Here is a 535223-nt window from a genome sequence, read left to right as displayed (position 1 = left end):
AATGATCATAATCTCCTGTTTGTTGTTCTTGTTGTTTAATTGCTTAGTCTTGTCTGACTCTTTGTGACCCCGTGGACTGCAGCCTGCCAGGCTCCTTGGTCCATGGGGAGTGGATTGTCATGCCCTCCTCCAGAGGGTCTTCCTGACCCAGGGATCAAACTCACGTCTCTTATGTTGCCTGCATTGGCAAGCAGGTTCTTTACCACTAGCACCACCTGGAAAGCCAAGTGGATTCTCTACTGCTGAGCCACCAGAGAAGCCTGATCGTCATGCCCTAGAAAACTTAAAAAATGATAAAAGTCTGGTCTCTACCCCCAAGTCCCCTATGGGAATCTCAACAAGTGTGGCCTGAGATTTTTGTTTCCCCAAAAGCTCATTAGGTAATTATGATGATGAACCCATAGGAAGAGAGGGCCAAGGCTAATTTAAGGCTGTTGAAGAAGATTCTCCATCTGAGTGACTTGAACTTCCTTAGAAGCAGCACAGGACGTCATGGGCCTGGAGGATGAAATTCCAGGCAGATTTTTGAAAAGGTTCTCTGAGTCATCGTAAATTAAACTGCTGTGTAGTCCCAAAAATAGCTGCACAGGAAAGACATGTGGGTGTGTAAGACAGATTCATTTTTACAACCTGACTTTCCTGCACGGGTTCATCTTTGATTTATTGTGTGCTGTCAAATGATGATCAGCTTAATGAATCAACTGATTTATCCCTGTTTTGATAACTGTGTCACACCCTGGGGGAAACCAAGGTACCTGCACCCTTGAATTCAGAGTCATTAATGGAACATGGTAACCTCCACCACATATCGTCTGGATTCGATAACATCTTCTAATGGAAATACTGACATTCTGCCAGCAACTGGGAACATGATTTATTGAAATATCTTGACCAAAAATCACTCATCAGTTTCAGATATGAAAAAAATTTTTTCTTCATGCTTAGTGAGCGCAATGGTTTGAAACATACTGACAGGAATAACTGAAAACATAGATATACGCTTTCTAAATATTTGCATAATGGAGGGTGGAGTTCGATAAAAATCACTCATGCACTTGCACAAAGACACACACACACAACCTATGCTCCCCAAGTTCCCCATTTAGAAGAAAGGACATGCTAATCAAACTCACCTCTATCTAACACTTATTAAACTACTTGCTGGGAATAATATGAAATTGAGGCTGTTGCAAAATACTTGAATGCCATTTGGAATTTGGTCTGTAAGCACAGAGGGCTTAGAATTTTATCTTACTGTGGGCTGAGCCAGGGATTAGATAGCAATTAAACACCTTCAGATTGCTTCCTGAGCAGGAGGCGTCATCCTAAATGCTTTTGTTAACTCATTCACAGTCCATAGAAATCTCCAGGCCGGAATACTGGAGTGGGTAGCCTTTCTGTTCTCCAGGGCATCTTCCCAACCCAGGGATCGAACCCAGGTCTCCCACATTGCAGGTGGACTCTACCAGCTGATCCACAAGGGAAGCCCCATTTAAACTTCACAGCAAACCTATTAGATTGGTAATAATAATAGAACCATTTTTGTTACCATCCTTTAACAGATGAGGAAACTGGGGTACCTGGAAATGACAGTGCACCCAACTCACACAGTTCATAAGCCATGGTCAGTTCAGTCACTCAGTCGTGTCCGACTCTTTGCGACCCCATGGACTGCAGCAGGCCAGGCTTCCCTGTCCATCACCAACTCCCGGAGTTCACTCAAACTCATGTCCATTGAGTTGGTGATGCCATCCAACCATCTCATCCTCTGTCGTCCCCTTCTCCTCCTGCCTTCAATCTTTCCCAGCATCAGGGTCTTTTCAAATGAGTCAGCTCTTCGCATCAGGTGGCCAAAGTATAGGAGTTTCAGCTTCAACATCAGTCCTTCCAATGAACACCCAAGACTGAGCTCCTTTAGGATGGACTGGTTGGATCTCTTTGCAGCCCAAGGACTCTCAAGAGTCTTCTTCAACACCACAGTTCAAAAGCATTAATTCTTCGGCGCTCAGCTTTCTTTATAGTCCAACTCTCACATCCATACATGACTACTGGAAAAACTATAGCCTTGACTAGACGGACCTTTGTTGGCAAAGTAATGTCTCTGCTTTTTAATATGCTGTCTAGGTTGGTCATAAATTTCCTTCCAAGGAGTAAGCGTCTTTTTATTTCATGGCTTCAGTCACCATCTGCAGTGATTTTGGAGCCCCCCAAAATAAAGTCAGCCACTGTTTCCACTGTTTCTCCATCTATTTGCCTTGAAGTGATGGGACCGGATGCCATGATCTTAGTTTTCTGAATGTTGAGCTTTAAGCCAACTTTTTCACTCCCCTCTTTCACTTTCATCAAGAAGCTCTTTAGTTCTTCTTCACTTTCTGCCATAAGGGTGGTGTCATCTGCATATCTGAGGTTATTGATATTTCTCCCGGCAATCTTGATTCCAGCTTGGGCTTCACCCAGCCCAGCGTTTCTCAAGATGTACTCTGCATACAAGTTAAATAAGCAGGGTGACAATATACAGCCTAGACATACTCCTTTCCCTATTTGGAACCAGTCTGTTGTTCCATGTCCAGTTCTAACTGTTGCTTCCTGACCTGCATACAGATTTCTTAAGAGGCAGGTCAGGTGGTCTGGTATTCCCATCTCTTTCAGAATTTTCCACAGTTTATTGTGATCCACACAGTCATGCTGTGAAAATGCTGCACTCAATATGCCAGCAAATTTGGAAAACTCAGCAGTGGCCACAGGACTGGAAAAGGTCAGTTTTCATTCCAGTCGCTAAGAAAGGCAATGCCAAAGAATGCTCAAACTACCACACAATTGCACTCATCTCACACACTAGCCAAGTAATGCTCAAAATTCTCAAAGCCAGGCTTCAACAATACATGAACCGTGAACTTCCAGATGTTCAAGCTGGTTTTAAAAAAGGCAGAGGAACCAGAGATCAAATTGCCAACATCCGCTGGATCATCGAGAAAGCAAGACAGTTCCAGAAAAACATCTATTTCTGCTTCATGGAAGACAGTATGGAGATTTCTTAAAAAACTAGAAATAAAACCACCATATGACCCAGCAATCCCACTCCTAGGAATGCACCCTGAGCAAACCAAAATTGAAAAAGACACATGTATCCCATTGTTCATTGCAGCACTATTTACAATAGCTAGGACATGGAAGCAACCTAGATGTCCATCGACAGATGAATGAATAAAGAAGTTGTGGTACATATACACGATGGAATATTACTGAGCAGTAAAAAGGAATATATTTGAGTCAGTTCTGATGAGGTGGATGAATCTACAACCTATTATACAGAGTGAAGTGAGTCAGAAAGAGAAAGATAAATATCATATTCTAATGCACACTTAAGGAATCTAGAAAAATAATACAGAAGAATTTATTTACAGGGAAGCAATGGAGAAACAGACATAGAGAACAGACTTATGGACATGGGGAGAGGGGAGGAGAGGGTGAGATGTATGAAAAGAGTAACGTGGAAACTTACATTACCATATGTAAAATAGATAGCCAACAGGAATTTGCTGTATAGCTCAGGAAACTCAAACATGGGTTCTGTATCAACCTAGAGGGGTGGGGTGGGGAGGGAGATGGGAGGGTGGTTCAAAAGGGAGGGGATAGATGTACACCTATGGCTGATTCATGTTGAGGTTTGACAGAAAGCAACATAATTCTGTAAAGCAATTATCCGTCAATTAAAAAAAAAAGAATAAGACAGGGACGTGGAAACAATAAGCTATTATCAAAGCATAAAATCTTTGTATGTTTGTTTATAAGGTTAGGAAAGACATCGCAGGTGCTCAGTTAATGCACAAACAAAATTAAAGCTCACTCTTATTTTGTGCTTTCTCCACGTAGAGCACTATTCTAAGCATTTTGCATATATTAATTTATTTTTTATTCCTGCGACCCTGTATGAAGTAGAGCTTTAATTCTCATCATCCCAATTATATGTGTGAGGAAACACGCATAGAAGACACTTGCCCAGTTCTGTGCTCTGAAGCTCCTCACTCCTGGTGAGTTGGAAGATCAGACAGAGACAAGACTTTTAGAAGGTCTTATTTTAAAAAATAAACCCCAAGTAAATGGAATTAATTGTATTAATGATTTCATCTATTACCCAGGAAATGAATATGACCATGAAAGGCATTCGGGAGAAAGCCTTATAGATTTATAAAAGAACAGTATTTAAAAAACCTCTCTTCCTCACCACTGTGTTCTCAGCATCCAGTTCCACGTGCAAAACGGGCATTCCAGAAATATCTGTTGAACAATAAATGAGTAACTCCGAGCCATAAATTATTATGACCTGCTTGGTAATATTTACTGGTGCTGACATAATTTTTAGCCATGATAAAATGATACTGTGACAGAGAAGTGTGCTATTTTTTAAAAGTACATTCCATAACCTCTCGTTCAGTGTTTCACAGGAAGGTTACTTCTTTTAAAAATCTAAAAAGGGGTATTTCTTACTGTCCTGTCTTTGTCTGTTCAGACTGCTGTAACAAAGACCCCACAGACTGAGTGGCTTATAAACCACAGGAATCGATTCCTCACAGTTCTGCAGGCCAGAAGTCCAAGGTCATGGTGCTGGCGGGTTGCGTGTCTGGCATGAACCCACTTCCTTATCGACGGCACCGTCTGGCTGTGTCTTAGCGTGGTGGGAGAGATGAGCGGCCTTGCTCAGGCCTCTTTTGTAACCACTAGTCCCACTCACGAGGGCTCTGCCCTCACGACCTAATCACACCCAAAATCCTCACCTCCGAACACCATCCCCTATGTTAGGACTTAACATATGAATTTAGGGGACGCGTGCAGGACCTTGGCCATCTCCAGTTAGTTTCTGGGTTTTTCCTCTCCTTAAGTGTTCGCTGGGTTGTGTGTGTCTGTGTATGTGGCGGTGTTTTTTGCTTTTGTGTTTTGCATTTTTCCAAAATGATCTGTGTTGCTGAAACAGCAGAGGGAGTTAAAATTAATGAATTGAGATTGCTGCTATCACCCAATGTTTCCAAGGCACAAAATATTTGAAAACTGAAAGTGTCAGTTTTCTATTCCACTAGAAACAAGGTTTGAACAGGGAGCAGGAGAGGGGGCTTCGTTGCTCGGTCGTGTCCAATTCTTTGCGACCCCATGGACTGTAGCTCATTAGGCTCCTCTATCCATGGGATTCTCCAGGCAAGAATACTGGAGTGAGTCACCATTCCCTTCTCTAGGGGATCTTCCCAACCCAGGGATGGAATCCAGGTCTCCTGCATTGCAGGGAGATTCTTTATTATCTGAACCACCAGGGGGAAGCATGAGAGGAGGAGTAGTTAAAATAAGATGCTAGTGTTGAAGTATTGCTTCCTGTGTTGAGAACACTAACTTGTCCAATAAAACCTTCCAGAGGGGACCTGAAGAGACAGTACACTGACTTGTAGACCCCCAATTCCACATAGCAAACCTCATGAAGTAGGAGAGAAGGTAGACCCAGAGGACCCTGGAGTATGCTAGGTCACCTCCAAAGGATATAATGGTTGGTCAAGTGGGAAAAAGAGCTCTGGACCACAGAACTTCTCTAACTATAACATGTGGTCCATCTGCATGTAATGTAATGACTGATACATGCTTGCTCCGTCACTAAATTGTGTCCGACTCTTTGCAACCCTATGGACCATGGCCCGCCAGGCTCCCTCCATCCATGGGATTCTCCAGGCAAGAATACTGGAGTGGGTTGCCTTGCCCTCCACCAGGGGATCTTCCCCACCCAGGGACTGAACTGGTATCTCCTGCCTCTTCTGCATTGCAGGCAGATTCTTTACCCGCTGAGTCACCTAGGAAACCCAGTGACTAATATGTGTGAGTTTAAATCTACCTTTATATTTGTTTCACCAATTCATATATTTTGGGGATGGTTAGCTATATGTGCCAATTTGACAGGGCTGCAGGGTACCCATATATTTGGTCAAACATTTTTCTGGGAAGGTTTCTGGGAGCGTATTATGGGTGAGATTAACGTCTTAGTCCACAGAGCAAAGTAGATCATCCTTCAGAAGGTGGGTGGGCCTCACCCAATCAGTTGAAGGGCTGGATATATCACAAAGACCCCTCCTCCCCCAGTGAGAGAGGATTATCCAGGAAACTGTCTTTGAATTTCATCTGCCCTGTCACTGTCCTGGGTCTCCAGGCTACTCCAGGCTCCACACTGCAGAGTTAGACCTGCCAATCTTCATCATCTTGTGAGCCAATTCCTTATAATAAATCTCTCATCTCTTTCTCTGTATATCCACATCCTATTGATTCTATTTCTCTGGGGAAAAAAATCTGAAAAAGGAGATAGATAGATGGATACCTGTATCTATAGCTATATCTATACCTGTATCTATCTATCGATCTATATCTGAATCACTTTGCTATATACTGAAATTAACACAACACTGAAAATCAACTATCCTTCAATGTAAATTTGGGAATCATATCCTGATTGCGATGTTGGCTGCATAAGCTGTTAGGCCCTGCTTATGAGTCTATTTATTGGTCCACAGCCCCGTGTTACTCCAGGAGGAATATGGCTGAGGTTACATCGTAAGTCTCTGGTAGAGTAAGGGGCATGCCTCAATTTTTTGATTTTCCGTTTATTGATCCAGACACTAAACAAATCAAAGACAGCATATGAGCCTCTTTTTCTTGCTCTGAGAGAGTTCTCAGTACTTTTTATCAGTATGATCCCTGCTAATCCAGAAAGGGCCAGCACATTGCTCTTATTAATATGCTAAAAATATTTGCTTCCAACATCTGTCATTTTGCATAACTATGAATACAAACCATAGGCACCATCTGGGATGTCAGAGCAAAGGGGAATGTGACTGTTTGAAATTCCCTTCCAATTTAATTTCACAGTTTTAAAAACTCTTGTTTTCCTTCCATGATAATCATAGGGGAAAATAATAAACAATTATCCTCTGAGTGATAAAATTACTACAAATTAAGAAACTGTGATGAATGTAATTTGCAAATAATTATGTGACAGGAGCATGAAAAGTTCAGAACTAATGAAACAAAATTAATTAAAGCTACTGAGAGATCATTTTGGTATTTATTTGTTTTGGTCCCTTGAGGACAGACTGTCCCAAGAGGCTTTACAACACTGAGAACTACGATTCAAAAAGAAATCTAAGGGAACTCTCGTGGCGATCCAGTGGTTGAGACTCCAAGCTTCCAAGGCAGACGGCTCGGGTTCACTCTCTGGTTGGGTAACTATGACATTGCACGCCGTGTGGCAAAATAATAATACTCAACAATAATACTAGTAGTAATGGTAATTAAATAAATAAGCAAATAAATAAAAATTTAAAAAAAAAAAGAAATCTGAAGAGTTTGCTCAGAAATGTATTTGGCAAAAGTGTTGGGTTGCATTACCCATGGCATGTGGTATAGGTCTCATCTCATCAGAACCTTCAGGAAAACGTAGCTACCGTAATGCAAAGTGTTAAATTTATTAATGTGACTATGAGGTGGGGTCGGATGTGTTGATGTCCAAACCAGTGCTTCCATATTGGGAGTTGACATCGGAAAAATAAACTAAGTCAGACCTCTGAAAATTATTTCCTCTATAAAAGCAATGAGAAAACAGGTTAAAAAAAAAAAAAGGCCAGAATTTAGTCTTTTCAAAAGTGGTTCTGGGGATTTCCGTGGTGATTTAGTGTCTAAGACTCTGCCTTCCAATGCAGGGGGTACTTGTTCTATACCTGGTTGGGGAATTAAGATTCCACATGCCAAGGGGTATGGCTTAAAAAAAAAATTGTGCTAGGATAACCAAACATCTACGTGCTAAAAAAAAAAAAAAAAAAAAAGAATCTAGACACAGACATCATACATCATACTATTCACAAAAATTGAAAATACACCATAGACTGAAATGTAAAATGAAAAAAACTATAAACTTCTAGATGAAAACATAAGAGAAACTATAAATGGACCTTAATACACAACATCAAAGGTACAGTCCATGAAAGAAATGATAAGCTAATTTTCATTAAAATAAAATTTAAAACTTCTGCTGTATGTAAGATAATATCGAGAGAATGAGAAGACAAGCCACATTCTGGGAGAAAATATTTGCAAAAGACACATTTGATAAATGACTGTTTCTGAAATATAGAAAATACTCATAAAACTCAATACTAAAAATAAGAAAATACTGCTTAAAATGGGCCCAAGACCTGAACAGACATCTCACCAAAGAAGATACACAGACGACAAATAAGCATATTAAAAGATGTGTCGCATCCTGGGTCATCAGGGAAATGCAAATTAAAACAATAACAAAATGGTTGGTTTTTTTTTCTTTTTTCCTCCAGCCACCTTCAAGATTTTATCTTTTTCCTGATTTTTAGCAATTTGACCACGAAGTGCCTGCATGATTTTTTTTTCTCCAGCTTAGAGTTCTCTGAGTTTCTTGAATCTGTGATTTGTTGTAGCGCATTAATTTTGGAAAAATCTCGACAATCATCTGTTTCACTGTTTTGTTGTTGTTATTGTTGCTATTCTCTTTTTCTTCTGGGACTCTAACTTCAACTATTTGGCTAACAATTGTTTGATATTGTCCAACAGCTTTTGTTGCTCTGTTAGGTCGCTCAGTCGTATCTGACTCTTTGCAACCCCATGGACTATAGCCCGCCAGGCTCCTCTGTCCACGGAATTCACCACACAAGAATACTGGATCAGGTTGCCATTCCCTTCTCCAGGGGATCCTCCCAACCCAGGGATCGAACTTGGGTCTCCTGCATTGCAGGCAGATTCTTTACTATCTGAGCCACAGTGGAAGCTACCACGTTTCTCTAGGCTTAAAAAAAAAAAAACAAACTTAGTTTTCTCTTCATGTTTCAGTTTGGATAATTCCTATGAACCTATCAGCTCTTCCCAATCTGCTATAAGCCCATTATGGGAATTCTTCATCTCTAACATCACAGCATTTGATTTCTCAAATTTCCATTTTACTCTTTTTTATAGTTTCTATCTCTCTGGAAAAACCCCCCTTTTGTTCATGCATACTGTTCACATTTTCCTCTAATTTCTTTAGCATGAAAGTGAAAGTCACTCAGTCGTGTCCAACTCTTTGCAACCCCATGGACTACACAGTCCGTGGAATTCTCCAGGCCAGAATACTGGAGTGGGTAGACTTTCCCTTCTCCAGGGGATCTTCCCAACCCAGGGATTGAACCCAGGTCTCCCCCACTGCAGGCTGATTCTTTACCAACTGAGCTATAAGGGAAATGTTAATCATAATTATTTTAAAGACCTGTTTGTTCCAACCACAGGAACAATAATTTTTTATAATTTTTAATTTTGAAAAAGAAGAAACCATTTGAGCATTTGTGGTCTGTAACAACATGATAAGTTTCTGATACATTATCTTGAAATTTAAAGTTTAGCACATCTAGAGATTATTCTCACAGAATAATTTTTCTAAAAAAGATTTTACTCAATACAAAATATATTTTGCATTAAGTCTGAATTCTTTTAAATTTTAAATTATACCCTGGCATTTTAAGGTTTTCTGTAACTTATGGAGGTTTTTTTAAATTGACTTCATGATTCTTACATAACTTAAAATGTTTATTTATGCATTCTATAATTGTACCTTCAATTACAATGAAAATTTAATTTTAAGAATTTCTCCCTTATTAATCATTGGTTTATTTGAAGCCTCTTATGAAAGTAGTGTTCTTTTCCATTGAATGCAATGACCTTTAAATTTAATTTCCAGGCCTGTGGATGTTTGCTTTGCTTTGCAATGTTCCAGCAGTTTTATAAACTGGAGATCCAAAACTCTGAGAATCCTAATAACTCCCTGACATGCTTTGCTGCAGTTCCCATGTGTACGCTTTCCTTTTGTAAGAACCTACTGACAAATTTTAACGCTTGAGCACCCGCAGTTCCTGTCCCGGTGCTCAGGCCAGAGAGTATTTGTGCAGACACTAAAGGATGGGCTCTGGGGACAGAGGGTCAAGACTCCCCACCCCGGATGCTGGCGCTGCCTCTATACCACGCCACTCTTTATCCCCGTGGCTGCAGCTGTTGTCTCTGCCACTGCTACTGCAACTCGGCGCCGCTGATCAGGGCCAGGTCCCAGACCCCACGGATCCCAGGCTACCCAGAAGATACACGTGTGTGTGCTTGGCCATGGGGCCAACTGCTCAGTGCCAGGCTCCTGGTTTATCTCTGCTGCCAATATGCCTATTTCCATCGTCCCCTAGGACTTGCTTACAAAATGCTAGTGCGAAGATGAAATTATCAAAACTTTCAAGATGGCAACCGCAAAGCATCAACCACACACAGTAATTGAGAGACCACACGAGACATGATTCCATTCATGTGAAACCAAGTCACAGACGCGGGAAGGCAGCCCTGGCTTCCATTTGCCCTTTTCTCACTGTGGGGCCACCTTTCAACAGCAGTGCGGAGGGGCTGCTGGCAGGCATCGTCTACCCCGTGTAATGCCCCCCAACTCACCCTGTTGCACTGATTGGCAGTAAGCAAATACTTCAATGCCTCTCCTCCAACCATTATTCTCAAGCTTCATTAATAAATCACTGAATGATTTATTAACTCATAGGAATCCCTAAATTTTCTAATACATTTTAAGATTCAAATTGTTTTTATAAACAAGCGACTTAAAAAAAATATTTGCACATAATGTGCGCATGGGAGGGATAACTCTGACTTCCTATAAGCTTCTTGAGAATAAGAATTTTGTTTGCTTTGCTTATTATGTATCCCTAGTTCCATACTGTTTTGTACTGAGTGTTCTCTACTGATCAACTCCTAGTGAAATTCATGAGTGTCTCTAAATGATGTGATAGATTGTGTAGAAGTCACTTCGCTGGAAATCATTGCAGTAAACAGGATTTAGAAATTATTTTGCAAGCCAGAGATTGCCATATTGCTCTTTGGGGGCAAGCGTGTTCAGTCACTCAGTTGTGCCCAACTTGTCACAACTCCATGGGCTATAACCCTCCAGGTTCCTCTGTTCATGGAATTTTCCAGGCAAGAATACTGGAGTGGATTGCCATTTCCTTCTCCGGGGAATCTTCCCGACCCAAGAATCTAACCTGCATCTCTTGCATCCTGCATTGGCAGATGGATTCTTTTTTTTTTTTTTTTTTTTGGTACCCTAGGTGGGACATGAAGCAGATGGAGTCTTTACCATGAGTCACTTGCGAAGCCCTATATTGGTCCTTGCACAAGCCAAATTGGAATCATGTAGCTCTTCTCCGATTTAGTTAATGGTTTATAGAATGCCTGCCAGATTTCAGGCGCTTTCACATATATAATTTCAGCTCACCATTCCGGCAGTCAGTACACCATCTGTGTGTACAGTGGAGAAAACAGACATGACAGCTCCGTGTCACCATGTCATTAGCAGAACAAGCAAGAACACATAGCACTTGAGTTTCTAGGGTGTCTGTTGCCTGTGTCTGAGAGCTGCTAGGCTGCCCCCCATGCTTGCCTCTATAGCTTAGGTTACAATGTTTTTTTAATAAGTTCTTAAAAATTAGTTCAAGCAGCCTCTAACTGCTTTGAGGGTGCCATCTTGCCCATGCCATTCACCCCGGGCTTATTAAAGGTGGTATTCAGCCTCTCCTATTGCCGCTACGGCCAGGGTCATACGTATACTAATCTCCAGGCAATGAAGTAGCATCATTTGTAAAAATAATTTTTGTTGTTCAGTCGCCCAGTTGTGTCTGACTCTGCGACCCCACGGACTGCAGCACACCAGGCCTCCCTGTTCCTCACCATCTCCCCAAAATGGTTATTGGTAGGTCAGCTACACATCTTCAAAAAAACTGTTTGAGGTTATGTTTGCAAATGAGCCCCAAAGTGTCCTTTATAGATGGAGAGTCATCACTTCTGTAAAGTCCCGTTTGGACCCAGCATCTCCCTTCAGCCTAGGAGGCCACGCCAATCTTTCCTCACCAGAGTCAGAGCAGGGCAGACATTTGAAAGCTTTGAATCTAGAGAATGGGTTTGGTTTTGGAGAGTCTAGAAGCACCTGACTATTTAGAACATCTTTGATGAAGCATTATCAGGTAAAAACTGCTTACTTTGCATCTCTCACAAAATGAGAATTACCAAATTTTGGTAATTCTCCCCAAATTTCAGACTTTTTCATTACTGTTATATGTGTGATGGTGATCAGTCCTCTTTCATGTTACTCTGTAATTGTTTTGGGGTCCCATGAACCTCACCCGTATCAGACAGCAAACAACTGGCAAACACTGTGTGTGTTCTGACTGCTCCACTAACCCGGTGTTCCCCCATCTCTCTTCCTCTCCTTTGGCCTCCCTATTCCCTGAGACACAACAATATTGAAATTAGACCGGTCGATAACCCTACAGTGGCCTCTAAGTGTTCAAGTGAAAGGAAGAGCCAATCAATGGGGCAAACATCACTGCTGTCTTATTTTAGGAGATTGTCACAGGCACCCCAGCCTTCAGCACCCACCATCCTGAGCATTCTGCAGCCATTAACCTCGAGGCAAGACCCTCCACCAGTAAAAAATTAGTTTGCTGAAGGCTCAGGTGATGATGATCATTTATAGGCAATAACGTATTTTTTTAAATACATACATTGTTCTTTGAGACTTCATGCTATTGCACACTTGAAAGAGTACAGTGTAGTGTAAACATACCTTTTTTGCACTGGAAAACCAAAAAAAATTTATGGGCCTTGCTTTAATGACATCTTGTCTTTATTGTGGTGATCTGGAATCAAACTTGTCTTATCTCTGAGGTCTGCCTGTATAATTTAACTCTGACTATTAGAAGCGTCTCACTTCAGAACTGGGTCCTTTAGACCAAGGGCTTTGGGTTAAGGCCATGTTCATACTACAGGACATGAAGAATAAAAAGGGCACATTTATAAATAGGCTGGTTGTCAAGCTCCTCCCTCTCTGGAACTTTACTACTGTTCTTCTCTGACATTTTGTCACATTCTGATGTTAAGATTTCATGAAAGCTGTTGGAACGTGGGAGGAAGGGGGACCTGTGTAGTGTGACGTGTGCCTGGCAACTGAAGCTTATAAATCAAGCTGAAACCTGGTGAATGTACAAGATTTATGGCTCATGGGAAAATACGCTAACTCAACTGCAAATTGATACTGCACCAAACTGGCCTCCGTCTCCTTACATGACACTGCTCAAATTGTCAGGCCGTCTTTGGGAGAATTTATTGCAGCACGTTCGATGGAAACAGAGTCTCTGGCCACTTGACTGAGCCCTTTCAGACCAGCTCGAAATGATCCCTGACCAGCTTGCAGGAGAAATGGGCAGATCCTCCAACACACACCTTCAGCCAAAACAGGGGAAGGGATTTGAAAAACTGAATTCACAGTCATCAAAAAGCAATGGAAATTTTTGTCCTGAAATTTAATTTCATAGAACCCTTTAGAATAAATACAAAGACACCACAGGCCTTTACTTATGAAAGCATAACCTGGCTTTAAAATCTTTTGAACATGATCTTAAAGGATCACAAATTAGGAATGTTGAACAAATTAGGAATTGCGATGTCTTTCTCTACCACTCTTTCTTCCCCCCTTTTGTTTCTCTAATGGAAATTACAACATTTGAAACTGCTTCTTCAAGAAGATGGCGTTTCAGCCAGATTTCAGGAATCCCCATTTCCTGAGCAAGTTTTATCTCCGAATCATAGGGCTTCCCTGGTGGCCCAGACGATAGAGAATCTGTCTGCAATGCTGGAGACCAGGGTTCCATCCCTGGGTCAGGAAGATCCCCTGGAGAAGGGAATGGTTACCCACTCCAGTATTCTTGCCTGGAGAATCCCATGGACAGAAAAGCCTGGAGGGCTATATTAGTCCATGGGGTCGCAAAGAGTTGGACATAATTGAGCGACCCAAAAACAACAAGCACAATCGTAGGTCAAGACGGCAGGCACTCTCTCTGTGATGAGCTATTCACGACTGGCTATGAATCTACATCCTCTGGGTTTCTGCTCATTTTTGGCTCACTTTTGGGGGTACTTCCGTTCCATCTGTAGAGTAAAACCTTTGTATCTCTTGGTGATGCCAGGCCTCCCTTCATGATAATCAAGAGTCATATAAGCAGCAGTTCTGTCTAAATCAGAAAGAGCCTCTATGGAACTTTCTGCCTCTCCCTCTGAATCTTCTGCTGCTTTGAATAATGATCTCAGATCTATTTTTGTTCATGCAATCCTGCATCTTGAATTCACGACATAAAAGTCTTAGGATTTGATATCCTGCATTTCAAATTCTCACTTCTGTAGTTCAAAATAGTTTATGCTTTTATGCTATCAATCACCAGGTTGAGTTATTTAGTAGGGTAGTCTACTTTCTTTATATACTCTCTCTGAAATTGAAGAGAACTCTTTTTCACAGATTCATGTTCCTTCCAGCCTAACTGGATTGTATTTGAAGGGGTGTTGTCAGGTCTGATGAACACTGGACTTTTCAGGATTCCAACAACCCTCTTCTTCCCTCTGTCTCCCTGTCTTCTATGTCCACAGCCCTTTCTCTTCTTCGGTCTCTTTTCAATATTTATTTGGCTGCAACAGTTCTTAGTTGCAGCATGTGGAATCCTAATTCCCTGACCGGGGATTGAACCCTGGGCCCCCTGCCTTGGTACCTCGGGGTCTTAGCCACTGGACCACCAGGGAAGTCACCTGCCTCTTTAAAAAAACAAAAACAAAAACAAAGCTGGTCATAAAATTAAAAATATAACTCATGGGACTTCCCTGGTGGCCCAGGGGTTAAGACTCCGCACTTCCAACGCATGGGGTTTGTGTTTGATCCCTGGTGGGAGAACTAAGATCCCATGGGTGGGGCAACCATAAATAATGTTGCTGATACACTCTGACAAGGACACGCATCCAGAGGCAGGCAAAGGTATGAGTGAACAGAGAGGCTGTGGAGGGAGTCCGCACTCTAGCGGAGAGTATTCCTGCAGATACCTCTAAGCCGCCTCATGCAGCTCTGTGCTGAAAACATTGGCCTTGCTTATCCTTGTTATCTGAGTACAAATCGGTCTTTTGTTGACGGAGGCCAAAACCATTAAATGAAACGTTGGTGAGAAACTTCATAAAGGAGGCATCAGCCTGACAATCTGGCCCATAATGGTTGGTCTTGGCCTTTGTAAAAGTGGAACAATGAGCCATTATGGACCCATAATGTGATGCCAAAACAAGTACACAGCACCTCGTGTAAAGGGCTCCTGACCGTAAAGTTGACCCTAACTTCACGTATGGGAAATACACGAGTTTGCAGAACAAATCAAATTATGCCACCAGGAAACAGCCAGCGTAGATTGTAGGAGAGTCTTTTGTCAAATGAGCCATTTCTTTTACATACTGTAGGTAGCATGTAGAAAAGAGAAGGCCATACAATAAAAGAGAACTATCAATGTAAGGTGTGATACTTGGTTGGATCCTGACTCAGAAAATAATATGAAAAAAAAGGCATTTTTAAGATAAAGTGGGGCATTTCATTTTTTTTTTTTTTTCCTTTGCGACCCTATGGACTCTATCCTGCCAGGCTTCACTCTCCATGGGGTTTTCCAGGCAAGAATACTGGAGTGGGTTGCCGTTTCCTTCTCCAAAAGTGGGGCATTTCAAATGTGTTCTGAATTTAGACTACATTAAGGAATTTTTAAAAATATTTATTTACTTAGACTGCACTGCTGCTTAATTTTGGCTTGAGCTATCTTCAGTGTAGTATGTGGACTTCTTAGTTTCAGCATGTGGGGTCTAGTTCCCTGACCTAGCTCCCTACATTGGGAGCCCAGAATCTTATCCACTGGATGACCAGGGAAATCACTCTTTTTTTTTTTTTAAACTGAGGTATAACTGCCATATATCACTTTATTAGTTTCAGATATACAATGTAGTGGTTTGACATTTGCATATATTGTGATGCAATAATCACCACAATAACTCTATTAATAGTTAACATCCACCACCGTATATAATACAGAATTTTCTTCCCTAAGGAATGATTATTGATCTTTTAGAGTGATTATGTCAAAGCAGTTTTTTTTCAAAGTCCTTTTTAATTGTCACTTAGACATGCACATTGAAGTATTTATAAAAAGACAAATTGTTTGAGATTTGCTTCAAAATGCTCAAAAAAAGAAAAACAGAAGTATATGGGGAGATAGATGATGTAAGATTGGGAATATTGTGACAACTGTTGAAATTGCATCATGACGGGTATATGGGGACTCTATATTATTCTCTTTTCTGTTATGTATGTTTAAAAGATTCCATAATAAAAGGTTAAATAATAAAATAAAATAAGTTTTCCTCCTAGGAAACAGAGGTAGATTCAAATTTTACACTATGTGGTTTATTAGGGGGGAAAATTGAATGGGGATGGGTAAACATACATTTCCCTATTCATTATTTTTTTGTGTTGCTTTGAGGAGATAATTTGGTGTTAACTCACTGACTTGAATATTATAAGAACTCATAACTCTACAAGTCACTGAAAGAGTCAAATAAAACAAAATTCTCTCCAACTAAATGAAAGACAAAGTATAGAAAAACTCCCAGTGATCAAGCCATGAAAAAGAGGCGTCATGACTGAAAGCCTCAGAAATCCAACTGTCTAGGCTAATGGAGGCTGGGGAAATATAATTTTAACCCTGGAATTGTGCAGTTAAGAGGTTTTTAGTTTTTTTCACCTTGATCCCCTATTCCTGTTACCTTTCTGACAGTGACACTTTCTGCGATAGGCTAAAGTCATACTTCTGGTCGCGTAGAATGAATGCCTTGGAATCCAACATGCACAAGTCCTGGAATTTCACTTTGTCCCCTTGGTAGGAAGTTACATAACTTACAGCACATTCAGTAACTTCTTATGCAGCTGGCATCTCTTGCCAGGAAGGCTGTAACCAGAAGCTCGTCATCGGCTCTAATCTTTACTAATGCCCAGTTGCTTGCTTGGACAATGTTTGACGGAGGTGATTAAGCCACATGAAAGAACTCACACAAGTGCAGATGAGATCAAGTGTTCTGACTGAGGGAATGGGGCGAGGAATTGATGCCAAGAGACCCAAAGCCAGCTTCTAGATCAGTGCTGTCTACTAGAAATATGGGAGCCACAAAACTAACTCTAAATTTTCTAGGAGCCACATTTGAAAAAGTAAAAAGAAAGAGCTAAGATCAATTTTAACAATATATTTTATTTAATCCAGTGCATCCAAGGTATTACCATTTGTACCTGTAATCAATATAAAAACCATTATGAGATATTTTACCCTCCTTTTTTATACCGAGTCTTCCCAATCTGGTGTGTACTTTATGTTTTAAGCACATCTCAGTTTGGACCATTCCCATCACACGCACTCAATGGCCACATGAGACTACAGGCTACCCTATTGGATAGCACATTTTCAAATGATTGATGGTGGAATTGTATAGATAAAACCCAGAAAACCTTCAGCCACCCATGAGTACAAATTAAATATTTTATTAGTAAGGGAAAATATTTAATATAAAATATATATTCACTTCTGTCTATGGACAGTAGGATGACATGGGAGACTCTAGTAAGTATTAGACATGACAAGCTAAGATTTCTCCTGTTAGGACAGAGGACTGGGTATTGGGTATAAATGACCTCAGGAATGACCAGACTTGTTCATACATGCTTATAAACGTGGGTCCTGGTGAATATAAAATTTGTAAGTCTTAGGAAGGAAAAGAATTGGTAATAGCTGGAGAATTCTTAAGAGAGAACCAGACAGAAAGCTAACCCCCAAGCTTTACGGCTTAATAACACTTACAGAGCCCAAACTCCGGCTAAGAAACAAGCTCCTCCTGGAGAGTTACAATACCCAGATATACACCCACAGGGTCAGTTCATCCTTGTTCTTTTTTTAACTTTATTTTCTTGGCCACGTTGCATGGCACTGTGTAGGAAGAGCAGTCTCAAGCACTGGACCACCAGGGAAGTCCCCATCCTTGCACTTCTAGTTACATTAAGTCTGTAACTGAGTGTGTTTTAGAGTCTATACTCCCATGCCTGCAATCCTATTCACTGAGCTTCAGAAAAGACACCTACCTGTCTTGTGGGGACAGTGGGTACCCTGTCAGCTCATTGCCAGACATTCTGAAAAGACCAGGCGATTCCAAGTTGGGGTCAAGCAAGTGTCTGCACCAATTAAATCAAACCTAATCAAGTTGCCAACAGTGCCCTTCTAAAGGCTTTTCTTTTTTCTTTTTTTGGCTGAAGAAAATTAGCATGTATCAAAATATAAGGCTTAGGTCAAATTCATGAGGACCAGAATTGTCATCTTTGGACTCAACGAGCTGTGACAAGTTGGAAGCTAGTTTAGTTTGAAAACCATTTTTATCAAGATTCAACAGAACTGAAACAATCTTATCTAGTATGAAGTATGAAGAAGCATCTGCTTCATATTTGTGAACAGTGGCTTGCTGGGCACTATTCTCATGAGTGGATTGAGTGTCATTATTTTATTTATATCAGTCCTATGATATTGCTAAGACAAAAAGACATAAGCTCCCATTTTTTGTTTTCCCATGGGAAAGGCCAAATACAAGGACTTGCTGTATCTTAGGAATATTGCACCCAATATCGCCAAATACAAGAATTTGCTGTATCTTTAAAATATTGACTAGATGTCCCACTGCATGAGGGAAAAAGAAGGTAGTATATGCCAAGGAACCCACGTCAAACTTCTTACAGGGGCTTCTAAGCCCTTTGCCATCTGCCACCCTCTCCTTCATCAGGAAAAACCATGGCTTCATAAAGTGTTGCTAAAGTTCTAAGAACATGATGATTCAAGGCCTGGGCTGTACCATTCCCCAGAGATGATTAATAGAACTTGTAACAAAGAAAGGAGTACAATGTATTTGAGGTTCTGCAAAACTTTTTTTTTAATTCTACAGAGCTTAGATTTATTTATTTTTTAAAGTAGAATTGATTTATAATGTTGTATTAATTTCTGCTGTACAGCGATGTGATTTGGTTATATATATATATATATGCATACGTATTTTAAAATATTCTTTTCCATTATGTTTAATCTCTGCAAAACTTTTTCACCTAGTAAGCATGTCTTACTTAGTGCCTTTACTATGAAAATAGAGTGGGCCGTCCTCCCAGTGTCCCAAATGAGAGGAAAAGTTCTAATTGGATTTCATCACTGTTATTAAAGCCAGCTGTTTATTTTTAAGGGTCAGGAGCTCACTCTGAAAGACAGGGACAGTTCATTGCCTCTAAGCCTGGCCATGCATGACTTGTCTCTGACTATTCTTCTCCTGAGACAGAAGGAGCCTTCAGTATTTAGACTATTAAGACAGAATGAAACTAGGGCTGAGAAATTGGTATATGCGGCAGCAATATTGCATAGAAAACAAAAGGGATCTATAAGTGAAATTGTGTTGTAACCTTAGTTCTAGGTGTAAATGATAAAAGCTATACAGTTAACCAAATAAGAGAAGTCTTTGTGATTTCAAGATGAGAAAAAATTTCTTAAATCCCCAAGAGTATAAACCGTAAGTCAAAAAAAATCAATAGAATTGGTGACATCAAAATTAAAGTCCTTGGTTCAACAAAGAACATCAAAAATAAAACAGGTCACAGATTAGAAGAAAATGTTTGTAGTATTCATATCTTAACTATTTTAGAAAGTCCTGAAAATCAACAAGGGAAAATCAACAATGGGAAATCTTTCACCCCATCCCGGGATGGAGTAAAACACCTGATATAAAACACCATCTCAAACCAGAAAGATTTTTGCTTTTCTTTATACCCAAACCTTTTACTTAGAAACCTATTCCAACCTTCAGCGAGCTCACCGGTGAGTTCATAATTGCAATGGGTTCTGGGGGACATTGCATAGAGAACAACCCTGCGGCGTAGGGGGCTCTGAATCCTGACGAGCTGGTGGGTGAAGGAGGAGAGTCCTTGGAATTTTCTGGAAGTAGCAGTTTTCCCTGAAGACTGTGGGGAGAAACAATTTCAATAGAGAGGGGACAGTCTGAGCAAAGTGCTGGAAGGGGGCGAAAAAAGGCTGTAGAGAGAAGGCAAGGGGGTATATTTCTAAATTATGGAAGGGTAAAGATCAGAGCCACACTGGCTCTCAAATGCATGTCAAGGAATTTGGACTTTACCCTGAGTGTGGTGCTGCTGAAGGATTTTAAGCAGGGAGAGATTTACCTGAATTTCAGAATGTTAACTCTGGCGAACATGAGCACCAAAGATCTTCAAAGAGCAGCATAAGCATTGTGTGAGGTGTGTAACACGGTCTGCTGAAGAGTAGGAAGAAAATATTAGCTCTCCATTTTCTAAAAAAGGAAAACGTTAAGCTTCACTAAAGTTTAATATATAACAGTTAGCATAGGATCGTATCCATAATTTTAAAATAAATATGATTAATCCTTGAGCAACTTGGGATCAGAGGTGTAACCACTCCCCTCCATGCCTGCTAAGTCTCTTCCATCACATCCAACTCTGCGACCCTATGGATTATAGCCCACCAGACTCCCCTGTCCATGGGATTCTCCAGGCAAGAATACTGGAGTGGGTTGCCATGCCCTTCTCCAGGGCATCTTCCCAACCCAGGGATCGAACATGCACCTCTTATGTCTCCTGCATTGGCAGGCAGGCTCTTTACCACTAGCGCCACCTGGGAAGCCTCTGCCCACCTTCCACTCAGTCGAAAATCCCTGGATAACTTTCCAGTCACTAGTCTGCCTCCAGGGACTCCACCAGGGATCAGGTAGCATGTATTTGTTGAAAAAATTCCACATTTAAGTGAACACTTGCAGTTCAAACCTACTTGTTCAAGGGTCAACTTGAACATATTGGGGATACATGCTCAAAACATTTTTTGATAGGGAGGTCCATTTAGAGACCACAGATACAGAAGATGACTTGGAAGGACTCATAGGAGATAGTTCCTCCTTACCTCTTGGTAGATTTGATCCTTCAGGAAGAAGGGCTGCAGCCAGAGCCTGTTCACCCTGAACCAGGACCCAGGATGGAGGAATTGAGAGGGTTTCAAGGCTGCCACCCCAACTCTGAACTTTCCTGGAAATGGAGGAACCCCGCTTATCTAAGACAGAAAGGAGAGACAAAGGCACTACTGGTGGGACCCACGGAAGGAAGCCAGCAGAGCCATTTGGCCAAGGGAGGCTCAAATTTTGGCAGCTGTTGGATGACAACTTTGTGAGAGGAATAGGATCTTGGCTTCTTCACAAACATAGAGTTTGACCTTGAACTACATTTTTTTTCCTAAGAAGCACGGTGCTAACCTTTTCAGAGGCTGTTGTCATGGTTACTCAGGGTTGGCCATTCCGTGCAATGTTGGAGAGTGTTTGGTCGCCAGGCTGTACTTTGGAGACAGAGAGGGTTTTTTCGTGTTAAAAATACTCCTTACATTTGATAGCTTGTCTCCAAGAGAGCACTTTGAGATTGGAAAAGATTAATTTAATTGTTTTCACTGCTGTATGTTGTACTAGCATTGCCTGACGAAGCCCTTTTGAAAATATTTTTTTTTCTCCTTTGAATTTGCTTTCTACTAAGTTTTCATTTAGTATTTACGTTTCTCAGTGTTAAATTGAGAATATGTAAAATAAGCTATTGCACTCAAATTCTGTTTATTGGTGCTTTCCTTTAAAAAAAAATCTGCTCTGTGTACAATTTTCAGCCTATTTTCATCTTTTACAATTCATACCACTTACCACTTAATAATGAATTGTTGTCCCTTATATTCTCATTTTTTCAAATGTCAGCCTTATTCAGAATTTAAATAGAATGTAACCAATGAATAATGCGAGGATTTAGCTATTATAGGCTTATAATTTTTCATTCTGCTCATAATTTAAGTACTCATATATAAATGTTCATAATATAAAGTCATTAGGCAATGACTTGACGGTTATCCCATGGTTCATTCTTAGATCCTATGGAAACCGATAACCATTAGCATACTAGTTAAAGGGATGATTAAAGGGTATTTTTGAGAGAAGGAGACCTCAAAAAATGTGTATGCTACCTGGTTTCACCAAGGTTCCTTAGATGTTGTTTAGACTAGTGTTTGAGCCTGGAGGGAAAATCCACTATTTAGGAGTTTAGTGGAAGTGTGTTGTAATTACATTTGGAAGATAATGACAAGTGACAGATTGAGGATGACTTGTAGGTTCTTGCTTGTGTAACCTGCTGGGTGATTCCAATCACGAAGGTAGAAAACACAGGAAATGGATCTGCTTTGAGCAGGAAGACAACAAACTCGGTCTTCGACATGTTGAACTTAAGAAATGTTCGTGATATTCCAGTGGAGAAGTAAATCTAGAGTTGAGAAGAGAGGCTTGGAGAAGTCAATTTGGGGGTCATTGGCATATAGAGAGTGATTAAAGATATTGGCAAAGCTGAGATTTACCCAGAAGAGTAGGGAAAGAGAATAGCGCTAAGGATAAGGACTCAAGGAGTCCTGATAATTAATGCTAAAGGATGACAGTGTTAAAAGAAATAGCTCTTGTGTCAACGGTACTCCTAAATGGGGTAAAACGAGTATGAAATAAAATCAAGGGCCCTGCAGATGCTGACATAAGCTTCATGGACGTGATGGCAGCCGATCTATACACATCCATCAAGAAATCTGGCTATAAAGGTGAGAAGAGAAATGCGGTGTGAGCTTCTGCTATACAACAAAGTGTCTCAGCTGTATGTATACACATGTCCCCTCCTGGGAATGCCCTGGTGGCTCAGTCAGTAAAGAATCTGCCTGCAGTGCAGGAGACCCGGGTTTGATCCCTGGGTCGGGAAGATCCCCTGGAGAAGGAAATGGCAACCCACTCCAGTATTCTTGCCTGGAAAATCCCATGGACAGAGGAGCCTGGCAGGCTACAGTCCATCAGGTAGCAAGAGTTGGACACGACCTAGCAACTTTTTGTACATGGTGGTGTATATACATCAATGCTACTCTCCCAGTTCATCCCACCCTCCCCTTCCCCCTCGAGTCCATGTGTCCATTCTCTACATATGTATCTCTATTCCTGCGCTGCAAATAAGTTTATCTGTACCATTTTTCTAGATTCCATATATGCACTAATAAATGGTATTTGTTTTTCTCTTTCTGGGTTAACTTCGCTTAGTATGGACATCTCTAGGTCCATTCATGGAGCTGCAAATGATGTTCCATTCACTTTGCTGTGCACCAGAAACTAAAACAACGCTATAAATCAGCTATACTTCGATTAAAAAATTCAGATTAAAAAAATTTTTTTAAATAAAATGCCCCACCTAACAACTTCTCTCGTTTGCCCTCATCTGGCTTCTCCTTCCCTCTTTTCCTCTGTGATTTTCTAATTCATAATTCCAGTCTCTATTTAGGTATTGTTTACTCCAGAAAGCCTTCCTGAATCTAATCATTTCTTCTAGACTCAAAATTTTTCTTTTTTTAGAAAGCATTGCTACCAAGAAACCCCTGTCATGTGTTACTATACCTATTGGCTTAAAAGTTCTTTGTCAGGATAACACCAATTTTGCTCAAAGCTATATTCCTAAGCAGATGTTCAAGCTGGTTTTAGAAAAGGCAGAGGAACCAGAGATCAAATTGCCAACATCTGCTGGATCATTGAAAAAGCAAGAGAGTTCCAGAAAAACTTATATTTTTGCTTTACTGACGATGCCAAAGCCTTTGACAGTGTGGATCACAATCAACTGTGGAAAATTCTGAAAGAGATGGGAATACATGACCATCTGACCTGCCTTTTGAGAAACCTGTATGCAGGAAGCAACAGTTAGAACTGGACATGGAACAACAGACTGGTTCCAAATAGGAAAAGGAGTATGTCTAGGCTGTACATTGTCACCCTGCTTATTTTACCTATATGCAAAGTACATCATGAGAAACGCTGGGCTGGAAGAAGCACAAGCTGGAATCAAGATTGCCAGGAAAAATATCAATAACCTCAGATATGCAGATGATACCACCCTTATGGCAGAAAGTGAAGAACTAAAGAGCTTCTTGATGAAAGTGAAAGAGGAGAGTGAAAAAGTTGGCTTAAAGCTCAACATTCAGAAAACTAAGATCATGGCATCCAGTCCTATCACTTCAAGGCAAATAGATGGAGAAACAGTAGAAATAGTGGCAGGCTTTGTTTTTTGGGGCTCCAAAATCACTGCAGACGGTGATTGCAGCCATGAAATTAAAAGACGCTTACTCCTTGGAAGGAAAGTTATGACCAACCTAGATAGCATATTAAAAAGCAGAGACATTACTTCGCCAACAATGGTTCGTCTAGTCAAGGCTATGGTTTTGCCAGTGGTCATGTATGCATGTGAGAGTTGGATTATAAAGAAAGCTGAGTGCCAAAGAATTGATACTTTTGAACAATGGTGTTGGAGAAGACTCTTGAGAGTCCCTTGGACTGCAAGGAGATCCAACCAGTCCATCCTAAAGGAGATCAGTCCTGGGTGTTCCTTGGAAGGACTGATGCTGAAGCTGAAACTCCAACACTTTGGCCACGTCATGCGAAGAGTTGACTCATTTGAAAAGACCCTGATGCTGGGAGGGAGAAGGGGATGACAGAGAATGAGATGGTTGGATGGCATCACTGACTCGATGGACATGAGTTTGGGTAAACTCTGGGAGTTGGTAATGGACAGGGAGGCCTGGTGTGCTGCGATTCATGGGGTCGCAAAGAGTCGGACATGACTGAGTGACTGAACTGAACTAATATTCCTAAGCACAGTAGTTGGGGTTTAAGAAGCTTCCAAAAATATTCAATCGAATAAAGAAATGATCAAATGAATTTTCAAGGCAGCCCACAGCTTTTTGGAATTTAGAAACTAAACTGAGTCAGTGTGCCAGGTTTGATCAGATTTGGGGGAAAAGCCTGACAAGGCATTGAATGATATTAATCAAAATTTGAATGTATTCATTTCAGTAAGACATATTACTGACAGTTAGGTCTAGAGTTCATGTAGCTCTTATTTCCTCTGTGGATTTGAGAAACCAAATCATAGAATAGTTTTTGATTAACATAGATTCAGAGAAAAGGAAGTTATGATTCAAATGTTTATGACATAAGGCTTTAATTGCCTGATTCATTCATCTTTTTAACTGATGGGGACACCTGCCAAGTAAAGACTCTGCATCTGGTTCATGAATGATACCACCACTGTGAACCTTTCTGATCTGACTGCTGTTTTGAGCCATCTCTGCTAAGAAACAGTGTTTCTGACTCCTGTTCAGAAAAGCAAACACCTTGTCTTGTATTGTTGGGGTCTTCAACCAGCCTGAGAGTCATCAAAGAGATTTGCATATTTCTCTTTCGGATCCCTTGGAAGTTTTGTTATTTCCCTCATTTCCAAGTCCTTGGTTGTCACCTGCCCCAAATGATATTTTCCACTTGAGTATTCTGAGCCTGTACCAGCGATTGCTGATTGGAGCTACAGGCTGCATTAGGTAATTTACTGGGTCACTGACTCGTTTGAAATTGAGGGCTTCTTGGCAATGATATCTGAAAAGAGAAAAATGTTGAGTCTAGGAGACAAGATAAGCATTAGAATAGCTTTTGAGGGTTAAGACAGGCTGGTGGCAAAATGCCAACTCTTTGCAGCTAGAAGACAGTCATTTCAAAATAAAAAGCCCGAGGGACTTCCTTGGTGGTCCAAAGGTTATGACGCCACCTTCCAATGCAGGGGGCACAGGGTTCGATCCCTGGTTCAGGGAACTAGCGTCCACCTCCCCCCGGGTGTGGCCAAAATTAAAAAAAAAAAAAAAGAGGAGTTCCTATAAATAAATAAAATGAAAATAAAAATTCTGGGGCGGGAGTGGGAATAAATTAAGATTTGGGGATTAACACACACATACTACTCTATATAACAGAGATAACCAACAAGGACCTACTGTATAGCACAGAGATCTATAATGAATATTTTGTAAAAATCTATAAGGGAAAATAATCTGAAAAAATATATATATATATACCTGAAATAGTGAGCTCCAGGAAGATTCCAGGTAACAACTATTTTGTTTTCTTTAATCTCTTACCAGATATTCATTAACTGTTGTCCCATAAACTTATACAAGTCAGCACGCATAAGAGGGTATGCTATATGATACTGTGCTTTATAATTATATTAAAAATAAACTATATAATGTATTTATACTTTGAATGATACATGCTTTTTTAAGATACGAGGAACAATGGTGGTGCTTACAAAAAAAATCTTAGATGTTATTCTCTTATCTTGCTCAAGGTGTATATTCATACGCAAAATCATGTTATCTTCCCAAAGACAAAAAGGTCACATTCAGGAAAATAATCATTCAATCATCTGGAGACCAAACTCTAGGTATAATTATCTCCTTTCTTCACTACATGATTCTTATTAAACTATCCACAGTTTTTTTCATCCTTTATGTAGCTTTGATTGCAAACTCAGAATCTTCTTGAGTAGGCTGGCTTTTAAATACTCATGCACTTTAAAACAAAACTAACCCTACATTTACTATATACCAACTAAACAGAAGTTTCTTCACAGACTAGAGTTGAAATTTTTTGGTGTTCAAAAAGTTTTTGTGGTGGAGAGTCCCAGGGCTTACTGATCATTGTAACAGTGATTTACTTCTGTACTTTTTAAGTGCCTACTGTTTCCACTAGGTCTGAATAGGCTCAGAGTTGGAGAGAAACATTAGAGTAGTCGAATATAATTTCCTTTTCCTTGAAGGATTATACTTTGTAGTGTTTGAGGAGATGTAACCTGGGAAAAAGCTCTTTCGAAGCAAAATAAATATTATTTATATAGTTTTGAAGTTTGGTTGACTTTGGAAGGTTCTGTGGACTTAAAATTTGACCTTAAAGGAAGTGTAGGATTTAGATGAAGGAAGGTGAGGAAAGAATTCTTGTTGGAACAGAGGAAATGCATAAACCAAGTTTACATAAAATAAATCAGGAATGAGATATGGATGTGTCCATGACCAGAAGTGGCAGGATGGAGAGAGATCTCAAGTGGAGAGTTAGAAAGAGGAGGTGGACTCTCCTAATAAGATGCTGGTTGGGGCACTTCCCTGGTTGTCCAGTGGTTAAGACTCTTCGCTTCCAATGCAAGGGACGCGAGTTTGATCCCTGACTGGGGAACTAAGATCCCACATGCCGCTGGGCATGACCCAAAACACAACGACTTTGGTTGGAGGGCTGACTGTGGGGCTGGGGAATTGGGGGTTAATCCCTCAATATGATGTAGACTGAAGAGCCGTTATAAACTCACGATGAGAGCAGAGAGATAATGGAAAGGGTGCTTCAGAAAGAATCCAGTTGGTGAGATGAGAGGTTTCGTAATTACAAGATAAGAACTGAATGTTCATCATGTTTCATCAGCATCAAGAGCTCTCTGAGCTACCGAAAATCTCTAGCTTCACAGAAAACAAAGGCTTACATAGGACAGCAGAAAGGAGAAGAAACAGGATTAAGTGATAATGTTGAATTCAACAGTGCATACTCCACAAGACTCAGGTTTCTAGCATAGTACTAGTGACATAGTAGAAATGAACTGTTAGTTATCATCAATACAATATTATCTTGTATTATGTTTTCACAGAGATAGAAAGTGAGGGAATCACGTTTGTTGGGTACCAACTCGATTAGAATCTAGATGAGAATCGCATTTCTTTCGATTGTCACAATTAACCCTGAGATGTAATATTAATATTCCTATTTTTTAATAGTTGAAGACATAAGCTCAGAATGGCTAAGACACATACAGCCAGCCAATGGTCAGAGCCTAGGTTAGGACTGAGGTCTGCCTGGCTCTGACAACCCTGCTTTTTCTCCTCTGTCTCTGAATTAGGAATCAGAAGATCTTCAAGGAGCTAGAAAAGCAGATGGATAATGAAAGCCGATGAATGCTATAAACATACCTGCAGAAAAGTTGTCAGTGAGAGGGAGAATATTCAACAATGAAGCACAGAAGGGGCGTCTGAGAGACAGAATTAAGAGTGGATTTAGCTGTTTATAGCAGAAAGATCGATGAGTCTGATACACACAATCCAGTGGTTTCCTTGAAACATACCTGGGGCTGTGACTTTACAAGGCTGAGAAGCTACTTTCCTTATCTTTTAACTCTTACCCAGCGATTTCATCATTGGTTTGCCAGATAATGAGCACATACGCTTTGTACCACAGAGAAATTGCCTGTTTTTCGAGAATTAGTTGATACTTGTTTTACCAACATTCTCTTAAAACACCAAGCCTGCCAGCAACAGCATGCATTAGGACAGACTTGGGATTGCTGTGTTGGGAGTTCCAAAATGTTTAAGTCCTGACCTCTGCCATCCAGAGGCATGTGGTGTGGTGGAGAAATAAAATCCCAACATGTGGAACAATTAAGAAACAAGATAGGAACATAATTAAGTGCTAATTGTTTGGGAACGACCGCATAGTTTAAGAAGGGGGATAGTGAACTCAGCCATATAATCAGTGCATAATTTATGACATGCTGTGCACACCACGGTTGAACTTAGCTCAGCAGCAAAATAACTTTTGATACTGCAAACAAGGCTTTGCCCCCTATCATGGGAGAGGAGTCAGACCTGTGGAAAAGCAGACCTGTTCATCTGCTCCTAATGTGAAAGGAACCTTCTTATGATGGTATGTAAAAAGAAATAGAAAACATACTATAGATTGGGAGTATGACTGACATGTTCACACTGCTATATGTAAAATAACCAACAAGAATCTGCTCTATAGCACAGGGAACTCTCTGCTTAATGTTTTGTAAGGGGCCAGAGTTCAGCTCTCACGGCTATCTGAGCCATGTGGTAATACAAAAGGCAGCTTCAGTTCAGATCTTCAGTATTACTAGCCCTTTGTCCACATTTTTCCAGAAATGGATACAAGATTATTAAAAGTAGTTTCTTCTAACATTTCTCCGATTAAAATGGGAGGGTAACAGTCCCTGTGTACCTAAGAAATCTAGGCCAGTTCTACTTATCAAGAAACTGAACAAGTTAAATTCTTTTCAAGGTTGAGATAACAGGCTACAGACAATTCTTATTTAGACAGTATTGTTATTTGCTGCATCAGATTCATTTAGGAAGGCTTAAAACATGCAGACTTCCTCCATGCGAGTATTACTGCCTAACAGAAAGAATGTGTAAGTTCCTACCCCTGATGAATATCTCCTAAATAACGGTGTAAATGGTATCAATACTAAGGATATATAGCAAGGGCAGGGGCTTGAGTGTAACTCCTTATACAGTACGATTTATCCAGAATATTTGATGGATGGTTTAGGGCAATATTCTCAAAAAGTATGAAATGCCCCCTACTTCCTCGGGATATGAGTAGGTGTTATAGGGGAAGCAAGTAATGACTTTGAGTAGGTATTACAGTGGCAAGATTTCTCAGAACCTCTAATATGTACCTTTCGGAATTTCCAGGCAGTCAAGTAGTTGACTCCATGCTTCCGGAGCAAGGGGCATGGGTTCAATCCCTGGTGGGGGAAACTAAGATCCTATATGTTGCATGGTGCAGCCAAAACACACACACACACACACACATACACACACATATTAATACATACCTTCTGAATCTCTAAGTGAACAGAAATAGAAAACATACTATAGATTGGGAGTTTGACACGTTCACACTGCTATATGTAAAATAGATAACCAACAAGAACCTGCTCTATAGCACAGAGAACTCTCTGCTTAATGTTTTGTAATAAGCTTAATGTTTTGTGTTAGTCGCTCAGCCATGCCCAACTCTTTGCAACCTCATGGACGGTAGCCTGCCAGGCTCCTCTGTCCATGAGATTCTCCAGGCAAGAATACTGGAGTGGGTTGCCATTCCCTTCTCCAGAATCTCTAAGAAGTGGGGTGTAACATACAGGTTACCGCAGCTTTCTCGGGCAGATTAGCACTCCAGGATCCATGGAACACTTTGAGAAACTCTGGTTTGGAGCATAATCCCACCCCCAAGACAGAAGATGTTGCCTAGTTACCACAGGAATGCTCTTCTAGTTCTATGTGATATGCTTTTGCAAAATATTTTTTCAGGCTACTTAGATTATCTTTGAATTGTCTTATTAATGTCAAGAATCGAGACAAGGTAGGTCGGAAATAGGAAAATATGTTAAGGAAACAAATGACATTCAGCTTATGCCTGGGGATCATTTACAAATGATTGTGTCCAGTAATACTCTCTTTTATAGCTTACCATTTGCATCCTATACCCTCAGAAGGACAGACCTCAGTGGAGCATTACAAGGAAAACTAAGATTCAAGGATCTGGTAAAAACAAGTCAAAAACCCGCAGCAAATCATCTACCTTAATCCTGCATGTAAAGAAGTAAAATTCCTCTTTAGCTTCTGTTTCACAACACACTGAATTAACCAGCTGCTTGCTAAGGTACCGCAAACTCTCTCACACATAAAGAAGCTCTGCACGAAAGTGCCTTTCCACAATCCTAAAGGTACTCTCGCTAGCTCAAAAGCAGCCATGCCTAGTTTCAGATCTTCAAATGGTGTGAAAGTGACATTTTTAAGAAAGGTTTAAAATCTCAGTTCCAGATAATTAAGGATTTAATCTACTACTGGAAAGAGAAATCTAGTTAAGATGAATTTTAATAAAGAATTAAGTAGAAAGAAAAGTATTTAGAGCCTTTCTTTTTAGATCCATCATTTTTTCCTTCTCTTAACCAGCCATTGGAAGCTTCTTTGTTTTTCATGGTGCAATTAGAAAAATTCCCCTAAATTACACCTTAAATTTAGTCAGAATTACCCTGAAGGAACACGAAACCGATTTGGGTGTAGAAAATACTCAGGGCAACACGTAGGCACCATGGATTCAGAGCCAAAAGTAATATAAATTTTTTGTAGTCAAAACTGAATAACTTTTCCATCCGTATTTTGCCAGAGTTTACAATCAGTTAATCTGTGAGAATTTCAATTTGATAGGAAATATAAATTTATGAAATCCAAAAGGCAAACATGCTTTAAAAACTCATGAATAGACTTTCTGCCATTCGGAGGATGTTATGTTTCAGGAAGGCACAAAAGTACAAAGCTGTCTGTTTTCAAGGCTTGGGATTATCTGCTACCAAGTTACATCCTTGGTAACTAAAACGGCAAGTTCTCCTCTAGGTACCAAAACCACTGCTTCCCACTGAGGCTGTCAGCCTCTATCACTCATCTAAAATCTGAGCCCCTGGGGAAAGCTAGCCAGTTGGCCCAACACCACTGTTTATATGTGGGGAGTTTCTAAGATTAGTGTCCTGTAAAAATAAGTTAAGGGCCCTGGTCAAATAATTCGATCTTGCTGTTCAAAGCCAAGTATATAGCAAAATGCTGCTATCTGAAGACAGTCAAGAACAGGGAAGAAAAAAATCCACATGTTAAAAAGAAAACAGAAAAAAAAAACAACAAACAGAAAACAGAAAAAAACCTAAGACCATACTTTGATCCTCAGGTCCAAAAAGAGGGGTGATTGGGGCTTCTGCTTTCACAGGTAATACTATAGAGCTGGAATTTAATAACACGGCTTTGTTTTCATTATATTTTATAGTATTTCACTCATAGAAAACGATACTAACCTTCCATTTACCGAAGTGAAATGCTCCCTTTTAAAAATAAGTTGACATCACAAAGTGAGTCTTTTATTTTTTTTTAAGAAAAATATAGAGTAAATAAGACTTTTAAACACAAAATTAGAATGGTTTATGGGAATGGCAAAAACCCGTCAGGCTCATTCTAGTGTCTGATGTTTAGAAAACGCTGCTTAAAAGGTCTTGATTCTTGAGAGTCCCTTGGACTGCAAGGAGATCCAACCAGTCCATCCAAAAGGAAATCAGTCCTGAATATTCACTGGAAGGACTGATGCTGAAGCTGAAACTCCAATCCTTTGGCCACCTGATGCGAAGAGCTGACTTATTTGAAAAGACCCTGATGCTGGGGAGGAGAAGGGGACGACAGAGGATGAGATGGTTGGATGGCATCACCAACTCGATGGACATGAGTTTGAATAAACTCCAGGAATTGGTGATGGACAGGGAGGCCTGGTGTGCTGCAGTCCGTGGGGTCGCAAAGAGTCGGACACGACTGAGCAACTGAACTGAACCACATACATGGATTAAAATCTGTTATTTTAGGACCTCCCTGGCGGGCCAGAGGTTAGGACTCTGCGAGTCCATTGCAGGGGGCGCTTGTTCCATCGCTGGTTGGGGAACTAAGATCCTGCTTGTGGCATGGCCAAAACAACAACAAGAAATCCTGCTTTATTATAAACTAGTTAGTGAACTAACCAGTTAGAGAATTTTGTGACCAGAACTCTCTCCTATGAGTAATGCTAAGAGGCATGAATAACAATAACCACATTTTCAAGATAACTCATTTTACAGCTGAGCAAACAGGTGACCTGATGGGGATCGGAGAGGAGCCCACAGCAGCAGTCCGGTCCAGACCCCTGGCTGCAGGCTGTGAGCTCCTCAAGTGGCTCTGATCAGTAAAGAATTCACCTGCCCGGCAGGAGGCCAGGGTTCGATCCCTGGGTGGGGATGATCCCCTGGAGAAGGAAACAGCAACCCACTTCAGTTTTCTTGCCTGGGAAGTCCCCTGGACAGAGGAGCCTGGCGGGCTGCGGTCCACAGGGTCACAAAGAGTCAGACACAACTGAACGACGAAACAGCATCAGCAAAGGAGGTTTGGTTTCTCTAACTGATGTCGAGTTTAGGCAACCTGGCAATTTCGACATAACTTGTAGTTTACTTAAAATAGATTTTGAGTGACATCAAACCCTAAGGACTTGAGTTAAGGGCTGAAGGGCTGTGGAGTTTATTAATACCAATTGCTCCTTGAGGACGGGCTCCTCTTATTTCAGGTGGGAGAGAGGAAGACAGACTCCTCAGACGGAGCCCCCGTGGGTATATAAAAAGGATGGGGGAGCTGCCCTTTTCCCGGGTGCCTGCTGTGCAGAGGGCTTCCCTCATAGCTAAGCAGGTAAAGAATCTGCCTTCAATGCAGGAGACCTGGGTTCGATCCCTGGGGCGGGAAGAGCCTCTGGTGAAGGAAATGGCAACCCACCCCACTATTCTCGCCAGGAGAATCCCGCGGACAGAGGAGCCTGGCAGACTACAGTCCATGGGGTTGCAAGAGTCGGACACGACTTAGCGACTAAACCACCCACTGTGCAGAGATTTTGAAATTTTCAGTTCTCCTATCCACGTCTTTTTTCACACCTGCATCCAGGCAACAGAATGAGTTCCTCTGAAGCTTACGACCGGAGACTCCAGCTGCCCTTGCGCTCTGAACAGCACTCCGGGCCCAATCACCTGCCCCGTCTCCCAAGTGAGAGCCGATGCACACCTCCCAGCAATGCCTGCAGACTTCCAACACCTTTCCCATCTCAGCTCTTCAGGGGCAACACGGAAGCTGTGAGAACAATCCCATTTTCCCAGGACTGAATCTAGCAAGCTCTCTGCCCTGACGCCCATTCACTCCAGAACTTAAGCACCGCTAGCTTTACAGACTTATCATTCCAGTCACTGCTTTAGCCTCAGTACTGAATATAGGGCCTTGTAAATACAGTACAGGTTCTACAGGTATGCAATCGGTAAAGAATCTGCCTGTGATGCAGGAGACCCGGGTCCGATGCCTAGGTGGGGAAGATCCCTTGGAGAAGGGAATGGCTACCCACTCCAGTATTCTTGTCTGGAGAATCCTGAGGACAGAGGAGCCAGGCAGGCTACAGTCCATGGGGTCGCAGAGACTCAGATGTGACTTGGTGACTAAACCACCACCACCACAACGGAGGCTTGGTATCTATTCAAAATAGATACTTGCATTAATGAGCAGAAATACCGCCCTCCCTTCTGACACCTGAGCTGGCACTTCCCCTGGGCCTGAGGCTAAGCCCTCCCAGTCTTAGTTCTCGCTCCTTCCTGCCTGCCCTCTCGGACTCCACGCCTGCAGTAACCCGCTGCTCTCCAGAGGCCTCATCTGTCCCCTTCTAACGCAGTATTCCAATCAGCAGGTAATCACGCGGCTGTCTCCTCAGTTAGAACCCCCCCCCTGAGCTGCCCGGCCCCTCACCCCACTACTATTCTATTCCTTTGATGTGAGAACTGGAGCTGCCTGGAGTTGCTGGCTCTGCCGCAGTCTTCTGCTCTGGACTTCCCTGGTGAAGTCCAGTGGTTAGGACTCCGTGCTTCCAGTGCCGGGGGTGTGAGTTCAATCTCTGGGCTAGGAAGTTCCGCCTGCCCTGGAGCTTGCCCGCCCCCCCGCCCCAATAATGGAGCTGGCCCAACTTATCCCAGCCAAGCCTTCACCCCAAACCCTGCAGCCTGTGAAACTTAACAATCTCTCCCATCTAACCGTGAGTTCTCAGTCCTCACCTAACTTGACAAACACTTGAAAGATCACTCCCTTCCTGAAACACTTTCTTCACTTTTGTTTCTGGTGTCATATGTTTCCGATTTCTCTCAGAGTCTTCTTTGGCTGGCCCCTTTCAAATGCTGGGGTACCGCCAGGCAGGCCCACGCCTCCCTCTTCTGGAGGTACATGGTCGCTACTCAAAATGTGGGTTCCTGAACTAGTGGTGTCACCTAGGTACCTAGAAATGTAGGATCTCGGGCCCCACGCCAGGCCTGTCAGAATCTGCATTTTCAGAAAATTAGATGACTCACATGCTTGTTAAAATTTGAGCTGATGATGTATTTACATGAGTGATTTCAGTCACGTGACTTTAAAACCCCTTCCTAGGCAAACTCCCTAATGTTTAATCTCCTGTCTCTTCCCCTAACATCAGCCCCCCAACTCCATGATGGAATCCCACAATTCTAACAGGCACCTCGAACATAAGTGCAGAACAGAAATCTAGATCTCTCAAGCCCAAAACTCGAGTCATACTTGTCATCCCCTTGCTTTCCAGCTTCTGGGCCAAAGTCCTCTGAACACCTGTACCTTTAAACTCAGAGTCCTACCACCCACCACCACCTCCACTGTTCCCACCCTAGTCTAAGCCAGTAATTTTTGGAAGAAAGACTTCTCAGTCTCCTGTTATCTCCCTATCTTCACCAAGGCTCCCTGTGATAAATCTGCACAAATTCTCTACCATGGCTGCCAGGAAGACCCTCCCCCATCGCAGCAAGTGCTCCAGTCAGACTGACATGCCCGTTCCACTTCTCCCTCCTCTCAAATTCTTTGCCTGCCTCACTTCCCTATTTCTGGTCTCAGTCCAACGATCACTTCCTTAGAGACCGTCTTTAACTACGTAACTAGAAGACTCACCTCCCTTTCTACTCACCTTCCATCTTCTCACTGTCCTTTCCTTTTGGGATCGAACACCAGTGTGTGGACGCTCAGTCACTAAGTCCTGTCCAGTTCTTTGCGACCCCGCAGACTGCAGCCTGCCAGGTTCGTCTGTCCATGGGATCTCCCAGGCAAGAATACTGGAGCGGGTTGCCATTTTCTTCTCCAGGGGATCCTCGGACCCAGGGATCAAACTCACGCCTCCTCAATCAGCAGGTGGTTTCCTCTGAGCCAGGGAAGCCCACTTTAACCCCAGTACCTGGAACTATCTATAATCTCTCTCATATATATATCTATGATATCACTCTGCCCCTAGAATGTCTGCTCCATGAACAGGAACTGTTTCTTCTAACAATCACTACTGAGAAAACAAGAAGCACTCAAGTACTGATTCTTCAAGTATTGTTGGAGTAATTTTATGGGTCCAGGGACAAAACTCCCAGGTACGTATCCACACTTACCTGTGCTTCAGGCGCACAAACCTAGATGCAGAGAATCCACTAGTGGTTTTCAATCGGCTCCAAGTTTCATAGCATGGCAGAGGCTCTACTTTTCTGTACATTAGGGTCTTAAAAATTCTATTAAAACTACATTTAATAACAAATGAATTAAATCACAACTGCTGAGGGTGGGACCTAAGTATCAGTATTTTGTGAAGCTCCTGAGGTTAACTCCAATGTGAGACAAGTTGGGGAACCATTGGTACATAGCATGAGTTGGTAAGCACGGTATATGAAATCTGATACTTAAAAGTAATGCCAGTCATAATGTTATACCAACTTAAAGCTTCTATTTCCTGTGTGGCACAGAAAATAAAAAAGAAATTCATAAAAATAAGGGTTTCAAACATTTGGTCTGAAAGAGAACACATCTTTCAGGACTTTCCGTTGCTTTTCCTGTCAAGCTTAATCCAAATTTGGGGGCTTCTATTTGTAGGTTCTTCTTTTCCCCCACATGCTGAGGCAAACTGATGCACAGAAGTGCTGACCTCATAGAGTCACACCTGCGGGTTTTGGGGGGCTTTGCATATACTGCTATGTTCAACGGTGTCGGGTAGGCAGCTCTACCCTAGTCACAAGGACATAATCACTAAGACCAAATGCTGTATCTCACGAGAGAAAGGGATTTCTCCACAATTCAATATTGCTTGCTCAACATAATCAACTGTAGTCATCAATCAAAATATCCTTAGGACAGAAGCTAATCAAATACTGTGTGTTTACCCGCCTCTAAGCTCACCTTTGAACTGTCCTCAAACCTCAGAATGAAGGACAAAACTAGTGAAAAGCAAGTCCTTCGATTATTTAAATCCCTGAGTTAGTTGCTCAATCGTGTCTGACTCTTTGTGACCCCATAGACTGTGGCCCACCAGGCTCCTCTGTGAATGGGATTTCCCAGGCAAGAATACAGTAGTGGGTTGCCATTTCCTCCTCCAGGGGATCTTCCCAACCCAGCGACCAAACCTGAGTCTCCTATATTGCAGGCGGATTCTTTACCTTCTGAGCCACCAGGGAAGCCCATTACTACAATAGAAAATACTCTATAGGTTTCAAACGAACCATAGAGATACTTAAGTCAACTGCATACTACAGGTGAGCAGCCTGACACCCAGATGAGCTGAAATGTTATGCCTAAAAGTCACACAGGAGAACTAGAAGAGAAAAAACTTTTTTTTTTCTTTTTTCCAAACAAGCAAACAGGATTTTTCACATGTTAATCAAAAAGAATCCAGATCATCAGATTAGGAAGAAATGAGGAATAAAAAGTATGTTACATATAGATTTAAGGACTAGTCAATCCACTGCCCCCACCCCTGAAAAACCAAAAATTCTCCAAATATATGGATATGTATCCATCAAGATGCTTACCCTTAAAATATTAGAATCTTGGAAAATTCAATTTACAAATACATTATTAATTGCATTGTTATAATGAAATTAGTTCATTAAACATGAAGACACCAAACAGCACCAATACCAGAAAGTTAGGAAAGTAAATACACTATTACTTAAAATAATATATAATTTCTGATTGGGACAGAAACGAACTACAGCCACTAGCAAAACCACTTAAACTACTATTTGACATAAAGGCAATATTTAAAGACTAGTATATACCTTTTTCCCACTGATAGGCCTGTGACCAGGCATCCCAGCCATGGGTCAACATGAAAAATATTGTTAACAAAGATGCTTTTTTAAAATTGCTCAAGCGCCTTGAACCATGATACTGCATAACCCAAATTTTGCCAATATAAGCCCATGGCAGCATTTTTGGTATTCTAATTGCTCCTACCTGCCTCAATTAAAACAAAACAACTCCCTTATGAAGGACTAGACTGAATGCAGCTGTGAAGCAGCAGCAGGTATTTATAAATGGGCTACTGACAGTGTATCAAAGCGCTACTATGGAAAATACAGCAGCAAATACTCTGATAAGAGCACAGTATTCCACATGGAATCCCAAATTCTTACCTCTAGTTCCTTAAATTCTTGGAAGACTAGAGATCAACAAGTGTATGTGTAAATGCGGCTAGGGAGAAAGAAGTTCTGAATGGTATAGTGTTCATATTTTAAATTATCCAAGATAATCTGAAGGCTTACAGACAACTCTCAACTGTATCTAAACTTTTTTAAGCACACAGAACTAAAATGCTAGCAAAACTTTGGTGTTTCCCCCCAAATTAGCATTGCAGTTTCAGTGAAGATGAAATAGGCATGGTGTGTGAAGTTTTTATCATGTTCAAGCCACCCTTTTCTAGTCCCTGCTCCTTTCATCAGGCGATCTGAAGACTACCTGGTTTAAAAATATTTGGTAATTCAGTGCAGAAAATTAAGGTCACAGACAAAGTACAACAACTTTTAATACACCATTAATACTAATGATTAAAAATTATTGCATAGTCTTATGCATTTACCCTAAAACATTTTCTGAAATTAAATTCTGAAAGAATTATATAAAAGACAACCCTTTAAAATGTGGATGGCCTTTAACTACCTCGATCTTCTTTCCTTTTTTGTCTTTTCAGTACTTTTGTCCATCGTTTTCTCATTATCTCCCCTGCACTTTGGGCAATACCATTTCCCCTTTGGTTTGTAGGTAAGTGAAACACACGAGAAGTGAAACCATTCGATTGGACACTGTTCATTGTCACATCCGATCATTTCCCCGTAAGACACTTGGTTACATAAACAGTATGTAGGTTCGTTGGGATCTATTGCAAACTCGACGGGGGAAGCTTCTCTTTCCTGCTTGGCCTTGGAGCGTTTCTTTTTCTTGGCGGACTTGGATTTCTTTTCTTTGGGGGGCTGATCGTCACAGTCCTCAATCCCGTTCGTCATGTGACACAGGTCTCGGCTTTCACTGGTCCGCTGCCGGCGGGGCCTTCTCGAAGATCGTTCAGGTTGGCTGGAATCCATCTTCGCTTTATCCGCAGCTCGCTCACTTTCGGCAGGATCTTGAAAACACTGGGAGTGTAGCTCCATTTGCCTTGCCCGGTTTTCCACCAATTCGAGCATCTGTGTGACAATTTGAATTTTTTCATCTCCCAGTTCTTGACTATTGATTAATGCCCTCTGGAGATGCTGCTGGAGGCGTTTTTTCTGGTTTGAATCATCTTCTTTCTTGTATTTTTCATAGACATCATCAATTTCCTTTAATGTTTCTAAAAAAAGGAAAGAATAAAAATCAGAAAAAAAAAAGAAAATGCATGGTGGCACATATGACATTTTTCAAGTTAGTTATTTTTTCCCAGAACTGGTACAGTAAGAAAGAACTAAAAAAAAAAAAAAGAACTCGACCATAAAACCACTTTCCTGTATAGTATGAATTACATTAAAAACATTTTATTTTCCAAGACCACACATTATCCAACATGAAAGTACATTTAGAAGTAAGCTAATAAAAGAATGAGACCTCTCTAATACTCATTAATCTACGTTAGAAAGCACAAAAGATCTGTGGCTAATTAAAAATCAAAAGTCTTTCACCGGGACTAGGTTAGATTACTGTCCAACTATGTTTACAGGATTTACGGTTCAATACATGACTTGCTACATGGCCCCAGAGACACTCTCTACCTTGACTTTCATATCATCCCCTGGACATTAAGCAAAGCAAACACAAGTAACTCTTAGCTTTCCATGATATTAGCTTGAATGGCTCTTTTATATCATCACATGGCAGACTCTGAAAATCAAACTATTTCCAGAACAGGTTTAGGTTCAGGTTCTGGCATCAACTGACTAAGCTACTAACAAAATTATAGTTAAGTCAGCATTGGGTCACTGTGCTTTTGTAGATAAGTCAGCATTTGGTCCTCAGTTTTTTATCTGCTGATTTAGGTACTGTAGAGAATGTGGGACACACCTAAATCAACTAAAAATGGCTGAGTCATTAGAAGACATACAAAAATCTGAAAATATAGTTCCAGATGTCACCAAAATTTACATAAATGTCTTATTCAAATCTGTCCTCTTTCTTGTCCTTATGAGACACAATGCTATCTGAAAGAGTTCTTAGAAAAGATGCAGAAACAAAAATTAACTTGGAATTTATCACACCACATACCGTATCACTGTTTAATCTTCTAATATCATTACTCTAACGACAAGAACAAAAACGTTAGATAAGTAACATACATTGGGGGTGTCTGCAAGTAAGGTAACACAGAGCATGTATTCAACACAACTTATGAAATAGAACCTCCTTGGAAACTGTAGGTACTCACACAAAGGACAACTATTTACCCGACAATGTGCCCCCACACGTCTGAGGGTACTCACACCTACAGAGCATATTTTAAAACAATGTTCACATCTTGCCCATTTTCCCAGCTAAATATATACATGGATTTCTTTAGAACTCAACTTTCTTCCAGGAAAAATAAGCTATATATTTTCCCCTCAGACACACAAAAATTGAAGTTTAAAAAATAAAGGCAAGCCTTATCCAATAATCAGGAATTAGAAGCTAATTATAGCAACACAGATACTATATATGAGGTAAATATTCACGTTTTCAAGACACCTTAATTACACAGTGACAGAAGAAAGGCCACTAACACTTACTGAGTCCCTTCCATGCAACTTTCTCATGAATCACAATCCCGTGAGGAAGCCACCACGTCTGCATGTGAAGACATTGAAGCTCAACAGGTAACCACCCTAGTCTTTAAACTGTGCCAGACCTGTCAATTTGGCTCTGCCCTTTAAGCACATTCTACACACCTACATGGAAGGCACTGTGTATTAAACACGAAATTTTAGCTAAGGTGTAAACAAACTTTGATTATGAAGGAAATTATGAACAAGAATACTGGAACAAAAATTAAGGTTCTCTAATAACAACACCCCATAATAAACTGGGCTTCCCTGACAGCTCAGATGGTAAAGATTCTGCCTGCAATGCAGGAGACCCGGGTTCGATCCCTGGGTCAGGAAGATCCCCTGGAGAAGGAAATGGCAACCCATTCCAGTATTCTTGCCTGGAGAATCCCACTGACAGAGGAAACTGACAGGCTACAGTCCTTGACATCTCAAAGGGTCAGACATGACTGAGCGACTAACACATACATAATAACACTTCATTCAATTATGCAATTGTTTTCTTCATTCCTCTGTCTTTAAAAATTCTTAAGTCTACTTTTAGGGTTCTTCAGTAATTTCTGAAAATGTATGAAATAGGTAGGAAAGAAATTTGACTGTCTAAATAGTTTATATCACTATTACTGTAAATATTAAATCAAAAAGCAGAAAATACTTAAGAACTAGCAAAGAAATTAAAGACATGAAAAACCAAAACCACACAAGTATACAAAGCTAATAGAAAACTGAGAATTGAGCTTAGTAAGCATGCGCATAGAGTAAAAACTAGATCACTGTTTTTGTATTACTTTTGAAACTGAACTATAGTCTTAAGGGAGCTACTTTTTATAATCTCTCAGTCTTTCAAGGCCCAATAATGTTTCTCACGTTGTCAAATCCACTTCTGTCAATTCTAGATGGTCAAAACTGCATATTTCCTGTTAACAAATTATTCCTCGCCAATTCAAATTAAAAGAAAGCATCTTAACTTCTGTGATCTCAAACAGGTCTTTAAAGAAATGTAAAAACGTGCAAGTTTTACAAACTTAAGAGTTATCATTTGAAAAACTAAAAAGATTCAACATACAACTCTTAAGCACACATGTAATATTTTTAGGTTACAATTCAGGTATGTGCTCCATGTCTAAAAAAACACCTTTGGAGAGCATTAAAAAAAAAAAAAAAAAGATTTAAATACTTTAAAAACGACCATGTGCACCTGAAGAAGCCAGGCTATGGAGTCAAACATTCCCCACTTAATTGGACAAGTTACTTAAACTCCTTGTAAATTTAAATTTGTCTGCAAAATGAGTTTTTACTTCATTGAGCTGTGAAGATTAAATAGGATAATGTTCTGAACTCAGTGCAGCAACTGACAACCAGTAAGTAATCTGTATTAGTCACTCCCCCCACCCCAACAGAGACCAGTCCTGTCAATATGGATTCAAAAGGCAGAAATAAACTATAGGTTAAAAAACAAGACACAGAGACAACTAAATATTCTATCAGGCTGCAGGTCCCAAAATACCGCCCCAGAAATGCGTTAAGACACTAAATTGTAGGATTAGCGACGGGTCGAAAAACTGAGAATGGGTCCAAGAAGTTATCTTTTTAAAGTTCAGAGGACTGATTCCACATCAGGTCCAAGGTCTGTTTCTCGATTCGGGATTATTAACCGCAAACGGCTCCCCATTTAAGTTAACTCCTCCCCTTGCAGTTGCAGGCGAAAGGGTCACCAATGATAAATAACAAATAACACACTCTGTAAGAAAGGTCGATTCCCTGTCCTAGCTGTCTGGGTCTGACCACAAAGGGCGGCTTTTGCCACAGCATTTAAACTCGGCGGAGGAGGGACCCGGGGGTTGAGGGACGCCAGGCGGTTGCCCAGTCAACCAACTCACACCCTTCGGGGACCCGGAAGTGACGCAAGGTCCGGAACCTACGCGGTGCCGGGATCGGCGACGGTCCCCGAGGCTGACTGTGTCTCTGTTGTGATTTGAGTGGTTGGGGGGGAAAAGTCGAAAATCCATAGACAAACGTGTCCCAAATCCCAACGCTGACTCCGCCGAGGGCGAGCTAACGTCCTGCACGGCCGCCTCCCGACCAGCCGGCGTCGCCCGCCCGAGCCTTCCCGCGACCAGCCATTTTCCGGACGGGCGGGAGCGCGCGTGCCCGCACTCCGCCTACACCCTACGTCACCCCTGAAAGCCCCGCCCCCAGGAGGGGGTGGGGGTCCTCCTCGCCCCACACACAGACACACACACATACACACATACACACACCCCTCGGCTCCCCCGCGGGGAGCCCCCTAGCCTTTCAACCATTCGGCTGTAGCAGCCGGGAAAGGCTGCGGCCCGGAACTTTCCCTGGGGCGAGAGACGGGGGAAGACTCGATTCCCGAGCCTGGAGCTCCGGAGCGCCGGGGGAGGGACCTCCCCGGAGGCCGCCTTCGCAGTCCGCCCTCGCCCCCTCCCCCCCAGCACGTTCCAGTGCATCTGCGCTCAGGGGGTGGGGGCCCGAGACGGACTGGGCTGAAGGAAGCCCGGCCCTGTGGGCCCGCGGGAGTCCGGCCGCTCACTCCCCACGGCACCCCCCCCCACCCACCCGGCTGCACGCTCCCCGGGCCGGGGCGCCGAGGGGTCTGCGGCACCCGGCGGGCGAACACCCGGAACAAATGAGCTTGCTGCTTAAAAATGGCTGATTTCGTCTCCACAGAGGCTGCAGCCGCTGGGTCTGCAGCGGGGGCTGACGAGCGGCCACCGCTCCCTTCCACTGTCGAGACCACCCCCCCCCGCCGCCACCAAGAAGTCCGCAGCGGGGGGAGGGCCGCGAACCCCACCTACGGGGGCCCGCTGCCCCGGGTCCCACACGCCAGGCCCCCCCACACACTGTGCACTCGGGGAGCTGGAAAAGTGGCACTTTCCCCGGGGCAGGCTCCCAGCGACCGTGCCCGGCGGCCCCGAGTCGGGGGGAGGACCCGCGGCCCCTACCTTGATATTTGTTGTCCAGCTCCCGCAGCACGGACACGTTCCTCTGCATGTCGTGGGGCAGCGACTCCACACACTCGAGGTAGTCCTGCACGTAGCAGGTGAGAAGCCGGCTCCGCTCGCCGGTCAGGAGCGCGGCCGACGAGTAGAGTTGCTGCTGCTGCTGCTGCCCTAACATCCTGCCGCTGCTGCCGCCGCCGCCGCCACCGCCGCCGCCGCCTCCGCATCCAGCAGCCACACATGCAACAGCCACGGCCGCCGCGGCTCCTCGGCTCGGCAGCCCGGCGCCGCGGGGACACCGGCCGCCACTCCGGAGGGCACTGCCGAGTCCCCCGATCTCCGCTCCCTCCCCCCCCCAAAGAAGCCCTCACTCCCCGCCCCCGCCGTAACAAGCCCAGGGGCGGGGCGAGATCGCGGCTCCCTCCTTCCCCCCCTCCCTCCCCAGGACTAGAGCAGCAGGGACCCCCCCACCCCCGACCTCCCCTAGCGGAGCTGGCGCCGGGGTCCCGGGCGTTGACACTTCCGGTCCCCCCGGGAGGCCCCAGATGCTACCAATGCCGCCCCGTAACTCGGATCCCCATGACAAGCCTCTCGCTGTCCGCTTTTCTCCCAATCACCCTCCCGCGCCTGCCGGAGAGTCTCTCTCGCTGGGCTGCCCCCGCCCCTCCGGCTGCGGCCGCCTCTGCGCCTGCGCAGGGCTCCCTCCTGAGAGGCCCAGGGGCCCGCCCCTACCGCCCTACCGCAGGGTTCGCATTCTCCCGCCTTCCCTTCGCCACCCGGGCGATTGGTCTGTCAACTCTCGGCCCGGGCGGGGGGAGGGTACGGAGGGCGGCCAAACGGCAGGCTGCGCCCCGCCTCCTCTTAAAGGGGCAGCACGGCCCGGCCCGCCTCTCCGCTCAGTGTCTGAATGGGACTGAAGCGCGAGGGCGGGCGACCGCCTTCCTTCCGTCCTTCCCTCAGGGAGGGGGAAGCTGGGTCCCGCTCCCTCGGCCCGGTGTTACCGACTTTCCGCCCCGCCCCCCGCCCCCTTCAGCTGGGGCCTAGCGCGGCCCCTGGCGAGCCTCAGAAAGCGGCAGCGGGCAGCCGCTTCCCGCCGCGACCCTGAGGGAGGCCTGCCGGGACTACGCGGCGGGCGCGGCTCTCGGGCATGCGCGGCGGCGGCGGCGGCGGCGGCGGCGTGCCCGCAGGGCCGGCGCCGCGCTCGGGCCCTGTCCTCCTCCCGCCGCGGCCTTCAGGCTCCCAGCGCATCGGGGGCTGATCGCGGAGGTAGGCGGCGGCGCCCCCGCGGCCCCCTGCGTCTCTTTCTGCGTTAGGCCGCCAGCCTTTGGGTTTTTCCCTCCGGGCTTTGTCCAGCTTCCGCCCTTGCGGGGGGTCTCCCGCCGCCCCAGGACCTGCGGGTTTGGTCCGCCCTCCAGCTTTTGGAGACTCGCGTTTATTTTAGGCAAACTCTACCCTGTACCTGTTTGTCCAACAGACAACCTTTTTCTAAAAAAATAAAGTGTTTTACCCACGGGGAATCAGAATGTTTAAACTTGAAACGTCGGCGGCGACGGCTTCCTGGCGGCGAGAGGGGCACGGTCAACTTAACATCTTCGACCTAAGAACTGAAAACCACTGGGGACCCGGCTTGTAGGGGTGATGGAGACGCGAGGATAAACTTAATGAGGAGTCAGGCACTTATTCTGGTCTTACTTGATCGGCTCTCACGGTTTAAATTCCTGTCTGGTGTTAAATGAAATGCCCAGCAGAGGAGTTGATTTGAGTTCCATATGGACTCGGTGTATATAACAGCGTGTATTTTTTCAAAGAAATGGGTGTAAAGAGAACAAATACATGGGAAACTTTAACAATTGCCTGTGTAAACAAGCACTATTGTGAGTAGTACCTCTGCGTTAAAAAGAAAACCTGAATGGGCGATAAATTTGGATTTCTCCTTATACCCAGTTGGTTCACAGTGGTGGGCCACCTGTCTGGTGACCTATTTAGAGCCCTTTTGAAACAGCTGTTAATAGTATGTAACCACTGACATGCAAAGAGCAATCTAGACCTTGATCTAGAGGATATTTTAAATTTCAAACCGAAAAAGAAGCACTCTTCGAAATTTGAGTCTTGGGAACAAGATAACATGGCTCGGGACTCAGGTGTGTGTTTGTGCTGTGAGGCTTCAAGGTTTGATCACTTGAATATTAAGTCAGCCTAGGCAGTACAGTGTATTGTGTTGATATTTCTGAGGACTGCCTAGGTATTTTCTTGTCATTCTGGAAGTCTTTCAGATTAAGTGGCCAGGACTTAAAAAAGTCACCGCTAAGAATTGAATTTTAGTCACCTTTTACTTAAACTCTGCTATTTTTGTGTACTAATATATTTAAATCAGCTAGTTTTTAATGAAGGCCCCAAATAATACAAGATGCCCTATAATTTATTGATTCAGATGTGACACAAAATGCGCCTATGGGTTTTATTCAGTCTAAGAAGTGATTTGCCGGCAGGTATGACACAGTTAGAAACTAGAAGTGAGAGAAAGCAATGATTTCATAATACCTAAAGCACTCCCTCCAGGAACTATGAACAGGATGAGAGGAAGGAAGGATGAATATGGAAATGAAAACATTAGTTTCACCTTTCACAATTCTGTTGAACAGGCTGAAAGGAAGCAAAAAATCTAAATAATGACTTTTCAGCCTGTGTTGCTCTAAACCTATAAAGAACACTCTGATATGGTAATATATGTGTGTATGTGAATTGTTAGAGATGTGCTTTCTTGCTGTGCTGATTTATAAAAGATAATCAACATTTATTCCTACCATAGTTGTGAAAGCAGAGTGTGGGGGGAGATTAAAAAAAAAAATCACTGTACTCCCCAAACTCAGCCCTTGACCTTGGTTATTTCTCATGTCCTTTTCTTCTCACTAGTCACTTAACTGGAAATTTGGGGTCTTTTCCTTCACCCTGCTAAATGCAATATTTAAAAGTCCCCGATTCTCCAAAATATAGAAGTTAATTGGTGATGTTTAATTATGTAAGTAAAGAAAAAAGGCATCTTATTTGCTCTTTAGTATGAAAGTGAAAAAGTACAAAGGTCACCTTAAAAAAGAGGTTACTGACACCTTCAAATTAGTAGAACTGTCTGAGGTTAACATTAATTTATAAATCTGTTATTGTAAGAGGTTCCTGGTAGGAAATTTTTAAGAGGTCCCTGGAAAAAAATGAAAGTTGTTCAGTAGTGTCCGACTGTTTGCCACCCCGTGAACTATACAGTCCATGGGGAATTCTCTAGGCCAGAATATTGGAATGGGTAGCCTTTCCCTTCTCCAGGGGATCTTCCCAGCCCAGGGACTGAACCCAGGTCTCCTGCATTGCAGGTGGATTCTTTACCAGCTGAGCCACAAGGGAAGCCCAAGCAGTCCCTGGAGGCCCTTATTTAGGTTGTAAAGTGTTGGCAGGGTATGCGGGAGAACACTTCAAACTATGAGGGTTCCCAGGTGGTACAGTGGTAAAGAACTCACCTGCCAATGCAGGGGACATAAGAGACACAGCTTCAAATCCCGGGGTCAAGAAGATCCCCTGGAGAAGGAAATGGCAACCCACTCCAGTATTCTTGCCTGGAAAATCCCGTTACAGGGAACCTGGTGGGCTACAATCCATGGAGTCTCAAAAAGGTCAGACACCACTGAGCAACTAAACACACACAACTATTCTTTAAAAAAAAAAAAAAACTCCCTGCAATCTGATGGAAAACTGTAACTAGCAAGCAGTGCTGAAGGTTTCCTAAAGACACCTCTTGAGAAAACTCAGCTACTGCTTGAGTCAGGCCAATTAAATTTGAAATCCTTTTCTTTTTTTCTACTTTTTAATATTTTTAAAAACTTTATTCTGGAAAATTTCAAGCACACACAAAAGTAGAGGTAATAGTACAATAAATCCAAATATACCATTCATCCAGCTCGAACATTTATCAATATATGGCCCATAATATTTCACTCCCTTATCCTTTATGCATTATTATGATTTTTCTCCATAAATACTTTAAATATGAACAGATAATCTACAACATCTTTATCGCATCCAAAAATTATCTATCATTTAATATCCAGACAATTGAAATTTCCCTATTGCCTAACTGATGCCTTTTCACACTTGATTTGTTTGACGAGTGTATTTGGTGCTGTTGTTCCACACTGCATTTGGTTAGTGAGGCCTTTTCTAAACCACTAAGAGGCAGTTAATTCCCTGTTTAATTCAGTGAAGCAGATAGCAATGTTTTTCTAAGAAAGATGTTTGGATTGTTGGAAAGCATTATGTAAAATATAGTGAAATGGAAGGAAATCACTTTTAAAATCCTCATATTGAAAGGTTACTAATTGATAGCCCCCTGTAGAAATGTAATTATATCTATTGCAAATAAATCTAAAGATCTAGGCATTTGTTTTAGAGTATAATTTGTCCTAGAAGTCCGAATGAAGCATTTTAAATTATACTGAGAAAAACCAAAACTTTAAATCAGTTCATTAGTACAATAGGCAACAACAATACTAAGAATTTACGTCTCCAGTGAGCTCAATTTTAAAGCATTTTTGATTGCTTTATTATGTAAGTAGTATACCTTAATTGTGGGGGCTTCCCAGGTGGCTCAGTGGTAAAGAATCCACCTGCCAATGCAGGACATACAGGAGATGGAGTTTCAATCCTTGAGCCAGGAAGATCCCCTGGAGGAGGCAATGGCAACGCTGCTCCAGTGTGCTTACCCTGGAGAATCCCATGGACAGAGGAACCTGGCAGGCTACAGTCCATGGGGTCGCAAAGAGTCCGACACGACAGAGCACAAGAGCACACCTTAATTGTAGGAAAACAGCAAAAAAGAAGACATATAAAATCACTAAAAACTGGAAATAAGTCTTCTTGGTATCTGAGTAGACCCCCAAGATGATTCCATTTTAGTTTTTTGCTTTAAGGAAACACTTTGTCTAGGACTAAAGGACGAAGTTAAGAAAATAACCAGATTCTCAGGATGGAATGTTGCTAATGTTAGTATTGTTAGCCTGTACGTTTAGTTTATGAGGTAAACAGCACAGATTGGTGTACACAATCCTACTATGGGTTATAGTGCCTGCAGCAATTAGAATGACCACTAACAGCAAGAGACGATCCTAAAACCTTTTAACGGAGTTACTGTGAATGACTTGGTCTATCGTTATAGAAAATTCAGTATGATAAAATGTCATTCCCATAACTAAGAAGAAAAGCAAGCATGTATTATCCACTTTGGTTATCCCAGAGAGAAAAACAAAACATATGGTATACTTTGCATATTGCTGACCAGAAAAACATTCAGTATTCCCTGGATGGTTACCATAGTTACACAAGCCGTTTATAACACCAAGAGGGGGAACTAGGTCACAGTATTGAAGGAGTCTGAATTATGCAATTATGTTTCCTAAAAGCAGGGGAAAGGGTTTAAAATTTAAGGAAGAGAGATTTACACTTATGTTCAAAATTGGAACTCTGGCCTAATTTTGCTGGGGAAACTTACTAAATCTGTCCAAAATTAAATGGTTGATATTGCAGGTGTAAATCATTTAACCTGTACAAATAATGAAATAGCTTGATCCATAAGTGTGATAAAAGACATGCCAACACATTCTGTCCTCGTCCATACTCCGTTATCTCAGTGAGTGGTACCCTACCTTAAAATGTTTTTGCAGATAAGCAATAAACCCAACAATTGCCTAGAATCGTAGAGTAGCCAAAACCTGTAAACTGAAGTTTTGACCTCTTACTTTTGCAAGTTTGAGATTAAAGATTGGGGCAGTGCTTGACATATGGGTATGTTTAATTTGTTGCAGAGGTTTTCCTATTAATTTCATCAAATGGACAAAGAAGTGTGGTTAAAGAGGTAATGTATTGAAAGCCATGGTAGCATAGGCTTCACCCTCTTTAAATTATGTGGTTTTTTTTCTTTTTTACTAAGTACCTCAAAAAAGATGATTTTATTCAAGAACTGTGCCTGTTGTCTCAGAGCCCTGCACAGTGCTGAGTAAATATAGGTTGAATGAAGGAAAAACCAAAAAATTGCTCTCAAGGTTACACAATTTCAGATGGTCATTTTTAATCTCCTAATCACTATAGACTTGTATAAGTAAAAGTCACTCAGTCGTGTCTGACTCTGTGACCCCGTGAACTGCAGCCTGCCAGGCTCCTCCGTCCATTGAATTTTCCAGGCAAGAATACTGGAGTGGGTTGCCATTTCCTTCTCCACAGACTTGTATAGTTAACACTAATCTTAGATCAGTGGTGTCCCCCAAAGAAAGAGAGGACAGGCAACAGGTACCCTCACCCAGTAGCTGGGTGAGCCACTACTGATGTTAATTCATCATAACCATTGTGTTGTTGCAGTAAGGGGCACCCCTTCCAGGTCTGAGAGTGGGCTCTGTCTAACACTGGGAGGTGAATTGTCTAAGGAGACACATGCTGACAAAGCAAGAGGTTTTATTGGGAAGGGGCGCCAGAGTGGAGAGCAAAGGGGTAAGGGAACCCAGGAGGACAGCTCTGCTATGTGCGTGGCCCGCAGTCTTGGATCTTATGGTGACGGGATTAGCTTCCCGGTTGTCTCTGGCCAATCATTCTGACTCTGGGTCCTCCCTGGGTGTGTGCGCATTGCTCAGCCAAGATGGATTCCAGTGAGGAGGATTCTGGGAGGTTGGTAGGACAGGGACTGGCTTCTCTTCCCTCCTTTAGATCTTTTCTGAATTCTTCGGATTGGTGGTAGCTTGTTAGTTCTGCGTTCCTTTCTAGGACCTCCTGTTTAAGGTAACTCATGCAAATGGTTACTATCTGGCCTGGCCAGGGCAGGCAGTTTCAGTCAGTGGTTCCCCTAGCAATGTCTGTAGGGAAGGATGGTGAAGAGGTTGAGAATCCCTGTTAAAGATCAACTCTAGACCAACTTCTTTTTATAGGTGATAATATGGGGACCATGGGCTACCCTTGTGGCTCAGCTGGTAAAGAATCCACCTGCAATGAGGGAGACCTGGGTTTGATCCCTGGGTTGGGAAGATCCCCTGGAGAAGGGAAAGGCTACCCACTCCAGTATTCTGGCCTGGAGAATTCCATGGGCTAGTCCATGGGGTCGCAAAGAGTTCACTTCAATATGGGGACCCAGATAAGCTAAGTAACTTGCCCAAGGTCACACTGCATAGATGAAATAAATACACACCTAAAAATTTAAGAGTAAAGCAAATGTTAGTTAATCTTAGCTCATAATCATTGGAAAGGAGAACAGTACCCATAGAGGGGGAAAAAATTTTAAGAACTTGGGATATTATAAAATTACTTTTTCTAAGAAGTCTTGCAGTGAATTTGACAAAATCACCTCTAAATGAAAATTAGAATTTCCTGAATGGTAATTATCCAAATAATCACAAAATCAAAACTATGAGAAATCCTCCTATAATCCTTTAGACTGTTACTTATTTTCAAGGGCAAATGCCTTATGCCTTCAGCTCTGGTTAAAATAAGAATGGTCTTTTAAAAATGAAACTCGTGCTACTGGCTGGGCTTCCCAGGTGGCTCAGATGGTAAAGAATCTGCCTGAAATGCAGGAGACCCAGGTTTGATCCCTGGGTCAGGAAGATCCCTTGGAGAAGGAAATGGCAGTCCACTCCAGTACTCTTGCCTGGAAAATTCCATGGACGGAGGAGCCTGGTAGGCTCCAGTCCCTGGGGTCACAAAGAGTTGGACACAACTGAGCAACTTCACTTTCAGGCTACTGGCCTGGAGCTTTCTGCTAAATCTTTTCTTCCTTGTAATGATTCTAATCGATTACTTAATGAGGCTTTATTGGAGCTATTGTTTCATTAATTGCTCTTGGCATGGTTAATTTAATCCAGCACTTCAATGAATATTGATTTAGCTTCTGAGGGTAACAAATTTTAAAAAAATTGCTTATCTAATTTATTTCCATAAATTGGGGTTCTCTTGATTCTTTAATCTATGGAGACCAGTGTATCTTGATTTACTCAGTATATATGTTTCTGAAAAATTATAACCTTATTTTGCTAGAGTATTTTTAAATGGGCTAGTTCTATAAAGTAAAAGAGCCACATTTTGGAAATATTTAACAAATAATTTATCTCATTTTCTTTTGTCTTCTAGACTGCTCTCAATTGTTCCATTCTGCTGGAGAAAACACAAGATTGTGTTCTTCATTACCTACCTGTGGCCGAGGTGTGGCATCTTTCGTGTGTTCTAACTTTGCTGTATGTTCCATATCCTTCAGCATAATACCCTTTGGTCATGGAAATGACATTATCAGGGAGACAACCTTGAGGAAATGCCTGAAGTGACAGTAGAAATATTTTTTCCTGTTATCTGCTGAAAGTAAGTACTAGAATTAGAGAGATTAAAAGATCAAAGGTGTAAAAGATATGGGGAAAATTTGTGTGGCAAGTATTAGAGGCTGAAAACCTTTCTGTTATAGGAAAAATAGAAAAATCAGAGAAAGGAATGATTATTTGAGCCATTGATGGTGGGGGGTATAACACAAGAATTAAGATTTAGGGATCATGACATTTAAATTATATCTATAAGAGGTATTCATAACACTTTAATGTATAACAAAAAATACAGTTGTAATTCAGGGTTGGACTAATAGCCTATCTAATGTAATCTTTGAAAAGTGGCATGTTGATTCAAAAATAAGTTCAAAAGAGCCTACTGACTTCCTTACATGATGTTAGCTTTATTATTTTTTTAAATTTATCTTACTGAAGTATAGCTTATTTACAATGCTATATTAATTTCTCTTCTACAGAAAAGTGATTCAGTTGTACATATACACTCTTTTTCATAGTCTTTTCCATTATGGTTTATTAAAGGATACTGAATATAGTTCTCTGATGTTAGCTTTAGAATTATTACTATTTACTATTCACATAAAATATCTCTGGAAGAATAGTCCAGTGTTATCTATGATAATAGTTGCCTTGGCTTTAGAGCCGGGGATCTGGAGTTGGAGAGAGAACTGTTTTTGCAAATATTATTTTGCACATTTGATTTTTTTAAATATATTTATTGCTTTAACAAAATATAAACTTTATTTTTAATATAAAAGAAGCAAAAAGATTTCCATGCACCCTACAATAACAAAATGCATATGTATACTACTCACTGGGAAAGGAGCCCATAGTGTTTAGCTTCAGTTCACTTTTAATGAGAATTTTTCTGCTACTATTGCTGGTAATGTCTGTCCTTGGCATAACAGCATTCTAATTGTGCATATATTGTTATACAAAGTTAAAATTAAGAAATACCACAATTGGTAAGTTTGAAGATTTGAAGACATCACCCTTTAGAAACTGATCTAGACAGTTTTCACTCACAAGTACATTTTTTTGTGTGAAGTTTTTTTAACAGTTTAAGAGTTCTCTTAGCTTTTTCCTCATTCAGTATAGCCCTCAACTTCTTGAGAGCTTTCTTGATTTTTGTGCAGTCTTACTTGAATACCTTAGGTTATCATTGTTACAAGTTAAATGTTTGAAAGTTCATATTCAGGCTGATGTTCTGATTCATGCTGTGTATAAGTTGTGCCTACAGCCACAGAAGGGACCTATGAACCGTGTCTACCGCAGAAGGAGTCCTTCGCTGCTGTCCCTTACTGAGCTGTAGTCTTCTCTACATGATTGAAATTTAAGCAGAAGTAGCTAATGAAAAGGACTCTGAATATAGCAGCTGAAAAAGGAAAAAGATTGGGATAAGAGTCCAGATGTCATAAAGCAGAGAAAGGATGAGATACAGGAAGCAGTTATGATTTCTGTTCCATGGCTCAAAGGGTTCCAAGAAATAAATTCCATTCCACTGGGCATATTTTTCAATTTGGGGTAGGAATCAATTAATTTTTTAATAAAATTGATATTATATGTGTTACATATATAACACACAGGGAAACAACTGAACATACTGACCTGAGTGGTTATAATACCTCATGTAAGGGATCTTTTGCAGAAACTATTTTTTGGTGTGTGATGTGTTGCTTTCTAGAAAGAATGGGGCTGACAGCTCTTCTGTAATGAATAATGACCTGGGAAGAGAGAGACGGAGAAGCCAGGAAGGAGCAATTAACAGGGAAGTGAAGTTATATGAAACAAAGGAGCTAGATATAGAAAATTTCCAGGAGGTAATATCAATTGGATTTAATAGGATTCCCTGGTGGCTCAGATGGTAAAGAAACTGCCTGCAATACATGAGACCCCAGGTTGGATCCCTAGGTTGGGAAGATACCCTGGAGAAGGGCATGGCTACCCACTCCAGTATTCTTGTCTGGGAAATCCCATGGATGGAGGAGCCTGTAGGGCTACAGACCATGGGGTTGCAAAGAGTTAGACACGACTGAGTGTGTATGCTTCTTCCAAACAGCATTAACTGTTGCTTCCTAGAGGTAGCTTACTTGTTTGTAAAGAATAGCCCACTGTAGAAATTGGAGTCTGGGAACGTGTTGGGAAGGGTAGATAGAGAGACTAGAGGAAATGATGTAGATGTGCAGTGGTCTTAAAAACATTTTCCCACATGCCAGGACTTAGCTAGCTTCATATTAACTTCTATCAGTAAGCCGGGAGTTGGTAATAACAGATAGCAAGGACATACACACCCTTGGGAGAAAGTTTCTGCAGCGGGTCTGGTTGCTTATTTCTTGAATGTCTCCAAGGAAACCATGACTGACCTGGCAGGCCCTGGGAATTTGGCCTGTGGAATGTTTTTTTATTATGAGTGACGATTTTGTGGTGAACACCCGGAGAAATGGAACACGCCATGCTGGCTTGTCAGGTTCCTTTGCACAACTCAGACACCTGGTTTCACAGTTGGGGACCTGAGTCTCAGTTGCTGTAGCTGATTGTACCGCATAATGTGTGTACTTTAACAGCTCCCCATAAAAATCTTGGACCCTGAGACTCAAATGGGCTTCCACAGGTAGAGATACTTAACATATGCCTGTAGTTTGCTGCTAGACAGAGAGAGAGAGAGAGAGAGAGGATTCCTGGCAGCTTCAGACCAAGGACATTGGAAGCCTGTAGTAACCTCTCTGGACTTCCCAGTACATCTTTGCTCTCTGTCCTTTGCCATAAGAAGTCTTAGCTATGTTCGTAACCTGCCATTGACTCTTGTGAGTGGTTCTGGTCTCACCAAAGACAACAGCCACGTCCAGAGTTCTGAAGAATTTTAAAACCCAATTTGTCCATTCAAGGCTTGATAAGATTCACTGAAAAAAGAATAATCAGCATACACAAGTATGTGCTGTGTATGGATTTAAATGGAATCAAATATTTGATCCATGTCCAGGAGACATTTATAGTCTTGTAGGGATACAGAAGCACGAATATATAGTGTTAGGGAAATGCTTATAAGAATAAGTATAAATAAAATCGAATTAGGAATAAATGTAGAAGCAAGGCAGAATAAGAGAAAATTGGTAGAAGTCAATCATGGTTTCTGGAAGATGGTGTATATCCAAGAAGAAATATGGGACTATGTTGTCAAATAATGGCTTTTTTCCCTTCATATCTATTGTAGCAGTATGTAAAAAAATGTGAAATAAAACACATTTTTTCTTGGATTTATCTGATCAGTGCTGAGTCCAACTGACTTGGAATTATTTGTGTGGAATCAAAATTTGCACTAAATCAAAATGTACATATCTTATGGGATGATATTTTTTGAGCCCTACAGTTATTAATTACAGCTATGAGTTAATATGCTTTACTATTATCATTCCAAAGACTCTACCCAATTCCTTTTATAATCAATAAATTGTATAATCAATAAATTCTTCAGCTATCTAGTTAAACTGCTTATAGCCAAAGATTAAGAATAAACTTCAAAAGTTCTGCTTCTGGTATTAACCAGAGAGCTCCCATCAAATCACTCTTCTGCAAATAACAACTATAAATTCTGGATAAGATATTTTTAAAATACCAAGAGGCACTGCAGAGCAAGCAAAAGAAGGCAAACTCTGGAGGGAAGTCAATACTTAGAAGAATGAAATGGCGCTTCAGAAGTTTCCTATTTTTATGTCTTTTAGCCTTCAGCACCCAGTTCTATAGGATGATGTAAACTTGGAAACTTGCAGATGTATTGGCTTGGAGAGCCAGAGAGTGGATTCCAGCACAACCACAGTGTGATACAGGGCCTAGAGTTAGTATCATGTGCTGCTTTGACATTGGGTAGGATCAGGAAGGCTATGAATGGCCTAACACCAAGTTCCCCTCCCCACTCTGCTCCCATGGTCCTCAAAGGTCCTCTAGCCAAACAACCCTTCTTGTTTTGAGGACAGGTACATTTCCTGCCTATGCCCAAGTGGCAGGCTTCAGCTCCCTGCAAGCCCTGAGTGGTGTCTGGTATCCTCCCCCAGGCTCTGAGTACGTGTGACTGACTCTAAATTGCCATCAGTCTCATGACTTGGTGTTGTGTGTCAGGCCATTGCCATAACCCTAGGTTGGGAATCCTTGCCTCACCAAAGAGATGAAGAGGAGGCAATTAAAACAACAAAAAATGGAAAGTGGAGGAGAAATCCCAGAAAGAAGAAAGCCACAGAGAGGGAGCCTTAAAGTCTGTGTAGAAACTGCCCACGTCTCTAGCTAACTCCTAAACTACCCATGTGCAAGGTGCACTGCAAGCAGCCCAGATAAACCCAAGAACACTGCACTGGCTTCAGAGTTTGAGTTCAGCCAAGTCCACTGTATACAAAGACAAAAAGACATTGCTGCTCTTTAGAGAACGTAACAGAAGTGAGATCTGTAAAGTACATCATTCTCTATGTCCAGGATAGTATCTAAAACTACTAGACATACAGAGAAGTAGGCAAAGGTAACCCCTAAACCTAGTTCAATGGTGAATTAGCCCCACAATGAATCAGCTGTTGGAATTCAACACAAGGATTTTAAAGTAGCCGTCACAACTATGCTCAGGACTTAAAAGAAAGCATATTTGTAATGAATGAAAATATGGAAAATCTCAGAAGAGTATAGAAATTTTTAAAGAACTGAAAGGTAATTGTAGTACTGAAAAGTATAATGTCTGAAATAAAATTTACACTGGATAGCCTTAAGAACAGAAGGAAGTGTTTGTGAATTTGATGACAGATCAATAGAAATTATTCACTCTGAAGATCTGAGGGGAAAATTGCTATCAAATGAAAAAATGAGCAGTACCTCAGGGACCTGTTATATCAGATAATACCAAAAGATCTAACATGTAGGGTTCTAGAAGGAAAAGAGAGAATGAGGCATGCAATTTTTAGTGTTCTATTTTATGTGAAGTGCTACAATATAACTCTAAAAACACTGGATAGTTAGGACTTCCTCAGCAGTCCAGTGGTTAAGAGATTGCCATGCAATGGAGGGGATGCAGGTTTGATCCCTGGTCTGGGAACTAAGATCCTACATGAGTTGTGTCAACTAAGACCCAACACAGCTAAATAAATAAGTAGATATTTTTTAGAAAACTCTGAAAAGTTAAGGATGTGTATTGTAAACCGTAGGACAACCACTCACACACACATACACACACACACACACACACACACACACACACAATCCTAAAAGTTTTGCTAAAATTAATCAGTTAAAATGGAATTCTAAAAACTGTTCAAGAAGTAATGAGTTTATTCTAAAGAGAAAATAGGAGCTTCCCATAGCCTACTCTCATTCTATCTTTACATTATCCAGAATGTTTTAATATATATATGTTCTACCTCCTACTGTGCTTGAAAGTAATTGACCCAGAAATAGTTTTCTGTATTATAGCACATTTCCTTTTTAGTCATGTGTTAATTCTGTTCTTATAAATCCATTTAAAAAATATTAAAGGAGTTGCTACTTTACATCAAAAGGGTAATTTTAATGAATCCTTAGGTTTTTGTTTATAACATTTCATATTTCACAAAATATTTTCATGCTTATTCTTCACACTGACACTGAAGCAGACAGCATTTCACAGATGAAGGAACTGGCTTGACTAGATTAAGTATCTAGGCTAGATTCTAGCCCCAAGTTTAATAGCTCCTGAATGGTGGAGTCAGGTATTCTGGCTTCTAATAAAAGTTTTTCCATTATCCTGATATAAATTAAAAGAATCGTTTAATAATAAAAATTCTCATTTTGTTTGTTGTATAAATTTAGATTTTTAGAGAAGAGTCTTTTTCTTAAAGTGACACTTGTTTGCTTAACTATTGCAATGTATTTAGCATTTTTACAACTTATGAGAAATGTTTAGTATTCTCCATTATTGGATAATAGTAATTGCTTCCAGCCTTGCCACCACAAACAACACAACAGTGAGTACTTGTGAAGTTACCCTGTGAACCATTTAAAATTTTCTCTAGGGTATATCTAGGAATGAAATTACTAGGTAATAGCATGTGGACTTTATCACTTTCTTGTAATACTTCCAAATTGATCTTGGAAAGGGCCTCACCAGTTAACACTCAATTAACAACATTTGGGGTGTTTCTTCTGTACATCCTCACCATCACTTGGTTCTATCCAACTTCCTAATCTTGGTCAGTTTACTGGGTAAAAAAAACACATAATTATTTCACTTTGGACTTGATTACTGGTGAGGTTGAGAATCTCTCTATGAGAATTCTTTGACCGTTTTCCTGTAGGGTTTCCTGTTTTTTCTTACTGGTTTCCATAATTTCTCTGTAGCTATTTTTCCCCTTATTGATTTTAAATACTGTAAATATCTTTTCCCAGTCTGTTAGCTATGTATTAACATTGCCAGTATGTTTTCTTTGAACAAAACTACTTAATTTTGGTGTATTCATGTATCCATTTGTGAATTGAGAGGCTTGTTTTAAGAAATTTTAAAGAAAACTTTCCTCTTTTTAATATTTTCTAATCTTTTACACCTTTAATCCAACTGGGATTTATTTTTGTATATGGTGTATGGTAGAGACAAAGTTTTATTTTTTTCTTCCGTGAAGTGAACCATTTTTCCATGATACATTAAATAATCCTTTTTCCCTATGACTTGACTCAACCCTCATGCACATTCCTGTTCTGTTCCCTTGTTTGTTTTGTCTGTCCCTTACCTGAAATACAGTTTTTAAGTTTTGTTGGCTCATTACCACATCTTAATATTTGGTAGGTGAATCCCTCCTCTTTCTCAAATTAGGGAGTTTGTGGAGGTTTATTTATTCATATATATTCTGACATTCATTTGTCAAACTCCCGTAAAAAATCTTGCTAGAATTTTATTGGAATTGCACTACATTCATAGATAATTGTGGGAGGGCTAAACAGTTTTACAACGATAAGTCGTCCCAACCAAGAACATGATATAAATGTCTATTTAAGCAGGATTTCTTATCTTTCATTTCTGATTTTTTAAATTTATTCAAATATCTTTAAAAAATACATGCACATGATAAATCCAAACAGTAAAAAGGAATATATGGTGTAAGTATATACAGTCTCATGCCTGTCTCCCCACCCCTCTTCCCAGAGAAAGCCAATTTCTTACCAGTCTTCCCAGAGATTTTCTATGCGTATATATGATAGAATATTTAAGTGGGACTCTTCCATCAAAATTTTAGCTGAGGAAAGAATTCTTTATGTGTTTTATTCTAAACAGACCACCATGCAAAAATTTCAGAGTGGATACATGAGTCTTGACCCCTTATCCACATTAAAGATTAAAAACAAGTTAGGAGAGAAGCTATGTGAAGATTACTTTAAACTTAGCTGTGCTGTGGAGTCGTTCAGAAAGTCAAGAGAGAGAGCTTTCAGTGAGAACTGTCAAGAAGGTCTAATATGTTTGCTTATAAATCAAGGAGACATAGTCCATTAACTGACTCACCTAGAAAATCTTAAAAACGAAGAGATGAGTAGCTCCTGTGGAGGTAGGAATGAAGGAAGCTTTGCTGTCACTTTGGGATCAGCTTACCATCCTTGGCATTTGGCCTGAAGTTGCTCACATATTTCCTAAAAATCAGATGAGGGCCACAGAGCCTATAACTGTTGAAAATTCTGACCTTGAGGAACCATGGAACTCCAAAAAGAAAAAAGTCCCTGTGGAATGGACCACGGAAAATGCTATTTGCAGTGAAATGTCAGCGAGAGGAAAATACATTGTCTGAGCCATGGTACAGTCATCTGTTCCTAGTCGCCTTCTCAGAAGGACAAAAGCACCTATGATATAAAAACATAGTTTTAAACTCTTGCTGGAACTGGGGAATGGGAAGCTGTATGATTTAGTTACCATATTTAAATCTCCTGTGATCAGACACATGCCCATGGTCCTGTTCCAGATCAAATGTTCTCCAGTAGTCGTGTTGAGGTCTTTTTATGGTAATGTGGGATATTGGGAACTATAGTCCCCAGAGTCTCACCAGGGTTCTCGCTTCCAGGCTTTACAGTACAAAGTTCTGAGGCTTCTGCTGAGACTCTCAATTTACTGTTCAAAGTGTGCAGGCTCTGTCCTGTGGGCCTTCTCCCTATGAAGTGGGAAGAGATGCCTCCACCCTGGAGGAAACACTAGTCTCAGGCTCTTTAAGTTCCATCTTGCCACCTACAATTCTGAAACATGAAATGGCTGGATCTCCTTTTAATCAATATCCAAGATTGCCTGCACTACAGATATTTTTCTGCATATAGTTTTTGAATAATTTTTTTTGTTGTGGTGTTGGTGGTTTTGTTTGTTTGTTTTTAAAGAGGGAAGGTTATAGAAATGACACTGGGGGCTTCCTTGGTGATCTAATGGTTAAGACTTCATCTTCTACTGCAGGGGGTGAGGGTTTGATGCCTAGTTGAGGAGCTGAGATCCCACATCCCTTGAGGCCAAAAAAACAGAACATGAAACAGAAGCAATATTGTAACAAATTCACTAAAAATGGTTCATATTAAAGAAAAATCTAAAATAATACTAATTAAGGGTAGAAATTTTCAAAATAGGCAACACTAAAAAGAAATACATTGAATTTCCATGTTCACAATCTACCACCCAGAGTACTTTTAACACTGTTTTTGTATGTCCTTCCAGTCTTTTTTCACCTGTTCCTTTGTTTTTTTTACATAATTGAGCTGATAATATTTGTTTATACTCATTTGTACGTAATGACTAAATAATTTTTTTTTTTTTTTTTGGTTCTGTTGGGTCTTAGTTGTGGCACTCAGAAACTTTACTTGTGGCATTTGGGATCTAGTTCCCTGACCAGGGATAGAACCCAGGCCCCCTGCATGGGGAGTGCAAAGTCTTAGCCACTGGCCCACCTGGGAAGTCCTAGTAATATTCTGCCATATAAAAATATTATAATTTTTGGCCATTCAGGTTGTTTTTGGGTTTTCTATCTCATAAGATTGAGATGACCATCTGTATGCTCAATTGCTTTTATGTATTTTGGATTATGTCCTTAATAGAGGCCCCTTAAAGCAGAATTATCGGGTAAAAGCTCTTGCTACATATTGATATTCAGCCAGACAGTCTCTTTTCTTTCCTTTCTTCCTTCCTCCTGTGAATCAATCAGCAATACCCACAGCAGCTGCTTCCCTTCTGTGCTTTATGTTGTACTCTTTGAGGTCTTGGACTTTTCTCAAATACCTCTTTCAGTTGCAAAGTTCTTTGCACAAAACAGCCAGCTAACCCAGTGAGTGGGCCCCCTATATGTTTCTATATTAGCCCCAAGTTGAGAAAGAGAGAAAAGCTTAAGGTTCAGTTTTTATCTATCCTGCTTCCCAAACTCTTAGCTCTTCCCAACCATCTTTAACAACAGAGATACAAATTAAAATATTTTACATATTTCATCTTACGTAACCCTCACAACAACGACATTGAGTCAGTCTTATCTGTTTTATAGATACAGAAATTGAGGCACAGAATTTAAATACTTTGCCCAAGGTCATATATTAAACAGTATATTCAAGACTTCAATCCAGGCTTATCTAACTTCAAAGTTCTTTCTACTATACCACTGTTCCTTCTTCATTAAAAGAAAACTCATTGAACAAATGCCTTGTGTTCTCAAATTATTATGTAGAGGATGAAAACTCTCATCTTAGATTTTTGTGCCTGGGGCCTGTGAGTAAGACTGACAAAAGACACACTCACAGGAGAAAAGGCTTACAAATTTTGTTTGATGATGATGTTCAGTCAATAAGTCGTTTCTGACTCTTTGCGATCCCATGAACTGCATCATGCCAGGCTTCCCTATCCTTTACTATCTCCCGGAGTTTGCTCAATCTCATGTCCATTTAGTTGGTGATGCCATCCAACCATCTCATCCTCTGTCGCCCCCTTCTCCTTTTCCCCTCAATCTTTCCCAGCATCAGGGTCTTTTCCAATGAGTGGGCTCTTCACATCAAGTGGCCAAAGTATTGAAACTTCAGCTTCAGCATCAGTCTTTCCAAAGAATATTCAGGGTTGATTTCCTTTAGGATTAACTGGTTTGCTATCCTTGCAGTCCCAGGAATTCTCAAGCCTTCTCCAAAACTACAGGTTGAAAGCATCAATTCTTCGGCGCTCAGCCTTCTTTATTGTTTGTTTGATGTTAATATTTTAATATTTTCACATGCATGGAGACCTTCATATAAAGTGAATATCCAAAGAATCAATTAAATGCAGGGGGCTTATATACCATCGTAACAATGGGTGGTAAGTCCTAGAGAAGTGACAAGACAAAGTGAAAGGGGTTTGGACTTCTGTGGGTGGGAAATGGTGGGAAAGTAAATATAGGAGGATAGTAATGGAAGATGGGTTACTGAGTAAAGTTTTATTTATGTGGACTCATCTTGGCACCATCTGCATCACCCATGACAAATGTTTTTCCCTTCCTGGTCCAGGAGAGGGTGACACCCTCACAAAAGGAAACTTGTGCTCTGCTTTTAGACAGAAAGGGGAGAGCAGAGAGTTTTTCTTGCATCTGCTGCTTCTCAGTTGCCCTCAACTCAAAACAATCCTTATGCCAAAGTGGCATATTTGGGGGTGGTATATTCTGATCCTCTTCAATTTTCCACTACCCCTTGGTGTAATTAGATAAATAAAGTCCAGATTTCTCTTTATTTTCCTCTATTATATTTTCCTCATGTTCAGGCAACTTGTTCTTTCAGTTTCCCTTTAATCTTGGCTTCATAACTGTGAAACTGAAATTTTATCTAGGTAACACAAAATGATTTTTTAAGAAGATTGCTGTTAATTAATAAAGCATTGCCTGCCGATCTAGGTGCTGTTTTTAAATTAAAATGGAATGAAATTGCATTTGTATTCTGCTTTAACAATAAATGGGCTTTCTTGGTGGCTCAGATGTTAAAGAATATGCCTGCAATGCAGGAGACCAAGGTTCAATCCCTGGGTTGGAAGGATCCCCTGGAGAAGGGAATGGCAACCCACTCCAGTATCCTTGCCTGGAGAATCCCATGGACAGAGGAGCCTAGAGGGCTACAGTCCATAGAGTTGCAATGAGTCAGACACAACTGAGAGGCTAACACTTCTTTGACAATAAAAGTAGTCTGCTGCAAAAGGACTTATGAATATTTCCAAAACAGGTGATATATTCTTACCTTTTTTCTTGTCCCCAGTAGAATTCAGTACACATGCTGATTACTTTCTTGGCTTTGCTAGTGGGATTTTAGATATAAAATTAAGCACATACTAATTGTTCATTAGTTAGCTAGTTGTGATTTTAAAACTCAATTAAGCCTCATTTAGATTTCTAATTAAAAAATTCCTAGTGTTCATCGATGAATGAATGGATGAACAAAGTGTGCAGTATGTACACATAAAGGAAAGGAAAGGAAAAGAAAGTCTTGAAAAGGTAGGTAAGTCTGATATGTGCTACAATAGGGACAAACCTTGAAGGTATTATGCTAAATGAAATAAGCAAGTTACAAAAGGACACATAGATTTCCACATATAGTACCTAGAGTAGTCAAATTCATGAAGACAGAAAGTAGAATACAGTAGTTGCCAGGGGTAGAAGGCATGGAGATGAAAGTTCTGGAGATGGATGGTAGTGATGTCTACTCAACAATATGAAGGTACTTAATGCTACCGAATTGTACACTTAAAAATGATTTATTATGTGTTATGTGTATTTCATTACAATTTTTAAAATTACCAAGCACCCACTTAAGTGCCAGTCACTGATAAACAAGACAATAAAGTGCCTGGTCTCATGAAGCCTGCATACTAGTCGAGGAAAAAATGACTAAGCAAAAAATAAGATAACTATGAAGGTAATAAAGAAGGACCTGTGATTCCTTGGGGTAAGGGATACTCTATTAAGAGTTAGTGATATTTATGCCCTGGTGGCTCAGACGGTAAGGAGTCTACTTGCAATGCAGAAGACCCAGGTTTGATCTCTGAGTCAGGAAGATCCCCTGGAGAAGGAAATGGAAACCCACTCCAGTAAAAAAAAATAAAAAATAGAAAGAAAAGAGTTAGGTATATTTGAGATAAGACCCAAATGATGAGAATGATATGTTTGAGGAAGAGAATGAGGCCAGGATGATCGATGAAGCAGACAGAAGCCTTTCATGTACCATCTGGAATATTTTGAGTTTGTTCAAACAAGGATAATGACAGGTAAGATGAAGGGTCAGCACACTTCTTCTGTAAAGGATCAGATAATGACTAATTCAGGCATTTTAGCCCAGAGGAAAACAAACTCCTACAAAGACATTGGAAGAGAAAGTCTTGCTGTCTATAATTTTAAGAAAGGAGTGTAACCAATAGTAACCATTCTTTTGCTTCACTTGGAAGTGATCAGAGCATTTCCTAAACTATCATCCATCTAAAGGGAGGGCTGATCACAGGAAGAGGGGCTGGAAGTGAGAAATAAAGAGAAAAACACGAAGGCTGACATATTTGGAAGAGATCACATTGTTGCAGCTTGAAGTACTGGCAGAATTGGAAGTAGGCAGCTTTGCTTCTGAGCCCTGTTAGCACCATTCCATCCTCCAGTCAATGTAAACTCCTTAGGTGTTTGGCAGATAAGATGCCCAGGACATGTTTGATGAATAACATGTTTACCTGTGTTTCCTGCGTTTTTTGTTTATTCCCTGAAAAATCAATGCCCTAATGCTGCGTCTTGGAGGCAGAGGGTTGTGTGCAATACGAAGACTTTTCTCAAGGACGGAGGGAAAAGATTTAGAGAGCTAGGCTGCTATCACTCTCCTGAGATGAACTTTGTCCTAAAGAGAGAACTGGCTCTCTCCTCCCACTTTTCATTAGTGTGACATCCACTGGTTATTACGTCACCAGTCTTTTTTTGTTGCTGATATTTTGCCAATTTTATTGATTGAACAATTTATTCTTTTTATAGGTCATGTCGGATTTTAGAGCGTGTACTGTGTTTGTGATGGCCATCTATCTCTTAACTATCAGAATGGAACAAAATATTGGAGGTTATTTTAATGAGAACAGTCTTCTCCAGGAAGTCTGTGATGACCAAAATACTAGGGAATGGCAACCCACTCCAGTATTCTTGCCTGGAGAATCCCATGGATGGAGGAGACTGGCGGGCTACAGTCCATGGGGTTGCAAAGAGTTGGACACGACTGAGCGACTAACACTGACTTAACCTTCCACACAATGTCTTGCTCAGTGGTAAGGCCCAACTTTTCATCATAACCCAGTGATGATGGCAAAGTGAGATTGTGAACGCCGCTCAGCAGCCACTCCCCGGTGGGTTTCATCCGCAGACATCTGGTGGCAAAAGTGTCCACAGCATGGACAGCAAGGAGCCGCTTCAGCTGGGAGCAGTAGCAGCTTGACATCCAGGAGGAAGGAAAACAAGAGGTAAGTACTTTGTGGGTAAGGTTCCAGCACCAGCCTGTCCTGATCACTTGTCTGGGGAAGTGTCTAAGCTAAAGCCCTTGCCCGCTTTTCTTTCCGGGGCATAATCATTTGAGATGTTGTTGGAGGAAAAGACTTTGAGAATGCCAAGAGGATGTTCTCCAGCACCTGGGTAGCTGGGTGGCTGTGATGACCCTCCTCATACAGTGTGGGCCCTGGGAAGAACTTACTGGGCATCACAATAGCTCATTTTTCTTGACGTCAACCTATAGGACATCTGTACCAGCACACCTTCCCCTTTCTGTGGTTAAAACATCCCTCTGGAGAATGCCCCCTGAGGCCCTGAGAACTTTATTGTGCTATCCCCACCCCCTCCTCCCCTTGCACCTCTCTCCCCGCAGCCTCACGGTCTCAGTTCAGATGTCAGTCAACATGCCCAGCTCAAGACCACCTCTTTAGCTGGTCTGAGAGCTGTTGCCAACTCTGGAAACTCAGAAATAATTCCCCTTTGTTCTGGTCCTGCAGCTCTAAACTCTGAAGTGAGGGTTTTGGAATCTTCTAACCTGATGAGGATATTCAAGGACCTGTCTGATAAGTGTACTTTGTACCATAAACTCAAGTAAATAAAAAGCAAGTCAATCAACAAAATACAAATATTTTCTACCACTAAATCGCTAAGGCAATTCAAAAGAATATGCTTCTGTAACAAAAGGCCATTCCAAACGAGGTGCCCTAAAAATGTTTTGAAAGTGGTAAAATAATGGAATAAAGATAGTCTTTCCAAATAAAATTTTTCTTTGAAGTACCCCAAATCAGGATTTGTAAATTTGGTTTTTTCTTTAAATAGAACTGATTTGAGAAGTTTACACATTATCTGCAGCAGTGTGTGTGCTGTCATGTTCGTCATGAACCTTTTACACCCTTAGATACTTGTACTGACGTTCTAGATGTTTTAAGTTAAAGTGATTTTTCAAATGCCTAGGATTATTTAACTATTATATACTTAAGAATGTATAGATGATTGCTTGAATAGTTATGCATGCCTTTTGACTATTTGTCCAGCTATACTTGAGAGCTACAATGTTAAGGTGTATTTTGCTCAACAGTGAGAAGCTGACTTTCAACATTTTCGAGGTCAAGCAGGCAACAGGTAAATGAAGTCAGCCATAGAGCACTTACTTTCCATCTATTTCCACACCCTCCAGCCTCTTTAGGGCAAACTTGCAATTCTGTCCTATCTATTATGCTCCAAACGAAGTCTTGAAAAACTGTCAACAACTTGTTTGCCATAGAAGCTTCCATTTTACTTCTATTACTTGACCCTTATGGTCTCTTATTTAAGAGTTCATGGAGTAAAAAGAGGTTCCCTTATTAGACTTTTGGGATTAAATGGTTGAGGAAGTACTTGTGATCCGATATCACTAAATAAGTAAATCATCTTAATTTGTCGACCTGCTCTGCAGAACTCATTTTTAAGTTGTACAACCTTCCACACAACGTCTTGCTCAGTGGTAAGGCACAATTCTTTATCATAACCCAAGTAGCCTTACTTCACCTGGTATGCTCTTTTAGGCTACTGTCTTGAAATAATTTCTCCCATAGAAGAATGTGTTGGCCAAAGTAATACCTGACCAAGTATAAATAGTGCCCCCAGCATTATCAAGTCACTTTAGCATATGCTGCCCCCAGGAACAGTTTGTTGGAATTTTCATGCCGTGCTTCATAAAACCACCAATGTTTCCTTCAAATTATTTTTTTAGAGTAAGAGTTTTCTAAGTTTACTTGAACAGAAATCTCAGAGATTCCAAAAAGGGCCACCTTGTTTCACACCCCAGGGAGATCCGTGGCCTACTGCACGACGCCCTCAGTATTCCACGTGAATGCTGCCCCCCCCCCCCCCCGGTGTTGTGCAGCTCAGCAGCTTTGGATTTAAGGTTGTTGTTTCCCGCCCCCCCCCATATGTCATATTTATTTTGAACATCTTGAAAAACAAAAACACACAGAATATCCCAAGGATCATAAAGCGTATTCCCAAATCATACCAAAGTATTAATACTATGAATTTGATTTACTTTATTATCTATATTTCTAACTGTCTTCCCAGACTTTGAAAAGTCACCCCAAAACGAAGCATCTCTGGCAGGGTAAGATGATGGAGGTTTCCTGCTCAAGCCCTCTTTGTTTCAATCTCTTGGACCCTCCTAAGGAAGCATGCATTCTCTGATTACAGGCAGGGGATAGATGAGGCAGGCTCATTACATGGAAACTGTCTTTACTTCCACTGCTGCGATACTGACACAGGTGAAGTCCATGTCCCTCAGGATCCACTTTTCTCAAATTCCCGCTCCCCCTCTTTTGATGATGTTGTTCAGTCACTCAGTTATGTCCAATTCTGCAACCCCATGGACTGCAGCATGCCAGGCTTCCCTCTCCTTCGCCATCTCCTGGAGCTTTCTCAAACTCATGTCCATTAGTTGGTGATGCCATCCAACCATCTCGTCTGTCCTCTGTTGTCCCCTTCTCCTCCTGCCTTCAATCTTTCCCAGCATCAGGGTCTTTTCAAATGAGTCAGCTGTTTGCATCAGGTGGCCAAAGTATTGGAGCTTCAGCTTTAGTCCTTCTAATAAATATTTAGGATTGATTTCCTTTAGGATGGTTAGATCTCCTTACAGTTCAAGGGACTCTCAAGGGTCTTCTCCAACACCACAGTTCAAAAGCATCATTTCTTTGGTGCTCAGCCTTCTCTATGGTCCAACTCTTACATCCATACATGACTACTGGAAAAACCATAGCTTTGACTAGACAGACCTTTGTTGGCAAAGTAACGTCTTTGCTTTTGAATACACTGTCTAGTTTGGTCATAGCTTTTCTTCCAAGAAGCAAGTGTCTTTTAATTTCATGGCTGCAGTCACCATCTGCAGTGATTTTGGAGCCCAAGAAAGTAAAGTCTGTCACTGTTTTGTTTCCCCATTTATTTGCCATGAAGTGATGGGACCAGATGCCATGATATTCATTTTTTGAGTGTTGAGTTTTAAGCCGGCTTTTTCACTCTCCTCTTTTACTTTCATCAAGAGGCTCTTTGCTTTCTGCCATAAGGGTGGTATCATCTGCATATCTAAGGTTATTGATATTTCTCCTGGCAATCTTTATTCCAGTTTGTGCTTCATCCAACCCAGCATTTCATGTGATGTACTCTGCATATAAGTTAAATAAGCAGGGTGACAATATACAATCTTGATGTACTCCTTCCCCAGTTTTGAACCAGTCCATTGTTCCATGTCTGGTTCTAACTGTTGCTTCTTGACCTGAACACAGGTTTCGCAAGAGGCAGGTCAGGTGGCCTGGTATTCCCATCTCTTTAAGAATTTTCCAGTTTGTTGTGATCCACATAGTCAAAGGCATAGTCAATGAAGCAGATATTTTTCTGGAATTCTCTTGCTTTTCCTATGATTCAACAGATGTTGGCAATTTGATCTCTGGTTCCTCTGTTGTTTATAAATTCAGCTTGAACATCTGGAAGTTCTCGGTTCATGTACAGTTGAAGCCTAGCATGGAGAATTCTGAGCATTATTTTGCTATTGTGTGAAATGATTGCACTTGTACAGTATTTTGAACATTGTTTGGCATTGCCTTTCTTTGGCATTGGAATGAAAATTGACCTTTTCCAGTCCTATGGCCACTGCTGAGTTTTCCAAATTTGCTGGCATATCGAGTGCAGCACTTTAACAGCATCATCTTTAGCTCAGCTGGAATTCCATCTTTTGACCCTGCTCAAAGTCTGCCAGGGCTGGAATGGTGCATTTTCACTTCCTTGAAATCCCTGTATGGACTTTCCTGAAGTCCCCTTATCCTTCTCTCCTTTCCTATATGAGCCATGATGGTGAAATGACCGCCAGAGAATCCAAATTTCAGGGGAAAGGAATGAGTTTTCAAAATAGTATTCTGATTTTACCTATTTTACCTGTATCATATCTCTGTTAATTGCATTCAATATTTTGAAATGAAAAGTGACAACAAAGGTACACATACTTTATCCCATGTTGGTTTCCAAACTGCAGGCCACTGAGCATGTGTGTTCATCAAGTAATCCACCATAGTACACACAGGTAAGACTGACTAGAGATGCTTCTGTGAGCCGCTGTTAGTTTTTTGTTGTTGTTGTTGTTAGTTTTTATTTCATGAGAATCGTATTTTTTTTATCAACTTGTGTAGAAAAACATATAACAACAAACAAATGGTAAAGCATAATGAGATAGGTTTCATTACATATGAAATTTGTTTCAACCATTGGTTACATCATTGATTATACCACTGTCTCTGTAGACTGTCCTTTTAAAATTCTACAAATAGAATGTCTAGAAACTATTTCCCAACAATTATTTCAGATACATATAAGCAACTTCCTTTTAGGTTTACTTCTTTAGAAGCTTCCTAATTTAAATTGTTAAATAAAATTTCTCAAACTTCCTTCAAAGTGTGATTACACTTACTATTTTCTAGGATACAAACAAGTATCATGGGACAGTATGTCTCACTGGTTGACATTCAGTGCCCCAAATTAGAACCAACTCGAAAGTTATGACCAACCTAGACAGCATACTAAAAAGCAGAGGCATTACTTTGTCAACAAAGGTCCATCTAGTCAAGGCTATGGTTTTTCCAGTAGTCATGTATGGATGTGAGAGTTGGACTATAAACAAAGCTGAGCGCTGAAGAATTGATGCTTTTGAACTGTGGTGTTGAAGACTCTTGAGAGTCCCTTGGACTGCAAGGAGATCCAACCAGTCCATCCTAAAGGAGATCAGTCCTGGGTGTTCACTGGAAGGATTGATGTTGAAGCTGAAACTCCAATACTTTGGCCACCTGATGCAAAGAGCTGACTTATTTGAAAAGACCCTGATGCTGGGAAACATTGAGGGCAGGAGGAGACGGGGACAACAGAGGATGAGATGGTTGGATGGCATCACCAACTCAATGGACATTGAGTTGGACATCACCGACTCCCGGAGTCTACAAAACAGACTCCGGGAGTTGGTGATGGACAGGGAGGCCTGGCGTGTTGCAGTTCGTGAGGTCGCAGAGTCGGACACGACTGAGTGACTGAACCGAACATTGTTTAGTCTTCTAGAACACTGGATTTGAGTCCCTACTTCAACATTTACTCATCCTGTGATTTGAGGAGAACAAGTCAAAATGGTCATCAGTTTTCTCATTTGTGAAATAGGATCAACAGCAATCCACCTGTGGGTAAGGAGACTTACTTAAGTTGCACATAAAGCATCAGCGTGTTGTAGGCACCCGATGAACAGTAGCTGTCCTCATGGCGAGTTCTTGCTGTGCTCATAGTTTTGTTTTTTGACCCAGATGATCTCATTATGTGGGCCTTTACTAATCATTGGGCTTTATATATGAACTTCTGCAATTATATTTCACAAAAAGAAAAAAATGATAGCTATTTTGGGGGTTATCTAAATGTTAATTTATGAGATGATCCCTTTAGCCTGAGTCTCTACTAATTGCAAATTCTAATCACATTATTACTTTAAAACAGATTAGTTCCACAAAGTAAACTGGAGTCTTTCTGCTCCATCCATTGTAATACCTGTTGCAGAAGGAAGCTGCCATCTATACAAGGTCTCATCCATTGCTAAACCCCCTTCTGTTCAGTCCAAGGAGATGCCAAGGAATTGAGGACAGAAGGTAGAGGAATTCAGCCATGGGATATGGCTGCCCTCTTTCTAAGTAGGTCGGCTCCTGTCAATTTTACACACAGGATTTCATCTTGTAAGAAATATGACTAAAAGTTTGAAAACCACTGATTGCATATTCAGAGTCTGGATTTTATCATTTCAATGTCCAAGCCCTGCTAAACTGACAAACATGAAAACAGTCATAAGGAAAACACTAGGTGATCATTTTCTTGCACATTTGTATTTACACTTTTTTTATGTACATTATATATATATATATATATATATATAAAACAAAATAGAGGGCACCATTTTTTAAGACAAAAGTCGACAAATTCCTCTTAAACAACCCAAGATGGAAGCCTGACCTGGTTCCCAGCCGCTGCTTGCTTTGGTTACCTTCTCATTGCCATTACTCAGGAAATCAAAGAGAAAGGAGAAATCTATACCAAGGAAAGGTGTACTTGGCAAGGAAAACGGATGACCCTTTTACATCTAATTTAAAATGGAGCATGCTTTTGATAATGTATCAAAAGCCTTGGAATTAGGTTATCCTCATGACAGTTCTTTCAGCCAATGGCAGCAGTGGAAGGCCCCCAAAATTTGGGTTAAAAACTCGTAACAATACCATTTTTTAAAGTCAACTTGATCATTAAAAAAAAAAAAAAATTATTGGACTTTAGCACCATCAAGGGAAATTAGTTTTGGGACATCCTCTTATCTCAGATTTAGAAGAAAAACCAGAATTTCCCATCTCAGTATCTCATTTTATTCAGTAAACTTGATTGCAAATTATTTTATTATTAGCAAACTTCAACTGCACCACCACGGGACAATTCCCTAGTTAAGAATATTCAAGACATGCAAGTACTAAGGAGAAGCAGTACAAACATTAGGGCTCCTAAAGTGACTCAGTTCAAGGAAATGAGCCTTTGGAATGATGTGGTCACTTAAAACTAGTAGGAAACCAGTCTGAGGAATTTTCAGAAATGTTAGTCTTTAGAGAAGTGAGAAAGATCGTTAAGCAATAAAACACAGTGAGAGCTTGGACTCTGGAATCAGACAGGGTCTTGAATTTGATCTTTGATCAAATTATTTTTTCAGTTTCTTCATCTGAAAATGGGCCAAATGATAAAAGCTACTCATTAGATTCTGAGAAAATGAGCACACACATACAATTCCTCAGTTATGGTGCGCTTTGCCTGTATTACCTTGATTCCCTCAGTTCTGAGGCAGCTCATCTATTTTACAGATGAAGTTAAAAGGTTGAATTCCCAGTTACATGCCTACTTAAAGAGGCAGAGCCAAGATTCTATCTCAAGAATAAGATTCCAAAGCTTCTTTTCTTCTGCTCCATGCTATTAAGAAAAACTGTAAAATATGCATTTCTTTTAAACCAGGGATTCTTTAAATTTAAGTGATAGCAAGTATTTATAAATTAATGTTTTTACACTAAGCAGCTTCCTCCAGTTCTACCATACAAAAAGTTTACTGTAATTTAAAACATTTTCAATAACTTTTATATTAACTTGAAATTTAGCCAATTTAGGCAATTATTAAACCATCTAATTTAGGTACATTACAGAAATTTATTCTTGTAATCACCGACCCACAAATTACAAGCTGAGGAAACAGGTAATTAAAACTGCTTTCACAACACTCATGTTTCTGCTCCTCACAATATATAAAGGCAACCCATTCACAGAATATGGATTTTAAACTTTAGTATCCAATTTAACATGCTCAAAAATGAATCATTTTAAAGTTATCTAGTGAAATAAAAATGATTATTTCAAATATATGTAGTCTTCTATTATTTCTAAAATATAAAATAGAAATAACTTCTGCATACTTATATTTTACTATTTATGTCCAATTTTCCTACTCCAACACAACTGTCAGGTAAAAGGTCATGTCCTGATTTTTCTCAGTACATTATCACATCAATGGTCAAAGTGCAGCAGTTTTAGAAAGCCAGAAGGCGGCCAGAGAGTAATCCCACCTGAATCACCTAGGACACAGAAGTAGGACTTCATTACCAACAAATGTAATTCAATTGAACACGCTCATTAAAGAGCTGAGCTTAGCTTTTCTACTGCCTGCCCAGTGTTTTTCTGAGATTTGTAAACAAAAATAAAAACACCTGGTTCTGCTTCTAGATTTGCAAACTGTTAACCTTACTACCCATAGAAAACTGTATCAAGCTGTGAAAAATTACCCAGTTGTAACTTACAACAACTAGTAACAGGAAGCCTATTTGCAAGAATTGGTTCTGACTTTGGGAATGAAAAAAAAAAACAAAAAAACCACAACTTCTTGAAAAGGTAAAATAGCTTAAAGCATTTAATATCTAAACAAATCAATCCGTTAATTATAGTAGTCACAAAATATGCTTAATATAGAAACCCACATTTATGTCTTTAAGAAAAAGGGTAAATTGTAGTTTACCTCAAAACATAAATTAACCCACTTAAAGAATCTGCAGAGGTCAAAATCATGGTGAATTTCAAACAACTTCAGAATAAAATAAACAAGTATTTTACACTGCTTTATATCTAAAAAATGCTTACAACTTCTCATAAAAATAGTCTGAGGCAACTATTTTCTCTTTTATTCTTTAACAGACATGTTCAGTATCATAGGCAACATTCTTTAAACCTTAAGCTTCACGGACTTTCAGACATTCAAATACTATGGTCCCCTTTTCTTTGATGTGAAAGTTTATTCAGCTAGAAAAAAAAAAGCATGGTAGACAACTGATACATTTTTCACCAAATTCAAAGTAGTACAAAAATTTCAAGACTACAGAACTACACATCGTACCTAATGTGTCAAAAATAGAAGACAGTATTTTCTTCAGCAAATAAAACAGCATACTGGTATGCCGTTAATGCATAAACCTTTTAATGTATACTGTCATTCACAAATTATTTACAACTTCCACTGTGTGAAGAGAATTAGAATGTAAATTTTCTGCAAAACTGGAAAAAAGCAATACAAAATTTGTGAAAGCTTGTGTTTCATATACAAAAGTAAGCCAGTTTTTCTCTTCAAATACCAGATAATGTACACAGTGATATTTTGGACATATTACAGTAATTCTTGAGGATGTTTTAATGCTGGAGGCAAGTTTACAGGCCTTGATTCTTCATCGAGGAGTACTAAGTCTTCTATTTCACTGCCTCTGTATTTCCTTTTACATATTTTTACCACTACCTTTTTCTTGAGAAATAACTTCAAGGCTTCTCTTGATGCAACTGCTTTAGCATTTTCTTTGCTTTTTCCACAGCCAGTGCCCAAATACACAGACTTACATCTCAATTCACAAACAATACTTTCTTGAGAACTCTTGTTTTGAGGCAGATCTGCCAGTTCTTTTAGTGGGACAAAAAACACATCCAGTGTGGCTTTCAGAGCTTCGATAGCTGCGTTTAAGAGCTCGCCATGATTCACGTTGGGACTAAAGCCACCGACAGCCACCAACTTCCATGCCACTGTTTTATACAGTCTATTGAAAAAAGGTTGTTTCTGTTTCACATCTTCGTTGGTTAACTTGCAACAAGAGAACTTGACAGAACTTTCACTAGACTGTGAAGTACTTTTGGAAGGCAGCTGTGCTGTGCTGGTCTGAGAACTACTCTTAGAAGCCAGCTGGGACACACTTGCTATGGCAGTGTTTTTGGAGACCAGAGAGCTGCTGGTCTGGGAGCTGTTCTTGGAAGCTAACAGTGACGCAGCTACCTGCGAAGCACTTTTGGAAGTCAGCATTGTGTTCACTGAGGTGCTGCTCTTGGGGGTTAGTGAAGATGTGCCTGATGATGAACTGTTTTTAGAAACCGATGATGAAACACTTGCCTCTGAACTGGCTTTAGAAGTTAACCCGCTGGAAGCTGTCTCTGAACTAGGTTTAGAAGACAACAATGGCAACTCTACTTCTGAGCTTCCTGAGGAGCCCAACAACGGCACCTCAATCTCTGAGACGCTTTGAGAGGCTGAGGCGGACGAGCCTTCCAAAGCACTCTTTTTCGGCGATCCACTTTGTTGTCTGGAATCAGTGGACTGGGTTACATGACTATTCACACTGGATTTCAACAATGAAGAAACATATGATGCTGAACTATGTTTATCTGGAACTTCCGGTTCAGAAGCTTTTCCAGACCCTACCGTTGTCACCTGAGAGGCAGTGCTGCCGCTGCTCTGGCTGCCAACTGCGCGCTCTCCATCACTTGTGGCGCTGCTATTCTGACTCAGGGTGCTGGAGCTCCGAGCTGAGTTCCCACCACTCTCTGATTTGGAAGAGGAACCCGAACAGGCTGAGCTGCTCTCCTGCTGAGCTGTTGTTTTAGCAGCAATTTTCAGACGATCTTGCTCAACTGCAGAATTGTTTTTTCCTTCTGTGGATCGTTTTTTGGCTGGCTCTTCTACCCCTTCTGAAAAAAAGGAAAGCAGATATGTAAGTCTACTTCACACACACACATCAGCTCAAAATGTACAAGACAGATACACATATTAAAACAAAGGCACAAGGTAAGGTGAAGTTACTTCAGGATTTGTAGATTCTTTATAAAGTGTGAAATAACTTCATTAATTCTTAAAACAGCGTTGAATAACATAATTTCTAACATTAAAAAATTAACAGCATAGGCAACATTTGACACTTCGAAATCTCATGGCAGTCAAAGGAAACTATCAAATTCAAAGCCTAAAGCACATAAACACATAACTTAACATTCCAACTTGATTAATAACATTATAAAAGTAACTTATTAAAAATTAGTAATAATGGTAATTCCTAATTACATCAAACTTAAGTTCTAAACTCCTATGTATGTTCACATCTATGATCTGCTAACCATTGCTACTCGATATCCCTCTTTTCTTCACCTTGGCAACCAGTTCGTCTCTTGTGGTATGGATTGGAGCATCTGTCACTTTGATGCCTTCAGCCATACTAAGTATTTTATCCATAACTTTTTGAGGGTACCTGTAACAAGAAGGGAGAGACGCTTCAGAAAGTGTTTTTGCTCCGCTGCCACCTCTAGGGTACAAAAACTGCAGGCCACAGGAACTGCATTTCCTGGTAGTAATCAAGAAACTGAACCAACCGCCAGGAACTTTCGGTTTCCTGCAACTTCACACAAAAACGCCCAGGGTCTGGGAGGCGGGGCCCTTTCTTACAAACCTAATTTAGATTTAGTGTCACTCTCCCCCCAAAAGCGGTGTCAGCTCATCGCCAACGACACCAATGGCAGCTCCGCACGCTACGGGGGCACCTCCAGACCGTGAATCGTGTCGGCTTCGGCCAAGAGACGCCCTTCTCGCCCTTAGAGGGCAGCAGGTCCCGCGGATTCCCGCGCTTCACCACTCCCCCTCCCGGCCGAGGGCTCCGGGCCTCGGGAGAGCTGCTCGGGGACGCGGGCTCACTCACCGGCACCCGAGGAAGACGTGGTTGGCCCAGGCCATGGAAAAGGAGATGAGCTGCTGCAGCTGCCGCTTGCGGGTCCCGCTCTCGGCGTCGGCGGCCTCCTCCCGGGGAGCGGGGGCAGCGCCGCCGGCGGGAGCCAGGTCCCCGGCGTTGCGGAGCAGGAACTCTCGGCGGTGGCGCCAGTGTTTCTCGGTCTCGCCGTCGCAGCGCAGCGCCTCCACCCAGGCAGCCACCCGCGGGTTCTGGCTCAGGTATTCCGACACCTCCTGCGCCATGTTGGGCCTGCGGGTCGCGGAGGCCGGGAGCGGACTCTGAGCCGGGAGGCAGGCGGGGGGTACGGGGCGAGCGGCCCTGTCACTGCGGCCTGCACCGGCAGCCCTCCAGAGTACGCCCCTCCAGAGGCCCAAACACCAAACAACAGCGCCGGGAGCAGCTGAACCGCCCACTTCCGCCCGCCGCCGGCTCCTTCCCTTTTATAACCTCGTCGCCGCCGAGCGCCCGCGCGTCCTTCCGGCGCGAGCCGGCTCTCCCAGGACGCTTTGCGGCGCGCGAGCTGCCGCGACGCTGCGGCCCTGACGGCAGCGGGGGGATGGGAGGCGGAGCGAGGGCAGGTGGGCGCCCCCCTCCCGCCCCAAGAGAGCGGTTCGCGTGTGGGTTCGCCTGGGGTACCTTCGACCTCGGCGCCCGCCTCCCCGTTCCGGTTCGGCTTTGTGACGCCGCGCGCTCCGGCTTCCTCGCTCCCGCGCCTGGCCCGCCGCTCCTGGGGGCGGCCGAGAGCTGCTGGGAATGCGGAGCGGCCGGGCGGGGCCGGCCGAGTCCTCGCGTCTGGCGCGCGTCCCCGCGGACTCGAGTTGCTGTCCCAACGCGAGGTCTGGCGTCTCGGCCCCAGGACGCTGGTTTCGAGCAGGGCCAAAATAAAGCTCGCTTTCATCTTTTGCTTATAAGAAAACAGCAACCAGCGCCGTTTCGAGTATAGATAAGCGAGGCATTTTGAAGCCGTTCGGGTCTCGGGGCATTTAGGAATGTGCAGGTGCATATTCGCTTAAATTGTGCTAATAAAGGTCAATGATAACTTTTATCCAGTTCGATGTTGCCCTGTGGAGCCCAGTCTTTGAAACCACCCCTGACCCCGCAGATTTGGGTTTGGTTTCCGCAGTTCAACCCAGGCAGTACTGCTTGCTCCTGGGTGGATTTTTGGTCAATATCAAACGCTGCACTAGGAACTTCTGTCTCCGTATTTCCTTAAATTTACAAACAGTAATGCCTAGCTGGACGGAAAGGAGAAGTGCATTTGTCCACGGCCCCAACTTTACCCTCTTAGAGCCTTTTTTTTTTCCTTTACATTTTTTTTCCATTTTAGAATGGCCACACTTAACATTACTCCCGACTTGCTTATGTTTCCAATATTCGGTGTTGAGATGGTTGGATGGCATCACCGACTCGATGGGCATGAGTTTGAGTAAACTCCGGAAGGCAGTGATGGACAGGGAGGCCTGGCGTGCTGCAGTTCGTGGGGTCGCAAAGAGTCCCACTCGACTGAGCGACTGAACGGAACTAAACTGAGGCAGAGCCGGCAATTTCTCCCCCTCAGCCCACCCTACCGTCATTGGTTTTCACAAATTCCCTTCTCTCCTTTTCTCTCTGAATCCTTCCTTCCTCTCCTCCAGTATTTTGTCTCCTTATAGTGAGAAGGTATTTTTTTTTTTTTTTAGTATGATATATGCTATTATTCTTAACTTCGTGGTCCGTGGTCTATGCCCTGAATCTTCATATGCAAAGTAAACCTTAAAAAAAAAAAAAAAGACATATTTTTTAGGTCAAGCATCTGGCTCCTGCAAATAACAAATACACCAGCTTTCAGCCCCAAAATGCTTTTATTATAATTTCAACAATCAATTTTGAAATCCAGGCTCTATTTGAGTGCCCTTCAAAACAACATGACTGGAATGCTACAGGGCAAATAATAATAATAATAATAATTCTTAGTTTAAAATGTCCAGATATCCAGTATCCTTGCCTGGAATATCCCATCGACAGGAGAAGCCTGTGGGCTGCAGTTCATGGGGTCACAAAGAGGAGGACATGACTTAGAGAGTGAGCGCTCTACAGTAATGCTAATATGAAATTATGTTATTTGAGGAAAACCACAAATAATTCAATTTACTAAGTTATTAAATACCCCAAACTAGCAATCATGTTTTCTCTATATTACAAATAAAAGTAATTTACTTTTGAATAGCTGGGAACATTGAAAGGTCATTTTTATTTCTTAGACTAAGTTTATATATACATACACACACACACACACACATAATTTGAAGTCATTAAATGTAAGTCATTAGCCTCTTTGGCGAAGTGGAATCTGCGTATTTTTTTAAAAGGAAGAGAAAAATAGCATATATTAATGCATAGATATGGATTCTAGAAAAATGATACTGATGAACCTATTTGCAGGACAGGAATAAAGATGCAGACAAGAGAATGGACTTGTGAACTCACGGGGGAAGGAGAGGTTGTATGGCACGGGGGCTCAGTGGAGCTCTGTGATGAAACTGTGTGGGAGGGAGGCTCGGAGGGATGCTCAAGAGGGAGGGGCACATGGATACATATAGCTGAATCACGTGGTTATACAGGAGAAACTAACACAACATTGTAATGCAATTACATTCCAATAAATTTTAAATAAAAATAATAATGTCCAGATATCATCTAGGTGTGGAATCATACTTGCTATCTCCCCCATGCCAGACAATTCATCAAAGGAAAAACCAAGAGGCTCTTTAGTTCTTCACTTTCTGCCATAAGGGTGGTGTCATCTGCATATCTGAGGTTATTGATTTTTCTCCCAGCAATCTTGATTCCAGCTTGTGCTTCCTCTAGCCCAGCATTTCTCATGATATAAGTTAAATTTCTTATATATATATATATAAGATATATATATATAAATATATATATAAATTTCATTTCTCTGCATATAAGTTAAATAAGCAGGGTGACAATATACAGCCTTGACGTATTCCTTTTCCTATTTGGAACCAGTCTGTTGTTCAATGTCCAGTTCTAACTGTTGCTTCCCGACCTGTGTACAGATTTCTCAGGAGGCAGGTCAGGTGGTCTGGTATTCCCATCTCTTTCAGAATTTTCCACAGTTTATTGTGATCCACACAAAGGCTTTGGCATAGTCAATGAAGCAGAAATAGATGATCTTCTGGAACTCTCTTGCTTTTTCGATGATCCAGCGGATGTTGGCAATTTGATCTCTGGTTCCTCTGCCTTTTCTAAAACCAGCTTGAACATCTGGAAGTTCACGGTTCACATATTGTTAAAGCCTGGCTTGGAGGCTCTACCTGGACCTTTGGAAAAAGACAGTCCACTAGTGCCCTTGAATGAGGTTGGGCTGGCCTTTAGGAGAGAAGTGAGCACAGAGAAGATCAAGAAATCACCTGACTTGAGATTAAAGGGATCAGACAAACTTATTAAGATTAGGAGGCCACCACGTCAGACAAGATTAAGGGCTTCCCTGGGGGCTCAGACGGTAAAGAATCTGCCTGCAATGCAGGAGACCCGGGTTCCATCCCTGGGTTGGGAAATCCCCTGGAGAAGGGCATGACAACCCACTCCAGTATTCTTGCCTGGAGAATCCCATGTACAGAGGAGCCTGAGCAACTAACACACCCACACACAAACGGTGCTCAGGCCCTAATCTTGTCAGAGACCTCCACCCCCCCCCCCCCCCCCCCCCCCCCACCTTTTGAACTCCTGTTCAACCCCCTCAGCAAGTTCTCCAGGATTGAGACACAGTTTTTCGAGGCAGAAGTCTAATCTGTCTCCCTTTGCCTGGTAAAGCAATAAAGCTATCTACCCTTTTTTACTTCTCCCAAAACTCTGTTTCCAGGATTTGATTCAGCATTGGTGTACCGGGAGGCCGAGCTTTTGATAACATAATCACAGTGGTGATGTGTGTGTGTCCTGAAAGTCAATGACGAGAATGTTTTAAGAAGAGCATAGTCCCCTGTGTCAGAAGCTGTTCTGTGAACTAATAAAGAGAAACTTCATTTAAAATGGAGTGGAGGAAAATGGCTCCAGAACTAGTGGCGGGCTGAGCACGCTGGCCCCTCTCGAAGAAGCCGGCGCTGCGATCCCGGGCTGATCGAGCCCCTCCCGAACATGGAGGGCATTGGGGCGCTTCTTCGCCCACCTCCTGCCACCCACCCGCTACCTCAGCAGAAACTGGGAGGTGGACGTGGCGGCCCAGCTGGGCGAATAACTCGAGGAGCTGGACCAGATCTGCCTTTCTTTTGACAGAGGCCAAACCACAATGAACTTCACTGAGGCAGCACAGTTGATGCGGGGCTCTGCTTGTTATCTACAGTCAGAAGGCGGACTACCTTTACTCCCCGGCCCACCAGGATCTCGACTTCATCTCTAACAAGAAGCGGGCCAAACAGCCCTTCTCTGAGCCGGAAGATGGGACCGTTGGGGAGACCAGCTCTAGGGCCCCCCAGGAGGCGGCGCGTAAGTTCCCGTCGGTGGACGACCTCTCTGACTCCTGTGTTAACGCGGCTCTCAGGGGTGACCAGGTCCCGAGTGAGACCCCCATCCGCCTCCTGCCCGATGCCCCGGTAGCCCCCGACGAGATGAATAGTAACCCCCTGCACAGCCGGCAGGGCGAGGATTTTAGGATGAATCCCTCCCCAACAATAACGTTCTTGTTGGAGCCGGTGGGAGTGTCCCTCATGGAGGCACTGACGCCAAGGAACCAGCAGGAGCCTGGTAGGGTTGAGGAGCAGCTCATGGAAGACTCTGCGTGTGGGAGTCCCGGCCCGGTGCTCAGCATCTCCCAGGAGCCAGGCGCCTCTCCAGAGGGCCCGGTGCCCAGAAGCGGGGGTGCGGAAGAGGCTGAAGAGAATGCAGAGCGGACCGCGGAGCCTGCTGAGGCCTCAGCCCCTGAGGTCCCCATCGAGCCCCAGGAGCCCAGAGCCGACTGCTGCCCACTCCGGGAGCGGAAGGAGGCCTTGGAGCCTGCATCCTGCCTGAAGGAGACCCCAGGCCCCTGGCAGGGCCTGGAGCCTTTCGACTCCCTGTATTCCGAGCCCTTCAGGAAAGGGAGGCCCTACTCCGTGCCCCCCGCGTGGAGGAGGCGCCAGGACAGAAGCGTAAGTGGAAGGATGCCGTCAAGCTGCAGAACTTCCACCAGTGGTACCCGGCCGCCTATGCTGACCACGCCGACAGCAGGAGGCCCTGGCGAAAGGGCCCTTCCTTCGCAGCCATGGAGGTTCTGTGCTGGAAGCATGTGAGGGAGCAGCTGGAGACACTCCAGAAGCTGCAGAGGAAGGAAGGCGGCTGAGCAGCGCCACCTCCAACGGCTCCACCTCCGTAGCCTGTGGAGGAAGGCTGCCGGAAGGACTCCGCCGAAGACCCGGGAGCAGCAGAGGACTTCCACAGAGCCTGGGGAAGACGCAGACACGGAAGCGGCAGCCATGCCAGTGTCCCTGCGCTGTGAAGAGCTGGTCCAAAAGAACGTGGAGCTCTTCGTCACCACCTCGAAGCAGGAGCTCATCCAGGAGACACAGCTGAAACAGCACGTCCGGGACTGGGAGGACACCATCCAGAGCCTGCTCCAGGAGTAGGAGCACGTGCCCTTTGACATCCACCCTGTGGGGACCAGGTGGTCTCGAGGTTCAGCTCACTCAACCACCGGCAGCCTTTTGCAAAGCTGCTGGCAGGCCAGCCTGCTTTTGAAGTGTGTCGCTCCATGCTGGCCTCCTTGCAGCTCGCTAATGACCACACCGTGGCGATCACCCAGCAGCCGGGGCTAGAGGTGGCCCATGGACACCATGTCCCTGAGACTGCTCACATATCAGCCCACGAACACTTCCAGACCTAAGGTGCAGCCCTGAGTGGGGAGCACTGAGACCAGGGTTGGGCCCTGGAGCCCATCCCCCACAGATGCTGGGCGTGCATCGGCTCAGTCCACTTTGCTTCCTGGCTGGCCCAGCCTAATAAAGTGTTGCCATCCCACCAGTCCCTTAAAAAAATAAATAAATAAATAAGATGAAGTGGGGAGGCCAGAAGGGAGTGTGCTCAAGCCGATACACTCAAGGTCAATTGCTGACCCAGTAAGAAAACAAGTGTCTTTGCATCTTCAACAGGAAGCAGGCTATTACTTTACAACCCAGCTGGGGGATGAATTTCTCCTCCCCAGGCAACAACCTAGTCAATGAGAGACTGAAAATCAGCCAAGGAACTCAAGCCAGGAGGCTCGGTAATAACCTAGAGGGGTGGAATGGGAAGGAGGTGGGAGGAATGTTCAAGTGGGAGGGGACATGGGTAAACCTGTGGCTAATTCATGTTGATGTTTGGTAGAAACCAACACAATACTGTAACACAATTATCCGTCAATTAAAAATAAAATTTTTAAAAAGCCACTACACTTCAAACTCCCAGTTTTCTCCAATGGACTCTTTGTTTATACTAGCCCCACCCAATTCCTTCTCCTCTATAAAACAGCCCTCCTCTCCTTCGGTTTTTGGACTTGCTTATTTTTTCTGTGGATTTGCATGTTCTAAATTGCGATTCTTTGCTGTGCCTGAGTAAATCCATTTCTACTAGGAAAATAACTGACTGTTTTATTGTTTTAGGTCAACCCTGTGGAGAAATCAAGTAAGAGGAATACTGGTATTAATGATCCTATGGCTTCCCAGGAGGCTCAGTGGTAAAGAATCTGCCTGCCAATGCAGGAGACATGGATTCGATCCCTACTCCAGTATTCTTGCCGGGAAAATCCCATGGACAGAGAAACCTGGTGGGCTAAAGACCATGGGGTCACAAATAGTCTGACATGACAGAGCACACAGAACGCACACATTAGAGACTAGAACCACTGGCTTAGCAAAATTAGTTTTGGTGGAGTGATGGAGGCAGACTCTGTCTTGGAGTAACCTCAGGAGTAGGAAGCGGAGACATTGGCTGTGAAAGAGAGAAGAGAGAGGAAGCTAGAGAGGGTCATGGATCCAGGCAGTTTTTAAATTTAAGATGAGAGTAGCTTCAGTATGTGTACCAGCTGACTGGGAGGAGCTAAAGGAGAGAGGATTTGAGGATACTGTCGAAAAGTGGGTTAAAAGAAAATTTCTGAAGAAGTCAGAGGGTCTGGGATCCAACATGGAGGAGGAGAGATTAACCTCAGGTAGATGGAGAAACCTTGCCTCCATTTTAAAAGAAAAAAAAAGTTTGTAAAGATTGGAGACGGGAGGTGAGATGGAGTCTGTGTGATGGAGTAGAGAATGCTTGAAATGGACATTTTGGAGAACAGGGAGCAAGCTGCCTAGATAAACAGGTAAGTTCTGGTCAATTTTTTTAAAATTGTAAATTATACATACATACATACAAAAAGGAAATGTCTAAAGAGAATTGAAAGTGAAAACATTCCTCCCTTCTCAGCCTGGTCGCCCTCTAGAGAGATTATCATTAATATCTGTCTCTTTCTTGGTTTCTTTGGGTGGCTATTTTCATAACTGCACATAATATGCTTACATTGTGTGGGGGTGTGTGTGTGTATGTGCGCGCTCAGTCATGTCTGATGACTCTTTGTGACTCCATGGACTGTAGCCTGATAGGCTCCTCTGTCCATGGAATTCTCCAGGCAAGAATACTGGGATCTTCCCAACCCAGGGAAGGAAACCGCATCTCCTGCATTGGCAGGTGGATTCTGTATCTCTAGTGCCACCTGGGAAGCCCAAACTTACATTATTTCTTGATTTTTCAACTTTATGCATTTCATTTCACTTCTGAATGTGAAAGATGATAAATTTGTATCACTTACACAGTCTCTTCCCTCGCCCAGTGTTTTTTATATATTTAGTGTTCTTCTGTTGGCCACCTGTCACACATTAAATATTATATTTAATCTTTAATTTCGTAATCTCTCAGCTTTATATGGTTAGCTCTTGATTCCCATGTAAGGTAAGGACATTCTGGGGCAGAGGCCACATAGCAGATATTTGGACATTCAGAAAAATCTAGCTTGAAGAGAAAATCTAAGCCCTAGTGGTGCACCGGCAGCAGGTAGAGAATTCTAAAGTGTTCCTGTAGGATCTGTGCCATTTTGTTTTTGCATTAAGCCTCGACATTAATACATGTCAGTAAATGTGTTTGCTGCTGTGAGAATTAAATAGGATTGTGAAGTTACATCTTTCATGAGGGTTAGTTTCTAAAAATCAGCATATAAGAGGAAAGTCAGATAAGACATGATAGCACTCTGCTTTCTTTTCCTGTGGCATACCAATAACCTCAATTTTAGAAGGGCCTCTTGGGTATCTATTGATGTGAAGAAGTGGGGTAACTGTGGGCTTCCTCTATGGGTTCACAAATTCTAGTTTGATTAATTTTAGTTGCACGTGACAAAAATAATTATGAGTTAAAACAGCTTCTGCTTAAACAAAAAAGGGGAATTTATTGGCTTTATTACCGACATTTCAAGAAGTAGACTTTTGGGATTCAGGTACTCAATGTAATCAGGAAGCCTGTTTCTTTTCATCTCTAGACTTTGCTTTCTCTGTGTTAGCCTCAATCTCAGATAAGCTCCTTTTGCATAATGGCAAGATGGTTTCCAGCGGCCCATAGCGTGTACATCTGCCAGAGCTCAGCAAAACCTTTGGAAAGAGCCTTTCCTGGTAGTTTCTGTGATCATCCAGAGGTCCTTTTGGGAATTCATTCATTCTGTTGAGTCATATTTTTATTCCTCAAACAGTCTAGCCAGGAATGTGAAGTATTCAGGTTGTGCAGGTCTGAGTCATGTGTCCACCCTGAGAACAATAAAACATCTGAGTAGGATCAATATCATGCAAGGGAAATAACAAAATCAATAAATAAAGAATTCACACTCAAAAAAGTGGGAGTAACAGCTGTATGCACTGTACGATCATCAAATACCAGAAAATATTTTAAAGAAAGGATGATAATAGTTTCAGATGGCACAAGACAATCCTACTGGGGAAGCCCTTTTATAAGAGTACTTCCTTTCCTCCACATTTTAGCCAAAGCGATAAAACCTTTTCATAGCAGTTAGTATAGTTCCTTACGTAATACCGAGCCTCCCAGGTAGTGCTAGTGGTAAAGAACCCACCTGCCAATGCAGGAGACAAAGAGATGCAGGCTTGATCCCTGGGTCAGTAAGATCCCCTGGAGGAGGAAATGGCAATCCACTCCAGTATTCTTGCCTGGAGAATCCTATGGACAAAAGAGTATATAGATCCTTCCGGAAAACAATTCCATCTTTTTAGTCCTCATGTTCTTCCTAATGCTGATAAGAGGAGGTCATTATTACCTGTACTCTCCCATACGTTTGTGACCGTCTTTCCTTGTGCCTTATCCTTAGGTTTAAAGCTAGGAGTGAGATACAGATAGAGATCAGACAAGAGTTGGTACTTGAAGAAGCACAGGTCAAGCTCTCATAAAATAATAAACTTGATCCTGGCTCTTTGGAATCATGGAAAGTTAGCACCAGAAGGGAATGATGAGATCATGTTTATTTCATACGTGAGGAAGCTGAAGGTGAGAGTGGTTGAATAATTCCCCAAGGTCAAGCAGTGGGTTAATGGGAAAGCAGGAATGAGAACCTAGGGAAAACTGTCGGCCTGGTGACTTTTGGTCTAGGACGCTGTCCCCGTCATGTATTGCTCCCTGCTGCTAAGTGCTCAGTCATGTTCGACTTTCTGCGACCCCACAGACTGTAGCTCCTCTGTATGTGGAAGTTCCCAGGCAAGTATACAGGAGTGGGTTGCCATTGCTCCTTGGTGAAGTCTAATTCATTCTGATTAACTGTCAAGGTGTAGTGGCTGAAAAGAATTAGGAACTAAATCAACACTTGCTAAGTCCAGGCACTAAAATAGGACAGCAGTATTCCACTTAATTCTTGGGCAATTTGACAACTAGGAAGAGGAACCATTGAAATGTGTGCTTCATTATCCCCTGGGCTCCAATACATGAATGCGTGGTTGCCTTGAAACCATGGGCAGGGGAGGAAGTAGAAAGGTACGTTCCTGGAGGGATCCAGGATGCCAAATGAGAGGCTGGTACTTCGCCTAACTTAGTGGTTAAGAACAACCATTTGGCGATAGGACATTCCTGGGGTTGAATTCTGGCCCCATTATATATCGCCATGGCCGCCTTGGGCAAATTGTTTAACTTCAGCAAGTCTTTGTTTTCTTTTTTTAAAGCATTTTTATTAATTTTTTTTATGGCTGTGCTGGGTCTTCGTTGCTGTGAGGGCTTTCTCTAATTGCGGCAAGCAAGGGCTACTCTTTAGCTGTAGTTCTCGGACTTCTCACTGCCGTGGCTTCTCCAGGGGAGCGCAGGCTCTAGGGCAGGGGCTTCGGTAGTTGTGTACATGGGTTCAGTAGTTGTGGTTCCCAGGCTCTAGAGCACGGGCTCAGTAGTTGTGGAGCATGGGCTTAGTTGCTCCGAGGAATAAGGGATCTTTCCAGAGCAGGGATCGAATCGGTGTCTCCTGCATTGACAGCTGGATTCTTTACTACTGAGCCACCAGGGAAGCCCCAAGTCTTTGTTTTCTTAATTTTAAAACAAGGATAAGGGTGGGATATTTCAAAAGAACAGCATGTATACTATCTATGGTGAAACAGATCACCAGCCCAGGTGGGATGCATGAGACAAGTGCTCCGGCCTGGTGCACTGGGAAGACCCAGAGGAATCGGGTGGAGAGGGAGGTGGGAGGGGGGATCGGGATTGGGAATACATGTAAATCCATGGCTGATTCATATCAATGTATGACAAAACCCACTGGAAAAAAAAAAAAATAAAACAAGGATAATGGTACATATGAATTATAAGGAATAAATGAGATCACGTTGATAATACTTCTTTTGCCTTCTACATTCTGCTGCAACTTGCAAAAGGCAGGGACCACAACTACCCACCTCCCACCCCCCATCACAAACTGGCCAAATGGTAACAGAAGTCAGAGCCACTTCTGGAACTCCTGAGGAAAATGGGCAAAGGAAGCATCTTTAGCTATATCTGGTGCAGGAAGGGGGCCCCCTTCCAGAGCCTGACAGTGGGCTCTTGTCTAACACTCGAAAATGAATTGTCCAAGGAGACACATGTACTGACAAATCAAGAGGCTTTGTTGGGAAGGGGAACCCGAGTGGAAGGCAGGAGGGTAAGGGAACCCAGGAGGACTGTTCTACCATGTGGGTCCAGTTTCAGGTTTTATGGTGGTAGGATTAGCTTCCCGGTTGTCTCTGGCCAATCATTCTGACTCAGGGTCCTCCCTGGGTGTGTGCATATTGCTCAGCCAAGATGGATTCCAGTGAGGAGGATTCTGGGAGGTTGGTAGGACAGGGACTGGCGTCTCCTCTCTCCTCTTGACCCTTCCCGAATTCTTCAGTTTGGTGGTAGCTTGTTAGTTCTGCACTCCTCACCAGGACCTCCTGTTGTAAAATAACTCATACAACTGGTTACTATCTTGCCTGGTCAGGGCAGACAGTTTCAGTCAGTAAGGCTCCCCTTGACCTATCTACCAAGACCCCTCAGATGTTAATGTTAGAGACTACTTTTAAATTTTTAATCAGCAATTTATTTAACCCTGCTGAATAAGTATAGTAGTAGTGTGGAAAAATCCGCAAGCTTATAAGGAATATCTGGGTCAATGGATTCAATCCTTCATTCTTTCATTCTAGCAAGTACCTATTAACTCCCTACCAAGGATCATACCAATGAGACCAATGTTATAATATATAATTGGGGTAGGGATAAAGCTGAGGGGCAGAAAAGTGTTCAGCAAGTGTTCTAAACAGAAAGGATGTGCTGGAAGCCTTTGATGGGCTACCAAAGGCAACACTTAAAAATCCCATCTTCTTCCCATCTCCCCTTCTATACAAATGTTGGTTGAATAAAGATGAGTTTTTAAAAACCTCAATTAATTTTAAGGAAGGAAACAAAGTAAGTGTTTTTCTTCTCACCAGGGAAGGCAATTTTGATGTTAAACACCTCATTGATAGTGGTAATACCATGCAGTTAATTTTGAAGATGGGAACAAAAGAAGTGTTTTCATTCTCACTAGGCAAGGCAGTTTTAAACACCTCATTGAGGGTAGTGCTGCTAGGCTCATTCGAGACTTGATTATAGCTCCTCTTGACCAGACAATACCGAACGCAGGGTGAAACCTACCAGCACTTCGATGAGTTTTCACACCACCCCCCACCCCAGCAAAGCCACATTTTCTCTATTTCTTGAAAGGAGTATTGGAGAGCTGCACAATCCAATTATTTTTACAACGCTAAGTCCCATGGAAATGAATTCAGGAGCTTACTCCATTGATTTCAGTAGGGCTTGGTGTGGTGATATTGATTCCACAGGGCTTTGATACAGAGTGAAGAGAGTGGCCCAATTTTTATTCACATTTATTTATTTTTCCAAGCTCAAACTTAAGAGGATCAGAATGCGCTTTTTATCACTGCCTTATGACATTATGACACTAGAACTAGCAAGCAGGGAGGGAAAAGAACATAGTTCTATTACCTCCATAGCCATGAATTTACTCATTTTTTGTGCAGAAAATCTGAGTGCACTTTTCAGTAAACATGTGACAGGAGTCAGACATTAGGCTTCAGCTTGGAGTCACATGAGGAGATTGAAGGGTTGGACTGTCTGGCAGCTCAGACATTGCCTGGGTGGCTCCGGACCTACTGTCCTCCTTTCTTTTTTTTATCTTTTTTTTGAAAGACAAGGGTCATAGTTCTCTAGTTATGGGTTCCAAGAGAGGAGATGTAATATATCCGTTTGAACAAATTTGAAGAATTACTTTAATTCTCTTCTGACATCATGGAATTCTATTTCTTGCGGGTTCTATAGCTGATGCCGGTTTTCCTCGTTTGGGGGAACAGGGAGAGATCAGGAGACAGGATCAGAGAGGCCCTTGAGCAGTGCCTAGCACTTGATTTCCAGGCTGGCATTCTTTCTACCAGCTCTGGATTTGGAGAAGGGGTTAGCCTCTCATCTCCTGAGGTCCTTGAGTCAGACACCAATAAACTGTCACCTCCACGGAACCCATCGATTTACAGTGAACATCGTGTGGGGACTTCACAGTGGCTCAAAAGGCAAGGAGAAGTTGGAGACCCACTCACAACACAAGGCAAAAAAATCTGTTTGGAGCGACAGCTGCCACCTAAGGTGTGATTCCCTTTCTGGCTCCAGCTTGAGCAGCCTGGCTCAGAAAAAGCCCTCCCTCGGGAGATTCCAGAATGGGGCCCGCATGGGCTCAGTGGGGAGAGTGCAGAGGGGCCTGGGAGCTCTGTTGCAATCCTTCCTTGGGTGGGGGTGGGGTGGGGGGCTCTTTCATTTAGCAACTGACTTTCCATTCCCGACAAGCGTTCTTTCTTAAGTCTTTCCTGTAAGCAAGACATAGGTTTTGAATATTCTAAGGGTTTTTTTGTTTTTGTTTTTACAAAAGAAGCATGGTCAAGCAATAAGATAATGCTGGCTAAGTGTTTTGTACTGAAATGTCCCCCAAAACAAAAGCCTGATAGAAATATAAGGCATGCCATTCTATTTATTTTGTTCCAGAGTAATAATATGATACTGCATTCGCTTTGACCGTATCAGGCCATTTTTCTCTGGGGACAGCGAGCTCTCTTCCAGTACATCTGAGAAGAAGCTTCAGTAACCCCAAGGCTGACTGTAAAATATAACCGCAAGTGTGAAGTCTGTCGCGTTACGGTCTACAGAACCCCACTCCCGGATCTTTCAGTTTCCCTCCCCGGCAGCCCGAGACTTTCACCTCTTCTCGGTTCTTGCTGGGCTCTCAGGAATCCAGGGAAGTTGCCGATTGCTCCCGGCTTCAGTTCTTTCTGCACTTCAGTCTGTCTGCTAAGCCACTGCCGGTGCCGCCCCCTCTGAAGCCTGGTGGGTTCTGCGCGCGGCCAGTGCCAGCGCCCCAGCGTTGAGGGAGCCCGAAGCAGGAACGCGGAGGAGCCGCGCCGCCCAGCGGAGAACCCTCCAAAGCATAGGTTGGGGCTCACTCCCGCCTTTCCAGGTCTTTCTCACTATTCTGGGTTAGCTGGTGGGAAGCAGCGGGAGGGGGAACTACGTATCCCTGCTGCTGCTGCTGCTAAGTCGCTTCGGTCGTGTCCGACTCTGTGCGACCCCATAGACGGCAGCCCACCAGGCTCCCCCGTCCCAGGATTCTCCAGTGGGTTGCCATTCCCTTCTCCAATGCATGAAAGTGAAAAGTGAAAGTGAAGTCGCTCAGTCGTGTCCGACTCTTCTCTACCCCGTGGACTGCAGCTTACCAGGCTCCTTCATCCATGGGATTTTCCAGGCAAGAGTACTGGAGTGGGGCGCCATTGCCTTCTCCGATATCGAAAGCTAGTTTCTATTAACTCTGCTACTCTCTTTCTCACAAAAACTAGCTCTGTCTCTTCCTCGGTTTTATTATTGCTGTATTTGCATCTAACAAAACCATTCACCCTACCAGATCTTTACACTTTATACTGTTACTTATTTTCACTCCCCAAGAAAGTTCAGCAGGATCAGAATCAGCCCTGATCTTTACCCACAGAGATGACAGGACAGGTTGTCTTCCCTCCCCTCAGGGGCTTCTCTCATGGCTCAGACAGTAAAGAATCTGCCTGCAATGCCAGAGAACGGGGTTCAATCCCTGAGTTGGGAAGATCCCCTGGAGAAGGGCATGGCAACCTCCTGCAGTATTTTGCCTAGAGAATCCCCATGGACAAAGGAGTCTGGCCGGCTACAGTCCATGGGGCAGAGTCGGACACAACTGAGCGACCAAGCCCAGCCCAGCACAGCCTTTCCTCAGACATCTACTCAGCAATAGGCCAAGAGACTGTCTTAACTCATATGAATGAATTTATGAGCACATAAACATAACAATATACAAACACACATAGTATAGTTTTGACTGGGACTCTGCATATATTGGGCTTCCCTGGTGTCTCAGTGGTAAAGAATCTGCCTGCAATGCAGGAGACAGGTTCGATCTCTGGATTAGGAAGATCCCCTGGAGAAGGAAATGGCAACCCACTCCAGTGTTCTTGCCTGGAGAATTCCATGGACCGAGGAGCCTGGCAGACTACAGTCTGGGGTCGCAACAGAGTCGGATTAAGTGTACTGACTAAATAACAACTGCTTATCTGCATATATTACCTCTTGTGTGCTCAGTCGCTCAGTCGTGTCAGACTCTTTGCATACCCAAGGACTGGAGCCCACCAGCCTCCTCTGCCGAAGAAATTCTCCCAGCAAAAATACTGGAGTAGGTCACCATGCCCTCCTCCAGGGGATCTTCCCAACCCAGGTGTTGAACCCACGTCTCCTGCGTCTCCTGCATTGGCAAGCGGATTGCTTACCACTGACCCACCAGGGAAACCCATATTCCCTCTTAAGTCATCCCTAGGGTGGGATATTTACAAGTAATGCTACTATGAACATTAGGGTGCCTATATCTTTTTGAATTAGTGTTTTTGGTTTTATTTTTTTTTCCGGATAGACGCCCAGAAGTGGAATTGCTGGGTTTTGGGGTAGCTCTAGTTTTAGTTCTTTGAGAAACGTCTATGCTTTTTTCCACAGTGGCTGTACCAATTTGCATTTCCAGCAACAGTGTACAAGGGTTCCCTTTTCTCCACAACCTCACCAACATTTGTTATGTGTGGTCTTTTTGGTAATAGCCGTTCTAACAGATGGGAAGTGATATCTCATTGTGATTTTGATTTGCAGTTCCCTCAACCAGTCCATCCTAAAGGAGATCAGTCCTGGGTGTTCATTGGAAGGACTGATGCTGAAGCTGAAACTCCAATACTTTGGCCACCTCATGTGAAGAGTTGACTCATTGGAAAAGACCCTGATTCTGGGAGGGATTGGGGGCAGGAGGAGAAGGGGACGACAGAGGATGAGATGGCTGGATGGCATCACTGACTCGATGGACACGAGTTTGAGTAAACTCCGGGAGTTTGTGATGGACAGGGAGGCCTGGCGTGCTGCGATTCATGGGGTCACAAAGAGTCGGACATGACTGAGCGACTGAACTGAACTGAACTGAATGATCAGCAAGGTTGAGTCTCTTTTGCTGTGGCTGCTGGCCATCTGCACGACCTCTTTGAAAAAATGTCTATTCAGGTCTTTTGCCCATTTTTAAATATCAGCTTTTTTGTTTTGTCTTGATGTTGAGTGGTATGTTTATATATTTTGGATAGTCATGCCTTATCGGTCATTTCACTTACATTTTTCTCAACTTACCATTTTCTTACAGACTCTTAGTCACCATCATGAATATGGTCATCACTCCTTGGCACGTTGGTGGACTGTACAGGTAGCTCCACCGAGATGGCCTTCCAACCACTGTCTACGATGGGTGAGACCTTGTGTTGGCCGTGGGGGTCACAAAGACGGTTGAGGCACTGTCTGTGCTCTCAAGGAGCTTACTATACAGCATGGAAGCAAGAATATGCATTTTAAAAACGTAATAAAATACTTAAAAACGCCAGATGGATGCTACAGACGCCTTAGGACTTCCAAGGTGACAGAAACACCAGGGTGCCTTGGGGAGAAGGGCTAGGTCTGGACCTTGAAGGAAAGCATGGTCTTGGCTCAGAGCAAGGGGAGACAGTGAGCAGAGGGCAGAGTAAGTACGGTGCTGGAGATGTGATGGGAACGGTGAGTGGACCTACCAGAAACCAGCTGTTAGAACTTGGGTGAGTTACTTAACCTTCCCAAGTCCCGCCTGCCTCCTGTGTACCCCCCTCCCAGGGTTGTGATGAGGATAAAATGAGATAATCCACATGAATTTCGTGGCCTAGTATGCAGCACTTTGTGAATGTGCAATAAATATGTCTACTGTTAATAATACAGACTCTGGGCCTTTTGCAGCTGTTGTTGTTTAGTCTCTAAGTGGTGTCCGACTCTGTGACTGTAGCCCTCCATGCTCCTCTGTTTGTGGGATTTCCCAGGCAAGAATACTGGAGTGAGTTGCCATTTCCTCCTCCAGAGGATCTTCCCAATCCAGGGATTGAACCCATGTCTCCTACACTAGCGCGTGGGTTCTTTACTGCTGAACCACCAAGGCAGCCCCTTTTGCAGGTGAAAGCCATGTTTATCTGGCCTCTCTGATCTCAGGATTTCAAAAAGATGTTAGACACATACCTAATAGCAGATATGACTTCTCTATCTTCTACATAAGACCTTGGAGGCTCAGTCGACAGGCAGTGGTAGACCCAGGAATACACCCGAGGTCACATGTTTAGAGTTGAGAAGGGATGTCACAGATGCATTAATGAAGTGGTTCTCAAACTTGAGTGTTTGTAAAACACACATGAGAAAATTTCTCAAAATTTCCTGAGCCTCACCCAAAGAAGATTCTGATTTAGAAGATCTGGGTGTGGCCTCTGGATTCTGAATTTTTAACTAGGCTTTCGGGGACTTCCCTGGTGGTCAGGTGGCTAAGATCCTGACCTCCCAATTCGGGGGGCCTGGGTGCAATCCCTGGCTGGGGAACTGGATACCACATGCCACAACTAAAAGTTCTGATGCTGCAACTAAGACCTGCCACAGCCAGATAAGTCAATAAAAAAATAAATAAACTAGGCTTTCAGAAGCTACGTCTACCACACTATGAGAAATACTGATCTCCTTAAGAGGCAGAACAAATCTGGGTCTCCTGCATGGGGCTTGGCACCTGTGTGGCCGACAGAAGCCTCTCCAGGCTTTTTTATCCAGTGATGAAATGTTCATAATTTACATTACAAAATTTTGTCTTCTGGGGGAAAGGCATGACAGAATACAGACTCAAATGTCTTAGGCTGACTCAGGTTTATTAATGAAGCAAAATTGATTTCTCCAAAAGGTGAGGCAGGTCCCTGTGGGGCGAGATAGGAAGGAACCTTTCAGCTGCCCCTGCCAGGATCCCTGATCCTGGGACAAGTTGTAAAAGGCTTGGAATTGGCAGATCCATGGCCTGAACCTGCCCCTTCCCACTGCTGGCAGCTCCAGGTGTTTCTTGGCATCGCTCCCATTGCTGCCTCCATACACGTGGAAATTAAGTTAGGAAGAATGGCCATACCCCAGTGTTGAGTCTTCTCATCCAGAAAGATGGCATGCCTTAATCTGGATGAGCTCTTCACCTACACTTCAGCTTTTCTTTCCTCCCGAGGTGGGAGAGGTGTAGGGAGAGGATGGAAAAGATGGTGCTCGCCCTGTCAAGGCAGCACTGCAATCCCCTTATGCTGCGGTTAAAGGGTGAACCATCAAGACCACCTTTCTGCTTGGGGAGGCTTCCCTGATGCTCAGTTTATCCACCCTTGTTCATCGGGGGCTTCCCGGGTGATGCTATTGGCAAAGAACTTGCCTGCCAATGCAGGAGACTTAAGAGACACTGGTTTGATGCCTGGGTCGGAAAGATCCCCTGGAGGAGGGCATGGCAACCCACTACAGTATTCTTGCCTGGAGAATCCCATGGACCAAGGAGCCTGGAGGGCTACAGTCCATGGGGTCACAGAGTCAGACAGGATTGATGCAACTTAGCATGCTTGCTCATCAGGCCCATTCTTTCCCAAGGTCAATGATGGAAGGATCTCCCCACCCTTGTCCACCCTAGAACTTTAGCCAGAGAGGGTATCCGGGGTGCCCTGCAAAGGGAGCGGTGCATGTGAAACTTTGGCTTTGTTCCATTGTTCACTCTTATTCTGTATACTTTTGCTAGTATTGTACTTAGAATTTGTGCATCCATTTAAACAGTATTGGTCTCGTCTGTGTGTGCGCGCACTTGACAAATGTTGGTGTTAAGGTGATACTGACTTCCAGAAATGAACTGGAAAGCCTCCTTGTCCTGTGTGCTGCAGCAGGCATAGAGCAGGGACTATTAGCTATCACTGTGCCAGCTGGCCTCAGGGAGTTTTGTGCAAAAAAGGCGCAGAAAAGGAACAGTTAGAAATACTGCTTGGTGGAGGAGTGGTCTCTGGAACTGGCAGACAGAGCATCCTGTTTCCAGATGTTCGCCGTATGGAACAGATTGCGTCTCCACCTTCCCAGCTGGCTTAGAGCGTCAACTGCACTGACCTCACAGCTCACTTGTCAGAATTTCACAGGGCCCTCCGGTCTGGGTCTGGGCCACCTCTTCCCCGCCATCCCCCGGGCCCAGCTGCGGCTCTCAGCGCTGCGCTCCAACACATGACATGCGGAGGAGCCCAGGGGAGCATCGAGGGAGACCTGGCCTCACAGCCTGCCAACGTGTCTTTCTTGCAGAGGCGCGTGAGTGGGGCTCTGGCTGCCCGAATGGAGGGCCAGGCTGTACAAGGGCAGAGGCTCCTCGGTGGCCTTAAAAGTAATGTTCGCCACAGTTGGTCTTTTTAATTTAAAAAAAAAAGGACAGGCTATATGAAGCAAGGAGATGAAACTGTGAGTCTAATTTTCTTCATCTTTGTGGAAGAGGAGGTTTTGCTGGAAAGGTTTTCTCACCAGCAGGTTAATGGACTGCTGTAGTCAGCCGCTCCATTTTGAATGGCACTGGAAAGTCAGAAACCCTTTTCCTGTTTTATAGTTAGTTCCCCAGTGCCTGTTGGATGGACCAGGTGGTGTGTGCTGTGGGGGGTGGGGGGGGGTGGGTGATGAAAAGGGATGGAGGAAGGCCCCAAGTGTCTTGTTAGAGACACTGGTCACTCCCTTTTCATCCAGAACCAGATCACATATATATGCTTCCCTGGCGGCTCAGTGGTAAAGAATCTGCCTGCCAGCACAGGAGATGCAAGCTCAATCCCTGGGTCAGGAAGATCCCTTAGAGTAGGAAATGGAATCCCACCCCAGTATTCTTGCCTGGAGAATTCCATGGACAGAGGAGCCTAGTGGGCTGACAGTCCATGGGGTTGCAAAGAGTTAGGCACGACTGAGCATGTATGCACATGTAAATTATATTTTATGTACAATTATATCTTATACCATTACCTGTATGTATAACTGCATATAGTTTTTCAACTATATGAAGAAGTGAAGTGAAAGTTGCTCAGTCGTATCCGACTCTTTGCGACCCCATGGACTGTAGAGTCCATGGAATTCTCCAGGCCAGAATACTGGAGTGGGTAGTCTTTCCCCTTCTCCAGAGGATCTTCCCAACCCAGGGATCGAACCCAGGTCTCCCACATTGCGGGCTGATTCTTTACCAGCTGAGCCACAAGGGAAGCCCAAGAATACTGGAGTCGGTAGCCTACCCCTTCTCCAGTGGATCTTCCTGACCCAGGAATTGAACAGGGGTCTCCTGCATTGCAGGCAGATTCTTTACCAACTGAGCTATCAAGGAAGCCCTATTTAACTATATAGTTAGTTATATATAACTATATCTTATATATACTTTACATAAAAATATATGTATTATATAATGTGAAAAATATATGTGAGAAAGAGGAAGTGCTATTTGATTTAAGGAACACTGTTCACTTCAATATACAGACATTTTAACTAAATTACATAAAGGTTTTTTTAAACTCCACCTTAGAGTTTATGAATGAAATTCCTTTCTGACATCATTCATGATAAAAATTTAAATCATGATGAAGACTTAAAGTTAGATTATAATGTGCCTGGAATAATACTAACACAGAAATAATTGCTTTTATTCTTTTGGTTGTGCTTCATGACTTATGGAAACTTAGTTCCCCGTCCAGGAATTGAACCCAAGCCTTCAAGGAGCCCTAACCACTGGACCACCAGGGAATTCCTTTTATTTCCCCCCTCTACCTCAGCTTTGGTGTTTTAGACACCACAGATATGCCAGTGATTCTTCTGTGACCCTGGAATAGGAGGAGACCTGAAACATGACTGAGATTGAATTGTCTCACCACACAGGCAAGTTGACTTAATATGACTTGGAAAAATCCAGAATGTGGCATTTTTTAATATGACTTGTTCTGTAATAAAATTCATGACCCTTATATATATATAATCTCATTAAAACTCACATCAATCCTACCAAGTAAATAGGTATTACCGTTGTCCCCTATTTGCAGGGGACATCAAGCCCTTAACTCAATTCCTCACAGCTACCAGGTGGTGGGGGGAACTGCCTGGGAGGGATTGTCCTCCTCCTCCCAATCCTACCTTGCATAATTGGCTATAGACTTTTCATTTTTAAATCTGTCTAAACCTTTATTTTGAAGTCGTTTGTCCTGAATTCCTTCATGAGAATTGAATTCATTATATAGCAGGTCATCCCGGCCACCGCGAGCTTCCCTGATGGAGGGCTCCTTGATGGGGAACAGGAGGGCACAGAAAGACATTTAAATGTCACCCACTGCAGTCCCCAAGCCTCCGTGCTTTCCACCACGCAGGGAGCAGGGAAAGGAAAGGCAGGCTCGGCATCATTAAAAAAGAAAAAAAAATTTTTTTTTTTTTAAAGTCAAAGAAACACCTATAAGAGAGTCCTTTGTAATAGTAACATTTGGTCACCCGAACAGAAACCCTTTGATAAGATCCTCGGGAGAGCGTAAATAATTCTCTCTCACTCTGAGTTCGGATGGCTGCGGGTCAACCCTGAAACAAGATGACCAGTTCCACCAGCATCAATAAGGCCCTAATCCTGGAGGAAGGAAGTGGAGTCCGGTTTCCACTGCTGCTATAAAAAAAAAAAAAAAATCAGGGCTTTGTTTCCAGGATTGCTCTTTCAGTCCTTGTAACACACAGCGGTTCGCTTTGGCAGGAAAAGCGCCTTCTGAACACAAAGGGCTGTAGTTTCGCGGGAGTCGCGCTGGGCCGGCGGGATGTTCCGCCCTGAGGCCACTGGGTGGCGCTCGAGGAGCCGGGATCTCCGGGGAGGGACCCCGCCCCCTCCGGCGCCCCGCGGCACCCCCCAGCCCCGCGCTTCCAGCTCAGTCCAGTTCCAAGTGGGCAGCCCCCGGAGGTGACTCCAAGACCGCGAGAGTGAGCCCAACCCTCCTCCTAAAGCCATTTTCAGTGCGGACACTCGCGGTTTGCGCCCTCTTACATAAAGACGCGTAAAATCATATCTAGAAATGATGTTTCGACTTGGAAAATGCTGTGTGTTTTGGTCTGTAAAAGACCACTGGGGGCTGAATGTGCAAACGCAAGATCCAGGCGGCCTCGCCCTCCCAGCTCCACGCCAGCAGCCCGTCCGGTGCAGAAAGAGCAGCGGGCCCTCGTTGCACTCCTTCTTCCTCGGTCAGGTCCTGGTCCCCAGCATCTCCGCTTTCCCCGAGGACCAAGCGGATGGGCTTCCCTTGCATTTTGAGTCCTGGGTACCACCCCCTTCCACCTCTCCAGGGAGCGGCCAGGCCTTAGAGGCCAACCCTTCCCCTGGGCTGCTCTCTTGAATAATTGTGCTTAACACTCCCCGTCTTTGAAACCAACCATGCGAAATAAGAGGTCCCCAGCGCCCCCGCCCCACTGCACCTTTAGCTACAGATCGCCCACTGCCTGCCTCTTATTCCCAACAGAGAAGATGGATCTGTCCGTGAGCGTGGCCCCAACTTCCTTCCTATTCTTTACTCAGATCCACCCGGGTGTAGTTTGTGACTGTCTAGCTTTCCACTGAAACTGGCTTTGCCCATCATCCTAAATCCAGGAGATGCTTGTGTTTTTTTCTCTGTTTTGTTTGATACTGATCATCACTGTCTCCTCCTAAACCTGGTCCCCACCACCCCTTGGCTCCTGAGACCTTCCTTGGGCTTCCTCCAAGGCCCCAGGCCTCCCAGACACGCCCCCCCCCCCCACCCCGTCATCCCCACCCCATAATCCCCACCCGGCTTCTGGGATCCACTTGCCTGCAGAACTGTGTAGAGCTGTGGCTGGGAGTCCACAAAAGTCCCCACTGGAGCAGAGGGTTGTGAACTTAGGCCTGGTAGACAAGGTGACAAGTTCTCGATCCCCATTTATTTATTTATTTACAAATATATATTGATTTGTTCCTTCATAGCTCAGTCTGTAAAGAATCTGCCTGTAATGCAGGAGACTTGGGTTCAATCCCTGAGTCGGGAAGATTCTCCTGGAGAAGGAAATGGCAACCCACTCAGTATTCTTGCCTGGAGAATCCCATGGACAGAGGAGCCTGGCGGGCTACAGTCCACAGGGTCACAAGAGTCCGATAGGACTGAGTAACTAAACCGCCACTCCCGTTTATTTGTTTGTTTGGCTATGCTGGATCTTAGTTGCCCCTTGGAGTATCTCTGATCTTTGTTGCAGCATGAGGGGTCCAGTTCCTGGACCAGGGATCGAACCTGGGCCCCCTGCATTGGGAGCGTGGAGTCTCAGCCACTGAAGCACGAGGGAAGTCCTCTCATTTGTCTTTCCTACGTTAAAAGGAACTGGCTAAGGATCTCTAGTCCTGGGCAGGTTCCCAAGATCAGAGGACATGTGAAGGGGACAGTGGGGAAGAGGGTTGGACAGTGTGTAGAAGGTGTTCAGGGCTGGGCTAGCCGTTGTGCGACCCCATCTCACAGACCCCACATTGTCGAGTGAGAGGCTGAACGGGGGGCCGCTTCTTGGGCAGGGGACTTGGGGAAGGTCAGCGTCCCTCCCCGGACCCCCCAGAGAAGGCTGGTGGAGGCGCTCCAGTTCCTTACTGCTGTCTGACAAACCATCCCAAAGCTTAGTTGCTGACGTGGCAGGTCAGATCTGCCATTTGGATGGGAATCGGGGGTGGGAGAAGGCGCGTCTCGCCTCCACGTGGCATCACCTGTGGCCCCTCGGGCGCTGAGGATCCTCTGACAAGACAGCTTTTGCCCAGGGAAGAGAGTCGGTTTTGGCTCTTGGTCCAGAGCTCAGCTGGTGCTGAGAGCCCGGGGCCTGGGCTCCTGTCCCCACGGGTCTCTCCCCAGGGGCCTGGCCTTTCCCACAGTCAGCTGGCTGGTACCCGAGGGGCAGAAAGGGGACATTCCCAGTTTCTTAAGGCCTGGTTCCCAAACTGGCACAGCGGTTATCTCGCTTTCACTGTATTCTGTTGGTTAAATGGCTGCCGGGCTCAAGTTCAAGCGTAGAGTACAGAGATGCCTCCTGTGGATAGAAGGAGTACAGGAGAGTTGACCTGGGGCCATGTTTTCACGGCCACACCTAGCAGTCTGCCTTTACCCCTCTCTCCTCTCTGGGCTCCTTGTGAACCTTCCCCTCCGTCCTTTTAGTTGGGGCTGCGTTGGGACTGTCACTGAAGTGAAGCCCAGGAAATTCTGACCTCAGCTCACACCCTTTCTTTCTCCATCCCAACCGCTTCCATGAAGGGTGGCCAAGCTTGCAGATGAAAGAAAGGCTGCGATAATTTAATGTGTCCCTTCCAGGAGGTGGGAGGGGAGGGGAGGAAGGAGCCTCAGAGAGTTTCAAGCAACCTTGCATCCGAGGCAAGAAGAGTTTACCCAAGTGAAGGGAAGAGAGGGGATGAAGCCGCTGGAGCTGTTCTCGGGGTTTCCGAGAGGCCTCTGGCCGACGGCCTGCTTTCCCAGCGCAGAGCAGAGGTCCTGCTCTTACTGTGGTGGTTATAGATGAGGGGTTATCATCAGAATGCGTTTAAGCTTCTTTTCCGTGTTCTTGCATTGTGCTTCAAAAGTAATAGAAATTAATAGTCACAGGGCCCAGCTAGCCCGGGCTATGAGGTTGGTGATGAGTAAGTGAGGTGTCTGCCAACCACGGTGTCAACGGAAGCCACTAATTCAGCTCACAAACACTGCCAAGTGACCGTGGGAGCAATGACGGTCTCCCTCCAGACCCAGACCACACTTGGGCCCATGACCTTGAGCGTCACTGTACCTCCCATGGCGGTTCTGAAAAGGAGAGAATGATGGCAGGTGGTGGGCTGGCTCCTTCCAATGATGAAGGTAACGAAAGACATAAATACATGAAGTTTCAAGGCCTGCAGGGTGAGAGTGGCTTAGCGCACCAGACTTTTTACACTACGAGGTGTGCTTTCCTGTGACAGTCTTCTTTTTTTTTTTTCGAGCCTTGAATTAATTTCTCTTACACACACTGGTGACTGAGCAATAAAGAATCTGCCTGCAATGCAGGAGCAAGGCAATAGACATAGGTTTGATCCCTGAGTTCAGAAGATCCCCTGGAGAAGCAAATGGCAACCCACTCCAGGATTCTTTGTGTGTGTGTGTGTAAGTGTGTTTTGATTTATTTATTTTTAATTGAAGGATAATTGCTTTATGGTTTTGTGTTGGTTTCTACCAGACACCAACATGAATCAGCCATAGGTTGACCTATATCTCCTCAAACTTGAACATCCCCCCCACCTCCCTCCCATCCCACCCCTCTAAGATGTTGCCGAGCCCTGGTTTGAGTTCCCTGAGGCATCACTCCAGTATTCTTGCCTGGAAAATTCCATGGACAGAGGAGCCCGGTGGGCTGCAGTCTGTGGGGTCACAGAGAGTCGGACACGACTGATCACATAGACAAACTTTGAAGAAAACGCTGACACTAAGGAGACACTCCATAAATCGTTGCTATTAACTTCCATGCCTTGCTTTTTATTATATGCTCATTGAGACCAGAAATTTCACATCCTCTGTGTTGCCAGAAGTCCTGGGCAGATTTAATATAATGCCGTTGCTACTGAGAAGCACTTGGGAAATATTACTCAGTATTGATGAAAATGATAACTACTTTCATTGAGATGCAAACTACTAAAGGTGCTAAATAGTCTTGGCTCTTCACCTCTGTTGTATTGGGAGTGACTGATTTATGCAGGCTTCCAACTAACTACTGGTCCTTCCCGCTCTGAAACTCGGACACGCTTATGTCACTGAGCAGGTGTATGGATGGGTGAGAGGCTTTCTTGGGCTTAAGCCAGAGAGCCAGGCTATTTGCAGCAGATTTAGACTTTTAAGATATGGAAACTTGTTAATATGCCAAGTAGGAGACAAAGATGAGATGGCTGGATGGCATCACTGATGCAATGGACATGAACTTGGGCAAACTCTGGGAGATGGTGAGGGTCAGGGAGGCCTGACGTGCTGTAGTCCGTGGGCAAAGAATCGGACCCGACTGGGTGGCTGAACAACAAGGAGACAAGGAACCAGGCCATGTCAGGTCAGGCCCCCACATGGGGCATCCAGAGAAACCAGGAGGCCATGAGGGCATGCAAGTGCAGAGACATCAGACAGTGGGAATTCCTTTGAGCAACAGAGAGAGGGCTTGGGGTAGCTTTGCGGCCAGTGCGCTGTGTCTCTTTCCCAGCCTCCATTCATTCCTTCAAGCTGCATTTTCAGCTGAAAGTGTGATCACTATCTTGCTGAGTGCAGGCAAGATAAAATCTGGGAGGAGCTGCCAAGTTTCAAATTTCTGTCATTCTTAAGAAATCAGAACCCAGAGTTCTCACTCCTTGCCCAGGGGTAAGTCATGGTCAGTTTAGTTTCCAGGATGCTAACCCGGGAGTTTTGGGGGTGATACCGTGGTCAGTGATTTCTATACAGAAGCTCGAGAAAAAAGTCCTAGGTGGGACTGAAGCTTTGTAGAGAATTAACGCCATTGTGAGTTTTAAAACCAAAACTAAATTGTGACTGTCACCAGCAACCAATATCTAGGGACTTGGGTTCATTTGCAGATTAGACTTTGATTTTGTTCAGCTTTTATAGATGAGACAATAACATTTGTCAATGACTTAGACTTACCTGGTCCAACTCTCCTCAAATATCCGGCAAAATGAAACCCAGTTTGTTCTAAAGAACAAGCAGAGGGAGTGGAGGGCTGTGTTTAAACTGCCAGGTTTACTTAGAACAACTCCCCTCCCATTCAATTTATTTTCCCCAAAGTCAAAGATTCCTTTTTCATTAGCCAGGAGTGTTATGTAATAAAAGCAAGCTGCTTTTCTTCTTTTTCCTTCTCATGTGATCAGGATTTGGATCAGTAAATTTTGGTCATTCTTCTTTCCCAGAGCTAGAATGACAAGGACCCAAGGCAGGGTGTCTACATTGATTTTATGACTTTGCCAGAGGTCACTTGGGCTTCGCTGGTGGCTCATGGTAAAGAATTTGCCTGCAATGCAGCAGACTTGTGGGAGATGGGGCTTCGATGCCTGGGTCAGGAAGATTCCCTGAAGTAGAAAGTGGCAACCCACTGCAGTATATTCTTTCCTGAAGAATCCCAGGGGCCAGAGGAGCGTGGCGGGCTACAGTCCATGAGGTCTCAGAGTTGGACACAACTGAGCAAGTAAACAACAACAGTAAGGTCACTTTGGGGGAAAAGTTTCAAAGACAATCCCCCCAGCAGTGAAGACAACACTGATGTTCTGTGTGATCCCCTGGGCACATTAATGTGAGAGAGTGTGAAACAGTCAATTCCTGGCCAATGATAGGTCAAGGCAAGCTCGTCACCATGGTGAAGAATGCAATTACCCACCTTACATGACTGTCCCTCTCCTCTGACCCCAAAGTCAGCCCTTCCTCCGGCTGTCTTCCTGGGAATGTCATCTAGGTGGGTGAAATAATAGGAAGACTGCTCACATACTTGGAGAAAAAGGAAAATGCATAGTGTCTTTAATTCCATTTAGATTCCATTTAGATTTCTACTGACATCACAGGCCATCCTGGGTTAAGGTTGGTCTGCTGAATTAAATAGACTTGGTTTTGAGTCTTGGTTCTTCAGCTTCTTAATGTTGCTGTGCTGCGCTTAGTTGCTCAGTCGTGTCGGACTCTTTGTGACCCTGTGGACTGTAGCCCGCCCGGCTTCACTGTCCCTGGGGATTCTCCAGGCAAGAATACTGGAGTGGGTTGCTATGCCCTCCTCCATGGGATCTTCCCAACCCAGGAATTGAACCCAGGTCTCCCGCATTGCAGGCGGATTCTTTACTGTCTGAGCCACCAAGGAAGCCCTCTTGATGATGAGATCTCGGGAAAGTTTGGACTCTCTCTAGTTCTCATTTGTAAAATGAGGGTACCCATACCTCCGTCATGGGCTTGGGTGAACATAAAGGATGATGTGCACAAAAGCATAGGGTCTTGGCACCTTGCAGAGACTCAGGGTTGGCAGGGAGGTTAGTCTTTCTCTCCTGGTCACAGCCTCTCGTGGAGATGGTCCTGCTGTCTCCCACGCAGAATGGGGACACGTGGGAAAGAGAGGCGACCATCACCATATGGGGATTGTGGGAAGTCCTTCTCAGGAATTAACACAGAGAGTGGCTGTGTGGATGGGGACACGTTAGAGAGAAAGGGCTTTCTGTTGCCTCACCGATCGCAGAACCTGCCGATGCCGACGGCAGGGTAGCTGGGCGAGGCAGGAAGACAGCCTGATCAGGAAACGGGTCACAGAGCAAATGAAGGAGGTGGTAGGGAATGTTCCTGCAACAACCCACACAACGCCGTGTCCCTTGACTTTATAACTCATGACCCAACCCTTTCCCCGTGTGTCCCCACACCCCCGGGTTACATTTGGAGACTGTTTATTCACAACTGAATTGCCAATGCTCACCCACTTACCTGGCACTTAATTGTAGGTGCTCCATCATAATTGATGACTAATTAACTGAATTAGTCATAGTCATAACTCCTAGTCTCCTGAGGACCCAGATTTGCATTTTTCTCTGCCTCTGAGGGAAAAAGTGGGCACTTGATAGGACACCGAGTCCCCAGGGTCTATTTTCCTAAACTACTACCTGAAATCCTTTTAGAATTCACTCAAGGTTCTCCTCTGGAGCCACAGGACAAGAACAGAGGAGCCAAGGAGAAATTGTTTGTTTTTTGTTTTTTAAAAAAGATTGTATTGCAGTATAACGGCAACCCACTCCAGTCTTCTTGCCTGGAGAAACCCATGGACAGAGGAGCCTGGCGGGCCATGGTCCATAGGGTCGCAGGGAGTCGGACTGAAGCGACCAAGCATAGATGCTTTACAGGGTTGTGTTATTTTCTCCTGTACAGCAAAGTGAATCAGTCACACGTTTACATCCATCCAGTCTTTTTTTGGATTTCCTTCTTGGTCAGGTCACCACAGAGCACTGAGTAAAGTCCCCTGCGCTATCCAGGAGGGTCTCGTTAGTTATTCATTTTATACGTAGTCGAGTATATACGGTCAACCCCACTCTCCCAATTCATCCCACCTGCCCCCATTTCCTCTCTTGGTGGAAACCATTAGTTCTGGTTTTCTGAGTGCCTTTTAAGTTCAGAATGAGGGAGGCTCTGCTGCAGATTTTGCTGGAAGGCCGGCAGAGAAGAGACCTGCTGAGTCCGAACTCACAGGACATGCGTCAAGTACAGTATCTTTACTAATAATCTTGGTCAAAGGTTCTACTTTTATTACCTTAAAAAAAAGTGACTGAATATTTAAACGCTTGGAGTCTCCAGGCCGGTAGCAATTACTGTTATTGTTCTCAAAGGATACATTCCCAGTGTTTTCGCTTTTATTTTCTGTGGAAAAGGGACCTTTTCTTTGTTTCTTTACAAACCACTACACAGCGGAAGCCAGCATCTTAAGGACTACACAATCCACGAATTCCCTGCAGGATCCTTCATACCTGGAGCTGGTGTTAAAAAGATCATTAAGAACAGAGCATCCAGTCATTCCCTGGAGCTCCTGGTAATTTGTGTTTAAAGACCTAGACTCTAGCACAGTTAATATTTACAGTGAGGTAATATATTATTCACATGGACCCCAGACACCAAGGCATCTATAAATTCACACATAGTTAACCTCTTTCTGCTCCTTCCTTTCTTTACTTATTAAGTCAATTCAAGACCCCATCTATTATCAGAGATAAAGTTCTTTCAATAATTTCACCTACAAGCCCTTTAGAAGGAAAATAAAAAAATTAAGAACTTGCCAGATTCTCATTTAACATGAAGAACCTTTACAGACTTCTGAAGGAGTGGCTCTGGGTAAAGGAAATGATAGAAGCGAATTATTGCCATTTTGTCCTTTGGAGTTATGTACACATTGAAGAGTAGGAAATGGATTCTAAGCGGTGAAATCTTTGTCCAGAATGCAACAGGCTATTCCTAAGGATTTCCAGGGATGAAAGAGTGTGCCTATGAACAAACTAATCCAAAAGAGAAATTGTACTGCTTAACGGGGTGTGCATTCATTAACATGAATTGACAAATTATAGATTAGTGTTAGTCGCTCAGTGGTGTCTGACTCTTTGCAACCCCAGGCTCTTTTGGAACCCACCAGGCTCCTCTGTCCATGGGATTCTCCAGGCAAAAATCCTGGAGTGAGTTGCCATTTCCTTCTCCAGGAGATCTTCCCAACCCAGGGAAGACTCGAAACTGAGTCTTCTGCATTGGCAGGCTGGTGAGCTACCAGGGGAGCCTGATCTCAGGGTCGTAGACCTTCTTTCTGGGAGTGGCTTCCTCCAGAGCGTGCTATCCAGGGAGTGGTAGATGGCGCGAGGTTCCTCTGACCTAGCCTTGGAACTCACTAAGTGCCCGTCAAGCTGCATTCTGTTGGTTATAAGGAAGTCACAAGGCCAAACCAGATTCAAGAGGATGAAACTATCCACAGGCATGGATGTCAGGAGTTTTAGCCCATCAGGGACCCATCTTTGAAGCTTAGATACTATACCCTGGCTGTGTGACTATCTCCAAGTGTTTAATGTAGTCTCGTATTTATAAAGTGGGTTAGAGTTAAAGCTACTTATTTTGGTTGTGAGATTTCCCTGATGGCTCAGCGGGTAAAGAGTCTGCCTGCAGTGCAGGAGACACAGGAGACTTGGGTTCCATCCCTGGGTTGGAAAGATCCCCTCGAGGAGGAAAATGGCAACCTACTCCAGTATTCTTCCCTAGGAAATCCCAGGGACAGAGAAGCCTGGCAGGCTAGAGTCCATGGGTCACAAGAGTTGGATACGACTGAGTGACTGGGAACATAATAATAATATCTGCCATCCATGAAGCAACTGCACTATTGTGCAAAGAGTTGTGCAAAAATAAAGAAAAAATTCCTGCTCTCAGAGCTAATAGGGGAGAAAGGCAATCAAGCAAAACAGAAAATATGAAGTACAGCAGATGGTGATAAACTCTCCAGAGAAAAGTGAAGCAGGAGGAGGATTAGGAAATGTGTGTGTGGATGAAATTTTAAATAGGCTCTTGGAAGAGGTGGCCCTGATGAGGGGACATCTTTCTGCTAATGGGATTGCAGGTTCGGGACCTGGGCACCCACGGTCCCCTCTTCTGGGCCTGCAGCACTTTTCCTGCCAACCATCCGGCCGCCCCATCCTGCCCTTAGGCATCAGCCTGGAAACTGTGCCCCTGGAGGCCTATCCTGACTCCCCAGTCAGTGCTGCGGTCTTGGTCTCCTGCATTTCTCCTCCTACGCGATTGTCACACTATATCTGCTCATCCTCCGTATCACCAAGATGACCAAGGAAGCAGGGCTTCTGTCTCCATCACTGACAGGTGTATCCACCGTGCTTACAATGAGTCCTAGCATTTGGACCCAATAAAAGTGCTGTGGATGATTGGCCAGTCACCCTCCGCCTCCCCAGTCTTCACTTTTTTTTTTTCCAGATTGCATAGCTGGTAGATTCTGGACCCATCCCAGGGCCTCTGACTCCGCCTCTGGCCTCCATTATTCTCTGGTTCCCTGGCCAAGGACTCAGCTTTGAGCTCTCAGCAATCAACCAGCTCCTTTTGGAGGAGGGCTTAGATCTCCTGTTGCTGTCTTGGAGGTTCAGTTCCAGTCCCAGACTTCAGTGGTCCCGCCGGCCTCCCGGGTCTGATGTGTATTCTTTGGAGACTGAGAGCAAAGAATCTGCATATTTACTTTGGATTTGATCCCTGAGGAAGGGACCGTGCAATTGGTTTGGAACAATTTCGGGAGCTGGCTCTCTCTTTTTGGCTGTTGTCAGCATGCTGACTGTGTAACTTTATAGCCACCATCCGTGTGCCCCGAGGGGCGAACAATGGGAAGACTTTAAAAGTCTAAAAATAAAAGTCAACAAACTGATAATGAGGACAGTTGAGTTACCGTAACTCACACACAATTGAATTTTTTTTTTTCCTCCAAATCCCAACCATTTGTTTCCAGCACTGGCACCAGATTCTGGACCTGAGTTTGATTTGTCCCAGCTACTCACCCCCAGCACCGGTCCGATTGGCAGCAGGCATTCTGCCCGTCTGGCGAACCAGTGGTCCAGGGTTAGGTGTATCCTTTGCATCGATTGGCTTCAGGCTCAGGCGCGCTGTATGGTTCCCGTGCAGACAAAGACCCAAATCTTTCCTGTCAGGAGGGAGAGCACAAAAAAACCCAATCATCCGTGAAAAATTCATTTCCAAAAACATAAGAGAAATACAATAACACAGGAACCGTATTGAAAGTAATTAAAAGCCGGAGACACTGCCTTTCAATGTGACTCCCGGTTCTAGTTATCAGGGCGGCTCAGAACAACCTCTGTATTTTTTCACTGGGCCCTGTCGCAAAGGGTTTCTTGCATGGAAAGAACAAAGCTCCACTATAATTAAATCAAAGGGTGATATTATTCTTCCATTGAAGTGTAAAAACTCAGGAAAGGCTACTGTCAAATCAATAATCATGGCTCCCTTTCTGAAATGTCAGTGGGTGATTCCCTTTGGTGGCAGCCCCCAGGGGCAAGGTCTGGCTTCTTGTTCTGCATCCTTTCTTGATGGGGTCTCAAGAAGTCTGGCTGTTTCTCAGCTGGTCACTGAGCTGTGGGTTAGAAAGGGGTGGTGCGGTGTGATGTTTAGTTGCTAAGTTGTACCTGACTCTTTGAGACCTCATGAACTGTATCCCACCAGGCTCCTCTGTCCAAGGAATTCTCAAGGCAAGAATACTGGAGTGGGTTGTCATTTCCTCCTCCAGGGGATCTTTCTGACCCAGGGATAGAACCCCCATCTCCTGCATTGGCAGGCAGATTCTTCACCACTGAGCCACCAGGGAAGTTAGAAAGGGTTGGTGGGGGAGGAGGGAGACCAAAAAAGAAGGAGAAGGCAGAAAAGAAGACGAAAAAGCAGCAGAAGAATATTTTTGTGCAGAGAAAGGTTAAAAAAAAAAAAAAAATCCCCTTGTGGTCACGTGACTTTGATTCTTCTGCTCATTCTGACTGTGCCCAGGGGTGAGTCCCTCCAACCTCCTAAAAGAAAAGCCCTCCCTGAGCACACACAGAAGTTCCCTTTCTTGGAACTCTTAGTACAAAGGAGACAAGTTGGTATTTTTCAAAGTGTGTTGACAAGGAACAGTGGGGAAAAAAATGCTCCAGGAAATATCAGTGGTATGCAAAAGTCAGATTTCCCAAAGACGGATTTCTTTTTTTAAATATTTTTTAAAGTTTTTTTTTTTAATGTGAACCATTTTTTTTTTAAATTTTTATTGAATTTGTTACAGTGTTGTTTATTTTATGTTTTGGTTTTTTGGCTGTGAAGCTCTTAGCTCCTCCAGAAGGAGTCTTAACCACTGCTCTACCAGGGAAGTCTCATATCAGTGCTTTTCCTTTTTTTTTTCTTTAATTTTTGGCTGCACCCCAAGGCATGTGGGACTTTAGTTCCCCAACCAGGGGTTGAACCCATGACCCCTGGCATTGGAAGGTGGAGTCTTAACCATAGGGCCACCAGGGAAGTCCCCTTCTTTTCTTAAACATTTATTATTATTATTTATTTTTAACCACACCACATGGCATGGGGAATCTTAGTTCCCTGACCAGGGGTTGAACCCATGCCCTCTGCGTTGGGAGTTTGGAGTCTTAACCACTGGACCACCAGTGAAATCCCCCAAAGACAGATTCTGGTCCCACCATGATGATAGCCTTACTCCCTAGGATGGTGCAACTCTACAGGCACAAGGGCCATCCTCATGTGATGGGTGCCTCCTTAATTCAGGTCACCTGGGAGCTCTGTCCTCCTTGACCCTGAGGAAGGCCCCCCTCCCCACATCCTCTGCCACTCAGGTCCAGTTTTCCATGTGAGGGGTTCACCAGATAGACCCTCAAGACCTGAACAATGAGCTATCTACCACCCAAGGGGAACCTGCCAACCCCACCTGCTGGAAGATGACTTTCCAAGTCTGCAGGTCCTCTAATGTAACAGTAGCTGAAACCCGTGATAATCTGTGATGTTCATACAATCACACATTCTGTCCTCAGACTCGGAGGCCCTGCACAGCCTCAGTAATGGCTGAGTGAATGAATGAATGGTATTTGAGATTTCAGACGGATTTGTAGAACAGAAATGATGAGAAAGCCTGTAGCCCAGTGAATACTCTATATAAGCATATTGTGGGATTTGTGAACTTCCCCAGATTCTTCTGGACTGGATCATTACTTAGAAGTCTTTCATCTTTTTTGTTCCCTCTTTCCACTGACCCAAAGCCTTCTGCATGTCCTCCGCATTTTGTACAGAAGGAATCAAGAATAGGTATGTGTTAATGAGAAGTCCTCTGAGCTCTCCAAGGCAGTGATGGGTACTGTTCAGGAAAAATCAGGCTGGATGGACATCCAGCCCCATGTGGATGGACAGAAACACCGAGGGCTGCAGGCCTTGAAGCACAGGGGTCAGGGAGGTTGGGGACCAGCCTCAGCTTCTGAACAGTTTGCCTGAGTCTGAAAATTGAAGCATATCTTTGGGAAATTAAGCAATCAGCTTCTGAAACCACGCTCACATGAAGGTAGGGTTGCTAAATGTCTTTTAACAAATGGACAGGACAATAGAAAAGTAACCAGAGACCCATTTACATAATGCCTGTACCATGAGCTCAGTCAAGAGAGCAACTTTGACCTTTGGGATGGGCCAAGACGAAAATGAATGTGGGTTTACAGGGTTGCCTATGGAAGTAAGGTGCTTGCAAACCTTCTGGGGAGGGTATATTTACATAAGGTTGCTCAGCGAGCAGTTAGCTAAGAGCCTTTTTAAAGTGCATTTCCTTTGAGCCAGAATACTCTGTACTTTCCCCATGAAAATACTCATCGCACTTTATTTGAATTCCTTGTTTAATTAATACTTAAATTTTCTACCAGACTAACAACTCTGAAGGAGGGACCTTGCTGGTCTAGATTATTGCTCTATTAGTGCCAACAGAAATGTGCGATAGTAGGTATTGAATACATGCATTACAGAATTAGTCACTACCTCACATTTCTAGGATGTATCCCCAGGAAGCAGTTGGACAAGCATGCAAAATGTTGATAAAAGGCCATTTATCTCTTCACTGCTTCTAAACTGTCTGTAAATGAGAGACTGGTGAAATAAATGACGGGACACTATCCAACAGAATACTATATAGCTGCTTAAAATGATGCTCCACATTCACTGACATAGAGAGATATTCACCATATAGAACAAGAAAGAAACGAAGCTGGCTACACAACTGTGCACCATCTCCTGGGCTTCCCAGGTGGCTCAGTGGCAAAGAATCCGCTTGCCAATGCAGGAGACGTGGGTTCAATCTCTGGGTTGGGAAGATCCCCTGGAGGAGGAAATGGCAACCCACTCTAGTATTCTTGCCTGGGAAAGCTCATGGGCAGAGGAGACTGGTGGACTACCGTCCATGGGGTCGCAAAGAGTTGGACAGCACAGCAGCAGCTCCATCTATTATGGAGTTTTTGCAAAATGAAAAGCTCTGTGGTAGGAAATCAGGTGTTTTTATTTTTCTCTTTAGTTTTCTGTATTGTCTGATTTTAAAAAAGCTTCTTTTTTAGAAAGCTCCTTTTATAGTGTGAAAAGCCAAGAAAATCACTTCCATTTTGAAAACAATGTAATTGTTCATTCCCATTTGGCCTTTCTTTATATACAGGGCAATTCTGTGCTTTGCTTGTGAAAGGAGGAAAAATGGCTTCAATTAGAGAACACGAGAAACAAGCACATCATTAATTGAAGGAATTAAAAAGAAGGAATTGTGTCTACTAGAGTCTTTCTCTGTAGCAGGCAAAAACACCCACAACAACAACACTGAAAAGGCTTTTGGAAAAGCCAAAGAACTAACATGGCATCACGGGCCATAGGTTGAGTTGGTGCCCAATGAAGAAGTCAGAGCAGCAAATCTGGAAATGATGAATCACCAGGGTTTCTTTGCTTTTGATCCACACACATAATTATGTGGAATTGCCATCAGTGTCAGCTGCCTGCATGCTTCTATGTTCTCCAAGCTTTTGCAGATCTCCCTTTTTCTTTCATATCCAAACAGACTTGATAGAGGCCCTATGCCAAGCTCTGGCTCTAGAACGTTCATGGCTTTACTGAGATATCTAAGGACTCCCCCAGAGCTGGGGGAGGGGGTTTATGGGCTGTATTCCCACAGTCACCTGTTGGTATAAATTCCTGCTTTTATTGAATCTGAGCGATCTGTCCATCTTGTTGCTTCCTAAGGCAGCTCTGTCCACCCTAAACACGCCCCTCTCTCTTTCCTCAGAGCACAAACAGCGCTAAAATCTGATGAACGTCTAGGGCCTAACAAGACCCTTACATCACTGCTCAAACAGGCAAAGACTTGCTGCTATACTCTGCCCTCTGTATCCATGGGTTCTGAGTTTGTGGATTCAACCAATTGCAGATGGAAAATACATATATTTTTAAATTCAGAAAGTTGCAAAAAAGCAAAGCTGGCATTTGCCATGCCAGGAACATAATATCTGCACCTATTTAGGCGGCATTTACAGTGTATTAGGTATTGTAAATAAACTAAGGACGATCGGGATCAACACGAACGCACTGCTGCATTTAAAATGGATCGCCAGCAAGGACCTGCTGTAGAGTTCGGGGATCGATGCTCAGTGTGATGTGGCGCCTGGATGGGAGGGGGGTTCGGGGGAGAGTGGATCCGTGTAGATGTATGACTGAGTCCCTTTGCTGCCCACCTGAAAATATCACAACATTGTTAATCAGCTATACTCCAATATAAAATAAACAAATTTTTTAATAAATGTGAAGGTGTGTATAGTTATATGCAAATAATGCAGCATTTTATACGAGGGACCTGAGCATCCGTGGATTCTGGTATCCGTGGGTGGAGGGCGTCTGGAACCAGTCCATCTCCCTTGGATGCTGAGGGCCGACTGTAGGAGTCAAACATCACAGCCCTCGGGTCCCTTTGCGCTCCCTGCCACGGGTCTCATCGGCCATCCTGCTTTTGTTGGTGTCTGCCAACATGTCTTCTCAGGACGCCTCTTTTCTTCCCCGTCGGCTCCTCCTTTGACCACCTAGGCCCCGAAAGCCATTTTCCTCCAGAATGGCCAGAGGACAGTGCCTGCTGCCCTTTCTATATCAAGCAGAGTAATTTGGTTTTCTCTCACTCTCCACCCTTCCCTGCCTAATCCCAACTGACAGTGAGCAGGGGATGTCCCCTTTCCTGACCCAAAGTTCCCCTTTGTTTTCTTATGTGGCACTAGTGGTAAAAAAAATTCGCCTGCCAATGCAGGACACATGAGACACGGGTTCGATTCCTGAGTCAGGAGGATCCCCTGGAGGAGGACATGGCAACCCACTCCGGTATTCTTGCCTGGAGAATCCCATGGACAGAGGAGCCTGGAGGGCTACAGTCCATGGGGTCGCACAGAGTCAGATGCGACTGAACGACTTAGCATACACATATTTTCTTAAGCATTTGTGCTGCCTACTATGAGTACCGCTTTTTTCCCTAGAACATGGAAATTTTGCAGTAATTTAATTCTTTAAGTAGTCATTTCCCTTTCTCATAAAACCATGTCTAGATCTCAGATGTCGGAGATGCCTAACTGCATGGGTATTTGCCGCATTTCTGTATGTCTGTACACCCCTGCTTATTCCTATATGTACACAATTAGTTTGTTAAATAAATCAAAGTTGGTACATTTTTCCAGAATCTGTTCCCATTTCTACTGGGCAAACCTTAGAGGTGGGGAAGTCAAACAAGAACATATGGAAAAGGTATTTGGGGGTTTGGCACAGACAGTTCATAAGAAGCAGCCGTGTGTCTCGGAGTGTACTTGCAGGGTGGGGTGATGAACCGCAGATGCCAACAGTTTCCATTTGGAGGGCGGTGCCTGCCCCTCAGGGGCTCAGTTTGAGACGTGTCCGCTTCTCACTCCTGGCAGATGGTCTCCTGGACGGTCCCCACTCGGGGGGGCTCCGTCTCCCTCACCTCCAGTGGCGAGGGCACCCCCAGGTCCGGAAGAAAGATGGTATCCTTTGAAGTGGCCCCTGGGATGTAGAGCTATGACTTTTTTTTTTCTCAGCTTATTCCAAGCCATGAATAATTTAGGGTCGCATTTCAGCCCCTAGACTCCATTGAATATTCAACAAATCTCTGCTCTTTCCCTCTCTTTCTGCCTTTGATTGCCCTGGAAACATTTAATAGAGGATCTTGCATTGAGTTTGTGCCTAAGTGTTTAAGAAACATGACCGAAATGACCCAAGCTCATGCGTGTGCATTGACTGGAACTGGCATAAATGTCGTCTCGAAGTCACGTCCGGGAAGCACGATACTCACGTTCTGGAGGGACATTCATAGCAGCAGCGAAAAGGCCAGATAATGGCCCCATTTAGCCCAGCCATTTAGTACCATAAATGCATCTCCTCGAATAAATTTGTGGATGACCCTCGGGCTGAATCCACCGCTTGGCCACATGCTTTGTCCTAAATGCAGCACAAGGGCCCACCAGGCGTCCATCCCACGTCAGGGACATGAGGAGAAACACAATCGGCGGGCTCTTTTTTGGAAACAATTGCACAAAATGAGCAAAGAAATGGGGGAAAAAATCTCACAGGAGCAAGCATTTATTATCTAGCTGGTCGTCCTTACAGAATCATAACTACTGCTGCAGGAAAAAATGGGCCACCCTTCAAGACCCAGACAAGTGTTACAAGTATTTTTGAGATGACAAAAGAAAAGCATAGGTTTTCTTGCAGATACACTATAAAGATCAGGGTGGATGGCAGCATGCTGGTTTGTTAACCCTTTAGGGGGTCGGTTTGTTTAAAATCCTCCAGGGCCTCCCCTTGGCTTTCAGGATAAAGCTCAGATCCCTGAGGATGGCAGAAGTGCTCTTCCTGGTTCTGCTGTGTCTGCTTTGCCACCAGGCATCCTCCACGACCTGCTCACGCCTTCCAGGACCACCAGCACATGTCTCTTGCTCTCTGGAGTCTTCTCCCCCCTCCCGTCTGCTCCTTTCTGCACCGAGTGAACCGTTGCAGGGGTTGCACACGGGTCGGTCCCTCTGGCAAGTCTTCCTTGAGTCTCGTCCTCTGCCCCAGAGTAGCTTGGGATGGTGTCCTGCCTTGCTCCCCTGGCATCAGTGACTTCTCTGGTCATCTCGTGGGGTTTTCTTGTCCATTTTCCAGTAGGCTGAGACACGGGGCCAGCTCCCTGGCACTGAATCACGGTGGGTGTTTGATAAAAATTTCTTGTCTCAGCAGAGACACCATGTATTTATTCCTACCATGTACCAGGCATTGTTCTCAAACCTCTACACGTCTGACCTCCTTCAGTCCTTCAGACAGCCTTGTTTTTTGGTCATAGTCACTAGTTCGTTGTGTTTTTCAGATTCCACATGCAAGTGATAACATACAGTGTTTTCACTTTGTATAATGCCTGACTTATTTCACTTTGCATAATGCCCTCCAAGCCCATCCCGGTGGTAGGTTTTTCTTTTACAAATACACACACACACACACACACACACACACACACACATGGCTGCTCCTGGTTTTTGTTGGGGGCACACAGGATCTTTAGTTGCAGCATGTGAAATCTAGTTCCCTGGTCAGGAATTGAACCTGGGTCCCCAGGCATTGGGAATACAGAGTCTTAGCCACTGGATTAGGGAAGTCCCCACGTGGTGTGTTTTATTTTTAACTTTCATTTGAACATCTTCTCCTCCCCACAGCTCAGTTTCTTTCAGGTCTTAAATACATGTTAATTTTCTTATCTGCAGAACTTAGGTTTTGTGGGTGAACAGTTTGCTTCCTTGGAATTCGGAACAGCCCTCCAAGCTCCCGAGGTATCTCTAACACAGAGCTTTGCCACAACTCTTTTCTGTATCCACTCAGCATCGCATGGTAGAGATTTGCTCCTGATTTCACTGGAAACAACAAATAACTTTACAACATGTGTATTTTAATTCTAGGCAGAATTGGTTTGGGAATAGTCTCAGGGAATTTCAGAATGGGTTATAGAACTAGGTCACTGTAATCCACTTCCCACCATCTCACCACAAAGGCCTCCTAATGAGATTATATCTAAGCCTTACACAGTTGCTTGTTTATTATTTTTCCTGGGTCTGCCCAGATAGACGGCATTGACAAACCCGAACTCTGACTATCTTATCACTGTGAGGTCAGCTCAGTGAGAAATCTCATGGCTGAGCCCCAGAAAGTATCATAACTCACTTAGATAAGGTTAATGTCACGGTGTAAGTCACAGTCTCTATAGTTAGAACAACCCTCCCCTCCATGCTGACGTCCATTTTCAGACGTGTACTTAATCAGGTCTTTCAAACAATGCGTTCTTTATTGGACGGGTTTGCTGCTTTAATCTCAGACAATAATGGCCATTCACTTACTCAAGTTGCCTTCTCCCCTCTGCTAAAATTCCTTAATTGGAATCACCCTCTCATTGACCTAAACCATTCTTTACAAACTATTTCAGACAAGCTCCTGATAACCTGAAATAGAGGTGCTACCTGTCTTGCTCTCATCTAAGATGCTTTTCCACTTCGTGAGTCCCTAGTCACTGCTCAGAAAGCTAATTTATTTTGTCCTCACATTTTCAATGAACAGCTTCGCGTGTATGTAGCAGCAAAATCTGAGATGACTAGATCTTTAGGTTTCTTTAATTATCCAACAAGGATGATGCGAGCTGGTGTGAGGAAATAGGTCTTCTATGTTCCTGATGGGAGTGTAAGCTGATATAACAGTTTCGGAGGGTAGTTTTATGCTATGTATCAAGAGTTTTGGATTAAATAATTAACAGAGAATAATATATATTAAATAAGCTGTTAATAATTTAAAATTATTTGATCAAATGAGTGTATTTCTAGAAATTTATCTTAAATAATCAAAGCTCTATCAAATGATTTGATTCCAAAGATGTTCACTGATTAAATAAATCCTGAGGGTGTGATGTACAGCATAGTGACTTTAGTTAACAATACTGTATCATGTTTGAAAGCTGCTAAGGAAAAAAGAAAAGAAAGTTGTTAAGAGAGTAGATCTTTAAGATTCTCATCAGGAGAAAAAAATTGTAAATAGATACAAACAGAAGGTGGAATGTCTCTGAACAGGAGGAAAGAAAAGGGTGTAGTTTTGAGCTGTAGGTGAAAATTTGAAGTTCCCTATGATCTATTTTTAGGAGACTTCCCTGGTTGTTCAGATGGTAAAGCCTCTGCCTACAATGCAGGAGACCTGGGTTCGATCCCTAGGTTGGGAAGATCCCCTGGAGAAGGAAACGGCAACCCACTCCAGTATTCTTGCCTGGAAAATTCCATGGACAGAGGAGCCTGGTGGGCTCCAGCCTATGGGATCGCAAAGAGTTGGACACAACTGAGCAACTTCACTTTTTTTATGATCTATTTTATCTACGTGACAGCCTGCAAAGGTCCACATCCCACCAGCAGGAACCCACCTCTCCCAAGACTTCTTTTACACATGTGGCCATGTAAAATTATTAAAAAAAAACAAAACAAAAAACTATCCCTAATAGAGAAAAGCATTTTAATTACCCATTAGAAAAGGAAGGCTATTTTCGTTTTTAAATTTTAATTTTCTGCTGCACTGTGTAACACCAGAAAGCAAAAGTTTTTGAGAGTCGTCTGTTTCAGCAGAAATTCCATTTATCTTGCAACTGGCAAGTCCTTGGTTAGTAGGATGAAAAGTGATCTCCCACAAAATGTCCATGCCAAACCTGTGAATGTGGCCTTATTTGGAAAATCTACTTGGCAGATGTAATTAAGGCTCTCAAGAGATCATCCTGCATTATCTGGTGGGCCTTGAATCCAAAGACAAGAGTCTTTACAAAGAGGGGAGACACAGGCTGGAGAGAAAAACACACGGAGAAGGCCCTGTGGAGTCGGAGACAGAGCCGAGTGGCGAGTGACGCCAACAGCCACTAGGAGCTGGAAGAGGCCGGGAAGGGAATGCCGCACCACCACCCACGGCCTCCAGAGGGCGCTCAGCCAGCCGCCGCCGTGATTTCAGGCTTCCGGCCCCAGAACTGAAAGGGGATAACTTCCTATCTTTCTAAGTGTTAATGATCTTTTTGTGACCCCAGGGAAGAAAGCCCGCCAGGCTCCTCTGTCCATGGGATTCTCTAGGCAAGAACACTGGAGTGTGCTGCCATGCCCTCCTCCAGGGGATCTTCCCTATCGAAGGGTCGAATCGGGGTCTCCTGCATTGCAGGCAGATTCTTCACCAGCTGAGCCACCAGGGAAACCCCCTATTGTTTTAAGCCATCTATAATGTCTTACAGAAGCCAGAGGAAAGCAATACACCCCATCTCGGCCTATCATCCATCCTTGTTACTGCGCTGGTCACCAGGTGGCCCTGGAGGGGGTTATGTGATTCCTGTCTATCATTCTAAAGAGCAGTTTTCCATTAAAAAGTTGTAGCTGGTTTGTTTGGAACACAGGCCTGGAAATGCATTTCAACTTTGCCTCTTGAATGTTTTTCCGAGTCTCAGCTTCTTTCTCCCATTTCCTCTCTGAGTTCTTCTCATTTGGAGGTGCCCCTTGATTTCTGGAGAACTTCTCAGACAGCAGAGAGGATCTGAGAGTCTGCACTGTGTGTGGGGTCCAGCTTTGGTCCCCAGGAGCCCTGTCCCTGTGATCCAAGACGGACTCCTCGTCACCTTTTGCCCTCGACCTGAATGAATATTGGATTATTGGATTATTTTCTTATACACTCTCATCTATGTAGGGAGGTTGGGTCGTCTCATAAGAAGCTGGGTAGAACTCTTTCACTATAGATTTCCATGGATTTAGAGGAAACTCCTTTAGTTTCACAATGTGGATGGATTCACCGTCGGCCTCACTTGGTTTGGCAGGGCTGTGTGGGTCTATTGTCGATACACAACAGACAAGGAAAGAGAAGTCATTCAACGTGGGCCTGATGGGTGGAAGGTGATGCAGGTGAGACAAAGGCAGATGAAGGCATGAGAACCAGACAGGAGACAGGAGGGAGGGAGAGGCTTGGCCCCAGGCCGAGGTCGCTGAGTCTAGCCCACCCTGCGAGCAAGGCCCATCGAGACCTTCCCAGTTACGTGTGCTGATAAATTTCCTTTTTTGAGGGAGGTAGTTCATGGTAAGTTTCTGTGACCTACCATTGAAAGAGAACAAACTCTTGAGCAAAAATTGCCAATGATATACTGATTGTCAAAGTTTCTTTGCGTGCTCGCTTCGGCAGCACATATACTAAAATTGGAATGATACAGAGAAGATTAGCATGGCCCCTGTGCAAGGATGACACGCAAATTCATGACACGCGGTCCATATTTTTACAGAGTGAAGTAAGCCAGAAAGATAAAGACCAATGCAGTATACTAACGCATATATATGGAATTTTAAAAAATGGTAATGATAACCCTATATGCAAAACAGAAAAAGAGACACAGATGTACAGAACAGACTTTTAGACTCTGTGGGAGAAGGCGAGGGTGGGATGTTCTGAGAGAACAGCATTGAAACAAGTATACTATCAAAGGTGAAACAGATCACCAGCCCAGGTGGGATGCATGAGACAAGTGCTCAGGGCTGGTGCACTGGGAAGACCCAGAGGGATCGGATGGGGAGGGAGGCGGGAGGGCGGATCGGGATGGGGAACACATGTAAATCTGTGGCTGATTCATGTCAATGTATGGCAAAAACCACTACAATATTGTAAAGTAATTAGCCTCCAATTAATAAAAATAAATGAAAAACAAAACCAAAACCAAAACCAAAGTTTCTTTGCCTCATAACAGGAAAGCAATAAAGCACTGGCATCTTCAAACTTTTAGTCCCGTGTTCTTACATTTAAAAGGGAGCATATTTAACCTTGTCTCATGTGCCGAATGCAAGTCACGTGGAAGGTATAATCAAAAAGCTCAGTAAATGACAATTAAAAATTTCACAAAATCCAGTTAAGAATGGACACAAGATTAGTGTCTTCCATTTGCTTCCCTGTTACACTAACACACCGATGCCACCACGTACATGTCTTGTAGGCACAGGAAACTGAAACTCCAATCAGAAGGACATTCTGGGTGGATCTGGTGGCGTTGATGGTGGCCAATCCATTTCCTTTCATGGTTGGTCTCAATTTAAAGATTAGTCCAAAAGTTACAAATTAACTTTTTGGTGGGTACAGTTTCATTTGTCGAAAATCACAAGATTGCAAGTGATGTGTACAAGTTACATGCTGCTTAAAAGTTGACATTTTCAGAGAACCTTGCTAGTAAGCGACTAGGTGAAATTCACTGGATACTCAATATAAGACCTGCCCTGCCCAGAGGTCATCGAGCAAACACATCGTCAGTTAGCCTGACTAATTGACGTTTTCTGGTCCTCTGGGAAGTTCACGGATGGACGCCACCACAGGCAGCAAGCTTTCAGCCCGCAGGCTGTTCTAAGCAATTGACTCTCACCGGTTGAGTGGTATCATTGCCTTAAATTAGTGCCAATTGTTTCCTAACCGGTTAATGCCATTTTTTTCTTGGTATTGCTTTGTATTTTAGTTCAACATCACAGGAACTGATTCAATTTGAGTCAGAATAAACTTCATTCATATGAAAACTAGTTTGAGAACTTTGGAAAAATCAATCAAGGTGAGTAACTCAAAACTGCTCTTATCTTGGGAGTTGGTGAGACAATTGTAACAGATGAGGGGCGAGTCAGAAGAATCCTGACATGCGCACCTGAAATGCTCAAGAGCTGTAAGTTTTTACTCTACTTTAAAGAAACCAAGAGCAGATTCAGCGGAGGGGGTGTTCAAGTGTGATTTCTGTACCGAAGTCAGAAATTCCCTAGTCCATTGACCCGTTCTCCTGATGTCGCGAGATGAGTGTCGATAGGCAGAACGTTTATTTCTGTCTTTGCAAGTAAAGTGATGTGATTCAGGTGAACACGTGTCATTATTCCTAAATGCTTATTTACTCACGTGGCTGCGGGTTCAGTCGTGGCCCGCAGGATCTTTGTTGAGTCATGTGGAATCTTTCACTGGGGCACAGGGTCAGCAATTCCAAGGCATGTGGGATCTCAGCTCCCCAACCAGGGATTGAACCCGTGTCCCCTGCATTGCAGCATGGATTCTTAGCCGTTGGGCCACCAGGAAGTCTCTGTGTCATTGTTCCTGATTCCCCACTTCAAGAGACTGTTTTTCCATTTGATGACTAACTCCCCACACTGATCTCATCTGATAAGCGAGCTTCTGCCCCTCTCAGCCCTCGTCTCCCTCCTGAGCAGGAATCTGCAGAAATCAGCAGTGGCTAGAGGCTCACATGCCCCCTTTTCCACCGTTCTCGGCTGTCTTTTGCCTTTGGGTCAGGCTTCCACGTTTTTAAAAACTGAAATACAGACGATTTACAATATGGAGCTAGTTTCAGGTGTACAACAAAGTGATTAAGTCATATTTTTTTTTTCAGGCTATTTTCCATTAGAGGTTATTACAAGGTATTGAGTATAGTTCCCTGTTGTTCTAGTCGCTTCAGACCTGTCCGACTCTTTCGTGACCCCATGGACTGTAGCCCTCCAGGCTCCTCTGTCCATGGGATTTCCCAGGCAAGAATACTCGAGTGGGTTGCCACTTCCTTCTCCAGGGAATCTTTCCAACATAGGGATCAAACCTGCATCTCCTATGTTAGCAGGCAGATTCTTTACCACTGAGCCACCAGGGAAGCCCTATAGTTCACTGTTCTACACAGTAAGTCCTCGTTGCTTCTCTATTCTATATGTGGTAGTGGGTATCTGTTAATACCATACTCCTGATTTATCCCTCCCCCTCCCTTTCCCTTTTGGTAACCATAAATTTGTGAATCTGTTTCTGTTTAAGCCTACACAATACTTTTTGTCGATGGGGTGATACACTTAGTATTCACAGGGGCCAGGCAGGTAACATGAAGGAGTGAAGTTGTCAATTGCAATAACAATAGATAACTTATGCTTTCATTTCAAAAGGGATACTCTTTATACCTACAAATAGCTATGCCGTTTTGTTCTGTTGTTTTAAGTTGAAGCGTGTGCTTCTCCCACTGTCTTTTGGTTTTTTACTTTTGCTCAAGACTTGGGTAACTAATATTAGGGGCAGATCCAAGTTTTTCAAGAGAAGCAGATACAATTTGGAAGGTCAGCTTTAAGAAAAAAAGTGTAGGGACATCCCTGGTGGTCCAGTGGTTAAGACTTGGCCTTCCAATGCAGGGGGTGCAGGTTCAGTCCCTGGTTGGAGAGCTAAGATCCCACATGCTTGGCGGCCAAAACCCAAAACATAAAAAACAGAAGCAATATTGTAACAAATTCAATAAAGACTTTAAAAATGGTCCACATCTATGTTTCTATGTATAAATAAACAAGTGAGCCATGCAAATACATTTTAAATGTTCTTCCTTATGTTGAGTTGCGCAAATGTGATGTCAAATAACTCTGAGATGAAATACATTGACTCACTGATGACTATGTTCCATTTTATAACTGGAAATGCTTATCTCTCTGGTGATCTCACTGTGCTGGTAGAATTTTGTGTTCTGTTTTTGTCTGCAGCTGCAAGACTTCAAGACAGAAGTCATGTCAGATACATGAACGCTTGATATAACACTTTGGATACATAATGCATGTAACTTCAAGTACAAGTGGTTTTTCTGTTTGAAGTACTGCTAGAGATTTGTGCCCTCAAACACAGGAATTTTGATAAATTCTTTTTCACATAGTTTCTTCCCCAAAAGAAGTATGGTGTACTTAACAGTCACTCAGTCATGTCTGACTCTTTGTGACCCCATGAACTATAAAGTCCATTGAATTCTCCAGGCCAGAATACTGGAGTGGGTAGCCATTCCCTTCTCTAGGGGATCTTCCCAACCCAGGGATCGAACCCAGGTCTCCCGCATTGCAGGCAGATTCTTTGCCATCTGAGCCACAAGGGAAGCCCAGAAAGCCAAACATGCACCCCTAACGGATGACAAAGGATGCCCAGCTTCTAGGGGCCTGCCTGCAGCTTCCTGGGGCCAGCAGCCTCCAATTAGGGCCAACTGGAAGCCTTCCCTTCCTTCCACTACAAAGCTCTCCCAGCCCTCTGCCTGCCTTTGCATCTCTGCCAAAGTTGTGGTCATGACGGTTGACCTCTTTACTTGTTCTCATTTGTCTCTGTTTACCTCCATAGGCCTGAGGGGTTAAGCTGGATGGTTTGCAATTAATCCCATCCAATAAAAAGATAGAATCTAAAAATTAATAAACAATTTCTTGATTGGAAACAAAACCTCCGTTCCTCCTCCACCCCCGCCTTCCATGTATACAATCAGTATTGCTGGGTAGACAAAGCATTTTCCCTTGTTATAAATTCTAAGGTCAGGCCTTCCCATTAACCATCCCAGGTCAGCCAGGATGCGTTAAACCGCCAGTAACTAAAACCCTGGCTTAAACAACAAGCAAATTTGTTTTCTCCTAACAGGAAGTCTGGAGGTGGGACGGTGCTGGAGTCACCGGCTCCGTGTGTTACGGTTTCACCAAGGGCCGGAGGTCTTTCCATCGCTCCGTCGTCGTCCTCAACATTGACTTCCGCGGGGCGTGTCCACGAATTGCAGCGGGATGTAGGAAAGAGACCCTGCCTCCCTGTGAGACTGTTCTAGGGCCGACGGAACTTTCCCCAGAAGCCCCTAGTCGGCTTCTCACTTCCTGTTGGGCAGCCTCGGGTCCTAAATCCGTTCTAGGACCATCACCAGGAGGAGCAGCATTACGCTCGGTCCAGGCCGGCCCACCCTGATGGGGTGAGGTTGGTCGGCTCCCCCCGACCCCCAGGGGGCACAGCTGCCTTGGGGGAGCGGTGGCTAACGGGACCGAGCTGGGGTGAGGGTAGATGTGAGGAAGGAGGAGGGGGTGATGTGCCCTGGGTGGGCAGGCATCACCCCCACACCTACCTGCTGTATGCTTTGGTTCTGTGGTGAGGAGTAGTGAGGGTCTTTCTGTGCTCTGTGTGGATGATGAGGGATTAGAGGTGATGGCTAAAGGGCAGGCAGGGGTTTTTAAGTTGATCGCGGTGATGACCGCACCACTGTGAGTACACGAGAAGCCATTGAATGGTGCACTCTAAATGTGTGAATTGCGTGGTACCTAATTACATCTGAATGAAGCTCTTACCAAAACAAGTCTTTGGATTGGAATCGGATAGTAGTAATACAATGACGAAAAGAGAATTGATTGCAGCTATTTCCCGAGGCCCAGCTTGCACCTATAGGCACCCAGTTTGGCGCCTATAAGCTTCTGAGTTGTTAGACCCTAGAGATCCTCAATACCAGGTTGCCACTCATTCGCTTCCTTGCGTGTAGCTTCTTTACAGGCCGGCACAGCAGATGCCAGTCTGGCCAGACCGGCCATCCCGGAGGAGAGGAAGATGTCTTGGCTTCTCCATCAAGCTGAGGAATTCCTCCCCTGCTCCTGCCCAGGGGCCCCCTGTGAATGTCCGCTGGGCACCAGCTGATGCCGGAACGGGACCAGAGGCTCTCCTTGCCCTGGGCTGGCCCGTGGTGCTTGGAGAAAGAAGAGGAGTGTCTTCTGTCTGACGCAGGTGTGTAACCATCAGGTCCAAGTCAGAGATGAAGCAGCGTTAAGGACAGCAGCCTGGCAACAAGGGAGACACGGACGTAAAGAACAGACTCTTGGACTCAGTGGGAGAAGGCGAGGGTGGGATGATGTGAGAGAATAGCCCTGAAACATACACGCTACCATCTGTAAAACAGATAACCAGTGGGAGTTTGATGCATGACGCAGGGCACCCCAAACCCATGCTCTGTGGCCACCTGGAGCCATGGGGTGGGGCGGGAGGTGGGAGGGGGGTTCAGGATTGGGGGAGACACATGTGTACCCATGGCCGATTCATATTGATGTATGGCAAAAACCGTCACAATATTGTAAAGTAGTTATCCTCCAATTAAAAAAATAAAAAAAACCAGCAGCCGGGGGTCCTGACACTACAGGACCCCAGGGCTCCTTTGAACCCTGGTTGGGGTTTTGTTTTCCTTTTAAAGAGCCATCTGTACATCGGCTTTTCAAAAACGTGCTTTGTAAATGACAAACTCAAGCAGCTCTACAAGGCAAGGACTCAAGGAACACTTAAACTTCTTTCCTTTTAGGTTATCTTGTAATGTTTAGAGAATACCTACAAACTTTAAAAAAATAATCACCTTCAGCAGGACACACCACTTTACGTTCTATCACGGCTTAAACGTCCAGATCTGAACGTGCTGGCAAGGTCCGCACTTGTCATGGTTAATGGCCATAGGCTGTTTCATGTCATCGCACAATTTGCTTAACCATTTCCCTATTGTGCGTCCTGGCTCGTTTCCAGTTTTGTATTGTGTTGAACCGCAGTTGCTGCACATATATTTGTGAATGCTCAGTTATTTTTTTCTTAGAATTATTTTCTTGCAGCATATTCCCAAAAGTGGAATGACTGGGTCACACCATTCTTAGCTCCTGTTACATATTGTCTGATTTTTTTTTTCTCAAAGAGAGGAACCACTACAAACTCACCAGCATTGTATGAATGTACTTATTTCCTTAAACTCCTGCCAGCATTGTGCTCTATTCTTAAAAAAAAAAAAATGCTAGCTTAATAGATGGGAGATTGTTTCAAGTGACATATCTATCATTGCTGGGGGTTTGAAATCCATCAGCCTGGCATGGGGCCAGGTGGCCACAGGTCGGCAAAGAGTTTCCAGCATGAGAGAATGTAGCCGGCCGTGCCCAGGGAAAAGTAAATAGGTCACCCAGGAGGCAGGCCCCCCAGTGACCAGAGGTCATTTCTCTTCCACAGAAGAGGCTCCTAAGGAGGCTTGTACCACACGTGGGAGGTGTCTGCTGTCCCCCAGGGCAGACTCCAAGAATTCTATGAGTCTGGCCCTTCAAACTCTCCCATCCCATCCTTAGGTAGGTAATGCGTTTGGGGCTCGTGTGACAAGTTGGACTTTATGAAAGTGTGGAGGGGAGCCCCGGGGAACCACACAGGGGCTGGGAGCACGGCTCTGCCCCTGCTTCTCTCCACCCTGTACGTGCGCTGAGGTTCCGGGCCCCGGGCCTCCAACATCATCTCTTCTCCAGCCAACAACAGCCTTCCACCCAAACTGGAGCCATTCCAGATGACTGAGCCTGGAGGTCCCTGCAGATGCCGTGTCATTTAACCCAGATGATGCTTGGTTGGGGGGCCCCAGATGGCAGGGAGCTTCCTCTTGGGGTGTGCCCTTAACTGTGGACATTCTCAAGATCAATCCAAGATGATCCCGACTGGAGAGGCGTCAGGACACCACAGGGCTTCTCGCCTCCAGATCTGCTGTTTCTTCTGCCTGGACACCTTCCTCCATCTTTGCTGTTGCTAATACCTGTCATTTCAATATCATCTTCTTCCAGAAGCTCGTTCCTGACCTCCGGTTCTGGGTTAGGAGCTGCTCTTCTGAGCTCCCATAGCATCCAGCACATACCCCTCCCTTTACTTTTAAAGAAAGATTATTTATTTAGGTGCACCAAGTCTTAGTTGCAACATGCAGGATTTTTTGTTGTTGTTGTTAGGGGTGGCCTGTGGGATCTAGTTTCCTGACTAGGGATTGAACATGGGCCCCCTGCATTGGGAGTGCAGAGTCTTAGCCACTGGACCACCAGGGAAGTCCTGTGTCCTGCTCTTTTCCTGGTCTAACGCTCATCACACTGGACTGTGGTGGCTAGAAGCCTGTTTGAGCCATGTCCAGTCCATGGGGCAGGGCTCAGTTTGTGGAACGAACAGATGTATGGACGAATGTATGTGATGATGGAAAGATGGAGTAATTAACCCTGGTACTGACAGTGGCCACCAGGACTGACATTCTGCAGCAATCCGGGGCTGGACCAGAAGCTTGTGAGGTATCCACGGCAAGTGAGCCCTTGGATTCTCTTCGCTTCAGAACCTGGAGATGAGTAGGACTGACTCCCAGCTGAGGCAGGAAGGGGAGCGCTCTAGGGTCTCGTAGTCAATGGGTTCTTGGGTTATCTCTCAGCTTTAGTAAAATCAGAATCAATTCTTCCAAACACATTTTGGGCTATGGGCTTATAGCATCAGATTCTCTTTACAGAATGAGGCCAGAAAAGAAAAAAGAAATAAAAACGATCAATCAAAACTTCGTTGCGAGGAAGCAGATTTCCTTTTCTGTTATGTTGCTCTTGGAAGACCTCACAAAATACCCCATGTGTATCACAGTCCGGGCCCTTGATGAGTCCTTACCACGCTTCATCCTGTTTACTTGATGGACATCAATGAGCCACTGCAAAGTTCTGGTCACACTGGGGGCCAGGGCTGGGGTTCCTTGGGTGGGAAGTGGGCACAGAAATTCTAAATTTGGGGCAACTGGAGGAACACAAAAATACAACACAAAATTTGAGCTGATAATTGTGCTGAAAGCTAGGCCTAAGAACAAGGACAACAGTGAGAGCAGGTTGGCAGAGAGGAGCGGGCATGAGCGTCCCTGGGCAAGCGGGTGCTGCGGAGTCCAAGCCTGGTTCTGAGTGGTCATGACAAGGTGGTCTCTGAAGAGCCAAGGCCCCACGAGGAGATGGAGCTTCCAGAAAGGGACAGCATACAGCCACTGCCCTTAAGGACTTTCCCAAACATCCAGTCAGCAGGGAAACTGGACAAGGAAGCAGATCACAGCACACAGAAGGCGCTGGTGAAAGGGAATATTATTTTCCAGCCGTGGTCATTTTCTCATTGCAGGGACAAAAATATACCAGCAGTAAACTTTTTATCTAATAATTTAGACAGGATTCACATTAGTCTTTAAAATTTTTTTTAAATTCCTTTTTTCCCTTTATTTCTTTTAAAAACAATTTATTTTTGGCTGCCCTGGGTCTTCATTGCTGCTCAGGGGCTTTCTCTAGTTGTAGTGAGTAGGGGTTACTCTCTCGTTGCAGGGCATGGGTTTCTGTTGTTGAGGATCCCAGGTTCTAGAGTACAGGCTTCCGTAGTTGTGGCCCATGGGCTGAGTTGTCCCAAGGCATGTGGGATCTGCCCAGACCAGGGATCGAACCCATGTCCCCTGAATTGGCAGGCAGATTCTTAACCACTGTACCACCAGGGAAGTCCTGCACTTCAGTCTTTGCTTAAGCAAAGAGTTTACTTCGTGTGTGTTTGATTTAAAGATGGTTGCATAAATCTATCTTTTCATGTAATCTTCAAAATTTTAATGTTGGACGTACTCTGGCGGAAAAGCGATAAATCAGTAAGAGGAAAAATTCTTGCAACAGTGTTGTTTTGCAGGGTTTATAATTTTGTCTTTGCCAACCTCAGATTCTTTAAAGAAGTAGGTTAGGTGAGATATAAATTATAAATTAACAAGTAAAAATAGAATCCCTAGATTCTACTATTTTCTCTGTACCATAGATTATGCCCACGTATAATTAAATTTTGTTTTCAGTATATCACGTAAAGACAATGACAACTACTCTTTCTTAGGCAACTAGATATCCTATTTACTTTAAATGTAATTTTCTTCAAGTTCTTCAAACTGGGAATCACAGATGCTTAAGCATCTGCAAGATTTTAATTTTGTATTTTCACCTTATTGATAATTTTTTAAAATTGGCAATTATGAAGAGAAAAATTACAGTGGCAATTTGCATTTGGTATTTTCATAAAAGACTGAATTTCTTAAGTCATTGTTTTCTCAAATTGGGATTCATGAGCAAATTCTGAGAGGACTTAAAAATTATTTCCCTGAAAATTCCTCAAGTTTAAGAAACATTTGCTCTAATCAGTTCAGTTCAATTCAGCCACTTGGTCGTGTCCGACTCCCTGCAACCCCATGAATTGCAGCAGGCCAGGCCTCCCTGTCCATCACCAACTCCTGGAGTTTACTCAAACTCATGTCCATCGTGTCAGTGATGCCATCCAAACATCTCATCCTCTGTCGTCCCCTTCTCCTCCTGCCCTCAATCTTTTCCAGCACCAGGGTCTTTTCCAAGGAGTCGGTTCTTCACATCAGGTGGCCAAAGTATTGGAGTTTCAGCTTCAGCATCAGTCCTTCCAATGAACACCCAGGACTGATCTCCTTTAGGATGGACTGGTTGGATCTCCTTGCAGTCCAAGGGACTCTCAAGAGTCTTCTCCAACACCACAGTTCAAAAGCATCAATTCTTCTGCGCTCATCTTTCTTTATAGTCCAACTCTCACATCCATACATGACTACTGGAAAGACCATAGCTTTGTCTAGATGGACCTTTGTTGGCAAAGTAATGTCTCTGCTTTTTAATATGCTCTCTAGGTTGGTCATGGCTTTTCTTCTTATAATACAAAGTCCATTCTTCTCTGGTTGTTTTGAGCTTCATATTAATGACATATTAACATTCTAGCTCATGTTTTTCAATGTCTCTTTGATATTAAATCAAGTCCTAGCTTGTTAAAGATCTACTTCTACCTTTATTTCCTAAAGCACTTTTGTTTTTCTATTTGGTTTTCGATTTATCAAGAAGCATTGAGTTTTTTTCTTTTTTTTCCCCGAAGGCCATGATTTTCTAAAGATTGTTAGAAGATTTTCTAAAGATTGTTACTAAGGATTCAAGTAGGAGTTGCATGAATGTCCCAAGCCAGCTGAAATATCTTTGTCTTTTCCTTACTGTAAGGATCATGGAACTGTTTGAAAGCTTCGCCTTTACAAAAATAAGTTTCAAATTATGCAGGGGTCCTGATGGCTTTAAGAGTCAGTCCAATTGAACACTGAGGGCATGTGAAGTGAAATTCAGATGAGGAAGGTTTACTTACAGTGTCTGATGGTTTGAATTGGATCTTTAATAAGGAAACATCAAGGAGACGGATGAAGACTTCCAATCTGTGATCACTCTCTACTGGCAAGGAATAAACCACGTGCAGTGAATTTTATTCAAGTCCTGCCCAGTCTCCTGGGCTAAACTCAAATGCCACTTTCTCCTTGACACCATCCCATGTCAGTCTATTTCTTCCTTTCCTTAACTGGCCCTCCTCTTTCCCCTTAATGCAGCTTCTTTAATAAGTCCCTGGTCTGTGGCTGGCCCTGTCTTTACCTGTGTTATTTTTCTGTGGCCCGCCGCCCCATCTTTACCTGTGTTAGTTATACTGGTGCATGTCTTGTCTTCCCTGTAAGACTGTACACCATCTTTTTAAAGAGGGGCCACATCCATCTGCCCGGAGCATTCACAGCATTATATATGTATTCAGTCAATCAGCCAGTAAAGTCTTGAATGTAAAATGTTGCGGGGGTGGGGGGGTTGGGGGGGGCATGCTCCAAGCTCACGGGGACCGTATCTATCTATCTTTGTGTGAGTCAGAGATCCTACTGCAATTCCTTTCATCTGTCAGTTCTCGGTAACTCTCGGCTGAGTGAATGGATGATAGGAATGGCAAGGTCATCACACAGCCTTTGAAAGCACCAGAGTCACTCTGCACCCATCCTGACTCCTCATCTGAGCCAGAGTAGGCGGAATAGCATTGGTAATACCTCACAGGTTTGTTTTTTTTTCCTACTCTGCTTGAAATCCACAGGTACATCTCATGATGCCATTGCAACCCCCAACCCCCAATCCCTCTTCAAACTCTAAAATCCTCAGGGCGGCATGGCTCATTCAGTCATTCAACAAACATTCAGAGAGCGCCTAATACATGCAGAGATGTGCCTCTGATAGGTTCCAGGGATACAGAGGTGAAAAGACAGATGGATTCAGGTGTGTAGAGAGCTCATGTTTTAGTAAAGACAGGAGGACAATGACCAGGAGCAAATACATCAGAATCCAGAGTGGCTGGAGGGTGCGGGGATGGAGGAGGTAATCAAGTTGGACTAGGTGTTCAGAGGCTCAGAGTCAATGAACTCCAAGAAAGGGGCTCTTCCAAATGGGAAAAATTACATTTTTATTAGCTTAGCTTAGTATAGGAACATAACTGGAAATGCCTGGTGCAGGAGGGAACAAGCTGATGGATGACTGGGTGGATGGATGGCTGGATGATAAAATTCAGGGCAGATGCAAAGTAGTTCACATTTACAATGTCTTTAAGTCAATTCTTCTCCTCTTAGAAGTACAGTTTTCCTTCCAGCTAAGGCTGATGGAAATCTTTATGCTGATTCTTCTCACAGCCCTTCTCCCTAAGCAGTATCCTAGGGAGACTTGACAAGAAACGCTGACTCTGGATCCAGCCTCCCAGGCTTGGCCACGGGTCGAGCAGGTGGGCCGGTGGCCACAGGAACCACAGTTGATGACCGGGCCATCTGATCCTGCTAATCTGAGGGCAAGCGAGACCATCACCCAAAACCGCCCTGGACGGATCAGTGTCAGACGAGCAATCCGATGAGAGAGCCATTCACTCTCATCAGAAGGGAAAGAGTGGGTTTCACCAGGAGGCCAGCGGAGCCAAGCCCGCCTGCCAAGACTTTTCCAATGGCATGAACCCCGGTTTTAGAAGACTCCAGGTGTATGAGGACTTTGGAAAGGGGGACTTGTTTCAACCAGTGTACAACAACCAGTCGGCCGCTGAAGAAATGCAATTTCCCGTCATCCTGCGAACGTGGGTTTGAAAGACAAAATACAAAGTGAAGATAGTAGCTCTGTTGGCTGAGGGCCTCCTGTGCTTTGCAGTTCCCACAGTTCTCCCCAGCCCTCTCAGTCAGCTGGTGAATGCTAGTGAATTGTTACTATTATCCCCATTTTACAGATCAAGGCACTGAGGCTCAGAGAAGAGAAAGAAGTGGTCTCTACTGCAGAAGTGTACATAGCTGAGTTAAGGGTTTGAATCAGGTCTTTCTGATGCCAGAGCCCAAGCTCTTGCATTTCCTTTAAGTAAGCCTTTGATTTATGGAGAAATCTCATTCTCTTCGGCAGGGGTAGGGAACCCATGTAATAATTCTGAAATAAGACCATTTTATGAGTGTTAGGACCCACTGCAGTATTCTTGCCTGGAAAATCCCATGGACGGAGGAGCCTGGTAGGCTGCAGTCCATGGGGTTGCTGAGAGTCGGACACGACTGAGCAACTTCACTTTCACTTTTCACTTTCATGCATTGGAGAAGGAAATGGGAACCCACTCCAGTGTTCTTGCCTGGAGAATCCCAAGGACGGGGGAGCCTGGTGGACTGCCGTCTATGGGGTCGCACAGAGTCGGACACGACTGAAGTGACTTAGCAGCAGCAGCAGCATGAGTATTAGGTGGGGATTTTCAAAGGCCCTTTATATTGACTGGGTGAATACTGTGGGTCTTTGGGAACTGCCCACAGCGGGGGTCAAGTGGTTGCCGCCACCCTCTCCCTTGGAGCCGGGGAGGGACCACTTGAAATCCACTGCTGAATCTCATCACGCCACTCCAACTCCCAACCCCAAATTCCCTTCCAAACTCTAAAACCCCGAGCAGGAACAGGTGTGTTAACAAAGAGTTTATGAAAGAGAGGTCAAGACAAAAACCGTCACTGGGACACAAGGATTTCCTTTGCAAGGGGATTTATGAGCGAGACTGCCTTCTGACCCCCTGAGCACGCTGCCCCAGGGAAACCCGAAGGAAACAAGCTGTTGAGAGAACAAAGGGGCTTGTGTTCCGGGAGCTGGGTACCTTGCAGTCGCAGGTGCTCTGGGATGGGGAGGGCCAATGTGCCTGCCCCTCCACCGACTCTCTCGCCACCCCGCTCCTGGACTGGGCAGCGCCTGCCTGGCTCTGGGTTGGAGTGATGTATCCATCCCGGCTCTGAAGGCCCTGGGGCACAGTCGGCTGCTCAGATGAGTCATCTGCTCCGGATTTTTAAATTCCCTCTGAAGACCGGTGACTCCCAGCATAGGTCTCTCCGCTGGGATCTCTGAGCGCCGGGTGCCTTTATCCAGCCGCCTACTTGGCATCGCCGAGCGGATAACTAATAGGATCTCGAATATGAAACGACCCCAAAGGGGTCTTGAGCCTTCTACCTGCTGCCATCTCCTCTGGTCTCATTTCAGGACACGTTGTCACCAGCCGCCCAGAGGCTCAAGTCACGACCCTGGGGGTCACGGTCGACTCCTCTGTCCTTCTCCCTCACCTCCGGTCCAGTCATCAGCAGGTCCTGCCGGCGCCCCTCCGGGGGCCCCACCGGAATCCCTCCACCCTGCTCATCCCTCCCCAGGCTGAGCCACGTCCCCTCCGCCCCTGTAGCTGCCGTGTCTGTTCCTCCTGACCTCTGGCCTGCGCTTGGTCCCACCGGGTCCCGCCTGACCTTGCTCACAGGTCTCCTGCCACTGCACACTCTCTTTTTGGCTCCTCAGCCACACCAGGCGAGTCCCGCCTTGGCCCCTTCAGCCTGGAAGGGTCCCCCCGGGTCTTGGCTCGGTTGACTTTCTATTGGTTAGTTCTCGGCTCATGCGTCACGTTCTCAGAGAGACGGAACCACCCATCGTGCATCTCAGAGCTTCCCCATCACATGGTTTCTCGTTTCACCCCTGTACCGTCTGTCCCCCTCGGTGATGGGCGAGGACCGCGCATCTCTTCCTCACCCTTCCTGACCCCAGGGCCTGGCGCTCAGCCTCATGTCTAGTAGCTGCTCTGGAGCTGAATGACTGTGACCCCAGCCTGTTTGCTAGAGTCACCCGTTGTTGCCCCACTGTCCACCTCATCCTCCCGCTGGCCAGAATCTGGGAAGAGGGGCCACTGCGGCCCCAGACTGGCCACCCACGGCCTTGACTGTGCCCCACCCCCTCGACCTGGAGTCACACCTCCCTGCTGGCTTCTCCCCTCCCCTGGCTCCTAGCACTCCCTGCTGTCCGGCAGGTGCGAGGTTTTTGCTTCCATGGGATTTGGTCTCTCTGCTGCAGAAATGGCTAATAGATACCCCGGTGGGCGGGGCACCATCGGGGGCTGTGGATTCCTTCCAGAGCCCGGCAGCGTGGGAGAGTTTCAGAAAGAGCCCCGGAGACCCAGCCTGGGGGCCAGGCCTTCGTCCTGACGCTGGTCCTCATCAGATGCCTGGTTTCTTTAGGCCTCAGCCGCCCATGGGATGAAGCCACTGGGTGTCTGAGATGTGGGCTGACCCCCGGCTCCAGGCCTCTCCTGGAGTCACCTCCTCAAGAGGGAGGCGCCAAAGTTGCCGCTGATGGGCAATGTATTTCCCATCTGTTAACTGGAAATTAACTTAGCCCCGAGGGTGGTGAGCCTAGATTAATATTTAGAAAGGATTTACAAAGAAAAGGACTCAGTTAATCCTGAGATAGAGGGCTTTTCATTTCTATTTGTGAAGTGGGTGGGGACAGAGTCCCCGGCTAGGACAGTCCCCACTTCACTTTCCTGCCTGAAAAGGTCCTTTGCTGATGCAGTTTCTAGCTTTGCAGCCACGAAGCCGACCCCAGCTTCTGTGGCTTCAGCCCCTCTGCTGTCGGGGGAACTCAGCGCCCGATTCTGGTCCAAGGAGGAGACACCGGGGTCAAGTGGATGCTGACGGTGAGGGGGTAAAACTCCCAGACAGGATGAAGAGGTGGTGGTGACAATGGCCAAAGATGACTTTTTACACCATAAAGTGATTAAGACCTGGACTTTTTCAGTTGAATTTGAGCTTGAATCTTCCTCTACGCAGGGCAAGCTAGTTGGCTTATTTAAGCCTCAAATTCCTTATCTATTAAATGGAGGTAATAATAGCGTCTAATCACATGGTTCTTGTGAGAATAAGCAAGATAATACAGATAAAGCTCTTCTCCTAATGCCTGACAGGCATTAAGTGCTCAGTAAACACCGGCTATTAATATATTTAAGTATGAATATTAAACTTTGTAAAGTATGTGTGCTCACTGAGCTCAGGTACTCAGTCATGTCCGACTCTTTGCCACCCCACGGACTGTAGCCTGCCAGGTTCCTCTGTCCATGGGGCTTTTCAGGCAAGAATACTGAAGTGGGTTACCATTTCCTCCTCCAGGGGATCTTCTCGACCCAAGGATTGAGCCCGTATCTCCTGCATTGGTAGGCAGGTTCTTTACCTACTGAGTCATCAGGAAAGCCCTATAATATTTATAAACTATTATAAAGTACATTAGTATAATATATAGTGTATAGTATAACATTATCCTTTAGTACTAAAGTGTCCCTCCATCCCATCCGTCACTGATGACAGGATGTCCCCTTCATTCTCCAGAACTCAGATCTCACATTATCTTTTACACGTTTGTCCTTTTAAGGCCTGGGAGAAAATGTCAGCTGGGGCCTCAGAGGATGGAAACATCACATGATTTAGCTTTCAGAAACATTCCACCCCTGTGCACCAGTGATGAAAAGGGCTTTCAACCCTGGGGCTGGAAATGCACCCTTTCCTCCAGGGTTCCCCTACTTCCTCTCTTAAATGCCACCTCCCGAAACCGCTCGAGGACACCTGCAGTCGCTCACACACTCACACACACCTGTTTATGTGTGGGCGATGCACCCTGGTGTGGACACACCCTCTTTGCACTGGGGCTTAGCCCCCAGGGAAGGGTCCAGGTACTCTTTCCAGAGTGGCTCTCTAGAAGTTCTCCTGTGCTGGTCCCCTCCTGCCAGTTACTCTTGTTTGTTCATCCCCAGAAAGTCCTGAGCAGAACGTCAGGCAGAGTGAATAACTTTCAGGTGCTGACCACTACCCTGCCCATGCCCCCAAGATCTTCTAACTGACTACAAGTGTAAAGACTGGGGCACGCATGTTAAAATTGCAGAGCAGTATTAGCTCATACTTGATAGATGTTTCCTTACAGTTTTGTAATGTCCCCCAACTTGGGTTTTTTATTTTGTTTTATTTTACTTATTTTTTTTTTTTTTTGCCACTTGGTTTTTGTTTTTCTATCCTTTTTGGTTGTTCTACATGTAGAATCTTAGTTCTCTTACCTGGGATTGAACCTGAGCCCGCTATGGTGGAAGGCAAATTCTTAACCACTGGACCACCAGGGAAGTCCTTAGGTTTTTTTTAACTCCAGTGGGCAAGGATGGGGTCTTTTCCTCTTTTCTTCTTACCAAAACTTTTTGATGAAAGTTTCAATATACTGCCTGGCATTTATATAAATCAAACCAACCAATCTGAGGAATTGATAAGTGCTCTGAATTTTTAAACATTCATGTTAAAATAAACAAGCATCCATCTCTAGCATCCTTTGAAAACTTTGGTCCAGACTTCCTTCCTTTTCCCCAGACCTAGCCTAGGCCCATCTTGACACCTTTCAAGAATAGGGCAGACTTGTAGGTCAACTCCTGGTGGTTTGACAGCATTTACTATCTCACTATAGGCAGTTGGCTGAGTTCACAGCTTTGAGTCCATTCATCCTGCTCGGGCACCAGCATGTTGTCTTGTCGAGAGGGCAGGTGACTGGCTTTGAGATCGGCGTTTGCAGCGCAGCCGTTGTACACACTCACTCACTGTCAGTTCCCAGGTGGTGCAGTGGTGAAGAGTCCTCCTGCTAAGGCAGGAGATGCAGATTCAATCCCTGGGTCAGGAAGATCCCCTGGAGGAGGAAATGGCAACCCACTCCAGTATTCTTGCCTGGGAAATCTCATGGACAGAGGAGCCTGGCGGGCTACAGTCCATGGGGTCGCAGAGAGTCGGACACGGCTGAGTGACTGGAGGCACTCACATGAGCTCGAGGAGAAGGCACCTCATCCGTTTCTTAGTCACGCGCTTGTCGAGCACCTGGTAGATACAAGGCATTGTGCTCTGGGGGTTGTGAAGGCTACAGGCTGTTTTGTCCCACTAGGTGAGTTCACAGTGTTGATCGCGAGGATTACTATTTAGAGAACTAGGAATGTTAAGAAAAAAAAAACAAAACAAGAAGCTATAGGTTTCCTTAAAAAAACAACAACAACCCCCAAAACCTTTATTTGAGGACTTCCCTGGTGGACCAGTGGTTAGGACTTCACCTTCCACTGCAGGGTGTGGGTTTGATCCCTGATCAGAGAGCTAAGATCCCGCATGCCTTTGGGCCAAAAAAAACCCCACAACACAAAAAAACAAAAAACAATATTTGAACAAATTTAATAAAGACTTTAAAAGGGATCCACATTTAAAAGAAAAAAAAAATCTTAGAGAAAAATAAAACAGGGAACTCTGTTCAATGTTATGTGGCAGCCTGGATGGGAGGGGATTTGGGGGGTGGGATACAGATACATGTACTTGTGTGGCTGAGTCCCTTTGCAGTCCACCTGAAACTGTCACAATATTGTTAACTGGCTATGCTCCAATTCAAAATAAATAGTTAAAACAAAAAATAAACCTGTGTTTGGCAGGAGGCACCCCTTTGCCTGGAGAGCTTGTCCACGGAAAAGACAAGCCTGCCCCGAGCAGAGGTGGGGACATTTGGTTTCTCTGAGTACTTGCCCCCAGGGTCCTCCTCTCTCAAAGCAGTGCTGACTCTAGTGTCTTCATATTCAGTGGGTGTATGTCCTAGAAGATCCCAAACCCAGCCAACCATTTCGTCTTGTCCTCCACACACTGAGCAACTTGCCGGTAACATTTGTTTCCTGGCTGAACTTCACTCCTACCTCCCCTTCTGGGAGCATCATGATCAGAGCTGCTAATCCGTGAACAGAGACTGGAGATGGGAGCCCCTAGGTCAGGGGAGGGGAGGCTTCATGCTTCCGGTCTCAGGGCTGCTGCCCTGGGGTTTCCTTGGCTTGGAACACTCACACTCCCGCTTGTTTTTTATTGCTTTGAATGATGGTATTTACTCATTTGCTGACAGCTTTTCCCACTTGAATGTGAGACCAGTCCCTCAACAACCACCGTGCCCCGCCCCCCCAACCCCGACCCTGCCATCCCAGGTAGGGGTGGGACCTGCATCCCTGTGGGTCTTGGCAGTGTCTTCAGCACTTAACTGCCTGATCAGTAGGAGGTGCTCAAAATTTTTTTTTTTTTTTTTGCATGTTGCAAGAACAAAAGAATTGGAGGTTATTTCCCACCACTGAGAAATTTCTTCCCCATAGCCCTGACAGGTGAGAGTCACTTTTTTAAAACCTTGGAGATGCAGCGCAGCCTGTTCCATTCCATTTTTAAAGTGTCAATGCAATATTAAGAACCATCTCTAGGTGGTGAGTGGTAAAGAATCTGCCTTCATTGGGTTCAACCCAGGGGTTGGGAGGATCCCCTGGAGAAGAAAATGACAACCCACTCCAGTAGTCTTGACTGGAAAATCCCATGGACAGAGGAGCCTGGTGGGCTGTGGTCCACGGGGTCGCACAGAGTCAGGTACCACTGAGCACTTCTGCACGCACACATGCTCTGTAACTGTTAGTGATGCTCTGGGGAGCTTGGTCAACTTGACCTCCCCCTAGAAGGAAACTCTAAGTTGCCAGTATCTTATTCCCAGGGATGAGCACGCCCGGCAGGTCGTTAGCCCTTTCTGGATCCTTGTGTCTTTGTGCAAACTGAAACAACTTATTTCAGTATACTGAGGAGAGCAATTGATCCTAGGGGATCATGAATATTTTTAAAAGTTGAGAAAGAACTCATCCTGTTTAATTAATGTCTGATGATGGAAAATGTTGGCGAAGGAATGTCTTCTAACCTGACTCCTATGATTACTTAGGTGCTTCGGGATCCAGGTACTGTCTCTCTGATCACTGAGCGACATTATGAAGGAATTCCCTGCATCCTGGGCTAGAAATCTGATGATGGGTGGTGGTTTGGTTCATGGATGAGAATCTTCAGGGTAGCATTGGCTCCACTCTAGGAACCTGCAGGTCCTTCCTGTTCTGGGCATGCCCATCTGGTCCTGCCCCTCTGGCTATGGGTACAGGAGACCAGGGGTCCTGCCGGGAGGACCAGCTCTGGGGACATTGGGTGTGGTCTCTCGTCCTGGGCCCCTGAGGCCCCACATTGAGGATACTGTTCTGCAGAAGCACAAGCTTAGGTGTGGCTTCAATAAAGAACACAGACCAGGCCTGTGATCACGGCAGCTGCTGCTTTCCCCTCTTTTTGGTGCACGGTGTGTGCTGACCGGCGGAGTTCATATACCGTAGACTCCGCCAGGAAGAGGGGAGCAGAGCTGACTTTGTGGAGCAGCTGCCTGAAACCTCTGGAAACTGGTTGGAAACATGCTGAAAACCTCTGGAAACTGGCTAAGGAGCTATGAGATCAAGCCCTGAGTCTTTGGAGTGAGAGCACTGACCCCCAGACCCTAGACTACCAGAGAACTAACCCTAGGGAGTATCAAATAGTGAGAACTCACACAAAGGAAACCACTTGAATATAAGACCCAGCATCACCCACCCACCAGTAGCACCCTGTGCAGGTTGCCTCATCTAAACAAAAAACAAAACAAAAATACAAACCCAATCATCGGCAGACAGGATTGTCACGTCACTCAGCCTTGCCCATCAGAGGAAAAACAAACAAAAAAAAAACCTCAGCATAAATCTCACCCTATATGAAGCTTACACAAACCACTGGACCAAAAAAAGAATTTAACCTTGAAGTCTGGAAAAGGAGACCTCAAACACAATAAGTTAAAAAAAAATAATGAAAGGGCAGAGAAACACTACACAAATGAAGGGACAAACTAGAAATACTGAAGTTCAAAGAAATGAAGAGGAAATAGGTAAAATACCTGAAAAAGAATTCAGAATAATGATAGTAAAGATGATCAAAAACATTGAAAACAGAATGGAGAAAATGCAAGAATCAATTAACAAAGACCTAGAAGAACTGAATAAACATACAGAGACAAACAACATCATTACTGACATGAAATATACTCTAGAAGGAGTCAACAGTGGAATATCTGAAGCAGAACGAATCAGTGAGATGGAAGATAAAATGGTGGAAATAACTTCTGAAGAGCAGAATAAAGTAAAAAGAATGAAAAGAACTGAGGAGAGTCTCAGAGACCTATGGGACAATATCAAACGCACCAACATTTGAATTACAGGGGTCCTAGGAGAAAAAGAAAAGGTATGAGAAAATTTTTGAAGAGATTATAGTTGAAAATTTCCCCAACATGAAAAAGGAGATAATCAAATTCAAGAGGCACAGAGTCCCACACAGGATAAACCCAAGGAGAAACATGTTGAGACACATACTAATCAAACTAACAAAGACTAAACACAAAGAAAAAATATTAAAAGCAGCAAGAGAGAAGCAACAAGTAACATACACAGGAGACCTCATACGTTTCAGTTCAGTTCAGCTCAGTCGCTCAGTTGTGTCTGACTCTTTGCAACCCCATGAACCACAGCACGCCAGGCCTCCCTGTCCATCACCAACTCCTGGAGTCCACCCAAACCCATGTCCATCAAGTTGGTGATGCCATCCAGCCATCTCATCCTCTGTCGTCCCCTTCTTCTTCTGCCCCTAATTCCTCCCAGCGTCAGGGTCTTTTCAAATGAGTCAGCTCTATGCATCAGGTGGCCAAAGTATTGGAGTTTCAGCTTCAGCATCAGTCCTTCCAATGAACACCCAGGACTGATCTCCTTTAGGATGGACTGGTTGGATCTCCTTGCAGTCCAAGGGACTCTCAAGAGTCTTCTCCAACACCACAGTTCAAAAGCATTAATTCTTTGGTACTCAGCTTTCTTCACTGTCCAACTCTCACATCCACACATGACCACTGGAAAAACCATAGCCTTGACTAGATGGACCTTTGTTGGCAAAGTAATGTCTCTGCTTTTTAATATGCTATCTAGGTTGGTCATAAATTTCCTTCCAAGGAGTAAGCAAGCGTCTTTTAATTTCATGGCTGCAATCACCATCTGCAGTGATTTTGGAGCCCCAAAAGATAAAGTCAGCCACTGTTTCCACTGTTTCCCCATCTATTTCCCATGAAGTGATGGGACCAGATGCCATGATCTTAGTTTTCTGAATGTTGAGCTTTAAGCCAACTTTTTCACTCTCCTCTTTCACTTTCATCAAGAGGCTTTTTAGTTCCTTTTCACTTTCTGCCGTAAGGGTGGTATCATCTGCATGTCTGAGGTTATTGATATTTCTCCCGGCAATCTTGATTCCAGCTTGTGCTTCTTCCAGCCCAGTGTTTCTCATGATGTACTCTGCATATAAGTTAAATAAGTTTTAGAGCTGATATTTCAGCAAAAACTCTGCAGGCCAGAAGGGAATGGCAGGATATATTTAAAGTACCAAAAGGGAAATATCTACAAACCAAGATTACTGTACTTGGCAAGGACCTCATTCAAAATTGATGGGAAAATATAAAGCTTTTCAGGCAAGCAAAAGTTAAGAGAATTCAATACCATCAAACTAACTTTACAACAAATGTTAAAGGGACTTATCTAGTCAAGAAATACAAGAGAAGAAAAAGATCTACAAAATCAACTCCAATTAAGAAAGTGGCAATAGGAATATCTTTATCAATAATTACTTTAAATGTAAATGGATTAAATGCTCCAACCAAAAGACACAGACTGGCTGAATGGATACAAAAACAAGACCCATATGTATGCTGTCTACAAGAAACCCACCTCAGACCTAAAGACACATATAGAGTGAAAGTGAGAGGATGGGAAAATATATTCCATACAAATGGGAAGTAAAAGAAAGTTGGAGTAGCAATCATCATATCAGACAAAACAGACTTTAAAATAAAGATTACAAGAGATAGGGAAGGACACTACATAATGATCAAGGGATCAATCCAAGAGGAAGACATAACAATTGTAAATATCTGTGCACCCAACATAGGAGCACCTCAATACATAAGACAAACACTAATAGACATGAAAGGAGAAGTTGACAGTAACACAATAATAGTAGGAGACTTTAACACCCCATTCACACCAATGGACAGATCATCAAAACAAAATTAGTAAGGGAACACAAGTCTTAAATGATACATTAGATGAGATGGATCTCATTGATATCTTCAGGACATTCCATCCAAATGCAGAAGAATATACCTTCTTCTCAAGTGTGCATGGAACATTCTCTAGGACAGATCACATCTTGGGTCACAAATCAAACCTCAATAAATTTAGGAAAATTGAAATCATATCAAGTATCTTCTCTGACCACAGCACTATAAGACTAGATATCAATTACAAGAAAAAAACTGTAAAAAACACAAATACATGGAGATTAAACAATACATTTCTAAATAATGAACAGGTTACTGAAGAAATCAAAAGGGAAATAAAAATTTTTCTAGGAACAAATGACAATGAAAATATGACAACTCAAAACCTATGGGATGCAGCAAAAGCAGATCCAAGAGGGAAGTTTATAGCAATACAATCCTACCTCAAGAAAAAAGAAAAACATTGAATGGACAACCTAACTTTACATCTAAAACAACTGGAAAAAGAAAAACACCCCACTCCCAAATTAGTAGAAGAAAAGAAATCATAAAGATCAGAGCAGAAATAAATGAAAAAGAAATGAAAGAAACAGTTGTAAAGATTAATAAAACTAAAAGCTGGTTCTTTGAGAAGATAAACAAAATTGACAAACCTTCAGCCAGACTGATCAAGAAAAAGAGAGAAGAATCAAATCAACAAAATTAAAAATGAAAAAGGAGAGGTTACAACAGACATTGCAGAAATACAAAGGATTATAAGAGACTATTATGAACAACTCTATGGCAATAAAATGGATAACCTGGAAGAAATGGACAGATTCTTAGAAAAGTTCAATCTTCCAAGACTGAACCAGGAAGAAATGGAAATTATAAAGAACCCAATTACAATCACTGAAATTGAAGCTGTGATCAAAAATCTCCCAAAAAACAAAAGCCCAGGACCAGATAGCTTCACAGGAGAATTCTATCAAACACTTGGAGAAGAGCCAATGCCTATCCTTTTAAAATGCTATCAAAAAATTGCAGAGGAAGAAACATTTCCAAACTCATTCTACGAAGCCACCACCACCCTGATACCAAAGCCAGACAAAGACAACACACAAAAAGAAAACTATGGGTCAATATCACTGATGAACACAGATGCAAAAATCCTCAACAAAATTTTAGCAAATAGAATTCAACAACACATTAAAAATCTCATACACTGAGATCAAATTGGGTTTATTCCAGGGATGAAAGGATTTCTCAATACATGCAAATCAATGTGATGCACCATATTAACAAAATGAAAGATAAAAACTATGTGATAATCTCAATAGATGCAGAAAAATCCTTTGACAAAATCCATCACCATTTATGATTAAAACTCTTCAAAAAATGGGCATAGAAGGAACCTACCTTAACATAGGAAAGGCCATATATGATAAGCCTACAGCAAACATTATTCTCAATGGTGAAAAACTAAAAGTGTTCCCCCTAAGATCAGGAACAAGACAAAGGGGTCCACTTTCACCACTATTATTCAACATAGTTCTGGAAGTCCTAGCTACAGCAATCAGAGAACAAAAAGAGATAAAAGGAATCCAGCTCAGAAAAGAAGTAAAGCTCTCACTGTTTGCAGATGACCTGATACTGTACATAGAAAACCCCAAATATAGTATCAGAAAATTTCTAGAGCTAATCAGTGAATTTAGCAAAGTTGCAGGATACAAAATCAATACACAGAAATCACTTACATTTCTACATATTAACAATGAAATATCAGAAAGAGAAATTAAGGAATCAATCCTATTCACCATTGCAACAAAAAGAATTAAATACCTAGGAATAAACTTACCTAAGGAGACAAAAAGAACTGTACACAGAAAATTATAAGATGCTAATGAAAGATATCAAAGAGGACATAAACAGATGGAGAGATATTCCATGTTCCTGGGTAGGAGAAATCAGTATTGTGAAAATGACTATACTACCAAATGCAATCTAGAGATTCAATGTGATCCCTATCAAATGACCAACGGCATTTTTCACAGAACTAGCATAAAAAATTTCACAATTCATACGGAAACACAAAAGACCCCAAATAGCCAAAACAGTCTTGAGAAAGAAGAATGGAACTGGAGGAATCAACCTTCCTGACTTCAGATTATACTACAAAGCTATGGTCATCAAGACAATATGGTACTGGCACAAAAACAGAAATACAGACCAATGGAACAAGATAGAAAGCCCAGAAATAAACCCATGCACCTATGGGTACCTTATTTTTGACAAAGGAGCCAAGAATATAAAATGGGGCAAAGACAGCCTCTTCAATAAATGGTGCTGGGAAAACTGGACAGCTACATGTAGAAGAATGAAATTAGAACACTTCCTAACATCATACACAAAGATAAACTCAAAATGGATTAAATATAAGACCAAAAACTATAAAATTCTTAGAGGAAAATATAGGCAGAACACTCAATGACATAAATCAAAGCAAGATCCTCTATGACCCACCTCCTTGAGTAATGGAAATAAAAAGTGTGACCTGATTAAACTTAAAAGCTTTTGCAGAGCAAAGAAAACTATAAGCAAGGTGAAAAGACAACCCTCAGAATGGGAGAAAATAATAGCAAATGAAAAAACAGACAAAGGATTAATTTCCAAAATATACAAGCAGCTCATGCAACTCAATACCAGAAAAATAAACAACCCAATCAAAAAGTGGGAAAAAGGCCTAAACAGACATTTCTCCAAGGAAGACATAGAGATGGCTGACAAATACATGAAAAGATGCTCAACATCGCTCATTATTAGAGAAATGCAAATGAAAACTACAGTGAGATATCACCTTACACTGGTCAGAATGGCCATGATCAAAAAGTGAACAAACGATAAATGCTGGAGAGGGTGTGGAGAAAAGAGAATGCTCTTGCACTATTGGTGGGAATGTAAACTGATAAAGCCACTATGGAAGACTGTATGGAGATTCCTTAAAAAACTAGGAATAAAGCCACCATATGACCCAGCAATCCCACTACTAGGCATATACCCTGAGGAAACCAAAACTGAAAAAGACACATGTATCCCATTGTTCATTGCAGCACTATTTGCAATAGCTAGAACATGGAAGCAACCTAGATGTCCATTAACAGATGGATGGATAAAGAAGTTGTGGTACATACACACAATGGAATATTACTCAGCCATAAAAAGGGACATATTTGAGTCAGTTCTAATGAAGTGGATGAACCTAGAACCTATTACTCAGAGTGAAGGGAGTCAGAAAGAGAAAGATAAATACTGTATTCTAACACATATATACGGAATCTAGAAAAATGGTACTGAAGAATATATTTACAGGGCAGCAATGGAGAAACAGACATAGAGAATAGACTTAAAGACACGGGGAGAGGGGAGGAGAGGGTGAGATGTATGGAAAGAGTAACATGGAAACTTACATCACCGTATGTAAAATAGATAGCCAACGGGAACTTGCTGTATGTCTCAGGAAACTCAAACAGGGGCTCTGCATCAACCTAGACGGGGGGGGGATGGGGAGGGAGAGGGGAGCAAGGTTCAAAAGGGAGGGGATCTATGTGTACTTGTGGCTGATTCATGTTGAGGTTTGAAAGAGAATTTTGTAAAGCAATTATCCTTCAGTTCATAAATTAAAACATAGTGAGAGAACACACACACACAAGATGACGCCTCAAAGCTCAGTCCCAGGGAGGCTGTTTTGTCTTGGAATTGGTAGGAGTTTCCTTGCCTGGTGCCGCTTTGTCTTTGTGGCTTAAATGATAGTGAAGACAGCTTGATTCTGGACCAAAAAAACACCTGTTGGATACTAAGAAATCACGTTCTATCTCAGGTCCTTAACAAGGATGGAGAAAATCTCAGAATGAAATCCAGAGATGCCCCCTTCCTCAGTTGGTACCTCTGGGCATGGCCTTGGTGTCTTTCATTTTAATTAATCCAGTGAATCCGCCTCTACCTTTCAAAGGAATCTGAGGGAAACGTTCTCTGCCAAGTCCCAACCGAGTCCCTGTGACACTCAAGAACGTGGGCCAGGCTCTCGTGTAGGTTAAGGAAGCCTGAGAAGGGTAAAGATTATAGACAAACAGTCTACCTTTCTTTACAAGGTCTTGTTTTGCATCTCTGAAATCTCAGATTCAGCTATTACAATGAGGTCCTGTTGTAGAAAGAGCTGGCCTTTTATCACCACTTAAAATCTAATTAATCCATATTGAAGCACAAAGATTTCTGTTGTATTTTAGGGTGAGGGGTCATAGAGCCCTCTTTGTTCATCCTTAGACTTATACTCATCAAGCATAGTGGATATAATTTTACCAAGCAAATTGGAAGGTAACAGATCAAATCTTTATCGGAAAGCCTAACTCATAGTTTTAACAGAGCCCTTGGTCCTTTACATGAAACATTATATTCGAGAAGAACAAAAACGCATTTCAGAGTGTGCAAAGAGTTAACGACCAAAGCTTATATTCCCTGAGCGGCATTTAACCAAGATTGTCACACGACTGCCCACCACGAGACGGCAGCTCCTATACGGGTGGCAAGGGTCCTAAGGCCTGTTGCAATGGCTTTAGTCTTGAGGGTAGCAATGCAATTCATTGGGATTTTGCTCTCATTTCTGGGATGGGTTTTATCCATTATTACGACTTACTTGCCACATTGGAAAAACCTCAACCTGGACTTAAATGAAATGGAAAACTGGACCATGGGGCTCTGGCAAGCCTGTGTCGTCCAGGAGGAAGTGGGGACGCTGTGCAAGGACTTCGAGTCTTTCCTGGGTTTGCCTGCTGAGCTCAGGATCTCTAGGGTTTTAATGTTCCTCTCGAATGGGCTGGGGCTCCTGGGCCTGCTGGTGTCAGGCTTTGGCCTGGACTGCTTGAGGATTGGAGAGACACAGCGGGACGTCAAGAAGCGGCTGTTGATCCTGGGAGGAATTCTGTTCTGGACAGCGGGCGTCACAGCCCTTGTTCCCGTCTCTTGGGTGGCCCACGTGACAGTCCAGGAGTTCTGGGACGAGAGCATCCCCGAGATTGTGCCCAGGTGGGAGTTTGGAGAGGCCCTCTTTATCGGCTGGTTTGCTGGATTTTCTCTCTTGCTGGGAGGGTGTCTGCTGAACTGGGCTGCCTGCAGGACCCAGGCTCCCCTGGCTTCCGGCCACTATGCAGTGGCAGAAATGCAAACTCAGTGTGCATACCTGGAAAATGGAACTGCCAACCCTTCAGTATAAGGCACTGGGGAAAACAGAGAGGTATATCTTCCTTCATCAACTGGGATGGAGTGTCTGCAGGAAAAAGGGGTCTTCGTTATGTAACTCACTCTGTGCTGCTCACATTTTCTCATCAGACAATGACTTTTCTATCCTAGATAGCTCATCCTCCCCAAACCTGGAGAAGTAAGAAAGAGGCCAATCTTATATCCAAAGAAAGTTGTTGTGGTAACCATTTCATAGGTATCAACAAAAGAAATTTCATTGATCTGGTTATTTCAATCAAAATGTAGTGGCGATTGTCCAATAGAGTCAGCATTAAGCTTAATATGTTAATTTGATATTAGAAATTGTTTTTGGTTTTGTTGGCAGCTGAAATTGATAACTTGTTTCCTCAAGAAAAAAAAAAGCTAAACTAACAATTTGAAATCCTTTAAGCATTCTGTACTAGCAAAACCACATGCTAAGCCTCTCCAAAGTGCCATTTCCACAACAATGAGTTGGTCTTTCTTGAACAGAGGTGGTTTGTGTTTAGGAAATTACTAGGAACCCTGCTATGTAGGACTTTATGAGGCTGAAGGTTTTCAGTACATTGTAATACTCTTGAGATTTAAAATACCAGCCAATCTCCTCTCGTCTCTTCCCTCGAAAGCTTCAGACTTTAAAAAAACAATTCCAAAAATATTTTGCTTGTTATTCAGCTCATCAGGTGTAATAAAAACATTCCTTTGTTTGATTAAAAGTTACAAGCATGGAGATGAATTGAAACGGATGTGGATTCTAACCTACACAGTACTACTGCTTAACTTTTTTGCTGTTCAGGAAAAGAACCAAACAAAAAATAGCAAGTGTTTATGCCCACATGAGTGTAGCTGTCAGGAAGGCACTGGGGTTAAACAGACCTGATACTTAGTTCAGAATGGTTTCATATGTTATGGGCTATATGTAGCCTGAGAGATTAGAAAACAAAGTCTGATTTAAAACCTACAGAAGAAATTTCTGTGATTGATTTGGTTAAGAAATACTTGTGCTGAACCTATTTTTTAAAGCCAATAACACTTACCACAACAGGCATACTGAAATATGAGACCTTTGAAAAGAAGAAAATGTGACAGGTGCAATTAGATAAAAAGCAGCAGGAGTTGAACCAAACTGTCAATTAAACATTTTGCCTGGAGACTTCTTAATTCTTTGACTTATCAGAAAGTTTGGGAACAACACGAGAACCATTTACACATTCACAATGAGAGGATTATTACCAGTTCATGTTATTCTGGGGACAAACTGCATACTATAAAATGCAGTCCATAGGATGTGAACATGATCTTGGCCACACCTTGGCATGACTGGTTTGCAGAATTATTTCCCTATCCTTTTCTGAAATCTATTCAACACAGAATCGAACAATAGCAACTCTGGCAAGAATCCTCCTATATACACAATGAAAAAATAGTTTTGAGCTCTGCAAGTGATAATATTAATACAAGTGTCGCACTTCTTTTCACTGCCACTGAAAGACAGGGGTGAGCCTGGCTAAGGTCGCGGGATTTTATGATGGCTTTAGTGTTTAGAGCGGTGGCACAACTAGCTGGAATTTCACTATCCTTGCTGGGATGGGTTTTATCCTGTCTTACAAACTACCTGCCTCAATGGAAGAATTTCAACCTGGACTTAAATGAAATGGAAAACTGGACCATGGGGCTCTGGCAAGCCTGTGTCGTCCAGGAGGAAGTGGGGACGCAGTGCAAAGATTTCGAGTCTTTCCTGGGTTTGCCTGCTGAGCTCAGGATCTCTAGGGTTTTAATGTTCCTCTCGAATGGGCTGGGGCTCCTGGGCCTGCTGGTGTCGGGCTTTGGCCTGGACTGCTTGAGGATTGGAGAGACACAGCGGGACGTCAAGAAGCGGCTGTTGATCCTGGGAGGAATTCTGTTCTGGACAGCGGGCGTCACAGCCCTTGTTCCCGTCTCTTGGGTGGCCCACGTGACAGTCCAGGAGTTCTGGGACGAGAGCATCCCCGAGATTGTGCCCAGGTGGGAGTTTGGAGAGGCCCTCTTTATCGGCTGGTTTGCTGGATTTTCTCTCCTGCTGGGAGGGTGTCTGCTGAACTGGGCTGCCTGCAGGACCCAGGCTCCCCTGGCTTCTGGCCACTACGCAGTGGCAGAAACTCAGCCTCACCGCCTACATCTGGAGATGAAAACCACTCAGCTGAAACTCTAACCCAGAAGGGGTCCGCGGTGTCTCCTCCTCGGATGATTTGGTAGGACTTCCTGGTTACACAGTCACCCATTCACTATGCTTTCCGTTTTCTAAAATGCATTTTCCTCTGTTGTTTCTGAAACTGTCATTTCTTTCTAAGGTGGTAAACGATTTTCTTCCACTCTGAGACCAAAACCATTCAAAGACTTAATAGTCATCATACTCATTATTGGGGATGGGTTTTCTCAATTTTAAAATGGATTCAGTGACTGCACAGAACTGGTCAATAAAACATTATATTAGCATCTACACATCTTTTGAAGGTGTTATTCATAGAGATAAAATCACTTGGCAAATGAAAATGTTACTGATAACCATTGACTTCTTTTAAGTGTTTAAAATCATGTTATACTAAAACTGAAAGTCTGGTTTCCCTGGTGGCTCAGTGGTAAAAAATCGCATGGGTTTGATCCTTGGGTTGGGAAGATCCCCTGGAGGAGGAAAAGGCAACCCACTCCAGTTACCTTGCCTGGGGAATCTCATGGACAGAGGAGCCCGGCAGGCTACAGTCCATGGGGTGGCAGAGTAGGACACAACTTAGCGACTAAACAACAACACAAGTCTGGCAGTTTGATTATACTAAGAGAATCGCTGGTTGTCTGAGAGCATGATCAGTGCCTATGGGGGACACACCATCCCCTTTTGAACTGCAGAGCTTCGCGCCTCTTTGGAGACTGTCTGAAGCAGAGGGCAGTCTGGGGTTTTAAAGATTCATGTAAAAATCTACCACACAGATGTGTTTTTGCTTCTGTGCCCTGGGTCCTGGGGTAGAAAGAGCAGCCACAGGGGTGCTGGGGGCTAGGACTGGGGGGTGTGGGCAGAGCACCGCCTCCCTCCCCTGGCCCCTTTTTAAAGAATCAGTGATATATATGGTCCAGCCAAGAGCTATTCACAACAAGCTGTGGGCTTGAGGAATTCTTCGTGAAAGATTTTCTATTTGTTTGGTACATAGTTTGAGTAAACTTTTGTGTTTGTGCCAGTCAGGGAAATTAAGTGAACAATAAAGACACTGAAATAAAGTATTAGGCAATATGTATCTTTGTTTTAAAAAAAAAAGAAAAACACTGAATTTTTTTTCCACCCACGAACACATGAAAAGTGCAGAAACCAGAGTTAATCTATGTGATGTATTTGCATACTTTTACAAACAAGACAAATTAAAACAGAAACATATTCAGAATTTAACCTGATTAAATATTTAGTTTCAGTCCTGAGCTTTTGATATTTAATACAATATAAAGTAATACCAAAAAAGATTTTAAATTTATTTGATTTGCATGCTACAGAGATTCAGCTAAACTTTGTTCATTTGGCTAGCAATATTCTTTTTGTACCTGTAACACTTAGATTCTGATATACAAAATTTTAATAACATACTGATAATTCAAACTTGAGAACTAAATATTACATTCTTTTTACCCTGTGAAGAATAAATTCTACCTTTAAAAAATAGTATTTATAATATTAAAATTCATGTTGTCCAGATGGTTTTGTGATCAAGTCATTAAAATGTTTTGTCACTGTGAATCATTTGGGTTAGTACAAATACAACAGGATTGTTAAAAGCTGCCTATAAATACATAACACTATTGCTGATTTTTAAAGTGTGAAAAAGGATTATATTAAAATAAGTTTGCCTCTCACGTTAGAAATGAGCAAATGCTGTAAAATAAAACCAAAGCATCTTGCATACAACTGCTAACTACCGGCCTGAGACAGGTTTTATTCTTTTATGCTTGTCTGAAACTCTTGCGTAGTACAAAAAGTTAACAGCTAATCTGATGGAATTTATAAAGCTGTAAATATTCCAATATAGCCTCTTCTATGTCAAACATTTAAGATGGCCAGAACCAAACTATATATTAAACAGAACATAAATAAGACCGTAAATAAATAAATGAAGAAAATAAAATCGTACGGTACAACCACACATAATCCTATAAACATTTTCATGGTCAAACTGAGAAGCTGAAGACAGCTGACCTTCATTTAACTCTACATTAAATAAACTTCTGTTTTTCACATTTGACCTTGACAAGGAGGAGCAGAGCTCTTTTTCCAGTTCTCCTAGGTCACCTAACAGGATGAACTGGGCCGCCTGCAAGGACTGTGCTCAGTCAATTCACGAGGCTGGTTTTTGTTCAAAGTAGTGTCACGTCCAGTTATCACTTCAGAGACTTTTGTACATAAATGGTGGGGACACTTAGGAAAAGTCATTACAGTTCTAGGCTCAGAAATGGCTTGATTTGAATTCTGATTCTGACAAATGAATTTTCCAAAACATGTGTAATTGCTTTCGAATATAAATTCTTACCAATGAGGATTCTAGCTTAGGAATAGAACTCATGTTTCTTTTTTTATGGGACCCATTCCCTTAAGATGATTTTTTCATCTCTTAAAAAAAAAATTGATTTCACTTGCTACCTAAGGTGGCTCATCTTAGGTGAGCCTAACACTGCCCCTTCCAGTATTATAGACCGGGTAGCAAGTATGGCTTAACTTGCACAAAAACTGTTTATTTTAAAAGCCTTGTATGCAGGCAGGGCTATCCTGGGGATTCGTTTCTTTTAAGAAGTGCTTGAATTGGGCAAGCTAAAATTCTCCACCGGAGGGAACTTTAGTTGGTCTCCATCTTGTTCGTCTGGAATATATATATTTTTTTTAACAAGTGACTCAGACTTTACTTCAATTTAATCATCTCCCCAGGCACTCTCTTCTCTTTGCGTCCTAACTGCTTACCACAAGCTATAGACAGGATTCCCTAAAAATGACAGCTGCAAAGTAACTTCTAGTAAAGGTTAGAAGAAATCGGTTTACTGAAGTATTTCGCAACCCCGATTCAGTCAAGACACCCCTTCCTCTGCGCCTGGTTGCACCACGTGCGGCTGACGCGTCTCCGCCTGCATCGCTGGCGTTGCTGGTCCTCCGAGCCCCGGGCCCCCACCTTCGTCCACCGGGTACCACCCTCACGCTGAGCACCCAATCCGCCTGGTGCATGCCGGACACTCGGGTGTGAACACTTACACTCACGCCGACTGAGAAGCAGCGGCTGCTCGCTGACGTGTTGATGCTGTTGTGTTGGAGGCGAATTGGCCTTCTTCCCCTTTCGTCTCCCTGCCTTTAAAGTCACACGTCACTAGAAGTGAAGTGTCGCTGGGAGAATGGCTCCTTTGCATCCTTACCTTCTCATACTCAGCATTTTGTTTTTATTTTCTTTAGACACATAGAAAAGGACAAAAAGGAAGCTGTTCTCAGGACACAGTGTTCCGACAGAGGTGACGGAGATGAATGCGCCCTCTGTCCCACGTGGACCAGGGACCCTGCTCTGAGGCTCCTGCTCCCGTGGAAGGAGCCGCCCTCCGGCACCCAGGGTCCCTGCTGCCAGCCTCACGGTTGCTCATAGGAGGACAAAGGAAATGCGAAAACCGCCTTCTGCTAAACCAAGTTATTTCTCAACAGTCGGTCCAACGGGATACACGTGGGGTCCTGCCTCTATTCCATTTCTACAAAATAAAGCCCACTGGTGATACTGTACATTTGGGTACCGGGTGATCCCGTTTTGGTTATCTGATTTTTTTTTCCTCTTTTTTTAAACAAATAAGAATTATATTCAAGGTACTTTACAAATTAACATGTTTGAAAATCTGATGTGAAATAAAAGCTCTTTAAGAGTTGACGGTTATATTACAAAACAAAATCCCGAACAAGACGCATGTTCAGTCTTTTGCCCTCCCTAAGAAATGAAGAGGTGAAAAACACGAGCTCGTTGGCGATGTGGTCACACGTCATCAGCAGGCAGGGACGGGATGGTTATCTTCGCTCTGGTGAAGTAGGCAATCTTCTCCCTGGAACCAGGGGTGAGAAACACACCAGCTTAAAAAGATGCTGAAAATGCTCCACGCCCGATAGAAACAGTCCCAAGAACGCCAGTGTCTCCACAGGCCTGGATGGGAGCTTTTGTCCTTAGCTAGAACTCCATTTAAAATCAAGATCGCCTTCCCCTTTTCCCGAAGGACCCGAGGGACAGCGGCAACTCTGTGGACAGAGGCAGTGAGGTCCCTTCCAGCGTTTCCAACCTCAGTTTTTAAAATATCAGGGGGGCAGGGTGTCAGTCTAGGCCTGCGTGTTTCTCGACCAGGTGGCAGAGAATTCCAGAGGCCAGAATCCTTACAGAAAAGTAGATGCTCCTGGGAAAATTCTTCAAACTCAATACCATGCTAAGGCCGGGGCAACTTAATGAGCTTTGGGTACCGGGATGAGATGGGAGAAGAGACGGAGCCTGACCATCATAAAGGCAGATCCACCTGAATTCCGACTTGGGTGGGGGTGAGTATGGTGCAAACAACCTCAGAGGCACAAAACGAGAAACAAGGGGTGGGATGGTCTTCAGAGGTCAGCAGAGTGTTTGTTAAAGAAATAAGCTTTTAGGGTTGCAGCACCACCCAAGGCAGGGGCAATATGTCTATCCTCTACAAAGTCTTCACGTGGAACACAGTCCGCTGATGGGGTCCCCACGCAGGGCGCCGTAAGGAGGGATAAAGATTAGATGGCTGAGGACAAGGGTGAAGATGCAAGGACTGAGGGGAGAAGCTCCAAGTCTAAGGAGAGAGAGAGAGAAGGAGGGAAGCATGAAAACCCCTGGGGAAACCGGAAGGAGAGCTATTTTTGTGGCACAGAGTCCCGTCCATTTGTTCAACCCCCTGAGATAAAATGATGAGTTGAAGAGGCAGGTGAAAGTGGTCATGACGTCACTGAAGACAGAACTCAATACTGGGACCTCTGCTTTGACACTCCCCGAAAACAAATGTCTTTGGCTTACATGGTGCTTTTTAAACACCAAATTAGTTGTCAGGGTCTCCACTTGAGATAGGTCACATCAAATTCCTAATTTCTACCTTCGATTCCAGGTGAGACAGCAGCTCAGGAGTGTCCCTGGGGCCGTGGAGGGACCCGGGCCTGGAGGCCTCCAGGGCAGATGCCTTATCCCGGCCCACCTCCCCCGTCTGCATCACCTGCCTGGGGCTGTGCGTGGGTCTGGATGCTAAGGGACTCTGGACTGTTAACAACTTGTTTTGGGTTTAGCAACAGCTGGGGTTGGATGACTTCCCCACTGGGCTGTGTTTCTTACTCTCAAAGTGACCACAGCACCAAAGGCATGAGAAGGTTCCTCTCGCCACCCTGCACTTCCACAACCCCCACCGCAAGCAGCATCCTCTGCAAGTTCCAAGAGTGATTCTGAGCTGAATGGAGACAGGAAAACGCTGACTCTTCAGGCCAGCATACTAAAAAGAGTCTGAGCCCACGATGCCCCTGTCCTCTCTCTCTCCACCCTTGGACTCACTCAGGCGACCCTGACCTCCCACTTCACCCTCTGGCACCAAACCGCATCCCTTCCCCGCCTGCCCCTCCACGTCATACCCTGCCTCTGCCATCAAACACGCTCCTCGGGCTTCTCCCCTTCCACCAGGAGCTTCCCACAGTCTCCTCTATACCACACATGCACGCACACTGCCCCCCACACATGTACACACACCCCCCACAACTAATAAAGCCACACCTCTTCTGCGCACTCCCCTCACCCCCCAAAAGTGTCCTTGGTCACAGGGCCTCCTGTTCAGGGAATGTCAGTCCTCTTCTTGCTGTTGTGTTTGACATCCTTCACCGTGCCCCCAGACCAGGACCATGCTCCCCTCCCTTCTAGCTCTCCACCAGTCCTTCCGACACCCCAACCATCTCCTCTCCTGGTCACCTTCTCACCCGTCCCGGGATGTTGGACCCACATCCAGTTGGGGAACCCCTATACGTGGGATGCAGGCCTGCATTTTTATCTCCCACCTGACCCTTAATCCTGGCTCCAGATTTTTATCTCCGCCTGTCTACTGGCCGTGGTTCCCTGAGCTGCCCTACTGGAAAGGTTAGATTGGTGCGTCCAAGAGCAGAAGTCACATCACCCAGCTCCCGCCCGCCCACCCCCCCGCCCCTCCGTCCACTCCCCCCGCCCCCCCCGCCCCTTCCCGGGTCCCAGGGCCCCTGGGCCCCCCATGCTCACCGGAAGGACTGCACCTGCCGGGGCACCTTGCGGCTCTGCTCCCGGAGCCGGCACACGTCCTTGGACACCTGCCGCATCAGCTTCTCCGCGTTCAGGTCCTGCTTCTGCTCCTCTTTGGACTGCTCGGCCTGGTGGGGAGACGGAAGCACAGGGCCCCCGGGACGTTACTCGGAGGCTCCCGAGGGGTGCTCTCAGGCCCGGAAGATGCCGGGGCTCCCTGACATCAGGAGGGGGGCTGGGCAGTGCAGGCCACGGGCGCTTTCTCCACGTCGGGGGGGAGGGGACGACACCCATGAGCCCACCTCGCGCCCACCATGGGGTGCAGCCACTGGGTCGGGGCAAGGGGGAGTTTTAACCCATTAAAAAAACATCTTTTGATACAGGCAATATGGGATCATTTTGTTACCTCTAGAATTCCTAGTAACCCTCTCTAAAAAAAAAAAAAATTAAAAACTACTTATAGCACCATATTTAAGAAGTATCTACCGTTAACATTTTGGTGAATACACTTTCAATCTCTTATTCACCTTTTCTTTCTGTCCCACGCCTTTTAAAAGTTGTTTATTGATATAAAACTGACGTCCTGTGCCAGAAAAGTGCACACGGGGCGTGCGGCTCAGCAAGCTTTTACAAAGTGATGCCCTTCTCACCCACCAGGCTGCACGCACCCCGGGGGAGGGCGGGGGAAGCCCCGACCCCTAAGTTTCCACAGAGCCTCCAGCTGCCAACAGGACGAGCTGCGAGCTGGGCTGTGGCCCTCGGCAGGAGGAGAGCGTGTGTCGGGAGGGGTCACTTGAGCCAGGGGGCTGAGGACACAAGCTCGCTTGGGCACCCATGGCCTCCCAAGTGGGTGCTCCAGCAGGGGGATTTAAGTGTGGCCCTGCCTCGTGGAGACCACTGGTCACGGTGGGGGCAGCGAGGGTAGTAAAGGAAATGGGCGAGGAAATTAAGAGTCTTACAAGAGAGATCCGCTCAGGCCAGAGCTAGGCAGTCGGCACTAGGAGACAGGTGGGAAAACGGCTTTGTTGATGGCGCTGCCTGCAGCAAGCTGATGGGCCCTCCTGTCAATGGGACCCTTCTGGGCTCCTGTTATTAATGCAGGCAGCTATACACTTTAGAGTCAAAGAATAAGATCTTTAGGCTTAAGAGACAGGACAAGGTCTCTGGTTTACAGTCAAGCTGATACAAACAGCAATCGTAGGACTAGGAGTTTGTTCTTTGGAAATGCTACTGAAATGAGAAAGGTGCCCCAAATGTACAGGAGTGTTCACGTCCACAGGGTCCTGTGATTGAAATCTGGGAAGCCAGTGTTATGCCCCGGGTTTCAGGAGAGGGTGGGCTTTCCTCATAGCTCAGTTGGTAAAGAACCGGCCTGCAATACAGGAGACCCCGGTTCGATTCCTGGGTCAGGAAGATCCCCTGGAGAAGGGAAAGGCTACCCACTCTAGTATTTTGGCCTGGAGAATTCCCTGGACTGTATATCCATGGGGTCGCAAAGAGTCGGACACAACTGAGCGACTTTCACTTTCAGGAGAGTGTGATTAACCTTCAGTGTACTGGGTAGGAGCCTGCCCCACAGGGAGGTCTGGTGATTTAGTCCGGGTCACGTTAAGGAGCTGGGGGGAGCGGGAACGTGATCCACACTGATTTAGTCCCGGCTCCTTGCTCTGCCTCCTAAGGGGCTTGTACGACGCACGACGACACTGACTCTGATTCCCTTTTTATTCTGAGCTGCAAAACAGATTTCCCACCACAAAGGAGGAAGGTAACGCGTGTGACCCGGTGAGGAAGGCCGACCTGGGCTCCGCCACCGGCTTCCCCGGGAGCCGTATCTTTTATGACAACTGGCAGGCTCTTCACTCACTGCTAGGCACTTTATGGCCACAGTGCTGAAAACCCCACACATCCCCAACTGCAGGGGACAGGTGGACGTGAAGGGGCAGGAGTGTGTGTGCATGTGCGAGTGTGCACCGCGGTGTCCCCGTGTGTGTAAGGAGTGGACGTGGGGCTGCAAGCAGGAGAGCAAGCAGGAGAGAAGCCAGTGGTTCTCACCGACCTCCGTGGTCGGAATGCAAGGCGCACAGTGGACAGTCTCGAGCGGGGACAGCAACCTTCAGAGACGGGAAAGAAAAGCTCATGACTCAATGAGCTGCCTGAACTCGGAGCTGGTAAACGCAGAGATGAAAAGGCACCTGTACTCGGGGGGTCAGACCCTTCTCCAAAGGGCACAGATGCGCCGAGTGCTGTGGCTTTCCTCTCTACGGTCTGATGCCACAGCTGCCGTCGGGCAGGAGGAGACGTGACGGGAACAGACGTGCTGGGGTGAGGACCTGAGCGGGGCGGGGGTGCAGGCTGGCACCTTCCGCCGGGAGAGGCTTTGGGCGCCGCGTACCTGCTTCCCCGCCTGCCTCAGGAGCTTCTGGAAGCGCTCGTCATCCAGCACGCCCGGCGGCAGGTCCGTCTCGCCCTGGGCCTTCAGTTCCTCGAGCCTCTGCCTCAGGCCCCTGAGGGCCTGCAGCTCGTCGTTGAGGCGGCTCTGCCGGGTCAGGGAGGCCTGCAGGTCCAACTCCAGGTCCAGGGAGGTCCGCACGGGGCACTCGGGCGCTGCCCTCCGGAGGACCGGCTGGCACACCGCCTGCGGGGTTAGAGCAGGACAGGACAGCCCCGCTGCAGCGGCGGTCTCTGGACAGGAGGGCGCCCGGGCTCCTGTGTTGGCCGCTGAGGGCCAAGGGGTGGTGGCCTGGTCCCCAGGGAGACAGGAACGAGGCACCACCCACCTCGGAACACGCGCGGCCAAGGCGAATGAGCCTGTACTGCCCTGAACCGCAGAGCGTCTCTGGAGTTGTTACCAGGGTGCAGCCTAGCTCAGCCTGACCAGTTTACTGCCCAGAGCTGCCCTCTGCGGACCGCAGACACATCGCGAGGAACTGACTCCGAGTCAGACCCGCATCTGTGTCCCCACAGTGCACGCCTTCACCCATCACTTCTGTACCCGCAGCTCAGCGGAGCTTGGGTCCGGTCGCCCACCTCTAACCGATGTCCTTTGACTCTGGTTCCTTCCTCACTTCCCATCATCTGATACCCACTCTCGCCTGAGTCACTGTGTTCCTTCTGGGGCCAAGCTTATCCACTTATCAACAAATAATCACTGGCTGTGTATGAATAAGTATCCACTGGGGGTCTGGAGGCAAAACACTAGGCGGAGAAGACATGATTTCTGACCTCGAAGAATTGGTTTAGAGGATGATGTTGAGACAGTCAATTTCTAGGCAGGTCGATAAGAAGTCCGGGGTCCCTGAGGAGGAGAAAGGGGTCTGGGGCTCTCAGATGCTCTCAGAGTGGAGAGAGGGGCCTGGAACTCTCGAGGAGGAGGAAAGACAAACATCTTCCCCCCGCCCACCCACATTCCTTAGTCTTAGTCACATAAAATGTTTTTCCTTTAAGCCTGAAACTGATGATTACACAACAAACAACTCAGTTTAAACTCTATGAATGAAATTAAGTCGCTCAGTTCGTGTCCGACTCTGCGACCCCATGGACTGCAGCCTACCAGGCTTCTCTGTCCATGGGATTTTCCAGGCAAGAATACTGGAGTGGGTTGCCATTTCCTTCTCCAGGAGATCTCACCAACCCAGGGATTAAACCCGGGTCTCCCGCATTGTAGGCAGACGCTTTACCGTCTGAATCACCAGGGAAGTAGGATTATATAACAACAATGTATCCTGCTTGAAGACAGTTTCTCCTTCCTGAAAACCTCTGGCTAATACTGTTATCTTAAAATGTAAATTATGGGAGTGGGTCTAGTAAGATCTTTATAACCTTGAGACATTCTTCTGATTTACTGTAATAACTAATTTAAAAAGTACGTAACTTCCTTGCTAACATTAGGGAGAGGGGCACTCTCCATCTCCCTTCTGATGTCTGTGTCAGAAGCTTTCTCTGTCTCTTTTTATACTTTAATAAAACTCTGATATACATAAGCTCTTGAGTGATCAAGCCCGGTCCCTGGTCCCGGAGTTAAATCTTCTTCGGAGATCACGAATCCGACATCATTCGGCTATCATCTTGGGGGCTCGTCTGGGATCTTCAGGACAAGGGAAGAACACACTCAGAGCTCTAGCCTCTCTGCTTTCTCAGAGAGGAGAAATTTTCCACTTTACCATCTCTCCGGTGTGCTTGTGTGAATGAATGACATGCCCTGCGTGAAGCAAGTGATGAGCCCTGCTCTGCGGTTTCGTGGTGCCTCGTAATGACTGAAGGCAGCCCCCAAAAGGGGAGCCTTGTCGGGGGTTTATACCGACCTGCCAATGCCAAGAGACACCCGAGGTCCCCGCTAGGGGAGTGGCCAGAGATGGGCAAAACGTGTGGACTGGACTTTCCTTCCTCAGTTACCTTTTCCTGGTCTCTTTGACCATTTCGCAATTGTGTGGGGAATTAGAACTACTAACATAATCTGTTGGATCACAGACTTTCAATGGATTGTGATTCATGCCATTACTATGTACTTTTACTTAGACCCCAAGCTTGGTAGTCATGGCAGCGCCTAGCCTTGCTCGGAGCCGAAGGTTACAGGAGCGCGTCTGGGAGGAGGCGGAGCTCCAGCCCAGGAACATCTCTCAGGCTCGAGGTCACTCTCCTGGCTGCCGGCCTCAGGGGCCAGCGACCTGACAGCGAGTCTGCCACGGCTGTGTCTCCTATCTATGTGGACAGAAGCACCGCTGGCGACCGTGAGGTTTCTGAGGCCACAGATCGGGAATCGCAGGATCTGGGCAGACTGGAAGTGCAGCGGGCTTCTTCCTTTGGCAGCGCTAGCTCTCAGGGGACCAGAGGCGGCTCTCTGGTGAGTTTTGTCTCAACTCCCTAGACACTCCTTTTGTGGAGTCTGTGGAAATGAACTGGAAGGACTGGCCCTAATAGTGTGAGGACGAAAATCACCCTTTCCTCGCTGGCCAGCCCTCCACCACCTCTTTTGCTGTCACATATCCTGGCGTGGTGACACTCAGAAGGGACATCTTGGTTGTCGTTCGTCCCTTTATGACCCTCTGCGTCTACTGCGGTCAGGACTGTACTCAGGAGTGCGCAGAGGCACATAAAGACGGATGCTCCCCCAGGAGTCCTAGCTTGGCAAACATTCTGGGAAAACTACCCTGCTCCACCCCGGATGGCATCAGAGAAGAGGGTAAATCACACCAAGGTCTTGGTGGTATGGAACTAAGTCAGTCTGGGATGCCATCAGGTCTGCCCCTGGTGCGTCTCCACCCCGCCTCGGTGATAGAACCGGGGGTGACGAGTAAGACGCCTGTGTCGGTAAGGGACAGACTGTCAAACCAGGGAAGGAAAGCTTTGGTGGAGAGTCTGTCTACACGCCCATCTAGAGCAGGGAAGGACGCTTCTGGTTGAAAAAAGCCACAGCCATGGATGCTGCTTTTCCTCACAGATGGGAGCTAGCAGTTCCAGAACCACTCCTTTAAAATGTATTTTTTTAAAAAATAAGCTGGGACAAGTTTGATCCCCAGAGTTTATTTATTTATTTTTTTGATCCCCAGAATTTAAAAAAACATGGTTGATCTTCTTCTGTGACACTGAATGGCCATGGTATCCTTTGAAAGATGGGGAACGCTGGCCTGTTGAAGGGTTTCTTAATTACGGTACTATTTCACAACTAGACTGGTTCCATAGAAAACAAGAGAAATGGGTAGAAGTGCCACATGTGTTGCTCTTTATCTCTCTGCGAGACGTGCCAGACTTGTGTCCTGAGGGTACGGATTTGGGTGTGAAACCTTCAGCTCCCTCCTGTCCTCTTACTTTGCTCCTATATCTGGGGCTCCCAACTGAACAGGCCGAGAGTCAGGGCACCCTTCCAGGAGGGCTTGCCTCAGTCTCGGTAGAAGTTCAAACAGTACCAATCGTGGTCGAGACTATTGAGAGGATCCAAAAAGTACACAGAAGCCTTTATGGGACTAACTTTACTTTATGAGCTTACTTGAAGAGATATAATCTATGTCTTGGGACAGACACTGACTCCAGACTCGAGAGCTTGGGTTTTGGGGGAAGCTTTTGGAGACCCCTGGCCTTCCTGCCTGTTACCCTCTCAATATGAGACAGTAAACAATAGAAAACCGTAGAAATAGGGCTTCCCTGATAGGTCAGTTGGTAAAGAATCCGCCTGCAATGCAGGAGAGCCTGGTTTGATTCTTGGGTTGGGAAGATCCGCTGGAGAAGGGATAGACTACCCACTCCAGTATTCTTGGGCTTCCCCTGTGGCTCAGCTGGTGAAGAATCCACCAGCAATGCGGGAGACCTGGGTTGATCCCTGGGTTGGTAAGATCCCCTGGAGAAGGGAACGGCTACCCACTCCAGTATTCTGGCCTGGAGAATTCCATGGACTATACAGTCCATGGGGTCGCAAAAAGTTGAACACGAGTGACTTTCACGAGACAGTAAGCAACAGAAAACCATGAGACAGTATCACAGGAAGGAAGGCAAGGCAGGGAGGGATGCCCGGGGCTGGGTCACACCCGCGCGAGGAAAGGTGTTCAGACAGGGTGGGCGGGACTGCTGGCGTGGAGGGAGATGAGATGGGTGTTTCTTGCCTAGACTGTTGGCAGTGGGGATGGAAAAAAAGGGATTACTACTCATGAAAACGGGTACTACCTGATACAAGAGAGAAGGACTCAGGGTTGACAGGTATCCCAGCCGGGAGGACTGGCATGACGACGGTGCTCATGACAGATGGGAGGGAGAGGTCTGTCCGTCCCTCTTCTCGTTTCGGGGCCGTGGCCCAGACCTGAATAGCGCTCATTGTCTCCTCCGATTCCCCTTCTCCGCCCAGTGGATCCTGCTGGAACGTTCTCTGCTGTTCTTACTACTGCTGCTGCTCAGCTCTCGGCGGTGTCTGACTCCGGGACCCCGTGGACGACAGCACGCCAGGCTTCCCTGTCCTTCTCTACCTCTCAGAGTTTGCTCAGATTCATGTCCACTGAGTCGGTGATGCCACCCAACCATCTCATCCTCTGTCCTCCCCTTCTCCTCCTGCCTTCTATCTTTCCCAGCATCAGGGTCTTTTCTAATGAGTCTGCTCTTCGCATCAGGTGGCCAGAGTACTGGAGCTTCAGCATCTTATTAGCTTTCCCTTTATTCAACCTTCACTCTAACAAACAGCAGAATCATCTAGACACACACCCTCTGTGACTGCATGACTCACTGTTTCAAGATCAGAAACCCTTTCCAGCTGTTGGGCATGCGAGGCTTTCTAAGAATCCTGTGTGCACAGTCTGCTGGTGAGTGTGTCATCGAGGGCGTGCTTGTGTGTAAGCTCTGCCCATCTCCCTGGTGTCCATGACCCCGCCGCGCCGGCTCCAGGCTGTCAGCATGGCGCTGCTGAGCGGGTCAGGGGTGTGCCGACGGGCCCCCCAACCTTGTGCCTCACGTGGGGCCCCCGCCCTCCCAGCCAGGACGCCCGCCCCGCTCCCTCCGGCTCCCTTCACGCCTCGGGCTGTAACTCCTACATCAGAACACTCTTCCTCATTCGCCTCTACCAGACTCCACCTGCTCACTTTAAAGCCATTAACAATGAGCTCCCAAATGACATTTCAGGATTAACCTTTATCCAGTCCAAGAAGTTCTAGGAACTAAGGTTTATCAGTAACCCCACTGTTTTTCAGCTTCACTCAATTCATAAGACACTTCTGGTTAAAAGTTTTCCGAAGACTGTTATCATTCTCTAAAAGTATGTGTTTTTAAAAGTGCAGGGGCCTTGCAATCCCACTCCTGGGCATATATCTGGAGAAAAACATGATCTGAAAGGATTACGCACCCTAATGTTCATTGCAGCACTTGATTACAGTAGCCGAGACATGAGCAACCTAAATGTCCGTGGGCAGAGGAATGGCTGAAGAAGATGTGGCACATTTATTACAGTGGAATATTACTCAGCCATTAAAAAGAATGAAACAATGCCATTTGAAGCAACATGGATGGACCTAGACACTGTCATACTGCGTGAAGTAAGTCAGGCAGTGAAGAAAATAGACCATATGACGTCCCTTGTATGTGGATTCTAAAAAGAAATGATACAAATGAGCTTACAGAACAGAAGGACTCACAGACTTAGAGGATGAACTCATGGTTGCCTGATATTTAAAATGGAAGACCAACAAGGACCTGCTCTTAAGCAAAGGGGCCTCTGCCCAGTGTTATGTGGCAGTCTGGATGGGAGGGGAGTTTGGAGGAGAACGGATGCATGTATATACATGAGTCCCTCCACAGTTCACCTCAAACTACCACAACATTGTTAACTGGCTATACCCCAACACAAAATAAAAAAGCTTTTTAAAAAAAGTGCAGCGGACTTAGGAAGGGCTGGAAAAGAATTTTCATTCAAGTTGACGGAAATTGAGGTGCTTTTAAAGCATAAAGTTTGGTAACCTGAAACAGCTATACTTGACAATGTCCTGAAAATGCTGAGGTTAAATAAATGCTTGAATATTTACCTTTGGAAAAAAGAAATGTGCTTATGTCTGTCAAGTAACTAGGAAGCTAAATAAATCAGGAAGCTCAGTGCTGCCCAGTCACACGTCCAGCACTTTGCCCAGAGGCATTAAACGGGTCGCTGGTGAAGACAAATGATTCACCGTGCCCTCCAGTCTTCACGCTGGCCCACTGGGCCCAAGCTCTGGCCGAGCAGGGTCACTCCTTCTCTGAATGTGTTTCCGGGCCCTGTGCCATGTCAGGCCACCTTCTGACAGCGCCCAGCATCCCACTCCGTCCCCCAACAAAGCCACCACCTTCTTTTGAGATTGTTGTCCGAGGGCCAGAGACCTTCCCCATGAAGGCTTTCTGGTTCTCCCGACAAGGTGAGCCCACTGCCCTCTTCTCTCTGCACCTGGGGTCGCCCGACCACCCTGGGAGGGTCTCCTGCAGGCGGGAAGCCCTGCCCATCACTGCAGAGCTTAGCTCACACAGGGCCATGTTCCCACTGAGCAAGACTAAGCCAATACAAAGCAGCTTCAGAAATTAGCACAAAAGGTTAGCTACCGAAAACGTTCCATTAGCATCTCAGCTGCTGGTAAGTGAACAGGAATTTCTGAACACTCCAACCATATTAATTTATTTAATATTCGCCCAGAGCTGCCCTTGTACTCTTATCCACAGATCTCTGGCTTCCAGGAAAACCTGACTTGAGCTTTTCCATCTACATTGATCTTAGCCTTCTGAAAAGATCTGTTTTCTAAGCAAGCTGCTGAAACCATCTGCTCCTTTACCCGGACGTCTGCCTCTCACACAAGGTACCAGGTGTTATACTCTCCCCACAGCTGCTCCAGAGCCAGCGACTGGTGGCCGAGATGCCCCCCAACCCCCAGTGGCCAAGATGCCCCCAACCCCCAGCAGCCTTTTCTCCGTCCACGCTTCAAACCGAATCTATCCTTCGCTATCACAGGTTCCACCCCAGCGATGAATGGGCGGTCTCTAGCACATCCTTCTCCGGAACAGACACGACGTTTGTGTCTCCACGATTACAGTGGCTTCATCCCACAGCCCAGGAGCACGGAGCACGGACGCCCCGAGGCCCTGGGGTTCTGCGTCTGACACGCCCGACTCGGGGTGGTCGGGACCTCGGGATGCTGCCGACGGACTACATACCCTCTTGACTCTCAAGCTGCGCCGTTCGGTGGAGTTCCTCACAAACAGCGATTTTTTAGCCAGCGTTGAACTGTCGCTGTCACTTCGATTTAACTGCAAGAAAAAAAAAAAAGAAGAAAGAAATCAGTGCATCACCCTGTGCTAGAAGAGGTCTGGAATTGAGAACTTGATCATAGAGAAGGCAGTTACTAGTTTGTCTCTTTTTTCTCTTTTAACAGAGGGTCATGCCCGTGCAACTCAAGGTCTGTTCTGAGGATCAGTGACATCACCTGTGTGCTAAGTCACTTCAGTCGTGTCCGACCCTTTGCGACCCCATGGACTGTAGCCCGCCAGGCTCCTCTGTCCGTAGGATTCTCCAGGCAAGAATACTGGAGTGGGTTGCTATTTCCTTCTCCACAGTTTATTTCTTTAAGAAAATCCTCTTCAAATGAGTTTTTCCCTGTTTGATGCTTTTCTTAGATAACATAATTTTCTTAATCGCCTTTTGATTTTACTTACAAGAAGTTATGTGTTAAGATAATTACATACATTTTGAAATAAAATTATCCTTTGAATCTTTAGCTAATATGCATTATCCATTCTTTAAAAGAAAAGTTTGTGTGAGGCACAGATCACAGGATCAGAGTGAAGTCACAGTGGGTACAATCAAGGACACCCTCACCCAGGGGGGCCATCCCCACTGCCTCACTTGCTTCAGGTCTTTGCCGAAACGTCTCCTTCCAGGGACATCTGTTCTCAACCCTACTTCACTTGGCGACCCTCATCCTCAACATCCCAACCCTTCTTAACTTGCTCTACGGTTTTCCATAGCGCTGGGCCTCACCCAGAGACGTCACAGGTTATTCATTATGTTTATTGTTTGGCTCAACTCACAAGAACGGAAGCCTTGCAAGGGCAGAGCTCTGGGTCTTTGGTCCGTGGATGAATCCCAAGTATCTGAAATTATGCTTAATAAATAGCAGGTGCTTAATAAAAATGCTTGTTGAACTGAATGAATAAATTTAGAATTTTGAAAGTATTTTATAACCTACTTTGTAATGTCAAATCTAGATTACTATAAATCAAATACTTATGGAACTAGAATGTGATAAACTGATATATATCACACAATACTCTCCACAGAACTATGACTCTGTTTGGAGGCATCAATGAAGGCGATTTTTGTTCTGAAACACAATTCACTATTTTTAATTCAGCGGGACCAACGTGGTTTGAAGCAGGCATGATACACTGCTGAAATACACCAGCCACGATAACTCTCGAGTCACTGAAGGTTTTGAATACACACTGGGGGTCCAGAGACACTGAGCGGCCAGGCCCTTAAGGTCAGTTATTTGCCAGATCAAAGGCATTAGAAGCGAAGAGATAGTAAATGTGGGAAAAGGAAGGAAAGGAAAAAATCCCACAATCCAAACTAAAAAGAATGACTGGGCGTATGATACTTTATGTATATTTCCTGGCATTTCTAGTCATTAGTATTTGCAGTCGAGTTTGAAGACGCCTATGGTCCAGTCTAGTGTCACTGATGGGCCACCCTTGGGGGCAGGGGGTGGATGTGGCAGCTCCCCAGAAACTATGTGAGTTGTCACCCCGCAGACCCCTTACCTCGAAGACCCCTGACCCTGCAGACCCCTGACCCCTAGGCTCCTGACCCCGCAGAGCCTTACCCTGCAGACCCCTGACCCCTTAGGCCCCTGACCCTGCAGACCCCTGACCCTGAAGACCCCTGACCCCACAGACTCCTGACCCCTAGGACCCTGACCCCACAGAGCCTTACCCTGCAGACCCCTGACCCCTTAGGCCCCTGACCCCGCAGACCCCTGACCCCTAGGACCCTGACCCCGCAGAGCCTTACCCTGCACACGTACTGGCTCCGCTCCCCGGGGGAGAAGGTCTGCGAGCGCACGATCACGCTGCTCCTCACGAGGGTGTGCTGGCGTGCGCTGAGGCTGCTGCGGTCTTTGGGGCGCACGGCCACGCTGGCACCGCCGGCCTCGTCGGTGTTTGTCTCTTTATCAACCTGGAAGAGAGGTCGGCGACCTGTCAGGGGTGGCCAGACGGGAGCACGGGTGCTCCTCTCCTGAGTGTGGAAGGAACAGCTGGTCTTACAAGAGACGCAGGAGCACCAGGGCCTTCCTCCAGACACGAAGGCGGTTTTCTATTAGCTTCTAGGAAGTCACCCTCAGTGCACAGGATGGTATTTGTCCAACAATGTCACCCATAAATGGAATGGCAGGGCCCCCCTCTAACAGGTCAGCCCTAAAATAATGAAGCCTTAGTTTACAGAGGAGTAAATGTGCTTCAACAAAGAGTCTGATTTGAGAATGCTTCATCATTAAACATTATGCAACCTTATGGTTAGCTTTTTTGCTGAATAAATGATGAAAGTACTTAAATATAGGAAGATGGAAATACACTAGTTAAACCTCTGGTTTGCATAGAATACACAATTACATATACAGCCACCAGGGGTCTCTGTGGGGGTGGGGTTCCAGGACACTGAGGTTCGTGGACGCTCAGGTCCCACAGCTGGCCTCCCCATCTGGGGTTCCCCATCATCACGGTCAGCCACTCGTGGACCACGGTTACTATCTGTGGGTTGCTGAGTCAGATCCACGGTTGGTTGAATCCACGGATGCAGAAACCATGGACACAGAGGGTCGAATGTACAAACACACGTGAAGTTTTTGGTCAGGCTATAGCACTGTTTTTAATCAGAAATAAATTGGAATTTTTAAAACTCCCACATTTGTTGGCATCCTCAAACCTTGAAAATGGTTTCCCCCCTTTGGAGATGGTAGTCTGGTAGCCTCAACATGTCTCTTTGTTCCGTCACTAAGTGGTGTTTGACTCTTGGTGACCCCATGGACTGCAGTCCGCCAGGCTCCTTTGTCCGTGGGATGACCCAGGATCGAACCCTCGTCTCCTGCGTTGCAGGCGGATTCTTTACCACTGCACCAGCACCGTGGAGGCCCCCACATCTCTCACTAACCAGCAAAACCACCTGGCTAACGGCCTGGCAACCGCACCTCAACCAGGGCACCTGCCCCTTCCGGGACTGGTTTCGGTAAGAACCCCATCTAACCAAAACGGGCTTCACACGCTCACCTCACGTTTGAGACTGAAACAGACTTATAACATCTATGAAACGTAAAGCAATTAAGCAGGCATCCTGGAGTCTTCCAGGAAATCCTGAAAACGCTTTCAGTAAATATTCACAGAACACTCACAGAGAGCTAAACAGCACTGTTCATCTTCTTTTATGAAATTTAAGTGGAGGATGAAAATGTTAAGGTATTTATAAAGCTTTTTATGGTCTGTTCCCACAATCACTCATCTTGATCAGCTTTGGCACAAAAATCCTAACGTGAATTATGCACCAAGAGACAAGCTTGGACTCCGTGGTGCCTCTAGGAGACCACTTTAGCAGGGGACGGCCGACAAGGCTCACCAGGGCCGGTGTCCCTGCGGGGGGCTGACTCCCAAGGTCATCGGCACAGCTGCTTTCTTTCCCACTTGTGTCCTCGTCCATCTCGGGCACACGTGGGCGTGAGCTTACGTCTTCCACACAGCGACTGCCCTCCGCCAATTTCACTTCGGCCCCTTCCTCGGCCACAACTTCATCTGAGGCCTCTCTCAGCATGGCCAGCCTATGGGTGAAACAGAACACAACCCCGTTCAGGGTCAAGCAGGTGAGCTCTGTGATCAGCCACGAACAGACTCGCACATCACAATGCAAGCCAGTTCTCTGGCTGGAACTTTTACTAAAATGCTCATGAAAAATAAAGTCATCATCTTACATTCCAGCAATCTGCAGCAAAATCACCATAACTTCGTACCAAAAAGTGAAATTCATGAAACTTAATCTAATTCTTAAACAGAAATATACTAAAATATCACATACAAAGTTTAACCCACCATTTAAAAATATTGACACTCACTATAATGTAACTGTTTTTCCAGTGGTCATGTATGGATGTGAAAGTTGGACTATAAAGAAAGCTGAAGAATTGATGCTTTTGAACTGTGGTGTTGGAGAAGACTCTTGAGAGTCCCTTGGACTGCAAGGAGATCCAACCAGTCCATCCTAAAGGAAATCAGTCCTGGGTGTTCATTGGAAGGACTGATGCTGAAGCTGAAACTCCAATACTTTGGCCACCTGATGCAAAGAGCTGACTCATTGGAAGAGACCCCGATGCTGGGAAAGATTGAGGGCAGGAGGAGAAGGGGATGACAGAGGATGAGATGGTTGGATGGCATCACTGACTTCACACACATGGGTTTGGGTGGACTCCGGCAGTTGGTGATGGACAGGGAGGCCTGGTGTGCTGTGGTTAAAGGGGTCGCAAGGAGTCGGATACAACTGAGTGACTGAACTGAACTGATACTGTGACTTGGTGTCAGTTGCTCATTTATTACACAATATATCAAGCCACAGAATAGAGCAACTCTGCTAAGAGTGAATAAAAATATCCACTTATCAACTGTGCTCACGGTGTAGCAAGGGTGGAACCCTGGATAGAAGAGTCTTACTACTGGGATAACAGAAGGCTCTGAATGGTCTGTGATCTTGTCTTTAACAAAAGCCACTACCTGGACTTGGGTGGCACTACAAGTCAGGCTCCAGAAAACAAATAATGGTTCATATTCTGTATCAACTGATCCGACAGGAAAGCAAGAGTCTCCGGGTGGGGAAGAATATCTCATGCTTTGTTGAGGTTCATGTTCTTGGAATGGGAACACTTTTTCTACCAATAACTAAAGGTCAAGCTTTAATTGTGATTAGTGACATACCGACAAATTGGAACAGGCTGGTTGTTAAACACCTGGTCATGAGACGAATATGCGGGGAACTAGCAATGAGAACTATAAGTCATCAATCCCCTTAGGTTACATTCTAAGCGTGTTTTTAAAAATATTTACTTATTTGGATGCGCTGGGTTTCAGTTGCGGCATGTGGGATTTTTGATCTTCGTTGTGGCATGCAAGACCTTCAGCTGCAGCGTGTGGGATCTAGCTCTCTGACCAGGGGTCAAACCTAAGCTCCCTGCATTGGGAGCATGGAGTCTCAGCCACTAGACTACCAGGGAAGACCCTCTAAGTGTATTTTTTGAAATGTCTGTGAAACAGACTGTACTTTATATATGCAAGGTATTTAAAGATATGATGAACTTCGTTATCACTCTCATACTCAATGTTTTTTTGCAGTGCTCTGATTTTTATTCACTATAGAGGACTTTTGATGAGAACAAGGTATCTCTGCACCTTTTTACGTCACTGTAGTAAGCTGCTTCTTTCAAATGTCCACAATTTTGTTATTTATATCTTGTTACTCCAAGTTTGTAAAAAGTCTTGTATACATACAAACATACCCACAAATGCTGCTATATATCTATGTATATGCAAATATATGTCAACAGTAGTTCAAACATAACAGTGTAACAATACATACAAGGTTAGTCCAAATGATTTTACATATGTACTAAAAAAAACCTGACACCTTCACTAAAATATGTTTTTAGAGAAAACAATGCAAACCCGGAAACACAGTTCTTTATACGTGTATGAATCTAGACAAAGGCTATAATCTTTTTTTTCTTTAAAAAAAAAAAAATTGAGGTACGAAAAATGAGGAGGGAACAGTAAAAGAAGGTGAGAAGTGGCAACAAACAGAAAAGTAACCACTCAGAAGCTGTTTTCTAAAAACCTATTTTGAACAACCAGAGCCTACATGGCACTTTCAGTAGTTTACAGAAAGAGCCCGCTTTTACATTTATCTGTGACTCTGTAATAAACTGTCATCTCTTTCAAAATAATTTAGACTTTAAAGAAACCAACAAGAAAAGCTCAGGAAGTCTGTCAAAATTACTGAGGTAAGGACAGAGAGTCTTGCTCACATGTTAGTAACTTGGCCCACAATCCCACCATTACTTTCTCAACTCTCTAACAACCAAGGGGCAGCTTTTCCTGGGGCCACTCCCTGAAGCTGTGTTACTTTCCATTAATTCCAGAACAAGATCTAAACCCATGAAGGTGTCCTTCAAACTGTTCTGAGAAACTAAACACACCCTCTTTGAGATCGCAGGAGCAGAATGAAATAACTCTTATTTACCAATCTCCGTCTGGACCTCTGTGCTCTCCTTCCTGCCCTGGTTCTTCTTCTTGGGCTAACTCTTGTTCCACGGCCAACAGCTCAGCTGATGTTCTTGCAAGTAAGGCTGTCACTGCATCCTGGAGAAGGTACAACGTCGGGCAATTAACGCCGCAAACTTCAGAAATGATTTAAAAGCTTATCAGACAGGGACTTAGGCTTCTAGTTGTGGAGGAGAAGGAAGTATGAGACTCACTTCTCTCGCTGAGAACAAATATGAAAGCTGAATACAATAAAAGGAAAAGCAAAAAACTCCAGTTGTTTCAAAGCAACGAAGAGCAACCAAGGCAGCTAGGACTCAAGGGCGAAGATCCCAGGGAGGAGGGGAGTGTGAGGAAATATAACGCCACTCTTCCTCTTGGGGGTGTGTGGTGAGGCACACAGGTGATGGGCTGTGGTTGCCCGGGACTGTGACGGTGATGGGAGGATGCGGAGATGAAAGAGACCTGAGGACAAGGAGTCCGCCTATGAGGGGTCAGGGAAAATAAACTGTGAAGTGGGCCTGATATTCTGTACAATATTCCTATCAAGATCTTTGCCCCCCCAAGCCGCATACGTGCAGAGTGAGAAGCTGAGAAAGTAAAACCAGCTGCTAGGAGGCTCAACGGTAAGCAGATATTTCAGGTGCCTCATGGCAACTCTCTTCCTAGGAAGAGAATATCTGGAATTCAGGTCCCTCAAGTGATCCAGGTAAGCTGCCCATGTTGTCATCTGCCTTCCAGAAGGATACTGAATCATCTCTGGAAGAAGCTACCCGTCAGATCCTCTGCGCTTCATACATAACACCCAGCACCCCGCTGGAAACAGGACCCCACGACTGAAATCCAAGAAGAATGGCCAGCAAAAGAAACAGACCCATCGGTGATCCATATACTACAATTATTTAGGGAAGAAAGTAAAAGTTTTGTAATTAACATGCTCAAGAAAACAGATGAAATAATGGAGAATTGAATGAGAATAAACAGAAATACACATGAGCACATCTGAGTGAAACTGCTGAAAACCAAAGAAAAAGAGGAAATTTTACAAGCAGTGGAAGAAAAAAGGTGTAATACCTTTTAAGGATCAACAATTAGCCTGTCCTCCAGCAGCTGAACAGAATCAATGAAAGCAAGATGACAACAAAACATTGTTTTCAATGTGTCCAGAGAAATAATCACTCACTTAGAATTCTGAATATGCAGGAAAAAGAGTCCTTCACAAACGAAATTGAAAGAATATGCCAACAGACTTGTACTAAAACACTAAAGGAAATTCTCCAGGCAGAAGGAGAATGCCCTGAATTGGAAGCACAATAATGCAGAAAGGAAAAGAAAGGCTAAAGGGCATAGGGAAACCTGAATAAATGCTGACTGTCAATAAAACAATGACAATAATGTGTTGCGGGATTTAAGATAAATGTAACTAAAATATATCCAGTAATTGCACAGGAGGAGGAAAGAGAATCATGAAGTAAAAGAAAAGCCGTTAAAAATCTTTGTACCATCTGCAAAAAAGCAAAAAGCATTAATTTAACAAAGTTTCTAATAAGTCAAGGATGCATGCTGTAATCATCAGGGAAACAGCAAAAAAGAAAAGACTGTAGTACTAATTAATGATCTATAGAAAGAAAAATCTAAGTTTAAAATACTTGGTTAATCCAAAAGAAGGGGGAAAAAAGGACTAAGAGGGAACAAAGAGTAAGATGAAAGGTTCAGAGCCAAATATACCAATAATAGCATTAAGTGTAAATAAATATTTCAATTAAAAGAAGATTTTAAAACTGGATAAGACATCAAAACCAACTAAGTACTGCTTACGAGTGAAACACTTTAAATATAAGAACACAGAAAGGTTGAAAGTAAAAGAATAATAAAAGATAAACCATGCAAATGCTAACCAAAAAAAACCAAACTGATATACGTTTATTAATATCAGACAGTGTTATCAGCAATAAAGAGTGATATTTTATAATGATAAAAGGGTCAGTTGAACAGAAAGATAAAATAAGATGCTAAATTTATATTCATCTAATAACCTGGATGCAAAATACATAAAGCAAAGACTAACAGAACTAAAAGAAGAAACAGTCATCTATAATCACAAGTTAGACATTTTACTGTACCTTTAAACAGTGATAAAATAAGCAAATTGAAAAATCATAAATGCAGAAGATTTGAAAAGCAAAACTAACAAAGTGACCTGCAGAAAATACATCCTTTACAAGAGTACATGGAACTTATACTAAAACTGAACACATGCTAAGCCATAAAGCAAGTCTCAATATTCTTTATGATAGAATATACGTAAAAACATGCATTAGATACACCACAATTCAGTCTGCTTTATTCCAGGAATCTGAAACAGATTTAGCATTCAAAAGTCAATCAATGTATAGTCCACTACATTGAGAGAATAAAAGAAAACAGCCATGTAATCATCTTAGGAGATACAGTAAAAATGCTTGATAAAATCCAATATCCACGCACTATAAAACCCTTAGCAAACTAGAAAGAGAAGGAAACTTCCTTAATCTGATAGCAATTATCCAGAAATAGCCTCAGAAAAAATCATTCTAAATGATGAATTCTTGAAAGCCTTCACTTTGAAAAAGCCTAAGATTGTAGACAGAGACAGACAACTAAGTCGACAGAACAGAATAGAAAGTTCAGGGACAGGCTAACACACGCAGAAGTCATCTGACTTAGGATAAAAGCTGACACTGCAGTGCAGTTAGGAAAGATGTATTTTCAACAAACAATCCAAGGTCAACTGGCTATCGCATGGATAAAAAAAAGAAACGACCCTGACCTCTATTTCAAAGCCTACACAAAGATTAATTTCAGATGGACTGCAGACCTAAGTGTCTCAGTAAGACTTGACTCACCAAGTCTACGGAATCCACGAGCGGCTGGCTTGGTTGAAATACCGAGTCCTCAGTCTCCTCCTCTTCGTTCTTCTTGCAGGGAATTTGCTTTGAAGGAAGTAAGTTATACCACAGAGTGAAAATCTCATTGGAAAAGGGTAGGTCCGCCAGGCTGATCTGAGTTCCTGCCTGTGTGAAAGGAAAGGAAAAAAGGAAAAAAAAAAAAAAAAAAAAGAGAGAGAGAGAAAATGAAATGTTTCAATTCATCTTTGCTTCCTCTAATATAATGAAGATTATTGGACAAGTTTGTCATAGAGAGAAAAAAAGATGCAATACTCATGATACAAAGCACTGGTGAATTTCTTTTTTTAAACCTGGAGATGTCTTATGTTTTCAGGTGTGATTAAGTAAGAAATGTAAAAAAAAAAAAAAAAAATGCAGGTGACTCTTGAATCCCATGAGGGTTGGGGGGCCGACAGCACCCCCCACTCTGCCGTTGAAAATCCACGTCTAACTTTCCAGTTGGCCCCCATATTCAAGGTTCCACAGCCTCAGATTCAACCAACTATAGATTATGTAGCATTATGGCACCAATTTAGTAGGGAAAAAAACCATTCTGTGTATAAGTGGACTTCGAAACAATCCCACGGTTGGTTTTTAGATTGGGGTTACAGCTGACCCTTGAACACGTGGGTTTCGACTGGAGACCGCACAGCTTCCTGCACACCTGGGCACACCTCTAGACACCTGCATCTGCAACTCTACAGGGATGTAATGATGCTCTGGTCATTGTACACGACGGTGGGTTCAACCCACTATTAGTGACGTATGACTTCTTCTGTGTTGGTATGCAAGTATCCTATTGCTCTAAGCAGTCACACTGGTCTTCCAACAAGCCCTAACCCCATCGCTGGGAGAATGTGCTGAAGTAAGGAACTTTATTCAGCGTCCTGCTTAAATTAAATTTGAACAGTGAACTAGGGGTGGGATGTCCTTTTGATATCTATCCATATTCATGAGCTGTGTGACCTTGAACACATGGCCACTCTAAGGAGTTCCTCATCTGTAAATGTCATCATACCCTTTTCCTAAGACTGTTGAGGGGATCAAGTGAGATAATGTATGTAAAGTGCCCAGCACCGGGCTCATATTGGGAATAAATAAGCATACTCTACAGTGATGGGCCTAACAGAGGCCAAAGTTCTTTATCCAAAGGTTAGAAATAAAGAACTCGATTTTTCAGAGGATCATAATTGCTAAGCAAATCAGAAAGGTCTGAAACAAAGAGAACGGAAAGCAGAAATCAAGACTTCAGAAATGGTGGCAGAAATGAAGCCACCGCTGGGCTGTGTCAGAGACACTGGGCAGACAGGCAGTAGTTTGGGGGCTGGCGGAATGGCCACTGGAAAGGGACTCTCAGCACGTCCAGTGGTGTCATCTGAAGGCTGAGACGAGAGGTCCTACCAGGCACTCCTCCTTGCGGGGCTTCCCGACGGAGCACAGGTCCACCCTCAGGGTCTTCTGCTGCAGGGCCGTCTGGGAGACGGCCACCCTGAACACATCATTGAAGAGCAGGGACTCCGCAGCTGGGTGCACTTTTGTTCGAAACAGGCAGCTGACGTCACTTGAGGAGGGAAGCAGAGCAACCCGGAAATACCTGCAAAGAGCAAGGATGAAATGGATTCACCAGTTCAACGATCCTGGCTTCGCAGCTGGTGTCTGAAACGATCCTTCCAGGGGAGGAACGCTGGGGACACCAACTTCATCGCCAACCCCAGGCTTGAGGTCACTACGGTCGTCGTCGTCATGCTCGGGGGCTCGGAGGCTCTGTTCCTAACATGCTGGTGCCCCTGGCGTCCTGGACCACGCCAGGCCGAGCCTGCCCCCCACCCTGAGGCTACAGCAAAGGCCCTGGGTAGGGAAGTGAGGGGAACGAAGACCCAGGAGCGGACGGATTTAATCCTGTCTGCCCGCGTCCGGCCACAGTGCCACAGTGACCACCATCTGGACCTGGGAACCCAAGTAGACACGGGTGACTGTGTCCCAAAGAACACTCATCCTCATTAAACAAGAAATGCTGATGCTCATTCCCTAGGGATGGGACACCTTGTCCTTCCAGAGGGAAAAAAAACACTAAGGAGCGTACAGCTATGACAATTTAAGAGGGGTGAATTTCTAACAGTTCAAAAAATCACTGCCTAGCATCTCAGATATGATAAACGGTTTTATGCTTTGTCAAATTCAGAGGAAGAGTCTGACAAATACAGGTACCATCTACTACCACATTCAAGTGAGTTTTCTGAGCACACATTACATGAGGACCCACAGTTCCTATAAACAGCATGAGGTATCTTCTGTTAAATTCCCAGAAGAGAATACCCATTAAATATCCCTCCCCACTGCCCCATTTCCAGGCTTTCTAATTCACATTCTAAAGAGCATCCTTCTCCGATCATAAAAACTGTAAATTCACGTGAAGAACTGAGGAAGGCCATATTATTTCTGTATTTCGTATCAACACTGATTACCGGGACTCAGCATGAAAACCCTAGTGGACCCCGGGCCACAGCCGTTAAGGCTGGAGATGCAGGAGGAGAAATCGTCTTTCTCTGCCTTCCTGTTGTCGTCCAGTGGCTGATGCATGTCTGACTCCTTGTGACCCCACGGACTGCAGCATGCCAGGCTCCCCTGTCCTCTGCTATCTCTTGGCCTTTGCTCAAACTCATGTCCACTGAGTTGGTGATGCCATCTAACCATCTCATCCTCTGCCTCCCCCTCTCCTTTTGCCTTCGATTAGGAGGGAGAAGTCACTGATGGAATCATCAGCCAGTCATCCCTGAACACTGCTGATGGTGCCCCCAACCTCAGCACTGGGAGGCAGGCTCCTGGGGTGATGGAGCCACCCCCTTAAAACCCCACCTCACTGCCCCGTTCATAAAACCAAAGGCGGGGGTGGGCCCGCATCACCCCCTCTTCGTCTCTGTCTAGAGCTCATGAAGGCATGACCAGCCCTGCCATGTCTTTCCCCGTGTCTTCACCTGGATGAACTGCCAGATGAATTTGAAGTTCTTCGATTTGTTCTCCAGTGATTTTACTTACACTTTTGAAGAGTGAGGTATCAGGAAGGCGTGCAGATTTCGGAGTTGTGCTACCACCACCATGAAACTCGACCTTTTTGCATCGTATCTGTTCAGAGAGAAGTGGATGAGATGAGGCAGGGCACAGGCCACTCGACGGTGCACAGAGGAGAGAAGCCGCCCTTCCAGAGCCGTCCTCACCTCAGCCCGATCTGCACCTGGGCTGTCTCCATGACCGCGGCGTCCTCCTCGTTGTACGGCACGTCCTCGACCTCACTGGGCCTGCGGGCGGGGCACGGGCAGGCGCGGGTGAATGCTTGTGAACCGGGGCACTCGGAGCTGTGGTCGCTGTCCGCCTGCGTGCGTGCTAAGCCGCTTCAGTCGTGGCTGACTCTTTGCGACCCCACGGACTGTAGCCACCACCCCCCCACAGGCTGCTCTGTCCATGGGATTCTCCAGGCAAGAACACTGGAGGGGGTTGCCATGCCCTCCTCCAGGGGATCTTCCCAACCCAGGGATTGAACCCACGTCTCTTACATCTCTCTGCGTCAGCAGATGGGTTCTTCACCACTAGTGCCACCTGGGAACTGTCTGCCCCTCACCAATTCTGAACAAAAACCTGAACTAATGGCACTCCTGGACCGGCCCGTGGGCCTGACCCCAATGCAAGCTCGCTCTTTCAAATCTGGCTTCCCCTCGTCAGGAGGACTCTGCACCTGGGCCCCGAGGGGGAGGCCCGCCTGGTGACTGGCTTTCCCATGGCTCCCCGGGACATGCCGCACCCCGGACTGGGCTGCCCGAGACCTGCACACACGAGATGCTCTGTGTGCCAAGCAGGCACTGGGCGGTCCCTGCCGCGTGCCCAGTCAATCAAGCTTGCGGGATTTCCCTGGTGGTCGTGTGCAGGGGACACGGGTGTGACCCCTGGTCTGAGAACTCAGATCAACACTCCCTTGCACCACAGCTACACGAAGTCTGGGCGCGGAAGCTAGAGAAGCCCATGAACCACAGTGGAGATCTCCAGTGCTGCAACCCAGACCCGACACAAATAAATAAATTTTAAAAATCGCGTTTACGTCTCTAAGAGGCTCAGCTGACGAGCACATCACCCTGTTCCTCACTTCCCTGCCAGTGGGACGCTGCTGGCACCCCGACCTTCTTTGATGCCCACAGCCCTTCCTGCTGCAGCGAGTGGACGGAGGGCTGGTCACCCACGCGCCCGGGCGTGTGTAGCAGCCGCTCGGGCTGGGTCCTTACTGTTTCACGAACGCTTCGTAGACCCCGCTGTCCCCAGCCACCGACTCATCCGAGACCGCAGCCGACACGCAGGCGGTCTTCTCCCCCAGCAAGTGGATTCCTCTTCTTTTTGGTAACGATTTCTCCACATCTAGGGAGGGGAAAGTGATAGCAGCCATTAGGATTTCTTCTTAGGAAAAGTTAAGTCTAACACACACACATACACACACATGTGCACGCACACACATGGTTTGGTTCCGAGAAAGTCAAAATAAAATTTCCACTGAGAATCAAGGATGTTACTCTTCAAATCAACAGAGGTGGATGATTCCAGGCGCTATGACTTACAAAATCCTGGGAGGCTCGTTATTTTGGTCATTATTTGAGGCAGAATCTGGTGTTCCCCTGTCCCGGGATATTTTGAGGGGAGGGATCACCGGCACACACTCTCCCGGGCCCCCTGCCTCCCTTGTCTCGGGGTTCACTACAGACGCCACAGTCAGGGATGAGAAGCTGTCTGCCTCCCTCAAGTTTTGGAGAAGTTTCTGTAACAGCTTCTGGAGCTCGATGGAAGAAACGTCTCTGCCTCTTTTGCTCGCCCCTTCTCTCCAGTCTCCACCTCCCCAGCTGCTGCTCTAATAGAAGTTAAAGGGGAAATATCTTTGACTTACAGAATTCCTCACTGGCTAAATACCATTAAAAACTGTGAGTTACTGAATTCTCAACGACTCCCACTTAACTTTTATCTCTGACTCATATTCATGGCCAGGCGTCCTGCGGAGAGCCGGCAGCCTCATCTGAAGCTGTGCCCCCGTGTAATAGGCGGCAAGCCCGTGGTGCGCTTTCATCCCCGGGCCGGCGGAGAGCCTGGATCCACGCTGGTATGCATTTCGCCCCCCTTCTGAGTCATGACTTTACATCTTGTTAAGATGTTTAAGTCTTGAGGCTCTAGATTCCGGATTGATGGCTGCCTTGCCCTTTTTATTTCAGGCAGGGGGAATGCTTCTTCCTTGATGATGCAGTGCGTTCTCTCCGCCCACCCCTCCTTCACGAGGGGTGAAGGTGATGACATGATTTATTGATTACCCCAGGAGTAACCACAGCAGCCTGAAGTTGACTGCGACGGTGACAGAGACTGATAGCGGAAGGACTTCGGAGGTATTCTGGCTTGATTTCCGCCCTCCAGCACGGACAGGATGTACTCAGGAACTGTAAGGTCCTTCAGGCCCGGAGCACAGGAGAAAGGCACAAAACCTACTCCTCTTTCTTCCCTCTCTCTTGCTTTATCTTCCTTTCGTAGATGTCTGGGGACATCTGGTTTGTGGTAGGAACTGGGTTTGGCAGAGTTTGCATCACTCAGCATCACGAGGATGATATTAACTCCCGTGAGCTGCACGCTGAGCGCCAGGCATGGCTGATGCCCCTGATGCATTATGAGAGCGTCAACCTTCCCAGCACCCCATGAGGTAGATACCGTCTGGCCCCCACCTTGCAGGTGAGGAACTAACGAGCCTGAGAGACGGGGCGATGTGCCCGCTGGAACTGAAGGGCCCCTGAGATGTCAGAGTAGGCTGGGCTGGCTCCAGGGGGTGGCGGGCCCCAGTGCCACACACCGCACGCCTTCCCGGGGGCAGGCGCGAGGAGGTCTCTGCTTTGCTGGAGCCATTCTGTAAACACCGCTTCGGTGCTCATTTACTTTGCAGCTAATTATCTCCGTAACACGTCACTTGCAGCTTTGGCACCTGCCGGGCGAGCGGCACAGGAACCACGCAGCATCTCTGTCTGTGCCCCGGGCGCTGGAGTCCATTTCTCATCGTGTTTGGGGCGGACTCCTTGGACCACAGCTGTGATCAGCTGCCAACCAAGGTGCGCGCCATCCCGGGATCTTTACAACCACATCTGTTGTATTAAAAGCTCCGGCCTCGCAAAGGCAAGCAATTAAAGCGTCTTAGCGTCCCCCTCTGTTTCTGCCTCTCTGAGCTCAGAGGCAGGAGTGGGCACTCAACCCCACGGCAACTAGCACTGCAGCCAGAAGGTGGCAGGACGACACCGCAGGCTGGGACCGCTTTCTCCAAATTAACTCTCGCAGAAAGGGAGAGTCTGGCATGAAGCAGAAACTGTATTTATAGAGAATTCCCACAGCAATCTAAACACTGAAGCTTGGTCCTAATTAGCTGCTATGCTAATTGCCTTGGTTTGAATCTGTTTTAGGCCAACTTTGAAAAAAAAAAGTCCTCTTCCCCACCTCACTGTTTCAGAAACAGACCCTTATCTGGAAGCCTGAAGAATGTTCACAAAGTATGTCCCCAGGCAGCTGCAGGACACAGCAGGGTTCCAGATGACACAATGGACATTTAACGGTTAAATCTATTAAATACGGAAGGCGATTTGTATTTGATGAGAAAAAAAAAATGTGCAAGTTATAGCAATAAACGTTCTTTCCCAAATGAAGCCAAAATGAAAAAAGAGCAGCAGAAAGAGAAGGGGGACGTGTAGCAATACTTGCTCCCAGGAAAAAAGTAACCCCCTCACCCCTTGAGACGGTTTAGCGGGGGCAGCTCAGGGCGGGGTCTCCGTGTACCTGCGGGCCCCTCGTACAGGGGCTCCTGAGCACACTCGCCGAGCTCCTTGTTCTCGTCCAGCAGAGACGGGGGCGCTCCTCCCGGGTCAGGGTCCAGCAGCAGCTGATGCTCTCCGAGGCTGATGTCTGCAAAGTGGCCGCTCAGCTCGCAGTCCTCAAAGTCAGCAGAGAACTGATGGAGCGGGCCGTCGTGCGGAGACATGGGGAACGCGCCTTCCAAGACCAGGGGGGAGCCGGGCGGGGACAGGGAGGACAGGGAGGACCTCGAGGACAGGGATGTCACGGACTTGGGGGCCTCGGCCAGGGGGGCGGGGTGGCCTGGGGCTGCGGCCGCCGCCCCCCCGGGACCGCTCTGGCCAGGCTGGCTGGGGGACTTGGCCACCTCGTGTTCGTGGATGGTGGTGATGGGGCCGGAAGGCATGTAGCCGCCCTTCTCCTGCAGGAGGAAGTCCAGTTTGTACTGATAATCCGCGTCCAGCTGGTCGCCCTGGCTGGTGTAGTAGAGCTCGCTGGAGCTGAGGGAGTTGAGTGACCCTCTGCTGGACGTGTTCAGGGACCCCCGGCTGGAGGCCAGGGAGCCCAGGCTGCTCCCGGAGGACATGGACAGGGTGCTGGCGGAGAGGCTGGGAGAGGAAGGCGCACAGTGAGAACTCGGACGCGGGCTTCGCTGGTGGCGCAGCGGTGAAGATCCCACATGCGGAGCAGCAACTCAGCCTGTGCACCGCAGCTACTGAGCCTGCGCCCTAGAGCCCGGGAACTGCAGCTACTGATGCCCCAGCACCCTGGAGCCTGCGCTCGGCAGCAAGAGACGCCACCGCCACGAGAAGCCCACGCGCCACATCTAGAGAGCGGCCCCTGCTCGCCGCAGCTACAGAAAAGCCCATGCGGTGACGGAAAACCAGCACAGCCAAAAAAAAAACCAGACAAAACTTAAAACACAAAACTTAAAAAAACTTCCATGATGTGGATGGAAGCCCCTGCTGGCTCCTTCGGCAGAGAGGGAAGGAGCCCAGTGACGCCAAAGATCAAGGTCAACGACCAGGGAAAGGGCACCTGCTGCCACACCACACGTTTCCACGCCTAGTCACGAACGTTTCCAACCTGGCTCTCTAAAGACTCTTTAAGGAGCAATCCTACCCTTACCAAAATCACCCTCCTCGGGTAAAAGTTTACAAAAAATTTAAAAAGCGATCAAACATCTATTGATAAATCTATCTGCATAAATATCCAGAAGCAACGGTGCAATTAAAAATATATAAAAGTGTGTGTGTGGGGGGGGAAAACAGTATGAAGGGTTAATGCAGTGACTTTAAAGAAGAAAATCTTTTATTGTTTGTAAAAGATTTCATTTTCAGCTTCTAAAGAGGAAGGCTGCTGGGCTCACTCCTTTTCTTCCTCTTTCTGTGTATATTTTGGAAGTGAATGTGTGGCTATTTTAGGGCAAATCTCCCTTTTTAAAAGAAGGGATGATGTGGAGAAATGTGTTATTTTCCTAAGCATGTCCTGATCATTCAAATATATCTTCTTCCCAACACACTGCAAACAGCTTCCAAACAGGACCCTGGGGTTCATGAAAGCAAACAAACAAATCTCTCCAACTTTAAATTTGGTCAGGTTTTAACTGTACTAGTGTAACTATTTTCTTACTTTTAAGTCATCAAAAATAAAGAGGAGGTAATTGAAGCAGAATTGCAACATGCCTGAATGTAGCCAAGAAAAAATTTCCCCTCAAGAACCAAACCGGCTTACTTTTTAAGTTGTGAATGCAAATACGTAGTTAGTTTAGTAGTTTCTTCAAGTTTCTGTAGCAGCTCTTTCCTTCGCTCTTCCAATTTCAATCTAGACCAAAAAAAAAAGAGAGAAATTTATTTTCACATAATTATGATAAGTGTGGAAACTAAAGGGGAAATAAAAAGATTCTTATTATTTTCCCTTCTGAAATTCAAATGAACTTGACACAAAGAAAACGGAAGGAAAGTGGACAGATTAACAGCCACTGAGAGACGGGGAGAGACGTCTGAGTGGACAGTGTTACTAGAACTTGTAGAATTCTGGTGTTCTAAAATTTTCTTAAATGAGTAAAAAAAACCTCACACTCACAAATTAGGGAAAGACAATGGGGAGGAAAAGAAAACAAAAGAGATGAGTGGAGATTAAGGATCCTTCTGCAGGCTCGTGACTTCCGCTTCCGTTACTAAAACATCAGACAACAGCAACAGGGAGTTAGGAAAGGTCATCTGAGCACGGAATTTGGTAAGGACTGTTCCGAAATCATATTCAGTGACAAGAATTCCAATCTTATTTTGATGAGAATTCTGGCGATTAAGACACAAATTAGTCCAGTGTCCATATTGCCAGTGTGAGCTAATCTTGGCTTAACCCTTTGAGCAAGCAAAAGACATAAAAGTGATTTCCATCGACAGCACCTCTCATCACCTGCAACTGGATTTTCATGAAATTTAATCCACATTCAGCTGAACAAGTTTTCATGAGATTGAAAAAAATAAACCCAAGTATTATGGAATTGTGTAAGCCATTTTAAATACACATCAAGCATACTGTCTACATCAGGGTCTTTAGACATCATTGAAAAGAGCAGAAGGGGACCCAGGAAACCACCACGATTTTGATTCTGGGGTGGGCTGCTTACTGGCGTGTCCTTAGGGTAAGTCACCTAACCATGGCTCCTGACTTCCTCATCTGTAAAATGGTGATTATAATCCTGCTGCGTCCACCTGCTAAGGCTGTGTGAGGGATCAAACGGAGCCAGCCATGTGCGTGAAAGAACTCCGCAGACATCAAAACCAACCTCCCGTGTTCAGAGCCTCAGCACGCCCTGCGAGGTGCCGATACAAAAATTAGCTACTTTTCTTTCCAGAAAAAGAAAACTTCCCTAATTTTTCAACCTCTTTGAAATCTTATGTACGTTTTAGGCAGCGAGGAAACATGCCCATATTTTATTTATAGATATCTGTCCTTTGATGTATCACCAACACAATTTCACTCTGTGTTAAAATAAAAAAAAAAAAGTAACTCTCGTCATTTTGTTTAGTACTTCAAAGGGTGATAAATTCTTAATTCACAGCTTTCACAGGTGTATTTTGAAAAGGAGTACGGTCCCTATTTTTTTTTTATCTCTTAAATATAAACAAAAACAAGGAAAAATATTAATTCAAAGTAGATGAACTGAATTAGAAGGTACACAAAGGTCTGGAGAAAGTCCTTCAATCTACCTGATACAGAAGCAGTACTATTGAGGTAAGTTTTAAAACTAAGTGTCACACATACATGAAGGTTTTCTGGTGTGTTAAAAAGCAGAGACATTACTTTGCCAACAAAGGTTCATCTAGTCAAAGATATGGTTTCTCCAGTAGTCATGTTTGGATGTGAGAGTTGGACTATAAAGAAAGCTGAGGGCTGAAGAATTGATGCTTTTGAACTGTGGTGTTGGAAAAGACTCTTGAGAGTCCCTTGGACTGCAAGGAGATCCAACCAGTCCATCCTAAAGGAAATCAGTCCTGAATATTCATTGGAAGGACTGATGTTGAAGCTGAAACTCCAATACTTTGGCCACATGATGTGAAGAACTGACTCACTTGAAAAGACCCTGATGCTGGGAAAGATTGAAGGCAGGAGAAGGGGACGACAGAGGATGAGATGGTTGGATGGCATCACCAACTCAATGGACATGAGTTTGGGTAAACTCTAGGAGTTGGTGATGGACAGGGTGGCCTGGCGTGCTGTGGTTCATGGGGTCACAGAGTCGGACATGACTGAGAGACTGAACTGAACTGAAGGAGGCGTCAACGTGACAGTGTGTTTCATGCTGCAATTTAAATTTGAAGCTTTCTGTCCTAGTCAGTCAAGCTTGATGGTCCCCGTGTCCTCCCCTGATGAGGGCTCAGGTGCTGCTCTTCTGGACCCTTTCTGGTTCCCTTGAACCCCCAAGGCCTGGCCTGTGTCCCCCCACCGGACCCCAAGCTCCCGGAGGGCAGGCCCCAGCTCTTTCTCCCCATTCCACCCAGGCTGCCTGGAGAGCCCGAGACCCCCTCCCCAGGCCCTGTCCAGCAGGTGTCTAGGTAACAGGTCATTGGGAGAAGCTTAACAAAGGTCTCAGGAGTCACAGAAGCCCTGCCAGGGCGTGGGGGGGCGACTGTCACTGTCCTTGGTCAAGCGCCCCACCTCCTGTCTTTGATGAGATCAGAGCCTCTCCTGGTGGGAGCTGGTTCCCGGTCTCCTTCCTGGAAAATGACCTCTCCCCCTTCTGCGGTAGGGCCGAAGATGCTGCTCAGATGTCAGCCCTGTCTCACCACACCCTTTTCCAGCCCCGGCCAGTGGTCCTCCTGAGTGAGAAGGATCTCTTCTATCTGGCCCCGAAGGACCCCTCCCACGGTCCCATGGCTCCACACCATGGCTCGGCCGCCCTTGGCAAGACAGGGTGCCTTGGTACCCCTCACCTCTGCCCCTGGTGTCCCCAGGGCGAAGGTGCACATCATCTACAGAAGGAACAAGTTCCTTTCCCATTAAAAAAAAAAAAAAAAAACCCACTCATACCCCCTCCCACTTGCTATAAATTTTTTTCAGTGAGTGAAGTGAAAGTTGCTCAGTCGTGTCTGACTCTTCGCGACCCCATGGACTATATGGTCCATGGAATTCTCCAGGCCAGAATACTGGAGTGGCTAGCCATTCCCTTCTCCAGGGGATCTTCCCAACCTGGGGATCGAAGCCAGGTCTCCCACACTGCAGGTGGATTCTGTACCAGCTGAGCCACAAGAGAAGCCCTTTTTTTCAGAACCAGTGGCAAAAATATTCATATAATTAAGAGAGAATGAAGACATCTTGGCAAGACGTAGGGCAAAACCCCTAAGAGCTGCGAAAAAAGAAGCAGCAATGTTAAGATCTTATTAGCTGTCGCAAAGTGCAGGGTTTAAGGAATTTGAGTAACTGTAAGGAAAGAACAGACAGATGCATAGGAAGGCTTTTTTCACTTGAGAGCCATTTCTCTTTGCGGGAGATGGGTCACACGGAGCATCGCTCTGCCCGATGCGCTTTACGACCACTAGGGGGCGAGCTTGGTCTCCTTGGTCCTGAGAGTCAGTGGCCCCCAGGGACTGGGGCTGGGGGCCTCTGGGGGCTCACAGCCAGCTGAAAATTCATGTGACTTCTGTGGGCTCCTGCAGAGACCACAGGTCAGTAACGACCCAGGATCTCACCTGAGACTCTCTTAAATCTTTAAGAGACACAGACACAGACACTGAAGAGCATCAAGGTTAATTCAGGCAAACAAGTGAAGTCTGCCTTCTGACCCCTACGTTTTGTTCGTTTTGGTCTTGCTCAGATGGATCCCTGCCTGGCCAGCCCGGCTCGCACCTGCGAGATGTCAGCTCGGGAGGGGAGGAGACGCAGGGGAGTGATGAGAAGTATGTGAGACGGGGAAAGGCCGTCATCTGTAAAGGGCCCCCCTGGATACTTTCTCACACTCCCGAAAGCTGTGACGCTGCAGCCATGAGCCATCTCCTTCAGCAACTTAACTCACAGAGGCCAACGCTCCCCACACGGTCACGGTTAAGCAGGTGCCCACGCTAACGCATGACTAGGAATGTCAGAGGTGTTTTTCCCTGCCCACCACCCCCGCCTTCTCCACCACCCTACTTCTCAAATGCTTTGGTACTATGTCAACACACAACCTTAAACGTGTATAAAGGACAAGGCATGGAAGAAGCCAAGAAGTTTAAAAAAAAGAAAAAAGAAAAAAGTGACTGGATTATGGCTGGGGATTTTAAACTTACTTCCAGGTCTCTGAAAATACACGAATGTGAATTTCTTGCCCTTCATTCTGCTCCTTACCTGTGGGCCTAAATGATGCGGGGTGGGGTTCTAAAGGGCTACCTGGCTTATGGTTGAGACAGGGAAACGGGTCTGGGCATCGGTCAGCGCGGCCTGGACCCCGGGGGGTGATGGCCTCATAGCGAACCTGCACACAGGGGTCCCCCGGCTTGAAGTGCATCTGATCTGCTTACAGAACTGCACTTTTTTTTTAGATCAAATGATCAATTTACACCTTCCCACAGGAAGATCTAAAAATGGCTTAAAGTATGTTCCCTTCTACTTTCCACCTGCTTCAGATGAGGGTTTCAACTGACAAAGTCCAAGCGAACGTCTTGTGACCTGTTGAAATATCCTTGTGAAGTGAAAAGCAATAACCTTTTGCATTCCTGAGAGTAATAAAGCCCAGAGTGGGAAGCTTCGGGGCTCTAACAGTCCAGATAATCTCTCTTATCAGAGTGCATAGTTTACAGCTACTGTTATCAGACTGCATTCCTGGTTTTCTGTCAACATGCCTTAGCTATTGAGCATCTGTCTCGGGCATTTTCACGTTCTCGACAGTCACTGAGGAACCACCGGGCCCAAGCAGAGTTTGCTTTACTGCTCCACGGGGCAAGTCCTTCGTGCTGGCGTTTGGCCCGCCAGAGGCAGGCACGTTTGAGATTCCTCCGGGACCAGGGAGGACGGCCCGGGGGCCCGGGCGGGGCACGCACCTCTCGGCCAGGGCCCGGCTGGGCGCGCCCCTCACGGCCAGCAGCTCCTCCTCCAGCCGCTGCCTCTCGGCCTCCAGGCTCTCCAGCTCGTCCTGCGTGCGCCTCTGCGGGGTGACGAACTGCAGCTCCTTCAGAAGCTCTTCCTTCTCGTGGATCAGCATCAGCTTCTCCTTCTCTATGTCCAGCGTCCCAGGCCACGCCTCACTGTCCAGCTTCGAGAGTTCAATTTTCAGGTTGGCCATACTGAAATAAAACCTAGAGTCAGTATCTTCTAATAACCTATAATGGAATATAATCTGAAAAATAACATGGTGGTGGTTTAGACGCTAAGGTGTGTCTGATTCTTTTGCGACCCCATGGACGGTAGCCTACCAGGCTCCTCCGTCTATGGGATTCTGCAGGCAAGAATACTGGAGTGGGTTGCCATTCCCTTCTCCAGGGGATCTTCCCGACCCAGGGATCGAAGCCATGTCTCCTGCATTGCAGGCAGATTCTCTACCCTCTGAGCCACTGGGGGAGCACCCCACCCCCAAAATAACATATGTGTATATGTATAACTGAATCACCTTGCCGTGCACCTGAGACGTTGTGAGTCAACTGTACTTCTATAAAATATATCTATTATGAAAATAAAATAAGAAAAAATAAAATGGCCGTGCACATTCTAAGAAGTCCCAAGGAGGGGAAAACTCAGGCAGGCTAAGTCTGGGGATGACCCCCCAGGGCAGCCATGATGGGCTGACCGAACCGCAGGCCCCAGTCTGGTCCCTGAGCTGATGCTACACTTACTTCTCATCTGCCTCACCCTCTCCACCTGTAAAATCCAGGTTATCACACCTACTACCTGAAAAGAAGGATGAAGGTCAAACTACACAGATGCTTAAGAAGCAGAGGACCAGTCAGCCCTGATGCCTGAACACATGTGGGCTTTGTTAAAAAAACAACAACAAAAAAACACAACTCTGAGTGATGCCTGAAACGCCCTTATTCTGGCTCTCTTCCTCTGGGTCGAGATGCTGTCCCCGGGGTACACTGGCAGCAACTGAAGATCAGCCAGTCAGGGCAGGGGAGAGGACAGGGCTGGGCCACCCAGAACCAGGACCAAGGCAACCCCTCGAGGTCCCGCATCGCCAGCGAAGAGCTGGCCGGGCTGAGCCCCCTCCAGCCACTTCCTTCGTCCTCCGGCCGCACACAGGGAGCCCGCTTCCCACGCTGCGTGCTGCCCGGGCCGGCCCCGCGGACGCCGCGTCGACCTGGTCTTCCTCTGAACGCAGCTGGCCGCGGCGCCCAGCACAGGTGGCGGGAGCGGCCCCACCAGGGTGGCGGCAGGTGGGGGTCCCGCGGCCAGCAACGTGGGGAGGAGGAAAACCCAGCCAAGGGACTCCTCCCCGGCTTCATGATTTTGCTGATCCCAGACCTCACCGCATCTAGAGCTTTGTACTCAATGATCAAGTCAGCTCCCGATTCAATCAGAATGACCACCTGAATCCAATAACTTGGTCTGGGGCACCGTGAGGACTGTCGGGACTCTTCAGGAGAGGAATGGCCCTTGGCTGTTTTGACCACAAGCACAAGATCAAGACAAACTATGGGGACTCCCCTGGTGGTCCAGGGGCTAACTCCCCTCACTCCCAACTCAGGGGCCCTGGGTTCCATTCCTAGTCAGGGAACCAGACCCCACATGCCACAACTAAGAGTTTGCAAGCTACAACTAAGACCTGGGGCAATGAAACAAATAGATAAATAAGTATCTTTCAAAAAGGTAAACTATGAACACAACTGATATTGGCACGCTACTAAGTTGATTCAGTCATGTCCGACTCTGTGCGACCCCATAGACGGCAGCCCACCAGGCTCCCCCATCCCTGGGATTCTCCAGGCAAGAACACTGGAGTGGGTTGCCAGTTCCTTCTCCAATGCATGAAAGTGAAAAGGGAAAGTGAAGTCGCTCAGTCCTGTCTGACTCTTAGCGACCCCATGGACTGTAACCCACCAGTCTCCTCCGTCCATGAGATTTTCCAGGCAAGAGTACTGGAGCGGGGTGCCATTGCCTTCTCCAGATATGGGCATGAGGAACCCCATATTTCTATTTCAAGATGTTGGATGATTTTCTGGTATTATCACAGCATATACCAGAAGACGATGAAGATAGAAATGGGGGCACCTGCCCCCCCTTTTAGATGGAAGACGTTGCAGAAGAGAAGAAAAAGGTGACTGAAAAACGTTATCAGGACCAAGAGGGAAATAGCTCCACATTTTTGTGCCTTAAGTTTCCTGTTTGAGTTAACAAGAAAAGTTGCCACCTTAAACTGTGCTATGTGTACACTTGTGATTTTCACCTGTCATCTGCACTTATGATAGATGTAACATCAGCTATTCTTCAGCTTTAACCACAAAACCGTAAACAACTGTCTCACGTACTGGAAAATTAATCATCAAAATGCTAAATAAGCATGATATTATTAACTTCATTAAGCATGTAAAACAAAGGCTGCAGGAGAAAACAGGTTTCCGAGAAACACAACCCAAACACAAGTAAACACAAAATTCTTTACTTATTCAGAATTAAGGAAGAAAAAGCACTTTCAACATATGCAGAAACCCCCGAGACTTACCATCTCCTCAGAATCACTAGTAACTTTAAAGCTAAACCCCAAATGGTAACAGAAACAGCAATGCAACTGAATGGGAAAGAACCAACATCTTAAGTCTTGATGGGACTGAATTAAATAACTGAAGCGCGAGCAACGATGTAGTGAAAGAAAGAACAGCACCTGTTGCTTGTGGGATCGGGCATTAGGAAGGTCTTGAATTTGATTTGGAAAGACTGCGTCAAATCTGGGCAGGAAACTGCGACGCTTTCTGGGAACGCCTAGAAGACAAGTGCTGTTTAAGCTCCAGGGGGAGCCACAGCCCAGCAGAAGCTCAAGCTGGCCCAAGAGAAGTCAAGTCCCAAAGACGAAGGGGCATGACGCCCGCCTCCCCGAGATTAATTCTGAGTTACGGCCGTTCTCCTTTGGAAAGCCAGGCACCGATCCCGGCTTTATTTCGGAACCAAGGAGCTCTGGCGGCTCGGGGGCTGGGGTGCTCATAGCCGAGCGCCCCGAACGGGCTCCCACGCCCCCAGCCGCAGAAGCACAAAGGAGCCCTCAGTCCTGGTCGAGGGGAAAGCGCCAGTCCCGGACGTGAGAAGCAGACAACGTGGGCCACGACACTTTTCCTACCCTCAAGACATTTACAATCCACCTGGGAACCTTTACAGGCGTTAAAATTAGCCGCGTACAATGCTGCTCAGAGGGGCAAAGTGACTTGCTCAAGCTCACGTGGTTAACAATTTGTGGAACAAAGCTTAGGGTTCTTTCAGTAAATCAAAGAACCAAGTAATATTAGTAACAGAGGCTACGCAGAGGCAAATACTGGATTGAGGCAGATCAAATAATGGCATTGTTAAAGCCAGACAACCTCTAAGAAATCTGGCCAATGACTTTTTTTTTTAAAGATTTATTTATTTATTTATTTTGATGTGGACTGTTTTAAAAATCTTTATTGAGTCTGTTACAATACTGCTTCTGTTTTATGCTTTGGGTTTTTATTTTTTATTTTTTGGCTGCGAGGTCTATGGGATTCCCAGCTTCCCACTCCCTGCATTGGAAGATGAAGTCTTAACCACTGGACTGCCAAAGAAGCCCCTAGCCGATGACTTTTAAATTCTCATCATCACCAGGATTAACGGCTGTAGTTCAGCACCCACCCTCTGGGCTGCCTTGCGGTGGGAAACCCCGCACGTTCTCAGCTGAGGCGCTCATGCTTCTGATAATACAGGCCTGTGCCCCCAGCGCCTTCCTAGATAACGGAACAGCAGCATCCTCACACTCTTAAAAGGAAGATGATGAAGTGTTTCAGGATGACCCTCTCTCAGAACAAGCACAGTTCCTACGTTATGAAAACCCACTGAGTCTGTCACCAGCTCAAGGACAGAGGAGTCTCCCAGACCCTCCCAGGAGGCACAGGTAAGAAAAAGGCAGTGAGGCTGTGCTGAAGAAGAGTAGAGAGAATAAAGCAGGGACATCCCCAGAAGTGAGTGACACTCAGACACCCAGGCATCCCCCAGGACACCAGCGGGGGGTCTTCCCTCCGACGCCAAGGAAAGTGCTTGAAACTGTTTACCTTCAAACTCCTAGCTGCTCCCAAGCCCAGCACCCGAGTCTCTGCAGCACTGTCTGGGGAACCAACTTCCTACTTTAAATTGTGAGTAGGTACCGTACAGCCTTAAAGCATCTTCCTTCCAGAAAGAAGGGGACAGTTCCATTCCTGCCCTTCTCATGAATTCTCCTTGTTCTTTTTGGCTTTGGGTAGGGTGGGTAGGGACCCCACAACCTTTATCTTCCAAGATCTGAAGGGTGATCTTGGTAAGAACGCGTGGTGAGCGCCCAGCAGATGTCACCAGAGGAATAAAGATGAATTCTGGAAAACACCGGGTGAGCCCCTGACCACTGACTGCCACACGGCTCCCCTGCTGTTACCTTCTTTTGGCTTCTTCATACTGGAGGCTCAGCCTGACCTTTTCAGCTAAATTTGATCTACTTCTCACTCCGATCTAGTTTAAAAAAAAACAAAAGGGAAAAAGTCAATTAACTCTGCTAATGAATGAAGTAAAACTGCTTTTGTTTCTAGGAAGTACGAGTAATTGAAAAGCTAAAGAAGATAGCATCGAAATTGGGAACACCAGTTTGCAAAGGCACTTACTTTCGCGTCTCAGTGGGGACAAAACATTTCTTTTTAATTCAAGCTTGTTGAATTTTTTTCAAAGACTTTAACATCCTTTTCTCTACACATTAAAATCCGGATTAAAAAAAAAATCAGGTAAATGCTTCTGGTGTCTAAGAGTTTATGAAGGGCGTACAGGTCAATAAAAATTTATGAACTGGAACTAATTTCCTTGTCTCTGTGAGCCAAAATTTCCATCATTTAACTTCCAACTGCATAAACACAAATAAATTACTTCGAAAATTAATTTTTCAAACAGGTAAGCCCTACTGTTGATCTCTACCTGCTCTACTTTCATAGCACAGAATTCAAAGAACACAAAAATAACTGGGAACTTACTGAAAAATAAATATCTGCTAATGGTGTCCCAAAAGGTGGACTGTAAACTGGTAATAATATTCAAACCACATTAAATATTTTCAAGTGCCAGGTATAAACCACCAATCAAACATTTTAATATAATCAACTTCAGATGTGTAAAGCAAGTTCTTTGGTTTCATTTTTAAAGGCCATATATTTATGTTTTTCATTAGCCTTAATGTGTATTTGGAAGGACCTTAATTTCCAAGGCTCTGAACTTAAGAGGAAAAAAATTCTCACGTGTCTCTCGTCTTTCAATAGAGTCTCTGAATAAATACAGTATGAGAAAGTTTGAACCAAGCTATTCATCTGGACAGATTCTGATATGCTTGGCACCTAGGCAGAAAAGATAAGGCTAAGATTTGTAAATCCAGTCTTATGAGTAGGAAATGCTGCATGCACCCCCTTGCTGGCTCCCGTCCCATCTGCCAGCGATGCTGTAATCAGGGCCCATCCGGGCAAGGCCCAGGCCAGCCCTTCCACACGGATGACTTACGTCCCCGGAGATGCTGGTTTGTGAGCCCGCGTCCAGCGTCTGTCTGGAGAGGGAGAGATGCGAGTTCTCAGGGCTGGATCGCAGGTCTGGCTCAGACGTGCCGATGCTCTGGTCCACGTGAAACCGCCCTTGCAGCTTCGCGAGGCTCTGTTCAGGAAACACGAAGCGCTTTGTGGAGCCGAGCGCTGGGAAGGGCGAGGCTTCCCCACCAGGGAAAAACTACGTCGGAAGAGCTAATCTCAGTGGAAACAACAATTCCTTTATCTTAGTGGAGAAGGAAATGGCAACGCACTCCAGTGTTCTTGCCTGGAGAATCCCAGGGACAGAGGAGCCTGGCGGGCTGCTCTCTATGGGGTCGCAGAGTCGGACACGACTGAAGCGACTTAGCAGCAGTTGCGGGTGTCTACCTCTTTAAATGACTGAAAAAAATGAGGGTACAAGACAGCTTTTGCACATAGATGCAGACTCTGAAAACAAGTGAGATCATATTAAAACAGGTTATCTTCTCTTTCACCCTGTGAATCATGGTATCTTTATATTTAATAGATGCATTTCTTATTTTAAAATTTTTTGAATTAATTTTTTATTGAAGTATAGTTGAATTATAATGTTGTGGTAATTACTGCTGGACCACAAGGTGACTCCGTTATACATACAAACGCATTTCTCATTTTGAAAAATTTGTTAAAAAGAAGTCTATTTTAATGAGGGCTACCCATTTTATGTAGTACAAATTCTGGAGATATGGGATACCTGTAATGCAATCTCATTGTAGATAAAGCAGGCAAACTTCCTACTGAGAAGATGTCTACAGTTATGCCATTTGATATCTGGATAGGATCTAAGAGATTATTTAGCTCATGTAGACGTTAGAGATTAGGAAATAGACCCCAGAAGCTGCAGTCTATCAGTACCTATGATGATGGTTGGTTTGGGGAAGTGGATACTTACAATTGAACATGACTGCTGTCCGCATCCAGGTTTAATATAGTGAGTTTATTTTAGAGGGAAGATGTGAACCAGTGATAGCATTAAAAATGAAAAGTCTAAACTTCTACCACCCCCCACCCCTTTACAAACACTAACAAACGCGTAAGAAGCTCATTATTATCGGCTGTAAGAAGAGCCAGGATTTATTCCTGATATAGAAAATCCTCATGATAGGAAATTAGAACTATCAGAGATCTGAAACTTGTTTTTTACCTAACCTCTATTTTCTTTCAAAGGCATTTTTATACAAAATGTATATATTTTTATATAAAATGTATGAGGGATAAAACGTAAAATGGTCACATGGAATAATACATTACAAAAAAGAACAAAGAAACCTTTTAAAGACTTTGGACAAGTCTCTTCTACTTTTTTATGTGAACAGTGAAAATATGTATACTTTTTCAAACCCATCTGGGATGACCACAAATTCAATTAATTTAGTAGGTCATGTGGAGAAGGAAATGGCAGCCCACTCTAGTGTTCTTGCCTGGAGAATCCCAGGGACGGAGGAGCCTGGTGGGCTGCTGTCTATGGGTCGCAGAATCGGACACAACTGAAGCGACTTAGCAGCAGCGGCAGCAGCAGTGGGTCATGACTAGTATGTTTTAAAATGAAATAGAGGAGACTAGGAAATAAAATCAAAGTATATTACTAGTATCAAAAGCAAGCATATTTCTGTGAAATTTGGTGTGTGTGTGTATCTACAGGTAAAGATATTTGTGTTACTGTGTTTTGATGAAAAATATATTTCTTACTGTGGGTCATATCCAAAGAGGTTTGAAAGTCACAGAAGATATCTAAAGCCCTTTTCAGCTCTGTTGTTGATTTCTGTATCTATCACTTATTTTACATATTTTAGTGATTTAAAAGTTATCTAATTTTTAAACTTAATCTGGCCTATGTATAAATTCAAAGTTTACAGGAAGAATCAAAGAGGACCTAAAATTGGTAAATTATGAGAGTCCAATGTAAATCTGTACAAGAACCATTAACTTCTTTCAGGAATGACTGATTTAATCAGCAGGATCATTGTAGAACAACAACAAAGAGTGTATCCAAGTAAAGTTCTGTATGCATTATGTGTACGAGAACCATATATTCTAAACAAGACCGCCTGAGTTTGAACCTGGGTCCTGCTACTTATCAGCTGTGTGACTTTCAGTAAGTAACTTACTTCTCTGTACTGTGGTTTTCGTATCTGTAAGTTGAGGATAATAACAGAGCCTGTCTTTAGGGCTACTGTGAGAATTAAATGCAGTATTTCTATGCAAAGCAGGCAGAAGACCGTCTGGCACGAAGTCAGTATTTTAAGTATTTGCTATTATTACTGTTGTCTTTTATATTTAATTGCTTCTGGAAAGATATTTTAAAAATCCCTCAATGCAAAATTATATGGGTTCAAGAATATTCACGTGTATTCAACCAGAATTTTGGAAACTGACATCAAGTAGCTGAATATTTTATTCAAATGTAGAGGCTCTGTTCACCATGGGCTGTAACGTTTTTTGAAAGACACAGACTAAATCGTCATCCAGCCAGGTGAAGAATTCCAAATATCTGAACTATTACAAAGAATTCTCAGTGCTTGTGATAATTATGGGATAGAAGGAGGGGAGGAGGAGGAAGAGATACCTCTTATAAAAAAACGTGACTGTATGTGCTATATGTAGGTGCAGAACACTGATCACGCGATGGTTGTTTTATCTACACATGGGCTGGGCCAGTGGAGCTCAGGTCCCCAGGGTGAGACGTGTACAGGTGTAACCAGGGGATCTAGTGCCATCAGCCTGTCTCCCAGGTGACCCCACAGCTGCCCCCCAGCTGGGTCAGCATCTCTCCATGCCACCCCCAGCTAGCACTTCAAAATCTCCTGGGGTGGGGAGTAACTTTTCTAAGCTCCTCGCACTCCTCCCCAACTTCTCAAGGCGTATAATCTACTCACTGATGGCAGGTGACATACCCTTTCTGTATCCTGGGCTAAGGATCACTGGTTTAGATAACCCCACCTATCAGGGCTCCACCTGAAGTTTGCAGTAAGTTGCAGGATGAACCAAGACGCTAATCTCCATACACGGGCTCCAGGATCCACCAGCCCCTGTCTCAAAGGTCACCCAAAGCCAGCCTTCAAATAAGCATATCAGAACCTTGGAACCCATCTGTTCTCCTCCAAGGTAGCGGCTGGCTCAGTACCTGTAACAATCTCCAATGAGACCAAATTCCGTATGAATGGGGTGCAGGCGGGGGTGGGGGGGATGGGGTTGTGGTGGAAAGGAGCCATCCAGACTCTGATGGAGAACTTTCTGCTCAAGGACAATTTCTGAGGCCCAAGAAGGCAGTAGTTTGACTTGGGGGAAAAAAAATGTTCTATCACATACCTGCATCAGATCTTGTTTTTCTTTTTCTCCTGAGCTAATAGCCTTTCTGATAGATTTCAGTTCCGTTAGGATGGCTTTGGCTTCACTAAGTTCATAGCCACTCTGGCCTCCAGACATTTTTTTATCAATTCTGTTAAAGGAGAGGGGGAAAAAACAATCAAAGAATGACAGAGGACAAGCTAAACAGACCGCAGGAATTGGGTGTGGGGATGTCTTGGTTAGCTGATGTTTACTACTGGACTCACACACAGCAGCTTCAGGGTGGTGGTCTTTCCTCCATTCTCTTCTGACCACTTCAAGCTGAGACCCCTGCCATCCCCGACCTCATACCCAGCCCACTGCCATCAGCGTCAGGCTCAGGCTTCTTGTTTACAGTCTGGTTGGGTGGTCCCACTGCTGGCTGAACTCAAACCTCATCACACGCTGATCCTGGCCAAGGTTCGGGACCCGGGGAACTGATTTAGCAGGAAGACAGAAATGCCAGTAAACTGGGCGAGCCCAGGAACCTCGGGATTCATCACTGCCGTCTAATTTTATGCGCTGCGACGTCTATGCAAAACCTAGCATAGGGCACAGTCTGGTGACTGTTAATAAAGGGTGGTGATTTTTGCTTATACTAGTGAGTATCCTATAATGTTTGGATTGTTTGGTTAGTTTCTTGTTTCTTTTTAAATATATGCAAAGTATTCTATTTTTATGACAGTTATGAGTCAAGATAACATTGCCTGTCTTGCTGAATGAGTTCAAATCTAAGAATAAGATGCAAGGGCAGATGTGTTCATTTGTCCATTAATGTTGCATAAAGAGCTTCCCAGTGAGCTCGCCGACTAGTACTTGGTAAGCAGTACTTGCTTTCTGAACGTCCCACAGTTCACAGGGTCACCCTATGTCAGAGGATTTCAGGTAACTGAATTCTTTGGGGTCACAGGGCCCAACCAAATGACCTACTTCTTAAAAAAAAAAAAAAAAGGTTCAAGTTCTTCATCATCACCTATGTGGCTTGAGACTCATTAGGAAAGAACCTGGGCTTTACTTCAGAAACACACAGCCACCCCCCTGTCCCACCAGCCAACAGCGCTGTGACATACAGCATTCCCAGACACACAGCATGTCCTTGTCTAATTTCCAGACTCTCCGGAGATACGGCACCTATTAAATCACAGAAGACTGTCTCTGAGCTAATTTGGCTTAAAACATTTACTAATTTGTATGTATTTCAATGTGAAGGGTATAGTCTGAAAAAAAAAAATTAACTAACGTGATATTGTCTTATTCACTCTTCTCTAAAGTTTACTCAAATGAGTGCAGTTTGTAGATAACTTATTTTTCCAAGTAGCACTTTAGAAAATATTTTATGGTGCTGAACAAGTAATTAAAAGTCTGCAAGAACCTAAGAAAATCAATCTCATCATTAATCAATTCTATAACACAGTCCATACAGCCAGTACCACTGGACGGGCCAGAGCGGACATACGCCTCTCTTGCTGGCGTCCATCTACACATAAGCTACAGTAGCGCTGAGGGCCAAAGTGCAATGGGACCACAGTCTGAAATGAATAACGGAGAGAATAAGACTACACTGATTCATCCAGCATAAACGATGGCACCAAATAGAAAGAAAACCGCGGCTTAAATCGGTGCGAATTCCACAAAATTATTCCATTTTACTGTGAGTGCGATGTTGCAAAATCCTACAGTGGGATTCTGCTTAAATTTATTCCTGAAATATATTTTCGGTTATAACCCCAAGTAAGATTCCCTTTAGTATCAGGAACGTGATTTCCTGAAAAATATGGTCTCTGGGTATAATCAATTATTCTTCAATCTTCTGGTAGTTACGGTGGTAAACATCTGAATGAAAACAGCTTTATTCTGTCTATAGTTAAGATGCACGAGAGGCGTCTAATGTTGGATGTGGTATCTCTCTGCTCTTGGTTCCTCAGATTAGAATCACTGCAAGAGAAAGCCTGAGTTTCTGCAACAAATGGCTATTGTTTTCTTGTGGAATGTTATTGACAGATTCTTAAACATGCCTTGGATTCCTATAAAAATTGCTTGCAAGCAAACTGCTTTGAAACAATACATCATTGTTACATCGATATAACAAAAACAGCAAGTTTGGCTAACCTTTAATCCTGGTGGTGACATGAGTTATAATTTCATGTGTCTTAAAAGTATGTAACGTGTGGCTAAATGCTTCCTGGTGTTCCTACCACAACGCCCTCCTGTATGTTGATGGACAACTGACTAAACAACACATTTAGGTGAAGCCGGGTCTGCTCAGTTTTGGGGGGTGCGCTGCAACCTCCACAGAGGTTCTCTGAACAGAGCTGGACCTGAGAACCACGTGGGGGGCCTTGGGATGGATTCCAGACACATGTGTTTTTTTTAAGAGCTCCTCAGATTATTCTAATAAGCAGTCAGGTTGGAGAACCACCAGGATGGGAGCATCTGAAAGAGTCTCATGGTCATGATCAAATGAGGTGAGTGTCAAAACCAAAGACTGAGCAGGAGAGCCAAGTGTCTGAGATGAAAGTCATGTGCCTGGTGATGAAGAGGAGCGATGGGGGTCCCGAAATACAGCTCCTCAACCAAACACACAGAACGATCTGCTCAGATGGCCTGGCCAGTGGACATGTGGCATCTTTAACAGGGTGACTGACGCCTTGCTGCCTCGGATGCTGTGGAGGCAGATGGAGGAAGGGTGTAAGCCTGCCTGGAAAGGAGCCCCTGGGGAAGCCCCGGTGAATCCTGCCTCACTGCCAGGGCCCCTGCGGGGCGGCGTGGGAGGAGAAGGGGACCGGAAGGGCCGCTGGATGCCTTTCAAGGGACGATGGCTTCAGCCCTCCCCAAGGCTGTGGGCTGCGTGAACCGCCACCGCATCCCAGCCTCGGAGACCCTGGGGTGGGCACTGCGGGAGCTGGACGCCTGGGTGCGCCTGTTGGGGTCTGGCAGGAGAACGGCAGCTCCCGGGGACTACGGACGGGGCAGAGAGCCCCAGTCCTCCGACCCGCCCTCCATCATCCGCGTTCTCGTCCGTCCTGGCTCAGCCTGGGGCCGGGGTCCAGTGGCCTTCTGCCCAAAGCTGGAAGGGGCAGAGGGAACTCGGGAGCCCGGACACTCACTTGGCCGTCCACAGACACCCTGGACTGGCTCCCTGAGGGCGGGAGGCATCAGGTCCCCCTGGGGCTGCCAGAGGCGGACAGGCCCCCTGGGTCAGGCTCCCCAGAGAACCTGGTCACCCCAGCTTGTCCTGGGCCCCATCTCCTGGCTCTGCTTTTATGTGAGGCTGGCCGGCGGGCCTGCGAGATGAAGCTGAGTGTCTTACTTCAGTTTCCGTGGGTCCTCCACCTATTAGAGAAAACTTCAGACCTTTTCAAAGCGTATAGTAGATTTTCCCAAGTGTCTTTTTACTGTTCTATGGTTGATTGTTTTCTTGTGTTTTTTTTTTTTTTTTTGTGCCAGGCTCTGTGCGTCCTACTTGACTACTCTTTGAGAAAAGTCTTACGTCATCTGCACTTCTGCTTTCTTTGGATTGGCTCAGGGGTCTTGGATCATTTGAGAGTTAATTTCGTTATTCTCATACTCACTGTTTCAGAGTGGCGAAGCCTTGTTCTTTATAAAGCAATTCCTGCTTCATCTGTGAGAGTTCTCGCTTCAGCTTTTTGACCTTTTGTGAGAAATCAATGTAAATATGAATGTTTGTAAATAATTAGTGACACAGTTTTAAAAGGTAACCTATTAGTAAACTATTAAACACATAAACACAGCCACTGGTTTAACGTTAACTCGTTTCTCCTGGATATAGATTCCATGGAAGGAGATTAAGTCAGTTCAGATTATCGGTGATGCACATTATTACTCAAAGTTGCTCTCATCATCTCATGTAGCTGAGTTGCTCTGAGCTGGACATCAGACTGGCAGTGCCAGGCAGCACTTCTCTGACCACCCCACGAAGGCCATTACTCTGTTTTGTTCAGTTCACAGTATTTTCCAAGAGCTGAAATTGTCTGTGTACTGGTTTCCTGTCTGTCCCCCATGGAAGAGTAAGCAGCATCACATCGGCTGTACCCCCAAACTCATAGATTGATACTAGGTGACAACCACGGGGACAATAAATAATTTGTTGTCGAACTGGTAACCATTATTTTTCCCCCATTATCTTTGGAAGTAAGAATACTAAAACCTGCCAGCTCAGAGATATGGTACAAGCCTGCTTCATTCACAAACTAAACGTCTTCTCATGGGTGTCAGAAACTTATTTCCATATAGTAAGTTGCAACCTAAAGTTTTAAGCATGTTCTGGTGTATAGTAATTCCATGTGTTTTGCACTTTTATTTCCTGTTTACTCTATTCATTCCACAAATATGTGTTGACTCTCCACAGTATATCAGACCCTGGGTCTGAAAGTACGAATAAAACAGACCTGATCTTTGCCTTTATGGGTTTTACAGAACAACGAGGGGGCCTGACATTGAGCAAATAATCGTCCAATGAAATAAACCTTACCAATTGCCATAGGTGATTGAAAAGAATAGCACAGGATATTTCAAAATATAGAATGGGGAGAGAGGGGCTTCCCTGTCCAGAAGGTCCATAGGCCTCACTGATGGAAGGGTCCCTGCAGGGTGGAGCTTGCGGACACACCCTAAGCTGTGCGGGGCCAGGGCAACCTCAGCAGGCATCTGGGATTTAGAGACGCGGCCACTGCTGGGTTACAGGGGGCAGGAGGTGGGATGGGAAGAGGAGGCCCGATAACACTGCACCTGAAGCCACGCTGAGGATTTCTAAACCTCCTCCTGAGAACAATGAGGATCCAGGCGGGGTTGCAGAAGGCCACTGTGTTGAGTACAGTGGCCCAAAGGGGCCGTCCTGTCTGCAAGGCGGGCGGGCGTGCCACAGGAGACACTTCAGAGGTAGGACCCACAGCACGGGGTGATGGCCCCAGTGTGGACGGTGAGGGAGAAGATGTGCCAAAAAGTGAAAGGGGAAGTTGCTCAGTCGTGTCCAACTCTTTGAGACCCCGTGACTACACAGTCCATGGAATTCTCCAGGCCAGATTACTGGAGTGGGTATCCTTTTTCTTCTCCAGGGGATCTTCCCGACCCAGGGATCGAACACAGCTCTCCCACATTGCAGGCGGATTCTTTACCAGCTGAGCCACCAAGGAAGCCCAAGACTACTGACGTGAGTAAGTAGCCTATCTCTTCTCCAGCAGATCTTCCCAACCCAGGAACTGTACCGGGGGCTCCTGCATTGCAGGTGGACTCTTTACCAGCTGAGCTACTTGTCAAAGGTCACTTCCAAAACCGTGGGTGCATGAAGGTGCTCTCATGGGGAGGGGGACCAGATTTCTGGGGGGAAGATCAAGGGTTTCTGGTAAGACAGTTATTTTTCTTATACCTGCGGCACTTAACTGTCCAGACTAGAGATATAGAAAGGAGTCACTGACATAAGGATGCGGTTTTTACATGCATGAGCATAAGTGAGATCATCTAGAGAGAGAGTGTGCGCAGAAGGGACGAAAGTTCAAGAACAGAACAACTCGGGTGTCTGCAGTGCTCAGAGGTCCATGAGCGGAGGAGATATAGGACATGATGAAGCAGAGGCAAGAGAAGCCAGGGAAAGAGAGCACTGTGGACCAGAAGGGAAAAAAGTCAAGAGGGAGATGAGCCACTCTGAGGACTCAGATGACAAGGATAAGGGCGGTATGACATTCACGAGTCTAGACCATGAGGCCCAATATTTTGGATACAGGAGATGCACCATAATTTACCTGCTGGGTTTACCAGAAGGGTTAGTAGTTTGAGCCCTAATGCACTTATATTTTATTAGGGAAGAGGAAACAGAAATAATTGTGTTAGAAGAACATATATGTCTGTTACACTTCAACAGAAGTAAGCTAAAACAATTGTGTTGCAGGGCTCAATACCTAACTACACACAGAGGTACAAACGATGCTTCTGGACCCCAAGGAGGAGAGGATTACCCTGGCCAGGGGAGGAGGGCTGGCCTGGGAGAGGAGGGTCTTGAAGGAGCTTCAACATTCACACAGAGCAACAGCTCACTCACACTGTCCAGTGAAGACTCTCTGGATTTAGCATCAGACTCTGACCACATCAGGAGCCATCACTAATCTCAGTTCAGTCCACGTGTGATTCTACTTCTGACAGCACTCTCAAACAGTTTTTTTTTTTTTTTTAACCAAAAAAGACCAGCATTTTTTTTTGTGTGTGTGTTCATCTGGCAAACAGTGTATGGAGGTGGGGAATGGCACAAAATATGGAACGCTTCACGAATTTGCGTGTCATCCTTGCGCAGGGGCCATGCTAATCTTCTCTGTATCGTTCCAATTTTAGTATATGTGCTGCCGAAGCGAGCACAGACCAGCATTTTTATTTAAAAACAACAATAGTAGCAGCAGCAGAAATCCAAAAAAATCAATAGTAACTCAAATAGCTGGGCTGAAACCTGTGTCTACCTTTGAAACATGATGCTATCTACTGAGCCCTCTTGGAACAACCGAATTAAAAGTGTCTCTCACAGACATAAAACTTGAAAATCATTTGGACTTTGATGACACACCCATCATTTCAAAAATGATCATTTAAGGACTTCCCTGGTGCTACAGTGGATGGGAATCTGCCAGTCAATGCAGGAGACACGGGTTCCACCCCTGGTCCCGGAAGATCCCACGTGTCATGGAGTGATTAAGCGTGTGCACCACATCTACCATGCTTGTGTGCTGCAACTATTGAAGCCTGTGTGCCTAGAGTCTGTGCTCCGCAATGAGAGGCCACTGCCAAGAAGAGTTGCCCCTGCTCACTGCAACTAGAGAAAGCCCACGCACAGCAATAAAGATCCAGATCATTTTAATGATCATTTAAAATTTAAATGAACTTCTGACAACTCCGACTCTGCTCTGCTTAAGTGACGTGAGACTATATTGTGTGCTGGGTGACAAGGATAGAGGAGACTGGTGCACCTGTGCTTTCCTTTCTCCTCCATTATTTACTTTTCCTACACTTGGCTGAAAGCTACCGCTTTTATCCTGAGGCTTCTGAATGGATTACATCAGTGATTCTCAGCTGCCTAATATCAATGTGCACGTTATTTTGTTAACGATAAAAACGCTTGGTTCTATTATAATGGTAAGTGAAAACAGGTATTATTTCCAACTCAATGTTAGTTGGGATTGTTTCTGGTTTTTAAGAGTTTGGTCTTGGGACTTCCCAGGTGGCCCAGTGGCTAAGACTCTTTGCTCCCAATGCAGGGGTCTCGGGTTCGATCCCTGGTCAGGAAACTAGATCCTACACGCAGCCAACTAAAGATTCTACATGCCAAAACTGAAAAAAAACTCCCACATGCTGCAGCTAAGACCTGGTGCAGCCAAATAAATAAATAAAAGAAATATTTAAAAATAAATAAGAAAAGTACCACTCCACTATTCTTGCCTGGAAAATCCCATGGACCGCGGAGCCTGGTAGGCTACAGTCCATGGGGTCACAAAGAGTTGGACATGACTGAGCGACTTCACTTTCTTTTTTCTTTTCAGATAAAGAAACTGAAACTCAGAGATTGACCAAAGTCACTCGGCTGGTTAGGTCCAACAACTAGTAAACAGCTGAGCTGGGATTAAGTAGGTTCTACCTGACTTAGAACCTGTATTCACAACCACTTCATCAGGCTGCCCTTATATGTATACATAATTGTGTGTGTGTGTGTGTAAAGAAACAACTAATTTTCTATTGAAACCTGTATAGAACCGAGTTGTTCAGTTCATGGCTTCTTAAGCCAGGAACTATTGTTGAAATTGTAGCAACATGCTTTAAACACAGGTAAGATTCACTGTGGTTATAAGTAAAGTAATATGCAAAATACCTAGGAAACGATCAGGTATATAGTAGGCTCTGTAGTTAAATACAAAAATTTGTTCCTCCTTCTAAAATTTTCATCTTAGGGGAGTTAGTAGCCTGTCTTTCCAAACATCAGTTCTCATCTGGAAGCCAAAGCTCCCTTGCCATGAGCAAATATTGGTGAACACACCCTCCTCTTGTTTCGGCTGCCGGTACTGTAGCCCTCATCAGCTCTAAGGCAAGTCATTTAACCTATCAGCCTTAGGATTCCACATGTAAAATGAGGGAAATATAAGTACCGTACTGGGTTTTCATGAGGATCAAACAAAGCAATTATGTGAAAGAGTTTTACAAAAGATAAAGTTTTATCCTTATTCATTAATATTATTTTGCTTTGGGTAGAAATTATATGTTTATCTTTAAGAAGAAATGACTTCATGTACACACAGTGAGTACATATAAGATTTCCTGATTGGAAGGGGATATGACATTTGCTCCATTAATTGTGGAAATATAACAAGAGTGTCATTCTCAGAAAGTGTTTGAAGTATCCATCGCAAAAGCAGGAATTACATGACTTCTCAGTGCTCCATGGAACTTACAGTTGGGTGATCATTTTCTAACTCACTCTCTTAATTTACTTTAAAAGAGACTGATCATGCAGTTCAACAGAATCCTGCTTTCCATTTATACACATGCCAAAATATCATATATCATTAATGAGTAAGGGCATTTTGATGATTGTCATAGTGGATAAAAAGACATTTCTCCTCCAAAATAAAAGCATATTGCTAGTAACTAACACTGATTAATTTTCAATCAATTATATCATGTATGTTTATTACACTTTATATTATTTGTTTACATATTAGATGCCCTCAGAATATCAACGTTTTTGAGAACTTGATCAAGTTACTTCTTTATATTTAATGTGTGTTCTTATATATAAAATCAACAAGTTAAATTAAAAGATACTGAAATTTCCTTGTAAAAAAAAAGAAAAGTAAAATAGAATCCATTTCTATTTCTTATATAAAGTTTCTTATATATAAAGTTGCAAATGGAACTCTGTTAGAATACAATTGTAGTTTTAAAAAAAGAGAGTTTGATTGTTAAGTGTCCAACACCTTTTCTTCTCAGAGAGCCATCTGATAGTCTTTAGCTATCACTGTTTTCTACTCTCATGCTCCAACCCAGTTTCAATGCAGGACACAGAACATAAAAACAAATACCCTCAGGTCACAGCAAAGGGTTACGCTAGTGCTGACTGCCAAGTTCGGCACAATGTGGACTCAGTTCAGCTCAGTCGCTCAGTTCAGGGTCCGGCTCTTTGCGACCCCATGGACTGCAGCACGCCAGGCCTCCCTGTCCATCACCAACTCGCAGAGTTTACTCAAACTCATGTCCATTCAGTCAGCGATGCCATCCAACCATCTCATCCTCTGTCGTCCCCTTCTCCTCCTGCCTTCAATCTTTCCCAGCATCAGGGTCTTTTCAAATGAGTCAATTCTTCACATCAGGTGGCCAAAGGACTGGAGTTTCAGCTTTAGCATCAGTCCTTCCAACGAATATTCAGGACTGATTTTCTTTAGGATGGACTGGTTGGATCTTCTTGCAGTCCAAGGGACTCTCAAGAGTCTTCTCCAACACCACAGTTCAAAAGCATCAATTCTTTGGCGCTCAGCCCTCTTTATAGTCCAACTCTCACATCCATACATGACCACTGGCAAAACCATAGCCTTGACCAGACAGAACTTTTTTGGCAAAGTAATGTCTCTGATTTTTAATATGCTGTCTAGGTTGGTCATAACTTTTCTTCCAAGGAGCAAGTGTCTTAATTTCACGGCTGGAGTCACCATCTGCAGTGATTTTGGACCCCCAAAAAATAAAGTCTGTCACTGTTTCCATTGTTTCCCCATCTATTTCCCATGAAGTGATGGGACCAGATACCATGATCTTAGTTTTCTGAATGTTGCGCTTTAAGCCAACTTTTTCACTCTCCTCTTTCACTTTCATCAAGAGGCTCTTTAGTTCTTCTTTGCTTTCTGCCATAAGGGTGGTGTCATCTGCATATCTGAAGCTATTGATATTTCTCCTGGCATTCTTGATTCCAGCTGTGCTTCATCCAGTCCAGCATTTCTCATGATGTACTCTGCATATAAGTTAAACAAGCAGGGTGACAATATACAGCCTTGACGTACTCCTTTTCCTATTTGGAACCAGTCTGTTGTTCCATGTCCACTTCTTTTTTTATTTATTTTTTATTTTTTTAATTTATTTTTATTAGTTGGAGGCTAATTACTTTACAATATTGTAGTGGTTTTTGTCATACATTGACATGAATCAGCCATGGATTTACATGTGTTCCCCATCCCGATCCCCCCTCCCACCTCCCTCTCTACCCGATCCCTCTGGGTCTTCCCAGTGCACCAGGCCCGAGCACTTGTCTCATGCATCCAACCTGGGCTGGTGATCTGTTTCACCCTAGATAATATACATGTTTCGATGCTGTTCTCTCGAAACATCCCACCCTCTCCTTCTCCCACAGAGTCCAAAATTCTGTTCTGTACATCTGTGCCTTTTTTTCTGTTTTGCATATAGGGTTATCGTTACCATCTTTCTAAATTCCATATATATGCGTCAGTATACTGTATTGGTCTTTATCTTTCTGGCTTACTTCACTCTGTATAATGGGCTCCAGTTTCCCATGTCCACTTCTAACTGTTGCTTCCTGACCTGCATAGAGATTTCTCAAAAGGCAAGTCAGGTGGTCTGGTATTCCCATCTTTTTCAGAATTTTCCATAGTTTGCTGTGATCCACACAGTCAAAGGCTTTGGCATAGTCAATATAGCAGAAATAGATGTTTTTCTGGAACTCTCTTGCTTTTTCAATGATCCAATGGATGTTGGCAATTTGATCTCTGGTTTCTCTGCCTTTTCTAAAAATGTGGACTAAAATAACTTGGACTCTCAAAAAAAAAAGTGGACTCTACTTGGAGGCAAAGATGAGAGGTAATATTCCAGGCCCCGTGCTTTCAACCCTCACAACTACTCTATTAGACATATAGAGTTTTAATGCTTATTTTATAAGTAAGGGGTCTCAGTACTAAAGAGAATAAGTAATCCACTCAAGTTACTCTGCTATTAAGCAGCGAGAGTGGTCTAGAACGCTGGAGAATGTTTGAAAACTACAATTATAAAGGTTTTAGTTATCAGTGGTATGATAATATATGTAAGATCAAAGACAATCTTTGTTGCTCAGTCACTAAGTCGTGTCTGACTCTTTGTGACCCCATGGACTGCAGCACACCAGGCCTCCCTGTCCATTACTATATCCTGGAGTTTGTTCAAACCCATGTCCATTGGGTCAGTGATACCATCCAACCATATCATCCTCTGTCGCCCCCTACTCCTCTTGCCATCAATCTTTCCCAGTATCAGGGTCTTTTCCGATGAGTCTGCTCTTCGCATCAGGTGGCCAAAGGATTGGACCTTCAGCTTCAGAGTCAGTTCTTCCAATGAATATTCAGGACTGATTTCCTTTAGGGTTGACTAGTTTGATCTCCTTGAGGTTCAAGAGACTCTCAAGAGTCTTCTCCAACACCACAGTTCAAAAACATCAATTCTTCAGCGCTCAGCCTTCTTTATGGTCCAACTCTTACATCCATACATGACCACTGGTAAAACCACGCCTTTGACTACATGGACCTCTGTCAGCAAAGACAAACTAGACCTGTAGCAAAATGGCCTACATAAAAAACTAATAAATGAGCTAAGTATAAAGACGTCACTCATGTTTAGTCAAGAGACAATCCTTACTGGTAGCAATTTACATTCTCAGAAGGCATCTTTCTTCTTGAAGCACAGAGTTATGGTTTTCGTAGGTTAGCTACATCACTGGACACAGTGCCATTGTTTGGTGTTCACACGAGCTAACTCTGTTCACAGTGACAAACTAACCCTTACGTTAAACCACTATTCTTTCAGAATCCACGGACACAACTACAAATAGGTGAGATTGTAGATGGCTCTTCCGAGTCCATCACCATTGCTAAAAATAACTCAAAGTGAATTAATATTAACAATGTGTGAGTAAATATATTCAAGAACAAAAGAGTGCACACTGTTATCAATAGCAGTGCCAAGGAACCAGCTGTGTATTTTTCATGGAGAGCAAGTAATTTAACCAAAGGAGCATTTGCTTTCTTTTTGACACAATTAGAAGTTGGATCATACAGCACAGGCTGTACTGACATGCTGGACGTCTCAAATGTGAGACTTCCCTGGTGGTCCAGTGGTTAAGACTCTGCCTTCCAATGCAGGGGGTGCAGGTTGGATCGCTGGGTGAGGACCTGAGATGCCCCCCAGCCCAAACACCAAAACATAAAACAGAAACAATACTGTACCAAATTCAATAAAGACTAAAAATAATCTATATAAAAATATCTGAAAACATTAACTAAATTAATAAAAAAATTTCTCAAATGCAACTGTATTTCTACAGAAATTTCCACTTTTACACTTCCAACATTTTATTTCAGTTTGATAAAAAATCAGTAAAAGCAATCAAAATTCATCAAAATTTTCCTGCATGAAATTTTCTCCAAATCCCACTTATTTGTAATTTTTGGTATGAACTTTGTAAAATATCAGTTGAATTGAAGGTTTAGTTTATGTCAGATACAAATGAAATAATAAATTTTGGTAAAAGTTTTTTACATTCCTTATCTTAAAAAAAGGTTTTCAAAAAATTGAACACTACCTCTAAAAATGATGAGTATATTCTTAAGAGTTTAATTTATTCATTTCACCTTTTCAACAACTAGACGCCAGGAAGTACTGTCATCCCATTAGCCTGAGGAGGAAACTAAAGCCCAGTGATCACCAACACCTGCGACCATAATATAAAATAACATAAAACAGATGTTTTAGACAGATGCTCCTATGTACCTGGTTCCCAAACACTTGACCCACTTGCTCTAATTCAATAAAAATAAATAAAGCATAGTTGCTAATATTGTTACATTAAAATAATGTGGTATGAACCAGCACTTGGCTTTGTATGAAAAATTGTTATTAGAACCTAAAATGGAGATAGGTTCTATAAGACACCAAAGCAATGAGGAGCTAGCTAATTCATGAGTTACTATTTTTATGAGTCCCCTGAACTGCAAAGAGATCAAACCAATCAATCCTAAAAGAAATCAATCATGAATACTCATTGGAAGGACTGATGCTAAAGCTGAAGCTCCAATACTTTGGCCACCTGAAGCCAAGAGCCGACTCACTGAAAAAGACCCTAATGCTGGGAAAGATTGAAGGCAGGAGGAGAAGAGGATGACAGAGGATGAGATGGTTGGATGGCTTCACCAACTCGATGGACATGAGTGTGAACAAACTCTAGGAGATAGTGGAGGACAGAGAAGCCTGGTGTGCTGCAGTCCATGGGGTTGCAAAGACTCAGACATGACTAAGTGAATGCACAACAATTTCTGTGGCATTACTTTGTGAAAGGGATGGGTACATGCAAGGACTTCTCCAGGACAGGCGAGCTAAGAAAAGCTAAGAAAAGCTAGGTTGTCAGAATCCACGAAACTTGGTTCAAGGTATCCAGGCCTTTCAGAACGCCTGGGGCATTCTCAAAGAGCTACCTGGCCAAAACATGCCCACGTGGCAGAGAGAGGGCACCACCTGGCCTGCCACGGTCAAACCATGACATGGCTAAAAGCATCAGAAGAGAACATGATCAGGAAGGCCCATGTGCTGTGGAAGCATTCCTATTAAAAGGCATTTTCACAGACAGGAACTAATGGAAGACAGGCTCTCATCTTTCACTCCAGTCACTCGTGAATGCCTCCTCCCTCTTGAGCGGAGCGCCTTGTGGAGGAGGGCACTCCTCCCCGACTCACTCTGTGGTCCCACAGCGATGACACGCGTGTGAACACAGGCTCCTAAGCGCACGTTAGACCCGCTGCAAAATAAGCTTTATCAGAGGGGTTCTGCGGCATCAGGCGATGGGTCTGGGGGACGTGACTCCGTGGGGTCTTCTGGGATCTCTCCCAGTTATAAAGGGCTCCGTTTCCTTCCGATGGCTATTGGTGAGAGGCAACCTGTAGGCTTTCGTTTCTTCTTTTTTGAATAATTTTATTTATTTTTTTCGGCTGTGCTGGGCTTTTGCTGTGCAGACTTCTCTCTAGTGGCGGCGAGCAGGGGCTGCTCTCTAGTTGTGGCGAGGGCATCTCCTTGCAGTGGCTTCTCTCGCTGTGGGGTACGGGCTGCAGGGCGCGCGGGCGCAGCAGTTTTCGGCTCCCGGCGCTACAGGCTCCACAGCGCGGCACAGAGGCTTGGCTGCCCCGAGGCATTGTGGGCTTTTCCCAGGACAGGGATCGAACCCATGTATCCTCCGTTGGCCGATGGACTCTCTGCCACTGATCCACGAGGGAAGCCCTGCTTTTGTTTTAAAAAACCCCTCTCTTAGTTAGAATCTTCCCTAAAACGGGATTTAAAGCGACAGATTATGATAGTGTGTTGAGGTATTCCATATACAATATGAGGTACTATATTTATGTCTTACAAAGAAAAGAACTGTGAAGGATGGTTAAAATTTCAAGGGGGAAGCAATAATACGTAGTGACGTCTGAGATGGGCACAGCTCCAGGGAGTACTGAAGTTTAGCAAGAGTAAGTTTTGACAACATACCTTCACCCGTCGTCCCACCCCAGCCTTTTTTAAAATAACATATCTGCCTGAGATTACAGAAATGTATAGACATGATACAGAGACGCAGCAATGAGGTGTCCCACAAACCGCCTGCAGGCTCCTCAAGGAACAGACAGAGAAATGAAGGCGGGTGGACAGGGCAAAGGGCTGTTTGTGGCAGAAAAGAAAACGTCCAACAGTGACTTCATAAATTACACCCAGAAGTCTAGACCAAAGAGAGGTTTGCTTCCGGAAAGTATAGACAGACTTTCTTCACACGTTTTCTGAGAACAAATAGAAAAGTTGCGAGGTTAAACAAACAAACATCTATTTGGAGGTACTGGAGAATTACCAGGACAGCAAGAACTTCTGTTAAAGAGCCAAATGATAAGAGAGGCCCATAGGCAAGATCCAAACTTGGCATCGGTTTTCCTTTTGAGGCATCTGCCTACGTGATCAAGAAAGTGAAAAGCTAGGAGAATGCAGTGACCGGGTGCCTGACACGCAGAGAAGCACTGGCTGTTTCTCAGAGCCGAGGGCTCCAGGGAGAGAGGAGTCCAGCCTCAATCAGCTTGCTTCCTCAGGAATTCAACTGGGATTCCGAAGAGCTTTGACCTGAGAGAAAGGGGGCTCTGGAAATAGACCCACTCTGAGGAAAATGAATGAAGCCCAAGGACTTCCCTGTGGGTTTGATTCCCAGTCAGGGCACAAATTCCCCTTATGCCATGGGTGTGGTGAAAAAGTAAAAAGAAGAAGAAGAAGAATGGAGCCCAGAATTCAGAAAACTCAAACCCTGACTGAATTGAAGTTATCTGCCCCTGAGCTAACTTCCTCTAAGAAGTAGAAGTAAATCCTCTTTGAATGCTAACAAGATCATCCCAAACCTTAAATTATCTTTATTCTCTTTCATACATAATATATGGCTCTTAATTAAAAGCAAGCAGCTATGAGAGGTCAAATACTGACCAAAAATCAAGAGAAAAAAAAAAACCAGACCAGAACAAAGAATTCAACACATAAAAAGTTTTAGATATTATACTAATCAAGACATGGAATTTTAAAATAACTGTGATTATTTTGTTCAAAAAATTATTACATCGATGTGGAGAATTTGAGCAATAATTAAAAACAAAAAATAAACAGAAATTTTAGAATTGAAAGCGTGTGGTGGAATTAAGCTGAATAAAGGATAAGAAAATCCAAAACTGCTTAAAAACTAAGCAGAACACTCTGATGAACAATCATAAAGAAATAAGGAGATATTTTGAACTGATTGACTAACAAGGCCCAAAACTGGGTGAGTAGCTGCTCGAGTATATTTTAACACGGCAATTCCACTCCTGGTTGCATAACCAACAAAAACGCATACATCTGTGCACCCAAAGGCATGTGCAACAGACACACACATTAAGATGCAAGTTTTTAATTACTAGCAATTTGTATAAACTCTAATGTACATCAATAGTAGAAGAAATGAAGAATTCATGGTATCTACACAAAGGTGGGATGGTTTACACGCAATAAAAGTGTATGTGGATGAATCTCAAAATGTTGAACAAGGGTCCAGTGGTTGAAACTCCAAGCTCCCAATGCAGGGAGCACTGGGTTTGACCCCTGGTCAGGGAACTGGATCCCACATTCTGCAACTAAGAGCCCACGTGCTTCAGCTAAGACCCAACACAGATTGCAAAATAAATTAAAATTAAATAATAATAATAAATTTTTAAAAAATACAGAAGAAATGTTGAACAAAAGAAGCCATCAGTAATCCATGTGGTAGCATTCCAGTTTCACAAAGTTCAAAGCAGGAAGAAAATTGATTTATAGCATTGTCAATAAAGGTCACCCAGTGTCACCCGTAGGGAGAAGGACAAGGGTGACCAGGGAATGCCATGGAGGCTTCTGGGGTCACGGCAATAATCTCTTTCATGATCTATGCAAGGGTTGCACGAGTTTATTTACTTGGTGAGCAGTCTTTAAGACTCCAAAAATCAAGGATAAACAAGCTGTGACCTTAACAGCCGTGTGGTCAGAAAGATTTAGGGTAAAGATCAGCAAACAACCCATAAGGAAGTGTGAGGCACCAGTAAAGTTTGACCTAGAAAAAGAAGTGACTTGGTAATGTGAACTGTGAACACTTTGATAGATTGGGCCGTCTGATGAAAAAGCAACTAAGCTCCACTTTGGACGTGTACCTTCAGCACAAAAAGGAAAACTGAAGTTTTTTAGACTTTTGATTTAAACCATTTAAACTTTTAAACCATATTTTGATTCTACATACTAAGCGCAAACAATAAAACTACCCAGAAATGTAACACACTCTGTCACATTAATAAGAACAATCTCATGAACATGTTTTAACAAAAGCAGAAAGACATCCATCGAGGATAAGTGGAATGGTTCTTTCACTGAATTGAGATGGCAGATGACCACAGAGGCCCCTTCTAGACTCTATGCGTATGTTCAGCATATTAATAGAACCACAGTAAAAAAAAAAAAAAAAAAATCTTACCCTTAATCGTGTAGTGGAGATCTCAGCTTTTAAGATATCAGGGTCATATTTAGTACTGGATGAAGAGCCTGAGAATACTTTCAAAGGGAGAAGAGAGGGGAAAAAAAAAAAGTGACTTGTACAAGTTGCATAACTAGCTATCAACTTAGAAATTACAAACGCTAAAAACGACAAGATTTACATGCTTCTGGGATACTTACTTAACTTTTTAACTCCTTTATTGTCATTCATCAGACACCTAGATATAAAAAGTCATCTTCAAACCTTCATCATTTTTTTCAATAAAAAGGAACGTTATCAACACCCCAGTGCCTCAGTTTCCTGTGGATTTTACATCTATGGATAAAATCTTAGAGGAGCTTATTGCAGATACAGCTTAACTGCGCTTTGTGTTACCCAGAAACTTGTCACTTCAGTGGGACATCTGAGCCCATCACAGCTGCTGCTTTAAAAAAGGCATCTCTGAGATGAGAGGCTGGTTGGTCAGCAGAAACTTGGTCTGTGCTAACCGCTCTAGTTTCACTTTAGTCTCACTAAAAACAACGTGCAAGAGCGGCACAAGGGCCAGGTTACTTGCCCTTATCTGAAAAGGTAAACGTCAATCCCTCAGCGAGGAGACCTTTATCTGAAGCTGGGCTGAGGGGCTCCTCCTGCCCAAGGAGGCACAGGACCCAGAGCGCCGTCCCACAGACCCCCGGTGGCCTCCCATCACCTGCAGGTCGGTCCCCCCTTCTCAGGTCTGAGCAGCCCCGCTGTACTTACAGCTGGTGCGAGAGCTGGACTTCTCCTTGTAGGCGTCATTCAAGCGGACGTATTCGTCCAGGGCCAGGGCCAGCCGCTGCTCCTTCACGTGGTACAGTTCCCGCTGCGTCCGCAGCGCGTCCTGGGCCACCGACAGGTAGTCCTTGAGCATCTTCTCCTGCTCCCCCCGCCATTGCTTCCTCGGATCTTCGATCTGTGTGGTTTCTGAAGATAAATCAGGTGGGTTATTTTCCAGAATTTAATGACGGGTTTTTTTTTTTTTTTTTTGTGGGGGATTATTTACGCTTTAAAAAAGAGGTAGCTGGGACTTCCCTGGTGGTCTCTGCTCTAAGCAGTGGCTAAGACTGCGCGCGCTCAATACAGAGGGCCTGGGTTCAACCCCTGGTCAGGAAACTAGATCCCACATGCTGCAACTGAGAGGCACAGCCAAAAAAAAAAAAAAAGAGTAGCCTTCTTTAATTTTTATCTCCTTCAAGTAGTTTATTAATATTATGAAGTGACGTCTCCAGAAACGTGATAGAGTTTTTGCTTTATTTTACCCAGTCCATCCCCACTCTGACCACTTTCTGTCTTTGTCATCAATTTATTCTCACTGCAAATATATCATATGCAGTGTCAAAGTAAGCACAGCGACATGGCTGTCATTGGGTCATCCCTTCCCAGAACCCTCTGGTTCCCCAATACCTTCAAAATAGAAGCCATGCTACTCATGGCCCTGTGTAATCTGAAGCCAATATGGTCCCTACACTTCTGTGCACTTAACTCAGGACTCTTGCCAGGCTGCCCTTTACATCGACATCCCTCAGGGTGTGGGATGCAGGCCAGCATCGGTCCATAAGCTTTGTGATGTGTCTGTGACAGTAAGTACAGGCATGAAGAGTAAACACTTTGAAATCTTACAGCAATTTCATACAGTTACTCTGTACCTGTTGACTCTAATACTGGGGCTTGCATTTTTAATTTTTTCGACTTTTCTAATTCATGGTGATTGTTCTTTTATAAAAATACTATTCAGTTCACAGCAGATCAGAAATTTTAAAACAAGCGAAAAGACCAAACCCCAGTGCCCAGCTTCAGGAGAACAGCCCAAAGTACTGTTCTTGGTCCTGCACTTCTGCACACGGGCATCGCCTGGAGGGCTCTAAAAGAAATCCCGGACCAATCAGAGCTTCTGCGGGTGGAACCCAGACAATCGCAGGTTTATAAGCTCCTCTGGTGATTCCCATGAGTGGCTGCAGCTGAGAGCCTGTGCTCTGCGACAGCTCACGCACTGCATCCTGTGTGCAATTCTGAAATTATTTGAAATATCCCATCTTAAAGTTGCTGAAACCTGCCTCCTGCACCCCTCCCAGAGGAAACCACAATAAAGGCCCAGGTCGTAGACAGAGGTCAGCCAGTAGGAGCCCAAACATCTCCATTTCAAATATTCCTTATAACTCAAGATCTCTGGCCACCTAAATGTGCAATATTTACATTCAATTCCAGTATTTTGAAATATATGAATGCAAACTGACTCAAAGTACAGAGAATTCATCCTCTAACACACAGAAATGTATGGTCTTAACTCTGGATGACCCAGGATTATCCTTATCTCTTAGTGTGCAAGCCTCTGAATACCACTTAGACCTAGTGACTTGCCTCAAATGGGGAGCACACGGATGAAGACGGGGTGTCTCTGGAGACTGGGATACAGGGGCTGCGACCACTGTCTTGCTCTCTCTGCCTGGCTCTTCTTGGCTTTTTCAATCTAATGAAGCCAACTTCCGAATTAAAAGCCGTCCTATGGACATAGTGGGCTGTCCTGGTGGCTCAGATTGTAAAAAATCTCCCTACAATGCAGGAGACCCAGGTTTGATCCCTGGGTTGTGAAGATCCCCTGGAGAAGGGAATGGCAACCCACTCCAGTACTCTTGCCTGGAAAATCCCATGGACAGAGGAGCCTGGTAGGCTATAGTCCATGCGGTCGCAAAGAGTCGGACACGACTGAGTGACTTTACTTACTTACTAAGCAACTAACACGTCCACTTTCACACTATGGACATAGCGGGCTTTCCGAGTGGCACTAGCGGTAAAGAACCCACCTGCCAATGCAGGAGATACAAGAGATGTGGGTTCGATCCCTGGGTTGGAAAGATGCTCTGGAGAAGGAAATGGCAACCCACTCCAGGGTTCTTGCCTGGAAAAATTCCACGGACAGAAGAGCTTGGCAGGCTACAGTCCACGGGGTCGCCAAGAGTTGGACACGGCTGCATGACTGAATGCACACACACAAACCCACACATGCAAGGAGTGAGGAGGGGGCCATTGGCTGGCAGCTGACAAGAAGCTGAATTGTTCTAAAAGCCACACATATGAGGTTAGAGCGGAGTTCCTCCGGTCATGCAGCCCGGCTCACACCTTGAGGTCAGATGGAGAGAGCCCTAGAGCCAGAGGCCCGACTCTTCCCAGCCTTGCTTGGATGCATCGCCCACAGAAACAATGAGATAATAAACGTATTTTAAGTCATAAGTTTTGGGGTAACTTGTTCCAGTGAGCTAAATAACTAGCAAACTAACCAAATAAAGAGATGACACAAATTGAAAGTGTAAATGAAAAACCTGAAATGTTTGTTAAGTAACAGCTACAGTAAGATATAAATTCCCAGTCCTCTCTCAATATCTTTAGAGGTTTTACCTAATCATATTTCCCTACATATTGGCGAACGGGCATACTTTTCAATAAAATGCTTGTCAACAGCTAAATTGCCACAAAACACTGAAAGTAACACCGATGGACACTTAAGTGAGTAAAGTACAATGGTAATAATCATAATAATAACCTGTCGGCATTTGTTTTGGATAGATTAGCTGAAATACTCCAGTCGACTGGTTTAAATAGCGGATGCTACTAGCTTCGGCAGGCACCACTGACATTTCTGATATACCGTCCCATTCAAATAGGAACTACAAACATGGGTTCCCAGAGGCACTTTGAAGAAGTGCTTCATAAAGTAGGACTGGGCTTTATCTCCATCACTTATGTTTGCTGAATAGATCAGTGAAGAATATTTATTAAATGTAAATACTCAAAAAAGTATATTACACAAACATGGTATTTTTTTTTTTCTATTAAGACCTGGTGGCCTTAGGAGATTACTGTATTATAATGCAATATAATTTGCATGCTGTCTACTATATAAGAGAAGTAATATATCACATACTGTTAAGACATCACACACCTCAAGGGAATTCACATTCCATCAGTTTTACAGATGGAGAAATTTATAGATAGCGAACACACTGTGAGCTACAAGAACTTATCAGGGAAGATAACATTAGACTCTTCAAAGGAATATTACTTCTGTCTCTTAAGCACATTTCTATTCTCTCTGCTGCGCTCAGGAAGAATGAATAAAATGAATATGAGCGACTCTCCTTATCTTCCATTTTAGAAACTCTCTGCTATGTTTACCTGTTACACTGTGTTATTTCTATAGACAGTTGAGCATCTACTGTGTGACTAGGGAAAACAAGATGCTCGGGCGTGATCCCTCCTGCCAAAGAGATTACAAAGCTCGGGACAGGTCGTGACATAGGAATTAAAGCAACAGTGACAACAAGCATTTTATACAGTAGAAAAGGGTGAGAGCCCTGAGGAGGGCAAGGTTGAGTGCCATGGCAGTTTAGAGACATGGGACTTTTTCCAGCTGAAAAAGTCAGGCCCGGTGGAATGGGCAGTGATTAAGCAGGGCTTTGAAAAGTCTGAGACAAGAGGCCATTCGAGCACCAACCCCAGTCTGGTGCTCCAGCCGTTCTCCCAGCCTCGTTCACACCAGCCTCAGATCACTGACTTTCTCTTCTTTCTTTCATTAAGTCCTGCTTTCTGTGGCCTCTTCAGACCTCTGGCTTTACTTATGGGGCTTCCTTCTGCAGGCAGTTTCTCCTTCCAGCCCCCAAACTGTACCCCATCCCCTTATTCTCCAGGCCTGGTTAACGTACTCATCCTTTGGGCATCAGCTTAAAGCACCTTCTCTCGGGAGCTGCAGGCACACCCCTCAGAATGGACGTGGGGCTTTACTTGTTCTCCTTTGATCTACTGGCGACGGTGGGAATAGAATCTAACTCTTCTCTCATTTCTTCCCCAAGACCTCAAGAGGGATGAGCTGTGGTTTCTTGAATGTCACGTTGAGAGATACAAAACTCATTCTGTAAGCAACAGTGTGTGGCAGAAGGGTTCTAAGTGAGGGCATGAAAGGATCTTGGTTATATTTTAGGAAGATCCTCTGAGAGAAACGTGAGGTTCTCTTATCAAAAGAGTTGATATGATTACACAGAAAATTTTTTGGATGAAAGATTATATATTAAGTATAAAAAAAGCAGTTTATAAAACTGTATGTGATATAATTCCACTTGATGTAAAAAATATATTGAAAACTCTGCGTGTGCGTGTGTGTGTGTGTGTGTGTGTGAGTGAACATGAAAAGGTCTGGACAGACACAATGAAAGGTTTAGAATACCTGGTTATCTCTGAGTTTTCTTCCTTTTTTTTTTTTACCTATAATTTATACTTTTCTCTTCAGCTCATGTATCGCTTCTATGAAAAATATTTTTAAAATTTTAAAATATTTTTTAAAGGGAAGGGCACAAGGTATCAGGGTCTGATAAGGATAAGGGAGCAAAGCTGAAAACACAGAGGAAAAACCATACTCTGTATCTTGATTGAGCAGCAGCTGCAAAGGCGTATATATTTGCCAAAATTCATTGAAATACATGCTTAAAATTTGTGCATTTTTATATGTAGATGGACCTTAATTACTAAAAGACAAGAGTTAAGGTACAACTCTGACTCTATCAAAAAGTGATTTACTTCTGGTTGCAGTGATAATATCAAAACCTTACAGACAGTACTTCATAATTACCTTCTATTAATAGTTAGTTACAAACACCTCCATCAATACCTAAACAGAACCCTGACTCCACACGCTCAGCCATTGAAAGGTGAATTCTATCACAAAACACTTAGGGCCTAAAGGAACTATTATTGTCAAGGTCAAAACTTTTACCTCTAGGTATTTGATAGTGTGACTTAGAAATAGTATTAAACAGCCAAACACTCTCTAATTTTTTACTGAAAAACAAACAAAAAAAAAGAAAATAATGCTGAAACTAAACAATGTCAAGACATAACATATGCGTAGACCAGCTGTTAAGAGAAGAACATACAATTTCCTCCCTAAACGACTTCACAGGAGTGTCTTTAAGATTAATGAGATAACGGATCAGAGTCTTTTTAGTGGGAAGACTACTTGCTGTGGGTAACTGGGGCACTTCGGGCCACAGTAAATCTGCCAGGCCCCTGGGATCCCATTACCGTACCAAAGAAAAATGGGGGACCTAAAAATTTATATTCTGATCATCAAGTTTTTAAATATTCAGAACAGTGTTTTCTAAAGCATAATTTAGAACCGAAATGCACTTTAATTTCTTTAAAAACAGAGAGGTTTTTAATCTGTGCATTACACAACAAAGTTCTTCATTGTTCTAACATGTTCTAACATTTATCATCATACGAGGCACCCAAAGGCGGAAAAGTAAAGCCACAGTCACCGTCCACAAGAAGCTCACAATTTAGTGAGGAAAAACCTACAAACAATGTGAGGGCAGTACAATGAGTAAGTAGCCCGTACTATGGAGATATCTGCACAGGGCGTGTCATTCGGAATGGGGGAGGGGACTTGCAAGGTGGAGGGTCTGGTGCCCTTTCAGACAGACAGACAGACAGACAGACAGACAGACAGACTCCTCTCTCCCTCTCTGCCCCCATAAGCCCAACAAAACTTCCAAAATGGACATTTCTGTTAAATATGGAAAGTGAGGGTTTGAAATAGAGAAATTCATTCTGTAGAGCGTTTGCTCTCCTGTATGACTCTAGATTTGGGGGGATTACTTGTCTGACATGCTTGTTTGTACCGAAAAGGAAACACTCACTGTTTATGTGATCGATGTAGTAGACACCAATCTGAGGGTCGAACCCGGCTTCCCATCCCCACGGCAGCTCATCGCCAACACAGTCAGCGAACGACAGGGGCTTGGTCAACCTGGAACAGACCAGAACAAAGGCACAGGTGACTCTTTCCATCCAAGCGCACGTGTCAAAGTCCAGCACCACCCACGTGCTAAGCATCCAGGCTGCATTTCTGTTTTGTTCTTTGCTGTTTCTGCTACTGTGCTTGAAGTCTTTAAAGAAAAAACAAACAAACAAACAAACAGGGCTAAAATGCAAAGATGAATATCCAAAAAAGTAGCAAGTCATGATACCTTTTGAAAGTTTACAGCTTAAGACTGTACAATAAATGAATAAGGTCATCCAGGAAGAACTTCAATCTGAGGGTCAGGATGGCTGGGATGCAGAGTGAGCTCTGAAGCTAAATAGCCTTCCCACCAAACAGAAAAGGGCTTGCCATGTGGCTCAGTGTAAAGAATCTGCCTGTCAATGCAGGAGCCACAGGGGGAGTGGATTTGATCCCTGGGTTGGGAAGATCCCCTGGAGGAGGGCATGGCAACCCACTCCAGTATTTTGGAGAAGCCCTTGGACAGAGGAGCCTGGCGGGCTACAGTCCATGGGCTCACAAAGAGCCGGACATGACTGAGCGACTGAGCATGCACACATGCTCAAGACAAGATATACATCTGGTTACACCAACTACAGATTTGGCTGCTCTTCTAAAAATTAACTCGACTGCAAGGTCCATGAAGAGCTCTCCTTGACAGGAGGGACAAACAGATCTTATTTTTACACTTGGACTTAATAGTCCCTCAACAAAATGTTTAATGGACCCAAACATACAAAGTATTAATATTTATATATCAATGAGACCTCACCTTTTGAAATGCCTTATACTTTTTCTTTTAGCCTTAAAGCTAATGGGGAAACAAGGTATCTAAGCAGAGTACAGGTTTTGGACTTTATCATGGGTTGATTTTCTTTCTCACTTTCTTCATTTTCGCTTCTCAGATTTTCCTTGGCAGCTGCAGGCAGGCCAGCGCCAAAGACCGGTGACCACCCTGCTGTAGGGCGGCCAACTTCAGGTGACATGTCTGCTAATTTAACGCTCGGGCCCCATCAGCGCAGTTCCAAATGTGAACTACCTGGACTCTCTGATCCCTGCTGGTGAGTATCGGTGATTTCACAGCGCAACTGAAATATAGGTCATTTCTAGAATTGCATCATTCATCAGAGTAACGAGCTGTTTCAGAACTCTGGGAGGAAAACATGCAAAGGAAGGAAATCCTTCCTTCCCAGGAGTGGCCTGCAACAGCCCTCCTCCGAGGATCCAAAGAAAGAAGTGTCTCCTTTTCTCTCAACCTTCCCTGAGCATGAAATCCACTTCTGGACATGGCTGCAGGGGTCCCGGCCTTCCGAAGCAGCCCAGCCCAGAGACGAGCCATGAAGAATCCCCTCCCGGGACCGACCTTAGGGCCAAGTCACTTCATTTCCACCAAGAGAATGATTTCTAATTCCTGACTTAGCTATTTTCCTCTTTAGTTTCCCAGCTAAACCAATCATTTTCCTTGTTTTCATTTTCCAGTAGTTATGTATGGATGTGAGAGTTGGACTATAAAGAAAGCTGAGCACTGAAGAATTGATGCTTTTGAACTGTGGTGTTGGAGAAGACTCTTGAGAGTCCCTTGGACAGCAAGGAGATCCAACCAGTCCATCCTAAGGAGATCAGTCCTGAGTGTTCACTGGAAGGACTGATGCTGAAGCTGAAACTCTAATACTGTGGCCACATGATGTGAAGAACTGACTCACTGGAAAAGACCCAAAAGGCAGGAGGAGAAGGGGACGACAGAGGATGAGATGGGTGGATGGCATCACCGACTCGATGGATATGAGTTTGAGCAAGCTCTAGGAGTTGGTGATGGACAGGGAGGCCTGGCGTGCTACAGTCCATGGAGTTGCAGAGAGTTGGACATAACTGAGTGACTGAACTGAAAGCAATCATTTTAAGAAAATGATTTTGAACAGAGAGCTGTTTATTCCCCAGGTTTTTTCTAGAGCTCTTCTAGATACGGCCAGTACATTGATGAGCGGCGAGGCCCACATCACAGGCCCAAGCTTGCTGTTAACATCAAGTGAAAGCAGGTGACCGGTCTGGCCACTGTCGTAAACATCGAGGGTCAACACAGCCACACCACAGGGTATTTGCATTGTAAGGAACTGACTTGAGGAAAGCTTCTTTTAAAACCCCCATTTCAACACAGGAGGCTTTTCTTCAGTTTTTTTGAGGACTAGTGTGGACACTGTATCTACTTGGGTGGCAAGGGGTGCTAAGAACTGTCATGATACCTTTTCCATTTATATCCAGGGCTTGCAGCTCACTGGGATCCTTGTATGATCATCTTGTGTATCCTTGTCGGGAAAATTCCACGGACGGAGGAGCCTGGCAGGACTACAGTCCATGGGATCGCAAAGAGTCACACATGACTGAGCAACTTCACATCTTGTTTATCGTTACCCTCACTTTTTTTTTTTTAAATTTACAGAAAAGGTTGAATTACATTAAAAAAAAATAACCTATAAGGTGAGGCTATCTTACTGGACAGCCTTCCCTACCTCAGTTTCTTTCTCTTCATTTTAAGTGGTGGTCACAACCCCATCTTCTCTTTGCAATGTGACTACTGGCTAAGATGAATGAACGGATGAGAACGGATTAACTCAAGAGTGTCTAGGACATGGTTAGGCAGTCAGTAAATGCTGGCGATTATGAACCCAAGCAGGACACGTGAATTCTCTCTCACTCTCCAGGGGAACGGAGTCAGGCAGTGTTTCTCAAATCAAATCCTTGGGCCCTGGAGTACAGTATACATTATGCCTACAGGATCAGAAACTCTAGGGCCCAGCAGTGTTTGTTTAATCAAGTGTTCCAAGTAATTCGAAAGAATTTGGCTCAGAAGTTAAGAACTTGAAGTTTGGCATCAAAGGGACCTGGATTCAAGTCCTTGTTCTGCCATCTTACAACGCCGGGCAGGTTATCAACCTTAAAAGCCTCTATTTTCCAATCTATTATTTTTTTTTAAAAGGTGGGGACGGAGTGGGGAGGAGATCATGAAGTTTAAACGAGAACCAATTGGTGTGATGCCTGACAAGTGGAAAGCTTCCATATGTAGTAGACGAGCAAAATGAATCTCAGCCGTGTTAAGCAAGACATCTAAACACGGCAACTCGCCACATTCACTGCAAACCTGGAGCCAATTTGAACTTAATCTGAGTCCAAAATCCGGCTCTTAGAATTGTGCTCAAATCCCACCTTATATCATGAAAAATGTGCAGGAAAACTGGGTTTTCTTCTGACAAAGGTACTAGATACTATGTGTATCAAAAGCTCCCCACGTCACGGGACGTGGCCCTGTCTTCATACTCTGTCTGTGAGACTGAGCTTGCATCGCCTGATTGGACAAAGCCCCTTGCGCATCCTTCTGCTGGAGGATCCTCTCTCCCTAACCTCCTCTATCCGGGCTGTCTAAAAGGCACAGGCATCCCAAAGAAATAAAGGATAAGGAGACATGGAAATGGTATGTTTGAATGACAAAAGATAGACATTATGCAAGTTTTATCCCAGCACCAAAGCAACATGTTCAAGCCTAAGTATGATGTGAATATACCTACTACTTCAAGAATCAGAAGTCACAAAAGTTTCAGAACATGCACTATGATTACTATGATAGTAACTTGATTACACTTGGAAATAATCCAGCCTTTTCTATTATTGCTCAAAGCAGACAATAAGCACTTTATTAACTGTCACTGTCCTAATACTTGCATTACTTCTATAAGTATAAATGTAACTGTGAACTCACTTAAAAATTCAGACATTTCCCTTCCTGGAACTTTAACATAAATGCTTCCTTGCAGTCTTGCTTCAAAAATCAATACTGTATTTTCTGTATCTGGATAAACACAGATCTTTTCTCTACACCCTATTGATAAGGGTAAAACCATTAAACACACATTAATAAATTTCAAACTTTTAATTCTTTTGCAAATTATGAAACAGATATAGAGCAACATTCTCAGGTACTAAACTAACAAAAGCACTCAGATATGCTGCTATCCTGATAAAGAAAACATATTACTATGATACACTAAGAAGTAACCAGAAACAAAAAGAAATAACAGACATATTCCAAAATCAGACACAACGTGACTCAGAAGAAATGTTCCTAAATTTCTTCCTCTTGTTTTGCAGGAGGAATCTCTGAAAGAGTCAATCTTCCTTTGATGTCGAGGAAGTAAAAAATGGATGCAGTTTGTTGGTTCTCCCACAAAGGAGCAACAGCAGGCAGAAAGCCTGAAATTACCGAGCGTCTTTATGCTAAATTCCAGAGATTACTCTTTGCTTAAAAAACAGTCTTCCTTTGCACCGTGACTAATGTGAAGAAAATGGCAATTTACTGCAGCACTTTGCCACAGTTTACATACAAAACTTGAACTCTGCATGGTATTTCCTCTCCTTGAGGGCATTATATCATTCTTTCATACAACCCATCACTGAGTGTTTACTGTCAGGCCACGGAGTCAGGGTCCTATGACAGATGTCGCACACAGATGAATGTGCCCCTCCCGCTTATATGATGGTGAATATTGTTGTGTGTGCAAGTGCGGCCAGACACACTCACCCGTGCTAACTGCAACCGAGTTTGTGCTAACTAACGTTGGATGAAACGGCGCTTGATAGAGAGAACCATTTTCAGGTTAATAAAACTCTTGCCACGGTTCCAGCCTCCCAAATGTACAGTTGAGCATGAATGTTAAAGGTCTGAAGAGTTATTTTTACTGCACAGCATCTGTTGCTGCTGACGTTTAACTCAAGGCAGAGCTCGTTCGGTCGACAGCGATCGCTACAGAATCGGTCCACACAAACCTGCTTGCATTGCTCTGAGAACAGCGGTGGGATTAAAGATGAGGCTCACAACATGAATTTTACAGGGCAGGTAAAAATAACAGAACTCTCTCTACTCCTGAAAGAATTTTAATTTACAATGATGCAGATCAGTTTCCATCACTCTTCTTATCAGGCAAACTGGCAACACCAAGGAACGAAAGGGACGGGGGGAAACAGGGCTGAGTGAAGAGGCAGCGAGAAGGAACTGACTTTTAAGAACACAAACCTCTTCGGAGGAGGGTAACGCAGTTGGTTTTGCGTCTTTGGGAAAATTTGCTTAAATTCTTCTCAGCGGGTCCTACTGGATAGGAGAGGGCTGGCAGACGGGCAGGACCACGGATCGGGGAGGGCACGGCTGCCCCAGGGCTTGAAGGGCTCATCCGAGGTTACCAGCTGAAAGGGGCGTCACAGGGGCGTCTAGCCGGGCTCACTTCTTCAGCCTGAGTCCACGTCCTCTCTGATCCACTGGCTCCCATCCTGGTCTCCTCTGCTAGACTCTGGCCTTCCTATAGCTGAGCCCCACCGCGGCTGATTTTATTCGTGGTGCCACAGAGAGCCAGGTTCATCCCTCTTCTTCGTGGCGGGCTTTCAGATATTTAAGCACAGCGGTCTTGTTTCTGGGTCTGCTCGGCTACAGCCCGGGACGCCCCATCCCGTTGACTGAACAGCGAACAATAAGAACAGTCCCCTCTGACCCTTCAAAAAGCCTTCCTCAGGTGTTCTGGCTTTTTTTTTTAAATTAATTTTGGCCACACCCCAGGCAATCTGGGGCCTTATTTTCCAGACCAGGGATTGATCCTGTGCCCCCTGCATTGGAAGGCGGAGTCTTAACCACTGGACATTTACGTCCTAACTTCACTCTAATTCTGGAGCAGAGATTTCAGGTCTGGAGGATGGCAGAAGGCCCGATTAGCATCTCCCTTACACCACCGAACGGAATCCTCTCACTCCTTCAGAAATAGACGCCTGAAAGGCAACATTTGTGAGTAATTCACCTTTGAAAGTACACACAGCTTGTGTGCCCCCAAAGTGCTGCTGCTTTGGGGATGCAAACACAGTACCTACAAAAATGTCAATACTTCCAATATTCTATGTTAAAAAAAAAAGTTAATTTTCACATTGAGTAAATTATACTACTAATAAACATTTCCTGAGTCCTTCCATGTACCACACACGCTTTAAATATCTATGTATGAGTTAAATCCCCATAAAATCCTGCCAAGTAGAGGCAAGTATTATCTCCATTTGAACACCCTGTGCAGGAAAAACAAAAATCAAAGGAGCCTGTGACTGTGCTGCACACGCCCCTCTAGTCCAAGCTGGGGGTTTCCAGCCATTAAGTTGCTTGTGCAGGATACAGCCATCGGTACCGCCAATTCCAGGCACGGATTTAACTACTGATACCTTACTTGGATTGACTGGCCACCAATTTCTGGAAGAAATGGCAAGAAAGGAGTTCCTTAAAAAAGTTCTGGAGGGCTACTTCCGTGGCGGTCCAGTGGTAAAGACTCCATGCTTCCAGTGCAGAGGGCCCAGGTTCAAACCCTGGCCGGGGAACTAAGATTCCACATGACTTGTAGTGTGGACCCCCCAGAAAAGAACTTCTGGCAGGAGGAGGTGGAAGGGGCCCTGGCCTTTAAGATGACCCCACTGAGGAGGGGTCCATCGCGGCCTCTGCCTGTGCACATCTGGGTCCAGCAGTAGCGGCTGTGAGTGCCCATGGGGACCTTCACACCAGAAACTGGCAGGAGGGTCTTCAAAGAAGTGAAAAATAAAGCCCAATTGCAGATGAATGGAAGATACACTCTAAGGACACACAGCTCTTAAATTCTTTAGAGATTTGATCAAAGATCAAAAGTAGACTGAACAGCAATTTCTAGGTAAAACTATAAGATGTATACATGTTTAAGAATTAGCAGGAGACTATAATACGATTCAATTTAACTGTTTGTATTGCCTGCCTATTAAAGTTAAAAAGAAGAGTTGATGCTAGCAAAGCCAAAATTGTGAATTCCTTTCCCTCAGGGGCTCTTTAATACCGGTACTGACCTGAAATTTTGAGTTAGAGCAGAGGTTCTCAAACCTGAGAGCATACTCCACTCATCTGAAATGATGATTAAAACAGATTGCCGGGGCCACCTCAGGGTCTGGGACTCAGCAGATCGGGGCGGGGGGGCCTGATCTACTGATACTAGGATTTGCAAGGTTTTTTTTTTTTTTTTTTTTGAGAATTTTTAAAATTTTCATACAGTTCAAATCAGTGCTTGTGGTTCAGTTCAGCTCCTTCATTGCCAAATCTGGGGGCAGGGACTGCTTCAGCTTCTCTGCCTTCTCTTTGTGATAACCAAGGAGTAAAGGTATCTGCTGCATCGAACTTTAAACTTCACATTTTCCTTAATTTTTCTTGACCTGGACAGATTTGGTGTCCTTTCCCTTGGTTGTGAGCAGGAAGTCCTTGACTTTCCCAATTGTGTAAGACATGGCCACAAGGTGCAAAGAGCGGAAAAGGAAGGATCTGCGTTTGTACCGAGTTCCCCAACGATGCTCATATGCTGTTGGTCCCTGGGCCACACTTTTGAGAACCATTGTTTAAAGGCACATTAGACAGCCCCAATCCACCCAGTGACAGAGAAAATGAAACTGGAGGGAATTCCCTGGCAGTCCAGTGGTTAAGACTCTGTACTTTCATTGCCAAAGGCAAAGGTTCAATTCTTGGTCAGGGAGCTAAGATCCTGCAAGACTTGCAGCATGGCCGGGGGGGGGGGGGGGGTGGTGGTAAAAAACTGGAAGCAAAAGCCTATGCTTCAGAAATCTCTATTATGACAACTATGACATATTTAGCAAAATTAGTAGCTTGCTAATTCTCAAATTTGGGCCACTTTGTTTAATTTTATGTAAACTTTTCTCCTCAAAGAACACTTAAATAATTTGAAAATAAGATCTTCAGAAACACGGTTTTCTCACTTATATATGAAATACACAGTAACAAGTACTCAACATTATTAGTCATCAGGGAAATGGAAATCAAAACCACAGTGAGGTACCCACCAGGATGGCTATAATTTAAAAAACAGAAATATCAAGTGTTGATGAGGATATAGAGAAACAGGACATTGTTGACGGGAAGCTAAGACGGTACAGCCTCCATAGAAAACAGTTTGGTAGTTCCTCAAAGAGTTAAAACACAGAGCTATTGTATAATCCTGAAATCCCACTCTGAGGTGAATAACCAAAAGAATTGAAAACAGGTACCCAAACTATTACACGTACCTACAGGTTCATAGCACCACTGAAGGCCAACAGGTGCAAAGAACTCAAGTGTCCATCAGTGGATGAAAGGATAAGCAGTGTGGTATATATGTGCAATGGAATACTATTCAGCTATGAAAAGGAATGAAGTATCAATACCTGGAAATACTAAATACACTACAATGTGGATGAACCTCCAAACATTATGGTAAGTGAAAGAAGCCAAACACAAAGGTCACATATTATAATTCTATGTATATGAAATATCCAGTATAGATAAACACATGCAAATGGAAAGAAGATCAATGGTTGCCAGGGTCCACAGAGAGAAGCAATAGACAAGTGCCCATCGGTAGTGGAGTGATGGAAATGTTTTGGAACTAGAGAGAGGTGGGGGTTGAACTCCACTGTGAATGCATATATATCATTGAATTGTTCACCTTAAAGTGACTGATTCTGTGCTTTGTGAATTTCACCTCAATAAACTGTTTCATAAAATTAGTGACAAGTTTTAAGAATGCCAAGACTCCAAGTGATTATTTGGAGTAAGTAAAACAATAAAAATATGGGAAAATACTCAACTTCACTAATAATAAAAAGAAAAGCCAAATAAAACAATAATGAGGCTTGATTTTAAGACTCTCAGGATATCAAGTTTTTGTTTTGTTTTGCTTTGTCCCAAGGATGAAATTCAGTTCTGGTGGAAGATGTGGGAAATCAGTTCCTTTCATTTATTGCTGGTGATTCTGTAACTTGATACATCCTTTTAACAAACAGTTTGGCAGTATTAAAAAACCATTACACTGTTGATCCCATGTAACCTAGGAGTGCAATTTTTACACAGTGTTTCCCGAACCCCGTCCCACCTGATCACCCCCAGAAAGACTGAGGAGCTGCCTTAAGCATCTTACTAGGTTCCTGTCTTTCTCATCAGCCTACGGGCTTCCCAAGGCCAGGGCCCCTTCAGCCTTCTCTGCATCTCTAGCCCAATGCCTTCCTCACACGCAGTCGGCAGAGCAACTGTGTCGGCTGACCAAGTGGGTGCAGGTTAGAAAGGAAGACAAAAAATGAAAACAAGGACACCATGGAAGAACTGTGATTTTAAAAAATGTTCAGTTTACACAGATGTAACAGTAAATGCATTTACTAAAAGCATAATATGAAGGTTGATATTAAGATGATAGTTGACCTTACATCATGGGACGGGATAGGAGAAAAACATCGTTAAAACCTGAATCAAAATACTTGTCTCATAATTTATTTTAGTTGACTATCATTACATTATGTATCAGAAATGAATAGCTAACAGAAAACAGATTCTTAGTTACAAAGAGGGAAAGGAATTTATTTCAGGTGTTTCAAAAATTCAGCAAGTTTTTTTTTTTTTTTAAATATTTGACCCGGAGAAAACACAGAGGTCAGCAAACACTTTAACCTGTACCTCTTTTCTCTGCTAAGTGCCAAGAAATGTTTGCTTGCCGGATTATTCGGTTTTGGAAAATAGTTTGAGAATTTAAGTGGATATGTTGGCAAAGAAGGTAGGAATGTTTGAAAGAGGAAGAGGGCTTAAGAGATTACTGTCCAAACAAACAAAAACCCACCACCGTGGTCTTGTTCTCCTACCTAGAGTTTAAACAACACACAACTGGTAACAGATTGCATCACAGATAATAGCTGTTCAAGGACCAGGATGGAAAGAAGCTTGACATTCACTCTGGAGAACATACCCATCGCAACAACAAAGAGATGACACATGGCTCACTCACCCTCTGTGTGGACAGAACCTTGTTAGATTCAACCTCTTTCTTACAGAGGTCGACTAATGAACCTAAGTTACTCTTATCAAAACGTAAGCAACTAGGCTTCCCAGGTGGCAAAGAACCCGCCTACCAATGCAGGAGACACAGGTTCAATCCCTGGTCTGGAAAGATCCCCTGGAGAAGGAAATGGCAACCCACTCTAGTATTCTTGCCTGGAAAATCCCACAGACAGAGGAGCCTGGTGGGCTACAGTCCGTGGAGTCTCAAAAGAGTCAGACACAACTTAATGAATAAAACAAACCACCACAAAGTAAGTGAAGGTTCATTTAACCATATACCACCATTCCTCGACAAGATAACTAGAAGGGGGGCGGAATCTAATAATGACCACTAAGGTTCATAATCTTTCTATATGCTTATTCACTTCTTTTGTGAATTGTCCTTTTTTAAAATTATGTTCTTTGTCCTTCTTAACGATTTGTGGCAACTTTTAATATAAATATGTTTCCAAGGATATTATTTATCCATAAAATTGTTTATGATGAGTAAAAGACTGATTATTTAAAAGTGTTAGGCTAATTGGATAGCCAGTTAGGGGATAAAAGCTAGATCCTATCTCTTCCTTACAACAAAATTAATTTCAGATAAATCCAAAGAACTATATGTGATACATGAAAATAATTGAAGTATGAAACCCACTGGGAGAAAAGACAGGCAAGAATTCTTTAAGACTTCTGGACTCCACCCCTTAACCTAGGGTTTCAAACTGTAGCCCCTTAACACTTGCCGTTGAAAATAAATACAATGAAAACAAAACCGTAATATAAAACTTTATCAGACTGCTGGCAGCAGCTTTGAGCTAATGGCTTGCTCTCTTTGTTAAAAAAGCAATTAAGTATTAGAACAACAGACTGGTTCAAAATTGGGAAAGGAGTATGTTAAGGCTGTAAATTGTCACCCTGCTTATTTAACTTATATGCAGAGCACCTCATGCAAAATGCCGGGTTGGATGAAGCGCAAGCTGAAATCAAGATTGCCAGGAGAAATATCAATAACCTCAGATATGTAGATGACACCACCCTTGTGGCAGAAAGTGAAGAGGAACTAAAGAGCCTCTTGATGAAGGTGAAAGAGGAGACTGAAAAAGCTGACTTAAAACTCAACATTAAAAAAATGAAAATCGTGGCATCTGGTCCCATCGCTTAATGGCAAATAAATGGGGAAACAATGACAGACTTTTTCGTGGGCTTCAAAATCACTGTGGACGGTGACAGCAGCCATGAAATTAAAAGATGCTTGCTTCTTGGAAGAAAAGCCATAACTAACCTACACAACGTATTAAAAAGCAGAGACGTTACTTTGCCGACAAAGGTCCATCTAGTCAAAGCTATGGTTTTTCCAGTGGTCATGTATGGATGTGAGCGTTGGGACCATAAAGAAGGTTGAGCACTGAAGAATGGATGTGGTGTTGGAGAAGGTTCTTGAGAGTCCCTTGGACTGCGAGGAGATCAAACCAGTCAAGCCTAAAGGAAATCAATCCTGAATATTCATTGGAAGGACTGATGCTAAAGCTCTGATACTTTGGCCACCTGATGCGAAGAGCCGACTCATTGGAAAAGACTCTGATGCTGGGCAAGACAAAAGGCAGGAGGAGAAGGGGACGACAGAGGATGAGGCGGTTGGATGGCATCACTGACTCAAAGGACATGAGTTCGAGCAAGCTCCAGAAGGTGGTGAAGGACAGGGAAGCCTGGTGTGCTGCAGTCCATGGGGTCGCAAGGAGTTGGACACAACTTGAGTGACTGAATAACAACAGCAAGTATTAGAAAGGTGCTAAAGACATAATATTAGCACCATTAGATCTCCTTGATCTAAAAAGAAGACTTGAAAAGTAGGGGGGAGAAAAGCCTAAAAATTACTTAATGTGGTTTTCCTACTCCACTGCACCTACCTGGGGAAATACAGTCCTGGGCTGAATAGAAGACCTCAGCAAGGAATGCAGACCTGGGGCAAATTTTAATTTAGGAAAGTCGACCTAAGAGTGATGGACCGGGTGCACAAAAGTAGCAGGTCTCAAAGTGCGGCCCCTGATCCAGGAGTGTCAGCACCACCTGGAACCTGGGTGGAAATGCAAGTTATTAAGTTCCTCCCCCCCAAACTACTAAATCGGAAACGGGGAGGGCATGGTCATGCTCTCTGCAGGATCCTCAGGGATCCTCACGCCTGTGAGAGCTGCAGAGAGGCTGAAACGGAGCCCAATCTTCCCTTTCACCACTGGAGAGGAGGCGACCGCAGGGACAAGCAGGAAGGCGACCGCGCTGGGGGCAACGCGGAGGGCAGGGAAACGAAATAACAGGATTCGAGGCTCCTGGGGCCAGCAGCCCTCCCAGTCTCTGGATATCTGAAAGCGGAAAAGCTGGGTAATGAAACGCTGGGGGTGTTACTCAAACAGTGCGCTCAACAGACGTGACAGCAGGAACTGAGAAAGTCCACAAGGCTACGATTTGCCGTTTCAAAGGAGTGTGTTGATACCAGCACAGGTAAACAAAATGATAATCAATTAATGTAAAAATATGTCGTGTGCCAGCTGCCAGAGGGACAAGGCAGGTGAGATGCGGGGTGAAATTTCCAGGTGGAGATCAGATAATGGGTGAGACTGATGAGCCAGGCAAGGCCTTGGGATGTGCCCACGTTTAGGGTGATAGAAGGAGGTCACGGTAAGGATGCCGAGGAAACCGACTTCAACTAGAAGTGGAAAAACAACCGCAAGACACGTCAGTCTTGAGTCTTTTTATTCCTGCCAATAGGAAGTAACAATAAAACTACCCACAAAGAGACATTTCATTCATGCGTCCGTTGGGTCTTCCGATGTTTACTGACAGCCTCTCTCAAACTCTGGGACACACGAGACGCACGAAGTCTGGCTCTGGCCCCACCACTGCTTCTGCAGTCCATGAGCGCCTGTCCCCTAGGTGGGAGCTGCATAGAAATCGCCTGGCCGGCGGTGGCTAAACGTTTGCTCTGGAGACAAAGACAAAGACTGTGCCTCCCTGCGGTGTCACGGATGAACCACCAGTGTTTGTGACCGTGGGTAGAGCTGAGGGGAACACAAAGCCATCCTTGTAACGACAACACAGGGCTAGGCTCCTGGAACCAAAGCGCCCATTTCTCTTTTATGTCCGTAGGCTCAATGTTTATTACCAGGGGATGTAACCTCCAGAATCTGGGAAAGCTAGCCCGCGCAGAGACCCCGTGGACGTGGTCTCTCTCCTTTCCACTGAGTCCACGGTAATTACCCTGGTCACTCTGACCACAGGAAGCAGCTACAGGTCATGCTGGAATTTAATAATTCCAAGCCTAGAGCTTTTTTTTTTTAATAGCATTACTGAAGTTTAATTTATATACCAGAAAATTTGCCCACTGTAAGTGTACAAATCAGACATTTTTAGTAAATTTATAGAGTTAAAACCACCCCACAATCTAAGTATAGCAATTCTGACCACCCCCAAAGATGCCCCCTGCTCCAGCTGCTGTGTTCAGTCCTGTCCGACTCTTTGGGACCCCATGGACTGTAGCCCGCCAGGCTCCTCGGTCCATGGGATTTCCCAGGCAAGAATACTGGAGTGGATTGCTGTTTCCTCCTCCAGGGGATCTTCCTGACCCACGAGGCTGAACCCCCCAAATCTCCTGCATTGGCAGGAGGATCCTTTCCCACTGCACCACCGGGGAACTCCATCTTCCCCGCCACCGGCTACCACTAAGTTACTTTCTGTCTCTACAGATTTACTTTTCCTGGACTTTCATACAAATGGAAATCTGTGCTTTCTTGTGTCTGGCTTCATTTAGCATGTTTTAGTGGTACATCCAGGTAGTCTAAAGACTGATTTATCTTTCTTCGCGCCTCCCCACGACCTGTCCTGTCCACCGCAGGAGTCTTTGGGGCCCAGAACAACGGCTACATCCAACACGTGCTCGATGACAGTCTTCTCTGCCTGTCCTCTCTGCTGAGGACCGCATCTGCCCTGATGGACGCCACGCCCAACTCCCCATCCCCCCCCCCCAATACACTCTAAGACCCTCTCAGGGTATAGGCTTTTGCATTAAAAAGTGCCTCATTCTGGTTCTGAGTACAACCAAAAGAATCACAGATTTTTTTTTTTTTTAAAGCTACAGGAATGGAATTCTGAGAATCAAGTATCAGAAAACGAAGAAATGTTCGTAAGCGGCCCAAGGAATGGCGCTAACATGCTACAAATCAATTCCATCCCCAGCATTTGGTCTGCTGGCTAAACACATGATTGGATTTTTGTAACTTATAGGAAGACTTTCTGTGGCGGTATTTCCTTGTGCCCTCCAGGCTCTGTTTTCCTCTGGCAGGGCACCAGGTCCTCCGAGCACTAGGAATTAGACGTGTGGCATGTCAGGAATGTCTGATAACTACACTAACTTCGGAGCTCACCCATTAGTCATAAACAGAAATGCCCTTTGAGCTCAGACTCAAATTCAGCTCGAAGCAAACAAAAGTCATGAGGCTGAGTGCTGGCCAAGCGCACAGGCCGCTGTCGGGTGGGCTGAGAAGGCTCTAAATACCGTTCTTCATCGCAGCAAAGACAAAGACTGCTTCATTATCCAAAATGTTCACACACCCAAGGTGCGGAGCATCGCTTGGTTAAGTTTTCGATTAGTGACACCTGAGTGAGAAACACCAACCATTAAAATTACTTTATAAAGTTTGCCCTGTTCCTGTATACTTTCACAAGCATCTCCTTAACAGGGGTTCATTTTTAGTCATTAATCTAGTTCTGTAGGTGTTGGTACTGCTCAAGATTAAAGAAAAAATACAACAAACATTGAGGAGGGACTTCCCCGGCAGTCCAGGGGTGACTCTGGGCTTCGACTGCAGGGGAACACAAGTTCCATCCCTGGTCAGGGAGCCAAGATCCTGCAAACTTCCAGGTGGGGCCAAAAAAAAAAAAGAGGGAGAGAAATAACAACCAACTGTAGCATGTTTATCTCAATTGGATCCCAATTTTTAATTAAAAAAAAAAAGGATAAAAGAATTATTGGAACTACTGGGTAATTTAAATATACTAGATGTTATACTAGAGATGTGGGATGACAGATGTTAGATGATATGATAGGATTTTAAAAAATTTTTCCATAGTTGTAATAATCGGTGTTATGGTTTATAAGAGAATACTTCTTCCTTCGAAGATGCATGCTGAACTAGTTAATAGTGAAGGGTCATGATATCTGTAACATACTTTCCAATGTTATAGCAAAAAAAAAAACAAACCCAACATAAACACAGTACACACACATATCTAAACAGAGAGGGAGGAGAGAATAAAAGAAATGTGGTGGTAAATTGTCAGATTTACAAATTTTTCGTAATAAAAAATTAAGGGAAAAAAATTCCTCATTAAGGAAATTTCAATAAACACAACAGATTCAATACATTCCATATAGAAAACGGCAGGAAAGGGATTTAAAAAATCAAGCACGGAAGGACAGAGAGCAGGTCTGGGGACCAGAGCCACAAAATTTGGGCTGGCAGAAAGGTGTGTGGTAACTGAGGTGGCAGAGCGGAGAAACAGAAGACCTAAGTCGGCAGGGGAGAGCCAGGCAGCTGACTGATTCACGCTGCAAACCCCTGAAAGGTCTGGGATTCCGGCCTCAAGGACCTCGGAGAGTCGGGTGTGGCTGGCCGGAAGTCTAAGAAGTAGCCAGCCCATCAGCTTGCCTTTGCCCAACCTGGGTGAAACTGAAGATTTCCTCTCTAGAGCGACTCAGTCACAGAGATTCTGCACTTCCCAGCAGCTGGTACAGGTGCCCCATCCCTACTCAGCTCTCAGAACCCCTGGTAGAGGGGCTTGCATTTACCAAGTTGTATCACCAAGACAGGCCAGGTAATGAATGCTATAATAAAAAACAATACCAAAGTCTCAGTGGCTGAACACAGCAGACTGATTTCACACTCAAGCCAAGTTCAAAGTGGTTCTGCATGACGCCCCCCTGGCAGCTGGCCTCCACAGTACAGCTCAGGGTTCCCGGATATACCTCGGGTGACTGGCACCTCCATTACAATATTAGATAGATGGACAGATCTTAATCGGTCAGTCTTGTGGGTGGGGGTTACATGTACATCCATACTGTTCACATCCCATGGCCAAAACACATCTCTTGGAGGCTGGGAAATTAATACCCTCATGTGCCTGGAAGGAGTGGAAGAAACAGAATGGTATTAGCTATTCTAAGGCAAAAGTTAAGAACCCTGAGCCTCTTAAATAAAAGCAGAATCTAAAACAAATACACTAAAACAATGAAACATGCAATTTAATGCACAGGAGAAAATCTGAACTTCGTTCAGAGAAATTGAAGGAAGTTTAATCAATTACCATATTTGGAGAGATATAATACCGTCTAAAAATAAACATGTGGAGAAAGAAATTTAAAACTTTTGGAAATGAACAATATGATAGAAGAAGTGATCCTATCTATTAAAGTGTTAGAATATTAAGAAAATTTCCCAAAAAGTAAGACAAATAGAAAGAGAATGATAAAAAAAATTGGAGGCCTGGTTTTGGAGAGGTGTGGGGGTGGAAAACGTGAGGTCTACTATCTGAGTAGTGGAAGTTCCAGAAAGAGAGAGAGCAAAGTACACATGAAGGGGATGACATTATCAAAGATGCAATACAAGAAAATTTCTCAGAACTGAACAACTGGTTTCTTGATTATAAATAGCCCACCCATAAGAATTGTTTAAAAAAAAAAAGACCCACGTCAAAGCACAATACTGTGGAATTTTAGAACATAGATGCAACAAGAAAAGTCTAAAAACTTTCAAGAAGAACTAGGTCACCAAAAAAAAAAAAAAAAAAAAATCAAGAATCAGAAAGGCTAGGGCTTCCTACGTGGCGCTAATGGTAAAGAACCTGACTGCCAATGCAGGAGAAAGGCTATACACGAACAACACATTTCTGAAAAAGAAATAAAGAAATCAATCTCAATTACAACAGCACCAAAACCAGTAAAATACCTAGGAATAAATTTAACTACAGAGGTGACATACCTCTACTCTGAAAACTATAAGACATGGATGAAAGAAATTGAAGACGACAGAAATAAATGGAAAACTATTCTGTTTTCATGGATTGGAAGAATTAATATCGTTAAAATGTCAATTCTACCAAAAGCCAACTATAGATTCAGTGCAATGCCTATCAAGATAACAATGACTTTTTTGCTAAATAGAAGTAAAGAAAATACTCCTAAAATTTATACAGAACTACAAAAGACCCTCAACAGCCAAAGCAAACTAAAACTAAAAGCAAAGCTAAAACTCAACAGCAAAAATAAACAAATAACCGAATTTAAAAAATGGGCACAGGACCATTTTTTTGGATGCTCTTCTTTGGATTGTTTTCCAAAGAAGACACACAAAAGGCCAATAGGTAGGAAAAGATGCTCAATATCACTAGTCACCGAAAGTGAAGCTGCTCAGTCGTGTCCGACTCTTAGCAGCTCCATGAACTGCAGCCTACCAGGTTCCTCCATCCATGGGATTTTCCAGGCTAGAGTACTGGAGTGGGTTGCCAGTTTTTTTGCAAACTAGTCATTGGGGAATGCAAATTAAAACTGTGATATCACCTCATGAGTGTTAGAATGGCCATCACCAAAAAGACAAGGGATAACAAATACTGGCGAGGCTGTGGAGAAACGGAAAGCCCTGTGAACTCGGGGTGGGACTATACAGCCACTATTGAAAATAGTATGGAGGATCCTCAAAAAAATTAAAAATAGAACTTACCATATGGTCCAGAAATTCCACTTCTGGAAATATATCCAAAGGAAACAAAACACTAACTCCAAAAGGTGTCTGCACCTCTACGTTCATAGCAGTGTTATTTATTATACCCAAGGCATGGAACCAACCTAAGGCTCCATCAATGAATGAATGGGTAAAGAAGTTCTGCTGTCGATATATATATAGCACAACTATATATATGTATGTTATTCATATATTATTCGAAAATAAGAAAATGAGGAAATCCTATTATCTGTGCCAACATGGATGGACCCTGAAGGCATTAGGCTAAGTGAAATAAGCCGGACAGAGAAGGACAAATTCTGTATGATCTCTTATTTGTGGAATCTGCAAACAAACAAACAACAAAGCAAAACAAAAAAAAACCCTCAGTAAAGAAAAGAGATCAGACTTGTGGTGGGAGGAGGGTGAGGGAAGAGGGAACTGGAGGAAGATGGTCCAAGGCATAGACTCCCAACTCTAAGGTAACTGAGTCCTGGGGATGTGACGTCGAGCATGATGATTACAGCCGGCAGCGAGCCCTGCTGTGTGATGTACAGGGAAGCTGTCGAGAGAGTCAATCTTAAGAGTTCTCCATAAGAAGACAATTTTTTCTTTTTTCTTCCTTTTCTTGTTAGTGTATCTGTTAAGATACACTATGAGATAGCTGAACCTATGGTGGTGATCATTTCACCATATATATAAATCAAACCATCACGCTGTATGTCTTGAACTGATAAAAGTGCTGCATGTCAATTCTCTCTCAATAAAATGCGGTGGGGGGGGGGGGGGGTGGTCAGGTGGAAAGAATCAGAAAGGCACCAGACTTCTCAAACACAAGATTGGAGGCTAAGAAGTCAGTAGAAAAATACGGTCACATTTTTTAGTAGAAATTATTTCCAATTTGAAGTTATACCCCCAGGTAAAATATCTGTCAGGTATGAGAATAGAATCATTTGGCATTTTCTGAGATGCAAAGACTCAACAAATTTATCTCCTAGGTCTCCTTTCTAAAGCAACTCCACCAAAATGGGAGACAAAATTAAGAAAACTGGAAGACAGGCTGATTCATATCAATGTATGACAAAACCCACAAAAAAAAAATAAATAAATAAATAAAGTAAATGTACAATTCAAAAAAAAAAAGAAAACTGGAAGACATGGGTTTCAAAAATTTAAGTGTTTCAACTTCTAGTAAACGGACATCCCACGAGCGTATGACACACGCAACAGTTCTGTCACGTGACTCACCAGGTTGAACTGGAGGCCAGGAACAGACGGAGCAGCAGGTGTGAAACTGGTAGAAAACCTGCTGTGCTTAAACGGGCTGAACGGAGACTCTGGCAGCAAACGGGTGACAGGGACTCAAACAATTAAGCCAATGGAAAGAAAAAGAGACAATTATTAACTACAGAGAGAACCAAAGGAAATTCAACTGTAGTACACTACATCGGCCATCCAGAAACAATATTTACATAGCCAGAAAAAACATAAACACTGAATACTGACTTCACGCTGAAGCTGAAGCTCCAATACTTTGGCCACCTGATGCGAAGAGCCGACTCATTGGAAAAGACCCGAATGTTGGGAAAGATTAAAGGCAGGAGGAGAAGGGGGCCACAGAGGATGAGATGGTTGGACGGCATCACTGACTCCATGGCTGCGAGTTTGTGGAAGCTCCGGGAGATAGCGAAGGGCAGGGAAGCCTGGAGTGCTGCAGTCCATGGCGTTACAAAGAGTCAGACACAGCTGAGTGACTGAGCAACAACAAGTAATACTCAAGGATGAAAGGAAGGGGAATGTGTACACGGGGCGGGCACCGAGGAGAGCAGAGTCCTCACCCCCAGTTGGAAGTCAGTTCTCAAAATCTACTAACTAAAAAGTCAAGACATGTCCAAGCATTATTTAAAAATACAGAGGTGAATACCAAGAAAAGCCATTAAATGTGTCAAAGTGGTTGACTGGCAAAGAGTGGTGGGTCAGTCTGCCTCCCGAATCTGATGTCTTAAGCTGATGTTGTGTTAAAGAGGACCCACTGTTTTCTGGAAAACCCACTGTTTTCTAGAGGGTCGAAATCGTTCTCTGGCCAGCACAGCAACTGTTCACCTAAAGTTTTTGTCTTTTTTTTTAAGTGAATAAGCACCTGAACTGTACATCTGGAACCATCCTCTCATCATTATTTCTGCTGTGGCTTTATGCTCATTTTGTCCAACAAACCTACTACTGTCTTCTCTGAGTACCTTGAAAACTCATTTTCCAAAGAAAATAAAATTAGCCTTTGAAGTAGGCTCTTCTTTTGAAGCTCAGATTGGTATCCATGAGAAACTATTGAGAGCCACTTCCTTACACAGGTGAACAACGACCTGATTGTTTATGTTAAAGTAAGCTAGAATCGGGTTTCAAAAATTTCTGGTGTGAGAACATATTATTTTGATATTCATACTGAGTATTCAACTATCAGATACTCAGTAATTCTCCGGTTTACAACAGAAAGCTGTAGCACTTAACACTTCCATGTCTCTACCCTAGGTCTTGAATCTCCAAAATTACCTCCTTTAATACAAAAACTATGTGATATAAACTACCTGGGTTTATATGCATCAAGATTTATACTCCGTTTGGGTACACCAGAGTCATTCCAAAACTGTATTTCAGAAATTCTCTGATAGACATCTAAAAATATGGTGATAAAAAAACCTAAGCTCTAACTTTCCAAAAAGTATAAAAAATATGACATGCCTGTCTTTTCTTCCTCAAACATCTTTACAGTAATGCATTTAATTACAATGAGTACCAAAAATGTGATTATGTAATTACAGTTCTTTCATGCCAATGATTTTTAAGCTTGTACTTGTTTGATCAATCTTGTTAATTTTAATATTTCCAAAGGTTTTTAAAAATACAAAGATACAGACTTCATAATACTTTATGCTGTAAAAAAGATATTTCATATTTAGAGAGAACTTTTTTAAAACCTCTTGTATTTCCACACATGCCATGATTTAAAATCCTGTTTCAATGTGTGAAAATGGTATCTCTTCTCCTTGTTTTAGGCTTCTGTCCTGGACAATTTCTACCGCAGCCGGTGTGCACCCTCACACTCAGCGACAGACAGGGAGGGGATGAATGGCTTAACAACCTGTCCTTAATGTCTGTTTTCTTCAAAGAATTTCTAGGCACCAGACACTTAAAAAAATAAGCTTCAACATCCTTGACGTTGAAGTAGACGTTTATCACTCCATCACAACTAAGCCAAGACACAGAGACACAGATGTGTGCACCAGAAGTAATCCTGGAGTCTCCCAAGATACAGCTCTACAGTGAACTCAAACACCCACCCCACCGAAAATCAGAGCATCTGGGCTTGACCCCGTCTTTTCCAATAACTTGCTGGGAGAGCTCTAACACTTAGCAATCTCTTTGATTGTTAATTTTCTTCAACTATAAAACAACAGGGTTTGATTCAAAGACTCAGAGTCAATTTACGCCTTCAAGTTTGATGATATTTTAGATTTTGCCACCTTGCAGTGTGTTGTGATTCATATCTTATTTTCCCACTGATTCAGACAGAAATCTAAATGATCCTTAATTGGCAGTTGCTGTTCAGTTGCCAAGTCGTGTCCATCTCTTTGTGACTCTTCTGTCTTCCACTGTCTCCCAGAGCTTGCTCAAATCCATGTCCATTGCGTTGGTGATGCTATCTAACCATCTCATCCTCTGCTACTCTCTTCTCTTTCTGCCTCAGTCTTTCCCAGCATCAGGGGCTTTTCCAATGAATCGGCTCTTCCTAGCAGGTGGCCAAAGTAGTGGAGCTTCAGCTTCAGCATCGGTCCTTCCAATGACTACTCAGGGTTGACTTCCTTTAGGATAGACTGGTTTGATCTCCTGGCCGTCCAAGGGACTCTAAAGAGTCTTCTCCAGCACCACAATTCAAAGGCATCAGTTCTTCGGCGCTCGGCTTTCTTTATTGTCAATGACCCCTAACAATTGTGTTTCAAACCCTTGTGCCCTCCAAAAAAAGCCCTTCACTCCATCTGGCAGGAAATATAAGGATCTTCTTAAATTAAAAAAAAAAAAAGAAAAGAAAAAGCCACTCACTGACTTCTAGTGCCAACTACATAAAATCCAAGTGATGTGGTCTGGCATTTAGGACATTCAGAATCCGACCTCAACCCACCTTCCCAGCTGTTATCGCCAAAGAGTCCCTTTCTTGTTGCCAAAGCTACAAACTAAACCTGTTTTTCTTTTCTTTTGGCTGTGCCACACGGCATATGGGACCTTAGTTCCCTGACCAGGGATCAAACCCAAATCCCCTGCATTAGAAGCAAAGAGTCTTAACCACTAGAAAAGTGCCTAAACATGTTTCTCTCAAGAATACCAAAGTCTTCCCGGCGCCCATGTGTTTTGCTCGTGGTATTATCTTTACCTGGACTGCTCTCTAGCTCCAAAGGGTCAAGTTTTACCTGATCCTCAAAGCTAAGGGGACCATATATCATCCAAACTGGGACAATTTTGACAGTGACAGCGGATGCTAATTGGTAGGACATCGGGACACCAGGAATAAACGGGCTCCCCCAACATGCCGGGACCTGTGAGGGCACACCTACAGGCAATTTCTCTCCTTCCACCAACACAAATCACACCGGAAATTTGTATCTCCTTTCGAAGATCATTTCTGCTGTGCGTTTGGGTTATGCGTGTAACAGTCTGAATCACGGAATGATTTGGTGTCTGACTCCCCACAATGCCTGGCACATAGTGGGTGCTCAGCAAACGTTTGATAAATGAGCCTCTTCCTAAGCACGTGTGATTCCAGTAGACAACATCAGGTTCTTTCAAGTCAGCACAGGCCCTTGTATAACCAGCACCCCCATTCACACAGAGAGGAGCCACACGCCTCGGTCACCCCGCAGACCCGTCTCCCACAGGGATGGCCCTGGGCTCACTGCATTGGAATAAGGGTCCTGAGGTCGGGCAGAAGCACGCTGTAAACACACGCTGATCCGGGCCTGCTTCACCCTCTGGATCCTGGCTCCTCCATGTGTCAAAACATCCTGTGCAGTAAATACAATGAGTTCCCATTTTACGAACATTTTATGGTTCACAGAAATGAAGAGCCCTGTCCAGAATGGGCTGCTAAGCGAGGAGCCAGGTCTTAAATCGAGACACTGTGACCACCAGGCCTATTGTGGTCCCCTCAGGACACTTGCAATGAACTCACAGATATGGCATCTGCGTAACAGAAAACACCACTCTCAGCCCTGAACGCCGCAGGCTACGATGCACAACTGCCCCAGTTCTGCCGATTTTCTGAAAACGAGAGGGAAAAACATCTTTCAGTAGCTACTTCTTTCAACTACTGGTATAGATGGAACGGGCTAAGTTAGAATGGGGGTGGGGGGGAAGGAAAGGCAACATAAGTAAGAGAAAGAGAGAATTTAACACAGTACAAAACTAGAAGGAGGAAGATTGCAGTGTCAGGGTATCGGGGGTGCTCTGCGTCTGCGTCTCAGCACACTGGAGACACACAAATGCGTCAGGTGACTTTGGGGACAAGATAAAGCAGGCACTTTATCATCCGGAATGTCCCCCTCACCCCCCCAAAGATGGACACTTCTACTAAAACAGAAAGTCTTACGAATTTAACCAGAGCATTAAAAAAAAAAAAAATCAAACACACTTATATTTTTGTCCAAGTATTTTCATGATACCCTATTTCAAACACCACACATAGGGTTTGGATGAAAAATTAAAACTTGTATTTGGTGCCAGTTTTCTAAAATTCCTACATTACCTATAGAGTTTCTACATTCTTTCTTTGTAACAGTAATTAAATTTCAGCCCCAACGGGCTTTGCTCCCGTTTGCTGAGTCTGAAGGCATGAGAAGTATGTAGCGTTTATACAACAGGAAATCTCTAAGAGCATGCTGCTGAGGTTTCCTTCCCCCACACCCCCTCCACACCCATTCCTTAAACTGCCTTCAAAAGGCCTGCTGTACTCCTTAAAAACGAAACACACGTCGCCCTCAGAAGCAGCGCATCTACCCCTTGGTTCGTTCGGACGCCACTGCTGAGGCTGGACGGTGGCCTGGCTTCAACGGCTGGGCGAGCCAGTCCCTGACCTCTAATGCTCAAATCCTGTAATGCCACGCAGGCCAAATTTGCTTTTCTGCTGTTATCAGAGTGGAATTTGGGAGGAAAAAAAAGAAAGCTTACCAACTTGGCTTTCCACTCTCTACATACCAAACCTTCGTTGAGAGGCCCTTCCATGGCGTGACACGAACGTGCCTCTGACCCTCCGAGTTGGGACAGGCCTTCCACCCCTGCCCACACCCCCCAACCCCTGACCCTCAGATCAGCGCTGGCCAACCATGGTCTGAGCTCCCATGGGTGTTTACCCAGTATATGTGAGACTCTGGAACCAAAGAAATGTTTCTTGATGGTCCATTAGAGGTAAAGCTTGTAAATACAGTGCTGAGATGAGGCTAACATTTATTAGTTGTTAATACCTCTGCAATGGGCTTCCCAGGTGGCACTAGTGGTGAAGAACCCGCCTGCCAATGCAGGAGGCCTAAGAGACACGGGTTCCATCCCTGGGTTGGGAAGACCCCTTGAGGAGGGCATGGCAACCCACTCCAGTATTCTTGCCTGGAGAAGCCCATGGACAGAGGAGCCTGCCTGGCTGACTATACTCCAGGGGGCTGCAAAGAGTTGGACACTACTGAAGTGATTTATCACGCACGCAATACATCTGCAATAGTCGCCAGTAACATTTATTAGTACTTCTGGTTTATGAAATGCCCCCAGAGTGCCTTTTCCACAGGGCATCACTGGTCAGGAGAAGTATCATTATGGTAATGAGGGTGTGGAAGTCACCACACTGGAGGCTGTCACACAGAACTGGCAGCCAGCCAGTCATAATTTGCCTGATCTTTTGAAAACATCTATCCATGACCCCAGAAGCCAATCAAGGTCAAGGAATACCCAGGAGGGCTGACTCCACTGAGGAGCATCCTCATGATATGGTTTAGGGTCAAGCTGGCCTAAACCAGAGCTCTTCCGGGACCCATACCCACAAGAAAGGACTTACTCCAAAGTCATATGGATCATAAGAATTTTCTCCAACAGTGCAAACTGCCTTAAGACTTTTCTAAAATAGCCCTGATTTTTAAGAAAGCAGAATCTCTAGCTTACTTCAAACTCCGTCTTTTGAAGACCAGTTCCCAATCTCTTCTTTCTTTTTCCATTACTTAAGAAAAAAAAGGTTGAATCACATAATCACAAAGGACACTGACCTGCCATTAAGTTATAATATTTTACAAGTAAAGTAATAGGCAGTTTAAGATTATGAAGTCTTACTAAATGAAATTTAGAGCAGAAAGTGAATTTCTTACATGGACCTTCCTAATTGCTGCTCACAGAAATTATTTTGTCCAAACGGCATGAGAGAATTTTAATTTCAGTTCCATTTTCTCATTACCCTCAAAAACTCTAAAAGTACCATTTTGTTAAATTGAGTCTGTCCCAACTGAATGGAGTAATTCAGGGGCTTAGCTCACTTGTCCACTGGAACACTAATTTCATTTTTCCTAAAATTAATACAACCTGTAACAGAGCAAACCACACCCACTAATCTTGCCACCTTATTCAATAATTCAATTCTATGTGTAATTATGTTATAAAATTATAAGCTAGATCACAAATCACTTTTGTACAATGACCTAGAAAATACCCAACATCTCTTCATGAAATTGAAAACATTTAGATTCAATTTAATAGTTTTGGGCAATCTACACACCATAACACAGTCAAGACGGAAGAGACTTCCAAAGTCATTTGGGTCAATTCAAACAATCAAATGAAAAATAATAAAGGAAATAGAACACATTCTAATTTACACTGGAGTTGAGTTCCAAAAGTTCGTTTATTGTAAATCAGCTGCTTGAGCTCTTGGGCTACTTACTTGCTTAGGCCCCCAAATCAGACCACAGAAGTCTCTCAAACCCATAGTTTACGTAAAGAAAGCTCTCCGCATCTTCCCTGTTGTACGACAAGTTTTATCACTGGAAGAAGGATCAGTCGTTCTGTTCTGACTACTTCCATCAGCTGAGAGGAGACACTTTCCAGCTCCAGTTCATCAGGTCCTGCAGCCCAGGCGAGCTGGGAACACAGGGTGTGGATAACATAACCCCGGGACATTGAGTCCACACGTCTCCCAAGACTCTGGCCTTCTGATCCCTCTGGCCATTCAGATGTGCCTGCCTGCTTCCCTTTTTACTGTCATCACTGCCTTTCACCATCCAGAGCATTCCTCCTCTAGGTTCACTGGGGAAACGGTCTCATCGCTTCCTTCTATCCTCTTTGCTCCCTCCTCCCGTCACCGTGATATCCTAAGGCTTCTCACTGCTAGTCTCTTAGGGGCTTCTCTTCCTTTAAGTCATCTTCTCTCGCCAAGGCACTGTAAGTGAAGTGAAAGTTGCTTAGTAGTGTCCAACTCCTTGCGACCCCATGGACTAAACAGTCCATGGAATTCTCCAGGCCAGAAAACTGGAGTGGGTAGACTTTCCTTTCTCCAGGGGATCTTCCCAACCCAGGAATCGAACCCAGGTCTCCCACATTGCAGGTGGATTCTTTACCAGCTGAGCCACAAGGGAAGCCCAAGGTGCTATAGAAGAACAAAGCTTGAACGCTGGCAATAACAATGCCTCTTGGAACACAAAAGAAAGAGGAACATGTTTGAAAAGGCAAACGTATCAAAGGCCTTTGATAAGACCTTGGGGTTAATGATGGGACTCAAGTACTTGCCCTACGAACCAAAGATAACCACTGCACTAGATTAACTAAACTTGGCAATGGTATGGGGTGGGGCAAGTGAGAAGAGTTGGGTGATAGAGTTGAATAACAGAGTTGTTCCTTGTGAGTCAGAAAACCTAAAAGTCCCATGAAGAAAGAAAGAAAGAAGGAAAAGAAAAGGACACCTTTGCCCACATTGCAGACTAGAAACAAGGCCAGGGTAGTGGAGAACAAGGTATCATGTATTAGTTTGAACAAAAAGTTCATTCGGGGTTTTCTGAACCATCTTATGGAAAAACCCAAATGAACTTTTTGGCCAACCCAATAGAATAATGGGTAGCATGCTAATGGGAAACCCCATGAAGAACAATATAGCAAGATATACACAACGAAACAGCTGATAATGGTTGCTGCAGTGTTGGCAATGAAAGATGAAGAACTTTTATTTCTAGTACAGGTAGTCTGTGAGGCAGTGTAGCACCAGAAAAATGAATGTAAAAGCCAAAATTGTGCAAAATAATCTTTTTTTTTTTCTTTTTTTCAAAATAATCTTAATAATTAATGAGAAAAGGTTTCAGTTGTTTCAGGACCTTTGGGATTTTTCAACAAAATATTAAAAGCTCTCAATATATAGGGAAGTGAAAAAACGGTAAAACTAATATTTATTTAGTATACTGTAATTTACTAAATTATTTAGTATACTGTGATTTGGGGCCTTCCCTGGTGACTCAGCTGATAAAGAGTCTGCTTGCAGTGTGGGAGACCCAGGTTTGATCCCGGGGTCTGGGAGATCCCCTGGAGAAGGACACAGCAACCCACTCTAGTATTCTTGACTGGAGAATCCCACGAGCAGAGGAGCCTCGTGGGCTATAGTCCATGGGGTCACAAAGAGTCAGACACGACTGAGCGACTTCACTTTCACACTGTAATTTAAAACATTAAAACATAATTAAAGTGTTTCTCTGTGAAAAAAACTTATCAAAAGTAGTTTAAACAGGGCTTGTCTTCTTCATGTGGCATAACTTAGGATTCTAAAAGAGAATCTCTTCTAAACCTTGACAAACTGCCACACTCCTTTCCAAATTTGAATCAATTGCCAACACTTTATCCTTTGTGAATTATCTCTAAGAGTTGCTTTAACGTTAAGATAATTCGGTGGTATCACTTGATCTGGGATATCTTCATCTTTTTCATCATAGTCACTTGCCTCATTTAAGCCAAAAAATTTGCCTTCGCTAAGTTCCTAGAGCCACACATCTCGTCTTTCATATGCTGGCAGTGTCAACGTTTCCACTGTCAACTATTTCTTCTATAATTCTATTTACATTTGATTTAAACCCCGCAATGTCATTTTTACAGTGTGGCAAAAGTTTCTGCCATTATTACTCACTGTTACTTTCCACTGTAATGCTTGGTTGTTTTCTAGTGCATGCTTCATCTTGTATTTCTTCCAAAATTCAGCTACAGAAAACACACGATCTCTGGTTATAGCATCAATAATCAGTCTGAAACTCCACTTATGATAACATGCTTCAAAATCTATTGAAAAGCAAATTTTGCCATTTTCATGCAAGTTCCTGAGAGAATATAACTGTAGGGGTTGTGCTTCAAAAGTTAGATTTTTTTGCATACTTCTGGACATAAACACACTTGATCCGAGTTCTGAAACAATGATACCATAACCCATGATCTTTTATTTATGTGCTAAATGACTGGTTGAGATGCTTTTTCAGGACTGTTTAATATTCTAGGATTCTCAGATTGATGGATACACAAGTTTTAATTTAAAGTCAACCAACGCAAACAGGGTAAACACTTACTAAGTTTGAATCAAAAACACAGAGTAACTGTGTTTAGCCTCTTCCTTCATAACCACGTCAAGACCTGACATCTTTTATGGCATAAGTTCCAACCTGTCCCATCAACATTAATATCTGAGTTTCATCATCGTCACCTGCAGCTACTAATCCTAGGGACCTGGATGCAAATTTCTCAGCAGCATCCTTATCTGTGCTATAGATTCGCCTGATGGCTTAGTAGTAATCAATTCATGCCAACTTCTGAATAATGAAGCCAGTCTTTACAGAGAGTATGCCTTCTTCACTATTCACGTATTTACTGTTTTCTTTCAACACAGCAACTAATTCCCCTGCTTTGGCCTGAATGATAATCAAGCTGACAAGGATATTTAAAATTACAGTCTTTGATCCAAAATGTAAGGAAACGCCCCATGTCAACCAAAAGCAACTTTCAGTTCCTAGCACAATTTAAACTAAAAGATGCTGAATGGACTTCAACTTCCTTCCACACTCACAGGACGTGTTCGATACGCTTCACGCGGGCCTCAGTCTCATCTTGTCTTTGCTTAGCTGTCACACCTTCCCGTCTTCTAATCACTTCCAATTTCACTTCTAGCACTCTCACTTTTCATTTCTCTGCTGCGCCTTCATTTTTTGTTGGCCCGATGCCCTCTTTCAATTATTCTTGTAAAATGCCACGGGGGTTTATCACTGGGAGATAAAGAGGCAGCAGAGCTGCATACTCTGCTGTCTGTGCGTGAACTGAATAACTGACGCACGGCGAACAATCACTGGCAGAGTTGAAAAAAGGAACACGATTTGTCACTGATAACTGCACACATGTGTTATCTGGGCAGTGATTTGTGGATGGAAGTGAGGCTTGTACTTTGCACAGTTACAGTTAACACGCGCTGGAAGCTGCAACCTGAACCCTGTCGCTGTGGCTGGTGTTACACCCAGAAACCACGCGCGTGCACATCAGAATCGTGCAAAACGAGCTCTGCCCTACTCCATTCCAGTCCCTGCTTAAAAATTACCAGGGCTGAATCAGGCTGAAGATTTTAAAATTTTACTGAAACGATGAAACTTTAGGGGAAGACAAAAAGAGCTCTAAAATCTGACTGAATAGGGAAAATGAATCATTTAATAAGGCGTATGGAAACAGAAGAGAAGGGTTATGATAACATTTCATTATAAAGTCAATTATTCACGAAGTTGACTTACTGTGATTCAAGTGTTTTTAGTACCTTATAAATCAACTCTATTTCAATACAAAATTATAGCCTAAAAGAGGAAGTCCCTCTAAATGTGAAAGTACTGGGGAGTGGGGAGATGATAATACAAAGAGAAGAAAGTCAGAAAGACAAATACCATGTGATATCACTTACATGTGGAATCTAAAACATGACCCAAATGAACCTATCTGTGAAACAGAATCAAGGACACAGAGAGCAGACTAGTGTTTGCCAAGGGGGAGGAAAATGAAGGAGAGGGTTGGATTGGAAGTGGGGGATTAGCAGATGCAAACTGGTGTGTATAGAATGGATAATAACAAGGTCCCACTGTTTAGCATAGGGAACTGTTTTCAATATCCTGTGAGAAACCAAAATGGAAAAGAATATGAAAAAGAATGTATATGTACGTACAAATCTGGGTCACTTTGTTGTACATCAGTAATTAGTACAAGACTATAATTCAACTACACTTCAACAAAAAAGCTTTTTTTAAATTAATAATTAAAAAAAAAAAGTACATCCAGACACCAGGAGGCAGTCCTGGTGAGACGACTACTTGAGGGAAAACAAGGTAGAAAGGAGAGGGGAGGCACTCTCTGGAAGCTGCTTGGTAAAGAGGAAAAAGCCAGGAGGTGGGAATTCAGAAAACTGCAAGAGAAGAAACAAGCCAAGAACTGAGGGACACACAAATCCTCCCCACCCCTGGCCCTCACAGAAGCCATCCAGGAGAGCAGCCACACCGTGGACACCATCAGAACCCCGGGGGACACCCCCCGAAACAAGAGGCCAAAGTTCACATTGCCAGCCATGGGACAGACAGACGTCACACAGCCCTGCCATGATGCACTCAGAAGGACACCGGATCACTTCCCAGTGTTTCAAACAGAAATGCACAACCTGAATCTAATCATGACTCAACACCGGACAAACACAAATCGAGCGACATTCAATATACCAAAAAATGACTGGCATTCAAAATACCAATTTTTGGTATTCAAAATACCAAAAATATTCTTAAAAAAATGTTAGGTTCAAGGAAGGCAAAGAAGTACTGAGAGTCTATTCCAGATTGTGAGAAAATGAAGAGACATTACAACTAAATAAAACAGGCGAGCCAGAACCGAACGGGGGACACGTCCTAAAAGGCCAGTGGTGGGGCACAAATTCGACGTAGCACAATTTAAAGTACATAGAACAGATCATTGTACTGTGACTAGGGAAAAGAGCATCCTTGTTGTAGGAAATGTAAACTGAAGTACTTAAGGGTGAAGGGTGTATCAAGTCTGTAATTTACTCTCAAATAGTTAATAAAAATTAATGTATATAAGGGAGACACAGAGAGAGAGAGAAAGAGTGTGTGTGTGTGTGTGTGGAGGGAGGCAGGGGAAAGGGGGAGGAATGTTAACATTTGAGGCAACTGGGGAAAGGATAGATGGGAATTCTCTGTACTCTTTTTGCAACTATAAGTATGCAATGATTTCAAAATACGTTAAAAAGAGAGAAAGATAAATTTTGCCCAGCCTTCCCATTAGTACTTGCCGGTCAAGCTCTCAGTTCATTCACTGAGAACAACAAAGCCAACCAACAGTAGAAGGGAGTGTAATTAAAGAACAAAGAACAAAAGAGAATGGGAAATTCACAAATAACATTATTACATCATCCTCAAATCTGAACTCAGAAAGTAAAAAAAGACGACAACACCTTTTAAGTAATCAGGCTCCATAATAATATAGGTTGCAAAATCCTGCTTTAAACCACCAAGCCTGCCAAGCAGCAGAGGGAAAAATTCTTTCAGTCTTTCCTTGGGTGTTCCTGCATGAGTGACTCTAAGTATACAGCAGTAGGCACTCACATACAGAGAAGGGCCAACCAAAAAGGTTACAGTATGCGAGGTTTTCTTTCAAGTGCACACAGTCCAACCAACTGCTACCAGAGGAAAGAACAATGATGCAACTTCATATATCCTCATTCGAACAGCAGCACTTGACCAAGGCGCCCTCATCACCTGAGATCATCATAGTTTTGTCCCAATTATTCCCCCTCCCTCCAAGCACTCTTCCTTTCAATCTTTCCAGCCACGTGCTCCAGATTCTTCATTCTATACACCTTCCATGTCATGACTCCTTTATCAAAACCCTTTGAAAGATACTTATAAAGAATCAGGTTAAATCTCTTTCCCTCAATACTCACGGTCTCCTACCAGCTAGTCTTCAGAATCTTTTCCCAATTTGTTCTCTAATCTTCCTTCAACCAAGACTGGCTACTGTGTCTGTGCTGACCCCCAACTATCCCCGCTGTTCCTTGAAGCCCATCTGGTGGTCCATCAACTCGGTGAAGCCTTTTCTCACCATCCCAACTACCTCCCTCTCCTTGGAAGATGTAGTAATTAGAACTTGATGCATGGACGTTAAAAAAAAAAAAAAAAGCATGGAAAGAAGGAGGGAAGGGAGTATTAATAGAAGCCCTACAAAGTTCTGCTTTTTTTGAATATCGATTACCTAATTTTGCCTATCAGTTTCCCCCCCTCCTTCCATTCATTTTATTGCTCCGGTTTTGCACATTCTTATTCTATAATATAGGCTTCCCAGGTGGCTCAGTAGTAAAGTATCTGCCTGCCAATGCAAGAGACACAGGAGACGTGGATTCGATCCTTGGGTCAGGAAGATCCCCTGGAGAAGGAAACCCACTCCAGTATTCTTGCCTGGAAATCCCATGGACAGAGGAGGCTGGTGGGCTAGAGACCACGGGTTTGCAAAGATTCAGACATGTTTTAGTGACTGAACCACCACCATTCTATAATACAGAGCAGCTGTGAGGGCACAGAGATAGCAAAGGAATTGTTGTTCTCAAAGAAGCATGAAATGAAGAACTGGCGCTTGTGTTCTGAGAGAAGGGGCCGGGATGGAGGGAAGGAGCAGGGTGCTGGGGCGGGGTGGGGACGGCGCTGCCAATGGGCGCTTCCAGCAGAGGCCACAGGCTCTATCCCAGCCAGGAATACAAGGCTGGGATGTACACAAGGCTATGTGCCAACCAGGGAGGGACTGATGGTTGGTCAGCATCGAATGCCATCAAACACACAAGGCCGAACTACGTCCTAATCCAGTTCAAATTATTGCTATAATTAGAGAAATCTCAATTAGTGAAACGTTGCCACATTTTCAAAGTATAGCAGTAATAAAGGGTAGGTTCTCTATGGAAGACATAACCATGTGATTACAGAAATAGAGATCTTGCTGGTAAATGCACTGAGGCAGACTCAAGGCTATACCTGACCTTCCCTCCTCTTCATTCAGGACAGGAGGTTCAAGGTCATTTCAAGATATACCCTGGGGGTAACCATGTGTGGGGACCAATGTCAACTAGACTTATTGTGGACATCACTTCACTGTAGATGTATAAATATCAAATCATTACGTTGTACACCTACACTCAGGATATACGTCAATTACTTCTAAATCTTTTAAATTAATGAATTTTTTGAAAGAAAAATTCTTATAACTGCAGTCCAGTTATACAAACTCAATAGCCCAGCTCAAAGGGGGAAATTTAAAAAATGTGTTTCCTCTTTCAAAAGTCTTTAAAATAAAGAGAGACAAAAAGCATTTGAGTAATGGCATTCTGCATCCCCCACAATGCTCCCAAGGATCAGCCTCAACCCAGAGAGCTACACCCTTCATTCCCCAAGTTTCCATCTATGAAAACCCTGCATTCCCTTGCCCACTTCTCCAATGGACTGAGTTCTTTGATAGCAAAGAACTTTTATTTATGCATCTACTGCTCCCAGCCCAATTTATGGGCCCTAAAAATGTTTGTTATGAGAATAAATATTTAGCCAGAATGGTGAGAACATAGAAAAAATAGTTGACCATTTTGATTAAAAAAAAAGAGAGAGAAAGGCCAGAAACTTCAGGAATGGTAGTAACTCTAATATTCAGTCTGCACAATTCAAGGTAATCAAAGAAACAGTTAACACATATACAGCAGGTATCTAACCACTTACTCTTCATTAACAATACTCTGAGTTAGGTACTCTTATGACTTAACGTAAGAGGCAACTGAGGCTCAGAGAGGTTAAGTAACTTGCCGAAAATCACACTTCCAGAGAAAGCAGAGCCAGGATTCAGATGCAGGCAATCTCCAGAGTCCACACTTTCAATAGAAATACAAACATATCCAAAAAATCAAACAAATGCATTCTAAAAATTAAGCAAAAAGTATAGTATTTTATATTATATTTTAAAATATTTATATATAAAATATAATTTATAATATTTTAATTGCATATTTGGGGGTTAATTTTTAGAATGCAGTCTAATTTAAACAGAATTAAATGATTAAAAACAATTTTTTTTGCTTTTAAAAGCTACCTAAACTACTGTTAAAATAGCGAGCTCATTAATCATAACCATTTGGAGGGCAATAACAATTCCTAAAAACTGGCATTTTAATTATTAGTTTAATCAAAATAACATTAATGTGGTATGGAGATTTTTCTTTGATAACAATAATAATTTTTAAAAGGCATAAAACAATAAACATTTTAAATGCTTAAATATTTTAGATGTAAATATGAATTACATATTTAAATATGAACTCCTTCATCCAACCAGTCCATCCTAAAGGAAATCAGTCCTGAATATTCATTGGAAGGACTGATGCTGAAGTTGAAACTTCAATACTTTGGCCACTTGATGCGAAGAGCTGACTCATTTGAAAAGACCCTGATACTGGGAAAGATTGAAGGCAGGAGGAGAAGGGGATGACAGAGGCTGAGATGGTTGGATGGCATCACCGACTCAATGGACATGAGTCTGAGTAAACTCCAGGAGTTGGTGATGGACAGGGAGGCCTGGCGTGCTGCAGTCCATGGGGTCGCAAAGAGTTGGATAGGACTGAGCGATTGAACTGAACTGAAATATGAATTATAGTGTTAAAACCAAAATGAAATAAACACTAATGAAATAGAACATTTCAGCTGGGTTACCATGAAAAAGTAACTGGTATGTGACTCCATCTTCCCATCCCTTTTCCTGAGAGCTGGTGAAGCACAGAGGACCACCTCCAGGCTGAGAAGCACTGTTAGAATGACAGTTGGTCCATTCTCCAGCTCTGTGACCTCGGGGAAGGTATTTAACCTCTCTGAGCTGTGTAACTAACACCAACAGCCTCAAGTTATTTTGAAGACAAAAATATGTAATATACACAAGGCAGCATACCTCAAGGAAATAAACGTTAAATCCTTTTCTTTGTTATAAGAGAAACAAGAACAGGCAGATTACCTTTTTCTTTTTTAAATCTTTTCGCCACTATGCTAGGCATGTGGGATCTTAATTTTCTGACCAGGGATTGAACTCATGCCCCCGGCATTGTCAGCAAGGCGTCTTAATCACTGGACCACCAGGGAGGTCCCAATAGATAGATAACTTTTGGTCTCCCCTCATGAGTAAGTCCAAACTATACTGCTGTTTTCCAGAGTCCAAGAGACAAGAAATGTGTCAATAGCCCCCTTTTCCATTTCTGAAACTTTGAGGAAAACAATTGCAGTAATATACTCCAATTGATACGGATGGCTCATGCAAAAATATTTACTTTAAAATTTAACTTTTGAAATTATTTTGTTTTAAAAAATCTTTTTTAAAAAACTGACAACTTTGGCCTCTGTGAGCCTCTGTGATGACTTCAAACTCTGTGTAAGAGGGAGATTTCTTCACATGACCCACTGAAGGCAAGAGGTATGACCAGATGATATTTAGTGGTTTCACAGCCAACGCAGGAGATGCCAGTTCAATCCCTGGGTTGGGAATCTCCCCTGGAGGAGGAAATGGCAACCCACTCCAGTATTCTTGCCTGGAGAACCCCATGAACAGAGGAGCCTCTGGGGCTATAGTTCCTGGGGCCACAAAGAGTCAGACAGGACTGAGTGATTAAGCACCCATGCACACATTAGCAAAATAAGGTTTTAGATTTGTCAACAAACAGGAATAGATCAAGAAAACCTGAGTAGCTCCAAAGCAAAGGTAGAGTTAATTCTCCTGAAAAAAGATTCACTGGTAGCGAGCAGGTAACAGCTAACAATTTGCAGACCACAATCACTTGTTCCCTGTCCAAGTCAAGAACCAAAATGCCTATCAGTGGCCCTTTCCAGGTCTGATTATCATCTCAGGCGGTCAGGTGGGCGGGAGAACTCCATGGCTCAGACAGGTCCCAGCACCCCAGGAGCTCCCATGAACTCTGTGTGGAGTAACAGAGGGGCAGATGAAGGAAATCCTTCCTTACAGAAATAGTCCAGTTAACAAATGAATGAGGAATGCCTGAATGGCAGCATCGTTTTGCAACTCCCTAGTATTCATAGGTCTAGACAATGAACATTCATGACTCAAACACTAATTGTTTTCCCAACCTCATTGAGAAACATCTCAGACGTGTATGCTTTCTACCACCATAATATCTCTATTATCTATCCTGAATTTGATCAGATTTGTAGAACTATTATTCATTTACAAGAAACACAAAATTGCACAACAGAAATGCTATTAGGGAAAAAAAAAGGGTGAAGAAAGAAGTTGTGGATTAAAAAAGTATTCAGAGGAATTCTTTTTTAAAGAATTGATTCATGGTGCTTACAGTTTTTTCAGGATAATTACTTCATAAGAAGGGATATAGAAGCCTTCCAGAGTGGCTGGTAAAGTTCTAGCATCCTGGGTGGTGTTAGAAAGGTATTCCACTTATAACAGTTCATTAAGCTTTGTATTTTTTTTTTTTTTAGTGCCTCATTCTTTTTTTTTTTTTTCATTTATTTTTATTAGTTGGAGGCTAATTACAATATTGTAGTGGTTTTTGCCACACATTGACATGATTTTTTTTTAAATCTAGTTTCTCTCTCTACCTACACACAAACACACACTTAAAAAAAAAAAGTTTAAAACTACCCTTTCAAAAAAAAAAGAAAAAAAACCTCTCCTTTCCTGTTCTTACACCAATTAGAAAGAATAATTTTGGATTTCATACCTAAAAAAAAAGAAATGAAGAGGTCATTAGAAAAAGTCAGAACCCTGAGGAGATCCTTTATAATTCTCTTACCCTTTAGTACTCTTTATTTTGAGCTCTCCTGGAGGAACATCATATAATCTTTGCAATGCTCGGGGGCCCTAAAGGTTTGTATTTGCTCTGTCTTTTCTTAAAAAGTAAACCTCTGGCCTTATCGTGGGGGTGAGACGGAAGTTTGGTGGATCTGTTCTTAACTGCTCAGTTCTACTAAATGCTTGTGATCTTTTTTTCTAGCTCTTTCATGACACCCTGATTAGGGAGAGAGAGCTTCTTCTAGAGATTCCAACTTGAATAAGAAAGTCCATGTTGCAAGGAGTTCAAACGCAGGGAGAGAGGTGGCACAACCATGGATAATTGCTTGGTGAGCGGAGAGCAGAGCTGGGATACAGACAGAGGGGCTAAGGTGCTCCACCATCCCCTGAACTCAACAGCCGACTCTTGTGGGTTATCTTTGGAGGGGAAGGGAGCCACGTTAACTCTGCAGGGACTGCAGGGAAATGGAGAAGGCAGCAGGAGGGAACAGAAAAGCAGAGTCCGGTAAACATTAGTTTCACAAGAAAAATCAGAGACGTATCTAAGTTTCTTTAAAAATTTCAAAATGGGGAGGAGGATATAGAAGCAGCATGGTAATCTAAATATGTTCACTTCGTTAAAAATCTAAGCTCTAGATATAATTTAAATAAGGGTCAAAAGGCTTTCCATATCAAGTTTATTAAATTTCACTACTCATTAACAGTGATATAAACATGGGATATGTCATTACCAGATTGATTCTTGAATGGTGTATCTACATCTCTCTCTCTATGGCAGTAGTTGTTTAGTTGTTAAGTCGTGTCCAACTCTTGTGACTTCATGGACTGTAGCCCACAAGGCTCCTCTCCTGAACCACCCAGGAAGCATATATACATATATATCCAAAAAACCACTTTATATCCCAAAACCACTGCTTAGCCAAGACAGGTATATTTTTATGGAGGAGAAACGTGCATACCTAAAGTACAATGAGACACCCACAATCTCACACGCTACATATAGCTTTTGTACTCAAGGAGGTAAACCAGAGTTTAACGGCGGTTTGGTAAGATCAGCTAGCTGCAGAGCTATAATTTCACAGAGTTCTAAAATTTCTTATAACCTACTTTTATTTTTTTTAACTACTCAAAACAAAAGGATTATTCAATACAATCATTCTAAGTCTTTGTTTTCATACTGAACAACGACACAGAATGGAATATATTAGCACGTGCAAATATATACTTCACCAGAGAAAAGCATGTTTCACCTTTTCTTCTTATATTTGCCCTCATTTGCTTTTGTGTTTGTCTTTATGTTTTAGAAAACAGAACTTAAAAGAAATAAATTGTTTGGACGATTCTTCGTTTTAACATCATTCAAGATCACTTACAAGATTTAACTGAAATCCTAAAGAAAAATGTGCCAGAAATTTCTGTACCATTTTCAGCTTGATCCTAACCTTTTAAAACTTTTTAGTTTTTCAGTGTCATCTTTTTACCACATTCTCAGCAAAATGTTGAAGAGGTTTTACCAGTTAAAAATCTCTGCGATTCACGTGCCAGAATCTAGGTCCTGGTGAATGTCGCAATCTACAACAGCACCAGAGGAATCCAAGCATTTGTTCCTTATCACAGGGGTGAAGGCTCCCTCCAACTGCCCTGTTGTGCAGTTACTTTTAAGGAAAATAATGAATTATAAGAAGGATCTAGCTTTAGCTCAGAAAACCAGTCATAACACAGGCTAGCTGTGTGGCTTTGGGCAAATTACTTGGTCTCTTTGAGCCTCCACAGCCTCACAGAAAATAGACTACATTATCTACGTGCATGAGAATTAAATGAAGCTATATATATATATATCTCCTCTGATTTAGAGTAAGAACTCAAAAGTTCCTATTTCCTTCTCTTTTCTCATCAGAGGTGTTGAGAGTGGAGGGATGGGAAGAGTCTGCCTGAGATACCACTCTTGGTCTAGAATAGTTGGCTCTTCAATTGTGGTCCATGGCCAGTAGCGCTGACATGGCCTGTGAGCCTGCTAAAAAGGCAAATTCATGGCATGGGCCCGAACTCAGTCTAGCAAACCACAATCTCTCTGGATGAGCCCAAGAAACTGTGTTTTAATAAGCTTTCTGGCTGTTTCTTTTACTCTTCTCTCTTTTTTTTTTTTTGGCCTTGCTGCTCAGCTTGTGGAATCATAGTTCCCCGACCAGGGACTGAACCCTTGCTCCCCGCAGTGGAAGCATGCAGTCCTAACCACTGGACCATCAGGGAAGTCCCTAGGTGTTTCTTAAGACCATTAAAGTCTGACAACTTTTGTTCCAAAAACACAGAGTCCTGATGGGCGGCGGCCTCTCGCGACCCCTCATCCCGTTTCCTGACCCGGGCTGGCCGCCTCCTCGATCCGCTCGCCACGCCAGCTCCTGCCACGGCCCGGCCCTGGAGACTCTGCTCTTGGCATCGCTGGCTCACTTCCCAGACTGTCCCTCCTGCAGCCCTCTCCTGCTGACAGCGAGGTAACCCTCACATCGCCATCCCCGGACCGTGCTGTTAGACAGACAGGTATCCACTCAATTTGCATGGTGCTCTCAGGAGTGGGCTGACCTGAGCCCATCTGAATACCAAGTGGTCCTTCTCGTCCAGAAAACGCATCATTCTGCCAGCCCACAGCCTGGGGCAGAGAACTTGCAAGAACTCTGAATTCCCTGCACCTCACGTTCAAGGCTTTCCTTGGAATTGACAAGTCAACCGAGGAAGGTCTTACAGATCTAGCTGGTCCAGGTCCCAGAACTGAGTCCACACCCACATCCCGCTTCCTTGCCCCAGCTGCAGAGAGGGTTCGCCTGAACACCTCACACCTCACATCTCGACCTTCTGGAGACAGCTCATTGCAATTTATATCCCTTCAACCATTCTGCCTCAAGTTAACATAAAAAGAGCAACACTCTGGCAAATAAATACTCTAAACAATTTATGATGGACCCTTGCTGGAGGTGTACATCCTCGTGGCTACTGGCCTGGACTAGGAGCATCATATCTATGTGTGTTGGTTGGTTTAGTTGTCAAGTTGTGTCCGACTCTTTTGCAACAGCATGGACTATAGCCTCCAGGCTCCTCTGTCTTTGGGATTCTCTAGGCAGGAAGACTGGAGTGGGTAGCCATTCCTTCCTCAGGGGGAATCTTCCTGACCCAGGGACTGAACCCAAGTTTCCTGCGTTGCAGGCGGTCTCTTGCATTGCAGGCAGATTCTTTACTGCTGAGACACCAACTAAAAGCATCATACCTATTTATAATAGACAAATATTTCTGGATGAGAAAGACCGTCCACACAGTATGAGGAGCCCATTGTGCACCGTAGTGATTTCTGTTGCTTCAGCTGCTTCGTACCCCATCTGTCTGCAAGAAGGAGTATGTCCTGCCCCCTCCCTTGGGGCTACAGGGGGCACCACCGTGCCCAGCCTGCTCCCTGGCAAGGATACGACCAGGACGGGCCAGTCACATTCGGCTGCCCACAGTGATTGCTTCAATTAATATAAAATATTCATGCAAATAAACTATACTTAGAAGATAACATGCAAGCATTATTTTTGAATATTGGGTATATGGGTAATTATTTGTAAATACTTCCTTAGTACTGCTGGTCTGTCATCTTTTCAACAATGTGAGAAAACAAGCTTGCCAGGTATGTTTTCAAACAGCTTGAAGAGATCAAGAAATATTACTCGAAAGTTTCTGTATTTATGTAAAAGTTACTTACATGCACTTATTGTGAGGCCGCTGTGATCCTTCAGTGTTTTCTAAATGACACACATTTAATCAGTAAAACAACCCTCTGAGGAAACAGGCAGAGAAACCCATCGGAGCTGCACAGTAAGTAATCCACGATGCCAGAATCAAAACCACACCCTCAACTGCCAGGCCACTGGGCTTCTTAGCTGCGGGACTAAACTCATTCAACCCCCTCTATGGAGTCCACACTCTAAGAAGCACAGAGAAATCTGTGAGCACCCGATCTCGTCTATGGCCATCCTCCCCTGAGCTGTGACTTTTGTCAGATCTCATCAGCTAAATAAAACCAAATGCAGCCGGTACTCAGAAACACGAGAAGAGCACAGTGGCTTTAAGAATGCCCTAGATGTTACTGAGGTGGCACGTTTCCTCAATATTTAAAAATAATAACATTGTTTGCATACAATCTCCTAATTAGAATACAATGTGTTTACAATGAACAGAGTTCCATGTACAACGAACATCATTAAACAAATCTCCTGTTAAAAACACTTAATATGAAAACAAATGAAGCTGGAATAACCTGTTATTAATGAGACATGGCATGAATGGATAATGACATCTGGGATCGTATATTTTCTCTCTATAAAAATTTCAATTAGTCCTGGCAGCCACGGACTTAATTATTACCTTCAAATATTAATTTTAACCTTCAAAAGAATGATTTAGCAATGCTCCAAGATTAAGAAATTAAACCAAGCAGTTTTCTTCACTTGAGTACCTTTCAGTACTAGCCTCCTAGTAAAACAATCTCTAAATTGGCAGACTTTCTTCAGATCGAACCCGGGTCTCCTGCATTGCAGGAGGACTCTTTACCATCTGAGCCACCAGGGAAGCCTGGAATTCCAAAACAGGTTACCAAATTAAGCACTAAGTTTTGACAGTAAATAATTACTATTTATTCAAGTCAAAATGGTCATATTTCACCCAATTATTACCTTATTAAATCATCTCTGCAACCTTATCAACACACACACACCAACCAGAGGAAAAGCTCCCTGATTCAGACTAATAAACATTCCTAAACACTAATGAAGTTAACTCACCGACTGAAGAGTGGGACAGGGCTTGGTGACTGAACAACAAATCAACCATTGAAAGAAAACTAAACTTCGTTAACTTTTTGAATACTCAAGCCAGAAAAACAAATTATTCAGAAGTTTTGAAGATGTGTAAATGGCACGGGTTCAGGCAAGATTCTGAAATACAGACACCCTTTAAAGACCCTTGGAAACAGTTGATTATTACTTCCTTCTTTGTGCTTCTGAATCCATTATCTTAATTTCATATTCACTAGTAGGTTAGCTAAGGAAGAGTTCACACTAAGAACATAAGTGCCATAAAAATTCATGACTCAAAATAAGTAGCATTTTCAGTTTTACTAAAAACTTTCATTAGATTTCATTTACTAGTCTAAAAATAGAACTGAATGTAATTCTTAACTTAAAAAATGTTTGTATATTATTAAAAATACATAAAGCTAAAAGAATGGTCATCAGATTATTTATAGCTGGTTCCCAATGATCCAAAGAGGTCCACACATGCTTAACATGAAAGAGACAGCAAGTGGGTCTCATCTCCACGGCAACCCTCATCAATTAGTAATGATCTCCCAGAGCACATTTTTGAGAAGGACCCTCAGGCAGCATGGCCAGCGCTGGGATGCGAGTGAAGAGTATAGCAGCCTGGGTGCCATGCTGGAGTCACCTCCGCCCACTATTAATACATATTCAGAGACCGCCAGGATAATAATTCAATCAAACATAATCTAGAGAGAAAATGAGCCTGCAAGAGTGAGTGGCACATTCCACATTCCAAAGCCAAATAAAGGCGATTTGGGGTAAATGCTTGTTGCTATATCAACTATCTGGTGATTCTCTTCCGATGGCGCCAGGGTTAATTTCACTGTTCATTCTTGACAGGAGATTGGATTTTCTTAGGCTTCACTTTACATTGCTCATTCTGGGAAGAAAACGGCATTTTCTTGGTTTTTACTTTATATATAATTTATGGAAGGAAGTTGAACATTCTTGTGTTTCACTTTACAGGATACTAACAGTAAAACCACCCAGCCCACACCCTAATCCCCCTGGGTAACATTAGCTGCTGCTGGACGCGGGCCAGGACATCCACATGGGGCTCTGCTCCAGAGCTGCTCAGCCTGGTGCAGCCCGGGAATGTGCCCGGGGGCGAGGGCACGCAAACCCACAGCACAGGCCGGGCATTTAAAACGGCATTTCGGTTTTAAAGTAGGCACAAATGTATTACTTAGAAGAACGTAAAATTGGCATGGATCTCTAGAAGGAGAAAAGAGATTACAAAAAAATGTTCCCTTTATGGAAAGACCTGCATGCACGCGTGCACACACACACACACACATCCTCTTGGGTTCAGTCTTTGCATCTGTAACACTTTGGTGGAAAGCTCAGAGAAACACAGCATCACTCCATTGGTGTCCATAAAGTAAGGACTGACTTGGAAAATGGAACAGTTATCTTGATTTTAAAAGGGGAGAGGGGTGGCAAGCTGATCCTGGTTACAACTTAACTGCCGACAAGTACATTTGGGGCGAAAAAGTTCTCTTTCTTAATCTGCACCATAATCACATTAATGGTAGCAATACTAAACATTTTTTTGAGCATTTCCAGGCAATATGACCCAGAACCTGGTGTCCCCCTTCCAGTACTTGCCAAGAATATTCCATGTAGTCATGAACCTCTGTATTTTGTATTACATCTCCTCTGTCCAGAACGTTCTCTCTCAGATATTTCCTTGACTCTTGCTGATACTTTTCCACCATTTTTCTAAAATAGTGCCCCACCCCATCAAGACTTTGATTGCCCAATGGCCTCACCTGTCTGTATTCTTCTCAGCACAGATACTGTACTACGTGTTTCTGTTGACTGATCAGTTAACCTGCAGGGAACACACCGCTAAGGCAGCCCAGCATTCTGTGCTGCTTATCACATATTGTCAAAGCCCATAAACACTGCCTGGCATACAGTAGGAGGATTAAATATTTGCGACATGACTGACGACTAGATGTATCTGTTTATTCAGAAATGCATCACAGGAGACATGAAGACGTCAGACCTGCACGCCTACAACACACCCCTCCCGGCACGGAAAGACGGGCTCCCAGGCCTCCCCAGCAGGGCCACTGTCTGCCTTATTTAAGGAACACACAACACCTCATTGCCCGCAGAAATGCCAAATATTGTGAGATAAGCCCACTGGTGATACAAAGGTGAACCTAGTCCCTCTGGTGATACCTTTTTTTTTCTTAAACTGACACTCACCAACAGGTAGCAGGGAACATACTAGGCACAGAAGACGTCATATTTGTCCCCTGGAGGGGTGGTGGGTGCTGCAGACTGTGCCCTTCCGAAATCCAAATGTTAAAGCCCCAACCGGAGTTGATTAGGACTCAGTGAGGTCATAAGGGTGGACCCTCATCTGATCGGACTGGTGGTCTTAAAAGAAGAGGTGGAGGAGGTGCTTTAGTTGCCAAGGCAGGTCCAACTCTCGTGATCCCATGGACTGTAGCCCGCTAGGCTCCTCTATTCATGGGATTCTCTACGCAAGAACACTGGAGAAGGGCCATTCCCTTCTCCAGGGGATCTTCCTGACCCAGGGATCGAACCCGAGTCTCTCGCATCTCCTGCATTGCAGGCCGATTCTTTACTGCTGAGCCACCGGGGAAGCCCAATAAGAGAAGGAAGACAGCAGTTCTCCCCTCTCCACACACACTGATGGCGAAGATCCATGTGAGGACACGTGAGAAGGGGGTCATCTACAAGTCAGGAAGAGAGCCCTCGGCAGGAAGCAAACTGGCCAAGCCCTTGGTCTTGGAGTTCCAGTCTCCAGAACTAGTGGCATTGTCTTGCGGCAGCATGGACTAACGGGCAGAGGGTGGAGACCCTTAACAGCCTTGAAATCCTCTAAAACCCATTTCTCCTTTCCTGTTAACTCCTCCCCAGGTGAAAAAGGGGGGGGTATATGTAAACATACAGCTGATTCAGTCTGACCTACAGCAGAAATGAACACAACTTTGTAAAGCAACTATAGCTGAATGAAAATTAACACCAGCCAAATCCTCCCAGCGTGGTGCCCACAAGCCCGGCTTGTCCTCATGCAGGAGCTGCTCTGGCTGGGACTCCCCACCACAGGAACACAAGTCAGCAGGCCTGAGAAAGCCTTTCTTTCTATCCCGACATCTTTCTAAGGCTCAGTAAGTCTAAATAGGGGGGTTTATTGATACAAACTTCTCAGGGGTCTGTGAAAATTAAATTAACCTATGGTAAAAGTTTAGCACATTGTGTCACACAGAGTAAATGTCATATAATATTGGTTACTATTATCAGTAATGCATCTGGCCCCATCACTTCATGGCAAATAGATGGGGGAACAATGGAAACAGTGACAGACTTTATTTTCTTGGGCTTCAAAGTCACTGCAGATGGTGACTGCAGCCATGAAATTAAAAGACACTTGCTCCTTGGAAGAAAAGCTATGATAAACCTAGATAGCATATTAAAAAGCAGAGACATCACTTTGCCCACAAAGGTCCATATATAGTCAAAGCTACGGTAGTCATGTATGGATGTGAGAAAGTGAAAGTCGCTCGGTAGTGTCCAACTCTTCCATCAACTATACAGTCCATGAAATTCTCCAGGCCAGAATACTGGAGTGGAGAGCCCTTCCCTTCTCCAGGGGATCTTCCCAATTCAGGGATCAAACCCAGGTCTCTCACACTGCAGGCAGATTCTTTATCAACTGAGTCAGAAGGGAACCCAATGGATGTGAGAGTTGGACTATAAAGAAAGCTGAGCACCATAGAATTGATGCTTTCAAACTGTGGTGTTGGAGAAGATTCTTGAGAGTCCCTTGGACTGCAAGATCATCAAACCAGTCCATCCCAAAGGAAATCAATCCTGAATATTCATTGGAAGGACTGATGCTGAAGCTACAGCTCCAATACTTTGGCCACCTGATGCAAAGAATTGACTCATTTGAAAAGACCCTGATGCTGGGAAAGATTGAAGGTGGGAGGAGAAGGGGGCGACAGAGGATGAGATGGTTGGACGGCATCACTGACTCAACGGACATGGGTTTGAGTAAACTCCGGGAGCTGGCGATGGACAGGGAGGCCTGGCATGCTGCAGTCCATGGCGTCGCAAAGAGTCAGAAATTACTGAGTGACTGAACAACAACTATTATCAGAAGCAGGATCATCCAATTTTACTCCCAAAATAACACTATGCAGTGTATACAACCAGTACCGCCGTTTCAGGAAACTGAAGCAAAGAAAGCTCACTCAGGTCTAAGTGGGGGAGCCGAGGTTTGAAGGTCGGCAGCCCGACTCCAGGGTCTAAGCTCTCAACTCGGCAACTGGCTCAGGGTGAAAACTCTGTAAAGGTTACTGCTCTCATTACTAATGCCACACGACCATATTAGTAAAAGTAAACAAAATAGGACATAAATCAAGAAAGCAATTAATTTTTTCCCATGCTGTTCTTATAAGGACTCATCAATCATTTTATCAACAGTAAAACCTTAATTTTATCTGCTTATTAAAGAGAATGCTTCTTTGTGTACATGAAAAATAGCTGTTATCTCGATATATTCTTGAAAGTATTGAGAAGTTCTGAGTAAGTAGTTCAGGTTTGTGAGTTCTATGGGAGTTAATACCATCCACCAATAGCAATGAAGGAAGCTGGCTTTGGTCTTTCTCTCTATGGGCAGCGCCTGACCACTCTTCCCTCGAAACAGTGGTCTCAAGTCTCATGTAGGAAAGAAACTTTGTAATAACGGCCTGCTGAATGCACAGTATTTTCAAGCATACACGTATTGAATAAGATTCACTAAAATGGCAATGGGCTTCCCTGGTGGCTCAGTGGTGAAGAATCTGCCTTCCATGCAAGAGATGTGGGTTTGATCCCTGGGTCGGGAAGATCTCTTGGAGAAGGAAATGGCTATCCACTCCAGTATTCTTCCCATGGACAGAGGGGCCTGGTGCTACAGTCCATGGGGTTGCAAAAGAATTAGACATGACTGGGCAACTAAACAGCAACAACAAAAATGGCAATATACATACATGTTCTCTGACTCCAGTTTAACTGCATCAGAAATCAAAATCAATGAGAAAAAATAGCTAAAAATGATAAAATGTGTGAAACAGAATGATAAAATCCTACATGTAAATACAGAAACAAATTCAAGAACAATGTCATTAGTTTTACTAGGTAGGAAGTACAATTTTTAAAGAGAAAAGACCAAAATCTTAACCATCTCTTTTAAGAAATTTTAAGAAAAAAAACTCAGCAAAATCAACCCAAAGTATTAGAAGGATAGAAATAATAAGTGCAGAAAATAATAATAGAAAGCAAATGATAAGAAAGATGAATAATATCAATGTCAAAATTAGTTTCTTTCAAAAAGTAAAATTGGCTAACGTCCTACAGGAACAGAGAAAGGAAGAAAATAAAAATACAAATAGAAAATAGCAGAACTGAAGAGGAAGTACAACTACAGATGCTACTACCTAGATTAAATATATATGAATTTCTCATGAATCATTTTGCGCTAACAGATTTGGCCATATGAACAAAATAAGCAAATTCCTGAACACTGAAACTCAAAAGAACTGAATCAAGAAGAAACAGAAAGCTTGAATTGTTTCAAAAGCATTGAGGAAACTGTATCAGCAGTTAAAATGTTACACCCATATGATTTCACAGGCGTGATCAACCAAACAGTCAAGAATGAATTATGGCCAATATCATATCAATTAATCAATAGAATAGAAAAAGTGGGCACATTCCAACTCATTTTATCATGGTATAAATACATAACCTTCATAACAAATCTGACAAGGAAAGAATGAGGAAGTACAATTATAGGTCAAGTTAATTTAAGAATGTAGACATAAAACAAAACAATAGGACATTATAAGTTAAAGTATTTTAACATATCTGAAACCAAAATACATCTTACAGCCTGATACTTTATAATCATCATGTGCCACTTAAAATATTAATATTCTTGAAATAGGAATGCATGTTACTTAAATGGCATTTTAAACTTGAAAAAAAGTATTGGTAAGTGAAACTCTAACAATAAGAATAATTCATAACCAACTTGGGTTTATCCTAGAAATGCAAGGTTGGCTTAACATTAAACTATCAATTACTATATTTAATGCAACATGTCATTCACAGAAGAAAACTTATTTGATTATCTCAAACAGAACAGAAAACCTTTTAACAAAATTCAACACCATTTGAGAAAGAAAGAAAAAAAAAACAACACCTTAACATGCTAAGAACAGAAGGGAACTTCCTTAACCTGATAGAGGTGTCCACAAAATGCCTATTTACATTGGAAGCATTTCCTGTAGGATTTAGAATAAAACAAAGGTGCCCATTATTACTACTTCATTTCAACACTGCATTGTGAGTCCAAGCTAGTACTGTATGGTAGGAAAAAGACATAAAGGGATTAAGGATTAGCAATGAAGAACAAAAGTGTCATTATTTGCAAATGTTATCACTCCTTTCATATAAATAATCTAGGAGACTTTTCCTACCAAGTATTGAGATTCATTATAAAACTATAATATTTAAGAAAATATTATAATGGTGAAAGGATTGAATATATAGATGAATAAATATAAATTGAAGAGCACTACAAAAATAGAACCACATAAAGATTGACACTTCATACAGAGAAACGGATGTAAAAGATATATTGATGTATTACTGCTCATCGGGAAAAGTTGGACTTTTCAATACATAGTGCTGTGGTGACAAGTTAGATATAAAGGGGAAGAAATGAAATTGGCTTCATTCCATCCCCCATAATCAAAAACCAAGTCCGAGTGATCTGAAGATCCAAGTGTGAAAGGCAAATCTTTAAAGCTTTGCAAAGATAATACAGTAGACTACTTCATGACCTCAGGATACAGTTTTCTTACAGAAGAAACAAATGTACAATCATAAATGAGACGATGGGCAGACCCAACTATATTAACTTAAGAACTGGCATTCATCAAATACCCTGGAAGGGAGAGAGAAATAAGCTACGAACTGGGAGAAGAAACTTACAGCGCATATAATTCACAAAAATTTGTTTCTAAAATATGTAAGGAACTCTTTTAAGAATCAATATTAAAAAATAAAAAAACAAAACAAAAAAACTAGTAAGCCAACAGGAAGATGAGCAACCAAAAAAAAATCCTCACCCAGGAGTTTAAAAGAAAAGGTAGGATGTCTCTGGTGGTTCAGTGGCTAAGACTCCGAGCTCCTAAAGCAGAGGGCGTGGGTTCAATGCCTGGTCAGAGAACTAGATCCCACATACTACAAGAGTTTGCATGCTGTAACTAACAGACACGCCACAACAAAGATCGCAGATCCCATGTGTCGCAGCTAAGATCCGGTTCAGCCTAATAAATAAGTAAATATATATATATATATGTATAAAAGGTGACCAAATGCCCTGTAAACATATGAAAACACTCTCAACATGGATAAATTCTAAATTTTAACTATGTATTGACCTTAATGGAGTCTTTTTATTATAAGCTATTTTTTAGTTGATTGACATTTTTGGAGCGTTTAGTAAATGTACAGATTTAAGTACATTTAAGTACAGATTTAAGTACATTTAAGTACTGCCACAATCAGAATATAGAATATTCCATCACACCCAAAAACGTCCTCATTCTAGCCCTTTGTAGTCACACGTTCTTCCTCCCAGCCTGCCCCCCAAACCCTGGCAAACACTAATGTGTTCTTCATCACTATAAATTGATCTTTTTAAGAAGGTTGTATAAATGGAAGTATACAGCATTGGATCTTTTGAGACAGAAGTCTTTCACTAAGTAAATGCCATGAGATGCATCCAAGCTGTTGCCACCATTCTCGCTGCTGAGCAGGGTGCAGCTGGATTTAAGAGCGGTAATCTGCTCACACCTTCACCCCTTGAAGGACATCTGGGTCATTTCCAGTTAGGCGGAATTATGACCAGAACTGCTGTGAACATTTGTGCACAGGTTTTTGTGTGAATATAAGTTTTTACTTCTCTAGAAAAAATGCCAATGAGTGGGATTGTTGGGTTTTATGGTAAGTGTGTATGTGACTTCATGAGAAACTGGCCAACTTTCTTCCACAGAAGCTGTCCATCAGCTACAGATGAGAGTTCTGGGTACTTCATATTCCCATCAGCACTTGCTAATGTCACTATTTTTTTCATTTTAGCCATTTTAATAGGCATGCAGAAGTATCTTATTTTGGTTTCCAATTATCCACTGTTAGCTTATAAAAACACTGTTTTACACAGACTTAGAAAACGAACTTATGGTTGCCTGGAGGAAAGATGGGGGGAAGGGATAATTAGGGAGTTTGGGGTGGACATGAACAAACTGCTAAACTTCAAATGGATAACCAACAAGGACCACTGACTGTACAGCACCAGGAACTCTGCTCAATGTCATGTGACAGCCTGGATGGGAAAGGAGTTTGGGGGAGAATCTGCTTCCCTGGTGGCTCAGACGGTAAAACATCTGCCTGCAATGTGGGAGACCGGGATTCGATCCCTGGGTCGGGAAGATCCCCTAGAGAAGCAAACAGCAACCCACTCCAGTACCCTTGCCTGGAAAATCCCATGGACGGAGGAGCCTAGTAGGCTACAGTCCATGGGGTCCCAAAGAGTCGGACACGACTGAGCGACTTCATTTTCACTTTCCTTTCCTCGGGGGAGAATGGATACATGTATATGTATGGCTGAGTCCCTTTGCTGTCACCTGAAACGATCAAAACATTGTTAATCGGCTATACTCCAATACAAAATAAAAAGCTTTTTAAAAATACTGTTTTAACTTATGTACATACTGTATCCTTGAGGAGGTATATCATCACTCCCCAGATCTTAAGTGTGGGCTATTACATGGTGACTTTCTTCTCAAGAGGATAGTATGGAAAAAGAGGAGGAAAAACGAACTTCATGGTATAAAAAAAACCCAAAAACACCCTGACCAGACACTACCTCAGTTGAATTAAGGTCAGCATCAACAGGGATAAGTGAAGTGAGTGAAAGTCACTGAGTCGTGTCCAGCAGTTTGCGACCCCACCAACTACAGAGTCAATGGACTTCTCCAGGCCAGAACACTGGAGCGGGTAGCCTTTCCCTTCTCCAGGGGATCTTCCCAACCCAGGGATCAAACCCAGGTCTCCCACATTGCAGGCGGATTCTTGCATTACAGAAACACCTGTGGTAATTGCGGGAGACGACAGGTTGGGGGGAAAGGATACACTGAGTCAGCTGAAAACGTGATTTAATTTGAAGACACCGCGTCTTCAGTTTCATTTGTATTCTCCACGTTCCTAGAAAAAGGGCTCTCTCGCTCGGTGTGTCTGACTCTTTGAGACCCCATGGACTGCAGCCCGCCAGGCACCTCTGTCCACGGGGCTTCTCCAGCCGAGAATACTGGAGTGGGTGCCATTCCCCTCTCCAGGGGATCTTCCCCATCCAGCGGCTGAACCCGAGTCTCTTGCGTCACCTGCACTGGCAGTCGGATTCTTTACCACTGAGCCACCTGGGAAGCCCGTATTCAGTCCTGTAGTGTAAAGATTATGAAAGGCGTATTTTCCCTACAGCAATATCTGGGAACCTTCCCAGAGTATGTGACAATTCAGTAAGGGCTTTCAAAAGAAAAAAAATAGCTCATTTGTCACCACACCATTTAAAATATAACATTTTGGCTCAGAATCAGATGCCATACAATGATTACGTGTAAGAATGTTAATAGAGGAAGAAATTCCATTTCTTGGCAACATTTAGAAATTCAAATACTTTTGTTAAAGGTATTCCAAAAGCAAAACCTGTATTTCCACCACCCCTGCTTCTCCAGGCTCCTCTTGATACAGGATGATAACATACTTTATTTGGAGCCTAGAGTAAAGGAGGAAAGTCTTGGCTTTAACCACAAAAAGGCAAATGTAACAGAAAAACATTTGCCCGTGTTGGCTGCCACAGGAATTGGAAAACTTTTTACCAAAAGTCAGACTGAGAAACGATAAGCCAGTTTCCACTAAGAAACAGAAACCACTTTTCTTCTGCTCTTTTTTTCCAACTTAAATCTCAACCTGGTTTTAGCAAGTCCCAAGGCAAAACTAGGATTTCCAATCTTGATTAGTCTAGGTTGGCCTCTGTGTCAAGGACACAATCCTTAAGACTGCCCAGACAACCTCCATTTACACTGTTCTTTCACGGCATCTTCGGATGCACATTGTGTATGTGTGCATGTTTCCAGAAAGTTTTATGTGTTTAAGGATATATACTGCTTGGGGTTATATCTGTAGATCATTACTAGAGAAGTTTCCCTGAAAACTGCCAAAGCTATCTTGAGAAAGAACAAAACTGGAGGTATCATGCTCCCTGACTTTGAACTGTACTTCACAGTTGTCGTAATCAAAATAGTATGGTACTGGCATAAAAACAGACACACAGATCAATGGAACAGCATAGAACACCCAGAAATAAACTCACACATATATGGTCAATTATTATGAAAAACTGTAGCAAAATTATGATGATGAAGGAAGCAAGAATATAACAATGGGGGGGAAAACACTCTCTTCAATAAGGGGTTTTGGGAAAACTGGACAGCAACATGTAAAAGGATGAAAGTAGACCATTTTCTCACCTTTACAAAAACAAATGCAAAATGGATTGAAGACGCTGATCTGATGGATTTTCCTGTCCAAGAATGCCATAGAAATGGATTCCCGCCATACGCAACCACTTGAGTTTGGCTTCCTTCCTTAGTCCATGCGTTCTCAATGGGCAAGTGAGAGTGATGCTGTCGCCAAAGAAGTGAAAACTGACTCCTGGCAGGTGTAAAAATCTTAGATATTTCAATGGTCTGGGTCTGCCAAAGGGCTACAGTACACAAACAGAGAGATGATACTTCTGTGGTATCATGAAGGGACTAGGCAGGTGGGGAAAATATGTAAAAGGGCTGCAGGGAATAATAATTTTTTAAAGGCTGAGAATCATTGATTTCACATAATGCATCTGAGATTCATCTACAATAGTTTGTTACTTTTAATGGTTGATGGTATTTTAGTATTAAAAAAATGCCAGTTTGTTTATCATTCAGATGAATCTGGATGGACAAACGAGGAGACCTGGGCTTGGATCCAGCTGAGACACCTACTGGATAGGTCACTTCCGGCAGATCATCTAACCTTTCTAAACCTCATTTATAAAACAGAAACAGTCATAGGTGCCTCTTCTGCTGTAGAGGACCAAAGAAAGGACCGGAGACTCGAGCATGGAATCAGAGCTCCCGGGAAGCCAGGGAAAGACCACGGCACCCACAGCAAGACATGAGCAGACCTGAAGCTGGGATCCCTGATCGTATAAGGGGATGCTCCCTCGTGGAAGAAGAGACATCTTCTATTTAGCATGAAAGCCAAGACTCATGGAGACAGAAATAAAGAGAGAGGCATGCAGGAACTGAGAAGAAGTGAACGAGACAACAGCAGTGGAGGCTGTTAGCGCCCTAACGCACAGCGACTGGAGTCTGCAGCTGGGACAGGAGATGAACTCACTGCAGAGCCAGGCCTGTCGGAAAAGCCATCGCAGCCACGGTTCTACCCTTCGCTAGGGACAGGCACAGGGCCAGCATCTCACAAACAGCCGTGCCAAACGCACGGAGCAAACGGACATCTGATGAGTACTCAGGAAGAGGAAGCACACGAACGCTTGAGGGACTGGTACAATTTCATCCACCGCATCCGTACATTACCAAGACTTAGAAAGGGCAGTTAAAGCTCTTGGCATCAGCAGTGATGGGGAACGCACCACCTTGGAAGGTAATCTATTTCATTCTTCAACAACCAAAGTATCAGATTGGGGCTCATTATAAGGAAGAACATGCAGGTCTTCTTGCAGTTGTGTCCACTGGCTATCACTCAAACAGGTAAAGTCCAATCCTTCTTTCATATAACAGATCTTCAAATATTTCCGATCATTGTCATTAGGTGATCATGTTCTCATTTGCCCAGGACAGTCCTAGATGTATGCACATCAGCCCAGCATAAGCACTAATAGCACCTTCTTTCACTCTCAAAGGGTTCTGGTTTAGACAATAAATTATAGGATCACTGAGTTCTGAGATACCTTCCCGATGCTCTCCTCTTCAGACTAAACATTCGCCTTCTTACCACCCACTCCACCTGTGACTTTATCTCCGGGCTCTTCACTCTTCCTAAGCTCTGAGCTCTGAACAAGCTCTTTTGACTAATATCCCTAAACCAAACCCAATAGTCTAGGTACAACATCACAGGAAAAATCAGAATTTATCCTTCTGACCATATAAGAGCACCTTTGCATTTTCATAAATCAGGTTACATTATTTATGCTGAGCCCAAATTATCAATGAAAACTTTCTCACCCTTTCCCCTCGTGTTTCCACTAGGCAATCCTGTATTCATGCGACAGATTTTTAGACCCTAGTGCAAGGCTTTTCAATGCTGCATTGGATTTCATTTAGTTCATTACCATATCCAAGTCTATGCGACATTAAGATCCTGATTCTCTCATGAACCTGATCTTTCGCTGCCTTGTCCTGTCTGCAAGTCTGATAAACTTTCGTTTTCCTCTATAATATTAATTAAAATAGAAAAAAAAAAAAAAAAAGACTGAACTTGGAACTATTGTCAGAATCCTAGAATAAGCCCAAAGAAATTGCCTCTCCAGATCCCACTGACCCCTCATGGACACCTTTAGGTATGATCACTCAAATACTAGCATGTCTAACTAAAAAGGTTAACAAGTCCGTATCTTACCACGTTCTTCGTAAGAATGGTACACAATATTTTATGTAGATGCACCATGTCTATGGCAGGAGACTATTTTGGGCCACAAGGTGGAAATATCCTGAAAACAGATCACAAGGACAGAAGTCCATTCACTCGCTGGTATTCCCCACGTCATTCGATACATACAGGTTCTCCTGTGTGTCGGGCACCATGACTGCCTTGGTGGTACAGTGGTAACAAGGTACCTGGCCCTACCTACATGTGACTCTGAAAAAAACACTTATTTTTAAAGAGTTAGGGGAAGACCCAGTAAGAAAACCAAGTAGGGAGTCAAAGATTACAGGGGAGAGCAAAGAGAATGTCTTACAGGAAGGGCTGAGAAAGAGCCTGGATGACGGCAGAACCCGCATTGACATGTGTGCACTAACATGTGAAATCGATAGCTGGGGAGAAATTGTTATATAGCAGGCAGCCAGGTCTGGTGCTCTGTGATGACCAAGAGAGGTGGGATGGGGGAGGGGAGGGAGGCTCAAGACAGAGGGGACAGATGTGTAATTATGGCTGATTCGTGCTGTTGTATGGCAGAAACACAACATTGCAAAAATTAAAAAGCAAAAAACAGTTTTTAAACAAGGACCCTGAGCCCAGATGGGGAAAATGACAGTGATACAGACATCCCTGGAAGGCAGACAAAGGACAAAGGACAGGTGGTAGTGGGTTTGGCCTTGAACATGTTAAATAATGATGGGAAAGTGATTTGAAGATTAAATGTAGAAAAGAATCCTTTTTCAAAAAAAAAAAAAAGGCTGGAAGAAAAATAATGAATATTTGCATGAAATGGCAACCCACTCCAGTACTCTTGCCTGGAAAATCCCATGGATGGAAGAGCCTGGTAGGCTACAGTTGGTGGAGTCGCAAAGAGTCGGACACGACTGAGCGACTTCACCTTCACCTTCACACAGAAAAAGGTTTTCTAGGCATTTTATAAATGCCTAGGGCTTCCCAGGTGGCGCCAGTGGTAAAGGGTCTGCCTGCCAGTACAGGAGACTCTGGAGACTCAGGTTCGATCCCTGGGTTGGGAAGATCCCCTGGAGAAGGAAATGGCAACCCACTAGAGTATTCTTGCCTGGGGAACCCCACGGACAGAGGAGCCTGGCAAGGCTACAGTCCATGCGGTCGCAAAAACTCAGACACAGCTGAGCACTGGAGCTCACAGCACACAAAGCATAAAAGCAAAGAAACAAAAATTCAAAACAGTAAACATCATAAGAGTCTATAAAATCTAAATGGAAAATACACGTGCGGCACATCACAGCTTTGACTTCACGCTCAGGGCCACGTGTCTGGGAGTCCCAGGTGGGGGAGAGGACAAGGTCAGAATTGCATGGAGCGTGTCACGTGGGCGGAGGGGGCAGCAGGTCACCAGGACAGCAGACAGCAGAGCAGGAGGGGGGTGGACGAGGGGCCCCGCCCTCGGGACCCGGCAGAGGCTGGGACCGCATCTCTGCGCGTCCAGCGGGCATGGCTGCTGGAGGTCTGTCCGGAGATGAGACGGAAGTGAAGCAGAGAGCAGGACCCCTGGAGAGGTTGGCAGTGGCTCCCTAGCCTGGATCCTGAGAGCCATGCCCTCCCCGCAGTGTAGACAGGCCATCGGTGGAAGCCCATGAAAGGGCAGCCGGCTCTGCCGTCTGGCCCGCAGGCTCAGGCCCGCACCTGCCCCGCCAGCCTCCCTGACTTGCAGCGGCAGCTTCTCCTCACTCTTCCAACAGGGGTGGAAGCAGCTGATTCTGTACTAAGCCCTTTATCCCTTAGAATACAGACAGGAGCCTGTTCTCCTGAACGAACCCTGATTGACACCCACTGGATTTATTAAGAGGATCACTGTTTACTTTTGAAAGGTCAGATTATAGTAAAGCAATGAACAGGAAAATGAGATCAGAGGGCATTAAAAAAAAAAAAACAAAAACAGCCAGCCATCATTCATATCATTTGTAGAGCATGTGCTCAACAAATATTGAGTTGAGTCTGGAAGGACTATTTCAAGAAGACAGGCAATTAAAAAATGAAGAAGAGACATATTAAGGTACTTCAAAGGCTCATGGGTCATTTTCCGTTGTAAACCCTAAGACAACAGAGAAGACAGTAACGGCAATAGCAATAATAGTAATAAGAGAAGTTATTTATTGAATGATGTTTGTGTAACATGCCCTGTATGAAAATCATCTCATTTAATCCTCCCAACAATTCTAAGAGGTTGGCATTAACATGATATCACCATCTTTTCACATTAGACAATGAGGCTCTGAGAAGTTGGGTCAAAAAGGCCTGTTTGGTTTCAGTCCTTATTCACTCACAAGCTCAATTTCTCTCAACCTCCGTTTTCTTCATCTAGGAAATGGTAATAAAAAGGATTAACTGATGCAATTCTGTTGGCACCAAACCAAGTTAAGCCTCTCTCTTGTCATTCTTTAGTCACTCAGTCGTGTGCGACTCTTTTGCGACCTCATGGACTGTAGCCCGCCAGGCTCCTCTGTCCATGGGATTTCCCAGGCAAGAGTACGGGAATGGGTTGCCATTTCCTTCTTCAGGGGATCTTTCTGACTCAGAGAATGAACCCACGTCTCCTGCATCGGTAAGCAGATTCTTTATCACTGAGCCACCCTGGGAAGCCCTTTAAGGCAAAGTTAATACACGAGATCGTGAAGCTACCAAGCAGACAGAAGAGCCAGCATTTTGATTCCATCAAGATTCCAAAGCCTACGTTCCAGAATCACAACACCACACAGAGGGACAAGGGTGAGGTTTCTGCTGCAAATGAAAGCTTTTGGGCTGCAGCTGGATCACACACAAGAATAACCATCATTGCATGTAACGCAAGGGTAGCTGGGGCTCCATGGCTCAACAGTGTCACTGAAGACTCTGCCTCTGTCCATCGCGGCCCTGCCGCCCTCCACGCGGGCTTCGTTCTCAGGCTGGCAGCAAGATGGGGATCATGCTTCCAGGAGGCACCCGGGCAGAACAACATCCAGGAGGATGAGAAAAACAGTCCCCTTCTCCAGCTGTTTCCCAGCCTCAAGCAGACGCCCCCTCAAGTCAGAACAGGCCACTTGTCCACTCCTGAAGCAGTCTTCACAGAAGGGCCAGAATGTCCACAGTTGGCATATACTAAGGATCTGAGGTAGAATGAAGAATTAAAAGATGTATTTCAGGAAACTGAAAACTTAAGGCATCTCTTCACGAACTCACAGGACATGGCTTATGATGATGAAGAGGTAAAAGAATTCCAAGGTGAGCAGAGTGGAGAGTCAGAAACAACACAGGCATTGGAAAAACCCCTCTGGTTGGAGAAATGGTTCTCTACAACAAAGGAAGTCCAGTGCGAAGTCGGCGCGGGGGTTACACAGCTCCTGGTGTTAGTCAAGGAAGCACCCAGTTAAGCCACTAGGTGTTGAGCAATAAAGACCTGAAATACTAAAAATACGCACACACTCAACCTCGCACCTCATTCAAAATCCAACACACTGTAGGGTGTAGTAACTCTATCGTAGTAACAATAGAAAATTTTTGTACAGCATTCTGCTTCTTTCTTACAATTCTTTTTCCATTCTCACACATGAATAAAATAAAGTAGTGTGTGCATACATAGGACACAGAAGACATACCAGATCACAGTTATTTTTCATATTCACACAAGCAGGTTTGATATAAAAGCTAACCTATCCATCCTTTGACCTGAAAATATGGTAATAATGTAAACCCTACAGAGTTCTAAGGAAACTGCTTCCATTTCATCTACAACAGTTCTCTGCTATTCCTAAGAAATGTCAGGTCTATCTGCCTTGAAAATGACAAGAGTGGGTACGAAGAACATCACGTATCTCCCACAGAGTCATATTCATTATGCCCTGTATCTCCCAGGTACTGGATATTGAGAGGAGCCCCAGGAGACCCACGGAGTTGGGAAGGGTATCAAGGTCACTGCATCTGATACCCTTCTCTGCCCTAAGAGGATTCCAGGGGATCAGACGTAGGACAAAGCTTTTAGGATCAGGTCTTCACTACTGCACAGGTCAGCCTGAAAGAGCAACACCACCGTCATTGCTCAAGAATCCAAGACGTAACTGATTCTCACCCAGTTCTGGCCTGCAGCGGACGAAAGCTACCCGAACACCTGAATGGCCAAGACGGAGGCTTCTCAGTTACTCTGAGGACTGTCGGGATCACCTGGGCAGCACCGTGGTTCAGCATTGGGGACGCTTTCTGCACTTTAGATGATTTCTTTGGCCACACACTGCATCAGAGAAAGGTAGTGTGTCTAGCACATCTAAGCTTTTGTGGAGAGGTTTGAGCTATCATGGATTTAAAGTTCTGACATAAGGAGGAATTCAAAATTGAATACTGGTGATTAAGTACCAAATAACCATGAAATCGTTAACATTTCAGAAGCTCTGATACAACTACAGCAGGGATCAGTGATCTGGAGGGGAGAAAAAAGCCTTCCTCAACCCTCTTAGGGTCCTTGGCAGGGTTGAAAAATTAAATGGACAAAAGACCAATTAACAGGAGAAGAACACATAAATTTATTTAATAAGCTTTACAGGACAGGGAAACCTTCATAAGGAAAAAGAGATCTGAAGAAACAGTCAGGCCTGAGTCCTTCTTACACTAAGTCTGATGAAGAGGGGATGGTCGTGAAGAACGTGACAGGTTCAAGTTTGCCCCAAACCATCAGAGAAAAAGAACATTCACAGCTTTAGCTGCTAATATGACTAAACAAGTAATGAAAATAAATTAAGCAATCTCAAGAAGTTACAAAAAACGAAAAAGCAGAATGAAGGAAGGAATAAAGATAAAAAGTCAAAATAACAGAATTGGAAAAAATAGCTAATAACAATAAATTTGGGATGGTTACTTTAAAAAGAAATAAGAAAAACAGCTGAGCAATTAGATAACCTAAAAACTGAAAAGAAAGAATGAAAAAGCACAAATTGAGTAATAAATGAGAACAGGGGAACGACCAGAGAACAGTAGGAAAGTAAAGTATGTTAAGGGATTACCTCGTCCAATCAGTTGGAAAACACTGACGATTATCCATGAAAATACTAATACCAAACTGGCTCCTGAGGACAGGGAAATATCTAATCCATCCTATAGACGCCAAAACTGTTAGACGAGAACTAATCCCCCAGAAAAAGTACAAGATCAAGTAAGTCATGAATGTGAACACTACTAAACTGCAAGGAACACACAATTTCAGTGAAAGTTGAACTGTTCCATGGAAAACAGTGAAAGCTTCCAAATTCTTTTCAGGAAGTCAGCAGAACATTAGAACCAAAATCTAATCAAGTGAGCATCAAAAGAGGGGAAGAAAAAAAATTGGAAAATCAGACTTATGAATATTAATATCATATTCTCATGAATATTAAAGTCCAAATCCTAATACTAGCCATACATTTTTTTTTAAATGACCAAGTGGGCTTTACACCAAAATTCAAAATTAGGATATCTATTAATAAAATTTATTATGCATGCTAAGTCACTTCAGTCATGTCAGCCCTCCAGGTTCCTCTGTCCATGGGATTCTCCAGGCAAGAATTCTGGAGTGAGCTGCCATGCCCTCCTCCAGGGGAGCTTCTCAACCCGGGGAATGAACCTGCATCTCTTATGTCTTCTGCACTGGCAGGCAGGTTCTTTACCAATAGTGCCACGTGGGAAGCCTGAGCACATGTATCCATAAATGCTACACACTCTAATTTGGGTTTTTTTTTTTTTTAATAATTTAACTAAATGATATACTATACATGTACTTCTGAAACCTTCCTTGGTTCTCTAAACACTATCGAGATTTATCTATGTTGATATATGTAGGAATATTCTAATTCATTTGTTTCAACCACTGTATAGCATTCCATTATATGACTAAACCACAAAAGTTGCTTAATACAATCCCCTATTGATGGACATTTGGATTTCTGACAATTTTCTGCTTTTATAAATTGTGCCACAATGAATTCCTTGTACATACTTACATATATCTATACTAAGTGGCACTCTGGGCTTACAGGAATGCAAATGTTTAAACTGACATACATTACCAGTTGCTATCTTAGAAGTTTTATCAATTCACATTTTTATCAGCAGTGGTGAAAGCTTCTATTTCTCTGCATCCGCTCCACACCTGATTGCTATCAATCAGGCTTATTAATTTTAGTAAATCTGGTAAAAATGAGCTGGTTTTTCAGTGGCATTTTCCTCTGCATTTCCTTTATTAATAGTGAAAGTGAGATTTTCACCACGTTCATTAACCATGCATCGTGAGGAGACCTGGGTTCAATCCCTCGGTTGGGAAGATTCCCTGGAGAAGGGAATGGCAATCCACTCTAGTATTCTTGTCTGGAGAACTCCATGCTGGTGGGCTACAGTCCATGGGGTCGCAGAGTCAGACGTGACTGAGTGACTAACACTTTCACTTTCTTAATTATTTAACATGAATAAAGATGTTTTTCAATAAAATTTATATATTACAACACAAACACACACCCCTTCGGGCAGCTGTTTTCGTGACCTTGAAAATTCTAAAATAACTGGCTTTTCAACAAACATGACTTTTCTTTTTCCTCTTCAAGACCAGAAAAGGAAAGTCAGTTTTCCTATCTTTTTTTGAATCCCCAAATTATTAACTTAGAAGGATTTAATCTTAAAGTGGTAAAATATCCTTTCTATATTTGCAAAGGTAACTTTTACCTCTATAACTAGAACAATGCTTCTGATACCTTAATGAAACCAGAGGTTTAGGTGACTTCTTTCCATTGTGACTTTCTTTAAAAGTCATCAACAAACAAATTCAAGTTCCTTGAATGAACAGCTTAAGAACTATATAATTATTGCTGTAGATAAATATAGGAATAAAGAATTTCTGGGTGAAATATTGATCTTGGAAAAAGAACTGACAGTAGTGAAAGGAAATGTACTTTACATACGAGAGGCATAGTTTTCTATGAGTTACACATAAAAAACATTACTTGATGAGTTAAGAGAATATCCACCTCAAACTCTATATGCTCATTTAAGCTCTCACTCTTAACCCAGAATATCTTTTAGAATTAACATCCGAACATTATATCTTTGCTTTTAAAACTGGCATTTTAAAAAAATATATAAAAATCCAATTTAAATTTTAAAAATTAAAATGAAACTGTTGTTTCAAAAAAGAAATAACTGTTTTCCAACACACAAGGTGTATGGATGGCTACACAGAGGTGCTGGGAAGTGGGTGTCTGACCCCTTCCTGAAGGTGGAGGGCTCCACAGGTTATTCTGAAATTTACAGAAGAAAGTTATGTTTTCTTCCTACAAACTGTGTCAAAGGCTAGTGCTTCAGGGTTTGCTCTCAGGAGTGAGCTGGGGAGGAGGCGAGAATGCAGGATGAGGACAAAGGGCGTCTCTTCACCGAGTCCTGTATTCTCCGAGGGAGAATGAATTACGTTATCGATATACATCCCTGAAACCCACTCCAGGATTCTTGCCTGGAGAATCCCCATGGACAGAGGAGCCTGGCGGGCTAAAAGTCCACGGGGTCACAAAGAGTCAGACACGACTGAGTGGCTGAGCACACACCCATGCACGCATACATCCCTGCAACAGTCAGGCCGGCCCCATTCCTGGTGCCCTTCTGCAGAGTCAATCCACGGAAATCCGCCCAGCAGCCTCCATGGGGCCAGCTCTAGATTTCACTGCCGCCACTGATCCAGGTGAACACTGCCTGACAATCACACGACAGACGGAAGCAAACAGCAAGCTGTCACCGGGTCAGGAAAATTTAGGCTGAAGTACGGTGGAGAGCAAGGAGATAAACATGAGGACAAATGAAGTCTTTAAGGAGGAGATAATGTGTGGTGTGGGGAGGAGGAGAGGCGAGGTCTTTTATTTTTTTAAAAAAAAGAAAAAAAAAAAGAAGCCAGAAAGTTGGGAAATTTCAGATAAATCATGGGTTTCCTACGCAAACCACTACACACAGCTCCTTTTTGGCCACAATAATAAACGCAGTCAGACTCAAGGCTTGGCCACACTCGACTGCAGCCCGTCGTCTTTCCTCATTTGAATAGTATTTTAGGAATGTTTTGTCAAAGTGTGGATCAGTATTCACTTCTACCGCATTCTTCCCTTCACCGGGATCATTACGGTCCTAGTAACGATTTACTTTATAGGCAGAACATTCACAACATTCAAGGACGACCTTTTTTTTTAACCTGTTAAAATTCATATATTTATTTGCCCACAATTCTTTTAAAAGGGAAGATTAACTTTAACAACTGTTGCTCATAGCAACACAGGAACAAAAGATTTTTCACATGCATAATCTAAGCATTTAATTGAAATTCACAAACTTAGATCTCAAACCAAGTCAAAAGTGGAAATGTAAGAATATTAGATTCCCCTATAGCAGCAGAAACACAGTATATGCTTCAGCTCTCACAAAGAAAAAAAAAGCGTAGCTTGTTTTAGGGATAAGGAATGTGCAAGTTTAATGATTCCTTTACAACCACGGTTTTAGTGAAACGTTCATACTCTTCCAGGTAAGTTTCACAGCTTCACCTATTTGTTTCTGCCACTTCCTACTGGATTGTATTTCAGCATTTAGCTCTGTGCAAGGTCTTCACAAATATTTATTGAATAAAGGAAACCTTTAACAGGAACCATTAGCGACCCGATTTTAGGAAGCTGGGCTTAATAGGTGAAGTGTAACTCTTGGTTTCTGCCACTTCCCCTTAACCGAGGCCAGAGCCTGAATCCAAATCTAAGCAGAGTAAAGCGAACGCTAACAGGGCAATTACAGAAAGAAATGATTGCCCCCCGCCAAGACTTAGGCTCAAAGGTAAAAAAAGAATTCCAATCAAGGTCTGTAACGTACACACTTGTGGAACCAAGGCATTCTCACAACAGACTGCTCCTCAGGGTTTCAATCAATACGAAAGACAGAGTTCTGTCAAAGAATCTGGGAGAGCTGGAGCTCAGCGTTACGACTTTGAAAAGTCTCCATCCTTTAATAATCAGTTCACCTGTCCTCAGATTGGGGTGGGGACACGGGGGGTGGTGCAGGTACTGTGGATGGCTCTATGAAAGCCTAGACTGCGAGCAGGCTGTGGTACAAGGTCAGAAGGGCTTTAGAAACAGAAAGACAAGACGTAGGATACAGCCAATCAGATCTCAGCCTCTGAAAGAACTCAAAGTCCTGGAATGAGGCAGCAGTGACAGAATCAGATCTGGCTTCAACTGAGCACCAAATATGCACAAGACATTGGGCTGGGTGTCCTGTGAGGGGGCATTATATAATGAAGAGTGTGCATAGTTTAACCAAATGGAGCCTACCAACTCGTTTGGGAAAATAAAAAGTAAATTCTGAAAAAGGTAACAGTTCAATTACAAAAATCAATGAAGTATTCATTTAATTTTGATACTGATGCTGAAAACAAGCACCATGAAAAATAAGGCGCTGGAAGATCTCATGGGGCTGAGCGGTCCAGGGAAGCTTCCAGTGTTGAAACTGAATCTTGAAAGGTGGCCGTGGCCTCTGACCCCAAACCCCCGGCCGAGGGCCCTTGTGAGTAGCACCTGGAGGTTCTGCACGAGGCAAAAGGCACAGCTTTGACGTGAGATGGACATGGGCTGAACACCTCTGTGCCCTAGACAAGACGCTTCACCTATTATGCCTCAGCTTCCTAGAATCAGGAGGATAATGGTTCCTGTCAGAGGTTTCATTTACTCTACAAATATTTATTAAGACCTTGCACAGAGCTGAACATTGAAATACAACCCAGTAAATAAGACAGAGGCAGGACCTGCCCTCCTGGAGCCTGAAATGACATGCATGGTACTTAGATCATTATCATCAGCGTCTTCATCATCTTTAGCACAGCGGTGGAAAGCACAAGATATGCTCCCATGAGAACGAATATAACATCTCAGCTGCAACAGGGATTCACTACCCGCCCTCCCTCTAAATACTACCATGCTTCAGGGCTCAGTCCTGGGACCTCTTCTTTTCCTGCATTGCCAACAGCCTCACTCACTCCATCCCACAATTTTAAAACACTAGCTATGTATCCCTAAATTTAGAGCCTCCAGTTCTGGGGCTGTCTCCCGAACTCCAGACTCTATATCCTGCTGCCTATTCGATGTCTCCATGTACATGTCTTAACAACCATCTCAGACCGATAGATCTGCAACAGAACTCTGCAGCACTGATGCAATTGGATGCCAACCAACCATATTCCTTCCTTGGTCTTTAGTGTTAGTTGCTCAGTTGTGTGACCCCGTGGACTGTAGCCCACCAGGCTCCTCTGTCCATGGGATTCTCCAGGCAAGAATACTGGAGTGGGTAGCCATTCCCGTCTCCAGGGGATCTTTCTGAACCAGGGACTGAACCCGGGTCTCCTGCGTTGCAGGCAGATTCTTTACCGTCTGGGCCACCAGGGAAGCCCTCCATGGTCTTTCCCCACCAGTACATGTAAGTTCTTTTCACTTTCACCTGAAAAAACAATCTCCCATCCATTGCCAAAGCCATCATTCCAGTTCAAGATCTGATTGTTTCTCACCTGCATTACATGACTGCAATAGCTGCTATGACTCCTTCTCCATAGAGTAATGATCTCTTTTTTAAAAATGGGCAAGGACACACACGTACCCACCCCCCCCCACACACAAGCCCCATCACTGCTCCATTCAACTGAAAACTCTCCAATGGCTCCCAGATGCCTTTAAAAATGTGATGGTGTACAAGGCATCCCTGATCAGACACCCTTTTTACCTCTCTGCCTCCTCTCATGAGTCCCTTCTTTCTCCATCTCTGCACTGCAGCCTCACGGGCTCTTTCAGTTCCCTGAATCCAACACCTCCCTAGCACTTTAGGACAATGCAGTCCGACAGAGCTTTCTGCACTGGCAGAAATGCTCTATATCTGTACACGCGGCTACTGGGCACTTAGCATGCGGCTAGTGAGATTAAATATTTAGTGAGGAGCTACATGTTTAACTTTATTTTATTCCGATTGATTTAAATAGCCACACATTCCTAGCCGCTATTGTGCTGGGCAGGAGGGCTAGGAATCTAACCTGTTCCTCTGCTTTGACACTTCTCTGGATTTTCACAGGGATGGCACACTCTTATCCTCAGGTCATAATTTCAAAAGAAAAAAATAAATAAAAAGATTGGCATTTCAATTCATTTCTATTTAAAGCCACAACACAAAGGAAAACTGTAAAGTTTTGCACTAAATGAAACGGTGTGTTCTTCAAACCTTTGAGAGTAAGCATTATCTACCATGCTTTACATTTGATTAACAGTGCCACTTAACGAAACCACCCTCGCATACAATGGGGCGGTATCAGTAAAGTGATTACTGGTCTCTCACTAAGTCAGAATTTTCATCAGGCGTTTATAGCACAAATCTCTCTAGGTCAACCTTGCCTGCAAACTGTCGGTACTCACATTGGAGCCTGTGAGAAAACAGCACAAATGGACTCTAGCAAAGGCTCTCTGCCTGCCTATTCCGGACACACTCATTTCCCCAGAAAAAAACAGGGACGCTTACTTGGCTGAAAGTCACTATTTAGTCAAAATAATGTCCGAAAGTGTGAAAGTGTGAGTCGCTTGGTCATGTCTGACTCTTTGCGACTCCATGGACTGTAGCCCGCCAGGCTCCTCCGTCGATGGGCAAGAATCCTGGAGTGGGTTGCCATGCCCTCCTGCAGGGGATCTTCCTGACCCAGGGATCAAACCCGGGTCTTCTGCTTTGCAAGCAGATTCTTTGCTATCTGACCCACCAGGGAAGCCCCCCAAATAATGTCTACATTTCTTTAAAATTAAATCTACCTCCACCCCCAGTGAGACTGAAGCTGGTTAAGTGCACATCTCTGCTCAGATTCTCCACTGGAACCACACTCACTACTCCCAAGTTACTGGAATGAAAGAACAGCTCTCAGAACTCAGCTCTGTTACCCGACTCCTGGTCCACTTCCCCATGGGCCTTGATTCCAGTGCTACTCACTGCTGTCTTCTCAGAACTGTGATTTCTTTACTGACATCGGGGTTAATAGGGTAGGAAAAATTATCTGCAGAGGAAAATGATTTTACCCCTTCACAGCATCTTTGCAACACCTGCACTTGTGACAGCTTTGTAAAGAGAATACACAGAATTATTTTCTGTTTGATCATCATCACCAACTTGGTGCTTTACAAATACTATCAAGATGTCCCTGGGAAAGTCAGCCCTTCCAATGATCAACACAGATCACTGTAATGTTTATACTTCCAAGAATAAACTGTACACAAACAACTATGGTACTTCCAAGAGCTTGTGGGATTTTCTTTTGCCTGTTTCTCTCCTTTTGCCTGATTCTCTTTTGCCTGTGTACAATTCCAGCTAAGACAGGCAAGAACAGGTCTGGGAAACTTTCAGGAGTGTGCTGTATGTCATTAGAAGAAAAGCAGTAAGAGAAACAAGGCATCTCCTCCCATTCAGCATCCATGTCTGATTTATTTTTATACAACAGTGCCTAGAGTCCAAATTACTGTGAAATCGGTGGTCAATGATCACTGATAAACATGCCATCCTATCATAAAAGACTACTATTTCTTTTAAGTGTTTGTATAAAATATTTTGGGCTTTCCTAATGGCTCAGTGGCGGTAAAGAATTTGCCTGCCAATGCAGGAGATGTGGGTTCCATGCCTGGATCGAGAAGATCCCCTGGAGAAGGAAACGGCAACCCACTCCAGTATTCTTGCCTGGGAAATCCCATGGAGAGAGGAGCCTGGCGGGCTACAGTCCACGGGGCCACAAAGAGCTGGACACAACTGGAATAGCTGAGCACGCATGCACGCATAAAATATTTTAAAGGCTTTCTCATTTCACTTGACATCAGAGGTTGGCAAGCTTCTTCTAAAAAGGGCCAGAGAGTAAATATTTAAGGCTCTGTGGGCCACGTACAATCTCAGACACATATTCTTCTTTGTTTTTGCTTCTTATAATCCTTTAATGATGTTAAGACCCATTCTCAGCTAGAGGGGTCCACAAAAAGAAGACTGTGGTCTGGGATTTGGCCCTTGGGCCATAGTTGGCCCACCCTGCTTTTCAAGTATACCAAAAAACCATAATTATATAGTATGGTCACACTTTGACGAAAGAAAAACACTTCCAACTGTTTTGCGTGTTTTTCTGTAATTTTTTTAAAAAGTAAACTGAAATTTTTCAGAACAGTTTTAGATTTACAGAAAGCAAACAGTTGGTACAGAGTTTCCATACACCCCACCCTCAGTTTCCCCCACGGTTAGGGTTTTTCAAATCCAGGAACCAATATTGATACACTGTTATTACCTAAGATGCAGGTTCCCTTAGTTTTCACGTGGTGCCCTTTTTCTGTCCCAGGATCCTGTCATGACACCCTACTGATACTCATCCTGCCTTCCTAGGCTGGGACAGCTTCTCAGACACTCCTTGTTTTAATGACCACATCAGTTTTAAGGAATACTAGTCAGACAGTTTGGGAAATGCCCTCTATGGAGAATTGGTGGGTGTTTTTCTCATGATTAGACTGATTTTCTGGGAGAAAGACCACACAGAAAAAGTGGCCATCACATCGTATCAGCGGTACTTCAACATGACTTATCACTATGGACACTGACCTCGATCGCCTGGCTGAAGCTTTGGCATCACACTTCTTCTGCCTTTTTTTTTTTTAATGATTTTAATTCTTACCATATATTACTAGTTTAAAGTTTTTAAACATCAAATCATCAAATAAGCTGGCTGTTTACATACACACAGATTATGATTTGTTATCTATGCAATTCATATCTATGCCTCTTAGAATATCTTATCCAAGATGAAGACAAAAATTAATATGTACCTTATCAGTATTTTCTACTTTCAGTTCACCCTAATTCTTCTTCCTCTGCCTGTTGGGAGACACAAAAAGTGGGTACAGTAGCAAAGGCTAAAAGGTTATGATACAAGGAGAAAACTTGGGTCACATTGAGACTATCAAAACACTGAGGGAAATGCAAATCAAAACCTCAGTAAGGGAATTCCCCGATAGTCCAGTGGTTAAGATTCCATGCTTGCAAGGCAGGGAGCATGGGTTTCATTCCTGGTTGGGGAACTAAGATTCCATATGCCGTGAGGTGTGGCAAAAAAACAAAACAAAACAAAACAATCACAGTAAGATACTAGCTCTACTAGCTCATATCCAACTAGAAATGCTAAAAAAAAAAAAACAAAAAAACAAGCATTGGCGAGGATGTGGAGAAATTGGAACACTCACACACTGCTGGTAGAAATGTAAATGATGCAGCCACTGTGAAAAAAGTTTGGCAGTTTCTCATAAAGTTAAACATACAATTAACATATGACCCGGCAGCTCCACGTCTAGGTATTTTATCCAAGAGAATTAAAGACAGATAGTCATATAAAAATCATACACAAATGTTCATGGCAGCATTTATTCATAGTAGCCAGAAATTAGAAACAATACAAATGCTCAAAGCTGATACATGGGTAAACAAAGTGTGGTATATCCACACAATGGAATATTATTCAGTCACAAAAAGGAATGAAACGCTGGTACAGGCTACAACATGAATGAATCTTGAAAACCTTATGCTAAATATGAGAAGCCAGACACACAGGAAATATATTTCATTACTCCATTTACAATGCCCAGTTAGGCAAAAATATAGAGACAGAAAGTAGATCAGGGGTTTCCAAAGGCATTAGGGATTGAGAAGGGATGGGCAGTGAGATCTTAATGGGTACCAGGTTTCTTTGGGAGGTGATAAAAAACGTTCAGGAATCACATAATGATCACAGTTGCACAACACTATGAACATACTAAAAAAACAACAACAAACCTCTGAACTGTGCACTTTAAAATGGCCAATTTTATGTGATGTTTTTATCTCAGTAAAAAATAAATAGCTGGGGGAAAAAACACTCAAGACACTGAAAACATTCTGAAGCTATATATTTGGGGAATCATTTTTAACCTACAGCTTACATACACAACGTGCTTTAAAAATCCCTTTCCTCTTCTTCATATTTCTGTGGTGATTCTTCCAATTAAAGGAGCTTCAGAAATGGATGAAGAAATCAGCCCAAAATTCGAATAGGCAATCAGTTCAACCAATTTCAGTCCAGTTCATGGGACTAGGGCTGTACAGGACCAGGGCCCGGTCTTTGGGATTTACACTGCATCAGGGCTAGTGCGGTTCAAGTCCCTCCTCGGGTCTGTGAGGCTGGCTACACTCCTCTACGGTGGTTTTCCTAGACGTCCACGCAGAAAAAGTACCCACGTGCCATCCACAGGGCAACATGTCCAAGCCCCAGAGTCAGGCGGAGCACGACCCAGCAGGGCTCACCCACAGAAAAGTGAGATCTTGGCTTGCAGGCCACACATCAGGGCATCTGATTATGTAGCTTACAACTTAAGTGATTTGCTGCTAAAAATCAATCAACTGCCTATTCATAAATAATAGTCTTTCTTGGAAAAGGCAATTCTTGTCCTGAGAGTTCTAACAAAATTAAACTGCAATCTATGGACCAGTAAAAGTCAGGGGAGAAATCTCAGTCGTGGACTCAGCACCCACAGTTCACTCCAGCAAGCATCACAGCCAACTGTTGAAAACAAGAAGTATTTCTGCTGGGAACTTTTGGAGGACAGCACAGTTATGTTTAAATTAGGGCTTCCCAGAGAGATTAAAAAGGAAAAAAAAAACCTTCTAAGAACCTCTCCACACTTCAAATACCATAATCACTCAAATCACAGTAAGCATTTTGGCATTCAGGGTTGGACAGGGCCTGGAGAGGGACAATCCCCAGCCATCTATGACAAGGGCGACTGTGATCAAGACAGTTGGGGTTGATTTTGTGTTCTTTGCTCTCATAAGTAATTCACATATTTATGCTGTTAGTCAAAATGCAGCGGCTTAATGCTCTCATTATTTTTAATCTAACTGGAAAATCAATTGTCTCTGGTTGTTGGTGGTTATGGGTATAGTTTTTGAAACCCCCAACAATAAGAAATTGGAAACGAGAGTTGCTCCACTTGTATTCTTTCATTAACTTGACAAACTTTCCTCATTGGGCTTCCCAGGTGGCTCAGTGGTGAAGAATCTGCCTGGCAACGCAGGCGATGCTGGTTCGAGCCTTGGGTTGGGAAGATCCCCTGGAGGAGGGCATGGCAACCCACTCCAGTATTCTTGCTTGGGAAATTCCCATGGACAGAGGGGCCTGGCAGACTACAGTCCATGGGGTCGCAAAAGAGTCTGACACGACTTAGCGACTAAACAACAGAACCAATGTTCGTTTAACACCTACCAGATACAGAGGACACAGGCAGCAATATTGAAGAATTCACATTCCAGCAGTAAGTTAGCAAAATTACTTGCTTTGACTTTGAAAGAAAGATAACATTGAGTTTCCACAGAGCCTAACCAGGTGCCACAAGCTGGGTGTGGAGAGCCAAAGTTAACTTAGACACCGGTGATATCCAGCTGACATCCTCTTCCTGTCCCCTCTCCCCAATCCCCAGGATTTTTTCCCACCAGTCAGAAAGTACAAGTTGCTCAACGTCTGATGCAAGCCATAAACCAGAGATCACGGCCCATCTGCCTGTTTTAATGTAAAGTAACTTTGCCTGTGTGTGTGTGCTAAGTCGCTTCACTGGTGTCCGACTCTTTGCGACCCCATGGACCGTAGCCCACCAGGCTCCTCTGTCTGGGATTCTCCAGGCAAGAATACTGGAGTGGGTTGCCATGCCCTCCTCCAGGGGATCTTCCCGACCCAGGGATCGAACCTGAGTTCTTAGTCTCTCCTGCATTGGCAGGCGGGCTCTTTAGTAAGTCGCTTTATGTGGTGATATATCTTTTAAATTCAATGAGACAAAGCTATTGTAACATCCAATTTGAGGACAGAAAATGAAGAGAATTCCACTGGAAGTTTGTAAAACTGCTCATCCTGGCCCTGATGCCTGTCTGCCTTAGCCACCTACTCCTCCAAGAGGCAAATAAACCCAACACTCCAACTTTTTCTCCTTCATTGAATAGGAGAAAACATGGACTTTTTTTTTTTTAAAGCACTGGGCCATTTGGCCATGATCTATGGCCCACCATAAACACCATTTGGTGTGGTCAAAGGGGGCCTATGTTGAGCGAAATAAGAGGTGAGTGAGGGAGCAGAGTTGCAAAAGAACAGTTGGTCCACTTGGGGTGGGAAGGGTTGCCAAGGACTCCTGGACACGGAGGAGAAGTTTTCCCCGGGACTCGGGGAGGGGGAGAGGAAGGGCAAAGTCAAGGCTGTTACAGTAAAACTGTAATCTACTCACATTCATATGGAGCCCTTAACTCTTCCCCAAACTGAACTTCTAATGTGCTCAAGAGAACACTGAACTGCCAAGTTCTAGCTGGACCAGCACTGTGGTTCAGTGGGGTCAGCTTGAGGGGTCCCAGCCCACAACCCCAAGGCATTCACCCTGTGTGGCGAGCTCAGGCATCAGAGAATCCTAGATAGTTGACAGGATCGTCTGAAGACCAAGAAGGATGGGTCACGTGAAAACAACCTAAGTGTCCATCAACAGACGAATAGATAAAGAAGACGTGGTATATATATATATATATATATACATATACATACACACAATGAACTACTACTCAGCCATAAAAAAAAAACACACACAAAATTTTGCCATTTGCAACAACGTGGACGAACCTGGAGGGTATTACACTAAGTGAGATAGAGAAAGATAAATACTATATGATATCACTTATACATGGGATCTAAAAAAATACAACTAGTGACTACAACATAAAAGAAGCAGACTCAGAAACAAACTAGTGGTTAGCAGTGTAGGGGGTGGCAACACAGCTGAGGGAGTGAAAGGTATAAACTACTGAGTGTAAGACAGGCTGACAGATGTATTATAGAACACGGGGAATATAGGCAGTACTGTGTATTAACTATACATGGAAGCAACATTTAAAAACTGTATAGAATGGAAAAAAATTATATTAAAAAAAAAAAAAGAAAAGAAAAAAGACTGGTCAATCAGCCTAAAAAAATCAACCCTAAGCAAAGAGGCTGTCCTCCACGCAAAGACCCCTGAGCATGCCCAGATGTCCAGTGAGTCTAGAGGGATGACAGAGGACACAGACTTTATAGTCGGATTCTCTGGCTTCCAATCCCCACTCCACGTGTAACAGCAATGGTCCCTGTGATTTCATTTCCCCAACTGTAACGAAGATAATAACAACACCCACCTTTCAGGACTACTGGCAGGATAAAATGAGATCACAGTTAAAGAGCTTAGTGCAGAGGCTATCACACGCTAAACACTGAGAAAATGAATGTTAAAACATCTGTTCTTTTCAGGGCTGCCCTGAAGGACCAGTGGGCTCCTGAAATGGAATGACAACACTACAACTACTCCTCTTTGGCTGGGCCCTCGTCGTGGGCACCCAAGATACCCCTATGGGGCAGGTGGTATGATCTTCATTTTAGAGGTGAAAATTCAGCTTCAGAGGGGTTCAGACACTCATCTGAGCTTTTTTTCAGCTAATAAAGGCGGAGGAATGAGAGCTCCGATCATGTCACAGCAGAGTCTGCATTGTGTCATCAACCTCCAAAAAGCTGAAAAGCATCTTAAAATAATACTTCAGTATGTTAAAATCACCATTGATTTAATAAAATTATGTTGCTGTGAAATCCCCCATTCTTCCTCCAAGACATCTGCATAATTACCTATGCAATCAGAAATACCTTGCAGATTCTGACAGACCATTAAAAATACAAAATTATTTTTCTGAACATAAATATGGGTAAATAATCATAATGGCTTTAAAGTTAAAAAGTACTGCAGACCCACAGTTTATCAAGTTACTTTTCTTTCAGGATTTCTCATTTGATCCTGTAAAAAGAAGGGGCACACTCCAATTGACCTGTATGACAACTCTTTGTCCACGTTTGGTAAGTATGTAACAAAACTGCCCACAGCTTCCTTCAAATAACCTCTCCGATCATTTTCTACACTAGTAAGCAAGACTGTATAGACACTTCACTGCCCTAAAAGAAAACACAACCAAATTTAAACTAAGTATATCAGCTCTGACTCTGACCTTGCAGAATATCTTTAAAACTCTTATTATTGAAATCCAGAAATATTTATAACCAGTCAGATCTATAAATACTTAAAGACACAACAGCTTCCAGGAAAACTGGAATAATAACAAATCACCTTAATCAAAACTGTTTGTCCCCATCAAATGAAGTGGTTACACATTTCCTGAAAACAGAGTTCATGATAATTGTTAATCCATTAACAATTTAAAATAAAAGACATGCTTAACTTGTTTAAGAAGTGGTGATAAAGATAAGCCAAGCCATATAATTTTACTTCACTTTCTATTTGCTTTACCCAGGCATTACATAGTCTTGTAGTCCTTATTGGTAAACACAAGAGAGATGATATTAACAAATCATGTAAACTGAAGCAGAGGAGATCTCAAATGCCTAAATATTTCAAGAATGCATTGAAGTTTCAATAACCTGAAACTCCAAGTATCAGAAAGCAGAAAGAATGACCCTACGACTGTTTAAGTCAAGTATTTATACAGGTGCCTTAAAAGCCACTGTTGGGTGCATACCATCATCACTGACATTTACTATCTGTTAAGTAGTTTCAAAGTGCAATAACTGGCTTGGAGCGTGAAGTTTATGACAACAACTAACACGCCTGGAGAGACTGTGAAGGTGTGATGCTTGTCATAACTTTCATCAGGCCAGCAGCAGGCAGCCAGGCTGGAGCAAGACGCGACCTCAGCACAGATGTCTTCTCATTTCAAGAGAGAAACCTAAACTGATACCTTCATGGATAATTTAACAAGGACTGCTCCATAAATTTATAATGCCACTTGTGACTTTCTTATAATTGCTCTTTAATAGCATTCAAAAACAATATTCTTAGGATAAAAGTAACTGAGAACATAAAGTATGCATAACACACAAAAGTGGAAAAGAAATTTCAGAAATGACAACCATCCAAGATTTGGAATTTTCCCTAATGGTATATTATTTAAATTTATAAGTAGGAGTATTTCCTCAATAGACAGTTTACAAATTTACTATTAGAAATCTTTCCTATTATTCTTCTAAAAATCTAACTATGAGACATTTTCTTTTTCAGGGTGAAAAGGAAGATGGAAGAGAGGAACAATGTTTGTGAACATTCAGCTAAACTTCAGCTCCTAAACTTCTTAGAATGTCATGTTTTTCTTCTTCGCTTCTGAGCAGGAATAAAAAGTGTGTTAAAAACTTACAGGAACACATGCTAAGCTCAAGTCCGCTAGTTCCTCAATAACCAAGGTTCAGTTCCACGGTTCATGTCACCACTTCTTATTTCAAAACAGAATCTGCCTTTTCAAGATCTGGGAGGCAGTTCAAGTATTCAGGTGAAGATAAACACCAGGCAGCAACCCCCCAAACAAGCGTCTCCAGAATCTGAGAGGCAAGTCAATTGCACCCACCACCCGGGCCCAGCGCCCCGACCCCCTCCACGCCCGGGGCCTCCGGCCTGCCCGCGGGCGCGCCCCGGGTCAAGAAAGTGCACTCGAGGCTGGAAGCCAAAGACGGCCCTCAGAGATGCCACAGGTGGCCTGGCCAGTGTGTGTCCCCCCACCTGGCGCTCGGGCCTTCTTCCTCCGGGAGGCCCCGGGCCCCGCCCTGCCCTGCCACCAAGGCCGAATGTGCCCTCCAGCCTCCATCTGGTCAACTGCGAGAGGAGGCGGGCTCCGAGCAGGGCTCAGGTGGCCCTTCTGGGTCCGTTAACTGGACACAGCGCCCGCCCAGGGCGTCGATCCCACCCTCGCCTCCGCGCCCCGAGCGTCTCAAGGTCCCGGGGCGCTCGGGAAGGTGGTGGCCAAGGGGGGCCTGGTTGCGGCGGCTCTCCGCGGCCCCCCCGGGCCAGGGCGCCTGGCCGGGCTGACGCAGCCCCGGCTCGGGCGGACGGTCCCCGCGCCTCCTCCCCGGGACCCCTCCCGGCAGCACCCCCCGGGGGCCGGCGACGCCCCGCGCGCCCCACGCCCCCAACGCCGCGGGCGCCGCCGCTCGGCCGGGTCTCCCGGACAACAGCCGCCGCCGCGCTCCCGAGGCGGGTCCCCGCGCCCGCCCCGCAGCCCGGCCGCCCACCTGTCCCGGGGGTCGATCCAGCTGGTCCTCCGGGTGTTGTGATCGATGTAGAAAACCTTGCCGTCGTAGTCTCTGGCCTCCTCCCAGCCCCGGGGTAGCGGCAGCTGCCCGCTCCCGGCCCTCCTAGGCATGGTCGGCGGCCTCGCCGGCGGGCGGCGCCTCCATAGGGGACCCGGGCGCGGGACGCGGCGGGAACGCGACTGCCCGGGCCCGGCCGCCGCACCCCCGATCCCGGCGCCGGCGAGGGGGTGGGGGCCCGCGGGGCTGCGGGGCTGCGGCGGGGGCCACGCGCGGGGACTGGAGGCGTCTCAGGAAACCCTGCTCTCGGCCCCGCCGGGGATCAGTCCACCATGTCTGCGTCGGAGCGGGCGAGCGAACCCTCCTCCGCCTCCTCCTCCTCCTCGCGATCGCCGCCGCAGCCTCCGCCTCTTCCTCCTCCTCCTCCCCGTCCCCCTGCAGCCGCCGAGGGTCGCGGCGCCCAGGCTGCCCGAGCCGCCGCCGTCTGGGCTCAGATCCGGGAAGCTCGGCGGAGCGGCGGCCGAGGCGGCGACGGGGCTCCTCATTTGCGTGCTATTAGCATGGACCCGCCCATCACCACGCCCCGGGCCCGCCCCCGCCACGCCCCACCACGCCCCCGATCCTGGCCCGCCCATCGCCCCGCCCCTCGCCCGGCTCATCTGCATGCACATTCCTCGCCGCCACATTCCAGGGCTTAACCCTGCCGCTCCCGCGGCTCCGAGCGCGGGCCTGGGCGCCGGCCCGAGCTGGGCTGCGGCGGCGGCGGGGGAGGGGGGCCGCGGGCCAGGTGGGAGGGAGGCGGACGGAGGAATGCACGGCTCGCTGCTTCCACTGGACCCCCAAAGTCTCCTTACGGCCGAACGGTTGGGTTTTTTTTTTGTTGTTGTTGTTTTAAGAGTTTCGGAACGGGAAACTAAAGAGAGCGCTCCGCAGCCCTCTCCTTCCACCTCTTTCCGACTTCCAGGGAAACCACAAGACTTTCCCCGAGAGGAAAGGAGTGTGGGGAGGCTCCCTTCGGAAGCAAAAGGTCCCAGCGAACAGCGAGGGCACAAAAGGTTCCCTCTGTGCGGCGCTCCGCACCCCGTCTCGGACCCCGGGGCGGTTCCCGGGGCGAGGGGTGGGGGAGAAAGTATGAAAAGCCCCGCCGGCGCCGGGAAGCGCGTCCGGGGGCCTCTGCAAGGGCGCCCGGCCCTCCGGGACCTCCGAGCCCCGAGGGGCCCCGCGGGCCTCGCGGCGGACAGCGCAGGCGAGTCCCGAGGTCCGAGAGCGCCGCGTCCCGCCCTGTCTCCGAGGGGGGGAGGGGGGCCCGCTGGGAGGACTCGGGCCAGACCCGGAGTAGCGGCTGACCACCCCACCCTGGTCGTCGTCCACGTCCGCTCGGCCCGCGGAGCCCCGCGCTGGACGTGCCCGCCCGGGGCATCCAGCCCCTTCCGTCCGCCCCCGCCCCGGGAAGTCCCCCGCCCAGCGCCCAGCCGCCGCCCGGGGAGGTGTGGGCGAGCGCGCTGGAAGGAAACCGCGGCGGCCCGGCCCCTGGACGTGTCCGGGAAGGAACGCGGACTTTCTCTCATTCCACAAGTATTTATTCAGCAGCTACTACGTCGTGGTCGGCCCGAACAGGGCCACGGGCAGCAGGCTTGGCAGGGCCCGGACCCACAGCACTTGCCTGCGCTCCCCCAGCCTTTCCGTCTCGGAGGGAGCCTCCCAGTCCCCCAGCTCCTCTCCAGCCAGGTCTGCACCACCGTCCCCACCATTCAGAGTCTTCCGGGTTACTGAGCAGCTGCTTTTATAGTGGGCGAAAAAATCGAGGAAGACCCCGGGGATCAGTCCTTCACCTCTAGGTGTGAATTCGCTTAATGTTGCCTCGTAGTAAAGACTTTTCTCCACCTTGCGCGGGACACAGCGCACCACAAGGGCTTTCAGGGGGGTCTGCAGCCACGTCCGCCTTCCCTCCTGGATTCGCCTAAGGAAATCCAGTGAACTGAGGTTCCCCAGGGCGCGGAGCTGCCGCCGTTAGTGTAGCAGCCGCCCTGGAGGTGGGGACGGCCTTTGGTCCTCCAGGCCTCCGGGGCGTCTGTGGTCCATCTCCGAGGAGAATGTTGGTCCCGCCGAGTAAGGATGGAGGCTCAGGGGCTTGGAACAGCTTCGGGGTGAGGACTGGACCTGTCTTCTCGGGCGAGGGCCTTAGAGGGGTTGTATCCGTTCCTGGAGCATCTGAGTAGAAACTTTAACCACAAGACACTCAGAGAGCTCAGAGGGTTGCACTCAGGAGCTACCCGAGGGCGCAGGAGGCAGGGAAGGTAGCCAGCCAAGATGAATTCGCTTTCTTTATCTTTCTAGGTCTTCCTCGTGTGCACCCAGGAAGCCAGGCTTCACCGGTGACTAAGGGAAGCCCCCTTCCCCTTGCTCCGTTGTTCAGCCTCACTCCATTCATCAAGAAGTGATGCCACAGGGCAAGCCTCGCCCTGTTCCAGGTGAGATGGGCCATCCTAGTGTAAGCTTAAGGTTGTACTTCTGAATGCTGGGGAAAAGATAAGAGTAAAACCTATCTCTCACACTACTGAGTGAAGGAGAAGCTTTGTTTTGGAGTGCTCTAAATTGGCCCATTACCATGGTCAAAATTTGTGTCATGGTATACTATTAATAATAACATCGTCTGGCAACCCAGCCAAGCCATTCTTTAAACCTTGCTTCCGATATGCTTCCCTCCCCTAAACAGTTAGAAAACATGTTTTATATTAAAATGTCTGCATCCTGCTACTAAAGGAAAAAGTGACATGCTTTGCCATGGCCACAATTTAGTTTGTTTCACGGGGATAAACTACTGCATGATACTTCTCAGTTAATTTCAAATTTGATAAACTTTCAGATAAGTCAGTATCCTAACCCAACTCCTAAAACCGATGAGGAATCCAAAATAGCACACAGCTGTCAAGGGTTGTTTAGTGTCCCATAAATCTAAGACTTCAGTGAAAGTGAAAGTCGCTCAGTTTAGTCCCACTCTTTGCCACCCCAGTGGACTGACTATACAGTCCATGGAATTCTCTAGGCCAGAATACTGGAGTGGATAGTTGTTCCCTTCTCCAGGGAATCTTCCCAACCCAGGGATTGAACCCAGGTCTCCCACACAAAAGCAGTTCAGATAATAGAAAGGAAAGTCCCTCCTCTGCAGGGTTTTTGTCTTGATTGAGTTTTCATTCTGCTGTTCTGAGTTCACTCAGTTTACGTGGTACCACCCCTTCAGAGAATCCCTAGGGGTTAAGACGATGACATTTCATTTTGTTTATATTCACATCTATAAAAATAAAATCAACATGAAGATTATCCACTATTTTAGAGATGCTACATTTAGATTTCATTTGGCTCCAGCTCAGAAGGATGATGTTGTCTCTTGCCCCGGATCCCAGATTATTCCAGTTTTCTGGCCTTCAATTCCCTTGTCTCCCAGCTTTCCATGTTTTCCAATACTGATGGTCGGTGGGGATGAGCTGCCATTAAACAAAGCTCCCATGTCAAATCCTGGGTGGCCGGAAATTGAGTGGTATCAAAAATGAGAGTGGAGAGTGAAAATTATTTCAACAGAGAATTAGTTATATCTGTCCAAATTGAAATATATGTTTTTAATCCAGTATATATACATATTTAGCAATCCTAGTTCTACGATATGTAAAATTATTTAGTTTTGGCTGCACTGGGTCTTCCTTGCTGCACCAGGACTTTCTCCAGTTGCAGAGAGTGGGGGCTACTCTCTGCTGCTCTTCTCATTGTGGCGGCTTCTCTTGGTGCAGCGCAGGCAGGCCTCGGTAGTGATGGCACACAGGCTTAGTTGCCCCGAGGCACGTGGACTCCTCCCAGACCAGGGAGAGAACCTCTGTTCCTTATATTGGCAGGTGAATCTTCAACCACAGGACCACCAGTGAAGTCCCTCAGGGCTACTACTTTACCTATGGATTTTAAAGTTCCTCTAGATATGCAAGAATGTTCATTGTAGCATGCTTGATAATAATAAAGCTGAAAAAATCACCAGTGTCCATCATTAAAGGACTAAGCAAATGAAATATTCATACTCAGCGGGCATTTAGAAAGCCTTGCGCAAAAATGTGTTTGCTGATAAGGAAGGATGCCCAGGATTCTTTTTAATCCAGTACATATATGTATACTGGAAAAAAGGTGCAAAAGACACTTGCTTGTAAGGAATTCATTTACATTCTTTCTTACATAAGGTTCCATTCTCCGTTCACCATCTTTAGTTTGCATTTTTCCCCATTCCAACTTTATAATCCATGAAAAACAGCTTTTATTTTTTTTCTTGCTAACTTCATTGGAGATGGAGCCAGTCATAAAATTTAAAGAACACAGTCTTGTGTATGCTTCTTTAGTGTCAAGGGAGAGCGTTCAGACAGTAAATGAAGAGAGTGGGGGCTGTCTCAAAGGAAGGTCTCATCAAGGCAGTGTACGTGACAAAAATGATCGGTAGGGCAAATGGATGGGGTTGAGCTGCGAGGACCTGATTCCAAAATGGACCAGCCTGGCAGGGCCAGTGGGCTTACAGAAGGACATGGGTGCTGAAACTCCAGGCTGAATCTGGCGTTCGAGAACCCAAGACTGGCTGGAGCCGTCTAGTTAGGAGGCTGGTGTGATAGTATAGGTATGAGAGAGATAAAAGCCTGGATTAGAAATAAAGTGAGGAGGGCATGGAAAGGAATGATCCGGCAAGAATTTGCTCCTGATTAGATTAAGTGGTGACTAGACCAGAAGGAGGAACCTGGTCCGATTCCAAGATTTTAGGCCATCAGGAGAGACTCAAAGAGCTGAAATAAATGAGGAAGTCCAAAAGGGGATCTGATACGGGCTTTGATTTTTAGAAATTAGAGATACCCCAGCAGAAAGTTAAAGGTCAAGACTCAAAAGGTCAGGACTGTGAGTATATCATTGAATGTCACCCATCCGAAAATTCTGTAAAGGGCTAAGGATTTGGGACTGAATCTTGGGAAGGAAATATCTAAGTCTAATAGAATTAAATAACCCATCTGTAATCCTGTGTTTGGCCTAGAACTCTTCAGTAGTTTGATATGATTTAGTTTATTTCTTTGTAAAATGTGGTCTCCATTTTCAAGGATATGTGTAAGAATTCATTACTAGCGTGTAATACATCTCTGAATGAATTATTGTTATAACCTTTATCGTTAAGCTATTGAGTCAACTCACGTGTAGGACAAGAGGAACTGGTTTTTAATATTTTAATATCCCATGTCTCTCCAGGAAGTCAGGGATTATATAAACCGGAACTTCTAAATAACGAACTTTTTTTCCCCTAGATTGAACAGTGACTTTTTTGTTTTTGCTTTTCTGCATCTGAAGTGTTAAAACAACATCTCTATCTCTATTAGTTACTATGAATAGGTAACCCTAATCCACAGTTCCTAAACGACATTGTCTAGACAGTCCTTAAAAAGACAGGCATATGAGGGACTTCCCAGGTGATCCAGCGCAAGAGGTGTGGGTTCAGTCGCAGGAGGTGTGGGTTCAGTCGCTGGTCAGGAAGCCAAGTAGTGCAGCCAAAAAAAAAAAAAATTTAAAAAAGAAAAAAAAAAAAAAGAGAGGCATATGACCTTTTAAGAATTCCCAGTGCCAGACCAAACCAGAAAGCTCCGTTACCACGCCGCTTCCCTTCCACTTAATTACGATCACAACACCTTAGGCAGCAACCATCATTCCAGTTCAGCAGTAAGCAGCCTCAGACAGGTTAGATTTTACCTGTTTCACTGCATGTGGAGAGCCACACTGAGCAAACCCCGTGATTGCTAAAAGGATAGGCAACATGTAATAGCTGTCTTATTAGTGCAGAGGAACAAAAGTTCAAATGCCATGTTTGTATGTGTGAGGCGCTCAGAAGGGACCTCTTATATGCTCTGTGGGGTAGACTGTTAGAATAAATATCCGTTTATATTCTTCCTTACATAATAAAATAATGTAAGTTTCCATTTTCCTTTTACCATCTTTAATTTGCATTTCCCCCCCATTCCAACTCTATAATCCATGAAAAACAGCTTTAAAAGATGGAATCTGGAAAAAAAAAAAAGATGAAATCTGGGACCCCCGCTTTCAATGCAGGGGGCTTAGGTTCGATCCTGGTTGGGGAACTGAGATCACAAGTTGTGTACAGCAGGGCCAATAAGTAAATAAAGAAATAAAAAATAAACGATGGGATTATAGTCCCTCATCCCTATCTTTTAAAACAATTTTACATCTCCTTTCCTATCCCTCAGATTTTCCACTAAAATCTTTCTTTCCTACTTATTATTGATCAGTCTCTCTTTCTCCTCTTCATCTTCTTTCTTCCTCTTAGTTCTTGATTTCCTGATGTTGACTCAATGCTGTAAATTTGGCTTTGAGAAATTAACTACAATATGATCTCCCAAATGCATTTGATTTGTGGATTTTCAAATTGAATAAAGAGGAAAAATGGTCTGTGTAATAAAGCATGTTCAAAGAAATAGGTTTTGCCAATAAACATGTGGAAAGGTGCTCAACATCATTAAGAACCAGTGAAATGAAAACTAAAACCACAATGAGAAATACTCATGCAGCTGCTGGTGCTGGTGGTTTAGTTGCTAAGTCGTGTCCGACTCTTGCGACCCCATGGAATGCAGCCCACCGGGCTCCTCTGTCCATGCGGCCACTACCTTGGCAAAAAACTTAAATGTAATAATGTCAGGTGTTGGTAAGTATGTGGAGCAACAGGAATTGTCATCAGTGATGGGTGGGAATGCAGACTGGTACAGACACATTTTGGCCATATCTAAGAAAATGGAGGATATCCACATCCTATGACCTACTGATTCCATTCCCAGGTGTATCCCTAGAGAAATTCACACATACATGTGTTAGATCCATGTACCAGAATGTTTAGGGCTTATTATTTACAATAGCTCAAAAGTGAAGCATGCAAATGTCTGATAGACTGTAGTGGATAAATATATCATGTGGTTTGTTTAAACAACACAATAGAGTGATGATAAAAGGATCAACTATAGCTACACAAAAAAGAATTGCTGCTGAAGCTAAGGCTTCTGTATTTTGGTCACCTGTTGTGAATAGCTGACTATTGGGAAAGTCCCTGATGCTGGGAAAGATTGAGGGCAGAAGGAAAAGAGGGCATCAGAGGATGAGATGGCTGGACGGCATCAGTGATGCAGTGGACTTGAACTTGGGCAAACTCCAGGAGATGGCGAGGGACAGGGAGGCCTGGCATGCTCCCGTCCATGGGGTTGCAAACAGATGGACCTGACTGGGTGACTGAAAAACCACAACAAAAGAAGCAAGAAACAAAAGAATTTGTTCAGAAAGATTTCATTCATATAAAGACCTCCAGGGAAGTTCCTGTTTTTATGTCTTTAAATATGTGGAATATTGTTATTACTGTTGTAATAGTGTTATGTTAATATTTAAACAATAAGAAATTGGAGCCATTTACTTCTTGAGACATGCCCAAGACAGTTGGATTCTTTTTATTTTGAAAAACGTGAAAACTATAGAAAAATTGAGAGCATAATAAAATGAATACCTATGTAACTGTCTTCTAGATTCACCAGGAGATAATAACATGCTGCCACATTACTTTTATGTCTCTGTCTATGGATAAAGATTATTTTCTATTCAAACATGAATAAAAGTAAAAATAAGGACATTCTCTGCTACAGCCATAGCATCATTATCAACCCCCCCCCCCAGTTAAAATCGATATAATAAGGATTAGTTAACATACAGTCCATACCCAAATCTCCCTGATCACCCTAAAATGTCCTGTATAGCTATTTGGGTGTTGTTTTTTTTTTTAAAGAAAAAAACAGGATGCAGTCAAGGACGTCGTGTAGCACTGAATTGTCCTGTCTCTTTCATTTCCTTTAATCTTGAACATCCTTCTGCTTTTTCTTTTTTTTTAGAGTTTTTTTTTTTTTTTGATGTGGACCATTTTTAAAGACTTTATTGAATTTGTTACAACATGGTCTCTGTTGTTTATGTTCTGGGTTTTTGGCCCCAAGGCACATGGGATCTTAGCTCAGGGATCAGGGGAGTGGTTAAGACTAACCACTGGACCGCCAGGTTATTTATTCTTTTTTATTCTTTAAAAATTCTTCCATGACAGTGACAAAGAGTTTTTATCCTTTAAAAATTCTTCCATGACAGTGACAAAGAGTCAAGGCTAGCAGTTTTGCAGAATATCCCCCAGTCTGGTTTTTGATGACTTCTTCAAGATGAAAAGTTTTGTCAAGAAAACGCCACGGTTAGGTTCATACTTCCCACCTCATCACATCAGGAGACCTCTGACGTCCCCGTGCACGACCCAGTCACCCAGGGTGGTGTCTGACAGGTGTGGACATGATACCTGTGTAAAGGCCTCTTCTCGGTAACTCGTAACCATCTGTGAGGTGATACTTGGAGACTACATGCATATCCTTTTCCCAAACAAACCACTCACCCGCTAGATTTGGCATTTATCCAAGATCCACGCGTCAGTCAGTTCAGTTCAGTCGCTCAGTCATGTCCGACTCTTTGGAACCACATGGACTGCGGCACGCCAGGCCTCCCTGTCCATCACCAACTCCAGGAGTCCACCCAAACTCATGTCCTTTGAGTCAGTGATGCCATCCAACCATCTCATCCTCTGTCATCCCCTTCTCTTCCTGCCTTCAATCTTTCCCAGCATCAGGGTCTCTTCCAGTGGGTCAGTTCTTTGCGTGAGGTGGCCAAAGTACTGGAGTTTCAGCTTCAGTCTTTCCAATGAACACCCAGGACTGATCTCCTTTAGGATGGACTGGTTGGATCTCTTTGCAGTCCAAGGGACTCTCAAGAGTCTTCTCCAACACCACAGTTCAAAAGCATCAATTCTTCGGCGCTCAGCTTTCTTTTTTCCGTGCTTACATACATCAGTTATTACATTGATGGTTCCAAAATGGGGTGTGTTTCCCTTCCATTTATCAGCCAGCTTTTAAAATCTGGCTCTGTTTTCATTTTATTTTTTAAATGTTCGCACTGGCTCTTTGTTGTGGTGCACAGGCTTTTCTCTAGTTGCAGAGCACGGGTTCTAGAGTGCTCGGGCACAGTGTTTGTGGCAAATGGCCTCTCTAGTTGAGGGGTGAGTTGCCCCGACTTGGGCTCGAACCTGCGTCCCCTAAATTGCAAGGCAGATTCTTAACCACTGGACCACCAAGAAAGTCCCTCAGCCAGCATTTTATGTGAAGACCTTTCCCTATCTCTTTTTGCCCTTATTATTGTCATTTTTTAAAAAATTTTGATCATTAGGGACCTATGGATTATTTTTTATTCTGTGTGTTATACTCCATTCCATCATGTTTATGCCAAAATAAATACAGCACTTGCTGTTTTAGTCATTTTTAAATGTACAGTTCAGGGGCCCTCAGAACTGTTCACACTGTTCTGCAGCCATCAACACCGTCCATCTCCAGGACCCCCATCTTCCTCAGACTCTGTACCCATGCTCCCTTCCCCTGAGCTCCTGGCAACTACGCCATCTTTTTTTTTTTAATGCTCAAATTGTCTTAGATTTGGCCGAGGACGGGAGCTCCTGCCGTCTGTTTCCTGTGTCCTCTGACGTAGCTCCATCTTTGGGCACTTCCTTGTTTTCTGGCACAAGAAGACTTTCCAGGCTCCTTTCATCCTTTCTCAGCCCCAGCGCCCAACTCCGCTATTTCTCCAGGGACCCCACCCAGTTCCTTTTTGTGGGCAAGGAACAGTATTTATAAACTGGCATTTGGGCACTTAGGTGAACTCATCGCTGTCGGGGAGCCACCCCAGCCCTCCTAGTAAACATATTTACATGCCCATCTCTTTCTCGGTCACAGGAATTCCTTCACGTCACAGCCAGCATCACAGCATTCACTCCAGTCTTCTTTCCTTTTCGTGTTTGTTCACTCCCTTCTCTACCTGGGAGAAAACCGACTCTCCTGTCCTCACTGTATTTATGTATGTAATCAACACCCAGGAGTGTAACCGACAAGGCTGCAGAGGCGCCTTCCCTGATGGTACCACCCCGCCCCCAGGCGGCCTGCATGCCTCATGCCTGGCCCACCCCCTCCCAGATGCCTTTCGGCTCGGTGGGCTTCCACACCAGGTGGGTGGCCGCCCCCTGAGGACAGCATTTTCGCGTTGCCCGTCTTCCTCCCCATGCAAGCACACACTTCTCTTACCCTCCTGGGCCTCTGATGTTCCCTGTCCCGTACCGGGGGTGGGGGCAACTGCCCCTCTGTGGATGCCCGCATCACACCCCTGCTCCCCCAGGACTCTGACCCTCACGCCTGTAAGGGCAGCATTTCTCCCAGCTTCGGTGACTTGTTCACCTCTTGGTAACCTTGTTAAAAATGCAGACTACTGGGTCCCACTTCCAGAGGTTATGACTCAGTCGATTGACACGAGATGATGAAATCCACAACCTCAACAGCTGCTTCTGATGCAAGTGGTCTGAGTGACAATTTCAGAAATTCCGTTTTCATCTGGAATCATAGGATCAAAAGATAAAGCACATTTAGTATTTTGACATGTATTGCCAAACCATCTGTCTGAAAGTCCGTACCCAGGTGCAACTCCACCGGCCATGCGTAGCAGCAACACACTGTCCCCAAACTTTCAACAGAGCCCTAAATAGGAGGCGGCGCTTCCCAAACGCTGGGTGGGTGGATGGAGGTGGGGCCGAGGGAACTTCTTCCCTGGGACTCAGTTTCCTTGTAAAATCAGGATCTTGGATTAAAATAAGTGTTTCCAAATGTAAATTCCGATTTGCAGGCTCAGGGCTATTGCATAAGACTGTCCTGGAGAAGCGGGTAGGGGAATCTGTGTGTTTAACAGGAATCCTGAGCTTCTCTTGAATAAGTTCCATCCAGGTTACTCCTTAGACTAAGTGAGTTTTGTAAGTATTGCTGTGATCGACTTTGCATGTTGTCTCCAGTTCTATAATATTTTGATCTCATCTGACTGTACAAGACTAATTATGAACCAATAGCCGTGAACTTTAGAAGAAAAAGTACGGGCAATCTACAGAGCAGCTATAATGCTCAAATAAGATATATCTGAATGATAAATTCAAGACATGTCTTTTATATCTTTGCAAAAGCTAAATATTTCAGATATTTTTTACATTTTTAAAGAAACTGCCAGTGCAGAGATTTAAAATATTCCTGAAATGTCAAGGTTGCATACTAATACCCATGTGCTGCTTTCTCATTGGGAATATTACAGTGATGGACTAGCACATAATAAAATAAAAACTTCAGACCTGAAGGAAGATCAGACTTCAAATAAAAAAAAAAAATCAACTTTCTCAGCGAAAAGGAAATAAGTCCAGTGGAAAACAGTAATAATGATAAAAGAGGATTGAAAGTAGATATCATGACAGCATGCTAAAGGAATGATGTGTAATTTGGAGAAGTTATGGTTAAAGAGTTTGCTGCAGAGGAATGCATTGATTCATCTCGAACAAATATTAAACCGCTGAAAATTTTCCATACTGAAGTGACTTTTTTTTTTTGTATTAGATTGATTTACGAATTGTATTTACAAAATGCTCAAAATTGAAAGTCGTCAGGTCACTCTTGGCTATTGGAGATTTTGGTCAAATAAATCTTCTGGTGTATACTTTTTTTAAAAAGTTAATTACTGAGCACGTATCATGAGCCAGGTTCTATCCTAAGCGTTTTTCTTCTATTAGCTGCTTTTCTCTTCCATCAACCCTGTGAGCTATGTCATTTTATGAATCCTTTTGAGAGGGGAGGAAGCTGAGACTTGGATCGCTTAACTGGTTTGTCCACCGACAATACAGCTCTTAAGTGATGAAGCTGGAACTCACACCCCGGGGGCTGACCCCAGGACCCACGTTCTCCACCACGTCACAGCAGAGTGGTGGTTAGCGTGGACAGTTGTTATGAAGAGCACGTTGCTTCTTTATTTTCTGTCTTCATTCAAAATTGATTCATTATTATCAGCGGTGGTTTGGGTAGACCTGAGCCAGGTTTCTCATTGTCAAAGAAAAAAAAAGAAGTTACAGATAAGCAAGGGGGAAATCTAGAATGAACCCCGTTGTTCTAAAATAGTGTTGGAGGCGTCAGTATGAATTCATGTTTAGTTTAATATAGGCAGAGAGATGATAGGTAGATACAGATAATTAGAAATATGCGTGTGGGACTTCTCTGGTGGCCCAGTGGTTAGGAATCTGCCTTGCAATGCACGGTTTGATCCCTGTTTGGGAAGCTAGGATGCCACAGGCCGCAGAGCAACTAAACGTGTGTACCGTGACTACTGAAACCCACGTGCTCTGGAGCCTGGGCACCGCAACTCCCGAGCCCACACGTCACAACTAGGGAATCCATGCATCACGACGGAATATTCTCCAACACAGCCAAGATCCGACACAGCCGAATAAATATTTAAAAAAAAAAAAAAGAAGTATGCACGTATATCCTTGGGTTTATGCACACACATGTATTTCCTGGCTTGTCTCATCAGAGGACCTGGAAACAATGGCATCTCAGTGGCATTGACGCAGTACTGAGGACCAGCATTTGCCGCTTGGTTTCCAACACCATGTTCCAATAAAAGCAACCAGGGATCCTTGAAGAGGCTGCTGCTTCTAGGGTTAGAGCAGGGAAAATACAAGAGGTGTCTGGATCACCTCGTAGGCCCAGAAAGTAAAGAAGTTCCCAAACGGACTTCCCTGGTGGTCCAGTGGCTAAGCCTCTAGGCTCCCAGTTCAAGGGGCCCAAGTTCGGCCCCTGGTCAGGGAACTAGATCCCGCATGCTGCAACGAAGACCCAGTGCAGCCAAATAAATAAGTAAATATAAAAACAGAGGTTCCCAAAGGGCAAAACAATGAGGTACATTAAAGTGTTGTGATTGTGTTCGCTTAGATTCTGTGTTTGTCCACTTGGCATTCAGCCATCCCAGAGCCAGACGAACAGCCAGAATTGTTTCCATCTCCACTGTGATCCAACTTTTTTGGGGGGGTGTGAAATTCATGCCACAAACCCCCCGCCCAGTCCCAAATGCATATCCCCGACCGCCTCCTTTATTTAACTCACACACCAAGCCAGTATTTCCCCAGCTCTGTATCAATCCAGGGCTGCATACCAGACCACCAGGGACAGCCCCTATGCTTTGAAGCCATGCTAGAATTAGTCAAGCCAACCCTAAACCTTGCCTTTCCCAGGGAAGCCCCAGTAAAGGTTGTGGCCTGCAGACTCCCCACTCCTGCTTCTGCTCTGACCAAACCTGGTGCTTCTCCACGTGCTCCCATGTACCCCCCTTCCTTCGGAAAATGTGAGAATTTCTGTCAATGGCATTAACCTCTCCATGTTCACTGAGTCACCTCCGTGAGTTAGAATCCCACAGGTTCTAACACAGTCGGCACGATGAGAGGGTGTCTCTGTGTTCTGTAGACGGGCCTCTAGGTGCTCTCGGCCTGCTAACTGGGTTCACCCAGCAGCAGTTCTGTCCGGGAGGCGTGCCCACTGCTGTGGTCCATGCGCTTCTGCTGTCTCTGCCTGATGCCGTGTCTGCCGCCACGGCCTTCTAACCCAGACTGTAAGAGGACCTCAGAGGCACACACCTCCACAGACGACCTCATTCATTCTTAGATGCTGTAGTCTAGTGTGGCAGTTGCCCTGATTCCCTAGTTGGCACCTTACTTTGGACAGCTTGGTCCACTGGGCCAGACCTGGTTTCCCCCATTCAGTAAAGCTAGGTTCCAGGCAGTGACCCCAGGATGTTTAGGATGAGGCAAAAACTCTCCCACAAAAGGAACAAGGACAGGCTTCCTCCAATGAGACTGTGTCTGTCCAACCTACTCAACAGCCTTGAAGCCAACAGTGGGCCATCGGCTGCCCTGTAGGAGTCTCCCTTCCCCTGGCCTTCAGAGGATGCTTTATGGAGAGATCTCTAAATGTGCAGAGACAGCCATCGCCTCTTATAGGAGATTGGTTGGTCCACCTGCATGGGAGCAGGCTGAACCGTTTGCTAACTTGAGATTTCTTCCAGATCTATGATTCCACCTTGATAGAAATTTAACACAGTTCGTGCAACATGGGCTAGTACTCTATGATTGCCATGAAATACATGTCCTATGGACAACTTTTAAATATTGTATATTTCCTATGTAACAGCGTTTACTGTGTGATACAATCAAACCCCGTGAAGTAATGTTTTTAGTACAAACAAGAATAATTAGAACTTTTAAAAACACTGGACAAAAATCTTTAAATAAGAACTATTTCTAAATACTTTTGCTTGCTTTTGCAGTTTATGTGGCCCGATTGTGACTTTCAAATATCCAGTATTCTTTATTTTAAAATTTTATTTATTTTTATTTGGAGGATAATTGCTTTACAATATTGTGTTAGTTTCTGCCATACATCCACATGAATCAGCCATAGGAATACATATGTCCCCTCCCTCTTGAACATCCCTCCCTCCTCCCACCCCTCTAGGTTGTCACGAGCCCCAGGTTTGAGCTCCTTGCGTCATACGGTAAATTTCCCTGGCTCTCTAATTTTACATGCGATAGTGTATATGTTTCAACGCTACTCTCTCCATTCATCCCACCCTCTTCTTCCCGCCCCGACCCCTCGTCCGCAGTCTGTCCTCTATGTCCTCTATGTCCGCTGAAGCCCTACAGATAGGTTCGTTCATCCGTACCAACTTTCCAGATTCCATGTATATGTGTTAATAAACAATATTTGCCTTAAATAGCTGTTTTGTGCTGGACACTGAACTGGCAGGTTAAAGACTCAGAGAAATAGGCTTCTGGAGCCCACATACAGTAAATTATCTAAGATTTATAGAGGAGGTGCATGTAAAGCCTATTTAAATATGTAACGCAACACATCTGTGCCCAATCCTTGGCTAAAAGTTTTTGTTTGTTCTTAAAAGTTCAGGATGATGTAGAGGAAATAAAGTCCAACCGTTCAGACAGCCAAATAGCAGATGAAACAGATGGACTCTGAGCTGCCATAAAGCCCAGAAAATCCTCCTGCTCTTCTGGCTCTTATATTGTAACTGGCATGAAAACTCCATTTTTCTGCCATTGTGATTGTAAGTTGCACAGCCTTCTGCTTTTTTCTCTCTTATATATTGACCTTTCAAAGTTTATATCATGGATAATAGAATGATAATTTATAAAGAATTTACTTGAAAATAAATATGAGAGATTGAGCTCCATAAGACTAATTTGGGCTCCATGCCCAGAGAAATCTCATATTGAGAATTTCTTGACTTAAATATATTCACTGGAGCCACCTATTAGCTAAATCCCTTGGTGGATTTCCATTTAACTCTGTGAAGGCAGAAAAATGTATCATAGGGCCAGTATTGATTATCATTGAACGTAGAAAGTTTGTATGTGCTACAGTGACTTTCTATGTGAATGTACACAACGTAACATACATGTGTGTTTGCAAACACATAGCTAAAAGTCGTGGTCATCCAACCACTGTTGGCTTCTGAACCATCTGGCTGGTCTTTGGTTTTTGAGTTAAATAGCTACAAAGTTCACACCTATGTTTTGCTCTGGTTTCTCAATGCAAAAAAAAAAAAAAAAGTGTGTTGACAAGTGACAGCAAAATATGTGTTGAGAAAGGGGGCTTTTCTTTTTACCAGAGAGCACTCTTGGCCTCTTTTGAAAAGTCCAAGGTGCAAGCTGGGAGACTCTCCTTACAAATGGGTGAAGCAATCTTCCACCTATTTGATTAAGCCCTGTTCTTGGCTCTGTGCAAGCATTCCTGGGGTGTGAATGCCTTTGCTGCTCTGGCATCAGTAAAAATCAGACACTCCCCTGGCTGTAAGTCTCTGACAGTATCCAGGAAGGGGTGGGTGGGCAGGACCATACAGGTGCAGCTAAAAAGACCTGCTGTGGAACTGGAAAGAGGGCACTTCCCTGGTGGTCACTGGTTAGGACTCGGCGTGTCCTTTGCAGGGGGCTGGTGGGGGATCTAAGATCCTGCATGCTGTGTGCCATGGCCAGAAAAAAGATCTGTAAAGGAAAAAACACTGTCACTCACGAGGTGGAGTGACACTCTTCATCTCTGCATTCTGCCCTGTGGAAAGAAGACGGGAGAGTCTGACTGCTTTTTCTGAATCTGCTGTTTCCTCCCAGCTTGCTTCTTTCTTTTTCAGTGAAGGTGGAGATAACAGACGTGTGCATAAATGTGGAGACATGTGTGTATTCCTTCCTCCCAGTTTTTTTCTGTGTGTGTGCTCAGTCACTCACTCATGTCTGACTCTTTGCGACCCTCTGGACTGTGTAACCCACCAGGCTCCTCTGTCCATGGGATTCTCCAGGTGTGATACGGGAGTGGGTAGCAATTTCCTTCTCCAGGGGATCTTCCCCACCCAGGGGTCGAACCCGCGTCTCTTACATCATTGGCAGGCGGGTTCTTTACCACTAGCGCCACCTGGGAAACCCCTTTGTATATGTATGTATGTGTGTATGCATATATGTGTACATATACATAGGAGATAGTTGGATAGCATCACCAACTCAATGGACATGAATTTGAGCAAATTCCAGGAGATAGTTGGAGAAGGAAATGGCCACCCACTCCTGTATTCTTGCCTGGAGAATCCCATGGACAGAGGAGCCTGACCGGGCTATGGTCCATGGGGTCCCAGAGAGTCGGACACGCCTGAAGCGACTAAGCACGCATGCACACACAGGAAATAGTGAAGGACAGAGGAACCCGGCTTTCTGCAGTCTGTGGGGCTGCGAAGAGTCAGACACGACTTAGCAACAACATATATATTTATACACAGACACACACACACACACACACACATATATGCCACAACTTCTTTATCTGTTCATCTGTCACTGGACACTTACAGATAGTGCTGCAATGAACATGGGGTACAGATATCTCTTCGACATAATGTCTTCATTTTTTCAGATATATCCTGAGACGTGGAATTGCTGAATTATGTGGTGCTTCTATTTTGAACGTTTTGAAGAGATTTGTACTGTTTTCCATACTGACTGCACCATTTTCCAGCCTTTCCAACAGGGCATAAGGGCTACCATTTCTCTTCATCCTCACCAGCATCTGCTATCTCTTGGCTTCTTGGTGATGGCAGTTCTAACAAGCACGAGGTTAGAGATCTCACTGTGGTTTTGATCTCCTCATATCTTATCCACATTAACCTGTAGAACTGAGGATAATAATTTGGGTGCACGTATCCCTCATTCATCCTGCTACTGCTACTGCTAAGTCACTTCAGTCGTGTCCAACTCTGTGCGACCCCATCCCTGGGATTCTCCAGGCAAGAACACTGGAGTGGGTTGCCATTTCCTTCTCCCCTCATTCATCCTAGGCCTCTTTAAAAAACTTCAAGGACACCACAGCCCTGCATCACTGTTGCAAATGGTCAAGGATCAGAGGCACTCCTTGGAAAGTGTCAGGAATCCATGACTCAAGTCCATGGCAGTCAAATGCTTTCCTGGGGAGCCTTGCATAAATATTCCTAAGACCTCTTCCACAAATGTTACGTGAATTGGTATGTGAAATCCTGCATAGTAAAGAAAAGGAAATGGAACCTCACTTCACTCTCCTTCTTGGGGCAGTTCAAGGTCCACAGACCCCCAAGGGTAGGCCTTCAGCAGATAAAGGAGTGAGACTTGGTAGGGGAAGGGAAGTCTCTGTGAGGGCTGAAACTTTGCAGCTTTTCCCCGGGAAATCAACGAGCTTTGCTGAAGGATGGATTGCCAGCCAGTGAGTGCAGAAGGAGACCGGGAACTGAATCTTCTGTGTGCACACGGAGGAAGGAAGATTCATGGAAAGTGATCCAGTAGTCAACACTTCAGTTCAGTTGCTCAGTCATGTCCAATTCTTTGCGACCCCATGGACTGCAGCACGCCAGGCTTCTCTGTCCTTCCCCATCTCCCAGAGTTTGCTCAAACTCATGTCCATCGGGTCAGTGATGTCATCCAACCATCTAACCCTCTGTCGTCCCCTTCTCCTCCTGCCTTCAATCTTTCCCAACATCAGGGTCTTTTCTAGTGAATCAGCTTTTTGCATCAAGTGGCCAAAGTATTGGAGCTTCAGCTTCAGCTTCAGTCCTTCCAATGAATATTCAAGACTGATTTCCTTTAGGATTGACTGGTTTGGTCTTCTTACAGTCCAAGGGACTCTCAAGAGTCTTCTCCAACACCACAGTTCAAAAGCATAAATTCTTCACTGCTCAGCTTTCTTTATAGTCCAACTCTCACATCCGTATATGGCTATTAGGAAAACCATAGCTTTGGCTCTACAGACCTTTTTTGGCAAAGTAATGTCTCTGCTTTTTAATATGCTACTTAGGTTGGTCATAGCTTTTCTTCTCAGGGGCCAACGTCTTTTAATTTCATGGCGGCAGTCACCATCTGCAGTGATTTTGGAGCCTACATATGTCACTGTTTCTATTGTTTCCCCATCTATTTGCCATGAAGTGATGGGACCAGATGTCATGAACTTCATTTTTTGAACATGAGTTTTAAGCCAGCATTTTCACTCTCCTCTTTCACTCTCATTCAGAGGCTTTTTAGTTCCACTTTCTGGCATAAAAGTGGTGTTATCTGCATATATGAAGTTGTTGATATTTCTCCCTGCAATCTTGATTCCAGCTTGAGCTTCATCCAACCCGGCATTTCGCATGATGTACTCTGCATCTAAGTTAAATAAGCAAAGTGACAATATACAGCCTTAATGTACTCCTTTCCCAATTTTGAACCAGTCTGTCCGGTTCTAACTGTTGCTTTTTGACCTGAATACAAATTTCTCAGGAGGCAGGTAAGGTAGTCTGGTATTCCCATCTCTTGAAGAATTTTCCACAGTTTTTTTGTGACTGTGATCCACACAGTCAAAGGCTTTGGCGTAGTCAAAGAAGCAGAGGTAGATGATTCTGGAATTCTCTTACTTTTTCGATGATCCAATGGATGTTGGCAATTTGATCTCTGATTCCTCTGCCTTTTCTAAATCCAGCTTGAACATCTGGAAGTTCTCAGTTTTCGTACTTTGAAGCCTAGCTTGGAGAATTTTGAGCATTACTTTGCTAGTGTGTGAGATGAGTGGAATTGTATGGTAGTTTGAACATTCTTTGGCATTGCCTCTTTTGGGGATTGGAATGAAAACTGACCTTTTCCAGTCCTGTGGAAGGACTGTGTCCAAGGGCAAAGGAGAAGACCCAACAAGATGGTAGGAGGGTGAAATCATGTTTAGAAGCAAATTCCATACCCACCAGAAGTGCTCAGAGGACTCACCCAAAAACTTGTGTGCACTAGGACCCAGGAACCCCAGAAGAGACTGAGCCAGACGTGCCTTTGAGCGTCTGAGTGTCTCCTGCGGGTGTGCAGGGCAGCAGTTGCCTGCCTCACCGATAGGAGCTCTGGCTGCATTAGACCTCAGAGGCCCCGTGTGTGGCATAAAACCTCTTGGAGGAGGTCACCATTATTTCCGCCATAAAGCCACTGCGCAGATGAGCCAGAGACTGGGGAAGATTTATACCGAAGAAGTTCTCACACTGTTGGGAAAGTTCTAGGGCCCACAACAGATTTCCCAACCTGGAGATCTGGCAGAGGGACTGAGAACCCCCAGGGAATTTGACTTTGAAGGCCAGTGGGACTTGATGGCAGAACTTCCACAGGACTGGGGAAACAGACTCTTGGAGGGCACAAACAAAACTTGTGTGCACCGGGACCCAGGAGGAAGGAGCAGTGACCTCACAGGAAACTGAGCAGGACATGCCCGTGAGTGTCCAGGAGTCTCTGATGGAGGTGTGGGTCAGCAGTGGCCTGCATCGGGGTCAGCAGCACTGAATACAACAGTCCTGGATCTGCTGGCATAAGTCCTTTTGAAAGTGGTCGCCATTACCCCTTCCATAGTGAGGCTTCAGGTGATGAAAAGATGTTCTTTTCATCATAGAGGACAGGGATGCAAAAGTAGGAAGTCAAGAGATACCTGGAGTAACACGCAGCTTTGGCCCTGGAGTACAAAATGAAGCAGGGCAAAGGCTACCAGGTTCCTCAGGGAACACAGCCCCACCCATCAACAGAAAATTGGATTAAAGATTTACTGAGCATGGCTCCGCCCACCGGAGCAAGACCCAGGTTCTCCCACAGCCAGTCCCTCCCATCAGGAAGCTTCTACAGGCCTCTTATCCTCATCCATCAGAGGGCAGACAGAATGAAAACCACAATCACAGATAAGCAACCAAACTGATCACATGGATCACAGCCTTGTCTAACTCTATCAATCAATGGGCCATGCTGAGTAGGGCCACCCAAGATGGATGGGTCATGGTGGAGAGTTCTGACAAAATGTGGTCCACTGGAGAAGGGAATGGAAAACCACTTCAGTATTCTTGCCTTGAGAACCTCGTGAACAATATGAAAAGGCAAAAAGATAGGACACTGAGAGATGAACTCCCTGGGGTGGTAGGTGCCCAATATGCAAATGGAGAAGAGTGGAGAAATAACTCCAGAAAGAATGAAGAGGCTGGAGGTGGTGGTGGTTTAGTCACTCAGTCATGTCCGACTCTTGTGGCCCCATGGACTGTAGCCTGCCAGGTTCCTCTGTCTATGGGATTCTCCAGGCAAGAATACTGGAGTGGGTTGCCATTTCCTTCTCCAGGGAATCTTCCCGACTAAGGAATCGAACCCGGGTCTCCTGCATTGCAGGCAGATTCTTTACTGACTGAGCTACAAGGGAAGCCCATGAAGAGGCTGAGCCAAAGTGAACACAACACCCAGTTGTGAATGTGACCAGTGATGGAAGTAAAGAACAGTATTGCATAGGAACCTGAAATGTTAGGTCCACTAATCAAGGTAAATTAGCAGTGGTCAAACAGGAGATGGCAAGAGTGAACATCCACATTTTAGGAATCAGTGAACTAAAATGGACCAAATTTAATTCAGATGACCATTATGTCTACTACTGTGGACAAGAATCCCTTAGAAGAAATGGAGTAGCCCTTATAGTCAACAAAAAAGAGTCCAAAGTGCAGTACTTGGGTGCAGTCTCAAAAACGACAGAGTGATAGTTGCTTGTTTCTAAGGCAAACCATTCAATATCACAGTAATCCAAGTCTATGCCCCAACCACTAATGCCGAAGAAGCTTAAGTTGAATGGTTCTATGAAGACAAGACCTTCTAGAACTAACACCAAAAAAAAAAAAAAAAAAAAAGATGTCCTTTTCATTATAGAGGACTGGAATGCAAAAGTAGGAAGTCAAGAGATACCTAGAGTAACAAGCAAATTTAGCTTTGGAGTACAAAATGAAGCAGGGCAAAAGCTACCAGAGTTTTACCAAGAGAACATACTGGTTATAGCAAACAACCTCTTCCAGCAACACAAGAGATGACTCTACACATGGATGTCACCAAATGGTCATTACCAAAATCAGATTGATTATATTCTTTGCAGCCCAAAATAGAGAAGCTCTATACAGTCAGCAAAAACAAGACCGGGAGCTGACTGTGGCTCAGATCATGAACTCCTTATTACCAAATTCAGACTTAAATTGAATAAAGTAGGGAAAACCACTAGACCATTCAGATATGACTTAAATTAAATCCCTTACAATTATACAGTGGAAGTGACAAATAGATTCAAGGGATTAGATCTGATAGAGTGCCTGAAGAACTATGGACAGAGGTTCACAACATTGTACAGGAGGCAGTGATCAAAACTATCCTGAAGAAAAATAAATGCAAAAAGGCAAAATGGTTGTCTGAGGAGGCCTTACAAATAGCTGAGAAAAGAAGAAAAGCAAAAGGCAAAGGAGAATAGGAAAGATATACCCATCTGAATGCAGAGTTCCAAAGAATACCAAGGAGAGATAAGAAAGTCTTCCTAAATGATCAATTCAAAGAAATAGAGGAAAACAATAGAATGGGAAAGACTAGAAATCTCTTCAAGAAAATTAGAGATACCAAGGGAGAATTTCATGCAAAAATGGGCACAATAAAGGACAGAAACGGTATGGACCTAACAGAAGCAGAAGATATTAAGAAGAGGTGGCAAGAATACACAGAAGAACTATACAAAAAAGATCTTAATGACCCAGATAACCATGATGGTGTGATCACTCACCTAGAGCCAGACATCCTGGAATGCAAAGTCAAGTGGGCCTTAGGAAGCATCACTAGGAGCAAAGCTAGTGGAGGTGATGGAATTCCAGCTGAGCTATTTCAAATCCTAAAAGATGATGCTGTGAAGGTGCTGCACTCAATATGCCAGCAAATTTGGAAAACTCATCAGTCATTGCTTAGGTAAATGTGGGAAAAAAAGAGATAAAGGTGGGGGACTTTCCTGGCAATTCAGTGGTTAAGATTTCCCCCTTCCAATGCAGGGGGTACAGGTTCTATCCCCAACTGGGGAACTAAGATCCTACATGCCACATGGTGTAGTCAAAAAAAGGGCTGGGGGAGAAAAGACATATCTCTCAGTTATGTTTTCTATCTTCTTTTCAGGATTTATCCAAATCTTCATTAATGTATTACAAGAACATTTTGTTTTTCTTTCTACTTTACTTGCTTGAAACTTTTAAACTACTTTGGTATCATTCTCTAGCATGGGCAGATTTTTTTTTTTTTTGAAGTGTTTCTTTGGGGACCATTAAATATAGTTTTTAATCTGTTTCACTTGATTTTTATTTTAGTAATACCCAGAGGAATATTCATATATGAATCAGCCTGAAATAATGGAGCTTGGAATAATTGTATTTTGGGGAAATAGGTCAGTTCACAGCTGCCACTAAAAAGGTAGCATCTTGCAGCAGTGGTTCTTTCTGAATATGGATCATCAAAGCTGCTGCTCAGTCACCCATTCCATGTGTTTTAAGCTTGATATTAATGGTTAGAAATGTACAAATGTAGTAGTTTGGGGCGGGGGACAAATTTTTGAACAAAATGAGTTTAGGTTAAAATTTATAGGGCGTTCGGGGCCCAAATTTCAGCAGTAAGACTACTCCAGCACACTTCACCTGATTTGAGAACATTCGTACAGGTTCTTACCCACTTCTGAACTTGGTGATGAACATTCACGCACACGAATCCAGTGTTTGTACACTGACGCCTCCCTTTCCTGCCCCCTAGGTTTTACCTGCGACACCAGAGAGGTCATGAGATGATGATGCCACCTGGTGGTCAATAGGGGTAACTAACATTGACCCCCAAACTCTCCTCTCCCGTTCAGTTCCAGGTCTGCTCTGCGCAGTAAATATTTGTTGAATTTACATGAGGGCCGGGGATTGTGATAATCCCTAGGGGACAAACCTATCCCTGTCTACTTTTCTTCCTTTCTTTTGTTTTCTTTTTTTTACCATTTACAATTCCATTTACTTAGTCTCAGGCAATTGCTTTCTTGGTAACAGACTCATTCTCTTTCCCCCTCTTGGCCCCAGTCTCTCAGTTCTTGCTTGGCTCCTTTAGAAATGGTTAGCCCTCCTCTCCTTCTTTCTCAGTCTCCATTTGGGCACCATCAATGACGATAACCATGACTCAAAGCAAAAATGTTATGCTGTTAGACATTGTGCCAAGGAAAAGGGAAGTCATACATTTTATAATTTCCCCACAAACTTCTAAAGCCCTTGAGAGGCCCCGGAGTTTCACAAAGGACTCTGTCTTCCCATCTAATTGTGTCTACACTATTTTTTCTTTACTTTTCCTGAGGCACCAACATTGAAGAAAAATATTTCTAATTCTTCTCATCCATTTTCTATTTCTAGCCATAGTAAGTGTTGCTTTTTACTACTTTCAGCTCATTGTGGGTTATATAAGCTTATCTGAGATTGTTTGTAAGCATAATCACCATTGATTAAACTGCTTTTAGGGAAAATTCATTTCAGCCAAAAAAAGAAGCTAAAAGCTTTTGAAATGTAGTCCACGTCAACAGGAAAATTTTCTTCAGTTAAGAGTCATAAATTAGGGGCTAGTTCGTTTACAATATTAAAAAGATTTACTACTTCATAGATCAACTATCATGGAATCGCTAAATAACATGATCTTCTGAATGTATTTAAATTGTGATTCAATTATAAAGCATTTAGAAATGGAAGTTGCTCTAAATCCAGTGGGTATAAACACAGAACCAGTAAGAATCAGAGAATTTGGAAAGAATCACATAATTTCAGAATTCTCCTAGTTCTACAAAGTGTGCACATATTTTCTGAAATATTCTCATGTGCAATCAAAACATTTGGGATGACTAATCTTGAGAACTATGTAACTTTCAAATAAATTCCTAGAATTCACGGTGGAGTTGCTAAATCAAAGGGTACATACATTTGTAATTTTGATAGATATTGCCAAATTTCCCTTCACAGAGATTATGCCAGTGACGTTGTTATCATTTTTTGAATCCCCAAAGACGTCATTATTATTGGTTTATACAGTCAGTGTTAGATTTAGCCAAACATTTATGGTTTCCTTTGCTATTCTTTCCTTTCTCATCTCTGGCATTTCATATAGGGTCATTTTCCTGTCAAATGTATATCCTTCAGAATTTCCTGTAGTGAGTTTCTGCTGGTGGCAAATTCTGTTTTGTTTGTCTGAAAATGTCTTTATTTGCCCTCCTTCCTGAAATAATTCTAGGTTGATAATTATGGTCTCTTAATGGCAACCCTGGTTGGACTTTCCTGGTGGATCAGATGGTAAAGTGTCTGCCTACAATGCGGGAGACCCAGGTTCAATCCCTGGGTCAAGAAGATCTCCTGGAGAAGAAAATGGCAACCCACTCCAGTATTCTTGCCTGGAAAATCCCATGGACAGAAAAGCCTGGTAGGCTATAGTCGATGGGGTGGCAAAGAGTCAGACATGACTGAACGACTTCACTTTCACTTTCAATGGTAACCCACTCCAGTATTCTTGCCTGGAGAATCCCATGGACAGAGGAGCCTGGCAGACTATAGTGCGTTGGGTACAAAGAGTTGGATTCGACTTAGTGACTAAGCATGCAACACCTGGAAAAATCTCATCCTTTCAGCTTCCTTTGTTGCTGTTGAAGACCTATGAATTAATTAAGTATAATTCTTTCTGCTGCTGTGGCTCAGTCATGTCCAACGCCTTTGCGACCCCATGGACTGTAGCCCGCCAGTCTCCTTTGTCCATGGAATTTCCCTGGCAAGAAGACTGGAGTGGGTTACCATTTCCTTCTCCAGGGGATCTTCCCAACCCAGGGACTGAACCCATGTCTTCCGTGTCTCCTGCATTTTAGGTGGATTCTTTACCTGCTGAGTTATTGGGGAAGCCCGACTATAACTCTTTTCAAGGTAATTCATTTTCTCCCCCTCTGGCTGCTTTTAAGATCTTTCTCTTCGAATTTTAAAATAATTTATATTCTTTTAGGGCTTTTCAGAAATTTGTTTTGTTTTCATTTTCTTTGATGTGTCTAAAGCTGGATTTTCTTTTTTCCTGCTTTGGCTTTGATGAGCTTCTTAAATCTGTGGCTTTGTCTCTTCTAAATATGTTTTTTTATTTACTTATTTTATCTTCTCCAGACTCTCAATAAATGTATATAAGGCCCTCTTAATTCTTCCTTCTATGATTTTATCCTCTTTTCTGTATTTGTTGTCTTCTGTGCTACATTCTAGGTAATTTCTTCTGACCAGCATCAACATTCAGTTCAGTAATGTTCTCTTTAGTTATTATGTCTAACCTGCTCGTAAACTCTTTTTGAGTAATTTTCTCAGTTATAGAGTTTTTAAATTTTAGAAGTTCTGTTTGCTTCTTTGTTAATGTAATGTTTATAGTTTTTGGTTTCCTGGAGATATTTTCAAGCTAATTTTTTTTATTTCTTAATACATCAAAGCAGTTGTTCGATATCGCATGCCTGAGAATCCCCGTGTCTGAGGTGTTTGTGGGGAGGCTGTGGTCACATTCCTTTCGGCTCCCTGTCGATTGACAAGATGAATGGCTGGGGCAGCAGCCGCTGCGCCCTTGTGCCCATGAGTAGTTTAGGAAAAGCCTGTGGTTCCGGACCAAGAGTGTCAGTGTATGGTCATTTCTTGGTTTGGGAGTAACTAGACCTGACAGTGGGCTTCCCAGGAGGCACTAGTGGTGAAGAACCCCCCCTGCCAATGCAGGTTAGATGTAAGACACGCAGGTTTGATCGCTGGGTTGGGAAGATCCCCTGGAGGAGGGCGTGGCAACCCACTCCAGTATTCTTGCCTGGAGAATCCCATGGACAGAGGAGGAAGAAGAAAACCACGCTTAGAAGGAAAGACCAAATTTGCAAGAAAAAATAGAAAGCAAACAGATATATACATTGTGGCTAAATTTAAAAAGCACTAGCTATGTAAACTAATGCATATAATATACAGTCAGGGCTGTATATTGTCACCCTGCTTATTTAACTTGTATGCAGAGTACATCATGAGAAATGCTGGACTGGATGAAACACAAGCTGGAATCAAGATTGCCGGGAGAAATATCAATAACCTCAGATATGCAGATGACACCATCCTTATGGCAGAAAGTGAAGAACTAAAGAGCCTCTTGATGAAAGTGAAAGAGGAGAGTGAAAAAGTTGGCTTAAAGCTTAACATTCAGAAAACTAAGATCATGGCATCTGGTCCCATCACTTCATGGCAAATAGATGGGGAAACAGTGGGAACAGTGACAGACTTAATTTTTTTGGACTCCAAAATCGCTGCAGATGGTGATTGCAGCCATGAAATTAAAAGACGCTTACTTCTTGGAAAGAAAGTTATGACCAACCTAGACAGCATATTAAAAAGCAGAGACAATACTTTGCCAACAATGGTCTGTCTAATCAAGGTTATGGTTTTTCCAGTGGTCAGGTATGGATGTGAGAGTTGGACTGTGAAGAAAGCTAAGCGCTGAAAAATTGATGCTTTTGAACTGTGGTGTTGGAGAAGACTCTTGAGAGTCCCTTGGACTGCAAGGAGATCCAACCAGTCCATCCTAAAGGAGATCAGTCCTGGGTGTTTATTGGAAGGACTGATGCTGAAGCTGAAACTCCAATACTTTGGCCATCTGATGCGGAGAGCTGACTCATTTGAAAAGACCCTGATGCTGGAAAAGATTGAAGGCAGGAGGAGAAGGGGACGGCAGAGGATGAGATGGTTGGATGGCATCACCAACTCGATGGGCATGAGTTTGAGTAAACTCCGGGAGTTGGTGATGGACAGGGAGGCCTGGCGTGCTGCGATTCATGGGGTTGCAAAGAGTCAGACACAACTGAGCGACTGAACTGAACTGAACTGAATGTAAACTAATAGCAACAACAATAATGACTGACTTGAGAATGTGTAAGCAAGGTTGTAACCACTGGAGAATATAACATATAAGGTAATAGGCATTTAAAAATGCATTTTGAAATCCTAGTGTCAGTTGAAAAGAGAGTAAGGATACTGACTAAATTTGGCTTTAAGTCAAATATTCATCATGAGTATTAAGAGTAACTCCTAAAAGAATAAAAGTAGAACATATAACTTACAAATGAATTGAAGATAAGAGAGAAATGATGATGAAAATCATCACTATCACTATCACTAGGGGATAGGCAAGCGGAAATAAGAAGAAAAGAGAAGTATGGAAAGTAGCATGAAAATAAGCTGGTAGAAATAAATCCAGTGTATCAGTAGTCCTGGCAAACATAACTGGATAAAAATTTGTGCTATATTCTGTATACAAGAGACGTATAATGATTTAGAAAGGTTAAGTAAAGAATCAAACAACTGAAACCAAACATATACTATCCAGAACCAAAACAGAACCAAAAACAACAAATTTGTGAGTCCTAACAATATTGGGCATCACAGAGCTGGAAGCGAAAAGCACTGCTGGGGATAATGAAAACTTAAATAATGAACAAATGCACTTAAGAATATAACTCTGAAATAGTATGTACCTAATGTGAGTGAGTGAAGTCGCTCAGTCCTGTCCGACTCTTGGAGACGCCATGGACTGTAGCCTCTAAGGCTCCTCTATCCCTGGAATTTTCCAGGCAAGAATACTGGAGTGGGTTGCCATTTCCTTCTCCAGGGGATCTTCCCGACCCAGGGATTGAACCCAGGTCTCCCCCATTGCAGGCAGACGCTTTACCATCTGAGCCACCAGGGAAGCCAATGTACCTAATAGCAAAGTCTTGCATGTAAAGTGCAAATATTGACAGAGGAGAACGAGAAGTAAACAAAAGCATCAATGCAAAGAGCAGTTTTTAACCATATCACTGTCTGTCGTTGATGGATCAGGCAGGTAAAGGTTTAGCAAAGACATCTAAGATTTTAGTAATACAACAAGTGTGACCTAATGGCTATATTAAAAAAAGAAAAAAATAACCCTATGCCCCATAGAGAATAGATGTAATTTTTAGGCATATGTGCAACATAATTAAGGTCACAAAGGAAATACCAACAAATACCAAAGCATTTTTATCATATTGGCCACCTTTTCTTACCTCACTGCTATTAATTTGAAATTAATAACAAATAGACAGCAGAGTTTCATGTTTTTGCAAATGAGGATAAAACGTCTAAAGCACAGACAATAAAATAGTTATAATGGAATAATAATTGCTAATGTTACTTGAGCAGTGACTAGATACCAGGCACTGGTTAATGCATCTTACACGTTTTAGCCAGTTTAATGCTCATAACAACCCTAAGACAGAAGAACTATCATCTTCAGATAATGATATTACAGATATTCTATTAGCTTACAGATAATGAAATTCAGGCACAGAGTGATTCAATAACTCGTCCAAGAGGCAGACCCATCTTTTTTATCACAACCCCGAACTGCTTCTCCGCTTAGAAAATAAGCCTGTAACTGAAAATAAAATACACAGAAACAGGCAGGGTGCGTCAGAAGTGGTAATGACTGGGGTGTTTATCATCTTAAATGCCGTAGCTGAATTATACACTCAGCTGAATGAACCCGACAGTAGTAAATGCAATGAAATTAATAGAAAGCATAAATTTGGTAAAATAGAAAACAAAGAAACAATAGAGGAGATTATAAAACCCAAAGCTGATTCACTGCGGAAACTAATAAAATGGTAAGACCTGCAAGCAAGATGGAGCAAAAAAAGAGAGATAAAGCACATACAAAAATTCACCAAGACTGAGACACGTTGCCAGAGATGGAGTGGAGATTTTTGAAAACCAAGAGGGAGTGCTGTTCGCAACACAATACCAATGCTGGGAAAACAGATAAAATGGACAGTTTTCCCAAATACACATAACTTCGCAAGGGACTGGAAGAGGAAGAGAAAAGCTGAATATCAAAAATCATGGAAGAATTCTATCAGTACTTAAAAATCACTCCCAAAACCTAACCCCAGAAATGTTCAGTGCATACCCAATGATTATCTGAATGATCGGGACTCTTTTAAATAGATGATGAGGCGAGGTTTCTAACTCACTTCACGAACTCACACAGTGAAAGGAAAGTTACAAAGACTCATTTGCGAGCATCGTTAAAAAAATCCTAAATAAATTTGGCAAACTGAGCTTCGGCAATATAGAAATAAAAGAATTCTTCACGAACAAATTGGGTTAATTGCTGAGTGCAAAAATGGTTTAAAATTAGATAATCATGTTCACATTATTTATCACACTAACAGATTAAAAGAGAAAAGAATGAGAGCATCTTGGAAAGCCCAGAAATGGCACTTGATAAAATTCAACATCAATTCATGATAACATTTTGTTTTTACTAAAACAGGAATAGAAAAAAAAACTTGCTTAACCTACTTTTATTTTTATTTTCCAGGAAAATTAAAATCTGAAGCCAATTTGGTGGAGTAGTGAGCCCACAGGTATTTGCAGTATAATCCTCTGAACTTGGTTATTTGTTTATTTGTTCTGTTTTGGTTTTGGATCATCTAGACGTTAAGTGGAAAAATAATTGAGATAACAGAGGAAGTGATGATACAGAAAATGTATAAAATCAAGATACTGATGAAAGAACAGAAAACAAATTATCACTAAAAAATAAAGTTGAAGAAAAGAGGACTGTGGTTGGTACTTTAGATGCTATGTTAGTCCATTCAGGTTGCTCTAACAAAATGTCACTGACCTCGTGGCTTATAAATAATAGGAGTTTGACAGTTCTGGAGGGTGGAAGTTTAAGATCAAGACTCTGGCAGTCTCAGTGTCTGCTGGGAGCGGGGCAGGTGGCCTGCTTCCTGGCTCTTGGGCAGCTGTCTTTTCACTGTGTTCTCATAAAGTGGAAGGATTCCCTGGTGGCTCAGAAGCTGCCTGCCAATGCAGGAGGCACGGGTTCCATCGCTGGTCTGGGAAGATCCCCTGAAGAAGGGAATGGCAATCCACTCTGGTATGCCTGGGCTTCGCTGGTGGCTCAGACATTAAAGAATCCGCCCGCAATGTGGGAGACCTGGGTTCGATCCCTGAGTCGGGAAGATCCCCTGGAGGAGGACATGGCAACCCACTCCAGTATTCTTGCCTGGAGAATCACATGGACAGAGGAGCATGGCGGGCTACAGGGGGTCGCAGAGTCAGGCATGACTGAGCAACTGAGAATGCATGCATGCGGTGAAAGGGGTAAGGGGCTTTCTGGGGTCTTTTGTAGAACATCACTGACCCCATCGCCAGGGCCTTGCATCTCTCCAAGCTCCACCTCCTAATACCGTTGCACTGGGCGTCCGGTTTCAACAGATGAAGTTCCGAGGGTCATAAACATTCAGTCTGTGGCAAATGGTTAGGCAATAAAAACAATCAGTTTGGAGAACTGGGAAGCAGACAACAAGAGGTGAAAACTTACAAGAAGCAGAAAAAGAAGGACTCCTAAGAACCATAGAAGTTCATCTAGATGGAAAGTTAGAAGGAAACAAAATAGCAATTTGAATCTAGTAAAACATTTGGGGGGACAAGGACTGGTCATTTAAAACAAAAAAGAGGAGGAGAGGAGGAGAGGAAAGGGAAAAAAAAATACCACTCACTCTGTTAATATGTTAAGTAGAATTCTCAGAGCTGAGGGTTTTTCTCCTCACCTGGGCTAGAGAGCTGTGGTCACGATGTGCTCACGTCATGAATCTTTTGTGCAACCAGATCGCTGTCAGCCCTGCGTGTCTCTAATCAGGGTGCAGGCAGACAACTGCTGGGTATACGCTGGGGGCACAAGAACAGGGGCACTGGCCACCCAAATATCACCTGCATCGTACAACACTGGAAATGTAGGTTGGTTAAAAAAATACTGTGTGAAAATGCTTACATGCTATGTAAGTGGCTTTAGAGTTATGGAAGATAAGGTAACACATGGGATAGGGATAAGACGAGCTTTACTGTAGTCTGTAATAACACCTTGACAGGCATTAGGATATACTAGCCTTTATTCATGTGTTCATTCCAAAATCTTCCCTGAGTGCCTGCTTGAGATGCACGAGACAGTCTGCCCTTGTGAGCTCACAGTGTTTCAGGAGAGACCCGGTGCTCAGGTATAATACCAGGCAGACGGAGGTGAGCGCCTTGAGACCCAACAGCCTCGTAATGCAGGGGTAGAGCTCAGTGAGCTGTGGGCGTCCTGGAAGGCTCCGTGGAGGAGGTGGCGTCCGCCGGGACCCTGAAGCGCAGGGGACACGTGAAGGTGAGAACATGGAGAGACGACTCAGACAAACAGTCCTCTTTCCTTTCATGCAACACTGGATACTGTCCAGTCACCCATGTAAGAAAGGCGAGCGTAGTTCAGACACATTTGTGTTAGGAAAGAGGAGGCCAAAGTCTGGCATGAAAAACCCCTTAGGGGGTCCCTGGACACTTAGGATGAGCTGGAGGAGAAAATAGTATGCAGGTTTCTGGCTTCAGTACCTCGACTTGGGACAGACTTGGTATTCCAAGTCTCAGGTGCCCACTGCCCTTTCTTCTCAGCCAGCCTCCGGCACTGTGTCAACAGAAACCAGTGAGGAATGATGCCCGTCCACCTTCGGGGTCAAATTGGACCTCCATGCGGTTCCCCTGTTCAAAGGAATGAATCTAATTGAACATATCTCCTCCCATAGCCCAAAGCAAGGGTACTCACTTGTGAATAATTTGAAAAGGCAAGCAGAAATCTTTGACTGGGCTACTTCAGAACATCTCATAATAGAAAGACGCCTGTATTTCAGTCATCAGAATTATAATATCCTCCCATATTCACACTTAGGATGACCATTTTGAGTGGTGGTGTTTCTTTGTGAGCTGGGATAATTGTGGTCAATGACAAGCAGAAATTTCCCCTGCCGGGCTCACAGAGATTTCCCCTGGGAAGTTTACCCTGAGGAACAGATTAAGAATCTGCCTGCAGTGCAGGAGACCTGGGTTCGCTCCCTGGGTCAGGAAGATCCCCTGGAGAAGGGAATGGCAACCCACCCACTCCAGTATTCTTGCCTGGAAGATCCATGGAGAGAGGAGCCTGGTGGGCTGCAGTCCATGGGGTCACAAAGAGCTGGACACGACTGAGCAACTCATACAAAGGAATCAGAGCGAAAGGACAGACATTATAACGCACACATTCTTTAGAGATGCTTGCAAAGTGTTTTACATGCCAAGGTGTATAAAGGCGTTGATAGGTATGAGATGCATTAAAATCTTTGGCGTCTGGTGGTCCGGACCTTGTTATCCTTAAGTCCTGGGACTGGAAGCGTAGCATCTCTGCAGAAATGCAAACCCCGGCCCTACCTTGAACCCAGATCCCTAGGCATTTAGTATGAACAGTACATTTTTTGAAAAATCCTGGCTTAGAGAGCCTTGAGAGGAAGCTATCAATAATCCTGCTCAGATCCCATGAGGTTCCCTAGTGGAAAGAAAGCCAAATGTTACTGTTTTATATACTCTGATATTAATGTTGATATCAAACAGGTCAGGTCATACTCTTAAATTATTTCCCATCCGTATCCATGACCCAACTAGTTATACTGTTTTTCATTAGTTCTCAGAAAAAAATAGGGAGGAAATTCAGTCTATTTAAATCCAAATTAAGTTTTGGTTTGCAGTACTCCCACTATGAGAACATGTTAAAAGTCACCATGCCACTTCTGACTGCATGATGGTTAAAAGTAAATACTAACCCTGAAAAGGCCTCAGCTTGCCACACCTTGTTTTCCTCAGATGAATTCTTATTCATTAAATGGCTGAATGTTTGTGAATAAATATCATTCCTATTTTTAAGATCCAAAGACAGATAATTAATGAACTATACTGATAATTACAGAATTTTAATATTTATAGACATCTGTCACTTTACATTTTAAGATAGTCTTACCATATGTGCCGCTGTCTTTTAATTCCAGTAATTAAAGTTTATGAACATATACTGTGAAAATGTGGCTGTAACATTGTCAGATTGATTAATAGGAGGCTTTCTTACCGATAAGCTGCCTGTTTTTTAAAGGGAAATTATTACAAAGATAAAACTTATCCTGGAATCTCGTTTCTCTGTTGTTAAAAAAAAAAAAATGGTTCTGTGTGCACTTTTTAGGTTGAATTCAGCCCCAAAATATACCCTACAACCCTGGGTATGTGGTTGTACTTAGGTTATATCCATACTGGTGACATTATTTAACGTGTGAAATGTATCACTAATTTGTCAGAATTTCTGCCCAAGAAGGAAGACTTCCATCCTTTACGAATTGCATTTATTTATTGGCTGCGCTGGGTGTTTGTCGCTTTGTGCGGGCTTTCTTAGGTGGCGGCGAGCGGGAGCTACTCTTCCATGTGGTGGAGTGGGCTTCTCACCGCAGTGGCTGTGTTTTGTGGGGATCAGGCTCAGCAGTTGTGGCGCGTGTGGAGTCTTCCCTGACCGGGGATCGAACCTGTGTCCCCCGCATCGGCAGGCAGATTCTTTACCACCCTGCCACCAGGGAAGTCCCTTCCGTCTGAATCTTCACTAACTTTTCAGGGTCTCCTGCAGAGCTCAGAGCACACTGCACAGGTTGAGAAATGCCTTTCTGGCTTCTCTTATTCACCACTTGGTGCGGCATCCAAACCGATTATTGTGTAGTTGAGGCAGGTGAAGTTGTTTCTCTCTTTTTCGCGCTTGCCTGAAATATCACCCCAGATTGGTTTTGAGTTTCCAAATCCAGGTTGGATTTGAATCAGTCTCCAGGCATTAAAAATAGTAGACACATTTTTATTTAAGTTTTAGCAACAGAGACAATTCCCCGACTGTTCTCGAGAAGTCTATCTCTTGATGTAGGTTTGGGAAAGGAGTCCATCCATTGAGGCCCTGAACATGCACACGGACAGTGGGCCAACCATACGTAAAAACAGTGTTGATCTACAAGCCTGCAGCGGCTCGCCCAGGACTTAAGCCTGCTGCGGGGCAGACTCACAGGATGTCGGGCTGGTCTCAGGGAGCGATGCAGGAAACCAAACCGGAACAATAATCTCCCCACCAATCAGTCCACAGTGGCCGGGACTTGAAAAATAACTGACAGCCTTCTTAATTTTGTCCCTGCTTCCAATCTAAGATCAGCCGGAGAAAGCCACAATATACACCCGTAACTAACCACGTGTTGTTGTTATTTGTTGTTGTTTAGTCTCCCAATTGCCTCCGACTCTTTGTGACCTCATGGACTGTAGCCCGCCAGGCTCTGTCCATGGGATTCTCCAGGCAAGAATACTGGAGTGGACTGCCATTTCCTTCTCCAGGGGATTTTCCCAATCCAGGCATCGAACCCGCGTCTCCTGCTTGGCAGGCGAATTCTTTACCAGTGAGCCCCCTGGGGAGCCCGACTTAACCACACAGGACACCCCAATTCTAGTCACTCCATCTACAGCTTCCTCAGTCCAGCAGCCTTGACTCAGGACACGCCTGAAGCCGTCAGCGGTTTCCTCTATGAAACTTCCCCCCTTCTGCTGTTCTTGCATCTCTGCCAAAACACAGGTGCTGGTGGCTGACGCCTTGACCTGTGGCATGGAGAATCTCCACAGCAGTGGCCACTCTGCTCGTACTTGATCCAAAATTTGGACCCGACCTGATTCCTGGCAGGTGGGAATCTAAGGAGTCCTGGCCTGGTCTCTAGATGGTCTAGCATTGTAAACCCTTTTTATTTCCGTCCATCCGTCCATCCATTTGAGAAACATCTCTGCGTCTCTTCGCATTGCCTAGTCATGTGTCTGGTAAGGCCTTGCTGCGCTGACTTCTTGTTTGGTTTAGGTGTCAGATTCTTGCCTTGTACCTTGTGACTAAGGCAAGGCTTGGACCCCGCTTGGACCCAGCTTTCTCGTTCCAAGTTTCCTGAGTCTTTCCCTTCTGCCTAGCATTCCAGTTCCACTTGTTCTTGTCATCTTGGGATAGAGCGAGTCCAAGCCCGCATCCTGAAGTCCTCTGGGTCTCAGTGATGTCCTGTGGCCTTTAGGGTCCTGCTGTGATCCCAACCACGTCCCTCTTCTCCCCCGCACTCCTGGCCCCTGCCCCGTCCTCCTGGCACGCCACTGTCCCGGCCACTTCCTCTGTCTGCTCTGGCTTCCTCCAGTTCTCAGCTCCTTGCGGTTTGGCCCGTTTCCTTGGCTCACCCCGGATTCACACATGCTGGGGTCATGGACGCCTCGAGTCAGAAGTGTTCCCTGCTTTCTGCAGAAAGGAGGCTTTTCCCATCCAGCCCCTAGGGGCGGCCAGGTGGATGGGGGGCGGTGATGCTGAGACACGGTTTCTGCTCTCGAGGTGTGTTTAACACAGTGAGAGAAACAGACAGTGAAGCCTTAGGTACAGAACTGGGAGGGTGAGGGCTCAGGGCGCCAAGGAGGATCTCGTGGGAGCATCAAGGAGGTTGCCTAAGTCAGCCGGGGATTTCTCTCCCTGTTGGGAATTGAGAGCGTCATGTCAGGAACTGCGCTGTCTCTTGTCTTCCTGGAGCTTGTACTTGCTTTTCGGAGTGTCTGTTCCCTTCTTTAGCTTGAGCTGTTGTCTCCGGTCCCGAGCTTATTGGCTAAACACAGGCAAATGCGTCCTGAGCTCTGAACAGAGCAGACTCGCTCATTGCCAGCCTTCCCACGGTGCTGGTGTGGCCCTGAGTTCACAGGCTCACAAGGCTCAGCTGGGAGGGGGCCACGGTTGAAGCTGTGATGGCCTCAGGTTGGTGGGTCTAACCAGAAGGGGTCTCACTGAAGGTGGTCCCGTGCCAAGGGAGCTGGGTGTGACCAATCTGAGGGCTTAGGGAAGGACAGAGATGTGAGAATAAATAGCAAAGTCTGTGACCGAGAAATCTGAAGATGAGTTTTGGGCAAGGGAGGAGCGGAAGTTCTCCAGTGATGCTGTGAGCGGGGAATATACCGAAAGCCTGCGTTCTGTGTTTGCTGGTTGTGGACAGAGCTGCCCTCTGCAAGAGTGAAGCCTGGACATGTCTGCATATGTTTAAGGACGGAGCAGTGACCGCAAGAGATTGGGCGTAAATACTGACCCCTCTGCATTAATGCTTCCCAATGTCATTTCCTGCTTTCCAGTATCCACCGAAACCCCACCAAGGAAGGCACGGTCATGTCTCTTATATTCTCACATCCAACCCAATGCTCTCCATACATGCTGCTTTTTTTGGTGCCAGTGGTAAAGAATCCGCCTGCCAATGCGGGAGACTCAGGTTTGATCTTTGGGTCAGGAGGATCCCCTCAAGGAGGAAATGGCAACCCACTCCAGTGTTCTTGCCTGGAAAACTCCACGGACAGGGAAGCCTGGTGGGCTAACCATCCACAGGGTCGCAAAGAGCTGGATGCGACTGGGTGACTGAGCAAGCATGATGTGAACGAGAGGAGCTGATTCAGTGGAAAGATAAATTCAGGGCTTCGGCAGTGAAGGAATGGGACCCTGAGGCTTACACTGGGTTTCTCTAGGTGGATGTAACTGCTGTATTCCCAAGTCCTGGTTGGAAGTTGGTGGGCACCCCTCTGATTGGAGGCCACGTGGCAAGAGGGTACCTTGCAGGACAACACCCTGTCTTCCTAAGGGTCTGCCTACACCTCTGGGTCTGGCCGCGGGATCCACAATTAGGGTCATATATCGGCACGACCTGCCTGGGGGAGAGCTGAGCCAGCAAGAGAGGAGAGGGGTTCTGAACCCGAGTGGCTGCAGAACTTCCCGGCAGGACCCCGAGCGAGAGCCTGCAGGAGGGTGCCGCTCACAGCTGGGGGGCCCTCTCCCATCCTGCAGGGTTTAACCCCCAGGCAGGAGTGCCAGCAGTCGGCTCTGACACCCTCCTCAGAGGACTCCTAGGATCTTGGACAAAGTGTCGGCCTGTATTTGTGCTTGCTGTTCAGTCACTAAGTCAGGTCCAATTTTTTGTGACCCCATGGACTGCAGCACGCCAGGCCTCCCTGTCCTTCACCATCTCCCGGACTTTACTCAAATTCACATCCATTGAGTTGGTGATAACATCCAATCATCTCATCTTCTGTCACCCTCTTCTCCTACCTTCAGTCTTTCCCAACATCAGGGTCTTTTCCAGTGAATCGGCTCTTCCCATCAGGTGGCCAGGGTATTGGAGCTTCAGCTTCAGCATCAGGCCTTCCAGTGAATATTCAGGGTTGATTTCGTTTAGGACTGTAAAAGATGAAGTAAAGATGGCCATAGCAGACTCTGGAGCAAAGAATAAAGGCTCAGAGAAGTGGGTGCCTGAGCATAGGTCCCCAAGTACCGCCTGCTCCCTGTGTCCCCTGGGGATGAGGAACGCCCGGCGAGGGGCACCAGCGTCATCCAGAGGCTCTCTGGTGCCCGTCGTCCCCTGCAGACTGGGGCTGACTGTGGGGATGCGGTTACAGAACTGGCCTCTCCAGTGGGGATAATGGGGTCCCCAGGCTAGCAGAGGCCAAGGGGCAGCACTTAATCACTGTCAGGAGCTGGACGGCATGACTGTGGTAAGGACAGTACGTCTATACTGACGTCGGGGAGGGGGCTAGTCTATGGTGGGGTCTCTAAGGGGTCGGTAGTGAGTAAGAGGACATGGAGTTTCTTGGGGCAAAATAAATGGGCAGCCAACTAGGTCTTACTTAGTATGCTAAAAGCCTCAGTGCAGTTTTAAGCTTCAAGAAGAGATCAGTTTCACGACCATGTAACCTGCTCCGGTCCCTGGTCAGGGAGGTAGATTCCACATACTGCGGTTAAGAGTTCGCATGCTAGAACGGAAGATCCCGCATGCCGCAGCTAAGACCAGGCACAGTCAAATAAATAAAAATGAACATATAAAAAAAAAACCCAATAAACTACCCTCTCTGACTGTGGTAGTAAATATATCATTTCAGAAAGACCGCAGAGATTAGTGCCACCCCTAAAGACTTAGATCTTTCAGTCTGACCAAATCCTTCCAAATGGTGTCTTCTTTAGGATCCCATTTTAACGCACCAGACTGGCCTCTCGCAAAATCTGGAGGGATCATTTAGATGACAGCAGGCTGTCACAAACCTAGCATTCAGTACCTTAATTTTAGCTACTGTTTTGGATACAGTATTTTAGTAGAGCACATTAGCTGCGTCTGGGTAGATGGTAGGCAACTGCTATTCTGGAAAATACATTCTTTCCAGCTTATCAGGAGGAGGGTCGGTTCTCATTGCCCAGGAACTTGAGAACTTCCTTTCACTGTCTTGCCCCAGAATGACGTTATTTTCCTGCTCCAGAGTATTCCTATTAAATTTCAGATTTTGGGGAATGGCAGCAAGGATTTGAGAGAGTTTGTCAGCTAGTTCTGGCTTCCCAGGTGGCGCTAATGGTAAAGAACCTGCCTTCCAATGCAGGAGACATAAGAGACGCTAGCTCGATTCGTGGGTTGGGAAGCTGGAGAAGGAGGGAATGGCAACCCACTGCAGTATTCTTGTCTGGAGAATCCCATGGACAGAGGAGCCTCACGGGTTACAGTCCATGGGGTCCTAAACAGTCGGACGCAATTGAAGCCACTAGCACGCACGCATGTCAGCTAGTTCTGCCTACTAAGATGGAACATAAACCTAGACACTGTGATGAGCTTTTCAGCTCAAGTCTATGTTCACTCTTCTATGGAGGCTAGCCCAAGAAGCCTGTCACTGTCAAAGCTGTGAGACTGAGAGCTCTGACTTGGGAGATAGAAGTAAATCTGCTTCTATTAAATTGCGGGCTACAAGTCCCTGGAAATCATTCCAAGGTTGTTATGGGTTCTAATGAGGTGATAAAAATTATCTCAAGACTGAAGTCTTGGGTGATCTCTTTGCTTCAGTGACCAGTGTGCTCACTCAGTCGTGTCCAGCTCTCTGTGACTCCGTGGACTGTAGCCCACCAGGCTCCTCTGTCCATGGAACTTTCCAGGCAAGAATACTGGAGTGGCTTGCCATTTCCTTCTCCAATGACCAGAGTTCAGTTCAGTTCAGTTGCACACTTGTGTCCCGACTCTTTGTGACCTCATGGACTGCAGCACGCCAGGCTTCCCTGTCCAGTGGAACCTCGGTATAAAAAAAACAGGTCAACCCTCCTAGTCATTCATTTCCCCTACACAAGGCACACTTATAGTGCTGGTGATTTGATGATATTTACGTACTGCGCTATTTCTTTCAATACTCATGAAGATCAAAAGGCATCTTTCTGGCCACCAACTGCTCTCCATGAATAAAGAGAGGGTGGGTTGACGGAATCGTCATTTGATTCATTAAATAATCATGACCTAAGCAAGGAAATAACTGTTTATGTAGAATGGCTTTTCAGAGATTAACAGAATCAGAAGCCACGGAGAACGTCTTGCTTGTGCATATGGCACACACATGCTGGGAGCAGAGCTGCCCTCTGTTCCTCAGTGTTCTTGTCCAACAAGAAACAGAAATAAATATCTGGCAGCAGGAGGACATGGCAGCGATTACTCCTTCACTTCGTCTGCCATTGGCCTAGGTCGATGTTCACCGGGGACCTAGGATGGTGTTCACTATTAACCTAGGATGATGTCCACCATTGACCTTGGACCAGAGGCATTTTGCCAAGAACTGTTCTGCTTTCTCTTTATGCATAATATTGGCCTTTAGCTTGCAGACTGGTTTTATATTTTTTTCTCTTTTAAACAGTGAATATGTTTGGCACATAACATTGCATGAATTTAAGGTAGACCATGTGTGAATTTGATACATGTATATATCATAATGGGCTTCCCTGATAGCTCAGTTGGTAAAGAATCCGCCTGCAATGCAGGAGACCCTGGTTCGATTCCTGGGTTGGGAAGATTCCCTGGAGAAGGGATAGGCTACACACTCCAGTATTCTGGGGCTTTCCTAGGGGCTCAGCTGGTAAAGAATCTGCCTGCAATGCAGGAGACCTGGGTTCGATCCCTGGGTTGGGAAGATGCCCTGGAGAAGGGAAAGGCTACCCACTCCAGTAATCTGGCCTGGAGAATTTCGTGGACTGTATAGTCCATGGGGTCACAAAGAGTCAGACACAACTGAGTGACTTTCACTTCACTTCACTTCATATATTGTAATGGTCTATCACTGACATCTGTTCCTGTCACTACCTCTTCTTTGCCTTTAGGGATAGAATGAGTCGGAGTCTTACTTGGAGGCAACATTTTGCTTTCATTCCAGAAAACCTTGTATGGATGACAGAAGGGTCACTGACTGGTCTGAAGATGATGCAAAAGTTTTGATGACTTCATGTCATCCTATGACAAAATTTCAGTACAGGCGGTGCCCAGCAACAGAGAGTCATGGATTCCTTGTTGAACAAAATCCAGTTTTTAGACATTCATTATCTGACACCTTATTCACACTTTTCTTTTAGAATTCTTGTATGAAATCACCACCATTGGAGGCTCACTTATCCTGGCATGCATGGATTCATTCTATATTTGCACTGGGGTCTCATTTATTAAGAGCTTCTCAGGTGGCACTAGCAGTAAAGAACCCTCCTGCCAATGCAAGTTAGATGAAACACATGCAGGTTCGATCCCTGGGCTGGGAAGATCCCCTGGAGGAGGGCACGGCAACGCACTCCAGTATTCTTGCCTGGAGAATCCCATGGACAGAGGAGCCTGGCTGTTTACAATCCATAGGATCGCAAAGGTCAGACATGACTGAAACGACTTAGCACGTAGGCACACACTTGTTTATTATATACGTGTATGATGTTTTTCTGAGTGGTATGTATGTTATTTTTTTTTTTTTAGTTTTTTTTTTTGGTTCACAGTCAACCCCTGTGGGCGACTAACGCACCTTTGAGAAGTGGAGCTAAAATTCAGCGTGGAGTAAAAATAAATGTTTTTTAATTTTATTTATTTTTATTGGCATGTTTAATTAAGCCAGCACTACCGTGTGAGTGATCTGAAAGCACAGAAGTCAGAAGGTAGCAAATCTTATTCACGGGATGGTGTGCCCTCCAAAATGATCAACACAGTGTGGAGTTTCTGGGCAACCTCTAAATTCGTAACATTTTTAGTTCTTTCAGGGCATTTCTGTGAAAATCATTGCTCGTCCTGCATTTAAAACATACGACACGTGTATGAACAGAATCAGTTTGCAGCTTTTCCCCTTTTGCCGGCAGGCTCCTTGATAGACTGAGGGGACAGAGGGTTTGTGAGCTCTACTGATGGATGGTTTCCGCCTTTCCCACCTTGGGGCTCAGAAAAATATCTGCCTACATTTTAAGAAAGTTTTAAAAAAAAGTATCATTTTTTTATATTTATTTCTTTAATTCTCTAGACGTTATTTTTTAAATTTGATTGATCAGAGTATAATTGCTTTACAATGTTGTGTTTGTTTCTGCCGTACCATGAAATGAATCAGCTGTATATGTATGCAGATATTTCCTCCTTCTTAAGCCTCCTTCTGCCCACCCCCCGTCCCCTCCCCTCCAGGTCATCACAGAGCCCTGAGCTGAGCTCCCTGTCCTATCCGGCAGCTTCCCGCTAGCTGTCTGTTTTACTCATGGTGGTGTATATGTCAACCCTAATCTCCCAGTTCGTCCCACCTTCCCCTTTCCTCCTTGGGTCCACACGTCCGGTCTCTACATCTGCATCTCTATTCCTACCCTGTAAATAGGTTGATTTGAACCGTTTTTCTGGATTCCATATATATTCACTAATATATGATATTTGTTTCTCTGACTTACTTCACTTTATATGACAGACTCTAGGTTCATCTCTGTCGCTGCAAATGACCCCTTTCATTCCTTTTTATGGCTAAATAACTGTCCATTGTAGATATGTACCACATCTTCTTTATTCATCTGTTGACGGACATTTAGGTTGCTTCCATGTCCTGGTTATTGTAAACAGTGCTGCAGTGAACACTGGGATACACATGTCTTTTTGAATTATGGTTTTCTGAGGATATCTGCCCAGTAGTGGGATCTCTGGACTTTATTTTGGCATAGGAAAAGATGTGAGTATCTTTCCCATCCTTCAAAAAGTTAGCTTATTACTTACTTAGTGTTATTTATTGACTAATCTTTGTTGTCTTCATTTATTTCAAATGCCACATTTTTTGCTCACACTTTTTTATAAACCTGGGTACAACTTTCTGGGGCTCCAGTCATATTGGATCTGCCTGTGGATCTTCGTTTTCCGTCCCACTTACTGGTTTCTCATTCTTTTCTTTCATCTGCACCAGAGGACTTTGTTAGTTACTCAGTCACGTCCGACTCTTTGACCCCATGGACTGCAGCCCGCCAGGCTCCTCTGCCCATGGGATTTTCCAGGCCAGAATACTGGAGTGGGTTGCCATTCCCTTCTCCAAGGGATCTTCCTGACTCAGGGATGGAACCCGAGTCATCTGCTCTGCAGGCGAATTCTTTATTATCTGAACCACCAGGGAAGCCTGAGTTCCACCGGGTGACTTTATCTGTGCTTAATATGTTTCAGTATTTGGTAGTGTAAGATCCACCTAATGTTTCTCCTACTGTCAAAGTTTTACTGGCTATTCTTTCCCCAGGGATGTGTGTATTACTTAGAGGGTTTAAAAAAATATATTTATTTATTTGGCTGCATCACATCTTAGTTGTGGCTCGGGCTTTTCCTTGAGGAGCACAGGCTCTGGCGCACACAGGCTTCGGTAGTTGTGATGTGGGCCCAGCAGCTGGGGCTCCGGGCTCAGTTGCCCCCCCATATGTGGGATCTTAATTCCCCGACTAGGGATGAAACTGTGTCCCCTGCACTGGAAGGCGGATTCTTAACCACTGGACCACCAGGGAAGTCCCTTCTTCGTGGTCTCTGATTTGAGTTTTGATTTTTATGTACTTGACTATGAACTCATTCTCCAGATTCAGGATATTCTTCTCCTTGTAGTCTCATCATGACTATTAACAGGCTGTTTAAATAAGATAAAAGCCTTGCCTCACCCTCACCATCTCAGGTGCTGAGCGTGCTACCAGTGTGAAACATTTTGTAAGCACCCCTGCATATTGTGACTCTAAGTTTCCCTAGTCTGGGATGCTGAGGAAATAAACTGATGTGGATCTCATCCACTAATGCAATATGCTAGCTTTTCCCCCCAGTGACTTATGTAAACACTGCCATAATATATGGACCAAAAGAATTATGATTCAGACTACATCTCTGGGGAGCTAAAATAGCCAGTTGAAAAGTGAAAAATTCACTCAGCCAATCAGTACCTTTGTTTCTGTGATCCTAAGCAAATTTCTCCCAGACTCCCCTCCTCGACCTCAACCCCTGCGGCCTTCTTAAATGAACTAACTCAGCAAGTTCAATTTGGGCACCAGGGAGGCACAGCTTTAAAGTAGCACCTTATTTAAAAAAAAAAAAAAACACCAAAAAACCTGTGGGTCTTGCTAATCATTTGCCTACTGTCTGCTAGAGCGTCAGCAAACATCTTAGAGATCCAGATGGTCCACGAAGCATCTTGTGATTAAGTGATCTGAAGCGAAAGACCCATTGGTGGCCTAGTATTGTTAGTAGTTAAATATGATTTGGCTTCTGTAATCAGAATTCATGAAATGAAAACAGAGCGGGTACTCCAGTTTGTATTCATTGTGCCAAGTTAGGTTTCTCTGTGGACTTCAAGAGGTTTTCTTTTTTTTTTTTTTCATGTTGTTTTATTATATTTGTAATTAGCCCTTGTGAAGAAGGCTCTTTTAGATTCTGCAGTGATGCATCGCAGCTTTCATTACAACAAATATCCATGACCCCTGTTGCCTAACTGTAAACAATGCTAGTTACCAGCCTCATTAGGAGACCGGCAGATGGCTTATAAAGTCCTCGTTGGAGTTTAAATCCATTTGCGGCTTGCAGCGCACAAATGTTTATCTTTAAACAGTATAAAATACGTCAGAAGGGGTCTGTGTTCTGTTTTCGTTAGTGTTCAGTGCTTTCTGATCCCAACAAGAAAAAATTTTCTGCCATTGCACTTTTTTGGTTTGTTTGCTTATTCTTTGTGAATCGATTCTCAGGATTTTTTTTTCCTGGCTTCTTCCCTTTCAGAAGAACAGTTTTCTCGACTTCTCACTTTTACTTATTTTACAAGTGTTTATTGAAGTTCTGCTCTGAGCTAGGCTAAAATATTAGATTTGCAACAATGAATATGATGTAGTAGAGGCTTAATAAATGTGTGCTGAAAAAAATGAAAGGCCAATTTTATTTTACATAGTGATGCTCTTCAGCTAACTAGTACTTCAACTGTGTTTCCTAGACATAGAATCATATCATTTTTGTCTATAAACATTTAACAGTTTAAACTACAAATTGTTAGAAACTGGAGAAAGCACTAAAAACTTCTCTTAGTCCAACACAAAATACAGAATTTTCGGAGCTAAGATTCACCCATATAAAATAATAATAATGGTGGTGGATGGGTTGATGTGTGCATGCTCAGTCGTGTCTGACTCTTTGCAACCCCATGGACTGTAGCTCTCCAGGCTCCTCTGTCCGTGGGATTTTCCAAGCAAGAACACAGAAACAAGTTGCCATTTCCGCCTCCAGGGGATCTTCCCAACCCAGGAATCGAACCCACGTCTTCTTTGTCTCCTGAATTGGCAGGCAGATTCTTTACCACTGAACCACATGGGAAGCCCTAAAATAATAATAGTGAACATTAATTGAGTCTTTACCATGTTTCAGCATTTACCTATGGTCAGGACTATATATTGAGTCCCTCTCTTGATTTTGTATTGTTTAAACAATCCATGGGATGGTACTATTTTCCCATTTTACAGATAAGATTAACTTGAAAATGTTCAAGTGGTCCAAGTTCTCCCAGTGGCAGAGCTGAAATTCAAATGGAGGCAGTCTGACATGGGACCCCATACTACCTTTAACTGTTAACGCATTCATTTCAGCAGCTTTCACATCTAGGCATCCATATGTCTACACCAGTCTGTTCCTATCTAGCATTTCTGGGGAGACCATGTATTACCAGTACGTAATGGTTTAGACTTTGGAGCCAGCCTGCTTGGTTCAGTCAAATCTTCGCTCTACCATTTAAACTGTGTGACTTTGAACGAATTACTTGATCTCCTTTTGCCTTGTATTCTTCATTTAGAAATTGACAATAATGACAACACCTACTTCATAGGGTTGATGTGAGGATTAAAGGGCTGAATACATTGCAAAGCCCTTCAGAGAGAGTGTGTGGTGAGTAACAATGCTGTTATTACACAGTTAGCCAAAACTTCTATTATTATTGCCATTGTTATTAAAGAATCAGTTGCCCCTATTTGAGCTCAATGAGGCCACACAGGAATCCATGCCCAGTGTTGCCACATCTTTTGATTTTTAAACAGAAGATGGGAATCTAGTTGTTTTTTTTTTTTTTTTAAGGAAAAAATGAAGTCTCTAATTTTAAATGTTAGCACCTAACACAAATTTTCCAAACTGCAAAGGGAGCCAAAGAAATTGTCTGTGGGCCATATTCAGGCCATCATAGCCAGATGTGGCCTCTGGTGGAAGAATGGTAGTGAAGAGCTGCAGAATAAGGACCAGGGAATGTGGCCGTGTGGGTGGGGGTGGGGGGTCTGAGCTACTGGGAACATGTCGTGTCCAAACAGGTCTTTGGGAGACTCAGTCACTCAGCTTGGAATTTTATAGATTTAATCTGGTTCTACTGGCCTGGTTCCTCCATTGTGTTTCTAACTGGTAAGAATTCTGTCAGGCACCATACCCTTCACTTATTCTTCCTCTCTGAAAGATGATCAATGTGAATCAATTTCTTAAAAAGGGATTGAATGGTGAGGGAAAGTTTAGTAGAGTTCCATTTCCAGAAAGGAAAATCCTCAAGTTTATCCACAGACAAGGAGTTGCTTAGAATGAAAAAATAAAAAACAGTGCTAGGTTTCCTTAAAAATTAAAATGATTATATATTTGTTTCCATTTCTGTGATAGTTATACCAGCGTGTCTGGGCTCGGTCATAGTAAGTTGTTATTGCTGTTTAGTTGCTCAGTCGTGTCTGACTCTTTTGCAACCCACAGGGTTGTAGACCTCATGGACTGTAGCCCACCAGACTCCTCTGTCCATGGGATTTCCCAGGGAAGAATGCTGGAGTGAGTTGCCATTCCCTTCTCCAGGGGATCTTCCAGACCTAAGGACAGAACCTGGATCTCCTGTATTTTATGTGGATTTTTTACTGCTGACCCATTGGGGAAGCCCTTGGTCATGATTATACTTGGTCAAGTATATGATCAGTGGTCAATATATACTGTGGTATATATTGCCCTTGGTCAAAATATACTGTGGTCTATAAGACCACACTTAACTATTTTTAAAATATGATCTAGATGGAAGTTGATTTATCTGCCAAGGACACCCGCACTCGAGTCCTCTACAATCTGACCGTCAGCAGTCCTAGCAGAAGTCACTGGCTTGGATTCCTGCCCCCAGCTCGGCCCCTGACACCCATTCTAGCTGTTCTAGCAGCTGCCCAGGGATGCGCTCCACTGATAACAAATATCTTGAGACGGATACTTGATTCAAAAAACTCAGTCATGGTTAATGAATATCCATGTTAGCTTAAAGAATAAATGAATTAAAAGGAGTCACAGGATTAAGTGACCCTGTGTGGTCAGAGATGTCAGTGAAAGGAGATAGGACTGCGTGTGTTCCCTACACCTTTCCTCCACGGTGTCCAGAAGCGCTGAATACACTTATCACTCAACAGGGGAAAAACTCATACACGAGGCTTCCAGTCTCTCTTTGCTGTTGAAGAATACAGAGTTCAGCACTGTGTTCTTCTGAGTACTAGCTTGTTCTGTTCATTCATTTGTTAATTGTGTTAATTGTTGTATCAGACATTCACTGATCTCCTGCCATGTCCCAGGCTAGGGGCCGGGAGGGTGGGAGGCGCTGAAGATAGGACAGTGAGCACGATACAGTTCCTGTCCTCAAGCTGCTGGGAGAGGCGGATGAGTAGAAATGGGATGCATGGAGGTGAGAGCTGGGAGAGGGGAAACCAGGGGAGGCTTCACAGAGGAGGAGGCATCTAGCTCCTTTACCTTGCTGTGAAGTCTGTGTCCTCAAATGCAATAGGCCAGTCTGTCTGATTAGAAGGCAGAAAGGCCAGCCCAGAGGTCTCCTGCAGTTGGAAGGGAGTCAGAACCGGAAGGACGGATTTCCCCAGGAGGTGTTAATGGAAGCAACCTTCTCTGAGCTCTCCACCTCCTCCAGGACCGGTCCTACCACGATAACGAGGTGATGTGGGGACCCCGCAGGCCAAGTGCACACTAGGGCCCCTCCTGCTGTGGACCCCGGGATGAAGGATACAGCGCTGGTCCTGCCCTCCACCCCTCTCCTCTTCATCCTAATGTCTTTGTACTGACCTCACTGTTGTCTCTACTCTGGAGTCTTTTCCCCTTTGCTTCCCTCTGCTCTGGCTCACTTTTCTTCCTGGAGTTTTCTTTCTTTCTTTTTAAAGTCCCTATTGAATTTGTTGCAATATTGCTTCCGTTTTATGTTTTGGTTTTTTGGCTGCAAGGCATCAGGGGATTGAACTCCTGTCCTCTGTATTGGAAGGCGAAATCTTAACCACTGGACCACCAGGGAAATCCCAAGTACTTCCTTTTATTTTGGGACCTGGTGGCTGGGAAAGGCGCTCATTGGACCCCCTAGTCCCATTGTGGCTGCACTTAGCTGCTCAGACTCTGCTGTTTTCAGGAGAGAGACGGCCCTGCAAGGGGATCTGATGTGACTTCTTGCCTGCAGGTGGTGACAAAGCTGCAGGAGGTGGAAAAAACTAGTTAAGTCTCCAGAACTGAGCACTGTTGGTCTCCCATGGAGGAGGAAAGTCTTTCCTCTTAGGTATCCATCCGAAAGCCTGTCTCTGTTCTGGGCATGGAACTAGGGGGATCAGAAATAGCAGTGTGTCTAGGCAGCCAAAATGTTACACAGTCCCAAAGAGGAAAGGCTAAACGAGAATGTCACATGCAAAATACAATTGTATTTTGAGTGCTGATGGCACTCAGAGAAAAGAGTGGCTATTTCAGACCAAGCCACTTCTTAAAATAGGAATGCTCACCTGCCAGGAAATGGAGGGAAACCACAGAGTCCCTTCAAGGTATAGTGTATCGACTTGCCAGCAAGATGCTGTGAGTGGGCAAGGACTGGGGGGATGTGCTCGGGGAACTAATGATGGGTTGGAGTGAAAACAAGAATAAAAGACTTTGCATTCAACTTCTGCTACCTTGAGTCACACTGCCCTGCGGGAGCCATCCATAATTAATGATACGGCCATGCATCAGGAGGACCACAGAGATACACACTAATACTGATGAATACTTTTTCATTTTTATTGCCCCTTACAAGTATGCCAAAAATCATTAAAAGTTCATAAAAGAAAAGAACTTGGCTTCATGGTGACTGATCTCATCCCTGAACACGGTCCACGGTACCACAACTTTCCCAGCCATCTGCACAGATGGGGACAGTCCCATTTTTCACTGTCTGCAGCCCCAGATATCTGGACATTCCAGATAAACTCTTGGGTTTGGGTATTGGCTTTTACCGGAAGCGACGCAGTCTTGGGAGACTAAACTCATTTGATTCCAGAATTACACTGAGGAAGGAAATAGACATTGGTAAATAAGATGCTGAATCTGTCAGCTGATGAGTAATTTATTCTATCAAGCAATGCTGATTGACCTTTTAAGCTTAAAATTGATTCCCCAAATTGTGACTTGCCCAGGTGGACTGCATAGGAGCTAAGCCCAACTGGTTGAGTCAAGTGTGCTGAACTTTTGTCGCTCAGCAGTAGGCAGGTGCAGATCGCTCTGCGCTTCTGTATTCAGGAGGGAAGTAGGTAGTTAGTCCCCCACCCCTACACCCAGCACACACACACAAAATCAAGAGGAGGCACGGTGAGAAGGAAACCATCACCCGACGATGCTGAAGGTAGACTTGACCAAGTGTAGCTGTGCAAGGGACATTGGTGCTCTCCTGCAAACTCAGCCCCGTTCAAGGTAGACGCGAGGAGGATGAGCGCCCCCTCTGGATGAGGGGCGGAATAGCGATGCTGGAAGCCAAATGTGGAGTTCACTTCAATTCAGGTGCTCAGTCATTTCCGACTCTTTTGCGACCCCATGGATTGTAGCATGCCAGGCCTCCCTGTCCATCACCAACTCCTGGAGTTTACCCAAACTCACGTCCATTGAGTCGGTGATGCCATCCAACCGTCTCATCCTCTGTCGTCCCCTTCTCCTCCTGCCTTCAATCTTTCCCAGCATCAGGGTCTTTTCAAATGAGTCAGCTCTTTGCATAAGGTGGCCAAAGGATTGGAGTTTCAGCTTCAACATCAGTCCTTCCAAAGAACACTCAGGACTGATCTCCTTTAGGATGGACTGGTTGGATCTCCTTGCAGTCCAAGGGACTCTCAAGATGTGGAGTAGGAGAAGCCAATCGTGTGAAGTGACCTGGCTCAGTGATACATGGGAGGCCACCCTGGAGAGTCACCAGGCCCACGGTGGACTTTGTAGAAGCTGGAAAATGAACCTTTAGGAAGTCCTACATCACTGAGATTTCAGAATTTATTTGTTACCCAAGTTTATCATTACCTACAAACATCAGTAGGCTGTTTAGGAAATTCCCTGGTGTTCCAGTGGTCAGGACTCTAAGCTTTCACTGCTAAGGACTCAGGTTGCATCTCTGGTCAGGGAACTAAGATTCTGCAAGCCTGAATGGCCAAAAAAAAAAAAAAAGAAAGAAAGAAAAAGTAGACTTTTGATCTTTTTCTAAAACAAAACCACAAATCCATAAGTACTTGTGCCCAATGACATGTAAGGGCGCTTAAGAGTGAGATCCCCCGCCCCGGGAAATATAGGGGTTTCTCCTTGGGATGCTGACTCACCAGTCATCGTTCCCAAGGGTGCCCGAGGACCCCCAAAACTCTGAAGACTGATGACAATCCGACTCAAGAATTTATCTGTCACCCACACCCACTCTTGTGAAGAAAGCTTGGCTCTGATGCCAGAGACTCAAATTCGCGTTTGGTATCTAGTGTCATTTATCTATTTACTTATTTAAAAAGCTGTGGGTTTCTTAGTTTGAAGTACGCATGAAAGCACACTTTGTACTTGTTGGCAGATTACTATCTTTTGAAAGACATCATCTGATGTAGTTTCAGATGCCTCACTTTTTCTTCCCAAATTAGATTACCATAAAGCTCCCATCACAGAACTTCCAAAGCATCCTTCGTCGTGTACCTTCGGTCCTAATGGGCCAAATTTTAAAACTACTTCTGACTTTTGGGTGTATAGTAAGGGGCAGGTGGAGCAGAGGGGAATAAACCAGTCTTCTCTGAAAGTGTCACGAGAGGCTTGCTTGTTGGAAAATCCTTTTGAGTGCGTACCTGATGGCGCTTACTATTGGAAAGAAAGAAGGAGCGCTTTCTATTTTGTGTGTGTGTGTGTGTGTGTGTGTGTGTGTGAAACAGTATCTTCCTTGCTTTTAAAATTTTTATTGTATTGTTTATTTTTGGCTGTAACTGGGTCTTCCTTGCTGCATGAGCTTTCTCTAGCTGTGAGTGGGGGCTACTCTCGTTGTGGTTCACGGGCTTCCCACTGCAGAGGCTTCTCTTGTTGCGGTGCATCGGCTCTGGGGCGTCTGGACTTGTCAGTCGTTGCAGCATGTGGCCCAGTAGTTGTGAGTTGCAGGCCCTGGGGCACAAGCTCCATAATTGTGGTACACGGGCTTAGCTGCCCTGAGAGAACGCTTTCTGTTTTGTTGGTGTCCTCTCCGTGGAACTTTAAGTAAACAAGAGGGAAACTTGATTGGGGAAGGAAAGAAGGGAGGAGAGAGTGATGAATATCCTCAGTGCTCAAGTGCAGAGGAATTTCAGTGAGCTGTAAAGTTTGAGCATGTGTATAACTTTTTATTTTCCCATAATGTATGATCAGGTTTACTAGCTCTTGGTAGTTAACATTTCCACACCAGCTGTAGCAGCAACACATGTTAAGTTCATTTGCAAATTAGTTTCTAATCTAGTATATCTCCAGTAAAGGGAGTAAAATCCTCTAACAAACAGCTGATAGCTCTCATAAAGCAGAAGATTGTTTTTGACAGAAACTGAAGGGAAGAAGGAGAGAGGAGAACTGAAGATTTGCTGAGCGTGTAACATGATGGGCGCTCACTGCCGTAACACACGTTGTGTAATTTTCACTGCAGCCCTGAAGGTAGAGAGGATTCCCATTTCATAGAGGAGAAGGCTGAGCCTTGAGAAAAGATGGGAATTTCCTAAATTTCAGCCAGCTGGTCTCACTGGGGAAGGGTGGAGCTTGCATGCAGACCCTGGTAAGTTTCACTCCATGGCTGGCTTGCTTTGCCAGTCTGCCAGGCCGGCCACAAGAAGACAGCCCATCGTGGCTCTGTCTTCAAGTCACAGCTAGTCCAACTGCTTCTCCAAAGGAGTGAGGGCACGCATCTTCTGCAGGGGCCACCTTGCCCCCTAGGGAACAGAAGTTGGTTCTTGGGAAGGGGTGGAAACTTTGTTTTTATGATAAAGTATGAATATGCACATGGAACAGAAATAGATAACCTGTATAAATGTCCTGGGGCTTCCTTGGTGACTCAGACAGTAAAGAATCCACCTGCAATGCAGGAGACCCAGGTTCGATCCCTGGGTTGGGAAGACCCCCTGGAGAAGGAAATGGCGACCCACGCCAATATTCTTGCCTGGAAAAATCCCATGGACAGAGGAGCCTGGCGGGCTACAGTCCATGGGGGTCGCAAAGAGTCAGACACAGCTGAGTGACTAACACTTTCACTTTTTCACTCCATGAATGTCCGATTAAAATTTCAAGGAGGAGGATAATTAGAACAAAAAATGTTCTTGTCTAGAGAATCCCATGGACAGAGGAGCCTGGAGAACTATGATCCAAAGAGTCGGACACAACTGAAGTGACTTAACAGGCGGGTCTCAGAATCTTTGCCGCAGGAAGTGTTCGCAAAGAGTCAGATACGACTGAAGCGACAGTGTTAGGATCCATTTTTCTTTAAAAGAAAAAAAACAAAAAACGGTGAAAAATAAAAACTAAAGAGCAGCTCCAGACTTCCCTGGTGGCCCAGTGGTTAAGACTCCAGGCTTCCACTGCAGGGGGCACAGGTTCGATCCCTGGTCGGGGAAGTTCCACATGCCGCGCGGTGTGACCAAAAAGGAAAACCAAACCAACCAATCATGCAAACAAAACAGGGCTTCAGTACCTGTGCATTCCCGGCATTGCGACGGAACACAGAGTGTTTCCATGAACTTCTGTCTTTGTCTCGAGGAAGGGAAAGGACTCTTCAGGGTTTTAAAATGCAAGATAAGGAAGACTCTGTTAATGGTAGCAGGAAAACCATGCATTTAGGTCACTCACTAACACACTTAGAGGAAAATGTCTCCAGTGACCATAAATAATTGGATTTCTTGCAGGGGGCATACAATGCTTCAGATAACTCCTTTCCCCTTTATCTGGGTTTTTGATACCTGGTAGGAGGGAGTGGGGGAGAGACACTTCACAGCGAATGGAGGCAGATAAAAGGGGCAGATCTGACAGTTGCGATTACTACGCTGCCGTATTATTTACCTCAGCCAGGAGTCACTAACGCGCCGGGTCATCCCCGAGGTCGAGGGCAAGACGGGGGAGTTTATGCGGCCAAGCAGGGTAGCTTGCACGCTGGGGGCACACATCAAAGTCTGACAACAAAAATGAGAAGAAGATTTGTTCAGGTACAGAGATCGAGATAACAGTGCTTTCCTGGCAATAGTCAACCACTTTGGTGGAAGGGGTGCTTTAAATTTCAACATCAGTTCTTTCTGATCTTTTGAGAAGGAGCAAACACAATTAAGGGTTTAGTGAAAGATCCTGTTTCTTTAGAAGTGGGCTCTTGCTAATAATGTATTGTTTCACTAACATCTTCCTCTGCACCAACTCTATTTTTGAAGTAGGAATCTCCCCCCGCTTTTTTTTATGGTGGTAAAATATACATAACATAAAGTTTACCATTTGTAAGAGTACAGTTCAGCGGTATCAAGTACATTCTCATTGTTGTGCAATCATTGCTACCATCCATCTCATGCAATTTTCATTGTTTTCAGCTGAAACTTTGTACCCATTAAATGCCAACTCCACATTCCTCTCATCACCTCATAACCTCCCAGCCCCTGATGATCACTACCTTCCTTTCTATTTCTATAAATTTGACTGACCTACTTATCTCATCAAAGTGGAATCATGCAACATGTGCCCTCCTGTGTCTGGCTTTTTTCCCTTAGCACAATGCCCTCTGGGTTCCTCCATCTTGTATCGTGAGTCAGAATTGCATTCCCTTTTTAAAAAATATTTATTTTTATGTATTTATTTATTTGGCTGCTCTGGGTCTTAGTTGCAGCAGACAAGATCTTTAGTTGGGGCATGCAAACTCTTGGTTGTGGCATGTGGGATCTAGTTCCCTGACCAAGGATTGAACCCAAGCCCCCTGCATTGGGAGAGTGTAGTCTTAGCCCCTGACCAGCAGGGAAGTTCCTGCATTTTTTGTATGAGTGATTAATATTCCGCTGTATGTATAGAACACGTTTTGTTTATCCAGTCGTCTGTTGATGGACATTTGGATTCTTTCCATCCTTTGGCTATTGTGAATAATGCTGCTGAACATGGGTGTGTAAGTATCTGAGCCGCTGCTTTTGTCCTTTTGCGTGTAAACTCAGATGTGGACTAGTTGGATCACATGATAATTCTCTGTTTAATTTTTTGAGGAACTACTATGCTGTTTTTCTCCACTGTCTCCATTTTTTTTTGCACCTTAAGCCTCTGTTTAAGGTTTATTTATTTATTGGGCATTCAGTGAAAGGGTTTTATGATAGTAAAATGGTTCTATACACTAGATAGTTTGAAATAGGTTATACTTTCCACAGTGGCATTGGTGGCATGTATATAGTCTCCAGACAGTAGATCTCTGGACCATCAGGTAGCCAGTGAGAGATACCCAGGGAGCGTGGTTTCCCATGAGACACTATCTCAGTGAGATCAAATCCTCAATGTCAAGTCAACAATAAGAGTAGATATCACTAACCCGGGGTGGCCATTCTCCACTTGAGACCTGGGGTTTGCAGCCTTGTAAGAAATGCTGGGAGCTTTGAATTCAGCTCACCAGTCCCCAGACGTGGAGTAGCAGTTGTTCAGGGAGATTTGGGAGACCTGGGTGCTCATTCTAATCCTCAGTTCAGTTCAGTCACATCTGAGTCTTTGCGACCCCATGGGCTGCAGCACACCAGGCTCCATCACCAACTCCTGGAGCTTCCTCAGACTTTTATCCATCAAGTCGGTGATGTCATCCAACCATCTCTTCCTCTGTCATCCCCTTCTCCTCCTGCCTTCAATCTTTCCCAGCATCAGGGTCTTTTCGAATGAGTCAGCTCTTCGCATCAGGTGGCCAAAGTATTGGAGTTTCAGCTTCAACATCAGTCCTTCCAATGAATATTCAGGACTGATCTCCTTTAGGATGGACTGGTTGGATCTCCTTGCTGTCCAAGGGATTCTTAAGAGTCTTCTCCAGCACCACAGTTCAAAAGTATCAATTCTTCGGTACTAAACTTTGTTTGTAGTCCAAGTGTCACATCCATACATACATTCAAATCCTGCCATAAACAGTATCTGACCTTGAAAAATACCCAGATCCGTAGCTTCCCTGAAGACATTTGAGTTCAAGGATCCCTAAGTTACTTAGAGTTTTTAAATTCTGTGATATAACAGTTACTTTGATACTATGCTTATTAACAAACACTGATGACTCTTTTTGAATCTGCCTTCTTTAATGAATCCAATAATTTTCAGAAAATATGTAATAATTCTTCACTTTTTGTTCCTGGTTATTGAAAGCATCCTGCTTGGTTATGGAGGATTTCTGGTAGCAGCTGCATTTCAGCAGCTCCATTGCCTGTTTGCTCAGCAATTGTGAGTTCACCTCGCTCAACATTATGAGGTCTGAAAAGCACCATTGGAAAGAGGGAGACACCTGGGCCTCCTGAAGGCAGGATGGTGCCAGTGAGTGTCTGTAATTGACTGTACGAAGATACCAATTTCCCTGCAGTTGAAATAAAATAAAGTGCAGAAAATAAGATTTTTTATCTGTACAGAGTCACAGGTTATTTTCCTCTCAAAGGCTACAGTGAGATAAACATGATTTCCAGGTTTTCATGAAAAGGTGATTTGAATATTGGGCCTGGGGTTCCAAGTACAAACTACTTGTGTATTATAGTTTTTGTTATTACAGTGCTTGAAGTCTGACCAAAATGTCTAGGGCCATTGGGAAAACCCGCTGATAGAGAAGTTTTTTATTTGCAAGAATGACAGACAATACCAACTTAGAGTGCACTTTCTTATTAGCTAAAATGTTGGCCAGACTTGGAGCAGAAAGCCTGGAAAACCCCATGGACAGAGGAACCTGGTGGGCTACAGCCCATGGGGTCGCAAAGAGTCAGACACGACTGAACGACTCAGCACACACAAGCCATCCAGCAGAATGAGTAGACGTGGTGAAAGAGGACATCTTTGCCTGGTTCCTAAAAAGGGGGAAAGTCTTCAGTCTTTTGCTATTAAGTATATTAGTGGTAATTTTTTATAGATGTCGGGTCAAATAAACAGAAAACCCACTCTAGAGTTTTCAGTGTGGGTAAGTAGCGGTTGGATAACAGGACTTCACCAAACCTTCTTCTTAGTTGTATGTACTGATGCTCAGATTAATAGGAAGTGTATGGAGTTCTCACTTCAGAGTGAGGGTTATGTCATTCTTGTCAAATCTTTTCATAACATCATAAGGTTGTAGAACGACTCTAATATCTTGTTATATAGTGGCCTCTGGGCTAAGAGGATCCTGTCTGAACATCATGGTGAAGATTTTGATGATTAGCAATGCAGCCCCAGTTACAAAATCATTCAACTTTAGCATCTCATGGCTCAGTGGTAAAGAATCCAACTGCTAATGCAGGAATGAGAGTTCAGTCCCTGGGTTGGGAAGATCCCCTGGAGAAGGAAATTGCAACCCATTCCAGGATTCTTGCCTGGAGAATCCCGTGGACATTCCATGAACTGGCGGGCTACAGTCCATGGAATCGCAAAAGAGTCTGACACGACTTACTGACTAAAAACAACAACAGCAAAGGCTCTCATACTTCGACCTATAAATGCTATATATTTATTTGTTTTCAATTTTCTCTTCTCGGGCTTAATTTTTAACTTAACAGTGGGTTTCTGGTGTGACTACCTACCAGTAAAAGACTATCTCTACAGTTTCTACACTTCACGTATTACATTTCAGACCAAATCTAGATTTTAAAAGAAAAATGTTAGTGTTGATAGATGTTATAAAAATTATTTCCTATACATAATTTCCTTTAATCCCTACAATAAAAACCAACAAAGCGGGGACTTCCCTGGAAGTCCAGTGTTTGAGACGTAGCCTTCCAGTGCAGGGGATATAGGTTCGATCCCTGGTCAGGAAGCTAAGATCCCACATGCCTCTTGGCTAAGAAACCAAAAGGTAAAAAATAAAAGCAATATTGTAGCAAATTAAACAAAGCCTTAAAAATGGTTTGTGTCCAAAAAAAAAAAAAAAACTTAGGGCCTCCTGGTGGCTCAGTGGTTAAAAACCTGCCTGCCAATGCAGAAGACACTGGTTTGATCCCTGGTCCGGGAAGAAGCCACATGGCGCAGAGCAGCTGAGCCTGTGTCCTGCAGCTATCAAGTCTGTGCTCTAGAGCCCAGGGGCCAAAACTAGCGAGTCCACATGCTGCAGCTGCTGAACCAAGGGCACCCCAGAGCCTGTGATCCACAACTAGAGAAGCCGCTGCAATCAGACGCCCCAGCCCTGCAACCAGAGACAGCAGCCCCCACTTGCTGCAACTAGTGAAAAACCTGCGTGCAGCTGTGAAGACCCAGCATGGCCAAAAAATGAGTCTTAAAAAGAAAACCAACAAAGCTTTAAGATGCATGACTTTCCCCATTATTCTTCATTTATTGTGGGAACTAGATTGAGTTTTGTCTTTAGCCAGGATAGATGTAACATGTGTCCAGTGGATACAATATCATTTACCTTTATTGTGCTTATAGATCTTGGTTAGACAAAGTAACTGGATTTATTGAATGTTACACAGAAGAGAAAATTATTAAATTATTGCTTGCCAGGGTTCTTCTTTCATACCTCTTCTGGAGGAAAATTGTCAATTCAGAATTTCTCTTATGGGTCTCAGAGGCTAGTAACTTATTGAATACAGAAAATGTCTTGTTTTAAACTTATATGCATGTGAAAAATCACCTCTTAAAAAGTCTCCAGTGTGATATAATGTACAGCTTATGCAATAGCTGTAGGTAGATTTAACTATATTTATAGAGATGCACAGATATATTTTCTCAGGCTTCTCCACACATCTTTGAGGATTTTTCTTCTGAGGCTCATTCCCAGGGCTTTTTGTTTAGATGAAAGGAAAGATGACTCTCTGGCTTTCACTGACAGTCCCCATTATTTATGAATTTCAGTCTAAAATTTTGTCTAAAAAGCAAAACGTGCCTCCTTCACACATGAGCATTAGAAAATGCCTTTTGCTCTAAGGCGTTGAACATGTTTAAGTTTTCAGAACTTGAATTGTATTTGTAGATTATTGCCTGAAACTGGTAAATTGAGAATTTGGTTTACCTTCATAATTTTGACATACTTGGTGTTACAGATATTTGATGGAATTCTACTGTCTGTGATAACGAATTCCTGATTCAAATTTCCTGTTTGTTTAGGGCACACAGGAAAAGGAGGAAAGATGGATCTTTGCTGTGTTTTTGATTTGCAGCCATAAAGCTCTGCTGTGAAATTATAGAGTCAGGCATTCGTTTATGTAAAAATGTGAATCTAGCAGGAACTAATCCCTCTCTAATGTCATCCTATTCACAGAATATTAATATTAAGAAATATGGTTGCATGTGGCTTTTGAAAAAAATCTTATTTTGTATTGGGGTTCCCTGGTGGCTCAGATTGTAAGGATTCTGCCTGCAATGTGGGAGACCCAGGTTCGATCCCTGAGACAGGAAGATCCCCTCGAGAAGGGAGTGGCAACCCATTCCAGTATTCTTGCCTGGAGAATCCACGGACAGAGGAGCCTGGCCGGCTACAGTCTGTGGGGTTGCAGGGAGTCAAACACGGCTGAGAGAATCTCTTGACTGTCTGTTAGCAATGTTGTGATAGTGTCAGGTGAGCAGCAAAGGGACTCAGCCATATACATTTGTGTTGCATATGGCTTTATGTTGGGTTCTGACTATCTAAGGCTTTTTTTGGTCCATAAACAAATAAAAGCAATTTTAGGACTGTAACATTATTTTACCAATCTTGGGAACTTTCTAGTAATAAGAATACATATTTGAAAGCACCTCTACTTTTTGTCTGTGCTTGGATATTTTAAAAATAGTCCTCCATGAAAATCCTGGATGGTTTCAAAATGCCTGTGTGTGTGTGTGTGTGTGTGCGCGCGCGCGTGCATGCACGTGTGTTTAGGTGCATGCTTAGTTGTGTCCGACTCTCTGCAACCCCATGGACTGTAGCCCTCCAGGCTCCTCTATCCATGGGATTCTCCAGGCAAGAATATGGGAAGTGGGTTGCCATTTCCTCCTCCAGGGAATCTTCCGGACCCAGGGATTAAACCTATATCTCCTATGTCTTCTGCATTGACAGGTAGATTCTTTACCACTAGCACCACCGGGGAAGCCCTCAAAATGCCTTTGCTGTTGCTGCTGCTAAGTCGTTTCAGTCGTGTCCGACTCTGTGCGACCCCATAGACGGCAGTCCACCAGGCTCCCCCGTCCCTGGGATTCTCCAGGCAAGAACACAGGAGTGGGTTGCCATTTCCTTCTCCAATGCATGAAAGTGAAAAGTGAAAGCGAAGTCGCTCAGTCATGTCCGACTCTTCGCGACCCCAATGACTGCAGTCTACCAGGCTCCTCTGTCCATGGGATTCTCCAGGCAAGAGTACTGGAGTGGGGTGCCATTGCCTTCTCCCAAAATGCCTTTGGGCATGTGCAAATGCTAGTGGGAAAATTGGAAGTTCTTTCACCTTTTGATGGTAGAAAAAGGAACATTAGGACTTCTTGCCAAGGGAAACTTGTTAAGTGTCCAGGTGGCATAGGAATTAGTTCAACTAGCTTTGTGCAAGTCTGCCCATGGACGCACAGAATTAAATAAAACAGTAACAGAAGAAATACTGGGAACTAGCATCAATATTTACTTAACAAAGTAGATTTGCTTGAAAAATTAACGTTAGCCTTGTTATCACAGTAAGAGTGACAGTTCCTAACTCTTAGTTCTGTGGGAGAACAGATAACAAGGTTACAGATTTGAGGAACGTACTCTTCCTTCATAGGTGTATGTGATGCTGGGACAGAACGTTGAAAGGGTGCCAGCCAGCCAGGCCCTCTTCCGGTTGAGTAGCTGCTTCAATTTCTCCTGGCTTCGGAGGTGAATCTCCCTGCTGATTAATGAACCCAGGGAGTCACAGCTTTAGGTGAGGGATTTGTCTCCTTGAACTGCACACAGGGGTGAGAGACTGTCAGAAGAAGGCTTTGTGATTCTAGAGGCTGCTACATTAGCTTGGGTCCTGCTGTGGGGCTTCCCTGGTTAGTAAAGAATCTGCCTGCCAATGCAGGAGACCCGGGTTCGATTCCTGGATTGGTAAGATCCGCTGGAGAAGGGAATAGATACCCACTCCAGTATTCTTGCCTGGAGAGTTCCGTGGACAGAGGAGCCTGGTGGGCTACAGTCCATGGAGTGCCAATGAACGGAATGCAACTGTGCAACTAACACTTTCTCTTTTTTTGTACCTGCTATAGCAAAGCACGCACCCAGGAAAACGTGGTGAGTGACACAAGATAGCAATTTAATTTTCATTCAGGTCATAGGGCACGTGTTCTGGGTTGGCAGGTGACTCTCCTCTACATGTATGTCCTTAGGGCACTCTGGCTGACGGCGGCTCTACCATCTTCAGGAGATGACTTCCAAGGTCAGGGTAGACTCTTCTGTCTTAGCCGACGGGAATGATGGCATGCCACGTCCAAGGTGAGAGGCGTTCTTCTCTCTTAGGTAAGGGAGAAGAGAACTGTACTCAGGGCTCATTTCTTCAGCAGGAGCTTGGGCACACCAGATTAGGAGGGCTGGAGAAGGCAGGCCCTGTCTCACACAGTCTTTGGAGATAGTCTCTACACTACATCTTAGATTTGTGTATGGAAGGGGTTTATGGAAGGTTGACTCTAAAACTGAAAGGTCTGAGGTGTTATGCACACACTCAGACACCTTTCAAGGCATATCATCATGAAATGCCATATCTCCTCCTTTTTGTACAATTATTGTTATATGTATTATATTTATGTATATCACAACCCCAACAATACATGGTTATAGTTATTAATGTATATAGCTGTATATATTTAAAGAAGTTGATGGAAGAAAGAAGACCAAGTTTGTATTTACAGCATCTTCCGTGTTATCATTCCTGATTCTCTCAACTTGTTTTTGTGGATTTGAGTTGCCATCTGGTGTCGTTTCCTTGGGTTTTCCCAAGTGGTAAGGCATCGCCTTCAATGTGGGAGACGTGGCTTCAATCCTTGGGTCAGGAAGATTCCCTGGAGAAGGAAATGGTAACCCACCCTGGTATTGTGGCCTGGAGAATCCCATGGACAAAGGAACCTGGCATGCTACAGTCCGTGAGGTTGTGTAGAGTTGGACACAACTGAGTGACTTTCACTTTCCTGGTGATGCTGGTGGTAAAGAACTTACCTGCTGTTGCAGGAGACATAAAAGACGCAGGTTCCGTTCCTGGGTGGGGAAGATCCCCTGGAGGAGGGCATGGCAACCCACTCTAGTATTCTTGCCTGGAGAATCCTATGGACAGAAGAGCCTGGTGGCCTGTAGTCCATGGGGTCACAAAGAGTTGGACATGACTGAAGCGACTTATCACGCACACACCTCATTTTCTTACTTTGATGTAGCCTTGCTCACACCCCTCCTTTGTGCCTTTATTGGGAAATAGACTGTATTTCTATATGTTTTTGGCCCAACAATACAATTATATACATTTGTTTCATAAAATTGTTTTTGAAATTAGTTTTTAAAAAAGAGAAGAAAGAAGAAAAATGCTTTTACAGTATCTTTCATAATTATATATACATTGCTGGTGCTTTTTGTTTTTTTCATATAGATTAGAATTACTGCCTGGATCACTTGCTTTCAGTCTGAAGAACTTCTTTCTTGAAAGGCAGATCTACTAGCAGTGAAGTCACTCAGTTTCTGTTTATCTAGGAATGATGTTACTCTGCTTTCGTATTTGGAGGCTAGTTTTGCTGTGTATAGGATTGTCGCTTGGTACGGTTTGGATTTTTTTTTTGTTAGGAGGGGTTTTGAGCGCTTTGGATGTGTCTTCCCACTGCCTTCTGGCTTCCGTTGTTTCTGATGAGAAGTAGCTGTTAATCTTTTTGAGATTCCCTTGTGATAGGCTGTTTTTCAATTGCTGCTTTGAAGAGAATCTCTTTGTCTTTTCCAGCATTTTTAATACACTGTACCTGGGAGTGGCCCTCTCTGCCTTGATCCTGCATCGAGTTCATGGAGATTTCTGAATGAACAGATTCACATTTTTTCATTAAATTTGGAAACTTTTCAGCCATTATTTCTTTGAACCTTTTCCTGCTGTCTCCTGTCTTTCTTCTTCTGGGGCTCCCCTTGTGTGTATCCTGGGACACTTGGTGCTGTTCTGTGTACTTCCATAGCACTCTTCATTTCTCTGTGTTTTAGCTGCATTCATCTGGGGTTAGATTTCTGCATGCTGAGCTGGAAATGAGGACATAGGAAGAGATCTGTGGTTCACATGCCATAGACTCTTGCTGTTCTTGCTGAATCTTGGTAGATTTTTCTTAAATTTTCTTCACTTGCTGTATGCCTTTAGGACACGTTTTAGAGACTTTACAATTTTATAATTTTCATCAGTTAGACTTGTTTCACTAAGAAATGGGTCTGTAGAGCTCTCCACATTGCCGTTTGGAAAGCAGAATTCTTACAATATACTTTTTTATAAATTTAGTTTTTGAATTGTAATATAGTATGCATGGGCCTCCCAAGTGGCTCAGTGGTAAAGAACTTGTCTACCAAAGCAGGAGACATGAGTATGATCCTTGGGTCGGGAAGATCCTCTGGAATAGGAAATGGGGACCCACTCCACTATTCTTGCCTGGAAAATCCTATGGACAGAGGAGCTTGGCAGGCTACAGTATATGAGGATGCAAAAGAACTGGACACCACTTAGTCACTAGACAACAGTATAGTATGCATAACATGAAATTTACCATTCACACCATTTGTAAGTGTTCAGTTCAGTGCCCCGAGGACAGCTCAGTACAATGATGTAACCATCACTGTGCACACCTCCAGAACGTTGTTCATCTTGCAAAACAAGCTCCATGCCCATTACACAATAACCCCTGTCTTTCCTCCCTTTAACCCTGGCGACTGCCATTCTGCTTTCTGTCTCAATGTATTTGACTACGCTAGGTGACTCATATAAGTGAAATAATGTAATTTATGTTCTTTTGCTTCTACTAATTTCACCTCACATCAGCTTTAAAAATTTAAAGGTTTTTAAAAAAATATATATTTTTTTTAGGAATGAACCAACTTTTAAAGGTTGAATCTGCATACCTAAAGCAATGAAATGATGACAAATGTCAAGGGTCTCCACTTCTGCTCTAACATTCAGACACAATGATAATTGAGAAATATCTCACATGAAGTTTCTTATCTTTCTTCCTCATGTTTTGAACTCTGGGTTACTTTTCAAATTTGCAAATTGCTGCTAAGCACATGCTAGCATTAAGTACATTAACATTCCTCAGAACAAATGTCACAGTGAATACAAAACCTGTCCTCTTACCTAGAACATATGGCTTTAACAACAGTGATAATTTTTCATGAACCAGAGTGAACAGTTTGGCTTGTGCCTTTTTTATGAATTCAATCTGTTCTGGTCCCCAGCTTGTAGTACGTCTCTTTCTCTCTGAATGGCTCTCAAAAATGAGATGACAATCTGTAGATGTTTCCCTTTACCACCAAGGGTCCTAATCTTTTGGAAGACGTGGGAACAGATGAAAGTATTTGGTTCTGGGAATGGAAATTACAGATGGATAGAATCCCATTACAATGAGCTTCGCTGGCATTTTCTGTTGAGCAACTAGCTTTGTCCGAGAAAAGGCTTCCTGCCATGTCCAGAAGGAAATGCATAAGGCAAGGTGGGTTTTTATTTATTCCAGAAAAGCAAATACTGTTTATTTCTAGCTTCTTTAAATTCCAGGCAAATGCATTCTTTTGCCAAGAGGATGATTTTCCACATAAAGGCTAAGACTGTGTGTGTGTGTGTGTGTGTGTGTGTGTGTGTCTGTGTTTGCATAGTATGAATCATTCATCTTGTGACTGGAATATAAATGTAACTAAATAAAAGGTGTATTAGAGGTACTTACTTGTTTCATTAATTCGTTTTACACATATTTTAAAAATCCAATTAATTTTTAAAAGTAGAAGCTACAAGCCATAATGTTGCATGACATAGATGCTATCAATGATATAATAACTCACCGAAAGCAAGATTTTGTCAAAATAACACAAGCACAGTAAAAAACCAGCTGGTGTCTCTTAGTTGGGTAGATGCTGTCATTAGTCAAAAGTAAGCACACATGCAAGAAAAATTCTGAGAAAGACCTGTTTTCTAAAACTGACCAAAATATTGACAGCACACCTCTTTGCTGTGGGTACTCTCAGACCTTTTAGAATAGAGCATGTCCAAACACCGCCAGTTATTCTGTGTATTTCTGTCACTAGTTTTTCCTAGTCTTTAAAAGGCTATGTACTACTACTCCGATGTGCCAAAAACACAGGGTTTATTCCGCTAGTTGATAGAGTCTTGTTTCAGACCTTCAGTCTTTCAGACTCTTCAGAGAGAGGAGGAAGGGCTTGGCAATCCGTGCTTTCTCTCCCGGTTTAAGTCCACTTCTCCAGGCGGAGGCTCAAGTGTTCAGAGCACTTCTCCTTGTTTTTTCCTCCTGCAGATGTTGGGCATGTAGACAGGCTTCAGGGTCCTCTTGGTGGTCAGGAGAGGAGGCCTCAAGTCCTCAAGTTGAGGTCCTTGTGCTGCCCGCGGAGAGTGCGGAGCTGACTTCAGGGTTGGCGTCCCCATCGCCCGCTGCCTGCGCGTGGCCGTGGTCCCTGATGACCCCTGTGATTGATGAGCGCGGGTCTCTTCTCCTGTGGTCCCTGCTCCCTCAATCCTGCCTCTGATCTTCCTGCCTTTACTGATGCTATGACTCCTCCTGCCTTCGCTGCCTCCCTTCTCTCCTTCCTTTCTGCCCTTCTCCCTCCTCGCTCCCTCCTTCCCTTCCTCCCTCCTTCCCTTCTGTCTTCTCCTCCACGAGTATTTGTTGAGTACCTGCCGTGTGTCAGGCAGCTAGTCATTAGGCACATGGAGTCCAGGAATGACATTAAGACCCCTGATTCCTTGGAGCCTACATTTTAGTGGAGGCGATCAGACAATAAACAACAAGCAGTGAATCAAATAGAATGTTCAAAGGTGATGAGGGCAGTGGGGAAGAGAAATGAAAAATTAAAGCAGGGTAAATGAGACCATGATGGGGGAAAGGGCAGTGAAGAAGTGAAATAGGGACTTCTCTGGTGATCCAGTGACTAAGACTCCATGTTCTCAATGCAGGTGGCCCAGGTTCAATCCCTGGTTGGAACTACATCCCACAGGCCACAGTGAACAAAGATCCTGTGTCCCTCAGCTAAGACCCGGCACAGCCAAATAAATAAATAAAATATATATATTTTAAAAGCAGATGCAGTTTTTTAAAAAAGTAGTAAAACAGTGGTTGGAAGAGGCAGGGACAGCCAGGTTTTGTGGTACCCAAAGCTTCTAACGTTGGAGTGGGGGATCCACCTTAAGAAACAAATGCAAAATTGGGAATTAAAACTTAGTCCCCAAAGTGAATATTTATGGAATGAGAAAAGGTTACAAGAAATTATAGGCACATTGGAGTTATAGGTCCCTATCTCTTGATGAGGCCAATTACCAGAAATGTTGACATAGAAATACTACCTAACTGTAAACCCACATCCTTTTCTCCACACTCAAATACTACCAGCAGTTTCCAGCCCATGTGGGGGATTGTGCAAGTGATATGCCTGGTGACTTAAACGTCACTAGCTTCACATATCACTCCACCTCTGCAGGTATGTCTAACTGAGAAGAAAATATTTGTCCAGGACTTGAAGGAGGGGAGCGTGTACGCCAAGGACATAGAAATCTGCAAAAGACTGCTCCAGGAAGAGGAAACAGCCAGAGCAAATTCCATAACAGTCTCCATCTGTGCTGCCTGGCTGTTCCGTTCACGAGCACTTTTGCAAGTACTGGGGTGGCAAGGATAGAGGCTGACTAACATCAGCTGGATGAGCTGTACCATCTGCCTGCTTGTTTAATGCCTTGCTTGTGGCAGAAGCTCTCTGATAGACACCATTGTGCCGTGGAAAGATTCTTGCACTTTGCCTCCACTTCCGTAGGTTCATCCATATGTCTCTTCCCTAGACCTCCTGGTCCCCTTCCAGACCTACCTTTCTGATGCCCATAATAGATGTGCCAAAACCATTCACCACTGCCCAAGAGTCCATATACATACTTACCTTGAGCCAATTCTCTCTCAATATAGAGGGATCACCAGGTACAGTGCCCATTTCTTTGCCAGTGCGGTCGCTGGCACCCAGGGGCGCCTCTGAGTGGATTTGCAGGGTAGGAGCAGTCCACTGTAGCTCACTTCAGCACGCCCCATTGACTCATCTTTGAACCAGGCCATTTTTTTTTGGCTGTGCTGGGTCTTCATTGAGGCCTCGGGCTTTCTCTAGTTGTGGAGCATGGGCTCTGGAGGGAGGATTCAGTAGTTGAGGCATGCGGGCTTAGTTGCCCTGCAGCATGTGGGATCTTAGTTCCCATCCTGGGATCAAAGCTGCATCCCCTGCACTGGAAGGCAAATTCTCAACCACTGGACCACCAGGGAGGTCCCTGGCCATTTAAGGAATTCTCAGTGAACTGGACGTAGGTGGGAGGTGAGAGAGAGTTGATGGCACATGTGCTCATGTTCTAAGGCTGTTGTAAAGAATATTGCAAACCAAGCGGCTTAAAACAGCAGAAGTCAGGTGCTGTCCACTGGTGTCTGGCGATGGCGAGGCTAGAGACTGAAATGCACACTGATTTGGGGGGCTGCCTCTCCCCAAAGGGAGGACCTTTTTCTAGTTGCATAAAAAGCTTGCAGAGTTTCCATGGGAGAAGTTTATGGTGTGCTGTTGTCATGGAATTCAGCCCTGTTTTATCAAGGGCAGAGCCAAGGTTAAGGTGACTTGAAGGTTAAAAGATTTTATATCTTTCACATCCCAATTACTTTGTATCTTCTGGAGTCACAGTGGGAAACAAAGCAACACATCCAAGTCAAAAATTAGAAAGAAATTTGGAGGATAAGTGTCACTCAGTTCAGTTCAGTCGATCAGTCGTGTCTGACTCTTTGTGACCCCATGAACCACGGCACGCCAGGCCTCCCTGTCCATCACCAACTGCTGGAGTTTACCCAAACTCATGTCCACTGAGTCGGTAATGCCATCCAACCATCTCACCCTCTGTCGTCCCCTTCTCCTCCTGCCTTCAATCTTTCCCAACATCAGAGTCTTTTCAAATGTATCACTAGCAGCCAGGAAATTCTTTATTATGCATTTGTCTAACAAAAAATAAAAACAAATTCCAAAGCACATCTTGAAAATGGAAGAGGAAGTACCTGAAAAATTCCCGGTGTGTTATAGCTGGCAAATGAGAATAATTTATAGTAATTATCATTACTAGTTACATATGTATGTACAGTGTATGATGTTTCCTTAATTGATTGCTATTTCTTACCTAATATTTATTATTTTATGGATAGAAAATTACTCAGAGGGGTCTCAGTATTTATTGCTTTATTTTTTCTGAACATAAAAATTCATAAGACTTCCATAAGTTTGGGTACAATCGTTGCCTCCACAATTCTTTTTTTTTCCCCCATAAGGTTTTAAGTTATTCAACTATGTATCTTCTGCTGCAGACCTTTTCAGGATCCTAACTTTCCTGTTCAAGAAGATAATACTGTAGATTATGTATTATTTATGTGGGCTTTTTTGTCAGTGGCAGTTACAGTGTGGTTCATGTCTCAAAGCTGATTCCCTTTTTCCCTGTATAGATCAAAATTCCACTTAGTTTTTGACATTTTTTCACTCCTAACATTGAAGATTCTTCTTTTACAACATCTCTTGCAAGTATGGCTTTCTGCTTTCCCAGTGTCACCATCCTAGTTGATACTTAGATTCTCGCAATAGCCTCCTAACCAGTCTTCCTAACTCCAACATCTACTCTTTCCCATCTAACCTCTATAGTGCTCTTAGATTGTTTTCCCCCAACCCCCCTTTCATCATGTCATTCCCCTGGCCAAAATTTTCAGTAGTGCCCCATCATCTCTAGGAGCACTCTCAAAACTCATTTGATTGTGTACATATTAGTAAAGGTATTTTGAGCATGCACCCCAAATATATACATATGTATGTATATTTGCTTATAAATTATACATCAGTACTCACGTCTGTTCATCTACTTAATGTTAACTAAGCTTAACTTTACAATTTCTTAAATAAAAATAATTAGAAATGAAGTTCTAATATTTTTCTCCTGGCATCCCAGAGGAACATTGAGTGCAACTCACTTTGCACTTTACACAATGTGTAAGTAGGATATTTTAAAAAATCAGAGATGGGGCAGTGAGTGCTGTCCCACTGTCCGTGGTGCTGAACTGTGATCGCTGCTGCTGCTGCTGCTAAGTCGCTTCAGTTGTGTCCGACTCTGTGCGACCCCATAGATGGCAGCCCACCAGGCTCCCCCGTCCCTGGGATTCTCCAGGCAAGAACACTGGAGTGGGTTGCCATTTCCTTCTCCAATGCATGAAAGTGAAAAGTGAAAGTGAAGTCGCTCAGTCGTGTCTGACTCTTCGCGACCCCATGGACTGCAGCCTACCAGGCTCCTCCGTCCATGGGACTTTCCAGGCAAAGAGTACTGGAGTGGGTTGCCATTACCTTCTCCGAACTACCACATAATTGTATATATCTTTCGACCTACAGATACTGGGGATTCCTGTCTATTTTCCCCCTTATTTTTGAAACAAAAAGAAATGTTATAGGCTATCATCTCAATAAGATTCTAGTTCCTGACATGAAACTCCAGAGGAGTAAAGTAAACATTCTCTTTCCTCCATACTGAAGGAACAAAGTTATCATTTTTTTCCTTGGAAAGATGCAGACTGACAATAAAAAGAAATGGAGGGTTTAAGTAAGCCTCTATATTAGCTGAATAATTGCACTTTTCTGTTGAAAAAACAAAGACAAGGAAGATGTTGAAAGAAGATTCTAATACTGATGTTTTCTTAACTTTATAGCTTCATAACCGAGAATGATTGAAAACAAGAGAAAGAGTTGCTGTCAAAGATTATACAGTACAATGAAGTTGTACAGTGGGGCTCAAGAATATAAATGTTAGCAGGTACATGAATACTTCTGTGACTGTTGGCTATTAGAAACAAGACTGTAAATTTCTGCCTTGAGGAAGATTCTGATGATCTATAAAATGTCAACTGATGTTGTCACAAATCAGTGGTTCATATGAAACTCATAAAGATTATAGAACCTGCAGCACTTGTTATATAAATGATGAAAGAGTATTTCCTCTGTAAATCTCCAGCTAGCTACAGTTCAGCTGAATGCAAATTAGAAAGCTTAAGAGAGACCCAAAGTGTTGAAAAATAGTTAGGTTTCTCATCAAAGTAAATATATACTGAGAAATTAGAAAAACAGAACAATATCTGTTATTAATGGTTCTACTGTAATGCCACTAGAGAATTTATAACCATTATAGCAACTTCTAGTAGACCATTTTAAAACTTACTTTTTCTTTTCTATTGCAGCAAATCTCTGGTCACTTGATAATGAGAAAAACTAGTGTTTGAGTGTGGATATCACCACCAATGTTCGACTTTAATACTGACTATAATACTTGACTGACTCAATTCATTGAAATCTTTTTTGATGAAAGTTTTAAGTGTATATTTCCATTTAATAAATATTTGTTTGAGAATGTTATGTGCCAGACCATGTGGATATAGAGATTAAAAAGAGACTGATATTTAGGATACCAGACCACCTTACCTGCCTCCTGAGAAATCTGTATGCAGGTCAAGAAGCAACAGTTAGAACCAGACATGAAACAACAGACTGGTTTCAAATTGAGTAAGCAGTAGGTCAAGGCTGTATATTGTCACCCTGCTTATTTAACTTCTATGCAGAGGACATCATGCGAAACTCTGGCTGAATGAAGCACAAGCTGGAATCAAGATTCCTGGGAGAAATATCAATAACCTCATACATGCAGATGACACCACCCTTATGACAGAAAGTGAAGAAGAACTAAAGAGCCTCTTGATGAAAGTGAAAGAGGAGAGTAAAAAAGTTGGCTTAAAACTCAATACTCAAAAAACTAAGATCATGGCATCTGGTCCCATCACTTCCTTACAAATAGATGGGGAAACAGTGGAAACAGTGAGAGGCTTTATTTTCTTGGGCTCCATAATCACTTCAGATGGTGACTGCAGCCATGAAATTAAAAGACACTTGCTCCTTTGAAGAAAAGCTATGACAAACCTAGACAGCATATTAAAAAGCAGAGACGTTACTTTTTCAGAAAGGTCTGTCTAGTCAAAGCTATGGTTTTTCCAGTAGTCATGTATGGATGTGAGAGTTGGACTGTGAAGAAAGCTGAGCGCCAAAGAATTGATGCTTTTGAAGTGTGGTGTTGGAGAAGACCCCTGAGAGTCCCTTGGACTGCAAGGAGATCCAGCCAGTCCATCCTGAAGGAAATCAGTCCTGAATAGTCACTGGAAGGACTGATGCTGAAGCTGAAACTCCAGTGCTTTGGCTATCTGATGCAAAGAACTGACACTTTAGAAAAGACCTTGATGCTGGGAAAGATTGAAGACAGGAGGAGAAGAGGACAACAGAGGATGAGATGGTTGGATGGCATCACGGAGTCGGTGGACATGAGGTTGAGCGCGCTTTGGGAGTTGGTGATGGACAGAGAAGCCTGGTGTACGGCAGCCCATGGGGTCGCAAAGAATCAGACACGACTGAGCGGCTGAACTGAACTGAACTGATACTTAGGAATTTAATGATCCAGTGAAGGACACAGACAAGAAGATAAACTAATATCACTGTATTATATTTCTTGATAGATATATAAACAGAATAGCCTGTCAGCACACAGAGAAGTTCCTAATCAGACTGGGACAGCCTTCCCAGATGAGATGATGCCTGAGTTCACTCTTTCAAGGGCAGTAGGAGTCAGCTAGGAAAACAAACAGAAGAAAGTCATTCCAGAGGAAGAAAGCAGTGTGTGCAGAGGTACAAGGCAATCAAGTAAGATTTTGAAATTAAATGCACTCACTATGGTGGCACAATGGATATGAATGGACAAAAAACAAGATCAGAAAGAGCTATGTAGAGGACTCTAAGGAGTTTAGATGTTCCCTGAGAATAAAGGGGAGATAAAGGAAAAAAGGATTCTGAGCAGTGAAGGGACATGATGCTGTTTTCAGATTTTATAAAGTCCTTCTGACAGTAATGTAAGGAGTAGATTCAGAAGTAGTGTCTAAAAGAGGGAGACGATTTTGGAATATGACAGAAATACTGAGTCATCAGTCATTGAAAGTAAAGATGGAGAATAAGAGAAGAATTTAAATATATTTAGGCTGTAGTTTCAACAGGACATATTGAGCAATAACCTTTAGGGAAAGAAAGAAAGAAGAGTCACAGATAACCCCAAAGTTTTGTGTGGGAAAAGGCTGTTTCGTGCAGGAAAAGGATGTCCCTTGCTGAGCACAGGGTTACAGAAGGAGGAACATATCTAGGGGAGAGATGTCCAGCAGGAAGAAATAGAATTGATTTTGAATTTCCGAAGAGCATTGCTAGCTCAAAGGAGATATTTGAGAACCATCAGTGGTAGGTGAAACTCTGTGTAGGATCCTCAGAGTGTGTAGAGTGAAGAGAAAGCCAGGTAAAGTCTGCAGGGAAAGATAATATTTAAGTAGTGACTGAAGGAAGAGGAACTATCCGAGGAAGAATAAATTTGAGTAAGCGGAGAGGTCAGAAGAAATCAAGGAGAATGTGTATCATGGAAGACCGTGGAGGGGCATTTCCAACAGGGGAGACAGTGAGTAAGACTGAAGTCTCTATGTGACTCACCCTCGTTGGTCATTTTTTTTTTTTAAGTTTTTTTTTCATTTATTTTTATTAGTTGGAGGCTAATTACTTTACAATATTGTAGTGGTTTTTGTCATACATTGACATGAATCAGCCATGGATTTACATGTATTCCCATCCTGATCCCCCCTCCCACCTCCCTCTCCACCCAATTCCTCTGGGTCTTCCCAGTGCACCAGGCCCAAGCACTTGTCTCATGCATCCAGCCTGGGCTGGTGATCTGTTTCACCCTAGATAATATACATGTTTCGATGCTGTTCTCTTGAAACATCCCACCCTCGCCTTCTGCCACAGAGTCCAAAATTCTGTTCTGTACATCTGTGTCTCTTTTTCTGTTTTGCATATAGGGTTATCGTTACCATCTTTCTTAAATTCCATATATATGCGTTAGTATACTGTATTGGTCTTTATCTTTCTGGCTTACTTCACTCTGTATAATGGGCTCCAGTTTCATCCATCTCATTAGAACTGGTTCAAATGAATTCTTTTTAATGGCTGAGTAATATTCCATGGTGTATATGTACCACAGCTTCCTTATCCATTCGTCTGCTGATGGGCATCTAGGATGCTTCCATGTCCTGGCTATTATAAACAGTGCTGCGATGAACATTGGGGTGCACGTGTCTCTTTCAGATCTGGTTTCCTCGGTGTGTATGCCCAGAAGTGGGATTGCTGGGTCATATGGCAGTTCTATTTCCAGTTTTTTAAGAAATCTCCACACTGTTCTCCATAGCGGCTGTACTAGTTTGCATTCCCACCAACAGTGTAAGAAGGTTCCCTTTTCTCCACATCCTCTCCAGCATTTATTGCTTGTAGACTTTTGGATAGCAGCCATCCTGACTGGCGTGTAATGGCACCTCATTGTGGTTTTGATTTGCATTTCTCTGATAATGAGTGATGTTGAGCATCTTTTCATGTGTTTGTTAGCCATCTGTATGTCTTCTTTGGAGAAATGTCTGTTTAGTTCTTTGGCCCATTTTTTGATTGGGTCATTTATTTTTCTGGAATTGAGCTGCAGGAGTTGCTTGTATATTTTTGAGATTAATCCTTTGTCTGTTGCTTCGTTTGCTATTATTTTCTCCCATTCTGAGGGCTGTCTTTTCACCTTGCTTATAGTTTCAAAATTTATATTATTGGTACTGAGTTACTGAAGTCGAGAAACCCATAGTAGGTTTCTTGCTAAGTTGCTTCATTCATGTCCAACTGTTTGTGACCCCGTGGACTGTAGACTGCCAGGCTCCTCTGTCCATGGGATTCTCCAGGCAAGAATACTGGAGTGGGTTGCCATTTCCTCCTCCGGGGCATCTTCCCGATCCAGGGACCGAACCCGCATCTCTCATGTCTCCTGCACTGGCAGGCAGGTTCTTTACCACTTGTGCCGTTCTATTCATACTAGATACTAAATATATTAATAAAAATATTAGAAATTTAAAAATAAATTACTTAAAATATACACGTCAGATTATAGATATCACAGCTAACAATCATGGCCAGATCCGTGTATCTTCCCTCTTGTATTCTTATGAATATGCCAGAGGTGTCATTTCTTATTGTGCTTGAAGCCAAGCATTTAACCATATAGAGCAACTCTTCCTGAGATTCCCCAGTGTAAAAATGAAATTTTATGTTCTAGAAATGAACTCTAATATACGGCTGAATGGATCCTTTTGAGAGATTCTTTATAAATGCCATAATATAACTACTTTGCACTCGCAAGTTCAGCCATTCAGGTTTTTATATTTGTCATAATGTCAGAAATTACCCTGAGGTGTCCAGAGAATAGAAATACTTTGAATATGAGGGAAATGTACTCAGAGTTCTCAACACTGTCACGTAAATGTTCAACCTAAATAGTTGAGTGAGAAGAATATATTTAATAAGGTTTATTCCATGAGTTAGGGTCATAACAGTTTATAATAATCTCAAAAAAGAATGCTGAAATCTAAATCTGGGATGCTCATCTTTAGGGTTAAAATACAAGTTAGTTGAAAGTCAGTGCATTGGTTTTAACGGATGTCTGTGCAACGACACATCTAGAGTCAATATTGCCTAAGAGGTGGGATGGCGTAGATGAGTAGGAGCTGGTGCACACTTCCCAAAGGGATACAAATTTTAGACGGATCATCTGCTCAGTTTTCTCCTGGTTTCTCAAAGGAGATGCAGTCTTTTGTGTCTTATATCTGCCTGCTTAACCAAGATGTGGATTGAATAAAAGTTGACCGGTTTGTTTACAACTAGTTACTTTGTTAGAAAAGAAATGTAGGCATCATCTCTGTGAGAGTATTGGTTGCCATAAACCACCACCAACAAAAAATACAATAATTCCTTCAACTTACCACCTTGAAAATTTTCAAAACTAAAGAAAAGTCGAAAGAGTAGTGCATTTATTTAAGTTTCATCCAGAAACACCAGTTGGTAACATTTGGCCACATTTGCTTGGTCAGTCTTTATGTGGGGACGCGTGTGTGTTTGTGTGTGTGTTTAATGGTTTTATTTGAACCATTTGAAAATAAGTTGTAGACATCAAGAAACATATTCCCACCAAAATGAAGAAATCTGTATAACTATAGCAGCATTAGCAAACCCAAGAAGTTTAATGTGATGGCTCAGCCTGCAAAAAATCTGCCTGCAATGCAGGAGACACAGGAGACATGGGTTCAAGTTCAGTCCCTGGGTTGGGAAGATCCCCTGGAGAACGAAATGGCACCCCATTCCAGTATTTTTGCCTAAAAAACCCCAAGGATATTGTAGAATATCCCACAATCTGTATTGTGTATTATCAGTATATTAGGGCTGCCATAACAAAGTACCACAAATAGGTGGCTTGAACCAACAGAAATGTGTTGATTCACAGTTCTGGAGGCTGTTGGTTCAAGATTAAGGAGCTGGCAGGGCCACACTCCCTCAAAAGGCTCCAAGAAAGTATTCTTTCTTGCCTCTGCCAGCTTCTGATTTCCCTCGGCCTTGGCCAACATAACTCCAATCTCTACCTTTGTCTTCATATGATGGTCTTAGAAGAAATACCACTCGTTGGATTTAGGGTCCACCCTACTGCAGCATAACCTTATTTTGACCAGCTAATTACACCTACAAAGACTCTATTTCCAAATAAGGTCACATTCTGAGATACTGGGGATAAGGCCTTCAATGTATGAATTTTGTGGGATATTCTACAGGAAAACTAGTTGATTCTTTAAAAATATTCATGCTGGCACTTCCTTGGCTGTCCAGTGGCTAAGACTCCTGCTCCCAATGCAGGGGGTCTGAGTTTGATCCCTGGCCAGGGAACTAGATCCCACATGCCTCATCTAAGACCCTGCACAGGCAAATTTTGGGGGAGACACAATTCGACACAACAGTGAGATTATTTCCTTATGATTGAATTGAGCTTGAAGTTTTTTGTCGAGAATACTTTGCAGGTGATGTTGTGTTCACTTCCCTTCGAATCTGTTTGTCCCATCATTGAGGATGCTAAATTTTTCCATTGAGTTAAGATGTGGTCTGCCAGATTTCTTTTGTTATTAATAAATAATCTGTGAGAGTGGGAACAAAGTGGAGACCGGAGTTAAGGTGAGTCATTATTTGGAAACTCTTCTAAAAGCACAGGTAGTGGAGGGGAAAGCAAGGCAGGGCAGGAAAGCAGCCTATATGGGGTGGACGTCAAGCCAACCACAGCTGTGGTCATGGAGCTTAACCCTACTTGGAACCAGTGTAGAAAGAACCCTTCCCTCTCCTGGGTTGTGGACCACTGGGGTGGGGCTGAGTTGCTCTGTTCAGCCAACAGTCATGTCCGACTATTTTCAACCCCATGGACTGCAGCATGCCAGGGCTTCCTGTCCCTCACTATCTCCCAGAGTTTGCTCAAACGCACGTCCATCGAGTCGGTGATGCCACCCAACCATCTCATCCTCTGTCGCCTCCTTCTCCTCCTGCCTTCAATCTTTCCCAGCATCAGGGTCTTTTCCAATGAGTCGGCTCTTAGCATCAGGTGTCCAGAATATTGGAGCTTCAGCTTCAGCATCAGTCCTTCCATTGATTTCCTTTAGGACTGACTGGTTTGATCTCCTTGCAGTCCCTTGGACTGTCAAGAGTCTTCTCCTGCACCACAGTTCTCTGGAATTTCCACCCTCCCCAGCTTACAGGCCGAGCTGGCGCCGGGACCCTAGAAAGCCCTCAGACCTTTGTGTGCTTATGATTCACAATGTTAAGGCTGGGGCTGGGGGGCGAGGAGGGCAGGTAAATTATTTCCTTCCTTTCTCACTGGTTCCATCCAGGGTCAGCTGAGTTCTATGTCTGGAAGAACTTCTTCGCTCTTACTCTCTCTCCTTTTCTGTATCTCTGCCTTCCTGTTGGCATTCATCCCACCAGACTTTCCTGAGTGGTCAAGGGCATGGAGAATTGGTTTTTTTCTTGGAGGGTCTTGGGAAGCTGCTAGTAGTCTGGAGTAGAAGGATTAGATGTTTCAGATCCCTCTGGCTGGAGCTTCTATGAGACAGACCCCTCTCTCTCTTGCTGAGATTGATAGCCTGCCATGTTTGACTCTGGGATCAATCTCACTTTTCTGAAACTCGTCCCTGGTCTCCTTCTTCATAGCAGTCTCTCACGGGCAGTCAGACTGGCAACATGTCAAACAAAGCTCGGGGCCAGGAACTTCACCATCTGTAATGGTAAGTGGGAGGGCAGAGAGATTGGCAGAGATTCCTGGAACCCTTGAAGAGACTCAGAGCCTCAAGATCTACATAGTTTACTTCTGTAAACCCTCTCCAGGGAAGTGACTGTCCAGACAGCGTGTTTTAGTCCATTGCCCAGTAATACACAAAAGGCTGAAGGCTGATGGTCATTACCTGCAGGTGTACTGGGAGTGCATGCCCAGGGGCATGGTTGGTATTCAGTTTCCCATCGTTACCTGGACCACAGCCTCTACCCCGCCTCTCACCTGTTTCAGGAACACATGTGTGACAGTTGGCCCCTAGTGGGGTCATCTTTGTCACACTGGAGTCCCCTGCAACTATTGCGAATGGTTTAGAGTGCGTGTAAGAGATCACCCACGTCACCAGGGTGTTCCCCACGCTAGGGCACCCTACCTCAGCGTGAAAACATCGTCCATCCAGAGCACCTGGTTTCCAGCAGAGGTGATGCAGGTGCCACTCCTGTCCTCTTGGGTGACCAACAAGGTCAGTACTCCAGGACGAAGGGGGTCCTTGCAGGAGGTCAGGCTGCAGCAGACGCGGCTGAGTCTCCTCTGAGCCTAGAGGACTAATCGTGACACTCGCTGGCTGATTCTCATCAAAAGTGGTCCCACCACGCACCCTAACTCGACCTTGCCTGTATGCTGAGATGCTGAGAGGTTAAAAAAATGGAAGATTCATGGTTTTTGCTTGTTTTTAAGAAATGAGGGAAGGGAAAATTGAAGATGAAATAAGGGAAAACTAAGGAGCAAACTACTTGAGAAGGGATCCCGTCTCAAGCAGAGATGAGATCCGGAAAACACAGGAAGGATCGCCCTTGACAGGAAAGGAAGCTGTTTGCTCAGCTGCCAAAGGAAGGGAAAAATGGACAACAGTACAGGTGAAGGTAAATTTGTAAATCAGATAGTGTGAAGGTCTTCTTTTCTCAGTCAAGTAAAAGGTGAAGTATCAGTAATGGAAGATGTGAGGAAGGCACTAGGATAGGCGGAAGGTTTGAGAGGAGAGGAGAGACAGTTCTGTTGGAGACGAGGACGGTAATCTTACCAGCAGACAAACCTCGGCTCGCTGGGTTGCGATGACACCCCACATCTGGGGTGTGGGATAGTGAAGTTCAAAGTAAAAAGTGCAGCTGTTAGTCATTCAGTCATGTCTGACTCTTTGTGACCCCGTGGACTGTAGCCCACCAGGCTTCTCTGTCCATGGGATTCTCCAGGCAACAATACTGCAGCGGGTAGCTATTCTCTTCTGCAGGGATCTTCCCGACCCAGGGGTCGAACCCACGTCTTCTGCATTGCAGGCAGGTTCTCTACTGCCTGAGTCACTGGGGAAGCCCAGTGAAGTTCAGTGTGAAGCCAGTTTGCCCTGTTGTGTAAATCTGGAATAGTTCACTGCTGGGGGCAGGCGTGGGTCTGTTCAGGCAGGTGTGATGGCGGGAAAGACAGGCGAGGTGATTAAAGGCTAAGCAGTGGAGTCTCATCTGGAGAATAAATACAAAAAAAGGAAATCAACGTTCAAATGTTCGCTGGCTTTGCCATCTACTAGCTGTGCGATCTCGGCCAAGATTCTTAAGTCTCTGACTCAATTTCCACATTTTAAAAATGGAGTTAGTATTAATAGTAGAAGGAATTCTATTAGCAGTTAATAGGATTAATAGAAACAGTTGTATATGTAGCAACTTAACCACAATGTCTGGCATACAGTATATTATATTTGTGAACTCGATATCCATCCCTTTTTCATGATGGCACAATGTAGGAACAAGGACAGTATAGCACAGTGGCAGGCTCCAGAGTCAAATGCTTGAAATTGACTCCCAGCTTCATCACTTACTATCTGTCTGGAATTGGGTAAGTTACTCAACTTCTGGAGTCTCAGTTTTCTAATCTGTGAAATGGGTATAATTCTATTTCTCCATGAATGCTCAGTAAGTTTTAGTGCTGCTGCTGGTGGTAGTGGTATTTCCAAACATTTAACACGTTTCCAGAGGGTGTCGATTGCATTACTATTTTTATGATTTCTAGAAAGTGGGTTAACTGAAAGTGTAGAGCTCACCAGAAACTGTAGATCTGGCCTCTGGTTGGACAAATTCTTCAAAATTCTGAAAAGTGCAGGTATTGATAAAATAAAACCTGTGCAGTGACAACTAATATGTCATTTTTTTTTTTTAAGTAAAACTGTTGAATGAAAGTAAAAGGTCAGCCACTTCAAGAGGTCATGTAATTTGATTATAATGTAATGGACTCCACAAGAGTCAGTCTTGTTATTTTTGAGTTACAGCTAGAATGCTTACTCTCTTTTGGATATAGGAAGCTTTGGTGAGCCTAGTGACTATGTCACTGGATATCAGTTTATGATAAAAGTACACACACATCTATTAATATTCTGTCTGGCTTCAAGCCTTGATACTAAAAATATGCCTAGCATATGTCATACTGGTTTTCATATAATCACTAAACTCATTATTTTCCCCAGTTATCATCCTCTATTTGATAACTCAAGTACTAATGAATTTCATGCAATATTTGCTATTGTCAGAGAAGAACCCTGGTAGATTTTCAGTTATTATCTCAGTTGATGATACAAGTCTGAATTCAGAAATATAATTCAAATTCTTTTGAAGCCGTGTGAGATCTGTTTGCTTCATTTTCTGCTCCATGTGTGAAGCAATTAACTTTGGTTATATTAATACAATACTTTACTGTACTAAAAGAAAAATTATTCCAACTTTTTTCAAGTAAACCACCTTTTTTTAAAAAAAAATTTAAAATCACAGACCTAAGAATACCAAAACTCCTGGAAGGTAGAACCTGGCCAAGAACAATCCAGTGAAAATATTGAAAATTGCTGTTTTACCAGCCAAATGCTGTTGCCAAATTAAAGGGAGGAACGTGGGTCATGGCCCTTTCTCACTCTTCCTTTGATCCGTCTTTTGACAGAAGTACTCATGGAAAGGATTTGTGTCTAGTTCAGATGTTTCAGATGAGTAGAATTGTACGGTATTCATCCTTTTGTGACTGGCTTATTTCACATTTTCCAAGAAGTCCTGAATTTTTATTAAGTACTCTTCCATGTCTGATTTTTAAGAATTTTTTTCCTAACACATGGTCAGGAAAGTATTATCTTGAATTTTCCTCTAGATCTCTGCCGATGAAGTAGTAGCCACTGGCCATCCGTGACGTGCATGCATGCTAGGTCGTTTCAGTCGTGTCTGACTCTTTGAGACCCTATGGACCCCTCCAGGCTCCTCTGTCCTTGGCAAGAATACTGGAGTGGATTGCCATGCCCTCCTCCAAGGGATCTTCCCCACCCAGGGAACTAACCTGGATCTCTTAAGTCTCCCGCATTGGCAGGCATGTTCTTTTACCACTAGCGCCACGTGGGAAGCCACTGGCCATTTATGGCTCAGCTGGTAAAGAATCCGCCTGCAACATGGGAGACTTGGGTTTGATCCCTGTGTTGGGAAGATCCCCTAGAGAAGGAAAAGGCTACCCAATCCAGTATCCTGGCCTGGAGGATTACATGGGCTGTATAGGCCATGGGGTTGCAAAGAGTTGGACGCTGAGTGACTTTCACTTTCACTTTTCAAACTTAAATTAACTAAAATTTAATTTAATTTAAAAGACAGTTTCTCAGTTGCACTGGCCACATTTCAGGGGCTCAATAAGCACACATAACTAGTGGCTAATGAATTGGGCAGTGCAGAATTATAGAACATTCTACCATCATAGAAAGTTCTCTTGGACAGCACTGATCTCCAAGTTTTATTGTTTACTTTTCACATTTGGATCTGCAGTCTGCCTGGAATTAATTTTTGTGTTCATGTTTGGTAGTGGTCAAGTTTTAACTTTGTCCATATGGGCCTCCAACTATTCTGGCACTATGGATTTTCCCCCTACTGCTCTGCAGTTGCTAACATGGTAATTTATAAAGTCTCTGTTCATAAGTGAGCTTGTTTATGGATTCTCTTTTATGTTCCAGTAACATATTTCTCTACCTTTGTGCTGATAAAGTGTGATTGGCTTACTTGTTTAAGTATGATTTTAAACCTAAAAAGACCAAGTCTACATTTCTTTTGCTAGACAGCATTACAGCCCAAAGTAAAAGTTAAATCTAAACTCTAGAAAAGATAGGAAATTTTTTTTTATTGTGTCTGGGTATTGTGACTTGAAATTCTTCAGACTACAAGTGAGTTAATGCCTGACACTGCCTTTTTTTAGACAATTGCTAGTCTTTTTAAAATTTTTTTGTCTGCTCTGGATCTTAGTTGCTGCATGAGAACTCTTAGTTGTGGCTTGTGGGCTATATTTCCCTGACCTGGAATCGAACTTGGGCCTTCTGCATTGGGAGCTTGGAGGCCTAGCTCCTGGACTACCAGGGAAGACCTGCCTGACACTTTTGAAAGTAGGAGAGCTGGGCTGCCGGGAGGGTTGTCTCCTAGCATCCCCTCTTGTTATGTGTATTGCCCTCCAGCTAAAGGTGATTGGATAGACACATGCAAGTTTTAAAATGTGTTTTGATGATTTCCTAATATGTTCCTTCTATGATACCAAGTCTTTGGAATTCAAGGACTGTGCCTTCCATCTGATTTAGACATCTCCATAACATCTTGGTCTTCCAGGAAGGGCGCTGTGCGTAACTCTTAATGCTTAACCGGCTACCTTCAATGCTTGTTTTCTTTTCCTTGTCTTTGTCTTGGCTCTTTCTGGAGAAGTTCTCTTTTGAATTTTCTCTTTTGTAACAAACAAAAACCAAATTTACTCTGATGCTGAAGGCAGAAGCGGGAGGAGGGCTGATGTACTAGAAATGAAGGCCCAGCTCGTGACACGCAATTCAGCCGGGACCACAGTCAGGCTGGCCTGACTGCCGATGCCACTACTTACAGAATTGTGGACTGAGATTCCGTTTTCTTATCGCAGGACTCAGCAAACTCTGGCTGGTGGCCAATACAGCCCACTGTTTTTGTACGGCTTTGTTACCTATTTTTGTATGGCCCATGAGACAGGAACGGTTTTTACATTGTTAAATGGCTGAAACAAAACCAAAAGAACAATATTTGGAGACATGCGAAAGTTACATGAAATTCACATTTCGGGGCCTACAAACCAAGTTTTATTGGGATACAGCCACTCCCACTTGTTTGTCTATTGTCCTTGACTGTGTTCACCCTGTAACTTCAGAGTTCAGTGGATACACAGATGTGACAGAGGCCAGATGGCCCTCAAAGCCCGAAATATTTACTCACTGGTCCTTTCTGGGAAAAGTTCGTCAACCTCTACTTTATTTGGAAAAAAGAAAAATACAGTGATTCTTCCATCAGAGGATTCTTTGTGAGGATTAAACACAGCTGCTAGTGGTAAAGAATCCACCTGCCAGGACATGGAAGCAACCTAGATGCCCATCAGCAGATGAATGGATGAGGAAGCTGTGGTACATATACACCATGGAATATTACTCAGCTGTTAAAAAGAATTCATTTGAACCAGACCTAATGAGATGGATGAAACTGGAGCCCCTTATACAGAGTGAAGTAAGCCAGAAAGATAAAGAACATTACAGCATACTAACACATATATATGGAATTTAGAAAGATGGTAATGATAACCCTATATGCAAAACAGAAAAAGAGACACAGAAATACAGAACAGACTTTTGAACTCTGTGGGAGAATGTGAGGGTGGGATATTTCAAAAGAACAGCACGTATACTATCTATGGTGAAACAGATCACCAGCCCAGGTGGGATGCATGAGACAAGTGCTCGGGCCTGGTGCACTGGGAAGACCCAGAGGAATCGGGTGGAGAGGGAGGTGGGAGGGGGGATTGGGATGGGGAATACGTGTAAATCTATGGCTGATTCATATCAATGTATGACAAAACCCACTGAAATGTTGTGAAGTAATTAGCCTCCAACTAATAAAAAAAAAAAAAAAAAAAAAGAATCCACCTGCCGATGCAGGAGACACAGGAGACGTGGGTTTGATCCTCGGGTTGGGAAGATCCCCTGGAGGAGGAAATGCAATATGCCCCAGTATTCTTGCCTGGAAAATTCCATGAGCAGAGGAACCTGGCAGGCTACAGTCCATGGGGTCTCAAAGAGTCAGACACGACTGAGCCACTGAGCATGCACACAGAGATAAAATCTAGGACTGTGCTTGGAACATACAGGTGCTTGAGAAATGATTTTCTTTCAGCCAAGCCTGACGCCTAACCTCATCACATTCCCTAAAACAGTGACTTACGCTTATGAAGCACCGAACAATGACTTAAGGTTATGAAGGAGAGCCCAGAGCATCGGCATGGTCAGATAAATGGACAAGCTCAATGTACTTTGTATTCTGTTTAGACATCTGTTTCACTAATGAGCCCCCTACGAGTGAACAAGGATTCATTTAAACCCAAATGCTTCCCCCATGAATTTGATAAGCCTCTAGCACACAGTATAGAAATTATACTGCCGAACATAATAATTCATCAGTGTTTTACAGGTAGCAACACAGTCATTGGAAATGGCAAGTTTGCTCATAAAAGTTTCCCACAGACCCAGGATAGAGGAGCCCGGTGGGCTACAGTCCATGGGGTCACAAAGAGTCGGATGCAATCGAGCGACTAATACTCCAGACCTAGGGGATGCAGGCTGCATTAGACAGCATCTCTACCCTGCCGTCCCAAGACCTCTCCCTAGTTCTCAATCGTCCCCCGAAGTGCTTTCCGAGTGTCAGATGATTTTCTGTTCCTCTGGCCACTAGAGAGCACTTTGAGACTAACAAACCCGGGTCTGCGCACCCAGGCCTCCGTTTGAACCCTGCTTGCCTGCGATCGCGGGGTGTGCGGTTGGCCACTGCGCCATCTAGCTACCAGCGGCAGCTTCCAAATGGCTATCCAGGCTGATGGATGCGTTGTGTGAAGTTTAGTGACCTGTGGGAGTGATAATGAAGTATTCTGAGGCCCAGATCACATTTGATTCTGTCACTACGGTTTTCTGCTTCTGGTGACATCACCTCATTTGGACTGCTTTGCAGCGTATTTTCTAAGGCGAGCGTTTTAGCCAGGGTCCCGGTTTCCTTACGGCTCCTTCTCTTTTCTGTCGGATTGAATTTCTCTCAAAGAGAAAATACCGCTTGATATTGATTCCAGAGCACAAGATAATTTCAGGTTCTCACTCTGCAGTTCATCCAGAGCCCTGCTTAAAATCTCGAAGAGGTTTTCCAAGGCTAAGAGTCGCAGTTCAAAAGAACAGTTCTTAAATGGGTTTAAAAGACCCTTGGCTACATTTTCTGATGTTTCATCAGCAGTTTGCACTGATACAGTTTCCATTGTTATTACAACTGAACCATATCATAGGGAGTTGTACCAGCAAGACCATCAAGTTTTCTCAAAAGCTATAAAGCTTTGATGTTTTCTGGCCTATTTCTTACTGTGCTCTTAAAAATGTTTAGCTTCTGCTGAGCCAAATGTGTACCTCTAAAGGCATACGCGGTAAAAAAACTCTTCAAGCATCTCGGTTACTGCTGCAATTTCTGTACATACAGCAGGAGGATGCGATTCTGTTTGGATGAAGCAAGCGGGGGAAGTGCTTTGTAGTGCGCATTGTGAATGACTAATGCCAACCATCAACTGGGCTTCAGCCCATCGGCGCGGGGGTCTGGCTGTGAACATAGAAGAATCCACTTTCCTGACCACTGCTTATGAGCATTTCCCAGAGCCATTCCATCTTGTATTATGGTTTGCATCAAAGAGAAATCAAAGCCATCAGCTCTGGCCCCGATTGCTAAACTGATTGAGGCGTTTATGGGGACGGTTTGCGGGGGATTCCTTTGATGTTTTCAGAAATCCCAAATAATTTCTCGGTCTTTTGAAGGACAGTTGACTTTCAAGTAGAGAATATGTCTGCATGTGAAATGTTGGGTCTGTCTAGTACTAACCGGCTTAATGTGCCACTAAAATCAGTGATAGAATTTGCCCCCAATTTTAGAAAATGAAGTTCTTTCCTCTGTCCCGGAGCCTGGCATACTGCATCGGGCCAGAACAGTGGCAGGCTGTTACAAACAAAACGAATTGCTCCGTAGTGAAATTACACTCTAAAACGTAAACTTGCTATCTCACCTTTTGCCAGCACATAGCATTTGTGATGTTACATGAGAATAGCAAGGGAGTGAATAGGCTGTTAACAAAGACTTTCAAGAAAGGGAATTCCTCTGGGTCTCACAGGGAGCCATGCATATGAAAACATAAAGGAGTGGAAGGCAAAGATAAGGAGTTTACGTGGGGGTCTCTGCATTATTGTGGAGATATTGTTGGTTTCCAGCAACCAGACTTAGTTTTTTAGCTATCAGCCTCCAAGCCAGATCCAGGCATCTTCTCCAATCCACAAGGGTGTGCTCCCTGCCTGCTCTTATTTATGTATTTCATACGATGCTTTTTGTATAGGTGCAAAGATAGTGGGACTCTACCTAAAAAAGTAATGTTATCCCTGGGATTTCAACAAGGCTTGGATTAAATAGAACAAAGCGGAAAGACCTCGTATATGTGTGTTATATACTTATTTATCTGCAAGTCCATAGTTCTGGAGGGAGGGGGCTGTGAATATGTTAGGGACATAGTAACATTTAATATTCAGTGAATACAAGAAGAGGGCATGCAGTCTTCCTTGTCCGGGCTTAAGCACAGGTCTAGTGGCTCAGACTGGAAAGAATCTGCCTGCAATGCTGGAGACCCAGGTTCGATCCCTGGGTCGGGAAGATCCCCTGGAGAAGGGAGTGGCAATCCACTCCATTATTCTTGCCTGGAGAATCCCATGGACAGAGGAGCCTGGCTGGCTATAGCCCATAGGGTCACACAGAGTCGGACACGACTGAGCGACTCACACAGAAACACAAGATGATTCCCTTAGATGGGATCTTGTCCCCAGGTTGTGAACGGCTACAGTTAGGGCAACCCCTGGTACTGATGGTTGAGATGCGTGTGATCCTTATGTCTTGCACAGGCTCTCATCCTTTGCGTCTTGTGTATTTTGCACTTCCTCTGAAAAAGGAACTGGGTTATAAACAGAATATTGTGCCTACTGGCAGTGATGACAAAGAGAGCAGGGGTAACTCTATGTCTATAAACTACTTCCTGGGTGGGCAGAAAAGGCTATTTTTCTGTAGAAGACACACACAACAAATCATGTTCTACTCTGGACAGCTCATTCAAATTGATTTTTTTTTCCCTTCCCCTAGCCATGCTGTGCTGAATGTGGGATCTTAGTTTCCCTGACCAGGGATCAAACCTGCACCTCCTTCATTAGGACGTGTAGTCGTAACCACTGGACCGCCGGGGAAGTCCTCTGGACACCTCTTTTATTGTCACCTTACATTGCAACCTAACCACCGAATGTTGGTTACCCCGGCATGTGGTTTTACCTTCTCTCAGGCGCAGAGTTGGGAGAAACTGATTCTGCTTTCTTTATGCTCCTGGAAGGCTGATCGGAGTGCCTTCCTTAGAGGCTCTAAAGGAAGAGCTGTGCGCTTTTGTTCATAGACTCTAAGACTGGGGACGGGCCTTGTGACGCCTGGAGGAAATCTCACCAGGTCAGCTGGGTGAATGGGGAGCAAGGCAAGTCATCTTTCTGGGCCACTATTTCCTCATCTGTAAAAAGAAGGGGCTGGACTCGGTGATTGCTGAGGTCACTTCCAGCTTTGTAAATTCTGTGCTTTTCAAAAAAAAAAAAAAATTTGGATCCTTAAAGAAGAGCATCTCCTTGGGTTTGCAGACAAAAGAGCCCAGGTTGTATTTGTGCTTGACCTCCCTGCACATCCTGACTTCCTGCTCTAATGAATCCGAGTTTCTTCTTCAGTGACAGGGCTCAGCTCCAGGACCCCTTGGTGTGATTCTAACACTGTGGAGATATTGATTTTTCTAGCAGGCTAGTGGTTACTGTAACCACCAAACTATTAAATCTCTCCTGTTCTCATAAGGATGATTTCATGAGGATCCTTCCACTCCTTTCGGTGGATATTAACTCAATCCAGGGCTAATTCGAAGATAGCATGACTAGCAGAGTGTCTCAGAATGCTCCGTGGCTGACACCATGCATCATCTCTGGGCTGTCGGTCACACGCTGAAGCAGACAGAGGTTGATCCCAAAGGGGCGTGGACAGACTTTGACCTCATCATTGCCACATTGTCCTCCATCACCTCCTGCATCCAAGCTTAGAATTTCTTACTGTGAACAGTGTCAGTAGCAACTCAGACAGGATAGGCATCCTGGTTTATTTCGCTTGTTCATGCCTGTAGAAGCTGACTTTTCACTTCATGGCCTTGATTGTTGTTGTCATAGCAAGACCACAGATGTTACCCTCAATATACACATATGGGGGAGCTGCAATGGGCTGCCCTGGTGGCTTGGAGGTCAACAATCCCCCTGCCAATGCGGGAGACTAGAGTTCGCTCCTTGGGTGGGGAAGATCCCCTGGAGAAGGGAATGGCAACCCACTCCAATATTCTTGCCTGGGAAATCTCATGGACGGAGCAGCCTGGTGGGCTACAGTCCACGGGATACCAAAGAGTCAGACGTGAATTAGCGACTGCACAACAACAGGTGAACTGCAGTACTAAAGCATTAATTTGATTCCTGCTTTTTCATTTTAGACGTTTACTGCATACTGAGCGCTCTGGTGAGCTGATGGAAGGCACAACACGCAGATTATGATAGCCATTAACTTCCCAGTACAGTTTAACAGGGGCTCCCATTTATACTGATTCTTGGGCACTCGCCTTGTTACATCAGTTAAAAACACACTACAAAATGAGTGGTGACTTTGATGTCAGTAAAGATTTCTGCATCCAGAACTGTAATATCTTGTTGATTACCTTTCCATGGTGACCCCAGAGCTGAGGGGATCATTTAATGAGATCATTAATATTTCTCCCAAACCAGCAATCTGCTAAACTCTCTTTTGGTAGGCAGGCACGTCTGCAGAACTAACATAAGTGACTGTTCCACACGGAGCATTATCTTTTCTTGTACAACACTGAAAGCCTGCGTGCTGCTTGACAAATTTGAATTTTAAAAAGTAAGAATGATTGGCACTTGGTAACTTACACAGAAATATAAAGTGGTACAAGAAAATTGCCCATTTCTTTTAGGTTTACATTTTCTATATATATTTTTTTCTTTTAAGAAGTGATAAGACATGTAATTTCCATAAACTTCAACCAGTTATGTGTGAAAGAGGCTGCAAGTGCAGCTCTGTGAAGGAAAACCAAGTCGTGGGGAGAACTGATATGCCACAGACAGCCTCCCAGCTGCCTGCGGCTCTGGCCCTGGAGATGGCTGGTTACTTACAGGCCAAGACTTGGATCCTAAGACTAAGATACTGCAAGTCTTGAAGACAATTCAACTCTCCTTTGACTCCTCGACCTCTCGCTCCAGTGTCTTACTTATTAAATGTCTTTCCAGGCCCACCAAGCACAAGGAGAAAAAGGAAGCAGATAGAGGCATATGATAGAGTTTACAGAGGAAGACTTTTCTTTTTTTAAGCTACTAAGTCTTCCTGGGCTCCCAGGGTTGCACCAAAACCCTCCTCGTTTCTTTCTTTCTTTTTTAAATATTTATTTATGTAGGCTGTGCTGGGTCTTAGTTGCAACACATGGGATCTGTAGTTGCAGCATGCAAATTCTGACTCGAGGCATGTGGGATCTAGTTCCCTGACCAGCAATCGAACTCGGGACCCCTGCACTAGGAGCATGGTGTCTTAGCCACTGGACTGCCAGGGTAGTCTTAAGGAATACTCTTGACACGTGAGATGGATGCTCCAAAAACTTTGGCATTAAGCAATTATTGCCTATTAATTCCTTAATTTAGGCTTCCCTGGTAGCTCAGCTGGCAAAGAATCAGCCTGCAAAGCAGGAGACTCTGGTTGGATTCCTGGGTTGGGAAGATCTGCTGGAGAAGGGAAGGGACAGGCTACCCACTTCAGTATTCTTGGGCTTCCCTTGTGGCTCAGGTGGTAAAGAATCCGCCTGCAATGTGGGAGACCTGGGTTCGATCCCTGGGTTGGGAAGATCCCCTGGAGTAAGGGAACAGCTACCCACTTTGGCTCAGTGGTAAAGAATCTGCCTGCCAATGCAGGAGATGCGGGTTTGATCCCTGGGTCGAGAAGATCCCTTGGAGAAGAAAATGGCAACCCACTTCAGTATTCTTGCCTGGAGAATCCCATGGACAGAGGAGCCTGGCTATAGTCCAGGGGGTTGCAAAGAGTCAGACATGACTAAGTGACTAAACAAAACAACAAAATTCCTTTATTTAGTCCACAAACATTTATTGATACACAATAGCAAAGCATCCAGCTTTGTGCACATGACAAGTTAACTTCTTCACTGATCTTTGTTATCATCTTGAAGCTCTGTCATTATTAAAATAATTGGGGACCTCAACTCATAAACCTACATCTTGTTTAGGAATCTTGAAGTCAATTTGCCATCTGTCTGCCTTTCACTAACCATGAACAACTGACTTCCTGCTCTAACACATGTATACAAATTATATATTGACAAGAGCATATAGTTAATTTTAATTTCCTATAATTTACATTGACCTCTCTTCTGGGCCACGCATCCCCTTACTTAAGGTTTAAACAGCTCTTTCTAGTGGTCCTTTGTGTCTGAGGGTTGTAGTTGAGCTATGGAAAGAAGTTTTTGGTCCTGACAATGACTGGATTAAGAACAAAGATATTCCGATGGGCGTGTTACCTAATAATAGCATTTGTTGCATTAACTGAGCCATCAATGAGGTCATTTATTTAGTATTTATTTTTTTTTTGGGGGGGGGGAAGCTCTGTGAAGGCAAAATGGGTTTATCTTGTTCATCACTGAGATTGATAGCACTTAATGCATGGGCTTCCCTGATGGCTCAGCTGGTAAAGAATCTGCCTGCAATGCAGAAGACCCTGGTTTGATTCCTGGGTCAGGAGGATCCCCTGGAGAAGGGATAGGCTACCCACTCCAGTATTCTTGGGCTTCCCTGGTGGCTCAGCTGGTAAAGAATCTGCCTGCAATGCGGGAGACCTGGGTTCGATCCCTGGGTTGGGAAAGTCTCCTGGAGAAGCAGAACGGCTACCCACTCCAGTATTCTGGCCTGGAGAATTCCATGGACTGTATAGTCCAGGGGGGTCGCAATGAGTCAGACATGACTGAGTGACTTTCACTCCACCTAATGCATAGAGAATTACTTAGAAATGATTGAATGCATGAATGTTGTTGATTATACAGATGAGGAAACAAAAGACTCTTGAAGATCACATGGTAAGAAGTGGAATTGGAGGTCACAGTCTGGCTAGACGCTAAGGCAGGTGCCCTTTTTCCCATGACAAACTTGATGCCCCTAGGTCAGTGACTTTCCTCACTTCCTGCCTGTTTCTGGGTTGCAAATCACTTCCTTTCCTGGGTAGCTGAGAAGTGGTAAGCAGTGTCTTGATAGAGCCGACATCTATGAATGCCATCAAGCCCCATCTGAGGCTGCCTTTTAACCTGGATCCACCACTTTCAAGGTACTGAGATATATTCCAGGTTGTGCTATAGATCAGACACAGATAACCCACAGGCCTGTAAACAGAGGCACCGAGCCAAAGCCCGTGACCATAATCCTTCAAACAGCTGATTGTGTTCACCCCGTGTGAAACCTCCTCACACTTGATGTGGCTGAAAACGGAGTGAGCCCCTGTGTCTGCGGTGGGAGACACTGCGGAGGAAGATCTTCAATTATAAACCAAAATGCAAGGTATTAACAGGAGAGCTTTAACACCTACCGTCACACTTGAAGTTACAGGGTGTTAATGAGCAAGATAACCAAGGAAGGTATTTTTTTTTTCCTCCTGGGCTGCCTGGGTTCGCTGTGTGTGTAGAATAATTGAAACCTCAGGTTGTGAAACCATGAATCAGGAGAGTTTCCTGTATTATGAATGATGTCATCTAATAAGATGAGAGACTTTCAGTGAAATGCAGGAACACTGAGGGTAATGTGTTTGCAGCAAGCAGGATCCTGAATTTATTGCAGAGGGGAGTGTGAGAGTTGACCAAAATGGAGAATGATGAGAAGTAACTAAATTATGTATGACAGTCTTTACGGAGCAGAGGAAGGAAGAAAGCTTAATGATGTTGTGGTTGAAAGACCAGTGCAATGGGTGATGTATAGGTTGGAGGCTGGTAAGAAGAGAAATGGATCTATGAAGACTCAAAGACTATGGATGAGGGTGACACAGAGCAAGCAGTGGATTTGGGAGAGGGGAGGAGAACCAGGGGCTCAGCATATAATATACTTTAGTGGCAACAAGACAGCCGAGTAAAGTTAACTTGACATTAAAAATCATCATCTTAATCTATGGAGCTCTTTCCAGCCTGAGTCTTATACAAAAAAAAAAAAAAAAAAAAATCTATAGTTAATGATGAAGTATTTTCCCCCTTCGCTTTCCCGGCATTCACTGAACGCAGTACATAATTTAATTATTGAATCTACAGGCTGGACCATGGAGATGAAGAATGATGTGTCTGCTGTAGTGAGAAATTAGATAGAACCAACTGTTTATTCTTATCATTCTTCCTCTGTGAGGCTAAATTAATATAGTTAACACGCTTTTGTTTGGATTAGAGGCTCAGATCTAGGAGGTGCTGATCAGAACTCATGATTACTACACTGGCTGTTATTTATGGAGTTCTGAGAGTATCCTCAAGCCCCATATGTGAGACAGGAACGGGTTCTTTTGTCCTTCTCTGCAGTGGAACCAGTGTTCCACCAGACTTAGGGGCTAGATGTCTGAACAGAATACCAAAGTTAAAATCAGATTTAGTTCCTTGGAGCATATGACTTCAGAAATGTCACCCAAGGGCTTTCCTATTGACCTGTACTGTGTGTTGCTGATCTTTTTAACAATTGTAACAAAATACGCACAATTTTATAGCCAGCAAACCTTATGGGGAATAGCAGGAGGGGGTGTGGACAGGGCTGGGGCCCGTAAAGGGGGTAGTTCAGCACACGTGTCGGGCCCTTCCACACAATTTGAGTAGGAACTGGAAGCTGGCCAAGCAAAGCGCCTATGCAAATACAGCTTCGAGGCATTTGTGCCTCGAGGCAGAGCTTCTGTGCGCTGCCTCAGACGAACCCTTCTGCTACGGCAACACCGCAGGCCCACTCCAGAGGCCAAAACCAGTTCTTTCTTCCTAGCCCTTTCGGTTTGATTGCTATAGACTCTTTCGGGTCTTTTACAGCGAGATCTTTTAAGTAGCTGATGGTAGATCCAAGCGGTGGTGGTGGGGAAACACCCCAAACCTGCACATCAACAACAAAAACTAGCCTCAGATCCAGAGATCCGAAAAAAAGCAGGGGTTATCTTGGAGTCGGAGCCCGGGGGGGAGCGGCTGCAGGCGGTCCCTCGGGACGACCCAGGGCGGCGGGGCGACCGCGCAGGTCGCCGCCAGCCGATCAAAGTCACGGCGCACCCCAAACCACACCCCCCACAACAAAGCGGGCACAGGGGCCCCGGGAGGAGTCGTTTCCGCGCCGGGCCCGGAGGCTGCAGGCCGGACCTTCCGGTGGGCTGGCCGGGCTCCCAGCGCGGCGGGACGCGGAGGCGCCCGCGACCCCACCCGAGACCCCTCCCCGGCCGCGCGCCCGCCTGGGCCTCCGCCGCCTTCCGGCCGCGCGGCAGGCCCGCCCCCTCGGCCGACTTCCTCCCCGGCGTGCGGCGGGACGGCGGCGGCGGCGGCGGGACGGCGGGGACGGGCGCTGGCCTGCAGGTTGCGGGCCGGGCCGGAGGGGGCGCGGGGGCGGCGGTGCGGGCCACGTGGCGCGGCCGGGGCGCGCGGAGCCCCGGGGACGCCCCCTCCCGGTTACACCGGCTGCCGGGGGAACGCGCGCCGGGTCGGCGGCGGTCGGTGCCTTTCGCGGCGGCCCCCGCGGCCTCGGAGACGCCTTCTCCCCGCCGCGGGAGCCGAGGGCGCGCGCTGGGGCCCCGGGGGCGGGGGCTCTGGAAGTCACTTCCAGCGGCCACGTGTGCGGCGGGGCGGCGGGCTCCGGCCCGAGACCCGGGCGGGAGGAGGCGGGTGGTGACCCTGCCGGTTGACAGCGGCATCTCTCCGGACCTGGGGCCTTCCTGTGCTTCTGTACCGGCGGCGAGCGGTAAACCGAACCGGGTAGTAAGTTCCCCTCTCCTTCCCGTCTTCGCCTTCCTGTTTGGCAAGCACTCATCCTGGGGTCCCCGCAGCGAGTTTGGATGCTAACCCTTAAACTTTGAATGAACCAGTTCGGGGACGTCCCTGGTGGCTCAGTGGTAAAGCAGGAGACACGGGTTCGATCCCTGGGTGGGGAAGATCCCCTGGAGAAGGAAATGGCAACCCGCTCCAGTGTTCTTGCCTGGGAAACTCCATGGACAGAGGAGCCTGGGGCCCTGCAGCCCGCGAGGTCGCGAAGAGTCGGAGGTGACCGAGCGCCTAGCGACTGCTGCTGTTGTTGCTAAGTCGTTCCAGTCGTGTCCGACTCTGTGCGACCCCATAGACGGCAGCCCACCAGGCTCCCCCGTCCCTGGGATTCTCCAGGCAAGAATACTGGAGTGGGTTGCCATTTCCTTCTCCGATGCATGCATGCATACTAAGTTGTTTCAGTCATGTCCGACTCTGCCGTCTGGTAGACGGCAGCCCACCAGGCTCCTCTGTCCACCCAATTCTTTAGGCAGGGGTACTGGAGTGGGTTGCTATTTCCTTCTCCAGACTGGCGACTAAACAACAACAAATCAGATGGTTCCCAGTGGATGGTACCCAGTTGTAGGCACCCTCTGGCACTGCTCCTAGCTGTAGGCATCACAGCTGGATCCCAAGCGGAGCTGCTGGGAAATTCTCACCTTTCTTAAGCCCAGATGTTTAGGCTTTCTCCAGATTCACTGAGAGTTGGTTCCTGTGTTGCTCTGCTTCTTTGCTTTTGTTTCCCCTCCCTTGAAAGGGCCCCTCTCCCTAACTGGCAGTTTTAGCCCATTTCAGGGGCCCTGTCCCCGTTGTGGAGACAGTTAGTTCCTTCTCCTGAGTGTAGCCCAATGTTACTGAAATCTTGCCATAGTCATAGCAAGAGTCTAAATAGTTTCTCTTCGTTTGAGTCAATACTCAGGGTGGATAATTTCTGTCCCAGCTGGGGAAACTAAGGGAACGGAAAGGGACACATGAATATCACAGCTAGGACGAAGTCACATGGAATCCTTCTGGCGTGGATAGTAATCCCACCTGGTTTAGGGAGAGATACCTAAGTTCTTTGAGTCTCTGTAAGAGGGGTGTGAGTTACCTTAACTCAGAAGGAGGCTTCATTGAGTTGACGTGTACAACCTTTAAGAGTATCTGAAATAGATTAGGGTAGATCAGGCTTCCCGGGTGGCCCTCTTGGTAAGAAACGTGCCTGCCAATGCAGGAGACATAAGAGACATGGGTTTGATCCCTGGGTTGGGAAGATCCCCTGGAGAAGGAAATGATAACCCACTGGTGTTCTTGCATAGAGAATCCCCATGGACAGAGGAGCCTGGAGGGTTACAGTCCATAGAGTCACGAAGAGTCGGACACAACTGGAGTGACTTAGCATGCATGCAGGGTAGATGAGATGGTCAAAAAATGTTTTCTTTTCCCCTGACCTGTTGTGCTGACATCATTTGATAAAGGAGAGAGGTGAAAGATGAGAATGATTCGTAGGTCAGACATGTGTAGTAACTTGCAAAAAAAAAAAAAATCCTATGAGAAATTAGTAAATAGGTATAATATCTGGGAAGGTGCAGCCACACAGGCAAACTTTTGATAACTTAATTTTTTTTTTTTTTTCTTAAGACCACAGAATGTCCAGGGTTAATGTGCTGTGATGTCTGATTGATAAATGTCGATTGAAATTGTTTTGAGTTTGGAGAGCCAAAGCTGACATGTGCTTGGGTCGAATTGGAAAGCAGATTGACCAAAATGTGTTTGTCGACTGCTGTTTTGTTGTGTGTTTGCCTTCTAGACCCAGCATGAGCGAAGTTCCCTGCAGAAAACGTGATGACTATCTTGAATGGCCTGAGTATTTCATGGCGGTGGCCTTCTTATCAGCACAGCGGAGCAAAGATCCAAATTCCCAGGTAAGTGAGTTCTGCAGGAGAATGTTTGGACACTGGCAGACACGGAGATGCCCACAAGGGAGCAGATTACAAAAGGAAGAGGCTCCGTGGACCCCTGCCAACTTAGAAAAGCAGAGTCAATCTGCTATCTTTTGCACAGCATTCCTGCCTGCTCACATTTTCCTGTGAGAGAGTAAATTGTCACACGCCCCTGTTCACTGTCTCTCGTACCCCAAGGAGACAGAGCTCTCGGCCCCTCCAGAGGCGGCCTGCCCATTTGGGAGCTCTGCAGGCCTCTGGTCTCATTGGCTGCCTCTGCAGTGGCAGATGGGCCCCTCGAAGTCATCAGGCCTTTGGGTGTGTTTCCCCGCAGGTTGGTGCCTGCATCGTGAATGCAGAAAACAAAATCGTGGGCATTGGGTACAACGGGATGCCAAATGGGTGCAGCGATGACCTCTTGCCTTGGAGGAGGACAGCGGAGAACATCCTGGATACCAAGTACCCTTACGGTAGGGCACGTTGTGTGGTCTGTCCTGCTCGGGTGGCAGGGCCTCAGTGAGGGCTTACACACCATGGACGGTCAGAAAGCATCGTCTTCTTTTCCATTTAAGAAAATAAGTCCTGTTGAACTAGCTCAGCTTCCCACCCCCTTCCTTTAAATTCCAAAGAGAGCCAAGGAGTGGTGGCATGGCGGTGGCTGGGCTGGGCAACGCTGCTGATGGCGGGCTTCTCTGCAGAGGGCTGCAGCCCTGGGGGCGGCGACTGTGAAGTGGGCACGGTGGCCCCTGCATTTTGTGTCTTGGCGACTCGTGAACAGAGCCAGTTAACTAAGCACCAGCCTGGGCTTCGCTCTGGTGAGGAGCAGCATGTATTTCCACTTACCGAGGACCTCTGGCTCAGGCTCTGGGAAGCAGGACGCAGGCTGTGAACTGGGCCTCGGTCGAGGGGTGACGCAGTCACCTTCTCCTGTTTTCTGGGGCGCTGCACTGCCAGGGTGGACGGGGGTCAGACCACAAGCTAGATGCCTGGAGCCAACCCTGGGCCTGGCCATCTCTGGTTTTTATCGTTAAATTAGGGAAGGATGCTTGTGGCCCATCTAAGCCCCAGGGAGACTCCTTTCAGAGATAAGCTGGGAGGGCCCAGCAAGCCTCCTTTTTTCCCTTGAATTCCCTAGAGAATATGCAGCTAATGCTGGGAAGAGGCGCCTTGGGCTTCATATGCTGCTGAATTTCTTTTAAGGCATGGACCTGTGTTTATGAACAGACCGCCTCTGCTGGGAGTCACGTAGATGGAGGCCATCCGAATGGGAAAGATGTGCTTGTAGGAAATGAGTGCAGGCAGGCAGTGAGCTCAGGTGTGATGTGAACCCTCTCATTTAAAGTTGGCTCTTGCCTGTGAGGTTTTCCTCTGGAGTTTTTCCTCACAAAGAGCTCCAAGTCTCCGTTTAGCTGAATTTATGTAGTTTTTACTCATGTTCCTGGACCTTAATCATGTTAAATAAGCCCCATAACTTTCATCTAAGCTGCTTCAGGGCAGTGACTTTGTCTTTGACAGAAAAAGAAGAAAAACATGCCCGGAGGTGGCGAAGGAATTGAGGAATGAGACTGGGGAGAACTACGGAGCATTCTGGGTTCTCAGGGAATCAGACAATTTGGTACTGCAGGGGGTTTCATAGTCGGGCTAGTCCATTTCACTCCCCATCCAGGAGTAGTAGAAAGGGCAGGATCCCGGGAAAAGAGGGTAAAACTGCCTTCTCCGCCTCAGCTGAGAGGAGTGAAGTGCAGGAAAGATGGGCCTACATGTTTTAGAAACTTTTGGTCTTCTTGCTTTTGATTCTTTGTGCTTTCAGTAAGAAAGAAGGGAAATGGTTCGTTGCTTGTAGGCACATGCGAAGGCGATTTCTCACGGGGCAGTCCAAGGTCCCATATAAAGACCATAGAAATGAGTCAGTGAATTCAGAGTAGGCTCTGAAGGGTGTGAGTACCCCAGCCCTTATTCACGGAGTCAGGACAGTGGGCTGTGGGTCCTGGTGCTGAATTCCCGATAGAGGGGTTCTTGGGAGGCGTCTGGTGCTGAGGCTGGTTACACCAAGAGATGCCAGTGGTCACATGGGTGTAGAGGGGTCCTCGTGGGTTACTGACTCAGTTACTCAGGAGCTCAGCTTCCTCACGGTAAGCTCAGTTACTTCCTAAGATGCAGATTCTTTTTTTCCATTTTATGACTTTAAAAAATTAATGACAAAATAAGTGACAGTGTCTGGAATTGTGTGGGCTTGACCTGGTGGACGGACTGCTATTTCAGGACGGATAGACGATGTGTCCATCCCTATAAAGGAGCTGTAGAGATGATCTAGATTCTAGACCACTGATTTCCTAGTTCTTCTGATTATGTAGTGAAGCACAGAGGAGCCTGGCATGCTGCAGTCCGCAGGGTCACAAAGTCAGACACGACTCAGCAACTGAACAACAACAACTGATTATATGGGACCCACTTTTAAATGTCAAAAGAACTTCCAGGACCCCCATATAATGCTAGTTAAACTATGAGCAACCTCATGGGTTCTCCCAGTGGAACCTGTGCCTCGTTCAATCACCCAGAGCCCCAGGCACATTTCTGGCAGTGACCTAGAAAGCCCGAGGCTTTGCAACACACTTACCGCCCCCTGCCCCCGACTCCCCACTTCCAGAACCTCTCCAGTAGCTGATTGTGTTTGTTCTGAGACACTTGCCTTTTGTCCAAGTTCAGAGCTCCTTTCCAGAAGGAATTGGAAAGAAAGAGAACCCATGCAGGCATTTGCCCAGCTTCTCCGATTGCTTTTTATTGAATGATTGCTGAGTTGAAACTCCCCACCGGTTGTCTGTCTGCATTATTTTTTACTATTCATATGATACCTCTAGGTTTTCAAAGCTCTTTGCCCCTAACTTATCAATTATTCATTTTTACATGGAGCTGTGTTAGAATGTAGACCATTTTCTTTCAGGGAGAGCGAGCTTGTAATTTGATGTACCATAAAAGTCGGAGAAGGTATTAAATGGTTTTTAAGAGGCATTTAGTATTACTACCATCATAATACAGGCGGAGATGGGCTTTAAGTCTAAGTAACTATGACTGGCTGGAAACCGTACACTCAGTTCCCGTCTTCTTAAGGGTTTTCAGGCCACAGAGAAGTAAATGTTTAGGTAGCCTTGGATGTAATAGAAATGTTTGGTGATAATTGACTAAATTGCAGATTCTTTTTTTCCATTTTATGACTTTAAAAAATTAATGACAAAGTAAGTGACAATGTCTGAAATTGTGTGGGCTTAACCTGGTGGATGGACTGCTATTTCAGGACGGATGGACGATGTCTCCATCCCTATAAAGGAGCTGTAGAGATGATCTAGATTCTAGACCACTGATTTCCTAGTTTCTTCTGATTATGTAGTGAAGCACAGAGGAGCCTGGCATGCTGCATTCCACAGGGTCACAAAGAGTCAGACACGACTCAGCAACTGAACAACAACAACTGATTATAGGGGACCTGCTTTTAAATGTCAAAAGAACTTCCAGGACCGCTATATAATGCTAGTTAAACTATTAGTATCTTTTTAAAAGAGTCGAGGTATAATTGACATATACACATTAGTTGCAAGTATATGACATGATGATTCATACATACTGATATTTGATAATGTTTACAGAAAATTATTTTTCCTTATGATGAGTACTTATCTACTCTTTTAGCAACTTTCAGTTTCGCAGTCCAGTAGTATTAACTGCAGTCACCGTGCTGTACATCACAGTCTCAGGACTTACTTTGTAACTGAAAGTTTGTACCTTTGACCCCCTTTGCCTGTTTCTCTGCCCCATCTCCCGTCTCTGGCAACCATCCATCTGTTCTGTGTACCTGTGACCTTGTTTTTATTTTTTCGATTCCATATATAAGTGAGGTCATACTTTTTAGTAGTGTCTTTTGAGTTAGAAAGTCCATGTTGACAAAGAGTTGTTTATCAGTAACACTTTGCATTAACCTGAACTTTATTGAACAGCATTTGTACATGTTTGGAAAAAGTGTGGGTGAGTGCTGAATGTCTGTTTGCCAGTCTGTGGTCCTGTACCCCTGGAAGAACCTCACTGGTGCCTTGGGGTTCATGCCCACGGGGTCTAAGCTGCCCACATCATCCATGGTTAGGAACCTGAAGGCCCAGAGATGCTAAGTAACTAATATAGTGCCGCACAGGCGGGTGACATCATCTGATTCTGGGCTGGCGCTCTGCTTCCCGCAGGGAGGCACAGGCGCTCAGCTTTGCTGAAACGGGTGGATCGCAGCACAGTGGGCCTCCCATTTTCGTCTTCTCACCATGCACTTGAACAAATAGAGATTTCCATGAAACGACCCGCCAGAGGTGGAATGCTCACGTGGTGGTGGCCTGTACCTAGGACAGGGTAGAAAGCCATGTACACCTGGCCTGCCTTCACAGTGCTCCAGAGGGGAGCTTGGGAATTGTGTAAGTTTGAGTTTACCAGTAAATTATACAACTTAATAATCCTCCTTATTATTGCTGTAAATTTGGAAGTCACTCGTCTTGATTGACACTTTGTGGACAGGAGGTAAGCACAGAATACGTGTGTCAGAATATGAAGACGGGGCTTCTTCTGGCCCAGGTCTCTGGAGAGGCATTTTTAAAGGGTGTTTCTGTTCTTCTGGGCTTAGGATCAAAACTTCAGGAAACGATTTGATGATAATGTAGTATTAATATGGAAAATGAAAATTCCCCCTGCCAAGGAAACTGCCTTTTATCTCATCTCTTTCCCGAAAAATCCAAAAGATAGTATGATGTCAGTTAACAGTGTTAGGAAGAAATCAGCATTATTATAGTGACACCTTTTCACATGAATGACAATGGAAAAAAACAAAACAAAACCCAGGAAGGAGCAGATTTATCTAATTTACCAGGTAAAAACCTTTTGGAGGCTTTGATTTTCATGAGGGGGTGGTTGCTAACCCCAGGATGAAGAATTCAGCTGACATTTTCCATTCGTTTCTGTTTGTGGAATTCATCAGAGTGAAGCACATTTAATCAAAATACCAATTTTATAAAATGGAGGTGAAATACTCATGGTAATGCAGAGATCACTCTTTCTGTGGGTTTTCATAAGCGATTTTGATGACATGGTTTACAGACCGAGTGTTGGCGTGAAATCAACTTCTTTCTTTCTCAGGAGCTGTTGTTAAACTTCATGTTTGTAAAGGAGCTCCCATGCATATCAAGCTTGCCTGGGTTTTCCTGCCATGCTGGTTCCCACTGGAGAAGGGATTCATGGGGAAGCACATGTCTTTGCTTGGCCTTCTCTTCCATCCCGGTCAATCACGAAGCTGGAATTGCTTTCCCTGTTGCTTTGCCCTTTTCATCATGGAAGGGACCATAGTCTTTTTCTTTTGGGGGGGACCATAGTCTTGATGTCCCAAGAGGGTGGTAGCCCTTTTCTCTGATGCATCAGCTAAACATGGCGACGTGGGGCTTTTTCCAGAGTCAGTTCATATTTCTGCAGAAAAACTCTAAAAAGGGTATAATGCTGGGAAGGAAAGTGCTGGAATTAATTAAGGCAAGAGTTGAACATGGCAGTTTGAAACAGTTTTGCCAGTATGTGGCAGTTCTTTCAATTTTATATTTAAATGTAATCTTTATTTTTCAGATTTAGCATATCGTTAAGCATGCATAGATGTCGTTTTCGTGATTTCCTTAGCCGTTTACCTTACTCCCTTGAACACTGACATTTTCCTGACTGCCACGCACGTGATATATTTCTTTGGCATCCAAAAGGTTAGTCTTGAGAAACTAATTTATCAAGAACTTAGGAGGCTGATCCTTCTTAAGCTATGGCTTCCTCACAACTTGTAAGAGCTTCTTAGTAATTAAGATCAAATTTGTTCCCTCAGCTGGTTGAAATTGAATGCCCTCTGGTTCTGTTAGGCAGATCCATGGATTTGATGACTTGCTGTTTCTTTTCCTGCAGAATTCTAATTTCACTGGTGGCAGCCCCCAACCTCCCTGCCCCCGGCCATTCGGCACTTCTATCCTGACAGTGGGTCTAATTAGGGACTTTGTACAAAATAACTAGTGTAATCAATGGAAAACCTTGGAGCAAGTTTACAGTAAAAAAAATAAAGGAGATTGTTCTTATGAAAAGAGGGGCAAACTTGGGTTTCAACTATGTACTGTCTTAGACAAACAGGGAAACACAACGGCTTATGTATGAGGCTTCCCCTGAAATTTAACCAGCTTAACATAAGTGTATTTCATTTTCAGATATAAATGTTTATAAACAGTCTTTAGGAAAGAACAAATCATGATTTTATACATTTATTTGACTTTTATCTGTACATTTTTTAAAAGTTTTTTGATGTGGGCCATTTTTAAAGTCTTTATTGAATTTGTTACATACAATTTGTTGCAATAGTGCTTCTGTTTTTATGTTTTCTGTGAGATCTCAGCTCCTCGACTAGGGATTGAACCTGCAACTCCCTGCAGTGGAAGGCTAAGTCTAAACCACAGGACTGCCAGGGAAGTCTCATTTTAATCTATAGATTCAGGGCTAATTATTTTCAAAGAGCAGGAGATTACTATTTCACCATGAGTATCTAGAAAGGATGTATAGTAACAATGTTTACTAAAACCTCCTTCTATAGAGGCAATGTAGGAACAGATGGAATGCTCATCTATGGGATCAAACCTCCCCATGAAAATACACATATTGGCCTTTACTTATAAAGAGTCTGTTTACTTCATGGAAGTTTATAATAAAACTTAAAATAACTCAAGGTTAGTGATTTCCAAATTGATGACCAGGAAGCAGGCTGAAGTTTGTACTGTCTCTAAATAAAAGGTTTGCTGAGAGATTAATAGCCTCTATAAAACTTCAGGGCCACATTCAGCCTCGTTTAGGTTGTGTCAAGTATGTCAGCCCATTAATTATCTGAATGATAAATATAACTTCTTTAATTCTCGACATTGATAAGCTTTTGCTTAGAAACTCTGTGTTACCAGGCAGTGTGCTGACAGGGAGCAGCTGACTCCGATGAACCTTGGGGTCTTTATCGATCTATTCTGTGTCACTTGTGCTAATTTTGTTTGATCTGTTCTGAAACCGGCCTGAATTGTTAAGGTTTTGTTTTGAGTTTTTTTTTTTTTTTTCCATCAAGACTCTTTCATAAGCTGTGTTAATGCTGTATTTGATACATATTTTCTCCCAGAAATACACACCAAAATTTGGTTCCTAGAGACTTTTGCAAATATTTATATTGTTTTTTGCTTCTGCTTCTTAAGGGACTGTTGTCTTATATTTGGATAGGACTGTGCACATCTTTAATATGCATACTGGCTAAGAAAAGCTGCGCAGAGCTTAAGATGACAATTACCAGATTCAAATGAGAGAATCCTCCCAGACTGACCATCAAGGGTCTGGGCTCCAGGTGTGCTGTGTGTAAACCCAGGGACTGTGTGGCTGTCAGATACACGACTTGACTTTCATGTCCCAATGTCTTTATGAAATAAGGGATTACTGAGGACTCCACCAGTTCTAGGCTTCTCTGGAAAAAATTAAACCATATAGCTTCGATTGTATTCAATCAGGGTGCAGTTTCTCTGCTTAGGGGTTTTTTTAAAAGGCATTCTGGAAGCATCTGGGGTGAGAGCTACAGCAAACGGCTGCTGATGGCAGCGACACAGAAGGAATACGCATCTGTGCGTGTGGACAAATTAATAGAGAACAGGCTTTATACCTTCCCCTCCTTCCAGCAATTCAAATCTGCTCCAGTTCTGAGATGTATAAACCAGATGGAGACGGTATACACAGGCAGGAGGGGACACTTGAAGAGTGTTTCATCCACAAACAGATGAAAAAAGGTTGGCGGACAGCAATGAAGAAGACCCCACGTGGGCGTGCATGCTTGAGTCGCTCAGTCGTGTCTGACTCTGTGACCCCATGGACTGTAGCCTGCCAGGCTCCTCTGTCCATGGAATTCTCCAGGCAAGAATACTGGAGTGGTTTGTCATTTCCTACTCCAGCCCATCTGGAAGTACAAGAAAATATATGAAGAGAGGAGACATGCTTAGTCAAGAGGTGATTCTAAGACCAAATAGAAAGAAAGGACTGGGGAATCCTCTGTGAGTCAGTCCATCTGGTGGTGTTTATTGAAACATGGATACTGGCCCGGCTTCAGGAAATCCCATGATAAATGGAGAATTTGGGGATTAGAACATGCCCGTCTTCTCTCTGCTCATGTCGTCTACCCTCTGATGCACAGGTCCTGGACAGTTAGTGGAGGTGTAAATCTCATCTCTGTGCTTCTTTCAAATGATAGATGCCATAGTAACTTTAAAATATTGAATAAGATAACCGAGCATAAATTTTTAAATTCTGCAATTAAAAGACTTTGTTCAAAATGCCATTAATTTTCAGTTTAGGTGGGAAAGAGAAGCAGAATTCCTCCGTGTCCTTTTTCCTTCTGCAAGTGAATTATAACTTTTTAGAAGTTGAAATAAATACTAATGAGCCCTCTATTCTTGTATCACGTTGAGTGGTCTGTTGCTGAGTTCTTGAGGCATCTTGCTTCCTTTTTTAAAAATTGTAACTGCATTTTATAATACATGATGGTTTCCCGAGTATGTTCACCTGTAGTCATTCATTTACTCAGCAAATACTCATGGGACATCTATGATACATATTCTATGCTAGGCACTCAACAGCAGTAAATAATGCCCATGATGTCTGTGTTCAAGGAGCTCGCAGACTAGTAGTAGAGCAGGTGGACGGGACTGGGATAAACAGATGTTGCTGAATGTTCTTTTTGAGGAAGTGAGCGTTACCTGGAGGTCTGAAGGATTCATTGGGCCCCATCAGGTAAGGATGGGATGGTGGCAGGTGCTGGGGGATGGGAAGAGCTCTAGTCCGAGGACCTAGGTCTGGGGTCAGAGCGAGGGAAATCTGAAGCCCTGAGGTTGGAGGCGTCTGTGGGAGCTCCGAGGGAGGGTGTGAGGTCTGTAGGCTGGGTGTGAGAAGCAGGGGGTGATGTCCGCGTGGCCTGTTGGCCTGGGGTGACTTCATGGGGATGGGTGAGGTGACTCTGGGAGAGGACGCAGAGGCCAGGCCCTGGCCGTGTCCCTGAGAGCCACGGGTGCAGAGGCTGATGGACGCGGACGGGGCTGCAGGGAAGGACTGTGCTTTAGGGAGCATGCAGAGCATGTTTCCAGAAGGAGCAAGGGGTGGCCAAGTAAAGGCTGCTGAGAGGTCCAGGGAGGTGGGAAAATGCCCGTGTGGTTCAGCACCACGGGGGTCACGCCCTCACTGCAGAGAGCAGCTCCTGGCAGCGGGGAGGGCTGAAGGTACACTGGAGGCAAGTGAAGGACGCCCCGGAGGTGAGGCAGTGGGCAGAGCGGACGATGATCCGGTTTTGAGATGTCTGGGAAGAGAGCAGGATGACAGCCATTTGGGGGGGGGGGGGGGTCGGTGAGGGAGAGGTTTATGTTGTCTGACCAAGGGCAGCGTCTGGTGTCTGTCTGTCTGTTTTTGCATCACATAGTTGCTTGCAGATGGAAATACTCCAGGAGAGAGAGAGATTGATGAGGGATGTGAGAGGGCCGGTCCCCAAGCTCATCGCTTAGTGATGGGGGGAGGACGTCGTGTGGGGACAGAGCCCGTGACAGCTGACCTTCGGTTCCTGGAGTTACAGTGGGGAACGTGATTTTCTTGGGCTCCAAAATCACTGTGGACAGTGCCTGCAGCTATGAAATTAAAAGATGCTCGCTCCTTGGAAGAAAAACTATGACTAATCTAGACAGTGTATTAAAAAATAGACATCACTCTGCCAACAAAGGTCCATATAGTCTAGGCTGTAATGGTTTTTCCAGCAGTCATGTACGGATGTGAGAGTTGGACTCTAAAGAAAGCTGAGCGCTGAAGAATTGATGCTTTTTTGAACTGTGGTGGTGGAGAAGACTCTTGAGAGTCCCTTGGACTGCAAGGAGAGCCAACCAGTCCATCCTAAAGGAGATCAGTCCTGAATATTCATTGGAAGGAGTGATGCTGATGCTGAAACTCCAATACTTTTGCCACTTGCTGTGAAGAGCTGACTCATTTGAAAAGACTCCGATGCTGGGAAATACTGAAGGCGGAGGAGAAGGGGACAACAGAGGATGAGATGGTTGGATGGCATCACTGACTCAATGGACATGAGTTTGAGTAAACTCTGGGAGTTTGTGGTGGACAGAGAGGCCTGGAGTGCTGCAGTCCATGGGGTCGCAAAGAGTCGGACATGACTGAGCAACTGAACAACAGCGATTTGTTGTTGTTCAACAACAAATTGTTGTTCAACAACGGCGATCAATTGCTGATTTTGGTGAAGGATGGGGCAGGTCCGTGGCAGAAAGAGGAAGGAGGAGGCGCAGGAGTGGCACGGATACGGGGGAGGAGGAAGGGGGGGTGGTTGTGTTGGGAGGGGCGTCGGGAAGTGCTGAGAGCTGCCCGGGAAGTGTGGGGCAGGGACAGGAGCTTGGGTCTCACCCGAGAATCCTGAATTATCAGTTCAGCCCCGTTTCCTCCTGCCGAGTCGGGGTCGGCATGTCACCTGAGGAGGCGTGCCTGATGGAGCTGGGGTCAGTTACAACCCACATCCTGACTCCTGGCCCAGTGCCCACTGGTCGGTCCCAGTTCACCCTTAAAAGCTGTTAGCCCTGGAGGGGAGCGGGGAGCTTGACTGTGTGTTCACACCGGACGCTGTCCAATGGTGGTGTGCGTCCCCCTCCCCCCTGCGCCGCTTGGGTACCTTTTCATCAGACGTGTCTGCATCGCAGGTGCATGGTGGGAAGGGAGCTGGGCCTGGCTCGCCCTGCGGTGAAATGTAGTGTTTCCCGCTCCTCCTCCCTCTGACCTGATTGTGTGCCCTTAGCACACAGGGAGGCAGCGTAATTAGAGTTCCGGGGGCTGTGTTATCAGTAATGGAAACACCGCAGTCAGAAGTCTCTTTAGCCCTAAGCACTACCACTGGGGCTAAGTGGCTCCCCTGGGTGCCCTGCGCTGCTCGCCAGCAGCCTCAGCAAGAGGAAGGGGGCAGGGGACGGGGACCAGGGCAGGGGATGGAGGGGGAAGAGATGTCTCCCCTCCTGCCCGCCCCGCTGGGCAGCTGGGGGCCACAGGGTCTCAGGAGGGGTCAGCAGGCCCCGATGTTTACCAAGTCCACCTTTGGGGGCTGCACGCATAGCGGGTCTCAGAGGCGGGTCCTTTTCTTTCAGTTTCATAGGCCAGGAGGCTGCGCTTCACGGGATGCAGAGGGTCATAGAACTCTGGTCCGGGTGGGGGGAAGAGTCTTCTAGAGAGCAATGTAACTGCGGGTTTCTAAGTTGGTTCTCCCCTTCCCCTATCCACCTTAACCTCCAGTCCTTTAAAACTCTGATAACGAATCCAGTCACTACTTTGCAGATGTGGGAACTTCACTGACGGGAGATGAGACAGAAGAGTGATGAGGAGTGATGTTGTTGAAGGCCAAATTGTAGTGATGTTTGCTGTGGATTTGGGGGATGATGGACAGTTTATAACCTTTGTGGGGGTGCCGGGGGGTGGTCAGGCAGGGAGGGATCCACTTTTTGTTTTTGTTTTTTACTTTTTGTTTTGTATTGGAGTATAGCCGATGAGCAATGTTGTGATGGTTTCAGGTGGCCCGCGAAGGGACTCAGCCATACATACACAGGTATCCACTCTCCCCTAATCTCCCCTCCCATCCAGGCTGCTACATCACATTGAGCAGAGTTCCCTGTGCTATCCAGTAGGTCCTTGGCGCTCCGTTTTAAATACAGCAGAGTGAACCTGTCCAAGGGAGGGCTTCACTTTGGAGGCTCCCCTGCTGTTCAATTACTGACTTGAAGGACGGGTCCTTTGGAGGCTGGTGGTGATGGATGAAGCGCTGTCAGGATATCCTTCAATAATTAAGAAATAGGTAGTTGAAATTCCGTCTTAACTCCTGAAGCAGGGAAGCGGGCCCCTGCATGGATCTGTTGGAGGAGTGGACACACACCCCACCCCTCAGCAGAAGCCCCCCATCAGGTGTCTGAGGTGGGTACCGGGTGCTCATGCTCCAAGAGATCGACCCAGGTGAACCCCTCGCTTCCCTGTATGACGCCAGCAGTAAAATCACAGACCCTGCTTTCCAGAAGGAATGCCAAAAAAGCTCCATCATCAGAAGAAAAAGAAGCGGAGTATCTTGAAAGAATTAACGTTGAGTTGTTTTTTTAAATGCACGCATCAACCTTGGACTCTGGCACCCGTTTTGTGTCAGTTATTAATTGAAGGGTGAAGCTTTCACCTATTTCCAGCCCCGAGCACACCCTTCTTGGCTCCGAATCCTGACCCCCTGTCTCAGCAGGGAGATAAACTGTTCCTACTTTGAACCCGGGTGGCCTCCCCACCCCAAGAAACGTCACGGCCATCAGTCAGGGGCGCAGGAGTGTCCCCAGAGACGCCGAGGCCTGTCCAGTGCAGCCTGGGCAGCGCTGGCAGAAGGCGGGGCGGGCCAGGCCGAGTCCAACAGGTGCCCTGCGTCTGGACCTTCCCCTCGCCCCAACACTGCTTGCTCACCATCCTGTCCCGCTTTCTAGGTCAGCCTCGGCAGAATAGCCCTCAGGCCCTCGAAAGTCATTTTCTTCAAGTAAAATCTTGTACTACTAATGAGAAGGAATCTTAAATAACCTGGAGAGTTTAACTGGAATAGAAACTTCCATTTTCCTGACCCCAAATTGTATCAGGCCCCGGTAGCTCCCCTCACGTCCTAGCAGCCACGTGATGATTGGTTTGGGCTAGAATCACATTATTAAATTATTTGTGGAGCGATTAGCAGTTGTTTAGCCTTTATTCTGAGGCTTCTTCTTTTTTTTTTTTGAAGACCTATTTAAGTAAACCTTAAGAATGCTACTGTCTAAAATAGATATTGTATTAGTCTTACATCAAAAGAGATGAAAGTTAAATCTATAAAATGTTGAGTCTCTTAAATCTAGCGAAGGATGGAATATATCCTGTTAATTTGTCAAACTTCCAGAGAAACGCCTACACGAGACAGTAAGGATTAATCAAGCCCTAGTAAGAAGGAATTTGAAAAATACAGTTTTCTAATTATACAGTCTCTTCTCCGTGGGCCAAGGTTAATGCGTTCTGAATTCTGACAGTCAGTAATATAAAAGAAAAAAGACCAAAGCTTATGAATTGTCTTATAATTACCTGAAACAGAGGTTCTCCTTCTAGCAATCAAGAACTTTTGGAAGCATCAATCTGATATTTCCAGCATTTGATTCTTTTCCTTTTTAACAGTGTTGAGAATCATTGAAGGTTTCTGTGTCACTCTTTGTACTTAACGAATACACATGTAGTATTTGGAGACTTCTTTTGCTTATTGCTCAGCCATAGGTGAGTAATTCTGGGTAAACAGAAAATGAGTCTTCTTGTGTGTGTGTAACAATTTAACTGTCTTCTGAATACTTCCTAGACACTGTGTCTCTTTGGAATACTTCGTCCTGATTCGTGCAGTGAATGTGGAGACCAGGCTCATCTTGAGATCAATAGCAGAACCATCCTCCTCGCTTGGTTTTTGTGCTCAGGCCTGTTTGTAGTTCCAGCTGAAGCTCTTCCTAAGCTACATCATAAAATCGCTAACACTCAAAAAGATAAAGGCATCCTTTAACAGTGCCATCAGATATCTGCAGAGTGTTTATCATAGTGGACTCAGCCCCCCAACCCGCCCCCCAAAGAAGAAGCCCGCGGAGAATATGGGAAATTGGGGTTAGAAATGCAGATTTCAGGGTTCTGCAAGTAGATCTGCTCTCCGAGAATCTATGAATGGATGAATTCTCAAAGTCGACCATTGTGGGAGGAAAACCAAAGAGCAGGCTTGCACCTTGGGAAATGCCCAGAAACCTGAGAGCAGGGCAGAGGCCCACAGAGACGGGGTCTGGTGCTGCTGAGGGGGCTGGTGGGGGGTGTGGCGAGGGATCGAGAATCAGGGGCCAGGGGAGCAGGGAACCCGGAGACTGCAGCCAGAAAGGGACTGGATTCAGGTAAGCAGGAGGCTGCCTGGTGGGGTGTAGGCGCAGCCTCCCCTATGCATCTCTCCCAAACAGTAATCACATTGGGAGCTTGGAATTGGCCCTGGGGGAGTATTTGTACCACAGGAATCGGCAGGTACTATACACTAGGGCTTAGCTTTTGGTTTTTTTTTTTAAATAGTTGGTTATATACATGTCCCTTGGACTGCAAAGAGATCCAACCAGTCAATCCTAAAGGAAATCAGTCCTGAATATTCTTTGGAAGGACTGATGCTGAAACTGAAACTCCACTTTGGCCACCTGATGCGAAGAACTGACTCATTGGAAAAGACCCTGGTGCTGGGAAAGATTGAAGGCAGCAGGGAGAAGGGGGCGACAGAGGATGAGATGGTTGGAAGGCATCACCGACTCGTGGACGAGTTTGAGCAAGCTCTGGGAGTTGGTGATGGACAGGGAAGCCTGGCGTGCTGCAGTCCATGGGGTCACAAAGAGTCAGACATGACTGAGCAACTGAACTGAACTGTATGCATGCACTACGTTACAGAGGTCAACAGGTTTCCATGAACTAGTATTTCTTAAACTTTTTACATGGCAACCCAGCAAATAAAGGTTATACCCAGAATCGTTTTTAGGAACTTCCTTAACTTTGCCAGGGCAGTTTTGGAGGGGAAGAGAGGGTCCGGGCCACTGAGCCTGGAGGCGGCGGAGCTGAGAGGTCAGCCAGGCCTGGAGACTTTCAGACCCGGGGACCCAGGCTGACAGCACAGGGGGGCCCCTGAGTGTCAGGCGCTTCCGAGAGCGGGGATGGGGGGCTTCTCCCCTCAACCCTCAGATGCAGGCTGGAGAAGCAGGTGTTAGAGTTCAGTGGCTGGGGTGGGTGTTGGATGCATCTGGAATTGGAGTGGTGCATGGGTGAGCAAGGGCAGTGAAGCGTGGGTGGGACGCGTGGGGTTCATTTTTGTCTTGTCTGGTTTTGAACACGCAGGATGGTGGATTGTGACTTGTTCCTTACTCACGTGTGCCCAGCACTTAGCCGCTTAAATGCCCGGGAGACCTCTTGTTTCTCTAACAAGAAGCTCTGTATTCTCCATTCTGTGATTTTTGTAGTTAAGAAACAGGAAGTCTGTTTTATAGTCCTGTGTGTTACTTCTATAAACTACCCTTGATACAGGGATGTCGGATGCCGCCCAAGAGAATCTGTTTCATGTGATAATTTTCATTAATGAGTCCAGACATAATGTCAAATTTTGCCCCAGACTGCCTCCAAAGAATTAGAAGAAGGTAGTTTCAACGTGACTGTTTCTAAGAGAGGCAAAAGAAGACCATATCCTAGTGTTTCCTAACAGATTCAGAAACTGCAGTCCTGAATATTAATACCAGCGCCATCAAAAAATAGTCATTAGAGGGGAAAGCATATTTTTGATATTTGAATTTAAGAGGACCTTCTGTATTTTCCCCAACGTCCCCATCAATAATTGGAATCTGAACTCTCTCCTTTATTCATTCAGTAAATATTTAACACCCATTATGTTCATGGCATAACATTGGGCTCTAGGGGAGTTACCGGAGAACCTGAAAGACTGGGCTCTGCCCTCAAGGGGGAAGTAAAAGAAACAATTGCATCTAATTGTTTTTAACACTGAAAAGTGTTAATACCAGCTTGGGAACATCTTGGTCACCCAGGAGGGAAATGGGGCTAAGGGGGCCCCTCCCAGGCCGATGCCCTGAGAGCCCTGAGTGTCCCCCCACCCCGGGGTTTTCAGCACAGAGCCTCGGGGAGCCAGGCTCCCGTCCCTCTGCAGTCAGCCAGGATTGTTCTCTGACCGGCTGTGATCTGATGAAGCACAGCCTTTTTTTTTTTTTGCCCTTTAGATTTTCTTAACAATGCCAGAGACTTCATTTCCACACGCGGCTAAATCGTGGTATTCATAGGCTAAAATGAGTGCCCCTCAACATCTCCCGAGAGGCCCCTGGCCAGCTTTCTGCCTGCAGCATTGCAGAGCTGCTGCAGGGTTTGCAGGGACACTGAGGATGTCCCCCGAAAACGGGAGGCCTGGGGAGGAAGTGGAGCGGGGTCTGTGTCTTGTCTGAGCCACCAGAGTGGACTCTCAGTAAAAGTGCACTGATTTAAAAAAAAAAAGTGCACTGACTGAACGAGCATGCCCTGGCTCAAATACACGAGAGCCGTGAGTTCAGGCCTCTCTTGTTTTAAGGCCTTGTTGGCTGAGAGAAAAACACAGAATGTAAGAGCTGTGAGTTGAATCTTATTCAGGGTCTTACTGAGGACTGTAGCCCAGGATTCAGCCTCTCAGGTAGGTTGAGGAGCAGCTCTGAAGAGGTAGCGAAGGAGGTCTGGGTATACGTGATTTTGGCTAAGGAGTTTGTGCCATCAGCATACGGTATAAGCCAGTCATGAGGAACAGGTATCTCAGTTAATGAGTTTAGTGCTTTCCTAAGTCCTGAATATTTATTGGAAGGACTGATGCTGAAGCTGAAACTCCAATACTTTGGCCGCTCATTCGAAGACCTGACTCATTGGAAAAGACCCTGATGCTGGAAAAGATTGAGGGCAGGAGGAGAAGCAGACGACAGAGGATGAGATGGCTGGATGGCATCACCAACTCAATGGACAAGAGTTTGAGTAAACTCCGGGAGTTGGTGATGGACAGGGAGGCCTGGCATGCTGCAGTCCATGGGGTCGCAAAGAGTTTGACACGACTGAGCTGAAATTAACTGAACTGAACTGAAATGAACTGAACTGAAGTATGGGAAGATTCATGAATCCGGGTTCATCAAAATATTTTCTTGGAATCGGTACCTGATTTTTTCCCGAGAGATGTCTCTGACTGTCTGAGGGCCGGCGCTGCCTGCTTTCCCAGAGCAGACTGCCTGCGCCTGTGCTCTGTCCTGAGTTCCTTTCAGGGCGCACGGCAGGTCAGTGACTCCAGCGGCTGCTGACCTGATCTTGTAGAACCGACTGGTAAGCAGCATTCTTAGTTTTACAGCCTCAGGGCTCCTGGAAGAAGGTGCTCGGGGCAGAAGGTGGATGAGTTGGAGATGCAGGGGGAGACCTTGGAAGGCCCCATATTAAGAATTAGGAGTTTTGTATGATTTGAACCAGGGCCGGATGGTAATTCATTCAGCAAACATTTATCTAGCACTGGTGTGCCTGGAATGTGTTAGGTCCATCTGCAGATACGAGAGGATTATTTAAGGCAATGCTTCCTCAACGTGTCTGCAGAGAGAATCTCAAAAATTCCAAAGCCCAGACCATCACAGTGTCCAGGTGTGGGACACAGACGTGGGTGTGTCCTCCCTGGGGGATTCCAGTGGGCAGGCAAGTCTGCAAATCACAACCAGAAGGAGAAGAATTTTAGATAATGCAGCCAGAAACCTAAGTGATGTTATTAGAAAGCAATACAGCAGCCTGACAAAGCAGGCCGAGGATTCTGGCGTGAAGACTGCAGTGGTGAATTCTGCTAAGCCCTGTGGGTTAGGTGATGGGAAGAGCTCATCACGTAGCTGGGGAGTTGGGTGGGCTGCAACAGGTACAGGACAGGAGAGGAGGGGGCCTCCTAAACCCTGGACTCAGTCAAGCCTGGGGATGCCCTTAGATCACGGATTGGGGTCACTGACCTGTATAGCAAGAACTCGACGTTCCATGGTCGTTAAGTGAATGGATGTTTTTCGTTCAGGTGACAAACTGCTGGTTATCCGCTGATCTTTTTCTTGAGGGTGTGTGGACTGAGAACCATATGGGGCAGCAGATCCCTGGGGACAGAAATGCTTAGCTTCACTTCCTGATTCTCTTGCTCTTAAAATTGCTCTTTGCCCTTTTAATGGCTCCGGCAAGTATCCCCACGTGTGCTTATCAACACACAAATGATGCTGGCAGTTCCATCCCCAGGGTCTCTTGGAGCCGTGAGCTCCTGCTCTGCGTGGGGTGGGTGAAGACACTTGACCTTGGCCCCTCCTGGCTGCTCTGGGTGCCCACAGGCCCAGAGCTGCTGCGGTCAACGGTTTTCACTGCTCATCGCCATCCCGTCAGCCCACGTGGCGCTCGTTTTTCAGTGCTTTCCGTCTCTAATCAGGTTTTGAAAAATCGAGTGTCGTCTGTGTTATTTCAGAGGGGCGAGTGGGATGCCTCAACACCATCAGCAAGTTCCTCGTGAGCGTGCCGTCTTAAGTTTTTCTTTCTCCTTCCAATCCGCAGTGTGCCACGCGGAGCTGAATGCCATTATGAACAAAAACTCAGCAGACGTGAAAGGCTGTAGCATGTATGTCGCCTTGTTCCCGTGTAATGAATGTGCTAAGCTCATCATCCAGGCAGGTAGGACCCGGGCCGTCCCATTTGTCGCGTTTGCATCTCTGCCTGCTCAACGCAGATGTGTTTGATCTTAAATCACCATTGTTTCGATCTAAATTAATTGCACTATCAACTTTGCAAGGTATTTCCCGTGTTTTGTTTTTGAACGGTGCCAGGTATTCTAAGACTAATTGCATCCTCTGTGATTCTTAGCATGTTTTTAATTTAGTTTGCAACTTCTTAAACTGCAAGCTGCCGAAAAACAACACAGGCATTGCATATAATTACTGTCAGGTTACCATTTTCTGACATATTGTGCATAGATTAGGGGGAGGGAGAGAAGTGAACTTCTGTCAGAAACAAGGTCAGCTGGGAGTCTCTATATGAAATTTTAATTTGTCTCTAATATGTGGTAGATGCTTGGGACCTAAACATCTTTCTACATATAAACGTCGTTAAGACTCAAATGGTCCGACTTCAGGTTTTTCCCACGTTACGGTTACCATAAATCTGTACCATTGTGTGCTGAATATTTCACCTTTTTCAAACTGTCACATCTCAGATTCAGCTACACTTTATCTCCATAAAGCTCTCGGCTTGAGATTTAAAGACTTATCATGTTAGCCAGATGTGTGCTTTAACGGGGCTGTTTATCACAAGCCCGTGGATCTCTGAGCAGAAGGGGTCTGGGGGGTTCAGGATCTAGAGTCTCTGTTAAGGAATGTCGTGGGCTTCCTCACTGGCGTGCACCGTCCTCTGTGAGTTTTCCTCGCCATCCTCAAGCACAGAGGTGACGGCGGGTGCGTGGGAAGAGCCGCTTCCGGTGTCCCTTGAGCAGGTGACGTGTCACATGCCCTCCAGACTCTTGCCCCTTATGCTCGAAGTGCCCGGTGAGACAGGGAAGGAAACCAGGTGGGCCCTTTGCCTTGGACTGGTCTGCTGGCTTGAACTGGTCTGCAGAGTCTTACTTGGCAGCACGCTGGTCCTCATCTCTGATTGTGTCAGCCTTCTCTTCCACCCCCACTAGCCTCTTGAGTTAAGTTGTGAAAAAAGAATATTCAATTGCCTGCAGTAAAGAAAATTTGTTAATCGGATCAAGGCTTGACTATTTGACATGTTTTCATTTTGCATTTATTAAAAAAAAAATCCATAAAGACTGGAGGGCAGATGACATCTAATCCGTCCGCGGCTGTATTTGAAAGCAGCAGACACAGGTGTCAGTAACCGGATGGCGCGTGCGGGTCCACTCAGGAAGCGTGGCTCTCCAGACTCGCCTGGGGCTCCTCTCCGCGTGCCTGTTGCCGTGTCTCTGCGTGCCCATAATGAGATTTCTTCCATCGTTGCCTTTGAAGGTATAAAAGAAGTCATTTTCATGTCTGATAAATACCACGACAGCAATGAGACCACAGCTGCAAGGCTCATGTTTGAAATGGCCGGGGTCTCCTTCAGGTGAGTGGGAGACGCTGGGGGAGAAGGTACCGGGAAGAGCCTGATGAAGACTGCACGTTGGACCTTGTCTGATGTTTAATTTCTGCCTGGGAGGCCTGACTGCCACACTTGGGGGCATCTTTTATTTTTTTAATTGAAGCATAGTTGACTTACAATGCTGTGCTAATATCCGCTGTACAGCAAAGTGATTTAGTTATACATATCTATATACACACATTCTTTTCTTTAATATTCCCTTATGGTTTATCATAGGATGCTGAATATGGTTCTCTGTGCCACGCAGTAGGACCTTGTTGTTTATCCGTTCCATATATAAAAGCTTATATCTGCTAACCCAACCTCCCAGGCTGTCTCTCCCCCAGTGCCATCCCCCTTGGCAACTACAAGACTGTTGTCTATGTTTGTGGATCTGTTTCTCTTTCATGGATATCTGTGTCATAGTTTAGGTTGCATGTGTAAGTGATATCATATGATATTTGTCTTTCTCTTTTCTGACTTGCTTCACATAGTTGGATGATCTCTAGTTGCATCCATGTAACCTCATGTCATTCTTTTTTGTGGCTTAGTAGTATTCCATCGTGTATGTCTACCCCATCTTCTTTATTCATTCCTCTCTTGATGGACATTCAGGTTGTCCCCATGTACTGCCTGTTGTGAATAGCACTGCTGTGAACATAGGGGTATGTGTCTCTTTTGGGGTTAGAGTTTTGTCTGGATACAGGAAGCATCTTTTTAAATACGATGAGTTACAGCTCTAAAGATTATCCTCAGGGTCTATTTTAATGGGTCGTGACAGAAGTATTGGAAGACTGTGTAATGATTACACTTTAATATTAATGGCTTCCCAGGGCTTGAACTAATTATTCTGGTAGTGAGAAATTTTAAAATTCACATGTTTTTATTATATTAGCATTAAACCTTTCTGAATTTTGCAGATGTAACATAACAACTCTGGCATAAAAAATTTAAGGTGAAAGTAACCTGCTAGGTTGGAACACTGGGAATTCTTTTTACAGTAATAGTTTAAGTTGGGATTTAAAGTTGTTGAGATTTGTATGCCTTTCTTTGCTATGCAGATATTGGGAGGTACATGTTACTTGCAAGTTAGTCCAACCACTTTTGGTTTCTGGTAGAAACTTCTTTTAGACTGAAAACTCTTGAAGATGTTCCTTTATATATCTGTGGTCCACAACTGGGGTCCTTATAATTGGTAACATGGCTAGCCTTTTGGATTCTTTAGGGATATAGGTTATATGTAATGAATCTCTTGGACTATTGTGCCTATGAGACACAAATTATTTACAAGTAGTAAAGAATCTAACTGGGTTGGGAAGATCCCCTGGAGGAGGGCATGGCAGCCCACTCCAGTATCTTGCCTGGAGAATGCCATGGACAGAGGAGCCTGGTGGGCCATAGTCCATGGGGTCGCACAGCTGGACATGACTAAAGCAACTAAATCAGCAGCAGCAGCAGCAGCAAAGAATCTGCCTGCCAGTGCGGGAGACACAGGTTTGATCCCTGGGATGAGAACATCCCCTGGAGAAGAAAATGGCAACCCTCTTCAGTATTCTTGCCTGGAGAATTCCTTGGACAGAGGAGCCTGGCGGGCTATAGTCCATGGGGTTGCAAAAGAATCAGATACGACTTAGCGACTAAACAACAATAATTAGATATTTACTGTTTACTGATTTTTTTAAGAATATGTTTAGCCCTCAAGTATGTTCTTTTTACCTTTTTGAGAAGATACATTAATGAGTAAAAAAAAAAAACCATGAGTTTATTTTACTTCTGCATTTATAGAACATGATTTTTAAAATCTCTTCATTAGAGCTGGCTGACTTTGGCTATGCACAAGAGCAAAAGAAAATGTACTCTTTTTTTTTTTTTTTTTGCTTTAGAGCGATTGCAGGTTGGCTGCAGAAAGTTCCTAAACAATAAGATAAATCTGGTGGGGAAACTAGTCATCGGATGTCATGCCGTGCAGCTAAGTTGTTAGAAATCCTCTGATTCCTCAGTAATTCATGAACTCAGCCAGCTGATGAACACACAAACCAAGCCACCCCATGCATCTTTTTTTGTCTTTAGTCTTTTCCTGTCCCTGTTTCTCTCCATATGGTACACTCTAATTGGCTCCTATAGAGACAAAATATCAAGTGAGTCCCAGGGAATTTTTTTTTTTCCCCTCCCTGCAGAAAATGTAGGTTAAGCCAAAGTAAACAAATGGCTCTAAGTCTTCACTGGATAATGTCTTTCTATGTTTTGTTTCTTACCTTTAGGAAATTCACACCAAAGTGCAGCCAGATTGTCATTGACTTTGATTCAATTAACAGCAGGCCGAATCAGAAGCTGCAGTGAGCGCCATCTCATTAAATCTCCCGAAGATTGGGATTATCCTCTTCTAAGAAGCTGCTAATGCGTCTCATCTTGAAGTTACACGTAACTTTTTAATAACCGGGACGGCCAAAGTCGACATCTAAAGAGTATAAAACCTCAAGTCTTCCCGACTCACCCTCCTGTCTCATGGAATCTGCATCTGTTGAAACTCTTGATTTAGGGTTTAAAGTAAAGGCGCCGCCCCCATCCTGTCTCCTGGTTCACCGGTGGCTCTGCAGAAGGGGGTCAGCCGTGTGTCCTCCACTGTTTCACCCCCCCTCTTCAACACCACGTGTGCTGGCAAGAAACAAATAACTGCGGTTGTGTTCCTTCCGAGATGAGCAGACACCCTGACCTGAACATCTGGCCCAAATGAAGCAAACTATGTGATGCCCTCGCAGGGAAGAGAGAGCCCCATAGAACCGTAGCATTTAGGCATGTGCTCTGGAGAGTTGAGGGGACCCCCCCCCAACCCAGAAGTCCTGGAGGGGGTGCACCTTCATCCTGACGGGTGATGAGTGTCGCTGAGGCAGGGGTTTCTTTCTTCACTTCTGCGGTCCTGCCACCCCCGGGGTGGTGGCACCCTGTCCCTCTAGGGGCTGGGGACCCCTGTTGTTCCAGCTCCTCACTCTTGGTTTGTGGGGGATGCGGAGCTCTTACCTTAGCGTCTCTGAGTAACGAGTTGCTCCTGGAGGAGGCCGCCTGTCTCCCTGCCTCGCCCTGGTCCACGCCCTGCGGGGTGAGGGGTTGTGTGGATGGAGGGGCGGGCACACACTGCTGCCCTGTGTACCACCACGGTTCATTTCCAAGGCTGCCCTCCTCGCCCATCAGTGAAACGGGAGCAGGTTTCCGTTTCGTCCAGGTCTGTTGGTGACGCGAGCTCGAATGTGCGCCTGGCGCCCTGCCTTCATCATCGGCCCGACTCTCGCCTTCCTAATCACCGCCGTTTGGGGAACGGGTCACAGTGCACCTTGTCTTTAATCTCATTTAATTCTTAGTAAATGTGCTCAGTACCTTCGTCGAGAAAATGGTTTCTTCATCCTAAAGATTGTGATCGTTTAAAAAGACTCTCCTCTTATGAGTTTTTATTTTGTCTCTGAGGTTCTGTACGCCAAATTCTGGGGCATTTGTAATTTGGCTCCTTGTCAACGTTATTAAAATCGTATTAGAATCCACCACGCCGAGGTATGTTCATTTTTGTATTATAATGATGTGATCGACTCCGTTTCTGTCATCTCCGGGTTGTCTGTGAAGCACACTGCATGTATTTTCATGCTCAGAGAACAGATTGAAGCACCAATGCTGTGTGCCTTCCCCGGGGGCTGATGGGTGATGCGTCTCCATGGACCCAGAAACTGAAGATGCCCAGGCCGGCTCTCTTCCCCGTCTGTCCCCCAGCATGCCCCGCCCCTGTCTCAGGTGCGGCTGCCGACAGGTCATCTCAGCCAGCTGACCAGTCCCAGGGCCTCCTCCATTCCAGAATCCTCCAGTCTCCAGTCTGGCTTTTCCTGCTGTTCCCGTATCGCATTCTTTCTTTAAATCTCCTTTACTTTCCTCAGTTTTCTTTTTTTTCCTTCTATTATCTCTTCCGAACCCCCGCCCTCTGCTGTAAAATGCATGAAACAAAAAGTATGTAGACAAAAAAATCAGTACAGATAGTTAAAGATGGACAATTAGGTTAAGATTTTTATGTTGCTGTAAATGAGTTGTGAGCCCTCTTGGCAAGGATGGTGTCAGTGGTAAAGAACCCGCCTGTCAAGGCAAGGAGATGTAAGAGGCATGGGTTCGATCCCTGGGTTGGGAAGATCCCCTGGAGAAGGGCACGGCAACCCACTCCAGTATTCTTGCCTGGAGGATCTCACGGACAGAGGAGCCTGGCGGGCTACAGTCCATAGAGTCAGAGTCAGGCACGACGGACTCGACTGAGCACATAGGCACATGTCATTGTTACGTCACATCTGTGAATGGGCCTGGGGGTTGGTATCCGGTGCAGTCAGCCCTCGGTGGTCACAGATTCCACACATGCAGGTTTAACCAACCTCAGATCAAAAATATTCGGGAAAAAATAATCCAGAAAGTTCTTAAAAGCAACACTTGAATTTGCCACGTCCATCTATTTCCAGGCAGATCTCTCTTTGCTGTGTTCTGCAGATACTGTGTTTCTTATATATATGGAAGGTTTGGGGCGACCCTTGTTGGAGCAAGTCTGTCAGCACCGTTTTTTCACTGACATCTGCTCACTTCATACTTCGGTGTCACGTTTGGATCATTCTCACAATATATTAAGCTTCTTTACTAATGTTTAGTGTGGTGATCCGTGATCATTGAGGTTACTGTTGCAAAAAGAACATGACTCACTGAAGATTCTGATAATGGTTAGCCTTTTTTAGCAGTTAAGTATTTTTTGATTAAGATATGCGTTTTTTGACATAATGCTGTTACACACTTAATAGACTGTAGTATAGTGTAAACATAACTTCTGTGTGCACTTAGAAGCCAAAAGCACATGCCTCAATTTATTGTGATACTTGCTTCACTGGTGTGGGACCGAACCCTAAATACCTCCGAGGTCTTGCCCATACATAGGTTTATATTGTAAATATATTTACAGCTATTTACTTAGGTATGATAAGTGATCTAGAGAGGACTTAAACTATACAGAGGATATTCATGGGTTATATGCAAATACTGCACCATTTTATCTAAGGGACTTGAGCACCCATGGATTTGGGTATCCTCGGGGGTCCTGGGGGCCAATCCCCTAGGATACCAAGGAATGACTGTAGTGCATCTAACTTGCTTAATTTTGATAATGTCTTATATTTTGTCCCATTTTGTTACATTTTTAGTGAAAGTAGTTTTTATTTTTTTCATTTCCTTGTTGGGAGGAGGTTAACAGGGAGGATCCTTGCTAGAAAGGAAGCACGTCTTTTGATCGTCTGGTGGGTTGTGTGTGTGGTGGTGATCCCACATGGGTGGGCATATAAAGTGTCCGCGTATAGACCATGTTGCTGAACTTCCTAGTGACTGGACTGCACGTAATTCCGTGTTAGTTTCCTGTATCACTGTCGGAGCCATAGAATCTTCTGTCCAGAGAACTCGGTAGATGTCAGCGTTCCAGTTAATAGAGGTTTGCTTTGAACTGTTGCCTTTGGGAACAGCATTCCAGAAGGAAGGCGTTTTGAGCCTTCTCTTGCCTTTCAGGCTCGGCTGGATAATTGTGGTGAATGGAGGCTGATTCGGAGGCAGTGTTGCTGCCTGTCATGGGTAATAAATGACAATAAGGAAACCATCTTTCACGGAACTGATGGTAGGAGAACTCCATTTAAAAGGCAAAATTTCAGGCAAAATTTCTCAGGGAAATGATAGGAACTCCATTTCCCTGACACATTTTGTGCTCTCTCTTCCTTTTTCAAAGGGTCTGTCCTTAGAGACTTATGAAGCCCAGCAAGATCCAGCAGTGGAAGTGATCAGAGATATTAGCCATTTCCTCCTTAATTAAAAATGAAGCAAAATAAGGAAACAAGCATAAAAAGAAAGGCTGAAAAAAAAAAGGCTGAAAAGAGCTTGAATAAAAATGTAGGCTTGTATGACCAGTATCTATACTTCCTCTGTGCCTCTAGAGGAAGTGGGGTTTTGTGGGGGTTCTTTTGCTGTTTTTTTTAATATGCTTATTTCTTTTATTTAATTAATTAATTAAACTTTTTTTTTGGCCAAGCCATGCAGCATGCAGGATTATAGTTCCCTGACCAGGAATTGAATCTGCATCTTTTGCAATGGAAGCAGGGAGTCTTAACCACTGGACCGCCAGGGAAGTCCTGAGGCATAAGTTTTGATCTTCCAACATCCATATCCACCTGAGGATTAAAAATATTTAGGTTGGAGAATCAACTGTTGTCAGAGGAGAGCCTGAGAGTGCAGGGCAGGTAGTTTTCCTTTGGGTGATGCTGGTGAGACGTTTTCACACTCATAGTTCACTTGGTTTTTTTTTTTTTTTCTTTTAAAGTTTGGCTTCCCTGGTGGCTCAGAGGTTAAAGTGTCTGCCTGGAATGCAGGAGACCCCAGTTCGATCCCTGAGCTGGGAAGATCCCCTGGAGAAGGAAATGGCAACCCACTCCAGGATTCTTGCCTGAGAAATCCCATGGAGGGAGGAGCCTGGTAGGCTACAGTTCATGGGGTCGCAAAGAGTCGGACACGACTGAGCGACTTCACTCACTTCACTCTGAAAGTGGTAGATTCTGCAAGTCCTCAGTCAGGAGGGCGACCTTTAAGCTCCATGGGAGGACCAGGCTGTCCATGAGAAGGTCTGTGCTCTGCTTAGTTCCAGGAACCATGGTGATGAGAGGTTAGCATTGGCCGAAGCTGGCAAAGCAACCCTGGGCCAGGGGCTTTGGGAGCTGGGATCACGTTTATCCCATTTAGATGAAGGGTGCCCAAGAATTCTGGAAGATCTGGAGCTGGTTCATTTTTCAGATTGTTGGAGCGGGGCTAAAAGCCCATTGATTTGTGAGACTAGATCAATCTCCAAATCTCTGTTGAGTGCCTAACCAGATATCAGGGCTTACCAGGTAGCTCAATTGAAAGAATCCTACCAATGCAGTAGACTCAGGTTCGATCCCTGGGTCAGGAAGATCCCCTGGAGAAGGACACGGCTACCCACTCCAGTATTCTTGCCTGGGAAATCCCATGGGCAGAGGAGAGTGGCGGGCTGCAGTCCATGGGGTCACAAAGAGTTGATGTAGCTGAGCGCGCAACCAAGTATCAGGTGGGTTCTCCAGTGCTTCCTCGTTTAGAGTCAGAGAAGATACAGGCTTGTTAGATGAAGCCCAGCTCTGCCGATCTCAGGCTAAATAACACTCTCCACCTGCCGGAGCCATGCAAACGCAACCTGCGGTTTAATTTCTTTGGATCGAGTTGTCTGAAGTGTCCACATCCATATGAGTAAGGCCGGTGGGGAGATGGCCAGGGTCACAAGTGAGTGTCTGCAGGTTCCTGGCTCTAACTGCACTTCCAAAGTCAGATATTTTTAAAGATTTTTAAGGTCCTTCATTAATTTAAATTGCGTTCAGTATTTCCAAAGAAAATTGGAGTGGAGTTCTGTACACCACCTGCTCCCCTCTCAGCTATTACTAGGTGGAACCCACAGCTCTAGGCCTGGACCCTGAAAACGATGCTGCTCTTATTTTTGGAGGCCAGCAGCCAAGTGAATGCTTCCTACCCATCCTGTACTCCCTCCTGAAGCCCAGGCCATATCATTACCTGCCAGCTGCTAGTCTTTTCTGTTTTTAAGTACATTTTACAATGTAAAATATACATAACACAAAATTTATTATCTTAACCATCTTCAAGCATACAATTCAGTGATAACTAAAAACATTCACATTTTTTTGAGTGCCCATCGCCATCATCCAGCCCCAGAAGTCTTTTTATTTACAAAACGGAAACTTGGGACTTCCCTGGTGGTCCAGTGGCTGAGACTCTGCACTCCCAATGCAGGGGACCCAGGATCGATGCCTGGTCAAGGAACTAGATCCCACATGCCGCAGAGAAGATGGAAGATCCCTGGTGCTGCAGCTCAGACCTGGTGCAGCCAAATAAAATGTCAGTATTAAAACAAAAACCTGAAACTCTTGTGCCCATTGAATAGTGACTCCCCACTCCCCTCTCCCCTCAGTCCCTGGCAACCAGCATTCTACTTTCTGTCTCTGGATTTGACTACTCCAGGTAACCTCCTAGAAGTGGGATCATACAGAATTTTTTCCTCGTGACTGGCTTATTTCACCAAGCGTAGTAGCCAAGGTTTATCCATACTGCAGCATGTGTCAGAACTTCCTTCCTCTTGAAAGCTGAATAATACTCCATTGCACACCACGTTGTGTTTCTCCGTGTCTGTTGATGGAATTGTAGATTGTTCCCACCTTTTCTGCCACCTTCTTTTGAACGTCTGATGTTCCTCTACAACCTGGCATCATCCACATGGGTCCCGGCCTGCCTCCCTTCCTACACAGGTCACCCAGACATCCTGGAATATTCCTCATATGTATATATATATTTTTTTATTTTATTTTTTTCTATAAGCCTGCCTTTTTTTTTTTTTGGCCACATTCTGAGGCATGCTGGATCTTAATTCCATGACCAGGGATCGAACCCGAGGCTCTCTGCAGTGGAAGCTTGAAGTTGTAACCACCGGACCACCCTAAACCAGCCTTTCTAAGAGGCTCTTACTCTGCATCCTCTGCCAACACACAACTTTCTATGTCTCTTTCAAGACTGAGCAGGAATCCTGCATTGTCTGTAAAGTCGCCCCTGGCCTTCCCCAGCTGGGAGCAATCTGTGTCTTCTCTGCAATCCTACAACACTTATCGTCAGCAACAATCTTTTTGGCAGTGAATCGTGCACTGTTTTATGACATCTCTTCTACTGTCTAGAACTGCTATTGAGACATTTCATTTAACTTTTCACAGTGATCTCTTCCTGTTCTAACTAGATGATTAACTCCACCAGAGCTTGTCTTGTTTCTTTGTACACACTGCCTCCCGTCCCACCCACGTCTTTGCATTGTACCTGACACAGATGTATTTAATACACGTTTAACATTTCCATTTAAAAGTTACGACCCTGATTGCACTTTAATTCAGTGAAGGAGCTGATCAGAAGCCAACTTCCTAAATTAGTTTTGCCACGCCGATTTCCTCGTGAACATCTTGAAAAAATATGATCACACAGAATGCAAGAGAAAGAAATCTTCCTGTTAGCGTCCGGGGTTAATGGGCACATTTGTCTTTGAGAGAGAAGGGAGATAACAATTTAAATGTCTTATTTTTAACTTCTGAGTTTCAGTTAAAGCATTCTTATATATGGTTTTGGATTAGGAAGCTGGCAGTAATGTATGCTTTTGGCAGGACCTCAGAGATGATGTTTCCATGTAAACCCATCTGATTAGAGGATGCCTTGACCTTATCGGGTCTTAAGTCACTACAGGATCCTTACTGGTGAGGGAATGCGTTATTTTACCTTTTGTTAATGAAGACTGTTACATCTTTGGTATTGTTAAAAATTGCATTTGGTCCAGGTTTTAGGTGGGTGTTTTGGTATTTAATGGCTTCCTCTGCACACCGATGCATGACATGCAGCCTTTTGTGTTTATTCTCCTGCCTTTCCCTCATTTTTCCTGAATAAGCAGGCATCAGTAACATACGAAGCTATAAGGAACAGACACCCGACTCTCAATGGCTTAAACAAATAATTTATTTTTCTCACATAATAACTTTATCTGCTGGAGTGGATGCAGCCGCTCAAAGATCTGGGCTTTCTTCTTTATTTTTTAGTTGGCTAACTTCAGCATTATGTCTTAAAGCTTGTTTTGTCAAGCTCCAAGCATCCCCATTAAGTACAAGATGCGAAGATGGGAGGAGGAGTGAACAAGGGACTTCTCCTCTCTTGCCTGTCCTTTTTATCAGGAAAGCAGAAGCTTCCCCCAAAGCTCCCAGCAGATACTCCCTTCTGTCTCACCGGCCACAAGTATGACTCAGGGCTCCCTTAGGTGCCAAGGGAGACTGTCTGGATACTTCCATTCCTGTTTCATTATTGCAGTTGATCCTTTACAAATATAATGATACCACATTAGAAATTAAAACAAATTTTAAAAAAGTTTTAATTAATTTAAAATAAAGGGAGTCAGTCTGGGTACTTCGATTCCTGTTTCATTATTGCAGTTGATCCTTTAGAAATATAATGATACCACATTAGACATTAAAACAAATTTTTTAAATGTTTTAATTCATTTAAAATAACAGCAATCTCTTTACCTGCTAACATAAATAACATGCTTTTGTGAAAATAACTCTTTTCCAGAACAAAAAATACTTTGTGAAAAGACTAACATGGTCTTACATTTTTGCAGCTCTTTTTAAAAAAATATTTTTGCAACTCTTTTAAATATCTGGCTTAAAAGGAAATAGACTGTCAGTTCTGTGAGTGCTCTTTATTTGTTGTGATACATTACTTTGATGGAAATGTATGAAGGAAATCAGGCTACATGCAGGTAGGTAGTTAGAAAAGGGCAGGCGGACTTCCCTGGTGGTCCAGCAGTTAAGACTCTGCACTTCCAATGCAGGGAGCATGGATTTGATCCCTGGTTAGGGAACTAAGTTCCCACTTGCTGCACAGCAGGCCAAATTGTTTTTTAATTAAAAAAAGAAAAAGGAAGACTCTTTTAGTAGCCTTTTAAAAAAACTACAAATACTCTTCTTTGATACCACACCACAACTTGATGAGTGATAGCTTCCTAAAGCATAGCTTTTGTGTACAATCTGAAACCATAACAGTGAACATTTCCTGTCATCTTACATTGAAATCCATGTGTCTGTCTGGTACTTTGAATTGATGTTTTACTCATGTGTGCTATCATAACATACCTTGGTCCCTGGGAAAATGCTGGTTCACTGAGTTATGAAGATCTTCCAAATGTGTGTCTATGATACAGTATCCAGAATCAAGTTTGTACATATTACAACTGATCTCATGAGAAAGATTCTAAGTATTGGGAAGTTGTCAAACTCACAGTGCCAGATAACAAGTTTTTGTTGTTGTTCAGTTGCTCAGTCATGTCCAGCTCTTTGCGACCCCATGGACTGCAGTACGCCAGGCTTCTCTGTCCTTCCCCAACTCCCGGAGTTTGCTCAAACTCATGTGCATCAAGTTGGTGATGCCATCCAACCATCTCGTCCTGTTGTCCCCTTCTCCTCCCGCCTTCAATCTTTCCCAGCATCAGGGTCTTTTCTAATGAGTCGCCTCTTTGAATCAGGTAGCCAAAGTATTGGAGCTTCAGCTTCAGCATCAGTCCTTCCAATGAATATTCAGGACTAATCTCCGTTAGGATGGACTGGTTGGATCTCCTTGCAGTCCAAGTGACTCTCAAGAGGCTTCTCCAGCACCACAGTTCAAAAGCATCAGTTCTTAGGCTGAAACTTTTATCTTTTCGTTTTCCTTGATGCCCTGAGTTCTAGTGATGACCGGAACCACCTTCTGGAAGCTTGTTTCTCACTTCTTTTTCACTGAGTGAGGACGTGGTGGTTCTGTCTAACCCCTGATCAGGCTGGCTAGCCATCTTCTCGGTGGAGCTGGAGCTTTTTATCACCTGCAGCAGCCCTTGAGGAGGGGATCAGTGACAGGGCATCAACTCTTGGACAGCACATGTTGGCTGGCACTGATAATTGCGGCTGGTTAGAGCCAGGACTAATGAGGCCAAGGTCATGGACTCGGTCCTGAGGCCCAGGTAGCCAGGCTACCTCCAAACTGCCGCCCTCGGCCGGTCAGCTGCCTTGCAGATGCTCCCCACCTTCTGGATGAGGGCCAGGGAGGCGCCAGCCAGCAGCCAGCAAGGGCTCCTTTTGTTTAAAACCAAGCAAAATAAAAGCAGGGTCTCTAATGTACCACCCCCTGTGATCCCTCTCTAGGAATATCAGGCTTAATTATTTACATTTAATTTGTTAGCCATTGGGTGGTTAATTTTTTAAAAACCCGATGATTTATTAGCATTCTGATAATAAGCAGCATTTAATATCTATTAATGAGAGTTCATATGGATCAGCAATTTAATTTTCTTAATAAAATGAATGAGAAAAGTATTGTTTAGGAGACACTCCATACTGTGAGCAAGCTCTCTGTGTATGTTGTGACCTGGATTTGTTTTGTGAGCCAGAAATGGAGGGGAAGATGAAGCCGATTGTAGTTCCTCCACCAGCTGGCTTCTAAGATCGAAGGGTGGGGTGAGAGGACGGAGTTTTCACGTGGCTCACAGATATCACAGACTAATGCCGTAGCTTGCGGTGTCCCCTCACCTCTCTTCTCCACTGTATCCGCGGTGATGCTCAGGCTGATCCCACATCACACCCAGGACAAACGGGAGGAAGGTGCAAACTGGCTTCAGAAACATGCTCGACAAAAATGCACCCGTAAACTAACAGGGCTCGCCTGGTGGCTCAGTGGTAAAGCATCAACCTGCAAATGCAGGAGACGTGTTTGATCCCTGGGTGGGGAAGATCCCCTGGAGAACGAAATGGCTACCCACTCCAGTATTCTTGCCTGGGAAATTCCATGGACAGCGGAGCACGGTGGGCTACAGTCTGTGGGGTCGCAAAAGAGTCAGGCACGACTGAGCGACTAAACAACAACAGACACAACCTTGTAAAGCAATTATTCTTCAATTAAAAAGAAAAAAACAGCGCCTGTAAATAAATCCAGCACTTCCCTGCCAAATATGAGTGTCAGCCTTTACTGCACGCTTAGATTAAGCGGCTATCTGGAGGGAAAGTTCCACAATGCAGGTCCAGCTTGTGAAATTCAGAGGAAAGAGGTGTGGAGCAGCACTGTGACATGTACCTGCCCCCCGCCCCCCAAAAAAACCCCAGGGAGCCCTTTACCCAACAGCAACAGCGCCCTGATTTAAAAGCATCACCGCGTGTTCTCGCTGAGTAATAGGTACCCGGCACGATTAGGATTCCAGCGGGTGCGACTCTCCCATCAGGAAACCTTTGGGTTATGGTCTGTTGGGTCGTAGGCGGGGAGGAGCCACGGAGGTGGGGGCCTGGGCGTGAGCTCCGGGCTCTGTAGCCGGGACGCTGTATCAGGAGAGTCAGTCCCCGACCCCTCCATGCCGCCTGGGGAACCTGCTTTAGTTGAGTCAAGGATTGGTTGAGTCTCCCGCGGTGATGCGCGCGTGAACCTGGCGCTTCTGAACGCTGGACGCGCCCAATTAGGACGCCAGGCGGAGCCTCGGACGCAGGCAGCCCTGGTCCGCGCCGTCTGGTGCTTTTCCAACCTTTTCCAACTGGCTTCCGCGCGATCACAGCGCTGAACTGGGATGATGTTTCAATTTAGACTCCCACTCAGTCAGGGACCCTTGCGAGCCTCATTGTCTGGGAGCGGGCGCCCTGCCTGCTCCCTCTCTCTCGTCCAGCCTGTCCTCTCTTGGACACGGCCGCGACATTGCTCACGGGCCAAGTGAGTTGTTAGTGTCCCCGGGCTGCGGTTGGCACCCTTCCACTCTCGCACGGGCCGCAGCGGCTTTCCAAGGGAAGAGCTCAGACTCTTGAAACGCCGGCGCAGTGCCGGTGCGCTTGGATCCCCGGGGCGCCCTGTGAATCTGCCTCCCGTGGGTGAGCAGCCTCCCACAGTTGTTGCTAAAGAACATGAACCTTTACAGTGATCTGTTCTCTAACCTTCCACCTAGCCCGGCTTCTGCAGCTTTAGAGGTAGACACCCCGGATGAGAATGCAGGCTTCCCAAACGTAAACCATAGACATGAATTCATAATCATATATCAATATTGGATTATCATTTATGGAGGGTGTGTCACACTAATGCATGATAATAATAGCTGAGTTTGTGCCTGTGTGTTGTCAGGGGAGAGAATTTAACTACCCAGGGTAGTTAAAATAGAGACAGAAAATAGAACAGGGGTTGGAGGCTCAGAGATAAAGAATCCGTCAGCAATGTGCGAGACCTGGGTTTGATCCCTGGGTTGGGAAGATTCCCCTGGATGTGGGCATGGCAACCCACTCCAGTATTCTTGCCTGGAGAATCCCCATGGACAGAGGAGCCTGGTGGGCTGCAGTCCATGGGACACGACTGAGTTGGTACATGACTGACCGACAAGTACGTATATACCAGGGGCTGAGGGCCCGGAGTGTAGGGAGGTTGTTCAGTGGACACAGAGTCTCAGTTTTGAAAGATGAGAAAGTTCTGGAGCATGCTGGCTGCACATCCGTGTGAATATACTTCACACCACTGAACTGAGCACTTAGCCATGATCAAGATGGTCAGTTTTATGGTACTCGTGTTCTACCACAATGAAAAATAAAAGCAAAACAGCTGTCGCACCCCCGGGAGTGCTCACCAGGGCCACATCGTGAATGTGCTCATCGTTTGGGGTGAACTTCTGAGCTGCCCCCCACCCCCGCACCGCCTTGCGTCTCTCAGCAACCACTTGGTGCCCAGCCATCCTTACTCTCAACTCAAGAATCCAAGGAAGCACACACTCAGCTTCCTGTCTTATGTCTGGACTTCTCTGCCTGAGGGTCTCAGACTCTCTCAGGAGGACGATCCCGCCTCACCCAGCTCCCCAGGACCCTGCAATGCAGACCACCGTCCCGGGGAACGACCCTCTCACCCCAGTCTCGGGCAGATTTCTCGCCCTCGTGACATAAATGCGGTTGTAACACAACTGTGTGGGGGAACCTGGGCTTGCTCTGGACCCCGTGTTCCCAAGAATTCGAGGCAGAGCCGAATTTCTATTATCACTCAGTAATTGGAGTTTCACAGGCTCGGGATTACTGCTAATGGAAAGCAAATGGGCTAAGAATCAAGAAATAAGCACTTGAGCAGCCAGTGCTACTCAGTATAAGCGAAGAGGCTATTATGGCACTTTATGTGCATAGGGATCATCATTTGTAGCAAGATTTGCAAAACCCCTCACCACCTCAGAGACACAAAGCCCCACTAGGCAGTCCAGCGGCCCTGCCCTGCCTGCCAGGAGCAGCTTAGTGGCCGCCCAGGTGGGAAGCCCTCGTCTCTGGCAAGGCTGGCTGCCCAGGGCCCGGCGCACCTCCTAGGGAGCGGAGAGATTTAATATTATCTTTGCTCTCTGTCTGGTACCCAAGCCAATGGGCTTCCCTTGTGGCTCAGCTGGTAAAGAATCTGCCTGCAAGGCGGGAGATCTGGGTTCGATCCCTGGGTTGGGAAGATCCCCTGGAGAAGGGAAAGGCAACCCACTTCAGTAATTCCGGCCCGGAGAATTCTATGGAGGGTCGAAAAGAGTCGGACACGACTGAGCAACTTTCTGTCACTTGCTGTCTGTCTGGTACCCAAACCTCAGAGAAGCCCTGAGGGTCCAGAGCCCTGCCCAGGCTCCCTCAGCCATGTCGCCCCCCGTGGCCCAGAGAACAGGCAGTGACAGGCCTGGGATGGGGTCCCGCGGGCAAGGAGCCCCGAACGGCGGTTCTTGACCCCAGGAGAGGGAAGTGGCTGTACCGAGTGACGTTTCCCGGGGTGTGCTGACCCCTGGTCTCCGGGCTCGTCTTGCCCTTTCTCCTCCGGGGAGGAGTGTCAGGCCCGGCTTCCATTGACATGAGGGGCCTCTTCTCCACAGAGCACGGCCACCCCGTTCCCAGTGGCTAAAAGGCAATTTAATATGCAGAAGCTCTGCTAGAACGGCATTAGGTTGTGACATGAGGAGATGGAAAAAAAAGAAAAAAAGCAACCTAAGCCCACACGCTGCCCTTCAGTTGTCCTCCTGAGCCCGCCCGGCCGTTGCCCAAGGACGGAGCGGCCATGCTGGGGCTCCGCCAGCAGGAGAGACGCAGGCCAGCTCAGCGGCCGGCCGAAGGCTGTCAGGGGTCGAGGGACTTCTCAAGTTCAAGTTGGTCCCAGGGCTGGAGGGTTATCGCTCCCTGGGGCCGGCAGACACTGGGGCATTTCCAGACCACCTCTCAGAGGTTGTCCCTCAGCACCTCCACTCAGCCATTAAATGTCACGGCAGCCCATTCGCACCGGGGACGGAATCTACATCTCGCCGTTAAAAAAAAGAAAAAAAAAAAGGTGATGAAATGAAAGAAGTTGTGAAATGACATTTTTTTTTTTTCCAGCAGGTTTGTCATATCTCCTGCATGGAGGGAAATTGCTTTCTGTAAATCTTGGTCCAACAGAACAAAAACACCTATTTCTTTCCAGTTGGGGAGACAGCCATTCTCATCGGCATAATGAAGGTATTGTAAGCTGTGACTTTTACAAAGTCTGAGGGAAACCAATCTGAAATCTTGACAGATATGATCTTTCTGGGATGCACCGTTCGTTGACGGGCCGCGAGAGACCTCAATTAATTTATGAGCGAGGACAGTGGGGTGCGACCCCTTGTGCGTCGTCTCGAGCTGTCCCTGTCTGCATTTATGTTCTGGTAATTTAAAAAGATTTATATTAAGCTTTTCTTTCATTTTGAGAGTAGATTAAAATTCTAATGGAAACCATTTGTATGCATTTGTTGAATTGAATAGTATTTATGGCTGTGTTAAAAAAAAACGCTGCAAAATTCTGCCGATAATAAAGTCAGTGAAGCAGGAATAGTGTAAAAACAGGAAGGGAAGGCTGAATAGAAACCATACTGTATTATACAAGTATAATGAGGGAGGCAAGCCGGGCAGAACGGGGCCGGAATTAGGCCCCCGAATGGGATAGGTTTCCTTATTTAGCGTAAGGTTTTTATAGCCCTTTTATGACTTAAAAGCAAATTTACATTTCGAAATGGGCCAAATCTGGTCCTCCCGGACCCCATGGCCACGTCGCCCTTTGCTATCGTTCTTGAGCCCCTACGGTGTCCAGGACACACGGGCAGGAAGGAAAATCTAAGCAGTGACTCGGAGGCAAGATGCTGATCTAGGGAAAGAGGACATACCGCGTGGGAGCCTGAGGTTGGAGAGTAAGGGGAAACCTGAGTTCAAGAGCATCAGGCAGGTTGATATAGCGCCCCTTCTCCCCAGCCCCTTCTGGGCAGGGCCAGGGCCGGGCCGGGGCGCGGACCCGTCCACGTGTGCCCCTGGCGTCCACGTTGGTCACTTTGGCCCCCTGACCCAGACGCGGAGCCGCTGCGGTCGCCTCCGCAGTGACGGGCAGGGAGCACCCGCGGCCGGAGGACCAGGGGCTGCGCGCGCACCTGCGTCCGCTGAGGCTTTCTCGCGGGCACCTTCCCCAGAGGACGGAAGCTGGGGCCACCTGCCTGGCGGGGAGGGCAGAGAAAGCAGGCGTCCATCCTGTCGACATCCACCTCAGGGCCGAGACGGCATCTTCGAGTCAGGGAAACGCCGAGCGTGATGGGTAACAATTCTGAGCGAGGAGAAAATGGAAATTTCCCGAGCGCTTACACGGCTCTGTTCCTGGGCTGCTGCTGTTGGCTCCTCCTAGCTGTAAGCGTCTTCTTTAACAGAGCTGCACGGATGTCATAAAATGCCTTACAAAGCGTCAGAGCGGAGTTGTGCATTAGCGAATTTCACAGATGGGAAGCTTTTTGCTGTCAACAGAAGCCTGCATGGAAAATCAGGGGTATCTTAAGAAAGGACCGTCTTCTTTCAAAATCATACCAAAACCGAAATGCAGGCGTTCTGGGCCAGGTGTTTTCTGAGGCAAAGAGCATCCCCAAACCGCCGGAAACACAGCCCCGTTCCAGCCCTGTGGGTCTCACCAGCCTCAGAGTCTGGTCACTTCTCTATTTAGTTCCTGTGGTCTCTATGAAGCTAAAACATGGGTCTCTCTGGTCAACTGTGTACCCCTGGCATCCGGCACCGTTCCTCACACATAGAAGGTGCTTGGTGCATCCTTGCTGAGCTAAACATATATGTTCTAGACCCCGAGGAAGATGCAACATGTGTGAGACAAGGGTCGGCCAAGGTAGGTGGTGTCTACACCCAGTAGACACCCAACTCAGGTCCTCGGCTTCAGTCTGAGTGACTAGGGTCTTGTCTGGTGGTCCAGTGGTTAAGACTCCGTGTTCCCAATGCAGAGGGCCTGGGTTCTATCCCTGGTCAGGGAACTGGATCCTGCATGCTGCAACCGAAGATCCCACCTGCTGTAACTAAGACCCGGTGCAGCCTGATAAATAAATAAATATTTTAAAAAATATGATAGCAGAATTTTCCTTAAAAACTTTGTGACTCATGACAAGTTTTCAACATTTACTTTTCTACCAACTGCCCTCCACCCTCAGTATCAGAACACAACTTTATATAATTTAATAAAAACCCTTCAGCTAGTTGCTAGGAGCTGTTACATACTTTTGTCCTCCTTGGATCCCCAAGTTACTCCTGGGAAGCACCTGATATCATCACCATCATCTCATTCACAAATGAGCAAGTAGCTGTGGGGAGATTTAATAACTTGCCTATTGTCATGTAACTGCCATGCAGGAGAGGGATTTGAGTTCACATTGGATTCCAAGCCCAGCGAGCAAGTATTGACTAGACATTTGTGGCTGGCACGGTGCTGAGGAGGGTTGGGGGGAGGTCACAATACATTGCTTCTGCCCTCCAGAAGCTCATCAACTATTAGGCAAAGCCCTTTGTAAGCAAAAAGCAAAACAAAACCAAAACAAGACTGAATAGGATGCCAACCATTTATGGTATGGGATATATGGAAAGTCTCTTGGCCAGGGGAGGTGGTGGATAGACTGAGGTTTCCCAGAGGAGGAGAATTTGACCTCGTTCTTGGAGAAAGAAATCTTTTTGCTAGGACAGCCACAGTAATGCCAAGGCAGGTCTAAGGTCTCTGCTCAAACATCACCTGAGACGTTTGAGAGGGTGCCCCTGACTCCCCCATATTTTTTAAGAGCAAACTCACTCGTATTCATTCACAGCAGCCTTGACCTGTTTTATTCCTTTTCCCACAGCACTCCATACATACAACGTGCCACATGCCATCAGGCTGAATACGGTCCCCCTCAAATACCCGCATTCTTATCCTCGGAAACTGTGAATATGTTAGCTTACACGGCAAAAGGGCAGGTATGATTATGTTAAAGATCCTGAGATAGGGGAGATTATCCTGCATTATCCAGGGGGACCTGATGGAATCACGAGTCCTTCTAAGAGGGAGGTGAGAGGTCGGAGGAGAGAAGATATTCCTCACCTCACCTTGAAGATGGAGGAAGCTTCTAGACCATGAGAAGCCACGAGTCACAATTAGATGCTGAAAAAGGCAATGATGTGAATTCTCCCCGGAGCCTCTGAAAGGAGCCAGTCTGTTGACACCTCGGTTTTAGTCCTGTAAGTCTCATTCTGGATTTCTGACCTGCAGAACTGTAGGAGAATACATTGAATACATTTGTGTTGGTTCAAGCCATCAGTGTGTAGGAATTTGTTACAGCAGCAATAGGAAGCTAATACACCACCTGTGTACTGGGTGTGTGTTTATCATCTGTCTTCCTCACTAGAAGATGAACTCCATGAACTCCAGGGACTTTCTCTACGTCTTGATTCTTGTATCCTTGCTGGCACAGTTTTGTCGAGTAGCCCCATAAGTATTTGTTGAATTAACCAAGACAGAGAGAGTCAGCGCAGGAAGAGGGATGGTTTGGGGAGAGGCATCCCAGGGAATGAAAGATCATGGTGTTCTCTAGAATAGCAGTTTGGTGTGGTTGATGAGCTATAGGATGCGGGGAGGGGCAGGGTTTGGAGAGGCTGGAGGGAACTGATGCTGGGGCATTTGTTCTGTGAGTGAGGAAGAACTCTTGATGGGTTTTATGTAGAATGGAGGCATGATCGTATTTGCTTATTGCTTTTTAAGTAATTTTTAAAAGTATTTCCCCTGGTTTATTGTTTAAAATTGGGAATATATACAAACATAAGCTGAAAAACAAAAATCACTCATAATCTCATTTTCTAGAGACAGCCACTGTCACCATTTGAGTGGGAGTGTGTGTGTATTTCTCCTTTCAAAATTGGGGTTATACTTTATGTACTACTTTGAAACTGGCTTTTCCCCCTTAATGTGGATTTCTCCATGTTGTTAACCATTCTTCTAAAACCATGGTATTTAATGACTACATAGTATTCTATCATATTAATTACATAACTAAATTTACTTAACCAATCCCTCTAACCTGACAATTATTTTATCCCCTCAATACTTCATTTTCAAAAAGTAATAATAGCAGTGCCTAGCATATGGTAAGCATCAAGATTTGTGGAATAAGTGAATGAGTGAGTGATTTAGAGAACATTTCATGAATAAATCTTTCTGTGTATCTCTGATTGCTTCTTTAGGAAAATGATTCTTGTAAGTCACAGTGTTGGGTCAAAGGCTGTATTTTTTTTTAATGACTCTCAACACATATGGCCAAATTGCCTTTCAAAAAGATTGTAAAAATTATAACCCCACCAGCAATATGTGAGTGCATAATTTCACTGCATCAGTGGTGGTACTGTAATTTTTTAAAACCCCTATTTGCATTTTAGAAAAGTTTCCATGGGGACTGGAAGGTAGGTGGTAGTGAAGGGGTCGTGTGAAGTTCAGGCAAACAATGGTAGGAAACTGAACTATAGCCACCGAGGTTATATCAGAAAGAAAACAGATCTGAGCTACGTATGCAAGATGGAGAGGCTGTACACCTTGAATGCAGAAGTTGGAAGATCTGTTAGAACCCAGGCTTCTGCGTTGGGTATAATATTGATTAGGAGTCTTTGTTGCAGATGCCTTAAGAAATAAGTCTGACATATTTAAGCAGGGCTTTGTTGTGAGGATATAGAGCAAATCAGAGTCAAAGCGGAGGGATCCCAGAACCACTCGGGGATCTAAGAGGCAGAAAGGAATTGAGGGGACTTCCCTAGTGGTCCAGTGGTTAAGACTTCGCCTTCCAATCCAGGGGATGTGGGTTCAATCCCGGGTCAGGAAGCTAAGATCCCACATGCCTTGAGGCCAAAAAGCCAAAACGTAAAACAGAAACAAAGCTGTAACAAATTCAATAAAGACTTAAAAAATGATCCACATTAAAAAAATCTGTTAAAAAAAAGGAATAGACATCACCTGCTCCTGCCTCCTGTGATACCTGTATGCAGGTCAAGAAGCAACAGTTAGAACCAGACATGGAACAATGGACTGGTTCCAAATTGGGAAAGGAGTACATCAAAGCTGTATATTGTCATCCTGCTTGCTTAACTTCTACGCAGAGTACATCATGCAAAACACCGGGCTGGAAGAAGCACAAGCTAGAATCAAGATTGCCGGGAGAAATATCAATAACCTCAGATATGCAGATGACGCCACCTTTATGGCAGAAAGCGAAGAGGAACTGAAGAGCCTATTGATGAAGGTGAAAGAGGAGGGTGGAAAAGCTGGCTTAAAACTCAACATTCAAAAAACAAAGATCATGGCATGCAGTCCCATCATTTCATGGCAAATAGATGGGGAAACAAGGAAACAGTGAGAGACTTGATTCTCTTGGGCTCCAAGATCACTGCAGGTGGTGACTGCAGCCACAAAATTAAAAGATGCTTGCTTTTGGGAGGAAAGCTATGACCAACCTAGACAGCATATTAAAAAGCAGAGATATTACTTTGCCAACAAAGGTCAGCATAGTCAAAGCTATGGTTTTTCCAGTAGTCATGTGTCGATGTGAGATTGGACCATAAAGAAGGCTGAGTGCCTAAGAATTGATGCTTTTGAACTGTGGTGTTGGAGAAGACTCTTGAGAGTCCCTTGGACTGCAAGGAGATCCAACCAGTCCATCCTAAAGGATATCAATCCTGAATATTCATTAGAAAGACTGATGCTGAAGCTGAAGCTCCAATACTTTGGCCACTTGATGTGAAGAGCCAAGTCATTAGAAAAGACTCTGATGCTGGGAAAGATTGAAAGCAGGAGGAGAAGGGGAAGACAGGATGAGATGGTTGGATGGCATCACTGACTCAATGGACATGAGTTTGAGCAAGCTGCGGGAGGTCATGAAGGACAGAGAAGCCTCAGTCCAGGGGTCGCAACAACCCCAGCCTCAGGGTCTGTCAGTCTCTGAGAAGGATTAACATGGTCTACTTTGGGTCAACAGTCCTCGCTGTTGCAGAGGCAGAAGAAGCCATTCATGGGCAGTCCTACCAGGAAGAGTGAGGGGGGATTTCCCTGGTGGTCCAGCAGTTGAGACTCTGCACTTCCACTGCAGGGGGGAGCAGGTCCCATCCCTGGTCAGGGAACTAAGATCCTGAATGCTTCTTGGTGTGGCCAAAAAATAATTTTTTAACAGAAGAAGAGCGAGGGGGTTATACTGTTCCGTTCAGAAGACCTGGTGGCTTCCCCTGGTGGCTCAGACAGTAAAGCGTCTGCCTGCGATGCGGGAGACCCGGCTTCAATCCCTGGGTAGGGAAGATCTCCTGGAGAAGGAAATGGCAAACCACTTCAGTGTTCTTGCCTGGAAAATCCCATGGACGGAGGAGCCTGGTAGGCTACAGTCCATGGGATGGCAAAGGGTCGGACATGACTGAGCAACTTCACTTCACTTCAGAAGACCACTTAAATAAAAGCCAGGTATGCAAGAACCAATGGCTGGCTTCTCCATATGGCTAATTTAAAACATACCATTATTTGCCAGCAGAGATCAAAAGCTAATAAAATTGTGGTAATTTCATCAAGGGGGGCCTCTCCTAGTCCCCAGTCAATGAATCTCAGACCTCTTAACCCCCACTGTAAGAGCTCTGAGATCCCCTATACCCCCTGCCCCAACCCTGGGCAGTCCTGGGGGACCCTGGATTCTGAAGCCCAGTGCAGACCCCCTGTTGGAAGTCAGGTCTATGGATCAGACATTCTGCTTGGTGGTGTGATCAAGTCATAGGTGCTCACCAAGGTCTGTCTGACTGATTCTGGACCAAAAACCTGGAAGGTTTCTGATAGAAGAGAGAGGCATGCAGTACCAACAGGGAATTTCAAGTTTGGTGAAATACAAAACGGACTTGGCTGCTAACAAGCATGTGTGTGTTGTGTGTAATTTGCTCAGTCATGTCCAGCTCTCTGTGACTCTATGGACTGTAGCCCACCAGGCTCCTCCCATCTGTGGGATTTCCCAGGCAAGAATACTAGAGTGGATTGCCAGTTCCTTCTCCAGGGCATCTTCCTGACTCAGGTCTAGAACCTGGGTCTCCCACATTGCAGGCAGGGTCTTTACCATCTTAGCCCCCAGGGAAGCCCACGCTAATAAGCATCTGATTTTATTAGTTCTGTGGTCTGTTTTCTTGAGACGACATCTCCTGCTGCCTTTCTTGGGGAAGGATTCCTCTATTTTATCATGAAGGAAGGGAAGAGCACTTTTCCATGGTAAACTTTTCCATCCTGCTACCTCTGGTGGGTCAGCAGCATTTTACAGACGGGGAGAATGGGGTGTGGAAAGGTTTATTAACTCTCCCTGGGCTGGAATTCAAACCCAGCCCTGACCTTCAAGTTCATGGTCTTTCCATCACTTCCCACGACCTCCAGAGAAAAACAACTTCCCCTGCTCCGCCTCGTCCAAGAAAAACGAGCTTCCCTTGTTTCCTCTGGGGGGAAATGGTGGGAATAAAATTACTTTGTGTTCATAGGTAATTCATGCTGCTGGCTGTACAGAATGATTTTGATAGGTCCAGGCTTTCTGACTTCCAGAGGCTCTTATTTATGGCTTATTTTCTGGTGCAAGTGAAGAGTGAAGATGGTGCGCGTTGTTCCTGATTATCTCAGAGACTGAACCCAGCAAAAGTTGAAGCGAGGCTGTGGAATGGGACTGGCTGGATTAGAACACAGTGTAGTTCTGTGTGGTTGAGATTTTCATGAGAAATGTGGGGGGCTGGGATTCCAGGGCCCCAGCCTGTGTTGGAACATGGTGGGGCTGTGACTTAGTCGCCAGCTTTGAGGCTGGTCTGTTCTGTAAATGCTGGAGGCTGCTCCTTCATTGAGACCCAGAGGCTGATCAGCAAGTGTCGGGATGTCCTCAGCCTCACCCCATTCCACTTCTCCAGTGTGGCCACTGCAACGTGCTGTCACCAGAAACACGTGGGAAGTTTTCTGGACTGTGGTTTTAATGCAGGGATTCTTAAACTTTGGGGGGCCAAGGACCCCTTTGGCCATCTAACAGGTCCCTTTTCAGAGCAATACTTTTTAAGTGCATAAAATAAGATACTGAGTTACCTAAGATACTAGTTACCATGGAAACTAGTTATATTGATATACAGTTATCAAAATAGTTTTTAAAACTTGTGATAGAGAAAAATAATTTTTTTTATTAATGACTTAAATAATGAGATCTAGCTGGGGTTTAATAACCACCATAATTTTGAAGTAGTGATAAGGGTAAATAGTATTTCAAGATATTTGCAGCCCCTAGCACTGAGATATGAAAATATCTGTGATTTCTATTGGGAACAAGCCACAGGAACTGTTAATACTGCCGTGGTTCAGTGCCCACATTTTTATAATGAAAGGAAATGCTAAATTTCAGCTAGAGGTTAGTGAAAATGAAGATGTAATTGTTTTCTTATGCAACTTGAGGATCCCCCTGAATTCACTGAACTCCTGGAAAAAAGCCTAGCTTTCTTCCCTCAAGACTTTTTAGAGAAATAACTAGTTTATTATTGTTGTTGTTCCCCCCGTTTTTCAGTTCTCTTAATTTCCCAGTGTCTTGATTACTCTTGTTCATCCTCCCTGCATGCTCAGAATCCTTTCCTTGGTCTTTTGAACACCTTTACTTTCTTTTTAGAAAAATCCTTTTATTATTACTTCTCTGTCCTCTGAAGTCTGAGGTCCTCCCATCTCTGGAATCTGGGGTCCACCCTCCTCTGGATTTGAGGGTTTTCCCTCCTCTGGAGTCTGGGGTCCTCCTCCCTCTTGTGCCCCTTACCCATGAATCAGGCAGTGGCCCCGACCTTTTTGCCTGTATAGCCCCCTAGAAGAATTTTAAAACACTGTGTATCCATTTTTAGGTAAACGGCTCAAAATTTTAATGATATGTTTAAGTCGTTTTAAAAGATTTATTTTCCTGCATATTTTTTATTGCCCACATATTCTATTAAAATCTTGGAGCTGCAGATTTTAGCTTATCCAGTTCATGTGATGGAAATGACAAGACCAGTCTTTGTTCTCACATCAGTCAGTGAAATCAGACATCTTTTGGTAGAAGATAAATCAGTTCCCATGACGACCACCTCAGTTCTGAACCTGAGTCCTGACATGGGCCAGGATGTGGCCTCAGCTGGAGACAGGTAGCTGGTGGGCACAGAGGTGGGTGGAAGGATGAGCTGATGCCTGGGTTCCTTGTCCGGATCAACTGCTCCCATCAAAGTCTGTCTGAAGCTCTCCTTGCCTCAACCTCAGGGCCTCCTCAGCAACAATGCTTCCTTGAATTATCCCTTGCAGATGTCCTAGAGATGGAGGTGGCTCAGATGGTAAAGAGTCTGCCTGCAATGCAGGAGACTTGGGTTTGATCCCTGGTTCGGGAAGATCCCCTGGAAGAGGAAATAGCAACCCACTCCAGTATTCTTGTCTGGAAAATGGACAGAGGAGCCTGGTGGGCTACAGTCCATGGGGTCACAAAGAGTCAGGCACAACTGAGCAACTAACACTTCGAGAGATGGTCACACTCCAGAGTGACTCAGGATGAGTGGTGGACAGTAAGGTCTTCCTGTTTCCCTCCTCCAGTTTCATTGAAATATAATTGACATCACAGCACTGTATACACTTAAGGTGTAGAGCATAATGATTTGACTTGCATACATCATGAAATGATGACCACAAAAATGTTAGTGGACAGACGTCATCTCATATAGATACAGTATAAGGAAGGTCTTACTGAAAAGACAATTGCACAAGGGGATGCAGTGGAGGTTAAGCACGGAACAATGCTGGCATGTTTTTGGACCCATCAACTTTAGGCAGTTGAGAACCTGGAAATGGATTCCTGGAAAGCTACCCCAGTCCATTGGAAAGCCTGTGTGGGCTTTGGTTTCTTTGGAGACTCATGAAATAAAAGAAGTGGTTTATCATTTGCAGCAACATGAATGAATATAGAGATTGTCATACTGAGTGAAGTAAGTCAGAGATGGAGAAATGTCGTATAACATCCCTTATACAATTAACTGCGCGAGCATGCTCAGTTGTGTCCAACTCTTTGTGACCGCATGGACTGCAGCCCACCAGGCTCCTCCGTCCGTGGGATCTCCCAGGCAAGAATCCTGGAGTGGGTTGCCATTTCCTACTCCAGGGGATCTTCCCGACCCAGGGGTCAAACCGGGGTCTCCTGCATTGCAGGCAGATTTTTTACAACTAGCTCCACATGGGAAGGATAAGGCTTTCCTTTTAAATACACCCTGCTTTTTTTTTTTTTTTTTCCTTTTTACAGGGATAAGTGGAAATCTCACAGGTGGGACTGAACTTCTCCAGAAAGATAGGAGGGCCCGAATCTTGCCAAAGAGGCAGTGCAGGAGCTGACCAGGTAGTCAGTCACCAACAGGGAGGTCGTCCCGGGCCTTCGGTCAAGGACACAGGTACGTGGGGACGGCTGGGGGTCGGCTGGGCAGGGCTGGGGGAGGCGCTGAGGATGCCTGGAAAGCTGTGTATTTGAACGAAAGGTCTCAGGGTTCGAGCAGGGGCCGTGGCTTTTGCCATTTTGTCTCGTAAAGGCTGTCAGCTGGCACGCAGCAGGCATCGTCTTTAACTTCGGGGTTGCAGCAGCAGCTGCCTTTTGGATGAGGCGGAGGCTGAGAACTTGCTCACTCCTGGTGGCCGAGCTCCTCTGTCTGTGGCAGTCAGGGCCACGCTCTGCCAGAATATGGTGCTTGCCTCCGGGGCCTGGTGAGAGGCATCCTTTTGCCGAAAGAGGCATTTGGTCTTCCTGAGGTTCCGAGTTGTAGCAGAGCGGGCTGACCTCTGGGCGGCAGCCTGGCAGAGGTGGGCCACCTGTAGCATGTCAGCGAGGCCACAGCACAGAGCTGGGGGCAGGCATGAGCCTGGCTGGGAAGAGGGATGGATGGGGGCTTCCCCGCCTCTTGTCTGCCCTTGGTTGGTCCCTGGGGTGTGCCAACATCTGGTGCTTTACCCAGGGCCCCAGGAGACAGGCAGGTCCTGAAATGAAACACTATACATGAAGCTCCCTTTGGCGCTGCTCTCTTTGCTAATTTTTAAGGCTTTGCCTAAACATCTCACTCCACACAGCGAAGAGTGGGTGCTCAATAACTTCTTGCTTGGGTTAGCAAATTGAAATAAATGGTAGCGTAGTATCAATATGCTGGCCTTGGACTCAGTGTCCCGGAAAGTAAGGGCCATGGCTTTCTCATAGCCTCTGTGAGCCCCTGGCTTCCTGCGGTAGGGATCTGCTAGTACTTTTGATGGTGATTATTAATACTGTATCTGTGTCCTCTGATCTAAAAAATAATGGAGCTTGCGGGCGTTTATAAGGAAAATTGGGACAGATAATTTGACATCAGGAGTATCCTGGAAAATATTGTTGTTGTTGAGTTGTGTCCGACTCTCTTGTGACTCCGTGGGCTGGCCATGGAATTTCCCAGGCAAGAATACTGGAGTGGCTTGCTGTGCTGGGCTCCACAGCATCTTTCTGACCCAGGGATCGAACCCTGAGTCTCTTGCATCTTGTGCATCGGCAGGCAGCTTCTTTACCACTAGACCCACCTGGGAAGCCCTCCAGGCAGTTACTTGATGTCAATTAATTAAGCCTCTAAAGATGCATCAGTGTAAAGTGGAATAACCTGTGGTTGAGAGAGGGGGCGAACTGGTCCAACAAAACTCTCCATTCTGCCTCAGATTGGCTGCAGCCCGCTGTCGGGGACCTGGGATTTCTGCTTCTCCATGGTGACTGTGGGCACACCTCTCCGCCCCTCTCTCGGGTCCTAATAGGGTCCCCAGGTGCGGCTCGGGGAGGAGGATGGGCCTGGCCCTGTCCCGCCAGCCACCTGCCCATTATGGGGAGGCCCCAGTCCAGAGCTTTTGTTCCCTGCCTTGGCTTCTGCTTGCCGAACTTGGCACAGCAAAGCCAGTCCCAGGAGGAGAACACTTTCCCAAGAGGAGGTTAAGCTTTTTTGCGTGGCGTGCCAACTTGTTTCACTCTTTGCAACCCCAATGACTGTAGCCCGCCAGGCTCTTCTGTCCATGGGGATTCTCTAGGCAAGAATCCTGGAGTGGGTCACCATGCCCTCCTCCAGGGGATCTTCCTGACCCAGGGGTCGAACTCCAGGCTCCCACATTGCAGGCAGATTCTTTACAACTAGCTCCACCTGGGGAGGCTGAGGCTTTTGTTTTAAATGTGCCCTGCTTTCCTTTTTTTTTTCCTTTTCATAGCGATAAGTGGAACTCCCACAGGTGGGATTCATCTTCTCCAGAAAGATAGGAGGGCCCAGACCTTGCCAAGGAGGCAGGGAGAGAGCCGACCAGTCACCACCAGGAAGGTCGCCCGGGCCTTCGGTCAAGGACACAGGTACGTGGGGACGGCTGGGGGTCGGCTGGGCAGGGGTCGGGGAGGCGCTGAGGATGCCTGGAAAGCTGTGTATTTGAACGGAAGGTCTCAGGGCTCAAGCAGGGGCCGTGGCTTTTGCCATTTTGTCTCGTAAAGGCTGTCAGCTGGCACGCAGCAGGCATCTGCTTTAACTTTGGGATTGCTGCAGCAGCTGCCTTTTGGACGAGGCGGAGGCTGAGAACTCGCCCACTCCTGGTGGCCGAGCTCATCTGCCTGTGGCAGTCAGGGCCACGCTCTGCCAGAATGTGGTGCTTGCCTCGGGGGCCTGGTGAAAGGCATCCTTTTGCTGAAAGAGGCATTTGGTCTTCCTGTGGTTCCGAGTTGCAGCAGAGAGGGCTGACGTCTGGGCAGCAGCCTGGCAGAGGTGGGCCACCTGCAGCGTGTCAGCGAGGCCACAGCACAGAGCTGGGGCAGGCGTGAGCCTGGCTGGGGAAGAGGGATGGATGGGGGCTTCCCCGCCTCTTGTCTGCCCTTGGTTGGTCCCTGGGGTGTGCCAGCATCTGGCGCTTTACCCAGGGCCCCAGGAGACAGGCAGGTCCTGAAATGAAACACTACCATGAAGCTCCCTTTGGTGCCGCTCTCTTTGCTAATTTTTAAGGGTTTGACTAAACATCTCATCCCACACAGTGAAGAGTGGTTGCTCAATAATTCCTTGCTTGGGTTAGCAAATTGAAATAAATGGTAGCGTAGTATCAATATGCTGGCCTTGGACTCAGTGTCCCAGGAAGTAAGGGCCATGGCTTTCTCACAGGCTCTGTGAGCCCCTGGATTCCTACGGTAGGGATCTGGTAGTACTTTTGATGGTGATTATTAATACTGTATCTGTGTCCTCTGATCTAAAAAATAATGGAGCTTGCGAAGTCCGAATCATGTGTATTTATAAGGAAAATGGCAACAGAAAATTTGAAATTAGAGTATCCTGGAAAATATTGTTGTTGCGTCCTTAAGTCGTGTCCGACTCTTTTGTGATTCTGTGGGCTGTCCATGGAATTTCCCAGGCAAGAATACTGGAGTGGTTTGCCTGTTACTTCTCCAGGGGGTCTACCAGACCCAGAAATCAAACCTGTGGCTCCTGCCGCATCTGCATTGCGGCAGGAGATGGTTCTTTACCATTGAGCCACCGCAGAAGCCCAATATACAAGCTCAATCTCATAGATCCTTCAACCTGAAGAGCCCCTGTGTGACATATGACGTTTCTTTCTCAGCCCCAGTTTATTTCTGTATAGCAAAAAAAAAAAAAAAAGCTGGAATATCTATTATTTTCCTAGGTTGCCACCACAAAATGCCGCAGGTGGGGTGGAATGAGAGCGCGGTGGTTATGCAGCAGGAATTTATAAGCTCACAGGGGTCAGAAGTTTGAGTTTCTCCTTCCCCTGACCTCACGTGGTTTGCTGGCCTTGGTGCTTCTTGGCTCATAGAGGTGTCAGCCCAGGCTCTCCATATGGCGTCCTTCCTCTGTGTAAGTCTGTGTTTCAATTTCTCCCTTTAAAAAAAAATGTATTACTGATTTTTGGCTGCGCTGGGCCTTCGTTGGTGCACACGGGCTTTCTCTAGCTGTGGTGCTCAGGCTGCTAGTTGCGGCGGCTTCGCTTGCTGAGCTCCGGTAGTTGTGGAACAGAGGCTCAGCTGCCCCATGGCATGCGGGATCTTCCTGGACCAGGACTGAACCCATGTGCCCTGTATTGGCGGGTGGACTCTTAACCACTGGACCACCAGGGAAGTCCTAAATTTCTCTCTTTTTTATAAGAGTAGCAGTCAGATGGGGCCAGCTCCACCACCCCCTCCCACGACCACCCAGTATGGCCATGTATCAGCTGAACTCATTCTGATGATCTTATTTCCAAATGAGATCACATTCTGAGGTCCTGGGGGTTAAGACCTCATATAAACATATAAACCCGGGAGTGGGGAATGGGGCACAATTCAACTCACAAGAGAGCTTTTCCAGCCTCGAGAAAGGAAGACAGAAACATCCAAGGGGCAACTGCCTGTGAAGAGGTGGGGAGGGAAGGGAGGGAGATGGAAAGGAGGTGGGAGAGGAAGGGACGGCCATGCAGACAGCAGCATCAGAGCGGGCCCGCCTCCGCATACTCATTCATTCATTCCTGAGACTCTGCTTTTGGCTGAGTGACATCCTAGCATGAATCCATTTTCTTCTACTTCACCTCGTGTATATAGCTGTTGAAATGAAATAAAATGGAAAATTCAGTTCTCCAGTCTCACTAGTCGGATCTCAAGGGTGGCCTGTGGTTACCCCTTTGGAACATTGAGGGTACAGAACATTTCTAGCATCACAGAGAGTTCTGTTGGACAGAACCAGTCCAGAGGGTTGCACCGGAAAAATGTGGTTGAGAAAGGCAGAAATGTGGACTGGGAGACAGATGGAAATGGGTTGAAAGGGGGTGGAAGGGCCGCAGGTAGCCTTGAGTTCCAGCGGCATTCAAGTGGTGTGTTGGGTTCAGAGATCTAGGAGGAAACCAAGGAGGGCTGCTTGAGGTGGGCTGTACCCACTAGACTAAAGCGGTGGGTGACAGACCAGGTGACCTTGGAGCTTATGTTCATCTCAACAGCCCACTTCTGAGAAGCCATTCACTCATCATGATGGGTGGCGCTCTGGAAATGTCCCCAGAACCTTCAGTTTGGGAAACACTGGCCCCAGAGCAGAATGGTGGGGGTGGGGGGTGTGGAGAGGAACGGGCCTGGCTGGTCGTTGCTTCCTGAAGGCCCAGAAGAGCTGACATGAAGGGCCCTGGGTGAGGCTGGAGGAGCCGGTGAGGCCCCCGGACCCCTTCCTCATGCTCCTGCAAACGCCTCCAAATTGGCGAAGTTCAGAAGACAGAAGAGGAGTCTCCGCAATCTAGTTAAGTTTGATCTAGGCAGACGTTTGATGAATAATAAGGTGTCTTTGAGTAATAACATGGATAACATGCTTCTAAGGGCTGAATACAAGGTATTTTATGCAGATCCAGGTGGGAGACAGCACAGCTGACAAAACCTCGGGGATTACTGGGTCTCAGAGGCAGAAAGCGACGGCCAGCGCCGCACCAGTATTGACAGAGGGGCCGGGAGGGGCAGGGGGCAAGCCAGTGTCACCGAGCAGACACAGCGGAGGTCAGGCGTGGTGACAGGCCTTCGCGCCGGGCTCTGCTCTCTGAATTTTAAGAGCAATAAAGTATAAAACTGCAGCAAATCAACAGCAGTGATGAGCAAAGGTTACAGAGGGGCTAGAAGCTGTTCCACTTGTAAAAAGAGAAATGTGAGGCACGCACAACACAGAGTCTTATTCTCAGGCGCCCAGAGAAGCTGTGTCAAGGACACCAGAGCTTCTCCTGGAACCGGCTGGGGTGAGTTTCGTTCGTGCTGGAGCAGGCCTGTGTGCAGAAGGGTGCCACCGATGGCTAACGTTTTCATTGATAAGTATCTCCTGGGGGGCGTTGATGTGATAGGCTCCCCAGGGGCAGGGGCCCGGCAAGAAACCTTTGAGCCCACATGTGACTGGATGCCCTCCACTTCTCTCACCAACACCTCACTCTCACCTTCCATCGCCTCTCACCTGGGTTGGCAGGATGCGTCTCCTCTGCAACTGGTACATCCTTTCTTGTTGAGGAAGCTTGGTCCCCATAATCTCCTGACCTCTCTCCACCTTTGACCCCCTGCATCGCGGCACTGGTTGGCAGCTCTGGGAAGCCTGGACTGGGCGTGTTTGCTCAGCTTTGCCGTCTTCATTTTGGGAGTACTACTGGCAAGGTTGCTGATGCTACGAGGGGTACCAGCTCATCTCTTCATGGGGTGTGGTGCTGGCCCATAGTGGGGGGAGGGAGGGGAGTGTCAATATAGGAAGCCCTCTGGGCTCTTACACCTAGTTTTCTCAACATTAAGGGCTTCCCCAGCGGTGCTAGTGGTAAAGAATCCATCTGCAAATGCAGGTGACTTGAGTTCCACCCCTGGATCAGGAAGATGCCCTGGAGAAGGAAATGACAACCCGCTACAGTAGTCTTGCTTCAGAAATCTCATGGACAGAGGAGACTGGCAGGATACAGTCCATGGGGCTGCAAAGAGTTGGACGTGACTTCACTTTGACTAAACAACAACTAATGACATAATGGTGTGTACTTGTTGACTCTTCTTTTGTTGACTCACATTTATTCACTCTCTCCATCACGGAGGTGCAGAACCTTCCTTGTAGAGCAAGGATAGTGTCCTTCCCCTTTTGCTTCACCCCCTCAGTACCTGGCAGAGTTCAGTTCAGTTCAGTCACTCAGTCGTGTCCGACTCTTTGTGACCCCATGAACCGCAGCATGCCAGGCCTCCCTGTCCATCACCAACTCCCAGAGTCCACTCAAACCCACGTCCATTGAGTTGGTGATGCCATGCAACCATCTCATCCTCTGTCATCCCCTTCTCCTCCTGCCCTCAATCTTTCCCAGCATCAGGGTCTTTTCAGATGAGTCAGCTCTTCACATTAGGTAGCCAAAGTATTGGAGTTTCAGCTTCAACATCAGTCCTTCCAATGAACACCCAGGACTGGTGGTCTCTAGGATGGACTGGTTGAATCTCCTTGCAGTCTGAGAGACTCTCAAGAGTCTTCTCCAACACCATAGTTCAAAAGCATCCATTCTTCGGGGCTCAGCTTTTTTTATAGTCCAACTTTCACATCCATACATGACCACTGGAAAAACCATAGCTTTGACTAGATGGACCTTTGTTGACAAAGTAATGTCTCTGCTTTTTCATATGCTGTCTAGATTGGTCATAACTTTCCTTCCAAGGAGTAAGCATCTTAATTTCGTGGCTGCAATCACCATCTGCAGTGATTTTGGAGCCCAGAAAAATAAAGTCAGCCACTGTTTCCCCATCTATGGCTGCACCATTTCATACCTGGCAGAGTAGTCACTCCATAAATAATGTGAGCACTGAATGTAGGAGGGAGGGGCCGGCCAGAAGCCGTGCCACCCACAGGACCACCGCGCCAGGAGCCAAGAGAAACAGGCTTCACGCCCCGCTCTTCACCACTAGCAGCTGTGTGCTTGCCACTTACCTTTGGTTTCCAGCCCCCTTTCATCTCTCTAAAACAAGGAGGGTTCACTCTGTGTTGGGAGCCTCTTGCAAAGGCCTGAGGTCCTTAAGGAGGAGTCTCTTGCTTCTTAGGAAATGCGTGTTTTCCTGGCCCCCAGACTGTTACTATCTTTCCCCCTGCCTGCTCCTTTTAGTATTTAATGGCAGCTGCTGAATTATTTAACTGCGTGAGTGTTCGGGGGACCGCGTTTGAAGGGCAAATAAGATAACAAATGAAGCAACGCTGTGGCATCATTCTTTCTGCTGCCGGGGATTCGGGAGCTTTTATTTTTCTTGGGCATCTTGACTTTCCCAACAGAAAGAGTAAAACAAATCACATACACAAATCACAACCCGCCCTCCCCGCCCGCCCCCACCAAGCCCTGCCGGAGCCGCTGCGGCCAAACGGTAGCGATTTTAAATGAGAAGATTATAGTCGCGGCTAATGGAGCGGGAGCGAGAAACACTTGTCCCGGGCTGGCGGCACCAAATACACCTCGGAGAGCGTTATTATTTTAATGTTAAACGCAGTAAATTGCAAACTAGTAAAGTCACAGTCAGCCCCCTCTGGTTGCCCGGTGACAGGCGCGTGCATTAACACGCTTGCCTTATTGTGAGGTTTCTCATCCGCCCGAGTCCCGTTCACAGCCTTTATCTCTTTTGGTACCTTCCGTGGAACTGTGCAATAAAGTCTCCTTTTTTAAAGTACAATTCGTTTCCCCCAACCCTATTCTTCCCGGGCTTTTATGACTCACAATTGACAAAGGCCTCGCTAATGGAAATGCAAATTCCCTACCTGTCAAAGACTGAGAATGCCTTCCAAAACAGTGGCTGGTGGGGCAGAAAGTACATTAGCATCAGCCCTTGGGGGTTGGGTGAGGGTGGGGATGGGGGTCTTGGGCGGGGGGGGGGGGGGGGGGGGGGGTGGAGAAGCCACTTCCCAGGAATTTGTGGGATAAACATGTTTGTTTGATGCTGGGGTGTAAATAAAACAGGTGTGGTCAGAGCCCCTGTGCAGACAGGACAATTCGGGAATTTCAAACTTTTGCATCCCTCTGGTTTCAGCCCATGTATTATTCAGATTCAGATCACCCGACACTGCTGTTATGAGGGCTTTGATTTGGGGACCAGGAAGGTCGGGGGCCTTGATGTCTCTTGCTGGCTTTCCTGGGGAAGTCCCCTGTTGTGAGGCTGTCTTGGGACCCGACATGTCTGAAGCATCGTTCCTGCCCCTTCTCCTCATCCTCTTCTCTTGCTATTATTATTTAACTGTGTGTGTACATGCGTGCACAAGAACAGTGATTGAAATATGGTCTTTGCCTGAAATTTTAGTGGAGAGCAGGGCTGACTTCTTCTATGAGCCTGCCAGGGCTTGTCGACTAGGAAAAAAAAAAATGCATAACCTAAAAGTTGAGAATTATGTTTTGTTCAGCAGACAAACTGAGGACTGAAGCCTGGGGGTATGAACTAAAAGAGATACACAAGTCGAGAGAGGCGAGTTAAGTTTTGTTTGAGGCAAAATGAGGACTGCAGCCTGGGATACAGGGCCTGAGAGAGCTCTGGGAGACTGCTCCAAAGAGGCAGCGGGGAAGGTCGATATATAAAATTATGGTGAAGGGGGAGCTCAATACAATTAAGCACTCATTTTACAAAAGGTTTTTTGTTAGTCAAGAGGATCTGATGTCATCATGAAGGGATTTAGTGCTTTTCTAGACGTGAGGAGGTGCAAGGATTGGGAATCATAAAATCTGTTTCTGAGAGAAAAAAAAACAATCCAACTATCTAATGACCTGTCCACCAGATTCCTTGGAGCACAGACTGCCTCACTCCACCCTGGATTCTGCAGGTGTTGAAGGTCAGCAGCTGCCACTGTGCAGGGTTCAGTCTCCACAGAGGCAGGTGGCAAATGCCCTTGTTCAGTCCTTGGCAATGCGCTTGGCAAGTGCCAATCTGTAGTTGACAGGGCCCCCTTGTGGTCATGAATTCAACCATACCTGGGGAGCCTTTTCATGGCCATCTTGTCCCGTGTTGCTAGGAAGACTCACTCCCAGTTCTGAAGGTTTTTTTTTGCTGGTAGACCACTCAATGTGCTATTACTGGACTAGGTCTTGATAGTCAAAGATCTCCGGACACCTGTCTTGTAGTTATGTCCCAGGAAAATATTCCCTCTCGTTGCATCTCCCCATATCTAGAGTTATACTATTACAATCATTGATCACATATATTTGATCAATAGCTTCAAGTCTAGTTATCATTGTTTTCTGCACATTCCGGGGAGAAGCTCATTTCACTGGAGGCTCAAGTCATACACTTGGTAATAAAAGAGACAATAATCTTGAACAACAGGCAATATACAAATAATATAGCTAATAACATTAGTGGAATTATAAGTTAATATTTCAGCCATGAGCCTCCCATACCATACCAGTTTTTTGTTTTGGTTTTTAATAAAGATTGTCAAGACAATGGAATGAGTCACTTAAGGCAGAAATCTAATTTTTCATATGGTCCAAAAAATGAGTTATATCAGAGGATTCATCAGGTATGAGAAAACATGCAGTTTGAATTATGGCCCAGGTGCTTCCTTGAGATGCTATAAGGATGTCAAGAGCCATGCAGTTTTGTAGCACCACCTTCCTCATCATAGAGACCTCAGAGTTCAGTAGACTAATAGCCTGGTTACTATCATTTAAAGCTTATTGAGTGAAAGTTCTTAAGGCTTCAATATGAACAGTTACATCCTCCAATCCTGTTGAAAGCATACACACAAAAAAATAGCTGCTAAATGGTCATACCAGTAGAATATAGATCTCTTGACTCATTGAGCTCACACAATGTTAGATTGGCTCAAGTTGCCTCTAATTTATTACATATATGACCTTGAGTTCATGGGAATCCCAGGTTGCACCTTCCTATTCATCCTGCTAGAAGCCAAGCCATAAATTAGTACCGCAAATCAGCTGAGTTCCATACCAATCACTCTCTAAGGGTAATAGTAGGCGTAGTTAATAAGGCACCCAGCCTAGTTTTATAATATTACTAGGTTGATCATTTGGGCTTCCGTGGTGGCTCAGATGGTAAAGAATCCACTTGCAATGTAGGAGACCTGACTTTGATCCCAAGATGGGAAGATCACCTGGAGGAGATCATGGCAACCCACTCCAGTATTCTTGCCTGGAGAATCTCATGGACAGAGGAGCCTGGTGGGCTACAGTCCACAGGGTCGCAGAGAGTTGGACATGACTGAGTGACTACGCACACAGGTTGATTATTTCAGTATGATTTAATTGTTCCCAACATAGAGGAACTTTTAAATTTGAATGACCATAACCTGTTGTTAACCATGGATTATAGAGCCATCCCATAAATGTGGGAGTTTTCCTTTTAGTAGACAAGAGGTTACAGTTTTTGACTGAGCCTTGGTTCATCACTCTGAGTTTGAGTGACCCTAAAAGTAAACTTGTAAGGCTTCCTCACATAACCATTTTGCCTTTTTGCATTTCTTTTCCATGGGGATGGTCTTGATCCCTGTCTCCTGTACAATGTCACGAACCTCCATCCATAGTTCATCAGGCTCTCTGTCTATCAGATCTAGTCTCTTAAATCTATTTCTCACTTCTGCTGTATAGTCATAAGGGATTTGATTTAGGTCATACCTGAATGGTCTAGTGGTTATCCCTACTTTCTCCAGTTTAAGTCTGAATTTGGCAATAAGGACCTGCCTCTTGAGAAACCTGTATGCAGGTCAGGAAGCAACAGTTAGAACTGGACATGGAGCAAAAGACTGGTTCCAAATAGGAAAACGAGTATGCCAAGGTTGTATATTGTCACCCTGCTCATTTAACTTATATGCAGAGTACATCATGAGAAACGCTGGGCTGGATGAAGCACAAGCTGGAATCAAGATTGCCAGGAGAAATATCAATAACCTCAGATATGCAGATGACACCACCCTTATGGCAGAAAGTGAAGAGGAACTAAAAAGCCTCCTGATGAAAGTGAAAGAGGAGAGTGAAAAAGTTGGCTTAAAGCTTAACATTCAGAAAACTAAGATCATGGCATCTGGTCCCATCACCTCATGGGAAATAGATGGGGAGACAGTGGAAACAGTGTCAGACTTTATTTTTTGGGGCTCCAAAATCACTGCAGATGGTGACTGCAGCCATGAAATTAAAAGACGCTTGCTTACTCCTTGGAAGGAAAGTTATGACCAACCTAGATAGCATATTGAAAAGCAGAGACATACTTTGCCAACAAAGGTCCATCTGGTCAAGGCTATGGTTTTTCCAGTGGTCAAGTATGGATGTGAGAGCTGGACTGTGAAGAAAGCTGAGCGCCAAAAAATTGATGCTTTTGAACTATGGTGTTGGAGAAGACTCTTGAGAGTCCCTTGGACTGCAAGGAGATCCAACCAGTCCATCCTAAAGGAGATCAGTCCTGGGTGTTCATTGAAAGGACTGATATTGAAGCTGAAACTCCAATACTTTGGCCACATTATGCGAAGAGTTGACTCGTTGGAAAAGACCTTGATGCTGGGAGGGATTGGGGGCAGGAGGAGAAGGGGATGACAGAGGATGAGATGGCTGGATGGCTTCACCGACTCAATGGACATGAGTTTGAGTAAACTCCAGGAGTTTGTGATGGACAGGGAGGCCTGGTGTGCTGTGATTCATGGGGTCGCAAAGAGTCCGTTCGGACATGACTGAGCGACTGAACTGAACTGAACTGAAAAGCAAACTTAAATATATTGCCAGGGTCAGAGCAGGTATTATTAATTGGCCAGGTGAGAGGATCCCATCTAGCAATATCATGAATAGACAGAACAGGACTGAACTCTCTTCTAAAATGCACTTCCTGTGTTAGTCACTCAGTCATGTGACTCTTTGTGACCCCATGGTCTGTCCATGGAATTCTCTAGGCAAGAATACTGGAGTGGGAAAGTGCCATTCCCTTCTCCAGGGGGATCTTTCTGAACCAGGGATCGAACCCAGGTCTCCCGCATTGCAGGCAGATTCTTTCCCACCTGGGCTACAAGGTAAGCCCAATAAACTTCCTAAGGGGTGTGGTGTCAGAGCCCTGAGGGGAGAAATCCACCAAGGTAACCCAAAGTACTAGACACAGGAAACTGCCCACAAACCCAACAATTGGGCTGAATCTTAAACTAGCATGGGATCATGTCCATGATAGAAAACATTTGGTTTATATGCTAAGGTCCAGAAAGTCAAGAAAGCGTTATAAATGATCATATGAATCAGGTCCAGCATCTTGGGCAAGCTGTCTACTTCTGATATCGTCTGCTTCTCATCCTAGTATACTACAGTTTCCTCAGTTTGAACCTTGTTTTAGGGTGAGTTTGAGGTCAGCAGTCCTCTGTATAGGCCAGCTCACAGCTCACTGTGCATGAGCTAGTTAAGAGTACCCGATAAAAAGGTCCTTCCATCCAGGTTAGAGACAGTTCCTTCAAATTATGTGTTTTCCCTGTCTTGGTTGCAGGTCATGAGGCATCTGATCTTTATCCAAAGATAGATTACTGAGATAAGCTTCAGAAAGAAACTTTGAATGTCCTTTAATAATTCAATTAAATTTTACATTACTATAACATAACAGCAAAGAACTATCCAGGAAATGAGTCTTAGTAGATACAGATGTCTATTAACAAACTGGGATTTAACATTCACTGAAACATCTTTTTCTCTCTAAAATTACCCTTGTTTTTACCAAAATAACCAAATTGAGACTAGTTTGCGAAATATGTCTAGTCTCAATAAACTTGGCATGATGATTTATTTAATCATAATTGATCATAGACTTTTTTTGCTTTGCTGGAACTTTTATTGGGTCTCAGACAGAACTTTTAAAATAAAATCTTTCAGGGCAAGGAAAGTCATGCAAAAGGCTTACCACAGATTTTGCCTAACGGATCTAGGTGAATTCCTTCCTTCTCAAGGTCTCCAAAATTTCTTGCAATTTTTGTATCTGTTAGTGAGATAATGTTTCTAACTTACCTGATAAAGTTACTGGAAATTTAAGAGTTTCCAATCTCTGGAGGGGTCAGATAGAGAGAAAAGATAAATGTTTCAGTTTGTTTGTAAAGTATATTCACCAAATTACTAGAATTAGTTTGAGAGGAAGGTTTTCCTTACATCTGGAAAACACAGATTCAAACCAGTGATGTTTCAGATAGAAACCATAAAAGTTGAAAGCATATTTACCAGTTCTTTCAGTCCTTTTGTTAACCTTTGTGAAGGCATCAGGTTTCCCATTAGAATTCTTTAATTTCTTCCAGTTCAGAAACTGGTATTTATCCCAAGTCCTCTCTATAAATCTTTTCTCTCTCTTTTATTATTATTATTTTGGATTTATTTATTTTTAATGGAAGGATACAGCATTGCACTGGTTTCTGAAGTGAAGTGTTAGTCTCTCAGTCGTGTCCAACTCTCTGTGACCCCGTGGACCAGGGCTTGCCAGGCTTTTCTATCCATGGGATTCTCAGGCAAGAATACCGGAGTGGGTTGCCATTTCCTTCTCCAGGAGATCTTCCTGACCCAGGGATTGAACCTGGCTCTCCTGCACTGAAGGCTGACTCTTTACCTTCAGAGCCACCAAGGAAGCTCTCTGGGAAATGTTGGTTTCTATCAACCATCAATAGGCTTACCCATGCCCCCTTCCACTTGAACATCCCTCCCACTGCCTCCCCATCCAGCACATTCCCATTGGCTATCTATTTAAAAGTAAACTTAATTAAATTTGTTTTTAAACTTGGCCCTAACTACATTCAACAGAGAAGGCAATGGCACCCCACTCCAGTACTCTTGCCTGGAAAATCCCATGGACAGAGGAGCCTGGTAGGCTGCAGTCCATGGGGTCACTGAGAGTTGGACATGACTGAGCGACTTCACTTTCACTTTTCACTTTCATGAACTGGAGAAGGACATGGCAACCCACTCCAGTGTTCTTGCCTGGAGAATCCCAGGGACGGGGGAGCCTGGTGGGCTGCCATCTATGGTGTTGCACAGAGTTGGACACGACTAAAGTGACTTAGCAGCAGCAGCAACCATATACAAAACTTTTCTCAGGGTCCACTTTCCACAAACCTTCTAATCACTTTCTGTACCTATTACTTTGTTCTCCCATCCTGAAACAGCCACCTGTAAGTTAGACCTACTTCCTTTTCCCTTCATAAAATGTAATTCCTTTCCTCATATCTTCTTTATCAAAAACACACATCCTACTTTCCTTAAGCAACCAGGAACTGACCTTTATATTAGCATTCTATAGACTGGTGAGCATAATACCAGTAACAATTCTGAAGAAACTTTTAAAATAGAAAACATGTCAGGATGGCACCAAAATTATTCATTAATAGTCCAAAATCTCTTTAGTTTCTTTGTAAGAAGAAATTAGTTTTCAGTAGTCAGTGTTTCAGAATCTTATTTTATTTGGAAATGATCTAGCTATTCTTAAACTTTCATCACTTAGTTTAGCATAACCCTAGAAATTCAGGTTACCAAAATCTGGAGAGACTATTTTAGACAGACATTCCTAAAGCGTAATTACTTTTAATAGAGTTTATCTAAAATCTCATATTTCATTTACATTTTTTTTGAAAGTTTCTTAACTTGAGGAACTTTCATTGCTGACAAACTTGTAACAGATATAACAATATTTAATTTATATTAAACCTAGGAACAATGAAAATATTCTGCTTAATGTTAATGACTCTTAGACAAGTCTATATTTGTTAGATCAACAAAAAACCACTAATACCAGGTACTTAATACTGAATATTTCCCAGTTCAAGTAAACCTGAAATTCATTTAGATTTATTCTCTTGTATTTAGAGTTCTTTGATTTATAAGCACTTACTTTTCTTTGTTATTGTTGTTCAGTCCCTAAGTTGTGTCCAACTCTTTGGGACACCATGGGCTTCCCTGTCCTTTACTATTTCCCAGAATTTGATTAAACTCATGTCCATTGAGTCAGTGATGCCATCCGACCATCTCACCCTCTATTACCCCCTTCTCCTCCTGCCTTCAATCTTTCCCAGCATCAGGGTCTTTTCAAAGGAGTCAGTTCTTCGCATCGGGTGGACAAAGTATTGGAGCTTCAGCATCTGTCCTTACAATGAATATTTAGGGTTGATTTCCTTTAGTATTGACTGGTTTAATCTCCTTGCAGTCCAAGGGATGTTAAAGAGTCTTCTGCAGTACCAGAAGCCTCAGTTGTTTGGCTCTCAGCCTTCTTAATGGTCCAATTCTTACATCCATACATGACAACTAGAAAAACCATAGGTTGAACTAGACAGACCCTTTGTCTACAAAGTGATGTCTCTGCTTTTTAATACACTGTTTAGTTTTGTCTTAGCTTTTCTTCCAAGGAGCAAGCATCTTTTAATTTTGTGGCTGTAGTCACTGTCCACAGTGATTTTGGAGCCCAAGAAAATAGTCTGTCACTGTTTCCACTTTTCCCCCATCTATTTGCCATGAAGTGATGGGACCAGATGACATAATCTTAATTTTTTGAATGTTGACTTTCAAGCCAACTTTTTCACTCTCCTCTTTTACCTTCATTAAGAGATTCTTTAGTTCCTCTTCATTTTTTGCCATTAAAGTGGTATCATCTGCATATCTGAGGTTGTTATTTCTCCTGGCAATCTTGATTCTAGCTTGTGAGTCATCCAGCCCAGCATTTCGTATCATGTACTCTGCATAGGAATTAAATAAGCAGGTGACAATATACAGCCTTGATGTACTCCTTTCCCATTTTGGAACCAGTCTGTTGTCCATGCCAGGTTCTAACTGCTGCTTCTTGTCCTGCATACAGGTTTCTCAGGAGGCTGGTAATGTGGCCTGGTATTGCCATCTCTTTATTCCAGTTTGTTATGATCCAAACAGCAAAGACTTTAGCATAGTCAATGAAGCAGAAGTAGATGTTTTTCTGGAATTTTCTTGCTTTTTCTGTGGTCCAGCAGCTGTTGCCAATTTGATCTCTGGTTCCTCTGTCTTTTTAAAATCCAGTTTGGACATCTGGAAGTTCTCGGTTCATGTACTGTTGAAGCCTTGCTTGAAGGATTTTAAGCATGATATTGCTAGGATGTGAAATGAGTGCAACTTTATGGTAATTTGAGCATTCTTTGGCATTGACTTTCTTTGGGATTGGAATGAAAACTGACCTTTTCCAGTCCTGTGGCCACTGCTGAGTTTTCCAAATTTGCTGGCACAATGAGTTCAGCATTTTAACAGCATCATCTTTTAGGATTTGATAAGACAGTTAGAAATCCATCACTTCCACTAGCTTTGTTCACAGTACTGCTTCCTAAGGCCCACTTGACCTCACACTCCAAGATGTCTGGCTGTAGGTGAGTGACTACACCATCGTGGTTATTGGGGTCATTAAGAGGTTTTTTTTGTCCAGTTCTTCCGTGTATTCTTCTGCCTCTTTTTAATCTCCTCTGCTTCTCTTAGGTCCTTTCCATTTTTGTCCTTTATTGTACCTATCTTTGCATGAAGTGTTCCCTTGGTATCTCCAATTTTCTTAAAGAGATCTTTCCCACTTGATTGTTTTCCTTTCTTTGCATTGGTCAGTTAAGAATGCTTTCTTATCTCTCCTTGCTATTCTCCGGAACTCTGCCTTCAGATGGGTATATATTTCCCTTTCTCCTTTGCCTTTCACTTCTCCTCTTAGCTATTTGTAAGGCCTCCTCAGACAGCCACTTTGCCTTCTTGCATTTCTTTTTCATGAGGATGGTTTTGGTCACCACCTCCTGTACAGTGTTATGAACCTCTGTCCATAGTTTTTCATGCACTCTGTCCACTAGATCTAGTCCTTTGAATCTATTAATCACCTCCACCGTATAATCATACAGGATTTGATTTGGGTCATACCTGAATGGATTAGTGGTTTTCCAAACTTTCTTCAATTTGAGCCTGAATTTTGTAATAAGGAGCTGATGATCTGAGCCACAGTCAGCTCCTGGTCTTATTTTTGCTGACTGTATAGAGCTTTTCCATCTTTGGCAGCAAAGAATATAATCAATTTGATTTTGGTATTGACTGTCTGGTGATGTCCATGTGTAGAGTCATCACTTGTGTTGTTGGAAAAGGGTGTTTGCTATGACCAGTGCATTCTCTCGGCAAAACTCTGTTAGCCTTTGCCCTGCTTCATTCTGTACTCCAAGGCCAAACTTGCCTGTTACTCCAGGTATCTCTTGACTTCCTACTTTTGCATTACAGTCCCCTATGATGAAAAGGACATCTTTTTTTGGTGTTAGTTCTAGGAGGTCTTGTAGGTCTTTATAAAATTGTTTAGCTTCAACTTCTTTGGCATTAGTGGTTGGGGCATAGACTTGGATTACTGTGATATTGAATGGAAATGAACCAAGATCATTCTGTCATTTTTGAGATCACACCCAAGTATTGCATTTTGGACACTTTTAGAGTTCTTTTACAAACCAGTCTCAGCAATCAGCAGTATTTTCCAAAGACACACACTGAGACATACATGTATCCAAATAGACACACCAAGAGATCTCATAGCTTTTGTTTTCCAAACCTAGTTATGAATCAGATATCACAATATGAAAAATACCTACTTCTGCTTCATTGACTATGCTAAAGACTTTAACTGTATGGATTACAACAAACTGGAAAATTCTTAAAGAGTGGGAATACCTGACCACCTTACCTGCTTCCTGTGAAACCTGTATGCAGGTTCATCGCAGCACTGTTTATAATAGCCAGGACATGGAAGCAACCTAGATGCCCATCAGCAGATGAATGGATAAGGAAGCTGTGGTACATATACACCATGGAATATTACTCAGCCATTAAAAAGAATTCATTTGAATCAGTTCTAATGAGATGGATGAAACTGGAGCCCATTATACAGAGTGAAGTAAGCCAGAAAGATAAAGAACATTATAGCATACTAACACATATATATGGAATTTAGAAAGATGGTAACGATAACCCTATATGCAAAACAGAAAAAGAGACACAGAAGTACAGAACAGACTTTTGAACTCTGTGGGAGAAGGTGAGGGTGGGATGTTTCGAAAGAACAGCATGTATATTATCTATGGTGAAACAGATCACCAGCCCAGGTGGGATGCATGAGACAAGTGCTCGGGCCTGGTGCACTGGGAAGACCCAGAGGAATCGGGTGGAGAGGGAGGTGGGAGGGGGGATCGGGATGGGGAATACATGTAACTCCATGGCTGATTCATATCAATGTATGACAAAACCCACTGAAATGTTGTGAAGTAATTAGCCTCCAACTAATTAAAAAAAAAAAAAAGAAGCAACAGAACTGGACATGGAAAAATGGGCTGGTTCAAAATTGAGAAACATTCTGTCAGCTAAGTAGAGGAAGCAAGAGTTTGTCCGATGCAGACCAGAGAGTTGTCTGTCCATTCTGTAGATAAGGGAAATAGGCATAGAAAAGCTAAGGCAATGGACTACTTCATAGTAGTACCAGTCAGGGTCATATTTAAATCACCCAGCATAAGCAGAGTTCACTGAATTCCAAGAGTAAGGATGAGAGCAAAGAAGACAGTAGTTATCTACATTTACCAGAGCATTACTCTGTGGGCTTTCCTGGCGGCTCAGACGGTAAAGAATGTGCCTGCAATCGGGGAGACCTGGGTTCAATCCCTCGGTTGGGAAGATCCCCTGGAGGAGGGCATGGCAACCCGCTCCAGTATTCTTGCCTGGAGAATCCCCATGGACAGAGGTGCCTGGCGGGCTACAGTCCATGGGGTCCCAAAGAGTCGGACACAGCTGAGCGACTAAGCACAGTACAGCACAATATTACTCTGAGTGGATTGAGTGCTGGGAAGCATAAAGAAGATAGTTGCTATGGGTACTTAGCTTAGGGTCTAAGAAGATTTTTGGCCTTTTTGAATAGCAACTTCAGGTCTTCTGGAGGCTCACTCATCCACCTGAGAATTTCAGGCTGTCCTGGGTCCTCAGCGTCCTGTGGAGACTTGGAGGAGGGGATGGATTCACAGGGATGGCCGGAAGGTGGGTCCTCAGGTTCCTGTGACATAGCAGTGGGGACAACTTTAAACCTGGACAGATGAACCTAACTGGCGACCCCCTGGAGTTTGACTGCCCTCGGGGTGCTCAGCAGAACTTGGTAAGGGCCCTTCCATTTGGGCAGAAGCTGGTTGCTGAGGGACTCATTCTTCCCAGCCTTTAAAAGTACCCAGTGTCCAGGTTTTGCTGCAGGATAAGGGGGACTGGCATCTGGAGAGGGCCGCACTCTGTTGCTATATTCCTGTATAGCTTTCTGGAACTGGCCCAGATTTATAATGTATGCAAGATGAGCCTGGATTTCTGGGTCAGTTAGCATGTCCAGAGTAGTGAGGAATGGCCTTCCATATGTCATTTCGAAACGGCTTAACTTAGTGGTTGTTTTAGGAGCTGCCCTGACCCTTAAGAGGGCTACTTGCAGAAGGCGATACCACGACTCTTGATGTCCCCTGACAGTTTGTCCAAGGTTTTCTTTAGCGTATGATTAGCCTGTTGCACTTTTCCGGAGGACTGAGGTCTTCAGGATGAATAGAAATGGCATTTAATTCCTAAAGCCTGCAAACATTGTCATGTGACACCTTTGCTACAAACAAAGGTCCATTGTTACTCTAAAGGTGGCAAGGAGTGCCTCAGTACTTCCATTGCCTTCTCTGCTCTAGTAGCGAAGGCTTCTATCCATCCAGTAAAGGTATCTATAAAGACTAATAAGTGTATCTATAAAGACTAACTAATAAATGTTTGAAGCCCTGGAAGGGCATCTGAGTGAAATCTCTTTGCTAGTCCTCTCCTGGGTGAATCCGACTCTGGGCTGGGGGAGGCTTGATGTTGCCTCCTGGGTTATGGGTGGTGCAAAGGGCACAGGCTCAAGTGATTCTTCTAATCATTTCCGGGAGCCCTTTCCCTGTAAAAAGTTGGAAAACTATCATGGACGTTGCGTCTCTCCCCAGATGCAAAGAATCGGGTAGCCCTTTAATAATGTTCCACTGATCACACAGAGGTATGAGCAATTTCTGATATGCGCCACCAGCCATCTGTTCCCTTCATTCCCCCTCTGTCTCATGCCTAGTTCTCTTTGGAAGTTGAGGACCTGGTAGTATAAGATTAGAACAGGTAAGGGGTGGGATCAGAGCCATTTCGTTTATGGGCATCTGGGCTGTTTTCTTAGCTTCTGGATCTGCTCTGTCGTCTCCCTGGATAACTTAGGAAATTTCCTTTTCGTGCCCACAGCAGTGGATGACTGCTACCTGCTCTTGTTTTAGGAACACTTCTATGAGGTGTAAGATTTCAGTCTCACACTTTATAGGAGAGGTTTTTTTGCATTTAGAAGTCCTCTCTCTCTCCAGGGACTTCCCTGGTGGCTCAGATGGTAAAGAATCTGCCTGTAATGTGGGAGACCTGCGTTTGATCCCTGGGTTGGGAAGATCCCCTGGAGGAGGGAATGGCAATCCACTCTAGTATTCTTGCCTGGAGAATTCCGTGCATCGAGGAGCCTGGAGCCTGGTGGGCTACAGTCCATGGGTCGCAAAGAGTTGAACATGACTGAGCGATTAACCCACATATGTGCTCTCTCTAGATAGCTGCAAGGGCTTGTAGAACAAGGAAGGCATAATTTGAGTCTGTGTATATATTGACAACCTTTCCTTCTCCTAGGATTAAGGCTCAGGTTAGAGCTAGCAGTTCAGCCTTTTGGGCTGAGGCGTTAGTTGGCAAAGGTTTTGCTTCTCTGATGCCTTGTGTGCTCACAATAGCATACCCTGCCCTTCTGATTCTATATCTAATCAAACCACTGCCGTCAGTAAAACATTCCTCCTCAGGGTTTTCTTTGGCTTGATTTGTTAGATCGGACCTACAGGAATAGACTTGGTCCAAGGTTTCAAGGCATGAATGTATTAGCTCTGTTTCCTTAGCAGGCATCAACGTAGCTGGGTTCAGGGTGTGACAAGTTTTGAGAGTCCCTTCTGGAGAATCAAGAAGTAAAGCCTGGTATTTAGTAAGACAGCCTCCTGTTAGCCAGTCATGGCCTTTTATCTCTAGGATCCCCTGTACTTGATGAGGGGTCTGGGCTTGCAGTGACTGCCCAAAGGTAAGCTTGTTAGCTTCTTCGACCAATTAGATGATGGCAGCTACTGCTTGGAGGCAGTCAGGCCAGCCTTGGTCATGGAGTCTAGTTGCTTGGAGAAGTAGGCTATGGGCTGGGGAACTTCCCCTAGCTGTTGTCCTAACCCCCAGAGCTGTCCCTGTTTTTCAGCTACTTACAAGAAGAATGGCTTGTTTAAATTGGCGAGACCCAGAGCAGGGGCTTCAGTTAGGGCCTGCTTGTTATTGCAAAAAGCCTTTTCTTGCTTCCCATTCCAGAGTAAAGTCTCCGTATCTGGGCCTCTGATGGCTTCAGACAGGGGCTTGGCCACTAGCCCAAATCCTGGGATCCCAATTCTGCAGAATCCTGCCATGTCTAGAAAGGTACAGAGATGTTTCTTAGTCTTTGGGGGTACTTAGGCTCAATATAGCTAGTTTTCTGTCTGGAGATAGCTGTCTACTCCCCAGGTTTATAATATATCCCAGATCTTTAACCTGTTGCTTTGAAATCTGTGCCTTTTTTCTGAGAGACTCTGTAAGCATGGGTTCCAAAGAAATTAAGAGCTTCATGGGTATTTTGACCTGAGGTCTCCCTTGTGGGGTGACATATTAATATATCATCCACATATTGTATAATAGCACCTTCTCTTAGGTATTTCCTTTAGCTCCTTTCCTAGGGCCTGGGCAAACAAGTGTAGGCTGTCCCGATACCCCTGAGGCAATACCATGCAGGTATGTCTGAGTCCGGGTCAGTCCACTCGAGTGCAAATAGTTACTGTGACAAAGGATGAACTGGGATGCAGAAAAAGGCATCCTTGGGATCGAGAACAGTAAACCCGTTAGCATTTTCAGGGACCTGGGCAAGTATCTTGTAAGGATTGGCCACAAGGGGATGTGTAGGGATCACAGTCTTGTTTATTGCCCTAAGGGCTTGAGCCATCCTACACTCCCCATTTGGCTTAACAACGGGCAGAATAGGAGTATTGCATGGAGACAGGCAGGACGCCAAGAGGCCATGCCTTGGGAATTTATCCATGAGGGGTTGCAAACCCTTCTTGTGCTTCCAACTTTATAGGATAGTTTTTCTTTGTAGGATAACAGGTTTCTAGTCTAAGGCTGGGCGCACTGGTTGGGCATTTATGGCCTTCCAGGGATTCCCTTGTCCCATGCTGAAGGGTCTACTGCTTGTAGAATATGGCTAAGAATAGAATCTTGCTCTTCTGGCTTGTCTGTCTTAGAGTTAAAATAAGGGGCTCCTTGGGGACTCCTAACTGGAATATGTCCCCAGGGGAGCCCAAAAGGCCCCTCCCAAGGACAGAGCTAAGACACTGAGGCACAGTTGGAAAGGCAGGTGAAATCAACCACAGCTCAAATTGGCCAGTGAGAGGCGCAGGGAAAGAATGGGCTTGAGGCTTTCCATTGACACCAGTCACAGCACAGCTTTTGGAGGCGTGAGGTCCCGCATGACAAATTAAGACCGAATAAGTGGCTCTTGTATCAGTTAAGAAATTGATTTTTTGACCTGCCATGTCAAGGACTACCTGGGGTGCCTTGATGGAGATAGACATCTCATTGGGGGGAGCCGCCAGAGTCCCCAGGCCACCTGTCATCCAGCATGATGGCCATCTCGGGAACGGGAGTCCTCCACTTCCCCTTCAGGACGGAGGGCAGTCCCTCTTCCAATGACCTGTTTGTTTGTAGGCAAGACATGGCCTGGGCGGGGCGGGGGGTGGTTCTTTCTGGTAATCTTGGGCCCAGTGGCCAGTTGACTTGAATTTGTAGCATTGCCCCTTGCTGGTCTTGCCTCCAGACAGATAGCTGGACTTTCTCGGCCCCCTTGTGTTGTCCTGAGATCGCAAGGCATGGCTGACAGCAACGATTATCAGATATGCATTAGCCCTGGCCTTCCTTTTCTCAGGTTGGGTTCTCTTTTCCTCCTGAGTTTGGTCTCGATTATTAAATACACCCAAAGGCCACATCTAGGAGCTGGGCCATAGGCATCTGTGGGCCAGATTGTAACTTTTGGAGTTTCTGCCTAATATCGGGGGTGGCGGCTGGCTAATAAAGTACTGTCCCAGCAGGGACTGACCTTCGGACGTGGAGGGATCTATGCTGGTATACTTCCTAAATACCTCCACAAGTTGCCCGTGAAAGAGGGCAGGATTTTCCTTTTCTTCCTGGGTCACTCTTTTAACCTTCTCGTAGTTAACTGACTTCTTGATGCACTTTTTCATCCCTTCTAATACACATTGGATCATGTGCTTCCTGGCTTCTGTTCCCTCCTGGGTATTATAATTCCAAGAGAGTTCCTGCTTTGGGACTGCATCTTGGGGCTTCCCTGATGGTTCAGACGATAAAGAGTTTGCCTGCAATGCAGGAGACCTGGGTTCGATCCCTGGGTCAAGAAGATCCCCTGGAGAAGGAAATGGCAGCCCACTCCAACATTCTTGTCTGGGAAATCCCACGGATGGATGGCCTGGTGGGCTACAGTCCATGGGGTCGTGGAGAATCAAATGCGACTGAGTGACTTAACACTTTCACTTGGTAGCTCAGCTGGTAAATAATCCGCCTGCAATACAGGAGAACCCGGTTTAATTCCTGAATCGGGGAGATCCCCTGGAGAAGGGATAGGCTACCCACTCCAGTATTCTTGGGCTTCCCTGGGGGCTCAGATGGTAAAAAATCTACCTGCAATGTGGGAGACCTGGGTTCAACCCCTGGGTTAGGAGGATCCCCTGGAGGAGCGCATGGGAACCCACTCCAGTATTCTTGCCTGGAGAATCCCACGGACAGAGGGGCCTGGCGGGCTACAGTCCATGGGGTCGCAAAGAGTCGGACACGACTGAGCGACTAAACACAGCTTCAGTCACAGCATAATGCTTGGGCTGGTCAGCAAGCTGGCCAGCATGCCCCTGGCTGCTGTCCGGATTCCCTGTTTTTCCTTAGGAGTACAGCAGGCAGACACAACCACTTGCACATCCATCCAAGTTAGATCAGAGACCAGAGTGAGGGAATGAAACTCTTCAAGAAATGTATTGGGTTCTTCAGAAAGTCGGCCCAGTTTCTGTCTACAGTGGGCCAAGTCAGTTAAAGAGAAGGGCACATGTACGCGATTGTCCCTTCTCCATTTGCCTCCTCCGTAAGAGGACATAACCTCTCTGGTTCTGGGTAATAGGAAGCTCCTACTGAGAGTTACCCCAGAGGGACTAGTCTCTGTTTCTTCGGGTAACAGAGGCGCATGGAGGGGAAAAAGGAGGTGAAGTTTGGGATGAAGGAGAGAAACCAGGAGAAAGAGATGATTCAGGAGAAGTGAATGACTTAGGAGGAGAAGGTGGCTCGGGAGAAATAGAAATACTATTGCGAGCAGGGAGAGCTTAGTTTCCCCGCCGAGAGATGGCAGAGCTTAGGAGGGGATCATCCAAAATGTCAAGAGAGTTTTTTGGTTCTCCAGGTTTTAAATTACAAGAGTCATATAGGGCGGGATTTTGGTAAAGGACCATGAAAGCCTCAAGATAGGCAATCTCCCTCCCGTTTTCCATTCTGTGGTAATAAAGATCCAATTTCAGAATGGTGTTATAATTTAGAGACCTGTTCTCAGGCCATTTTTCTCCATTTCCCAACTTATACAAAGGCCAGGCACTGCTGCAATATGACTTTAAGTTTTCTCCTTTTTTAACCCTTTAATTTTAAATAATTTCCAGTTCTTAAGTGTTTCTTCAGGCCTGGAAGGAGATCCTCCCACCTTGAGTAACCTTCACTCCCAGGTTTTGGCACCAGATGATTTCGGACACACACAGCAGTAAGTGGCAGCTGGAAGCAGGGTCTTAGTTTCCCAGGCCCAGAGTCCTAACCACGGGACCACAGGAGCCAGCAGTTGGGGCTGAGGTCCCTAGTCTTGCCTGCCTAGTCAAGAATGAATTCAGGCAAGGAGGGAGAAGGTAAAGAGTAAAGTCAAAAGTTGATTGAAAGGAAAAGTACACGTGGAAAGGTGCATGGGTGAGCTCAGAGACAGTCTCGCCTATGGGAGGTTCAAATCCTCTATAAGGGGGCAGTTCTCTGGGTCTTTGTCTTCCCTCAGGCCAGTGACCTTGCTTTGTTCCCTGCTGGTTAATTTGTCTCAGTACCTTCCCCTGGGGTGTGGACACACACCTTAGCCAAGATGGATCTCAAAGTGAAGGCTTCTGGGAGGAGCAAGACTCATTATGGCCTGGAATTATCCTCTGACTTTTGACTTTCTGTTCATGTGTAGTGTCTACCTTATCTTTCACTCAGACAGGGTTTTTTCTTCTCTTTGACTGTGCTGTGATTATTGCCTTGAGGTGTTAACAAGAGACAGAGACTAGCTAGTTACTGTGGTTTTGTTGTTACTTCCAAATGTAAGTGCAAATTGGGGGCTGGTTATAAAATCTTCAACTGGAGTCCACCTATCTCTTATCTCAGGAAATGCAAAGAAGAGGCTGGCTGATTGTAAATGTCCAACCTGGATATCAGAACCTTTTGATATCCTTTCAAGCTAAAAAAGGCTGCTATCACTGACTCTTCCAGGTTGCAGGTCTAGTGGGACTAGGAAGCCACGTTTGGTGACTTCCACATAGTTTCAAGAAATTTCTTGAAATTTTGTTTCCTGCAAAGGAGTTATTCTACCGTTTCCTCTTTTAGAGGCTTCTAGATACCAATCAAAGTAAGCACGGCCGGACTTTTCTAAAGGTGGGTGCAAAAATATCAATTTTGGAAAATCAAAAGAGCCCCAACTTGGCCATTTTCGGTTGAGATCTCTTTTAGTATAACTTCCCCAATTCACTAGGTACTTGCAAGTATGAGCTCTGTACATATTGTACATGAATATGGCTGGAGTGTTCGAGGTTGGCTTTCTGAAACCCCTCTGTTTCTATTTTTGAGATTCTGTTTCTCACTTTAAGTTGAATTTCAGGGATAAAAATCACTAATGAAATTGCGTGGCGGGCCTGTGTGCTGTTGTGAGCTGAACTCCTCCGGGAGTCACCCAGAGTTGTTTCAGGTCCTCTTCATGCCTTGGATTCTCCCTCCAGCAGTCCAAGACCACTGTGTGTGCTCAGGTTGCTGAACGGCCAATACTTAGGTGTGACCCCCAGAGGAGCAAGTATTTTAATTATGGAGTGGGTTTCCCTGTGGGACCGCTATACTGAATGAGGACCAGGCCTCTACCACTCCTGAAATTTTCTTAGTCACCTGAGAAAACTGTGACTGGGTGGGGTCTTGTCCCTTTTCCTTGGAGCAAAGCTCTCATATATTCTCCTCACTTTTATCTCAACAAATTCCATAAAGGCAGTCGAACTGAGGAAAAGTATAGGATTGGCCTCTTACCTAACCACTCAGCCAAGACCACTTAGTCTCCTAAGACAGAGCGACCTCAGCATCTTTCAGCCGAGCCACCAGTGTTCCTGGATTTTTTTCACTAGAACACCCTCCCCCGCTGAGTACCTTTCCACTGGGTGGGTATTCCCTGGCATCTTTCAGGTAGCCCCCCACCCAGTATCTTTCGACTGGGTGGGAATTTCTCAGTATCTTTCAACCAAGTCCCACTCAGTGTCTAGACCATGAGTGGGTCTGTCCCCAATATTTCACCCGCCCCACCCCAGTATCTTTCCACCTGGGAGGGGGCTGGTAACCTGCCCCACTTCCAAATCAAACTCAGACTCTCAACCAGTATGGGAGATTCGAGAGCCAGGAGAGACTTACCCAAACTCACCTGCACTCCCGAAGGAGGTGGATGGTGCAAGTGGCCGCTGCTGGTACCAAAGCTCTGGCTCCTTGTGGAATTCAGGAGAAGGAAGGCAGTCTACTCTGGGCTGCTTCCTCGGTCACCGTACCTCTGGGCTAAAAAAGATACACAACTTGAAAGTGTTAACTTTTATTTGGGGCAAAATGAGGACAGCAGCCTGGGAGCAGCACCTCAGATAGCTCTGAGAGACTGCTCCGGAGGCAGTGGGACAAGGTCAATGTAGAAGAGTTTGCTGAAGAGGGCGTTCAGTACAATTTAGCACTTATTTTACAGAAGTTTTTCTGCTAGTCAAGAGGATCTGATGTCACCATAAGGGGTTGGTAGATCTGAGGAAATGCAAGGATTTGTTGCTGTTCAGTCACTCAGTCAGGTCTGACTCGTTCCAATCCCTGGACTGCAGCACGCCAGGATTCCCTGTCCATCACTATCTCCCAGAGTTTGCTCAAACTCACGTCCATCGAGTTGGTGATGCCATCATCCAACCACCTCATCCTCTGTCATTCCTTCTCCTCTTGCCCTCAGTCCTTCCCAGATCAGGATCTTTTTCAATGAGTCAATTCTTTGCATCAGGTAGCCAAAGTACTGGAGCTTCAGCTTCAGCATCAGTCCTTCCAATGAATATTCAGAGCTGATTTCCTTAAGTATTGACTGATTTGATCTCCTTGCAGTCCAAGAGACTCTCAGGAGTCTTCTCTAGCACAATCGTTCGAAAGCCTCAATTCTTGGCACTCAGCCTTCTTTATGATCCAAATCTCACATCCATATGTGACTACTGGAAAAACAATAACTTGGACTATTTGGACCTTTGTTGGCAAAGTAATGTCTCTGCTTCTAATATGCTGTCTAGGTTTGTCATAGCTTTTCTTCCAAGGAGCAAACACCTTTTAATTTCATGACTGCTGCCACCATCTGCAGTGATTTTGGAGACCAGCAAAATAATGTCTGTTATTGTTTTCACGTATTTCCCATCTGTTTGCCATGAAGTGATGGGACTCAATGCCATGATCTTAGTTTTTTGAATGTTCAGTTTTAACCCAGCTTTTTCACTCTCCTCTTTCACACTCATCATGAGGCTCTTTAGTTCCTCTTCACTTTCTGCCATGAGGGTGGTGTTATCTGCATATCTGAAGTTATTGATATTTCTCCCAGCCATCTTGATTCCAGCTTGAGCTTCATCCAGCCCAGCATTTCACATGATGTACTCTGCATAGAAGTTAAATAAGCAGGGTGACAATATCCCGCCTTGATGTTATCCTTCCCCAATTTTGAATCTGTGCATTGTTCTATGTCAGGTTCTTTCCAATTTTAGTGTATGTGCTGCTGAAGTGAGCACTCTATGTCAGGTTCTAACTGTTGTTTCTTGACCTGCACACAGGTTTCTCAGGAGGCAGGTAAGATGGTCTGGTGTTCCCATCTCTTTAAGAATTTTTTTTACAGTTTGTTGTGATCCACACAGTCAAAGGCTTTTGCATAATTAATGAAGCAGAAGTAGATGTTTTTCTGGAATTGTTTTGCTTTTTCTATAATCTAACAGATGGTGGCAATTTGATCTCTGATTCTTCTGCCTTTTTTGTATCCAGCTTGTACATCTGGAATTTCTCGGTTCATGTACTGTCGAAGCCTAGCTTGAAGGATTTTGAGCATAATCTTGCTAGCGTGTGAAATGAGTGCAATTGTGTGGTAGTTTGAATATTTTGTGGCATTGCCCTTCCTTGGGATTGGAATGAAAATGACCTTTTCCAGTCCTGTATCACTGCTGAACTTTCCAAATTTGCTGGCATATTGAGTTCAGCACTTTAACAGCATCATCTTTTAGCATTTGAAATGGGACAGCTGAAATTCCATCACCTCCACTAGCTTTTTTCGTAGTAATGCTTCCTAAGGCCCACTTGACTTCACACTCCAGGATGTCTGGCTCTAGGTGAGTAATCACACCATCCTGGTTGTCCAGGTCAATAAGATATTTTTTGTATAGTTCTTTTCTGTATTCTTGCTCCTTTTCTCTATCTCTTCTACTTCTCTAAGGTCCATACTGTTTCTCTCCTTTGTTGTTCCCATCTCTGCATGGAATATTCCCTTGCTATCTCTAATTTTCTTGAAGAGATCTCTAGTCTTTCCCATTCTATTGTTTTCCTCTATTTCTCTGCATTGTTCACATAACAATGGTTTCTTATCTCTCCTTGCTATTCTTTGGAACTCTGCACTTAGAAGGGTATATCTTTCTTTTCCTCCTTTGCCTTTCACTTCTTATTTGTAAAGCCTTCCCAGACAACCATTTTGGATTTCTTTCCTGGGGATGGTTTGGATCACTGCCTCCTATACAATATCACAAACCTCTGTCCACAGTTCTTCAGGCATTCTATCAGATCTACTCTCTTGAATCTGTTTGTCATTTCCACTGTTTAATCATAAGGGATTTGATACAGGTCATACCTGAATGGTCTAGTGGTTTTCCCTACTTTCTTCAATTTAAGTCTGAATTTTGCAATAAGGAGTTCATGATCTGAGCCACAGTCAGCTCCTGGTCTTATTTTTGCTGACTGTATACAAAGCTTCTCCATCTTTGGCTGCAAAGAAATATAATCAATCTGACGTTTGTATTGACCATCTTGTGATGTCCATATGTATAGTTATTTCTTGTGTTGTTGGAAGAGGGTATTTGCTATGACCAGTGCGTTCTCTTGGTAAAACTCTGGCCTTTGCCCTGCTTCATTCTGTACTCCAGGGCCAAACTTGCCTGTTATTCCAGGTATCTCTTGACTTCTTACTTTTGCCTTTCAGTCCTCTATGATGAAAATGACATCCTTTTTGGTGTTAGTTCTAGAAGATGTAGATCTTCATAGAACAGTTCAGCTTCTTTGGCATGAGTGGTTGGGGCATAGAGTCAACTGCTGTGATGTTGAATGCTTGGTTTGCCTTAGAAACTAACAGAGACCATTCTGTCGTTTTTGAGATCACACCAAGTACTGCGTTTTGGACTCTTCTGCTGACTATGATGACTACTCCATTTCTTCTAAGGGATTCTACATCTATCCGCAGTAGTAGATATAATAGTCATTTGAATTAAATTCACCCGTTCCTGTCCGTTTTAGCTCGAGCAGTTTGTACCAGATATCCTCACACTCAAACCAAGTCAACAAAATGAAACTAAACCAGAACCTCACCAACTGGGAGTTCAAATCCAGTTCAAATAAAAAGCAAAGTGATGCTCGGAAATCAAAATCCAAGTGGCTCCCCCAAAAAGATGGCAAAGTGATGCCCAGAAAGTAAAAGCGAAATGGAATAAAGGCTGAATGTGAATTCCCAGTCCCACTAGAGCTGCTACCTGGTAGAATCAGTGCTAGCAGAATTTTTTAGTCCTGATATAGTTTCAGGCAATTTCTTGTTGGTTTCCTGCAAAGAAGTTACTTTATTGTTTCCTCTTTTAGAAGTTTCTAGATACCAATCAAAGTAAGCATGACTGGCCTTTTCTAATTGTGCGTGCAAAAATATCAGTTTTGGACGATCAAAAGAGCCCCAATTTGGCCATTTTCATTTGAGATCTCTTTTAGTATAATTTCCACAGTTCACTAGGTGCTTGCAAGTGTGAGCTCCATATGTATGGCACATGAATCTGGCTGGAGTGTTAGTCAGAGTTTGGCTTCCTGATATCCCACTGTTTCTGTTTTTGAGATTCTGTTTCCCACTTTAAGTTGAATTCATCAGGGATAAAAATCACTCCTCCAGGAATCACCCCAGATTCATTTCATCTCCTAATCTGTGCCTGGGGTTTTCCTTCTGACAGTCTAAGACCACCTTGGGTGCTCTGGTCACTGAATGGCCAGTTCTGTGTGACCCCTGGAGGAACAAGGATTTTAAAATAATGAGTGGGTTTCCCTATGGGACCACTGCATGGTATAAGGACTAGGCCCTAAAACTCCCGTATATTTCTCAGTCATGTGAGACAATGGTAACCAGCCAGGAGGAGTCTTCTCCCTTTTCTTTGTAGCTAAGCTCTCATATATTCTCTACACTTTTATCCTGACAAATTCTGTAAAGGCAGTCGAACTGAGGAAAAGTGTCAGATCAGCCTCTTAAGTAAGCACTCAGCCAAAGCCACTCAGTCCCCTACCTTGAACACTGAAGTGACCTTGGCATCTTTGAGCTGAGCCCTGGGTATTCCTCCATTTTTTTCAATTGAGGACCCCCCCACCCCCGCATCCCAGTAACTTTTCATTATGTGGGTATTCCCTGGCGTTTTTCAGACAGCCTCCCATCCAGTATCTTTTGACTGGGTGGGGATTTCTTCGCATCTTTCAGCTGAGTCCCACTCAGTGTCTAGACCATGAGTGGGTATGCCCTGGATATTTCATCCGTGCTGCCTGCCCTATGTGTTTTCAACTGGGAGGGGGCAGGTAACCTGTTCCACTACCAAATAAAACTCAGAATCTCACCCAATATGGGAGATTTTGAAAACCAGGAGACACTTCCCCAGATTTGAACTCTCCGAAGAGGCGGAGGGCCGCTGCTGGTACCAAAGCTGTACTTCCATGTGGAGTTCAACCAAAGGAGGGAAGTCCACTCTGGGTCACTTCATCACTCACCATAACTGTCAACTAAAAAGGAAGCACAGCTTGCGAGTGGCAAGTTAACGTTGATTTGGAGCAAAAAGAGGACTTCAGCCCGGGAGATAGCACCTCAGATAGCTCTGAGAGACTGCTCCAAAAAGGCAGTCGGGAAGGTCAATACGTAGGATTTTGGTGAAGGGGGATTTCAATACAATTAAGCACTCATTTTACAAAAGGTTTTCTGCTAGTCAAGATGATCTGACATCATCATAAAGGGATTTAATGCTTTTCTAGATATGAGGAGGTGCAAGGATTGGGATCATAAAATCTGTTCCTGAAAATATCTAACTATCTAAAGACCTTTCCCACCAGATTCCCTGGGGCACAAGTGCTTCACTCCAGCCTGACCTCCTTCAGGGGGCGTTGAAGGTCACCAGCTGCAAAGCACAGGGTTCAATCTCCGCAGAGGTGGATGGTAAATTCCCGTGTTGTTCACTCGATGGCAATGCTCCTGGCAAGTGCCAATTTGCAGCTGACAGGAGAAAGCCTCTCAGCTGGCTCTGAAGGACTGTTCTGAATAGGTTAGGAGGAGCCAGGATAGATAGGAGCTTTGGCAACAAACAAACAAACAAAAAACCCCAACCATCCCAAAACAAAGCCAGGTAATGGTAATATCAAAAGATTACTGCTGATTTAAAAAAAAAACGGACATCTGAAATTAATGAATTTAGCACACTTCTGTTTAGGGAAATATGCAAGAGTCTGGGCTTACTGAAGTTATTCCTTTGATATGCTTCTTGACTATCAATGACCAGTATCTTATTTTTTCCATCCTGAATCCCTCAGGGTAAACCCAGTGGAGGTGTGTGTGTGTGTGTGTGTGGCTGCAGTGGTTCATGGTTTAATGGCTACAACATCCTTTGTCTACTGATATAGCAGGAGACATTCTTTGTAAACAGACTGCTATAACAAAGTACCTAGACTGGGTGGTTAAAACAACAGAAATCTGTTGTTGCCTCACAGTTCTGGATGCTGGAAGTGAAAAAATCAAGGTATGAGGAGTGCTGATACTTCCTGAGGGCTGAGTGGGAAAGATCTGCTCCAGACTTTTCTCTTTAGTTGGCAAAAGGCCATCTTTCCCCTGTGTCTCTTCCCATCCTCTTCCCTTTCTGCCCATCTCTCTAATTTTCCTCTTCTTATAAAGACACAGTCCTATTGGGCTAGAGCCCACCCTTAGGACCTCATTGTACCTTGACTGCCTCTGTGAAGACCCTCTTTCCCAGTAGGGTAACCTTCTGAGATCCTGGGCTTTAGGACTTCAGCACACAATTCTGGGGCCGGGGCAGAACATCATTTAGCCCAGTAACAGTTGTTATTTCTGTTGTTGTTCAGACACTCAGGTGTGTCTGACATTTTGTGACCCCATGGTCTGCAGCAGGCCATGCTTCCCTGTCCTTCACTATCTCCCAGAGTTTCCTCATAATCATGTCCATTGAATCGGTGATGCCATCCAACCATCTCATCCTCTGTCATCCCCTTCTACTTCTGCCCTCAATCTTTCCCAGCATCAGGGTCATTTCCAGTGAGTCAGCTCTTCCCATCAGCTGGACAAAGTACTGGAGCTTCAGCTTTAGCATCAGTTCTTCCAATGAATCTTCAGGGCTGATTTCCTTTGACTGGTTTGATCTCTTTGCTGTCTTAGGGACTGTCAAGAGTCTTCTCCAGCACCACAGTTCGAAAGCATCAATTCTTTGGTCCTCAGCACTCTTTATGGTCCAATTCTCACATCCATACATGACTACTGGAAAAACCATAGCTTGGTCTAGACGTACCTTTGTCAGCTATGTGATGTCTCTGCTTTTGAATATGCTATCTAGGATTGTTATAGCTTTTCTTCCAAAGAACAAGCATCTTTTAATTTCCTGGCTGTGGTCACCATCCTCAGTGATTTTGGAGACCAAGAAAATAAAGTCTGTCACTGATTCCATTTTTTCCCTATCTGTTTACCATGATGTGATGGGACTAGATTCCATGACCTTAATTTTTTGAATATGAGTTTTAAGCTAGCTTTTCCATTCTCTTCTTTCACCTTCATCAAGAGTCTCTTTATTTCCTCTTTACTTTCTGCTATAAGGGTGGTATCATCTGCATATCTGAGGTTACCGATATTTCTCCTGGTAATCTTGATTCCAGTTTGTGCTTCATCCAGCCAGGCATTTCACATGATGTATTCACCATATAAGTTAAATAAGCAGGGTGACAGAATACAGCCTTGATGTACTCCTTTCCCAGTTTGGAACCTATCTGTTTTTCCATGTCCAGTTCAAACTGTTGCTTCTTGACCTGCATAAAGGTTTCTCAGGAAGCAGGTAAGATGGTCTGGTATTCCCATCTCTTTAAGAATTTTTCATAGCTTGTTAAAATCCACACAGTCAAAGGCTTTAGCATAGTCAATGAAGCAAAAGTAGGTGTTTTCCTGGAATTTCCTTTCTTTTTCTATGGTTTAATGGATGTTGCTGAATTGATCTCTAGTTCCTCTGCCTTTTCTAAATCCAGCTTGTATATCTGGAAGTTCTAGGTTTACGTGTTGAAACCTAGCTTGAAGGATTTTGAGCATTAGGCGACAGTCCATGGGGTTACAAAGAGTCAGACACGACTGTGTGACTTCACTTCATTTTATGTGAAATGAGTGCAATTGTGTGGTAGTTTGAACATTCCTTGACATTTCCCTTCTTTGGGATTGGAATGAAAACTGACGTTTTCCAGTCCTGTGGCCACTGCTGAGTTTTCAAATTTGCTGGCATATTGAGTGCAGCACTTTAAGAGCATCGTCTTTTAGGATTTGAAATAGCTCTACTGGAATTCCATCACCTCCACTAGCTTTGTTTGCAGTGATGCTTCCTAAGGCCCACTTGACTTCACACTCCAGTGCGTGGCTCTGAGTGAGTGCTCACACCATCATGGTTATCAAGGTCATTAAGACCGTTTTTGTATAGTTCCTCTGTTTATTCCTGCCACCACTTCATAATCTCTTCTGCTTCTGTTAGGCCCATACCATTTCTGTCCTTTATTGTGCTCATCGGTGCATGAAATGTTTCCTTGGTGTCTCCAGTTTTCTTGAAGAGATCTCTAGTCTTTCCCATTCTATTATTTTCCTCTATTTCTTTGCATTTTTCTCTTACAAAGGCTTCCTTATCTCTCCTTGCTATTCTGTTGAAATCTCCATTAAGATGAACTTATCTTTCCTTTTCTCCTTTGCCCTTTGTTTCTGTTCTTTCCTCAGCTATTTGTAAAGACTCCTCAGACAACCATTTTCCCTTTTGCATTTTTTTTCAGGGGTGATTTTGATCAATGCCTCTTATACAATGTTTTGAACCTCTGTCCATAGTTCTTCTGGCACTCTATCAGATCTAATCCCTTGAATGTATTTGTCACTTCCACTGTATAGTCATAAGGGAATTTATTAGGACATACCTCAACGGCCTACTCATTTTCTCTATTTTCTTCAATTTAAGTCTCAATTTTGCAATAAGGAGTTTACGATCTGAGCCACAGTCAGCTTCAGGTCTGGTGTTTGCTGACTGTATAGAACTTCTCCATCTTCAACTGCAAAGAATATAATCAACCTGATTTTGGTATTGACAGTCTGGTGCCATCCATGTATGAGTCGTCTCTTCTGTTATTGGGAGAGAGTGTTTGCCACGATAGTGCGTTCTCTTGGCAAAACACTGCTAGTCTCTGGCCTGCTTCGTTTTGTAATTCAAGGCCAAGCTACCTATTACTCTGGTATCTCTTGACTTCCTAAGTTTGCCTTCCAGTCCCCGGTGAGGAAAAGGAAATCTTTTTTTGGTGTTAGTTCTAGAAGGTCTCGGAGGTCTTCATAGCACCATTCAACTTCAGTTTCTTCGACATGAGTGGTTGGGACGTAGACTTGGATTACTGTGATATTGAATTGTTTGCCTTAGAAAGAAACAGAGATCATTCTTCCGTTTTTGAGATTGAACCCAAGTACTGCATTTCACACTCTCTTGTTGATTATGAGGGCTACTCCATTTCTTCTAAGTGATTCTTGCCCACATAATAAGCATAACTATCATTTGAACTAAATTTGTCCATTCCTGTCCATTTTAGTTCACTGATTTCCAAAATATTGATGTTCACTCTTGCCATCACCTGTGTGACCTCTTCCAATTTACCTTGATTCATGGACCTAACATTCCAGGTTCCTATGCAATGTTGTCCTTTACTGCGTGGGACTTGCCTTTCACCACCAGACATATCCACAACTGGGTGTCATTTCCGCTTTGGCTCAGCCTCTTCATTCCTTCTGGAGCTATTTCTCTGTTATTCTCCAGGAGCATATTAGACACTTACTGACTTGGGGGGCTCATCTTTCAATGTCACAGCTTTTTTCCTTTTCACTGTCCATGGGATTCTCAAGGCATGAGACATACTGAGACATACATATGTCCAAATAGACACAACAGGTGATCTCATAGCTTTGTTTTCCAAACTTAGTTATGATTCAGCTAACACAATATAAAACTCACAAATTGTAAATAACAGTTGGAAAGAGAAAATTTTAAAATGGCTTTGTTCCCCCTCCTTCTTTTGTGGTTTCAGAACTAGAGATGGTCTAGGTAAGATAAGTGATCTGGAGAGTTCTGGTCATAAGTTAGAGGAGCAGTTATTTCCTCAGGGCAAGTATTCTAAGAGATCTTTTTTTTTTTTTTTTTTTTTCTCTCTCTTCACCTTTCTCTGTAGTCTAAAGAATATTGTGACCACATTGTCAAAAATAATCTTAATTTTTGTGTTGTCATAGTTTTATAGCCAAAATTTAGATCAGACAGTGGTGAAATTGGCCCTGAGAACAAGGGCAGGTTGGTCCCAGCAGGGACTGTTCCTCTGGGGAAGTGGGGGCCTTAGTTTGATCAGCCTCAGCCTGTTGATTATAGGAGAAAGTCCTGGACATAAGGGAACTTCAGTCCTATTCTGTGTCAATATAGATTTAATATTTTTCTTGTCATTGGATCATAGCTATAGGTTGACAGGTCATTTAAACATTTTTTTCCAAGGGCTTCCCAGGTTGGGTGTGGAACCTTAGAGGAAGTGCTTCCCATTTTATCTTGAGCAGTATACCAGATGTCTCTGTGCTCAAACCAAGCCAACAAAACCAAACCAAACCAGAACCTCACCAGCTGGAAGTCACACTCCAATTCAAGCAAAAGGCCCTGGAGATGCCCAGAAATCAAAAGCCAAGTGGCAAGAATGCCCCCCAAAATGGCAAAGTGATGCCCAGAAATCAAAACCACCTGGCATCAATGCCACATGTGAGTTTCCAATCCTACTAGACTTGCAACCTGGCAGAATCAGCGCTAGCAGCCTTTTTTAGTTCTGATACCATTTCAAGCAATTTTTTTTGTTGGTTTCCTTCAAAGAAGTTACTCTATCATTTCCTGTCTTAGAAGCTTCTAGATACCAATCAAAGTAAGCACAGCTGGCCTTTTCTAATTGTGTGGGGGGAAAATCAATCTGACAAAAGTCACCTGACAAAATCAATTTTGGAAAATAAAAAAAGCCTCAATTGGGCCATTTTCATTTGTGATCTCTTTTAGTATAATTTCCCCAATTCACTAGGTACTTGCATGTATGAGTTCTGTACATATTGTGCATGAATCTGGCTGGAGTGTTAGTTGGAGTTTGGCTTTCTGACACCCCTCTGATTCTGTTTTTCAGATTCTACTTCCCACTTTTAGCTTGAATTTGTCAGGGATCATAATTACTAATGAAATTGTGTGCTGGGCATGTGTGCTGCTTGGGAGCTGGACTCCTCCAGGAGTCACCCCAGAGTCCTTTCAGCTCCTCTTCCATGTCTAGGATTCTCCCTCTATCATCTAAGACTACTGTGAATGCTCAGGTCTCGAATGGCCACTTCTATGTGTGACCCCCCAGAAGTTCAAATATTTTAACTAATGAGTGGATTTCCTTATGAGACTAGTGCACAGTATGAGGACCAGGCCTCCACCACTACTGTCAATTCCTCAGTCACCTGATAAAACCATAACCAGCCAGGACATGTCTTGTCCCTTTCCTTTGGAGCAAATCTCTCAGATATTCTTCTCACTTTCATCCCGACAAATTCTATAAAGGCAGTCAAATGGAGGAAAAGTGTCAGATCAGCCTCTTGCCTAACCACTCATCCAAGATCACTCAGTTCCATACATCGGAGTGACCGCAGCATTTTTCAGCTGAACCCCTGGTAATCATCGATTTTTTTCAGTTGAGCCACTCCCCCTCCAGTACCTTTCCACTGGGTGGGTATTCCTGGCATCCTTCAGGCAGCCCCTCACCCAGTATCTTTCACCTGGGTGGGAATTTCTTGGTATTTTTCAACCAAGCCCCACTCAGTGTCTAGACCATGAGTGGATCTGCCCCGGATATATCACACAGGCCCCACCCCCAGTTTCTTTCCAATCGGGAGGGGGCGGTAACCTGCTCACCACCAAATAAAATCAAAATCTCAACCAATACGGGATATTCGAAAACCAGGAGAGAATTACCCAAATTTGTCTGCACTCCCTGAGAAGACCACTGCTGGTACCAAAGCTCTGATTCCTTGTGGAGTTCATGAGAAGGAGGTAAGTCCACTGTGGGTCCCTTCATTGGACACCGTAACTGTCTACTAAAAAGATGCACAACTTTTTTCTGTGGCAAGAGAGTGGCAAGTTAAGTTTTATTTGGGGGCAAAATAAAGATTGCAGCCCGGGAGGCAGCACCTCAGATAGCTCTGGGAGACTGCTCCAAAGAGGCAGTGGGGGAAGGTCAATATATAAGATTTTGGTGAAGGGGGAGTTCAGTACCATTAAGCACTCATTTTACAAAAGGTTTCCTTCTAGTCAAGAGGATCTGATGTCATCATGAAGGGAAGTATTGATTCTCTAGATATGAGAGATGCAAGGATCTGGAGTTTTTGTTTAGCCCCTCAGTCATGTCAACTCTTTGGGGCCCCGTGGACAGCCGCACAACAGCTTCCCTGTCCTTCGCCATCTCCTAGAGTTTGCTCAAACTCATGTCCATTGAATTGGTGATGTCATCCAACCATCTCATCCTCTGTCGACCCCTTCTCCTCCCACCCTCAATTGTTCCCAGCATCAGGGTCTTCTCTAGTTGGCTCTTTGCATTTGCAAGTACTCAAAGTACTGGAGCTTCAGCTTCATCATCAGTCCTTCCAATGAATATTCAGGGTTGATTTCATTTAATATTGGCTAGTTTGATCTCCTTACTGTCCAAGGGACTCTCAAGAATCTCCTTCAGCACCACAGTTGGAAAGCACTAATTCTTTAGCCTTCAACCTTCTTTATGGTCCAACTCTCACATCTGTACATGACTCCTGGAAAAGCCATAGCTTGAAATATACAGACCTTTGTAGGCTAAGTGACGTCTCTTTTAAAATATGCTGTCTAGGTTTGTCATAGTTTTCTTCTAAGGAGCAAGCGTCTTTTAATTTCATGGCTGCACTTACCATCTGCAGTGATTTTGGAGCCCCCCAAAATAAAGTTTTTTTCTTTTTTTCCTATTTGCCGTAAAGGAATGGGACTGGATGCTATGATTATATTTTTTTAATACAGAGTTTTAAGCAAACTTTTTGACTCTCCTCTTTCATCTTCATCAAGAGGCTCGTTAGTTCCTCTTCACTTTCTGCCATTAGGGTGGTTTCATGTGCATAGCAGAGGTTATTGATATTTTCCTGGTAATCTTGATTTCAGCTTGAGCTTCATTCAATCTGACATTTTGCAGGATGTCCTCTGCATATAAATTAAATAATCAGGGTGACAATATACTTGACACACTGCTTTATCAGTTAGAGAGCAGTCTATTGTCTTCTGTCCGGTACAAAGTGTTGCTTCTTGACCTGCATACAGGTTTCTCAGGAGGCAGGTCAGGTGGTCTGGTATTCCCATCTCTTGAAGAATTTTCCAGTTTGTTGTGATCCACACAGTCAAAGAATTAGTGTAGTCAACGAAGCAGAAGTAGATGTTTTTCTGAAATCCTCTTGGTTTTTCTATGATCCAACGGAAGTTGACATTTTGATCTCTGTTTCTTCTGCCTTTTCAAAATTCAACTTGTACATCTAAAAGTTCTTGGTTCACGTACTGTTGAATCCTAGTTTGAAAGATTTTGAGCATTACCTTTCTAGCATGTGATATGAGTGCAAGTGTGCTGTAGTTTGAACATTCTTTGGCATTGCCTTTCTTTGGGATTGGAATGAAAACTGACCTTTTCCATTTCTGTGGCCACTGCTGAGTTTTCCAAATTTGCTGGCATATTGAGTACAGCAGTTTAACAGCATCCTCTTTTAGAATTTGAAATACCTCAGCTGGAATTCCATCACCTCCACTAGCTTTGTTCCTAGGAATTCTTCTTAAGGTCCACTTGACTTCTCACTTCAGGATGTCTGGATCTAGGTGAGTGACCATACCATGTTGATTATCTGGGTCATTAAGACATTTTTGTGTAGTTCTTCTGTTATACAAGGATCGGGATCATAAAATCTGTTTATGAAAATACCCAACTATGTAAAGACCTGTTCCACCAGATTCCCTGGAGCACAAGTGCCTCACTCCACCCTGACCTCCCTGCAGGGGTGTTGAAGGTCAATAGCCGCAGAAGCACAGGTTCAGCTTCCACAGATGCAGGTGGCAAATGTCCTGTTGTTCAGTTGTTGGCAATGCTCTTGGCATGTGCCAATTTGTAGTTGGAGGACACAGCTCTCAGATAGCTCTGAGGGACTGTTCTGAATAGTAAGAGGGCAGAAAGGATATATAGGAGTTTTGGCAAAAAAGCAACACCATAAATAAAAAGTCCAATGCTCGCCCCTCTTCCCCACCATCCAAAAAAATAAAAATAAATAAAAGCAAACACCAGGTAGAGGTAACATCAAAAGATTACTGCTGATTAGTGAAAACCAGATATCCCAAGTTAATGAATTTAGTGCGCTTCTATTTATGGGAAGATACAAGAGTCTGGTCTTATTGGAGTTACTCCTTTGATATGCATCTTGACTATCAAGGACCAATATCATGTTTTTCTCCAACCTGAATCCCTCAGGGTGAACCCAGTGGAGGCGTGTGTGTCTATGCAGTGGTTCATGATTTAATGGCCACAACATCCTTTGTTTACTGATATGGCAGAGGACATTCCTTGCATACAGGCTGCTATAACAAACTACCCAGACTGGGTAGCTTAAACAACATATATTCATTGCCTCACAGTTCTGGAGGCTGGAAGTTAAAACCTCAAGGTACGGGGAGTGTTGATTCTTCCTGAGGGCTGAGTGGAAAAGATCTGCTCCTGACTTTTCTCTCTAGCTGGCAAATGACCATCTTTTCCCCATGTCTTTTCCCATCCTCTTCCCTCTCTGCCCATCTCTCTGTCTAATTTTCCTCTTCTTATAAAGACGCAGCCCTATTGGACTAGAGCCCGCCCTTAGGACCTCATTGTAACTTGATTGCCTCTGTGAAGACGCTCTGTCCTAATCGGGTCACTTTCTGATTCTTGGGGGTTAGGACTTCAACATACAATCCTGGGGCCATAGGCGGAACACCATTTAGCCCAGTAACAGCTGTTGTTATTCAGTCATGTCCGACTCTTTGAGACCCCATGGACTGCCACATGCCAGGCTTCCATGTTCCTCACTATCTCCTGGAGTTTGCTCAAACTCATGTCCATTGAATCTATGAAGACATCCAACCATTTCATCCTTTGTTGTCCACTTCGCCTCCTGCCTTCAATCTTTCCCAGCATCAGGGTCTTTTCCAATGAGTCAGCTCCTCACATGAGGTGGCCAAAGTACTGGAGTTTCAGTTTCAACATTCAGTTTCAGCTCTTACAATGTATATTCAGGATTGGTTTCCTTTAGGATTGACTAGTTTGATCTCATTGCAGTCCAAGGGACTGTCGAGCGTCTTCTCCAGCACCACAGTTCAAAAGCCTCGATTCTTTGGCCCTCAGCCTTCTTTATGGTCCAACTCTCATATCCATACATGACTACTGGAAAAACCGTAGCTTGGACTATATGGATCTTTGTCAGCCAAGTGATGTTTTGCTTTTTAATACGCTGTCTAGGTTTGTCATAGGTTTTCTTTTTTTTTTTCAATTTTTTTATTAGTTGGAGGCTAATTACTTCACAACATTTCAGTGGGTTTTGTCATACATTGATATGAATCAGCCATAGATTTACACTTATTCCCCATCCCGATCCCCCCTCCCACCTCCCTCTCCACCCGATTCCTCTGGGTCTTCCCAGTGCACCAGGCCCGAGCACTTGTCTCATGCATCCCACCTGGGCTGGTGATCTGTTTCACCATAGATAGTATACATGCTGTTCTTTTGAAACATCCCACCCTCACCTTCTCCCACAGAGTTCAAAAGTCTGTTCTGTATTTCTGTGTCTCTTTTTCTGTTTTGCATATAGGGTTATCGTTACCATCTTTCTAAATTCCATATATATGTGTTAGTATGCTGTAATGTTCTTTATCTTTCTGGCTTACTTCACTCTGTATAAGGGGCTCCAGTTTCATCCATCTCATTAGGACTGGTTCAAATGAATTCTTTTTGACGGCTGAGTAATATTCCATGGTGTATATGTACCACAGCTTCCTTATCCATTCATCTGCTGATGGGCATCTAGGTTGCTTCCATGTCCTGGCTATTATAAACAGTGCTGCGATGAACATTGGGGTGCACGTGTCTCTTTCAGATCTGGTTTCCTCAGTGTGTATGCCCAGAAGTGGTATTGCTGGGTCATATGGCAGTTCTATTTCCAGTTTTTTAAGGAATCTCCACACTGTTTTCCATAGTGGCTGTACTAGTTTGCATTCCCACCAACAGTGTAAGAGGGTTCCCTTTTCTCCACACCCTCTCCAGCATTTATAGCTTGTAGACTTTTGGATAGCAGCCATCCTGACTGGTGTGTAATGGTACCTCATTGTGGTTTTGATTTGCATTTCTCTAATAATGAGTGATGTTGAGCACCTTTTCATGTGTTTGTTAGCCATCTGTATGTCTTCTTTGGAGAAATGTCTGTTTAGTTCTCTGGCCCATTTTTTGATTGGGTCATTTATTTTTCTGGAATTGAGCTTCAGGAGTTGCTTGTATATTTTTGAGATTAATCCTTTGTCTGTTGCTTCATTTGCTATTATTTTCTCCCAATCTGACGGCTGTCTTTTCACCTTACTTATAGTTTCCTTTGTAGTGCAAAAGCTTTTAAGTTTCATTAGATCCCATTTGTTTAGTTTTGCTTTTATTTCCAATATTCTGGGAGGTGGGTCATAGAGGATCTTGCTGTGATTTATGTCGGAGAGTGTTTTGCCTATGTTCTCCTCTAGGAGTTTTATAGTTTCTGGTCTTACATTTAGATCTTTAATCCATTTTGAGTTTATTTTTGTGTATGGTGTTAGAAAGTGTTCTAGTTTCATTCTTTTGCAAGTGGTTGACCAGTTTTCCCAGCACCACTTGTTAAAGAGGTTGTCTTTTTTCCATTGTATATCCTTGCCTCCTTTGTCAAAGATAAGGTGTCCATAGGTTCGTGGATTTATCTCTGGGCTTTCTATTCTGTTCCATTGGTCTATATTTCTGTCTTTGTGCCAGTACCACACTGTCTTGATGACTGTGGCTTTGTAGTAGAGTCTGAAGTCAGGCAGGTTGATTCCTCCAGTTCCATTCTTCTTTTTCAGGATTACTTTGGCTATTCGAGGTTTTTTGTATTTCCATACAAATTGTGAAATTCTTTGGTCTAGTTCTGTGAAAAATACCGTTGGTAGCTTGATAGGGATTGCATTGAATCTATAGATTGCTTTGGGTAGAATAGCCATTTTGACAACATTGATTCTTCCAATCCATGAACACGGTATGTTTCTCCATCTGTTTGTGTCCTCTTTGATTTTTTTCATCAGTGTTTTATAGTTTTCTATGTATAGGTCTTTTGTTTCTTTAGGTAGATATACTCCTAAGTATTTTATTCTTTTTGTTGCAATGGTGAATGGTATTGCTTCCTTAATTTCTCTTTCTGTTTTTTCATTGTTAGTATATAGGAATGCAAGGGATTTCTGTGTGTTAATTTTATATCCTGCAACTTTACTATATTCATTGATTAGTTCTAGTAATTTTCTGGTAGAGTCTTTAGGGTTTTCTATGTAGAGGATCATGTCATCTGCAAACAGTGAGCGTTTCACTTCTTCTTTTCCTATCTGGATTCCTTTTACTTCTTTTTCTGCTCTGATTGCTGTGGCCAAAACTTCCAACACTATGTTGAACAGTAGTGGTGAGAGTGGGCACCCTTGTCTTGTTCCTGATTTCAGGGGAAATGCTTTCAATTTTTCACCATTGAGGGTGATGCTTGCTGTGGGTTTGTCATATATAGCTTTTATTATGTTGAGGTATGTTCCTTCTATTCCTGCTTTTTGGAGAGTTTTAATCATAAATGAGTGTTGAATTTTGTCAAAGGCTTTCTCTGCATCTATTGAGATAATCATATGGTTTTTATCTTTCAATTTGTTAATGTGGTGTATTACATTGATTGATTTGCGGATATTGAAGAATCCTTGCATTCCTGGGATAAAGCCCACTTGGTCGTGGTGTATGATTTTTTTAATATGTTGTTGGATTCTGTTTGCTAGAATTTTGTTAAGGATTTTTGCATCTATGTTCATCAGTGATATTGGCCTGTAGTTTTCTTTTTTTGTGGCATCTTTGTCAGGTTTTGGAATTAGGGTGATGGTGGCCTCATAGAATGAGTTTGGAAGTTTACCTTCTTCTGCAATTTTCTGGAAGAGTTTGAGTAAGGTAGGTGTTAGCTCTTCTCTAAATTTTTGGTAGAATTCAGCTGTGAAGCCATCTGGTCCTGGGCTTTTGTTTGCTGGAAGATTTTTGATTACAGTTTCGATTTCCTTGCCTGTGATGGGTCTGTTAAGATCTTCTATTTCTTCCTGGTTCAGTTTTGGAAAGTTATACTTTTCTAAGAATTTGTCCATTTCATCCAAGTTGTCCATTTTATTGGCATAGAGCTGCTGGTAGTAGTCTCTTATGATCCTTTGTATTTCAGTGTTGTCTGTTGTGATCTCTCCATTTTCATTTCTAATTTTGTTAATTTGGTTCTTCTCTCTTTGCTTCTTAATGAGTCTTGCTAATGGTTTGTCAATTTTGTTTATTTTTTCAAAAAACCAGCTTTTAGCTTTGTTGATTTTTGCTATGGTCTCTTTAGTTTCTATTGCATTTATTTCTGCCTTAATTTTTAAGATTTCTTTCCTTCTGCTAACCCTGGGGTTCTTCATTTCTTCCTTCTCTAATTGCTTTAGGTGTAGAGTTAGGTTATTTATTTGGCTTTTTTCTTGTTTCTTGATGTAAGCCTGTAATGCTATGAACCTTCCCCTTAGCACTGCTTTTACAGTGTCCCATAGGTTTTGGGTTGTTGTGTTTTCATTTTCATTCATTTCTATACATATTTTGATTTCTTTTTTGATTTCTTCTATGATTTGTTGGTTATTCAGAAGCGTGTTATTTAGCCTCCAGGTGTTTGAATTTTTAACAATTTTTTTCCTGTAATTGAGATCTAATCTTACTGCACTGTGATCAGAAAAGATGACTGGAATGATTTCAATTTTTTTGAATTTTCCAAGACTAGATTTATGGCCCAGGATGTGATCTATTCTGGAGAAGATTCCGTGTGCACTTGAGAAAAAGGTGAAGTTGATTGTTTTGGGGTGAAATGTCCTATAGATATCAATTAGGTCTAGCTGGTCCATTGTGTCATTTAAAGTTTGTGTTTCCTTGTTAATTTTCTGTTTAGTTGATCTATCCATAGTTGTGAGTGGGGTATTAAAGTCTCCCACTATTATTGTGTTACTATTAATTTCCTCTTTCATACTCGTTAGTGTTTGCCGTACATATTGCGGTGCTCCTATGTTGGGTGCATATATATTTATAATTGTTATATATTCTTCTTGGATTGATCCTTTGATCATTATGTAGTGTCCTTCTTTGTCTCTTTTCACAGCTTTTATTGTCATAGGTTTTCTTCCAAGGAGTAAGCCACCTTTTAATTTCATGGCTGCAGTCTTCACCATCCGCAGTGATTTTGGTGACCAAGAAAATAAAGTTTGTCACTGTCTCCATTTTTTCCCCATATATTTGCCATGAAATGTTGGGACTGGAAGCTATCATCTTAGTTTTTTGAATGTTGAGTTTTAAACCAGTCTTTTCACTCTCTTTTACCTTCATCAGGAATCTCTTTAGTTCCTCTTCCCTTCCTGCCATTAGCATAGTGTCATCTGCATATCCGATATTGATATATCTGAGGTTATTGATATTTCTCCTGGCAATCTTGATTTCAGCTTGAGCTTCATCCAGCCTGGCATTTTGCATGATGTAATCTGCATATAAGTTAAATAAGTAGGATAACAATATACAGCCTTGATGTACTCCTTTCCCAATTTGGAACCGGTTCGTTGTTCTGTGTGTGATTTTTTTTTTTTTCCTGTGATTCTAACTGTTGCTTCTTGACCTGCATACATGTTTCTCAGGAGGCAGGTAACATGGTCTGGTATTACCATTTCTTTAAGAATTTTCCACAGTGATCCACACAGTCAAAGGCTTTAGTGTAGTCAATGAAGCAGAAATAGATGTTTATCTGGAATTCCTCTGTTTTTTCTATGATCCATCAGATGTTGGCAATTTGATCTCTGGTTCCTCTGCCTTTTCTAAATCCAGCTTGTACATATGGAAGTTCTCAGTTCATGTACTGTTGAAGCCTCGCTTGAAGGATTTTGAACATTACCTTTCTAGCATGTGAGATGAGGGTAAGTGTGTTGTAGTTTGAACATCCTTGGGCATTGCCCCTTTTTTGGGATTTGAATGAAAACTGACCTTTTCCAGTCCTGTGGCCACTGCTGAGTTTTCCAAATTTGCTGGCATATTGAGTGCAGCACTTTCACAGCATCATCTTTTAGTATTTGAAACAGCTCAACTGAAATTCCATTGCCTCTACTAGCTTTATTCATAGTAATGCTTCCTAAGGCCCACTTGATTTGACTCTCTAGGATGTCTGGCTCTAGGTGAGTGCTCACACCATTGTGATTGTCCTGGTCCTTGAGATCTTTCTGTATAATTCTTCTGTGTATTTTTGCCACCTCTTCTTAATGTCTTCTCCTTCTATTAGACCCATACCATTTCTGTACTTTATTGTGTACATCTTTGCATGAAATGTTCCCTTGGTATATCCATTTTTCTTTAAGTGATCTCTAGTCTTTTCCATTCTATTGTTTTCCTCAATTTCTTTACTCTGTTCACTTCAGATGGCTTTCTTATCTCTCCTTTCTATTATAACTCTGCATTCAGATGGAATCATCTTTCCCTTTCTCCTTTGCCTTTCACTTCTTTTCTTTTGTCAGCTATTTGTTAGGGCTCCTCAGACAACCATTTGGCCTTTGTATTTTTTTTTTTCTCAGAGATGATTTTGATCAATCCCTCCTGTTCAATGTTAGGAACCTCTGTCCATAGTTCTTCTGGCACTGTGTCTATCAGTTCTAATCCCTTGAATCTATTTGTCACTTCCACTGTATACTCATAAGGGATTTGGTTTAGGTCATACCTGAATGGCCTACTGGTTTTCCCTAATTCCTTCCATGTAGGTCTGAATTTTGCAATAATAAGTTCATAAGCTGAGCCACAGTCAGCTCCCAGTCTTGTTTTTGCTGACTGTATAGAGCGTCTCCATCTTTGGCTACAATGAATATAATCAATCTGATTTCGGTGTTGACCATCTGGTGATGTCCAGATGATGTGTAGAGTCTTCTCCTGTCTTGTTGGAAGGGGGAGTTTGCTATGACCAGTGCATTCTCTTGGCAACACTCTGTTGGCCTTTGCCCTGCTTCATTCTGTACTCCGAGGCTAAATTTGCCTGTTACTCCAGGTGTCTCCTGACTTCCTTCTTTTGCATTCCAGTCCCCTATTATGAAGATGACATCTTTTTGTGTGTGTGTGTTGTTTCTAGAAGGTCTTGTAGGTCTTTATATAACTGTTCTATTTCTGTTTTTTCAGCAGTGGTAGTTGGGGCTTTGACTTGAGTTACTGGGACAATGAATGGTTTGCCTCGGAAAGGAACCAAGATCCTTCTGTCGTTTTTGAGGTCACACCAAGTACTGCATTTCGGTCCTATGATGGCTACTCCATTTCTTCTAAGGGATTCTTGCCCACAGTAGTGGATATAATGGTCTTCTGAATTAAATTCTCCCATTCCTGTCCATTTTAGTTCACTGATTCCTAAAATGTCAATGTTCAGTCTTGTCATCTTCTGTTTGACCACTTCCAATTTACCTTGATTCCAGACCTAACATTCCAGGTTCCTATGCAGTACAATGTTCTTTACCATATGGGACTTTCATTTCACCACCAGACATAGCCACAGCTGGGTGTCATTTCTGCTTTTGCTCAGCCTCTTTATTCCCTCTGGAGCTATCTTCAGTAGCATTTTGGATACCTACTGACCTAGGGGGTTCATCTTTCAGTCATATCTTTTTTCCTTCATACTGTTCATGGGGTTCTCAAAGTATGAGACATATTAAAACATATGTGAAAAAAGGCACAACAAGAGATCTCATAGCATTGTTTTCCAAACTTAGTTATGAATCAGATATCACAATATAAAACTCACTAATTGTAAATAACAATTGGAATACAAAAATTTTTTAAAGGCTTTGCTCCCCCCCCCCCCCCCCACACACACACTTTTTTTCTTTTGGTTTCAGGAATTAGAGATTGTCTAGATAATATAAGTGATCCAGAGAGCTATGGTCTCAAGTCATTGGAGGAGTTATTTCCTCAGGGCAAGAATTCTGAAGAGACCTTTTTTTTTTCCCTTCGAACTTTCTCTGGAGTCTAAAGAATATTGTGACCGCGTTGTCAAAAATCATCTTTATTTTTCTGTGGTCATAGTTTTATAGCCATAATTTAGACCAGATAGTGCTCAAATTGGCTCTGATAACAAGGTAGATTTGTCGCAGCAGGGATTGTCCCTCTAGGGAAGTGGGGCCTTAGTTTGATCATCCCCAGGCTATTGATTAACAGGAGAAAGTCCTGGACATAAAGGAACTTCAGTCAATTTTCCTATTCTGTGTCAATAAAGATCTGATATTTTTAGGCCATTTTTCTTTTTGTTGGATCATAGCTATAGGCTGACCAGTCATTTAAAACATTTTTTTGAAGGGGTTCCCACCTGGGGTGTGGAACCTTAGAGGAAGTGCTTCCCATTTTAGCTCAAGCAGTATACCAGATGTCTGTGTGCTTGAACCAAGCCAACCAAACCGGAACCTCACCTGTGGGGAGTCACACTCCAAATCAAACAAAAGGCCCAGAGATGCCCAGAAATCAAAAGCCAAGTGGCATAAACGCCAAATGTGACTTCCCAGTCCCACTAGATGTGCGACCGGGCAGAGTCAGTGCTAGCAGCCTCTTTTAGTTCTGACATATTTTCAAGCAATTTCTTGTTGACTTCCTGCAAAGAAGTTACTCTGTTGTTTTCTTCTTTCGAAGCTTCTAGATACCAATCATAGTAAGCATGCCCAACCTTTTCTGGGAGCAAAAATATCAACTTTGGAATGTCAAAAGAGCTCCAATTTAACCATATGAGGTTCAGATCTCTTAGTATTATTTCCCCACTTCACTAGGTACTTGCAGATATGGGCTCCGTACATAGTATACATAAATCTAGCTGGAGTTGAGTCAGAGGTTGATGCTCTAATGCTCCTCTGTCTCTGTTTTTGAGATTCTGTTTCCCACTTTAAGTTGAATTTCGGGGATAATAACCACTAGTGAAATTGTGTGGTGGGCCTGTGTGCTGGCTGCGAGCTGAACACCTCCAGCAGTCACCCCAGAGCCATTCGAGCCCATCTTACGCGCCTTGGACTCTCCCTCTGGTGGTCTAAGAAGACCGTGGGTGCTCAGGTTGCTGAATGGCCAGTTGTTATGTGTGACCCCTGGAGCGACGAGCAGATATTTTAATTAATGAGTGGTTTTCCCTATGGGACTGTCAGCAGAAGACTGTGGGGGTCTGACTGCTCGCTGCTCAAAAGCCAATAAACGGGCCAAATTGGTGGAAAGGAAAATTTGCCTTATTTCAGATCCTGGCAACTGGGGGTGTGGGTGGGAGGGTGATAGACATGTGTCCAAAGGCCACCTCCCCCCCAACCCCCTTCCACCACAAGCAGGGGTGAGAGCTTTTATAGATGGGGGAGTGCTACATGCAGAAACAGCACCGCCATCTCTAACAATCAGCTTCAAACTGATCATCGATGGTTTGATCACCATCATCTTGGCTGGCTACAGTTAATCTTCAGTTCCAGGGTCCACTGGATCCTGTATCTTTGTGGTCAATTCTCGGAATTGTGGCAGCTCATGTCCAGGATACAGTCTGATCATGTAGGTAACTTCTTCCAGCTGAGGGTTCAGTATCTATAAGATAGCTCACAGGCTGTGACTCAGAATATTACCTGTGGTCCTTGAGAAGAAACTAAAGGTCCTTGACTGTACTTAATGGCTACATTATTATTATTTGGTCTTCTCTGACTGTTTTCCTTTGTTATCACATCTTCTCATTTTTCTGATTACACATATTCTTTGTCTAAAGTTTTCCACAGATAAAAGGCTGACAGAGGACATGGTAGGCGGCAGCGAATCGTCTGCTCCATTTCAGGACACTGCCCGTGTGAGGACTCCAGCACTCTTGTAAATATCTCAGTCACCTGAGAAATCCATAATCTCCCTGGAGGGGTCTTGTCCCTTTATTCAGAGCAAAACCTTCATATATTCTCACTTTTCTCCCAACAAATTCTATAAAGGCAGTCGAATTGAGGAACAGTGTCAGATCAGCCTCTTACCTAACCACTCAGCCAAGGCCACTCAGTCCCCAGCAACGGAGGAACCTCAGCATCTTTCAGCCAATCCTTGGGTATTCCTCTATTTTTTTCAGTTGAGCTCCACCCCCCACCCATACCTTTCCACTGGGTGGGTATTCCCTGGCATCTTTTGGGCAGCCCCCCACCCAGTATCTTTCACCTGGGTGGGAATTTCTCGGTATCTTTCAGTCAAGCCCCACTCAGTCTCTAGACCATGACTGGGTATGCCCCGGATATTTCACCCCCCACCCCCTACCCCCAGCATCTTTCCATTTGGGAAGGGGCAGGTAAACTGAACCACTGCCACATAAAACTCAGAATCACAATCAATCTGGAGATTTACAAACCAGGAGAGAGAACCAGAAGAGACTTATCGAAATTCCTCTGCACTCCCCGAGGAGGAAGCTGGGTGCAAGGGGCTGCTGCTGGTCCCAAAGCTCCGGGTCCTTGTGGATTTCAGGCGAAGGAAGGAAGTCCACTCTGGGTTGCTTCGTCGGTTGCCATCACTGTGGAGTGAAACAGACGCACAGCTTGAGAGAGGCGAGTTAGGTTTTATTTGGGGCAAAATGAGGTCTGCAGCCCGGGAGGCAGCACCTCAGAGAGCTCTGGGAGACTGCTCCAAAGAGGGAGTGGGGAAGGTCAATATGTAAGATTTTGGTGAAGGGGGAGTTAAGTACTCATTTTACAGAAGGTTTTCTGCTACTCAAGAGGACCTGACGTCATCATGAAGGGATGTAGTGCTGTTAGATATGAGGAGAAGCAAGGATTTGTTTTCGTTGTTCAGTTGCTCAGTCATGTCTGACTCTTTGGGACCCCATGGACTGCAGCACAACAGGCTTCCCTGTTCATCACTATCTCCGATAATTTGCTCAAACTCGTTTCCACTGAATCGGTGCTGACATCCAACCAACTCATCCTCTGTTGTTCCCTTCTTCTCCCGCCTTCAGTCTTGCCCAGCGTCAGCCTCTTTTCCAATGAGTCAGCTCTTCACATCAGGCGGCCAAAGTTTTGGAGCTTCAGCATCAGTCCTTCCAATGTACATTCAGGGCTGATTTCCTTTAGGATTGACTGGTTTGATCTCCTTGCTGTCTAAGGGACTCTCAACCATCTTCTCCAGCATCACAGTTCAAAAACCTCAATTCTTTGGCACTTACCCTTCTTTATAGTACAACTCGCACATCCATAAGTGACTGACTACTGGAAATACCATAGCTTGCAGTATACAGACTTTTCTTGGCAAAGTGATGTCTCTGCTTTTGAATATACTGTCTAGGTTTGTCAAAGGTTTTCTTCCAAGGGGAAAGCGTCTTTTAATTTCACACCTGAAGTCATCGTCCACAGTGATTTTGGAGCCCAAGAAAATAAAGTCTGTTATTGTTTTCATTCCCCCCTCCGCCCCACCCCCCATCTATTTTCCAAGAAGTGATGGGACTGGATGTCAGTATATTAGTTTTCTGATTGTTCAGTTTTAAGCCAGCATTTCTACTCTTGTCTTTCACCTTCATTAAGACGTTCTTTAGTTCCTCTTCATTTTCTGCCATGAGGGTGGTATCATCTGCATATCTGATGTTATTGATATTTCTGCTGGCAATCTTGATTCCAGTTTTAGCTTCAGCCAGCCAGGCAGTTCACATGATGTACTCTGCATAGACGTTAAATAAACAAGGTGACAATATACAGCCTTGACGTACTCCTTTTCCAATTTGGAATCAGTTCCACACCATTTGTAACTGTTGCTTCTTGACTTGCACATCCATTTCTCATGAGGCAGGTAAGATAGTCTGGTATTCCCATCTCTTTAAGAATTTTTCACAGATTTTTTGTGATCCACACAGTCAATAGCTTTAGCATAGTCAATGAAGCAGAAGTAGATGTTTTTCTGTATTCCCTTGCTTTTTCTGTGATCCAGCAGACGTTGGCAAGTTGTTCTCTGGTTCCTCTGCCTTTTCTAAATCCAGCTTGTACACCTGGGAGTTCTTGGTTCACATATTGTTGAAGCCTAGCTTGAAGAATTTTGAGCATTGCCTTGCTAGCATGTGAAATGAACGTGATAGTTTGAACATTCTTTGGTTTTGCCCTTCTTTGGGATTGGAATGAAAACTGACTTTTTCCAGTCCTGTGGTCACTGCTGATTTTTTCAGTGTTGCTGGCATACTGAGTGCAGCACTTTAACAGCATCATCTTTTAGGATTTGAAATAGCTCAGCTGGAATTCTATCACCTCCACTAGCTTTGTTCATAGTAATGCTTCCTAATCCTGCTTGATGTCACACTCCAGGATATCTGTAGTCACCATTTGAAGTGATTTTGGAGCCTAAGAAAATAGAGTCTCTCACCATTTCCATTGTTTCCCCATCTATTTGCCATCAAGATGGGACTGGATACCATGATCTTAATTTTTTTGAATATTGAGTTTTAAACCTGCTTTTCCAGTCTCCTTTGCTCCTTCATCAAAAGGCTCTTTAGTTCCTCTTCACTTTCTGCCATTAGGTGGTGTCATCTGCATATCTGAGGTTATTGATATTTCTCCCGGCAGTCTTGATTCCAGCTTGATCTTCAGAAGCCTGGAATTTTGCATGATGTACTTTGCATATAAGTTAAATAGCAGGTGACAATATACAGCCTTGATGCACTCCTTTCCCAATGTGGAACCAGTCTGTTGTTCCATGTCCAGTTCCAGGTATTGCTTCTTGACCTGCATACAGATTTCTCAGGAGGCAGGTAAGGTGGTCTGGTATTTCCGTCTCTTTAATAACTTTCGAAAGTTTGTTGTGATCCACACAGTCAAAGGCTTTAGCACAGTCAATGAAGCAGAAGTAGATGTTTTTCTGGAATTCTCTTCCTTTTTCTATGATCTAATAGATGTTGCCAATTTGATCTCTGGTTTCTCTGCCTTTTCTAAATCCAGCTTGTACATCTTGAAGCTCTCAGTTCACAAACTGTTGAAGCCTTGTTTGAAGGATTTTGAGCATTACCTTGCTAGCATGTGAATTGAGTGCAATTGTGCAGTAGTTTAAACATTCTTTGACATATCCCTTTTTGGGAATTGGAATGAAAACTGACTTTTTCCCGTCCTGTGGTCACTGCTGATGTTTCCAATGTTGCTGGCGTAATGAGTGCAGCACTTTCACAGCAGCATCTTTTAGGATTTGAAATAGCTCAGCTGGAATTCCATCACCTCCACTAGCTTTGTTCGTAGTAATGCTTCCTAAGGCCCACCTGACTTCACACTCCAGGATGTCTGGCTCTAGGTGAGTGATCACACCATTGTGGTTATCCAGGTCATTAAGACCTTATTTGTATAGTTTTGTGTATTCTTAATACTGCTTCTTAATCTCTTCTGCTTCTATTAGGTCCATACTGTTTCTGTCCTTTATTATACCCATCTTTGCATGAAATGTTCCCTTGGTATCTTTAATTTCCTTGAAGCGATCTCCAGTCTTTCCCATTCTATTGTTTTCCTCTATTTCTTTGTATTATTTACGTAAGAAAGCTTTCTTATCTCTCCTTGTTTTTCTCTGGAACTCTGCATTCAGACAGGTATATCTTTCCTTTTCTCCTTTGCGTTTCACTTCTTTCCTCAGCTATTTATAAGGTCTCCTCAGACAACCATTTTGCATTTTTGCACTTCTTTTTCTTGGGGATGGTTTTGATCACCACCTCCTGTCCAATGTTACGAACCTCTGTCCATAGTTCTTTTGGCACCTGTCTGTCAGATCTAATCCCTTGAATCTGTTTGTCACTTCACTATATAATTGTAGCTGATGTGATTTAGATCATACCTGAATGGCCTAGTGGTTTCCCCTACTTTCTTCAATTTAAGTCTGAAATTTGAGTTCTTGATCTGAGCCACTGTCAACTCCTGGTCTTGTTTTGCTGACTGTATATTGCTTCTCCTCCTTTGGCTGCAAAGAATATAATCAATCTGATTTTGCTATTGACCATCTGGTGATGTCCATGTGTAGAGTATTCTCCCGTGTTGTTGAAAGAGAGGGTGTTTGCTATGACCAGTGCATTCTCTTGGCAAAACTCTGTTAGCCTTTGCCCTGCTTCATTCCGTACTCCAAGCCCAAACTTCCCTGTTACTCCGGCTATCTTTTGACTTTCTTCCTTTGCATTCCAGTTCCTATGATGAAAGGACATCTTTTTGGTGTTTGTTCTAGAAGGTCTTTAGGCCTTCATATAATTGTTCAACTTCAACTTCTTCGGTGTGAGTAGTTGGGGCACAGACTTCGATTACTGTGATATTGAATGGTTTGCCTTGGATACGAACCAAGATCATTCTGTTGTTTTTGAGATTGCACCCAAGTATTGCATTTCAGACTCTCATTGACTATGAGGGCTATTCCATTTCTTCTAAAGGATTTTTGCCAAAGGTAGTAGATATAATGGTTATCTGAATTAAATTCGCTCATTCCCATCCTTTTTAGTTCAGTGATTCCTAAAATGTCAATGTTCCCTCTTGCTATCTCCTGTTTTCACCACTTCCAATTTACATTGATTTATGGACCTAACATTCCAGGTTACTACCCAATATTGTTCTTTCAGCATTGGGCTTTACTCCCCACCAGAGACATCCACTCGTGGGTGTTGGTTCTGCTTTGGCTCAGCCTCCTCATTCCTTCTGGATCAATTTCTCCGCTCTTTCCCAGTAGCATATTGAATACCTACCAACCTGGGGGTCTCTTTCACTGTCATATCCTTTTGCCTTTTCATCCTGTTCATGGGGTTCTCAAGGTAAGAATGCTGAAGTGGTTTTCCATTCTCTTCTCCAGTGGACCACGTTTTGTGAGAACTCTTCCACCATGACCCATCTGTCTTGGGTGGCCCTACACGGCATGGCTCAGAGTTTCATTAAGTTACACAAAGCTGCGATCCATGTGATCATTTTGGTTAGTGTAGCAAAGATGGCAGAGTAGAAGGACGCGAGCTCATCTTTTCCTGTGAGGGTTTGGGAGTCTCTGGTGGAGGCACCTGTCGACAGTGGCCCGCCGTGGGATCAGAGACCCTGACGGCAGCGGTCCTGGGAGCCACAGACTGCGGCATAAGTCCTTTTGGAGGAGGTTGCCATGACCCAAGTCAGAGTGATAGCCTGGAAAGGTGTGTGGTGCGCCGATCAGCAGAGGTCCTCTTCCGCGGAGAGGGGTAGAGATGAGAAACCTGTGGGGCATCCCTGCCTTCGGGGTTCTGCTTTCTATCACTGAAGCCTCCACTAAGTGATTGAAGCTTTCCAAGGGCCCAATTACGGCTTCTCCCTGGTGGACAGGCAGAAGTCCTAACGTTCACCACAACACTTTAGTTACTTTTAAAATGTGCCCTAATCACATAGACACTGTGCAGAGAGTCTGACCAGGTGACTTTCCCTGTGGAGGGCGTTCTCCGTGGAAGCGGGCTTTTCTCGGGGGAAGAGAGAGGGGACCAAGCTGAAATGAGGGCAGGAGATCCTCAGCCTCCCGGGGACAGCAGTGCATTTTGGATTTCTTCTCTTTGGCTCAAAGGTGGCAGAATGGTGGGACATGGCTCAGACAGATGGGCTGGCTTTGGCCCTGGGCAGGCCATGGTGTGTGACCCCAGGCCCTGTAGCATCCCCTGAGGCCGAGTGATTCATCAGAAATTTAGAGCAATGGAATAACCGGATGGAAAAAAGGAACTGTGTGTCACTCACATGGCTGTTTCCTTACAAATGGGAAAGCCACTTCGTCTCCTTCGGTCAGTTCTAGAGTTTCCCTAGGAAGGAATGTTGTTATTGTTATTGGCTTAAAACAATGGAAATTGTCTCACGGTTCTGCAGTCTGGAAGTCTGAAATCAAGGTGTGGGTAGGCCACGCTCCCTCTGAAACCTGGAGTGGCATCCTCTCTGGCCTCTTCCTAGTTTGGGGGTGGGGGGCTTGCTAGTCACCTCTGATGTTCCTTGCGGTGTAAATCCAATCCTCTGTTGTTCTAAGCTCCCCACTGTGTGATACTTTGTCACTGCAGTCCCAGGAGACCAGTACACCTCCCGAGGGCAGTGGGAAGCGAGGAAAGGATGTTCAGAAGCAGAGGGACTGGTTCTCTGATCTGGAGAGTGTCACAGAGCTACCAGGTGTGACTTAATACATCTACAGATTGCAGTGTGATTGTGACCCTAGCACTAGTGAATGCCTCCATCGTGTCGGGAAGATCCCCTGGAGGAGGGCATCACAACCCATTTCCGTATTCTTGCCTGGGGAACCTTCCCATGGACAGAGGAGCCTGGCGGGCTGCAGTCCATGGGGTCACAAAGAATAGGATGAGACTGAGTAGCTAACCAGCAACAACAACGTTGAAGTTTATCCCACAGTTTATCTGTCATCTTTCCGCTCTGCATTCGATTTCCGGGTCTTCCTTATCTACTGGTTGCAAGGTTGTGCTCCCTCAACCACGTCTCCCCAGTTCCCACCCTCCCCAGCCCCTGGTAACCACCATTCTACTCTCTGTTATTATGAGTTTGGTTTTTAAGATTCCACATATAGATGAGATCATACAGTATTTGTCTTTCTCTGTCTGACTTAGCTCACATAACATCATCCCTTCAATGGCCATCCATGTTGGTGGCAAATGGTAGGATAGTCTCCTTTCTCTTGAGCAAATAATATTCCATTGTACATACATATCCCATGCTCCTTATCCATTCAACCTCTCCGACTCTGATTTTCCTGGGACAAGAATTCCCTGTGATCTTACTAAGAAGAGAAGTTTCTGTGGTTTCCAAATCTGTTCCCTTCCTCTCTTCTGAATTCCCTTGCTCACTCTTCCTGTGGTTGCCTTTACTTTTACTGTCCTATCTTCTTTTCCTTAATTGTCAATCTTTACTCAGTTAAAAGACTAAAGAATTGGATGGAGTTGGTCCCTGACCCTGGTCTGGTGCAGCCTTGCAAGAGAGGAGGGGCTGGTGATGAGACAGGAAGGATCAGGGCATTGCCGTGACCGCTGGAACCGTCTGAGTCTCCAGGGTCCCTGCCTGTGTAGCTATGGATTACAGTTTATAACTGTCACTTAGGACGAATGAGGCTCTGGTGATGAACATGTTTTGGAGGGGAAACAAACAGGGGATGATTGATTTGTTACTGAAAAATAAAACTAGATTCCAGCAGAGAAGAAGAGAAAGATGTCAGAATAATTTAGCAGGGTGGTGAAGGAAAATCACAAGACACACGACTTAGCAGCATCTCCGATCATCATCAGAAAGGAGAATCAACAGGTCCTTGTTCGGAATTTTCAGACAGAGCTGACTTGGGCTTCCAGACTCTCCTGGGTTCCTGAGATCCTTGTGAAAAGATCTGCCAGAATCAGATTTACCTCCTTCACTGGGGGCAGGGGTGGGGGTGGGGGATAATGTTCCCCACCTTTTCCAAAATAAAAATAAAAAACCCATGATTCCTTTGTGGCACTTCCCCCACCTGAGATATTAGTGGAGGTTGTTCTGCCCACTTCTCTACCCCATAACAAAGTCTTTTCGAGGAAGAGCTGAAATGCAAAGTCATCTGAAACAAGATAAACATTTCTAATTTGGACTTGTCCTCTAGAGGTGATCTTTCAGAAGGCTCCAGGGCCTTTGATAAATTACCTCTCTGGTTCTAATTCCAGGACTGATTGGAAGGGAGATTGAGAAAAAAAAGTGTTGAGAGAAGAGGAATTTGGAGAAATCTTCCTTTGTCAAGGGCCAAGACTGCCAACCTTTCTGAGTGAGGGGCTGGCTTGCTCAGCCTGCCCTCTGGGGGTGCGTCCCGGGTGAAGGCCAAGGGGGCGGGGGCCCCTCCTTGGAAAGCATGGAGTGTTTAAGTCCCACGGCCTTGGGGTCATTTCCACTTGACCCCTTCTGTGATATCCGCACTCTGGCATCTGACTTCACTTCTAAACCTTAGCTACTGCTTTATAAAATGAGAGTAATCATAGCATCTGCTTCCTTAGTGGCTCAGCGGTAAAAAACAAAAAACAAAAACCTGCCTGACAATGCAGGAGATGTGAGCTCGATCCCTGGGTTGGGAAGATCCCCTGGAGAAGGAAATGACAACCCACTCCAGTATTCTTGCCTGGAAAATCCCATGGACAGGAGCCTGGCGGGCTACAGTCCATGGGCTCGCAGAAGAGTCAGATACGACTGAGCAACTAAACAACAAGACAACAGTTGTAGCGTCTACTTCACAGGTTTATAAATACTTAAAATTTCACAGAAAGCATTTGGCTCCATGCATGGACAGAGGAGCCGGGTGGACAGAGGACAGTCCATAGGGTCTCAAAGAGGCTGATAGGCCTGAGCACACCGGCACAGAACCTGCAAGGTATAAACTTTTAGTGAAGAGCATCCAGTGTGTTTAATGAGGCCCCTTGCAGAGGCCCCGGGACCCAATGAGTCTTACCGGGGCTTCCTCTGTTGCTGGACATTTTGGCCTCGGCGAGTAGCTCAGCTCTCACCCCCGTGAGCACAGGGGTGACAGAGTTCCGGAGACCCCCTTTCTGCAGGCCCACAGAGGGGATGCTCCCTGCCTGGAGGCAGAGGCGGTGCAGGGCCTGCTCGATGCGCTGGGGTGCGCTGGGGGTGAGCTGGGGGCCGCCCCCCCGGCAACGTTAATCAGGCCGCCCAGGCTTCTCCCCCAGCGCGCTGTATCTGTCTTCACTGAAGCATGCTCTCTCGGTAATTTCATTGTGGTGTTTTCCATTAAAAAGTTTGATTAATTCCATAAATATTAAAATAAGACAGATAATTAGAATCCAGGTACTCACTGTTACACGAAAGCGGTCAAGTCGGCACTAAACTATTATTATTAATAATAAGTGCTCACACAGCCCTGGTAATAAGTGCCGAGGAGAAGAAGGGCCCACAACCGCCGTTATTAACACCATTCCCTGCAGGACAGTCTGAAGCAGGGGCTGCGATGCGCGCGGGGAGGAGGGGGCTGGAGGGGGCCGTCGGGGAGGCGGGCTGTCCTCCAGCTGCGGGCGGGGGACTCATCTGCTCACCGTTCTAGTAGTTTCCGGGCCTTCTGTCCCCAGAGACAGGGCCTCTCCCTCTCTCCTGACCCAGTCCCCTGATACAGAGGCTGTTAGTGCTCCCTCCACTCCTGAACTCACGGGATGCTGGTGGTGATGCGCAGAGGCACAGGACCTGCTTGAGCACCGAAGCTAAATAATAGGTGTGTCTGAGCGTCTGTGTCCATCCCAGGACGAGTCTGAACTATGAATCATTGAGGTAGAAGATGGGCGTGGGTACATCTGATCGATATCCGGCAAAGCAAGGGCGGCTGCCTGGAACGCTCGGTCCATGCCGGTCTTCTCAGGTTCCACTCGTCATTGTCTCACTCATCATTTGATGGGGTGAATTCCCCTGGTGGGGACCTCACAGAATGAAAAAAAAAAACCCAAAAAGCCTGTTCTTATTTTTAATCAGAGGAACAAGGCAATAAGTCAAGCGTCCAGAACCTCTTTTCCTTTTTTTTTTAAAAGGCCTCTTAGCAGCTGATTGAGGAAATGGCCTGGTCTCTCCCTATCAGGCTTGGACACCTGGGTCTCAGGTGGGACTGTTTCACTCCCTGCTGGATGGGGCATCTCAGAACACACTCTGAGCCTGGTCTTCAGCGCTGAACAGGTGTCACCACACTGAAGTGCCGGGCCCAAGCTTAACAGAGATTTGTGACCTTTTTTAGAGGGCTAGGTACCCTGCGGAGCAGCTGGATGCGGAGCAGGAGAAGGGCAGAAACTTGATGAAGTTGGTGGGCAACGCAGGCGGTAGTGGGCAGCCAGGATAACCCAGCCACTTATGGAAGGAGGAGGGGAACGTTTAGACGTAATTCCTCAAGGATCCAGGAAGCCGAGTGAGGACCAGAGGTTAGAAGTCACAAGTATTGGGACTTCCCTGGTGCTCTACTGGTTGGGACATTGAGCTTCCAGGGCAGGGGGCCTGGATTTAATCTCTGGCTGGGGAACTAAGATTCCCACATGCTGCATGATGTGCCTCCAAAACGTGAATAAATAAAACAAATTTTAATAAAATTAAAAATAGTTACAAATATTTGGGGGGCCAGTACAAGCTAGTTGTTCCTATCCAGTGGGACTGCCCAGCAGTGGACTAGGAGACCTCATGAGGTTGAGAATGACTTGTCACTGGGGCATCCAAGCAGGTACCACCCTGGCTGGGATGAGGAGAGGGGATCTCTGCATCTAAGGCGGTCTGTTGAAGCATAATTCAGCTGGAGTCCCATCAGCTGGCCCTGTCTTCAGAGGAGGTCTCCTTGAACCTTGGACCAAGAGCACCAGTTTCTGATTGCAGGCACAGGGGCACAGAGAACAGTGTTTGCAGCCATCCTGTGTTTCTGTTTCCTGGGAAACCAGGCAAGTCAGACAAGGAAACTGACATTGACACTGACATTGAAGTCGCTCAGTCGTGTCTGACTGTGACCCCATGGACTGTAGCCTACCAGGCTCCTCCGTCCATGGCATTTTCCAGGCAGGAGTACTGGAGTGGGGAGCCATTTCCTTCTCCAGAAGACAATCAGAAATCTCACCTCTCTTTCTCCCTTCGCACCCCCTTCTCTTCCCTCCTCCTCCCTTTTATTTGCTTCTTATTTCAATGAATAAACTGTTTTAAAAGAACAGATATCTGACTCTGAAAGGGGAGGCTCTTTTACACATGCGTTTACATCTCTCCAATTAAAGAATTTTCAAGATTGAGTATTCTGAGAATTTGGCTTTGGAGACAGAGGGTGGGACAGAGGGTGGGTCTGAGCTGAGTGAACAGATTTGTAAGGAGGAAAATGAAGTTCTCTTTCATTTCAGTGGTTAGGGATTTAAAAACCCACGGCTTTGGAACTCAGATCTGGCACTTGGAGCGTGACAGCCTGGGCCAGGCTGAGTTTGCAATGGTGTCACTTCTTTGCCATCAACCCCGAAGGATTCAGGTGCTTTGAGAGCTGCAGGTGTGGCGCTAAAGGCATTGTCTAGGACAGACCCTGAGCCATTAGCATGTTATTTCCCCCAAGTCAGAAAAGCTGGGTATCCTTGGTGTTTTTCTTGTTGTTCAGTTCCTCAGGCATGTCCGACTCTTTGCCACCCCATGAACTGAAGCATGCCAGGCTTCAATGCCCTTCACTATCTCCCAGAGACTACTCAAACTCATGTCCATTGAATTGGTTATGCCATCCAACCATCTCATCCTCTGTCACCCCCTTCTCCTTCCGCTCTCAGTCTTTCCAAGCACAAGGGTCTTTTCCAGTGAGCTCTTCCCATCAGGTGGCCCAAGTATTGGAGTGTCAGCATCAGCCCTTCCAATGAATATACAGAGCTGATTTCCTTTAGGATTGACTGGCAGAGAAGGAAAGGGCAACCCCCTCCAGTATTCTTGCCTGGAGAATCCTGTGGACAGAGGAGCCTGGTGGGCTGCTGTCCATGGGGTCGTTCAGAGTCAGACGTGACTGCAGTGACTTAGCAGCAGCAGCAGGAGGATTAACTGGTTTGAACTCCTTGCTGTCCAAAGGACTCTCAAGAGTCTGCTCTGGCACCAAAGTTTGAAAGCATCAATTCTTCGGGGCTCAATCTTCTTTATGATCCAACTCTCACATCTGTATATGACTACTGGAAAGACCATAGCTTTGACTTGGTCAGCAAAGTGATGTCTGGGCTTTTTAATACACTGTCTAGGTTTGTCATAGCTTTCACAGCTGCAGTTACCATTCTCAGTGATTTTGTGGCCCCCCAAAATGGTTTATCATTGTTTTCACATTTCTGTCATCTATTTGCATGAAGTGATGGGACCAGATGCCATGATCTTAGTTTTTTGAATGTTGAGTTTTAAGCTAGCTTTTCCACTCTTCTCCTTCACCTTCATCAAGAGGCTCTTTAGTTCCTCTTCGCTTTCTGCCGTAAGGGTGGTGTCATCTGCATATGTGAGGTTATGAATTTCGCCCAGCAATCTTGATTCCAGATTGAGCTTCAGCCAGCTTGGCATTTTGCAGAATGTACTTTGATTATAAGTTAAGGAAGCAGGGTGACAATTTTCAGCCTTGATGTACTCCTTTCCCAATTTGGAACCAGTCTGTTGCTCCATGTCTGGATCTAAGTGTTGCTTCTTGACCTGCATACAGGTTTCTCAGAAGGCAAGTAACGTCATCTCATATTCTTATCTCTTTAAGAATTTTCCACAGTTTGTTGTGATCCACACAGTCAAAGGCTTCTTAGTGTATTCAATGAAGCAGAAGTAGATGTTTTTCTGTATTCCCTTGCTTTTTCTATGATCCAGCAGATGTTGGCAATTTGATCTCTGGTTCCTCTGCCTTTTCTAAATCCAGCTTGTACACCTGGAAGATCTTGATGCACATACTGTTGAAGCCTAGCTTGAAAGACTTTGAGCATTACCTTGCTAGCATGTGAAATGAGTGCAATTGTGTGGTAGTTTGAACATTCTTTGCCATTGCTCTTTGTTGGGATTGGAATGAAAACTGACCTTTTCCAGTACTGTGTGGCCACTGCTGATTTTCCCAATTTGCCGGCATATTGAGTGCAGCATTTTAACAGTATCACCTTTTAGAATTTGAAATAGTTCAGCTGGAATTCCACACCTCCAGTGGCTTCGTTTGTTGTAATGGTTCTTGAGGCCCACTTGAATTCACACTTCAGGATGTCTGCCTCTAGGTGAACAAGCACACTATCGTGGTTATCAGGGTCATTAAGACATTTTCTGTATAGTTCTTCTGTGTATTCCTGCCACTTCTTCTTAATATCTTCTGCTTCTGTTAGGTCCATACCATTTCTGTCCTTTATCAAACTCATCTTTGCATGAAATGTTCCCTTGGTATCTCTAATTTTCTTGAAGAGATCTCTAGTCCTTCCCATTCTGTTGTTTTCCTCTATTTCTTTTCATTGATCACCGAGGAAGGCTTTCTTATCTCTCCCTGCTATTCTTTGGAGCTCTGCATTTAGATGGGTATATCTGTCCTTTTTTCCTTTGCCTTTCGCTTCTCTTATTTTCTCAGCTATTTGGAAGGCCTCCTCAGACAACTCTTTTTACTTTTTGCATTTGTGGTTCTCAGGGATGGTTTTGATCACCGCCTCCTGTCCAGTGTTAGGAACCTCCATCCATAGCTCTTCTGGCACTCTAGCAGGTCTACTCCCTTGAATCTATTTGTTACTTGCACTATATAGTCAGAAGGGATTTGTCTTAGCTCATACCTGAATGGCCTAAATCCCTACTTTCTTCCACCGAAGTCTGAATTTTGCAATAAGGGGTTCATGATCTGAGACACAGTCAGCTCCCGGTCTTGATTCTGCCAACTAAGACCTTGGTGTGTACCCAGCCTCGGTATCCTCACCTGTAAATAGGAACTTATAAGAATACATCCTTTATAGGGCTGTTATGAGCTTTAAGCAAGGCAGGGAGAATACAGTGCCTTACTACAACATGCGTCCCAGAAATAAGCTCTGAGGACTTCATGTTGACTGTGATCTTGTCTCCAGGGAGGTCATTTTAGGAGTTCTGTTAACCGCCACTAGGGGGAGCGCTGGTCCAGTTTCTGCCTCCGGGTCCTGGGGGTTTGGGGGTGGGGGGCGGGTAGGCACATTGTCCTCCCACAGAATGAATGACAATGAAGAGGAGCCGCGGGAGGAGAGGGTGGTGTTGGTGGATGGGATGTCCTGGGGATCCCGGGCACTTGCAGAACCAGCTGGCAGCCGCTGAGGGACTCATCTTGCAGGCATGTGGGCGGGTCTCTGGAGATGGGATTCCTCTGGGCTTTCTAAGCCTCTTCTGCCCTGTCCCTCACATTTGAACGAGTAGGGTGCTCACAGTGGACACCTAGAGACCGCAGGATGTTGCAGTGACCTCAGTCTACAGGTTTGATGTGAAACACGGGTTTCCTATGAAATATCTTTTCGGGTGAGGGCGTTTTGCAAGCTTTTGGCAGGAAGTACTCTGTTCTCTGGTGGATGATGCCAAATATTAGAGTTTGGAGCTGTTGTCCACACCGTGAATGCTCGAGGCATTTACCTCTGCCACCCTGAAACCCAGTTTCTTGCTCCCAGGTCTGTGATGCTGGGGCTGGGACGTGGCAAGGGCCATTTCTCCTCTGCAGGCTGACTCCTGTTGTTTGAGCCAAAAGGGTCAAGCTGGAGCAGGAGAGGGGAAGGAGATGAGGGAGGGACTTCCTGTTCCCTGTTCGTTTACTGTTCTGTCATTGCTGCTCCTCCTGTCCTGGTGGCAGCTGCTGGCTTCTGTCTCCATGCCCAGAACCAGCCTCATAGCGCTTTCTCGGAGGTACCAGCCAGCAGCATCAGAGGACAGTTCAGAGGGCTGTGTCCCAGCTCCGTGGTGGAAGGCGCTCTTCCGAGGTTCTAGCTTTAAATGCACCCAGCCCTTCCCACTGTCCTCCTTGCACTGGGAATAGTATCTGTTTTCTGTTGTAATCATTTTTTGTATGATGATGTCCCATGCTTTCTGGCCAAATTGCTTCAGTTGTGTCTGACTTTCTGTGACTCCAAGGACTGTAGCCCGCCAGGCTCCTCTGTCCATGGGATTCTCCAGGCAAGAATACTGGAGGGGGTTGCCGTGCCCTCCTCCAGGGGATCTTCCTGATCCAGGGATGCACCCACTTCTTTTAAGTCTCCTGCGTTGGCAGGCGGATCCTTTATCACTAGTGCCCTAGGAAGTACCCTCCCCACCCTGTTTGTTTTTTTTTTTTTACCTCTTTTAGCTTTCCATTCCCTATGTGACCAGTTCCCTCTGTTGGAATAACTGTTCTATGGGAGCTGCTGTGGCTTTGACGCTTGTACATGGAAGCGGTTGACCCCAGGGCTCCCTGTCTGAAGGTCAGGAGGTGGTGTTGGGCATGTGGAGGATTACAAAAGTGATGAGTGGACGGAACAGAGAAGGTTCTGTGGGGAGTGAAGTGCCCACAGACAGGCTCTGTTTAGTTTTGTAATTCTGTCCAGAGGTAGAGAGTGAGTAAGTGGTACAAATGCCCTAATTGGGATGCCAGGACCAATTTTAAAGATGGCACAACTCTTATTTCCCAAACAATGTTCATTATTTTTAACATGAAGAAAAAGATGAAAACAAATAAAAGAAAGAAAAGGAAGAGATGGTAATGTATCTTTACAAACAAACCTTTCTTTTCTTTCTTCTCAATATCATTATCAATTCAGTTGCTCAGTCGTGTCTGACTCTTTGCGACCCCATGGACTGCAGCAAAGCAGGCCTCCTGGTCCATCACCAACTTTTGGAGTTTACTCAACCTCATGTCCATTGAGTTGGTGATGCCATCCAACCATCTCATCCTCTGCCGTCCCCTTCTCCTCCTGCCTTCAATCTTTCCCAGCATCAGGGTCTTTTCAAATGAGTCAGTTCTTTGCATCAGGTGGCCAAAGTATTGGAGCTTCAGCATCAGTCCTTCCAATGAATGTTCAGGACTGATTTTCTTTAGGATGGACTGGTTGGATCTCCTTGCAGTCCAAGGGACTCTCAAGAGTCTTCTCCAACACCACAGTTCAAAAGCATCAATTCTTCGGCGCTCAGCTTTTTTGAGAGTCCAACTCTCACATCCATACATGACTACTAGAAAAACCATAGCTTTGACTAGATGGACTTTATTGGCAAAGTAATGTCTCTGCTTTTTAATAAACTGTCTAGGTTGGTCATAACTCCTTCCAAGGAGTAAGCGTCTTTTAATTTCATGGCTGCAGTCACCATCTGCAGTGATTTTGGAGTCCCCCAAAATAAAGTCTGTCACTGTTTTTACTTTTTCCCCATCTATTTGCCATGAAGTGATGGGATGAGCAAAGTCAAATTTTGGGATACGTCCTGGCTCAGGATCACCTTTAAGAGAAAGGGAGAGAGGGACTTCTCTGGTAGTCCAGGGGTCAAGACTCTGCCTTCCAGTGCAGGGAATGTGGGTTGAATCCCTGGTCTGGGAACAAAGCCCTTGAAAGGCAACTATGAAGCCCTTGTGCCATAACAGAAAGTCTTGTATGCCGCAGCTAAGACCCAATGCAACCAAATATATAATAAACAAATATTTTTTTTTAAGGGAGAGAAAGAAAAAGTAATTAGGGGTCATAGGCTCTGTGCAGGAGGCAGGTGGATGCTCGGGAGGGGAGTGGAGACAGTGGGCAACACAGAGGCTCTGAATTCCTGAGAAGCAGAAGGAAGAGAAGGGCAAAGTTGGAGGAGGTCTGGATGTTGGGGAAGAAGAATCTAAGAACAACCTGACTTTGAAATTTTGCTAGGGTGTTACACTCTGCTTCTGGATCTAATAGATCTTTTTTTTTTCAATAAAGTTTTTAAGAAGTCCAGATGTAAACTAATTTCCACCACACATTTCCTGCTGTGCCCCATCAGTATTCCTCCACGACCACATGGCCCCAGGGAAGGCAGGAGACGGCACCCGCCTGCAGCCTTTCTGGGCTCTGCCCTGGGTGCTGGGCAGGCCATCTGCTTAAACAGCATCGCTGAGGACAGTGGACTGGTTTTGGCTGGTGCGCAGATGGCCTTCCCTTAAATGACACTTACTTGCTTCCTGCTCAGGGACATCCCGAAGGGGAAGCCAAGAAAGGAGAGCTAGTAGCTTTTCGTGTTAGTCCTGGGGGACCCTGTGCTCAGGAGCAGGGAGGTCGGGGCCTCGTGGGTCTTGAGACGGGAGGCATCTTCTGGACCGAGTGCCCTTCAGCAGAGCCCAGAAATGCTCCATGTGTCGTGGGAAAGCCATGCTAATTGCAGTCATTTGGGCAAATTGATTACCACTTAGGCCTAAGTGCCAACTGCAGTCATGATTCTGCCTATCATTATACATGTGTCAGATGAAGTTGACTGCAAGGCTTTATTTGATGACAACGATAAATTCTCCTCTATCTCAGGCTTTGTAAACTCAGCGTTCAGTCACACGTTGCTCACGTGGCTTGTCCTGGATGCCCTGGGAGGACCCGTGCAGAGGCTCGCTGAGTGACAGACCCAGAGCCGTCTCTCCCCCCTGCTCTCCCGCTCCTATTTGCCTTGTGACCAGGCTTCTTTCTGGGCACCTGTGATTTGGCATCTCCTTGACATCAGGCAATGCCATAGCTTCCCAGGTGGTGCTAGTGGTAAAGAACCTGCCTGCCAATGCAGGAGACATAAAAGAGGTTCAATCCCTGGGTTGGGAAGATCCCCTGGAGAAGGAAATGGCAACCCACTCCAGTATTCTTGCCTGGAGAAATCCATGGACAGAGGAGCCTGGCGGCCTACAGTCCACGGGGTCACAGAGAGTCCGGCATGACTGAAGTGACTTAGCATGATATCAGGCGATGCCAGCCTCCTTTGTGACAGTGCTTCTCTTGGCCTGAGGACGGGGAACTTGAGAATCTCAAGAAGCCTTCCATTTCTTGTTTTTAATTATTATTTTATTTTATTTATTTATTTCTGGCTGTGCTGGCTCTTCACTGCTGCGTGGACTTTCTCATTAGTTGGAGAGAGTGGAGGATGCCCCCCAGTTGCCGTGTGCGGGCTTCTCATCGTGGTGGTTCCTCTTGTTGCCGAGCACAGGTTCCACGTGGCCTGTGGGCTCAGCAGGTGTGGTTCCAGGGCTCTCGAGTGTAGACTCTATACTTGCGGTACACGGGCTCAATTGCTCTGTGGCTTTTGGGATCTTCCCGGACCAGGGGTCAAACGCATGTCTCCTGCATTGGCAGGTGAATTCTTCACCACTGAGCCAGCTGGGAAGCCCAAGAATACCTCCATTTCTTTCCAGCACACCCCCAAAGTTGCTTCTGACCTTTGCAGGGGTCTGTGTGTATATGTGTTGCATTGTTGTTCAGTTGTTCAGTCATGTCCAACTCTTTGCGACCCCATGGACTGCAGCACGCCAGGCCTCCCTGTCCATCACCAACTCCTGGAGCTTGCTCAAACTCATGTCCATTGAGTCGGTGATGCCATCCAACCATCTCATCCTCTGTTATCTCCTTCTCCTTCTGTCTTCAATCTTTCCCAGCATCAGAGTCTTTTCTAATGAGTCAGCTTTTCACATCAGGTGGCCAATTTATTGGAGTTTCAGCATCAGTCCTTCCAATGGATATTCAGGATTGATTTCCTTTAGGATGGACTGGTTGGATCTCCTTGCAGTCCAAGGGATTCTCAAGAGTCCTCCCCAACACTGCCGTTCAAAAGCATCAATTCTTTGATGCTTAGCTTTCTTTATAGTCCAACTATCACATCCATACATGACCACTGGAAAAACCATAGCTTGAACTATATGGACCTTTGTCAGCATAGTGATGTCTTGCTTTTTAATACGCTGTCTAGCTTTGTCATAGCTTTTCTTCCAAGGAGCAAGTGTCTTTTAATTTCTTGGCTGCAGTCACTGTCCACAGAGCCCAAGAAAATAAAGTCTGTCACTGTTTCCATTGTTTCCCCATCTATTTGCTATGAAGATGGGACTGGATGCCATTATCTTCATTTTTTTTTAATCACCATTTTTTTTAATGTTGAGTTTTAAGCCAGCTTTCTCTCCACTTTCACCTTCATCAAGAGGCTCTTTAGTTCCTCTTCACTTTCTGCCATAAGGGTGGTGTCATCTGCATATCTGAGGTTATTGATATTTCTCCCGGCAATCTTGATTCCAGCTTGTGTTTCCCTCTAGCCTGGCATTTCGCATGATGTACTCTGCATAGAACTTAAATAAGCAGGTGACATATACAGCTTTGATGTATATATACTCCTTTCCTTATTTTGAACCAGTCTGCTGTTCCATGTCTGGTTCTAAAAGTTGCTTCTTGACCTGCATACAAGTTTCTCAGGAGGCAGGTAAGCTGGTCTGATAGTCCCATCTCTTGAAGAGTTTTTCAGTTTGTTGTGATCCACACAGTCAAAGGCTTTAGTATGGTCAATGAAGCAGAAGTAGATGTTTTTCTGGAATTCCCTTACTTTTTCTATGATACAATGGATGTTGGTAATTTGACCTCTGGTTTCTCTGCCTTTTCTAAATCCAGTTTGTACATCCAGACATTCTCAGTTCGTGTACTACTGAAGCCTAGCTTGGAGGATTTTGAGCATTACTTTGCTATTATGTGAAATGAGTGCAATTGTGTGGTTGTTTGAACATTTGTTGGGACTGCAATGAAAACTGACCTTTTCCAGTTTGTGGCTACTGCTGAGTTTTCCAAATTTGCTGGCCTATTGAGTTCAGCACTTTAACAGCATCATCTTTTAGGATTTGAAATGGCTCATCTGGAATTCCATGACCTCCTCTAGCTTTGTTTGTAGTGATGCTTCCTAAGGCCCACTTGACTTCGCTTTCCAGGATGTCTGGCTCTGAGTGAGTGATCACACCATTGTTGCTATCCAGGTCATTAAGACCTTATTTGTATAGTTCTTCTGTGTATTTTTGCCACATCTTCTTAATATCTTCTGCTTCTGATAGGTCCATACCATTTTGTCCTTTATTGTGCCCATCTTCGCATGAAATGTTCCCTTGGTATCTCTAACTTTCTTGAAGAGATCGCTGGTCTTTCCCATTCTATTGTTCTCCTCTATTTCTTTGCACTGATCACCTAGGAAGGCTTTCTTATCTCTCCTTGCTGTTCTTTGGAATTCTGCATTCAGATAGGTATATCTTTCCTTTTCTCCTTAGCCTTTCACTTCTCTTCTTTTCTCAGATATTTGTAAGGTCTCCTGAGACAACCATTTTGCCTTTTTGCATTTCTTTTTCTTGGGGTTGGTTTTGATCACTGCCTCCTGTTCAGGTCAGTTCAGTTCAGTCACTCAGTTGTATCCGACTCTTTGCGACCCCGTGAATTGCAGCACGCTAGGCCTCCCTGTCCATCACCAACTCCTGGAGTTTACTCGAACTCATGTCCACCGAATCGGTGACGCCACCCAGCCGTTTCATCTTCTGTTGTCCCCTTCTCCTCCTGCCCCCAATCCCTCCCAGCATCAGGGTCTTTTCCAATGAGTCAACTCTTCGCATGAGGTGGCTAAAGTTTCAGCTTCAGCATCAGTCCTTCCAATGAACACCCAGGACTTATCTCCTTTAGGATAGACTGGATGGATCTCCTTGTAGTCCAAGTGTTACAAACCTCCATCCATAGTTCTTCTGGCACTCTATCAGATCTAATCCCTTGAATCTATTTGTCACTTCCTCTGTATCATTGTAAGGGACTTGATTTAGGTCATACCAGAATGGCCTAGTGGTTTTCCCCGCTTACTTCCATTTAAGTCTGAATTTTGCAATAAGGAGTTTATGATCTGAGCCACAGTCAGCTCCAAATCTTGTTTTTGCTGACCGTATAGAGCTTTTCCATCTTTGGCTGCAAAGAATATAATCAGTCTGATTTCACTATTGACCATATTGACTATTGACCATGGTGATGTCCATGTGTAGCATCGTCTCTTATGTGGTTGGAAGAAGGTGTTTGCTATGACCAGTGTGTTCTCTTGGCAAAACTCTATTAGCCTTTGCCCTGCTTCATTCTGTAGTCCAAGGCCAGATTTGCCTGTTACTCCAGATAGCTCCTGACTTCCTACTTTTGCATTCCAGTCCTCTATGATGCAAAGGACATCTTTTTTTTTTTTTTTTTTTTTTTTGGTGTTAAGAGGTCAAGCCTAGCAGAGTGTTTCCAAGAGAACACACTGGTCATGGCAATATTGTTCTTTAGTGCATGGGGCTTTCCTTTCACCACCAGACACATCCACAACTGGGCATCATTTCTGCTTTGGCTCAGCCTCTTCCTTCCTTCTGGAGCTATTTCTCTGCTCTTCTCCAGGAGCATATTGGACACCTACTGACCTGGAGGGGTTCATCTTTCAGTGTCGTAACTTTTTGCATTTTCTTACTGTTCATGGGTTTCTCAAGCCAAGGATGCTGAAGTGGTTTGCCTTCCCGTTCTCCAATGGACCATGTTTTGTCAGAACTCTCCCACCATGACCCATACATCTCGGGTGATCCTACACGTCATGGCTCATAGTTTCATTGAGTTAGACAGGGCTGTGGTCCATGTGATCATTTTGGTTAGTTTTCTGTAACTGTGGTTTACATTCTGCCTGCCCTCTGATAGATGAGGATCAGACGCTTGTGAAGCTTCCTGATCGGAGGGACTGGTTGTGCGAAAACCTGGATCTTCTTGCTCTGGTGGGCAAGGCGTGTTGTATGTGTGTGTGTGTGTGTGGGGGGTAGTTTTAATGCAACAAGTCAGGGACCACTCTCCACTCCATCACGGTTTATTCTGGCCACCCAGACAATGGCATCTGTCAGTATTAGGTGTCTGAAAGCAGAGTGGATTCTCCCCTGGTGCAAAGGGTGCCCCCAAAGTCATGTCCACCAGGGCTTCAGAGTGGGACCTTATTTGGCAAATAGAGTTCTTCGCAGATGTGACTGGATTAAGATGAGACTATCCTGGAGTCGGGAGGGGGTGGCCCTCCAATGACTGGTGTCCTTATAAGCAGAGGAGAGAGAGGCCAGAGACCCGCAGGGTAAACTCTGTGCAATGCTGAGGCAGAGGAGGGACAAGGGACCCCAAGGATCCCCAAGGTGGGCGGCAGCCACCAGGAGCTGGAGGAGGCAGGGATCCTTCCTGGGGGCCTTCAGAGGGCATGGCTCTGCCAACACCTTGAGTTGGACTTCTGGCTTCCAGAACCGGGATGTGAAATGCCCGTCGTTTCAGCCACCCCATCCTCCGTACTGTGTTCCCACAGTCTTAGGATCCAACACACCCTCACCGCCTGCCCTGCCCGTGTCTCTGTGCCTGCCCGGTGCTGAGGCATAAACACCATCAGGCTTTCTGGTAGGTCAGGGCTGCCAGGTTTAGCACAAACAAAACCAACAGGATGCCCACTTAAATCTGAATTTCAGATCAACAACAAATACACCTTTTTAGTATATGTTCCTAATACTATATGGGACTTACTTATATTGACAAATGATTCACTGCTAAGCTGAAGTTCAATCTTAAGTGGGAGTCCTGCCCCTTATCTGACATTCCTAGCCTCCAGCCCTTGACTCCCAGAGGGCCTGCTCTGACCCGTGTGCGGGGATGGTCAGGGGGGCGGCCGGCGAGCCTGGCAGGGCAGCTCAAAGCCCCTGGCACTCCCCCCTCGGGGCTCTGTGAGCCCTGCCAGCAGCCTGCAGTCTGAACATCCTCTCCGCCAGCTGGGTGCAAGTCTGGGAGGGTTGGAAGAGACAGGAGGAGGCACAGAGGGGAGCCTGATGCCTGCCTGGGGGTGGATGTTTATGGGGAGGAGGAGGGCGCCCCATGGTTCCTGCTGCGCATCCATCTCTGCACTTTAATTTGTTCTATTTTAAGCTGTCTGCAGTTTCCCTCCTGGGGAAGGGAGAAGATAATGGGGAGGGGGCCTGGGGTGGGGTGTGGGGAGTGAATCAGGGGGACTCAGGAGCGGACAGGAGGCCAGTTGGCCAGGTTGTGTGGGATTCGAAGGCAAAGGCAAGGGAAAGCAAGCTGGCAGGCAGCTTGGCCAGGGTGCAGGACACCTAAACGGAGTTCCCTTTCCAGAATGCCGCTCCCGGACGCTGGCTGTGGGCAGTATCCCAAAGGTGGTGGTGGTGTTCAGTTGTCAAGTCGTGTCCGACTCTTTGCGACCCCAAGACTTTAGTATGCTAAGCCTCCCTGTCCCTCACCATCTCCTAGAGTTTGCCCAAGTTGATGTCTATTGAACTGGTGATGCCATCCAACCATGTATATTCCATATTATTCAATATTTTTCTGTATGTGATTACACATATTAACACCCACTAGTTTCCATCACCTTAGGGTGAACGGAAACTGGGTGGAAAGGGGCTTCATTCTCAGCTCCCTCCTGAAGGTAAAAGGGTTGGGCCTCAGCAAAGATGGCAGTCCCCTCCCCTCTGGGAAGGGAGCCCCCCACTCCCCTTCCCTTTGGAGGTGCCTCCTGATGCAGCCTGGACAGAGAGATGTTGGAGGATGTCTGGGTGAAAGTGTGAGTCACTCAGTTGTGTCTGACTCCTTGTGGACCCCATGGACTGTGTACCCCACCAGGCTCCTCTGTCCATGGGATTTCCCAGGCAAGAACACTGGAGTGGGTTGCTGTGCCCTTCTGCAGGGGATCTTCCCGACCCAGAGATTGAACCCGGGTCCCCTGCATTTCAGGCAGATTCTTTACCGTCTGAGCCAGTTGAAAGATGTCTGGGTAATAACCTTAAAATCACCATGCAGTGCTTAGTCGCTCAGTCGTGTCTGACTCTTTGAGAAGTTATGGGCTGCAGTCCACCAGGCTCCTCTGTCCTCAGGGATTCTCCAGGCAAGAATACTGGAGTGGGTTGCCATGCCCTCCTCCAGGGCATCTTCCCAACCCAGGGATTGAGCCCAGGTCTCCTGCATTGCAGCAGATTCTTTACTGACTGAGCCACGAGGGAACCCATGGGCTTTTACCCAAAGTAAAAACAAATTACACACACACACACACACACACACACACACACCCCTTTTGAGCAGGGGAGCCTGAGAAGGATCTGCTCAGGGGCAGAGGGCTGGGCCCATTTTAAAGATGGAGAAACTGAGGCACAGACACAGCAGGGGGTCAGGCAACTTGGGACTATCTGGTATTGTCTGCTGCTCTAGGGCTCCCCCCAGCTTTGCTGCCCCCCAAGCCCCCCCACCCCAGCCAGGGCCTCGCTGAAGACCGCGAGCACTAACTGGCGAGGCTGCAGAAAGAGCCTGCGTTGTGGGGAGGCCTGCATCCTGGTGATTTACAAGAGCATCTTAACAAGCCACAGAAGAATGGGAAGGGGCCGCCGTCCCAGAGTCCAGAGTTCTGGCTCTGACCCGTTCACTCCTGCAGGGGGGTGGGGGTTTGGGGTTGGGGGGCAGATTTATGAAACAGACCCTCCTCATCTGGACGGCTGCCAGTCTGCTGACAGGCGAGGACTTGTGTTTTAGGACTTGTTTCCGAAGCAGCCACCACAACCCCCCGCGGGTGTCAGAGCAGGAAGGGGGTGCTGGATGGAGGCCCGGAGGGGTGAAGCGCTGTGGCTGGGGGCCAGGCGGCTGCAGGCAGCGCGGGGTCCTCCCTGCTCCGTTCCTGCGTGTGTGAGTGTGTGCGTGTGTGTGAGTGAGAGCTCATGCCTGGCTGCTCTCTCCCGGTCACTCCAGGCCCCCGGGGGTGCCTCACCCTTCCTGGCGAGTTGGGGAGGGTGACGGGCACTAGTGGGGAGACCTGGGCCTCACTGCCCCCCACCCCCATGGCGGGGGCTGCGCCAGTCCGTACAGGCGCAGGTCGTCTTTCCCTAGTTTCGTATCCATCTGGCTTTTCATATGAAACTCCGTCCTCGGTCTTGGTGTTTATCTAAGGTGATCCTGTGGTTTTCACATGCCAGCTTTAATCGTCTTTCTCATGTCTGCGAGCGCTTAAGGAGGGAAAAGAAAGCGTTGCTTATGTATTGGGTTGCCGCAGGCCTCCAGGAATGACAGTGGGCTCCAGCCAAGGACTGTTTCTGAAGCCAGGACACCAGTCCTGGCTGCCGGGTGAAAGCAGCGTCCATCGGCTCCTCTGCGGCGACAACGTGGGACAAGAAGGTTGAACCCTGGGTTCTCTCCCCCAGCGCTCACTGTGGGGCCGGCAGGTGGGGGAGGTGGACGGTCCTCCCTGGGGGCGGCCAAGAGCGCGGGGTGCGCCCAGCCCAGACCTCTGCCGAAGGGCTTCACCCTTCCAGGCAGTCATTTCACGAGAGCCTGGCTCCCTGGCAAATAAAAACGCCACTCTGCATTTAAAGGATCTGCCCTTCTGGGAAATCCTTCAGAGCGACAGGACTGCTCAAACATGAAAAGTAAAAAGGAAACAATGTGCTAGTTCAGAAACCACTGTTTTCGAGGGGGCTGCAAAACTCAAACAGCCCGCGGACAATTCCTGGGAGGAAGGGCCTTATTTTGATCTGCGAAGCGAGAGGAACATTGTTTGACAAAGTTTCTGCTTGACGGGAAGGGAAATCTTGCGGGAGCGATTTTTTGCGAGGACCGGGCCTCAGTGAGGTGGTGCGTGAAGCAGAAGTAATCGTTTCATGTGTGAAGCTCCGTGTGCAGAGCAAAGATGGGAAAATAGAGGCTAATTGGAACTGGCCTCACCCGGGAGAGGGGTCGGGCTGCTGGTTTCCGGTCCCCAGGATGCGCGCGGGCGCATCCCTCCCGGTCCTCGCTGTGATGCCCGTCACTAGGGGGCGCTGCAACCTTCTCCGAAAGTACCTGGGAGAAAGCCATCACCTGGAGGGTGGTCCGGGAAGAGCCCCGGGGTCCCCAAGCCCTCCCTAACCTGGTCCCTCCTTGGGGTTTCAGGAGGAAGAGGAGGAGGGGTCCTTGCTGAAGGGTCCTTGCCATATGTTGGGGTTGCTTTTCATTCCTGCAGGACCAGAGCCCTGGTTTTGAAGTGAAGCCAAGAGGGCAACCCTCGATGGGGCGGGGCGAACTTAGCGAAGGGTGCCGCGTCCCTGCGAGCTGGCGCCTGCACCAGCCTCTCCTCTTGCGTCATCTCCGCCTCTGCTCTCTGTTCGGCACTGGTGCGTGTCCACGCTTGTCCCCAGAGCATACCCCTCCACCCCAACCCAGGGCCTCCTGCTCTTTTCTTTCTTTTTGCTGTAGCGTCGACACTAGAAATCATGCCGTAGCTGAAGTGGGGAGATTTTAAAATCTGCTTGTTAGTAACCTTTTGTAAGTAAGCTGGGGACAAAGAACTCTAGTTTCCTATGTGATGTCCTGGGTTATTATTTAAAGTCCATCAGGTCTACAAAGGGAGACATATGGGTTTCCTTCTAAGCCTTCCTTAGCTGGCTCAGATAGTAAAGAATCTGCCTGCAATGCAGGAGACCCAGGTTCGACCCCTGGGTTGGGAAGATCCCCCTGGAGAAGGGAATGGCAACCCACTCTAGTATTCTTGCCTGGAGAATTCCATGGACAGAGGAGGCTGGCGGGCTACAGTCTGTGGGGTGGCAGAGTTGGACATGACTGAGTGACTAACACTTTCTAAGCCTTAGATATTTCGTTAGATACAGCCTAAGTGGTTGCAACTTAGGTTCTACCAGGAGGTAAAGGGTAAATCCAGTGAATGAGAGAGAGAGAGAGAAATGGTGGGGAGAGGAAAAAAGAAGGGGAGGAGGAGAAGGAGAGAGAGAGAAATTGCCTTCCCTGGAAGAGCATCATGGATGAGTCCTGGGGATGGTTTTCCTGATGTTCTGTGGAGCAGGTATTGTAAAATCTCCCTCACATTCACTGTGGAGGAAAATTTGGGTAGGGCTGTTTCTTCACCGCTATGGTCGTTAATCACTTCTGTGATAGAGTACCAGAGCCTTTGGTGTGTTCCTTATATTCTCCACTGTTCCATTTTCAGCCTTTCAGTCACGTCAGAGAATGTGTCATTTTAACTCCTTGGGTATTTCTGCCCCCCCCTCACGGCTCACTGATAAAGTAACGTGAAAATTTTACAGAATTCATTGTGACCCTGTGGATGGCTCGTAAATCCTGTCAGTTCTAGGCAGCAAGCTAGGCCGGACAGAAAGAGCCATTGTGGGGGGAATTCAGGAATTCTCTGCACTCATGTAAAAAGAAGGCGATTTCCCTTCCCAGTGCAGGCTGAACGCTGTGGTTAGGGCCCAGGTCACGATTCACCTTAGGAGCAGGAAGGCTGAAATGTTCCTCCACCGCCTTGCCCCAGAAATCACAATTTATGCTTCTAATTTTTAATTTTCCTTAGCTTAGGTCCCAGAAGGATTTATTAAATTCGCTTTGTGGAACCCATTAACTCTAAACTGAATAATGATGTTACTCTAGGCTTACGATCCGTTTATAGCAAATTTGCTACATACAAGACTCTAAGAATCTTCTATTCCTCCATGACGGAGTTTTAAGTCTGTGCATACATGAAAAGGTTTACTCAATTTACCTAAAAGTGATTCATAATTAACTGACATCAAGAGACCATGCTTGCAGAGGTGGTGAATAGCAAACGAGAACTCTAGCCAGAGAGGATGTTGGTCACGTGGCTTAAATTACAAGGCAGGAAACTCGAATGGCTTATCACTGTGTCTATGGGACTCTGGCTTAACTCTGTACTTCAAATGGGTAATAATGACTTATAACTAATTTTTAATTTTTTCATTGCCTTGTTAGGATGACCAAAGCTGAATTTATAAATCACTTAGGGAAAACGTAGATAAATAAACATGTGCATGTATGCAAATCGATGGTCTTTCTTTGATAAATCTTTTTAGAAGTGAGGAAGTCATTAACATCGAATGACAGACTTTCTCATCGAAGGTGAGGCAAGCTGAGGAGCTGGAAATATGGGCAGGTGGTGGGGAACTCAAGACACGTGCCATGTCGGAGGGCCTGGGGCATCTTTATATATTGAAAAACGCTTGTCAGGACTCTGAATTATGGCAGCTTTGGGAAGACCCATGCCCTGAGGGACTGGTGGTGGCAAGGCCTGTCCCTCGTATTTCCTGGGTGGTGTTACCGGCAGGGGGCTTCCCAGGTGGCGCCACTGGTAAAGATGTGCCTGCCGATGCAGGAGACATGAGACGCGGCCTTGATCCCTGAGTTGAGAAGATCCCTTGGAGGAGGGCATGGCAACCCTCCAGTATTCTTGCCTGGAGAATCCCATGGACAGAGGAGCCTGGAGGGTTATGGTCCATAGGGTCGTAAAGAGTCGGACACAACTGAAGCAACTTAGCACGCACACAGTACTGGGAGTCTGTGGGATACAGTGGGGGGGTACTAGCTGACAGGGCATCTCTGTTCACCTGGGTTTGAGCCACTTCTGTGAACTTGGGCAACTCGCTCACACGTCTCTAAGTGCCTTCCGGCTCCCGCTTCTGGAATTTGATGCATTTCACAGGGTGCTGGAGTCAGCTCCCGCCTTGGAAGGAAAGTGGGGTGGAATCCGGGTACCGGAGGACTGGGAAGAGCTCTACGGCCTTTCAGGGCTGCCCGTGGGTGGGTTGCCTTTACCCTGCAGGAGTGCAGATAGCGCCCCAGGCGGGCAGGGGGCCAGATTCTGGCCCAGGGGGACCTCCTTCTCCTCTGAACTCGGGCAAGCGTGCTGCTGTGGGCGATGCTCAGGTGGCTTTGGCCACAGGCAGTGCCCTCCCGCTGCCTCTTTTGGAGTCCTCCATTTCTAGAGCATCTCGCCTAACAGATTTCCTGCTCAGCGGGGGAGAGAAGCAGCTTCATTTGGGAGCAGGTCAAGACAGGAGGAGAAAGAAAAGGTGGTCCACAGAGAGGGTGGTGGGCATGGTTAGGGCGGCATCAAAGACAGAAACCTCCCATCATCTTTAAAGTGCTTGGGGACCGGTGTTTAGAGCAGGCGTCGTACGTATGTGTGGGTCCGTCACTTAAAACCACTTCCCATGATTATGTCATGTGTGCGGCACGTTAACATCTGAAGGAGCATCTCACAGGAGGCGGCAGCTGCGTATCCCATGCCCAGAAAATTCTGCTACAAAGAAACAATTTTCACCTACATTTTTCTCTGCATTCATTCAGACATGACCTCTGGGGAAGGCAGTGTGAAAAGCGAAAGCGGCAATTCGCATGTTTTTCTGCCCCCCCCCCCCCGCCCCCCCCCCATTTGAGGGTTAATCTCTAATAAGAGGAGAAAAAAAAAAAAATAGACCCTTTGGCTGAGTGGAGTGACCTGATTCATCCTGGATCAACATGTTATCAGGTTGAGGTTGTCACTACAAAGCAAGTATGATGAAGCCTGCCTTTTCAGACTAAAATCAAAGCCTTGGCCGGCCAGGCTGAAACTGCTGATCTAAGCATCCCCTAATCAGGCGGTCTATATGTAGATTTAGACATCTCCAGGAGGCTAGGAGACTATCAGGCCCAAACTGATTATTCTAATCAAGTGTTTTAATTAAGCACTATTGCCAGGATCACAGGAACGGGGCCTGCTCTCAAGGAGTAATGGGCAGCATCTTTTTCCTTCTTCTTCTTCACAGTGATAAGGTTTGGCTTTGTAAGGGTACATTTAACGTTTTTTCTAAAGTAGGCCATGGAAAGAGTTTCCTGTGAATTGCACACCGATGAACAGGCTGTCTAGCTGGCGGACACCACAGTTAGAAAAGAAAATAAAAGGTATGATCAACTGGGTTGCAGACGAATCAATACCCCAACAACTGCATCTATTTGCATCTTCCACCCCCAAAACACAAAAGGAATCCTGGCTGGCCCAAGGTATTTTTAAAAAATATATATAAAACACACACACATTGGGTTGGCTTTTATTGGAATGCCTAGATGCAATCTATAGTCATCAAGTTATGGAAAATTCAGGTTACATATAAAGTTAAGAAGGCAAATGAAAAGAACAATACAAATCAGACAAAATTTACATCTCAAAATATCATGAAAGCATTTTGACTGGCTTTGCCTAAAATACTTTGAATATCAATTTCTTTTTTGTAAGCTAATTCTTTTCATTATACAGCCCCCTTCCCACCCTCCCAACTCTTAGAAAAAGGTCTTTTGTTTACATATTCCCCAAGGTCACTATTTCTTGTAAAAGCATGTCCAGATCACAAGTCTTTTTAGAAAGAAATAGGCTCATTATACCCACTAACAAGACACTAATTGGGTTGATTTGACCTCACCTAAAATAAGCACCAGGAGAAGACTCCAAATCTGTTATTTATCGGTGCCAGTGTGAAGGACCAGTCCATGTCAAGAGGAGGGTAAGGTTATGATTTCACTTCCGTCATGTGGTACAAGCTTTTTTCATGGTCAATACATCTGAAATATTTCTGAGAATTTAGACTCAGAGCCTATTTCAACCAAAAGTACTTACAGCATGCTAAATACAACCCTGCAGAAATGCAATGGAACAGAACTGCAAACACCTAAGTTAACAGTTAGAAAATAAAATGTAAATCAGAGCCATGTTTATGTGGTTTGAAATCTCAGAGTTGTCTAAACTGGGGCTTCATAATACTCGCCAGAGGATTTCCAGGATAAAAAATATTACTGCTAATCTGTGCTTTCATTCTAATAAAATATCAGCATTCATTAGAAGATTAATTACTTCGGTATGCGCTACCAAATACACAAAGACAGTAATAGCACTGATACTGTAAATTCAGTAGCTATTTTGAAACTTTCCCAGCCCATCTGTTTAATAAACACGCCTACTGTGCAGTTTAGAGTATGTGATACATACAAAGCAGTTAGAAAATTAATTTTCAATACATCACTTGAACCTTTATATTTACGACATGTTCACTTGCTATGTTTTATCACCATTATACATAGAGGAAAACAGTGTGTACTATAGCTCAATGAACTGAGAAAGGTTTTCTAAAAATATTTTTGTGGCTGAATTTAGTGCTCACGAGAGAGACGTGCCAGAGCGGCTGAGCCGCAAGGAAGTGCAGATGCTTGGCGCGCCGGCACGCGGGCGGCAGGAGGGCGCGGCGCTCAGCTCACTTCCAGCGGATCCGCCACCCCCAGCTTCCCCGAGACACAGCGGAGGCTGCCATTCAAACCAGCTCCGAGCTGGCTGGGCCGTCTGGGCTTACAGGAGCTTTTGATCTCCCCTTTATGTCCCTCTGTGTGACCTGAGGGTCCAAACTCGAGACTAGCTGAGTGACCCCGACCTTCCCCGTCTGGGTGTCTCACTGTTGCACGGTTTCTGCTAGCTTGCCGAGATCTTAAGACATGTTTAGGGTGATGACTAACTACATCAGTTCCTTTCCTGCTCACAAAGCATCTGATGGGGGTCTTGCGCCTCCATCATGAGAAGAAGCTTCAAGGAAGGTAACAGGAAAACCCTGGGGTTAATGGTATCAACTCCCCCACAGACGTTTTAGGGGCGGAGGGAGGGACAATGCCTCCTGCCCTATTTTATGTATTTTTGGGTTTGGGTTTCGTGGCTTCCGTTACATTCCACCAGCCTTAGTTTTCTACCGTGCCTCTTAGCTGATAATGGTTGAGGACACTGGCCTGATGAATAAGAGAAGGAAGAGAAAGGAGAAGGTCTCTGATTAGCCACCCACGGAGAATCGCACAGTCCTATCCATCTAGTGATAGAAAGTTGCACGTTTTTTTTTTGTTTGTTTGTTTTTCAACCTAATACAAAAATATTAACACTTCTGGACATTATAGGCATAAGTCGTTATATCTCTACAATATAATAATTTATACTGTACAGCTATAACAGATAACAAAAGGTGCAATCCTTTTAAAAAAATCACACAGTTCACATGTTTTTATCATTTTATTTTTTAAGTATAAACTTTTTAAACACTTTACATAAATTAACTCCTCTGAGACTAATATCTGATGTACAGTAAATTGTAATTCATATAAAAATCCATAAACAACTTGTCTCACATAATTTACAAAAAAATCAGGGTTTCCTTTGCTTATCAGTGACAAGGATTCTATTTGCCAGTTTTCTTCCCCCCAAGGCAAACCACAGGAGCATTGTAAAATTCCTTAGAAATCCCCGCCCTGGCAGCAGAAGTCACGTGTGCCAATGTCCTTTTACAAACCAGCACTGGGAAAGCAGTCGGGTTGTCTAGAAACAGTAACTTTGCCCCACATTTTAAAATTAACAGATATATATCACATCCTATGCAGAGAGACTACTTGTAAGCAAAGGTCGACAACGGTAATACCTGGAAACACTGTATGCATTTCTACCTTCGTTACAGTGCCTCACAGAACAAGATGGCCCAGAAGCAAAAGGTTTGGGCCTCTTTTCTTTAATGATCTGTTTTTCCTTGGAATACTTCCAGTCCAACTGAGTGCAGCGATATGCATATGTAAACATATTCTTTAAAGCCGATCACCTTTTAAGGTCATTCAGAAGGAAGTCTTTTGTTTTCATTTGATTTTTGTGTGTGTGGATTTTTTAAAATAGCAGTCTAGTTCTCCCGGAAGGCTCTTCGGTGCCGGAGAGTCCCCCTCGGATTGTGCTACAGACAGATCTGAGCAGAGGTGGGGGAGTAGGGGGGGTGCTGGGGCTGGAGGGGCAAGTGGCGCCCCGCCGGCTCGGGTCCCCGCAGGGGTGGTGGTGGCGGCGGCGCGCGCCTCCCTGCCGCCGGCCCGGGGGTTACCTCTTCCCGATCTCGCTCTGGCGGAGGAACTGGATGTTGTTGGCGCTGTCGGCCAGCTCGGGGTACTGTTCCACCGAGAGTACGTAGTACCCGTCGTAGCCCTGCACCTTGCCGGCGCTCAGCAGCTGCCGCTTCTCGCCTTCCGTCCAGAGGCGCGCGCCCTCCTCGCCGTCACGCACGCGCTGCTGCTCGCGCGCCCAGGCCCGGGCGAGCGCGCGCTGCCGCGCCTGCTCCAGAATGCGCGCCTTCTCCTCGTCCAGGGTCATGCCGTAGCGCACGTGCAGGGCCAGCGCGCCGAACTGCATCTCCACGTCGGCGAACCTGCGAGTCCTGCCGTTGACCACGGTGGTGGACTGCGACACGGTCACGTTGATGCCGTTCTCCAGCGCCTTGCGGCCGCTGGTCAGCCGCAGGGTGCCCAGGTCGCTCTCCGGCGTGCTGGTCTTGATGAAGTAGTGCGTGTCCTTGCCCTCGATGGTGAAGTGCAGGTTCTCCAGGTAGAAGGCATTGTTGAGCACGGCCGCCACCTTGATGCAGTCCTCGTTGGCGATGTTCAGCACGTTGGTCTGCACGCGGCCCTGGCTCACGGCCAGCATGACGCCCTTGCCGATCAGCGACTTGACCGTGGCGAACCACAGCCACGACGGCGCGCCGCTGCCTTTGCGCCTGCTCACCTGCACCTCAGCCATCTTCCCCAGGGACAGGAAGGCCTTGGCCTGCCTTGCCACTTGCTGCTGGACTCCAAAAATGGGCTGCAGAGAAAAACAGACCCGGAGGATGGGTTAGAGAACAGTCGGGCTATTCTGGCCCCAAGGAGCCAGGCTTGCGGTTGGTGTTCCGGTTCTGGGCAGAAATGAAACACGGGGGAGTTGGGGGGGGGGGGAGTTGCTGATTAAAACTTCAGTAGGTTCTTTAGAAATGAAAAGTCTTAAAAAACCCTGGGGGGAGGAATGCACTCAAGACGCCACTCCCCTCAAGTTGATCCCAATGTGTTTCAAAAGGTAAAATGGGCTTCCCTGGTGGCTCGGTGGTAGGGAATTCGCTTGCAACGCAGGATTTACAGGAGACGTGGGTTAGATCCATGTGTCAGGAAGATTCCCTGAAGGAGGGCATGGGAACCCACTCCAGTGTTCTTGCCTGGAGAATCCCATGGACAGAGGAACCTGGCGGGCTACAGTCCGAAGGGTCGCAAAGCCGCCTACAAGACTGAAGCGACTTAGCCCGCACACATGCCTGAACGTGTGTGAAATATTCAGGTTTTGGCCTTTTCTCTTTCCATTTCTAGATGCCCTTTTCCCAGGCTCACCCCATTTGGGGAACCAGCTTACCAGATGGTCCATCCCAGCGGCTTTCTCCATGGGAGGCTGGTGGGAAAGTGCCAAAACGCAGAGGAAGGTTGGAAAGCCTGGGGATGCTCCAGTTGCATCACCCAGTCCCACTTTAAGCTAAAGTCCCACTTTAAAGCACACGCCTTTAATTTACTTACAGGCATGTGCTTTAATTTAGGTAAACTCTGTACCGTCTCCTGGTGAACAGAGCTTTCAGCTGAATTTGACCATATAACTGACGGACTGAAATGGGCCAGGATGAGCGCACAATGGGGACAGCTGTCAACGAGTGTTTATCGCTTTAGGAAAACATTTATTTTTCGCAGACTGAGGGACAGTGGGCCTTCTGCATTCACAAGGGTTTTAAATTGGGGGCATCTTAACTCAGGCATCTCTCAGACTACCAGATGTTCGTCTGGCCAGCATTTTCCCCAATTGGAAGCATGTGTTTCGTTTGCAGCGGTGAAAGACACATTTGTTTTTCTGTTCTCCAGGCATCCTTGATGTCTTTGCTGGTGATTCCCTAAGCTGTCCTTACGGTGCACTTCTCATGACAGAGAACCTGAGCTGTATGGAAAAGGCTGCCTAGGAAAAAAGTTGGCAAGTCCATTTTGTACAGTATGACTTAAGTGTTTTCAGACATGTTGGAAAGTCATCTGCAATTATTATGTGCTCAAAGGCATAATTAATTATTATGTGCTCAAAGGCATGAAGACAAACTTAGGGATGTCTTCATGGCAGTTGATCAGCGCAGGTATATTTGCAATTAGAAATGTTAAAATGGCTCCCAGATCCCGGAAACTGAATGGGTTTTGCCTTTTAAATGTAAAGGTGACATCTGAAAAAGGAATAGCTTTTATGTTAAGTGTGAAACATGGACCAGAAAGCAGAGGTACTGGCGTTGTGTATAACTCTATGTGTATGTGTGTTTTAGCCAGGATTGCCTTTTCTTTTTGTGTTTATTGAGATTATAGGAAATTGCTCAAGGGGGGAAATTAATCTTTCTAAGAAACTCTGTGCTCCCTTCTTATCATTATGGGGTAACCCAATTTCTTGATCTTTAATTATTCTTGCTTTAAGCTAGAAATTCCGATATTTTGTTGTTGGGTTCCTTTCTGATCTCTGAATGGTGGGAATTAAAAAGTGTCATTTTGTGAAATGGCAGTTTTGATTTTGCAATTTTCCATTCTTTCTCCTTTTATTTCTCAGAATGGTTCCAGGCCTCCTGGTCTGTTTGTTTCAGGAAAATTCCATAAACACCTAGTGGTAGGTGGAGCTTTACCAGAGGCCATTTTATTTTTTTAATCTTTTTCCCTTGAAAACATGGCTAACATTTTAAAGAAGTGGAACTTTGTGGCATTGTTTGTGAGCTGCTAATTTGTAACATGAATTCCCTGCCCTCCTGTTTATTGTATCTTTGCCTTAAGGTCTCAAGTCTTATAAATGTGCATTCCTGGGGTTCTCTGTAGAAACCCTGCACTCAACAATGAGCTTTCATATTTTATTACTGTTTGATAATGTCTTTCTGTTTTTATTAGCATCACTAAAAGCAGACTGAAGCCTGTTTCACAGGCCCCTGGTCTGCTGAACAGAAATGCAAGAGAGAAGTGGTGCTTTCTTTCCTGAATCAAAAAAAAAAAAATAAAAGGTCTTTGGTACCCAGGGAGTCTGATTAAACAGGGGACCATACGGCACAAGCAAGCCCCTTGTCACCTTTCATAGTTCGCTTTTTGTCTCTTACCGGGACATCATCCCACTGCTGACTCTTCACGAGTTCGTAAGAAGGCTCTGTTAAATCAAATTTGGGGACAGGGAATCCAGGAATAGCATTGTGCAGATGGAATCCAAAGGTCACCAGCCAACTGTTAACATCTGGGAAAAGAAGGTCCAGAATCAGAGACTTCCGAGTTTACTTTGTGATTTCCGACACCGAAAGCCTTACCTGAAAACCCCACCTTCACACATGATAACCTGAAAAAGCTCAGGTTTGCCTCTGCCCTACAATGAAAAACTGACTCTTTTCAGACACGGTAAAAATAACTTCAGTAGCAGAAGGCAGTGAGGCAAGGGCTACAGACAGTGTGGATAATGGAGACTCACTTAGACCGATGGGTACCTGGTCCCACGTGGGAAGTTGCAACCCATGCTGGTAATAGTGTTTAAAAAAAAAAAAGTCGAATAACAAGGCCTAACAGCGTGAAAGAGACATGGTTGTTGAACACTAATGACATCTGTAGTTAGTGAAGGCTGGTCTTAACTAGAAGTCGTGTGTTATTAGCTTTCCAGAGTGGCTAACCAAGGATATGCAAGTTTCCACCACCCATTTTCTATTAATAAAAACCCCCGCATCGAGTGTATGAAAATCAACAGTCAACTCGTAATCAAAGATGAATGCCAAAAGCTGGCTGAGCTGGCCGGGGGCACGGAAGTTCTGATTCCCATCAGTTCTGACTTCAAAGGCTCACTGCGCACAGGTGGAGACAAACTTTGGAGGGAGAGAAGCTGGAAACCTTTAAGATGGTATTTTAAAATATTGCCATGTGACTCCAAAAGCTATTACGCTGAGAATAAAGCTTTTATTCTATTCTGGAGGTTATACTGTTACAGAACTACTCAGCAGGCTTGCAGCTTTATGAGTACAGTTGGGTGTAGATTATTTTATATATTAAGCACATTGCTGGAAAATTTGAAATTGCATTTCACCTAATATATTTTATGCTGTTCCATCTCTCTTTTGATGTTTTTCAAAAAATGCTGCTGTGGCATTCCCTGGCGTCCATGTTGCTGGGAGAGCATGAATTCAAGAGCGGTGGGTTGCCAGCCTCTCGGGCAGCACCGTCAACACCTCTTAAATAAGCCGTGGGGAACTGCTTGTTGGAATGATGGAGGCCACTTGCTCCCTGATTCCTTCTCCAGGGCACCAGCTCACACCTCTCTGTCAGGCTGTCAGGTCCCTTTCTGCAGGCATCATATAGGCTATAAACTCAGTGGTCTGCTCCCTCTTTTTTTTTTTTAATTAAAAAAAATTTATTTCTTTGGCCACGTCGGGTCTTAGTTGTGGCACTCAAGCTCCTTCACTGTGGCCTGAGCTGCCTAGTTATGGCAAGAGGGCTTAGCTGTGCCACAGCATGTGGGATCCTGGTTCCCCGACCAGGGATCGAACCAGTCGCCTGCACTGCGAGGCAAATTCTAAACTGCTGAAACACTAGGGAAGTCCCATCCCTCTTTTAAATGGAGGGCTGGTGGTGGTGGTGGAGAGAGAAAAACCCCAAGTTCATTGCATAGGAGAGAAAGTGATATACGTGTGTGTGCGCACGCATGCACATGCATGAGATTGGGGAGGGCGTGGTTTATGTTTTAGAGAAAATTTTTGAATGGGGGCAGAGCTACTCCTACTATGAACGATGTCTGTGAAGCAGTGAAAAATCAGAGGCTCTTAACATGTTGAAGATTACTGCCCAGAAACTGGGACGTGAATGCAGACGTGTACTGGGGAAGCCTAAAGGAGAACACCCATTTGGGTGTTGCTGAGTCAGGGTGCTGAGAGCAGAGATTTGGAGCAGGTTCGTGTGGCAGAGAGCTAGGCGAAGCTTGAGACAGTCTGGGGAAGAGGGAAGCAGATGTGAAATGAACAGGGGGCAGTATTTTGAGAGCTGTACCTTTGAGAACTGAGAAGACAGAACATCCTGGCATGCTTCAAATATTGAACAAGGGGAGAGGCAGCCAGATGGAGCATCTAACACAAGGCAAAACAAAACAGAAAACCCCAAACCAAACCAAACACAGAAAAAGAAAACAGGGAGTAACCTTCCTCTAGGAAGCATAATCAAGGGGGTTAATTATGGCAGTGTGACACAGGAGCAAAGTGGAACCAGAAGGGCTCAGCGTCCCCGGGACCGAGGACGAGTGGAGATCCCTGCTCGCTGAAGGGAAGCCCCGTGGACTGGGGAGCGTAAACTTGTGCGGCCACCAAGGAAAGCAGGATGGAGGCTCCTCAGAAAGCTAAGAACAGAATTACCATGTAAGCCAGCAGTCTCCCTTCTGGCTAGTTATCCCTCAAATGCAAAAACACTAAGTTGAAAAGATACATGCCCCCTATGTTCACTGCAGCATTCTTAACAATAGTCAAGATAAGGAAACGACCTAAGTGCTTATCCATAGATGAATGCGTAAGGAAGATACAGTGTATGTATATATGTACATGCACACACGGTGGAATGTTAGTCGTGAAAAATGAAACCTTGCCATTTGTAACAACATGGGTAGATCTTGAGGGTATTATGTAAAGTGAAGTAAGTCAGAGGGAGAAAGACCAATCCTGTATGATTTTACTCCTAGAACAATTTTCTTTTTTTTTTTGGCTGCACCACATGGTGTGTGGGATCTTAGTTTCCCAACCAGGGATAGAGTCCCAGGCCACCAGCAGTGAAAGGGTAGAGTCTTAACCACTGGACCCCCAGGGTACTCCCCTAACTCCCATGAAACAAACGATCAAACCAAGCATGCCAGAGAGAACGGAGTATGGCTACCCTGGGGGAAGGAGACTCGGGGAGGGACAAGGTGGATTAAGGGCATCCACTCTCTGGGGACAGATGTTGAGTAAGTTTTGAATGGTACACTGCAGTGTACACAGAAGTAGAAACAGGATGGCGTACACATGAAACATACAATGTTATAAAGCAGTGTTACCTCCGTAAAGAGTAATGATTATTACAGAGAACCACAGTTGTGCTTGGGTTTCCCTGGTGGCTCAGACGGTAAAGAATTTGCCTGCAATGCAGGAGACCTGGGTTCAGTCCCTGGGTCAGGAAGATTTCCTGGGGAAGGGAATGGCTACCCACTCCAATATTCTTGCCTGGAGGATTCCACGGACAGAGGAACCTGGTGGGCTACAGTCCATGGGGTCACAAAGAGTTGGACACCATTGAGTGCCTTTCACTTTTTTTCACTACTACTTAAAGCAGAATTGCATGTTATTGTATTTTATACCACAAAGTAGGCATTGCCATCCCCATTTTATTGTTAAGGAAACAGACTCATAAAGGCATGTGACTTGTCTATAAAGTCACATGACCTGTTCTTGGAGAGGCATTCAGATTGGGGCTCCAGTTTGGGGGCTTCAAGTTCAGCCCCCCATGTCCCTTCCTTTCAAATGGCATGCCTAGATTCCATGTCATTTCAGAAAAACTGTGGTCTTGGGCACTGGCTGGCAGAATAGGAAGTAACAAACTATGTCCCAGTGTCCCTCTGTTGGTTTCTCCTTGGTTTCATTGAAAAGATTAGACATTTGATTTTTTTTTTTAAAGACATTTGATTTTGCAGGAGGAAGGCATCAAGTTAAACCCCCAGCAGTTATTTTATGGATTCAATGATTAACTCAGTACTTGGCAAGGAAAAACAATTCTGCTTACCTGTGATGTAGTCTTTCACATCATGGATTTTGCTTGCTGGGTTGTTATTCCTAAACATATACAGGTTAAAGGGAGCTGGGTCCTTCCCAATTCTTTTCCAGATTTCTATGTCAGGCGTTGTCCACCGTCCTGCCAAAATGTCATAATCCCTTTCTCCAAAATGTATTAATTTTGTGAGTGGGTCATATAAGCCACCGTGAAATCCAATTACCAGCTGGAAGTCAATATTGGAGTCAAAATAGATCTCACCATAGGCGGTGTACTGAATCTGTTTGAGCATAAGCCCGTTGCTACTGAAAACAGCCAGAGGCGTCCCTGTGTTGTCCGATGCGATGTAGAATTCATCCCCGCTGCTGATTTCCATGGCAAAGAGATGTCCTTGGAGATCGTAATAGAGGGAGGTGATCTCTGAACTCGAGTGGTTGTAGACGTGAGTAATTCTGGTGGGGTAAGTGAGATCCGCGTAGAAAAACTGCAGGTGCTGTCCCAGACTGGTCTTGCTGGACACGCGCCTCCCCAGGCCATCGTAACGATAGATCACCGTCCAGCCGCTGCCTTTACTGTAGACTCGGGTCAGAAGCCCCTTGGAGCTGTACTCGAAGATCTCGGTGCCTCTCTGGCGCAGGAAGCCATCCTCATCCAGCCGGTACTGAACGTCACCCAGCCGGGTGATCCTGTCTCGCAGGTCGTAGCGGAGCGGGGTCAGCCGCGCGCTGCTACTCGGGTTCAATAAATGGAGGTTGCCATTCAGGTCGTAGTTGTAACGCCACATGATTTTCTCATTCAGGTAGACCGTCTGGAGCTGTCCATCGACGTCATACTCGTAAGCGTACTTGGTGGTGTTGGCGAAGGGCCCTATTTTAATCTCTCTCTTGGTTACCCGACCCATGTTGTCATACTGAATTGTAATCCAGTACATGAGCGACCTGAATATCTCATACTGAATCTCCTTGATGCGGCCATGGGCATCAAAGTGCTTCGTGTAAGTCATGACAGCTGTGGAAATGATCTGGTTAATATCGTAATAGATGACGCCAAATTTTCCAAACTGCTCCACTTTGCCCGAAATGTCGTCGAACTGATAGAGGTCGATGGGCAGGGGGGTCTCATTGATGACACCCTGCATGCTGGTCACCCGAAAACTGTTGTCATAGCTGTAGTCGAATCTCGCGTTCACCATCCCGTCTTCGCTGAAGCGGAAGATCTGCCTGTCAATCAGGGGGCCGATCTGCCTGTATCTAATGGTGCAGATGAAACCATCGCTCTGGAGGTTTACCGTCTTGAGGACTCCCGCTGTCTCATCGTAGGTGAAACTGACCCGCGTGCTGTCATATAAGATCTCCGAGAGCCTGGTCTGCCTTCGATACTTGAATAAGACCCTCCTGCTGGTCCCCAGGAAAGCCGTCTGCAGAAGCAGCCCCTCCTCATTGTAGTCGGTGATGACCGAGGCGTTGCTCTCCGGGGGGTTGTATATGTTTCGGTAGTAGCCGATGGAGCGGATGGTCTGCATGGTGTGGCGAGCCACGCTGGGCATGGTGATGGCAGAGAGCTGGTCCCACATATCGTATTCAAAGATATACTGCCGCTGGCTGTGCAGCAGAAGCACCATGGACTGCAAAGAGGGAGTGTGCCATTAGCTGATATTTGCGAATGGGGTGGGGGAAGTAAAAGTAGATGTAGTGACCACAAAGACACAAAAATAGTCCGCCTGAGAAAATGATTTTCGTTTTAATTGAGTTCTCCTTGACCTTCCCTGTCCTTAACGATTTCCTGCCTAATTTGCCTGGATGCTTAATTGCCAGCGGTTTCGCACTGAGTGCCTCAACTCTCATAATGGGCTACTTGTCAGAATCGGACTGTTTTTTTTTTTTTTTTGTATCAGGCGTTCACAGCCAAGCAGCAGATTGTCAATGGATCTGGATAAGTCATAATACAGGCATGAGCAAAGCTGCTTCAAAGACAATATTTCACGGGGAAAACAGCATATGGGAAGTGCAGTCCTGTCCATAATTAGCAATTATTTAGTAAGGTGGCTTTTCCCCAAACATTTCATGGAAGAGCCACTCAAATCGTGCTTGAATTTCCAGTGCACTGGGAGGGAGGAGCAAAGCATTCAAAATATTTATTTTATAAAGAAGAGACATAAAATTAGCCCCTAAAGGGATTGTGTGTGCACAAAGCATCAACAGCAACATTGCTAGGTTAATCTTGGTGAATAAGAGCTGTCAATGCCCTTATTAGGAATATGGGTCCAGAGATGGTGTTTTGTTTACAAATTCTTTACATGACATCTGAAATGACAATGAAATCTGCATTCTGAAGTTTCCTAAGAACCAAATCTGACTTGTCCCTTAGGTGCAGTAAGGATGGTTTCTGGGCTATACACTGCTTGGGTGCTAAATTATGAGGTGAATAAATATATGAGTCAAAGTAAGCTTGGCTCATTCTTCAAGTGATTTCAGAAAGACAAAAGACAGTTTATTAGGCCAAGGGAGAGAAAGTCAACCTGGAGGCTGGTTTGGGAGCTCTGCAGTGGTTGAGCGCGGGCAGGTCTTTCCTCTGGGAGGCTCCCTCTAAACCCGGTTAGACCAAATGGAGTGATGGCCAAGCTGGGTGGACAGTCAGATTAGGAGCTGATAACCTAACCCTCCCCCTCTACCACCCCCTCCCCGCCCCCCACCCCTACACCGGGACGTACTCTTTGCCTTTGACATAAAAGCACATAACCCCTTGTCTAGGCTTACTCCTTTTTCTCTTTATCATCCACCACTTTGCAAATGCAGCTTGCCTGACTCAGGGTTCTGCAGGATCTCCTCCATGGACACATTTGGGGGGGATTTTTGTGTGCAGGCTGTGTGACCAAGGTCTTGAGACTTGTTGCTAATGGTCTGCATTCTTCCAAGGAAGGCTTGGACCATTGCTGAATTTACAGGACCCTGTTTGCAGTCACTTAGAATCACATAGGTAGTAACATATTACTTGCTTTGCCATGAATACACTTTGGCTTAGGGTGCCTGTGCTGGCGAGGAAATGGAAATAGTTTGGGTGGGTTTTAGGGATTTGGGAGAGATGCTGAGAACATGCTTGTTGGCTTTTCTGATCCCTGTTGATATGTGAAGGTGATCTCTTACGGCTGGGGTCATTTTGACAGCGGCTCTTATCAATGGTATGCCCCTTGGCTCCCTTTAAAGATTTTTCAGTCACATTACGGTCACTACTCTCAATATTGGGGGTCCGAGAATTAATTTTATTAATTTATTTTTGGCCAAGGGATCTTAGTTCCCCGACCAGGTCTTTAGGAAGAGGAGTCCGTGTATCATCAGTCTGTCTGGAATTAGATGAGCTGACTTACATGCACGAGGCTGGTCCAGAGCACCTCTGGGGGAGAGCAAGATGGGGTGTGTGAGGGGGCAGCGGTGCGGACGTGCGTGTGTGGAGGACAGAAGTCACTCCGTGCAGTCGAGGAAGGGCAGGCTGAGCTCACGAGCTGCACTTGTGTCTCAGCGGCCCTGTGGCTGCTGGCGGAGAGGATGCGCTGGGAGTGATGAGAGGCACAGAACTCAACACCAGGGCGAACGTTCATCTCAAAGGGGAATGAAACGTCTCACGAAATGCAGGATTCTCTGTCTTTCAGAAAGGAATTACAAGGAGGTGGTCCTCCCCTTTCCTCCTTTCGCTGTCATTCCCTTTTAAGCCCGGTCACTACCTGAAACCTGGCGCCCTGCACATGAGTAACTGCATCTTTTCTGGCAGCGTGTTACTGTCTCAGGCATGGGTTCCCTATCAGTGCAGATGAAAGGGGAGAGGGCCTGGAGGCCCGGAAATGTGGCTTGCTTAAAAAACGGCTTCTTTTGGTTACTGACGCGTAAATAGGATCTATGGGCTTTTTACGGTTATGTTGAAGCTCTGCCAGGAACGACACACACCTGACAGCTTTGTCCGAACGTCTAAGGCGCTTTCTGAAACGAACAAGCTTGCACTGAGATGATTTACAAATGACTTCCAAGCTCAAGGTCTAATGCATGAATGTTGTCGACGGATGAGCTTGGCAGGTGGGCGGTGGTGGTGGTTGTTGACAGCATAAGTCAGGGAAAAGGGTCTCAGAGAGCTAACTTCACTAAGAAACACCGTGGCTGAGACGCAGATGCCTCAGTGCTCCATGGCGGTGCCTTACATATGGATGCTCAGGATGATAAATGGAAGTCGGTCAAGCACCGGTGGCCCCACCCCCTGCCCCGCCCATCCCCACAGTGCGTTTGGGCAATTTGCACGCTGGGAAAGACCAATCATTGCTTTGGGTGCAGCGTACCTTTTCCAAGTATGTGTAACTCCAGGTTTTACCGTCAGCAAAAACCCGGGACACAATCCTCCCCTGTCCGTCATAATCGACTTTCTCGCTGGTGGTTCCTCGCTGGATGCTGGCAATTTGACCCGTGGACGAATAGGTGACATTGACGGCCATCAGCTTGCTACTCGGCAGCCAGAGAGTCGGATGCCCTGACGTGTCATAGGCGATCCTCAGGAGAAATTTACGGTGGTCATCATAGATCTTCTCTGTCTTTGTTGTTCGATCAAAGTCAACTGAAAGGAGGTTTCTGCCATTAACCTGGTTCAACACAAACAAGATGATAAAATAAATCACGCTGTTCCAATACCAGCCCCTTATTACTCTTCAGGGTCCCCACTATTGTTTAAACACCATTTATGATGATTGATTTTCTTTGTCAGTAAATTAATTTAGCAACTTCTTGGGTACAAGTGCAAGGCAGTAGATTAACTGCTCTTTTAAAAGGTTTCATTAAGCAGAGAGACAGCCTGGCGTTTGTTCAAAACCCTTTCAATTAAATTTTGTAAACTTAAGCAACTGATAAGAAAAATGCCGAGATGTATTTGCTTTCAAGTTTGCTCAGAAGATAGGAAGGTGGTAAGCCTGACATCGCTGCAAATTACTCAAAGCCCCGCCCTCCCAGAAGACACTGGGAAATAACTGCTCACTAGATTAATCATGGCTACATTAAATAAAACGGTGGTAAATGTGATTCCAGCCCTTTGAAGAACAGTTAAGTAGAAGCTGGAGCCCACATTACTGTAAATTATTAATCAGTTTAAATAGCAGGAGGTTACAAACACGATCTTTGCTTTGGGCTGAGTGCTGAAATGTCACAATTTTTTGGAATGCCTTTTTCTTTGATGACATCTGGTTAACTGGCAAGGACTTCAGATCCTTCACTCCCACATCTACACAGTCTGACCACCGTGCTTAATTTACAAATTGAGCCCCACGTTGTCCTAGGGACTCCATGGGGCTCTGTGCCATCCTCAGAATCCACGACTACGTCTGGCTGTTACGTCTGCGATCCAAGGTGCACACCAGCCGGTGTTCGTTGCTATGGTGGACACGTGGCCTTGGTTAAATTCTGCTTTATAGATGGTCTACTGTGTCTGCAGAAGGCCAGGGCCAGTCCACTCTTTGATTTTCTGCTGCACCTTTGTGACAGTGGTGGCTTGTCCATAACAAAATGCTCCTCAACTGTTGGGACTGTTACAAGTTACACGGGAAAATCCTAACCTTTATTGACCATGTCCTAGCTAGAACCTTCAAAGTAGACTACTCCAGCTGATCACTTACACACACACACACACACCCTGTAGAAGGATATGACAACCCACAAATATTCTTGCCTGGCAAATCCCATGGACAGTGGAGCCTGGTGGGCTACAGTCCATGGGGTCAAAAAGTCGGACACGACCAAGCGAATGAGCACCACCACATATACACACCACACCAATACATGTAAGTAAAATACATGTATATTTATGTGAAATCTGGGATAGACATTTGTGTCTTCTATCATGGCCATTAAACAAGACCCATGAAAAAATACTCCCTAAGCTTTCATTTGAACTCTTCCATGAGCTCTTCAAGGGGAGTATTGTGAAGTCCACAGAAAGGTAAAGATACCAGCTGAAAAGAAGTTTATGCCTAAAAGGCAAAGTGATTTTGGGGGAAAAATATCCAGAGAGATGAGTCACAGCACATGAGAAAGCGGAGCCCGGATGGAGTGAGGAGATCTTGATTTTTCAGTCCCGTCATTGGAGATCCCTAGGTTGGGAAGAGCCCCTAAAGGAGGGTGTGGCGACTCCAGTATTCTGGAGAATCCCTTGGACAGAGGAGTCTGGTGGGCTACGGTCCCTAGGATCGCAGAGAGTTGGATACGTCTGAAGCCACTTAGCATGCACGCATGATGTAGGAAAAAGAAAACCACCCTGGGCCACAGAGCAACCGGTACGCATTGGTGTGGGCATGTGTGTGCGTTGGAGGAGGAACCCAAGCACCTGAAAGCGCCATCTCCACACCCTCAGGGTCTGGGAGCTGCACGACTCTGGGCTCGTGGCGCCCAGAGTCTGTTTCGTCTCTCTGTAAATAAAGAGGTCGGAATGGAGTGTCAGCTACAAATTAGCACTCGCCATGTGTATGTGGTTAATTGCTCGGTTGTGTCCGACTCATTGTGACCCCGTGGACTGTAGCCCGCCAGGCTCCTCTGTCCATGGGATTCTCCAGGCAAGAATACTGGAGCAGCTTGCCATCCCCTTCTCCAGGGGATCGTCCCAGCCCAGGGACTGAACCTTGGTCTCCCATGTTGCAGTCATATCCTATATGGTCTGAGACCCCAGGGAAACCCTGGGCACTTGCAGTCTACCTCTTACAAGGATTAAATCACGTGCTACTGCAGCTTCTGACCTTCAACATCTCCTGAAAGGAGTTCAGGGTGGAGAGCAGAAAGGAGACACTCTGGAAAAACTGGCAGGACAGGTCTTCAGAAAGATACTCTCAGGAGCTGATTTTATGAACCCAATTCTTGCATTTCCTCACATCTAGAAAAGCACTAAATTCCTTCATGGTGATGTCTGCTCCTTGTGACTGAAAGAAACCTTCTGGAAAAATATGTGCTTAACTGCACATATTGTATTCTCCCTTCTCCAAAGTCACATATATACTGACCCTTCCCACTAATCTCTTTGGAACAGTTTCTCAGAGCTATCGTCATTTTATATGGTTCTGACCCGCCAGCCGAAGGCTTTCTGGGCTTCTGTTTTCCCAAGTGGAAGTGTCTACAGATTAGTAGCTCAGCCTTCTGTGAATTCTGTGAGACGTTACAAGTTTGTCTTGGAAAAAGCCTGATGAAGGCACCGTTTGCTTTGTGTACCCTGGAAGGAAGCTACTGGCTAATGCTACAAAGATATATTTTGAAGTCTACAAATTTACAGATTTGATTTGATGTCAAATTAGCTCAATACTGGACTGGCAGAATTCAGTTCTTCAGCTTTTATTTGCACACTTATGATGCCTGAGCTTCCCTTGTGGCTCAGATGGTAAAGAATCTGCCTGCAATGTGGGAGACTGGGGTTAGATCCCTGGGTGGGAAGATCTCCTGGAGGAGGGCACGCAACCCACTCCAGTTCATGTGATCACGAAGGGTCGGACACGACTGAGCACACAGGTGATGCCTGAAGAAGCGGCTTTCCACAATTTAAACTGCTTCCGAGGGCTCTTGTGTTTCTCACATGGTGATTAAAGAGGGAAACATAAGCCCCAGAATGTTTAGGTTTGCCCTCCTTTGCCCTTCCTCAGGGTTATTCCAGGCTGCAAACGGCCAAGCGAGACCGCCTGTGTAGGAAGTGCCTGTGGACGGCGTGGCCTACGGCCCTGCCCACCGTTTTGTGTTTGACGTGCATTCATCTTCATTTGTATCTCGGACCTTTATCGCCTTCCTGATTCCTCCCCTTCTCCACAGTGTTTCCTCTGTAGAGAGCGTAACAGAATATCTGCCCTGCAGATCTGGTAGGACCATTGGACTAGCAACGGTAGAAGGGCCGAAAGACAGGTCTGGGACCCCTTCTTTGCAGGCCTGCACCCCGCTACTGGGCTTCCGATCCGTCTCCCTGGTTTGGGACTATGACTGCGCCACACTGAAGCGTCCAGAAGGTCTACCACTGCCGTCCTGTGAGCCACCACACCGAGCACATCACAAATGGAAACACCTCGAAACACCACGAGACCAAACATCTGGAAAGCATTTAACATTTTCCTCCTATCCCGACAAATGCCTTTCTTGGGTCCTCCAACTGAAGAAATGAGGAAAGAATTAGAATGTGGCTGTTTTTCTCCACATCCCAACACAAGCCAAAGTTTTTACTGTTCTTACTATTTCCAGACAACCAACCACTGTTATTCAATATGTAACCTTTCAGAAGATACTAACAACAGACAAAGGATTAATCTCCAAAATATACAAACAGCTTATGGTGCTCAATGTCAAAAAAAGCAAACAACCCAATCAAAAAAAAAAAAAAAAAATGGGTGGAAGACCTAAATAGACATCTCTCCAAAGAAGACACACAGATAGTCAAGAGCCTCAAGAAAAGATGCTCAGCATCACTAACTATTAGACAAACAGAGATCTCCGCCCCCTCCCCCAAGGCCCTAATGTTCTCCTCTGGCAGTTGCAGACACAGTGTGCAAGTCAAGGGGTATTTTCATCAGGGACACAATCCCACTTAACTATACCTGTATGAATCATGGCAATTCTGCAAACTTGTTTTGACAGTCATAAAGGGCTAGCATTGTTCCATGCCCCAGAGGCCTTTTAATAAACAACATTAAAAAACATTGTTACATCGTATATACTTCACCTAAGATGAAAAACCTCCTGTGTAGTTGTTAAAATACCTTCAGCTACATGAAAGTGAATCCAAATGTGACTAGGTAAGAGGCCACCATGAACTCCTTTGTGATGTATAGCATTTCTTTGAGTTAAGCATAGAAAAATCTCCATCTTCAAAGATCAGGTCCAGCGTGGTGGCAGTTAATCACAATGTCCCTTTGATATTGGGAGGGAGGGAGTTATGTTCCCTCTGGAAGGCTTGAAAAACTGAGACTCAAACAAGTTAAACAGTGTCTGCCTGCCTGACACCACAGAGCTCGATCAGACCATATGCATGTTATCTGCCATGTGGGTGACGGTATCTCGCCTCCCTGGTGTCCTTGTTAGAACGTCAACTGTCTGCAGATGGCTTTGCGTCCCCTCCACAGGTCATAAGTGCTAACTGCTCTGCATGGCCCCCTCCAGGCCCCACTGTTCAGATTATACAGTGAGACACAAGGATGTCACACACACGTGACGGGCATAGTAAGAGTTAAATAACAGTCTTCGGAACTATCATGTCTAGGTATGCCTCGAAATACCGCTTTGGCTTTCAAGTGTCGAGAATTTCTTTTTCAAACAGTTCACTAAATGTTTTCCTTTAA

At 44.7% G+C, this 535223-nt stretch overlaps 7 protein-coding genes, 3 long non-coding RNA genes, 2 other non-coding genes and 1 pseudogene across 30 annotated transcripts in view; 7 read left to right on the top strand and 6 right to left on the bottom strand.

Moving 5' to 3' along the window:
* Window positions 1–19006: 19006 nt before the first annotated feature.
* LOC122688128 lies at window positions 19007–21089 on the bottom strand. The gene is made up of 3 exons (XR_006339348.1): window positions 20967–21089; window positions 20216–20307; window positions 19007–19999 (listed from the first exon to the last, which is right to left on the bottom strand). It is a non-coding gene; the product is annotated as an uncharacterized LOC122688128 (long non-coding RNA).
* Window positions 21090–38160: 17071 nt separating this feature from the next.
* Window positions 38161–44333, bottom strand: ING2 (inhibitor of growth family member 2). Its single transcript, XM_043893616.1, has 2 exons — window positions 43390–44333; window positions 38161–38979 (listed from the first exon to the last, which is right to left on the bottom strand). The coding sequence occupies exons 1-2, from the start codon at window positions 43562–43564 to the stop codon at window positions 38309–38311; spliced, it is 846 nt and encodes a 281-aa protein (XP_043749551.1). The 5' UTR covers window positions 43565–44333; the 3' UTR covers window positions 38161–38308.
* On the top strand, window positions 44333–65966 carry LOC122687890. Of its 3 annotated transcripts, XR_006339257.1 has the most exons (5): window positions 44333–44652; window positions 51535–51759; window positions 64691–64974; window positions 65070–65166; window positions 65689–65966. It is a non-coding gene; the product is annotated as an uncharacterized LOC122687890 (long non-coding RNA). The 3 variants fall into 3 exon arrangements; XR_006339258.1 differs by having other exon boundaries at window positions 51535–51606; window positions 64691–65166; XR_006339256.1 differs by having other exon boundaries at window positions 64691–65166.
* A 7203-nt stretch (window positions 65967–73169) lies between these two features.
* Window positions 73170–76733, bottom strand: LOC122687888 (CDKN2A interacting protein). 2 transcript variants are annotated; one of them, XM_043893615.1, is made up of 3 exons: window positions 76282–76733; window positions 75738–75837; window positions 73170–75283 (listed from the first exon to the last, which is right to left on the bottom strand). In XM_043893615.1, the coding sequence occupies exons 1-3, from the start codon at window positions 76551–76553 to the stop codon at window positions 75275–75277; spliced, it is 381 nt and encodes a 126-aa protein (XP_043749550.1). In that variant the 5' UTR covers window positions 76554–76733; the 3' UTR covers window positions 73170–75274. The 2 variants fall into 2 exon arrangements, with proteins under 2 accessions (XP_043749550.1, XP_043749549.1); XM_043893614.1 differs by having other exon boundaries at window positions 75707–75837; window positions 76282–76726.
* Window positions 76734–77343: 610 nt separating this feature from the next.
* On the top strand, window positions 77344–82336 carry LOC122687764 (annotated as a pseudogene).
* A 37182-nt stretch (window positions 82337–119518) lies between these two features.
* LOC122688147 lies at window positions 119519–119627 on the top strand. The gene has a single exon (XR_006339365.1). It is a non-coding gene; the product is annotated as a U6 spliceosomal RNA (small nuclear RNA).
* Window positions 119628–146633: 27006 nt separating this feature from the next.
* LOC122687716 (putative claudin-24) lies at window positions 146634–147296 on the top strand. Its single transcript, XM_043893324.1, has one exon. The coding sequence runs from the start codon at window positions 146634–146636 to the stop codon at window positions 147294–147296; it is 663 nt and encodes a 220-aa protein (XP_043749259.1).
* Window positions 147297–148829: 1533 nt separating this feature from the next.
* On the top strand, window positions 148830–149492 carry LOC122687763 (claudin-22-like). Its single transcript, XM_043893385.1, has one exon. The coding sequence runs from the start codon at window positions 148830–148832 to the stop codon at window positions 149490–149492; it is 663 nt and encodes a 220-aa protein (XP_043749320.1).
* A 1059-nt stretch (window positions 149493–150551) lies between these two features.
* On the bottom strand, window positions 150552–296488 carry WWC2 (WW and C2 domain containing 2). Of its 2 annotated transcripts, XM_043893266.1 has the most exons (23): window positions 295939–296488; window positions 220439–220548; window positions 214473–214676; window positions 213711–213787; window positions 200233–200312; window positions 196643–196772; window positions 193275–193421; window positions 192175–192248; window positions 187652–187894; window positions 182862–182951; window positions 181113–181735; window positions 178553–178682; window positions 177497–177577; window positions 177318–177404; window positions 175683–175875; window positions 174240–174407; window positions 171335–171453; window positions 168674–168872; window positions 167078–167242; window positions 165223–165315; window positions 157973–158215; window positions 155581–155708; window positions 150552–153376 (listed from the first exon to the last, which is right to left on the bottom strand). In XM_043893266.1, the coding sequence occupies exons 1-23, from the start codon at window positions 296067–296069 to the stop codon at window positions 153310–153312; spliced, it is 3582 nt and encodes a 1193-aa protein (XP_043749201.1). In that variant the 5' UTR covers window positions 296070–296488; the 3' UTR covers window positions 150552–153309. The 2 variants fall into 2 exon arrangements, with proteins under 2 accessions (XP_043749201.1, XP_043749202.1); XM_043893267.1 differs by lacking the exons at window positions 220439–220548; window positions 295939–296488 and adding an exon at window positions 213911–213948 and having other exon boundaries at window positions 214473–214593.
* Window positions 202920–203026, bottom strand: LOC122688142. The gene has a single exon (XR_006339360.1). It is a non-coding gene; the product is annotated as a U6 spliceosomal RNA (small nuclear RNA).
* Window positions 296489–296635: 147 nt separating the features above from the next.
* DCTD (dCMP deaminase) lies at window positions 296636–413876 on the top strand. Of its 9 annotated transcripts, XM_043893647.1 has the most exons (8): window positions 296665–296819; window positions 296890–297684; window positions 298294–298427; window positions 390414–390528; window positions 390881–391016; window positions 408787–408903; window positions 410232–410328; window positions 412605–413876. In XM_043893647.1, exons 4-8 carry the CDS (start codon window positions 390421–390423, stop codon window positions 412681–412683), a joined length of 537 nt encoding a protein of 178 aa, XP_043749582.1. In that variant the 5' UTR covers window positions 296665–296819; window positions 296890–297684; window positions 298294–298427; window positions 390414–390420; the 3' UTR covers window positions 412684–413876. The 9 variants fall into 9 exon arrangements, 6 of the variants coding, with proteins under 6 accessions (XP_043749582.1, XP_043749583.1, XP_043749586.1 ...); XM_043893648.1 differs by lacking the exons at window positions 296665–296819; window positions 296890–297684; window positions 298294–298427 and adding an exon at window positions 325751–325769; XM_043893651.1 differs by lacking the exons at window positions 296665–296819; window positions 296890–297684; window positions 298294–298427 and adding an exon at window positions 387961–387979.
* On the top strand, window positions 356301–365465 carry LOC122687917. The gene is made up of 3 exons (XR_006339263.1): window positions 356301–356382; window positions 364854–364957; window positions 365379–365465. It is a non-coding gene; the product is annotated as an uncharacterized LOC122687917 (long non-coding RNA).
* Window positions 413877–518315: 104439 nt separating the features above from the next.
* Window positions 518316–535223, bottom strand: part of TENM3 (teneurin transmembrane protein 3) — a 614750-nt gene continuing 597842 nt past the window's right edge. For all 7 annotated transcript variants that reach the window (XM_043893315.1, XM_043893317.1, XM_043893319.1 and 4 more), the window contains 4 exons: window positions 530223–530519; window positions 525914–527525; window positions 522244–522374; window positions 518316–519926 (listed from right to left, as the gene is read on the bottom strand). In XM_043893315.1, the coding sequence (XP_043749250.1) occupies window positions 519171–519926; window positions 522244–522374; window positions 525914–527525; window positions 530223–530519 (2796 nt within the window). In that variant the 3' untranslated portion in view covers window positions 518316–519170. The remainder of the gene's footprint in view (window positions 519927–522243; window positions 522375–525913; window positions 527526–530222; window positions 530520–535223) is intronic.

The sequence above is a fragment of the Cervus elaphus genome, chromosome 32, assembly GCF_910594005.1.
Source record: "Cervus elaphus chromosome 32, mCerEla1.1, whole genome shotgun sequence".
Lineage (NCBI taxonomy): Eukaryota > Metazoa > Chordata > Mammalia > Artiodactyla > Cervidae > Cervus > Cervus elaphus.
Note: the sequence above shows the minus strand (reverse complement) of the source record. Positions and strands in the feature narration are given on the sequence as shown.

What these genes read in the sequence shown, in the direction of transcription:
- ING2 (XM_043893616.1), bottom strand. Translation starts at nt 43,564, where the DNA reads ATGTTAGGGCAGCAGCAGCAGCAGCAACTCTACTCGTCGGCCGCGCTC. An exon ending in GCTGGACAACAAATATCAAG is followed by an intron (nt 38,980 to 43,389) that starts GTAGGGGCCGCG and finishes TCCTTTTTTTAG; the next exon opens with AAACATTAAAGGAAATTGAT.
- LOC122687888 (XM_043893614.1), bottom strand. Translation starts at nt 76,553, where the DNA reads ATGGCGCAGGAGGTGTCGGAATACCTGAGCCAGAACCCGCGGGTGGCT. An exon ending in CACGTCTTCCTCGGGTGCCG is followed by an intron (nt 75,838 to 76,281) that starts GTGAGTGAGCCC and finishes TTCTTGTTACAG; the next exon opens with GTACCCTCAAAAAGTTATGG. An exon ending in AGGGATATCGAGTAGCAATG is followed by an intron (nt 75,284 to 75,706) that starts GTTAGCAGATCA and finishes CCTTTTTTTCAG; the next exon opens with AAGGGGTAGAAGAGCCAGCC.
- LOC122687716 (XM_043893324.1), top strand. Translation starts at nt 146,634, where the DNA reads ATGGCTTTAGTCTTGAGGGTAGCAATGCAATTCATTGGGATTTTGCTC.
- LOC122687763 (XM_043893385.1), top strand. Translation starts at nt 148,830, where the DNA reads ATGGCTTTAGTGTTTAGAGCGGTGGCACAACTAGCTGGAATTTCACTA.
- WWC2 (XM_043893266.1), bottom strand. Translation starts at nt 296,069, where the DNA reads ATGCCTAGGAGGGCCGGGAGCGGGCAGCTGCCGCTACCCCGGGGCTGG. An exon ending in AGCCGGGCCCTGGCCGAGAG is followed by an intron (nt 182,952 to 187,651) that starts GTGCGTGCCCCG and finishes TTTTTGGTCTAG; the next exon opens with ATTGAAATTGGAAGAGCGAA. An exon ending in CCGCAGGGACACCGGCCCTG is followed by an intron (nt 167,243 to 168,673) that starts GTGAGCCTTGTC and finishes CCTCTCTTCCAG; the next exon opens with GTTGATAAAGAGACAAACAC.
- DCTD (XM_043893647.1), top strand. Translation starts at nt 390,421, where the DNA reads ATGAGCGAAGTTCCCTGCAGAAAACGTGATGACTATCTTGAATGGCCT. An exon ending in GGATACCAAGTACCCTTACG is followed by an intron (nt 391,017 to 408,786) that starts GTAGGGCACGTT and finishes TCCAATCCGCAG; the next exon opens with TGTGCCACGCGGAGCTGAAT. An exon ending in ATGGCCGGGGTCTCCTTCAG is followed by an intron (nt 410,329 to 412,604) that starts GTGAGTGGGAGA and finishes TCTTACCTTTAG; the next exon opens with GAAATTCACACCAAAGTGCA.